A 576,716-nucleotide genomic window follows, 5' to 3' on the forward strand; every position below is an offset into this window, starting at 1 on the left:
CGCCTCTTATCTTCTTTCCATGACGTCCTCTTATGATCTTCAGCCACGGCTCCGGCGCAGGCGTACTTTGCTCTGCCCTGTTGAGGGCAGACAAAGTACTGCAGTGCGCAGGCGCCGGGCCTCTGACCTTTCCGGCGCCTGCGCACTGCAGTACTATCCTCTGCCCTCAAGAGGGCAGAGCAAAGTACGCCTGCGCCGGAGCCGTGGCTGAAGATCAGAAGAGGACGTCATGGAAAGAAGATAGGAGGCGCCGGAGCGGACCTGAGACACCCATCCGACCTGACCAGCAGCGGGACCGCCCCTGGGTGAGTATAATATAACGTCTTTTTCTCCTTTTTCAGGTAACATCGTGGGCTTATCTACAGCATTACAGAATGCTGTAGATAAGCCCCTGATGCCGGTGGGCTTACCTCACCCGCGATTTTCGGGGTGACAGGTTCCCTTTAATATCCATCTTACCTACAGGATATCATTAGGATGAGGGGTTTGTGCAGGTTGGGAATAGATGGTGATGGGGCTGGAATATGAGAAGTGAAATGTGTCTTTTTTGTATTCTCTGCAGACGAGTCCTGGCTAGAAGAAGTTGTCATGTTGGTTTGGGCCAGATGGAAAAGACTGGAAAAATGAACGATCCCATCAGAGAACATCAGCGGTAAGTCATTATCTGATTTCAACTCAAAAATATTTCACAAATCCGTTCATTCCTCAACCATGAATCTGCAAAAACCCTAGTCCATGCCCTCATCATCTCTCGCCTTGACTACTGCAACCTCCTGCTCTGTGGCCTCCCCTCTAACACTCTCGCACCCCTCCAATCTATTCTAAACTCTGCTGCCCCACTAATCCACCTGTCCCCCCGCTATTCCCCGGCCTCTCCCCTCTGTCAATCCCTGCACTGGCTCCCCATTACCCAGAGACTCCAGTACAAAACCCTAACCATGACATACAAAGCCATCCACAACCTGTCTCCTCCATACATCTGTGACCTCGTCTCCTGGTACTTACCTACACGCAACCTCCGATCCTCACAAGATCTCCTTCTCTACTCCCCTCTTATCTCCTCTTCCCACAATCGTATACAAGATTTCTCTCGCGTATCACCCCTACTCTGGAACCCTCTACCACAACAAATCAGACTCTCGCCTACCATCGAAACCTTCAAAAAGAACCTGAAGTCCCACCTCTTCCGACAAGCCTACAACCTGCAGTAACCACCGATCGACCAAACCGCTGCATGACCATCTCTATCCTCACCCACTGTATTCTCACCCATCCCTTGTAGATTGTGAGCCCTCGCGGGCAGGGTCCTCTCTCCTCCTGTACCAGTTATGACTTGTATTGTTCAAGATTATTGTACTTGTTTTTATTATGTATACCCCTCCTTACATGTAAAGTGCCATGGAATAAATGGCGCTATAACAATAAATAATAATATTATCTGTAACTGTGCTGTGATCTCTTAAATGTTCTGCAGGGCTGGTATTTACCACTGACCATATGGCGGTAATACCCATGTTGGTCGTTATATAGAGATTATCTTCAGTAACAGCACGGTCATCGGCTGAGGTTCTCCTCCACTATTAGGGCACGTCACTGAATTGTAATGAAGGTTACCTGGTTAGGGGCCCACTCAGGAGCTTACACTTTATGCAGTATTAGCCCTCTGTGTCTGTACTGCTACATACTTAGGCAGTTAACTGGTTCATGCAGCTTTACATGAACACCCGAGCCTTAAACTATGGCTGGTCGGAATAACTAAAGCAATTGTTACCATCCACCTCTCGTGTCTCCCCTTTTCCTCATAGTTTGTAAGCTTGCAAGCAGGGCCCTCATTCCTCCTGGTATCTGTTTTGAACTGTGATTTCTGTTAGGCTACGTTCACATTGGCGTTTCGCCAATGTGCGTCGCTGTTGCGCCGGCGACGCAGCGGCGACGCGCCCCTATGTTTAACATAGGGGACGCGTGCGTCGTTTTGGTGGCGTTTTTCGCCACGTGCGTCGTTTCCGACGCTAGCGTCGGACGCAAGAAAACGCTACATGTAGCATTTTCTGTGCGTCCGATTTTCGTTGGAAAACGACGCACGCGTCGCAAAACGCGCGCGTTTTTGCGCGCGTTTGCGCGCGTTTTAGCGTGCGTCGTGCGTTGCGTCGCCGACGCACGGCGGCGCAACGCTAATGTGAACGTAGCCTTATGCTGTAATGTCTATTGTCTGTACAAGTCCCCTCTATAATTTGTAAAGCGCTGCGGAATATGTTGGCGCTATATAAATAAAATTATTATTATTATTATTATTATTCACCACCCTGAACCAAGACCCTAGCTACGCCTCTTGTAGAATTAGAACTGCCAAAATCAGCGCCCCCTTGCACCACAGGTTGAGTCTGGCATTGCAGCTCGGTAGAAGTGAATGGGGATATACCACACACCCAGAGGAGCAGTTTCTGGAGGAGAGCAGCCATACTCCTGGCCTGCAGTCAGCACAGAGCAGCTGATGTTCTGCAGAACAGTGTGTGCAGTGTCTGCAGCGAGGATCAATACCCCACGCAATAATCCCCGGACACTCCGCACCCACCTGCTCTGCAGAATAAAGAATGAGCAGCACTGATGACAGAAGGGGCGTGGTTAACACAGCGAGTAGGCGTGGCCAGTCACAATGAGCCCATTGATTACAAGAACCGCGCACGCGTGGTAGGATGTGGCCGCCGTACCAGACGGCTGTGCAGTAAACATTGCCAAGTCAGTGCCAGTTTATCACTAGACGCGATCGGTGCCGGCGCCTGTACCGCGTATTTTATAAGCGCGCAAGCATCGAGCAGAAAACAACTCAAATCTCGCGATAGCTACGCACGGAGGAGACCAATCAGGGCGCAGCGCTGTGCCTGGCGCTTGTCATTGCTGTCTGGAGCGCCTGTGTCTGTGTTATCTTCCCGCCCCCCGCCGCTCTCCACCCCCCTGTCTGCTGCACTCTGTCTCCCTCCCGCCCCGGGGCGCTCGTCACGTCCGGTAGCCGGAGGTTGTGGAGGAGGCCGCTGCCAAGATCAGTGCACCGGGGAGCCGAGAGACACAAAGAAGCCGCTGTGTGACCGAGGCCTCGGGCCTGAGACACAGGTGAGACGTGACTAAGGTGACAGCTCGTATTGGTCCGCAGCCCTGCCCCTCCTCCTGCTGTGTGTTTACATCTGGGAGCGTGTGTGTGCAATGTGTGTGTATAATGTGTGTGTATAATGTGTGTGTGTGTGCTGTGTATAATGTGTGTGTGCTGTGTATAATGTGTGTGTGCTGTGTATAATGTGTGTGTGCTGTGTATAATGTGTGTGTGTGTGCTGTGTATAATGTGTGTGTATAATGTGTGTGTGTGTGCTGTGTATAATGTGTGTGTGCTGTGTATAATGTGTGTGTGCTGTGTATAATGTGTGTGTGCTGTGTATAATGTGTGTGTGTGTGCTGTGTATAATGTGTGTGTATAATGTGTGTGTGTGTGCTGTGTATAATGTGTGTGTGCTGTGTATAATGTGTGTGTATAATGTGTGTGTGCTGTGTATAATGTGTGTGTGCTGTGTATAATGTGTGTGTGCTGTGTATAATGTGTGTGTGCTGTGTATAATGTGTGTGTGCTGTGTATAATGTGTGTGTATAATGTGTGTGTGCTGTGTATAATGTGTGTGTGTGTGCTGTGTATAATGTGTGTGTGCTGTGTATAATGTGTGTGTATAATGTGTGTGTGCTGTGTATAATGTGTGTGTGCTGTGTATAATGTGTGTGTGCTGTGTATAATGTGTGTGTGCTGTGTATAATGTGTGTGTGCTGTGTATAATGTGTGTGTATAATGTGTGTGTGCTGTGTATAATGTGTGTGTGTGTGCTGTGTATAATGTGTGTGCTGTGTATAATGTGTGTGCTGTGTATAATGTGTGTGCTGTGTATAATGTGTGTGCTGTGTATAATGTGTGTGCTGTGTATAATGTGTGTGCTGTGTATAATGTGTATAATGTGTGTGTGCTGTGTATAATGTGTGTGTGCTGTGTATAATGTGTGTGTGCTGTGTATAATGTGTGTGTGCTGTGTATAATGTGTGTGTGTGTGTATAATGTGTGTGTGTGTGTATAATGTGTGTGTGCTGTGTATAATGTGTGTGTGCTGTGTATAATGTGTGTGTGCTGTGTATAATGTGTGTGTGCTGTGTATAATGTGTGTGTGCTGTGTATAATGTGTGTGTGTGTGTATAATGTGTGTGTGTGTGTATAATGTGTGTGTGCTGTGTATAATGTGTGTGTGCTGTGTATAATGTGTGTGTGTATAATGTGTGTGTGCTGTGTATAATGTGTGTGTGCTGTGTATAATGTGTGTGTGCTGTGTATAATGTGTGTGTGCTGTGTATAATGTGTGTGTATAATGTGTGCTGTGTTGTGTATAATGTGTGCTGTGTATAATGTGTGTGTGTGCTGTGTATAATGTGTGTGCTGTGTATAATGTGTGTGCTGTGTATAATGTGTGTGCTGTGTATAATGTGTGTGCTGTGTATAATGTGTGTGCTGTGTATAATGTGTGTGTGTGTGCTGTGTATAATGTGTGTGTGTGTGTGTGTGCTGTGTATAATGTGTATAATGTGTGTGTGTGCTGTGTATAATGTGTGTGTGCTGTGTATAATGTGTGTGTGCTGTGTATAATGTGTATAATGTGTGTGTGTGCTGTGTATAATGTGTGTGTGCTGTGTATAATGTGTGTGTGCTGTGTATAATGTGTGTGTGCTGTGTATAATGTGTGTGTGCTGTGTATAATGTGTGTGTGCTGTGTATAATGTGTGTGTGCTGTGTATAATGTGTGTGTGCTGTGTATAATGTGTGTGTGCTGTGTATAATGTGTGTGTGCTGTGTATAATGTGTGTGTGCTGTGTATAATGTGTGTGTGTATAATGTGTGTGTGCTGTGTATAATGTGTGTGTGTGCTGTGTATAATGTGTGTGTGCTGTGTATAATGTGTGTGTGCTGTGTATAATGTGTGTGTGCTGTGTATAATGTGTGTGTGCTGTGTATAATGTGTGTGTGTATAATGTGTGTGTATAATGTGTGTGTGCTGTGTATAATGTGTGTGTGCTGTGTATAATGTGTGTGTGCTGTGTATGTGTGTGTGCTGTGTATGTGTGTGTGCTGTGTATAATGTGTGTGTGCTGTGTATAATGTGTGTGTGCTGTGTATAATGTGTGTGTGCTGTGTATAATGTGTGTGTGCTGTGTATAATGTGTGTGTGCTGTGTATAATGTGTGTGTGCTGTGTATAATGTGTGTGTGCTGTGTATAATGTGTGTGTGCTGTGTATAATGTGTGTGTGTGTGTATAATGTGTGTGTGTGTGTATGTGTGTGTGCTGTGTATAATGTGTGTGTGTGTGTATAATGTGTGTGTGTGTGTGTGTATGTGTGTGTGCTGTGTATGTGTGTGTGCTGTGTATGTGTGTGTGCTGTGTATGTGTGTGTGCTGTGTATGTGTGTGTGCTGTGTATGTGTGTGTGCTGTGTATAGTGTGTGTGCTGTGTATAGTGTGTGTGCTGTGTATAGTGTGTGTGCTGTGTATAGTGTGTGTGCTGTGTATGTGTGTGTGTGCTGTGTATGTGTGTGTGTGCTGTGTATGTGTGTGTGTTGTGTATAATGTGTGTGTGTGCTGTGTATAATGTGTGTGTGTGTGCTGTGTATAATGTGTGTGTGTGTGTGTGCTGTGTATAATGTGTGTGTGTGTGCTGTGTATAATGTGTGTGTGTGTGCTGTGTATAATGTGTGTGTGTGTGTGTGTGCTGTGTATAATGTGTGTGTGTGTGCTGTGTATAATGTGTGTGTGTATAGTGTGTGTGCTGTGTATGTGTGTGCTGTGTATAATGTGTGTGTGTATAGTGTGTGTGCTGTGTATAATGTGTGTGCTGTGTATAATGTGTGTGCTGTGTATAATGTGTGTGCTGTGTATAATGTGTGTGCTGTGTATAATGTGTGTGTGTGTGCTGTGTATAATGTGTGTGTGTGTGCTGTGTATAATGTGTGTGTGTGCTGTGTATAATGTGTGTGTGTGCTGTGTATAATGTGTGTGCTGTGTATAATGTGTGTGCTGTGTATAATGTGTGTGCTGTGTATAATGTGTGTGTGTGTGTGCTGTGTATAATGTGTGTGTGTGTGTGTGCTGTGTATAATGTGTATAATGTGTGTGTGTGCTGTGTATAATGTGTGTGTGCTGTGTATAATGTGTATAATGTGTGTGTGTGCTGTGTATAATGTGTGTGTGCTGTGTATAATGTGTGTGTGCTGTGTATAATGTGTGCTGTGCTGTGTATAATGTGTGCTGTGCTGTGTATAATGTGTGCTGTGCTGTGTATAATGTGTGCTGTGTTGTGTATAATGTGTGCTGTGTATAATGTGTGTGTGTGCTGTGTATAATGTGTGTGTGTGCTGTGTATAATGTGTGTGTGTGCTGTGTATAATGTGTGTGTGTGCTGTGTATAATGTGTGTGTGTGTGCTGTGTATAATGTGTGTGTGTGTGCTGTGTATAATGTGTGTGTGCTGTGTATAATGTGTATAATGTGTGTGTGTGCTGTGTATAATGTGTGTGTGCTGTGTATAATGTGTGTGTGCTGTGTATAATGTGTATAATGTGTGTGTGTGCTGTGTATAATGTGTGTGTGCTGTGTATAATGTGTGTGTGCTGTGTATAATGTGTGTGTGTGCTGTGTATAATGTGTGTGTGTGCTGTGTATAATGTGTGTGTGTGTGCTGTGTATAATGTGTGTGTGTGTGTGCTGTGTATAATGTGTGTGTGTGCTGTGTATAATGTGTGTGTGTGTGTGCTGTGTATAATGTGTGCTGTGCTGTGTATAATGTGTGCTGTGCTGTGTATAATGTGTGCTGTGCTGTGTATAATGTGTGCTGTGCTGTGTATAATGTGTGCTGTGTTGTGTATAATGTGTGCTGTGTTGTGTATAATGTGTGCTGTGTATAATGTGTGTGTGTGCTGTGTATAATGTGTGTGCTGTGTATAATGTGTGTGTGTGTGCTGTGTATAATGTGTGTGTGCTGTGTATAATGTGTATAATGTGTGTGTGTGCTGTGTATAATGTGTGTGTGCTGTGTATAATGTGTGTGTGCTGTGTATAATGTGTATAATGTGTGTGTGTGCTGTGTATAATGTGTGTGTGCTGTGTATAATGTGTGTGTGCTGTGTATAATGTGTGTGTGCTGTGTATAATGTGTGTGTGCTGTGTATAATGTGTATAATGTGTGTGTGTGCTGTGTATAATGTGTGTGCTGTGTATAATGTGTGTGCTGTGTATAATGTGTGTGCTGTGTATAATGTGTGTGCTGTGTATAATGTGTGTGCTGTGTATAATGTGTGTGCTGTGTATAATGTGTGTGCTGTGTATAATGTGTGTGCTGTGTATAATGTGTGTGCTGTGTATAATGTGTGTGTGTGCTGTGTATAATGTGTGTGTGTGCTGTGTATAATGTGTGTGTGTGCTGTGTATAATGTGTGTGTGTGCTGTGTATAATGTGTGTGCTGTGTATAATGTGTGTGTGTGCTGTGTATAATGTGTATAATGTGTGTGCTGTGTATAATGTGTGTGTGCTGTGTATAATGTGTGTGTGTGTGCTGTGTATAATGTGTATAATGTGTGTGTGTGTGTGTGTGCTGTGTATAATGTGTGTGTGTGTGTGCTGTGTATAATGTGTGTGCTGTGTATAATGTGTGTGCTGTGTATAATGTGTGTGTGTGCTGTGTATAATGTGTGTGTGTGTGCTGTGTATAATGTGTATAATGTGTGTGCTGTGTATAATGTGTGTGCTGTGTATAATGTGTGTGTGTGCTGTGTATAATGTGTGTGTGTGTGCTGTGTATAATGTGTATAATGTGTGTGCTGTGTATAATGTGTGTGCTGTGTATAATGTGTGTGTGTGCTGTGTATAATGTGTGTGTGTGCTGTGTATAATGTGTATAATGTGTGTGCTGTGTATAATGTGTATAATGTGTGTGTGCTGTGTATAATGTGTGTGTGCTGTGTATAATGTGTGTGTGCTGTGTATAATGTGTGTGTGCTGTGTATAATGTGTGTGTGTGCTGTGTATAATGTGTGCGTGCGTGCTGTGTATAATGTGTGCGTGCGTGCTGTGTATAATGTGTGTGTGTGTGCTGTGTATAATGTGTGTGTGTGTGTGTGTGCTGTGTATAATGTGTGTGTGCTGTGTGTAGTGTGTGTTGTGTATAGTGTGTGTGTGGTGTATAGTGTGTGGTGCTGACATTGGGTGTACTGTGTGTAATGTGTGTATGGTGCTGAGATCGGGTGTGCTGTGCGTGTGTGGTGCTGAGATCGGGAGTGCTGTGTGTAGTGTGTGTGTGTGTGTGTGTGGTGCTGAGATCGGGTGTAGTGTGTGTGTGGTGCAGAGATTGTGTGTGTGTGTGGTTCTGAGTGATGCACTAAGCTGCTGTTATCTTTACTTTAGCTGCAAGAATTATACCATAAATAATGACCAAACCCCACTAATATCAGTAAATTATTTCTTATGATGGCCACGTCCTCATGGAATACGGAAGCTATGATGCTAGCCTTCATCACCATTTATAGTTCTGTCTTCCTGTTCCAACAGGAGCAGAAAACCTAAAATTGTGGAGAGCTCCATCAGTCACATGAGTGTCATCCAGTGGACTCCTAGCATGGTCTGATGTCACAGGGGAAATAAGCATGCTGCATTTCCACTCTTATGATGGGATCTGCGAATGTGGATCCAATCTAGATGTGAATCTTTCCTAAGTGGTGCCAAGTTAGGGAAGCTAGTAGCCGGCTCCACACATCAGGTTTTCTTTTTCTCATAGGTGAAGAATGCCCTGTTTTTTGTTGTTTTGCACATCGGTGTGCTGGTCTGATTCTTGCTTCGTGTCAGTTTTTACTGTCCTTGTCGAGTCGAATCTCCCCATGTGAAAACAATTCTTGGCTTCTTATTAAATAGTAAAGTGCGGATAATATCCGTGCACTATCTCCCCCCCCCCCCCCCCCCCACTGAGCCATTAACACCGCAATATGGACTGAAGTAAGACATGTCAGTCCAGAAAGCGAAGTGTGTATGAGCTGAGATTGGGTGTTTGTAACCGGCCGTCGCAACCTTGTACTCGCATATGCTTTGATCACATCTTAGGATGGTTCCCTCTTCATTTTCCATACTACTCTTTGCTCCTCACAAGAACACACAAGTGATTATTTTTGTAATAGGTTTAATTTAAAATGTTACCGTATATACTCGAGTATAAGCCAACCCCCCCCCCCCCCCCTAATTTTGGCACAAAAAACTGGGAAAACTTAATGACTCAAGTCTAAGCCTAGGGTGGGAAATGCAGCATCTACCGGTAAATGTCAAAAGTAAAAATAGATACCAATAAAAGTAAAATTAATTGAGGCATCAGTAGGATAAGTGTTTTTGAATATCCATATTGAATCAGGAGCCCCATATAATGCTCCATACAGTTTATGATGGCCCCATAAAATGCTCCATATTTAAATATGCCCCATATAATCCTTCATAAAGGTTAATAATGGCCCCATAAGATGCTCCATAGACACATTTGCCCAATATACGGTAATGCTGCACAAATGCTGATTGTGGCCCCATAAGATTCTCCATGAAGATATTTGCCCCATATAATGCTGCACAAATGCTGATTATGGCCCCATAAGATGCTCCATAAAGATATTTGTCCCATATAGTGCTGCGCAAACGTTATGGCCCCATAGATGCTCCATACAGACACTTTACCAATATAGTACTGCACAAACGTTGATTATAGCCCCATAAGATGCTCCAACAGACACTTGCCCCATTTGCTGTTGCTGCGATAAAAAAAAATCACATACTCACCTCTCCGTCGCTCAGGCCCCCGACACTTTCAATAATCACCTGCTCCTCGTTCCGGCACCGCTCCATCTTCAGCATCTCCCGCACTGACGTTCAGGCAGAGGGTGCGCACTAACCACGTCACTGCGCCCTCTGACCTGAGCGTCACTGCAGAAGACGCTGAAGATGGAGCGGTGCCGGAACGAGGAGCAGGTGAATAATGCGCAGCGCTCCCCTCCCCGTTATACTCACCTGCTCCTGGTGCTGTCCACTCCCTGCTTCCCTGACGCCGCAGCTTCATTCTGTACTGAGCGGTCACCGTTACTGCTCATTACAGTAATGAATATGCGGCTCCACCCCTATGGGAGGTGGAGCAGCATATTCATTACTGTAACGAGTGGTACCATGTGACCGCTTAGTACAGTTAGAAGCATCAGCAGCGCCGGGGAACCAGGGACCTGCAGGGACTGTGCCAAGAGCAGGTGAGTATAATTAGACAACCCCCGCTCCCCCTCCCCTGCCAACCCCTGGGTATGACTCGAGTATAAGCCGAGAAAGGGACTTTCAGCCCCCAAAAATGGGCTGAAAATCTCCGCTTATACTCGAGTATATACGGTAATTGGTTTGTTTTATACATCCTGTGTGAATCATATTACATACAACAATTATGGAATCACAGGCCTTGGGGGATGTTTATTCAGTTGTTTAATTTTGTAGAAAAAAATCAGATCACAGACATGGCACAAAACTAAACTAATTTCCAATGGCAACTTCTGGCTTTAAGAAACACTAAAAGAAATCAAGAACAAAACATGTGGTAGTCGGCAATGGTTACTTTTTTTAACCAAGCATAGGGGAACATTTTGGGGTCACTCAATTATGAGGCGAAAAAATTGTGGAATCATGAAAAACACTCCAACACATCACTAGTATTTTGTTGCACCACCTCTGGCTTTTATAACAGCTTGCAGTCTCTGAGGCATGGACTTAATGAGTGTCACACAGGACTCTTCATCAACCTGGCTCCAACTTTCTCTGATTGCTGTTGCCAGATCAGCTTTGCAGGTTGGAGCCTTGTCATGGACCATTTTCTTCACCTTCCACCAAAGATTTTCTTTTGGATTGAGATCCAGACTATTTGCAGGCCATGACATTGACCTTGTGTCTTTTTTCAAGGAATGTTTTTACAGTTTTTGCTCTATGGCAGGATGCATTATCATCTTGAAAATGATTTCATCATCCCCAAACATCCTTTCAATTGATGGGATAAGAAAAGTGTCCAAAATATCAACATAAACTTGTGCATTTATTGAAGATATAATGACAGCCATCTCCCCAGTGCCTTTACCTGACATGCAGCCCAATATCATCAATGACTGTGGAAATTTGCATGTTCTCTTCAGGCAGTCATCTTTATAAATCTCATTGGAATGGCACGAAACAAAAGTTCCAGCATCATAACCTGCCCAATGCAGATTCGTGATTCATCACTGAATATGACTTTCATTCAGTCATTCACAGTCCACGATTGCTTTTCCTTAGCCCATTGTAACCTTGTTTTTTTCTGTTTAGGTGTTAATGATGGCTTTCATTTAGCTTTTCTGTATGTAAATCCCATTTCCTTTAGGCGGTTTCTTACAGTTCGGTCACAGACGTTGACTCCAGTTTCCTCCCATTCGATCCTCATTTGTTTTATTGTGCATTTCCTGTTTTGGAGACATACTGCTTTAAGTTTCCGCTCTTGACGCTTTGATGTCTTCCTTGGTCTACCAGTATGTTTGCCTTTAACAAGCTTCCCATGTTGATTGTATTTGGTCCAGATTTTAGACACAGCTGAGTGTGAACAACCAACATCTTTTGCAACATTGCGTGATGATTTACCCTCTCTTAAGAGTTTGATAATCCTCTGACATCTCTCGCTTTGGAGCCATGATTCATGTCAGACCACTTGGTGCAGCAGCTCCCCAAGGTGTGATCACTCCTTTTTAGATGCAGACTAACGAGCAGATCTAATTTGATACAGGTGTTATTTTTGTGAATGAAAATTTACAGGGTGATTCCATATATTTTTCCCTCAGAATTGAGTGACTCCATAATTTTTACCCTATGTTTGGTTAAAAAAAAATTAACCATTACGGACTACCACATATTTTTTGTTCTTGATTTCTTTTAGTGTTTCTTAAAGGCAGAAAGTTGCCATTTGAAATGACTTTAGTTTTGTGCCATGTCTGTGATCTGCTTTTTTTCTACAAAATAAAACTACTGAATGAACATCCTCCAAGGCCGCTGATTACATAACCTTTGTCAGGGGTTGTAGCTGTACTGAACCATCTTTTTGGATGATTTAGGACCAAATCAAAATTGAATTGTGATTTGGTTATAAATCAGCATAAGAGTTCAGAAGAAAAAATATAAGATTATGTTCCCACTTAGCAGAAAAGGCAAGCAGATAGGACATAGCACATGATTTTTGGAAATCTCATGCACACGATGCAAAAAATGTTCACAGCCTAAATTGACAAGCTGCAGCTTTGAGATCCATGGCCCGCAAGTTTATTCTGTGGATGCCAGTGTGAATTTCACCCTTTGCATCACAGAGGATGGCGACTTGTGTTTCTCCAGCTCTTTTGCAATGATATCTGCAGTGGTAAATCCTGTTGTGCATATCACTGTTCCATCTCCTCTGATGGAGGTTCACAGTAGAGATGCTACATGAGAACATAGCGTTAGATTTCCAGACGTTTCTGTCAGGCAAGCTCACTGACTGATTCGCAGATGACTCAGTTGACTATGTACTGTGATATACAGAGGCTGAAGAATCTGGTTATACATTTCTAACCTAAAAAAACCCAGTTCCAATGCTTTTTTCCTTTTATAGGTTAGTGATATAAAGTGTGTCCCTTTCATGCAGTCCAGGCGTCTGCCATTGCAGCAGATACAATCCTGCCCATGGAAGTTACTGATGGCAGTCACATGTTATAAATTCTGTCAACCAGAAGAGGTGTCCTCAGCACGTGACCGGAAGAATAACCTTTTATCGAGCTAGTATAGCAAAGCTATGTAACACACTGTCACCAGAAAATGTCCTAGAAGTCTGGTTTTCATGTTAAACCTAATTTAAGAATTTTTGGTGATATTTTATTTTTCCTAATTGGTATAGCTAGATCTAAATAAAAAAACGAATCCAGAAATCTAGTAATTTTCATTCATGTCTTTATAGTCCACTGACCCTTCCTATTCTGTAGAAATCACTTTTCAGTTGCCATCTCCTTATGCTAGCTGGCAGGATTGCGGTGAATAATATCCTCTATATATAGATCAGACAGGATCTCACTGTTCACAATGGGTGATGTCACAGCTCACATCCTTCCCCTGCACAATGACCTCTGCACAGGTCATAGAGCATGCCTAAAAACTCTCCTCTAGAAGTCAGACTATTGCTGCTTGTGGTGCGTATCACTGCTGTAACGCAGATCTCTAAATGCTGATAACTAGCTTCGTCAAGCTAACGCACTAATAGTGAATACAAAATGGGGTACAAGCATCATAATTCTTACAGTATAGCTGATGGGTTCCTGTTACGTGAATCTTTGTTATTGTGTGCATTTGTCAAATACATGATGAACATTTAATTTCTTAGATAATGACAGTTGTCAATTCTTCCCTTTTGTCATTGTGGTGCCTGGAATTTTCCGAAATGCATAATTCTTTAGCTTTATCATTTCTATGGGTTTGAACAAATGTTCCCTTTTCTGAATGGTTATTTCCCAGTGTTTGAGCTGTATAAACTAATCAATAGGACTGTGCTCTTCAATCCTTTACTTGTGAGTCTATTAGATGGAAATGAGACAGTAGACAACCTGAAGCAATCAATAAAAAATGCATTTTGCATAATTTGTGCAGAGCTATTGTTTGTTTTTTTTTTTAATGAGGATCTTTCACTAGTTTTAGCATGTTAAACTGGCCACATCTTGGACAAGTGCTGCAGAGCTGAGTAAAAAAAAAAAATAGGGGTTTTATTTTCTCAGCTATTAGCTAGTAAAGTTTAGGTCATCATTTATGATTAGTCAAGTGGGCTGTACCAGAGATTTGATAAACTTCTTCCTCTGCATGATTTTGACCAATCGTAAGCTGGCAGCAAAATACATGGGGAATAAAGAGAAACAATCTTATTTTCCAGTGGTGTGTATTGTTAGCCCCTTAACCCCTTCACCCCAAAGCCTGTTTTCACCTAAGTGACAGGGCCAATTTTTACAATTCTGACCACTGTCACTTTATGAGGTCATAACTCTGAAACGCTTCAACGGATCCTGGTGATTCTGACACTGTTTTCTCGTGACATATTGTACTTCATGATGGTGGTAAAACTTCTTCGATATGACTTGCATTTATTTGTGAAAAAAACAAAAATTTGTCGGAAATTATGAAAATTTAGCAATTTTCAAACTCTTAGTTTTTATGCCCTTAAATTAGAGAGTTATATCACATAATAAAGTTAATAAATAACATTTCCCACATGTCTGCTTTACATCAGCACAATTTTGGAAACATAATTTTTTTTTGTTAGGACGTTATAAGGGTTAAAAGTTGACCAGCAATTTCTCATTTTTGCAACAAAATTTGCAAAACCATTTTTTTACGGACCACCTCACACTTGAAGTGACTTTGAGGGATCTATATGACAGAAAATGCCCAAAAGTGACACCATTCTAAAAACTGCACCCCTCAAGGTACTCGAAACCACATTCAAAAAGTTTATTAACCCTTCAGGTGCTTCACAGGAATTTTTTGAATGTTTAAAAAAAATTGGTAGGAATTGGTTGGCTGTGTAAATTTAGAAACTAATCCGCAGCATTGCACGCTTGGCGATTCCAAGCGCTGTGGATTAGACAGGGGTGGAAAGAGATGATTTGCATAGCTCCGCCTACTGCAAAGGATTCTGGGTAAACCTGCTATTCTTTGTATTATGCTGCTTGCAAGTACTTTCCGTTTCAGGAAAGCATCCACTATGTATTTCCTTTAAGTAGAGGGCTTTTCGGTCTCTTTCGTCCCGCTACATTTAGCCCAACTTGGGTCTCTCCCTAAGGTGGCTAGCATGTATGTATCGCTTGCTCACCGAGCCCCACTCCATACAGCCAACCAATTCCAGCCCTGTGCTGATGAGGGCCTAAAGCCCGAAACACGTGTCCACAGGTAGGAATTGGTTGGCTGTGTAAATTTAGAAACTAATCCGCAGCATTGCACGCTTGGCGATTCCAAGCGCTGTGGATTAGACAGGGGTGGAAAGAGATGATTTGCATAGCTCCGCCTACTGCAAAGGATTCTGGGTAAACCTGCTATTCTTTGTATTATGCTGCTTGCAAGTACTTTCCGTTTCAGGAAAGCATCCACTATGTATTTCCTTTAAGTAGAGGGCTTTTCGGTCTCTTTCGTCCCGCTACATTTAGCCCAACTTGGGTCTCTGTTGTGAATTCTGTGGTCACAAGTGGTATTGCAGTCTCTGGGCGTCCTCCCTCAGGTGTTTTGGTGAGCTCGTTGGCTGCCTTGCTATTTAGCTCCACCTGAGTCTGTCTTCCTTGCTCCTTGTCAATGTTCCAGTGTTGGATCTGAGCTACTGCATCTTTCCTTGGGCCTGCTGCTCTGCTAGATAAGTGCTTCTAGTTTGTTTTCTGTTTTTTCTGTCCAGCTTGTTATTATCTTTTGCTGGAAGCTCTGAGAAGCAAAGGGGTGCACCGCCGTGCTGTTAGTTCGGCACGGTGGGTCTTTTTTGCCCCTTTGCGTGGTTTTCGTTTTAGGGTTTTTTGTAGACTGCATAGTTCTCTTTGCTATCCTCGCTCTGTCTAGAATATCGGGCCTCACTTTGCTGAATCTATTTCATTCCTACGTTTGTCTTTTCATCTTGCTAACAGTCATTATATGTGGGGGGCTGCCTATTCCTTTGGGGTATTTCTCTGAGGTAAGTCAGGCTTGTATTTCTATCTTCAGGCTAGTCAGCTCCTCAGGCAGTGCCGAGTTGCATAGGTAGTGATAGGCGCAATCCACTGCTGCTTCCAGTTGTGTGAGGACAGTTCAGGTACTGCAGTCTACAGAGATTCCACGTCTCAGAGCTCGTCCTATTGTTTTGGGTTTTTGCCAGATCTCTGTATGTGCGCTGATTACTGCACGCTGTGTTGCCTGATTGCCAGCCATAACAGTACAAGGAGCCAATTCAATGATTTCCAATAGAGGGAAAAAAGAAATCCTGACATCATTTTTTTTTCTTAGCTCTGTCTTCAGTCTTTTTTTTCCCCTAGACATTAGAGTGCTTCAGGACACAGCTGTGGACATGGATATTCAGGCTCTGTGCTCCTCAATGGATAATCTCGTTGTAAATGTACAAAAGATTCAAGATACTATTGATCAGAAATCGATGCTAGAACCAAGAATTCCGATTCCTGATTTGTTTTTTGGTGACAGAACTAAGTTCCTGAGCTTCAGAAATAATTGTAAGCTATTTTTGGCCTTGAAACCTCATTCTTCTGGTAATCCTATTCAACAGGTTTTGATTATTATTTCTTTTTTGCGCGGCGACCCACAGGACTGGGCGTTTTCTCTTGCACCAGGAGATTCTGCATTGAGTAATATTGATGCATTTTTCCAGGCGCTGGGATTGCTTTACGATGAGCCTAATTCAGTGGATCAAGCTGAGAAAAATCTGCTGGCTTTATGCCAGGGTCAGGATGATGTAGAACTATATTGTCAGAAATTTAGAAAATGGTCAGTACTCACTCTGTGGAATGAATCTGCACTAGCGGCTTTGTTCAGAAAGGGTCTCTCTGAAGCTCTTAAGGATGTAATGGTGGGATTTCCTATGCCTGCTGGTTTGAATGAGTCTATGTCCTTGGCCATTCAGATCGGTCGTCGCTTGCGCGAGCGTAAATCTGTGCACCATCTGGCGGTATTGTCTGAGAGTAAGCCTGAGCCTATGCAGTGCAACAGGACTATGACTAAAGTAGAACGGCACGAACACAGACGTCTGAACAGACTGTGTTTCTATTGTGGTGATTCTACTCATGCTATTTCTAATTGTCCTAAACGCACTAGGCGGTTCGATAGCTCTGCCGTTATTGGTACTGTACAGTCCAAATTCCTTTTGTCCATTACCTTAATGTGCTCTTTGTCATCATATTCTGTCATGGCGTTTGTGGATTCAGGCGCTGCCCTGAATCTGATGGATTTGGATTATGCTAAACGTTGTGGATTTTTCTTGGAGCCTTTGCGGTGTCCTATTCCGTTGAGAGGAATTGATGCTACACCTCTGGCCAAGAATAAGCCTCAGTACTGGGCCCAGCTGACCATGTGCATGGCTCCTGCACATCAGGAAGTTATTCGCTTTTTGGTACTGCATAATTTGCATGATGTGGTCGTGTTGGGGTTGCCATGGCTACAAACCCATAATCCAGTATTGGATTGGAACTCTATGTCGGTAACCAGCTGGGGTTGTCAGGGAGTACATGGTGATGTTCCATTTTTGTCTATTTCGTCATCCATTCCTTCTGACATCCCAGAGTTCTTGTCGGACTTTCAGGATGTATTTGAAGAGTCCAAGTCTGATGCCCTTCCTCCGCATAGGAATTGTGATTGTGCTATCGATTTGATTCCTGGTAGTAAATTCCCTAAGGGTCGTTTATTTAATTTGTCCGTACCTGAACACACCGCTATGCGCAGTTATGTGAAGGAGTCCCTGGAGAAGGGACATATTCGCCCATCGTCGTCACCATTGGGAGCAGGGTTCTTTTTTGTAGCCAAGAAGGATGGTTCGCTAAGACCGTGTATTGATTACCGCCTTCTTAATAAGATCACTGTTAAGTTTCAGTATCCCTTGCCATTGATTTCTGACTTGTTTGCTCGGATTAAGGGGGCTAGTTGGTTTACTAAGATTGATCTTCGTGGTGCGTATAATCTGGTGAGAATCAGGCAGGGAGATGAATGGAAAACGGCATTTAATACGCCCGAGGGTCATTTTGAGTATCTGGTGATGCCGTTCGGACTTGCCAATGCTCCATCTGTTTTTCAGTCTTTTATGCATGACATTTTTCGTGAGTATCTGGATAAATTCTTGATTGTTTACTTGGATGACATTTTGATCTTCTCAGATGATTGGGAGTCTCATGTAAAGCAAGTCAGAATGGTTTTCCAGGTACTGCGTGCTAATTCCTTGTTTGTGAAGGGATCAAAGTGTCTCTTCGGTGTGCAGAAAGTTTCATTTTTGGGGTTCATCTTTTCCCCTTCTACTATCGAGATGGATCCGGTTAAGGTTCAGGCCATCCAGGATTGGACTCAGCCGACATCTCTAAAAAGTTTGCAGAAATTCCTGGGCTTTGCTAATTTTTATCGTCGCTTCATCTGTAATTTTTCTAGCATTGCCAGACCATTGACCGATTTGACCAAGAAGGGTGCTGATTTGGTTAATTGGTCTTCTGCTGCCGTGGAAGCTTTTCAGGAGTTGAAGCGTCGTTTTTGCTGTGCCCCTGTGTTGTGTCAACCTGATGTTTCTCTTCCGTTCCAGGTCGAGGTTGATGCTTCTGAGATTGGTGCAGGGGCGGTTTTGTCACAGAGAGGTTCTGGTTGCTCAGTGTTCAAACCATGTGCTTTCTTTTCCAGGAAATTTTCTGCTGCTGAGCGTAATTATGATGTGGGCAACCGAGAGTTGCTGGCCATGAAGTGGGCATTCGAGGAGTGGCGTCATTGGCTTGAGGGTGCTAAGCATCGCGTGGTGGTTTTGACTGATCATAAGAACCTTACTTATCTTGAGTCTGCCAAGCGCTTGAATCCTAGACAGGCCCGTTGGTCGTTATTTTTTGCTCGTTTTGATTTTGTGATTTCATACCTTCCGGGCTCTAAAAATGTGAAGGCGGATGCTCTGTCTAGGAGTTTTGTGCCCGACTCTCCGGGGTTATCTGAGCCGGCGAGTATCCTCAAGGAAGGAGTCATTGTGTCTGCCATCTCCCCTGATTTGCGGAGAGTGTTGCAGAAATTTCAGGCTAATAAACCTGATCGTTGTCCGGCCGAGAAACTGTTCGTCCCTGATAGGTGGACTAGTAAAGTTATCTCTGAACTTCATTGTTCGGTGCTGGCCGGTCATCCAGGAATCTTTGGTACCAGGGAGTTGGTTGCTAGATCCTTTTGGTGGCCGTCTCTGTCGCGGGATGTGCGTGCTTTTGTGCAGTCCTGTGGAATTTGTGCTAGGGCTAAGCCCTGCTGTTCACGTGCCAGTGGGTTGCTTTTGCCCTTGCCGGTCCCGAAGAGGCCTTGGACACATATTTCGATGGATTTCATTTCTGACCTTCCCGTTTCTCAAAAGATGTCTGTCATTTGGGTGGTCTGTGATCGCTTTTCTAAAATGGTCCATCTGGTGCCCTTGGTTAAATTGCCTTCCTCCTCTGATTTGGTGCCTTTGTTCTTCCAGCATGTGGTTCGTTTGCATGGCATTCCTGAGAATATTGTTTCTGACAGAGGTTCCCAGTTTGTCTCAAGGTTCTGGCGAGCCTTTTGTGGTAGGATGGGCATTGACCTATCTTTTTCCTCGGCCTTCCATCCTCAGACTAATGGCCAGACCGAACGAACCAATCAGACCTTGGAAACATATCTGAGATGTTTTGTTTCCGCTGACCAGGATGATTGGGTGTCATTTTTGCCGTTGGCTGAGTTCGCCCTTAATAATCGGGCCAGCTCGGCTACCTTGGTCTCTCCATTTTTCTGCAATTCTGGGTTCCATCCTCGTTTCTCTTCAGGACAGGTTGAGTCTTCGGACTGTCCTGGTGTGGATTATGTGGTGGACAGGTTGCAGCAGATCTGGACTCAGGTAGTGGACAATTTGACCTTGTCCCAGGAGAAGGCTCAGCTTTTCGCTAATCGCAGACGCCGTGTGGGACCCCGACTTCGTGTTGGGGATCTGGTTTGGTTATCTTCTCGTCATATACCTATGAAGGTTTCCTCTCCTAAATTTAAACCTCGTTTTATTGGTCCGTATAGGATTTCTGAGATTCTCAATCCGGTGTCTTTTCGTCTGACCCTCCCAGACTCCTTTTCCATACATAATGTATTCCATAGGTCGTTGTTGAGGAGATACGTGGCACCTATGGTTCCATCTGTGGAGCCTCCTGCCCCTGTTTTGGTGGAGGGGGAATTGGAGTATATTGTGGAGAAGATTTTGGATTCTCGTGTCTCTAGACGGAAACTCCAGTATCTGGTCAAATGGAAGGGTTATGCTCAGGAAGATAATTCCTGGGTTTTTGCCTCTGATGTCCATGCCCCAGATCTTGTTCGTGCCTTTCATGTGGCTCATCCTGGTTGGCCTGGGGGTTCTGGTGAGGGTTCGGTGACCCCTCCTCAAGGGGGGGGTACTGTTGTGAATTCTGTGGTCACAAGTGGTATTGCAGTCTCTGGGCGTCCTCCCTCAGGTGTTTTGGTGAGCTCGTTGGCTGCCTTGCTATTTAGCTCCACCTGAGTCTGTCTTCCTTGCTCCTTGTCAATGTTCCAGTGTTGGATCTGAGCTACTGCATCTTTCCTTGGGCCTGCTGCTCTGCTAGATAAGTGCTTCTAGTTTGTTTTCTGTTTTTTCTGTCCAGCTTGTTATTATCTTTTGCTGGAAGCTCTGAGAAGCAAAGGGGTGCACCGCCGTGCTGTTAGTTCGGCACGGTGGGTCTTTTTTGCCCCTTTGCGTGGTTTTCGTTTTAGGGTTTTTTGTAGACTGCATAGTTCTCTTTGCTATCCTCGCTCTGTCTAGAATATCGGGCCTCACTTTGCTGAATCTATTTCATTCCTACGTTTGTCTTTTCATCTTGCTAACAGTCATTATATGTGGGGGGCTGCCTATTCCTTTGGGGTATTTCTCTGAGGTAAGTCAGGCTTGTATTTCTATCTTCAGGCTAGTCAGCTCCTCAGGCAGTGCCGAGTTGCATAGGTAGTGATAGGCGCAATCCACTGCTGCTTCCAGTTGTGTGAGGACAGTTCAGGTACTGCAGTCTACAGAGATTCCACGTCTCAGAGCTCGTCCTATTGTTTTGGGTTTTTGCCAGATCTCTGTATGTGCGCTGATTACTGCACGCTGTGTTGCCTGATTGCCAGCCATAACAGGTCTCTCCCTAAGGTGGCTAGCATGTATGTATCGCTTGCTCACCGAGCCCCACTCCATACAGCCAACCAATTCCAGCCCTGTGCTGATGAGGGCCTAAAGCCCGAAACACGTGTCCACAGGTAGGAATTGGTTGGCTGTGTAAATTTAGAAACTAATCCGCAGCATTGCACGCTTGGCGATTCCAAGCGCTGTGGATTAGACAGGGGTGGAAAGAGATGATTTGCATAGCTCCGCCTACTGCAAAGGATTCTGGGTAAACCTGCTATTCTTTGTATTATGCTGCTTGCAAGTACTTTCCGTTTCAGGAAAGCATCCACTATGTATTTCCTTTAAGTAGAGGGCTTTTCGGTCTCTTTCGTCCCGCTACATTTAGCCCAACTTGGGTCTCTCCCTAAGGTGGCTAGCATGTATGTAAAAAAAATTGAACATTTAACTTTTTTTTTCACAAAATTTTTACTTCAGGTCCAATTTGTTTCATTTTACCAAGGGTAACAGGAGAAATTGGACCACAAAAGTCGTTGTACAATTTGTCCTGAGTACGCCGATACCCCATATGTGGGGGTAAACCACTGTTTGGGCACATGGCAGAGCTTGGAAGGGAAGGAGCGCCATTTGACTTTTCAATGCAAGATTTGCTGGAATTGAGATCGGAGCCCATGTCACGATTGGAGAGCCCCTGATGTGCCTAAACAGTGGAAACCCCCACAAGTGACACCATTTTGGAAAGTAGACCCCCTAAGGAACTAATCTAGATGTGTGGTGAGCACTTTGAACCTCCAAGTGCTTCACAGAAGTTTATAATGTAGAGCCGTAAAAAAAATGTTATATTAATTTTCACAAAAAATGATCTTTTTGCCCCAAATTTTTTATTTTCCCAAGGGTAACAGGATAAATTGGACCCCAAAAGTTGTTGTGCAATTTGTCCTGAGTACGTCGATACTTCATATATGGGGATAAACCACTGTTTGAGCGCATGGCAGAGCTCGGAAGGGAAGGAGTGCCATTTGACTTTTCAATGCAAAATTGGCTGGAATTGAGATCGGACGCCATGTCGCATTTGGAGAGCCCCTGACGTGCCTTAACAGTGGAAACCCCCCACAAGTGACCCCATTTTGGAAAGAAGACCCCCTAAGGAACTTATCTAGATGTGTGGTGAGCACTTTTAACCCCCAATTGTTTCACTAAAGTTTAGAATGTAGCATTGTGAAAATTAAAAAATCATTTTTTCTTTCCACAAAATGATGTTTTAGCCCGCAATTTTTTTTTTCCCAAGGGTAACAGGAGAAATTGGACCACAAATGTTATTGTCCAATTTGTCCTGAGTACGCTGATACCCCACATGTGGGGGGGAACCACCGTTTGAGTGCATGGCAGAGCTCGGAAGGGAAGGAGCACCGTTTGAAATGCAGACTTAGATGGAATGGACTGCAGGTGTCATGTTGCATTTGCAGAGCCCCTGATGTACCTAAACAGTAGAAACCCACCACAAGTGACCCCATATTGGAAACTAGACCCCCCAAGGAACTTATCTAGATGTGTTGTGAGAGCTTTGAACCAACAAGTGTTTCACTACAGTTTATAACGCAGAGCCGTGAAAATAAAAAATATTTTTTTTTCCACGAAAATGATATTTTATCCCCTATGTTTTTATTTTCCCAAGGGTAACAGGACAAATTGGACCCCAAAAGTTGTTGTCCAACTTGTCCTGAGAACGCTGATACCCCATATGTTGGGGGGAACCACTGTTTGGGCACACAGGAGAACTCGGAAGGGAAGGAGCACTGTTTTACTTTTTCAAAGCAGAATTGGCTGGAATTGAGATCGGACGCCATGTCGCTTTTGGAGAGCCCCTGATGTGCCTAAACAGTGGAAACCCCCAATTATAACTGAAACCCTAACCCCAACCCTAACCCTAGCCCTAACCCTAATCCCAACCCTAGCCCTAACCCTAGCCCTAATGGGAAAATGGAAATAAATACGTTTTTTTTACATTTTATTATTTTTCCCTAACTAAGGGGGTGATGAAGGGGGGTTTGATTTACTTTTATAGCGTTTTTTTGGCGGATTTTTATGATTGGCAGCCGTCACACACTAAAAGACGCTTTTTATTGCAAAAAATAGTTTTTGCATCACCACATTTTGAGAGCTATAATTTATCCATATTTTGGCCCACAGAGTCATGTGAGGTCTTGTTTTTTGCGGGACGAGTTGACGTTTTTATTGGTAACATTTTCGGGCAGATGACATTTTTTGATCACTTTTTATTCCGATTTTTGGGAGGCGGAATGAACAAAAACCAGCTATTCATGAATTTCTTTTAGGGGGGGGCGTTTATACCGTTCCACGTGTGGTAAAATGGATAAAGCAGTTTTATTCTTCAGGTCAGTACGATTACAGCGATACCTCATTTATGTAATTTTTTTTATGTTTTGGCGCTTTTACACAATAAAAACTATTTTATATAAAAAAATAATTGTTTTTGCATCGCATTATTCTGAGAGCTATAACTTTTTTATTTTTCTGCTGATGATGCTGTATGGCGGCTTTTTTTTTGCGGGACAAGATGAAGTTTTCAGCGGTACCATGGTTATTTATATCCGTCGTTTTGATCGCGTGTTATTCCACTTTTTGTTCGCCTGTATGATAATAAAGCAATGTTTTTTGCCTTGTTTTTTTTTTTTTTTTTTTGCGGTGTTCACTGAAGGGGTTAACTAGTGGGATAGTTTTACAGAGCGGGTCGTTACGGACGCGGCGATACCAAATATGTGTACAATTATTGTTTTGTTTTGTTTTTTACATAAATAAATGGATTTATTGGGAAATGTTTTTTTTTTTTATTATTTGGGGATTTTTTTTTTTTTTTTTTTTACACATTCTATTTTTTTTTTTTTTTTTTTTTGAACTTTCTACCATTGTCCCAGGGTGGGACATCACTCTATTAGATCAGATCGTTGATCTGACAGTGTGCATAGCACAGTGTCAGATCAACGATCTGACATGCAGTTTAGCTGGCTTTCCAGCGCCTGATCTCAGCAGGCGCCGGCTAGCCAGGTCACTTCATGACCCGGAAGGAGTCCGGCGGCCATCTTGGATCCGGGGACTCCTTCCGGGTCACCGGAGCAACGCGATCTCATTGTGTTGCTCCGGTGGGAGAGCGCAGGGAGCCCCCGTCCCTGCGCGATCCCCCTCTATGCCGCTGTCACTACTGACAGCGGCATCAGAGGGGTTAAATGCCCGCGATCGGCGATAGCGCCGATCGTGGGCATTGCTGCGGGGTGTCAGCTGTCATATACAGCTGACACCCGCACCCGATCACCGCGGCGCTCAGCGCGAGACCGCGGTGATCGGTGCGCCGTACTAGTACTGCTGCTGGCACAAATGCAGTGCCGGCAGCGCAGTACTAGTACGGCGCATGGCGCGAAGGGGTTAATGATAGACAGCCCTAATCTTTGTAGAGGACCGCAAAGGCTAATGTGATTACAAACAGTGTGAGTACAACATTTCCTCCTTTCATTTCCCGTCACACACACTGACTGCTATGGGATGAAAGCTAAAAGTATTTGTAATTATAATCAGCTCTGATGTATTCCTCCCCCCATTCCGACTGCTGAGAGATGGAAAAGGGAAATAATTCGGCTCTGCAGCCACTGTTCCATTGTGGTCTTCTTTAACATGCTCATACTCGTGAACTTGAACGAATGGTGCTTCTTTTCTAATTTCCTTTGTCATTTTTCCTTAGCGACCCCCCTTTTTTATTTAATCCTAGGCAACCCTTTTAACTAGGTTCCTTTTGTATTTCTATATTTATTAGAAAGACTAAAGGCTCCCATACACATTAGATGAAAGTGGGTTGAACCTGCCAGTTTACCCTTTCCCTCCACGTTGAAAACTCGTGAACGATTGAACAAGCCAAGTACTTGTGTATGGGGGAGTCGGAGAGGAAGCTGTCTGCCACATCCATCTCGTGTGTGGTCAGCTGGGTTATGCTGTAGTTGTCTAATGGCTGACCTTGGATGGAAGGATGACCCGAGTTTTTACCACTCTATATGTGGTGCAGCCCAATTGTCCACTGAGCTAAATGATCCAGTTTTATTTTTGTTTGCTCGCTTTGGCTGTGATACAATACTGAGAGGCAAGGTGATTTCCCCCCCCCCCTCTCTCCATATATCTGCGGAATTATTATTTGAGCTGATAGACTTACGGTGCTAAGTCACAAGTCTACAAGCCAATCTAGTATAATCAATATATTGCCTTGTTCCCAGGCTTGGTAAGGCATAGTAGCATCATTTTCTGATGGTGGAAAACTTATCACATAAGTCAGAAGGCCTTAAAAAGAGACAGCGCTTTGGTTGGGACTATACATTTGAGAACGCATTAATACATTTTTCTTCCTCTTTATGTGTACTGGGGCCATTATTTGGCTTGTGCATTGTGCAAGGAGTTTGTTCTACACAACAGGAAGCAAGAAAGCGCCTTCTACTTCCCAGGAAGTGGTGACCAACACAACTACTGCTCTAAATTTTAAAGGCTTTGCAGCGCTATGATAGGTCCTCAATGTTAGATTGATGGTGGTCCGGCAGTCCCTCAACTGGCTGCTTCCCGATCCAGCTGTGCGGATCTAAAGAGTGTATGTAGTGGAACACCTCCACACTGTTCAGTGTCCACTGCCGGATTGGAGGATCCTCTCTTTTAGAACAGGAGGGGATCTGCAGTACCTGATGCTGGAGCTGGTTCGCACATGGTTTACATCTGGGTGAGTGCTAGACCCCCACTGATCAATATCATAGTACTGGGAAAACAAATCCGTATTGATTGGGACTCCGTTGAGTGATTACAATGTCTGTACTCCGCTATAGAATGTTGTCACTATGTAATCATTAGGAAATGAAACACGCTGAACAGCCATTAGCTTATGAACAAACAATAAGTTATGATCTCCTAACTGGAGCGCTAATAAGAATAGTGGTGGTCATTGTAATTGTGTCTTGTATGGTCTCTCTGGATGAATGCTTACATGTTGCATGCACACGGAATACAGTCATGTACTGACATTGTATTTCTTTCTTTCTAGCGCCATGGATTTTCCTGGACATTTTGAACAGACGTTTCAGCAGCTCAATTTCCAGCGTCTCCAGGGCCAGCTCTGTGATTGTGTGATTGTAGTGGGCACTAGACATTTTAAAGCTCATCGCTCGGTGCTGGCTGCCTGCAGTACTCATTTCCGCGCTCTGTTCACTGTGGCAGAGGGTGACCAGAGTATGAACATGATCCAGCTGGACAGCGAGGTGGTGACATCTGAAGCCTTCGCTGCACTGCTTGATATGATGTATACATCCACTCTTATGCTTGGAGAGAGTAACGTGATGGATGTTCTTCTGGCAGCATCTCACCTCCACCTGAATTCCGTAGTGAAAGCATGTAAGCACTATCTGACTACAAGGACACTGCCCATGTCTTCTCCCAATGACAGATCGCAGGAGCAGAGTGCAAGGATGCAGAGGTCTTTCATGCTTCAGCAACTGGGCTTGAGCATTGTTAGCTCTGCCTTAAATTCCAGTCAGGGTAATGAAGATCAGTCACAGCAGCAACAGAGTTCGATGAGTTCCTCAGGGCGGAACAATATGGTGGAGCAGAGGGCCACCTTTCCAATCAGAAGGCTTCATAAAAGAAAGCAGACCTCTGAAGAGAGGGCTCGACAGCGCATGAGGACCTCCATTGAAGAGTGCCTCATAACAGATGTTACCAATGAAGGCGTACAGTCGATGGTTAATTCTCGTGAAGAATACTTTTCTCCTGATTCTATGAAAATGACAGACCACATGAAATCTGATTCCGCCGCTGACAACCAGGATGATGGCGCTATCATATTTGATCAGTCATACAGTAACCAAGAAGACACACAAGTGCCTAGTCAGTCTGACAATGGTGGGGAAAATATTATTTCAATGGCATCCCAGTCAACGTCTCTAGAAACCGGCTATGGTCAGGAGTCGTCTTGTGAAAAAACTATATATACTTCTGAAACTCATGACATCACAATAGATGAAAAAGACCACATGAGAGTTATTGTCAAATCTGAGCCTTTGAGCTCCCCAGAGCCTCAAGATGAGGTCAGTGATGTCACATCCCAAGCAGAGGGAAGCGAACCTGTTGAAGTGGAGGGTGTTGCAGGTGGTGAAAAGATTGAACTGAGTCCAGAAAGCAGTGATCGTAGTTTCTCTGACCCTCAGTCTAGTACCGATAGGGTGGGAGATATCCATATTTTAGATGTCACTGCCACCTTAGAGCACAAATCCTCTTTTAGTATTTCAAATTTTCTGAATAAGAACAGAAATGGAAACCTCAGCTTAAGTCAGAACAGCGATGATAACATTCCCAATACAACCAGTGATTGTCGAATGGATGGAGAGGTGTCCTATCTTGTCAGCCCCGAGTCCGGACCCAGTGGGCATTCTTCTAATGTTATGTCTCACATGGATAATCCTTTTGGTGATGGCCCTGATTCTCATTTTGCTCGCCCTATGCAGGATGTCATGACTATGCCGTGTGTTCAGTCCTCTAACTACCGTGGAAATGATCCATTTGGAATGGAATTCCCAAGGTCTGGATTAGGACTTCACTCTATGTCAAGGTCTATAATGGGAAGTGTTAGGGGCCGCGCTTTTAACTTTCCAAATTATCGTCGAATTGCCCCCAAAATGCCTATTGTTACATCAGTTCGGAGCACTCAACTACAGGATAATCCTTCCAATTCGCAACTTATGATGAATGGGTCAAATTCATCTTATGAAAATGGGAACACTTCTCAACAGGGTCCACCACAGTTGACAAGGGCTTCTGCGGATGTTCTCTCCAAGTGCAAGAAAGCGCTCTCCGAGCATAATGTGCTGGTGGTAGAGGGTGCTCGCAAATATGCGTGTAAAATATGTTGTAAAACTTTCCTGACTTTAACAGACTGTAAAAAGCACATCCGTGTACATACTGGCGAGAAACCGTATGCCTGCCTGAAATGTGGAAAACGCTTTAGTCAATCCAGCCATTTATATAAGCATTCCAAAACTACTTGCCTAAGGTGGCAAAACAGTAACCTTCCGACGACGTTGCTTTAACTTTAGCACTACTTCTCCAAAAACTCTCCAAGACCAATCAATATCATGTTGTAATGTAGCAGCATTTCCTTGTACTTAAGTAGAGAGACTCAGCGTGTGTTGTGAATGAAGAAGCTAATGACTTTTGGATGAAGTATATGGTCTTGGAAGGGGGAAATGCTTTCAGATAGATATTTAACCTCAATGTTCTGAGGTGCAAGTATTTCATTTGGTTATGTATGTTTTATGTCCAATGATAACTGAATACTAACTTTCTGTTTTACTAGGCATTTCTGTACAACTGTGTAAACACAATGCAGTATCTTGCATTTTTATTCCTATTTGGTAAGTATTGTTTCCTACCTTCAAGTAAATTATTGAAAACATAAGTTTTTCAATGGAAAACAATATTTAAATCTTGCCAATAAAGGATCTCCATCGCCAGTTCTTGTATCCTGTTGTGCCTATGTGGCTTCTGGGTATTCTTCTGCACTTTTTTTTCCTACTGACTTGATACCAATTCTTTTTTAGAATAAATGAGTGACAACGGGGACTAGAAATCAACTTTATCTTCTCCTGATGAAAGTCTGCAGACTGTGACTCTAAATCCTTACACCGTGCACACCGCATGCTGTCAGGATTCTCCAGTGATGTCGGTGAGAGCAGGTGGTCACGTGACCACGAATGTGATTTACATTGTACTGCAAATATTCCAAGTAGACCTGCCTGGCTTCACTCTGTTCACATGAATTGAGCAAGACTGAGCTCCTCCTATCAACACTTGATTGTATACTTGTGGTCACGTGATAACCTGCTCTCACCAGCAACGCCAGAGAATCATGACAATGTGCGGCGGTGAGCACACTGTTAGGGTATGTGCACACGTTGCGAATTTTGCTGCGAAGCGCAGCGGATCTGCAGCTGCGGGTCCGCAGCAGTTTTCCATAAGTTTACAGTATCATGTAAACCTATGGAAAACGGAAACCGATGCAGAAAAGAAACGCGCGGAAACCATTCCGCAGCATGTCAATTCTTTGTGCGGATTCTGCAGCGGTTTACAACTGCTCCATAATAGGAATCCGCACTAAATTCGCATAAAATCCGCGGTAATTCCGCAGTAAATCCGCAGGTAAAACGCAGTGCCTTTTACCTGCGGATTTATCAAATCCGCTGCGGAAAAATCCGCAGACCTCTAGAATACGTGTGCACATAGCCTAAGGTTTCAGAAATCTGCAGTCTCTGTGACTACGTACCTTCATCAGAAGTCTGTACAACCCCGTTAAAGAGGTTTTCTTCTGCTTTAGACAGTCTCTGCTTGTTACAAGAGTCCTTTTGATAGAAATTATATCACAAGTGTCTCTCCCTTGGAGGAACACTAGTAAACTTCAAATCTGCTGAAATCCTTTGCACTAATGATCTGTTTGCACAGACCAACTGGCGATAAACATTAAAACCGGAAGACTGGGGTAAACGGTGCACAGTGAACCATCAGTAATAATTCTTTTATTGCACATTGTGCTGTAGTTCTCTGCAGTGTGAGGTTTTTTTCTTACCTTGGACCATGCTCTGTCGAGATCGGTGATCTTTTGTGCTGCACAAAAAAATCATTTCATCCAATGAAGGCAGTCTGTTGCTCGTTCATCGGGTGCCTGTTTACACCGCAAGATAATTGTTAAACGATCTTTAACCCCTTAGTGACAGAGCCAATTTGGTACTTAATGACCGAGCCAATTTTTGCAATTCTGACCACTGTCACTTTATGAGGTTATAACTCTGGAACGCTTCAACGGATCCCGCTGATTCTGAGATTGTTTTTTCGTGACATATTGTACTTCATGTTAGTGGTAACATTTCTTCGATATTACTTGCGATTATTTATGAAAAAAACGGAAATATGGCGAAAATTTTTAAAATTTTGCAATTTTCAACTTTGTATTTTTATGCCCTTAAATCAGAGAGATATGTCACGAAAAATAGTTAAATAACATTTCCCACATGTCTACTTTACATCAGCACAATTTTGGAAACAAAATTTTTTTTTTGTTAGGGAGTTATAAGGGTTAAAAGTTGACCAGCAATTTCTCATTTTTACAACACCATTTTTTTTTAGGGACCACATCACATTTGAAGTCATTTTGAGGGGTCTATGATAGAAAATACCCAAGTGTGACACCATTCTAAAAACTACACCCCTCAAGGTTCTCAAAACCACATTCAAGAAGTTTGTTAACCCTTTACGTGCTTCACAGGAACTGAAACAATGTGGAAGGAAAAAATGAACATTTAACTTTTTTTTGCAAACATCTTAATTCAGAACCATTTTTTTTATTTTCACAAGTGTAAAAACAGAAATGTAACCATAAATTTTGTTATGCAATTTCTCCTGAATACGACAATACCCCATATGTGGGGGTAAACCACTTTTTGGGCGCACCGCAGAACTTAGAAGTGAAGGAGCGCCGTTTGACTTTTTCAATGCAGAATTGGCTGGAATTGAGATCGGACGCCATGACACGTTTAGAGAGCCCCTGATGTGCCTAAACAGTGGAAACCCCCCACAAGTGACACCATTTTGGAAACTAGATCCCTTAAGGAACTTATCTAGATGTGTGGTGAGCACTTTGAACCCCCAAGTGCTTCACAGAAGTTTATAACGTAGAGCCGTGAAAATAAAAAATCGCTTTTGTTTATACAAAAATGATCTTTTCGCCCACAAATTCTTATTTTCACAAGGGTAACAGGAGAAATTAGACCACAAAAGTTGTTGTGCGATTTCTCCTGAATACGTCGATACCCCATATGTGAGGGTAAACCACTGTTTGGGCGCACCGCAGAGCTTGGAAGTGAAGGAGCGCCGTTTTACTTTTTCAATGTAGAATTGGCTGGAATTGAGATTGGACGCCATGTCGTGTTTGGAGAGCTTCTGATGTGCCTAAACAGTGGAAACCCCCCACAAGTGACCCCATTTTGGAAACTAGACCCCTTAAGGAACATATCTAGATGTGTGGTGAGCACTTTGAACCCCCATGTGCTTCACAGAAGTTTATAATGTAGAGCCGTGAAAAAAAAAATCGCATTTTTTCTACAAAAATGATCTTTTTGCCCACAAATTTTTATTTTCACAAGGGTAACAGGAGAAATTAGACCACTAAAGTTGTTGGGCAATTTCTCCTGAGTACGTCGATACCCAATATGTGGGGGTAAACCACTGTTTGGGCGCACCGCAGAGCTTGGAAGAGAAAGAGTGCCGTTTTACTTTTTCAATGTAGAATTGGCTGGAATTGAGATCGGACGCCATGTCGCGTTTGGAGAGCCCCTGATGTGCCTAAACAGTAGAAATCCCCCAATTCTAGCTCCAACCCTAAACCCAACACACCCCTAACCCTTAAGGTACCGTCACACTAGACGATATCGCTAGCGATCCGTGACGTTGCAGCGTCCTCACTAGCGATATCGTCCAGTGTGACAGGCAGCAGCGATCAGGCCCCTGCTGTGCTGTCGCTGGTCGGGGAAGAAAGTCCAGAACTTTATTTGGTCGCTGGACTCCCCGCAGACATCGGTGAATCGGCGTGTGTGACACCGATTCAGCGATGTCTTCACTGGTAACCAGGGTAAACATCGGGTAACTAAGCGCAGGGCCGCGTTTAGTAACCCGATGTTTACCCTGGTTACCATCCTAAAAGTAAAAAAAACAAACGCTACATACTTACCTACCGCTGTCTGTCCCCGGCGCTGTGCTCTGCACTCCTCCTGTACTGGCTGTGAGCGTCGGTCAGCCGGAAAGCAGAGCGGTGACGTCACCGCTCTGCTTTCCGGCCGCTGTGCTCACACAGACAGTACAGGAGGAGTGCAGAGCACAGCGCTGGAGGACAGACGGCTGTAGGTAAGTATGTAGCGTTTGTTTTTTTTACTTTTAGGATGGTAACCAGGGTAAACATCGGGTTACTAAGCGCGGCCCTGCGCTTAGTTACCCGATGTTTACCCTGGTTACCGGCATCGTTGGTAGCGACCGAACAGCGACGCTGCAGCGATCCGGATCGTTGTCGGTATCGCTGCAGCGTCGCTAAGTGTGACGGTACCTTAATCCCAACCTGATCCATAATCCTAATCACTAACCCTAACCATAATCACAACCCTTACCCCAAAACAACCCTAATGTCAACCCTAACCATAACCCTAATCAAAACCCTAAATCCAACACACCCCTAATCCTAATCTCAACCCTAACCTCAAACCTAACCCTAATCCCAATACACCCCTAATCACAACCTTAACCCTAATCCCAAACCTAACCCTAATCCCAAGCGTAACCCTAATGCCAACCCTAACCCTAATACCAACCCTAATCCAAACCCTAACCCTAATCCCAGCTCTAACCCTAACTTTAGCCCCAACCCTAGCCCTAACTTTAGCCCCAACCCTAACCCTAGACCTAAGGCTACTTTAACACTTGCGTCGTTTGGCATTCCGTCGCAATCCGTCGTTTTGGACAAGAAACGGATCCTGCAAATGTGCCCGCAGGATGCGTTTTTTGCCCATAGACTTGTATTGCCGACGGATTGTGACGGATGGCCACACGTCGCGTCCGTCGTGCACTGGATCAGTTGTGTTTTGGCGGACCATCGGCACAAAAAAAGTTCAATGAAACGTTTTTTTGTACGTCGCATCCGCCATTTCTGACCGCACATGCGTGGCCGTAACTCCGCCCCCTCCTCCCCAGGACATAGATTGGGCAGCGGATGCGTTGAAAAACTACAGCTGCTGCCCACGTTGTGCACAATTTTCACAACGTGCGTCGGTATGTCGGGCCGACGCATTGCGACGGCCCCGTACCGACGTAAGTGTGAAAGAAGCCTAACCCTAAATTTAGCCCCAACCCTAACCCTAAATTTAGCCCCAACCCTAGCCCTAACCCTACCCCTAACCCTAATTTTAGCCCCAACTGCTGTTCTCCTGCCGGCCGGCAGATGGAGACAGATGGCGGGCGCACTGGGCATGCGTCCGCCATGTTCTTCTGCCGGCGGCCAGGAGGAGCAGCAAGAGGATCCAGGGACACAGGTGAGTTTTGTAGGGTCCCCGAATCCCCCTATTTCTCTGTCCTCTGATGTGCGATCACATCAGAGGACAGAGAATTACACTTTAATTTTTTTTTTTTTTTTTTTTGCGGTCGCCGGTAAACAGTTAATTACCGGTGATCGCAAAACAGGGGTCGCTAAAACCGACTCCCGATCATGCTCTTTGGGGTCTCGGCTACCCCCGGCAGCCGAGACCCCAAAGATTCTCCCGGTGCCGGCCGGCGGGTGCACTGCGCATGCGCCCGCCATTTTGAAGATGGCGGCGCCCACCGGGAGACACGAGGAGCATCGGGGGAGCTAGGTGAGTATTGGGGGGGCCACCTGGGACCCCTTTTCTCTGTCCTCCGATGTGCGATCACATCGGAGGACAGAGAAATTAAAGAGATCGCGTTTTTTTTTTTTTGCGATCGCCGGTAAACGGTTAATTACCGGCGATTGCAAATGCGGGGTGGGTTAAAAACCCCCCGAATCATGTTCTCTGGGGTCTCTGCTACCCCCGGCAGCCGAGACCCCGGAGAAAATCGGCCTCTGGGGGGCGCTATTGACTTTTTCCACAGCGCCGTTAATTAACGGCGCTGTGGTTTAAGTACCCTTAGCGGCCGCCGTTAAAAGGCGTATCGGCGGTCGCTAAGGGGTTAACACCCATTAACAATAAACTTTGCACAACTCTTTAAAGCTACATTTACACAATTTAAAATGAGAAGTCTGCAGTCTACTGTACACTATGAGGATTCTGCAGTGTCGGCGCTGGGAACGGAGGTCACAGAACCACAAGTATGCAATATGCAAACTCCCGGCCAGAATCTGACTAGACTGTTTTCGGCCTCACACAGTACACTTGCATTGAGCTCGCTGGAAACAGTCTAGCCTGATTTTGGCTGGGAGTATGCATATTGCATACTTGCAGTCACGTCACGCTTTTCCCGGTGCCGACACATGGGGAATCCTCACAGTGCGAGCACTGTAAGGATTCACAAGTCTGCAGTCACAAAGAGTAATTGCAGACTTGTCGTCTTAGACCAGACAACCCTTTCAGCCCCCAAGGCTGTTTTCACCTTCATGACCAGGCCAAATTTTATAATTCTGACCGCTGTCACTTTGAGGAACGTTTGCACGGATCCCACTGATTGAGATTTTTTTTTGTGACACATTGTTCTTCTTGATAGTGGTAAAATTTCTTCGATATGACTTGTTTATTTGTGAAACAAATGGAAATTTGGCAAAAATATAGCAATTTTAAAACTTTTAATTTTTATGCCCTGAAATCAGAGTTATGTCACACAATATGATTCATATATAATATTTCCCACATGTCTACTTTACATCAGCACAATTTTTGAAACACTTTTTTTTTTGTTAGCAAGTTATAAAGGTTAAAATTTGACCAGCCCTTTCTCATTTTTTTTCAATAAAATTAACAAAACCATTTTTTTAGGCCCCACAGTACATTTGAAGTGACTTTGAGGGGTCTATCTGACAAATAATACCCATAAGTGACATCATTCTAAAAACAGCACCACTCAAGGTACTGAAAATCACATTCAGGAAGTTTATTAAACCTTCATGTGCTTCACATGAATTTTTGTAATGTGGAAAGAAAATATAAACATTTTAGCTTTTTTTTTTTTTTTTTTTCTTCACAAAAATGTTCCTGCAGACCCCAATTTTTTATTTTTCACAAGGGTTATAGGAAAAAAGGGCTCAAAAATTTGAATTTGTTGTGCAATGTCTCCTGAGTATGCAGATACCCCATATGTGGGGGAAAACTACTATTTGGGTGCATGGCAAGGCTTGAAAGGGAAGGAGCACCATTTAACTTCAATGCAAAATTTGCTGGAATAATTAGCTGAGGCCATGTCACGTTTGGAACGCCCCTGATGTGGAAATCTCCCACATGTGACACCATTTTGGAAACTAGACCCCTCAGGGAACTTGGCTAGATATGTGGTAAGCACCTTTAACCTTCAAGTGCTTCACAGAAGTTTATAACGTTGAGCCATGAAAATAAAAAAAATAAAAATTCCCACACACATTTTTTTTTAGACCCAAATGTTTTATTTTCGCAATGTAAAAGGAGAAAATTGACTCCAAAATGTCTTGTGTAATTTCTCCTGATTATGCAGATACTCCACATGTGGTGAAAAACTGTTTGGGCACACAGCAGGGCTCATAAAGGAGTGACTTTTGTAGTGCTACCTTTGAATGGTCTGCCGGTGTCATGTAATGTTCGGAGATTGCCGAGTGAAAATTGCAAACTGCCGTTGTAGTGACCAGTACATTATGCCCAGCTCGTGCTTCTGGAGGTATGCACCTGAAATTACCGTATATACTCGAGTATAAGCCGACCCCCCCTAATTTTACAACAAAAAACTGGGAAAACTAATTGACTCGAGTATAAGCCTAGGGTGAATGTAGCTGCTACGGGTAAATGTTAAAAATAAAAATAGATACCAATAAAAGTAAAATTAATTGAGGCATCAGTAGGTTTAAGTGTTTTTGAATATCCATATTGAATCAAGAGCCCCATAAAATGCTCCATACAGTTCATTATGGCCCCATAAGATGCTCCATACAAAATACGCCCCATATAATGCACCATGCAGTTCTTTATGGCCCCATAGATGCCCCATATAATGCTCCATGCATTTATGGCCCCATAGATGCCCCATATAATGCTCCATGCAGTTATGGCCCCATAGATGCCCCATATACTGCTCCATGCAGTTATGGCCCCATATAATGCTCCGTGCAGTTATGGCCCCATAGATGCCCCATATAATGCTCCATGCAGTTCTTTATGGCCCCATATAATGCTCCATGCAGTTACGGCCCCATAGATGCCCCATATAATGCTCCATGCAGTTATGGCCCCATATAATGCTCCATGCAGTTATGGCCCCATAGATGCCCCATATAATGCTCCATGCAGTTATGGTCCCATATAATGCTCCATGCATTTATGGCCCCATATAATGCTCCATGCATTTATGGCCCCATATAATGCTCCATGCATTTATGGCCCCATATAATGCTCCATGCAGTCATGGCCCCATAGATGCCCCATAGACGCTCCATGCAGTTCTTGCCATGCATTGTGCCACATGTAATGCTGCTGCACTAAAAAAAAACAAAAAAAAATGACATACTCTCCTCTCATCGCTGCTCCTCAGCGTCCCGTCTCTCCACACTGACTGTTCAGGCAGAGGGCGGCACGCACACTACGTCATCGCGCCCTCTGACCTGAACAGTCACAGCAAGAGGACGGGAAGACGAGGCGGCGGTGGAACGCGGAAAGGTGAATATGACATGCTTGCCTGCTCCTGACGCGGTCCCTGCATGTCCCACGGTCTTTGGGAGCAGCAGCTTCTTCCTGTAGTGAGTGGCCACATGGTACCGCTCATTACAGTAATGAATATGCGGCTCCACCCCTATGGGAGTGGAGTCCATATTCATTACTTTAATGAGCGGTACCAGTGACCGCTGAACAGGGGAAGAAGCTGCAGGCGCCCGAAGACCGTGGGACATGCAGGGACCGCGTCAGGAGCACTTGGAGCAGGTGAGTATTTGACAGGTGTCACTCTCCCTCACCAGATGACCCCCCCCCCCCCTCCGCCTTCCATGACTCGAGTATAAGCCGAGAGGGGCACTTTCAGCCCATTTTTTGGGGGGCTGAAAATCTCAGCTTATACTCGAGTATATACGGTAAGTGGGCTTTCATTGCTACAGAAATACCAAGCATGTGGATGCTAAATTTGGTTTAGGAACACTGATGGGGCTCAGAAGGGAGGAGGCAATTGGATTTGGGAGCACATAATTCTCTTGATTTCTTTTGTAAGGAGCTGTTTTGCTTTTTCAGAGCCTTTGTACTACCAGTACCAGTCCCCTATATTTCCATTGACGTACATAAGTGGGGACTTGCTTTTTTTTGTGGATTGATTTGAAGCTTTTGTTGGGAACATTTTACATAATATTTGGCATCACATTTATCCTGCGCTCTATGTGAAGCACTTATATCGGGATTTCCATCTAAATCTCCGAGTGACGTGATTCAGATGAAACCCCTGAAGGAGCCATTCACTATAATGAGGCAGCAGATTTACTCTGGACTCCGTCTGGCATATGTTTAGCGTTGTCCTTTTCAGAAGTGCACAAATGTGACTAACGGCACTTTTATGCACTCCTAAAAAGACGGACACCACCAGATCACAGGCCAGACTGCATCCCCAGTGCCTTAATCTGCCTCATTATAGGGAATCTTCTGGCGAGGGTTCCGTCTGAATCGCGTATTTCAGAGATTTACACAGAAACCCGGTGTAAATGCTCAGCGCAGAGCGCAGGATAAATGTGAGCCGAGCCTTACTGTGATCTTTGGGAGGCAGAATGAACAAATCAGCAGTAGGTGAAGAATTGGTTTTATTTTTTACGCTGCTCCTCATGCGGTATAAGTGATTAAACGACTTTATTCTTCAAGTCGGTGTGATTGCAGTGATACTAGATTTATATTGGGTTTTTAGGTTTGACTGCTTTTACACACTTAAGGCACTTTTTATTGCAAAAATAGTTTTTGCATCACCACATTTTGAGAGCTATAATTTTTCCATATTTTGACCCATAGTCATGTGAGGGCTTGTTTTTTTTGCGGGACGAGTTGATGTTTTTATTGGTATCATTTTAGGGCACATGACAATTTTTGACCGCTTTTGATTTCAATTTCCGTGTGTGGTAAAATTGATAAGGCACCTTAATTGTTTTGGCCAGTACGATTAAAGCGATACCACATTAATACTGTTATTTATGTTTTGGCACTTTTACACAATGAAAACTTTTATAGAAAAAATAATATATATATATATATATATATATATATATATATATATATATATATATTATATATATATATATATATATATATATATAATTTATTTTGTCTAAGGGGTACTTTCGTCTGTCTTTCTGTCTGCAACTTCCATAACGGAAATCCCACATCGCTGATTGGTCTCGCCAGCTGCCTGTCATGGCTGCCGCGACGAATCAGTGATGGGCACAGTCCAATTAGTCCCTCCCTACTCCCCTGCAGTCAGTGCCCGGCGCCCGCATACTCCCCTCCGCTTACCGCTCACACAGGGTTAATGCCAGCGTTAACGGGCCGCGGGTACCAATCTCCGTAACCACTGCTATTAACCCTGTGTGACCAAGTTTTTACTATTGATGCTGCCTATGCAGCATCAATAGTAAAAAGATCTAATGTTAAAAATAATTTTAAAAAAACAAAAAACCTGCTATGCTCACCTTCCGTACTCCGACAATGCGCTCGCGGCTGCCGCCAGCTTTTGTTCCCAGAGATGCTTTGCAAAATTACCCAGAAGACTTAGCGGAGCCGCAGCGTGAAGACCAGAAGAGGACGTCATCCTATGAAGATGGGAGGCCCTGGACCGCGACACCCACCGGATCGGACCACCCAACGAGGTGAGTATATCATCACCTCTTTTTCTCATCTTTTATGATACATTGGGGGCTTATCTACAGCATTAGAGAATGCTGTAGATAAGCCCCTGATGCCGGTGGGCTTAGCTCACCCTCGATTTTGGGGGTGACAGGTTCCCTTTAATAAGTGGGATTTCTTGCCTTATAAATGGGGTTGGGACCATCAGTTGTGTTGTGCAGAAGTCTGTTGGATACACAGCTGATAGTCCTACAGAACAGACTGTTGGCTTTTTTCTTGCCATAATACAACAAATTCTAAGTAAAGAAAATGGAGTGGCCATCATTACTTTAAGCAATGAAGAAATTTAAGAAACTGGCTCACATGAGGACCGCCCCAGGAAAGGAAGACCAAGAGTCACCTCTGCTTCTAAGGATAAGTTTATCCGAATCACCAGCCTCAGAAATCGCAGGTTAACAGCATCTCAGATTAGAGACCAGGTCAATGCCACACAGAGTTTTAGCAGCAGACACATCTCTACAACAACTGTTAAGAGGAGACTTTGTGCAGCAGGCCTTCATGGTAACATAGCTGCTAGGAAACCACTGCTAAGGACAGGCAACAAGCAGAAGAGACTTGTTTGGGCTAAAGAACACAAGGAATGGACATTAGACCAGTGGAAATCTGTGCTTTGGTCTAATGAGTCCAAATTTGACATCTTTGGTTCCAAAAACCGTGTATTTGTGCGACGCAGAAAAGGTGAACAGGTGGACTCTACATGCCTGGTTCCCACCGTGAAGCATGGAGGAGGAGGTGTGATGGTGCTTCACTGGTGACACTGGGATTTATTCAAAATTGAAGGCTACCACAGCATCTTGCAGCGGCATGCTATTCCATCCGGTTTGTGTTTAGTTGGACCATCATTTATTTTTCAACAGGACAATGACCCCAAATACACCTCTAGGCTGTGTAAGGGCAATTTGACCATGGAGGAGAGTGATGGGGTGCTACACCAGATGACCTGGCCTCCAGTCACCAGACCTGAACCCAATCGAGATGGTTTGGGGTGAGCTGGACCGCAGAGTGAAGGCAAAAGGGCTAAGCATCTCTGGGAACTCATTCAAGATTGTTGGAAGGCCATTCCCGGTGACTACTTCTTGAAGCTCATCAAGAGAATGCCAAGAGAGTGCAAAGCAATCATCAAAGCAAAAGGTGGCTACTTTGAAGAACCTAGAATATAAGCAAGACATAATTTCTGTTTCAAACTTTTTTGTTAAGTATATAATTCCACATGTGTTAATTCATAGTTTTGATGCCTTCAGTGTGAATGTACAATACAGAAAAATCTTTAAATGAGGTGTCCATCTGTACTGTATATAGGTATGTATGTGTATATATAAATATAATGTATATATTCGTCTAATTCTGTCTGTAATGGAATCCCGGCTGGTGCTACCATTCAGCGACAGGCGCAGTCCGGCTGTGAGTTGGCGCGGGATTTGAACTACTCTTCGCTGATTGGTCGCAGCCGGCCAGGCGCGACCAATCAGCGATATTGGTGCAGGATTTAAACACCGCTTCTAGAATACCCGATGGGTTAGAATCGGGCCACCATCTATTTTTTTTTTTTTTTTTACTTAAGGTACCTTCACACTAAGCGACGCTGCAGCGATCCAGACAACGATCCGGATCGCTGCAGCGTCGCTGTTTGGTCGCTGGAGAGCTGTCACACAGACAGCTCTCCAGCGACCAACGATGCCGGTAACCAGGGTAAACATCGGGTTACTAAGCGCAGGGCCGCACTTAGTAACCCGATGTTTACCCTGGATACCATCCTAAAAGTAAAAAAAACAAACGCTACATACTTACCTACCGCTGTCTGTCCCCGGCGCTCAGCTTCTCTGCTCTGGCTGTGAGCACAGCGGCCGGAAAGCAGAGCGGTGACGGTGAGTTTTTTTTTACTTTTAGGATGGTATCCAGGGTAAACATCGGGTTACTAAGCGCGGCCCTGCGCTTAGTAACCCGATGTTTACCCTGGTTACCAGCGAAGACATCGCTGAATCGGTGTCACACACGCCGATTCAGCGATGTCAGCGGGAGAGCCAGCGACCAAAGAAAGTGCTGGACCTCTTGCCCCGACCAACGATATCACAGCAGGATTCTGATCGCTGCTGGGTGTCAAACTGAACGATATCGCTAGCGAGGACGCTGCAACGTCACGGATCGCTAGCGATATCGTTTAGTGTGAAGGTACCTTTAGTCCCACTATGGGACTTTCTGTAGTCTGCTGTTATGCATCATTGCTATACCTTATAGCCTGTCAGTCCTGCAGACAGAAGTTAGTTAGATCCTGCCGTGCATGTAATCTAACGATCTTGCTAGTGCCTGGTGACCCAGATGTTGTCATGACTACATCGGTCACTATGGCAACGATTGGTGGTCAGCGCTCATAACGAGTAATTCTGCTACATACAGGCGATCAGATCGTCTCCTGTATGTAGCAGAGGCGATCGGGTTATGGCAGCTTCTAGTCTCCTATGGAGACTATTGAAGCATGCAAAAAGTAAAAAAAAAAAAAAAAAAAAAAAAAATTTTTTAATATTAACCCCTTTATCCCCAAGGGTGGTTGGCACGTCAATGACCAGGCCAAATTTTTACAATTGTGACCACTGTCCCTTTATGAGGTTATAACTCCGAAACGCTTCAACGGATCCTGGTGATTCTGACATTGTTTTCTCGTGACATATTGTACTTCATGATAGTGGTAAAATTTCTTTGATAGTACCTGCGTTTATTTGTGAAAAAAACAGAAATTTGGCGAAAATTTTGAAAATTTCGCAATTTTCAAACTTTGAATTTTTATGCAATTAAATCACAGAGATATGTCACACAAAATACTTAATAAGTAACATTTCCCACATGTCTCCTTTACATCAGCATAATTTTGGAACCAATTTTTTTTTTTTTTAGGGAGTTATAAGGGTTAAAAGTTGACCAGCAATTTCTCATTTTTACAACACCATTTTTTTTTAGGGACCACGTCTCATTTGAAGTCATTTTGAGGGGTCTATATGACAGAAAATGCCCAAGTGTGACACCATTCTAAAAACTGCACCCCTCAAGGTGCTCAAAACCACATTCAAGAAGTTTATTAACCCTTCAGGTGTTTAATAGGAATTTTTGGAATGTTTAAATAAAAATGAACATTTAACTTTTTTACACAAAAAATTTACTTCAGCTCCAATTTGTTTTATTTTACCAAGGGTAACAGGAGAAAATGGACCCCAAAAGTTGTTGTCCAATTTGTCCTGAGTACGCTGATACCCCATATGTGGCAGTAAACCACTGTTTGGGCGCATTGGAGAGCTCGGAAGGGAAGGAGCGCCGTTTGACTTTTCAATGCAAAATTGACAGGAATTGAGATGGGACGCCATGTTGCGTTTGGAGAGCCACTGATGTGCCTAAACATTGAAACCCCCCACAAGTGACACCATTTTGGAAAGTAGACCCCCTAAGGAACTTATCTGGATGTGTGGTGAGCACTTTGACCCACCAAGTGCTTCACAGAAGTTTATAATGCAGAACCGTAAAAATAAAAAATCATATTTTTTCACAAAAATTATATTTTTGCCCCCAATTTTTTATTTTTCCAAGGGTAAGAGAAGAAATTGGAAAGTTGTTGTCCAATTTGTCCTGAGTACGCTGATACCCCATATGTGAGGGTAAACCCCTGTTTGGGCACACAGGAGAGCTCGGAAGGGAAGGAGCACTGTTTTACTTTTTCAACGCAGAATTGGCTGGAATTGAGATCGGACGCCATGTCGTGTTTGGAGAGCCCCTGATGTGCCTAAACAGTGGAAACCCCTCAATTATAACTGAAACCCTAATCTAAACACACCCCTAACCCTAATTCCAACGGTAACCCTAACCACACCTCTAACCCTGACACACCCCTAACCCTAATCCCAACCCTATTCCCAACTGTAAATGTAATCTAAACCCTAACTTTAGCCCCAACCCTAACTGTAGCCCCAACCCTAACCCTAGCCCTAACCCTAACCCTAGCCCTAACCCTAGCCCTAATGGGAAAATGGAAATAAATCCATTTTTTTTTTATTTTTCCCTAACTAAGGGGGTGATGAAGGGGGGTTTGATTTACTTTTATAGCGAGTTTTTTAGCGGATTTTTATGATTGGCAGCCGTCACACACTGAAAGACCCTTTTTATTGCAAAAAATATTTTTTGCAATACCACATTTTGAGAGCTATAACTTTTCCATATTTTGGTCCACAGAGTCATGTGAGGTCTTGTTTTTTGCGGGACGAGTTGACGTTTTTATTGAAACCATTTTCGGGCACGTGACATTTTTTGATCGCTTTTTATTCCGATTTTTGTGAGGAAGAATGACCAAAAACCAGCTATTCATGAATTTCTATTGGGGGAGGCGTTTATACCGTTCCGCGTTTGGTAAAATTGATAATTCAGTTTTATTCTTCGGGTCAGTACGATTACAGCGATACCTCATTTATATCATTTTTTTATGGTTTGGCGCTTTTATACGATAAAAACTATTTTACAGAAAAAATAATTATTTTTGCATCGCTTTATTCTCAGGACTATAACTTTTTTATTTTTTTGCTGATGATGCTGTATGGCGGCTCGTTTTTTGCGGGACAAGATGACGTTTTGAGCGGTACCATGGTTATTTATATCTGTCCTTTTGATCGCGTGTTATTCCACTTTTTGTTCGGCGGTATGATAATAAAGCGTTGTTTTTTGCCTCGTTTTTTTTTTTTTTTTTTCTTACGGTGTTTACTGAAGGGGTTAACTAGTGGGACAGTTTTATAGGTCGGGTCGTTACGGACGCGGCGATACTAAATATGTGTACTTTTATTGGGTTTTTTTTTTATTTAGATGAAGAAATGTATTTATGGGAATAATATTTTTTTTTTTTCATTATTTTGGAATATTTTTTTTAATTTTTTTTACACATTTGGAAAATTTTTTTTTTTACTTTTTTACTTTGTCCCAGGGGGGGACATCACAGATTAGTGATCTGACAGTTTGCACAGCACTCTGTCAGATCACCGATCTGAGAGCAGTGCAGGCTGCTTCACAGTGCCTGCTCTGAGCAGGCTCTGTGAAGCCACCTCCCTCCCTGCAGGACCCGGATCCGCGGCTATCTTGGATCCGGGGCTGGAGGGAGCAGGGAGGGAGGTGAGACCCTCGCAGCAACGCGATCACATCGCGTTGCTCCGGGGGTCTCAGGGAAGCCCGCAGGGAGCCCCCTCCCTGCGCGGTGCTTCCCTGCACCGCCGGCACATCGCGATCATCTTTGATCGCGGTGTGCCAGGGGTTAATGTGCCGGGGGCGGTCCGTGACCGCTCCTGGCACATAGTGCCGGATGTCAGCTGCGATAAGCAGCTGACACCCGGCCGCGATCGGCCGCGCTCCCCCCGTGAGCGCGGCCGATCGGCTATGACGTACTATCCCGTCCAGGGTCAGATAAGCCCAGGGCACCTCGACGGGATAGTACGTCTAAGGTCACAGAGGGGTTAAAATAAAAAATATAAAAGTTCACATCACCCCCCCTTCGCCCCATTCAAAATAATGCAAAACAAAAATCAATCATACACATATTTGGTATTGCCACGTTCAGAATCGCCTAATCAATAAAAAAAAAATATTTATGTATATCCCCCTTTCCAGTTCCGCTTCTGGAACTTTCAGCTCTCCGGCGCTCCCCTCAGGTCAGTCAGGGAACCACACCTAGGATAATTAGTCGCCGGACGGGCCGCTTCACTGGACTGGCTAGCAGGCACGCTGCAGTGAGGGAATTATGAATGCTCAGGCCGCAGCCAGATCATAGCTTATAAAACCCCGTTCCTTTGCTGCCAGCGGTCCCCACCTAGCCCAGAACACACTTCGCTGCCACCAGCTCAGATTTCTCAGAGGGGTTTGAGCCAACCCAAATTAGTAGCGTAATTAAATTCAGAGGACTTAGGGTTTTAGAGAAAGGAAAATGAACTAGAAAATTTTTATATTTTACTCCGAAAAGTTAGGCAGTGTTTACAAAAGGTATATAAAGATTTTACAATACAAGACAAAGTATGTGCAAGCAATTACATAAAAAAAAGGGATTAAAGAAATTAACATTCACATGCTGCTTAGATCATTTCAGGCCAACCATGCTGGTGGGAGGAGCCATATATCCCAATGCATCAGGGGGGTCTTGGTGCAGTGAGGTCCAAGGCAAGAATAAAGGCTGGGTTGAGTGGCAGTAACTTATACTTGTAGGCTGTGACATCACTAAAGGGGCTGGTTTACCTTCACCCTCCCCTAGCTGCCAGGGTGCACATTTTGGTAAGAAACTTCTAACACTCCTAAATGGGCTCGAGAACCTAGCAGAGTCACCACACACATAATTCATATTATATTAAAATTAGCTTTCTAATGAGTCTAAACTCGGTCTCGCTATTCCGCTCTGTTTAGGAGAAATCCATTTCTCTGGTTCTCTTGGTGCTAAAGTTTAGCGACTGGTGCCGTAGTGAAGCACGTTCCGAATATGTGTCTGGCATATTCCTGTCATACACTGGCGGCACATTATGGCTTATTTAATAACTCCCACATGTACAAATGGAAAAGCACATGTTTCTTAGATAAAGTCAGGAGCCAGGGACTGATATCCCCTAGTGCAGATGCTGCAAGGGTGGCACCACATGCAGCGTGTGCGATAACAAGGGAAAATCATACGCCATATTGTACATTAACGTGACATTAACAAAGTTTGGATTTTTTTCTACCACTTAGATAAAAATGAACCTGGACATGTTTTGTGTCTATGAACTTGTAATGACCTGGATAATCATAAAGGCAGGTCCGTTTCAGCATTTAGTGAACATGGTAAAAAAGAAAAGCAATTGTGTACTTTTATTTTTTTGCAATTTCACCACACTTGGAATTTTTTTCCCGTTTTCTAGTACATGACATGGCAAAACCAATGGTCTCATTCAAAAGTGCCACTTGTCCCTCAAAAAACAAGCCCTCACATGGCCCTTTTGACCAAGAAGTAAAAAAAAAGTTATGGCTCTGGGAAGAAGGGGGGCAAAAAATGAAAATGCAAAACCAAAAAATACCTCTGCTCGTTAAGGGTTAAAATTAACTTTGTTCATGGGAAAACCCCTTTAAGTGTTTCATTTCTCTGTAGTGCTGCCACAGGGAAAAGTAAGCAATTCACTGCCAATTCAGATTAGTGTGTGGTCTGGTCTGTATTCTCTACAGGACTTGTCCTCCAGTGTGAGAGACACTGTGGAAACCTTCTCAAAGAGATGTTGTACTGGGACCTCATCTGGTCTACAAATGGCAAAGAAATGGATGGATTTTGTTGGTTTTGCAAACGCATTTTTAGAAACAAATTAGATATTGAACTAGTGCAAATTAGTCTAAATGTTGCCATCTTTAGGATTCCTCAATCTAACAAGGGCAATGGTACCTTTATATGAATGTCCGCAGCTACTGAAGTGGCACATGCTAAGTAATGAGGGTGCGCTTTCCACTCGCTCACTATGGTATCTGCTATAATACACTGCTCCAAAAAAATAAAGGGAACACTTAAAACAGAAAATAACTCCAAGTAAATCAAACTTCTGTGAAGTCAAACTGTCCACTTAGGAAGCAACACTGACAATTTCACATGCTGTTGTGCAAATGGAATAGACAACAGATGGAAATTATTGGCAATTACCAATACACACTCTATAATGGAATGGTTCTGCAGGTGGGGACCACATCTCAGTACCAATGCTTTCTGGCTGACGTTTTGGTCACTTTTGAATGTTGGTTGTGCTTTCACACTCGTGGTAGCATGAGATGGATTCTACAACCCACACAAGTGGCTCAGGTAGTGCAGCTCATCCAGGATAACACATCAATGCAAGCTGTGCCAAGAAGGTTTGCTGTCAGCGTAGTGTCCAGCGGCTGGAGCCGCTACCAGGAGACGTGGAGGGGCCGTAGGAGGGCAACAGCCCAGCAGCAGGACCACCTACCTCAGCATTTGTGCAAGGAGGAGCACTGCCAAACCACTGCAAAAAGAACCCTCAACCTACTGTCTCCTTCCCCATAATCCTGTAGCATGTAAGCCCACAAGGGCAGGGTCCTCACCCCTCTGTATCAGTCCGTCATTGTTAGTTTGTTTACTGTATGTGATACCTGTAACTTGTATGTAACCCCTTCTCATGTACAGCACCATGGAATCAATGGTGCTATATAAATAATAATAACTCCAGCAGGCCACAAATGTGCATGTGTCTGCCGAAACTGTTAGAAACCGATTCCATGAGGATAGTCTGAGTGCCCGACGTCCACCGATGGGGGTTGTACTCACAGCCCAACACCGTGCAGGACGTTTGGCATTTGCCACAGAACACCAGGATTGGCAAATTCTCCACTGGCGCCCTGTGCTCTTGACAGATGAACGCAGGTTCACACTGAGCACATGTGACAGACGTGACAGAGTCTGGAGAAGCCGTGGAGAGCGATCTGCCTGCAACATCCTTCAGCATGACAGGATTGGCAGTGGGTCAGTAATGGTGTGGGGTGGCATTTCTTTGGAGGGCCGCACAGCCCTCCATGTGCTTGACAGAGGTAGCCTTACTGCCATTAGGTACCGAGATGAGATCCTCAGACCCCTTGTGAGACCATATGCTGGTGCTGTTGGCCCTGGGTTCCTCCTAACGCAGGACAATGCCAGACCTCATGTGGCTGGAGTGTGTCAGCAATTCCTGCAAAATGAAGGCATTGAAGCTATGGACTGGCCCGCCCGTTCCCCAGACCTGAATACGATTGAATACATCTAGGACATCATGTCTCGCACCATCCACCAACGTCACGTTGCACCACAAACTGTCCAGGAGTTGGAGGATGCTTTAGGGCAGTGTTCCCCAACTTCGGTCCTCAAGAGCCACCAACAGGTCATGTTTTCAGGATTTCCTTAGTATTGCACAGGTGATTGAATGCTTGCCTGTCCAGGTGATGCAATTATCACCTGTGCAATACTAAGGAAATCCTGAAAACATGACCTGTTGGTGGCTCTTGAGGACCGGAGTTGGGGAACACTGCTTTAGGGTATGTGCACACGTTGCGGAATTGGCTGCGGATCCGCAGCAGATTTGACACTGCGGATTCGCAGCAGTTTTCCATGCGTTGTACAGTACCATGTAAACCTATAGAAAACCAAATCCGCAGTGCACATGCTGCGGAAAATTCCAGTTTATTTTCTGCAGCATGTCAATTCTTTGTGCGGATTCTGCAGTGTTTTACACCTGTTCCATAATTGGAATCCGCAGATGTAAAAACGCATGAGAAATACGCACAAAAACTGCACTAAATCCGCAGGTAAAACGTAGGGCGTTTTACCTGTGGATTTTTCAGAATCTGCACGGAAAAATCCGCAATGGAATCCGCAACGTGTGCAGATACCCTTAGTCGAGGTCTTGGTGGAGATCCTTCAGGAGACCATCCGCTGCCTCATCAGGAGCATGCCCAGTTGTAGGGAGGTCATACAGGCACGTGAAAGCCACACAAACTACAGAGCATCATTTCCTTGTCTTCAGGCATTTCCACTGAAGTTGGATATGCCATTTAATGTGACTAATTGTATAAAAAAAATTATTGTTCCATACTGGACCTTTTTTAATAGTACTGTCATAGTGACATCATTTTTAGCATATGGAAGTCAAAATACCAAAAAAGCAAACTCTGCTGGTTAATCAGGTTGTCTAGTCTAAGAAGCAAAGTCTGAAGTCTCTCTTTGTGACTGCCGAGTCGTGATGGTGGGCATGGAACTGCGAATTACATACTGATGTAACCTTTGTTAAGCCATTTAAAAAAAGATAAGGCCTGGTTACTCCCCAAACTAGTACCACTACAAACATGACCAGAACAAGTTTATCTACACCCATAGATACTGCAAGATTATGGGTATCTGGACCCCATAAAGAATCTTTTGACAATGAAAGCTGACACCGTTTCATTTGTTCATTATGGAGCCCTCCATGCCGTACACCAGTGTTCCAACCAACTCCGGTCCTCAAGAGCCTCCAACAGGTCATGTTTTCAGGATTTCCTTAGTATTGCACAGGTGATGGAATTATTGCCTGTGCAGGTGATGCAATTTTCACCTGTGCAATACTAAGGAAATACTGAAAATATAACCTGTTAGTGGCTATTGAGGACCGGACTTGGGGAACACTGCCGTACACAATCCCATCAATGCTTATATTTACATAGAACTTAGCAACTGAGATGATAATGTTGGAAGGTGTGATGGCGGGGGTTGTTTTATTGCACACTTGTATTGGCGAGTTGTTGGTTGTTTAATACACTTTGTTCTTGTCATGTTTGTTGTACTAGTTTGGGGCGTGACCAGGCTTTACCTTTTTAAAATGACAAGGTTATGTTTTATTCCTACTCTCTGTTGCTTATGTATTCTGAGAATAGAAGGTGAGTGACAGTTGCTTTTGCCCTCACCAAACTTACGAACGACTTACAGCCAAAGCTAACAGACAATTCTCTATACTCCTTCTAGACCGATCCTCTGCCTTTGACACAGTTGACCACTGCCTCCTACTACAGATTCTCTCTTCATTTGGTGTCAAAGACCTCGCCCTATCCTGGATCTCTTCATACCTCACATTTAGCGTTTCCTACTCCCATTCCGTACTATTCTTCATCTCACCCCCTCTCTGTTGGTGTCCCTCAAGGCTCTGTCCTAGGACTTCTTCTCAATCTATACCCATGGCCTGGGACAACTCACAAAAGTCCTATGGCTTCCGTACCATCTATACTCTGATGACACTCAGATCTACCTCTCTGGCCCAGATGTCACCTCTCTGCTCTCCAGAATCCCAAAGTGTCTTATCAGCCATATCTTCCTCTCGCTTCCTGAAACTCAATGTGGACAAAACCGAACTAATTATCTTTCCTCCTCCTCGCACACCTTCCCTTCCTGATCTATCGATCACAATAAATTAATTCACACTTTCTTCTGTCCCGGTAATCAGCTGCCTTGGAGTAACCCTTTTCTCTGCCCTGTCCTTTTAAACCGCACATCCAAGCTCTCGCCACCTCCTGTCGCCTCCAGCTCAAAAATATTTCCAGAATCCGTCCTTTCCTCAACCCTCACTCTACCAAAATGCTTGTGCATGCCCTAATCATCTCCCGCCTCAATTACTGCAACATCCTCCTCTGTGGCCTACCCTCTAACGCTCTCACACCCCTCCAGTCTGTCCTTAACTCTGCTGCTCAACTAATGTCTCTCCTCACTACACTCTTGCTTCCCCTCTTTGCAAATCCCTTCACTGGCTCCCAATTTCCCAGCGTATCCAGTTTAAACTACTAACACTGACCTACAAAGCCATCCATGACCTTTCTCCTCAGTATATTTCCGAACTAATCTCTCAATATCTACCCTCACGTAATCTCCGGTCCTCCCTAGACCTCCTTCTCTCCTCCACGCTTATTCGCTCCTCACCCAATCGCCTTGAAGACTTCTCCCGAATATCCTCCATCCTCTGGAATTCTGTGCCCCAACTCGACCGGTTATCCACCACATTTGGATCCTTCAAACAGAACCTGAAAACCCATCTCTTCAAAGAAGCTTACAACCTGTAATGACCACACGACCACCTCAACACCATTGGGGCTACCGCAACCCCAGACCTACGGTCTCCTTCCCCCACAATTCTGTAGAATGTAAGCCCGCAAGGGCAGGGTCATCTCCCCTCTGTATCAGTCTGTCATTGTTAGTTTTGTTTACAGTAAGTGATATTTATATTTTGATGTAACCCAGTCTCATGTACAGCACCATGGAATTAATGGTGCTATATAAATATTTAATGTTAGAATTACATACTTACAGTAGAAGTCTAGTCGGTGTGTGACCGTAGGTATGAAAATCATATACTTGCAGTCACATGACCACCAACTCGCCTGGGTGATACAAGGGAATCTTGACAGTGTGCATTGCACATGGCCACCATTCCTCAGACTTCAGCCACACAGAGTGACTGCAGACTTTGCTCCTAAGGCCGGGATCACACATGCGAGAAACACGTCCGTGTCTCGCATGTGAAATCCAAGCTCTGGCGCCGGCACTTGGGAGCGGAGCGTGCGGCTCCATGTGTTCCTATGCGGCCGCACGCTCCACTCTGGAGTGCTGGCGCCAGAGCTTGGATTTCACATGCGAGACACGGACGTGTTTCTCACATGTGTGATCCCGGCCTTAGACTGGACAGACCCTCTAATCAATTACGATTGACAGCATCATCTTAATTGGTTTAAGACTAAGGAGCAAGTCTGGAGTCGCTCTGTGAGGCTGAAGTCTAACGAATTGGCTCCATCGATGGGTCATCATCACTGAAAATACCCAATTTTTTTTTCTACAAAATTCAGATTTTTTTTTAAACCACTTAAAATACATTGTTGGTGTCACTATAATTGTATTAAGTGCTCGCTCCCATTCGCAATTAAATCGGACAATGCAGTCCACTTAAAAATTAGATTGCATTGGTACCAATTGAATCCCATGATTGTGTTCTCATTGTAATTTTCTTTATTTCCTGTGCCGATCGGACAGGAAAATAATCGCATCATGCTGTGAATGTATGCCAAATTCAGGTCGCATGCACCCATATAAGTCTATGTTTACATGTGAAACATCACACTGCACTCTGATATCACCTGAGTACAGTGCCATTCCTGCCGGCAATGGAGGAGATAGAGAAATTAATTTCTGTCTCCTCTGCACCTGTGCTCTGATTCTCGCATGCGAGAGGATCGGAGCACTGACACTCGGCTCACGCTCACAGCAGAGCTGGAGCCAATAGCATATCTCATCCGATGCTTTCTCATCTTGATTTCAGGAAAGTGGAATTGTTTTTTTCCACCATCTTTGACTTTTTACTTGGTCTTTAGTACATGACATGGTTAAGTGAATAGTGTCTTTGAAAATTGCAACTTGACCCCCTAAAAAAGGTATTACATGGTCATGTGGATACCATCCAAACATGATGGCTCTTAGCAGGTGAGGTAGTGAAGGGGTTTAAAAGACAAACTTAATAGGTAGTACTAGAAGTGATGACATTTTAAGGGCACTAAAGCCAACAATTGGCCTCAGCTGTGCACAGCATGCGACCGCTTGAGGTCAGTGATTGGTTCAAGTAGTCAGGTGACTGATTAGGCTGTGTGCACAGATTGCAGATTTGGTGCGTTTTTGTCTCGTTTATTTCTGCGCAGATTTGTGACAACCTGATGACAGCAAAATGAATAAGAAACCTGACATGTCATGTGCATGTTGAGTATTTTGATTTTGCAGAAAATAATCTGCAGCATATCAATTCTCTGTGCGTTTTTGCCAGTGTGTTTCACCCATTGAATGCACTGAAAAAATGCATCAAAAACACCAACAATGCAACGTTTTTGAGGCTGCGTTTTCCTGCCAAGAGATGCAAAAGTGGCGCAGAAATTTCTGCAATCAAATACTCAACATGTGCACTTAACCTTAGTGCTGCCTGTATAAATACAGAAAGTCTGATCTTTCTTTAAGTGTCTCAAAAAGATGTTCGTTAAAGCTTCACCTTCACAAGGAACAACTTTTTTAGGCTGGAATTCCATAAATCAGATGTGTTTTATGCCTGATGCAAAGATGTACACTGGTCAGTTGTTCATAACTAAATCTAGAGTCAAGGGGTAACACTAATGCTTGTGAAGAGTGACATGCCAGCGTAAGGAGACTTGTAGGCTGTGCAATGCTCCTCCTTGCATGGCCTATAAGTGTCCTTACCCTGGCATGTCGGGAATATCACTTCACATGGTGAAAAGTTAACCCTTAAGCCCCAGTCAGAGACCTTTCATAAAGCCAAACCAGATCTCATGCTTTGCACTTATGAGGGGCAATACCCTGAAACACGTCATTGAGATTCTGGTTTGACTTTTGAGTTGTGGCAAGGCTTGTTAAAGGGTCAATATTGACTTTTAGGATCGCCTTAATCTCTGAAGAGGCAATTTGCATAGCTGAATCTAAAAACAATGAATGCAATATATGTTTACTCATACTCTGGGACCAGACTCTGGTTGATGAACCTCAACAGTCCTCTAGAAATCTATGGAATCACTTGTGGCACTTAGTTGTCCTCTGATGTTAATCTACCATGCTGGACAGGAAAAAATACTACATGAATGAAATCTGGCAGTGAGCTGGAAATTACTGTTTGGATTAGTATCAGATCTATCCCAATGGTGCAGCTCTGCTTTCATCATGAGAAACTTAGATTGTGATAATCAACTGAAATACGAGAGACCATTTTGACACATGGGGCTGGTTACACAGGCTTTTGGTGGAACTGTAATAATATATGGAACATGTTAAATTAACAACATGGAAGGTACTAACACACTTTCTTTGGGTGGTTTGTAATTTAGATTTATAGTCAGGAAGTCACAAATGTCTTATTTATGCAACTGATTTGTATGTTATAAGTATAATATAGATGTATACCAGCCTTGCATTTAATAAAAGAATGGATTGTGTTGGCAATTACAACTTATCTTTATTTATCTAAGGATTAGTAGAAGTTGTAATTCACAAGATAAATCAGATGGATGGAGATCACTTTCCTGTGTGTCCATGTTGGTTATAGGATCTTGACTTCAAACATTCTTCCTTAGAAACACAAGGCTAGAAACAGTTTACGTATTTAATATGTTTAATAAAAGGACACATGATGCCTAATAGCCATTCTACAAACACGGAGTATCCAGTTGGTCACTGTCTCTTTGCAAGGTACTTCATGTAGGTCCGATCTTAAGTTCACTTGGCATGTCCTCCTCAGCCAGGCCTTTCAGTAGATTATTTACGGCAAGGATAGCCATGGTGTTACGCGTACTGTAGGTGGCACTTCCAATGTGGGGTAGAATAACTGTAGGTGTAAAAAGAAAAAGTAACTTATTTATCTTCAAGGATTTTAGTATTTCAAATGGAAGCAGTCCACGGACAGCATGAATCAGAGCCCAGGTATGTTTTCTCTGAAGCGCTATAGCATTTCCTTGAAAGCATAGCATGAAGAGTTGGCTAGGTACTATAGCCAGAGATGAAACTATACAGCCTACCACATCAGCTGTGATCATGGCCGTTTAACCCCCTAGATGCTAAATGCTCCAGGCCTCAAGACCCACCAACAGGTCATGTTTTCAGGATTTCCTTAGTACAGCATATGGTGATGGAATTCATGCTTGGGCAGGTGATGAAATTATCACCTGGGCAATACTAAGGATATCCTGAAAATATGACCTGTTGGTGGCTCTTGAGGACTGGAGTTGGGGAACACTGATCTAGATGGTTAAAAGACAGAGTGGGCTCCCTCTTTAAGCCATTCAGCACTCCACAATCATGTGGTCCGATGGTTGCATGCCAACCCTGGGCCAAGCAGTGCCTCGGGGTTTGCCAGCTAGGATGGTTTGTGGTTAACCACATTTTAGTGAAAAGATAAAAATGTCATTTTTCCATTTTGCGTTATTTCCGGTGACGCACCGAAAGGGTTGATACATTTGTTCACAACCGTTCTGAGTAATTTTAAGAGGTGCAGTTTTTAGAATGGTGTCACTTTGAAGGTTTTCCAATATTATTGCTTCTCAAGTCACTTAAACTGAGTATGTCCAGAAAAAAAAATATGTTTTTGAAAATTTTCTTTGAAAAATTGCTGCGAAATTTTTAACCCTTCTAACATTTTAACAAACTAAAAGGATATTTGAAAAATGATGTTGATGTAAAGTACATGTATGGGAAATGTTGTATATTACCGTAACTTTGTGTGGTTCGATTATTTGATTTAAGGGTATATACAATGTTTGAAAATCACAAATTTTTCAAAATTTTCGTTATTTTGATAAACGCAGAACATATCAACCTAAATTTACTACTAACAAAGTGCAATGTGCTACAAAATAACTCCGAATCAGAAATATGTAGCGTTATTACCATGTAAACTCGCACACTGATTTGAAAAATTGGCCTTCGTCACTAATAATAATAATTAAACTAATATTTAATAAAAATCTAAAATAAAATTATTTATTGCAACATATTTGCAATAAATAATATATATATACATATATATATATACACACACACACATTACCACAGTTCTTGAGGCTAAGAAGCGGGTGGTTTGTTGGCAGTGGTTCGGGAGTCGTTACATCTAAACCAGCAGCTGCAATCTGCCCAGTGACCAGAGCTTGGTACAAGTCTTCTTGGTTTACAGCAGAGCCTCTGTAAAGGGTTATTCACACCTGTTAGTATGTTATTAATGTTGTAGGACCACAATGATAAAAGGCATGTACAGTAACATTTCCAGAATTATGCAAACTTAAGACTCCATTGCAATTGTTAAATCTCTAACTGACGGCATGTGGATGTCATAGCGTTGTCAACCATGGTGCACAGATGATTAAGACGGGCTCATGTGCAAGTCTACATCTCCCACTGCAGGAGAAATGTGTAATTGCTTAAGGTTCAACAGGTAAACCTACTATATCTTTGACAAGAGTTTTCACTTTAGAAAAAAAACATTGTTCAGTTGGAAAAACTCTTTTAATGGAATCTTTAAAGGGAACCTGTCACCCCCAAAATCGATGATGAGCTAAGCCCACCGGCATCAGGGGCTTATCTGCAGCATTCTGTTATGCTGTAGATAAGCCCCCGATGTATCCTGAAAGAGGAGAAAAAGAGGTTAGATTATACTCACCCAAGGGCGGTGCCGCTGCGGTCTGGTTCGATGGGTGTCTTAGGTCCGCTCCTGTGCCTCCTATCTTCATTCCATGACGCCCTTTTCTGGTCTTCACGCCGCGGCTCCGGCGCAGGCGTTCTTTGTCTGCCCTGTTGAGGGCAGAGCAAAGTACTGTAGTGCGCAGGCGACAGGCCTCTCTGACCTTTCCGATGCCTGTGCACTGCAGTACTTTGCTCTGCCCTCAACAGGGAAGACAAAGTACGCCTGCGCCAGAGCCGTGACAAGAAGACAAGAAGAGGACGTCATGGAATGAAGATGGGAGGCGCCGGAGCGAACCTGAGACGCCCATCGGAGCGGGACTGCCCCTGGGTGAGTATAATCTAACCTCTTTTTCTCCTCTTTCAGGTAACATCGGCGGCTTATCTACAGCATTCCAAAATGCTGTAGAAAAGCCCCTGATGACTGTGAGCTTACCTCACCATCGATTTTGGGGGTGACAGGTTCCCTTTAAAGTGTTGGGCCCAAAATACTAATTTATTCCTTATCCATATCGGTCCAAGTAACCAGACCCACAGATATCTTGAGAATAGGGTTTACCAATAATCCCATAGACAATGAATGGAGCATTGTATGAATGCCTGTTGTCCATTCAAGACTGGGCTCATGTTTCGAATTGCTGGTGGTCCCAGAAATCGGAACCCCCAACTATCATTGCGTTATCCTCCATTCTATTGGTAAGGAATAAATTGCTGTTTTGGGAATTTGTTTTATTTTGAATGGGGAGAAAGGGGAGTGATTTGAACTTATATTTTTTTAATATTTAAAAAAAAAAAAATTTTTTCTTGCTTCAATAGTCTCCATGGGAGACTAGAAGCTGCACTTACCCGAATGCCTCTGCTACATACAGCAGGGCTGGATCCCTGCTCTATGTAGCAGATATGCTCAGTTGCTATGAGTGCTGACCACCAGGCGGCACTCATAGCGATCCATCAATGACAACCACAGAGATCTCCTGCTGACCCAGGTTGTCATGCCAACCCATGGTCATGTGACACGGCGCCTATGGGAGGAGGTAATGACGCGCTTCCTGCGCATGCATGTTAAATGCTGCCGTCAACGTTTGACAGCAGCATTTAACATGTTAACAGATGCGGGCGATTCCACTCCCATGGCTGTTACGTTCACGTCAGCTGATCAGATCAGCTGTCATGTGCCAGAAAAGGTGGAGGCGTCCAATGATGGACTATGTCCGTCATTGGACGTTAAGGGGTTAAATAAAGCCTGGTGAGCAAAAGTTTGGCTATATGTCATATGGTACAGCTAGAGCTTCTTATTTCTCATGTTTTATTATAATCTAAATAGTTTACCTGTACTAACTTACCGACTTATGTTAATGAAAACTGAAGTTTTCTTCATTCGGCTAAAGAAATCCTTGTTGCACAATCCTTCGGTCTCGGGAGTTAAAGAGCAAGATACAACGACAAAATCTGAATCCTCGGTCAGCTTCTCACAAGACACTAATGATATATGTTACAGCATGGATGTAATTATGCTTGAAAAATAGAAAGAGGAGAAAGATGTCTGTCCATAAAATTACCATATTCAGCATTAACCCCTGCAGCACGTTCAGGTCGAGGCTGGCGCCCTGTGTACAAGAACGTCTTCACTCCAAAAGGCTTAAGGCGTTGGGCAATAGCCATTCCTAACGGAGGGAAGGTGGAAAACTAAATAAATTCACAGAGTCCCATCTGCATCTGCTTTTGATATGTTTCTGGACGAGTAAAGGAGATATTGGCTCTAAATTTCTTCTAAACATCATTATTGCAAATCTGGTAACCTGTGCTTAAACTAGCAAATACCGTACATACATTCAAATTATATTTAACAACCGTATTAAAAGGATTCCTACTTTAAGGATTTTTTTTAACCATGATAAAAAAAAACCATTCAGTTTAAAACAAGAGAGGCAGTAATCAGGCCTGTGTGTGGCTACGGAATTTGAACTAAGCTTCTCAAAGATGTGATAAACCAGTTAATTTATGTTTTAAGGGTGGGGGAAATCACTTGAAAATGATGAAAATAATTGAGATGGGAAAATGTACGTTTTTCATATAGTTGCATAATAGGCACACTAATAGCTGCCAAGAAATTATGAACACGTAGATATTCTCCTAAGATGGACAAAAACTCACTTTTACTTTCTTAAATATTCAGGTTTCAGCTTTAACGTCTTGGATTGTCCAACAGCATTAAAATTACTCACCAAAAATACCAATTGCCTAATACCTATGCACAAAGTGTATATGAGAGACAGACAGCTGTAGTGATCAGGGGGTTTGCACATGTTGTCATGCTTGCCAATATGAAGTTTTTATGAAGATGTGAATAAAGTTACATTTTTTTTATGTTTTGGATCAAGCTATATACGTAAACCTGCAACAGATATATTGTTAAGAGTTAAATTAAATTTGAATAGTTTAATTGTTTTTCCAAAATCTTTTAAACAGAATGGATTTATTATCATGGTAAAACTCCTTTAACATGCAATTTAATAGAGTTACCTATTCGGCCTAAACCAATGATTCCCACTGTGCTGTTAGATAGTCCATAGCCACACATCCACACTGGTGCCCACGATTTCCATCCTCCACTTTAAAGAAAAGATGAAACCTTAATTAAAGATTATAATTCGAGCAAAGAAACAGTACATTCATTGAATATTTATTGAAAAATGAAAAGTTGCAATTTTTGACTATGCTTTCTGTATTAGATCCTTTGGTTTTCATGATATGATGCCAGAGGTTCATTACCACCCCAAGGGGAACCAAGGACACATTTGGCGTATACGCTGAATGATGCCGACACGCACACACACATAATGCAGTTTGCATGTAGTCCAATGGTATAGACTGGTAAAGCACCCTAACTAGCCATCTTGTCACAATGTCACATAGCCAGGTTGCACAAGTTGGATACGGATATAAACTTCTTACTTCTTAACTTCTTGTATAGCTTCTGGCAGACGACGGCATGTGGCCAGCAATAACGCTACACTCAGTTCTGCTGTGGCCTCCGTAAGAACATCTGGAGTATAACCCACTCTGATTCCTCTGTAATAGACACAATTCCCAGTTATCTTAATGTTTCCATAAGCCAGAAATATGTAACAGTCCATCGACAAGAGATAGTAACAAATTATCTGTATGCTAAGGAACATACCGCTTTTTAATTTCATCCAATGCTAGGTGGTCAAATCCAACAGATAATGTACTGATAACCTTAAGGCTTGGACCTTCAAATGAAAAGAAAAACATTTTTTTATAGATTGGAAATAGTCCAGATTTGTGAAATAATGAATAAACAGTGAACACACAGTACAGACCAAAAGTTTGGACACAACTTCTCATTTAAAGATTTTTCTGTATTTTCATGACTATGAAAATTGTACATTCACAAGGCATCACAACTATGAATTAACACATGTGGAATTATATACTTAACAAAAAAGTGTGAAACAACTGAAATTATGTCTTATATTCTAGGTTCTTCAAAGTAGCCACCTTTTGCTTTGATGACTCCTTTGCACACTCCTGGCATTCTCTTGATGAGCTTCAAGAGGTAGTCTCCAGGAATGGTCTTCCAACAATCTTGAAGGAGTTCCCAGAGATGCTTAGCACTTGTTGGCCCCTTTGCCTTCACTCTGCGGTCCAGCTCACTCCAAACCATCTGGATTGGGTTCAGGTCTGGTGACTGTGGAGGCCAGGTCATCTGGCGTAGCACCCCATCACTCTCCTTCTTGGTCAAATAGCCGTTACACAGCCTGCAGGTGTGTTTGGGGTCATTGCCCTGTTGAAAAATAAATGATGGTCCAACTAAACGCAAACCAGATGGAATAGCATGCCGCTGCAAGATGCTGTGGTAGCTATGCTGGTTCAGTATGCCTTCAATTTTGAATAAATCCCCAACAGTGTCACCAGCAAAGCACCCCCACACCATTACACCACCTCCTCCATGCTTCACGGTGGGTACCAGGCATGTAGAGTCCATCTGTTCACCTTTTCTACGTCGCACAAAGACACGGTGGTTGGAACCAAAGATGTCAAATTTGGACTCATCAGACCAAAGCACAGATTTCCACTGGTCTAATGTCCATTCTTTGTGTTCTTTAGCCCAAACAAGTCTCTTCTGCTTGTTGCCTGTCCTTAGCAGTGGTTTTCTAGCAGCTATTTTACCATGAAGGCCTGCTGCATAAAGTCTCCTCTTAACAGTTGTTGTAGAGATGTGTCTGCTGCTAGAACTCTGTGTGCCATTGACCTGGTCTCTAATCTGAGCTGCTATTAACCTGCGATTTCTGAGGCTGGTGACTCGCATAAACTTATCCTCAGAAGCAGAGGTGACTCTTGGTCTTCGTTTCCTGGGGCGGTCCTCATGTGAGCCAGTTTCTTTGTAGCGCTTGATGGTTTTTGCAACTGCACTTGGGGACACTTTCAAAGTTTTCCCAATTTTTCGGACTGTCTGACCTTCATTTCTTAAAGTAATGATGGCCACTCCTTTTTTTTACTTAGAATTTGTATTATGGCAAGAAAAAAGCAGCTAACAGTCTATTCAGTAGGACTATAAGCTGTGTATCCACCAGACTTCTGCACAACACAACTGATGGTCCCAACCCCATTTATAAGGCAAGAAAGCCCACTTATTAAACCTGACAGGTCACACCTGTGAAGTGAAAACCTTTCTCGGTGACTACCTCTTGAAGCTCATCAAGAGAATGCCAAGAGTGTGCAAAGCAGTCATCAAAGCAAAAGGTGGCTACTTTGAAGAACCTAGAATATAAGACATAATTTCAGTTGTTTCACACTTTTTTGTTAAGTATATAATTCCACATGTGTTAATTAATAGTTTTGATGCCTTCAGTGTGAATGTACAATTTTCATAGTCATGAAAATACAGAAAAATCTTTAAATGAGAAGGTGTGTCCAAACTTTTGGTCTGTACAGTATATACCCAGCCAATGTGTGACACTCCATTGCCACCTAACTATCCTAGTTTCAGTAAATTTCACAAATGCCTGAAAGGCATTTTGCTCTGAAGAAATAATACGTTTCACAGAACAACCACGTGTATCAAGCTACACCAATCAGCCACAGAATTATAACCACTGACAGATGAAATGCCCAAACTGAATATCTCATGCAGTGGCATCAGTCAAGTGGTGGAATGTATTTGGTAGCAAGTGGTGAGTTCTTGAGATTAGTGTGTTGGACGCAGGAACACTATCTCCAGATCATATAGAGTGTTTATGTATTAAAAGGATAGTACCTATAAAAACGGTCGAAGGAAGGCCAAGAGGTGGTTCACAACATTGCAATGGAAATATTGATGAACATGGTGAGTAAAATCAAGTCCATATTGCCTAATGGTCTGATCCCACTACTGTAGCACAAATTGCTCAGAAAGTTCATACTGGCTATGAAAGGAAGATCGCAGGAGCTGATTCAGCAAAGAACACTTTTGTAAAACGCTTTGAAAAGTCTAAATTTTCTAAACAACACTGCATTTTTTGCGCCAGTGGCTATGTTAAAATGGGCAGAGCTTGAGAGGGGCGAGATGAGGCATTGCCATGTCCGCCTGTCAAATAAATTGAAAGAGTCTCTTACTCCAAGAATGCTAATCCAGTCCCTGTGTGCAACTCTTAATGAATTCAGCACATCGTACTCAAGTGAACTCATCAATAAGAGTGATGTGTGCAACGCTAATATCAATGAGTCTGCCCCATAGCTGGTCACAGTCACTGTGTTGACCCTTGTCCACTGCCAAAAGCACCTACAATGGACACATGAGCAACACAGCTGGACATGATGATAAAAGGTGGACTGTTGAGGCTTGTTCTGTTTGGGAGACTATTTTGACACGTACCACCTACCTACATATGATTGTAAACCAAGAAAACCCCTTTGTGGCAATGTTTTTCTAATGCTAAGCGGCTTATTTCACTAAAGTAAACCATCTTGCAAAGATTGTTCATGAAATAGCTTGAGGAACATTAAAAATAGTTCAAAGTGTTTACTTGGCCTCCAAATTCTCCATATCTCAGTCTAATTGAGCATCTGTGACATGTGCTGGAAAAACATGCCCAAGCCACCTGGTAACAAACAGGATCTAAGGATCTGATGCTAAGAACATAGGGACCGATTCTATGTTTGTTGTTTTTTTTAGTCACTTATCTTTTTTTTGTTTTGGGTCATTCATTGATGGTTTTTGGCCAGATTCTTGCATATATGGTTCATAGTTCCTAAGGAGTCTATGTCTCAATGGGTCAGAGCTGTTTTGTTGGCATGAAGTAAGCCTATATACTAGACAGGTGGTTTTAGTGGTATGGCTGGTTGAGCACATGTGAAGTTCTTCAAAAGGACTGCATTGTGTAGAGTGCCAACATGAACCGCTGCCATATTGTAGGCCAGAGAGGGCACTGACGACACTGCACATCACATTTGGCTGAGCCCATGAACCATGCTTTCATTTTCAGCATTTGAACCAGAAAAAAAAACATATTACATATATACAATAAACATAAAACTTACCAGCAGCGTCTAAGACCTCCTTATCAATCTTCTCTGATAAGAGACACAGCAAGCCATGTGCCCCAGAAACTCCTTTCAACAGTTCTGCCCTTGGTACAGGATCATCTGAATCCCACTGCTGGATGGTACAGCTAGAAGATAAATACGTTTCAAGCCTTAGTCTGGGTACATATAATGTGCACGCAGTGCAATTTTTGGCCGCTGTGTTCCCTAAACAGGGTAGTTTTACTACAATATAAAACATTGTAAGAAAAAAAAAATAAAGTTAAAATGCGTAAACATCTACATAGGCTTCTGATCAGTCATCTAGTCACTTGCGCTGGTGAAAATCGCTGTCACATAGTATCCAATGTGTTTCCTGAAATCTACTGTTTCCACTACAGATAAGTGGCCTTATGTACAGCAGATAACAGAGACTTATCTTCTTTCCAGTCTATTGAAATCATTGACAAATCCCTATTATTAAGACAAGGGTCAATAACTGAACAAGGATGCTTTGATTTATACATTATTAAGATATTTAGGTGATACGGCTATAGATTTCAGCTATTGCTTGTTATATAATAGCCTTTTCTCTACTGATCACACATGCAAATATCTAACCAGTGAGTTTTGGAGATATTATTACTGTCTGTATATATATATATATATATATATATATATATATATATATATATACACGGTATTTTTCATGGTGATTGACAACGTTGTTCTAGTTATATGTTCTTTAAAGAGGCAGGGTATTCTAGCTCTATTGTGGGCTACTGGACTCAGAAAGAGGGTAGGAAAGGTCCAATGACTGGAAGTTCTACAAGGACAGGAAAATCCAAGAAGGATGGGAGATTTTGCTAAATGAAATTGCCACTGCACAATCGGTAACAATCCCGAAAAGAAAGAAGAATTGGAAGAATTAAAGAGACCAGGATGGATGAACACAGAACTTAATCACCTGTTAAAAAGGAAAAAAGAACTGTATATTACATGGAAAGAGGGAGACATATATATTGAGTGATCGCACTCAAAGAGTGGTGATAAACACATCCAATTGGAAGAGTGTTTCAAGTGGAGTATCACAAGGCTCTGTCCTGGCCCCAGTGTTGTTCAACATTTTTATGAATGATCCTTACTAGAAATATAGTAAACTGCACCAGAGGGGTATTTTTCCCACTCGTTTGTTAGAGAAAGATACTTGACTGAATTACAACAGCATATCGAACCATTCTTCGGAGCTCAGCAATGGAAAGACAATTCCAAAATTAACGAAGAAGAAAAGAAGAGAAAGAATTGCAGCACTCACCATGCTGGAATAATTCATGCTGGTACGAGGGTCGGACTGGGGTGTCTGGGGCCCACCAGGGGAATGGACTGTAGGGGTCCACCCTACAGCTATATGCAAATATCTGTCAGTAGTTATCATGATTATATTATGGTGCGCCCCCATAACTGGGGATGTACAAATATGCAACCACCTACGTCCATATCATATAGCTGGCACTTCCTAATACATAATCACTAACTTCGGTCTAACCTTAAAGACAGCCGAAATGAAGAGATCCAGAATAAAATTAAAATAAAGCTTTATTACGGAACAAAATTCTACCCAGTGCAATAATGCACAAGCACCTTAACAAAAGATGGGAGGCCAAATAGCATGCATTACTAAAAGCATATGCTGCATGGTAATAAGTGCAGGATCATATATTAATCTGGTACCATATTGGCTGTCTAAGCATACATATAGTATAAACAATACAGACATGTAATTGACCAGAAACTGTTATTGTAACAGTTTCTATTGGGGATAAAAGTTCAACATTCTGCCGACTGGGTCCGAGCAGTCAGATCCCCCCCCACCACCAAGCAATACATTATCACTTATCCTGTGGACAGGTGATTATTCACAGGAGAACCTCTGTAGATGCATCTCTGACGCTGTGATCCAAGTATCTAATCTCTAATGGAAATAAAGAATCTTCTCCTAATTAATTTCAGAGAGAACAGATGACTGCCATACACAACACAATCCACTATACCAAGACCAATAATATCCCCATACAGGGAAGAAATACCACCACACTATTAACAGATCACAGCGACTGAATAATACTACATATTACCAGCATATAGGCACCAAATAATACCACATACAAGGAGAAATACCGCCACACCATAACTAGACTACATATTCCACACATAGTGACCGAATAATACCACATATAGGGGATAAATACCACCACACTGTGACCAGACCACATATTACCATCACATAGTGCCTGAATACTAAAATACTGACCATGAATACAAACCACACTACTAACAACACTGTTATTACCACCAGTGACATTATACACAAGAGTTCTGTATATACTTGCCAGTGTACAGGTAATACAGTGGTCACTGGTGACATTACACACAGGAGCTCTGTATATAGTGTCAGTGTACAGGTAATACAGATATCACCAGTGACAACATACACAGTAGCTCTATATATACAGTCATGGCCAAAAGTATTGACACCCCTGCAATTCTGTCAAATAATACTCATTTTCTTCCTGAAAATGATTGCAAACACAAATTATTTGGTATTATCTTCATTGAACTTGTCTTAAATGAAAAAACACAAAAAAGAATTGTCCTAAAGCCAAATTGGATATAATTCCACACCAAACATAAAAAAGGGGGTGGACAAAAGTAGTGGCACTGTATTGGCAAGTGTTGGCAATAACTAAATCACACTTGCAGCCAGTTGACATGGATTAAAGTTGACTCAACCGCTGTCCTGTGTCCTTGTGTGTACCACATTGAGCATGGAGGAAAGAAAGAAGACCAAAGAACTGTCTGAGGACTTGAGAAACCAAATTGTGAGGAAGCATGAGCAATCTCAAGGCTACAAGTCCATCTCCAAAGACCTGAATGTTCCTGTGTCTACCGTGCGCAGTGTCATCAAGAAGTTTAAAGCCCATGGCACTGTGACTAACCTCCCTAGATGTCGACGGAAAAGAAAAATTGACAAGAGATTTCAATGCAAGATTGTGTGAATGTTGGATAAAGAACCACGACTAACATCCAAACAAGTTCAAGCTGCCCTGCAGTCCGAGGGTACAACAGTGTCAACCCGTACTATCCGTCGGCGTCTGAATGAAAAGGGACTGTATGGTAGGAGACCCAGGAAGACCCCACTTCTTACCCCGAGACATAAAAAAGCCAGGCTGGAGTTTGCCCAAAACTTACCTGAAAAAGCCTAAAACGTTTTGGAAGAATGGTCTCTGGTCAGATGAGACAAAAGTAGAGCTTTTTGGGCAAAGGCATCAACACAAAGTTTACAGGAGAAAAAAAAGAGGCATTCAAAGAAAAGAACACGGTCCCTACAGTCAAACATTGCGGAGGTTCCCTGATGTTTTGGGGTTGCTTTGCTGCCTCTGGCACTGGACTGCTTGACCGTTTGATTTGGTTTATGAAGTCTGAAGACTACCAACAAATTTTGCAGCATAATGTAGGGCCCAGTGTGAGAAAGCTGGGTCTCCCTCAGAGGTCATGGGTCTTCCAGCAGGACAATTTTCCAAAACACACTTCAAAAAGCACTAGAAAATGGTTTGAGAGAAAGCACTGGAGACTTCTAAGGTGGCCAGCAATGAGTCCAGACCTGAATCCCATAGAACACCTGTGGAGAGATCTAAAAATGGCAGTTTGGAGAAGGCACCCTTCAAATATCATGGACCTGGAGCAGTTTGCCAAAGAAGAATGGTCTAAAATTCCAGCAGAGCATTGTAAGAAACTCATTGATGGTTACCGGAAGCGGTTGGTCGCAGTTATTTTGGCTAAAGGTTGTGCAACCAAGTATTAGGCTGAGGGTGCCAATACTTTTGTCTGAACCATTTTTGGATTTTTGTGTGAAATGATCAATGTTTTGCTTTTTGCTTCATTCTCTTTTGTGTTTTTTCATTTAAGACAAATTAAATGAAGATAATACCAAATAATTTGTGTTTGCAATCATTTTCAGGAAGAAACTGAGTATTATCTGACAGAATTGCAGGGGTGTCAATACTTTTGGCCATGACTGTAGTGTCAGTGTAAAGGTGATCACCAGTGACATTATACACAGGAACTCTGTACACAGTATATAGTGTGCGTGTACATATTACACTACGTTATAAAAGAGAAAGAACCGGGCGCACTACCATAACATAAATTATATGAATACAGGTAATACAGTGATCACCAGTGACCTTATGCACAGTAGCTCTGTATATAGTGTGCAGTGTACAGGTAATACAGTAATCACGTGACATTATACACAGGAGCCCTGTATATAATGTCAGTGTACAGGTAATACAGTGATCACCAGTGACCTTATACACAGCAGCTCTGTATACAGTCATGGCCAAAAGTATTGACACCCCTGCAATTCTGTCAGATAATACTCAGTTTCTTCCTGAAAATGATTGCAAACACAAATTCTTTGGTATTATCTTCATTTATTTTGTCTTAAATGAAAAAACACAAAAGAGAATGAAGCAAAAAGCAAAACTTTGATCATTTCACACCAAACTCCAAAAATGGGCCGGACAAAAGTATTGGCACCCTCAGCCTAATACTTGGTTGCACAACCTTTAGCCAAAATAACTGTGACCAATGGCTTCCGGTAACCATCAATGAGTTTCTTACAATGCTCTGCTGGAATTTTAGACAATTCTTCTTTGGCAAACTGCTCCAGGTCCCTGATATTTGAAGGGTGCCTTCTCCAAACTGCCATTTTTAGATCTCGGCACAGGTGTTCTATGGGATTCAGGTCTGGACTCATTGCTGGCCACCTTAGAAGTCTCCAGTGCTTTCTCTCAAACCATTTTCTAGTGCTTTTTGAAGTGTCTTTTGGGTCATTCTCCTGCTTTAAGGCCCATGACCTCTGAGGGAGACCCAGCTTTCTCACACTGGGCCCTACATTATGCTGCAAAATTTGTTGGTAGTCTTCAGACTTCATAATGCCATGCACACGGTCAAACAGACCAGTGCCAGAAGCAGCAAAGCAACCCCAAAATATCAGGGAACCTCCGCCATGTTTGACTGTAGGGACCGTGTTCTTTTGCCTCTTTTTTTCTCCTGTAAACTCTATGTTGATGCCTTTGCCCAAAAATCTCTTGTCAATTTTTCTTTTCCGTCCACATCTAGGGAGGTTAGTCACAGTGTCATGGGCTTTAAACTTCTTGATGACACTGCGCACGGTAGACACAGGTGCATTCAGGTCTTTGGAGATGGACTTGTAGCCTTGAGATTGCTCATGCTTCCTCACAATTTGGTTTCTCAAGTCCTCAGACAGTTCTTTGGTCTTCTTTCTTTTCTCCATGCTCAATGTGGTACCCACAAGGACACAGGACAGAGGTTGAGTCAACTTTAATCCATGTCAACTGGCTGCAAGTGTGATTTAGTTATTGCCAACACCTGTTAGGTGCCACAGGTAAGTTACAGGTGCTGTTAACCCCTTCCCGACCTTTGACGCCACGTAGGCGTCATGAAAGTCGGTGCCAATCCGACCCATGACGCCTATGTGGCGTCATGGAAAGATCGCGTCCCTGCAGGCCGGGTGAAAGGGTTAACTCCCATTTCACCCGATCTGCAGGGACAGGGGGAGTGGTAGTTTAGCCCAGGGGGGGTGGCTTCACCCCCTCGTGGCTACGATCGCTCTGATTGGCTGTTGAAAGTGAAACTGCCAATCAGAGCGATTTGTAATATTTCACCTATTATAACGGGTGAAATATTACAATCCAGCCATGGCCGATGCTGCAATATCATCGGCCATGGCTGGAAACATTAATGTGCCCCCACCCCACCGATCGCCCCCCCAGCCCCCCGATCTGTCCGGTACACTGCTCCGGCTCCCCTCTGTCCTGTGCTCCGCTCCCCCCGTGCTCTTGTCCGCTCCCCCCGTGCTTCAATCACCCCCCTGTGCTCCGATCACCCCCCCTGCACTCCGATCCACCCCCCTCCGTGCTCCGTTCCACCCCCCGTGCTCCGTTCCACCCTCCCCGTGCTCCGTTCTACCCCCCCGTGCTCCGTTCCACCCCTCCCGCGCTCCGATTCACCCCCCCATGCTCCGATCCCCCCCCCGTGCTCCCACCACCCTATCATACTTACCGATCCTGCCGGGGTCCGTCCGTCTTCTCCCCGGGCGCCGCCATCTTCCAAAATGGCGGGCGCATGCGCAGTGCGCCCGCCGAATCTGCCGGCCGGCAGATTCGTTCCAAAGTGCATTTTGATCACTGAGATATAATCTATCTCAGTGATCAAAATAAAAAAAATAATAAATGACCCCCCCTTTGTCACCCCCATAGGTAGGGACAATAAAAAAATAAAGAATTTTTTTTTTCCACTAATGTTAGAATAGGGTTAGGGGTAGGGTTAGGGCTAGGGTTAGGGCTAGGGTTAGGGCTAGGGTTAGGGCTAGGGGTAGGGTTAGGGGTAGGGTTAGGGGTAGGGTTAGGGGTAGGGTTAGGGTTTCGGTATGTGCACACGTATTCTGGTCCTCTGCGGATTTTTCCGCTGCGGATTTGATAAATCCGCAGTGCTAAACCGCTGCGGATTTATGGCGGATTTACCGCGTTTTTTCTGCGCATTTCACTGCGGTTTTACAACTGCGATTTTCTATTTGAGCAGTTGTAAAACCGCTGCGGAATCCGCACAAAGAAGTGACATGCTGCGGAATGTAAACCGCTGCGTTTCCGTGCAGTTTTTCCGCAGCGTGTGTACAGCGATTTTTGTTTCCCATAGGTTTACATTGAACTGTAAACTCATGGGAAACTGCTGTGGATCCGCGCCGTTTTCCGCAGCGTGTGCACATACCTTTAGAATTAGGCCATGTGCACACGGTGCGGATTTGGCTGCGGATCCGCAGCGGATTGGCCGCTGCGGATTCGCAGCAGTGTTCCATCAGGTTTACAGTACCATGTAAACATATGGAAACCAAATCCGCTGTGCCCATGGTGCGGAAAATACCGCGCGGGAACGCTGCGTTGTATTTTCCGCAGCATGTCAATTCTATGTGCGGATTCCGCAGCGTTTTACACCTGTTCCTCAATAGGAATCCGCAGGTGAAATCCGCACAAAAAACAATGGAAATCCGCGGAAAATCCGCAGGTAAAACGCAGTGCCTTTTACACACGGATTTTTCAAAAATGCTGAAAAATCTCACACGAATCCGCAACGTGGGCACATAGCCTTAGGGTTAGGGTTGGAATTAGGGTTGTGGTTAGGGGTGTGTTGTGGTTAGGGTTGTGGTTAGGGTTATGGCTACAGTTGGTATTAGGGTTAGGGGTGTGTTGGGGTTAGGGCTGTGATTAGGGTTATGGCTACAGTTGGGATTAGGGTTAGGGATGTGTTGGGGTTAGGGTTAGGGCTGTGATTAGGGTTATGGCTACAGTTGGAATTAGGGTTGTGGTTAGGGTTAGGGGTGTGTTGGGGTTAGGGTTGTGGTTAGGGGTGTGTTGGGGTTAGGGTTGTGATTAGGGTTATGGCTACAGTTGGGATTAGGGTTAGGGGTGTGTTGGGGTTAGTGTTGGAGGTAGAATTGAGGGGTTACCACTGTTTAGGCACATCAGGGGTCTCCAAACGCAACATGGCGCCACCATTGATTCCAGCCAATCTCGTATTCAAAAAGTCAAATGGTGCTCCCTCAATTCCGAGCCCTGACGTGTGCCCAAACAGTGGTTTACCCCTACATATGGGGTACCAGCATACTCAGGATAAACTGCGCAACAATTACTGGGGTCCAATTTCTCCTGTTACCCTTGTGAAAATAAAAAAATGCTTGCTAAAACATCATTTTTGAGGAAAGAAAAATGATTTATTATTTTCACGGCTCTACGTTGTAAACGTCTGTGAAGCACTTGGGGGTTCAAAGTGCTCACCACATATCTAGATAAGTTCCTTGGGGGGTCTAGTTTCTAAAATGGGGTCACTTGTGGGGGGTTTCTACTGTTTAGGCACACCAGGGGCTCTGCAAACGCAACGTGACGCCCGCAGACCATTCCATCAAAGTCTGCATTTCAAAAGTCACTACTTCCCTTCTGAGCCCCGACGTGTGCCCAAACAGTGGTTTACCTCCACACATGGGGTATCAGCGTACTCAGGAGAAACTGAACAACAAGTTTTGGGGTCCAATTTCTCCTGTAACCCTTGGGAAAATAAAAAATTCTGGGCTAAATAATTATTTTTGAGGACAGAAAACGTATTTATTATTTTCACGGCTCTGCATTATATACTTCTATGAAGCACTTGGGGGTTCAAAGTGCTCACCACACATCTAGATAAGTTCCTTTCGGGGTCTAGTTTCCAAAATGGGGTCACTTGTGGGGGGTTTCTACTGTTTAGCCACATCAGGGGCTCTGCAAACGCAACGTGACGCCCGCAGAGCATTCCATCAAAGTCTGCATTTCAAAACGTCACTACTTCAAATCCGAGCCCCGGCATGTGCCCAAACAGTAGTTTACCCCCACATATGGGGTATCACCGTACTCAGGAGAAACTGGACAACAAATATTGGGGTAAAATTTCTCCTGTTACCCTTGGGAAAATTAAAAAATTCTGGGCTAAATAATTATTTTTGAGGAAAGAAAATGTATTTATTTTTTTCACGGCTCTGCATTATAAACTTCTGTGAAGTACTTGGGGGTTCAAAGTGCTCACCACACATCTAGATAAGTTCCTTTCGGGGTCTAGTTTCCAAAATGGGGTCACTTGTGGGGGGTTTCTACTGTTAAGCCACATCAGGGGCTCTGCAAACGCAACGTGACGCCCACAGAGCATTCCATCAAAGTCTGCATTTCAAAACGTCACTACTTCACTTCCGAGCCTCGGCATGTGCCCAAACAGTGGTTTACCCCCACATATGGGGCATCAGCGTACTCAGGAGAAACTGGACAACAACTTTTGGGGTCAAATTTCTCCTGATACCCTTGGGAAAATAAAAAATTGCAGGCTAAAAGATCATTTTTGAGAAAATAATTTTTTTTTTTTTTATTTTCATGGCTCTGCGTTATAAACTTCTGTGAAGCACTTGGGGGTTCAAAGTCCTCACCACACATCTAGATTAGTTCCTTTGGTGGACTAGTTTCCAAAATGGGGTCATTTCTGGGGGATCTCCAATGTTTAGGCACACAGGGGCTCTCCAAACGTGACATGGTGTCCGCTAATGATTGGAGCTACCGTATATACTCGAGTATAAGCCGACCCGAGTATAAGCCGACCCCCCTAATTTTGCCACAAAAAACTGGGAAAACTTATTGACTCGAGTATAAGCCTAGGGTAGAAAATGCAGCATTTACCGGTGAATTTCAAAAATAAAAATAGATGCTCCATACCGTTCATTATTGCCCCATAGATGCTCCATATACAACTGTGCTATATAGAATGCTCTGCACCGTTGATTATGGCCCCATAGATGCTCCTTATAATGCTGTGCCATATATGCTCTGCACCTTTGATTATGGCCCCATAGATGCTCCTTATAATGCTGTGCCATATATGCTCTGCACCTTTGATTATGGCCCCATAAATGCTCCTTATGTTGTGCCATATATGCTCTGCACCTTTGATTATGGCCCCATAAATGCTCCTTATAATGCTGTGCCCCATATATGCTCTGCACCTTTATGGCCCCATAGGTGCTCCTTAGAATGCTGTGCCCCATATATGCTCTGCACCTTTATGGCCCCATAGGTGCTCCTTATAATGCTGTGCCCCATATATGCTCTGCACCTTTATGGCCCCATAGGTGCTCCTTATAATGCTGTGCCCCTTATATGCTCTGCACCTTTATGGCCCCATAGGTGCTCCTTATAATGCTGTGCCCCATATATGCTCTGCACCTTTATGGCCCCATAGGTGCTCCTTATAATGCTGTGCCCCTTATATGCTCTGCACCTTTATGGCCCCATAGGTGCTCCTTATAATGCTGTGCCCCATATATGCTCTGCACCTTTATGGCCCCATAGGTGCTCCTTAGAATGCTGCTGGTGCTGCCATAAAAAAAAAAAATCACATACTCACCTCTCTTCTCAGGACGCCGGCGCTTTCAATAATTACCTGCTCCTCGTGCGGCTCCGTCTCCAGCACTGACGCTCAGCAGAGGGCGCGCACTGACTACGTCACAGCGCCCTCTAACCTGAGCGTCATTGCTAGAGGACGCTGCAGACGGAGCCGGAGCGAGGAGCAGGTAATTATAGCGCTGCGCTCCCCTTACCTGCTGCGGCGCGGTCCCTGCAGTCCCTGGCTTCTCCGGCGCTGCAGCCTCTTCCTGTAATTGAGCGGTCACATGGCACCGATCATTTACAGCAATGAATATGCGGCTCCTCCCCTATGGGGGTGGAGCTGCCTATTCATTTCTGTAATGAGCGGTGCCATGTGACCGCTCAGTACAGGAAGAAGCTGCAGCGCCGGAGAAGCCAGGGACTGCAGGGACCGCGCTGGGAGCAGGTAAGTATGATTACACAGCCCCCGCTCCCCCTCCCCTGCTGACACCCGGGTATATGACTCGAGTATAAGCCGAGAGGGGGACTTTCAGCCCAAAAAAAATGGGCTGAAAATCTCGGCTTATACTCGAGTATATACGGTAATTTTCCATTTAAAAAGCCAAATGGCGTGCCTTCCCTTCCGAGCCCTGCCGTGCGCCCAAACAGTGGTTTACCCCCACATATGGGGTATCAGCGTACTCAGGGCAAACTGGACAACAACATTTGGGGTCCAATTTCTCCTATTACCCTTGGCAAAATAGGAAATTCCAGGCTAAAAAATCATTTTTGAGGATAGAAAAATTATTTTTTATTTTCATGGCTCTGCGTTATAAACTTCTGTGAAGCACCTGGGGGTTTAAAGTGCTCAATATGCATCTAGATAAGTTCCTTGGGGGGTCTAGTTTCCAAAATGGGGTCACTTGTGGGGGAGCTCCAATGTTTAGGCACACAGGGGCTCTCCAAACGCGACATGGTGTCCGCTAACAATTGGAGCTAATTTTCCATTCAAAAAGTCAAATGGCGCGCCTTCCCTTCCGAGCCCTGCCGAGTGCCCAAACAGTGGTTTACCCCCACATATGAGGTATCAGTGTACTCAGGAGAAATTGCCCAAAATTTTAGGATCCATTTTATCCTGTTGCCCATGTGAAAATGAAAAAATTGAGGCTAAAAGAATTTTTTTTGTGAAAAAAAAATAATTTTTCATTTTTACGGATCAATTTGTGAAGCACCTGGGGGTTCAAAGTGCTCACTATGCATCTAGATAAGTTCACTGGGGCGTCTAGTTTCCAAAATGGGGTCACTTGTGGGGGAGCTCCAATTTTTAGGCACTCGGGGGCTCTCCAAACGTGACATGGTGTCCGCTAAAGAGTGGAGCCAATTTTTGATTCAAAAAGTCAAATGGCGCTCCTTCCCTTCCAAGCCCTGCCGTGCGCCAAAACAGTGGTTTACCCCCACATATGAGGTATCAGCGTACTCAGGACAAATTGCACAACAACTTTCGTGGTTCAGTTTCTCCTTTTACCATTGGGAAAATAAAAAAATTGTTGCTAAATGATAATTTTTGTGACTAAAAAGTTAAATGTTCATTTTTTCCTTCCATGTTGCTTCTGCTGCTGTGAAGCACCTGATGGGTTAATAAACTTCTGGAATGTGGTTTTGAGTACCTTGAGGGGTGCAGTTTTTAGAATGGTGTCACTTTTGGGTATTTTCAGCCATATAGACCCCTCAAACTGACTTCAAATGTGAGGTGGTCCCTAAAAAAATGGTTTTGTAAATTTTGTTGTAAAAATGAGAAATCGCTGGTCAAATTTTAACCCTTATAACTTCCTAGCAAAAAAAAATTGTTTCCAAAATTGTGCTGATGTAAAGTAAACATGTGGGAAATGTTATTTATTAACTATTTTGTGTCACATAACTCTCTGGTTTAACAGAATAAAAATTCAAAATGTGAAAATTGTGAAATTTTCAAAATTTTCGCCAAATTTCCGTTTTTATCACAAATAAACGCATAATTTAATGACCTAAATTTACCACTAACATGAAGCCCAATATGTCACGAAAAAACAATCTCAGAACCGCTAGGATCCGTTGAAGCGTTCCTGAGTTATTACCTCATAAAGGGACACTGGTCAGAATTGCAAAAAACGGCAAGGTCTTTAAGGTCAAAATAGGCTGGGTCATGAAGGGGTTAATTACACAAATTAGAGATGCATCACATGATTTTTCGAACAGTGCCAATACTTTTGTCCACCCCCTTTTTTATGTTTGGTGTGGAATTATATCCAATTTGGCTGCAGGACAATTCTTTTTGTGTTTTTTTCTTTTAAGACAAATTAAATGAAGATAATAATACCCAATAATTTGTGTTTGCAATCATTTTCAGGAAGAAAATGAGTATTATCTGACAGAATTGCAGGGGTGTCAATACTTTTGGCCATGACTGGATATTGTCAGTGTACAAATAATACAGTGACATTATACACAGGAGCTCAGTATGTAGTGTACAGGTAATACAGTGATCACCAGTGAATTTATACACATGAGCTCTGTATATTGTGTCAGTGTACAGGTAATACAGTGATCACCAGTGACATTATACATAGGAGCTTTGTATATAGTGTATAGTGTACAGGTAATACAGTGATGACCAGTGACATTATATATAGGAGCTCTGTATATAGTGTCAGTGTACAGGTAATACAGTGATCACCAGTGACATTATACATAGGAGCTTTGTATATAGTGTATAGTGTGCAGGCAATACAGTGATGACCAGTGACATTATATACAGGAACTCTGTACACAGTATAAAGTGTGCGTGTACATATTACACTACGTTATAAAAGAGAAAGCACCGGGCGAACTACCATAACATAAATTATATGAAGCTCGAGGTGCAAGAAAGTGGTAAACATGGATAGCAAAAACAGAGGAAAGCCAATCAATGAAGAGAAAAAAGTATTGCTGCACAGAATGAATGTAACGTACTGGTAAGAACACAGTCACTTGTGGGTGTAGGGCTTCAGTAACTGGAGGTGCTCGCATACGAAAAAACAAACAATCCAGTATAAATATGAAAAAAGAAGAACTGCGGCAGCACTCACCAGATAGCGTAGATCAAACATTTATTGAAGGTAAAAAATCCATCATGACGTGTTCACGGCTCGGGGGAGTGCGGACATAGTGGAAGTGAGCAGGGGAAGACTTCCCCTGCTCACTTCCACTATGTCCGCACTCCCCCGAGCCGTGAACACGTCATGATGGATTTTTTACCTTCAATAAAGGTTTGAGCTACGCTATCTGGTGAGTGCTGCCGCAGTTCTTCTTTTTTCATATAAAAACAGAGGAAAGCACCACTACAATTATGCACACCACGCAGAAATATAAATATTCCAGAAGACAATATATAGAAAGCAGAGGTTTTTATTGAAACACCACACAATATAAAACATACTTAAAACCAAAGAACCAACATAGAAACCTTGTCCATATAGAATAATAACACATTATCAACTTAGTGTATAGTATAATGCCTGAACACTAGCACATATATCTATTGGCTCATGAGGCTCATGATGATGGACATGATTACCAACCAACATATGAATCCCCCAAAGAAAACACAAGGGAAGTCCAAAGCAAATACATGAACATTCTTATAAGCCATCACAGACAACTAGCCATCTATCTTGGGTGTATGGGGACATTGTTCCCCTGCCAATGCTGAACATGGGTAATCTAATCTGTTGGGATCTTTGTACTCTATGGGCTACTTTACCTTATCATATGGCTAGTTGTCTGTGATGGCTTATAAGCCTTTTCATGTATTTGCTTTAGACTTCCCTTGTGTTTTCTTTGGGGGATTCATATGTTGGTTGGTAATCATGTCCATCATCATGAGCCAATAGATATATGTGCTAGTGTTCAGGCATTATACTATACACTTGAGACCTCTATGGTTACTGATTGCCCGTCGCTGTGAGCGCCACCCTGTGGTCGGCGCTCACAGCACACGTGCAATTCTGCTACATAGCAGCGATCAGCAAATCGCTGCTATGTAGCAGAGCCGATCGGGTTGTGCCTGCTTCTAGCCTCCCATGGAGGCTATTGAAGCATGGCAAAAGTTAAAAAAAAAAAAGTTTAAAAAAATGTGAAAAAAATAAAAAAAACATAAAAGTTTAAATCACCCCCCTTTCGCCCCAATCAAAATAAATCAATAAAAAAAATATCAAATCTAAGCATATTTGGTATCGCCGCGCTCAGAATCGCCCGATCTATCAAATAAAAAAAAGTATTAACCTGATCGCTAAACAGCGTAGCGGGAAAAAAACTCGAAACGCCAGAATTACGTTCTTTTGGTCACCGCGACATTGCATTAAAATGCAATAACGGGCGATCAAAAGAACGTATCTGCACCGAAATGCTATCATTAAAAACGTCATCTCGGCACGCAAAAAATAAGCCCTCAACCGACCCCAGATGATGAAAAATGGAGACGCTACGAGTATCGGAAAATGGCGCAATTTTTTTTTTTTTTTTAGCAAAGTTTGGAATTTTTTTTCACCACTTAGATAAAAAATAACCTAGTCATGTTTGGTGTCTATGAACTCGTAATGACCTGGAAAATCATAATGGCAGGTCATTTTTAGCATTTAGTGAACCTAGCAAAAAAGCCAAACAAAAAACCAATGTGGGATTGCACTTTTTTTGCAATTTCACCGCACTTGGAATTTTTTTCCCGTTTTCTAGTACACGACATGCTAAAACCAATGATGTCGTTCAAAAGTACAACTCGTCCCGCAAAAAATAAGCCCTCACATGGCCAAATTGACGGAAAAATAAAAAAGTTATGGCTCTGGGAAGGAGGGGAGCGAAAAACGAACACGGAAAAACGAAAAATCCCCCGGTCATGAAGGGGTTAAAAGTCGTATCCGCAGTCGTTAAGGGGTTAATATTGTGTTTTTAAAAAAAACTTTAGTTTCAACCAAATGGCGCCGGTTGTGTTCCATGTACCAGTGCGGAGGCGTTGCTATGTTCAACAGCGACAATTTTTTTTTCTTGAAATTACAGAAAAACGACTGGCACATCCAAACTAGTGTGAATAGGTGCATACCAGGAGCAGCTACCTCCATATACAACATACTTAATAATTTCTTTTTCTTGAGCATGTTCCCACACTGGTCCTCGGAACACAGTGGGCCGCACATGTGCAGACTGAGAGCATTGCTTGCCGATAGATGCTATTGCGCGTGCGCCAGCACCGTTTTGCTGAAGCAAAATTTTTCTTTTTTGAAGACCACAATATTAAAGGCGCAGTATTTAAAATAGGAAGCACGTCACTGAAGGTTCAGTGACCTGTCATTTAAGCCCAGAATGATCCCTATGAGGCCAGAACACCAATAAAGATCCGCATAACGGCATGCCCCGCAGCAACAGCATCGGACAAAAATCTGTTCATCTTTGCACCGGAAAGGCTCTTGAATTAGTTGAAAATAAAATACTCTCAAAACTTGGGTAATCATTTAGTTAATTTGTGTTGCAAATCTGTAGTGTTGAATATATGATGTGAAATGTTTTTATGTGCAATATAATCACTTTAATTTCTTATAACTAACCACAGTTATTCACTATGCCCGGGCAACGCCGGGCTCTTCAGTGTGTGTGTATACTGTATATATATATTGTAGCGTGGCTAAAGGTTGTGTAGTCGACGGGAGGTATGTGTCACATAGGTGGCTTGTCGCTGTGATGTAACCCGGAGTGTTTTATTTGCTGCACATAACCATGCCTATCTATATGTGTTTCAGGACCTGTGGTGATGTCATAACCACATGTCTAATCATGTGATGGGTTCCTGGGTGTGGTTAGATCCATATAAGACAGGCTAATGCTTAACCCAGGATGTGTGTGTGTGGAGGTGAAACCCTCCAGAGTGTGTTAAGGCTCCAGGACTGAGCCTGAAGGACTGGACACTTGTTTTTCTTTTCCTGAGCTAAAGGCTATTTGCTTTCTGTTATTTACGGAGCAATAAACCCTGTGAACTTTTAATGGAACGGGCCTCCTGAGTGTCACCCGTCGCACCTGAGCGAGTACAACCCCTACAATATATATAACAGACCAAAAGTTTGGACACACCTTCTCATTTAAAGATTTTTCTGTATTTTTATGACTATGAAAATTATACATTTACACTGAAGGCATCAAAACTACGAATTAACACGTGGAATTATATACTTAACAAAAAAGAGTGAAACAATTGAAAATATGTCTTATTTTCTAGGTTCTTCAAAATAGCCACCTTTTGCTTTTATAACTGCTTTGCACACTCTTGGCATTCTCTTGATGAGCTTCAAGAGGTAGTCTCCGGGAATGGTCTTCCAACAATCTTGAAGGAGTTCCCAGAGATGCTTAGCACTTGTTGGCCCTTTTGCCTTCACTCTGCGATCCAGATCACCCCAAACCATCTCGATTGGGTTCAGGTCTGGTGACTGTGGAGGCCAGGTCATCTGGCATAGCACCCCATCACTCTCCTACTTGGTCAAATAGCCCTTACGCAGCCTGGAGGTGAGTTTGGGGTCATTGTCCTGCTGAAAAATAAATGATAATCCAACTAACGCAAACCGGATGGAATAGCATGCCGCTGCAAGATGCTGTGGTAGCCATGCTGGTTCAGTATGCCTTCAATTTTGAATAAATCCCCAACAGTGTCACCAGCAAAGCACCCCCACACCATCACACCTCCTCAATGCTTCAAGGTGGGAACCAGGCATGTAGAGTCAATCCGTTTACGTTTTCTGCGTCGCACAAAGACACGGTGGTTGGAACCAAAGATCTCAAATTTGGACTCATCAGACCAAAGCACAGATTTCCACTGGTCTAATGTCCATTCCTTGTGTTCTTTAGCCCAAACAAGTCTCTTCTGCTTGTTGCCTGTCCTTAGCAGTGGTTTCCTAACAGCTATTTTACCATGAAGGCTAGCTGCACAAAGTCTCCTCTTAAGGGCTCCTTTCCACTTGCGAGATAAACGTCCGTGTATCGCATGTGAAAACCAAGCTCTGGCGCCAGCACTCCAGAGTGGAGAGTGCGGCTGCACAGCAATACATGGAGCCGCACGCTCCGCTCCCAAGTGCCGGCGCCAGAGCTTGGTTTTCACATGCGAGACACGGACGTTTATCTCGCAAGTGGAAAGGAGCCATAACAGTTGTTGTAGAGATGTGTCTGCTGCTAGAACTCTGTGTGCCATTGACCTGGTCTCTAATCTGAGCTGCCGTTAACCTGCGATTTCTGAGGCTGGTGACTCAGATAAACTTATTCTCAGAAGCAGAGGTGACTCTTGGTCTTCCTTTCCTGGGGCGATCCTCATGTGAACCAGTTTCTTTGTAGCGCTTGATGGTTTTTGCAACTGCACTTGGGGACACTTTCAAAGTTTTCCCAATTTTTCGGACTGACTGACTTCATTTCTTAAAGTAATGATGGACACTAATTTTTTCTTTACTTAGCTGCTTTTTTCTTGCTAGAATACAAATTCTAACAGTCTATTCAGTAGGACTATCAGCTGTGTATCCACCAGACTTCTGCTCAACACAACTGACGGTCCCAACCCCATTTATAAAGCAAGAAATCCCAGTTATTAAACCTGACCGGGCACACCTGTGAAGTGAAAACCATTCCCGGTGACTACCTCTTGAAGCTCATCAAGAGAATGCCAAGAGTGTGCAAAGCAGTCATCAAAGCAAAAGGTGACTACTTTGAAGAACCTAGAATATAAGACATAATTTCAGTTGTTTCACACTTTTTTGTTAAGTACATAATTCCACATGTGTTAATTCATACTTTTGATGCCTTCAGTGTGAATGTACAATTTTCATAGTCATGAAAATACAGAAAAATCTTTAAATGAAGTGTGTCCAAACTTTTGGTCTGTACTGTGTATATATATATATATATATATATACATATATATATATATATATATATACATACATACATACACACACACATACAGTGGGGCAAAAAAGTATTTAGTCAGTCAGCAATAGTGCAAGTTCCACCACTTAAAAAGATGAGAGGCGTCTGTAATTTACATCATAGGTAGACCTCAACTATGGGAGACAAACTGAGAAAAAAAAATCCAGAAAATCACATTGTCTGTTTTTTTTAACATTTTATTTGCATATTATGGTGGAAAATAAGTATTTGGTCAGAAACAAACAATCAAGATTTCAGGCTCTCACAGACCTGTAACTTCTTCTTTAAGAGTATCCTCTTTCCTCCACTCATTACCTGTAGTAATGGCACCTGTTTAAACTTGTTATCAGTATAAAAAGACACCTGTGCACACCCTCAAATAGTCTGACTCCAAACTCCACTATGATGAAGACCAAAGAGCTGTCAAAGGACACCAGAAACAAAATTGTAGCCCTGCACCAGGCTGGGAAGACTGAATCTGCAATAGCCAACCAGCTTGGAGTGAAAAAATCAACAATGGGAGCAATAATTAGAAAATGGAAGACATACAAGACCACTGATAATCTCCCTCGATCTGGGGCTCCACGCAAAATCCCACCCCGTGGGGTCAGAATGATCACAAGAACGGTGAGCAAAAATCCCAGAACCACGCGGGGGGACCTAGTGAATGAACTGCAGAGAGCTGGGACCAATGTAACAAGGCCTACCATAAGTAACACACTACGCCACCATGGACTCAGATCCTGCAGTGCCAGACGTGTCCCACTGCTTAAGCCAGTACATGTCCGGGCCCGTCTGAAGTTTGCTAGAGAGCATTTGGATGATCCAGAGGAGTTTTGGGAGAATGTCCTGTGGTCTGATGAAACCAAACTGGAACTGTTTGGTAGAAACACAACTTGTCGTGTTTAGAGGAAAAAGAATACTGAGTTGCATCCATCAAACACCATACCTACTGTAAAGCATGGTGGTGGAAACATCATGCTTTGGGGCTGTTTCTCTGCAAAGGGGCCAGGACGACTGATCCGGGTACATGAAAGAATGAATGGTGCCATGTATCGTGAGATTTTGAGTGCAAACCTCCTTCCATCAGCAAGGGCATTGAAGATGAAACGTGGCTGGGTCTTTCAACATGACAATGATCCAAAGCACACCGCCAGGGCAACGAAGGAGTGGCTTTGTAAGAAGCATTTCAAGGTCCTGGAGTGGCCTAGCCAGTCTCCAGATCTCAACCCTATAGAAAACCTTTGGAGGGAGTTGAAAGTCCGTGTTGCCAAGCAAAAAGCCAAAAACATCACTGCTCTAGAGGAGATCTGCATGGAGGAATGGGCCAACATACCAACAACAGTGTGTGGCAACCTTGTGAAGACTTACAGAAAACGTTTGACCTCTGTCATTGCCAACAAAGGATATATTACAAAGTATTGAGATGAAATTTTGTTTCTGACCAAATACTTATTTTCCACCATAATATGCAAATAAAATGTTAAAAAAACAGACAATGTGATTTTCTGGATTTTTTTTTCTCAGTTTGTCTCCCATAGTTGAGGTCTACTTATGATGTAAATTACAGACACCTCTCATCTTTTTAAGTGGTGGAACTTGCACTATTGCTGACTGACTAAATACTTTTTTGCCCCACTGTATATATATATATATATACACACGTACGTACGTACACGTGCGCGTGCACACACGCACACGATCTAAATGGAAACCATACTTGGTGCTCCTGTGTACATAATTGTCTAAAATATTAAAATATATAATATTGATTTCATATAGTGAATGATAAATGAAAAGGCAAATTGAGATGTCAGGATTGCTGTCTTTTTTGGCCACTTTGCCTACCCCCTTCCCCCTCCCCCCCCAAAAAAAAAGACCAAATGTCAATCAGACCCCAAAATTGTACCAATAAAACCTACAGCTCTGTTGTCTGATAAAAGACAAAAAAAGTTATAGCTCTGAAAATAGTGGCACAAACCAATTTTTTTTTTTTCATTAAAAAAATACTATATAACAGTCTACGGGTGAATCAAAATAAATCCCCACATCTGTTCGGATCTGTAGCACAATATTAACATCGTAAGAAGCCAAACAAATTTAAAAAAAAAAAAGCAACATTGATTCTGTTCATTTCAATCACACTGTCCCATTTTTAGTACATTATATGGAAAAATGATATCATTCAAAACTACAACTTGTCCTATGGAAATATAAGGTTGTGGCTTTTGGAAGGGGAGGTTAATGTGGCTACTGCTCTAAACAGTCAAAATGATGGCTAAAGTCATGTAAACAGTCACAAAACTCAGCATTGTGTGACCAGCTGTACTGTCCAGGCTTCTGCAGTCTCATAGTGCCCAGCAATCAAGCTATTTGCCACGTAAGCATGCAATGTAATAACCTAGAACCAGCATATGCTCAGATGTGAGGCTGGCACTGTCCCTGTGCCCAACCTATGCCACCACTGCAAACAACACATGTATACAGACATGTACATAATACTGCAACTGATGGGGAGGAGGCTAGCACCTACATTACTGATGGCACTTACTTTCCTGCTTGGGCTAGGAGTTTCTGCCCTTCTTGGGGCAGCCTTCTACTTACAAACACCTTCATTAGCTGCTGAGCTGCTTTCATTGCCAGCAGTGACACAAGGAAGAGGTGGCCCAGAAGGAGGAGCCCTCCTCACAGGAAACAGGGAGACTTGTAGGTCAAAGAGAGGCAACAGCGCCACCTGGTGTATCGTGGCAGTGACAGCACCAAGCGGTCTGGAGAGAGGAGCCACACAGAAGTGTGTATAGATATACAGTATGTGTATAATACATGCTATAGATATGTGTGTGTATATGTATATATATATATATATATATATATATATATATATATATATATATATATATATATATACTATATGTATGTACTTTTATATTGATATATATATATATAGTGTACAATAATAAAACGTGTATTCTCAATAGTATATGGTATTCCTTACTAATACAGTACACCAACAACACACGATGGAAAAGTGTCCTCTTCATTGTTTTCACAACTTGCCATTTTTCTTCCATTTTCTTTTCTCATCAGGATATGTTGTCTCTATAAAAATAACAGCTAATATTTATAACAAAATGTCTTACATTAGAGTATAAACAAAATCCAATAAAACAAATATTTTCATCTCCAGTATTTTTATTGTACAAACAATACTCAAAGCAAAGGCAAAAACTAGAGATTATTAATCCGAGGGCAGAATTCTTGTTTTATCTTCTTTTCTGCGCTGTAAGGCTTCGGTCTATGTTCTAATTCACACCATTGATTTGTACAATTGGATGATCCTGCATTGGCTTCACTTTTTTCTTCCTAAGGTGGGTTCATTTGTATTTTTTTTAATGATTTTTTTTGTTTTACAGAAAATGTCCTCTTCTCTACAGTCCCAACTTAAAACAGAATTTGTTAAATTGATCAAAAACGGATGCTTTTTTAGTCATTTATTTAATTATTGTCTTTGTTTTTTTTCTCCCTTGACATCTATTAGCAATTTTCATCACTAAGTTGAAATTTGCATTAGTAAGTGTTGGACTGAGGGGCTAAGGGTTTGCCTGGGAAATTCTCTGAGGGTCCATTCCATAACCAAATGGAAATATTACCTTAGCATCATTTACAAATTCCCAGCCAAAACATTCTCCATGCAAACTTGGCCGAGTTTGTGTGCAGCCATATCTCGGTGAAGTATATGGAAAATGTGGCAGGGGGGATTCATGGACCCCCATTAAGATCCAAGAGGTGGCATCTATCTAGTGAAGGGAATGTTCAGAAGTAGCCAAAAGCTTTATCAGCGTGCAGTTTTACCATAAAATGTAGGTTTTTTCAGGCTGTGAGTTTACTCTGATTAACTGAAAAATATCATCTTAGTGCAGAATTAGTATATATAGCTTTATTATAGTCATTGTATAGTCATACAATGTTTACTGCAAGTATAGCCACATGCATAGATATTCTCTCGGAGCCCAGTACTCTTCATTAAGTCAGTGGTACTTCTTTGGGCATGGATCCACCTTTCAGTCCCGCTAACAAGTTATTTGCCGCCAGAGCTGCCATGGCATTCCGTGTTTCCACAGTGGCACTGGCAATGTGTGGGAGAACGACTGGAAAAAAGAGAGACAGAGTCAGATGTCTATTAGTCACAGTGTGATCTAGTCTACATTTATAGGACTGCATTCTGCTATGACATTTACTGTACTTTGGCCATGCTTGTCCAGAGTGGAGAAAATCAGTCATTAACTAGTTAAAGGGAACCTGTCACCTGAATTTGGCGGGACCAGTTTTGGGTCATTCGGTCGGAGTTATCAGGTGTTTGATTCACCCTTTCCTTACCCGCTGGCTGCATGCTGGCTGCAATACTGGATTGAAGTTCCAATCAATCAATCTTGCCTTGCGCAGGCATGTACTACGGAGGACAGAGAATGAACTTCAATCTAATATTGCGGCCAGCATGCAGCCAGCGGGTAAGGAAAGGGTGAATCAAACACCTGAAAACCCCGCCCATATGACCCAAAACCAGTCCCGCCAAATTCAGGTGACAGGTTCCCTTTAAAGGCGTTATCCAGGACTAGAGTATTCCTTTACTATAGGCCTAAGAAATAACAGACAGGTGGTTGGTTGCTATATACAGTGGGGTAAAAAAGTATTTAGTCAGTCAGCAATAGTGCAAGTTCCACCACTTAAAAAGATGAGAGGCGTCTGTAATTTACATCATAGGTAGACCTCAACTATGGGAGACAAACTGAGAAAAAAAAATCCAGAAAATCACATTGTCTGTTTTTTTAACAATTTATTTGCATATTATGGTGGAAAATAAGTATTTGGTCAGAAACAAACTATCAAGATTTCTGGCTCTCACAGACCTGTAACTTCTTCTTTAAGAGTCTACTCTTTCCTCCACTCATTACCTGTAGTAATGGCACCTGTTTAAACTTGTTATCAGTATAAAAAGACACCTGTGCACACCCTCAAACAGTCTGACTCCAAACTCCACTATGGTGAAGACCAAAGAGCTGTCAAAGGACACCAGAAACAAAATTGTAGCCCTGCACCAGGCTGGGAAGACTAAATCTGCAATAGCCAACCAGCTTGGAGTGAAGAAATCAATAGTGGGAGCAATAATTAGAAAATGGAAGACATACAAGACCACTGATAATCTCCCTCGATCTGGGGCTGCACGCAAAATCCCACCCCGTGGGGTCAGAATGATCACAAGAACGGTGAGCAAAAATCCCAGAACCACGCGGGGGGACCTAGTGAATGAACTGCAGAGAGCTGGGACCAATGTAACAAGGCCTACCATAAGTAACACACTACGCCACCATGGACTCAGATCCTGCAGTGCCAGACGTGTCCCACTGCTTAAGCCAGTACATGTCTGGGCCTGTCTGAAGTTTGCTAGAGAGCATTTGGATGATCCAGAGGAGTTTTGGGAGAATGTCCTATGGTCTGATGAAACCAAACTGGAACTGTTTGGTAGAAACACAACTTGTCGTGTTTGGAGGAAAAAGAATACTGAGTTGCATCCATCAAACACCATACCTACTGTAAAGCATGGTGGTGGAAACATCATGCTTTGGGGCTGTTTCTCTGCAAAGGGGCCAGGACGACTGATCCGGGTACATGAAAGAATGAATGGGGCCATGTATCGTGAGATTTTGAGTGCAAACCTCCTTCCATCAGCAAGGGCATTGAAGATGAAACGTGGCTGGGTCTTTCAACATGACAATGATCCAAAGCACACCGCCAGGGCAACGAAGGAGTGGCTTTGTAAGAAGCATTTCAAGGTCCTGGAGTGGCCTAGCCAGTCTCCAGATCTCAACCCTATAGAAAACCTTTGGAGGGAGTTGAAAGTCCGTGTTGCCAAGCGAAAAGCCAAAAACATCACTGCTCTAGAGGAGATCTGCATGGAGGAATGGGCCAACATACCAACAACAGTGTGTGGCAACCTTGTGAAGACTTACAGAAAACGTTTGACCTCTGTCATTGCCAACAAAGGATATATTACAAAGTATTGAGATGAAATTTTGTTTCTGACCAAATACTTATTTTCCACCATAATATGCAAATAAATTGTTAAAAAAACAGACAATGTGATTTTCTGGATTTTTTTTTCTCAGCTTGTCTCCCATAGTTGAGGTCTACCTATGATGCAAATTACAGACGCCTCTCATCTTTTTAAGTGGTGGAACTTGCACTATTGCTGACTGACTAAATACTTTTTTGCCCCACTGTACCTGCCTGTTCCACCTTGATGTGCCAGCAGGACCAGTCTGTTACCTCTCTGAGGCGGCAGACACCGGCAGCGGGCAGAACAGGCAGGTAGTCAGTATCTACCTGCCTGTTAGTGCTTAAGTCTGTAGTACAAATTTAGTCCTGGATAGCCAATTTAAAAGTAAATACATACTATGGGGTTAAGTTCTTTCCCTCCATTAACATTGTTTGCGTATTCATCAGAATCATTCATTCAGTCATATTCATTCTAGGCATCAGCAGGAATCCTATGGTCAGGCATTACATTGCCGTCATCAACCATGGGAAAACTTCTTGAGGATGTGTGCAGGGCCAGCTCCAAGTTTTTGTGGGCCTCAGGCAAAAGAGTCTCCAGTGGGCCCCTTTAACACATACCACAATTCATGATGCTCCGATAAGAAATATAGGTATAGTACAATGCCGCAGATTTCACTTCTTACATTACATGAGTGATATCTACTGTAAATTCCACAATAGCTCAGAAACCAGACAGTATTGTCCTCTATACAGAATTATTGGCACCACATATTGCTCCACACAGAATAATGAGCCCCATATATTGCTGCATACAGTATTATGGGCACAACATTTTGCTCCATACGGTATAATGAGCCATGAAACGCCTGCTTGTTCGGTGATCACGCTTCAAAAGTTTGGCAATTTCAAGACTGCTGCATCCCTCTGCAAGACATCTCACAATTTTGGATTTTTCAGAGCCCGTCAAATCTCTCTTCTGACCCATTTTGCCAAAGGAAATGAAGTTGCCTAATAATTAAGGACACCTTATATAGGGTGTTGATGTCATTAGACAACACCCCTCCTCATTACAGAGATGCACATCACCTAATTTACTTAACTGGCAGTTTGCTCTCAAGCCTGAACAGCTTGGAGTAGGACAACATGTATAAAAAGTATCATGTGATCAAAATACAACTTGACTAATAATTACGCACGCAGTGTATTGCTCCATACAGAATAATATGCCCCATATATTGCTCCATACAGTACTATGGGCACCACATAGTGTTCCATACAGAATAATGAGCCCCATGTATTGCTCCATATGAAATTATGGGCACCACATAGTGCGACATACAGAATAATGAGCAACATGTATTGCTCTCTACAGTATTATGGGCACCAGATAGTGCTCCATACAGATTAATGAGCCTCATATATTGCTCCATACAGAATAATACGCCCCATATATTGCTCCATACAGAATAATGGACTCCATATGTTGCTCCATACAGAATAATACGCCCCATGTATTGCTCCATACAGTATTATGGGCACCACATAGTGCTCCATACAGAATAATGAGCCCCATATATTGCTCCATACATTATTATGGGCACCACATAGTGCTCCAAACAGAATAATGAACCCCATATATTGCTCCATACAGAATAATACGCCCCATATATTGCTCCATACAGTATTATAGACACGACATAGTGCCCCATACAGAATAATGAGCCCCATGTATTGCTTCATACAGTATTATGACCACCACATACTGCACCATCTATATATATAATTGTGTAAGAGTTTTTCCGTCTGTCTGTCTGTCTGTCTGTCTGTCTTGGAAATCCCACATCCCTGATTGGTCGATGCCGCCAGGCATCGACCAATCAGAGACGGGCACAGTATCGACGTAGAAATCCCGCGCCTCTGATTGGTCGAGGCCGCCAGGCCTCGACCAATCAGCGACGGGCACAGCGACGATGATGTCATAATGGTTGCCATGGCAACAATGATGTCATAAAGGTTGCCTCGACCAATCAGCGATGGGCACAGCGACGATGATGTCATAATGGTTGCCATGGCGACGATGATGTCATAAAGGTTGCCTCGACCAATCAGCAACGGGCACAGTGACGATGATGTCATAATGGTTGCCATGGTGATGATGATGTCATAAAGGTTGCCTCGACCAATCAGCGACGGGCACAGTCTGCCGCAAATTCTGGAATCATCATTGTCCATATACTACGGGGACATGCATATTCTAGAATACGTTAGAATCGGGCCACAATCTAGTACATAATAATGAGCTCCATATATTAACATAGTAACATAGTAACATAGTTAGTAAGGCCGAAAAAAGACATTTGTCCATCCAGTTCAGCCTATATTCCATCATAATAAATCCCCAGATCTACGTCATTCTACAGAACCTAATTGTATGATACAATATTGTTCTGCTCCAGGAAGACATCCAGGCCTCTCTTGAACCCCTCGACTGAGTTCTCCATCACCACCTCCTCAGGCAAGCAATTCCAGATTCTCACTGCCCTAACAGTAAAGAATCCTCTTCTATGTTGGTGGAAAAACCTTCTCTCCTCCAGACGCAAAGAATGCCCCCTTGTGCCCGTCACCTTCCTTGGTATAAACAGATCCTCAGCGAGATATTTGTATTGTCCCCTTATATACTTATACATGGTTATTAGATCGCCCCTCAGTCGTCTTTTTTCTAGACTAAATAATCCTAATTTCGCTAATCTATCTGGGTATTGTAGTTCTCCCATCCCCTTTATTAATTTTGTTGCCCTCCTTTGTACTCTCTCTAGTTCCATTATATCCTTCCTGAGCACCGGTGCCCAAAACTGGACACAGTACTCCATGTGCGGTCTAACTAGGGATTTGTACAGAGGCAGTATAATGCTCTCATCATGTGTATCCAGACCTCTTTTAATGCACCCCATGATCCTGTTTGCCTTGGCAGCTGCTGCCTGGCACTGGCTGCTCCAGGTAAGTTTATCATTAACTAGGATCCCCAAGTCCTTCTCCCTGTCAGATTTACCGAGTGGTTTCCCATTCAGTGTGTAATGGTGACATTGATTCCTTCTTCCCATGTGTATAACCTTACATTTATCATTGTTAAACCTCATCTGCCACCTTTCAGCCCAAGTTTCCAACTTATCCAGATCCATCTGTAGCAGAATACTATCTTCTCTTGTATTAACTGCTTTACATAGTTTTGTATCATCTGCAAATATCGATATTTTACTGTGTAAACCTTCTACCAGATCATTAATGAATATGTTGAAGAGAACAGGTCCCAATACTGACCCCTGCGGTACCCCACTGGTCACAGCGACCCAGTTAGAGACTATACCATTTATAACCATTGCTGCATACAGTATTATGAGCACCACATTTTGCTGCATACAGTATAATGAGCCCCATATATTGCTCCATACAGTATTATGGGCACCACATAGTGCTCCATCTATCTATATATATAATTGTCTAAGGGTTTTTCCGTCTGTCTGTCTGTCTGTCCTGGAAATCCCACATCCCTGATTGGTCGATGCCGCCAGGCCTCGACCAATCAGAGACGGGCACAGTATCGATGTAGAAATCCCGCGCCTCTGATTGGTCGAGGCCGCAAGGCCTCGACCAATCAGCGACGGGCACAGCGACGATGATGTCATAATGGTTGCCATGGCGACAATGATGTCATAAAGGTTGCCTCGACCAATCAGCGACGGGCACAGCGACGATGTCATAAAGGTTGCCTCGACCAATCAGCAACGGGCACAGAGACGATGATGTCATAATGGTTGCCATGGCGACAATGATGTCATAAAGGTTGCCTCGACCAATCAGCGACGGGCACAGCGACGATGATGTCATAAAGGTTGCCTCGACCAATCAGCAACGGGCACAGAGACGATGATGTCATAATGGTTGCCATGTGACGATGATGTCATAAAGGTTGCCTCGACCAATCAGCGACGGGCACAGTCTGCCGCAAATTCTGGAATCATCATTGTCCATATACTACGGGGACATGCATATTCTAGAATACCCGATGCGTTAGAATTGGGCCACAATCTAGTACCAAATAATGAGCCCCATGTATTGATCCATACAGTATTAAGGGCACCACATAGTGCTCCATACAAATAATGAACCCCATATAATTCTGCATACAGTATTATGGGCACCACATTTTGCTCCATACATTATAATGAGGCCAATAGATTGCTCCATACAGTATTATGGGCACCACATAGTGCTCCATACAAATAATGATCCCCATGTATTGCTCCGTACAGTATTATGGGCACCACATAGTGCTTCATACAGAATAATGAGCCCCATACATTGCTCCATACAGAATAATGGCCCCCTTATATTGGTCCATACAGAATAATACGCCCCATATATTGCCCCATACAGTATTCTGGACACCACATAGTGCACCATACTAAATAATGAGCCCCATATATTGCTCCATACAGCATTATGGGCACCAGATAGTGCTCCATACAGATTAATGATCCTCATATATTGCTCCATACAGAATAATGATCCCCATATATTGCTCCATACAGAATAATGGACTCCATATAATGCTCCATACAGAATAATACGCCCCATATATTGCTCCATACAGAATAATGATCCCCATATATTGCTCCATACAGAATAATGGACTCCATATAATGCTCCATACAGAATAATACACCCCAAATATTGCTCCATACAGTATTATGGGCACCACATAGTGCTCCACACAGAATAATGAGCCCCATGTATTGCTCTGTACAGCATTATGGGCACCACATAGTGCTCCATAAAGAACAATGATCCCCATATATTGCTCCATTCAGTATTATGGGCACCACATAGTGCTCCATGCAGAATAATGAGCCCCATGCATTATAATAATAATAATTTTATTTATATAGCGCCAACATATTCCACAGCGCTTTTCAAATTTATAGAGGGGACTTGTACAGACAATAGACATTACAGCATAACAGAAATCACAGTTCAAAACAGATACCAAGAGGAATGAGGGCCCTGCTCGCAAGCTTACAATCTATGAGGAAAAGGGGAGACACGAGAGGTGGATGTTAACAATTGCTTTAGTTATTCCGACCAGCCATAGCGTAAGGCTCAGGTGTTCATGTAAAGCTGCATGAACCAGTTAACTGCCTAAGTATGTAGCAGTACAGACACAGAGGGCTATTAACTGCATAAAGTGAATGAGAACATGATGCGAGGAACCTGATTGTTTTTTTTTTTTTTTAATGGGCCACACAGGGATAGTTAGGTTAATGCATTGAGGTGGTAGGCCAATCTGAACAAATGAGTTTTTAGGGCACACTTAAAACTGTGGGGATTGGGGATTAATTGTATTAACCTAGGTAGTGCATTCCAAAGAATCGGCGCAGCATGTGTAAAGTCTTGGAGATGGGAGTGGGAGGTTCTGATTATTGAGGATGCTAACCTGAGATCATTAGCGGAGCGGAGGGCACGGGTAGGGTGGTAGACTGAGACCAGGGAGGAGATGTAGGGTGGTGCTGAGCCATGGAGTGCTTTGTGGATGAGGGTAGTAGTTTTGTACTGGATTCTTGAGTGGATGGGTAACCAGTGTAATGACTGGCACAAGGTAGAGGCATCGGTGTAACGGTTGGTGAGGAATATGATCCTGGCTGCAGCATTCAGGAAAGATTGGAGCGGGGAGAGTTTGGTAAGAGGAAGGCCGGTTAGTAGAGAGTTACATGCATTGCTCCATACAGAATAATGAACCCCATATATTGCTCCATACAGAATAATACGCCCCATATATTGTTCCATACAGTATTATGGACACGACATAGTGCTCCATACAAAATAATGAGCCCCATGTATTGCTTCATACAGTATTATGACCACCACATAGTGCATCATACATAATAATAAGTCCCATGTATTGCTCCACACAGTATTATGGGCACCACATAGTGCTCCATACAGAATAATTAGCCCCATGTATTGCTCCATACAATATTATGGGCACCACATAGTGTTCCATTCAAAATAATGAGCCCCATATATTGCTGCATACAGTATTATGGGCACCACATTTTGCTCCATACAGTTTAATGAACCCCATATATTGCTCCATACAGTATTATGGGCACCACATAGTGATCCATACAAAATAATGAGCCGTATATGTTGCTCCATACAGAATAATGGGCCCCATATATTGCTCCATCTATATATATAATTGTCTAAGGGTTTTTCCGTCTGTCTGTCTGTCCTGGAAATCCCACGAATCTGATTGGTCGAGGCCACCAGGCCTCGACCAATCAGCGACGGGCACAGCGACGATGATGTCATAAAGGACGTAGACATCCCGCGTCTCTGATTGGTCAAGGCCACCAGGCCTCGACCAATCAGCGACAGGCACAGTATCGATGTAGAAATCCCGCGTCTCTGATTGGTCGAGGCCGCCAGGCCTCGACCAATCAGCGACGGGCACAGTGACGATGATGTCATAAAGGACGTAGACATCCCGCGTCTCTGATTCAGCGACGGGCACAATATCGACGTAGATGTCATAATGGTTGCCATGGCGATGATGATGTCATAAAGGTTGCCTCGACCAATCAGCGACGGGCACAATCTGCCACGAATTCTGGAATCATCATTGTCCATATACTACGGGGACATGCATATTCTAGGATACCCGATGCATTAGAATCGGGCCACAATCTAGTCTACAGGTCCTTCTCAAAAAATTAGCATATAGTGTTAAATTTCATTATTTACCATAATGTAATGATTACAATTAAACTTTCATATATTATAGATTCATTATCCACCAACTGAAATTTGTCAGGTCTTTTATTGTTTTAATACTGATGATTTTGGCATACAACTCCTGATAACCCAAAAAACCTGTCTCAATAAATTAGCATATTTCACCCATCCAATCACATAAAAGTGTTTTTTAATAACAAACAAAAAAACCAACAAATAATAATGTTCAGTTATGCACTCAATACTTGGTCGGGAATCCTTTGGCAGAAATGACTGCTTCAATGCGGCGTGGCATGGAGGCAATCAGCCTGTGACACTGCTGAGATGTTATGGAGGCCCAGGATGCTTCAATAGCGGCCTTAAGCTCATCCAGAGTGTTGGGTGTTGCGTCTCTCAACTTTCTCTTCACAATATCCCACAGATTCTCTATGGGGTTCAGGTCAGGAGAGTTGGCAGGCCAATTGAGCACAGTAATACCATGGTCAGTAAACCATTTACCAGTGGTTTTGGCACTGTGAGCAGGTGCCAGGTCGTGCTGAAAAATGAAATCTTCATCTCCATAAAGCATTTCAGCCGATGGAAGCATGAAGTGCTCCAAAATCTCCTGATAGCTAGCTGCATTGACCCTGCCCTTGATGAAACACAGTGGACCAACACCAGCAGCTGACATGGCACCCCACACCATCACTGACTGTGGGTACTTGACACTGGACTTCAGGCATTTTGGCATTTCCTTCTCCCCAGTCTTCCTCCAGACTCTGGCACCTTGATTTCCGAATGACATGCAAAATTTGCTTTCATCAGAAAAAAGTACTTGGGACCACTTAGCAACAGTCCAGTGCTGCTTCTCTGTAGCCCAGGTCAGGCGCCTCTGCCGCTGTTTATGGTTCAAAAGTGGCTTTACCTGGGGAATGCGGAACCTGTAGCCCATTTCCTGCACACGCCTGTGCACGGTGGCTCTGGATGTTTCCACACCAGACTCAGTCCACTGCTTCCTCAGGTTCCCCAAGGTCTGGAATCGGTCCTTCTCCACAATCTTCCTCAGGGTCCGGTCTCCTCTTCTCGTTGTACAGCGTTTTCTGCCACATTGTTTCCTTCCAACAGACTTACCATTGAGGTGCCTTGATACAGCACTCTGGGAACAGCCTATTTGTTGAGAAATTTCTTTCTGGGTCTTACCCTCTTGCTTGAGGGTGTCAATGATGGCCTTCTTGACATCTGTCAGGTCGCTAGTCTTACCCATGATGGGGGTTTTGAGTAATGAACCAGGCAGGGAGTTTATAAAAGCCTCAGGTATCTTTTGCATGTGTTTAGAGTTAATTAGTTGATTCAGAAGATTAGGGTAATAGGTCGTTTAGAGAACCTTTTCTTGATATGCTAATTTATTGAGACAGGTTTTTTGGGTTATCAGGAGTTGTATGCCAAAATCATCAGTATTAAAACAATAAAAGACCTGACAAATTTCAGTTGGTGGATAATGAATCTATAATATATGAAAGTTTAATTGTAATCATTACATTATGGTAAATAATGAAATTTAACACTATATGCTAATTTTTTGAGAAGGACCTGTATATATATAATTGTCTAAGGGTTTTTCCGTCTGTCTGTCTGTCTGTCTGTCCTGGAAATCCCACATCCCTGATTGGTCGATGCCGCCAGGCCTCGACCAATCAGCGACGGGCACAGCGACGATGATGTCATAATGGTTGCCATGGCGACAATGATGTCATAAAGGTTGCCTCGACCAATCAGCGACGGGCACAGCGACGATGATGTCATAATGGTTGCCATGGTGACGATGATGTCATAAAGGTTGCCTCGACCAATCAGTGACGGGCACAGTCTGCCGCAAATTCTGGAATCATCATTGTCCATATACTACGGGGACATGCATATTCTAGAATACCCGATGCGTTAGAATCGGGCCACAATCTAGTATAGAATAATGAGCCCCATATATTGCTCCATACAGTATTATGAGCACCACATAGTCCTCCATGCAGACAAATGAGTCCCATGTATTGCTCCTTACAGTATTATGGGCACCACATAGTGCTCCATACAGAATAATGAGCCCCATATATTGCTGCATACAGTATTATGGGCCCCACATAGTGCTCCATACAAAATAATGAGCTCCATATATTGCTGCATACAGTATTATGGGCACCACATTTTGCTCCGTACAGTATAATGAGCCCCATATATTGCTCCATACAGTATTATGGGCACCACATAGTGCTCCATACAGAATAATGAGCTCCATGTATTGCTCCGTACGGTATTATGGACACCACATAGTGCGATATACAAAATAATGAGCCCCATGTATGGCTCTATACAGTATTATGAGAACCAGATAGTGCTCCAAACAGATTAATGAGCCTCATATATTGCTCCATACTACAGTATTATGGGAACCACATAGTGCTCCACACATAATAATGAGCCTCATGTATTGCTCCGTACATTATTATGGGCACCACAGTGCTCCAAAAAGAACAATGATCCCCATATATTGCTCCATACAGTATTATGGGCACCACATAGTGCTCCATAAAGAATAATGAGCCCCATGCACTGCTCCATACAGAAGAATGGCCCCCTTATATTGCTTTATACAGAATAATACGCCCCATATATTGCTCCATGCAGTATTTTGGACACCACATAGTGCTCCATAAAGAATAATGAGCCCCATGTATTCCTCCATACAGTATTATGGGCAGCACATTTTGCTCCATACATTATAATAAGCCCCATATATTGCTCCATACATCATTATGGGCACCACATAGTGCTCCATACAGAATAATGATCCCCATATATTGCTCCATACAGAATAATACGCCCCATATATTGCTCCATACAGTATTATGGACACCACATAGTGCTCCATACAAAATAATGAACCCCATGTATTGCTTCATACAGTATTATGACCACCACCACATAGTGCACCATACATAATAATAAGTCCCATGTATTGCTCCACACAGTATTATGGGCACCACATAGTGATCCATACAGAATAATTAGCCCCATGTATTGCTCCATACAATATTATGGGCACCACATAGTGCTCCATACAAAATAATGAGCCCCATATATTGCTGCATACAGTATTATGGGCACCACATAGTGCTCCATTCCAAATAATGAGTAAACCTATACAAAGAGCAAACAACGTATATGCTCCGCCATATTAAATATAATGATACCCAAAAAGATAATGGACACCTGAGCTATAAAAGTAACAATTATATTGAGAGACAAGTTTCTAAAATATTATACAAAAATGTTAAAAAACACAAGTACAAAAAATGATGCAATGGGAAAGAGAAGGGTAAACCTAGTACCACGCACGGGTACAGTTAATAGTAATGGAGCAAATCGAAAATGCTGAGTAAGCAAACCGTACATACACATAAGTAAATCAACTCCCAGGCATGATAACTCTAGCTAAGGGTACCAAACACCAGATAGTTACTCAAAAAAATATATATATAGTGTAAATAAAAAAATAGGTAGCTATGCCGGGGGGAAGAAAAAAGACTCCAAGCTAAGTAATATAGCAGACAGCAAGGTGGTACAAAGATACACTGAGGAATTAATCCAAATGGATCCCCTATGAGAAAGAAGCAAATAGAAGCAGTGCCACAACCTATGCCTGCCAAGTGGCTGGAGGGGATATAGGTAACATAAGTAACCGGTATACTAAAAGACCATATACCAACCTGCTGCCGCTATTGCCGTGCGTGGACAAGAGGCCCCGACGCGCGTTTCGCAATGTGGCTTCTTCGGGGGGCGCGCTCTTTCCCATTGCATCATTTTTTGTACTTGTGTTTTTTAACATTTTTGTATAATATTTTAGAAACTTGTCTCTCAATAAAATTGTTACTTTTATAGCTCTGGTGTCCATTATCTTTTTGGGTATCATTCCAAATAATGAGCCCCATGTATTGCTCCATACAGTATTATGGGCACCACATAGTGCTCCATACAAAATAATGAGCTGTATATGTTGCTCCATACAGAATAATGGGCCCCATATATTGCTCCATATAGAATAATGAGCCCCATATATTGCTTCATACAGTATTATGAGCACCACAGAGTGCTCAATACAGACTAATGAGTCCCATGTATTGCTCCATACAATATTATGTGCACCACATAGTGCTCCATACAGAATAATGAACCCCATATATTGCTCCATACAGAATAATACGCCCCATATATTGCTCCATACAGTATTATGGACACCACATAGTGCTCCATACAAAATAATGAACCCCATGTATTGCTTCATACAGTATTATGACCACCACCACATAGTGCACCATACATAATAATAAGTCCCATGTATTGCTCCACACAGTATTATGGGCACCACATAGTGATCCATACAGAATAATTAGCCCCATGTATTGCTCCATACAATATTATGGGCACCACATAGTGCTCCATACAAAATAATGAGCCCCATATATTGCTGCATACAGTATTATGGGCACCACATAGTGCTCCATTCCAAATAATGAGTAAACCTATACAAAGAGCAAACAACGTATATGCTCCGCCATATTAAATATAATGATACCCAAAAAGATAATGGACACCTGAGCTATAAAAGTAACAATTATATTGAGAGACAAGTTTCTAAATTATTATACAAAAATGTTAAAAAACACAAGTACAAAAAATGATGCAATGGGAAAGAGAAGGGTAAACCTAGTACCACGCACGGGTACAGTTAATAGTAATGGAGCAAATCGAAAATGCTGAGTAAGCAAACCGTACATACACATAAGTAAATCAACTCCCAGGCATGATAACTCTAGCTAAGGGTACCAAACACCAGATAGTTACTCAAAAAAAAATATATATAGTGTAAATAAAAAAATAGGTAGCTATGCCGGGGGGGAAGAAAAAAGACTCCAAGCTAAGTAATATAGCAGACAGCAAGGTGGTACAAAGATACACTGAGGAATTAATCCAAATGGATCCCCTATGAGAAAGAAGCAAATAGAAGCAGTGCCACAACCTATGCCTGCCAAGTGGCTGGAGGGGATATAGGTAACATAAGTAACCGGTATACTAAAAGACCATATACCAACCTGCTGCCGCTATTGCCGTGCGTGGACAAGAGGCCCCGACGCGCGTTTCGCAATGTGGCTTCTTCGGGGGGCGCGCTCTTTCCCATTGCATCATTTTTTGTACTTGTGTTTTTTAACATTTTTGTATAATATTTTAGAAACTTGTCTCTCAATAAAATTGTTACTTTTATAGCTCTGGTGTCCATTATCTTTTTGGGTATCATTCCAAATAATGAGCCCCATGTATTGCTCCATACAGTATTATGGGCACCACATAGTGCTCCATACAAAATAATGAGCTGTATATGTTGCTCCATACAGAATAATGGGCCCCATATATTGCTCCATATAGAATAATGAGCCCCATATATTGCTTCATACAGTATTATGAGCACCACAGAGTGCTCAATACAGACTAATGAGTCCCATGTATTGCTCCATACAATATTATGTGCACCACATAGTGCTCCATACAAAATAATGAGCCCCATATATTGCTGCATACAGTATTATGGGTACCACATTTTGCTCCATACAGTATAATGAGCCCCATATATTGCTCCACACAGAATGAGCTCCATGTATTGCTCCATACAGTATAATGAGCCCCATATATTGCTCCATACAGAATGAGCTCCATGTATTGCTCCATACGGTATTGCACCACATAGTGCTCCATACAGAATAATGCGCCCCATATATTGCTTCATACAGTATTATGGGCACCACATAGTGTTCCATACAGAATAATGAGCCCCATATATTTCTGCATACAGAATTATGGGCACCACATTTTGCTCCATACATTATAATGATCCCCATATATTGCTCCATACAGAATAATGGACTCCATATATTGTTCCATACAGTATTATGGGCACCACATAGTGCTCCACACAGAATAATGAGCCCAATGTATTGTTCCGTACATTATTATGGGCACCACAGTGCTCCAAAAAGAACAATGATCCCCATATATTGCTCCATACAGTATTATGGGCACCACATAGTGCTCCATACAGAATAATGAGCCCCATGCATTGCTCCATACAGAATAATGGCCCCCTTATATTGCTTTATACAGAATAATATGCCCCTATATATTGCTCCATACAGTATTTTGGACACCACGTAGTGCTCCATACATTAAAATGAGCCCCATATATTGCTCCATACAGCATTATGGGCACCAGATAGTGCTCCATACAGAATAATGATCCTCATATATTGTTCCATACAGAATAATGATCCCCATATATTGCTCCATACAGAATAATGGACTCCATATATTGCTCCATACAGAGTAATACACCCCATATATTGCTCCATACAGTATTATGGGCACCACATAGTGCTCCATACAGAATAAAGAGCCCCATGTATTGCTCTGTTCAGTATTATGGGCACCACATAGTGCTCCATAAAGAACAATGATCCCCATATATTGCTCCATACAGAATAATGAGCCCCATGCATTGCTCCATACAGAATAATGAACCCCATATATTGCTCCATACAGAATAATACTCCCCATATATTACTCCATACAGTATTATGGACACAACATAATGCTCCATGCAGAATAATGAGCCCCATGTATTGCTTCATACAGTATTATGACTACCACATAGTGCACCATACATAATAATGAGCCCCATGTATTGCTCCATACAGTGTTATGAGAACCAGATAGTGCTCCATACAGATTAATGAGCCCCATATATTGCTCCATACAAAATAATGAGTCCCATATATTGCTGCATACAGCATTATGGGCACCACATAGTACTACATACAGAATAATGAGCCCATGTATTGCGCTATACAGTATTATGGGCATCACATAGTGCTCCATACAGAATAATGGACCCCATATTATGCTCCATACTGTATAATGGGTCCCATATATTGCTTCATTCAGACTAATGAGCCACATATATTGCTCCATACAGTATATAATAGACCCCATATCTTGCTCCATAAAGCATAATGAGCCCCATATATTGCTCCATACATTTTGTTCAAGTGTATGATGGGCTCATATAATGCTCGAAATATAATGGGCTCCATATATGATACCCCAGTGTATGATGGGTTCATGTAATGCTCGATATAAAATGGGCCCCATATATGATGGGCCCATAAATATGATGCTCCAGTGTATAATGGGCCCCATATATGATGCTCCAGTGTATAATGGGCCCCATATATAATGCTCCATATAGGATGGCCCCATATATATTGCTCCAAACAGAAAAAAAAAAGAAATACCCATATCTCGTCACTGCCGGCTGCTCTTCTTCGGACGTCAGGAGATGCGGAAGATGCCGTAGCGGTGGAACAGGGAGAGGTAAGTATCGCAAGTGCTGGTGCCCTGAGCAAGCACTCTGCCTGCTGCACTCTGATACATACTCTCCCTGCTGCACCATCCAGTCTGTCCTTCTGGGTCCAGATGATGAGCGTCCGTTGGTCTGTCCTGGAGTGTAACCTGGCATTCATCTGGAGCCAAGTCTAACCTCACCATCAGAGGCTGAAGAGTCCGGTGCTCACTTAGGCTTTTTTCACATTTGTGGATGAGGTTTTTGCGGAGGACTGCGTAGTTCCTCCGTTAAGCCCTGCCCACTGCCGCTCCTCTTCCTTCTGCTCCACCTACGTCGGCATGCGTCCTGCTTACCCTATCTTTAACATTGGGTACGCAGGCCATGCGGATGCCTACGCATGTGTCGTTTTCACGCTGCGCCGACCGCAACAAAATGCAACATGTTGCGTTCTATGCAGGTCAGCGCAGCGTGAAAACCACGCATGCGGAGGCACTGTGGTACCAGAAACCACGTCTGTGACACCGACTAATTCATTTCTCTCATCGCTACTCCTCCGCTTCTCCCCTCTGCAAATCTCTTCACTGGCTCCCATTCCCTCATCGTATCCAGTTCAAATTACTAATACTGACCTACAAAGCCATCCATAACCTGTCTCCTCCATATATCTCTGAACTAATCTCCCGATATCTTCCCTCACATAATCTCCGATCCTCCCAAGACCTCCCTCTCTACTCTACACTTATTCGCTCCTCATCCAACCTCCTCCAAGACTTTTCCAGAGTATCCCCCATCCTCTGGAATTCTGGGCCCCAACACGTCCAACGATCAACCACATTCGGATCCTTCAGACAGAACCTGAAAACCCACCTCTTCAAGAAAGCTTACAGCCTGCACGGACCCCGCTGCCTCCTCACCACTACCGGAGCTACCGCCTCACCAACAGCGGAGCTGCTGCAACCACCTAACCTACTGTCTCCTTCCCCACCATCTTGTAGAATGTAAACCCGCAAGGGCAGGGTCCTCTCCCCTCTGTATCAGTCTGTCATTGTTGGTTTGCTTACTGTAAGTGATATCTGTAATTTATATCTAACCCTTTCTCATGTACAGCACCATGGATTTAATGATGCTATATAAATAAATAAATAAATAAATAATAATAATATTAATACAGGTAAATGCATGGAGGCTCTGTAAGAAATAAAATATCTGGATGATAAGGTTGCTGTGATGGGCTGGGAAGTGGAAACTCTGTGTCGTGGACCAAGGAGAGTCAAGAGGGACGTAACTAGGTACTTCACCAAATCTGATTTTGGATACACGGCGGCTGACGATAAGGCTGTGCAAGCAGAGACCCCGACGCATGTTTTGCAAACGTGTGTCGGGGTCCCTGCCTGCACAGCTGTAGTGTGGATGTCTCTGCCCCTCTCCTCCAGCAGATACAATGGCAAACTCACCACAGTGTACCTCATCCTGCTCTCTCCTTCTTCTGAGCTTGCAGCTGCCCGCGGTGTGCGCATCACGCGCAGGTCCCAGGGCACTGTGCTTAGGATGCGTGCGCACTTCCCCTCTTTTAAAGTGTGCGTCCTTCTGAAAGCCTAACCAATTGCTGGAGGACACTTACTATTTAAGGCACCTCTTCCACCATGGAGGTGCCTGTGCAACATGTTAAGTTTGTTCCTAAAACCCTCTTGTTAGTTCAGGTCATAGTGCTCGTATTCCAGCCATGCCCACCTGCCTTGATGACCAGCCGTGTCTGCCAGCCATTCCCGCCTGCCTGTCTACCAATCGTGTCCGCCTGTCTGCCATTCAGCCATGCCTGCCTGGCAATCAGCCTTGACAGTTCAACTGTATGTCAGCAGTTCCAGTCTGTATCTGTGGTTCCTGTGTTCCTACAGTGCCTGCCTACATCTACCGTTCCTTCCTTGGGGCCGTCCTGACTACCCAACTCCAGGGGGTCAGGTGCCATATTCCTGAGGTCAGCCTTGGAGTAGCACCTGGTTCCACCTCCTGAGTCTCTCCTTTGATCTCGGTGTCATCAGCCGCCGTGTATCTGAGGTCAGATTTGGTGAGGCACCTTGTTACACCAGTCCGGGCTCTCCTTGGTCCATGGCACAGTGGTTCCACCTCCCAGCCCATTACAGTGTGCACAGGCCATGGAATCCGCTGGCTTCCAGGTCTCCCTTTTCTCAGACTGTACGTGGAGGCCTCTCACCAGATGGAGCAGCAGAATTAAATGCTCTCCTACATATGGACTGTACCAACCATCTGAATGCATTGCTAACTTCGGTGGCACCTGCTCCTACTCAAGCTGAGAGCCAACAGCCTGCCAGCCATGAGCATGGTTCTGGATCCCATCTTTCTGCGCCTCGATGCTATGGGGTAGACCCTGCCTTATGTTGAGGGTTTAATAATCAGTGCATGCTGCACTTCAAACTCCTGGTTCATCAATTCATCTCCAACCAGGCCAAAGTGGCTTTTATCATGTACCATCTCTCTGGTGAGGCTTTGGCTTTTCTCAATCCCCTATAGGAGAGAGGGGGTCCCCTTTTATCAAATCTCCAGTCCTTCCTAGAGGCCTTCAGGAAGGTTTTCGATGAACCTGGATGTGAGTCCTCAGCTTTCTCCTCTCTTCTCTGTCTACATCAGGGAAACCTCACAGTAGGTCAGTACGCTGTGCGTTTTCGCACACTCTCTTCTCAACTCACCTGGAACAATGAAGCTTTGGTGGCCACCTTTTGGGAGGGCTTTTCTGTGCGAATCAAAGACGAGTTGGTCAGTCGCAACATACACTCTGGATGACCTGGTCTCTGGCTACACGGATTTACATCAGGTTCCAGGAGTGCTCCAGGGAGGTGACCCCTGAGAGAAAACTCTCGGCTTCCTCCCCAGAGTCTATACAAGTGGACCAGGTGACAATGGCCAAGCATCACCAAGAGGTCGGCCATACCGAGGGTAGATGCTTCTATTGTGGCAGTTCCGAGCATGTCATCCGCTCAAGTCCTTAGAGACTGAGTCCAGAGCCTAGGGTCTGTTGGAGAAGCCATTCTGGGCAAGAATTACCCCTCTCCATCATTGTCTATGACAGCAGCTGTTTACTTTGCCGACATCCGTTTTGTTGAATCAGGCTACCTGGACATCCAACAGGCCCTCTTGGAGAGATATAAGATCCCGGTCCAACATCTGCAGGATCCGTTGGTGGTTTCATCGGTGGATGGAAGACCTGAGGCCATCCTTTCCATGACCGAACCAGTGGAACTTTGGATGGGAATGCTGCATTCAGAAAAGATCTCTGTTTATGTGCTGTCTGGTCTGTCTCACCATCTGCTTCTAGGTCTGTAATTGCTGCAGAGACACAAGCCTGTCTTGGACTGGAGGTCCAGAGAAGTACTCTGCTGGGGTCAAGTCTGTCAGGAGAGTTGCCTTGCTCCCATTTATCCTGCCCGACCTCCGACTTCTCCCACTAATTTGCCTGGTTTGCCTGCGGCATATTGGACGTATATGGATGTCTTTGACAAAAAGGAAGGGGAGACTTGTTCTACCTCATAGGCCATATGACTGTCTGATTGACCTTCTGCCTGGCACATCTCCTCAACGAGGACGAATCTATCCTCTGTCACAGGCTGAGATTCGTGCCATGTCTGAGTAAACAGAAGAGAACCTCACCATGGGATTTTTCTGGAAATCTTCCTCCCTGGCCGGAGCAGGATTCTTCTTTATGCAGAAGGATTGTTCTCTGCAACCCTGTATCAACTATAGGGGTCTCAACCAAATCACGATTAAGAATAAGTATCTTCTACCTCTCATCTTTGAGCTGTTTGATCACCTTAAAGGTTCCAGAGTTTTCATGAAACTCAACCTACGAGGGACGTATAAACTGATACGAATTCACCAGGGATAGGAATGGAAAATGGTCTATAACACTGGGGACGGTCATTACGAGTATCGCGTTATGCAGTTTGTTCTCTGTAATACCCCAGTATCTTCCAAGAACTGGTTAATAACATCTCCCGGGACCTACTCTACACATGTGTGATAGTGTACCTAGATGACATCGACATCTTGGTGCTCTCTCCCGATTGGCCTACACACAGGAGGGACGTTTGTCAGGTTCTGTTAAGATTAAGAACAAACCGTCTGTATGCCAAATATGAAAAACGCATCTTCGTGCAGATCTCCCTCCCGTTTGTTGGATACACTGTTTCTGAGACTGGCCTGAAGATGGATCCCGACAAGGTATCCGCTGTCCTGAAGTGGCCCCATCCAGACGGACATAAGGCTATCCAGCGGTTTCTTGGGTTTGCTAATTACTATCACCTATTCATTCCACATTTCTCCTCTCAGACTGCTCCTATTTCTGCCTTGACCTGAAATGGGGCCAATTCTAAGGAGTGGACTCCAGAAGCAGAAAATGCCTTTGTATCACTCAAGCAGGCCTTCTCCTCAGCTTCTGTGCTGCATCACCACGACCATAACAAGCAAATCTTTCTGTAGGTGGTGTAAAGGCCCCGTCACACATAGCGACGCTGCAGCGATACCGACAACGATCCGGGTCGCTGCAGCGTCGCTGTTTGGTCGCTGGAGAGCTGTCACACAGACCGCTCTCCAGCGACTAACGATGCCGGTAACCAGGGTAAACATCGGGTAACTAAGCGCAGGGCCGCGCTTAGTAACCCGATGTTTACCCTGGTTACCATCCTAAAAGTAAAAAAAACAAACAGTACATACTTACCTACCGCTGTCTGTCCCCGGCGCTCTGCTCTGCACTCCTCCTGTACTGTCTGTGTGAGCACAGCAGCCGGAAAGCAGAGCGGTGACGTCACCGCTCTGCTTTCCGTCTGACCGACGCTCACAGCCAGTACAGGAGGAGAGCAGAGCACAGCGCCGGGGACAGACAGCGGTAGGTAAGTATGTACTGTTTGTTTTTTTACTTTTAGGATGGTAACCAGGGTAAACATCGGGTTACTAAGCGCGGCCCTGCGCTTAGTAACCCGATGTTTACCCTGGTTACCAGTGAAGACATCGCTGAATCGGCGTCACACACGCCGATTCAGCGATGTCAGCGGGACCTCAACGATCAAAAAATGGCCCAGGCCATTCCGACACGACCAGCGATCTCACAGCAGGGGCCTGATCGCTGGTACGTGTCACACATAGCGAGATCGCTACTGAGATCGCTGTTGCGTCACAAAACTTGTGACTCAGCAGCGATCTCGCTAGCGATCTCGCTATGTGTGACGGGGCCTTAAGATAGAGCTACCTGAGTGTGTTGGGGGCACTCACTTAGCAACGGGATTAAAGCACTCAAGCACGTTTTTTCACAAAAACAGTCTATCCAGTTTATTATAGAAAAATTAGCCGCACTCTTATGGTATATCTTTGCAAAAATGTGATGTATTTATTCACATGTGTTGAGACAAAATTTTCATATATACACACACAGCAGGGAGTATAAACGAAGTAGTAACGTTTCGACCCTGCCTCGGGTCTTTCTCAAACTGCGTTTTCTAGATAGTGTGAAAAACAAGAAGTGTGGTCCCTTTAAGGGCTCCTATTGTTGTGGTGTCAGGTCGTCCTGCTTCTGTGGGCGTTTATCCAGTTTATTAAACATCATAAACCGCACCACGAACAGTTCATTATTTACATCAACGGAACATCATAGCACTGACAGTCTGTTCCAATGGCAGATACTTCTCTGCCCGTAACCCTCTTTATCTGGAGTTACCTGACAGGAGCTCCTGCTCCACACACTGACTCTTGTCAGTCCTTGTTCCAAGGGAAGCTGCCGAACTGGGATCACCGTCCTTGCGACCAGGGCACTTCAGATAACCCAGACCCGCAGACAGAACTGTAGCTTCCCCAACACAGTAGTCATCACAGGCTCTGCAGATACGACCTCTCCGTGCGCTATTCAGGAAGTCCAGTCCCAGGCACTTCCAACACACAGGCCCTCAGTCCATGGCCTCACCATGTGCTTCCAGGAATCCAGTCCACTCCAGGACATTCCAAACACAGACCATCCAGCCATCCAGGACTTTACACACTGATCATTCCAGTCCATACACTCTGAACATGTGACCCAAACCCTGGTCACATTATGTACCTGTAACCACCCCCATAGGTGGAAGGTGTGGGTGGTCCCGCCCAGCTCTCCGACTAACCCTGCAAGCCTCCCTTTTGACGACTGTATACAAATACTTGTGGGACTACATGTCCCAGACAACAATACTACAGGATTACAGCGCAGACTCCCTCTGCGACACATAGCGGCCAGGCATTTACAATCATGCTGGACACTGTCTCATTATCACCATTACAGATACGCCTCCATGTGTATCCTGAGGAGCACATACAGCACCCCCTGGCAGTAACATGGGTCACTGCATCACAGTGGATACTTCTTCCTCAGGGGTTGATGCTGTTCTTGCCTAGAAGCCTTCATCTGGTCGCATGATGACCTGAGGCTACTTTTCTAAAATCTTCTCTGCATCAAGCTGGCTCCGGAAGAGTGACGATACTTTCTTGAAGGAGCAATACACCCTGTGGTTATATACACTGATCACAAGAACCTCACCTATCTGCAATCTGCACAGCGACTTAACCCTTGACAAGCCAGGTGGTCTTTGTTCTTCGCTCCCTTCATTTTCAATCTCCATTTTTGTCCAGTTGATAAAAACAGCAAGGTGCTCTCTCCAGGTCCTTCCAGGCCTCCGACCAGGAGGAGGAGCTTTAACATATCATCAAGTCCTCCAAAATAATTACAGTCACTCTGTTGGACTCGTCTCGTCTTCCCTCCATTAAAAATTATGTAGTGGAACCTGATAGGAAGCAGGTTCTTCTCTGTGGTCACTCATGCCAGACAGAAAAAAAACGGTTTCCCTAATTTCCCAACACTATTGGTGGCTGACCCTGCGCTAAGACATTTTGGATTTCGTGTCTGCCTGTCCTTCGTGTGCCCAAAACAAGACTCCCATGTAGCTTCCAACCAGTCGGTTGCTTCCCTTGCCTTTGCCATCTGCTCCCTGGCAGCATATTGCTATGGATTTCATCACTGATCTGCCAGTATCAGCCAGGAGTACAGTCATCTGGGTGGTTGTGGATCACTTTTCCAAGATGGCCCACTTCACTCTGCTACCCGGTCTTCCATCTGTGCCAGTGCTGGCAAAAGAATTTATTTTACATATTTTTCTCCTTCATGGTCTCCCGTTCTGCATTGTCTCTGATAGAGGCACCCAGTTTACCTCTCATTTCTGGAGGGCTACCTGTAAGCTACTGAATGTTACCTTGGATTTCTCATCGTCCTACTATCCTCAGTCCAGTGGCCAGGTGGAGCAGGTCAGATCCTGACTAATTTCTTCTGGCACTTTGTTACTGCTCACCACAGTAACTGGGCCGAATTCCTGCCTTTGACCGAATTCTCATACAGTAACCATGTGAGTGCACCTAGTTATGCACCTCTTGGCTCTCCTTGGTCTCCGGCACAGAGGTTCCACCTCCCAGCCCTTTACAGTAGCTTTATCATCCTGGTATTTTATTTCTTACAAAGCCTCCATGCATTTACCTATATGTATACTACCTGTCACTTGAGTACATCCTATTTTTCCCTACATCTCCTTTCTTCTGCATCTGCACTTTATTGAGTTTTCTCAGCGTTAGTATTATATTAAGACGCCTTTATGCTGAATTACAATTTGTTGTGCACTTGCTGATCATTGTATCTTATGAGCTGTTATTTATCCCCCCACATCCGATCACTGGCTCGCTCTTCTTACCTGCATCTCAAAAACATATCTAGAATTCGCCCTTTTCTTACCTTCGACTCTGCAAAAACTCTTACTGTTTCACTTATTCATTCTCGTCTGGACTATTGTAACTCTCTACTAATCGGCCTCCCTCTTACCAAACTTTCCTGAATGCTGTCCTGAATGCTGCTGCCAGGATCATATTCCTCACCAACCGTTACACCGATGCCTCTACCCTGTGCCAGTCATTACACTGGTTACCCATCCACTCCAGAATCCAGTACAAAACTACTACCCTCATCCACAAAGCACTCCATGGCTCGGCACCACCCTACATCTCCTCTCTGGTCTCAGTCTACCACCCTACCCGTGCCCTCCGCTCCGCTAATGACCTCAGGTTAGCATCCTCAATAATCAGAACCTCCCACTCCCGTCTCCAAGACTTTACACATGCTGCGCCGATTCTTTGGAATGCACGACCTAGGTTAATACAATTAATCCCCAATCCCCACAGTTTTAAGCGTACCCTAAAAACTCATTTGTTCAGACTGGCCTACCGCCTCAATGTACAGGGTGGAGCGCGGTAATTTGCTTTTTTGCACTGCATGCTGTGGCGGCACTGTCGGTCGAAGAGAGGAGAGAGTGGGTGTGGCTTACAGTGGCTGATGGGAGATTTGTATTCCTCTGCCTTTCAGTTGCCATCATGCAGTGGACACGTGAGGAGAGGTCATTTTGTGTTGAAGAGTATTTTTCAAATGCCCACTCGATCATTACAGTGCAGCGTGCTTTTCGTTTACAATTCGCTGTTCCTCCACGCGGACGTGTTCCTGGACGGCAATCAATTGTAAATTGGGTGAATGCATTCAGAACAGCAGGGAATGTGTCATGTGTACGAAGGGGACCTGAGAGAAGGATTACAACACCACAAAACATCGAGAGAGTTAGAGCAGCAGTACTGCAATCTCCGAAACGCTCTGCTCGGAAACAATCATTTGCTCTTGGCATTTCAAGACGTTCTCTCCACCGGATTCTTCATGATGAACTGAATTTTCACCCGTATAAAATGTGCGTGGTCCAACATTTGTCAGCATGGGACTATTTGACACGGCGGACCTCTTGTGAAGACATGTTAGCAATGATACCCCGTGAGGCAATTGTGTTTTTTTCTGATGAGGCACATTTTCACCTCAGTGGGTGTGTAAACAAACAAAATATGCGTTACTGGAGTGAAACAAACCCCTGAGAAGTTCACGAGAGACCTCTGCATTCGGACCGCGTCACTGTGTGGTGCGCCATATCACGAGTAGGCATCATTGGTCCTTACTTTTTTCAGGATAATGGTCGTGCCATAACTGTGAACTCCGAACGGTACTTGTCTATGATACAGGATTATTTTCAGCCGGCTCTTGAGACAATGGAGCTAGAGGATACATGGTTCCAACAGGATGGTGCCACTGCACACACAGCGAGGGTTACCATGAATTGTTTGAGGCAAATGTTTCCTGGACGGCTTATCTCTTTGAGGGGAGATGTGAACTGGCCAGCACGCTCACCAGATTTTGCCCCATGCGATTTTTTTCCTTTAGGGTTACCTGACGTCTAAGGTGTATATCAACCGTCCCAACACCTTGGAAGACCTAAGGAACAATATTGAAGCTGAAATTGGCAGAATACCAGTGGACATGCTTGTTAGAGTTCATGAAAACTTCAGAAAACGTATGCAGCAGTGTGTGGATAGCGAAGGTCGACATTTGCCAGATACACTATTTAAAACTATGTAATTTAAAAATTCCATTACTGTTCAGTATAATTAAAATATAAAATAAATTTTGCTAATGATCATAATTTTTTTATTTCATTCCCAAATCAGCAAATTACCGCGCTCCACCCTGTATTAACCTAACGATCCCTGTGTGGCCTATTTAAAAAAATAAATAAAAAAAAAACTATTGTTTTTATTTATTTATTTTTTTTAAATAGGCAATCGGGTTCCTCGCATTATGTTCTCATTCACTTTATGCAGTATTAGCCCTCTGTGTCTGTACTGCTACATACTTAGGCAGTTAACTGGTTCATGCAGCTTTACATGAACACCCGAGCCTTACACTATGGCCGGTCCGAATAACTAAAGCAATTGTTACCATCCACCTCTCGTGTCTCCCCTTTTCCTCATAGTTTGTAAGCTTGCGAGCAGGGCCCTCATTCCTCTTGGTATCTGTTTTGAACTGTATTTCTGTTATGCTGTAATGTCTATTGTCTGTACAAGTCCCCTCTATAATTTGTAAAGCGCTGCGGAATATGTTGGCGCTATATAAATAAAAATTATTATTATATTATTATTATTATCCATAAGATCACTTTCTACTTGGGCACTTGGTACATGCACATAGCATATGACCTACTGACTTCCATGGTAACCCCTTTGATCATCTATGTACTTTTTTATGCACATTCATGTAAGAACATATTATACTAGTTTTCTATTTTGTACTCTGCCTTGCTGCTCTTTGTTTTCTTTTATCTCCATACACCAGCACTTTTTCATCTAGATGGTGCTTCAGATCACTATCTTGAAACATTTAGAGATTTGCCCACTAGATGGCTCTTTTTATATTGATGTCTATGTATCTCGGTGTTTCAGTCTGCACGTCTTGATGTCTCTGTATTTGTGCACCGTCTACGGTGTGGCATCCTCTTTGATGCCAGTGTATGGGTAAGAACCCGGATTGGGAATGATTGTTTCTCCTTAGATTTTTGGAGCCTCTGCATAGGGCCAAGTGACTTCTTCATACGGATTAAATATACCTCCGTGTTTCTGCCTGCCCATATTTGCACTATGCACTTTATTGTTATTTGTTTACGGCATCGGGTGTGACCCACACTGTATTTTGGTCTGTGCTACCCGGTCTTTCCCTGACTGAATTAGTTGGTATTTTTTGTATTTATATGAACTAATCTGTATATATTTATGTTTTGTGAATTGTGACATAATAAACTTGTAACTTGTTTAAATATGGACATATACTCCAGTGTTTTTTCTATGTACTATATAGGAGCTTCATTATACTATATGAGGCTACATTATACTATATGGGGACTGCATTATACTCTATGGGGGCTGCATTATACTCTATGGGGGCTGCATTATGCTCTATGGGGGACTGCATTATACGTTATGGTGCAGCTGCATTATACTCTATTGAGGACTATGGGATTCATTTACATTATATGTACTATACAGGAGCTGCATTATACTATATCGGGCTACATTATACTATATGGGGGCTGCTTTATACTCTATCAAGGACAATGGGAAGTGCATTATACTATATGTACTATATGGGCCCTGCATTATACTGTATCATGGACTATGGGGAATGCATTATACTATATGAAGGACTTTGGGGTGCATTATACTATGAGGAGTGCATTGTACTATATGGAGGACTATGGGGGTGCATTATACAATATGGAGGACTATGGGATGCATTATACTATATTGAGGACTATGGGGAGTGCATTATACTACAGAGAGGATATGGGGAATGTATTATACTATATGGAGACTACGAGGAGTGTATTGGACTATGGGGAGTGTATTATACTATATGAAGGACTATGGGAAGTGTATTATGGAGGGATATGGGGCACATTATACTATATGGAGTACTATGGCGTACATTATACTATATGGAGGACTATAGGGTGTGCATTATACAATATGGAGGACTAGGGTGTATTATACTAAACAAGCAAAATGCTGCCTAGTGATTGGATTGTTTATTCCGTAACAAAAATCATTGTTCTCAGCAGCACTTCGCCCTGTGCTGCTGATAACATTATACTGTATGTGAACAGATTGATCTACTAGTGATTGTTCTGTGCCCGTCATTCTTCCTGGTGTAAGGAGGCCGGGCAACAAGTGTTGAACGACTTCAATATTGTCGATCACTCTCTTTTAATGGCCTGAACTAAACGCATGTAAATACAGCCAAAATGTTTCTATGTGATGGTGCAATATGTTAGCATTTGGGACCCCATTTTAAACTTTTGCCCCATCCCACTTTGTCTGAAACCAGCCCTGCATGGAGCATAAGGGCATAATTGATAATCTTACTTAAACAAATTAGTGAAAAATCTGTATCATATAAAGATACACAAATTACTGGAAATGAAGAATAATGCTAAAGATCTGACAATACACAGCAAATATAAATCTTCATGAAGTGCGTATAATACTGTTGTTCACAAATGGGTTATCTCATATTGTGGCTAAAAAGAGTAATTCATTCTTAAAGGGAACCTGTCACCGCCCCCCCTCCCCCCTCTAGGCGTTTGAAACTAAAAGAGCCACCTTGTGCAGCAGTAATGCTGCATTCTGACAAGGTGGCTCTTTTAGTTATTGGTGCTGTAAATGCGGAAATAATCCGCTTTTTAATTTGCCCGAAATACCTGTCTTCAGTCCTGGAGGCAGGTCTTTCCCCCCCTGCTGCAGACGCCTCACAGCCATCACTCAAGTTTTCTTGGCACCGGGCACCGCCTCCTCAGCGCTGTTTGTTTTGAAATCTGCCGCTGGGGCAGGCGCAGTGAGCGCTGGGTGAGTGGCTTATACACGCAGTGCGCATGCCCAGGAATCCCAGCCCCGCAGTGTGAATAAATCATAAGACACTGAGGAGCTGGGATTCACAAGCAGCGCAGCCGCACAGGCGCAGTCAGCGAGACTGCATATGAGGACAGACGGGCAGTTTCAAACGCCTGGGAAGGGGGTGACAGGTCCCCTTTAAAGGGAATCTGCCAAGTCCAATAACCCCATTAACCTGCAGATATATGGTTAATGTTGATGCACCAATAGTGTGGCACCCAAGAGAAAATTAACTTTATTCCTCTCAAGACACAAAAAACATATGTGCTTCTGCCCTTAGACTTGAAATATAATCAGAGGAAAGATACCGCAGTTTTTCAGTTTGAAGAGAGGATGATCTGTAGGAAGCGGCTCAGGCACTGTTACATCAAGTCCAGCGGCTGCAATCTCTTTAGACACCAATGCCTGGTAAAGGTCCTCCTGGTTCACCACTGCTCCCCTGTGTGGTGAAGACATTTTACATACAAAAATTGATAAGCAATGAGATTTGGGTTAATAAAAATAAAGCGTTTGATGAATAAATAAAGGATTGCGACTCTCTTGATTTGTAAGCTACTAAATGCATCTCTGGGGGCGGTGATTACACAGTCATTTTTGGAGTGAGCAGTAAAATGTCTAGGTATAGATTATAAAGCCCCTGTTCAATTGCGCTAAATGTCAGCTGAACCTGTTGCACGATTGGCTGACCATGTAATGTGTATTGGGGCCTCCTGACTGTCACAGACAGATTCTTGTGGGACACAAGAATTGGGCACTTTGAATTTCAGACCATAAATCTTTTGTTCGGCAGGAGATGATTCTGACAGAGGCTCTTCCATCAGGAGCACTTAGCGGAGCCGAGCACTCCTGTGTACGAGGGAATCAGGAGGTATAGCTGTCAGCGAAATGAAAGTTTGTCCTACAGATATCTAAGGCCTCTTTCACACTAGCGTCGGAATCTCCCCGTCGCAATGCGTCGGGGAGAGATTCCGACGCTAGCGTTTGCTGCATTGCACAATGGGTGCAGCGGATGCATTTTTCCGGCGCATCTGTTGCCCCATTGTAAGGTGCGGAGAGGTGGGGGCGGAGTTCCGGCCAAGCATGCGCGGTCGGAAAAAGCGGTCCGTCAGGATAAAAAAACGTTACATGTAGCGTTTTTTTCTCCCGACGGTCCGCCAAAGCACGACGCATCTGTCGCAAGATGGATGCAAAGTGTGGCAATCCGTTGCAAATGCGTCGTCAATAGAAGTCTATGGGGAAAAAACGCATCCTGCAAGCACTTTTGCAGGATACGTTTTTTCTGCAAAACGACGCATTGTGACGGATTTAAAAAAACGCTAGTGTGAAAGTACCCTAATGTCTATGGCCAGCTCTAGTCATTTGGTGAGTGTGGGAAATCAGGATCAATTTTGTCATCTCAGTTCAAATTTTATGCTCTGAATATGTCACGTAGCACTTTTACACGGAAACTTTCCCCTACTCATTCCAAGTGCCTGAGAAAACTGGATTGGACCAAACACGTGGACACAGTCTCATAGTTATTAAGGTTGAAGGAAGACTTTAAGTCCATCTAGCTCAACCCATAGCCTAACCTAATATGCCCTAACATGTTGATCCAGAGGAAGGCAAAAAAAACCCATGTGGCAAATAGTAAGCTCCACTTTGGGGAAAAACATTCCTTCCCGACTCCACATACGGCAATCAGACTAGTTCCCTGGATCAACACCCTATCAAGGAATCTAGTATATATAACCTTCTTAAATTTAATTAACGAATCACTCATTACAACATCATACGGCAGAGAGTTCCATAGTGTCACTGCTCTTACAGTAAAGAATCTGCGTCTGTTATTATGCTTAAACCTTCTTTCCTCCAGACGAAGAGGCTACCCCCTTGTCCCTGTCTCAGGTCTATGATTAAAAAGATCATCAGAAAGGTCTTTGTACTGTCCCCTCATATATTTATACATTAAAATAAGATCACCCCTTAGCCTTCGTTTTTCCAAACTAAATAGCCCCAAGTGTAATAACCTATCTTGGTATTGCAGACCCCCCAGTCCTCTAATAACCTTGGTCGCTCTTCTCTGCACCTGCTCCAGTTCAGCTATGTCTTTCTTATACACCGGAGACCAGAACTGTGCACAGTATTCTAAGTGTGGTCGAACTAGTGACTTGTATAGAGGTAAAAATTATGTTCTCCTCATGAGCATCTATGCCTCTTTTAATGCATCCCATTATTTTATTTGCCTTTGTAGCAGCTGACTGACACTGGCCACTAAATGTGAGTTTGTCATCCACCCAAACTCCCAGGTCTTTTTCATTGACTGTTTTGCCCCGAGTTTTAGAATTAAGCACATAGTTATACATCTTATTATTTCTACCCAAGTGCATGACCTTACATTTATCCCCATTAAAGCTCATTTGCCATTTATCAGCCCAAGCTTCTAGTTTACATAAATCATCCTGTAATATAAAATTGTCCTCCTCTGTATTGATTACCCTGCAGAGTTTAGTGTCATCTGCAAATATTGAAATTCTACTCTATATGCCCCCTACAGGGTCATTAATAAATATGTTAAAAAGAAGAGGGCCCAATACTGACCCCTGTGGTACCCCACTGCTAACCGAGACCCAGTCTGAGTGTGCTCCATTAATAACCACCCTTTGTTTCCTATCCCTGAGCCAGCTCTTAACCCACATACACATATTTTCCCCTATCCCCATTATTCTAATTTTATGTATCAACCTTTTGTGTGTGACGACCCCGACAGCACCATATCAAAAGCTTTTGAAAAGTCCATATACACTACGTCCAATGGGTTCCCTTGGTCCAGTCCGGAACTTACCTGTTCAAAGAAATTGATGAGATTAGTCTGACCGGAACGGTCCCTAGTAAACCCATGCTGATATTGGGTCATGAGGTTATTCCTCTTCAGATAATGCAGCATAGCATCTCTTAGAATGCCCTCCAGAATTTTACCCGCAGTAGAGGTTAAGCTTACTGGCCTATAATTTCCGAGTTCAGTTTTTGTCCCCTTTTTGAATATTGGCACCACATTTGCTATACGCCAGTCCTGTGGTACAGACCCTGTTATTATGGAGTCTTTAAAGATTAAAAATAACGGTCTATCAATGACTGTACTTAATTCCTGCAGTACTCGGGGGTGTATCCCATCCGGGCCCAGAGATTTGTCAATTTTAGTGATTTTTAGATGCCACCGTACATCGTAATTTTTGTTATCACTGATCATATTGTCTGCCATGGGATTTTCTTGAGTAAATACTGATGAAAAAAAGTCATTTAGCATATTGGCTTTTTCCTCATCCTCATCCACCATTTCACCCAGACTATTTTTAAGGGGGCCAAAACTATCATTTTTTAGTTTCTTACTATTTACGTAGTTAAAGAATATTTTGGGATTATTTTTACTCTCTCTGACAATGAGTCTCTCTGTCTCAAGCTTTGCTGCCTTGATTTGCTTTTTACATAATTTATTTAATTTTCTGTATTTATTTAATGCCTCATTACTACCTACTTCCTTTAATTCTCTAAATTCTTTCATTTTGTCACTTATTGCGCCCCTTACAGCTCTATTTAGCCATATTGGTTTCCGCCTATTCCTAGTTTGTTTATTCCCATACGGAATATACTGTGCACAGGTCCTATCCAGGATGCTAATAAACGTCTCCCATTTTCTTTGTGTATTTTTATGTCTCAGGATATCGTCCCAGTTAATTGCACCAAGATCCTCTCTTATCCGTTGGAAATTTGCCCTCCTGAAGTTTAGTGTCCTTGTAACCCCTCTACTACACATCTTATTAAAGGATACATGAAAACTTCTTATTTTGTGATCACTATTCCCCAAGTGACCCCCATATCTTATATTTGATATGCGGTCTGGCCTGTTGGTTAATATTAGGTCTAGCAGTGCCCCCCTTCTTGTTGGGTCCTGAACCAGTTGTGAAAGGTAATTGTCTCTCATAGTTGTCAAAAACCGATTACCTTTGCTGGAACGGCAGGTTTCTGTTCCCCAATCTATTTCAGGGTAGTTGAAGTCCCCCATAATAATGACTTCTCCTTGAGTCGCAGCTTCATCTATTTGCTTTACGAGGCTATTCTCCATTGCTTCCATTATTTTTGGAGATTTATAACAAACCCCTATCAGTAATTTATTATTTTTCCCCCTCCCCTTATCTCCACCCACAGGGACTCTACATTTTCATTAAGTTCACCTATATTATCACGCAGGATGGGTTTTAAGGATGATTTTACATATAGACACACCCCTCCCCCTCGCTTATTCGTTCGGCCATTTCTGAACAGACTATAACCCTGTAAGTTAACATCTATCTCTAAATCCCACCAAACAGTTGCGTGCTTCTTGGCATAAAGCCCTTTCTGCCAGGGGTGTATATAAACCTCACCCGCATTTCATTAAAGTGGAATCTTTTGCTAAACACTACGTGTGTGCGTGTGCTGTAATGATTCTCCGAGCTCGTTCATCACAACACCTCTAATTTGGACTTGCACATCAGTTCTGGTGGGCCCATCGTGGTATTGTATGCCATGTCTCCTGCACGTGACCGAGGACCACTATATGCTCTTATCATTAGTGTCACCTGCTGGTGTTTATAAAGATTGCACTGCTTTTCATGTTGGCGAAGAGCTGTTTATTGCAGATCCCTTGTGTTTCAGGTGTTAACGCACAGCAAACAAGAAGGAAATCGGACCGCTTGGCCAGTTCAACCAAGGAAACTGTAATAAAAAAAAAATCAGAGTAGACTGTTACTAATGTGCTGCAAAGGGTATAGTCTCCTTTATTTTTCCCCTATTATTTAATGGTTGAAAATTAAAGGGAACCCATCACATTGTACAGTACATGCGGATATAATGACAACCTGGTATAGAGGAGAAGATCAGTTTTTAATTAATTGAAATCCTTAGTGTTTGTATACATGTGAGTCAAGTGGGCGGTCCTACTAGTGATTGACAGCTATCTCTTTATGCCCAGTCATGCAAGGAAGACTGTCAATGACTGCATAGAACCGCCCATTGGACTCACATGCATCAAGCAGTTCATGACACTTTACTGCTGTCAAACTGCTAAATGAAGCAACACTTTTGCAAAACTTGTAGTTGCATGAACAATTTGCTACTTTTCTTATTTTTTACACCAGTCCCAAACAGGTCCACCAAATTTATTTTATTTTTTTTTAAAGTGGAGGAAGCAAAAACCAAACTAAAAAATACATACTAATTAATGGCACAATAATGGCATAAAATGCTACAGAAAGGTGCTCCAATCACGGACTGCGATACACGGTCTGTGGTGGTGCCCAGTACCTAAAGGATACGCCAAATTCATTCAAGAGGAACATGCCTTCTAAAGAATTTGATCATGCCAAAATTGCACAGTGGTGTCGAGTAGGGATTAAGTAATATTTTAAATCCAATAGACAAAGGACAAAAAATATCATTTTAACCAATTTAAAATAAAACATACTTTAAATTTTAACTGTTCTTTATTGGTCCTACTCCTATCTATGTCTAAATGTATTCAAGCAGTCAGATTGATGTAATGCCATTCAATTGTAATATACTGTACATATGGATGAATCTACCTATTTGTAGTTACATGGGTGTACTGCTCCAGTAGCCTCACATTGATAACTAGTATAGAGCAAACGGACTGCGGCCCATTATGCAACCATCCGGGACTGTATCCTATTTTGTAATGTTTAATGTCAGAGGAACAAGGGGCTATTAAAATAAAAAAAGAGAAACATATGATTTGCTCCAGTTACTCATATTTTTAATTTAACAATTAAAAGTTTTTTGCTTTTTTGGATTGGTTATAATGGGATTTTTTTAGCCTTTGGCTACTGGATTTAAAAAATTCTAATTAATTCATCACAACTTACTCTAGCAGACCATTCATCATACCTGGCATGCAAAACTTCAGTATTGATGAATCGGTGCCTAAATGCTTTTTGATTTTTAAACCAATGTCTGGCAACCTGTCCACACTGCCAAAAGTACCAATACCTGGTTTAAAAACAACAGTATCACTGTGCTTGATTGGCCAGCAAACTCGCCTGACCTTGACTAACCCCATAGAGAATCTATGGGGTATTGTCAAGAGGAAGATGAGAGACACCAGACTCAACAATGCAGACCAGCTGAAGGCTGCTATCAAAGCAACCTGGGCTTCCATAACACCTCAGCAGTGCCACAGGCTAGTCGCCTCCATGTCGCGCCGCATTGATACAGTTATTGATGCAAAAGGAGCCCTGACCAAGTATTGAGTGCATTTACTGAACATACATTTCAGTAGGCCAACATTTTGGATTTTAAAATAATTTTTCAAGCTGGTGGTATAAACAATTCTAATTTACTGAGAAAATGACATTTGGGTTTTAATTGGCTGTAAGCCATAATCATCAACATTAACAGAAATAAACACTTGAAATACATCACTCTAGTTGTAATGACTCTATATAATATATGAGTCTCAGTTTTTATATTGAAGAACTGAAATAAATTAACTTTTTGATGATATTCTAATTTAGTGAGTAGCACTTATATGTGTGATCAGTACAGAGGACTGGCACATGACTTATTCCTTCCAAAGACCGTAATAAGGACCAGGGGGCACTCACTACGGGTGGAAGAAAGGCGATTCCGGCAGCTAAATAGAAAAAATTTCTTTACAGTTAGAGCAGTCAGACTGTGGAATTACCTATCACAAGAGGTAGTAATGGTAAACACTATAACAGCTTTTAAAATAGGGCTGAATGATTTCCTCAATACACATAATAATGTGGATTAATGGTCATTTAGTGACAAAATGAACAATTGGTGGAGAAAGGTCGAACTTGATGGACCTAGGTCTTTTTTCAACCTATGTAACTATGAAAAAATATAAAGCTTGAAATCACCTCCTTTTGGCCACATTGATATTAAAACCAAAAAATTACAAATATTTTGTATCGGTGCGTTCATAAACGATACAAAAGATATATAAAAAGAACGAATCCATTCGGTCAACTTGGTAACGAGAAAAAAATCAAAACTCCAGAATTACGTTTTTTGGTCGCTGCAATATTGCAATAAAAATGCAACAACAGGCGATCAAAACATCATATCTACCCCAAAATGGTATCAATAACATCAACTAGGCACCCAAAAAAATAAGCTTTCTCCCATCCCCAGATCCCGAAAAATGGAGATGCTACAGGTCTTAGAAAATAGCGTTTTTTTTTTACAAAGTTTGGATATTATCCACCACTTACCGTATATACTCGAGTATAAGCCGAGATTTTCAGCCCATTTTTTTGGGCTGAAAGTCCCCCTCTCGGCTTATACTCGAGTCATACCCAGTGGTCTGCAGGGGAGGGGGAGCGGGGGGCTGTCTAATTATACTCACCTACTCCTGGCGCGGTCCCTGCAGGTCCCTGGTTCCCGGCGCTGCAGCTTCTTCCTGTACTGAGCGGTCACATGGTACCGCTCATTACAGTAATGAATATGCGGCTCCACCTCCCATAGGGGTGAGCCGCATATTCATTACTGTAATGAGCGGTAACGGTGACCGCTCAATACAGGAAGAAGCTGCCGGCACCGGGAAGCAGGGACCATGCCAGGATCAGGTGAGTATAACGGGGAGGGGAGCGCTGCGCAATATTCACCTGCTCCTCGTTCCGGCGCCGCTCCGTCTTTAGCATCTTCTGCAGTGACGCTCAGATCAGAGGGCGCGATGACATGGTTAGTGTGCCCCCTCTGCCTGAACGTCAGTGCTGAAGATGGAGCGGCGCCGGAACGAGGAGCAGGTGAATATTGAAAGTGCTGGGGGCCTGAGCGACAGAGAGGTGTGGATCGCCCCCACGTAAGGGCAACGGGGTATTCGGTACCGGGTCCTTCAGTTCCCTCAGCGAGGATGTCACGGTGGCCCGACCCGGACTGTGGCCCTATGAGGGGCGCCCAATAAAAGGCAGAGTTCGTAGATAACGGTAGTGTTCATGACGCCACCTGTGGTATTCGGTCAGGGTGACCGACGCTGCTTAGGGGTCCGCTGGGGTGATGGAATGGCAGCTAAATTGTATACCTTCCCACAGGTGAAGTATATCCCCAGGGCTTCCCAGAAGTGTAGATGATGATGGTGGATGGTGCAAGGCGCGGTAAATAACGAGGACACAAAGGGTGCAGTCTCTTTATCTTTACTGAAGGCTTCAGCATCCACAGTCCAGAGTGCCGGATGACAGGGTAGGCAGGGTCCGGCTGGTCTGATGGCAATTCCAGAGTCCCCTTATCCAGGTGGAAATCAGTAGCCTTCCCCTTGCGCACAGTAACGTAGTAGGTCCCTACTTGCATTAGCTACCATAAGGCCCTCACTGTTGTTACTTCTCTGTCTCTGTCCCCCAGATGGATAGGACAAACCCGTATGACGGTGGTGGCCTGAGGCTATTTTATAGCGACCCTAGAGATGCCCCTCCTCCGCGTTGCCACCTTGTCTGCTTAGGTGTTTAGGTTGGACAGCCAACTTGGAATCAACTGCCCTGCCGGTCTCTGAAGTAAAGTGTAGAGTCTATTATTCCCTCGGTGTTCCGGCCACCGGATCTGCACTCAGATGGAGGCAGCCTGCTTCTAGCTGGTCTCCCACTGTTGTTTCACTCCTGTTGCTATGACTTCTGTGCTCACTCACTATGGCACACTTCCTTTCTTATCCTTTTTTAGGAGGCTGCCGCATGGGTTGCAGGCGCAGCTCCGTGTCCTTCTTTCCCACTGAGCCGCTGATGTTCTTCCTTGTTCCTCTGTCTGCCTGACAGGAATTCCCTGGGCCGAGCCCAGGCTGCTTCTCTCCCTCTCCTTCTCCTGGCTCTAACTGACTGACTTCCTAACCAACCCACCAGTTTTACCCTTTCTGAGGAGTGGCCTAGTACATAGAACCCTTAGCTCCCCCTGGTGGACCGGCGTGTGAAGTGTGTGTGTGGCTGTGATACCTGGCAGGGTGAACTCCTTTGGTGCCATCAGACGTAACATCACTCCCCCTGGTGGAAGAACGACATTACTGCAACGACCTGGACTCTGGGGCGCTGCAGGTGAGTATGTGATTTTTTTTATCGCAACAACAGCATATGGGCAAGTGTCTGTATGTAGCATCTTATGGGGCCACAACGTTTGTGCAGCACTATATGGGGCAAGTGTCTGTATGGAGCATCTTATAGGGCCATAACGTTTGTGCAGCACTATATGGGGCAAATGTCTGTATGAGGCCATAATCAGCATTTGTGCAGCATTATATGGGGCAAGTGTCTGTATGGAGCATCTTATGGGGCCATAACGTTTGTGCAGCACTATATGGGGCAAGTGTCTGTATGAGGCCATAATTAGCATTTGTGCAGCATTATATGGGGCAAGTGTCTGTATGGAGCATCTTATGGGGCCATAATCAACGTTTGTGCAGCACTACATGGGGCAAATATCTTTATGGAGCATCTTATGGGGCCATTATTAACCTTTATGCAGGATTATATGGGGCATATTTTAATATGGAGCATCTTATGGGGCCATCATAAACTTTATGGAGCATTATATGGGGCTCCTGATTCAATATGGATATTCAAAAACACTTAACCTACTGATGTCTCATTTAATTTTACTTTTATTGGTATCTATTTTTACTTATACTCGAGTCATTAAGTTTTCCCAGTTTTTTGTGGCAAAATTAGGGGGGTCGGCTTATACTCGGGTCGGCTTATACTCGAGTATATATGGTAAATAAAAAAGAACCTAGACATGTTTTGTATTTACAAACTCATAATGACCTGGAAAACCATCATCGCTGGTCAGTTTTATCATTTAGTGGACATAAAAAAAAAAACGATTGTGGAATTGCACAATTTTTTTGCAATTTCACCACACTTGGAATTTTTTTCCTGCTTTCCAGTACACTATATGGTAAAATCAATGGTATTGTTCAGAAGTTCAACTCGTCCTGCAAAAAAACGAGCCCTCATGTGGCCATATTGACAGAAAAATAAAAAAAGTTATGGCTCTGGAAAGAAGAAAACGCAAAAATAGAAAATCCCAAGGTCGTGAAGGGGATAATGACACCATTTATTTTATCATACAGTGTACTGGAATACAGGAGCAAAAATTCCAAGTGCAGTAAAATCATAGGAAAAAAAATGCAATTTCCCCATTGTTTTTTGTGTTTTGTTTTTTTATGGCATCTGCTATGAGGTAATATACTGGTCAACATTATTCTCCAGAACAGCATAGCTGAGGCAACACCAAAACTATGGGTTTTATTTTATCTTGGTGGTGGAAATTAAAAAAAAAAATAGTAATATATTTTTTGAGACCTGTCACAGAAAATATTAAAATCTCTGAAGTCCTTAGTGAGGGTGCATTCACCCTTTCCCTCCTCCTCTCACAACAAATTTTAGCAGCAAAAATAGCTGCCAGTCTGAGTCTCCTAGAATTAGACTGGTACAATGGGCATAAAGAAGCAGGAAATTAGGTATAACTGGATAGTGACAATCTTAGGCCTCTTTCACATGTCCAGATAATTCCGGTACCGGAGAAATCGGTACCGGAGTTATCCGTGTCCGTGTGTCCCTGTGCTCACGTGGCACATCAGTGTGGCACATCAGTGTGGCACACGTGCGGCAGCTGTGTGCCGCCTGTGTGCCGCCTGAGGACCACACGGACCATGCAGGAGACAGCGCTACAGTTAAACGCTGTCCCCTGCTTTTGGTGCTGAAGCCGGCATTCATTCCTTTTCCCCAGCAGTGCTTGTTGGAGAGAAGGAATGAAAAATCAAGGTTTTTTATTTTTTTAGTTAAAAATAAAGTTTGTGGGTCACCTCCCGCTTCCCATCCCCTGTGCACCCAGCTCCAGCGATGTCTCCTCTCAGCGGCCGCTGGCAGCTTGTCCGTGTGTAAGCGGTTACGTGGTACCGCTCATTACAGTGATGAATATGCCCAGAGCCTGCGCACTGCAGTACTTTGCTCTGCCCTCAACAGGGCAATGCCAGGGAGCCTGTGAAGCAAGCAGGAGGGGGCATCACAAGAAGATGGGAGGTCTGGGCCGCCCTGCAGGTGAGTATAATACTGCGATGACACCCTCCTGCTTCTTCATCCCTCCCCGTACACCTGCGCAGGAGCGTGGTGCCGGGGAGCCATGACACAAGCAGGAGGGCGGCGATCATAAGAAGATGGGAGGCGCTGGACCCGTACCGCCCTTCAGGTGAGTATAGTAAAAGTTATTTTTCTTCTCTTGTAGGTTGGATTGGGGGCTTATCTACAGCATTATAGAATGCCTTAGATAAGCCCAGAAAGGCGGTTGCCGTATCTTATATCGGCCAAACCTGGTGACAGGTTCCCTTTAATGGTAGATTAATTTTAACATTGTGAGATAGAATATCAAAAATAAAATCCAGAAAACCACATTGTATAAATTATATAAATGTATTTGCATTTTGCAGTGAGAAATAAGTATTTGATTTCTCTGGCAAACAAGAATCAACTACTGCAACTTCCTATTCTGTGGCCTTCCTTCTAAGGCTGGAGTCACATACAATGTATAAAAAAATCTATCCGATTTTGTCTGCCGAAAATTGCACAAATGTTCTCCGTATGGTGATCCGTATGTCATCCGTGTGCAATGCCAGTATGCGTTTTTTTCTCAAAAAAGTATCCGTGTGTTATCCGTATGTCATTTGTATGGTGAGATTTTCTCACACACTTGCAAAATGGCTGAGCCAATTTCCTGTCACCTGCCCAATGCCTGAGAATTTCTCTCGCAAGTCACACGCATGGTCCGTGTGCTGTGCGATTTTTTTTTTTCTTGCACCCATAGACTTGCGTTGGCGCTTCTCAGCTGAGATACGCGGACAATCGCAACATGCTGCGATTTCACTCGCAAGTATAATACGGACGAGAAAAAAACGGATGATGGGAGCTGCCCCATAGATTAACATTGGTCCGAGGGGTATGCGATTTTTTTATCGCTTAGCACTCGTCCGTATTACGCTGTAGTGTGACCCCGGCCTAACACTATCACACCCATCCAATCTATCCTAAATTCTGCTGCCTGACTAATTCACTTGTCACCCAGCTATTCCTCGACTTCTCCCAGCGTCGGACTGGAGTAGTTTGGGCCCACCAGAGAAAATCATTCTAAGGGCCCACCATGCTTAAGGGGTACTAGCTGCAGAGTCATCCCTTTTTCACTGGATCCTGCATCAAAAAAACGGTCCGTCGGGCAGAGAAAACGTTCAGAGGAACGTTTTTTCTGAACGTCGGAAAATTGGTCAGCGACGCATCCTGCGCTGCCCGTCACAGGCTACAATGGAAGCCTATGGGCTCAGGATGCGTCGATGCCTGTGAAAAGCAGGAATCCAGCGACAGGTCCCATCTTTTCAAAGGGAGCATGCGTGGAAGAATTTCCTGTCAGGGAAATTCTTTCTTGCTCGCTCTATCTCTTTTTACTATTGATGCTGCCTATGCAGCATCAATAGTAACAAGATATAATGTTAAAAATAATTTAAAAAATAAAAAATCGCAGTATTCTTACCTACCGGTGTTCCCGCGCAGCGTCACCAATGCTCCCGGCAGCAAGCGTTCCTAGTAACACATTGCGACTTCTCGCGAGATTTCGCAGTGTATTACTAGGAATGCTAGCTACCAAGAGCATCGCTGCGTGGGAATGCCGGTGAGAACACTGCGATTTTTTTATTTTTTTTTTACCTGGTTTGTGTTGTGTATGCGTTTTCGCAGCGGAAAACCACTGCGAAGACGCATACACAACAGGTGCACATAGCCTCGACGGGTCCGTCAGAAAGACGGGCCCAGTGCACACGTTTTCCACAATCTGCACAGGATCCGTCATTTCAACATCTTGATGGATCCAGTGCAGATTTTGAAGATGGAAGTGTGAAAGTAGCCTTAGGCCATGTTCACACAGTGCGTTTTTTACTGCGGAACCGCAGCGGTTTTGCCGCTGCGGTTCCGCAGCTGTTTTCCATGCAGGGTACATAACAATGTAACCCTATGGAAAACAGTCACTGCTGTGCACATGATCCGTAATTTCGTTTAAAAAGCCGCGCAGAATAGCTGCGGCAAAAAAGAAGGAGCATGTCACTTCTTTTTCCTGAACCGCAGCGGTTCTGCACCCATAGACCTCCATTGTGAGGTCAAAATCGCAGTAAAACCCGCAGATCAAAAATATATCTGCGGGTTTTACTGCGATTTGATGTGCAGAACCGCTGCAGCAGGAAGTGCGGGGGAGCGGGCGGAAGTGCGTGGGCGGAGTGTGGCTGCCCCCCCGTGCTCCGATCCCGCCCCCCCATGCTCCGATGCCCCCCCCCCGTGCTCCGATGCCCCCCCCCAGTGCTCCGATGCCCCCCCCGTGCCCTAATCTCCCCCCCTTATACTTACCCGGCGTCCCGGTGTCCGTCCGGCCGTCTTCTCCCTGGGCGCCGCCATCTTGCAAAATGGCGGGCGCATGCGCAGTGCGCCCGCCGAATCTGCCGGCCGGCAGATTCGCTCCAAAGTGCATTTTGATCACTGAGATATAACCTATCTCAGTGATCAAAATAAAAAAATAGTAAATGACACCCCCCCCACTTTGTCACCCCCATTGGTAGGGACAATAAAAAAATTAAGAATTTTTTTTTTTTTTTTCACTAAGGTTAGAATAGGGGTAGGGGTAGGGTTAGGGGTAGGGTTAGGGGTAGGGTTAGGGGTAGGGTTAGGGTTAGGGGTAGGGTTAGGGGTAGGGTTAGGGTTAGGGGTAGGGTTAGGGGTAGGGTTAGGGGTAGGGTTAGGGTATTTTCAGCCATTTTAGCCCTAAAAAGCTTCCTAGGAAACACAGTCTCTGCATAGAAAACTGCATAAAAAAAGGATAAAAAAACGCATCAAAAAACGCATCAAAAAAGGACAAAAAAAGGACCAAAAAAAGGACCTGCGTTTTCTGCCAAGAGCTGCAGTTTTTAAAAAAAACTGTCCTGAAAAAAAAAGGATGGAAATCCTGAACGTGTGAACATACCCTTAGTTTCCATCTAGTTAAGCACCCTTACCGGCAGCAGATAATTTTATGTAAAACCTAGAACAATGATGTTCTATAAGCACAGAAAGATTTTATTATTTAGACATGTGCCACATACACACAATAGACATGACACATACACACCAGTCACACGCTAGACACAGGATACATACATGTGACACACACACCAGTCACACGCTAGCCACATGACACACGCACCATATATAACCAGTCACACACTAGACACAGGATTAGAGATGAGCAGACCCCTAGATGTTCGGGTCCGGCCGAACAGTTAAAAATGAGTCCAGGTTCGGGTACCAGAACAGTACCTGGACCCTATTCATTTGAATGGGGGGCCAATACATCCAGTGTTTACCACTCTGTCAGATGCAAGACAGAGCGGCAAACACTGCTTCTGATCGGCGGTAAAATCATTACCGCCAGTCAGACAGCTGATGTTCACAAACTGTCAAATGATGTGAGCCCACAGCTGTGATCGGAGGTATAAAGTTTACCTCCGGTCACTGGCGTCGGCTAACCTCATCGAGGTTATGGCAAGTCACTGAGGCTATGTTCTCAGCCAGGCCCCTGAACTGCGGTGACCTTGGTGAGATCCCCACTAGTGCAGTGAGAAAGTCCCGCAGTGTAGAGGCGGTGAACTCACCAATGGGCTTTTTCTCACTCCCCCCTCTTCTCCACACAGCCCCGGATCACCTCTTTTTCCACAAAGCTCATCATCCCCCCTTTTCCACACAGCCCCCTCATCACCCTCCCCCCCTTTTCCACAAAGCTCATCATCCCTCCTTTTCCACACAGCCCCTTATCATCCCTCCTTCTCCACACAGCCCCCTCATCATCCCTCCTTCTCCACACAGCCCCCTCATCATCCCTCCTTCTCCACACAGCCCCCTCATCATCCTTCCTTCTCCACACAGCCCCCTCATCATCCCTCCTTCTCCACACAGCCCCCTCATCATCCCTCCTCCACACAGCGCCCTCATCATCCCTCCTTCTCCACACAGCCCCCTCATCATCCCTCCTTCTCCACACAGCCCCCTCATCATCCCTCCTTCTCCACACAGCCCCCTCATTATCCCTCCTTCTCCACACAGCCCCCTCATCATCCCTCCTTCTCCACACAGCCCCCTCATCATCCTTCCTTCTCCACACAGCCCCCTCATCATCCCTCCTTCTCCACACAGCCCCCTCATCATCCCTCCTCCACACAGCCCCCTCATCATCCCTCCTTCTCCACACAGCCCCCTCATCATCCCTCCTTCTCCACACAGCCCCCTCATCATCCCTCCTTCTCCACACAGCCCCCTCATTATCCCTCCTTCTCCACACAGCCCCCTCATCATCCCTCCTCCACACAGCCCCCTCATCATCCCTCCTTCTCCACACAGCCCCCTCATCATCCCTCCTTCTCCACACAGCCCCCTCATCATCCCTCCTTCTCCACACAGCCCCCTCATCATCCCTCCTTCTCCACACAGCCCCCTCATCATCCCTCCTTCTCCACACAGCCCCCTCATCATCCCTCCTCCACACAGCCCCCTCATCATCCCTCCTTCTCCACACAGCCCCCTCATCATCCCTCCTTCTCCACACAGCCCCCTCATCATCCCTCCTTCTCCACAGCCCCCTCATTATCCCTCCTCCACACAGCCTCCTCATCTCTCCTTCTCCACACAGCCCCCTCATCATACCTCTTTCTCCACACAGCCTCCTCATCTCTCCTTCTCCACACAGCCTCCTCATCTCTCCTTCTCCACACAGCCTCCTCATCATACCTCTTTCTCCACACAGCCTCCTCATCTCTCCTTCTCCACACAGCCTCCTCATCTCTCCTTCTCCACACAGCCTCCTCATCATACCTCTTTCTCCACACAGCCTCCTCATCATCCCTCCTTCACACAGCCCCCTCATCATCCCTCCTCCACACAGCCCCCTCATCATCTCTCCTTCTCCACACAGTCCCTTTCAAGTTACATCAAATAAATTCATCCTCTGACCACTCACACTGAATCCTGGGTCTTCATTCCTATCTGTGCAAGGGTCCATTGTACAGACCCTCATTCTTCTCCTCACACAGTTCCATAGTGCAGCCCCCTCGGTCCTCTCTACTCACAGGGCTCCAGCAGCCTCAGTCAGCACAGCGCTGCTTCCTGTTATCAGGTCACTGGTCTGATGGAGGCCCCGCCCCTCCCAGTGACATCATGCCCTCAGAAAATCAACTCCGTTCTAGACGCTGTGTGCTCTGTGCTGTGCGTGGTGCTGTGCGGGTTATTCTATACCCGGTACTTGCACTGCTCAGTAACAGGTGATGTGAGGTGAGAGCTTTCTATCACCTGCGGCTGTCGCTTCTATTGATCTCATGAGCACTGCGCAGCTGAGAGAGCGGCACCAAGACATCAGTAGCAGCCGCAGCAGGTGATGAGAAAGCTCTCACCTCACATCACATGTTACTGAGCAGTGCAAGTACCGGGTATAGAATAACACTCACTGCTGGGTGCCTGCAATCATAATGCGCTAAAATACAGGACAGAGCAGGAGTCTGGTGAGGGGGAGGACCCTCTGGGGGGTGGGCCCACCGGAGGATTCTCCGATCTCCAGGTGGGCCAGTCCGACACTGACTTCTCCCCTCTGTTAATACCAGCCCTGGCTCTTCATTGCCCCGAGACTCCCGTTCAAAGCCCTAAGTTTGGCCTACAAAGTGATCCAAATCCTGTCTCCTCCATACATCTGAGACCTAGTCTCCTGGTACTTACCTACACACAACCTCCGATCATCACAAGATTTCCTTCTTTACTCCCCTTTTATCTCCTCTTCCCACAATCGCATACTAGATTTCTCTCGTAGATCTCCTCTACTCTGGAACATATCATACTCTCGTCTACCATGGAAACCTTCAAAAGGAACCTGAAAAAATACCTCTTTCGACAAGCCTACAACCTACACTAACCATCGCTCCACCATACCGCTGCACAAGCAATTCTAAGCTCACCTATTGAATCGTCACCCATTCTTTGTAGACTGTGATCCCTCACGGGCAGGGTTCTCTCTCCTCCTGTTGGGGTTGGCGGAACGCACCGAATATATTTATTAGGTGAGATAGGTGCGTTCGCAACCCGGGATCCACCGTGCAGGAAAGAACCTGCTGCTATGCAAGGCGGCAAAGCAAATTAATACAAATGAACTCTGTTACTTCACAGAGCCCGTAGTAAAGAGAACGCTGTGCCCTGTTTAGCTAACAGGGGACACAGCTACTGTGTAGAGCCGACAGTGGTCATGCAGTCCAACCAACACGCAGCTCCTCTCCGGTGGAGCCGGAATTCTAATGGCTATTAGGCAGCCCTGAATTCACACATAAACTCCTCACCGGAGGTGCCAGCATTCTAGAGCTTATTTCAGCCAGGTCCCAGACCACACACACGACCACACTGGCGCTGAGCTCGTACATATTTGATACTAGCGCATGGCCGTGCGGTCATGAGAACCTTTTATAGCTGTAGCAACTTCAGGACCTTCCAGAAGGACCAATGGAAGGCTGCCACAGAACTTGATCAGATACAGGGCCTTCCTGGAGGACCAATGAAAGTTGCTGCAGTACCTGAGCATGTGACCCTTGATCTCCACTGAGAGATCTTACCCTGGGCATGCTCAGTGTGTGCAAGGCAGGACTTAGTCCCAGAAAAGCCTGCTCGCCGCAGACCAGTGCAGGGTACAATAGCAGAGCCTGGAGAGGCAGCAGTAACCCTTTGCACAGTATCAGATTCAGTGAGACGCTGGGACCGACGTCTCTGCTGAGCAGGCTCCACTGCGGCCGATGCAGAATTGGAGACTGCAGCAGACATGGTTCAAGATTCCCCCTGTGCAGTGGCGGGAACGCGACTCCTAACACCTCCTGTACCAGTCGGTGACATGTATTGTTTAAGATTATTGTACTTGTTTTTATGATGTATACCCCTTTTTCACATAAATGGCACCATAAAAATAAATAATAATATTGATATCGCTGTGTGGCTGCCAAAGCAAGGGAGTCGAGTAGACCGTACAGTAACTGAAGTTTAAAAAAAAACAAAACTGTGCTATTACAATATTTCTACTCTGGGAAATTGATGACACTTTAGTCCCTCCCATTCTGAGCTATTTCCAAATATTAACTCTCACAGTCCCTACTGTCAAACTACACACATTAACGCACTGCACAATTCACATTACACAATATACTTGTTCTTCAAGTGGAAAAGTGGGCAATATGTCCATCTCCTTACACCAGTACCTGACACCCATACCAATCTCTGCTCTGGCAGCGGCTGTATGTAAGCAATGTACAAAGTGAAACACTGCAGCTCCATTCATTGTTTAGTGACCACTGCCATGTACTGAGGTTTAACTCCCATCTACTCGACATCCACCAATCTCATATTGATGACCTATCCTATGGATAAGGGCTCATGCAAACATCCATTAAACTTGATCCAAGCACGGACCACAATGCACGGACTGCACGCGTCTCTCCCAAACTGAACTCAGCGGCCTCATGAATGCCTCCGTGCATTGGGGTCCATGGAGTTTCGCAGAAGTCTCCCCGACCACTCCTTTAGAACTAGATTTTTTTTACTATTATTTGTTATTTGTTTCCCTCGTTTTTTTTTAGTAATATATCGTTGTATATCCACTCTAAAAAAAAGACACTCATGTTTGTAATGAAAAATATATTAATAATATTATTTTTTTAATGTTAGTCTCTATATCTGTAGCATCTAATGTTCTTCATAAAATTTTATTTTTGTATTTGTAAGCATACTGAATAAAGATCTTATTTTTTAAAAGACCTAACTTTTTAATAAAAGAAGATATGGAGGATATATAAATATTAAGTAGTTTTGCTGAGCTGCAAGGGCAAGTATATGTTTAATCAGAAGACCCCATGACAACCATCCAAAGCGACCTGCCAGTAAGATTATTCCTACATTTTATTAACACAGAATATACATGTAGTTAACTTAGAATAGGATATCGGGCATTAAGCGATATGAACAAAAGCAATGCAGTAATACTCGAAAAACACTGTTCTCAGAAATACTTCAGAAACTGGAGGTCCAAGTATTAGCACTCTAGAAGCCATTCTCACCATATTCAGCTGAGATCTTTTGTGCCAATTCATGTCTGGGTGCGATATCATAGTATAGGAATTTACTGACCCCAAAAGGCTTCAAACGGTGCACAATGGCTTCCCCTGCAAGGAATACAAAATAAAGAAAAACAATGTTACTGGTTAATTGAGTTGCTCATTACTTTTGAATGTCCCCAGTATGCTAAATAGACCCCCCAAAAAATGATACTTACCCCTGGGACTGGTGCCGCTTTTCTGCTCTGAACACTATTTCCCCATGTGATCTCATGACATTGTATTTATGTTATTTGAGCGCTGCAGCCCATCAGCGGCCCCTAATTGGCCGAATCCTTCATACCAGGGGTGTCAAACTGCATTCCTCGAGGGCTGCAAACAGGTCATGTTTTCAGGATTTCCTTGTACTGCACAGGTGATAATTTAGTCACCAACTCATTATTTGTGTAGGTGATTAAATTATCACCTGTGCAGTACAAGGAAATCCTGAAAACATGACCTGTTTGCAGCCCTCGAGGAATGCAGTTTGACACCCCTGCTTCATACTTTACATGATTGACATCTGCTCTATGAGAACTGTGAAGGCTGCAGCCAATCAAGGGATGGTGATGGGCTACAGCGCTCATGTGAAAACAAACCAAGACATCACCAGGGAATACAGAGCAGAGAAGCAGTGCCGGACCAGGAGGTTAGTATGCTTTTTCATTTTATTTAGCACACTGAGGGCATTCAAAAGGGGTTGTCCAAAAATGGGTGATGAGTGGGTGTGCTGGAGTCAGACGCTCCTGATTCATGAAAAGGTGCACACCATTCATGAATCTGGAGCGTCTAACAAGTGTTGTGCACTTCCATGCGCCACACCAGGAATCTTATTCCAGTCAGGCACTGGTGTGAGATTTGTGGTGTAGGGAATGTCTCAGCTCATTATGAATTAGACGAGCTGTTTCGCCACACCCTTGTCCCACCCCGACTCCTCCCACTTTTCCAAAGCTTGGCGAAAATGAGGTGAGAACGCCAAAATTTGCATAATTATTCAACTTTTCAAATATTTTTATGCCAGAATTCTGGCGTAAAAGCTTTGATGAATCGGGCCCATTGAATTATCTCTTAGGCTACTTTCACATCAGCGTCGGATTCGGCCCATCGCATTGCGTCGGGCCGAGATTCCGACGCTAGCGTTTGATGCGCCGCACAACGGGTGCAGCGGATGCATTTTTCCAGCGCATCCGCTGCCCCATTGTGAGGTGCGGGGAGGTGGGGGCGGAGTTCCAGCCGCGCATGCGCGGTCGGAAAAAGCGGTCCGTCGGCAGCAAAAAACATTTAACGTTTTTTGCTCCCGGCGGTCCACCACAACATGGCGCAACCGTCGCACGACGGTTGCGACGTGTGTCAATACGTCGCAATGCGTCGGTAATGTTACTCTATGGGGCAAAAACGCATCCTGCAAACAAGTTTGCAGGATGCGTTTATTCCCCTAAACGACGCATTGCGACATATTAAAAAAAACGCCAGTGTGAAAGTAGCCTTACTTGTGGGAATGTGTGTAGTGTTTTCTCAGAAATGGAAACAATTTCACAGGGTTTTATCAAAGTAAGGTCAGGTTACCATGTAATGAAAATGCTGCATTTTTTTTTTTGCTGCGTTTTTTTGTGCAGAAAATCTGCTGCATTTAATGGGCTAAGCAATGCGTATGCGATTTCAGGAAAATTCATGCACACTGTCAAACTATCAGGTTTTGTTGCATTTTTTCTCTTTTGGTTTCTATGGGGAGTCTGAAAAAATAACGCACTTGCATTTTTAAATGCAGAATCAAAGATTTTCTCTACTACTAAAAACACATTATAATGTTGCCTGAAATCTGCACCAACAACGCAGCAAATAAAGAGGAAACCCATTAAAATAAACATAGGAAACTCAATAATCAGAGAAGATTATTATGGCGCATTATGGTACGGACACCTGCAGAATATGCAAAAAGAAAAAAAATGCAGCATTTACAGTACATGTGAATTTGGCTTAATAATGTTATAAATTACTGCTTTAATAAGTCAAATTTGTTCAGAGAAAAATGAAATATTTGTATTAGTCCATCATGCTCAATTTTAATCCCCAGCACTGAACTTTCAACATATCAGATGCAGAATTATCAATAATAAGCATCTTTCTCCAGAAATGTGGACTAGTCAAAAACCACATACTGTAAGTCTTTACTATAATAATACAGTTTGTTACCATGTTAATACACAATTTTTTTTCTATTACCATATTACTTACCAATTCGTCCCAAGCCTAGGATTCCAACAGTTCTATCGGAGAGTCCACTCCCACACATCCATAGGGGTTTCCACGTACCCCATCCCCCACTATGTAAAATATTAAAAAGGAGTTAGTGACCTATGGGACCATGTGAAGTTAGGAAATTAATTTCAGTGTAGGTGTTATCTGACTCAGGGGCAAGTTTTTTTTAACTTAAAACTATGAATTTGGGGCTAAAAATCATATGGATTGCAATTTGATTCCATAGCATATTTTGCACTGTTTGGCCTTTACAGGTTCTTTGATTCCTGCTCATTCAACTTTGATGTGGTTCTGTGGTTAGGTGGGCTCTCATTGCTTCAGAAATGCCTGACATGAAGACGCTATATGTAGTTTAGGTACACTGTGGGGCATTTCGATTTGGAAGTGCAGAATTTGCTGAATTTCTTTTGAGGGACGAAGGGCCATTTTGCTTTTCCAGAGCCTTTGTGCTACCAGTAACATGGAAGCGCCCTATATTTCTGTTAACAGATGATGGTCCTGAGTGGGGACTTGCTTTTTTTGTGGATTGACTTTAAGCTTTTGTTAGGAACTTTTTACATAAGGCTAGGTTCACATTGCGTTAGGGCAGTCCGTTTAGCGCATAGCGCTACGGACTGCGCTAACGCAATGTCCCAAAAGGGATCGCGTTTGCTGATCCCGCTAGCGCAGATGCCCGATCTGCGCTAGTGAGGAACAGACCGCGAACGCTGCAAGCAGCGTTCGTGGTCCATCACTCAAATGACGGCACATCGCTAGCGCACGCCCAGTGTGGGCATGCGCTAGCGATGCGTTCGCCATTACAAGCAATGGCGGCGTTAACGGACTACGTTACACCGCGTTATGTCCGTTTAACGGGTTCACACAACGCAGTGTGAACCTAGCCTAACATTTGGGATTACATTTATCCGGCGATCTACGCTGAGTACTTACTTTGGAGTTTCCATCTAAATCTCTGAGTGATGCGACTCAGATGAAATCCCCGAAGGATCCATTGACTATGATGAGGCAGCAGAGTTACTCTGGACTCCGTTCAGGGGTGTAATTTTTTTCAGAAGAGCACAAAACTGTAGCCGACGCCACTTTTATGAAATCCTAAAAAGACGGACACCCCCCCGAATCACAGTTCCTCCATCTGCCTCATTATATGAAATCTTCCGCTGGGGGCTCTGTCTGAATTACGTATTTCAGAGATTTACATGGAAACCCTGATGTAAGCGCTCAGTGTAGAGCGCAATATAAATTTGTGTCTTACTGTGATCTTTGGGAAGCAGAATGAATAAATCAACAGCAGGTGAAGAATTGATTTTTTTTTTACGCCATTCCTCATGTGGTATAAGTCATATGGCGACTTTATTTTTTTGGTCGGCGTGATTACAGTGATACCAGATTTATATGGTTTTTTTTAGGTTTGACAGCTGTCACACACTAAACATTTTTTTATTGCAAAAACTAATAATTTTTCCATATTTTGGCCCAAGAGTCATGTGAGCGCTTGTTTTTTGACAGACAAGTTGATGTTATTATCGGTACCATTTTCAGGCACATAACTTTTTTTTCTGTCTTTCTATTCTGAATTTTGGGAGGCAGAATGAACAAAAACCAGCAATTCAGGAATTACTTAGATTTTTTTTTCTTTCGTTCTGCGGGTGCTAAAATTGATAAGGCAGTTTTATTTTTGAGGTTAGTATAATTACAGTGATACCCCATTTATATATTTTTTTTGCCGCTTTTACACAGTAAAAACTATTTTATAGAAAAAATGATGATGGAGCTATATGATGGCTTGTTTTTTGCCGGACAGGATAACATTTTCAAGGGTACCATGTTTATATATATATTTGTCTTTTTTATTCCACTTTTTGTTCAGCAGTATTATGATAAAGCACTTTTTTTACCAGTTTTTTTTTATAATTTTCACTAAAGGGGTTAACTAGTGGGGCAGTTTTATAGGTAGGATCGTTCCGGATTCGGCAATACCAAGCATGTGTACTTTTAATGTATGACCTGGATGGTGACCTGGATGTTGTGATGATGACTTCAGATCACCATGGCAACGATCGGGACCCCACAATGATGCTGCGGGGTCTCCGATCCGAGGGCAGAGGGGCTGTCTTTTCTGTGCCTGCTCTCGAAATGTGATCGAGATTGATTGCAGCATTTAGGGGGTTAAAATGATGGGTGCAGTACGGGACCACTTCTGGCACTGAGTGCTGAGTGTCAGCTGTCAGAATCAACTGGCATCCTACAGCGATCGCACGCACAGCCTCTGTAAGTGCAAAATCAGTTGGACGTATCCATAAGTTCCAGGTTAATAAGCACCAAATCATAAGGACGTATGGATATGTCTCGGGTGGTAAAGGGTTTTATTGTTGTGCTCTTAAACCAGAGAGTTATGTCACACAAAATAGTTGATAAACAACATTTCCCACATATCTACTTTACATCAGCACAATTTTTGAAACATAATTCTTTTGTTAGGAAGTTAGAAGGGTTAAAAGTTGACCAGAGATTTCTCATTTCTTCAATAAAATTTACAAAACCTTTTTTTGGGACCACATGACATTTGAAGTGACTTTGAGGGGTCTATATAATAGAAAATACCCAAAAGTGACTCTAAAAACTGCACCTCTAAATATGCTCAAAACCACATTCAACACATGTATTAACCCTACAAATGCTTCACAGGAAATTTTAGACTGCACAAGGAAAAAATGAACATTTGACTTTTTTCACAAAAATTTTACTTGAGACCCCAATTTTTAATTTTCACAAGAGTAACAGGAAAAGATGGAGCCCAAAATTTGTTGTGCAATTCCTTCTGAGCATGCTGATACCTCATACGTTGGGCAAAACCACTGCTTGGGTGAATGGCAGGGCTTGGCAGGGAAAGAGTGCCATTTGACTTTTTGAATGCAAAAATTGCTGGAATATATAGAGGATGTCCCTAATGTGTCTAACAGTGCCAATCTCCCACAATTGACCCCATTCTGGAGACTAGACCCCTCATCGAATGTATCTAGATGTGTGGTGCGCACTTTGAAACTCCAGGTGCTTCACAGAAGTTAATAACATTGAGCTGTAAAAATAAAAAAATTGAATTTTTCATACAAAAATGTTACTTAGCCCCAAATTTAGCTTTTTCACAAGGGTAACAGGAGATATTTCACCATACAATTTGTTGGGAAATTTATCTTGAGTACGCCCATACCCCATTTGTGGGAGGGGAAAACTACTGTTTGGGCACACAGCAGGGCTTAGAGGGGAAGGAGCGCCATTTGACTTTTTGAATGAAAATTTGCTGCAATAATTAGCAGATTCCATGACGCCATTTGGAGTGTCCCTGATGTTACTAAACAGTGGAAACACCTCACAAGTGACACCATTTTGGAAACTAGACCTTTCAGGGAACTTATCTAGAAGTGTGTTGAGCATCTTGAAGCCCCCAGGTGCTTCACAGAAGTTTATAACGTTGAGCCATGAAAAAAAGCACATCATTCCTACAATAATTTTCTTTTAGCTCCAAATTTTTTTATTTTCACAAGGGTAACAGGAGAAAATTTTAATCAAGATTTGTTCTTCAACTTCTTCTGAGTATGCCAATACCCTAAGTGTGGTTGAAAACTACTTTTTAGACACAGTACAAACCTCATAAGGAAAGAAGCGCCATATTGGAGTTCAGATTTTGCTGGACTGGTTTGAGGGTGCCATGTCACATTGGCAGAGCCCCTGAGGTGCCAGAACAGCAGAACCCCCCATAAGAGACACCACCATTTTACAAACTATACCTCATTTATTCATCTAGTGGTGCAGTGATCATATTGACACCACAGGAGTTATAGAGAATTCTATACCATTGGCAGTAAAGAAAAAAAATTGCATTTTTACGATTAAAAAGTTGCTTTAGCCTTAGATTTTACATTTTCACACTGGGAAATGGTTAAAAATGGCATCAAAATTTGTCCCACAATTTCTGCTGAATGTAGGAATATATGGCTGTACGTTGTTTACATCCTTGAGTGCGGATTTTCCTACAATAGTTTGCGGACTCCATTTACAGAGCCCCTTATTGCATGACCAGTACGTTGTGACTAGCTCATGCTTCTGGAGACACAAACCCATAAATTAGGTGGGCTCTCTGTTATTATGCGGTGGTCTAGGAGCAACATGGAATGAGCTCAGAAGGAAGTGGTAACTGTACTGACCGCAGTCCCTAAGCTCAACACAACACTAGAAGTAGCCGTGGAATGCTCCTAACTCTCCCTAGGCATCTCGTCACAGCGTAAGAGCTAACTACCCCTAAAGACAGAAGCAGGAAAACTATCTTGCCTCAGAGAAAATCCCCAAAGAATAGATTAGCCCCCCACAAATAATGACTGTGAGTGGAGAGGAAAAAGACATACACAGAATGAAACCAGGATGAGCACAGGAGGCCAGTCTAGCTTGATAGATAGGACAGGATGGAATACTGTGTGGTCAGTATAAAACACTACAAAAATCCACGCAGAGTTTACAAAAAAATCTCCACACCTGACTAAAGGTGTGGAGGGTAAATCTGCTTCCCAGAGCTTCCAGCAAGACAGAATTAATTCATACTGATAACTGTTGTGAGTTCTGTGGTCAAGCTCCCTCCTGTGGTCATGAGTGGTACTTCGGCTGGTTCTGTCCATGAGCTTCATCTGGTGGATGTGTGTGGGGCTGCGGCTTCTGAGTTTCCTTCCTCAGGTGACGAGGTTAGGTCGTTAGGTGCTGCTCTATTTAACTCCACCTAGTTCTTTGTTCCTTGCCTCCAGTCAATATTCCAGTATTGGTCTTGCTCTCTCCTGGATCGTCTTGTGGCCTGTCTGCCCTGCATAAGCTAAGTTCTGCTTGTGTTACTTTTGTTTGCTATTTTTTCTGTCCAGCTTGCTATATTGGTTTTTCTTGCTTGCTGGAAGCTCTGGGACGCAGAGGAAGCACCTCCGTGCCGTTAGTCGGTACGGAGGGTCTTTTTGCGCCCTCTGCGTGGTTGTTTGTAGGTTTTTGTGCTGACCGCAAAGCTATCTTTACTATCCTCGGTCTATTCAGTAAGTCGGGCCTCACTTTGCTAATACCTATTTCATCTCTGTGTTTGTATTTTCATCTTTACTCACAGTCATTATATGTGGGGGGCTGCCTTTTCCTTTGGGGAATTTCTCTGAGGCAAGGTAGGCTTATTTTTCTATCTTCAGGGCTAGCTAGTTTCTGAGGCTGTGCCTGAGGCGCCTAGGTCTGGTCAGGAGCGCTCCACGGCTACCTCTAGTGTGGTGTGATAGGATTAGGGATTGCGGTCAGCAGAGTTCCCACGTCTCAGAGCTCGTCCTATGTTATTAGTAACTATCAGGTCACTTTGTGTGCTCTAAACCACCAGGTCCATTGTGTTTCTGAATCACCAGTTCAGAACAGATAACGCTGGACAAACATAAAAAGCACTGAACGGATAAGTCCACAATCTGTGAACAGAAAAGCGCAAGCAGAAACTTAGCTTAGCTGAACTGGTCAGGATTACAGGGAAATCCAAAGAGATGTGAATCCAACCAGGAACCATTTACAAGTGGCACTGGCTGAAGGAACAGCCAGGCCTAAATAGCCGAGCAGAAGAGACAATAAGTGGAGGCAGCTGATGACAGCTAACTCCAAGGAGCAGCCATACCACTTGAAACCACAAGAGGGAGCCCAAGAGCAGAACTCACAAAAGTGCCACTTACAACCACCGGAGGGAGCCCAAGAGCGGAATTCACAACAGTACCCCCCCCTTGAGGAGGGGTCACCAAACCCTCACCAGAGCCCCCAGGCCGATAAGGACGAGCCAAATGAAAAGGACGAACCAAATCGGTGGCATGGACATCGGAGGCAACAACCCAAGAATTATCCTCCTGGCCATAACCCTTCCACTTGACAAGATACTGAAGCCTCCGCCTCGAAAAACGAGAATCCAAAATCTTCTCAACCTCATATTCCAACTCTCCCTCAACCAACACCGGGGCAGGAGGGTCAACCGAGGGAACAACGGGCACCACATATCTCCGCAACAAAGATCTATAAATAAGATTATGAATGGCAAAAGAGGCTGGAAGAACCAAACGAAAAGACACCGGATTAATAATTTCAGAAATTTTATAAGGACCAATAAACCGAGGCTTAAACTTAGGGGAAGAAACCTTCATAGGAACATGACGAGAAGACAACCAAACCAAATCCCCCACACGAAGCCGGGAACCAACACACCGACGGTGGTTAGCAAAACGTTGAGCCCTTTCCTGAGACCACGTCAAATTGTCCACCACATGAGTCCAAATCTGCTGCAGCCTGTCCACCACAGAATCAACACCAGGACAATCAGAAGGCTCAACCTGCCCAGAAGAAAAACGAGGATGAAAACCAAAATTACAAAAGAAAGGCGAAACAAAAGTAGCCGAACTAGCCCGATTATTAAGGGCAAACTCGGCCAACGGCAAGAAAGACACCCAATCATCCTGATCAGCAGACACAAAGCATCTCAAATAGGTCTCCAAGGTCTGATTAGTTCGCTCAGTTTGGCCATTAGTCTGAGGATGAAACGCCGAAGAAAAAGACAAATCAATGCCCATCCTAGCACAAAAGGCCCGCCAAAATCTAGAGACAAACTGAGAACCTCTGTCAGAGACAATATTCTCCGGAATGCCATGCAAACGAACCATATGCTGAAAAAATAATGGAACCAGATCTGAGGAGGAAGGCAACTTAGGCAAAGGTACCAGATGGACCATTTTAGAGAACTGGTCACAAACAACCCAGATAACAGACATCTTCTGGGAAACAGGAAGATCCGAAATAAAATCCATGGAAATATGCGTCCAGGGCCTCTCAGGGACCGGCAAAGGCAAAAGCAACCCACTAGCGTGGGAACAGCAAGGCTTGGCCCGGGCGAAAGTCCCACAGGACTGCACAAAAGCACGCACATCGCGCGACAAGGAAGGCCACCAAAAGGACCTAGCAACCAAATCTCTGGTACCAAAAATCCCAGGATGACCAGCCAACACTGAACAATGAACCTCAGAAATAACCTTACTTGTCCATCTATCAGGAACAAACAGCTTCCCCACTGGACAGTGGTCAGGCCTATCAGCCTGAAATTCCTGAAGCACCCGCCGCAAATCAGGGGAGATAGCAGAAAGAATCACCCCCTCCTAAAAGAATGCCAACCGGCTCAAGGACTCCAGGAGAATCAGGCGAAAAACTCCTAGAGAGGGCATCAGCCTTAACATTCTTAGATCCCGGAAGATACGAGACCACAAAATCAAAACGGGAGAAAAACAGGGACCATCGAGCCTGTCTAGGATTCAGCCGCTTGGCCGACTCGAGGTAAATCAGATTCTTATGATCGGTCAGGACCACAACGCGGTGTTTAGCTCCCTCAAGCCAATGTCGCCACTCCTCAAACGCCCACTTCATAGCCAACAACTCCCGATTGCCGACATCATAATTGCGTTCCGCAGGCGAAAACTTTCTGGAAAAAAAAGCACACGGTTTCATCAAAGAACCATCAGACTCCCTCTGAGACAAAACAGCCCCTGCCCCAATCTCAGAAGCGTCGACCTCAACCTGAAAAGGAAAAGAAACATCCGGCTGACGCAACACAGGGGCAGAAGTAAATCGGCGTTTAAGCTCCTGAAAGGCCTCAACAGCCTCAGAGGACCAATTCGTCACATCAGCGCCTTTCTTCGTCAAATCAGTAAGGGGCTTAACCACACTGGAAAAGTTGGCAATGAAACGGCGATAGAAATTAGCAAAGCCCAAAATTTTTTGAAGGCCCTTCACAGATGTGGGTTGGATCCAGTCATGAATAGCTTGGACCTTAACAGGATCCATTTCTATAGACGAGGGAGAAAAAATAAAACCCAAAAAAGAGACCTTCTGAACTCCGAATAGGCACTTAGACCGCTTCACAAACAAAGCATTATCACGAAGGATCTGGAACACCATCCTGACCTGCTTCACATGAGACTCCCAATCATCGGAAAAAATCAAAATATCATCCAAATATATGACCATGAATTTATCAAAATAATTGCGGAAAATATCATGCATGAAAGACTGGAACACAGATGGAGCATTAGAGAGCCCAAATGGCATCACAAGATATTCAAAATGGCCTTCGGGCGTATTAAATGCAGTTTTCCATTCGTCACCCTGTTTAATACGAACAAGATTATATGCCCCTCGGAGGTCAATCTTAGTAAACCAACTAGCCCCCTTAATCTGAGCAAACAAATCAGTAAGCAAAGGCAAGGGGTATTGGAATTTGACCGTGATCTTATTAAGAAGACGATAATCAATACAGGGTCTCAAGAAGCCATCCTTCTTAGCAACAAAAAAGAAACCCGCTCCCAATGGTGACGAAGAGGGCCGAATATGCCCCTTTTCCAAAGACTCCTTAACATAACTCCGCATGGCGGCATGCTCTGGCACAGACAGATTGAAAAGTCGGCCCTTAGGGAACTTGCAACCATGAATCAAGTTAATAGCACAATCACAGTCCCTGTGTGGAGGAAGGGAACTGGACTTGGGCTCATCAAATACATCCTGGAAATCCGACAAAAACTCAGGGACCTCAGAAGAGGGGGAAGAGGAAATTGACATCAAAGGAACGTCACTATGTACCACTTGACAACCCCAACTAGTCACCGTCATAGTTTTCCAATCCAGCACCGGGTTATGTTCCTGTAACCATGGAAAACCCAGTACAACAACATCATGCAGGTTATGCAACACCAGAAAACGGCAATCTTCCTGATGTGCTGGAGCCATGTACATAGTCATCTGTGTCCAGTACTGAGGTTTATCCTTGGCCAGGGGTATAGCATCAATACCCCTCAAAGGAATAGGGCTCTGCAAAGGCTGCAAGGAAAAACCACAGCGCCTGGCGAATTCTAAGTCCATTAAGTTCAGGGCAGCGCCTGAATCCACAAATGCCATGACAGAAAAGGACGACAATGAGCAAATCAGGGTCACAGATAAGAGAAATTTAGGCTGTATAGTACTAATGGTAACAGACCTAGCGACTCTCTTAGTACGCTTAGGAGATAACATGAGCAGAATCACCACAGTAAAAACACAGCCTATTCTGACGTCTGAATTCCTGCCGTTCTGTTCTAGTCAAAATCCTATCACATTGCATAGGTTCTGGACTCTGCTCAGAGGATACTGCCATATGGTGCACAGCTTTGCGCTCGCGCAGACGCCGATCGATCTGAATGGCTAGAGACATAGATTCGCTCAAACCGGCAGGCATAGGAAAGCCCACCATAACATCTTTAAGGGCTTCAGAAAGACCTTTTCTGAAAATAGCAGCCAGAGCCTCTTCATTCCATTTAGTGAGCACAGACCATTTTCTAAATTTCTGGCAGTATAACTCTGCCGCTTCCTGACCTTGACACAAGGCCAACAGGGTTTTTTCTGCATGATCCACAGAATTAGGTTCGTCATACAATAATCTGAGCGCTTGAAAAAATGCATCAACATTCAATAATGCCGGATCCCCTGTTTCAAGAGAAAAAGCCAAGTCTTGAGGGTCACCACGCAGCAAAGATATGATGATTTTTACTTGCTGAATGGGATCACCAGAAGAACGGGGATTCAAAGCAAAAAACAATCTGCAGTTATTTTTAAAGTTCAAAAACTTGGATCTGTCCCCAAAAAACAAATCAGGAATAGGAATTCTAGGCTCTAAAGCCGGAGTCTGGACAACATAGTCCTGGATACTCTGTACTCTTGCAGCAAGTTGATCCACACGAGAAAACAAACCCTGAACATCCATTGCCAAAGCATATATCCTGAACCACCCAGATATCAAGAGGAAAAACAAACAAACCAGAGCACAGAAAAAAAAATGGTTCAGAACTTTCTTTTCCTTCTTTTGAGATGCATTTAATTCATTTTTGGCCACTTGTACTGTTATGATGCGGTGGTCTAGGAGCAACATGGAACGAGCTCAGAAGGAAGTGGTAACTGTACTGACCGCAGTCCCTAAGCTCAACACAACACTAGAAGTAGCCGTGGAATGCTCCTAACTCTCCCTAGGCATCTCTGTTGTGAATTCTGTGGTCAAGCTCCCTCCTGTGGTCATGAGTGGTACTTCGGCTGGTTCTGTCCATGGGCTTCCTCTGGTGGATGTGAGTGGGGCTGCGGCTTCTGAGTTTCCTTCCTCAGGTGACGAGGTTAAGTTGTTAGGTGCTGCTCTATTTAACTCCACCTAGTTCTTTGTTCCTTGCCTCCAGTCAATGTTCCAGTATTGGTCTTGCTCTCTCCTGGATCGTGCTTGTGACCTGTATTCCCTGCATAAGCTAAGTTCTGCTTGTGTTTCTTTTGGTTTGCTATTTTTTCTGTCCAGCTTGCTATTTTGGTTTGTCTTGCTTGCTGGAAGCTCTGGGACGCAGAGGGAGCACCTCCGTACCGTTAGTCGGTGCGGAGGGTCTTTTTGCGCCCTCTGCGTGGTTGTTTGTAGGTTTTTGTTCTGACCGCAAAGCTATCTTTCCTATCCTCGGTCTATTCAGTAAGTTGGGCCTCACTTTGCTAAAATCTATTTAATCTCTGTGTTTGTATTTTCATCTTTACTCACAGTCATTATATGTGGGGGGCTGCCTTTTCCTTTGGGGAATTTCTCTGAGGCAAGGTAGGCTTATTTTTCTATCTTCAGGGCTAGCTAGTTTCTTAGGCTGTGCCGAGGCGCCTAGGTCTGGTCAGGAGCGCTCCACGGCTACTTCTAGTGTGGTATGATAGGATTAGGGATTGCGGTCAGCAGAGTTCCCACGTCTCAGAGCTCGTCCTATGTTATTAGTAACTATCAGGTCATTTTGTGTGCTCTTAACCACCAGGTCCATTGTGGTTCTAAACCACCAGTTCATAACACATCTCGTCACAGCCTAAGAGCTAACTACCCCTAAAGACAGAAGCAGGAAAACTATCTTGCCTCAGAGAAAATCCCCAAAGGATAGATTAGCCCCCCACAAATAATGACTGTGAGTGGAGAGGAAAAAGACATACACAGAATGAAACCAGGATGAGCACAGGAGGCCAGTCTAGCTTGATAGATAGGACAGGATGGAATACTGTGCGGTCAGTATAAAACACTACAAAAATCCACGCAGAGTTTACAAAAAAATCTCCACACCTGACTAAAGGTGTGGAGGGTAAATCTGCTTCCCAGAGCTTCCAGCAAGACAAAATTAATTCATACTGATAACGCTGGACAAACATAGAAAGCACTGAACGGATAAGTCCACAATCTGTGAACAGAAAAGCGCAAGCAGAAACTTAGCTTAGCTGAACTGGTCAGGATTACAGGGAAATCCAAAGAGATGTGAATCCAAACAGGAACCATTTACAAGTGGCACTGGCTGAAGGAACAGCCAGGCCTAAATAGCCGAGCAGAAGAGACGATAAGTGGAGGCAGCTGATGACAGCTAACTCCAAGGAGCAGCCATACCACTTGAAACCACAAGAGGGAGCCCAAGAGCAGAACTCACAAAAGTGCCACTTACAACCACCGGAGGGAGCCCAAGAGCGGAATTCACAACAGCTCTCATCGTTACAGAAATGGCAAACATGTGGACGCTAAATGTGGTTTAGGCACACAATGTGACTCAGAAGGGAGGGGGGCATTTGGATTTGGGAGTGCAGAATTTGCTGAATTTCTTTTGAGGGGGTGAGGAGCCTAGTCACTTTTCCAGAGCCTTTGTACTACCAATAATGTGAATGCCCTCAATATTTCCATTGACAGATGACAAACCTGCCCCGCCCACGTGCTGGAACTCTAAATATGTACTTGGCAAGGCATTGTGAGCAGCAGTGGGCAGTAGTTGAATACCAGCTCCAGCAAGCAGCAACCACATCCACTACCTTGCTCCAGAGTAGCATTCAGTAGTTCCTACCACAGGCCTTGGAACGCAAGTGGAAACACGCAGCCACCCACCCACAGGCTCAAACACTAAACAGCCACATTTCCAGACAGCTTGTCCTACTCTAGGCCTATGCACAGAAAATACCAACTGTAACGGGGTCTACCAATCTGGGGTACCTCTTTCAGTACCACCCCATGTTTCCGGAGGTCCACTCTGCTTTGGCTGGAGTCTGAACGAAGGACGCTGGCTGGAATTCCTTGGTTACATGGGAGCATATAAAAGATCACTGCTTCTCCACGAATTTCCAGTCTGACCACACTTTACTCACAGGACACAGAATAAATAACACAGATACAGAGGGCAGGCCAATAGAAAAGCGGCAGGCCAGACATACATTACAATAGCCGTTGGTGGCCGGAGCCTGCCGATATTTACTGTGGGAATTACAAAGGTGGGGGGAGGGGGGCGGACAAAAGGGGAATATCGTGTCCGCTCTGCCCAGGGGCGCAGCCTGTGGGCTGATGCATTAGGGACATGCATTTCACATGGAACCTATTATACATACATATAACTGCACAACATATTCTGGGTGCTGAGTAGTTCCGTAACACATAACATGGCTCCCCTTTTCAGCAATGCGATCGGCATACACAGTCTGATCCTTAACGGATCGGGTTGGGGATGACCGAAGTTCCGTTTGTCGACTTAGTCCATCGGCATTACCGTTTTGTTTGCCGGGTCTCTAGTGGATGGTGAAGTCCAGAGTTTGTAGGGCTAAACTCCACCGCAGCAATCTAGCGTTGTCTCCGAAGACCCAATTAAGCCAGACTAGGGGATTATGGTCCGTTAGGAGGGAAAACTGTCATCCATACAAATGTGGTTGCACTTGCAACTTTTTGAGTGCCCATACTACTGCCAGGCACTCCTTCTCGATGGCTGCATAGCTTACTTCACGGGGCAGTAGTTTCCGACTCAGGTAAGTTACCGGGTGTTCTTGGCCGTCCGGCCTGACTTGGCTCAGTACTGCCCCCAATCCAATTATAGAAGCGTCTGTGTGAACAAGGAAACGTTTAGTTGGATCGGGTACGGCCAATACAGGGGTATTGGTGAGGGTGTCCTTTAGTTGGCGGAAGGCTTCCTCACACTCTGGGGTCCAGGTTACCTGGCGGGGTTGGTTCTTACGGGTCAGATCAGTGAGGGGCTTGGCTACGCTGCTGTAATTGGGAATGAATGTCCTGTAATACCCCGCTGTCCCTAGAAACGCCATGACCTGGGTTTTAGTGCGTGGGGTGGGCCATTTGGCTATGGCCTCAATCTTGGCTGGTTCTGGTTGCTGTTTCCCACTTCCCACCCAATGCCCTAAATACTGAACCTCTGCTTTGCCCACGTGACATTTGTTTGAGTTCAGGGTGATTCCGGCCTTGTGGATCCTGTCCAATATTGTCTCTAGGTGATTTAGATGCTCTTCCCATGTCGCACTGTAGATGGCTATGTTGTCCAGGTAGGCACAAGCATAGTCCTGGAGACCATCCAGAAGCCGGTCAGCCAGCTTCTGGAAGGTCGCCGGGGCATTCTTCATCCCGAATGGCATAACTCGAAACTGAAATAAGCTCAACGGGGTGATAAATGCCGACTTGGGAATAGCATCAGGATTAAGGGGAATCTGCCAGTAGCCTTTGCATATATCGATGGTGGTCAAATACTTTGCCCCCGCCAGCCGGTCTAACAACTCATCCACACGCGGCATGAGATATGCATCCGTCACTGTTTTCTCATTGAGCTTACGATAGTCTATACAAAACCGTGTAGTCCCATCCTTCTTGGGCACTAACACTACGGGGGATGCCCAGGGACTATCTGACTCTTCAATGACCCCTAAACGCAACATCTCTTGTATCTCTTGTCACATCCCCTCTCGTACAGACTCAGGGACGCAGAATGGGTTTTGTCGCAGGGGGGTCTGATCCTGGGTCTCAACCTTGTGTTGTGCCAGGCGAGTGTACCCGGGTTTCCCAGAAAACATCCTCTGTCGCTGCCTCAACAACTCCTCCGCCTGCTGTTTCTCCCGGGGACCTAAGTCTTCACCCCAGTGTACCTGGTCCCATGTTTTAGACTGAGTCCTCTCCCCTAAGACATCCGGCAAGGGAAGTCCGGCTAAATCCTCTGCTTCAGGTGCACAGATGGCCACTACCTCTTCAGGGCGCTCCCGGTAGGGCTTCAGCATATTCACGTGGAACATGCGGATAACCCTGGGGTCGTCACAATCGGTGACATTATAGGTTGTGTCAGCTATTTTCCCCACTACCTGGTAGGGCCCCTGCCATGCAGCTTGGAACTTGTTCTGCTTAGTGGGCTCTAACACCAGGACCTTCTGTCCTATTTCCAAGGTGCGCTCTCTGGCCCTCCGATCGTACCATACGCGCTGGCGCCGCTGGGTCGCCTGCATATTCTCACGTACAGCCTGGGTCAGCTCCTGTAGGCGGTCCCGGAATTCAAGCACATAGGGTACAATAGGTACCCCTTCTATGAGGCCCTCCCCTTCCCAGTGTTCTAGCACTAAGTCTAGGGGTCCCCTTACCCGTCTCCCATATACCAGCTCGAACGGGAAGAACCCCGTGGATTCTTGGGGCACCTCCCGATAGGCAAAGAGGAGGTGTGGCAATAATTTCTCCCAGTCCCTGTAGGTCCTGGTAAAAGTCCCAATGAGCTGTTTTAATGTCCCGTTAAAGCGTTCACACAACCCATTGGTTTGCGGGTGGTACGGGGCGCTTCTAATGGACTTTACGCCGCACGGCTTCCACAGTTGGTTGGTCACCTTTGGTGTAAACTGGGTACCCTGGTCCGAGATAATTTCCCGGGGAAATCCAACACGTGAGAAAACCTGGAGCAGGGCGGCCGCCACCTTCTCTGCCAGTATGTTAGGTAACGCAACCGCCTCTGGATACCGTGTGGCATAATCTACCACTGTCAATATATACCTTTTCCCTGATGGACTGGGTTTGGCTAACGGCCCTATCAGATCGACCGCTACTCAGCTAAATGGTTCCTCCACAATTGGGAGGGGGCATAATTTGGCCTTGCATTGATCCCCCCTCTTGCCTATGCGCTGGCAACTGTCACAGGTCTGGCAGTACTGACAAACATCATAGGTTACCCCCGGCCAAAAGAAGTTTTGTGTCAGACGATGCCTGGTGTGACTGACGTCGAAGTGCCCGGCCAAGGGTATGCGATGAGAGACTTGCAGTAACTCCTGCCTATACTTCTTGGGAACTACCAAACCAGGGATTCAAGCTTCAGGAGGCTAATTTGCATATTCCAGGTGCCTTCTGGGAGAAGCGAAGTCTCCCTAAGCTAGAAGATCGTTGGGTACAGCCGGGACCAGCTGCTTCGAAAGCATCACCAAACCAGGGATTCAAGCTTCAGGAGGCTAATTTGCATATTCCAGGTGCCTTCTGGGAGAAGCGAAGTCTCCCTAAGCTAGAAGATCGTTGGGTACAGCCGGGACCAGCTGCTTCGAAAGCATCACCAAACCAGGGATTCAAGCTTCAGGAGGCTAATTTGCATATTCCAGGTGCCTTCTGGGAGAAGCGAAGTCTCCCTAAGCTAGAAGATCGTTGGGTACCGCCGGGACCAGCTGCTTCGAAAGCATCACCAAACCAGGGATTCAAGCTTCAGGAGGCTAATTTGCATATTCCAGGTGCCTTCTGGGAGAAGCGAAGTCTCCCTAAGCTAGAAGATCGTTGGGTACAGCCGGGACCAGCTGCTTCGAAAGCATCACCAAACCAGGGATTCAAGCTTCAGGAGGCTAATTTGCATATTCCAGGTGCCTTCTGGGAGAAGCGAAGTCTCCCTAAGCTAGAAGATCGTTGGGTACAGCCGGGACCAGCTGCTTCGAAAGCATCACCAAACCAGGGATTCAAGCTTCAGGAGGCTAATTTGCATATTCCAGGTGCCTTCTGGGAGAAGCGAAGTCTCCCTAAGCTAGAAGATCGTTGGGTACAGCCGGGACCAGCTGCTTCGAAAGCATCACCAAACCAGGGATTCAAGCTTCAGGAGGCTAATTTGCATATTCCAGGTGCCTTCTGGGAGAAGCGAAGTCTCCCTAAGCTAGAAGATCGTTGGGTACAGCCGGGACCAGCTGCTTCGAAAGCATCACCAAAGAATTTTTGCCTGTAGGACATTATTGCAAGAGAGCTTGGCTGAGTAGATTACACAAGAAGGAAAACACACAGCAAGTCAGCAGGATCTAAGAGCAACATGGCAGATGTGACAACCTACATGGTGAGCTGCAGCATGTGCTACATGTTCACAGATCGACCAGAAGAAGAATCCAATTTCACCTGTCAGAAGTGTAGACTAGTGGCCCTTTTAGAAGAAAAGGTGCGGGGTCTGGAAGAAAGAATAGCAACTTTGAAACTCATCAAAGAGAATGAAGACTTTCTAGACAGAACAGAAGCATCTCTACTGGTCACAGAAGGTGCAAAAAGTGTCAGAGAACCTCCAAAAGCAGATGAGTGGAAGCATGTGACCAAAAGAAGCAAGAAGACCATGGAGAAATCACCAACCACACAACTGAAGAACCGATATCAAATCTTTGTACAGGATGAAGATGGCACACCTAAGAATGAAGCAATACCAGCAAGCAAAAAAGAAAAGGGCACACAGCAACAGGTGACAGCAAAAAGTACAGCCAAGAAGCAACGAAGAGTGGTGGTGGTGGGAGACTCACTACTGAGAGGCACCGAAGCAGCCATCTGCAGACCGGACATAACTGCAAGAGAAGTATGCTGCCTTCCAGGTGCGATGATCAAGGATGTGACCGATAGGATACCAAAGCTCTTCAGCTCCAAGGACGTCCACCCATTTCTTCTGATACATGTTGGCACCAATGACACGGCAAGGAAGGACCTACCGACAATCTGCAAGGACTTTGAAGAGTTGGGGAAGAAAGTAAAGGAACTGGATGCACAGGTAGTTTTTTCTTCTATCCTTCCAGTAGACGGGCATGGCACCAGGAGATGGAACAGGATCCTTGATGCAAACAACTGGCTAAGACGATGGTGCAGACAACAAGGATTTGGATTCCTGGACCACAGTGTGAATTACTGGTATGATGGACTCCTCGCCAGAGACGGACTACACCTCAACAAACCTGGGAAACACACATTCGCCAGAAGACTCGCTACACTCATCAGGAGGGCGTTAAACTAGAAGAAGAGGGGACGGGAAGAAAAACATTAGACTCGAACAAAGACGACCCAGGAAAACATACTCAGAAGGGAGGTAAGAACATTTCTAAAACAATCCACAGTGAGGAGATTGGAACAAAACAAAATCCTCTAAACTGCATGCTCGCAAACGCCAGAAGCCTGACAAACAAGATGGAAGAACTAGAAGCAGAAATATCTACAGGTAACTTTGACATAGTGGGAATAACCGAGACATGGTTAGATGAAAGCTATGACTGGGCAGTTAACTTACAGGGTTACAGTCTGTTTAGAAAGGATCGTAAAAATCGGAGAGGAGGAGGGGTTTGTCTCTATGTAAAGTCTTGTCTAAAGTCCACTTTAAGGGAGGATATTAGCGAAGGGAATGAGGATGTCGAGTCCATATGGGTTGAAATTCATGGAGGGAAAAATGGTAACAAAATTCTCATTGGGGTCTGTTACAAACCCCCAAATATAACAGAAAGCATGGAAAGTCTACTTCTAAAGCAGATAGATGAAGCTGCAACCCATAATGAGGTCCTGGTTATGGGGGACTTTAACTACCCGGATATTAACTGGGAAACAGAAACCTGTGAAACCCATAAAGGCAACAGGTTTCTGCTAATAACCAAGAAAAATTATCTTTCACAATTGGTGCAGAATCCAACCAGAGGAGCAGCACTTTTAGACCTAATACTATCTAATAGACCTGACAGAATAACAAATCTGCAGGTGGTTGGGCATTTAGGAAATAGCGACCACAATATTGTGCAGTTTCACCTGTCTTTCACTAGGGGGACTTGTCAGGGAGTCACAAAAACATTGAACTTTAGGAAGGCAAAGTTTGAACAGCTTAGAGATGCCCTTAATCTGGTAGACTGGGACAATATCCTCAGAAATGAGAATACAGATAATAAATGGGAAATGTTTAAGAACATCCTAAATAGGCAGTGTAAGCGGTTTATACCTTGTGGGAATAAAAGGACTAGAAATAGGAAAAACCCAATGTGGCTAAACAAAGAAGTAAGACAGGCAATTAACAGTAAAAAGAAAGCATTTGCACTACTAAAGCAGGATGGCACCATTGAAGCTCTAAAAAACTATAGGGAGAAAAATACTTTATCTAAAAAACTAATTAAAGCTGCCAAAAAGGAAACAGAGAAGCACATTGCTAAGGAGAGTAAAACTAATCCCAAACTGTTCTTCAACTATATCAATAGTAAAAGAATAAAAACTGAAAATGTAGGCCCCTTAAAAAATAGTGAGGAAAGAATGGTTGTAGATGACGAGGAAAAAGCTAACATATTAAACACCTTCTTCTCCACGGTATTCACGGTGGAAAATGAAATGCTAGGTGAAATCCCAAGAAACAATGAAAACCCTATATTAAGGGTCACCAATCTAACCCAAGAAGAGGTGCGAAACCGGCTAAATAAGATTAAAATAGATAAATCTCCGGGTCCGGATGGCATACACCCACGAGTACTAAGAGAACTAAGTAATGTAATAGATAAACCATTATTTCTTATTTTTAGGGACTCTATAGCGACAGGGTCTGTTCCGCAGGACTGGCGCATAGCAAATGTGGTGCCAATATTCAAAAAGGGCTCTAAAAGTGAACCTGGAAATTATAGGCCAGTAAGTCTAACCTCTATTGTTGGTAAAATATTTGAAGGGTTTCTGAGGGATGTTATTCTGGATTATCTCAATGAGAATAACTGTTTAACTCCATATCAGCATGGGTTTATGAGAAATCGCTCCTGTCAAACCAATCTAATCAGTTTTTATGAAGAGGTAAGCTATAGGCTAGACCACGGTGAGTCATTGGACGTGGTATATCTCGATTTTTCCAAAGCGTTTGATACCGTGCCGCACAAGAGGTTGGTACACAAAATGAGAATGCTTAGTCTGGGGGAAAATGTGTGTAAATGGGTTAGTAACTGGCTTAGTGATAGAAAGCAGAGGGTGGTTATAAATGGTATAGTCTCTAACTGGGTCGCTGTGACCAGTGGGGTACCGCAGGGGTCAGTATTGGGACCTGTTCTCTTCAACATATTCATTAATGATCTGGTAGAAGTTTACACAGTAAAATATCGATATTTGCAGATGATATAAAACTATGTAAAGCAGTTAATACAAGAGAAGATAGTATTCTGCTACAGATGGATCTGGATAAGTTGGAAACTTGGGCTGAAAGGTGGCAGATGAGGTTTAACAATGATAAATGTAAGGTTATACACATGGGAAGAGGGAATCAATATCACCATTACACACTGAACGGGAAACCACTGGGTAAATCTGACAGGGAGAAGGACTTGGGGATCCTAGTTAATGATAAACTTACCTGGAGCAGCCAGTGCCAGGCAGCAGCTGCCAAGGCAAACAGGATCATGGGGTGCATTAAAAGAGGTCTGGATACACATGATGAGAGCATTATACTGCCTCTGTACAAATCCCTAGTTAGACCGCACATGGAGTACTGTGTCCAGTTTTGGGCACCGGTGCTCAGGAAGGATATAATGGAACTAGAGAGAGTACAAAGGAGGGCAACAAAATTAATAAAGGGGATGGGAGAACTACAATACCCAGATAGATTAGCGAAATTAGGATTATTTAGTCTAGAAAAAAGACGACTGAGGGGCGATCTAATAACCATGTATAAGTATATAAGGGGACAATACAAATATCTCGCTGAGGATCTGTTTATACCAAGGAAGGTGACGGGCACAAGGGGGCATTCTTTGCGTCTGGAGGAGAGAAGGTTTTTCCACCAACATAGAAGAGGATTCTTTACTGTTAGGGCAGTGAGAATCTGGAATTGCTTGCCTGAGGAGGTGGTGATGGCGAACTCAGTCGAGGGGTTCAAGAGAGGCCTGGATGTCTTCCTGGAGCAGAACAATATTGTATCATACAATTATTAGGTTCTGTAGAAGGACGTAGATCTGGGTATTTATTATGATGGAATATAGGCTGAACTGGATGGACAAATGTCTTTTTTCGGCCTTACTAACTATGTTACTATGTTACTATGTTACCAGCTGTTGCTTCATAGTGGGGCTCGTCCCTGTGTGGTGCTGCTCTGTGATCCGGTAGAGGAGTCCCTGCTTCCATATAAACTGTTCCCCTTCCAGTACCCCTCTCCCCACCTGTGCCTTCCCACGATATCCCTCCAATGAAGGATCCTCAAGTAACTCCCTCTTAAATTCATCTGGGGTGGCCCAAGAAATGTGTCTGGCTATGGGAATACGTGTAGGGCTGGGATGTCTTACCTGGGCCTCCTTTGAGTGTGATTCCGCCTCCGCAGCTCGAGCTTGTCTACGGGTGGTCACAGGATATGTCTCAGCCAGAGGGGCAACTGAGAATGCAGACAACATGGGCCCCAAGTCATTTCCCAGCAAGACGTCTGCAGGCAAATCCTCCATCAAGCCGACCTCAACAAGGCCATCCTCGACTCCCCAGTTCAGGTGAATCCTGGCAGTGGGCAGTCGATGTATAGCTCCCCCTGCTACACGGACTGCCACTGTCCAGTCCGTCTTCTCTTGGTCCCGGACGAGATGAGGCTTCACAAGGGTCAAAGTTGCCCCGGAATCTCTTAGTCCCTCCATACGTTTCCCATTAACCCACACGACCTGTCGATGCTGTTGTCGATTATCTGCCCGGGTTGCCTGCACGGGGTCTACTTCATGCAGCACTTCCTCCATCTCTTCCACCCACTGGTTAGTCGTAGCCCCCAATGCTGGGTCACCTTCGCCTTGGTAGCAGAGTACAGCAGCCCGGCTGAAGGTAGCTGTTCCCGCCTTTGGCCACTGGGTATGCTGAGTCCGGTTGGGACATTGTCTTTGCAGGTGGCCCAGCTGACGGCAGGTGTGGCATCATCCCCAAGGGGGACTGTGGTAGGCCAGGTTTCTAGCTGGTCCCCCTACAATCTTCGGTGGTTTGGGGCCCTCCAGGTCCATGGGCGGGCCCCTAGTGACCATCTTTGATCTGAACAACTGCGGCCTCCTGGCATCCTGATGTTCATCGGCCAGTCGAGCGGCTTCCTCAAGAGTCGTTGGCCGCCTGTCCCAAAGCCATTCCTGTGTCTCGGGGGTTAGTCCATTAAAGAATCGTTCTAACAAGAAGAGCTGGAGGACGTACTCCTTAGTGGTTGCTTGGCTCCCTTGAACCCACTGTAGCAGTGACCGCCGTAATTTACAGGCCTATTCAGCGTGGGTATTGGTTACGCGTTTTATAAGTCCGCTGAACTTTTGGCGGTATGCCTCTGGTGTCAGCACATACCGGGCCAAGATCACTTCTTTGATCCGCTCATAGTCCATACAGTCCTCATCAGGTACCGTGCAATAGGCGTCCGCTGCTCGGCCTGTCAGCTTGCTGGCCAGAATCTGAACCCGTTCCTCCGGCTTCACTTGATGAAGGGCACACTGCCGCTCAAAGTCCTGCAGAAAGCCATCAATGTCTTCCTCTACCTCCCCCAACAGTCGGAAGGCATTATACTGGATCTTTTTGTGGCTTACTGTTGAAGGTACCTGGTCGAAGGCCAGAGCTCCCCCTGCTCGCTGAATCTCCTATCTCCGCTCTGCCATCTCCATCTTGGCCAGCTCCAATTTGGTCCGCTCTGCCATCTCCATCTTGGCTAGCTCTATCCTGGTCCGCTCGGCCATCTTTTCCTTCAGATCAGTACGCACATCAGCCATCACCTCTTGTATGATCTCTACTGCAGGGTTTGGGCCATAGAACGCCAGTCTGTTCTTTACCTCCCTCTGGAATTCAGTCTCCTCCACGTTCACATTGGGGGGCGCTGCACTGTCGTGTTCCATGATGGCTGCTATCAAATCCACTTTTGTTTTGTTGCAAAGGTGGGGGGAGGGGGGCGGACAAAAGGGGAATATCGTGTCCCCTCTGCCCAGGGGCGCAGCCTGTGGGCTGATGCATTAGGGACATGCATCTCTCATGGAACCTATTATACATACATATAACTGCACAACATATTCTGGGTGCTGAGTAGTTCCGTAACACGTTACACCAACCAGCCACAAACCCAAACACAAAATGGGCATATTTACAGACTGCTTGCCATTGAAATCTTGTCGTTTAAGCTTGTGGACACTTTGGGTTTCCTCATGGCGGCGTCCATCTCTTGGTACTCTGTTTTCATGCAACAGAATTTTTTGTGGTTTTCTGTCCAGCACGTGTCTTATAATAAGGCGTCACCAGGCCCGTGGGGTACCCGGTACCGGGTCCGATATTCACAGGGGGATGTCACAGTGGCGATCCGGTCCATGGCCCTGGGCGCCCATGTAAAAGGGGAAATTGAATAAAGTTTATGTTCGTGATGCCACCTGTGGTATTCGGTCAGTGGGGACCGACGCTGCTTTAAGGGTTCCTCTGGTGTGATGTTATGGCAGCTGGATGGTATAACTTCCCGCAGGTGAAGTATATTCCCAGGGCTCCCGAAGTGTAGATGGAAGATGGTGAATATGGCAGTAAAGAACGAGGACACAGGTTTGCAGTCTCTTTACCTGGTTTACTGAAGACTTCAGGCAGCCACAGTCCAGGGTACCAGATCACAGGGCAGGCAGGGTCCGGCCAGCTTGGAAGCGAATCCAGAGTCCCCTTTACCAGGTGGAGTTAAAAGCCTTCCTCTAGTGCGGTGGTGTTGTAGTCCCTTACTGCCTATGGCTTCATATAAGGTCCTCACAGTTTTTCTCTCTGTCCCCCATATAGGACAGGACAATACCTGTATGACAGGTAACTCGAGCCTTTTTACAGGGACTCTATCTTGCCCCAGGCTCTATGTGTTACTGTGTCTTCAGGTCTGCGTGGCGCGCAGGTAACTTGCAATTTAGCTATCCTGCCAGTTTCTGATGTAAGTCCTAGAGTCCCTTATAACCTCGGTGTACTGGCTACAGGTTATTTGCAATTGCCAGGGAGACAGTCTGCTCGCTGCTGTCCTCCCCCTGGTGCCCTCGCCTGTGCCTCGCTCTCCTGCACGCTCCCTAAACGATGTCCTTTCCTTCTGTATGTCTCTTTCTCCAGGGGCTGTAGTACTTCAGACAACACGGCCCCTTCAGACCTTCTGACACTTTATGTCGATCTGCTCCCTACTGTCTCTCTGACAATCTGACCTCCCTTTCCCTCCAACCCACAATATATATAGGGGAGTCACCTAGGAATAGGATCAAAAGCTCCCCCTTGTGGCCTGGAGTTTGAACATGTTGTGTGCATTGTGATTACCTGATGAGAGTTATCCTTCATCGCTTCCAAACGTAACATCACTCTCCCCATGAGGAAAGCAATGCTACTGTGATGACCAGGACCCTGGGGAGCCACAATAACACACGTGTCCTGACCAACGCAGTTACTGTGAATGACCACCTAAAGACAGACATGTGGACAAGTGTTTGAGGACAGGTAGGCTACATTTCTTTTATAACTGCATCCTTATTCACACAAGGATGGATAAAACAGGGGAGATATATCCAAAGGACTCTAAACAGGCTAGAGGTAGCCTAAACCTGACCCTGATTTGTCCCTACCTGAGCACAGAGGTTGGAACCGTTAAATTACGCAATGGCGCCCACACTGAACATCGGCTGGCCCATAAATTTGGGAGGGCAACCAGGCAGCTCTCTACCATTCATTTGGGAGAGCCCTTATGCTGTCCTCTACCATTAATTTGGGAGGGAATTTTTGGAATTTTGGGAATCATTTCCTGGCAAATCAGCGGTTCCCAGTGTTGCAATTATTATTTCTTATCTGCTTCACAGGCTTTTTGAAAAATGTTTAAAACTGTTGTGCCAGCAACAACACTGAAATATTTGGAGGAGAGGCAGGGGGAGATGGAGAGTTTTCTTCATTGTGGGGACAGGAAAGCCTTGACTGTTGGGACACTGGCAGACATGGTTAACTTTACGTACCGCTGTGTTTCCCATGACCCTTGCGTTATATGCAGCTTGTACAACACTGATTCCTGGTTGTTCATCCTTCTTGACCCATGCTCCAAGGAGAACTCATAAATACACTCATATAATTTGGAGGGCCAGTAGCCAGCGCTCTTGCTGTGGTTCTATAGCATTTTTGCACTTTGTCATTGCTTTAAATGGTGAAAAACCCATTTTCTGGTAAATGTAATTTTAACATTGTACTACCTAATCTGGTCATGTGGTGTGTGTGACAAAGTGAGACACATCCTGTTTAATTTATGATGGAGGGACTGAGATGTGCCACCAAACCCATGCAGACAATGCAAGAACTTGCAAAAATTAGAAGGAGGCGGAACTATGATACATCCTGTATTAGACATAGAAGAGGACCCCATACATATTCTGTTAAAATTGTTAGGTCCTGTGACTTCTATACTCATAAAGTCAATGCACTGTGCAAGGGCTAACAAAACTTACAAACAGCCTCTCCCATACACCCTTCAAGAGATGCAGGTGAGGGTCTCAGACCCATAGACTCGTAGAGGATGGATTCAATTCTGGTACAATTTTGACTCCAAAATTGGCAAAGGCTATCCAGTCACAGCCAACAAGACATGTAGAGGGTGGACTCTGAATACATTTTTTGACAATTTTAAAAAGATTATCAATTGGATTGGATGAAGAATACATTTTTGTCAATTTTAAAAAGATTCAATGTAGAAATGTACCTGCAGCACTTATAAAGGACATCCAGAAAACCAGGTCATCATACCCACAAACAAATGCACTATCTGAAACTCCAAGGAGCTCACTTGGATAAAATAGCCATAAATACAATAAAAGGACAGTATTTAAACTTGGGTGAAGTAAACAAATCTTTTTTTATTCTGCCAAATACAATGTACAGTTGTGTGAAAAATAGTTTGCACCCTTCCTGACTTCCTATTCTTTTCCATGTTTGTCACACTTAAATGTTTCAGATCACCAGATGTGGCAGTAGTAAGGCCTGTATGTGGCTAGGGAACTTGAATTCAGCTTCCCAAGGATGTGATAAACCAGTCAATTTATGCTTCAAGGGGGGAGGGGGGCAATCACTTTTTCGCACAGAAGCCTGTAGGTTTGGATTTCTTTTTCCCTTAATAATAAAGACCTACATTTAAAAACTGCATTTTATGTTTACTTGTGTTATCTTTGTCTAGTATTTAAATTTGTTTGGTGATCTGAATTATTTAAGTGTGGCAAGCATGCAAAAGAACAGGAAATCAGGAAGGGGAAAACACTTTTTCACACAACTGTTGTCACGCTCACGCCCTGACTCATGGGCGTGAGCTTGGGGGGGTTTGTGTCCCCACTGTGCCACAAACCAGACTACCCTGGAAGGGGCGTGACTGTGACAGCTGCCTCGGTCTTAACTGGAACCTCTGATGGTGAGGTCAGGCTTGTGCGGCAGGCAGCTGCCAGGTGCTACTCCAGGGTGGAGTCTGGCTGAGGCTGCTGATCCCACTTGGGAAACAGGAACACCAGGATTGATGTGGGCATCAGGCAGGACTAGCAGATGAGCATGGATGAAACTCAGATGAGTAGGCTGACACGGCTGAGACACAGCTTGCAGAGACACAGGACTAGCAGGAACGGCAGAGACACAGGGCTGGCAGGCACAGCAGAGACACAGGGCTGGCAGGCACGGCAGAGACACAGGGCTGGCAGGCACGGCAGAGACACAGGGCTGGCAGGCACGGCAGAGACACAGAGCTGGCAGGTACGGCAGAGACACAGGGCTGGCAGGTACGGCAGAGACACAGGGCAGGTTGGTGTGGTGTATGAAGGAACAGGTAGGGACCTGTTCACACAGGAGGTGCAGGTACGGATATGATGTATGAAGGAACAGGTTGGGACCTGTTCACACAGGAGGTGAAGGTAAGGAAACAAGCAGGAAGGAATGAAGTATGAAGGAACAGGTTGGGACCTGTTCACACAGGAGATGCAGGTACGGAAACAAGCCAGAAGGAAAAGAGTATGAAGGAACAGGTTGGGACCTGTTCACACAGGAAGAGAACCACAAGGCTGCAGATAGGAGCTGTGGAGCAGCAAGAGATAGCGCAGCAACAGAAGCTAAGCAGAGCGGAACCGCAAGGAATGCGGAGGGGAGCTGCAGCAAGAGATTACTGCAGTAACAGGAGCAGAGCAGAGTAGAATGGAGCAGAACTGCAGGAGTGCGGAGCAGAGGTAAAGCTGCAAGAGAGACAAGGGTAGAATCACAAAGTGCAGAGCCAAGAGCAGAGTGAAGGCACAGAGTGCAGAGCCAAGAGCAGAGTGAACGCACAGAGGGGAGAGCCAAGAGACAAGTGCAAAGCAAAGGCACAGTGCAGAGACAAGAGCAAAGCAAGGTCACAGAGTGCAGAGCCGAGAGCAAAGCATAAAGGCACTGCAGGGAAAAAACCACAGACAAGGACACAGAGATAGGACAAAGAAACAGGGACCAGGAAATTCAGCCTCCTGGAGGGCAGACAAACAAGATACAAGGCAAAGCAAGGAGTAGAACCTCCAGAGAAGGAGGAACACAGAGCAAGGCTTGGCAGCTCAGAAGCAAACCACTAACTGAGTTAACACATTGCACAGGCCCAGTCCACTGGGTGGAGCTGCACTAAATACTGGCGGCCTCTTGGTAATTGGTCAAGAACAGATTAGAAAGGTGCACCTGATTCCTATAAGAACCAGAGAGTTCAGGCGGAGCCCCCCTGTGCACACAGCCAGGAAGCATACAGAGAGCAGAGGCACAGAATATGGAGCTGTCAAGAAACAGAAACCACAACATGACCTGGAGCAGTGGGTAAGATAGTGAAAGATAGTGTGAGAGATGAGAGGCCATGCCGTGATGTCAGCAGAGTTGTTACAACTGTATTTGTCAGAATAAATGAAGATTTATTTACTTCACGCAAGTTTGGATGCTGTCTTTCAATTTTAAAAAGATTGTCAATTAGACTGGATGAAGAATACATTTTTGCGGGGGGGCGTGGCCTAACTGCCGATGGAGTAGGTCGCACAGAGCGGGAGCTCCGCAGCCAGGAACCTTAAAGCGGCCCATATCTGCCTCCTCAGCGTCCTCATTCACCTTCGCGATATCGGTACCGGCTCCCGATGCGGCGGTGAGTGTATGGGGAAATCTAAAGCGGGCACCAGTGATCCCTCCAGGAGAATTCCTGATTTCTTTGCGGCCTCCCCGCAGCCACCGCCGAAATCCAAGATGGCGCCGACCTCCCCCAGGCCTTCCCGCTCTTCGCAACGCAATGCTCAAGCGTCGCAATCAAGTGGTGCTGCGTTGCATTCAGGCGGAGCAGCGTTGCATTCAGGCGTAGCAGCGTCCAATCCAGGCGCTGCGGCGTCGGATTCAGCTGACGGTCCGGTAACCGCTGCTCTCCTCAAGGGCTTACTTGGAGACCTCAGAACCTCCATACAAGAGGATATGCGCTCTATGCTGGCTGAACTGAGGGGGGAGGTTGTGGAGCTGGGTAACCGCACGGACCGCCTGGAACGCAAGATGGCGGAGCTGGTCTCTTCCCATAACAAACTCTGGGACGCTCATGAGACCCTGCAAGCCCTGGCCACTAAAACCCACTCTAAAGCCCTGGACCTGGAAGATAGGTCCAGGAGAAACAACGTTAAACTCAGGGGTATTGAGGAATCTGTCCTTTCAGGAGATCTGAAACTATTCTTGCAAGATTTCATAGCTGCAGCTCTCCCTCGGTTTGCCCCAAAGGACATCATAATTGACCGGGTACACAGGATCCCTAAACCGTCTGGCCTGGGTCCCTCCGTCCCAAGAGACGTGCTGGCACGCATACACTTCTGTGAAATGAAGGAAGATTTTCTCCAGGCTCTAAGGAAGAATCCAACTCTCCCGGAAAGATTTGCACACATCTCTGTTTTCCCAGATCTCTCTCCGGGTACTCTGGCCCTGCGGAGGGCCTTTGCCCCCTATACTACTATCCTCAGAGAGAAAGGCATCCAGTATCGTTGGGGGTTCCCTACCAAGCTTCTCATCCGCAAAGATGGATCGATCACCACCTGCCTGATGCCGTCTCACGCAGCTTCCGCGCTCTCCAAGTGGGGACTTTCATCTCCTGAATCTCCGTGTTCTGTGAACCTGTCTGGGCCTGGAGGTGGCGGAGGCTCCAGGGCCCGCATTATACCGGATTGGGAGGTGGCCTGAGCCCACTGCATCGATGGTTCCTGGCTACTTTCCCGCACGGATTTATTTTGTTTCCTTTTTTCTCGTTTTTATGCTGCGCGGGTCCCTCTTTTGAGTGTATCCGCAGCATTTGTTTGCCCCATAGGTGAACTGTTTTTTGATTCTCACCTTTTGGACTCAGGGTCTCCCTGAATGGACCTCGGTCCTCTGGTTTACTTGTTATTCGTTGTAGGTCTTGTATGTGTCCCTCCTCCTTTCTCCTCCCTCCCTCCAGTTCTACCACATGTATGCTCTAGATTATTGGCCAAGCGTCTTTTGCTCTCTTGTACAGGTTATCGGTGTCCAGATGACTGCAAAACTGTTTATATGACATCATCATGAGTATCTCATTGTATTCAATTAATGTTAATGGTCTCAACTCTCCGGGCAAGAGGTCTGTTGTGTGGCGTCAGTTGAGCAAACCCCGTCATGATATTTTGTGTCTTCAGGAAACACACTTGCTGGAATGTGATAACCCCAGAATGCATTCAGGTTTATATCCGCATCAATTTTTTGCTAATGGTCCGTCAAAAAAGGCGGGAGTAGCCATTTTTTTTAGCAGGGCCAACTCCTTCCAGCTGGTTCGCACTATTGCGGATCCACTGGGTAGGTTTATTGTGGTTCTCTGCCTTATCAACAACGCACCCTACACCATTGCCTCGATATATGCCCCTAATGTAGGGCAGCTCAAGTTTCTGGAGGGGGTTTTCAAAATTTTACACGATATCCAACATGGGCATAAGCTCATTGCTGGGGATTTCAATGCTCCAATGTTTAGGGATATGGACTGCTCTGCCTCTTCCCTGTCAAGATGCGAAGCAGGTCCTCTGGCTAACTCTTTCAACCTACATGATATCTGGAGATATTTGCATTGCGGTGAGAGAGACTACACGTTCTTGTCTCCTAGGCACGGCTCCTACAGCAGGATTGATTTTGTGCTGGTGAACGACGTGGCTCTTCCTCATTGCATCTCAGCAGATATAGGCAGTATCACATGGTCGGATCATGCCCCGGTGTCCCTTACTCTAAAAGACCCCTTGGCCATCAGGCCTCATGCACACTGGCGTCTCAACGCACATCTCCTTGCTGACCAATCTAACTCCCAGGGTATTGAGGTGGCTTTGCGGGAATTTTTCGCTTCCAATGATACCCCTGACATTCGTGACGACACTCTTTGGTTTGCCCACAAGGCGGTAATCAGAGGTTGCCTCATCAAGATGGCGGCAACGGCCAAAAGAAAGTATAACGCAGCTCTCCAATCTGCCCTAGATGACTTAGCCCGCCTCGAGACAGCTCACAAAATATCCCCTACTCCAGCCCTTTCCGCTGATCTCTCTACAGCCCGCATGCATGTCCGCAACCTGCTCCTCCATAAAGCTGAGAAGTCTCTGAGGAAAACTAGAGCTAAATTTTATGCAATGGGGGACCGAGCGGGCGCTGTTCTGGCTAGACGTGTTAGGAAGAGGGAGGCTCAATCCAAGATCCCATTCTTGCTCAGGACTGATGGCTCCCGGGTGTGCAACCCTATTCATATTGCTGAGGAATTTGCATCTTATTATTCCTCTCTCTGTGACCTTGGGGCGGACCCAGGGATTCCCCAGCCTTCGCGGGAGTCAATTTTGGCATTTTTGGAGAAGGCTAATCTCCCCTCGGTCACTTCAGAACAGCTCTCCTTCCTAAACTCCCCTATTGTCGAGTCTGAGCTCGCGCAGATTGTCAGAGAGGCCAATAAAGGTTCCTCCCCTGGGCCAGATGGCTTTTCTTTTCTTTACTATGCCCAGTTCTTCTCTGTCCTCTCCCCTTATCTTTTGCGCCTCTTTAATAATTGGTTGTCGACAGGCAGTATTAGGGCTGAGGGGTTGGAGGCCTCCATAGCGACCCTCCCCAAACAAGGGAAGCCCCCAACATCCCCGGGGAACTTCCGCCCGATAGCACTCTTAAATTGCGACGTGAAGATTTATGCAAAAATCTGGGCCAACAGATTATTCTCGGTCCTCCCTGGCCTCATTCACCCGGACCAGGTTGGGTTTGTTCCCGGAAGACAGACCAGGGATGGCACCAGGCGCCTGATAGATCTTTTGGATGTGGTGGAGAGGGGAAGTCTCCCCAGCGTATTTCTGTCGCTAGATGCCGAAAAAGCGTTCGACAGGGTGCACTGGGGATATATTGAGCTCGTGATGGAGAGGTTTCGGCTTATTGGGCAAATTGGTAGAGCAGTTATGGCATTGTATTCCAACCCCTGTGCGTCGGTTCGATCAGCGGGCTTTGGGTCTCGAACATTTCCCATTCGGAATGGTACGCGTCAGGGCTGCCCCCCCTCCCCTATCATCTTTGCTCTGATCATGGAGCCCTTGGCTGCAATGGTCAGGCAAAGTGCGGACATAAAGGGAATTGTGGTGGGGGGAACTGAACATAAAATTGGTCTCTATGCCGATGATGTAGTTTTAACCTGCACCTCACCTTTAACTTCGTTGAGCGCAATTACTTCTATTTTAACGGAATTCTCGGCGGTCTCATACTATAAACTTAATTTGACCAAATCCACAATCTTTCCCCTTTTCCTCCCGGTTCCCCTCCAGATCCAAATTCAATCACAATACGCGTTTATTTGGGCTCCCCTGGGCTTCACGTACCTAGGTATTAAGATAACGAGATTAGACAATATAGTTCGCTCTAATTGTGAGGAAACCCTTGCGGAGGTCAGGAAGGGCATAGATCATTTATCCAACGCGTCGCTCTCATGGATGGCTCATATACAATCTGCTAAAATGCTACTCCTACCTAAGATTATGTATCTCTTTCGTTGCCTCCCCCTTTCTATCCCCGCGAAGTTTATTTCAGCTTTTCAGGTGCTTCTAGATCGGTTTATTTGGAACAAGAAGCCACACAGGATCAGGCGTCGGATTATGTCCCTACAGTACTCTATGGGTGGGCTGGGCGCTCCTGCGGTACAGTCTTACTATAGAGCGGCGATCCTCGAGCCCCTTAAAATATGGTGGGAAGGGAACTCATGCTTACCCTGGTTCATTATCGAGTCCCACTTTGCCCCCCAGAACTCGCTTAAACTACTCCTAGAACTTCAGCTGCTTCGGGTCCCTCTTGTGGGCCCGTGTCTCCGCTCTATCAAGAGTGCTGCTAAACTTTGGGCCCTGCTTAGCTCCTCACATTTGGGGTTCATGTTTGATTATATCTCTTTGCGGGCTTTGGAGTATGCTATCGGGCATATCTCTCTTTCCTCCTGGGGGAGCCGTGGGGACGGTGGGGTGCTCCGGGCGGCGGACTTATTTGGCTCAGGCGGTCTTCTGTCGTTTGAGGACCTCTCGGGAAGATTCTCCCTGGGCATCACTGATTTTTTCCAATATCTTCAGCTCCGTAGCTTTCTCAGATCACGTCGGTCATTCGGGGCGCCCCCGCCTTTAACAGAGGACCCGGTCCATAGGTTCTTCAGGCCAGCCACTATATTGCCCCATGGCATATCCATTATCTACAAAGCCCTCATATCCTATGGCTACAATGACAAATTTCAATTTATGACTTCCTGGGAGTCCTCGCTGGGTTTTGAGGCCTCCCTGGAAGATTGGCAGTTCGCAATGACACATCCTTCTAAATTCTCCTCATGTATTGGACACTTGGAGCAGGTGAAAAAGATACAACTACACTGGTACATTACCCCCGTCCGTTTGGCGAGGTTTTCCCCGTCCTCCTCCCCTCTCTGCTGGAAGGGGTGTGGCGCCTTGGGGTCCTCGTCCCATGTCTGGTGGTCATGTCCGCGGATTCAGGTTTTCTGGAACGAGGTGGAAACACTGATTGCCGACCTGACTCGTCTCCCCCTGGTGCTGAGTGGTCAACTTGCTGTCCTGGGCATCTCCCTCACCGATCTTCCCTCCCCTCTCCGGCCCATTGTCTCTAATGTCCTGGTTGCTGCTAGACAATGTATTGCGAAACATTGGAAGTCCTCGGATCTCCCCTCTAGAGCCGAGCTGATCGCCAAAATCGACTTACACTTTTGCTATGAGGTTATTATGACTCAGGGTTTGTCAAGGAGAACTAGGGTCCTCTCATGGTGGGACCCCTGGGTGTCCTCCGTACACATCTCCCAGTCTGCTCTTGCCCTCATTTAAATTTAAATTATATTTAAATTGTATATTTAAATTGTATATCTCATCAATCTCCTTATCCTTCTTTCTTTGGCTGTACTTGACACTGTATCTGTATATTCTGTACTGACTATGTTTTGGTCCTCATGCCTTTGTACTGGATTTGTCCCCCCTCCCCCTTCCCTCTCTGATTGCCCTCCCTCCCCCTCCTCTTCCTGAAGTTCACTGTTGTATGGTTAATATGCAATTTCTCAATAAAAACTTATTGGTTAAAAAAAAAGAATACATTTTTGCGATGATTTGAAAAAGATTGTGAATTGGATTGCATTCTTTAGGGAATTTCTGTCTAGTGTCTACACACTATAGACAGAATCAGCCAATGAATGTGCAGCACCCCAGAGATCTGGTCGTTGCAGTATGACACTCTGCCGCTAAGGGGAGTGATGGTACGTCTGATGGCACTAAAGGAGTTCTGACCAGGTATCACAAACACACATGACACTTCACACTCCGGCCACCAGGGGGAGTGGTTCTATCTAGTAGACCACTCTTCACACTCTGGTAAAACTGGGGGTTGGACAGGAAGTTAGGCAGAAAGTGCCCGGGAGAGCTAGAGAGAGGACCTGTCAGGGATGGGATCCTGACAGCGGGCTAGAAAGGAGAACAGAACGTTACGGAGCCGCGCCTGCACTACCTTGCGGCGGTATTCTAGAAAGGATATGAAGCGAAGTTGATTGTGGAGAAGTGAGAAGCGGAATCACAGTGTAAAGGAGTTAGAGCCAGTAGGAGTCGTGCCATGAGACCGAGGCAACATCCTTCTGAGGCGCATAGCGGTGGCCGGAGCACCGAGAAAGTAAGAGACTTTACGCAGAGACTTGAAGCACCTGGCCGAGGTGTTTGAAGCTCTGTCCAATTTCGGCTTAAAGGTGAAACAGTCCAAATGCCATCTGCTAAAACCCAAAGTGCAGTACCTGGGCCATGTGGTGAGTGCCGAAGGAGTGGCCCCAGATCCCGACAAAGTCACGGTGATCAAGGACTGGCCGCAGCCCGGTAACCTCCATGAAGTCCGGCAATTCCTCGGGTTGGTGGGTTACTACCGGAGGTTTATCAAGGACTTCACCAAGAAGGCCGTGCCATTACAAGACCTGTTGGTGGGCCAGTCCAAGAAACCCAAGGGCAAAATTGCCCCATTCGACTGGAACGACGAACTGGAAGGATCGTTCACCTGCTTAAAGTCGGCGCTGACGGGAGAAGAGGTGCTGGCTTACCCTGAGTACGACCAACCATTTGTATTGTATACTGATGCCAGCAATGTGGGACTGGGAGCCGTGCTATCCCAAGTCCAGAAGGGTAAGGAGAGAGTAATCGCTTATGCCAGCAGGAAACTTCGCCCCACTGAAAGGAACCCTGACAACTACAGTTCCTTTAAGCTGGAGTTCATCGCCGTCGTTTGGGCCGTAACAGAGAGGTTCAAGCACTACCTGGCCTCCGCGAAATTCACTGTCTTCACGGATAATAACCCATTAACGCACTTGGACACAGCAAAACTCGGGGCCCTGGAGCAGCGGTGGATGGCCCGGTTGTCCAACTACGACTTCACCATCAAATACCAGGCAGGGCACAAGAATGTGAATGCCGATGCCTTGTCACGCATGCCTCACTTGCCCGAAACGGGCAAGCATTTGAAGAGGTGGAACTGCCCGCTTTTCATCGCCCCAAGTCGACTCAGAAGCATTTGAAGAGGTGGAACTGCCCGCTTTCCATTGCCCCAAGTCGACTCAGTGTTCTCATCAGGTGAAGAATAGGCACAAGAGTAAACAGGGTGCCCCGTTGAACCCCCATCCCCATCATGGGTGGGCAGAGAACCAGGATGGTGACCCTGCGGTCCGTCGGGTGAAAGAGCTCCTGACGCAGGCAGGATTGCATCCCGGCCCGGATGATTCACCGGAGACATTACAGCTGTGGAAAGAGAGGAGCAAGCTGTTTATTCACGATGGAAAGCTGTGCCGGAGGAACATCGACCCACGCACTCATGAATTGGTGTGGCAGATCGTGGTCCCAAGACAAGATGTGCTTATGGTCCTGGGGGCATACCATGATGGGATGGGACGGGACACTTCGGATGGAAGAAGCTGGAGAGGCTACTCCGTGGGAGGTTTTACTGGATTGGCATGAAGAAAGCCATTGAGAAGTGGTGTCGAGAGTGTGGCCCCTGTAGCCTATGCAGGAAGGATCGCAACAGCCAACGGGCGCCGCTGCAACCCATCGTCACCAAACGACCGCTCGAATTGGTTGCGTTGGACCACGTGAAGTTAACGCCCAGCCGGTCAGGCTATACCTACGCTCTCACCATCGTGGACCACTACTCCAGATTCCTGGTAGTCGTGCCGGGCAAGGATCTAACGGCTAGGACAGCTGCCAAAACCTTCCAGCAGTACTTCTGTAGACCCCATGGGTACCCGGAGAAGGTACTAACCGATCAGGGGCCAGCATTTGAGGCGGAGGTGTTCCAGGAGTTCTGTGATCTGTACGGGTGTAAGAAGATCAGAACCACACCGTACCATCCACAAACCAACGGGATGTGTGAGAAGATGAACCAGGTAGTGATCGACTTGCTGAAGACCTTACCTGTGGAGGAACGGAACTTGTGGCCCACAAAGTTGCCAGACCTGGTGGATATGTACAACCACATCCCAGTGAATTCCACCAATTGCACCCCAGCATACCTGATGCGAGGGAGGTCTAGTAAGTTACCTGTGGACCTGGACATGAGGGTCCTGACCCCCGAAGATATCTCGCCCGATGTGGATTGGGATACAGAGAAGCAGCAAAAGTACCGCAAGGTACATGAATGTGTAGAAAGAAGCCTTGCCCAAGCCAGACAGAAACAAGAAAGGGACTACAACCAGCATGCCCCTGTGGCTCCCTTGTCCCCTGGAGAGCAAGTACTCAAACGGAAAAGGAGGCTACACAAGCTGGATGACCAATGGGAGGCGGAACCATATACTATTCTGCCATCTGATTTCGACAATACAAAGGTCTGTCTCATCAGCAAAGATGGAGGGGAAACCTCAACGGCAATATCCAGGGACCAACTTAAGATATGCCCTGATAAACTGAGAGATGAGGAAGCCGACCCTGGGACGACTCCGGCCGCGGAGGGAGAAAAGATGATACACACTATTCTTGGTGACTTTCCCCAGTCTTGGATGCAAATAAATCAGGCCATCGTGGTACCTGTCCTGACGTTTCGCCAACTGACCCCACCAGAACTAGATGTGGAGCCAGGTCATCCAGATCCGCCATCACAACAGACCTCACCAGAAGATGCCATGCCAACTGCTGAACCGGCAAGTCTTCCCTCCACTACTGGTGAACCTGCCATGCCCATCGGTAGTAGTGGCGGTTTTGAGAACTCCAACGTGCCAGTACTGCCCAGACTCACTAGAAGTGTAGCTAGAAGACAGTGCACTACACCAGAGATAGCAAACTTAGTGGGCCCTGTTAGGCCCATAACAGCCCCTGCACTGCGGAGGTCCACACGTACCACCCAGAATCAGACTCCCCTTCGCTACAAAGCTTGGAGATACTAATGATAAGTGCTATTGTTTGTGTAAATATCTTTGTTACAAGTTTAAAAATGGACAACGGAGTAATGGACAGTGAATTGCTCCAAAAACTTCACAGGGGCCCCTTTGTTTACCCGGGGTCCCTACTGCTTTAAAGTGGCACCCAACTGAACTGAGAGTCATGAACTGTGTGTGACCAAACTTTTGCAACGTTCAAGCATCTTCACCTCCCATAAAGGGAAGTACTGTTATGTTTATTTATTCATAATGTTTCACAAATTTCATATGTTTTATGGTAACATGTATTGTTGTTCTTCTTCTTCCCAGTTCAGGAGTACTGGATTTAACCGGGGCGGGGGAGTGCAGCGCCCCAGAGATCTGGTCGTTGCAGTATGACACTCTGCCGCTAAGGGGAGTGATGGTACGTCTGATGGCACTAAAGGAGTTCTGACCAGGTATCACAAACACACATGACACTTCACACTCCGGACACCAGGGGGAGTGGTTCTATCTAGTAGACCACTCTTCACACTCTGGTAAAACTGGGGGTTGGACAGGAAGTTAGGCAGAAAGAGCCCGGGAGAGCTAGAGAGAGGACCTGTCAGGGATGGGATCCTGACAGCAGGCTAGAAAGGAGAACAGAACGTTACGGAGCCGCGCCTGCACTACCTTGCGGCGGTATTCTAGAAAGGATATGAAGCAAAGTTGATTGTGGAGAAGTGAGAAGCGGAATCACAGTGTAAAGGAGTTAGAGCCAGTAGGAGTCGTGCCGTGAGACTGAGGCAACATCCTTCTGAGGCGCATAGCGGTGGCCGGAGCACCGAGAAAGTAAGAGACTTTACGCATTACTTCAACATGGCAGGGCAGCTAATTATAGGTTGGCTGTCTCACCTAAATCACCTAAGCAGACAAAGGAGGCAACTGTGGGAGAGGGGCGTCTCTAGGGTCCCAGAATAACTCCAGGCCTACCCGTCATACGGGTGCATCCTAACCATATCACCTGGGGGACGAAGAGAGAGAGAAAGTACAATGAACACAGACACAACAGTTGTGAGGACTATCCCGTGGTGCTCAGCAGGGAAGGACTACAACACACAGGCGCTAGTGGGTAGGCACAGATTTCCACCTGCAAAGGAAACTCTGGATGTGCCATCGGACCGGCCGGTCTCAGCCAGCCCTGTTAGCAGTGTTCTGGATTGCGGATCCTAAAGCCTTCAGTAAAGAGGTAAAGAGACTGCAACCCTGTGTCCTTGCTATTCATCGCGCCTCGCACCACGCATCACACCATCACCTTTCATTGGGTGCCCCTTAGTAGGGTTACGGACCGGGTCTAGCCACCATGATGACCCTAATTCAGAGACTGAAGGGCCCGGTATCGAAAGCTCGTGGCCCTGTGTCTGGGGGCGCTCTAAATGCACAGAAAGAAGACCTCAATAAAACAAACAAAAGTCCAAAACAAAGAAGATGGTAGGACTTTCTTGTAAAATAATATTTTCTCAAGTCAGGAAACTGACCTCATTCCTCACTAGATCCACACGTAAATGTTCAAATAAAAAGTCATATACAGTTAATTACAACAACTAACTGAACGGAAAAAAAAGCAAAGAATTTGTATCTGTTACAACAAGTAAAGGTGCTGCTAACACTTTGGGATTTACGATGACCAAAATGATCAAACATTTTGCAAAAAACCTATGAAACGGATTCCTTAAAATCCTTGCAAAACTGTAACTAATGTGCCAGAGAATGATTCCTGCTTTCATTACAGCTTTTGAATGAAGCAACACTGCATTTAAAAATTTCACCCTCACAGCCTGGTGCACAGTGCCACACAGAGGCTGCTTTACAATGACATCCACAGAGCCTGACATTGCCCCTCACTCAAGCCCCGTCCTGTCACTTCACTAGTCGGAGCAGAATGGTGGCGATTAGAGTTGAGCGACTTTTAGTTTTTTAGGGTCGAGTCGGGTTTCGCGAAACCCGACTATCTCAACAGTCGAGTCGAGTGGAATCGGCCGATTATCGTGAAAAGTCGGGGATCTACCGAAACACGAAACCCAATGCAAGTCAATGGGGGAGCATAGTTGGCAGTGAGTGGAGGCCAGGAAAACATGTATAGTGCCCATTTTAATGGCAAAAACATCCATTCTTGTTACTGAAGCTTGTCAATCTTAATTTACCTTATAATAATAGTAAGGCATTGGAAATTGGGGGTCATTTGGCTAAAGTTGTGGGGGGTAAGGCTGGTTCAAGTATTTAGTGGGCCCAGGAAATCTGGACCACGTCACGGCAGTGGAGCAGGGAGAGGTAAGTATTTCAACTTTGCAAGTGCTGTGATCCTGAGCAAGCAGGGGGGGCCCACTCGTTGGCATTGGCACTGGCACAGGGCCCCTCAAAGTACGGCGGTGTGTTTGCACAGCGGGGGCGCCTCCCACCGGCAGCGACACTTTTGCGTACTATGAGGGGCCCTGTGCCAGTGACGTCGCCAACGAGTATTCCTCCCCCCACCTGATGAAGGAACCTGCACTTTCATCTGCACCTTCCTCTTTGTCCTCGTGTAAGGTGGTATGGTATGCGGGAAGAGGAACCTGACTTTCAGCAGGGTCACAATCTTGCTGTGTAGCGTGCACGGGGAATGTTGCGTTATGGGTCAATGTACCAGCAGACTCATCTATCACTGGCTGGGCAATGGGCAGGATGAGGAGGAAACACAGATATAGGCCCAAAGAATAAAGTGGGCTAAATGCAGTTCAAAATTGGTAACAGGACTAACCAGGGGGCATTGCAGTGGAGGACAACTGTAATGAGAGGCTGACACAGAGAGTAGGCCCAAATCAGTAAGTAGTCTAAATGCAGTTCAAAATTGGCAACAGTAGTAAACAGGCAGCACAGCTTTGTTCAGTGGAGGAGAACAGCAAGGAGCGGCAGACCCCGATAGTAGGCCCCAACCCAACTAGTAGGCCAAATGCAGTCTAACATTAACAACTACTTAACGAGAGCCTGAAAATGGAATTTCAGGACAGGAAACCAGGAGAACAGCAAGGAGCGGCAGACACTGTTAGTAGGCCCCAACCCAACTAGTAGGCCAAATGCAGTTGTTCCATTTAACAACTATTTAACAAGAACCTGAAGATAGAAGCTCAGGAAAGGCAACCTGGAGAACACCTTGGAGCGGAAGACACCGTCTCTACAACCCAGACCCAACTTGTAGGCCTAATGCAGTGTTGTTTCAACAACTACTGAACGAGAGCTAGAAGATCGAAGCTATGGAGAGGCAACCTGGAGAACACCTTGGAGCGGCAGACACCGTCTCTACAACCCAGACCCAACTTGTAGGCCTAATGCAGTGTTGTTTCAACAACAACTGAATGAGAGCTAGAAGATCGAAGCTATGGAGAGGCAACCTGGAAAACACCTTGGAGCGGAAGACACCGTCTCTACAACCCAGACCCAACTTGTAGGCCTAATGCAGTGTTGTTTCAACAACTACTGAACGAGAGCTAGAAGATCGAAGCTATGGAGAGGCAACCTGGATAACACCTTGGAGCGGAAGACACCGTCTCTACAACCCAGACCCAACTTGTAGGCCTAATGAAGTTTGTTTCAACAACTACTTAACGAGAGCTAGAAGATCGAAGCTATGGAGAGGCAACCTGGAGAACACCTTGGAGCGGAAGACACAGTCTCTACAACCCAGACCCAACTTCTAGGCCTAATGCAGTGTTGTTTCAACAACAACTGAACGAGAGCTAGAAGATCGAAGCTATGGAGAGGCAACCTGGAGAACACCTTGGAGCGGAAGGCACCGTCTCTACAACCCAGACCCAACTTGTAGGCCTAATGCAGTGTTGTTTCAACAACTACTGAACGAGAGCTAGAAGATCGAAGCTATGCAGAGGCAACCTGGAGAACACCTTGGAGCGGCAGACACCGTTAGTAGGCCCTACCAGAGTAGTAGCCCCAATGCAGTTGTCAAATTCCTATAGGCTGAAAACCAGACTATTGACGCTCAGCTTTTTTCAGAGGAGGACAGCTGTATTGAGTGGCGCAGACAGACACAGGTAGTAGGCCTTAAACAAAATATTTGGCTCAATGCAGTTTAAAAAAGGTTACAGGGGTACACAGGCAGCATTGCTCTGGTCAGTGGAGGACAATTTCAATTATGGACTGCAGACAGACTTAGTACGCCTACAATTAAAAAAAGGAAGCTCTATGCAATTTAAAATAGGTTTCAGGGGTACACGGACAGCATTGGTCTGGTCAGTGGAGGACTATTGGAAGGAGGGACCGCAGACAGGCTTAGTAGGCCTAACATAACAAAAGTTGGCTGTAGGCACTTTAAAAAAGCTTCCAGGGGTACACGGGCAGCAGTGGTGTGGTCAGTGGAGGAGTATTGGAAGGAGGGACCACAGACAGGCTTAGTAGGCCTAACATAACAAAAGTTGGCTGTAGGCACTTTAAAATAGCTTCCAGGGGTACACGGGCAGCAGTGGTGTGGTCAGTGGAGGACTATTGGAAGGAGGGACCGCAGACAGGCTTAGTAGGCCTAACATAACAAAAGTAGGCTGCAGGCACTTTAAAATAGGTTCCAGGGGTACACGGGCAGCATTGGTCTGGTCAGTGGAGGACTATTGGTAGGAGGGACCGCAGACAGGCTTAGTAGGCCTAACATAACAAAAGCAGGCTGTAGGCACTTTAAAATAGCTTCCAGGGGTACATGGGCAGCAGTGGTGTGGTCAGTGGTGGACTATTGGAAGGAGGGACCGCAGACAGGCTTAGTTGCCTAACATAACAAAAGTAGGCTGTAGTCATTTTAAAATAGGTTCCAGGGGTACACGGGCAGCATTGGTCTGGTCAGTGGAGGACTACTGGAAGGAGGGACCGCAGACAGGCTTAGTAGGCCTAACATAACAAAAGTAGGCTGTAGGCACTTTAAAATAGCTTCCAGGGGTACACGGGCAGCAGTGGTGTGGTCAGTGGAGGACTATTGGAAGGAGGGACCGCAGACAGGCTTAGTAGGCCTAACATAACAAAAGTAGGCTGCAGGCATTTAAAATAGGTTCCAGGGGTACACGGGCAGCATTGGTCTGGTCAGTGGAGGACTATTGGAAGGAGGGACCGCAGACAGGCTTAGTAGGCCTAACATAACAAAAGTAGGCTGTAGGCACTTTAAAATAGCTTCCAGGGGTACATGGGCAGCAGTGGTGTGGTCAGTGGTGGACTATTGGAAGGAGGGACCGCAGACAGGCTTAGTTGCCTAACATAACAAAAGTAGGCTGTAGTCACTTTAAAATAGGTTCCAGGGGTACACGGGCAGCATTGGTCTGGTCAGTGGAGGACTACTGGAAGGAGGGACCGCAGACAGGCTTAGTAGGCCTAACATAACAAAAGTAGGCTGTAGGCACTTTAAAATAGCTTCCAGGGGTACACGGGCAGCAGTGGTGTGGTCAGTGGAGGACTATTGGAAGGATGGACCGCAGACAGGCTTATTAGGCCTAACATAACAAAAGTTGGCTGTAGGCACTTTAAAAAAGCTTCCAGGGGCACATGGGCAGCAATGGTGTGTGTTATGAAAGGTAATTCAGTACCACAATGGACATAGAGGTCAGCGCACATACAGTGACCTGGCAATAACCCAAAAAACAAGAACGAGCTCTGAGACGTGGGAACTCTGTTGACCGCAATCCCTAATCCTCTCCAACCACACTAAAGGCAGCCGTGGATTGCGCCTAACGCTCCCTATGAAACTCGGCACGGCCTGAGAAACTAGCTAGCCTGAAGATAGAAAATAAGCCTACCTTGCCTCAGAGAAATACCCCAAAGGAAAAGGCAGCCCCCACATATAATGACTGTGAGTTAAGATGAAAAGACAAACGTAGAGATGAAATAGATTTAGCAAAGTGAGGCCCAACTTTCTGAACAGAGCGAGGATAGGAAAGGTAACTTTGCGGTCAACACAAAACCCTACAAAAACCACGCAAAGGGGCAAAAAGACCCTCCGTACCGAACTAACGGCACGGAGGTACACCCTCTGCATCCCAGAGCTTCCAGCAAGCAGTAAAATACAAATTGACAAGCTGGACAGAAAAAAACAGCAAACAAATAGCAAAGAGGAACTTAGCTATGCAGAGCAGCAGGCCACAGGAACGATCCAGGAGGAAACAGGTCCAATACTAGAACATTGACTGGAGGCCAGGATCAAAGCACTAGGTGGAGTTAAATAGAGCAGCACCTAACGACTTCACCACATCACCTGAGGAAGGAAACTCAGAAGCCGCAGTACCACTTTCCTCCACCAACGGAAGCTCACAGAGAGAACCAGCCAAAGTACCACTTGTGACCACAGGAGGGAGCTCTGCCACAGAATTCACAACAGTACCCCCCCCTTGAGGAGGGGTCACTGAACCCTCACCAGAGCTCCCAGGACGACCAGGATGAGCCATATGAAAGGCACGAACAAGATCGGGAGCATGGACATCAGAGGCAAAGACCCAGGAATTATCTTCCTGAGCATAACCCTTCCACTTAACCAGATACTGGAGTTTCCGCCTTGAAACACGAGAATCCAAAATCTTCTCCACAATATACTCCAACTCCCCCTCCACCAAAACCGGGGCAGGAGGATCAACAGATGGAACCATAGGTGCCACGTATCTCCGCAACAATGACCTATGGAATACGTTATGTATGGAAAAAGAATCTGGAAGGGTCAGACGAAAAGACACAGGATTAAGAACCTCAGAAATCCTATACGGACCAATAAAACGAGGTTTAAACTTATGAGAGGAAACCTTCATAGGAATATGACAAGAAGATAACCAAACCAAGTCCCCAACCCGAAGTCGGGGACCCACACAGCGTCTGCAATTAGCGAAACGTTGAGCCTTCTCCTGGGACAAAGTCAAATTGTCCACTACATGAGTCCAAATCTGCTGCAACCTGTCCACCACAGTATCCACACCAGGACAGTCCGAAGACTCAACCTGCCCTGAAGAGAAACGAGGATGGAACCCAGAGTTGCAGAAAAACGGTGAAACCAAGGTAGCCGAGCTGGCCCGATTATTAAGGGCGAACTCAGCCAAAGGCAAAAAGGACACCCAGTCATCCTGATCAGCAGAAACAAAGCATCTCAGATATGTTTCCAAGGTCTGATTGGTTCGTTCGGTCTGGCCATTAGTCTGAGGATGGAAAGCCGAGGAAAAAGACAAGTCAATGCCCATCCTACCACAAAAGGCTCGCCAAAACCTCGAAACAAACTGGGAACCTCTGTCAGAAACGATATTCTCTGGAATGCCATGTAAACGAACCACATGCTGGAAAAAACAATGGCACCAAATCAGAGGAGGAAGGCAATTTAGACAAGGGTACCAAATGGACCATCTTAGAGAAGCGATCACAGACCACCCAAATGACTGACATCTTTTGAGAGACGGGAAGATCTGAAATAAAATCCATAGAGATATGTGTCCAAGGCCTCTTCGGGACCGGCAAGGGCAAAAGCAACCCACTGGCACGAGAACAGCAGGGCTTAGCCCGAGCACAAATCCCACAGGACTGCACAAAAGTACGCACATCCCGCGACAGAGATGGCCACCAAAAGGATCTAGCCACTAACTCTCTGGTACCAAAAATTCCAGGATGACCAGCCAACACCGAACAATGAACCTCAGAGATAACTTTATTCGTCCACCTATCAGGGACAAACAGTTTCTCCGCTGGGCAACGATCAGGTTTATTAGCCTGAAATTTTTGCAGCACCCGCCGCAAATCAGGGGAGATGGCAGACACAATTACTCCCTCTTTGAGGATACCCGCCGGCTCAGATACACCCGGAGAGTCGGGCACAAAACTCCTAGACAGGGCATCCGCCTTCACATTTTTAGAGCCCGGAAGGTATGAAATCACAAAGTCAAAACGGGCAAAAAAACAACGACCAACGAGGTTGTCTAGGATTCAACCGCTTGGCGGACTCGAGATAAGTCAAGTTCTTATGATCAGTCAAGACCACCACGCGATGCTTAGCTCCTTCAAGCCAATGACGCCACTCCTCGAATGCCCACTTCATGGCCAGCAACTCTCGATTGCCCACATCATAATTTCGCTCAGCAGGCGAAAACTTCCTGGAAAAGAAGGCGCATGGTTTCATCACCGAGCAATCAGAACTTCTCTGCGACAAAACAGCCCCTGCTCCAATCTCAGAAGCATCAACCTCGACCTGGAACGGAAGCAAAACATCTGGTTGACACAACACAGGGGCAGAAGAAAAACGACGCTTCAACTCTTGAAAAGCTTCCACTGCAGCAGAAGACCAATTGACCAAATCAGCACCTTTCTTGGTCAAATCGGTCAATGGTTTAGCAATACTAGAAAAATTGCAGATGAAGTGACGATAAAAATTAGCAAAGCCCAGGAACTTTTGCAGACTTTTCAGAGATGTCGGCTGAGTCCAATTATGGATGGCTTGGACCTTAACAGGGTCCATCTCGATAGTAGAAGGGGAAAAGATGAACCCCAAAAATGAAACCTTCTGAACACCAAAGAGACACTTTGATCCCTTCACAAACAAAGAATTAGCACGCAGGACCTGAAACACCGTTCTGACCTGCTTCACATGAGACTCCCAATCATCCGAGAAGATCAAAATGTCATCTAAGTACACAATCAGGAATTTATCCAGGTACTCTCAGAAGATGTCATGCATAAAGGACTGAAACACTGATGGAGCATTGGCAAGTCCGAATGGCATTACTAGATACTCAAAATGGCCCTCGGGCGTATTAAATGCAGTTTTCCACTCATCGCCTCGCTTAATACGCACAAGATTATACGCACCACGAAGATCTATCTTGGTGAACCAACTAGCCCCCTTAATCCGAGCAAACAAATCAGATAACAATGGCAAGGGGTACTGAAATTTAACCGTGATCTTATTTAGAAGGCGGTAATCTATACAAGGTCTCAGTGAACCATCCTTCTTGGCTACAAAAAAGAACCCTGCTCCTAATGGCGACGATGACGGGCGAATATGCCCCTTCTCCAGGGATTCTTTCACATAACTGCGCATAGCGGTGTGCTCAGGCACGGATAAATTAAACAGTCGACCTCTTGGGAATTTACTACCAGGAATCAAATCGATAGCACAATCACAATCCCTATGCGGAGGTAAGGTATCGGACTTGGGCTCATCAAATAAATCCCGGTAATCAGACAAGAACTCAGGAACCTCAGAAGGGGTGGATGACGAAATAGTCAGAAATGGGACATCACCATGTACCCCCTGACAACCCCAGCTGGACACAGACATGGATTTCCAATCTAATACTGGATTATGGACTTGTAGCCATGGCAACCCCAACACGACCACATCATGCAGATTATGCAACACCAGAAAGCGAATAACCTCCTGATGTGCAGGAGCCATGTACATGGTCAGCTGGGTCCAGTACTGAGGCTTATTCTTGGCCAAAGGCGTAGCATCAATTCCTCTCAATGGAATAGCACACTGCAAGGGCTCCAAGAAAAACCCACAACGCCTAGCATACTCCAAGTCCATCAAATTCAGAGCAGCGCCTGAGTCCACAAATGCCATGACAGAATACGATGACAAAGAGCAGATCAAGGTAACAGACAGAAGAAACCTTGACTGTACCGTACCAATGGTGGCAGACCTAGCGAACCGCTTAGTGCGCTTAGGACAATCAGAGATAGCATGAGTGGAATCACCACAGTAGAAACACAGCCCATTCAGACGTCTGTGTTCTTGCCGTTCAACTCTGGTCAAAGTCCTATCGCACTGCATAGGCTCAGGTTTAAGCTCAGTTAATACCGCCAAATGGTGGACAGATTTACGCTCGCGCAAGCGTCGACCGATCTGAATGGCCAAAGACATAGACTCATTCAGACCAGCAGGCATAGGAAATCCCACCATGACATCCTTAAGGGCTTCAGAGAGACCTTTTCTGAAAATAGCTGCGAGCGCACCTTCATTCCACTGAGTGAGTACGGACCACTTTCTAAATTTCTGACAATATACCTCTATTTCATCCTGACCCTGACACAGAGCCAGCAAATTCTTCTCTGCCTGATCCACAGAATTAGGCTCATCGTACAGCAATCCGAGCGCCAGGAAAAATGCATCGATATTACTTAATGCAGGATCTCCTGACGCAAAAGAAAATGCCCAGTCCTGAGGGTCGCCACGCAAAAAAGAAATAACGATCCTAACTTGTTGAACTGGGTCACCAGAGGAGCGAGGTTTCAAAGCCAGAAATAGTTTACAATTATTTTTGAAACTCAGAAATTTAGTTCTATCTCCAAAAAACAAATCAGGAATAGGAATTCTCGGTTCTAACATAGAATTCTGAACCACAAAGTCTTGAATACTTTGTACTCTTGCCGTGAGCTGATCCACACATGATGACAGACCTTTAATGTCCATTGCTACATCTGTGTCCTGAACCACCCAAATGTCTAGGGGAAAAAAAAGGCAAAACACAGTGCAAAGAAAAAAAAAATGGTCTCAGAACTTCTTTTTTCCCTCTATTGGGAATCATTAGTACTTTGGGCCTCCAGTACTGTTATGAAAGGTAATTCAGTACCACAATGGACATAGAGGTCAGCGCACATACAGTGACCTGGCAATAACCCAAAAAACAAGAACGAGCTCTGAGACGTGGGAACTCTGTTGACCGCAATCCCTAATCCTCTCCAACCACACTAAAGGCAGCTGTGGATTGCGCCTAACGCTCCCTATGAAACTCGGCACGGCCTGAGAAACTAGCTAGCCTGAAGATAGAAAATAAGCCTACCTTGCCTCAGAGAAATACCCCAAAGGAAAAGGCAGCCCCCACATATAATGACTGTGAGTTAAGATGAAAAGACAAACGTAGAGATGAAATAGATTTAGCAAAGTGAGGCCCAACTTTCTGAACAGAGCGAGGATAGGAAAGGTAACTTTGCGGTCAACACAAAACCCTACAAAAACCACGCAAAGGGGCAAAAAGACCCTCCGTACCGAACTAACGGCAAGGAGGTACACCCTCTGCATCCCAGAGCTTCCAGCAAGCAGTAAAAAACAAATTGACAAGCTGGACAGAAAAAAACAGCAAACAAATAGCAAAGAGGAACTTAGCTATGCAGAGCAGCAGGCCACAGGAACGATCCAGGAGGAAACAGGTCCAATACTAGAACATTGACTGGAGGCCAGGATCAAAGCACTAGGTGGAGTTAAATAGAGCAGCACCTAACGACTTCACCACATCACCTGAGGAAGGAAACTCAGAAGCCGCAGTACCACTTTCCTCCACCAACGGAAGCTCACAGAGAGAACCAGCCAAAGTACCACTTGTGACCACAGGAGGGAGCTCTGCCACAGAATTCACAACAGGTGTGGTCAGTGGAGGACTATTGGAAGAAGGGACCGCAGACAGGCTTAGTAGGCCTAACATAACAAAAGTAGGCTGTAGGCACTTTAAAATAGGTTCCGGGGTACACGGACAACATTGATCTGGTCAGTGGAGGACTATTGGAAGGAGGGACCGCAGACAGGCTTAGTAGGCCTAACATAACAAAAGTAGGCTGTAGGCACTTTAAAATAGCTTCCAGGGGTACACGGGCAGCAGTGGTGTGGTCAGTGGAGGACTATTGGAAGGATGGACCGCAGACAGGCTTAGTAGGCCTAACATAACAAAAGTAGGCTGTAGGCACTTTAAAATAGCTTCCAGGGGTACACGGGCAGCAGTGGTGTGGTCAGTGGAGGACTATTGGAAGGAGGGACCGCAGACAGGCTTAGTAGGCCTAACATAACAAAAGTAGGCTCTATGCACTTGGAATTATCTTGCAGGGGTACACAGGCAGCATTGGTGTTGTCAGCGGAGGCCGATTGTAATGAGTGTCTGACAGTTAGTACTGCCAAAAAATAAATAGATGTTAATGTCTCGCAATACAACAAAACCAAAAAACAAAAGGGTGGCATACTTAGGTACAGGGGTGGGCTCCTCTGCTGTGTTTCTGACCTAGGAATTTGGCGCAAAGTATTTACTGGTGTGAATATAGGACACTGCCCCAGACTATTTTAAGTAGCATCATACATGTCAACACATTGGTATTGTCAGTGCCAGGCATTAAAGGATGTCAGCGCATAGACTAAATATTGGTGGAGCTGTGAGAGATAATTTTGCAAATCGTAGAGCACTGTTTGAGCTGGGGGGGGGGAAACTGTCTTGTGGCCGGCGGTACAGGTCCAGGGCCCCTCATGTTACAACGGTGTGTCTGACGTTGGTTGTGCGCCACCACCGCCAGAGACACTTTATTGTACTATGCGGGACCAAGTGGCAGTGCCGTCGACCAAAAGCGTGCACACCCACCTCTTCAGACAAACGGCACTCTCACGGGTGCTTGCGCCAAGTGGTGAGACCACGGCCCCGTGGGGTGAGTTTGGCCATTTAGGGAGGTGTAAACATGTCATATGCTGGACAAACAGCTGCTGCAAATTACGAGATTGGAAAACTCAGTCAGAGCAGTCCACAAGCATGACCTTTTCATTGGAAAGCTAGGTGTCAGCCGGGAAAGGTGGGGCAAAATAATTCGAAATCCAGTAGTGGTTCATTTTAATGAAGGTTAGATCATCAACATTTTGGGTAGCCAGACGAGTCCTTTTTTCGATTAATATTGAACCAGCAGCACTGAATACTCTTTCTGATAGCAAACTAGCTGCTGGGCAAGCAAGCTCCTGCAATGCATATTCTGCCAATTCTGGCCAGGTGTCTAATTTGCATGCCCAGTAATCAAATGGGAATGACGGTTGAGGGAGAACATCGATAAGGGATGAAAAATAGTTAGTAACCATACTGGACAAATGTTGTCTTCTGTCACTTTGAATTGATGCTGCAGTACCTGTCCTGTCTGCGGTCATAGCAAAATCACTCCACAACCTGGTCAGAAAACCCCTCTGTCCAACGCCACTTCTGATTTGTGCACCTCTAACACCTCTGGTCTGCTGCCCCCTGCAGCTCGTGTGAGAACGATCACCGGCGCTGTGTGCTGGGAATGCCTGAATCAAACGGTCAACAAGAGTTGATTGTTTGGTTGCTAATATTTGTTCCAAGTTCTCATGTGGCATAATATTTTGCAATTTGCCTTTATAGCGAGGATCAAGGAGGCAGGCTAACCAGTAATCGTCATCGGTCATCATTTTAGTAATGCGTGTGTCCCTTTTGAGGATACGTAAGGCATAATCCGCCATGTGGGCCAAAGTTCCAGTTGTCAAATCTGCGGTTGTGCTGGGTTGAGGGGCAGTTTCAGGCAAATCTACGTCACTTGTGTCCCTCAAAAAAACAGTAAAGTATAACGTGGCACAGCTGTGTCGGTGCTCAAGAGAGGTTTCCCACACCAGTATATAGTAAGTAAATAACTTGGCACTCAACTTGGTGGATAGTGATAATAAAGAAAACAATTTTATTACTTGAGTAGCAGCCCAGCAAAAATAAACGTTTCGGTCAAATAATCAGACCTTCTTCAGTAGAACCGACTGCTGGTGTGTAGATGTATATAAGGCACTAGTATATGTGGAGAGGCTCCTATGACAGAATTTTATTTCTATGACCTCTTAAAGTGCGGTGGTCTAAACCACAAAGAACAGGAGCAGCGATGATTTAATGCACGGAGGTACATGGAGCAGTTGCCATATAGAGTTGTCAGCACACCTGCGCTGACAACTCTATATGGCAACTGCTCCATGTACCTCCGTGCATTAAATCATCGCTGCTCCTGTTCTTTGTGGTTTAGACCACCGCACTTTAAGAGGTCATAGAAATAAAATTCTGTCATAGGAGCCTCTCCACATATACTAGTGCCTTATATACATCTACACACCAGCAGTCGGTTCTACTGAAGAAGGTCTGATTATTTGACCGAAACGTTTATTTTTGCTGGGCTGCTACTCAAGTAATAAAATTGTTTTCTTTATTATCACTATCCTCAAAAAAACAGAACCCGGCTTTGCCACGCCACCAATTTCCAGTGGCCCCGGAGAAGCTTCCTCATTAAAAAAATACTCATCCCCATCATCCTCCTCGTCCTCCTCCTCCTGTTCGCCCGCTATCTCGTCCTGTACACTGCCCTGACCAGACAATGGCTGACTGTCATCAAGGCTTTCCTCTTCCTCTGCTGCAGACGCCTGCTCCTTTATGTGCGTCAAACTTTGCATCAGCAGACGCATTAGGGGGATGCTCATGCTTATTATGGCGTTGTCTGCACTTACTAGCCGTGTGCATTCCTCAAAACACTGAAGGACTTGACACATGTCTTGTACCTTCGACCACTGCACACCTGACAACTCCATGTCTGCCATCCTACTGCCTGCCCGTGTATGTGTATCTTCCCACAAATACATAACAGCCCGCCTCTGTTCGCACAGTCTCTGAAGCATGTGCAGTGTTGAGTTCCACCTTGTTGCAACGTCGATGATTAGGCGATGCTGGGGAAGGTTCAAAGACCGCTGATAGGTCTGCATACGGCTGGAGTGTACGGGCGAACGGCGGATATGTGAGCAAAGTCCGCGCACTTTGAGGAGCAGGTCAGATAACCCCGGATAACTTTTCAGGAAGCACTGCACCACCAGGTTTAAGGTGTGAGCCAGGCAAGGAATGAGTTTCAGTTGGGAAAGGGCGATGGCAGCCATGAAATTCCTTCCGTTATCACTCACTACCTTGCCTGCCTCAAGATCTACAGTGCCCAGCCACGACTGCGTTTCTTTCTGCAAGAACTCGGACAGAACTTCCGCGGTGTGTCTGTTGTCGCCCAAACACTTCATAGCCAATACAGCCTGCTGACGCTTGCCAGTAGCTGCCCCATAATGGGACACCTGGTGTGCAACAGTGGCAGCTGCGGATGGAGTGGTTGTGCCACTGCGGTCTGTGGACGAGCTCTCGCTTCTGCAGGAGGAGGAGGAGGAGGGGGGGGCGAACGGCTACAGCCAACTGTTTCCTAGACCGTGGGCTAGGCAGAACTGTCCCAATATTGCTGCCCCCTGTGGACCCTGCATCCACCACATTCACCCAGTGTGCCGTGATGGACACGTAACGTCCCTGGCCATGCCTACTGGTCCATGCATCTGTTGTCAGGTGCACCTTTGTACTCACAGATTGCCTGAGTGCATGGACGATGCGCTCTTTAACATGCTGGTGGAGGGCTGGGATGGCTTTTCTCGAAGAAGTGTCGACTGGGTAGCTAGTAGCGTGGTTCAGCGTAGTCCATCAGGGCTTTGAAAGCGTCGCTTTCAACTAACCGGTAGGGCATCATCTCTAACGAGATTAGTCTAGCTATGTGGGCGTTAAAACTCTGTGTACGCGGATGAGAGGATGAGTACTTCCTTTTTCTAACGAGAGTCTCATGTAGGGTGAGCTGGACTGGAGAGCTGGAGATCGTGGAACTAGCGGGGGTGCCGGTGGACATGGCAGACTGAGAGACGGTTGGAGACGGTATTCTTGCCGGTGCCCTAGATGCAGTGTTTCCTACTACGAAACTGGTGTTCCCTGACCCTGACTGCTTTGGCCTGGCAACAAAACCTGCACAGATACTGCAGGTGGTGCGGAAAATGGTGGCCTTACAGTGACGGAAGGGATGTAGCGTTGCTGACTAGCTTCATTGGCCAAGGGTGCTACAACCTTAAGGGACGTTTGGTAGTTAGTCCAGGCTTGCAAATGCATGGTGGTTAAATGTCTATGCATGCAACTTGTATTTAGACTTTTCAGATTCTGACCTCTGCTTAAGGTAGTTGAACATTTTTGACAGATGACTTTGCGCTGATCAATTGGATGTTGTTTAAAAAAATGCCAGACTGCACTCTTTCTAGCATCAGATACCTTTTTAGGCATTGCAGACTGAGCTTCTTTAACCGGATGGCCACGCTGTCCTCCAACTGGTTTTGGCTTTGCCACGCGTTTTGGGCCAGATACGGGCCCGGCAGATGGAACCTGTTGCGATGTTGATGCCTGCTGCGGCCCCTCCTCCTCCGCTTCAGAACTACTGCCGCCTGCACCCTGTTTCCCCAATGGCTGCCAATCGGGGTCAACAACTGGGTCATCTATGACCTCCTCTTCTATCTCAAGTGCAACTTCGTCTGTGTTACCGTGTAAGCCGGTGGTATAGCGTTTGTGACGGGGCACCATAGTCTCATCAGGGTCTGATTCTGGATCAGTACACTGCGAGGGCAATGTGGTGGTCTGAGTCAAAAGAACAACATAGTAATCTGGCTGTGGCTGTGCATCTGTGCACTCCATGTCCGATTCAACTTGTAATGGGCATGGCCTGTTAAATGTTTCACTTTCTAACCCAGGAACGGTATGTGTAAAGAGCTCCATGGAGTAACCCGTTGTGTCGCCTGACGCATCCTTCTCTGTTGTTGTTTTTGCTGAACAGGACAATGGAGCGACTTGTCCCTGAGCGTGAACATCCACTAACGACGCGCTGCTTTTACATTTACCAGTTTCAGAAGAGGAGGCAAAAGAGTTAGAGGCTGAGTCAGCAAGGAAAGCCAAAACTTGCTCTTGCTGCTCCAGCTTTAAAAGCGATTTTCCTACTCCCAGAAAAGGGAGCGTTCGAGGCCTTGTGTAGCCAGACGACGAACCTGGCTCCACAGCTCGAGACTTAGGTGCTATATTGTTTTTCCCACGACCACCTGATGCTCCACCACCACTACCATCATTACCAGCTGGCAATGAACGCCCACGGCCACGACCTCTTCCACCAGACTTCTTCATTGTTTTAAAAATGTAACCAAAGTAACGGTATTTGTTACTGTAAAACAACTTACAAGGTGAACTCAAACTTCTGTAGGATTTAGATATCCCTTTATAGGTGGGTGAGACTGCAAGGAAAATCAGGCACAATGTTACACACTCGGTTTTCTGTGGCACAAAATGAGACAGATGCCACACACGCAGGACTGGCACTGAAGCACAAATGCCAATATTAATCTCCCACTATTTATTTTTTTTCAGGGAGAATTTAAACCCCCCCCCAAAAAAAACCAGACACTAGGCTTTCTGTGGCCCACAATTTGAGAGAGATGGCACACACGACTTGCACTGAAGCACAAATGCCAATATTAATCTCCCACTATTTATTTTTTTCAGGGAGAATTTAAAAACCAAAATAAAAAAACAGACACTAGGCTTTCTGTGGCCAACAATTTGAGAGAGATGGCACACACGACTGGCACTGAAGCACAAATGCCAATATTAATCTCCCACTATTTTTTTTTTTCAGGGAGAATTTAAAAACCAAAATAAAAAAACACAGACACTAGGCTTTCTGTGGCCCACAATTTGAGAGAGATGGCACACATGACTGGCACTCAAGCACAAATGCCAATATTAATCTCCCATTTTTTTTTAAGGGAGAATTAAAAAAAAAAAAAAAACAGTATTGCAGACACTAGGCTTTCTGTGGCCCACAATTTGAGAGAGATGCCACACACGCAGGACTGTCACTCAAGCACAAATGCCAATCTTAATCTCCCACTTTTTTTTGTTTCTGGGAGAATTGTCAAGAAATCAGGGCCAGTATTACACACTAGGCTTTCTGTGCCCCAAAATTGGAGAGAGATGGCACACACAGGACTGGCACTCTAGCAGAAATGCCAATCTTAATCTCCCACTACTTTTTTTGTTAGGGAGAATTGCCAAGAAATCAGGGCCAGTATTACACACTAGGCTTTCTGTGCCCCAAAATTGGAGAGAGATGGCACACACAGGACTGGCACTCTAGCAGAAATGCCAATCTTAATCTCCCACTACTTTTTTTGTTAGGGAGAATTGCCAAGAAATCAGGGCCAGTATTACACACTAGGCTTTCTGTGCCCCAAAATTGGAGAGAGATGGCACACACAGGACTGGCACTCTAGCAGAAATGCCAATCTTAATCTCCCACTACTTTTTTTTGTTAGGGAGAATTGCCAAGAAATCAGGGCCAGTATTACACACTAGGCTTTCTGTGCCCCAAAATTGGAGAGAGATGGCACACACTGGACTGGCACTCTAGCAGAAATGCCAATCTTAATCTCCCACTATTTATTTTTTTTCAGGGAGAATTAAAAAAAAAAAAAGGATTATAGACACTAGGCTTTCTGTGCCCCACAATTGGAGAGAGATGGCACACACGACTGGCACTCAAGCACAAATGCCAAGATTAATCTCCCACTATTTTTTTTTTTTCAGGGAGAATTTAAAAAAAAAAAAAAAAGAACAGGGACTGTCCTACAATTACTATCTCCCTGCAGTAATCTCAGCAAGGTATGGCAGGCAGCAATAACAAGGAGTGGACTGCTGCACAAATTAAATCAAAAGTGTGGACAAACAAACAAGATAGCTGTGCAGAAAGGAAGGAACAACAGGATTTGTGCTTTGAAAAAAGCAGTTGGTTTGCACAGCGGCGTACACACAGCAATGCAGCTATCAGGGAGCCTTCTAGGGCAGCCCAATGAGCTACAGCGCTGAGGAAAAAAAATGTAGCTTCCACTGTCCCTGCAAACAAAAGGTGGTGTTGGACAGTGGAAATCGCTACAGCACAAGCGGTTTGGGGGTTAATGGACCCTGCCTAACGCTATCCCTGCTTCTGACGAAGCGGCAGCAACCTCTCCCTATGCTCAGATCAGCAGCAGTAACATGGCGGTCGGCGGGAACGCCCCTTTATAGCCCCTGTGACGCCGCAGACAGCAAGCCAATCACTGCAATGCCCTTCTGTAAGATGGTGGGGACCAGGACCTATGTCATCACGCTGCCCACACTCTGCATCCACCTTCATTGGCTGAGAAATGGTGCTTTTCACGTCATTGAAATGCGACTTTGGCGCGAAAGTCGTGTACCGCATGGCCGACCCCACACAGGGATCGGTTCGGGTTTCACGAAACCCTACTGTGCCAAAAGTCGGCGACTTTTGAAAATGAACGATCCGTTTCGCTCAACCCTAGTGGCGATAAGTGTGATCCGTCGGTGCAGCTTGACCTCCCAAAATTAGGAGTGAGAATATTAAAAACAGTGGGACTCCTAGAGCAGTGAAGACGATGCAGTATGTGCAAGACCTGACAAAAATTAGAAGGAGGCACTGCGATACATCCTGGAAGAGAGGTAGAGGAGTGCCTCTGAAAAATTATTTTTACCATTTGTAAAGCGTGGGACACCAACACTGATAAATTCAATGCACTATGTGTAAGGGCTGACAAATGAAAAACATTTACCCCATTGGGGTATGCATATGTATGTAAGAGGATTTTACAGGTATGCTGTGAGGATAATGTATAATATAAGTTTTAGTCTCTCATTGCCAGCACCTATAGGGTGGGCGTTGACCCCCCTTTACTTCAGGGTTTAGCTTTTCTTTTCAATGTGTGTAGAAGAGATTTTATTGCTTCTTGCTGCAAATTCCTGACTTTGAGCAACTTACTCCTCATGCCCCTCCCTAAAGAATTTTTACGATCGCTTGTGTCGGCTCAAACCTTCCTCCAGCATAAACTGGTCTGATCTCCTTCTTTAAAGGCAAGAAGTCCTTTGTTCCATTATAGTGAGATATTGGGCCAATGGTTTAGGCTAGGAAAATAATAAGTCCAGTTTGTCAATCTCCATTGACGGATCTATCAGCCACGGTAAGCGCGGGCTTCTAGTTCCAACCGGGACAGAGTATGGATTTCTCTGGAACTATGTATCCCATCAAGTCCAAATTTGGTCTCATTAGAGCGCCAATGTTAATACAAGATGAATGCTGGGTGTGTTATGATTCTGACATGTTCTGTAGCGGAGATACAGGCATTAGACAAACTTGTGTGAAATTTAGTAAGACTGAAGAGATAGGAGGGTCTGAGGAAACCAGCCCTGTTAGTGATGTCATGAGGCTGTGGTTATTTAAGTGACTCCACTTTACCCAGCCTTGAGAGAGTCTTAGTCTGAGTCTTACCAGAGGAGCCCTCACTGCCAGTCCTGATGCATTGGGACATTTGGGAGCTCCGCCCACTAGCCTGGTTCTGCCTGAAATGACCTGAACACATGTAAGTGTTAATTTCTCATTTAACCCCTGTTATTTTTATAATTACTTTGTACATATTTTCAATTGTCTCATATTGTAACATCTTTATATGCCTTTTTATAAACACTGCCTTCTTTCGGAGTAAAATATATAAATTACTAGTTTTCGTTCTTCCTGCTCTAAAACGTAAACTAAGTCTTCTGAAGGGAATTACACTACTGTTTTGGGTTAGCTTTGGACCCGTTTAATTGAAGCTGGTGGCAGCCTACCGTGTGCGGGGCCTTTGGGTGTCGTTGTAGCGACTGCGGCGTTGATAATTATTGTTCCTGCCTGAGCGGGAGTAGTTATATCGCCTTGCTGCAGCGTGCCAAATAGCCAGTACATAGCAGGCAGCCTTTCTGGCGACTAATTACCCTAGGTGCAGTACCTAGTCTGACCTGAGGGTGAGGGGGCGCCAGAGAGCTGCAAGTTTTCAAGCGGAACTGTAAAGCAGGATATACATAAATCCCTGCAGTTCGTGGTATATTGAAGAGCAGCGGGATACCTAAAATAAGCCCCTGCTGTAAACTAAGAGGTCAATAGCCTTGTGTGTTTTTTCATCACCTTGTATCACTGGAGGGATAACTAAGATAAGCCCCCCTGCACATGTCATAGCTATGTGTTGTCCTAAAGTCACCCCGATCCGTGACGTAGGGGTGACAGTCACGGTGTGAATCGTGACATATGCATTTAAAAAGTATGTATTAGGGCATTAGACACACCCTTGAAAAATTAGGAGCAAGAATCAGATCATGACCCTGCAGATATGGTAAAGGAGGAGGAGGGAGACATTAAATATTACCAAACCAGAAATGTATATCCTTGTTTGGGTGGGAAGGGGTGCCTGGGAATACACCCTTAAAAAAGGAACATATTATTTGACTTTATGTTCCGTTGCTCTCATCCGGTGGTATTGCAAAGTCTTGTCCAATCCAAGCCTTGTTCATTTTCATGAGAGTCAGCCTATCAGCATTCTCATTTGACAGGTGGATGCGCCTATCAGTTATTATGGACCTGGCAGCACTAAAAACCCACTCTGACAAAATGCTAGCAGCAGGGCAGGCCAGCACCTCCAAGGCATATAGGTACACTTTCCATGCTTGTCAAAGTACCCCAAAAATCATGGCCTGGGTGCTGGGAGCATCTAATGAAACTCTTGCAGACCTTTGATAGTTCTCCACAGCCTATATTGGACCTGTTGTGTGTCTCGCTCTTCTCTATTCCTTGGCTGTCCAAAGAATTTTGACCTCTGCCGCCAGCGTTGTCAGATAAGAATTTTTTGTCCAATTCTTGTAATACAGCCTTCTGGTATTGCACCATTTTATTAGTCCTATCCTTTTCCGGAATGAGAGATGGAAAGTTTCCCTTATAGCGGGGATTCAGAAGGGTAAGCAGTCAGTAATTGGTGGTGCCCAAAATGAGTATAAAGCGAGGGTCACGTGAAAGATAATGAGACATAAAGGCTGCCATGTGTGCCACACTTCTAACAGTCAAGAGTTCACTGTCCCCACTAGGAGGATGACTCTCTATCTACTCCTCCTCCCTCTCCTCTTCTTCTGGCCATCCATGCTGAACAGTTGAGAAGCTGGTATGGGTAGTATCCTCTGTAGCGCAGGTAACTATCTCCTATTCCTCCTCCTCTTTATCACCAAATCTGTGCTGAGAAGATGAGATGAGGCAGGGCTCATTAGTAATTATCACCTTGTCTGCTTTCTTAATCCATCTTCACCTGGTCTGCAAGCAAAGCTTTATCTTTCATTGTGAGTGGTGAGTGTTTGAGTAGACCCAAAAGTGTGATGGTCACGCTAATTATGTTGTCATCACTGCTCACATTCTTGATTGATACCTTTAAGTTTTGGAGTAGCACACAGATGTCAGACATCCATGGTCACTTGTCTGTTGTTATGTGCGGAGGCTGAGCAGAATACCGATGGGCATGTTGGAGCTAGTAATCAACTACTGCCCTCTGCTGCTCACAAAGCCTTGCCAACATATGGAATGTTGAGTTCCAGTGCGTTGTCAGGTCGTGAACCAGTCGGTGAGGTGGCACTGGCAAGACCTACTGCAGCGCTGCCAGACCGGTGGCAGCTGTAGCTGACTTACGGAAATTGGCACATGTGCAGTGTACCTTGACAGGTAGCTCAGGCAAATAAGGGAAAGTTTTTAGAAAGTACTGAACCAAAAAGTTGAGCACATTGTAAAACAGTGACAATAGGGGGAAAATTGAACGAGCGCAGAGTGAAGCCTGGGCAGAAACAATAATCATAAATACATGATGTAGAGCACAGGTAAGTATAAATGCTCAAATACAAAGACATGAAGCCGTGCAGACTGAAGCATCAAGATACATATACAAGTGCTTCTCAGTAAATTAGAATATCATCAAAAAATGTATTTCAGTTCTTCAATACAAAAAGTGAAACGCATATATTATATAGAGTCATTACAAACAGAGTGATGTATTTCAAGTGTTTATTTCTGTTTATGTTTATGATTATGGCTTACAGCCAATGAAAACCCAAAAGTCATTATCTCAGTAAATTAGAATAATTAATAAAAACACTTGTAAAGTCTTCCAAAGTGTTTAAAAAGGTCCCTTAGTCTGTTTCAGCAGGCTCAGCAATCATGGGGAAGACTGCTAACTTGACAGATGTCCAAAAAGCTGTCATTGACACACAGAGGGTAAGCCGCAAAAGGTCATTGCTAAAGCAGCTGGCTGTTCACAGAATGCCGTATCCAGGCATATTAATGAAAAGTTGAGTGGAAGGAAAAGGTGTGATAGAAAAAGGTGCACAAGCAACTGGGATAACCACAGCCTTGAAAGAATTGTTAAAGGGCATTCAAAAATTTGGGGGAGATTCACAAGTAGTGGACTGCTGCTGGAGTCATTGCTTCAAGAGCTGTATCCAGGACATGGGCTACAAGTGTCGCATTCCTTGTGTCAAGCCACTCATGACCAATAGACAATGCCATAAGAGTCTTACCTGGGCCAAGGAGAAAAAGAACTGGACCTTTGCTCTGTGGTCCAAGGTATTCTCTTTATTTTTCTTTATATTTTTATATAGTGCTAACATATTCCGCAGCGCTTTACAGTTTGCACACATTATCATCGCTGTCCCCGATGGGGCTCACAATCTAAATTCCCTATCAGTATGTCTTTGGAATGTGGGAGGAAACCAGAGAACTTAGACAGAAAATTTTTGGATTGAACACTCAAGGCTCAAAATCAAGAAAACCAAACCAGAAAACCTTGTACTTAAACGATACTAGATAAAACTACATTTTTATTTCTTCACTTAAAATACTGAACACACTCACCATACAGACAACCGTGCTTAGCTAAAACATAACCCTCACACTGTAAATGTTCTAAATTTCCCTGCCTATGCAGCGGAGGTTGGCACCCTAGGATTATTCGAGATTGGCGCCCCCGCTCAATGGTGGCTGTCCCTCTTACTCCTGTCCAGCCCCTAATAATAATGTGATACAGTTGAACTCCAATCTGACATGACATGAAAAGTTGAGAAAGGGACAGTAATTGCCTTTAAACATTGGTCATCTATGGCTATCATATAGACAGTGTGAGGTAGAGTGAATGACAAACTTAATTAAAGTCAGGCATGAGGAACTCATCCTCAGAATATCACAAAACGATGAGTACCCTATTTGGTTTAACTGGCATCTTTTTTTATGATATAACATGAGTGCACAGTGTTCATCCAGACTGTGCTCTTGTCTGTTGGTGTGGATGAAATCTATCTTGTGTCCACAACTGTGGTTGGAAATTGGTTATATGCCCACTACATTACATACAGTTTATCTATAAGGCCACTGGCAGGGTGAGCCGTCGAGGAGTGGGGGCTGTACAGTAGGGTGCCAACCTCCACAGTTAGGTAGGCTGCCAGAGCAGGGAACAGTTATAGAGAGGTACTCTATGTATGTTATGCACTTGTTTTGCACTTTAATTAAGTTTTTTTAACAAGCTTTATGGACATGGACATTTCATACTCAAGCAGGACTTGGCACCTGTCCACACTGCCAAAAGTGTCAATACATGGTTTAAAAACAACAGTATCACTGTACATGATTGGCCAACAAACTCGCCTGATCTTAACACTATAGAGAATCTATGGGATATTGTCAAGAGTAAGATGAGAGACACCAGACACAACAATGTAGATGAGCTGAAGGCTGCTATCAAAGCATCCTGGGCTTCCATAACATCTCAGCAGTGCCACAGACTGATCGTTTCCATGCTACACTGCATTGATGCATAAGGAGCCCCGACCAAGTATAGAGTGCACTTACTGAATATACACTTCAGTAGACCAACATTTCAGATTTTAAAATAATTTTTCAAGCTGGTGTTATAGAGCATTCTAATTTACTGAGATACTGACTTTTTGGTTTTTATTGGTTGTAAGCCATAATCATCAATATTGACAGAAATAAACACTTGAAATAAACCACTCTGTTTGTAATGACTTTATATAATATATGAGTTTCACTTTTTGTATTGAAGAACTGAAATAAATTAACTATTTTATGATATTCTAATTTAGTCAGAAGCAGTTGTATGTGTGCAAGGTTGCCAAGCTTCAGAGCCATCACTAGGTGTGACGCTGCAGGAAGGCGACAGCTAAGAGTGGACCCTCTGGTCCGTGGAATAGATCTACCCCTGGGCGAGCTGACCTAGTGGAGACCAACCCCTATACAGGGATCGCCAGGAGCAGGCCCAGAGGTCACTAGAACCACGGTAACTGATACCAAGAGGGATAGGCAGTGAACAGGAACCGGGGCAGAATGTAGATGCAGGAGAAAAAGGAACCAGAGGAATGGGAGACGGGGAACATGGATACTGGGACACAGATGGAAGTGGATGTAAGTACGGGAACACAGGATGGCAGAAGCAGAGACGAATGTAGAGGGAAAGGAAAAACACGGGAAGAGGATACTACTAGGACTGAGTACTGGGGTACCGGAGTATGGTGGACAGGAGAGGACACTAGAGACACGAGCGTGTGGTAGCGGACCGGGTAAAGCAACAGTAAATGTATATGAGAAAGAGCGTGAGCGAAGACAGCAGGCGCAGGCCAGGGTTTCAGAGTGGGTAGCTAGTGAATAACGAGGCACATCCCCTTTGCAGGAGGTGTCCTGAAATTCCCAAGGATTCACCCGGATTGACTGCCGGGAATTACTTGGCAGAAACAAGCAAAAGTATAAATGTATAGAGAAAATGCAAAGGTGCCCTTTAAGGAACCCGGCGCATGCGCATACGCCGGGAAGAGTGCACAAGCGTAAGCCGGGGCGAAACGCGGCAGGACCGAAGAAGGGGCACGTGCCGGGACCCAGGAGAGAAGCCAGAGGAACCAGAACCTGCAGTGGACGGGCGGACCGCGGCGGACCAGGTGAGTGACCAATGGGCGGGCCAGCGGGGAGACACAGCGGTGATGGCAGGCACAGCGATGGTGATACTAGGTTATGGTCATTATCATATACGACTATGGTTGGTTGTAGGTTCAGCAGCGAGAGCCACAGATCTGTCTGGTCTATTAGACCTTTGAACAACCTTGCTGTGGTTTGCTGTTTGTCACCTAAACATATAAGTTTTAGCATAGCCTGTTACCGCCTCGCCGAGGCAGTGCTGCAGTGCTTCCAATTTGTGACTAATATATATGATAATTCTGAGATGGAGGATGAGGAGGGGGTGCATGAACTTGCGTAGGAAAAATAGGGAAACCCTGATGGAACTTGGGCCCACAATTCTAGGCGTCAGTAGCACATGTGTGATCCCAGGTCTGACTCGGTTCCGGCCTCCAGCAGGTTCACCCAGTCAATGGCCACAAACTCTTCCACGTGTTGGTTGTTAAGTGGACTTTCTCACTAACTGCATTTCTCAGGGCACGGGTTACGTTATGGGACACGTGCTGGTATATGGTGTGGACAGCTTTCTGGGAGAAATAGTGTCAGCTGGGGAGCAAGTACCGAGGGACGGATGCTGCCATGAGGTTGTGGAAAGCCTGAATGTGCACAAGCCTAAACAGCAACATTTGCAGAGCAAACAGTCTGGAAATGTGGCTATTTAGTGTTTGAGCATCTGGGTAGATGGCTGCGTATTTTACACTTGCATTCCAAGGCCTGTGGTAGGGACTGCTGAACGCTGCTCTGGAACACGGATTTGGACTTAGTTGCTGATGGTTCTTGCATCCGTGCAGGGCAGGTGGCATCCACGCCTGCATCCTGGACAATGGATTGGGAAGCACGTAGCACAGGGAAAGAGGCAGTGGAGTCTCCTGCAGACACTGATTGGGAACCCAGGCCTTCAGCCCACCTAGCTGGGTGCTTGGATTACATGTGCCTAAGCATGCTGGTGATGGTCAGGCCCCTGCTTATCTTTGGAACGGCACAGGTTGCACATGACCGATGTATTATCTTCCGTACGTTCTGTAAAAAGTGCCAGGCTGGGGCAGCACGGTGGCGCAGTGGATAGCACAGCAGCCTTGTAGCGCTGGAATCCTGGGTTCAAACCCCACTAAGTACAACATCTGCAAAGAGTTTGTATGTTCTCTCCGTGTTTGCGTGGGTTTCCTCCGGGTGCTCCGGTTTCCTCCAACACTCCAAAGACATACTGATAGGGATTTTAGATTGTGAGCCCCAACAGGGACAGCAACGATAATGTGTGCAACCTGTAAAGCGCTGCAGAATATGTTAGCGCTATATGAAAATAAAGATTATTATATTATTACTGGGGAACACCTAACCCTTGGCCTAGGATCACACGTGGGGGTGGTCTAGGGAACAGTTGAATGCCTTTCCTCACCGTAAGCCCCACTGCATATTTGTGCTTGTTGCTGCACTAAGGATCCCTCCCCCTCTGCACCTTGCTAGGTTGGGTCAGTGACTTCATTATCAACCACCTTGTTTTCCACTTCCCCACTCTGGCCCTCCTCCTGACTTCTTCTCTTAACATGACTTGTTGGCAACTGCGTCTCATCATCATCCACCTCTTGAGACTGTAATAGCCGTTCATCACAGTCGGTGTCTTCTGATTGTGGCTGCTCAAATATTTAGGCCTCAGCACACACAATCTTCTCATATCCCTCTTGAAACTTGTACGGTGACAGATGGAAGAAGCCATACATGGAAAGGTAAAGGGTTCTTTGAACTGTCCAAGTATGAGGTTACTTGTATTCTGGGACACTTCATGGTGGCAAGAAGGAAGATCAGGGTGAGGTTTATGTGGTCCAGACTCTTGGTTACCAAGACTGGACCGTGTGGAAGACAGGGTGGTGCTGGGAAACAGACTGGAAGCATTATCTGCCATCCAACCCACAACCTGCTCTCACTGTTTTGACTTTAACACCTTCATGACCGGAGCTTTTTTCGGTTTTGCGTTTTCGCTTTTCACTCCCCTTTTTTCCAGAGCCATACCTTTTTTATTTTTCCATCAATATGGCCATGTGAGAGCTTATTTTCTGTGGGATGGGTTGTACTTTTGAACTATACCATTGGTTTTACCATGTCATGTAACAGAAAACGGGAAAAAAATTCCAAGTGCGGTGAAATTGCAAACAAAGTGCAATCCCACACTTGCTTTTTGTTTGGCTTTTTGCTAGGTTCACTAAATGCTAAAACTGACCAAAAAAAACGTAATTCTGGCATTTTGATTTTTTTTATCACTACGCCGTTTAGCGATCAGGTTAATCCTTTTTTTATTGATAGATTCAATTCTGAACGCGGCGATACCAAATATGTCTATGTCTGATTTTATTTTTATTGTTTTATTTTGAATAGGTCGAAAGGGGGGTGATTTGAACTTTTATTTATTTTTATTTTTTTTTAAACATTTTTTTTTTAACTTTTGGCATGCTTCAATGGGAGGCTAGAATGGGAGCCTCCATGGGAGGTTAGAAGCTGCAACAACTTGATTGGCTCTGCTACATAGAGGCGATGCTCAGATCGCCTCTATGAAGTAGAATTACAGCATTGCTATGAGCACCAACCAGACCACAGGGTGGCGCTCACCGCAATCCGGCATCAACGACCATAGAGGTCTTAAGGAAACCTCTGGTTTTCATGCCGACGCACTGATGAGCTCCTGTAGCTCGTACTACAGCAGCTAATTCTCCCTAAAATGCAGCTAACCAGCTAACTTCAGTATTATAGAATAGAATCTATTTGCATTAGCCCAGAAATGGCTACGGCATTACTGTGATTGGCAGGCACTCTGCGCATGTTTAGTTACTGAAAATCAGGCACTAAACATGCGGGGCGGGGAATCGAGCATGGTGAGTACCAGTATGTGATCAAGCTTCAAGCAGCGCCGAGCACACTCACCCATCATTAGTAATAACATTTGTTTTTGAATTACGATGCTGTTTCTGACGCTACATGAACATGGCAACCAATTGATGGCCACATTAACAACAATAACATTTGGTCTGTCCTGAACACAAATTTAGCAGAAAATGACAAAGATGCAGAGCTTTTTTTTGCTGTCACATGCAAAATGTCCTGCTGCCATTGTTTTCAATAATCTAAATAACTAATAAGATCCCCATATACAGTACAGACCAAAAGTTTGGACACACCTTCTCATTTAAAGATTTTTCTGTATTTTCATGACTATGAAATTTGTAAATTCACACTGAAGGCATCAAAACTATGAATTAACACATGTGCAATTATATACTTAACAAAAAAAGTGTGAAACAACTGAAAATATGTCTTATATGTCTTATATTCTAGGCTAATCAAATTAGCCACCTTTTGCTTTGATGACTGCTTTGCCCACTCTTGGCATTCTCTTGATTAGCTTCGAGGTAGTCACCGGAAATGGTTTTCACTTCACAGGTGTGCCCTGTCAGGTTTCATAAGTGGGTTTTCTTGCCTTATAAATGGGGTTGGGACCATCAGTTGTGTTGAGCAGAAGTCTGGTGGATACACAGCTGATAGTCCTACTGAATAGACTGTTAGAATTTGTATTATGGCAAGAAAAAAGCAGCTAAGTAAAGAAAAATGAGTGGCCATCATTACTTTCAGAAATGAAGGTCAGTCAGTCTGAAAAATTGGGAAAACTTTGAAAGTGTCCCCAAGTGCAGTTGCAAAAACCATCAAAAGCTACAAAGAAACTGGCTCACATGAGGACCACCCCAGGAAAGGAAGACCAAGAGTCATCTCTGCTTCTGAGGATAAGTTTATCCGAGTCGCCTGCCTCAGAAATCGCAGGTTAACAGCAGCTCAGATTAGAGACCAGGTCAATGCCACACAGAGTTCTAGCAGCAGACACATCTCTACAACAACTGTTAAGAGGAGACTTTGTGCAGCAGGCCTTCATGGTAAAATAGCTACTGGGAAACCACTGCTAAGGACAGGCAACAAGCAGAAGAGACCTGTTTGGGCTAAAGAACACAAAGAATGGACATTAGACCAGTGGAAATCTGTGCTTTGGTCTGATGAGTCCAAATTTGAGATCTTTGGTTCCAACCACCGTGTCTTTGTGCGATGCAGAAAAGGTGAACGGATGGACTCTACATGCCTGGTTCCCACCGTGAAGCATAGAGGAGGTGTAATGGTGTAGGGGTGCTTTGCTGGTGATACTGTTGGGGATTTATTCAAAATTGAAGGGTATACTGAACCAGAATGGCTACCACAGCATCTTGCAGCGGCATGCTATTCCATCCGGTTTGTGTTTAGTTGGACCATCATTTATTTTTCAACAGGACAATGACCCCAAACACACCTGCAGGCTGTCTAAGGGCTATTTGACCAAGAAGGAGAGTGATGGGGTGCTACACCAGAAGACCTGGCCTCTACAGTCACCAGACCTGAACCCAAGCGAGATGGTTTGGGGTGAGCTGGACCGCAGAGTGAAGGTAAAAGGGCCAACAAGTGCTAAGCATCTCTGGGAACTCCTTCAAGATTGTTGGAAGACCATTTCCAGTGACTACCTCTTGAAGCTCATCATGAGAATGCCAAGAGTGTGCAAAGCAGTCATAAAAGCAAAAGGTGGCTACTTTGAAGAACCTAGAATATAAGACATAATTTCAGTTGTTTCACACTTTTTTGTTAAGTATATAATTCCACACGTGTTAATTAATAGTTTTGATGCCTTCAGTGTGAATGTACAATTTTCATAGTCATGAAAATACAGAAAAATCTTTAAATGAGAAGGTGTGTCCAAACTTTTGGCTGTACTGTATGTATTTAGATACAATTGCTATATAAAGGTGTCACAATTGAGGCGCATGCGCGGACCTTGATGCCGACGGTCATGTCGTGCTGAGCTCCGCTCCCAAACTGATCCCACGCAGCCCTAATTAGCCGTCAGAGCACATCTAACTCACCGGAGCCGAGGCACCTACACCCCCGGGATCGGCACCACCGGTAATGCCGAAGAAGGGGAGCGTGGCACAACCCGCAGGCCGCCTCATTACGGACCTTCTCCTGAGCGGCAACACATCCAAGATGGCCGCCGCAGCAGCTCCGTCCCCGGCCACAGCACCGCAGGTAGAGGAGAACACAGACCAGGGGGGAACTGCCCCAGGCATGGAGACTATAATCTCCACAGCAGCGCTCACAAAATCGCTGCAGGAGACTTTTAGAGCAGAACTCTCTGCAGCCATGCAGGGCATTGCGTCTCAATTACAGGACATTATGCAACGTACAAATAACTTAGAGGAAAAAATGGAGTCTATGATAGATGCCCTGGAGGAGGATCATGAGACATCCAAAAATCACACAGACCGCATTAATGAGCTGGAACTTCGCTGCGAGGATTATGAAAACAGGTCCCGCAGGAGTAATTTGAGAATAAGAGGCCTCCCGGAACATATTACTGCCCTTAAAGAAACAATGACCACACTTTTTGCTGTGCTCCTGCCTGATATAGACCCATCCCTCCTACATATTACCAGGATCCACAGGGCACTGGGCAAGCCTCGTTCGCCTGACATGCCTAGAGACGTTATTCTGAAATTGCACTACGAAGAAACAAGAGATATGATCCTAATAGCAACCAGAGACCGCTCTTCCTTGCCTAATTTACCAAATACTGTGCATATATATGCGGATATAGCCACGGCTACATTGGCCAGGAGAAGATCCCTCAAACCCATTACGGCCTCCCTTCAGAAGGCCCAAATTAAATACCGCTGGGGATTCCCCTTCACCCTGAACTTCACAGCCAACTCCCAATCATTTATCTGCAAATCTCTGGAGGAAGGAAAACAAGCCTTGGTTAAAGCAGGAATACCGATCAGCATAGACGCACCCTCGCTTCCTCAGCAAAACTCCAGACCAGCAAGAGAGTGGAAAGACTCCCCCAGAACGAGGAGTCAAAACTCACGGATCTCCTGATGTGGACTTGCAGTCACGTGAAAGAAAGAGAACTGAATCTTCTAAAGGCCACCTCTACTGAGAATGGGAACCTCCATCTTGGTTGAACTCTCCTCCATATGAAAAATACCCCGAACTCGGATGAGTAATTAGCCATGTTGTGCCTGACCTACCTCTATCAGGTTTACTAAACCCATCTGACCCCCACCTATCCCTTCCCACCCTCCCCCATCTTACTCATTCTTTTACCTCTCACCTCCCTTTTCCTATATTTCATCCAACCCCCCTCTCTCCCCCCCCTTTTTTTTTTTTTTTTTTATTATTATTTTTCCTAATACATTAAGGGTTGGACCTACTGGGATTATGGCATGCTGCCCAAAACTGGCGACCCCTGGTTTACTAACTAATATGGGAACCCAGATCGCCATACTTGTTGGACTTATAGTCCTTTTGAAATTGTTATTGGATTTGTTTGTCGTTGTCTTCCCCATGTTTGACCCTCACCCACTGTCTCCACACAGCAACAGATACTATGTCCTCAAGTTAACCAAATGCAAAGATAGAGTGAACTTAGTATTGACCACAACACTTAGCCTCACAAATATAAGCAATAATATCATGCATAACTATGTGTAAAGTTCTGTCTCACAATGTCCGGGGATTCAATTCACCATCAAAGCGCAGAAAGGCCTTCCTTGACTACCAAAAACATAAGCCTGACATAATCTGTCTACAGGAGACCCACTTTACCACCTCTTCATATCCTAAATATTTTAACTCTCACTACTCACAACACTTCCTTTCATCTTGGGACCGTAAGAGAAGAGGAGTAGCCATCTTTATTAAAAATAATTTCCCATTCCACCACTCCAGCACATATCTGGACCCCGAGGGTAGATTCATCATACTACTTGGTTCTTTGCAGGGCTTAGACATCTGCATCGTCAATAGTTATTCCCCCGCAACTGCCCAGACCCGCACCTTCCAACTAATCCTAACTAAGTTGATTCCACTTAAATACCACCACCTTGTGTGGTGTGGAGACTTTAACTTCACTATGAATCCATCAATTGATAGTAGCTCACTGAAAAGGACAGACATAACAAAAACTGACAGGAAGAAAATACTCCAGCTGATGAAAGAGAGTCACATTGCGGACGTGTGGAGAGAGATGAACGGAGGCATTAGAGGGTACACATATTACTCCCCAGCACAAAAATCCTACTCGAGAATAGACCTTCACTTAACCTCTGCCTCAACACTCCCATCAGTCCTCTATTCCCGACATATCCCATCTCCATGGTCAGACCATGATGTAGTCTTATCACTATTCAAATTTAATACTGTCTCTTCTAGATTATTCAAATGGAGAATAAACGAATCCTTACTCACTGACCCCTCCACCCTAATCGATGTTAAAAAAGATCTAAACGTATACTTCGAAGCTAACTCGACAGGTGATATATCACCTGGGTCAGTATGGATGGCACATAAAAAATTCATAACTGGAACACTGATTAAAATAGCCTCCACCAAAAAGAGGCAAAGATCGGAGCAGCAGTTGCAACTAGAAAGCAAACTGCTTAGGTTAGAGCAGGCAAATCAATCAACTACATCTCTCTATTTAACCAAACAGATCCATGATACTAAACTAAAATTAGATGCACTCCTCACAAACAAAGCCGAAAAAGCACTAACATGGACCAAATCATCCTTCTACAAACACGCCAACAAACCTAGTTCTATGCTAGCCCGTAAACTTAGACATAAAGAGCTATTAAACAATGTCTCATCCATTAGAGACCCAACAGGTCAAACTACAGCTAACCCGGAGGCTATCTATAGCACATTCCACAAATATTACCAATCACTCTACGCCACCCCCCAGCCTCCCCCCCCGCAGCGCCTTCAGACCTTTTTGGAAAGACTGAATCTCCCTAGGATGTCTGCCTCTGCAATCGATCACCTCCAAACGCCCATTACTACCGAAGAGATAATGTCAACAATTAAGAATCTTAAAAAAAGCAAAGCCCCTGGTCCTGATGGCCTCACGGCACTTTACTATAAAAAATTTGGAGACATACTTACTCCCTACATCCAACAATTTTGCAATTCTCTCCTCAACGGACACCAAATGCCACCCGAATTTTACACTGCACGTGACAATAATCCCTAAACCTAAAAAAGACCATCTCTACCCTAAAAATTATAGGCCCATTTCCTTATTGAATGTAGACCTTAAAATATACACATCTATTTTGACGGCCAGACTCAATACAGTCCTACCCCTATTGGTCCATCGAGATCAAGTGGGGTTCATACCTAAGAGACAGGGTCCTGATAATATTAGAAAGAACCTGAATCTCATACACTCAGCAAATCACTTTAAACGGCCATTGTTGATGCTGGCTCTTGACATAGAAAAAGCCTTCGATTCGGTATCATGGACCTATTTATTTGAAACCCTAGCAAAATTTGGAGTCCCGGCAGGAATTATAACTAGCCTCAAACTATTATATGATAGCCCCACAGCCTACTTAAAGCTACCCACTAATCAACCTGCCCCCATCAAAATTCAAAGAGGCACAAGACAAGGCTGCCCATTGTCACCAGCTTTGTTCGCCCTGGCTATGGAGCCTCTGGCAGAGGCCATTCGAACCAACCCTAACATCCATGGACCCCAGGACCTAGGAGGCCAATATAAGACAAGTCTCTTTGCAGACGATCTACTTCTAGCCATTACCAATCCAGTCACCTCACTCCCGAATCTATTCACCGTTCTACACGAATTCGAACTCATATCAGGCCTTAAAATCAATGTCGACAAGTCCGAGGCACTATTCATCAGTACTCCAAAAGAGGCCCAAACCAACCTAGTTTCTCAATTTAAATTTTCTAAAAAAGATCATTATCTGACCTATCTGGGAGTTAACGTGACCTCTCATAGGTCAACACTGTTTAAATGGAATTACCTACCACTGATAAAGAACCTGCAATCGGACCTCACTAGATGGTCCTCTATGCAATTGTCCTGGCTTGGTAGATTGCACGCTATTAAGATGATTACCCTCCCAAAATTTCTCTACCTCTTTCGATCTCTGCCTATCCCACTGCCATCCAGAACACTGCATGAAATCAATACCACGATCTCGAGGTTCCTGTGGCAGGGCAAAAGGCCTCGAATACGGCTTAGAACCCTATTCATACACAGAAGAATGGGAGGTTTGTCTTTTCCCAATTTTATTTTATACTATAAGTCTGCCCAACTAGCCCAATTAATTAGCATTTGTACTAGCAGGGACAATCGGCCCAGATGGATTGATCTAGAGTCATCCTTCATGGCCCCCTACTCTCTACCAGGCCTATTATGGTCTATGCAGAAGCTCCCAAAGGGAATCCATATAACAGCCCCATTCTCTTTTCACTCCCTCATCATGTGGCGGAAGGAGAGATTTAAATATGATCTACAACCTAAATCATCTCTTCTAACCAACTTCTTTCATAACCCTGATTTTATTCCAGGATTAGATCCCCGTCCCTTCTCCTGGTGGATCCTTAATGGCATAACTACCCTGAGACATCTTTGCACACCCTTCCTTACACTGCTCTCCCAACAGGACTTCATCCAAAAACTTAAACCACCAGCAGAGGAAACGTTGCGCATCTGCCAGGTTTTCCACTTTGCCAAACAGATCCTACAACACAAAACACCCCCACGTCCTACAAGCTACGAACAGAGAGGCCTGAATGACCCCTTGAGTGGAGGAACTATTTCCCTCATCTACGCAACCCTAAATAGCACCCAGGGTGACGAAAAACTTAAATTTATGAAACAGTGGGAGGCGGACCTAAATATATCATTGTCCCTGGAGGACTGGAGGAGGAACTGTACTACACTTTCTAAGGGTAGCTACCAGTCCTCGATGGTTGAGACGTCCATTAAACTCTTGCATAGGACATACCAGGTCCCGAGTAAATTACACACCATCTATCCAAATGTATCAGACCGCTGTTTCAGAGGATGTGGACTTCAGGGCAATCTAAAACATATTTGGTGGGAGTGCCCGATGGTATCTGCACTTTGGCGGAGGGTACAATCCATAATGGTAAAAATGTGTGGTAGGACAGTCCCTTTGGACCCGGCTGTGTTTCTTCTGGGTGCTAGGTTACCCGGCTTACCTAAAAAACTCCACAACCTAGTCAGCCAACTTTGTATGGCGACAAAGTTACACATTGCAACGAAGTGGAGAACTACTTCTTTATCACTGCCACTTGTGATGGACAAGATGAACACTATTTTGTTATACGAAAGAATCCAAGCTACAAGGAATGACTCATGGGACACTTTCTATCAGACTTGGCGACCCTGGATGGAACTAGACAATAATGTAAACCTGGGTCAGACCCTAATATTGTCCTTGTGATTGCTGGGTAAATTGAATGCGACCACTCTTATATCTTGTTTGAGATACTCTGTTGTCCCCCTCCCCTATGTACTTCCCCCCCCTGTCTACGTATTGTAGTTCATGAAAGTTTAATTTTATCGGTGATTGAGTTTTGTTTCTTTCCCACGATCTAAACACTATACCACCTTCTTGTACGGGAAATCTGTTGTTAATGTATTATTTTACTGTTTGCTCGGAAAATAAAACTTATTGAAACTAAAGGTGTCACAATTGAGTATTTCCTGATGAAGGAGTTCTTTGAAACTCTGAAACGCGTTGAATAAATACCACTTTTAATAGTACCTTTGGACTACATGATTCAGCAGCGTAGAATTTGACTACGTTCTCCTATATTGTATTCACAATTGAGAAAATGTAATGAAATATATTTTATGAAGATGTTAAGCACTAGAAATGGCAAGTTTTATTGTATGTTGCTTTTATAGCAATGCCTTGAAATTCTCCAATACTCTGGTTTTGATGTAATGGACATTACATATTTCATGTTTAACAGACATCATGTACAGTATGTGCTTTGGATTTTGAAGAGGTTGTATTATAGCTATGTAATATTGATAAGTTTTAATAAGCTTCATATTTTTACAACTTTGTGCAGATTTGTAGTGCACTTAAAACAACATAGATGGCACAAATAGATTTCATACTAAGTATAAAATAAAGTGGGTTGGGTTAAAAACAGGGATAAATGTACAGTCTACGAAACCTAGGGAATCATGGTGGCATGAACTGACATTGCAAAATAATAATTTATTGCTATCCTCTATATAAGCTTTTTTATACTACCTCCTTGCTTCATCCACAGCCTCAATTAGCCTTCGAGACGTTGCAAGCAATAGCGCCACTGTAAGCTCAGCCACAGCTTCTGTTAAAACATCAGGGGTAAATCCAACTCGGATGCCTCTGAGAAGTAAGACATTAAATATTAAAAAAGACAGAAAAGACACAGACATCTATCTTGTAACTAGATGGTAGCCCGATTCTAACGCATCGGGTATTCTAGAATATGTATGTAGTTTATTTATGAAGATTTTAGAATAATACATTGACTACACAGGATTCGGCCAACCGCGACCAATTAGCGAAGCATGGTTCAAATCCCGTGCCAATTCGTGACCGGACTGCACCTGTCGCTGATTGTTCGCGGCCGGCCACGTAGTATATAGCACAGTTGCGTAGTATATAACAGCCCACGTAGTACATAGCACAGCCACGTAGTACATAGCACAGCCACGTAGTATATTGCACAGCCACATAGTATATAGCACAGCCACGTAGTATATAGCACAGCTCATGGAGTATATAGCACAGCCCACAAAGTACATAGCACAGCCATGTAGTATATAACACAGCCCATGGAGTATATAGTACAGCTCATGGAGTGTATAACAGCCCACATAGCATATAACACAGCTACGTAGTTTATAACAGCGCACGTAGCATATAAAACAGCTCACATAGTATATAACAGCCCATGCACGCAGTATATAACACAGCCCACGTAGTGTATAACACAGCCCACGTAGTATATAGCACAGCCCACATAGTATATAGCACAGCCCACGTAGTATTTAACGGCCCATGTAGTGTATAACACAGCCATGTAGTATATAGCACAGCCCACGTAGTATATAGCACAGCCACATAGTATATTGCACAGCCACATAGTATATAGCACAGCAACGTAGTATATAGCACAGCCACGTAGTACATAACACAGCCTATGTATATAGCACAGCCACGTAGTATATAGCACAGCCACGTAGTATATTGCACAGCCCACGTAGTATATTGTACAGCCCACATAGTATATAGCAATGTGGGCATCATATCCCTGTTAAAAAAAAGAATTAAAATAAAAAATACATAGTAACATAGTTAGTAAGGCCGAAAAAAGACATTTGTCCATCCAGTTCAGCCTATATTCCATCATAATAAATCCCCAGATCTACGTCCTTCTACAGAACCTAATAATTGTATGATACAATATTGTTCTGCTCCAGGAAGACATCCAGGCCTCTCTTGAACCCCTCGACTGAGTTCGCCATCGCCATCACCATCTCCTCAGGCAAGCAATTCCAGATTCTCACTGCCCTAACAGTAAAGAATCCTCTTCTATGTTGGTGGAAAAACCTTCTCTCCTCCAGACGCAAAGAATGCCCCCTTGTGCCCGTCACCTTCCTTGGTATAAACAGATCCTCAGCGAGATATTTGCATTGTCCCCTTATATACTTATACATGGTTATTAGATCGCCCCTCAGTCATCTTTTTTCTAGACTAAATAATCCTAATTTCGCTAATCTATCTGGGTATTGTAGTTCTCCCATCCCCTTTATTAATTTTGTTGCCCTCCTTTGTACTCTCTCTAGTTCCATTATATCCTTCCTGAGCACCGGTGCCCAAAACTGGACACAGTACTCTATGTGCGGTCTAACTAGGGATTTGTACAGAGGCAGTATAATGCTCTCATCATGTGTATCCAGACCTCTTTTAATGCACCCCATGATCCTGTTTGCCTTGGCAGCTGCTGCCTGGCACTGGCTGCTCCAGGTAAGTTTATCATTAACTAGGATCCCCAAGTCCTTCTCCCTGTCAGATTTACCCAGTGGTTTCCCATTCAGTGTGTAATGGTGATATTGATTCCTTCTTCCCATGTGTATAACCTTACATTTATCATTGTTAAACCTCATCTGCCACCTTTCAGCCCAAGTTTCCAACTTATCCAGATCCATCTGTAGCAGAATACTATCTTCTCTTGTATTAACTGATTTACATAGTTTTGTATCATCTGCAAATATCGATATTTTACTGTGTAAACCTTCTACCAGATCATTAATGAATATGTTGAAGAGAACAGGTCCCAATACTGACCCCTGCGGTACCCCACTGGTCACAGCGACCCAGTTAGAGACTATACCATTTATAACCACCCTCTGCTTTCTATCACTAAGCCAGTTACTAACCCATTTACACACATTTTCCCCCAGACCAAGCATTCTCATTTTGTGTACCAACCTCTTGTGCGGCACGGTATCAAACGCTTTGGAAAAATCGAGATATACCACGTCCAATGACTCACCGTGGTCCAGCCTATAGCTTACCTCTTCATAAAAACTGATTAGATTGGTTTGACAGGAGTGATTTCTCATAAACCCATGCTGATATGGAGTTAAACAGTTATTCTCATTGAGATAATCCAGAATAACATCCCTCAGAAACCCTTCAAATATTTTACCAACAATAGAGGTTAGACTTACTGGCCTATAATTTCCAGGTTCACTTTTAGAGCCCTTTTTGAATATTGGCACCACATTTGCTATGCGCCAGTCCTGCAGAACAGACCCTGTCGCTATAGAGTCCCTAAAAATAAGAAATAATGGTTTATCTATTACATTACTTAGTTCTCTTAGTACTCGTGGGTGTATGCCATCCGGACCCGGAGATTTATCTATTTTAATCTTATTTAGCCGGTTTCGCATCTCTTCTTGAGGCCCCCGGATCCAGGCGAAGTGTTTACCGATGCTCCTTGCACGCTCCGGTCCCAAGAGTGCATTGTGGTCTCGCGAGATGATGACGTAGCGGTCTCGCGAGACCGCTACATCATCATCTCGCGAGATTGCAATGCATGGAGCGGTCACCGAAGCGTCGCAAGGAGCGGGAAAGGCCTGTTCTGGCTCCCAGGGGCCGACAGACGGTGAGTATATAACTATTTTTTATTTTTAACATTATATCTTTTTACTATTGATGCTGCATAGGCAGCATCAATAGTAAAAAGTTGGTCACACAGGGTTAATAGCAGCGTTAACGGAGTGCATTACACCGCGGCATAACGCGTTCCGTTAACGCTGCCATTAACCCTGTGTGAGCGCTGACTGGAGGGGAGTATGGAGCAGGCACTGACTGCGGGAAGTAAGGAGCGGTCATTTTGCCGCCGGACTGTGCCCGTCGCTGATTGGTCGTGGCTGTTTTGCCGCGACCAATCAGCGACTTGGGATTTCCGTGACAGACAGACAGACGGAAGTGACCCTTAGACAATTATATAGTAGATAATTTCTAACAAGTGGTTAAAAATAGAGATGAGCAAATCTATTTGATACAAATCGAATTTGTGTAGAATTCCACTAAATTTGCAGATCCCAGTGAATTAGAACAATTTGCACTAATCAGCAAAAGAAGTCCTCTTCCATTTCACACATTGCAGAAGTTGCATCGTTCAAAGAAGGCTGACATGACCGCAGGCATGACCACTTAGTCTTCCACATAATGCCTTGCATCTATCACATTAAATCGTATAGCTCTGCCAATTAGAAGGGAAAATTATAATCTGTATAAAAGACAAGGTAAGAGATGCACCATTTTAGGGTGATTTTGGATATTTAGGGTGTTTCAGCAATAGGGATTGGAAGAAGGAGCCCTAAAACATTGGACACATATGCCAGAAAGTAATGTATGATTGCAGCACTGAAGAAGAGAGTAGTAGTCTGGGAATACAGTTATTCAATTGATTGGCTGAAAAAGAGGTAGGATAGGTGTAGCTGGCATCGGTACTACTGCATTACAATTACAATTTGTTTTACACATTTGTGTTTCTTCATTCTTAATGCACTAGAAGGCAGTAGCAAGACAGCACAATATTAGAAACCAAAAAAATTGAAATCAGTGTCAAAGACTATATGCTTGCTTGTCACAAGTGACTGTAATGAATTTTTGAATTTCTTCTGCAATCCTTTTTCTGAACAAGGGAATAATTGTTGGTTTATTTTTTTAATATAAAAGAAAATTATCCAAACTCTAAACATTAACTGCAGCTGTATAGCTCACAAAGTGTGCATGTGTAAACAATTATTTTTTAACATAATTTATTAGTCAAATTTTACAACCAATTTTTCAACTATGTATGGTTAAAGTAAAATTGGCAATGGCAATGGACCGGATAGATAAAAAAATAAAAAAATAAAAACCAACAACATGGCTAAGAATGTGGGAGGCACTAGCAGCAGCAGGGACATGACCACCACCACTGATACCAGCCATCTGGGCAAAGTAATACTACTATCACGATTCCACACCCAGCATGACTTGGATGCCGTTACTGACGGCTCAGCTATCCAATCTGGTACAGGGGCCTGATGAAGCTGTCAGTATTTGCCAGCTCAGTAGCCAGACTGGTGCAAGGGAGTGCTGAGCTGTTTTTACTGACAGCTCAGCCATCCAATGTGAGACTGGAGGGTGCTGGTTGTCTCCAGCTGTTCATTGTCCCAGGTGATTGCCCTGCTACTTAACTGGCCTGTTAGTTCCAGACATCTGCCAGATGTACATTCAGCTTTTGTGTGGTTTGTCTGTCTATGCATTATGCTCTTTTTGCTGATCTTTCGTTTCCTGACCTTGCACCTCGTTCTGACATCCATCTGTTTAACCCATTTGTTCTGATCTACTATTTTCTGGGTATTTTGACTTTGGGCCATTACCTATCTACGTCTTTGTCTCTTCCTTCTGTTTATGATGTACCCACCTGGCTTTTGAGCTCAGACTCCTTGACTATCCCAACTCATATCCTATCTGTGAGAAGTGTCACAACTACCAAAATCAGGTCATAACTGTCCCGCCTTAAATTGAAAATGTGTTAATGGGGAGTAAGCAGAAAGTATAATATATGGCACATCACTCGTCTCAGTCAAGCAGCATGATATTACCTCTAACACTAACACTATCAGTTTAAATCAGTGTTCAGCACAAAATGGTCTGCCTGAGTACAAATGACTAAAAGGGAAAATTATTGGCTGTTTTTTTAATAAAATAAAACAAAACATGACAGTGCACTGTATTATTAAATTGGCTCAATCTGATTGAGAATCTGTGGTCAATCCTCCAAAAGAGAGTGTCACTGGGTTACCACAACAGAGAGAAGCCAGAAGATAGCAGCCTCTGATTGCTCCTAACAGAGAGAAGCCAGAAGACAGCAGCATCTGATTGCTCCTACTCCTGAGCTGAAAAGAACTTTACCTTCTTTTTAAATGGTGTTAATTTTTCTTGGCAGAACAGGAGTTAATCGGCCATGTTAGGAGCTCTGGGAGACTGATCTGTCAGCTGTACTCGGATAGACACTCCTATCCACTATATTTTCTGAGTCCTGATTGAAATCCATGTCAGAGCTAGGTTTTGCTGCATGGCTTGGAGGAGAGGTGTTTATATGAGAAGGAGTTTGAAGGAGTTATCTGTGACTGTTGAGTGGTTTGTAAGTGTGGTAATTGCCTTCCCTCGTCTTACTTTGGTTTTGCCCCCGTTGCATCCCTCTGTTATATGTGAGTGTATATTTGTATGCCTGTTATTTTTAGTTACCCCTTGTTTGTGTAGCCTTGTTTGTCGGATTGGTGTGCTGCACTGCATGACAGTGCCCCTCTTCTCTAGGTGGGGGAAGAGAACAGATGAAGGGCTGATTCTGGAGATAAGGTAAGGGTGGCGGCTCCGGCATATTCACCTTCAGAAGTATCCTGGGGAATAGGGCGAGCTAGGGCGCCCCATAGTGTTAGGGACAGGGAAGGAGCCCCTGGTCCCATGTCACCCAACAACTGAGTTGTGCCAGTGAGTGGACAAACAAAAACACAGAGGTTGTGATAAACTCCAAGCACTGATTAGACATCAGTCAGTATTTGGCCCAGAAGCTGATATTCAACATGCCAAGGCCAATTTCAATTGTAGAAGTCTTGAAAAGTAAGAGTCCACACTGTAGATTTTGAGCCTTTGCATAAATTTGATGCATTTACCAATACAAGTATAAAAATGTACGGAATTCTTATAATTGAACTTCACTAAGCATATGAACACCTTACTAAAAGATAGAAAAACAAAATTTGTGTAAGCCGCAAAAGGATTGGCCACAACGGTGATGTTATGACTGCAATGCAAATTGCTGCTGCAGCCAATCACTGAGATCAGTGGCTTATGCTGTCTACATTTAGTGATTGGCTGTAGACAATACGTAAAACCCAGAGCAGTGGCAGAGAGCTGGCACTGGTCCCGCGGAGGGAGAGGACCATTTTATTTTACTATTTTAATTCAATGCTGGGTATTAAAGGCCTATATATCCTAAAAGTGGAAAATCCTTTGAAAGCTATATTCATACTGCTGTATTAGGTTTAATACCATTACACTTTACTCTGATCTTGCTGTCAAAATTACCACAATGGAAGCTATGGGATTCTCATACAACAAATCTGACAAAGCATTGAAACTTCAGACTGTGTAACTTAAAAATAAAGACTGGACTGCTATTCTGCATGAATATGAAATATGCTGTATTAGATGGTGTTATCTTCAAAGAGACTTCTATAATGCTGTGTTATACAGGTGTCAAAAATGATCCTCAAAGCGTTATTCCAAAATCATAATGATATTTGATATTCATTTTCATGTAATTTTATTCTGGCTTACGGTACCAAAATAAATATTTTTTTATATTTGACCAGATTTGGACATATTACCCGCACCTCCCTCAATGTTGCCCTTCTGTTTATCTTCCTTTGCCAATGAACTGTCCTCCAGTAGTTCCCATGGCAATGGTGGAGCATGCACAGATGCCGTCCTGTGCCTGACTGCATACTTGCTTTCTCAGTCATATTTATATATTTATCTTGTATTACTTTTCTGCTGATGAAATCATTGTATTTATCATTAAATATTTTAGGTTTTTACTGCTTTATTCATTATTTTTGGAGATCTTTACTCCTATGATGCTCCTGTTGTTAGAGTATTGCAGATATAGTTGAGAGGTAAGGTCAGTTACATGTGCACAGGAGAGCAGAGGGTGGGGGCTGCAGCAGTGAGGAAAAGCAGGGTGCCAATGGGAAATGTAGTTTTAGCAAATAACAAGACAGCAGCCCATTGAGCTCTGTGATGATGAATGCACAGAGGGGCAGAAGGAGGAGAAAAATGAAACAGGAACAAGTAGTCATGCTGATAGTGTACTTTGTAAAAAAAAAAATTGTGCGATTTTGGGAATAACATTTTACGGACAAAGATACCAATTTTTTCAATTGAGGCAGATGCTTCCTTATTAGTGATGAGCGAATATACTCGTTGTTCGGGTTTTCTCGAACATGCTCGGGTGGTCTCCGAGTATTTGTGACTGCTCGAAGATTTAGTTTTCCTTGCCACAGCTGCATGATTTGCGGCTATTAGACAGCTTGATTACATGTGGGAATTGCCTCGCAACCAGGCAACCCCCACATGTACTCAGGCTCATGCAGCTGTGTCAACAAAAAGTACATCTCCGAGCAGTCACAAACACTCGGAGACCACCCGAGGGTGCTTGGGAAAACCCAAGCAACGAGTATAAAAGCTCAACACTATTCCTTATCCATTCTATGATATAGTTTCCATAGTTCTGAACATGTTGGACTTAATGCTTCAAATCCATCTCTGAAAACAGTGTCCACTCCTTCTACTAGTAAACGATGACCACTGTGCTAAGATATAATTAGTTTAAATACTTTTAGGTATTAAAATCTTACCGCTTTTTAATTTCCTCTAATGACAAATGGTCATACCCCACAGACATGGTGCTGACAACTTTCAAGCTTGGACCTGTGGAAGTAAATAGTAGATGTCTTGAAAAAATGTCAGATTTATTTTTTAATAAGAAAGATAGCCATAACGTAATTGACTGTTGCCAATCTTTAATGGAAAGGTTTCTATAGCCCTTGATAAGCATCCAAAAATGATCATAAATTATCCATATAGTCTAAAATGATGATGATGACATCGGAGCCACCATATGTGTACTGATTTTGGGTCACTTGTGAAAACAACAATAGTACAGCAGGGCACATTTACTAATACTTTGTTCCTCAGAGCAATATGCCAACACAGAATATATGCCATACAAATTTCCTATAATTAAGTGGTTGAAAACACAGAGGTCTATAAAATTCAACCATGGAAAAGAAAAGGATGTGAATTAAATGAAAGCAGAGGTGCAAATTTTAGAATTTAGTTTGAAAGTAGGGAAAAACCTGCACTGGCACTGTATGGGCACCAGTGGGCTCCTTCAGTATCGGTGTACAGCAGATTTAGTTCAGGCAGTGCTTGCTGTAGGAAAGCGAGAAGTGCCAATCAGGATCAAGGACAGTGCTCAGAATGCACGCAATGATTCTCTCTTCCGAGCTTAATGTCATGTTAGTGTGATCCGATTCTTTTGCATGAGAGAATCGCAGCACAAGTGCCGAGAAGATGGAGAAATGGATTTCTCCATCTTCTCCATTGTCTCTGTGCGCGTACATCGGATGGCACTCTAATTACGCACCCATAGACTTGTGGGAAAAAAATCGCACATCTGCACTGCCCCATAGCATAACATTAGTCCAAGTGCTATCAGATGACACATCAGATTGCATTCCTCCGAGTTATATGCTTGTGTGAAAGAACCCTAAAATGTATACTGCAGGTATGATTTTCATAGGGGCTAAGTCTAATATATTAGTAGTGTAATATGTATTTTGAGAGTGACAGGCTCACTTTACCCCACCACTACCGAATTTTACTCCCTACAATTTCATCTTGTCCTTCTTTACCTATGTAGACCTTTACTTCTTGCTAAAATATTGAGAATGTTTAAAGGTCTCCTTCACTGTCAAAAAATATGGCTCCAAATGCTTGTACATATAAAATGACAAACTAAGCAGGTACTCGACCTTCACCAAGTTTAGCGCCAACTCTCTCGCATTACTACAGTGCGTATCACCACTGCTGTCAATTATAGAGTTTAGAGGCTTGTGCCATCTACATCAGCAGAGATGATGAGCTCAGTGATTGGTTGTAGGGGTGATGTATGCTGTAGTTGTGAAATCACCAGTGACGGAGAGCTGGTGTTGGATCCGGGGAATGTGAGTAACTACTGTGTTTGTTATTTTACATGTATAAAAGCGTTTGGGGCCAAGTGTTTTGAAAGTGGAAAACTGATGACAAAAAATGGTGATAGACTCCAACTCCTCTCTGCGTCCCGAAGAAAAATGCTTACATTGGAAATCGTACCTGCAGCATCTAGCAACTCCTTGTCAATCTTTTCGGTCAAAAGACAGTACAATCCCTGAATTCCGACAACTTTCTTGAGAAGTTCAGAACGAGGGACAGGATCATCAGAGTCCCACTGCTCAATATCACAGCTGCCAAAATTAAAGATACAGTAATACATTAATAAAAATCAATTCTTCATAATAAACCTAGCTCTCCTTAGAACCCAATAGTGATTTAACTTAGGTTCAGAACAACCATGGAGTTTTAGGAATTATGTAGGCTAAAATGGAACCTGTAACAAAGACATTTTTCACTATGCAGACTAAGTAAAAATTTTAACGATATCAAAATTTCCGTTTTAATTTATACTATTACATGGGAGACTATTGTGAGAACTAATTAAAAAAATGACAACATTTGCATTAGAAATCTCAATTTAATCACGTGCTTTATTATGGCATCTTATATTTAATTCCAATTATGTTAAAGGTTTGTGAAAAACTTTCCTGATCTCACAGAATAGAATCTTATCCCATCATTTGCCCCAAGGGTCTGATTCATTATGGTATTTGCTCCTATGTTTTGCCTATTTTTTCTGTTTCAAGCCTTTTTTCGCTTTTTGCTAAATTCTTCTTTGAAGATGTTCATATTTGGAAGTCTGTTTTCTACTTGTTTATCTTTTTTGTTCTCTGATTGCCATTGAGCACTTGATTTTTGTAATCCTGATTTTTTTTTTTTTGGGAACCAATTCATTATTTGTGTCTTTTTAAAAATGTTAAAAATTATTGCACAAATTAACTCCAGTTGCCCATGGCTGGATTGATTTTTTCTCTAAGCCAGAAATTTTTGTACAAATATTTGAGTTGCATGTGACACCTTTTTGGTTTATCTGACTTTGTGCTAAAAAAAAAAGCTCAAAAAAAGTAAAAGACAAAAATAAAGAAAATTTTTTATTTTTACGCAAAAAAATCTTAAACCTGTGCGCCATTCTGAGAAATTTGGCTCTAACAGCAGCAACTAATATCAAAAGACTAAAAAAAATTGACTTAAAAAAAATTGCAAATGATGTATTGGGCCCTAAATGTACAGATTATGAACATACCATTCCCCGAGTACAGTCTAGGTAAGTCAGACAGATAGTAAACTCAGAATCAATAATTAACTGTGTTTTCACTTTAATACAGTCCTGAAGATAAGCCTGTTTCCTCATGTAGCAACACATTAACAAAATATGCCTAACATTGGACTTTATACATGGCTGCTACCCATCTCAAAGTGCAGAAGAACAAATTATTGTCTGCACACTTATTAGGCAATTTGTAATTTTGATGATTAATTTTATTATTGAACAACTACATTGCTGTTGGTCAATCCACAAGGTTAATACACCTGAAACCTGAATATTTAAGAAGGTGAAAATCAGGTTTTGTTTATTTGAGGAGAATATCCATGTGTGCATCATTTTTGGGCAACTATTAGTGTGCAGAATTATTATGCAACTAAATGAAAAATGAAAATTTTCCCATTTCAGTTGTTTATTTTCATCTGTTAAAGCGAGAATAATAACCAAACAAATTTCAAAAAACCTTTATTACAGGGGTCCATACAACATTTTGGTGGGGGTCCAGGTCTAAATTTTGCATCAAGACCCATAGGAATCTAGTTAAACCAGTGCTAATTATGTTCTTAATAGATTTGGAGTAGTACATTTGCCAGAGTGTGTATAGCGCTTCCTGTTAAGAAAAACAGAGGTGGGTGCTATCGAAATAAAGAATAGTCACAATTTTTTAAAACAAGTATAGCTTGTGCAAAAATGTATGCCTTTCTAAAGCCAGAAAACTGGGACTGTCACAAGTATTACTTAACTCTCGCTGATCCTAAATTACATCTTGTATAATAATGCATAGCTCTAATCATAGTTCAGCAAGCTTCAGAGCATTATAGGAGCTCAGCCCACAACTTCCAGAATTATGAATGCAGCTCTGAGTTAGTACAAGATAATTACCGCATTTTCTGGCATATGAGTTTGTGATATACTCGCCGTATAAGACTACCCCTCTTCCAGTGTTTGCTGTGCTATAATGTGCATGACAGCGTGGCAAACACCGCTTCTGATCGGCGGGAACATCATCTCAGCCGGTCAGAGAGCTGTGGTTCCCATGCTGTCAAAAGACAGTGTGAGCCCACAGCTGTGATCGGAGGTGTAAACTTTACCTCTGGTCACTGGTGTCAGCTGATGGGACAACCGCTCCCATCATCCGACACCTACAGCCGCTAATTAGAGTGAGAGCAGGAGCAGGGGATGGGAGTATTCATCTGCCGCTCCTGCGATGTAAATGCGATAGTTAAAAAAAACCCGGCGTGGGTTCCCCCCTATTTTGATAACCAGCTAGACAAACCTCACAGGTGGGGGCTGCAACCTTCAGCTGTCAGCTTCAGCAATGCTAGTTATCAAGAATAGAGGGGTCCCCATGCTGTTTTTTAAATTTTTTAACTAATTTTAAAAAAAAGCAGGATTGGGATCCCCCCATTTTTGACAACCAGCCTTGCTAAAGCTGACAGCTGGGGGCTGGTATTGTCAGGCTGGTAAGGGGCTACAAATATTGACACCCCTAGCCTAAAAATAGCAGCCCGCAGCTACCCAGAAAAGGCACATTTATTAGATGCACCAATTCTGGTGCTTTGCCCAGCTCTTCCCACTTGCCCTGTAGCGGTGGCAAGTGGGGTTCATATTTGTGGGGTTGATGTCACCTTTGCATTGTCAGGTAACATCAAGGCCATGGCTTAGTAATGGAGAATCATCTATAAAACACCTATCCATTACTAATCCTATAGTTGTATGGTAAATAAAGACACAGCCAGAAAAAAGTATTTTATTAGAAATAAAACAAAGCACAGTTTTCCATTTTTGTTTAACGGGAATCTGTCACCTACTTTTGGCCCTACAAGCTTCGGCCACCGCCATCAGGAGCTTATCTACAGCATTCTGTAATGCTGTAGATAGTCCCCCAATGTAACCTGAAAAATAACAATACAAGTTAGATTATACTCACCTGGGGGCGGTGTGGCAGGTCCGGGTCCGGCGCCTCCCATATTCATACAATGTCGTCATCCTCCTTGCTTCTGTTGTGGCTCCTGCGCAGACGTACCGATTTGCCCTGTTGAGAGCAACGTAAAGTACTGCAGTGCACAGGCACCGGACCTTTCCCGGCGCCTGCGCACTGCAGTACTTTGCTCTGCCCTCAACAGGGCAGAGAATTACGCCTGCGCAGGAGCCAACACAGCAGCAAGGAAAGGACAACATTGTATGAAGATGGGAGGCGCCGGACCTGGACCTGCGACGCCCATCGGACCGGACCGCACCGGACCGCCCCCCCAGGTGAGTATAATCTAACTTGTTTATCTTATCTTTCAGGTTACATTGGTGGCTTATCTACAGCATTGCAGAATGCTGTAAATAAGCCCCTAATGGGGGTGAACGAAGCTTATAGGGCCAAAATTAGGTGACAGATTCCCTTTAAACACCTAATTCCAGCAAAGCCCTCATTCTCCTGTAATAAAAGTAAAATAAAAAAACAACAATAAACCATACCTGTCTGTCGTTTTGTCCCACGCCATAATCCATGTCTGGGGGATAAACAGTTTTGAACCTGGACGGTGCCAAGATGCGACCGTCCACGGTGAAAACTACTGGTGAATTCTGCTGCTGCGAGCACAGGTTCAGAGAATGGTGGTGATGTCATTGAGGTTACCTCTGATCAGTGAGGCTCCGTTCCCAGCCGGGCTGAACTGCCATGACCTCGGTGAGATCCCCGCTAGCACCATGAGAGTTTTTCTCACAGTGCTAGTGGGGATTTCACCGAGGTCACCGCAGTTCAGCCCTGCTGGGAACGCAGCCTCAGTGACGTCACTGCTAGTCACTGATCGCTAGTCTTTTGACAGGGTGGGAACCACGGCTCTGACCGATGAAGATGATTTCCCCGCCGATCAGAAGTGGCATTTGCTGCACTGTCATGCACACGACAGCGCAACAAACACCCGGAGTTCGGGCAGCCAAACCTAGACTGTACGGAACTTTACTGACTGTTCGGGTTCACCCATCTCTACTCCTGAGGACTGCAGTGAAGAGGCACAGGCTGCTCTCTCTCTTTTTTCCATACCCCGGGTGTCCCGGACACCTGCAGCTTGCTTCATTAAAGACGACACCTTGCGTATAATACGACGCCCGACTTTTGAGAAGATTTTCGGGGATTAAAAAGTCATCTTATACGTTGGAAAATACGGTAGTAGAATACTATTATTAAGGTACACAGATTTTTTACTTGAATTACATATTTATACTTATAAAATTGTGTTTGAAGGACGATTTATGCTTTTTATGCCTGCAAGCACATTTTTCAATCATGGTTTGCCTTGTCTTTCTGTATAAAAGCTATAGATAGCAGATATAACTTGGGAGACGGTTGTTATTATTGGGATTAGAAGATTGGCCAGAAAATGATACATGAACTATCTATATTTTTCCAGTGCATCTTCATAAATAACCTATTAACACAAGAAGAAGGTGTTGCGAGTGAGTCTGCTCATAGGATTGATATGAAACTCAGGATCACCAACTTATATTTGGCACAATTCCTATTTCAAACTAAGCCTGTGTAATGGAACACAAATAAATATGTTTTCAGCACTGTCATGAATATGTTTATATTATTGCTCACCATCCTGATTGCCGTAGAATCTTTATACCATCTGGTGGAATCCTTCTGGTTACATAAACCTTTGGTAAGGGTCTTCCTGATGCCTTCATTGCTTGTGACCTGCAGCAGGTGTGGAGAACTGCAGCTGTTGTCCTGAGCAGAACTTTCAAATGACTAGAAATCCACATAACAAGTTGGATGATATTAACACAATTTCTGGAGGACTTTGGATCTCACTTGTGCCAGATGACCAGGTTTGGGGACTTGAGTAAACAGTGAGGGTGGGCGGAAAGCAAATTTAGTAGCCAATGAGTATTTTACATGTGTAATTTACACTCCTGACCTTTTTCTGTACTGGTAGATGATTAATCAGTTATTCTACACAAGCCTGTTACAGTCTTATTTTTTTCCATTTAGCTTAAAATGTGTAGTTTGACATATGGCATGGGCAAAGCAGCTGTATGCATTACACAGGTAAGCATTTCAAATGCAATATTTCCCACAATGTGTGACAACAGTGGGTCTTTCCGGGCTTACCCTGGAGGTGCATAACAAAGTAGCTACCTGGTGTTTACTAGAGTCTCTGATGGTGAGGTTAGGCTAGGCCGATAGGATAGCCACCAGGTGCCATTCCAGGGTAGTGCTCAGGCCTGCAGCAGCTGACCAACGGGTCAAGGCAGGAATATGAGACACCGAGGGCATAGACAGAGATGAGCTCAGGAAGTTCAAGGTCAGGAAAGGCAGCCAAAGTTCAGAAGGCGTAGCCGGAGTCTGGAGTGAAGAGATTATACAAAATGAAAGAACAAGCCGGATCGGTAACAGGAAAGTCCGAACAATACAACACCTTGACAGAGCGCTAGAGCAAACTGCAACTAGGTGCTTAGCTCAGGCAAGGTGTGGAGGGAGATGCTACCTAATATATCCACTGCAGGCAGGGGATAGGCCAAGAAAGCAGAACTCTGCAGGACACAGCGATTAAAAATTCCTGCAGATTCTGGCCGCTGCTCCCTATAGGTGAGTGAAGACTCTCAGTAACAGGAGGGAATAGTAGTAGTGCTCTGTCTGTAAGAGGCAGCCCAGCGTGATGGTTAGACACTAGGAGGAACAGAGCGGTGCACGTGGTGAGTAGGGCAGCGCTTATAAACTGTTCGATCCACCGGCATGGCACAATGTTAAAAAATTACAACATCTATTCTGTATTAATAGTCCTATATATGTTAGGGTTACTTGCATCATTAGATGCTCAACCTGGAAGTAAATCAAGCCATGTGAAAATGTATTATAAACAGTATTGTCTCACATCTCACATCCTGAAATCACCACATATTCAACACTTCTCACATGATTTGGGATATCATGCATTAAGTAACCCTCAAAATCTATCTGTAAAGAGGTTGCCCAATTAGAATATGCTATCACCTATCCACATTAATTAATCCATTGATCACTGCAAGTCTGACCGCTGGGATTTGCACTGATCAGCAGAATGAGACCCTTTATTCCTTGTAGATTGGAGCAGCAGTGCACGTGCTCAGTGACTTCTCCATTCACTCCCTGCACTCAGCTTTCTTTGGCAGGCAGCACCATAAAGAATGAATGTAGTGGTAGTCAGGCAATACCTTTCTCAAGGGAAAAAAATACCTTGTCAGAGATAAAAAATGTGCTGATCGGTCCGTGTTTCAGCTATCAGACCCCACCAATCAATAAGATAAAACCTGTCTTGTGAATACAGTGGGGAAATAAGTATTTGATCCCTTGCTGATTTTTTTTTTGAAGTTTGCCCACTGACAAAGACATGAACAGTCTATAATTTTAAGGGTAGTTTAATTTTAACATTGAGAGATAGAATATCAAAAATAAAATCCAGAAAATCATATTGTATAAATTATATAAATTTATTTGCATTTTGCAGTGAGAAATGTATTTGATCCCCTACCAATCATTAAGAGTTTTGGCTCCTACAGATCAGTTAGGCCTCTTTCACACTTCAGTTATTTGGCGTCAGTCTAAAACCGCCATTTTCCTCAAATAACGGATCCGTCATTTTTTTTGACGGATCCGTTATTTTCCCATAGACTTGCATTAGTGACGGATTGTGACGGATGGTCGTCCGTTCCATCCGCCATGCGACGGATCCGTCGACATTTGGCGGACGTTTTCTGAAAATAGACGGACATTGGAACGTTTTTTGTCAACGCCGAAATGGTGGATCGCGACGGATCCGTCACGTCCGCCATTCCATAGAATGGGCGCCTATGGGCGACGGATCCGCCGCAACCGTTTTTTCGGCGGATCCGTCGCCCCAATCCGTTTTTTCAATTGCGCATGCTCCAAAAAGTAGATACTTCTCCCAGACAACCCCCAAGTAACGGATCCGTCAAAAAAACGGATCCGTTAGAACCGTTTTCGCAACAATTGTGACGGATCCGTCAATCCGTCACTATGTCGGTAGTGACTGACGCCAAAAGACTGAAGTGTGAAAGAGGCCTTAGATGCTCCTAATCAACTACCTGCATTAAAGACAGCTGTCGTATATAGTCACCTTTATAAAAGACTCCTGTGCACAGACTCAATTAATCAGTCAGACTCTAACCTCTACAACTTGGGCAAGACCAAAAAGCTTTATAAGGATGTCCGGGACAAAATCTTAGGCCTGCACAAAGCTGGAATGGGCTACAAAACCATAAGTAAGACGCTGGGTGAGAAGGAGACAACTGTTGGTGCAATAGTGAGAAAATGGAATAAATACAAAATGACTGTCAATCGACATCGATCTGGGTCACCATGCAAAATCTCACCTCGTGGGGTATCCTTAACCCCTTTACCCCCAAGGGTGGTTTGCACGTCAATGACCAGGCCAATTTTTACAATTCTGACCACTGTCCCTTTATGAGGTTATAACTCTGGAACGCTTCAACGGATCCTAGTGATTCTGACATTGTTTTCTCGTGACATATTGTACTTCATGATAGTGGTAAAATTTATTTAATATTACCTGCGTTTATTTGTGAAAAAAACGGAAATTTGGCGAAAATTAAATTAAATTAAATCACAGAGATATGTCACAAAAAATAGTTAATAAGTAACATATCCCACATGTCTACTTTACATCAGCACAATTTTTGAACCCAAATTTTTTTTTTGTTAGGGAGTTATAAGGGTTAAAAGTTGACCAGCGATTTCTCATTTTTATAACACCATTTTTTTTAGGGACCACATCTCATTTGAAGTCATTTTGAGGGGTCTATATGATAGAAAATACCCAAGTGTGACACCATTCTAAAAACTGCACCCCTCAAGGTGCTCAAAACCACATTCAAGAAGTTTATTAACCCTTTAGGTGTTTCACAGTAATTTTTGGAATGTTTAAATAAAAATGAACATTTAACTTTTTTTCACAAAAAATTTACTTCAGCTCCAATTTGTTTTATTTTACCAAGGGTAACAGGAGAAAATGGACCCCAAAAGTTGTTGTACAATTTGTCCTGAGTTTGCTGATACCCCATATGTGGGAGTAAACCACTGTTTGGGCGCATGACAGAGCTCGGAAGCGAAGGAGGGCAATTTGACCTTTCAATGCAAAATTGACAGGAATTGAGATGGGACGCCATGTTGCGTTTGAAGAGCCCCTGATTGTAATGACCTGGTGGTCAGGACAATAATGGACCAGGTGGTTAAGAGCACACGGAATGACCTGATAGTTACTGATAATAAAGGACGAGCTCTGGGACGTGGGAACTCTGCTGACCGCAATCCCTAATCCTATCACACACACTAGAAATAGCCGTGGATTGCTCCTAACGCTCCCTATGCAACTCGGCACAGCCTAAGGAACTAGCTAGCCCTGAAGATAGAAAAATAAAGCCTACCTTGCCTCAGAGAAATTCCCCAAAGGAAAAGGCAGCCCCCCACATATATTGACTGTGAGTAAAGATGAAAATACAAACACAGAGATGAAATAGATTTAGCAAAGTGAGGCCCGACTTACTGAACAGACTGAGGATAGGAAAGGTTGCTTTGCGGTCAGCACAAAAACCTACAAAAAGACCACACAGAGGGTGCAAAAAGACCCTCCGCACCGATTCACGGTGCGGAGGCGCTCCCTCTGCGTCCCAGAGCTTCCAGCAAGCAAGACAACAATAAAAATAGCAAGCTGGACAGAAAAATAGCAAACCAAAGAAAATACAAGCAGGAACTTAGCTTCTGCTGGGAAGACAGGTCACAAGAACGATCCAGGAGTGAACTAGACCAATACTGGAACATTGACAGGTGGCATGGAGCAAAGATCTAAGTGGAGTTAAATAGAGCAGCCAGCTAACGAATTAACCTCGTCACCTGTGGAAGGAAACTCAGAAACACCCACCAGAGGAAGTCCATGGACAGAACCAGCCGAAGTACCATTCATGACCACAGGAGGGAGCCCGACAACAGAATTCACAACACCTGATGTGCCTAAACAGTGGAAACCCCCACAAGTGACACCATTTTGGAAAGTAGACCCCCTAAGGAACTTATCTAGAGGTGTGGTGAGCACTTTGACCCACCAAGTGCTTCACAGAAGTTCATAATGCAGAACTGTAAAAATAAAAAATCATATTTTTTCACAAAAATTATATTTTTGCCCCCAATTTTTTATTTTCCCAAAGGTAAGAGAAGAAATTGGACCCCAAAAGTTGTTGTACAATTTGTCCTGAGCACGCTGATACCCCATATGTGGGGGTAAACCACTGTTTGGGCACATGGTAGAGCTCGGAAGGAAAGGAGCGCCGTTTGACTTTTCAATGCAAAATTGACAGGAATTAAGATGGGACGCCATGTTGCATTTGGAGAGCCACTGATGTGCCTAAACATTGAAACCCCCACAAGTGACACCATTTTGGAAAGTAGACCCCCTAAGGAACTTATCTGGATGTGTGGTGAGCACTTTGACCCACCAAGGGCTTCACAGAAGTTTATAATGCAGAGCCATAAAAATAAAACAAAATATTTTTCCCACAAATTATTTTTTAGCCCCCAGTTTTGTATTTTCCCTAGGGTAACAGGAGAAATTGGACCCCAAAAGTTGTTGTCCAATTTGTCCTGAGTATGCTGATACCCCATATGTGGGGTGGAACCACCATTTGGGCGCATGGGAGAACTCGGAAGGGAAGGAGCGCCATTTGGAATGCAGACTTAGATGGAATGGTCTGCAGGCGTCACATTGCGTTTGCAGAGCCCCTAATGTACCTAAACAGTAGAAACCCCCCACAAGTGACACCATTTTGGAAAGTAGACCCCCTAAGGAACTCATCTAGATGTGTTGTGAGAGCTTTGAACCACCAAGTATTTCACTACAGTTTATAACGCAGAGCCGTGCAAATAAAAAATATCTTTTTTCCACAAAAATTATATTTTAGCCCCCAGTTTTGTATTTTTCTAAGGGTAACAGGAGAAATTGGACCCTAAATGTTGTTGTCCAATTTGTCCTGAGTACGCTGATACCCGATATGTGGGGGGGAACCACCGTTTGGGTGCATGGGAGGGCTCGGAAGGGAAGGAGCATCATTTGGAATGCAGACTTAGATGGATTGGTCTGCAGGCGTCACATTGCGTTTGCAGAGCCCCTAATGTACCTAAACAGTAGAAACCCCCCACAAGTGACCCCATATTGGAAACTAGACCCCTCAAGGAACTTATCTAGATGTGTTGTGAGAACTTTGAACCCCCAAGTGTTTCACTACAGTTTATAACGCAGAGCCGTGAAAATAAAAAATCCTTTTTTTTCCCACAAAAATTATTTTTTAGCCCCCAGTTTTGTATTTTCCCAAGGGTAACAGGAGAAATTGGACCAAAAAAATTTGATGTCCAATTTGTCCTGAGTACGCTGATACCCGATATGTTGGGGTAAACCCCTGTTTGGGCACACGGGAGAGCTCGGAAGGGAAGGAGCACTGTTTTACTTTTTCAACGCAGAATTGGCTGGAATTGAGATCGGACGCCATGTCGCGTTTGGAGAGCCCCTGATATGCCTAAACAGTGGAAACCCCCAATTATAACTGAAACCCTAATCCAAACACACCCCTAACCCTAATCCCAACAGTAACCCTAACCACACCCCTAACCCTGACACACCCCTAACCCTAATCCCAACCCTATTCCCAACCGTAAATGTAATCCAAACCCTAACTTTAGCCCCAACCCTAACCCTAACTTTATCCCCAACCCTAATTGTAGCCTTAACCCTAACCCTAGCCCTAACCCTAGCCCTAACCCTAACCCTAGCCCTAGCCTTAACCCTAGCCCTAACCCTAGCCCTAACCCTAGCCCTAACCCTAACCCTAACCCTAGCCCTAACCCTAGCCCTAATGGGAAAATGGAAATAAATACATTTTTTTATTTTTCCCTAACTAAGGGGGTGATGAAGGTGGGTTTGATTTACTTTTATAGCAGGTTTTTTAGCGGATTTTTATGATTAGCAGCCGTCACACACTGAAAGACGCTTTTTATTGCAAAAAATATTTTTTGTGTTACCACATTTTGAGAGCTATAATTTTTCCATGTTTGAGTCCACAGAGTCATGTGAGGTCTTGTTTTTTACGGGACGCATTGACGTTTTTATTGGTAACATTTTCGGGCACGTGACATTTTTGATCGCTTTTTATTCCGATTTTTATGAGGCAGAATGACCAAAAACCAGCTATTTATGAATTTCTTTTGGGGGAGGCGTTTATACCGTTCCGCGTTTGGTAAAATAGATAAAGCAGTTTTATTCTTCGGCTCAGTACGATTACAGCGATACCTCATTTATATTATTTTTTTATGTTTTGGCGCTTTTATACGATAAAAACTATTTTATAGAAAAAATAATTATTTTGGCATCGCTTTATTCTGAGGACTATAACTTTTTAATTTTTTGGTGATCATGCTGTATGGCGGCTCGTTATTTGCGGGACAAGATGACGTTTTCAGCGGTACCATGGTTATTTATATCTGTCTTTTTTATTGCGTGTTATTCCACTTTTTGTTCGGCGGTATGATAATAAAGCGTTGTTTTTTGCCTCGTTTTTTTTTTTTCTTACGGTATTTACTGAAGGGGTTAACTAGTGGGCCAGTTTTTTAGGTTGGGTCGTTACGGACGTGACGATACTAAATATGTGTACTTTTATTGTTTTTTTTTATTATTTAGATAAAGAAATGTATTTATGGGAATAATATTTTTTTTTTTTCCATTATTTATGAATTTTTATTTTTTTTTACACATTTGGAAATTTTTTTTTTTACTTTTTTACTTTGTCTCAGGGGGGACATCACAGATCGGTGATCTGACAGTTTGCACAGCACTTTGTCAGATCACCAATCTGACTTAGAGCACTGCAGGCTTCACAGAGCCTGCTCTGAGCAGGCTCTGTGAAGCCACCTCCCTCCCTGCAGGACCCGGATGCCGTGGCCATCTTGGATCCGGGGCCTGCAGCGAGGAAGGAGGTAGGAGACCCTCGCAGCAACGCGATCACATCGCGTTGCTGCGGGGGTCTCAGGGAAGCCCGCAGGGAGCCCCCTCCCTGCGTGACGCTTCCCTGCACCGCCGGCACATCGCGATCATGTTTGATCGCGGTGTGCCGGGGGATAATGTGCCGGGGGCGGTCCGTGACCGCTCCTGGCACATTGTGCCGGATGTCAGCTGCGATAGGCAGCTGACACCCGGCCGCTATCACGGGGGGAGCGCGGCCGATCGCTATGACGTACTAACCCGTCGAGGGTCAGATAGGCCCAGGCCACCTCGACGGGATAGTACATCTAAGGTCAGAGAGGGGTTAATCATGAGGAAGGTGAGAGATCAGCCTAAAGTTACACGGGGGGAACTTGTTAATGATCTCAAGGCAGCTGGGACCACAGTCACCAAACAACCATTGGTAACACATTACGCCGTAAAGGTTTAAAATCTTGCAATGCCCGCAAGGTCCCCCTGCTCAAGAAGGCACATGTGCAGGCCCATCTGAAGTTTACAAATGAACACCTGGATGATTCTGTGAGTGATTCGGAGAAGGTGCTGTGGTCAGATGAGACAAAAATTGAGGTCTTTGGCATTAACTCAACTCGCTGTGTTTGGAGGAAGAGAAATGCTGCCTATAAACCAAAAGAGCACCGTCCCCACTGTCAAGCATGGAGGTGGAAACATTATGTTTTGAAGGTGTTTCTCTGCTAAGGGCACAGGACACTTCACTGCATCAATGGGAGAATGGATGTACCGTAAAATCCTGAGTGACAACCTCATTTAACTCTGCAAAGACATTAAAAATGGGTCATGGCTGGGTCTGCAGCCAAGGCAACAAAGGAGTTGCTCAAAAAGAAGCACATTAAGGTCATGGAGTGGCCTAGCCAGTCTCCAGACCTTAATGCCATAGAAAATGTATGGGGGAGTTGAAGATCCGAGTTGCCAAGCGACAGCCTCAAAATCTTAATGATTTAGAGATGATCTGCAAAGAGGAGTGGACCAAAATTCCTGTGTGCAAACCTCATCATCAACTACAAAAATGTCTGACTCTGTGCTTGCCAACAAGGGTTTTGCCACCAAGTATTAAGTCTTGTTTGCTAGAGGGATCAAATACTTATGTCTCACTGCAAAATGCAAATAAATTTATATAATTTATACAATGTAATTTTCTGGATTTTATTTTTGATATTCTATCTCTCAATGTTAAAATTAACCTACCCTTACAATTATAGACTGTTCATGTCTTTGTCATGGGCACCTCCATAGCATGTACTTTTGCCAACCTTTTTCTAGCTGTTTTTGAAGAAAAATACATATATGCCTTGGATAACCCTTTTCTGAAACACATCAGACTTTACATTAGGTATGTGGATGACATCTTAATGGTGTGGGATTGATGTCAGACTCAGAACGTGTTCCAGGAGTTTGTGATGCACCTGAATCAGTCAAACATCATGAACATGAAGTTCACTTCCAAGTTTGGTGGTTCATGTCTGGATGTCAATCTGTTGGTTGAAGAAGGTGTTTTAAGGCATGCGCCAATAATTGGCTGACGCTGCTGATGAATGGATCCCTCCTATTGGTCAGTCATTTGTACATATACGGATATGAGCACAACGTTAGGCCACGTCTCCTGAAGAACGGAAGGCCGGGGTCCAGGTTTCCATCTTCAATTTAAGTTGTAGCCCGACACATGTTACATATGCACACTCTCTTTGCTTAATATTGCACATGTGATAGAAATATTTATATCATGTAGATCTCACTTGCATGTATATTCCTTTAAATCACATATACTTACACAAAGCAAATATATATATCTATCTACTCAGCTACTTTATAATCAATTGCTTAAAATGGCTGACATAAACTAATATAAGCCAGACAGACTGTTCGGTGTTTTCCACCCAAAAAGCAGAAGAACTCCAGATGTATTAAGTGCTGATGAGTTGTTTTAACTGAGTCCTGGTCAGATGCCTCAACTTTGCCCTACATACTGAGAGCTACATTTTAGTTGCATAATCAGCAGTCATATGCGCATTAATCACAATATTCCATATATATCCGATAACCAATAACTGAATTGTATGTTAATTAACTAACCGCCCCAACCACACCTTTCTATATGCTATTATAAATACTATGTATCAGGAAATAAATGTCCAGTCTTTGATTGAATGTCAAGCTGTCATCACGTGTCAGACTCATTCATTCTTGAGGACTCAAAAATAATAATTGGGAGCGGCCGCAGCACACACGGGTAGATTTATCCAACCCAAATTTCCATATCACACATGGCACAGATTGCACCTTATAGTAAGGTTATATACTTCTGCACTTGCAGACTACACCTTGTTTACTCTAATTAGAGTTCAGGTAAATTGCCCTTGTTTCTGAATACAATACATGTGTCCTTTTCCTACATAGTTTTCTCGTGATGATTAGCTGGACAAAATTGGTTTATTATATACAGCACTATTGCACGTTATATTTATACAATTCTATTTAATCATTTGTGGCTTTTCATCTATATGCAATAACAGTCTATAAAATATTTTTTACAACATTAATAATATTTAATTATGTAGACTGTTATCTATTTATTATACTTGTTTTTTTTATTCCCCTTCAGTCCTGCTTGGTTTGTGGTACTCCATAATTTTGTATATGATTTCTTCTGGCATATATAATAAAATATTGGATTTTGTTTAACCCCTTCACCCCAAAGCCCGTTTTCACCTAAGTGACAGGGCCAATTTTTACAATTCTGACCACTGTCACTTTATGAGGTCATAACTCTGAAACGCTTCAACAGATCCTGGTGATTCTGACACTGTTTTCTCGTGACATATTGTACTTCATGATAGTGGTAAAACTTCTTCGATATGACTTGCATTTATTTGTGAAAAAAACAAAAATTTGTTGGAAATTATGAAAATTTAGCAATTTTCAAACTCTTAGTTTTTATGCCCTTAAATTAGAGAGTTATATCACATAATATAGTTAATAAACAACATTTCCCACATGTCTGCTTTACATCAGCACAATTTTGGAAACATAATTTTTTTTTGTTAGGACGTTATAAGGGTTAAAAGTTGACCAGCGATTTCTCATTTTTGCAACAAAATTTGCAAAACCATTTTTTTACGGACCACCTCACACTTGAAGTGACTTTGAGGGGTCTATATGACAGAAAATGCCCAAAAGTGACACCATTCTAAAAACTGCACCCCTCAAGGTACTCAAAACCACATTGAAAAAGTTTATTAACCCTTCAGGTGCTTCACAGGAATTTTTTGAATGTTTAAAAAAATTGAACATTTAACTTTTTTTTCACAAAATTTTTACTTCAGGTCTAATTTGTTTCATTTTATCAAGGGTTACAGGAGAAATTGGACCACAAAAGTCGTTGTACAATTTGTCCTGAGTACGCCGATACCCCATATGTGGGGGTAAACCACTGTTTGGGCACATGGCAGAGCTCGGAAGGGAAGGAGCGCCATTTGACTTTTCAATGCAAGATTTGCTGGAATTGAGATCGGAGCCCATGTCACGATTGGAGAGCCCCTGATGTGCCTAAACAGTGGAAACCCCCACAAGTGACACCATTTTGGAAAGTAGACCCCCTAAGGAACTAATCTAGATGTGTGGTGAGCACTTTGAACCTCCAAGTGCTTCATAGAAGTTTATAATGTAGAGCCGTAAAACAATTTTTTTTATTAATTTTCACAAAAAATGATCTTTTTGCCCCAAATTTTTTATTTTCCCAAGGGTAAAAGGATAAATTGGACCCCAAAAGTTGTTGTGCAATTTGTCCTGAGTACGTCGATACTTCATATATGGGGATAAACCACTGTTTGAGCGCATGGCAGAGCTTGGAAGGGAAGGAGTGCCATTTGACTTTTCAATGAAATGATATTTTATCCCCTATGTTTTTATTTTCCCAAGGGTAACAGGACAAATTGGACCCCAAAAGTTGTTGTCCAACTTGTCCTGAGAACGCTGATACCCCATATGTTGGGGGGATCCACTGTTTGGGTGCACGGCAGAGCTCGGAAGGGAAGGAGCGCCATTTGAAATGCAGACTTAGATGGATTGGTCTGCAGGCATCATGTTGCATTTGCAGAGCCCCTGATGTACCTAAACAGTAGAAACCCCCCACAAGTGACCCCATATTGGAAACTAGACCCCCAAAGGAACTTATCTAGATGTGTTGTGAGAGCTTTGAACCAACAAGTGTTTCACTACAGTTTATAACGCAGAGCCGTGAAAATAAAAAATATTTTTTTTTCCACGAAAATGATATTTTATCCCCTATGTTTTTATTTTCCCAAGGGTAACAGGACAAATTGGACCCCAAAAGTTGTTGTCCAACTTGTCCTGAGAACGCTGATACCCCATATGTTGGGGGGAACCACTGTTTGGGCACACAGGAGAACTCGGAAGGGAAGGAGCACTGTTTTACTTCTTCAAAGCAGAATTGGCTGGAATTGAGATCGGACGCCCCCTGATGTGCCTAAACAGTGGAAACCCCCAATTATAACTGAAACCCTAACCCCAACCCTAACCCTAGCCCTAACCCTAACCCTAGCCCTATCCCTAACCCTAGCCCTAGCCCTAACCCTAGCCCTAACCCTAGCCCTAGCCCTAACCCTAGCCCTAACCCTAGCCCTAACCCTAGCACTAATGGGAAAATGGAAATAAATACATTTTTTTACATTTTATTATTTTTCCCTAACTAAGGGGGTGATGAAGGGGGTTTGATTTACTTTTATAGCGTTTTTTTGGCGGATTTTTATGATTGGCAGCTGTCACACACTAAAAGACGCTTTTTATTGCAAAAAATTAGTTTTTGCATCACCACATTTTGAGAGCTATAATTTATCCATATTTTGGCCCACAGAGTCATGTGAGGTCTTGTTTTTTGCGGGACGAGTTGACGTTTTTATTGGTAACATTTTCGGGCAGATGACATTTTTTGATCGCTTTTTATTCCGATTTTTGGGAGGCGGAATGAACAAAAACCAGCTATTCATGAATTTCTTTTAGGGGGGGCGTTTATACCGTTCCACGTGTGGTAAAATGGATAAAGCAGTTTTATTCTTCGGGTCAGTACGATTACAGCGATACCTCATTTATGTAATTTTTTTTATGTTTTGGCGCTTTTACACAATAAAAACTATTTTATATAAAAAAATAATTGTTTTTGCATCGCATTATTCTGAGAGCTATAACTTTTTTATTTTTCTGCTGATGATGCTGTTTGGCGGCTTTTTTTTTGCGGGACAAGATGACGTTTTCAGCGGTACCATGGTTATTTATATCCGTCGTTTTGATCGCGTGTTATTCCACTTTTTGTTCGCCTGTATGATAATAAAGCGTTGTTTTTTTTTTGTTTTTTTTGCGGTGTTCACTGAAGGGGTTAACTAGTGGGATAGTTTTATAGAGCGGGTCGTTACGGACGCGGCGATACCAAATATGTGTACATTTATTGTTTTGTTTTTTTTTTACATAAATAAATGGATTTATTGGGAAATGTTTGTTTTTTTTTATTTGGGGATTTTTTTTTATTTTTTTTTACACATTCTATTTTTTTTTTTTTACTTTCTAACATTGTCCCAGGGTGGGACATCTCTGTATTAGATCAGATCGTTGATCTGACACTGTGCACAGCACACTGTCAGATCAACGATCTGACAGGCAGCTTAGCTGGCTCTCCAGCGCCTGCTCTCAGCAGGCGCCGGCTAGCCAGGTCACTTCATGACCCGGAAGGAGTCCGGCGGCCATCTTGGATCTGGGGACTCCTTCCGGGTCACCGGAGCAACGCGATCTCATTGCGTTGCTCCGGTGGGAGAGCGCAGGGAGCCCCCGTCCCTGCGCGATCCCCCTCTATGCCGCTGTCACTACTGACAGCGGCATCAGAGGGGTTAAATGCCCGCGATCGGCGATAGCGCCGATCGTGGGCATTGCTGCGGGGTGCCAGCTGTCGTATACAGCTGACACCCGCACCCGATCACCGCGGCGCTCAGCGCGAGACCGCGGTGATCGGTGCGCCGTACTAGTACTGCTGCTGGCACTAATGCAGTGACGGCAGCGCAGTACTAGTACGGCGCATGTCGCGAAGGGGTTAAAGAACTCCTTACCTCATTTTGTTTTTTACGCAATAGGGGTATTGGTGTGATACTATTTTGCCCTTGTAAGTTTTTTATATTGGTAAAACTATTCAACCTCTTTTTGTTTGGTTTCGGGAGCGCTTTAACTCAATACAATCTGGAAAAGGTGCCCAGAGGTTAATAAACCACATGAGGGAATGTCATGGGGGTAACCCTGAAGCTTATGTTTTGCAGGATTGGAAAAAATTTAAATTACAGGTACCTGCCCAGGGAGGGGATCTCCATAGGTTATTGCTCAGAAGAGAAGTGAGGTAGATCCTGCGTACACGAGCGCAGGGTGCGATAGACTAGGTTTCAATGATAAAATTGACATGTCTGTATATTTGAAAGTAATAAGCTAAGTCACATTTTATTTTTTTTTCGTTAAGATTTTTGTAACTGGGGGGGCGTGGCCTGCATCTGGGACATGTAGGACACATGTTCTGAGAGCTCCTGAGGATAATCCTCTAAATCAACCAAAATCTTATCCATCTCAAGCCATCTGCACTAAATTTCTCTTATATCCTATCAGGCCACCACTGGGCACCTTTAGGGCCTTATATTTTTATTTTTCAACCATTTTTGGACCCCTTTTATCACAAAGGAGATTCAGGTCCCTTCGGGGCCTTTTGTGGGGCCTACGCAGGACACCTCAGGCCTCAGGCCTCAGGCAATCGGGCCTTACTTGGACGCACTTTCCAGCTTCTTCCAGCGTTTGGGCATAGAATCTGTGACTGGGATTCTTATTAAAAAGACTCTAGCCCTGATAAGCCTTGCACAGCCCGCATTTAACCTGGAAACCCTGTGGATCACCGGGCCCACCGGAGGAAAGCACCGAGCCTGAACCCGTGGATCACTGCGCATAGGAAGTACTTTCGCTGGCGCCGCTGCACCTAAGACTGTGATCCTGCCCCACGTCGCTCCCAAAGGAGGGAAAAGAAGCCCACACCAGCAGGAACCCGGCGGAAGCCTGCACCCACCCCAGAAAACCTGCGGATCACAGGGCCCACTGGAGGAAAACACCGAGCCTGTGGATCACTGCGCACAGGTACTATTTCGTCTGGCACCTGAGACTCTGGTCCCGCTCCCCACCGCTCCCCACCGCTCTCAAAGGAGCGATAAGAAGCCCACTCCAGCGCAAACCCGGTGAAGCCCCTGTCTGGGAACACCGTCGGACAGAGGGCCCACTGGAAAGCTGAAGCGGCCGTGAGTAGAAGCCGCGCGGCTAATATAGATCAAGGCGTGCCGGAACTCCTTTGCGCGTCGCTGCAGCCCCGCTCTCTTTAGGAAGCGCGCGAGGAAGCTTCAGCAGCAAGGGAACATCGTGCCCTGTAGGTACGTGCACCGGAGACCCTACAGACATTCGGGCCACACCGGAATACCCCCCTCCCCCATTAAAGTTGGCCCCTGCACATCAGTTCGATTGACAGTGCTGCTCCACAAACAGCGTCACCCCTATACCCCACTCTGCAACCTGCAAGCGGAAGATACAAGCAGCCCTGAATCTCTGTGGGGATTTCGGGGGTTAAAGGCCCCTTCACATTAAGCGACGCTGCAGCGATACCGACAACGATCCGGATCGCTGCAGCGTCGCTGTTTGGTCGCTGGAGAGCTGTCACTCAGACCGCTCTCCAGCGACCAACGATGCCGGTAACCAGGATAAACATCGGGTAACTAAGCGCAGGGCCGCGCTTAGTAACCCGATGTTTACCCTGGTTACCTTCCTAAAAGTAAAAAAAACAAACAGTACATACTTACCTACCGCTGTCTGTCCTCCAGCGCTGTGCTCTGCACTCCTCCTGTACTGTCTGTGTGAGCACAGCGGCCTGAAAGCAGAGCGGTGACGTCACCGCTCTGCTTTCCGGCTGACCGACGCTCAAAGCCAGTGCAGGAGGAGTGCAGAGCACAGCGCCGGGGACAGACAGCGGTAGGTAAGTATGTACTGTTTGTTTTTTTTACTTTTAGGATGGTAACCAGGGTAAACATCGGGTTACTAAGCGCGGCCCTGCCCTTAGTTACCCGATGTTTACCCTGGTTACCAGTGAAGACATCGCTGGATCGGTGTCACACACGCCGATCCAGCGATGTCCACGGGAGATCCAGCGACGAAATAAAGTTCTGGACTTTGTTCAGCGACCAACGATCTCCCAGCAGGGGCCTGATCGTTGGTCGCTGTCACACAGGACGATTTTATTAACGATATCGTTGCTACGTCACAAAAATCAACGATATCGTTAACAATATCGTTATGTGTGAAGGTACCTTAAAAGAAGATTCCTTTGTTGTGAGAGGGCATCTGTCTCTATTAATGCCCCTCTAAGGGTACCGTCACACTATACGATTTACCTACGATCACGACCAGCGATATGACCTGGCCGTGATCGTAGGTAAATCGTAGTGTGGTCGCTGGGGAGCTGTCACACAGACAGCTCTCCAGCGACCAACGATGCCGAGGTCCCTGGGTAACCAGGGTAAACATCGGGTAACTAAGCGCAGGGCCGATGTTTACCCTGGTTACAAGCGTAAAACTAAAAAAAACAAACAGCACATACTTACATTCTGGTGTCCGTCAGGTCCCTTGCCGTCTGCTTCCCGCACTCACTGACTGCCGGCTGTAAAGTGAAAGTGAAAGCACAGCCGCTGTGCTCTGCTTTCACTTTACGGCCGGCAGTCACAGTGCGGGAAGCAGACGGCAAGGGACCTGACGGACACCAGAATGTAAGAATGTGCTGTTTGTTTTTTTTTAGTTTTACGCTTGTAACCAGGGTAAACATCGGGTTACTAAGCGCGGCCCTGCGCTTAGTAACCCGATGTTTACCCTGGTTACAAGCGAATGCATCGCTGGATCGCATCGCTAGATCGGTGTCACACACACCGATCTAGCGATGACAGCTGGAGATCCAGCGATGAAAGAAAGTTCTAAACGATCTGCTACGACGTACGATTCTCAGCAGGATCCCTGATCGCTGCTGCGTGTCAGACACAGCGATATCGTAACGATATCGCTGGAACGTCACGAATCGTACCGTCGTAGCGATCGAAATGGTATAGTGTGACGGTACCCTAAGTTCTGCACACTTTATAAATCACAAAATACTTAAGTTTGCTAAGTGCGGTTTCCCCTATATGCCTGGGACCGGGATATATAGTTAACTAGCTGAAGAGCCCGGCGTTGCCTGGGCATAGTAAATATCTGTGATTAGTTATAGCACGTCACTTCTCTCATTTTCCCAATCACATCTTTAATTTTCCCCCTCACATCTCTCATTTTCTCCCTCACACCTCTCATTTTCTCCCTCACTCCTCTCATTCCCGCCTAACACTTGTCATTTCGACCTCACATCTGTCATTTTCCGATCACTACACTATTTTCCCTCACTCCTCTCATTTTGCACTCACACCTCTCATTTTCACCTCAGTATATACATGTTTGTCATCTCCCTTATATATAGTATACACCTGTATGTCATCTCCTGTATATAGTATATACCTGTATGTCATCTCCCCTGTATATAGTATATACCTGCTGTGTGTCATCTCCCCTGTATATAGTATATACCTGTATGTCATCTCCTATATATAGTATATACCTGTATGTCATCTCCTCCTATATATAGTATATACCTGTATGTCATCTCCTCCTATATATAGTATATACCTGTATGTCATCTCCTTCTATATATAGTATATACCTGTATGTCATCTCCTCCTGTATATAGTATATACCTGTGTGTCATCTCCCCTGTATATAGTATATATCTGTGTGTCATCTCCTTCTGTATATAGTATATACCTGTATGTCATCTTCTATATATAGCATATACCTGTATGTCATCTCCTCCTGTATATAGTATATACCTGTAGGTAATCTGCTCCTGTATATAATATATACCTGTGTGTCATCTCCTCCTGTATATAGTATATACCTGTATGTCATCTCCTGTATTAGTATGTACCTGTATGTCATCTCCTCCTTTATATAGTATATACCTGTGTGTCATCTCCCCTGTATATAGTATATACCTGTGTGATCTCCTGTATTAGACCTCGTTAACACGTTATTTGCTCAGTATTTTTACCTCAGTATTTGTAAGATAAATTGGCAGCCTGATAAATCCCCAGCCAACAGGAAGCCCTCCCCCTGGCAGTATATATTAGCTCACACATACACATAATAGACAGGTTATGTGACTGACAGCTGCCGTATTTCCTATATGGTACATTTGTTGCTCTTGTAGTTTGTCTGCTTATTAATCAGAATTTTATTTTTGAAGGCTAATACCAGACTTGTGTGTGTTTTAGGGCGAGTTTCGTTTGTCAAGTTGTGTGTGTTGAGTTGTGTGTGGAGACATGCATGTAGCGACTTTTGTGAGATGAGTTTTGTGTGGCAACATGCGTGTAGCAACTTTTTGTGTGTCGAGTTGCATGTGACAGGTTAGTGTAGCAAGTTGTGTGCAGCAAGTTTTGCGCATGGCGAGTTTTGCACGTGGTGAGTTTTATGTCTGGTGCCTTTTGAGTATGTGCAAGTTTTGTGTGAGGCAACTTTTGCATGTGTTGCAAATTTTGTGCATGTGGCAATTTTTCCGCATGTGCAAGTTTTGCGTGTGGCGAGTTTTCCATGAGGTGAGTTTTGCACTTGTGGCGAGTTTTGCGTGAGCCTATTTTTTGCATGTGGCGAGTTTTGCGCGTGGTGAGTTTTGAGCGGCGACTTTTGTGTTTCGACTTTTATGTGGCAAGGTTGGTGTATGTGTGGTGAAATGTGTGCTGAGGGTGGTATATGTGTTCAAGCTCGTGGTAGTGTGTGGCGCATTTTGTGTGTGTGTTCATATCCCCGTGTGTGGTGAGTATCCCATGTCGGGGTCCCACCTTAGCAACTGTACGGTATATAATCTTTGGCGCCATCGCTCTCATTCTTTAAGTCCCCCTTGTTCACATCTGGCAGCTGTCAATTTGCCTCCAACACTTTTCCTTTCACTTTTCCCCATTATGTAGATAGGGGCAAAATTGTTTGGTGAATTGGAACGCGCAGGGTTAAAATTTCGCCTCACAACGTAGCCTATGACGCTCTCAGGGTCCAGACGTGTGACTGTGCAAAATTTTGTTGCTGTAGCTGCGACGCTTCCAACACTTTTCCTTTCACTTTTTTCCCCATTATGTAGATAGGGGCAAAATTGTTTGGTGAATTGGAATGCGCGGGGTTAAAATTTCACCTCACAATATAGCCTATGACGCTCTCGGGGTCCAGACGTGTGACTGTGCAAAATTTTGTTGCTGTAGCTGCGACGGTGCAGATGCCAATCCCGGACATACACACATACGTACAAACACACACACATTCAGCTTTATATAGTAGATAAGTGGGATTTCTGACATTGTATGTTTTTGTTTTTGCTTTTCCTTTAGCTCAAAAGGAAACTGAATAGGAAAGAGATCTAGAGTGGCTGATAACAGCAGTTATCCAGGGTGATAGTTCAAAATATAAATTCGCTTCAGCCTGAACAAATTTCTTTTGGATATTCCACTGGGGATGATATTCTGGTTCATATTATAAATTGAATTGCACTAGAAAACTAATTTCATCTCTTAAAGGGATATTACACGCAGTACTTTTTGCTATCTGATTGTTAGGACTACAGAGATGGGTACGAGAGTGGACCCTCTGGACCGTAGAAGTCCCCCTCGTGGGCGAGCAGACCCGGTGTTAACCAACTCCTATACAGGGGCTGTTTAGGAGCAGGCCCAGAGGTTACCTTACCACGGTAGCGGATACCAAAAGGGACGGCTCAAGTAAAGGGAAGGCTGAAGAGTAGACAAAACTGAGGACCGGAATCAGCAGCGGAAAATCCAGAGGCAGAAGACACGGGAACGGAAGGCAGGAATCGGCAGAGGAGAACCAGGGACGGAGAGGAAACTGAAACAAAGTAACGGAAAACAAACACAGTAAATAGTAGCGCCGAAGCGCAGAGCAAGTACAGAGACACAGCGAATGGCCAGAGACTAAGCAAACACTAAAGATACTCAGGCACCTCCTAGCAGAGGAGGTGGCCTGAAATACCGTGCTCTCCATGGTGATTGGCTGCAGATGCACCACACCCGGTGCTAGGTGATCCGGAGCTGTGAGGCTGTATCTAATGCTGAAGCCTGTGCGCCTGCGCAGGAGCGCCGGAAGTAGGGGCACAGGAACGAGCGATGGCGGAAGATGGCGCCGCCCGAGAGGAGGAGAGGACAACACGCCGAGCGCTGAAAGAAGAGCGCGCGAGGGGGCGGCACGCTGAGGACCAGGAACAGAGCGGTGAGCAGCCGCTGTAACAGTACCCCCCTCTTTAAAATCTCCCTTCCTAAAACTAGAGAGGAATTTGTTAAGTAGACGAGGTGCATCGATATTCTCTCGAGGTTCCCAGGATCTTTCCTCAGGCCCAAACCCCTTCCAATCCACTAGGAAAAACTCTCTCCCGCGAATACTCTTCTTGGCTAGAATATCCCTCACCTCAAAGATGTTATCAGCATGGACAGGCTGAGGAGAGGTACAGGAAGAAGGATGGAAGCGATTAAGAACAACAGGCTTGAGCAGAGACACATGAAAAGTATTGGGAATCCGGAGCGAAGCGGGCAACTTCAGCTTGTAGGCAACTTCGTTGACTCGACTCAGAATCTCGAAGGGACCGATGAAACGAGGACCAAGTTTATAGGATGGTATCTTGAGCCTAATGTAACGAGAGGCGAGCCAAACTTTATCGCCTGGTAAAAATGAGAAAGAATCTAAGCGCTTCTTGTCGGCATGTCTCTTCATTTTAACAGAAGTCTTTTTGAGAGCCTCTTTAACCTCACCCCAAATTGCAGAAAAATTTAAAGTCAAAGAGTCTGCTGCCGGAACTCCAGTAGTGGAAGAAATTGGAAGAGGCATATTCGGATGTTGTCCGAATACGACAAAAAAAGGAGACTTGGCTGAGGATTCACTAGAATGATTGTTATAGGCGAATTCGGCCCAAGGCAGAAGGTTTACCCAATCATCTTGGTGGGAGTTGATGAAATGACGAAGATAGGCAGTCACAATCTGATTTGTTCGTTCAGCTTGACCATTAGTCTGAGGTTGATAGGCTGATGAAAAATCTAGTGATACCTTCAAAAGCTTGCATAACGCTCTCCAGAATCGTGATGTAAACTGGACTCCTCGGTCAGACACGATGTTTAAAGGGAACCCATGGAGTTTGAAGATATTAGAAATAAAGATCCTCGCCAATTCTGGAGCTGAGGGAAGTCCAGACAAGGGAACGAAATGGGCCATCTTAGAGAACCGATCTACCACCGTAAGGATGGCTGTACAACCAGAGGATCTCGGTAAATCGGTAATGAAGTCCATGGCGATGTGTTGCCAAGGACTCGAAGGCACAGGAAGAGGAAGTAACCCTCCACGAGGTAATTGTCTAGGCACCTTGCACTTGGCACAGGAAGGGCAGGAGACGAAAAACTCCTCGACATCATGATGTAACGAGGGCCACCAATAGTAGCGAGAGATGAGAAAAGAGGTTTTTCTAATCCCAGCGTGGCCTGCCAATTTGGAGGAATGTCCCCATCGCAGCAGCAGCACTGTCTCTCTGTCCTTCTCAGTGACAAACGTCTTACCCGGGGGTGGACAGCTTATACTTAAAGGGGCCACAGTAACGATTTTACCGGGATCCACAATATGCGCTGGTTCCTCGTCGATGTCCTCAAGCTGCGAAAGTCTGGACAGGGCATCTGCTTTGACGTTCTTGTCGCCAAGACGAAAACGAAGCTCAAAGTCGAAGCGGGCAAAAAACAGGGACCATCGAGCTTGCCGTGGATTAAGTCTGTGTGCGGTCTGAAGATAGGCCAAATTCTTGTGGTCAGAAAAAATCACAAACGGATGAACGGCTCCCTCCAGAAGATGCCTCCACTCCCCAAGAGCCAGCTTTATGGCCAAGAGTTCTCGGTCCCCAATGGTATAATTTCGTTCCGATGCTGAGAATGTCTTGGAAAAGAAGCCACAGGGAACCAGGCGACCAGTAGAAGATCTTTGAGAGAGCACTGCCCCGGCACCGGTAGAAGAGGCATCCACCTCGAGAATGAATGGTCTATTGATCTCTGGATGGTGTAAAACGGGAGCGGAGGAAAAGGATTGCTTCAGAAGCTCAAAAGCTTTTTCGGCCTCTGGAGTCCAAGTCTTCGGATTGGCACCTTTACGAGTGAGAGCAGCAAGAGGCCGAACTACCGAGGAGAAATGTGAAATGAACTGCCTGTAGTAGTTGGCGAACCCTAGAAAGCGCTGGATGGCTTTTGTTCCATAGGGACGTGGCCAACTGGGAATGGTTCTCAGCTTCTCAGGGTCCATCTTGAGACCAGAATCCGAAATGACGTATCCGAGAAAAGGCAGTGAAGTCTGTTCGAAGAGACACTTCTCAAACTTAGCATAAAGACGATTCTCTCTAAGGCGTTGCAAAACCAAACGGACGCTTCTTCTGTGAGATGATAGGTCAGCCGAAAAAATTAGGATGTCGTCTAGATATACTACCACACAGGAGTAAAGAAGGTCTCGGAAAATGTCATTGACGAATTCTTGGAAGACTGCGGGAGCATTGCAGAGACCGAATGGCATGACTAGGTATTCATAATGCCCGTCCCGAGTGTTAAAGGCAGTCTTCCACTCGTCGCCGGCCCGGATTCGAACAAGATTATAAGCACCTCGAAGATCCAGCTTCGTAAAGATTCGTGCTCCTCTTAATCGGTCGAAGAGTTCAGGAATAAGGGGCAGAGGGTACTTGTTCTTGATAGTAATGTTGTTCAAACCTCTGTAATCAATGCAGGGTCGAAGAGATCCGTCTTTTTTCTTGACGAAGAAGAACCCCGCACCGGCAGGGGAAGAAGACTTTCGGATGAATCCCCTAGATAGATTCTCTTGGACGTACTCAGACATAGCTTTAGTCTCAGCAGGAGACAGAGGGTAAATCCTCCCTCTAGGTGGAGTGGAACCGGGAAGAAGTTCGATCGGGCAATCGTAGAGTCGATGCGGAGGAAGACTCTCTGCTTCTTTCTTGTCAAAAACATCGATGTAGGACAGATATGGAGTAGGTAGTCCGGGAAGAACGGAATCAGTTGGAAGCGAAAATACAGGGCGAACAGGCAGAAGGCATTGTGTTTGACACGTAGATCCCCAACGGAGTACATCACCTGAACGCCAGTCCAGGGTGGGTTCGTGCAAACGGAGCCAAGGTAAACCTAGAAGCAGAGTATGGGTTAGATTAGGCAAAACATAGAAAGTTATCTTCTCACGATGAAGAGCCCCGATACATAGGTCTATCTCTTCCGTAATCAAAGTGACGGCGTCTTGCAAGGGTCTCCCATCCACGGAAGCAATCTGACGAGGAGAATCCAACGAGAGAACTGGAACGCGAAGCCTCCGAACCGCCTCAAGACTGATAAAGTTGCCCGCCGTGCCCGAATCCACATACGCGGCCTCAGAAAAACGCTTTTGATTTAGCACTAACAAAACGGACAGAAACAAGGGTTGAGAGGAATCAGAAACACCTAGGGAGGCCTCCCTTACCTGTCCTAGGCGGAGGAGTTTTCCGGCCTCTCAGGACATGTTCGTAGTAAATGTGAGGCGCTACCGCAGTAAAAGCAGAGTCCTTGGGATCGTCTCTTCCGACAGCGTTGCTCTGCTAGCTTGACCCGATCTATTTGCATGGGTTCTGGCAAGGAAGTTGTGGTAGATGACAAGGGACGCGGACTTCCTGACCTGCGGATGGGAGGTAGAGAACGAACAGACCTCTTTTCTCTAGTAGTCTCACGCGTTCGCTCCTGAAAGCGTAGGTCTATGCGCGTGGACAGGGAAATGAGGTCATCTAAAGATGTTGGGGTATCCCGTCCAGCCAGCTCATCCTTTATTCGACTGGACAGGCCTCGCCAAAAGGCTCCTACCAGGGCCTCGTTGTTCCACCCTAATTCAGAGGCTAAAGTACGAAAACGTATGGCGTATTGGCCAACAGATAGAGAACCTTGCTGGAGGTTGAAAAGCGACTCAGTTGTGGAAGCTAAGCGCCCGGGCTCATCAAAAACCCTGTGAGTCTCTAAGAAAGAAGCTAGTTGGGTAACTACAGGATCATCCCGTTCCCACAGAGGATTGATCCAGGCCAAAGCCTCCCCCTCTAAATGAGATACTATAAAAGCCACTTTGGCCCGGTCGGAGGGATACTGTTGGGGAAGGAGCTCAAAGTGGAGGCGACACTGGTTCAGGAACCCCCTACAGAGCTTGGGATCCCCGCTAAACCTGGGAGGTTTGCCGAGGCGAGGAAGCGGATGGGGCGAGGGAGTCGAATCTTGCGAAGCCTGGGCGGAAGCCGTAGAGAGAGACTGCAAATTAAATAAACGGTCGTCTATGGAAGCCAAATAGGATAGCATACGCGCCTGCGTATCGCGTTGTTGGGAGAGTTCCTGCTGCATGGCTGCAATTTGATTAGTATTAGCAGGGTCGGCGGTTTGCAAAGAGGTTAGGCGAGACTCCAAATTTTTTAAGAAGGACATGATGCGCTGCTGATTGTCGCGTATGTGCGCCAATTCCTTCTGAGCAGAAAACGCGGCACCCGCAGGGTCCATGGCCTGAGTATACTGTTAGGACTACAGAGATGGGTACGAGAGTGGACCCTCTGGACCGTAGAAGTCCCCCTCGTGGGCGAGCAGACCCGGTGTTAACCAACCCCTATACAGGGGCTGTTTAGGAGCAGGCCCAGAGGTTACCTTACCACGGTAGCGGATACCAGAAGGGACGGCTCAAGTAAAGGGAAGGCTGAAGAGTAGACAAAACTGAGGACCGGAATCAGCAGCGGAAAATCCAGAGGCAGAAGACACGGGAACGGAAGGCAGGAATCGGCAGAGGAGAACCAGGGACGGAGAGGGAACTGAAACAAAGTAACGGAAAACAAACACAGTAAATAGTAGCGCCGGAGCGCAGAGCAAGTACAGAGACACAGCGAACGGCCAGAGACTAAGCAAACACTAAAGATACTCAGGCACCTCCTAGCAGAGGAGGTGGCCTGAAATACCATGTTCTCCATGGTGATTGGCTGCAGATGCACCACACCCGGTGCTAGGTGATCCGGAGCTTTGAGGCTGTATCTAATGCTGAAGCCTGTGCGCCTGCGCAGGAGCGCCGGAAGTACGGGTACAGGAACGAGCGATGCCGGAAGAAGATGGCGCCGCCCGAGAGGAGGAGAGGACAACGCGCCGATTGCTGAAAGAAGAGCGCGCGAGGGGGGCGGAGGCGGCACGCTGAGGACCAGGAACAGAGCGGTGAGCAGCCGCTGTAACACTGATATCTGTATTTCTAGAACTGTTAAATCTCAAAGCCAATCTTCGGCTGAAGATTTGGAACCAAATTCTTTATTTGGGTGATTCTCATTTTCTGGTGTATAACCTGTTTCTATAATCCGGTTCACTATTCTGGGTTCTGGGGCCACTTAGGTGGAGAATTCTTATACTACTCATAGACTTTTACGTCTAGAGGTATTTTTCGATCTGTTTCCATAAATACTCGATTATTCTCGATTCTCTCCAAAATGAGTAGTCAAAGGAAAAAAAAAAAACTCTACCATCATTACCACAAAGATCTAATAAAAATAATCTTACTAACTACAATCCAGACAGAGACGAGGTCAATAAATTAAGCCCAATGGGATTTAGATCCCCCCGGGAAAGGGAGGGAAAAGAAAACCCCTCCAAATGTCTCTGTAACGGGGTCTACCAAGCTGGGGTACCTCTTTCAGTACCACCCCGTGTTTCAGGAGGTCCAATCTGCTTTTGCTGGATTCTGAATTAAGGACGCTGGCTGGACTTCCTTGATTACGTGAGAGCAAATAAAAGCTGACTGCTACCCCACGTATTTCCAGTCTAAGAACACCCTTTATTTACAGCACACAGAATATATAACACAGATACACAGGGCAGGCCAATAGGAAAACAGCTGGCCAGACATACATTACAATAGCCGCAGGGGGCCGGAGCCTGCCAATATTTAGGCTATGTTCACACTTTGCGGATTTTGCTGCGGATCCGCAGCGGATTTGACCGCTGCGGATCTGCAGCAGTTTCCCATGAGTTTACAGTACAATGTAAACCTATGGGAAACAAAAAACGCTGTGCACATGCTGCGGAAAAAACCACGCGGATACGCAGTGGATTACATTCCGCAGCATGTCACTTCTTTTCTGCGGATTTTCACCTGCTTCAATAGGAAACTGCAGATGAAAATCCGCAGAAGAAACCGCAGTAAAAACCGCGATAAATCCGCAGTAAAAACCGCAACGGGTTTTCACTGTGGATTTTGGAATTCTGCTGCAGAAAAATCCGCAGTGGAATCCGCAAAGTGTGAACATAGCCTTACTGTGGGAATTACAAAGGTGGGGGGAGGTCAGAAGGAGAATATCTTGTCCTGGGGCACAGCCTGTGGACTGATGCAATACATAATATATACTGCATAACATATTCTTGGTGCTGGGGGTTCTGTAACATGGCTCCCCTTTTCAGCGACGCGATTGGCATACACAGTCTGATCCTTAACGGATCGGTTTGGGGATGACCGAAGTTTATGGGGTTGGTACGAGTTCCGTTTGTCGACTTAGTCCATCGGCATTATTGTTTTGTTTGCCGGGTCTGTAGTGGATGGTGAAGTCCAGAGGTTGTAGGGCTAAACTCCACCGCAGTAATCTGGCGTTGTCTCTGGAGACCCGATTAAGCCAGACTAGGGGATTATGGTCCGTTAGGAGGGAAAACTGTCGTCCATACAAATATGGTTGTAACTTTTTGAGTGCCCATACTATTGCCAGGCACTCCTTCTCGATGGCCACATAGCTCACTGGGAGGGGAGGGCATCATAGAAGGGGTTCCTATTGTACCCTATGTGCTGGAATTCCGGGACCGCCTACAGGAGCTGACCCAGGCTGTACGTGGGAACATGCAGGTGGCCCAGCAGCGCCAGCGCGTATGGTACGATCGGAGGGCCAGAGAGCGCACCTTGGAAATAGGGCAGAAGGTCCTGGTGTTAGAGCCCATCAGGCAGAACAAGTTGCAAGCTGCTTGGCAGGGGCCCTACGAGGTAGTGGGGAAAATAGCCGACACCACCTATAATGTCGCCGATTGTGACGACCCCAGGGTTATCCGCATGTTCCACGTGAATATGCTGAAGCCCTATCGGGAGCGCCCTGAAGAGGTAGTGGCCATCTGTGCACCTGAAGCAGAGGATTTAGCCGGACTTCCCTTGCCTGATGTCTTAGGGGAGAGGACTCAGTCTAAAACATGGAACCAGGTACACTGGGGTGAAGACTTAGGTCCCCGGGAGAGACAGCAGTCGGAGGAGTTGTTGAGGCAGCGACAGAGGATGTTTTCGGGGAAACCTGGGTATACTCACCTGGCACAACACAAGGTTGAGACCCAGGATCAGACCCCCCTGCGACAACCCCCGTTCCGCGTCCCTGAGTCTGTACGAGAAGGGATGCGACAAGAGATGTTGCGTTTAGGGGTCATTGAAGAGTCAGATAGTCCCTGGGCATCTCCCGTAGTGTTAGTGCCCAAGAAGGATGGGACTACACGGTTTTGTGTAGACTATCGTAAGCTCAATGAGAAAACAGTGACGGATGCGTATCCCATGCCGCGTGTGGATGACTTGTTAGACCGGCTGGCAGGGGCAAAATATTTGACCACCATCGATCTATGCAAAGGCTGCTGGCAGATTCCCCTTAGTCCTGATGCTATTCCCAAGTCGGCATTTGTCACCCCATTTGGCTTATTCCAGTTTCGAGTTATGCCATTCGGGATGAAGACTGCCCCGGCGACCTTCCAGAGGCTGGCTGACCGGCTTCTGGATGGTCTCCAGGACTATGCGTGTGCCTACCTGGATGACATCGCCATCTACAGCGCGACATGGGAAGAGCATCTAAGTCACCTAGAGACAGTATTAGACAGGATCCACAAGGCCGGCATCACCCTGAACCCAAACAAGTGTCACGTGGGCAAAGCAGAGGTTGAGTATTTAGGGCATTGGGTGGGAAGTGGGAAACAGAGACCAGAACCAGCCAAGATTGAGGCCATAGCCAAATGGCCCACCCCACGCACTAAAACCCAGGTCATGGCGTTTCTGGGGACAGCGGGGTATTACAAGAAATTTGTTCCCAATTACAGCAGCGTAGCCAAGCCCCTCACTGATCTGACCCGTAAGAACCAACCCCGCCAGGTAACCTGGACCCCAGAGTGTGAGGAAGCCTTCCGCCAGCTAAAGGACACCCTCACCAATACCCCTGTATTGGCCGCACCCGATCCAACTAAACGTTTCCTTGTCCACACAGACGCTTCTATGTTTGGATTGGGGGCAGTACTAAGCCAAGTTGGGCCGGACGGCCAAGAACACCCGGTAGCTTACCTGAGTCGGAAACTACTGCCCCGTGAAGTGAGCTATGTGGCCATTGAGAAGGAGTGCCTGGCAATAGTATGGGCACTCAAAAAGTTACAACCATATTTGTATGGATGACAGTTTTCCCTCCTAACGGACCATAATCCCCTAGTCTGGCTTAATCGGGTCTCCAAAGACAACGCCAGATTACTGCGGTGGAGTTTAGCCCTACAACCTCTGGACTTCACCATCCAGTACAGACCCGGCAAACAAAACCGTAATGCCGATGGACTAAGTCGACAAACAGAATTCGTACCAACCCCATAAACTTTGGTCATCCCCAAACCGATCCGTTAAGGATCAGACTGTGTATGCCGATCGCGTCGCTGAAAAGGGGAGCCGTGTTACAGAACCCCCCAGCACCAAGAATATTATGCAGTATATATATATATGTATAATAGTTTCCATGTGAAATGCATCAGTCCACAGGCTGCGCCCCTGGACAAGATATTCTCTTTCTGACCTCCCCTCACCTTTGTAATTCCCACAGTAAATATCAGCAGGCTCCGGCCCCCTGCGGCTATTGTAATGTATGTCTGGCCTGCTGTTTTACTATTGGCCTGCCCTGTGTATCTGTGTTATATATTCTGTGTGCAGTAAATAAAAGGTGTTCTTAGACTGGAAATACGTGGAGAAGCAGTCAGCTTTTATATGCTCTCATGTAATCAAGAAATTCCTGCCAGGGTCCTTCGTTCAGAATCTAGGAAAAGCAGAGTGGACCTCCTGAAACACAGGGGGTGCTGAAAGAGGTACTCCAGCACAGTAGACCCCGTTACAGGTACTATATAAATAAATAATAATAATAATAATTGTTGGGTCCATAGGTTTAATTGCAGGAGGCATCATAAACATTCCCGATATTAGTATTCCAATGACAGCCTCCTCAATGATTAGAGGCCGGCCATATGCTTCCAAAGATTACATTCTGTACAATGTTTTGTGATGAAAACCATGGCAAGCATCCATGTAGCAGCAACATAATCACAATGGATGTGAAAGCTGCAGTTGGCTTTTCTTACTTACCAAAACAAGAACAATTACAATTTTACACTTGTAAGACATAAATCTACTGCATGTTCCCTTGCAATTTGCGCAGAACTATGGAGTAACTCATTGTTAGTCACAATTTTCCACTTTTCATGATACAATAAATAACATTGAAGTAATTTATTCATCTTCTCCACTGGGTCCCGTAATAATAACAAATCATTGTCTTATACATTTCAGTTATTTGACACAAATAAAGTGTTTTTAAATGAAAGTTTCCTTCCAGATATGTCTGTAACTAATAATGGGCATCATTGATTTCCTGCTTTATAATAGCACTTGGCATAAAATATTTAATGGAATTTCCAATTAAAAAATCCCCAAAGCAGTAGGTGTAATTCTCACCTTGTACCAAAAGGGACAAAGGCAGAGAGAAATTTACCAAGACTAGTGTTTCATACACAAGTCTGACGCTCAGTTCTGCTGGGGTAGGATGTGTGTTTTTTTAATTCAAATGTGCACCCCTTCTAATAAATTTGGCACATATTCGTGTGTCTGTGCACTATAGTTTATGCCAATAATAAAGTCAAGTATACATTGCTCTTTGAAAAGAGCCTGGATAGGGTACCAATCAATGAACCAATATATAGTCATGGCCTAAAGTGTTGGCACCCAGAAAATTAAAGGGGTTGTCTGGGCTTTTTGTATAATTTGTGTGTTGTGAGGGGTTGACACACTTAGATGCTTCTTCAGGTAGACACTGGAACACTTTGATAGTGAAACACCTGCTGGTTTATTAAAGTCAGCATAGACCAAGGCAGGTGTCAGGAAAACAAAAGCAGAGCCTTCCTGGCTTAATGGAAACAAAACAAACAAAGTTCATCAGAGTCCTTTTCTCTGCAGGTTCCACCTACAGGTGCCTGGCAATTTCCTCTGGGCCTCCTGGAGCCAAGTGGGAGTGTTCTCTCTCCTAACACAACCACACAGACTGTCTCTCATGTCCAAGTATTTAACCAGGACCATGAGATAATCACATGATAGTGACATCACCGCAGGTCCTGCTAGTGCACACGCCGGTGTCGGCTCTGCAATACAGGATACTGTGAGCACCCTCCCTCCTACTCTAGGGATGCTCACATAAAACACACTCCAACTAGAGTTCTCCTGTCTGGCGAAGACTAGTTGGTGATGTCACATAAGACACCGCCCCCAGGCTCTACCAGACCTTCCCCCTACTGCTCCAGCCTATCAGTGCAGCACACTATGCCAGGCAGCATGGGAATGACGAACCAGTCCAATCAGCTGTTACCAGAAACAGACTGTCCAGATTTAATAGTGGAGAAAGAAAAACGCTGAAGCTTTCTCCTCTGTTCAATCTCAAGAAAGTCTGAAGTTACTGCCAGAACCTTTGTGTCATATGACAGCCTCATGTCACTAGAGTCCGAACACCCAGTGCTCTCCTGAGACCCCAGGAAGCAAAAGGCTTCTTTGTAGGTGAGTACAATACGCAGTGTGTGTCTGCCTATCTATCCCATATCTATTTATCTATCTATCTATCTAGAAAAAAGAAAGAAAACTAAAAGCAGCACAAGCAGATAGTGTTCCTGGGTGCCGTGCCTCCAAGGCAACGATCAAACTTGCATATACAGACAAAAAATCGAAGGCAGCACACCAGTTCAGGGTGAAAAAATGCAGCTATTTAATTGCCCAAAATAGCAATGTTTCGGCTCAGGAATGTGAGCCTTTCTCAAGAGAAATGCTCACAATCCTGTGCCAATACACTCCCATTTTGGGCAATTAAATAGCCGCATTTTTTTCACCCTGAACTGGTGTGCTGCCTTCGATTTTTTATCTATCTATCTATTTATCTATCTATCTATTTATCTATCTATCTATCTATCTATCTATCTATCTATCTATCTATCTATCTATCTATCTATCTATCTATCTACTGGCTTGAGAAAGGTCTGCATCCAGGACCGAATCGTCACCAAATGGGCCAATAAAGAGCACCTTACAATTGCTATATGGAGTGCTGTTTCAACTTTTTTTGACTCTACACCTTTTCTACCTACCTATCTATCTATTATTATTATTATTATTATACATTTTTATAGCGCCATTTATTCCATGGCGCTTTACATGTGAATACGGGGCAAATATAGACAATTACATTAAACATGAGCAGATAACAAGGCACACGAGTACATAAGGAGGGAGGACCCTGCCCGCGAGGGCTCACAGTCTGCAGGGGGTGGGTGAGGATACACTAGGAGAGGGAAGAGCTGGCTGTGCGGCTGTTCAGTAGGTTGAGGATCACTGCAGGCTGTAGGCTTGTCGGAAGAGATGAGTCTTCAGGTTCTTTTTGAAGGTTTCTATGGTAGGCGCAAGTCTGATGTGTTGGGGTAGAGAGTTCCAGAGTATGGGGGAAGCACGGGAGAAGTCTTGGATGCGGTTATGGGAAGAAGAGATGAGAGGGGAGTAGAGAAGGAGGTCTTGGGAGGATCGGAGGTCGCGTGTAGGTAGGTACCGGGAGACCATGTCACAGATGTATGGAGGAGACAGGTTGTGGATGGCTTTGTATGTCAGTGTGAGGGTTTTGAACTGGAGTCTCTGGGCGATAGGAAGCCAGTGAAGGGCTTGACACAGGGGAGAGGCTGGGGAATAGCGGGGGGACAGGTGGATTAGTCGGGCAGCAGAGTGTAGGATGGATTGGAGTGGTGCCAGAGTGCTAGAGGGGAGTCCAGAGAGTAGGAGGTTGCAGTAGTCGAGGCGGGAGATGATAAGGGCATGCACTAGCGTTTTTGCAGTGTTGCGGTCAAGGAAAGCACGGATCCGGGAAATATTTTTGAGTTTGAGACGACAGGAGGAGGCAAGGGCTTGGATATGTGGCCTGAAAGAGAGGGCAGAGTCGAGGATCACCCCGAGGCACCGGGCGTGTGGGACTGGGGATAGTGAGCAGCCATTGACATTGATGGATAGATGTGGTGGAGGGGTAGAGTGAGATGGGGGAAAGATGATGAATTCTGTTTTGTCCATGTTCAGTTGTAGAAAGCGAGCAGAAAAGAAGGCTGAAATGGCAGACAGACAGTGCGGGATTTTGGTAAGCAAGGAGGAGAGGTCAGGTCCGGAGAGGTAGATCTGCGTGTCGTCGGCGTAGAGATGGTACTGCATACCGTGGGATTCTATGAGCTGTCCCAGGCCGAAAGTGTAGATGGAGAAGAGTAGGGGTCCTAGAACAGAGCCTTGAGGAACATCGACTGACAAGGGGCGAAGTGAGGAGGTGGTGTGGGGGAGGGAGACACTGAATGTTCGGTCTGTCAGATATGACGAGATCCAGGAAAGGGCCAAGTCTGTGATGCCAAGGGATGAGAGGATTTGTAGCAAAAGGGAGTGGTCAACAGTGTCAAAGGCAGAAGACAAGTCCAGGAGAAGGAGGACAGAGTAGTGTCGCTTGCTCCTGGCAGTTAGTAGGTCATTGGTGACTTTAGTTAGGGCAGTTTCAGTTGAGTGATGGGAACGGAAGCCTGATTGTAACCGATCAAAGAGGGAGCAGGAGGAGAAGTGAGAGGACAGTTCAAGATGGACGTGTTGCTCCAGCAATTTGGAGGCATAAGGGAGAAGAGATATTGGGCGATAGCTAGACACAGAGGATGGGTCGAGGGAGGGCTTTTTGAGGATGGGTGTGATCTTGGCATGCTTGAAGGATGAGGGAAAGACACCTGTTGTGAGTGAGAGGTTGAAGAGGTGCGTTAGGGTTGGGATGAAGACCGTGGAAAGGTTAGGGATGAGGTGGGATGGGAGCGGGTCAAGCGTGCAGGTGGTGAGGTGTGATCTTGACAGGAGGGTGGAGAGCTGATCTTCTGTCATGGTGGAGAAGCTGGTTTTGGAGGAGCAGGGTTGAGCAGCTAAGAGGGGCAGTGGGCGCTGTGGGCCAAAGCTTTCTCTGATCGTATTGATCTTCTGTTTAAAGAAAGAGGCGAAGTCATCAGCAGAAATGAGGGGGGAGGGAGGAGGTGCGGGGGGACGGAGTAGAGAATTGAAAGTGTTGAAAAGCTGTTTAGGGTTGTGAGACAGGGAGGATATGAGGGATGAGAAGTAAGTTTGTTTTGTGGCAGTGAGCGCAGACTTGAAGCTGGCGAGGGACTGCTTGTATGCAGTGAAGTGGTCGGCAGAGTGGGATCGCTTCCATCTCCGCTCAGCAATCCTGGAAGCCCGTCTCAATTCTTTGGTCAGGCTGGTCAGCCTGTTAATTGTACGAGTTTTACTATGCATGAGTGGGGCGGCCGAATCGAGTGTTGTTGTTATTGTGGTGTTATAAAAAGTGGCAGCAGCATCTGTGTCATGAAGGGAAGCTATGTCTGTGAGAGGGAGAAGGGACTCAGAGAGTGATTGTAAGTTGAGATGTTTGAGATTTCTGCGAGGGTGAGTGAGTTTGTGGAGTGGGGGTTGCACACTAGGAGAGGAGAGGGACGAGAATGTCAGTAGGTTGTGGTCAGACAGGGGGAGGGGTGTGTTAGTGAGATTATCCATCCATCCATCCATCCATTATCTATAAGTGATGAGCGAATATACTCGTTACTCGAGATTTCCCAAGCACGCTCGGGTGTCCTCCGAGTATTTTTTAGTGCTCGGAGATTTAGTTTTCATTGCCTCAGCTGAATGATTTACATCTGTTAGCCAGCATAAGTACATGTGGGGGTTGCCTGATTGCTAGGGAATCCCCACATGTACGAGTTTATGCTGGCTCACAGATGTAAATCATGCAGCTGAGGAAAACTAAATCTCCAAGCACTAACAAATACACGGAGGACACCCAAGCATGCTCGGGAAATCTCGAGTAATGAGTATATTCGCTCATCACTGTCATGATCCCAATGGCAGGGGATCACAAAAGGACAAGCACAAAAACAAAACAAGCTCTAGGGTGATGGAACCTGAGCTGACCGCGATCCTGAACCTAAACACACAACTAGCAGTAGCCGGGGAACGTGCCTACGATGATTCCTAGACGTCTCGCGCCAGCCGAAGGATTAACTTCCCCTATAAGAAGAAACACAGACCTCACTTGCCTCCAGAGAAACACCCCACAGAAATAGCAGCCCCCCACATGTAATAACGGTGAAATGAGAGGAAAGCACATACGTAGTTATGAAAATAGAATCAGCAAAAATGAGGCCCGCTAAAGCTAGATAGCAGAGGATACAAAAGTGAACTGCGCGGTCAGCGAAAAACCCTTCAAAAAACCATCCTGAAATTACTTGAACTCATGTGCCAACTCATGGAACATGAGGAGTAATTTCAGCCCACTAGAGCAACCAGCAGCAAGGAATCACATCTCTGCAAGCTGGACTAAGACAAAAATTAAGCAAAACGTGAAACAGGAAAATCAACTTAGCTTGTCCTGAAGATAACAGACGCAGGGAGCAGAGGTAAAAAGACACGCTGATTACATTGATAGCCGGCGAGGAAATGACAAAAAAGCCAGGCTAAATAGGAAACTCCCATAACCTGATGGAACAGGTGGACACCAGAGACCGCAGAGAACACAAGTCACCCAGTACCATCAGTAACCACCAGAGGGAGCCCAAAAACAGAACTCACAACAGTACCCCCCCCTTGAGGAGGGGTCACCGAACCCTCACGAGAACCACCAGGGCGACCAGGATGAGCCCTATGAAAAGCACGGACCAAATCGGCAGCATGAACATCAGAGGCAATCACCCAAGAATTATCCTCCTGACCATAACCCTTCCACTTGACCAAATACTGGAGTTTCCGTCTGGAAACACGAGAATCCAAGATCTTCTCCACAACATACTCCAATTCACCCTCCACCAGCACCAGAGCAGGAGGCTCAAGCGAAGGAACGACAGGTAACTCATACTTCCGCAACAACGACCGATGGAACACATTATGAATAGCAAACGATGCCGGGAGATCCAAACGAAACGACACAGGGTTAAGAATTTCCAAGATCCTATAGGGACCGATGAACCGAGGCTTGAACTTAGGAGAAGAGACCTTCATAGGAACAAAACGAGAAGACAACCACACCAAGTCCCCAACAAGAAGTCGAGGACCCACGCGGCGACGGCGATTAGCAAACTGCTGAGCCCTCTCCTGGGACAACTTCAAATTGTCCACCACATGACTCCAAATCTGATGCAACCTATCCACCACCATGTCCACTCCAGGACAATCAGAAGGCTCCACCTGACCAGAGGAAAAACGAGGATGAAACCCCGAATTACAAAAGAAAGGAGACACCAAGGTAGCAGAACTAGCCCGATTATTAAGGGCAAACTCGGCAAGCGGCAAAAAGGAAACCCAGTCATCTTGATCAGCAGAAACAAAACACCTTAAATAAGGTTCCAAAGTCTGATTAGTTTGTTCCGTCTGGCCATTCGTCTGAGGATGGAATGCAGACGAAAAGGACAAATCAATGCCCATCTTAGCACAGAACGTCCGCCAAAATCTAGACACAAACTGGGATCCCCTGTCAGAAACGATGTTCTCTGGAATGCCATGCAGACGGACCACGTTTTGAAAAAACAGAGGGACCAACTCATAGGAGGAAGGTAACTTAGGCAAGGGTACCAGATGAACCATCTTAGAAAAGCGGTCACACACAACCCATATGACGGACATTTTTTGAGAGACAGGGAGATCCGAAATAAAGTCCATGGAAATGTGCGTCCAAGGCCTCTTCGGGATAGGCAAAGGTAACAACAATCCACTGGCCCGAGAACAGCAAGGCTTAGCCCGAGCGCAAACTCCACAAGACTGCACGAAAGAACGCACATCCCTCGACAAGGAAGGCCACCAAAAAGACCTGGCCACCAAGTCTCTAGTACCAAATATTCCAGGATGACCTGCCAACACAGAAGAATGGACCTTGGAGATGACTCTACTGGTCCAATTATCCGGAACAAACAGTCTTTCCGGCGGACAACGATCAGGTTTATCCGCCTGAAACTCCTGCAAAGCACGTCGCAAGTCTGGGGAGACAGCCGACAAAATCACCCCATCCCTAAGGATACCAGTGGGCTCAGAATTTCCAGGGGAGTCAGGCACAAAACTCTTAGAAAGAGCATCCGCCTTCACATTCTTTGAACCTGGCAGGTATGAAACCACAAAATTGAAACGGGAGAAAAACAGTGACCAACGAGCCTGTCTAGGATTCAGACGCTTGGCAGACTCAAGGTACATCAGATTTTTGTGATCAGTCAAGACCACCACACGATGTCTAGCACCCTCAAGCCAATGACGCCACTCCTCAAATGCCCACTTCATGGCCAAAAGCTCCCGATTACCAACATCATAATTCCGTTCAGTGGGCGAAAATTTTCTAGAAAAGAACGCACATGGCTTCATCACTGAGCCATCGGAGCTTCTCTGTGACAAAACCGCCCCCGCTCCGATCTCGGAAGCATCGACCTCAACCTGAAAAGGAAGCGACGTATCTGGCTGACGCAACACAGGAGCAGAAGAAAACCGGCGCTTAAGTTCCTGAAAGGCCTCCACAGCCGCAGGAGACCAATCAGTAACATCAGCACCCTTTTTAGTCAAATCAGTCAAAGGCTTAACAACACTAGAAAAATTAGTTATGAAGCGACGATAAAAATTAGCAAAGCCCAAGAACTTCTGCAGACTCTTAAGAGATGTAGGCTGCGTCCAGTCACAAATAGCCTGAACCTTGACGGGATCCATCTAAATAGTAGAAGGGGAAAAAATATACCCCAAAAAAGAAATCTTCTGGACTCCAAAGAGACATTTAGAACCCTTTACAAACAAAGAATTGGCCCGCAGGACCTGAAACACCTTCCTGACCTGCTGAACATGAGACTCCCATTCATCAGAAAAAACCAAAACATCATCCAAATACACGATAATAAATTTATCCAGATATTCACGGAAAATATCGTGCATAAAAGACTGGAAGACAGAAGGAGCATTAGAAAGTCCAAAAGGCATCACCAAATACTCGAAATGGCCCTCAGGCGTATTAAATGCGGTTTTCCACTCATCACCCTGCCTTATCCGCACAAGATTATACGCACCCCGAAGATCAATCTTAGTGAACCATTTAGCCCCCTTAATGCGAGCGAACAAATCAGTCAACAATGGCAAAGGATACTGATATTTGACTGTAATCTTATTCAAAAGACGATAATCTATGCAAGGCCTCAAGGAACCATCTTTTTTGGCCACAAAAAAAAAACCTGCTCCCAAAGGGGACGAAGATGGACGGATATGTCCCTTTTCCAAGGACTCCTTAACATAATTCCGCATAGCAGTATGCTCTGGCACTGACAGATTGAACAAACGACCTTTAGGGAATTTACTGCCGGGAATCAAATCTATAGCACAATCGCAATCCCTGTGAGGAGGAAGCGAACTGAGCTTAGGCTCCTCAAAAACCTCCCGATAATCAGACAAAAATACCGGAACCTCAGAAGGAGTAGATGAAGCGATAGAAATCGGAGATGCATCATCATGAACCCCCTGACATCCCCAGCTTAACACAGACATTGTTTTCCAGTCCAGGACTGGGTTATGAGTTTGTAACCATGGCAGACCTAGCACTAAGACATCATGTAAATTATACAGTACCAGGAAGCGAATCACCTCCTGATGAACGGGAGTCATACGCATGGTCACTTGTGTCCAGTACTGAGGTTTATTCATAGCCAAAGGTGTAGAGTCAATTCCTTTCAAAGGAATAGGAACTTCCAGAGGCTCCAGACTAAACCCACAGCGATTGGCAAATGACCAATCCATAAGACTCAGGGCAGCGCCTGAATCCACAAAGGCATCGACGGAAATGGATGATAATGAACAAATCAGCGTCACAGACAGAATGAACTTAGACTGTAAAGTACCAATGGCAACAGACTTATCAACCTTTTTTGTGCGTTTAGAGCATGCTGATATAACATGAGCTGAATCACCACAATAAAAACACAATCCATTTTTCCGCCTATAATTTTGCCGTTCACTTCTGGACTGAATTCTATCACATTGCATTATCTCAGGTGCCTGTTCAGAAGACACCGCCAAATGGTGCACAGGTTTGCGCTCCCGTAAACGCCGATCAATCTGAATAGCCATAGTCATGGACTCATTCAGACCTGTAGGCGCCGGGAACCCCACCATAACATCTTTAATGGCCTCAGAAAGGCCATCTCTGAATTTTGCAGCCAGAGCGCACTCATTCCACTGAGTAAGCACCGACCACTTCCGAAATTTCTGACAATATATTTCTGCTTCATCTTGCCCCTGAGAGAGAGCCAATAAAGCTTTTTCAGCCTGAATCTCTAGGTTAGGTTCCTCATAGAGCAAACCCAATGCCAGAAAAAACGCATCCACATTGAGCAACGCAGGATCCCCTGGTGCCAATGCAAATGCCCAATTCTGAGGGTCACCCCGCAGGAAAGATATAACAATCTTGACCTGCTGAGCAGGGTCTCCAGAGGAACGAGATTTCAAGGAAAGAAACAACTTGCAATTGTTCCTAAAATTCAGAAAACTAGATCTATCTCCAGAAAAAAACTCTGGGACAGGAATTCTAGGTTCAGACATAGGCGTATGTACAACAAAATCTTGTATATTTTGAACCTTAGCAGCAAGATTATTCAGGCTGGAAGCCAAACTCTGGACGTCCATGATAAACAGCTGAGGTCAGAGCCATTCAAGGATTAAGAGGAGGAAAGAAGCAGTCAAGCTGCAATTAAGGCTAGGCAGCAAACACTGAGGAGGAGAAAAAAAAAAAAAAAAAAAAAACTTCCTCAGACTACTTTTCCTCCTACTTCAGCCAAAAAGATGACCAATTTTTTCTTGGCCGGCTATACTGTCATGATCCCAATGGCAGGGGATCACAAAAGGACAAGCACAAAAACAAAACAAACTCTAGGGTGATGGAACCTGAGCTGACCGCGATCCTGAACCTAAACACACAACTAGCAGTAGCCGGGGAACGTGCCTACGATGATTCCTAGACGTCTCGCGCCAGCCGAAGGATTAACTTCCCCTATAAGAAGAAACACAGACCTCACTTGCCTCCAGGGAAACACCCCACAGAAATAGCAGCCCCCCACATGTAATAACGGTGAAATGAGAGGAAAGCACATACGTAGTTATGAAAATAGAATCAGCAAAAATGAGGCCCGCTAAAGCTAGATAGCAGAGGATACAAAAGTGAACTGCGCGGTCAGCGAAAAACCCTTCAAAAAACCATCCTGAAATTACTTGAACTCATGTGCCAACTCATGGAACATGAGGAGTAATTTCAGCCCACTAGAGCAACCAGCAGCAAGGAATCACATCTCTGCAAGCTGGACTAAGACAAAAATTAAGCAAAACGTGAAACAGGAAAATCAAAACTTAGCTTGTCCTGAAGATAACAGACGCAGGGAGCAGAGGTAAAAAGACACGCTGATTACATTGATAGCCGGCGAGGAAATGACAAAAAAGCCAGGCTAAATAGGAAACTCCCATAACCTGATGGAACAGGTGGACACCAGAGACCGCAGAGAACACAAGTCACCCAGTACCATCAGTAACCACCAGAGGGAGCCCAAAAACAGAACTCACAACACATCACTATCTTTAATCTATTTATCCATCTATCTATCTGGTCTAGAGTTGCCTAGTTACACACAGCATGACCCTAAAGTGGCTGCTGGCAAAGTCTATGAAGAGTCAGATTGAGGCTTCATAGAGTTTTTGTCGGGTTTACTGTGCTACGTCAGATTAGGTGGACTACGTCTAACCTGCGTGAGATTTTTTCTTTTTTCAAATAAATTGGTGAATGAAGAAAAGTGTGGGGGAGTGTTTATTTCAATAAAGTATTTTAGTGTTTTCCCTTTTTATTAATGGGCTAGTAATAGGGGTGTCTGATAGACGCCTCTCCATTACTAACACCAGGGCTTTATGCTAGCGGACATTACACAGCTGACATCAACCCCACAAATATTACCCTGATTACCAAAGCACCAGCGCAATCGAGAAGAGCTGGGTAAAGTGACAGAACCGGCGCATCTCATGAGATATGCCAATTCTGGAGTGGCAATGGGCTGTGAAGGGCTCAATAACCATGGTCCTTCCCAACCTGATAATATCAGCTCACAGCTTCATGCTTTACCTTGGCTGGTTATCAAAAAATAGTGGGGGGGCCCCTGGTCAGTTTTTCTATGTATTTATTTTGTTAATGCAAAACTGGACAATAAGCTCCACATGCCAGGCACTGAAGGGGGCAATGTTATAATGTCTTGTGTGGTTGTGAAATTATATATCTGCCAGATATCTATTATCTATCCATGTATAATTATTTTTGCACACCTTTAAAGGGAACCTATCGCCAGAAAAAAATGCTATTAAACTGCAGAAATAGGGTTAATCTGGAGTTTAATAGTGTTATTATGGTGGCCGGAGCCTGCACACAGCCGAACGCTGTGGAGAGAAAATGATCTTTATTCCCCTGTCAGCATTCCTGTTTCAGTCACGGGGGCGGCAAGGGTTCAGTCACTGCTCTGAGAATACAGAACGGTGGCTGTAACTGTGCCCCCAGCCATGACTGACAACCAACACCAATGCAGAGGGAGTGTCAGCCAGGGCGAGGAGCATGGTTACAGCAGCTGTTCTGTATACCCCGAGCGGTGACAACCGCCCGTGTGCCTGAAACTGAAACACTGTGGGGGGGATAAAGTTCATTTTTTCCACTCAGCGTTTGACTACGTGCAGGCACCGGGCAGCTTAATAACACTTTTAACCTGCAGATTAACTCAATGTCTGCAGGTTAATAGCATGATCTCTGGAGACAGGCTCCCTTTAACACATAAACATAACATAACATCTACAATTTTTTTTAATGCATTTCATTCCGGTATATGTCACATGGATGGCGCACATGTACATACAGTGGTGAAAACGAACCAGGCCACACTTTCATGTGTACATGTGAAGGAGGCCTAAGGCCTTTATTGTGAGGTTCTGCAGCAGCTGAGGTGTGTATTATGAGATTCGGTGCAGCTGAGGTGTAAATATGTATATAATATGAATATATATGTATATATGTAATTATACACACATACACCATGTTCCAAATTATTATGCAAATTGGATTTAAGTGTCATAAAGATTTAATTGTTCTGTTTTTCAATTAAACCCGTGGATGGTATTCTGTCTCAGGGCTCAATGGATCACTGAAATCAATCTTAAACACATGTGATAATTAGTTTTCCAGGTAATTCTAATTAAAGGAAAACTGCTTAAAAATGATGTTCCACATTATTAAGCAGGCCGCAGCTTTCAAGCAATATGGGAAATAAAAAGGATCTCTCTGCTGCTGAAAAGCGTTAAATAGTGCACTGCCTTGGAAAAGGTATGAAAACATTAGATATTGCACAAAAACTTAAGAGTGATCATCATACTGTGAAGAGATTTGTGACTGAAACAGAGCACAGACAGAGTTCATGCAGATAAAGGCATAATGAGGAAGGTTTCTGCCAGACAAATTCATTGGATTAAGCTGCCAAAATACCATTACAAAGAGGCAAACAGCTATTTGAAGCTGCTGGTGCCTCTGAAGTCCATCGAACCTCAAGGTGTAGGATCCTTCAAAGGCTTGCTGTGGTGCATAAACCTACTATTCGGCCACCCCTAAACAGTGTTCACAAGCAGAAATGGTTGCAGTGGGCACAGACATACATGAAGACTAATTTTCAAACAGTCTTGTTTACTGATGAGTGTCGAGCAACCCTGGATGGTCCAGATGGATGGAGTAGTAGATGGTTGGTGAATGGCCACCATGTATCAACAAGGCTGCGACGTCAGCAAGGAGGCGGAGCGGTCATGTTTTGGGCCGGAATCATGGGGAAACAGCAGGTAGGGCCCTTTAAGGTTCCTGAAGGTGTGAAAATGACCTCTGCAAAGTATATAGAGTTTCTGACTGACAACTTTCTTCCATGGTATAGAAAGCAGAAACGTGCCTTCAGGAGCAAAATCATCTTCATGCATGACAATGCACCATCTCATTCTGCAAAGAATACCTCTGAGTCATTGGCTGCATGGGCATAAAAGGAGATAAACTCATGGTATGACCACCATCTTCACCTGACCTCAACCCTATAGAGAACCTTTGGAGTATCATCAAGCAAAAGATCTATGAGGGTGGGAGGCAGTTCACATCAAAACAGCAGCTCCGGGAGGCTATTCTGACTTCATGCAAAGAAATATACATAGTTACATAGTTACATAGTTATTAAGGTTGAAGGAAGACTATAAGTCCATCTAGTTCAACCCATAGCCTAACCTCACATGCCCTAACATGTTGATCCAGAGGAAGGCAAAAAAAAACCCATGTGGCAAAGAGTAAGCTCCACATTGGGGAAAAAAATTCCTTCCTGACTCCACATACGGCAATCAGACTAGTTCCCTGGATCAATGCCCTATCAAGGAATCTAGTGTATATATCCTGTAACATTATACTTTTCCAGAAAGGTATCCAGTCCCATCTTAAATTTAAGTAATGAATCACTCATTACAACATCATACGGCAGAGAGTTCCATAGTCTCACTGCTCTTACAGTAAAGAATCCGCGTCTGTTATTATGCTTAAACCTTTTTTCCTCCAAACATAGAGGATGCCCCCTTGTCCCTGTCTCAGGTCTATGATTAAAAAGATCATCAGAAAGGTCTTTGTACTGTCCCCTCATATATTTATACATTAAAATAAACTCTCCAAAAACTCACAAGTTCAATGGATGCAAGAAATGTGAAGGTGATATCAAAGAAGGGTTCCTATGTTAACATGCAACTTGGCCTGTTAGGATGTTTTGGAGTTAAATAGCTTTTTTGTTCAGTGAATGTGACCCCCTAATGCTGCAAATTCCACAAATGAGCATTTTCAGTTCTTTAAAACATGTCAAATGTTTAGACATTCTACTGTGCCTGATAATTTGGAACAGTGCATTTTGAGTTTTTATTCATTTTGGAGATTATACTGTTATCATTGAGAGGTTTCTTCAATAAAATTTGATGTATACTCTAACGGGTGATGACTTTTATTAGACTGACTGTCATTTGCACCGACCATTTAGGAAAATCCGAGAAAAATATCATTCGCATAATTTGGAACATGGTGTACATACTTACTCTTGCTAACACACATCACTATAGACTTTTCATATGTCACAGGGGTGATGTGGGGACATGTGACTATCACCACTGAGGATGTGATGTGGGGACGTGTGACTCTCTATCACCACTGAGGACGTGATGTGGGGAAGTGTGACGATCTATCACCACTGTGGATGTGATGTGGGGATGTGTGACGATCTATCACCACTGTGGATGTAGGGCCGCCATCAGGGCATTACAGCCGTGACTGGCGTATGGGGCCCGGTGAGCAGAGGGGGCCCGCAGGCTGAACCGGGCCCTTAGCGGAGGCCGGTGCTGCAGCTGTTTAACGCTATTGACGTGCGGGCCCGCGCCCGCACGTCAATAGTTAACAGCCGCCAGCCGCAGCGTGCAGGTCGCCGGCGTCTGACGTCATTGTCAGTCGCCGGCGAGTGCACGCTGCAGCTGCGTGGAGAGAGCAGGAGCGCGGCAGGTAAGCAGAACTTGTTTTTTTTTTTTTTTTAATTGAGAGCGGCGATCCAGGGGGGGTCGGGGGGGGGGGGCACGGGGCAGTAAAGCTGGACACAAAGGGGGGGGGGGCAGACAGCTGGACACAGGGGGGGGCAGAAAGCTGGACACAGGGGGGGGGCAGAAAGCTGGGCACGGGGGGCAGAAAGCTGGGCACAGGGGGCAGAAAGCTGGGCACAGGGGGGCAGAAAGCTGGACACAGGGGCAGAAAGCTGGACACAGGGGCAGAAAGCTGCACACAGGGGCAGAAAGCTGGACACGGGTGGAAAGCTGCACACAGGGGCAGAACGCTGGACACGGGCAGAACACTGCACACAGGGGCAGAAAGCTGGACACGGGCAGAAAGCTGGACACGGGCAGAAAGCTGGACACAGGGGCAGATTGCTGGACTGTTGTGAATTCTGTGATTGAACTCCCTCCTGTGGTCATGAATGGTACTTCGGCGAGTTCTGTCCATGGACTCCCTCTGGTGGCTGTGAGTGGAGCTGCTGCTTCTGAGGTTCCTTCCACAGGTGACGTAGTTTATTCTTTGGCTGGCTGCTCTATTTAACTCCACTCAGATCGTTACTCCATGCCAGCTGTCAATGTTCTTGTACTGGTTCAGTTGCTCTTGGATCTTTCTGGTGACCTGTCTACTCCAGCAGAAGCTAAGTCCCTGCTAGTTAATTATTTGTTCATTGTTTCCTTGTCCAGCTTGCTATCATGATTTGCCTTGCTAGCTGGAAGCTCTGGGATGCAGAGTGGCACCTCCGCACCGTGAGTCGGTGCGGAGGTCTTTTCGCACACTCTGCGTGGTCTTTTTGTAGTTTTTTGTGCTGACCGCAAAGTTACCTTTCCTAGCCTCGGTCTGTTGAGTAAGTCTGGCCTCCCTTTGCTGAAACCTGTTTCATTTCTGTGTTTATGACTTTCATCTTAACTCAGAGTCAATATATGTGGGGGGCTGCCTTTTCCTTTAGGGAATTTCTCTGAGGCAAGGTAGGCTTTATTTTCTATCTTTAGGGCTAGTTAGCTCTTAGGCTGTGAAGAGGCGTCTAGGCAGTGTTAGGTACGCTCCACGGCTAGTTCTAGTTGTGTGATAGGATTAGGGGTTGCGGTCAGCAGAGCTCCCACTTCCCAGAGCTTGTCCTGTGTGAGTTTAACCATCAGGTCATTCCGGGTGCTCCTAACCACCAGGTCCATAACACTGGACACAGGGGCAGATTGCTGGACACAGGGGCAAATTGCTGGACACAGGGGCAGAATGGAGAAACGGGGCGTGATTGGAGACACAGGGGGCAGGATGACAGACATGGCGGCATGACTGGAAACACTGGGGCATGACTGGAGACAGATGGGGCATAATTGAGACACAGGGGGCATGATTGGAGACGGGGCAGAATGGTGATACGGGCATGATTGGAGACACTGGAGGCAGGATTGGAGACAGATGGGGCAGGATCATGGGGCAGGATGGATACGATGGAGACAGATGGGGCAGGATGGGGAGATCATATGGGGCAGGATGGATACTCATTAGGGCAGGATGGGAGAACATATGGCTGACACCAGGAATGAGACACACGGGGGCTAGAATGGCGAATATTATTATCATAGGGGCTAATTAAGGGATATTATTACTGCAGTGATGTATTTATTTTATTTTTTGAGTATACTGTTCTAAATGGGGGGCGGTCCTATTACTGTGTAGAGTGGTACTATGTCGCCTTCTTCATGTGGTGTAATGTAGAAGTGTGTGAGTTTAACCAACAGGTCGTTCCGGGTGCTCCTAACCACCAGGTCCATAACAGTACAGCTGGCCCAAAGTATTAATGCATCTCAATAGAGGGATAAGAGAAGTTCTGAGACCTTTTTTTTTTTCTCTGCAGTGTGTTTTGTCTTTCTTTTCCCCTTAACCTCTGGGTGGTTCAGGACACAGGTGTAGATATGGACATCCAAGGTCTGTCCTCGTGTATGGATCATCTCACTGCAAGGGTACAAAACATTCAAGATTTTGTGGTTCAGAATCCGATGTTAGAGCCTAGAATTCCAATTCCTGATTTGTTTTCTGGGGATAGATATAAGTTCCTGAATTTCAAAAATAATTGTAAACTGTTTCTAGCTTTGAAACCCCGCTCCTCTGTTGACCCCATTCAACAAGTAAAAATCATTATTTCTTTGTTGCGTGGTGACCCTCAGGACTGGGCATTTTCCCTTGCGCCAGGAGATCCTGCATTGCGTGATGTAGATGCGTTTTTTCTGGCGCTTGGATTGCTTTATGATGAACCAAATTCAGTGGATCAGGCAGAGAAAATCTTGCTGGCTTTGTGTCAGGGTCAGGATGAAGCGGAGGTGTATTGTCAGAAGTTTAGAAAGTGGTCTGTGCTTACTCAGTGGAATGAGTGTGCCCTGGCGGCAATTTTCAGAAAGGGTCTTTCTGAAGCCCTTAAGGATGTCATGGTGGGATTTCCCACGCCTGCTGGTCTGAATGAGTCTATGTCCTTGGCCATTCAGATCGATCGGCGCATGCGTGAGCGCAAAGCTGTGCACCATTTGGCGGTATTCTCTGAGCATAGGCCTGAGCCTATGTAATGTGATAGGACTTTGACCAGAGCTGAATGGCAAGAACACAGACGTCGGAATGGGCTGTGTTTTTACTGTGGTGATTCCACTCATGCTATCTCCGATTGTCCTAAGCGCACTAAGCGGTTCGCTAGATCTGCCACCATAGGTACGGTACAGTCTAAATTTCTTTTGTCCGTTACTCTGATTTGCTCTTTGTCGTCCTATTCTGTTATGGCATTTGTGGATTCAGGCGCTGCCCTGAATTTGATGGACTTGGTGTTTGCCAGGCGCTGTGGTTTTTTCTTGGAGCCCTTGCAGTATCCTATTCCATTGAGAGGAATTGATGCTACGCCTTTGGCCAAGAATAAGCCTCAGTACTGGACTCAATTTACTATATGCATGGCTCCTGCACATCAGGAGGATATTCGCTTTTTGGTGTTGCATAATCTGCATGATGTGGTCGTTTTGGGGTTGTCATGGCTACAGGTCCATAATCCAGTATTGGATTGGAAATCTATGTCTGTGTCCGGCTGGGGTTGTCAGGGGGTACATGGTGATGTTCCATTGCTGTCAATTTCGCCTTCCACTCTTTCTAAAGTCCCTGAGTTTTTGTCAGATTACCGGAATGTATTTGATGAGCCCAAATCCAGTGCCCTACCTCCTCATAGGGATTGCGATTGTGCTATTAATTTGATTCCTGGTAGTAAGTTTCCTAAGGGCCGACTGTTTAATTTATCTGTGCCAGAGCACGCCGCTATGCGGAGTTATATAAAGGAATCCTTGGAGAAAGGTCATATTCGCCCGTCGTCATCACCGTTGGGAGCAGGGTTCTTTTTTGTGGCCAAGAAGGATGGTTCTTTGAGACCTTGTATTGATTACCGCCTTCTTAATAAGATCACAATCAAATTTCAGTACCCTTTGCCGCTGCTGTCTGATTTGTTTGCTCGGATTAAGGGGGCTAGTTGGTTCACCAAGATAGATCTTCGAGGGGCGCATAATCTTGTGCGAATTAAACAGGGCGATGAATGGAAAACAGCATTTAATACGCCCGAGGGCCATTTTGAGTACCTGGTTATGCCATTCGGGCTTTCTAATGCTCCATCTGTGTTTCAGTCCTTTATGCATGACATCTTCCGAGAGTACCTGGATAGATTCATGATTGTATATTTGGATGATATTTCGGTCTTTTCGGATGATTGGGAGTCTCATGTGAAGCAGGTCAGAATGGTGTTCCAGGTCCTTCGTGCGAATTCCTTGTTTGTAAAGGGGTCAAAATGTCTCTTTGGAGTTCAGAAGGTTTCATTTTTGGGTTTCATTTTTTCCCCTTCTAAAGGCTGATATAGACCGGCAGTTGCTGGATGGACATTGTTCCCCACTGCGATAGAGGATATAGCGCTTCTCTGAATACAGTCAGATAAGTTACATTCTTTAGTTTGGATATGGGTATGTCTCCTGATGAACCTACATAGGGGAAACGCGTCGAGCAAAGCATACTCCATGCTATAGGAAAAGCTTATATGAGCAAAGCAGATTTAATGCTATGAGATAGTACATCTGGTCATTGGGGCTAAGTTAATATTTTTTGCACTTTCTTTGCACTATTATTGCACTTTTTCTGTGCCTTGTTGGTTCACCTGCCTTAGAGAAAAATAGTTTTCTTGGACTAATTTTTTGGTCTGCTCTATTTTAGGGTTTAATAGGGAGAGTCGACGGGAGCGGGGGCGCCATATGTGCAGGTTATTAGGGTGCCAACCCCCGCAGGCAGGTAGGGCGTTGTTTATAGGTACAGCTTAGTTTTTCCTGGGTAAGGCGTTATATGTGTTACATAAATAACGAGTGTTCCATTATACACTGGTTACACAGCCTTTTTATTGCACAATAAATGTATCTTATATATATGTGCAATATTATCTTCTCTTAGTCCTAGTGTTTTTTGTTTGTCTTGTCTGTCTGTATGGTCTGCTGAGTGGAACCCTATTTTTCACACGATAGGGCTTATTAGGGTCAGATTGGGCTAGTCTGCGTTGAGCGGGGGCGCCATTGCGCAGGTTTTATAGGGTGTCAACCTCCGCTGCAAGGTAGGGCACAGACAGTTGGCCCTATAGGGATTTTGTGCACTCTGTATCTTTATTAGCAGCTATACGTTTTTTTTAGGTCGTGTATGGTGTATTGTTTTAATATTTGTATTAGTAAATGTTAAGTTTTATTGGTGTCATTTACTGTACCTTTATGGTGTCATATGTCGGTGAATTGTTTAAAATAGGGGACACTTTATTTGATTCTCTGTGAGATATTTCATTTTTTCCCCTTCTACTATCGAGATGGACCCTGTTAAAGTTCAGGTCATTTATGATTGGACTCAGCCGACATCTGTGAAGAGCCTGCAGAAGTTCCTGGGCTTTGCTAATTTTTACCGTCGCTTCATCGCTAATTTTTCTAGTGTTGCTAAACCGTTGACTGATTTGACCAAGAAAGGTGCTGATGTGGTCAATTGGTCCTCTGCGGCTGTAGAGGCTTTTCAAGAGTTGAAGCATCATTTTTCTTCTGCCCCTGTGTTGTGCCAGCCAGATGTTTCGCTCCCGTTTCAGGTCGAGGTTGATGCTTCTGAGATTGGAGCAGGGGCTGTTTTGTCGCAAAGAAGTTCTGATGGCTTGGTGATGAAACCATGTGCCTTCTTTTCTAGAAAATTCTCGCCTTCTGAGCGCAATTATGATGTTGGCAATCGAGAGTTGTTGGCCATGAAGTGGGCATTCGAGGAGTGGCGACATTGGCTTGAAGGAGCCAAGCATCGCGTGGTGGTCTTGACGGATCACAAGAATTTGACTTATCTCGAGTCTGCCAAACGGTTGAATCCTAGACAGGCTCGATGGTCGCTGTTTTTCTCCCGTTTTGATTTTGTGGTTTCGTACCTTCCGGGCTCTAAGAATGTGAAGGCTGATGCCCTGTCAAGGAGTTTTGTGCCTGACTCTCCGGGTGTTCCTGAGCCGGCGGGTATTCTCAAAGAGGGGGTAATTTTGTCTGCCATCTCCCCTGATTTGCGGCGGGTGCTGCAGAAGTTTCAGGCTGATAGACCTGACCGTTGTCCAGCGGAGAAACTGTTTGTCCCTGATAGATGGACTAGTAGAGTTATCTCTGAGGTTCATTGTTCGGTGTTGGCTGGTCATCCTGGAATCTTTGGTACCAGAGATTTGGTGGCTAGATCCTTTTGGTGGCCTTCTTTGTCACGGGATGTGCGTTCTTTTGTGCAGTTCTGTGGGACTTGTGCTCGGGCTAAGCCCTGCTGTTCTCGTGCCAGTGGGTTGCTTTTGCCCTTGCCGGTCCCGAAGAGACCCTGGACGCATATTTCCATGGATTTTATTTCAGATCTCCCTGTCTCTCAAAGGATGTCGGTCATTTGGGTGGTTTGTGATCGCTTCTCTAAGATGGTCCATTTGGTACCCTTGTCTAAATTGCCTTCCTCCTCTGATTTGGTGCCATTGTTTTTCCAGCATGTGGTTCGTTTGCATGGCATTCCGGAGAACATCGTCTCGGACAGAGGTTCCCAGTTTGTTTCGAGGTTTTGGCGGTCCTTTTGTGCTAAGATGGGCATTGATTTGTCTTTTTCTTCGGCTTTCCATCCTCAGACTAATGGCCAAACCGAACGAACTAATCAGACTTTGGAAACATATCTGAGATGCTTTGTTTCTGCTGATCAGGATGATTGGGTGTCCTTCTTGCCTTTGGCTGAGTTCGCCCTTAATAATCGGGCCAGCTCGGCTACTTTGGTTTCGCCTTTTTTCTGTAATTCTGGTTTCCATCCTCGTCTCTCTTCAGGGCAGGTTGAGCCTTCGGACTGTCCTGGTGTGGATACTGTGGTGGACAGGTTGCAGCAGATTTAGACTCATGTGGTGGACAATTTGACATTGTCCCAGGAGAAGGCTCAACGTTTCGCTAACCGCCGGCGCTGTGTTGGTCCCCGACTTCGTGTTGGGGATTTGGTTTGGTTGTCGTCTCGTTATGTTCCTATGAAGGTTTCCTCTCCTAAGTTTAAGCCTCGTTTCATTGGTCCGTATAAGATTTCTGAAGTTCTCAATCCTGTGTCATTTCGTTTGGCCCTTCTAGCTTCTTTTGCCATCCATAATGTGTTCCATAGGTCGTTATTGCGAAGATACGTGGCGCCTATGGTTCCCTCCGTTGATCCTCCTGCCCCGGAGTTGGTTGAGGGGGAGTTGGAGTATGTGGTGGAGAAGATTTTGGATTCTCGTATTTCGAGACGGAAACTCCAGTACCTGGTCAAGTGGAAGGGTTATGGTCAGGAGGATAATTCCTGGGTTTTTGCCTCTGATGTTCATGCTGCCGATCTAGTTCGTGCCTTTCATTTGGCTCGTCCTGATCGGCCTGGGGGCTCTGGTGAGGGTTCGGTGACCCCTCCTCAAGGGGGGGGTACTGTTGTGAATTCTGTGATCGAACTCCCTCCTGTGGTCATGAATGGTACTTCGGCGAGTTCTGTTCATGGACTCCCTCTGGTGGCTGTGAGTGGAGCTGCTGCTTCTGAGGTTCCTTCCACAGGTGACGTAGTTTATTCTTTGGCTGGCTGCTCTATTTAACTCCACTCAGATCGTTACTCCATGCCAGCTGTCAATGTTCTTGTACTGGTTCAGTTGCTCTTGGATCTTTCTGGTGACCTGTCTACTCCAGCAGAAGCTAAGTCCCTGCTAGTTAATTATTTGTTCATTGTTTCCTTGTCCAGCTTGCTATCATGATTTTGCCTTGCTAGCTGGAAGCTCTGGGATGCAGAGTGGCACCTCCGCACCGTGAGTCGGTGCGGAGGTCTTTTCGCACACTCTGCGTGGTCTTTTTGTAGTTTTTTGTGCTGACCGCAAAGTTACCTTTCCTATCCTCAGTCTGTTAAGTAAGTCTGGCCTCCCTTTGCTGAAACCTGTTTCATTTCTGTGTTTGTGACTTTCATCTTAACTCACAGTCAATATATGTGGGGGGCTGCCTTTTCCTTTGGGGAATTTCTCTGAGGCAAGGTAGGCTTTATTTTCTATCTTTAGGGCTAGTTAGCTCTTAGGCTGTGAAGAGGCGTCTAGGCAGTGTTAGGTACGCTCCACGGCTAGTGCTAGTTGTGTGATAGGATTAGGGGTTGCGGTCAGCAGAGCTCCCACTTCCCAGAGCTTGTCCTGTGTGAGTTTAACCATCAGGTCGTTCCGGGTGCTCCTAACCACCAGGTCCATAACACTGGACACAGGGGCAGATTGCTGGACACAGGGGGAAAAATTGCTGGACACAGGGGCAGAATGGAGAAACGGGGCGTGATTGGAGACACAGGGGGCAGGATGACAGACATGGCGGCATGACTGGAAACACTGTGGCATGACTGGAGACAGATGGGGCATAATTGAGACACAGGCGGCATGATTGGAGACGGGGCAGAATGGTGATACGGGCATGATTGGAGACACTGGAGGCAGGATTGGAGACAGATGGGGCAGGATCATGGGGCAGGATGGATACGATGGAGACAGATGGGGCAGGATGGGGAGATCATATGGGGCAGGATGGATACTCATTAGGGCAGGATGGGAGAACATATGGCTGACGCCAGGAATGAGACACACCGGGGCTAGAATGGCGAATATTATTACCATAGGGGCTAATTAAGGGATATTATTACTGCAGTGATGTATTTATTTTATTTTATGAGTATACTGTTCTAAATGGGGGGGCGGTCCTATTACTGTGTAGAGTGATACTATGTCGCCTTCTTCATGTGGTGTAATGTAGAAGTTGGGAAAATTAAGTAATGTGTTCTGCAAGTGGAACTCGAGATAACGGTGTTATTTCCTGCAGAGACGAGTCCTGGCTGGGTGAATTGATGGCGGTCTGTGCTGGATGAAAGATGAAGGACTTCACCTAGAGACGTCACTGGTGAGTCTGACACTGACACTGACACTATACACCGTATACTATATACAGAGCTCCTGTGTATAATGTCACTGGTGATCACTATATTACCTGTACACAGACACTGCATACTAAGTACAGATCTCCTGTGTATAATGGCACTGATGGTGATAGTATTGTGTTTTTTTTTATTATTGATCTATTGATCAGTATTGTAGTATTCAGTCACTATGTGGTGGTGGTAATATGTGGTCTTGTCATGATGTTGTGGTATTTGTTCCTTGTATTTGATATTATTCGATCACTGTGGTGGTAATATGTCATCTGGTCATGGTGGTATTTGTGCCTTGTAGATAGTATTATAGGTCACTGTGGTGATATGGTGTCTGGTCATGGTGCTGTGGTATTTGTTTCTTGTATGTGGTATTATAGGTCATTTTAAAAATTGAAAAACAAATAAAAATATACCTAAATTGTATTGCATATTTTAACAAATATTTAATAGGTTACAGTAGAGTAGGGCCCGGCCAAAAGTGTCTACCTTGTCATTTTGGTGGCTTAAAAAATCTTTTGGCCAAAACAAAAGCTGCCGGCTATATGTGTGATCTGGTGATGGGAACTGTTAATGTGATAGGTGAGAAGTGGAGTTTTTCCAAGAAAGAGTGGTGGGACTGTGGACAGTTTGAGGGGTGGTGTGATGATCTGGTGGTTTGGGAGCAACATGGAACGAGCTCTGAAGGAAGTGGTATCTGTACTGACCGCAGTCCCTAAGCTCAACACAACACTAGAAGTAGCCGTGGGATGCTCTTAACACTCCCTAGGCACCTCGTCACAGCCTGAGAACTAACTACCCCTAAAGATAGAAACAGGAAAACTATCTTGCCTCAGAGAAAATCCCCAAAGGATAGATAGCCCCCCACAAGTAATGACTGTGAGTGGAGAGGGAAAAGACATACACAGAATGAAACCAGGATGAGCAAAGGAGGCCAGTCTAGCTAGATAGATAGGACAGGATGGAATACTGTGCGGTCAGTATAAAACACTACAAAAAATCCACACAGAGTTTACAAAAATCTCCACACCTGACTAAAGGTGTGGAGGGTAAATCTGCTTCTCAGAGCTTCCAGCATCACAGAATTAATTCATACTGACAAGCTGTACAAACATAGAAAGCACAGAACGGATAAGTCCACAACCTGTGGACACAAAAGAGCAAACAAGGACTTAGCTTAGCTGAACTGGTCAAGATAACAGGGAAATCCAAAGAGATGTGAATCCAACCAGGAACCATTGACAAGTGGAACAAGCTGAAGGAAAGAGCCAGGCTAAATAGCCGAGCAGAAAAGACAATCAGTGGAAGCAGCTGCTGACAGCTAAATCCAAGGAGCAGCCACTCCACTTAAAACCACCGGAGGGAGCCCAAGAGCGGAATTCACAACAGTACCCCCCCTGTTATGACCTGGTGGTTAGGAGCACCCGACCTGATAGTTAAACTCATACAGGACGAGCTCTGGGATGTGGGAGCTCTGCTGACCGCAAGCCCTAATCCTATCACACACACTAAAAATAGCCGTGGAGCGCTCCTGACGCTCCCTAGGCGCCTCGTCACAGCCTCAGAACTAGCTAGTCCTAGAGATAGAAAATAAAGCCTACCTTGCCTCAGAGAAATTCCCCAAAGGAATAGGCAGCCCCCCACATATAATGACTGTGAGAAAAGATGAAAGTCACAAACGCAGAAATGAAATAGGTTTCAGCAAAGAGAGGCCAGACTTACTGAATAGACAGAGGACAGGAAAGGAATCTTTGCGGTCAGCACAAAAACCTACAAAAGACCACGCAGAGTGTGCAAAAAAGACCTCCGCACCGACTCTCGGTGTGGGAGGGGCCACTCTGCATCCCAGAGCTTCCAGCTAGCAAGACAAAATCAGAATAACCAGCTGGACAAAGAAACAATGAGCAAAAATAACAATAAGGAACTTAGCTTCTGCAGGAGAAGACAGGTCACCAGACAGATCCAGGAGCGAACTGAACCAATGCTAAAACATTGACAGCTGGCATGGAGTAACGATCTGAGTGGAGTTAAATAGAGAAGCCAACCAAAGGATAAACCACATCACCTGTGTAAGGAACCTCAGAAGCAGCAGCTTCACTCATAGCCACCAGAGGGAGCCCATAGACAGAACTCGCCAAAGTACCATTCACGACCACAGGAGGGAGTTCGACAACAGAATTCACAACAGTACCCCCCCCTTGAGGAGGGGTCACCGAACCCTCACCAGAGCCCCCAGGCCGATCAGGATGAGCCAAGTGAAAAGCACAAACAAGATCGGCAGCATGAACATCAGAGGCAAAAACCCAGGAATTATCTTCTTGACCATAACCCTTCCACTTGACCAGGTACTGGAGTTTCCGTCTCGAAACACGAGAATCCAAAATCTTCTCCACCACATACTCCAACTCCCCCTCGACCAACACCGGGGCAGGAGGATCAACGGAGGGAACCATAGGCGCCACGTATCTCCGCAACAACGACCTATGGAACACATTATGGATGGCAAAAGAAGCCGGAAGGTCCAAACGAAATGACACAGGATTAAGAACCTCAGAAATCTTATATGGTCCAATGAAACGAGGCTTAAACTTAGGAGAGGAAACCTTCAGAGGAACGTGACGAGATGACAACAAAACCAAATCCCCAACACGAAGTCGGGGACCAACACAACGCCGGCGGTTAGCGAAACATTGAGCCTTCTCCTGGGACAATGTCAAATTGTCCACCACGAGTCCAAATCTGCTGCAACCTGTCCACCACCGCATCCACACCAGGACAGTCCGAAGGCTCAACCTGCCCTGAAGAGAAACGAGGATGGAAACCAGAATTGCAGAAAAAAAGAGAAACTAAAGTAGCCGAGCTGGACAGATTATTAAGGGCGAACTCAGCCAAAGGCAAGAAGGACACCCAATCATCCTGATCAGCAGAAACAAAGCATCTCAGATATATCTCCAAAGTCTGATTAGTTCGTTCGGTTTGGCCATTAGTCTGAGGATGGAAAGCCGAAGAAAAAGACAAATCAATGCACATCTTAGCGCAAAAGGACCGCCAAAACCTCGAAACAAACTGGGAACCTCTGTCCGAGACGATGTTCTCCGGAATGCCATGCAAACGAACCACATGCTGGAAAAACAATGGCACCAAATCAGAGGAGGAAGGCAGTTTAGATAAGGGTACCAAATGGACCATCTTAGAGAAGCGATCACAAACCACCCAAATGACCGACATCTTTTGAGAAACAGGGAGATCAGAAATAAAATCCATGGAAATATGCGTCCAGGGCCTCTTCGGAATCGGTAAGGGCAAAAGCAACCCACTGGCATGAGAACATCAGCGCTTAGCCCGAGCACAAATCCCACAGGACTGCACAAAAGAACGCACATCCCGTGACAAAGAAGGCCACCAAAAAGATCTAGCCACCAAATCTCTGGTACCAAAGATTCCAGGATGACCAGCCAATACTGAACAATGAATCTCCGAGATAACTCTACCAGTCCATCTATCAGGGACAAACAGTTTCTCCGTAGGACAACGGTCAGGTCTATCAGCCTGAAACTTTTGCAGCACACGCCGCAAATCAGGGGAAATGGCAGACAAAATTACCCCTTCTTTACGAAAACCCGCCGGCTCCAAAACACCCGGAGAGTCAGGCACAAAACTCCTTGACAGGGCATCAGCCTTCACATTCTTAGATCCCGGAAGGTATGAAACCACAAAATCAAAACGGGAGAAAAAGAGCGACCATCGAGCCTGTCTAGGATTCAACCGTTTGGCAGACTCGAGATAAGTCAAATTCTTGTGATCCGTCAAGACCACCACGCGATATTTAGCTCCTTCAAGCCAATGTCGCCACTCCTCGAATGCCCACTTCATGGCCAACAACTCCCGATTGCCCACATGATAATTGCGCTCAGCAGGCGAGAATTTTCTAGAAAAGAAGGCACAGGGTTTCATCACCGAGCCATCAGAACTTCTTTGCGACAAAACAGCCCCTGCTCCAATTTCAAAAGCATCAACCTCCACCTGAGAAGGGAGCGAAACATCTGGCTGGCACAACACAGGGGCAGAAGCAAAACGACGCTTCAACTCCTGAAAAGCCGCTACAGCCGCAGAGGACCAATTGACCACATCAGCACCTTTCTTGGTCAAATCAGTCAACGGTTTAGCAATACTGGAAAAGTTAGCGATGAAGCGACGATAAAAATTAGCAAAGCCCAGGAACTTCTGCAAGCTCTTCACAGATGTCGGCTGAGTCCAATTGTAAATGGCCTGAACTTTAACAGGGTCCATCTCGATAGTAGAAGGGGAAAAAATGAAACCTTCTGAACTCCAAAGAGACACTTTGACCCCTTCACAAACAAGGAATTCGCACGAAGGACCTGGAACACCATTCTGACCTGCTTCACATGAGACTCCCAATCATCCGAAAAGACCAAAATGTCATCCAAATATACAATCATAAATCTATCCAGGTACTCTCGGAAGATGTCATGCATAAAGGACTGAAACACAGATGGAGCATTAGAAAGCCCGAATGGCATAACCAGGTACTCAAAATGGCCCTCAGGCGTATTAAATGCTGTTTTCCATTTATCACCCTGTTTAATTCGCACAAGATTATACGCCCCTCGAAGATCTATCTTGGTGAACCAACTAGCCCCCTTAGTCCGAGCAAATAAATCAGACAGCAGCGGCAAAGGATACTGAAATTTGACTGTGATCTTATTAAGAAGGCGGTAATCAATACAAGGTCTCAAAGAACCATCCTTCTTGGCCACAAAAAAGAACCCTGCTCCCAATGGTGATGACGACGGACGAATATGACCCTTCTCCAAGGATTCCTTTATATAACTCCGCATAGCGGCGTGCTCTGGCACAGATAAATTAAACAGAGGGCCCTTAGGAAACTTACTACCAGGAATCAAATTAATAGCACAGTCGCAATCCCTATGAGGAGGTAGGGCACCAGATTTGGGCTCTTCAAATACATCCCGGTAATCCGACAAAAACTCAGGGACTTCAGAAGGAGTGGAAGGCGAAATTGACAGCAATGGAACATCACCGTGTACCCCCTGACAACCCCAGCTGGACACAGACATAGATTTCCAATCCAATACTGGATTATGGACCTGTAGCCATGGCAACCCCAAAACGACCACATCATGCAGATTATGCAACACCAAAAAGCGAATATCCTCCTGATGTGCAGGAGCCATGCACATGATCAATTGAGTCCAGTACTGAGGCTTATTCTTGGCCAAAGGCGTAGCATCAATTCCTCTCAATGGAATAGGATACTGCAAGGGCTCCAAGAAAAAACCACAGCGCCTGGCAAACTCCAAGTCCATCAAATTCAGGGCAGCGCCTGAATCAACAAATGCCATTACAGAATAGGACGACAGAGAGCAAATCAGAGTAACGGACAAAAGAAATTTAGACTGTACCGTACCAATGGTGGCAGACCTAGCGAACCGCTTAGTGCGCTTAGGACAATCGGAGATAGCATGAGTGGATTCACCACAGTAAAAAAACAGCCCATTCCGACGTCTGTGTTCTTGCCGTTCAGCTCTAGTCAAAGTCCTATCACATTGCATAGGCCCAGGCCTATGCTCAGAGAATACCGCCAGATGGTGCACAGCTTTGCGCTCACGCATGCGCCGATCGATCTGAATGGCCAAGGACATAGACTCATTCAGACCAGCAGGCGTGGGAAATCCCACCATGACATCCTTAAGGGCTTCAGAAAGACCCTTTCTGAAAATTGCCGCCAGGGCACATTCATTCCACTAAGTAAGCACAGACCACTTTCTAAACTTCTGACAATACACCTCCGCTTCATCTTGACCCTGACACAAAGCCAGCAAGATTTTCTCTGCCTGATCCACTGAATTTGGTTCATCATAAAGCAATCCAAGCGCCAGAAAAAACGCATCTACATCTCGCAATGCAGGATCTCCTGGCGCAAGGGAAAATGCCCAGTCTTGAGGGTCACCACGCAACAAAGAAATTATGATTTTTACTTGTTGAACGGGGTCACCAGAGGAGCGGGGTTTCAAAGCTAGAAACAGTTTACAATTATTTTTGAAATTCAAGAATCTAGATCTATCCCCAGAAAATAAATCAGGAATAGGAATTCTAGGCTCTAACATAGGATTCTGAACCACAAAATCTGCACGGTGGCGCAGTGGTTAGCACTGCAGCCTTGCAGCGCTGGAGTCCTGGGTTCGAACCCCACCAAGGACAACATCTGCAAAGAGTTTGTATGTTCTCTCCGTGTTTGCGTGGGTTTCCTCCGGGCACTCCGGTTTCCTCCCACATTCCAAAGACATACTGATAGGGAATTTAGATTGTGAGCCCCATCGGGGACAGTGATGATAATGTGTGCAAAAAATGTAAAGCGCTGCGGAATATGTTAGCGCTATATAAAAATAAAGATTATTATTATTATTATTATTACCCTTGCAGTGAGATGATCCACACAAGAGGATAGACCCTGAATGTCCATCTTTACACCTGTGTCCTGAACCACCCAAAGGTCTAGGGGAAAAGAAAGACAAAACACAGTGCAAAGAAAAAAAATGGTCTCAGAAGTCCTCTTATCCCTCTATTGAGATGCATTAATACTTTGGGCCAGCTGTACTGTTATGACCTGGTGGTTAGGAGCACCCGACCTGATAGTTAAACTCATACAGGACGAGCTCTGGGATGTGGGAGCTCTGCTGACTGCAAGCCCTAATCCTATCACACACACTAAAAATAGCCGTGGAGCGCTCCTGACGCTCCCTAGGCGCCTCGTCACAGCCTCAGAACTAGCTAGCCCTAGAGATAGAAAATAAAGCCTACCTTGCCTCAGAGAAATTCCCCAAAGGAATAGGCAGCCCCCCACATATAATGACTGTGAGAAAAGATGAAAGTCACAAACGCAGAAATGAAATAGGTTTCAGCAAAGAGAGGCCAGACTTACTGAATAGACAGAGGACAGGAAAGGAATCTTTGCGGTCAGCACAAAAACCTATAAAAGACCACGCAGAGTGTGCAAAAAAGACCTCCGCACCGACTCACGGTGCGGGAGGGGCCACTCTGCATCCCAGAGCTTCCAGCTAGCAAGACAAAATCAGAATAACCAGCTGGACAAAGAAACAATGAGCAAAAATAACAATAAGGAACTTAGCTTCTGCAGGAGAAGACAGGTCACCAGGCAGATCCAGGGGCGAACTGAACCAATGCTAAAATATTGACAGCTAGCATGGAGTAACGATCTGAGTGGATTTAAATAGAGAAGCCAACCAAAGGATAAACCACGTCACCTGTGTAAGGAACCTCAGAAGCAGCAGCTTCACTCATAGCCACCAGAGGGAGCCCATAGACAGAACTCGCCGAAGTACCATTCACGACCACAGGAGGGAGTTCGACAACAGAATTCACAACACCCCCCTTTGAGGAGGGGTCACCGAACCCCCACCAGAGCCCCCAGGCCGATCAGGACGAGCCAAGTGAAAAGCACGAACCAAATCGGCGGCATGGACATCGGAGGCAACAACCCAAGAATTATCCTCCTGGCAATAACCCTTCCACTTGACAAGATACTGAAGCCTCCGCCTCGAAAAACGAGAATCCAAATTTTTCTCAACCTCATATTCCAACTCTCCCTCAACCAACACCGGGGCAGGAGGATCAACTGAAGGAACAACGGGCACCACATACCTCCGCAACAAAGATCTATGGAAAACATTATGAATGGCAAAAGAGGCTGGAAGAGCCAAACGAAAAGACACCGGATTAATAATTTCAGAAATTTTATAAGGACCAATAAACCGAGGCTTAAACTTAGGGGAAGAAACCTTCATAGGAACATGACGAGAAGACAACCAAACCAAATCCCCCACACGAAGCCAGGGACCAACACACCGATAGCGGTTAGCAAAACGTTGAGCCCTTTCCTGAGACAACGTCAAATTGTCCACCACATGAGTCCAAATCTGCTGCAGCCTGTCCACCACAGAATCCACACTAGGACAATCAGAAGGCTCAACCTGCCCAGAAGAAAAACGAGGATGAAAACCAAAATTACAAAAGAAAGGTGAAACCAAAGTAGCCGAACTGGCCCGATTATTAAGGGCAAACTCGGCCAACGGCAAGAAAGCCACCCAATCATCCTGATCAGCAGACACAAAGCATCTCAAATAGGTCTCCAAGGTCTGATTAGTTCGCTCAGTTTGGCCATTAGTCTGAGGATGAAACGCCGAATAAAAAGACAAATCAATGCCCATCCTAGCACAAAAGGCCCGCCAAAACCTAGAGACAAACTGAGAACCTCTGTCAGACACAATATTCTCCGGAATGCCATGCAAACGAACCACATGCTGAAAAAACAATGGAACCAAATCTGAGGAGGAAGGCAACTTAGGCAAAGGTACCAGATGAACCATTTTAGAGAACCGGTCACAAACAACCCAGATAATAGACATCTTCTGGGAAACAGGAAGATCCGAAATAAAATCCATGGAAATATGCGTCCAGGGCCTCTCAGGGACCGGCAAAGCAAAAACAACCCACTAGCGTGGGAACAGCAAGGCTAGGCTCGGGCGCAAGTCCCACAGGACTGCACAAAAGCACGCACATCGCGCGACAAGGAAGGCCACCAAAAGGACCTAGCAACCAAATCTCTGGTACCAAAAATCCCAGGATGACCAGCCAACACTGAACAATGAACCTCAGAAATCACCTTACTTGTCCATCCATCAGGAACAAACAGCTTCCCCACTGGACAGCGGTCAGGCCTATCAGCCTGAAATTCCCGAAGCACCCGCCGCAAATCAGGGGAGATGGCAGAAAGAATCACCCCTTCCTTAAGAATGCCAACCAGCTCAAGGACTCCAGGAGAATCAGGCAAAAAACTCCTAGAGAGAGCATCAGCCTTAACATTCTTAGATCCCGGAAGATACGAGACCACAAAATCAAAACGGGAGAAAAACAGGGACCATCAAGCCTGTCTAGGATTCAGACACTTGGCCGACTCGAGGTAAATCAGATTCTTATGATCAGTTAAGACCACAACGCGGTGCTTAGCTCCCTCAAGCCAATGTCGCCACTCCTCAAACGCCCACTTCATAGCCAACAACTCCCGATTGCCGACATCATAATTGCGTTCCGCAGGTGAAAACTTTCTGGAAAAAAAATCACACGGTTTCATCAAAGAACCATCAGAATCCCTCTGAGACAAAACGGCCCCTGCCCCAATCTCAGAAGCGTCAACCTCAACCTGAAAAGGAAGAGAAACATCCGGCTGTCGCAACACAGGGGCAGAGGTAAATCGGTGTTTAAGCTCCCGAAAGGCCTCAACAGCCGCAGAGGACCAATTCGTCACATCAGCGCCTTTCTTCGTCAAATCAGTAAGGGGCTTAACCACACTGGAAAAGTTGGCAATGAAACGGCGATAGAAATTAGCAAAGCCCAAAAATTTTTGAAGGCTCTTCACAGATGTGGGTTGAATCCAGTCATGAATAGCTTGGACCTTAACAGGATCCATTTCCATAGACGAGGGAGAAAAAATAAAACCCAAAAAAGAGACCTTCTGAACTCCGAATAGGCACTTAGACCCCTTCACAAATAAAGCATTATCACGAAGGATCTGGAACACCATCCTGACCTGCTTCACATGAGACTCCCAATCATCGGAAAAAAATCAAAATATCATCCAAATATACGACCATGAATTTATCAAGATAATTGCGGAAAATATCATGCATGAAGGATTGGAACACAGATGGAGCATTAGGGAGCCCGAATGGCATCACAAGGTATTCAAAATGGCCTTCGGGCGTATTAAATGCAGTTTTCCATTTGTCACCCTGTTTAATGCGAACAAGATTATATGCCCCTCGGAGGTCAATCTTAGTAAACCAACTAGCCCCCTTAATCTGAGCAAACAAATCAGAAAGCAAAGGCAAGGGGTATTGGAATTTGACTGTGATCTTATTAAGAAGACGATAATCTATACAGGGTCTCAAGGAGCCATCCTTCTTAGCAACAAAAAAGAAACCCGCTCCCAATGGTGACGAAGACGGCCGAATATGCCCTTTCTCCAAAGATTCCTTAACATAGCTCCGCATGGCGGCATGCTCTGGCACAGACAGATTGAAAAGTCGGCCCTTAGGGAACTTACAACCAGGAATCAAGTTAATAGCACAATCACAGTCCCTATGTGGAGGAAGGGAACTGGACTTGGGCTCATCAAATACATCCTGGAAATCCGACAAAAACTCAGGGACCTCAGAAGAGGGGGAAGAGGAATTTGACATCAAAGGAACGTCACTATGTACCCCTTGACAACCCCAACTAGTCACAGACATAGTTTTCCAATCCAGCAGCGGATTATGTTCCTGTAACCATGGAAAACCCAGTACAACAACATCATGCAGGTTATGCAACACCAGAAAACGGCAATTTTCTTGATGTGCAGGAGCCATGTACATGGTCATCTGCGTCCAGTACTGAGGTTTATCCTTGGCCAATGGAGTAGCATCAATGCCCCTCAAAGGAATAGGGCTCTGCAAAGGCTGCAAGGAAAAACCACAGCGCCTGGCGAATTCTAAGTCCATTAAGTTCAGGGCAGCGCCTGAATCCACAAATGCCATGACAGAAAAGGACGACAATGAGCAAATCAGGGTCACAGATAAAAGAAATTTAGGCTGTACAGTACTAATGGTAACAGACCTAGCGACCCTCCTAGTACGTTTAGGGCAATCAGAAATAACATGAGCAGAATCACCACAGTAAAAACACAGCCTATTCTGACGTCTGAATTCCTGCCGTTCTGTTCTAGTCAAAATCCTATCACATTGCATAGGTTCAGGACTCTGCTCAGAGGACACTGCCATATGGTGCATAGCTTTGCGCTCGCGCAAACGCCGATCAATCTGAATGGCTAGAGACATAGATTCGCTCAAACCAGTAGGCGTAGGGAAGCCCACCATAACATCTTTAAGGGCTTCAGAAAGACCTTTTCTGAAAATAGCAGCCAGAGCATCCTCATTCCATTTAGTGAGCACAGACCATTTCCTAAATTTCTGGCAGTATAATTCTGCCGCTTCCTGACCTTGACACAAGGCCAACAGGGTTTTTTCTGCATGATCCACAGAATTAGGTTCGTCATACAATAATCCGAGCGCTTGAAAAAATGCGTCTACATTCAGCAATGCCGGATCCCCTGATTCAAGGGAGAATGCCCAGTCCTGAGGGTCACCACGCAGCAAGGATATGATGATTTTAACTTGCTGAATGGAATCACCAGAAGAACGGGGTTTCAAAGCAAAAAACAATTTGCAGTTATTTTTAAAGTTCAAAAACTTGGATCTGTCTCCAAAAAACAAATCAGGAGTAGGAATTCTAGGCTCCAAAGCCGGAGTCTGGACAACATAATCTTGGATACTCTGTACTCTTGCAGCAAGTTGATCCACATGAGAAAACAAACCCTGAACATCCATGCCAGAGCATAAATCCTGAACCACCCAGAGATCAAGAGGAAAAAAAAGACAAAAGAGAGCACAGAAAAAAAAAAGGCTCAGAATTTTTTCCTTCTTTTGAGATGCATTTAATTCATTTTTGGCCACTTGTACTGTTATGATCTGGTGGTTGAGGAGCAACATGGGACGAGCTCTGAAGGAAGTGGTATCTGTACTGTCCGCAGTCCCTAAGCTCAACACAACACTAGAAGTAGCCGTGGGATGCTCCTAACACTCCCTAGGCACCTCGTCACAGCCTGAGAACTAACTACCCCTAAAGATAGAAACAGGAAAACTATCTTGCCTCAGAGAAAATCCCCAAAGGATAGATAGCCCCCCACAAGTAATGACTGTGAGTGGAGAGGGAAAAGACATACACAGAATGAAACCAGGATGAGCACAGGAGGCCAGTCTAGCTAGATAGATAGGACAGGATGGAATACTGTGCGGTCAGTATAAAACACTACAAAAAATCCACACAGAGTTTACAAAAATCTCCACACTTGACTAAAGGTGTGGAGGGTAAATCTGCTTCCCAGAGCTTCCAGCATCACAGAATTAATTCATACTGACAAGCTGTACAAACATAGAAAGCACAGAACGGATAAGTCCACAACCTGTGGACAGAAAAGAGCAAGCAAGGACTTAGATTAGCTGAACTGGTCAGGATAACAGGGAAATCCAAAGAGATGTGAATCCAAAAAGGAACCATTGACAAGTGGCACAAGCTGAAGGAAAGAGCCAGGCTAAATAGCCGAGCAGAAAAGACAATCAGTGGAAGCAGCTGCTGACAGCTAAATCCAAGGAGCAGCCACTCCACTTAAAACCACCGGAGGGAGCCCAAGAGCAGAACTCACAAAAGTGCCACTTACAACCACCGGAGGGAGCCCAAGAGCGGAATTCACAACAGGGTGTAGCGTGGAGGCGGGGCTGGGGTGGAGCCTGGGCGGAGTCTCAAGGGGGCCCCGGAAATTTTGCCAGTATGGGGCCCTGAAATTTCTAGTGGCAGCCCTGTGTGGATGTGATGTGGGGATGTGTGACACTATCACCACTTCTGATGTGATGTGGGGACGTGTGACACTATCACCACTTCGGATGTGATGTGGGGACATGTGATGTTCTTTCACCACTGTGGATGTGATGTGGGGACGTGTGACTCTCTATCACCACTGTGGATGTGATGTGGGGACGTGTGACGCTCTATCACCACTGTGGATGTGATGTGGGGACGTGTGACGCTCTATCACCACTGTGGATGTGATGTGGGGACGTGTGACACTATCACCACTTCGGATGTGATGTGGGGACATGTGATGTTCTATCACCACTGTGGATGTGATGTGGGGACAAGTGACACTCTATCACCACTGTGGATGTGATGTGGCGACGTGTGACGCTCTATCACCACTGTGGATGTGATGTGGGGATGTGTTATGGACCTGGTGGTTAGGAGCACCCGGAACGACCTGATGGTTAAACTCACACAGGACAAGCTCTGGGAAGTGGGAGCTCTGCTGACCGCAACCCCTAATCCTATCACACAACTAGAAATAGCCGTGGAGCGTACCTAACTCTGCCTAGACGCCTCTTCACAGCCTAAGAGCTAACTAGCCCTAGAGATAGAAAATAAAGCCTTCCTTGCCTCAGAGAAATTCCCCAAAGAAAAAGGCAGCCCCCACATATATTGACTGTGAGTTAAGATGAAAGTCACAAACACAGAAATGAAACAGGTTTCAGCAAAGGGAGGTCAGACTTACTAAACAGACAGGAGGTCAGACTTACTAAATCCCTAGTTAGACCGCACATGGAGTACTGTGTCCAGTTTTGGGCACCGGTGCTCAGGAATGGAATGGAACTAGAGAGAGTACAAAGGAGGGCAACAAAATTAATAAAGGGGATGGGAGAACTACAATACCCAGATAGATTAGCGAAATTAGGATTATTTAGTCTAGAAAAAAGACGACTGAGGGGCGATCTAATAACCATGTATAAGTATATAAGGGGACAATACAAATATCTCGCTGAGGATCTGTTTATACCAAGGAAGGTGACGGGCACAAGGGGGCATTCTTTGCGTCTGGAGGAGAGAAGGTTTTTCCACCAACATAGAAGAGGATTCTTTACTGTTAGGGCAGTGAAATTGCTTGCCTGAGGAGGTGGTGATGGCGAACTCAGTCGAGGGGTTCAAGAGAGACCTGGATGTCTTCCTGGAGCAGAACAATATTGTATCATACAATTATTAGGTTCTGTAGAAGGACGTAGATCTGGGGATTTATTATGATGGAATATAGGCTGAACTGGATGGACAAATGTCTTTTTTCGGCCTTACTAACTATGTTACTATGTTACTATGTTACTATGACAGAGGACAGGAAAGGTATCTGTGCGGTCAGCACAAAAAACTACAAAAAGACCACGCAGAATGTGCAAAAAGACCTCCGCACCGACTCACGGTGCGGAGGTGCCACTCTGCATCCCAGAACTTCCAGCTAGCAAAGCAAAATCATGATAGCAAGCTGGACAAGGAAACATTGAACAAATAATTAACTAGCAGGGACTTAGCTTCTGCTGGAGTAGACAGGTCACCAGAAAGATCCAAGAGCGAACTGAACCAGTAAAAGAACATTGACAGCTGGCATGGAGTAACGATCTGAGTGGAGTTAAATAGAGCAGCCAGCCAAAGAATAAACTACGTCACCTGTGGAAGGAACCTCAGAAGCAGCAGCTTCACTCATAGCCACCAGAGGGAGCCCATAGACAGAACTCGCCGAAGTACCATTCATGACCACAGGAGGGAGTTCGATAACAGAATTCACAACAGGGATGTGTGACGCTCTATCACCACTGTGGATGTGATGTGGGGATGTGTGACGCTCTATCACCACTGTGGATGTGATGTGGGGACATGTGACGCTCTATCACCACTTCTGATGTGATGTGGGGACGTGTGACACTATCACCACTTCGGATGTGATGTGGGAACATGTGATGTTCTATCACCACTGTGGATGTGATGTGGGGATGTGTGACGCTCTATCACCAGTGTGGATGTGATGTGGGGACAAGTGACACTATCACCACTTCTGATGTGATGTGGGGACGTGTGACGCTCTATCACCACTGTGGATGTGATTTGGGGACATGTGACTCTCTATCACCTCTGTGGATGTAATGTAGGGATGTGTGACGCTGTATCACCACTGTGGGTGTGATGTGGGGACAAGTGACACTCTATCACCACTTCTGATGTGATGTGGGGACTTGTGATGTTCTATCACCACTGTGGATGTGATGTGGGGATGTGTGACGCTCTATCACCACTGTGGATGTGATGTGGAGACGTGTGACGCTCTATCACCACTTCTGATGTGATGTGGGGACGTGTGACTCTCTATCACCACTATGGATGTGATGTGGAGACGTGTGACGCTCTATCACCACTTCTGATGTGATGTGGGGACGTGTGACACTCTATCACCACTGTGGATGTGATGTGGGGACGTGTGACGCTCTATCACCACTATGGATGTGATGTGGGGACATGTGAGGCTCTATCACCACTATGAATGTGATGTGGGGACGTGTGACGCTCTATCACCACTGTTGATGTAATGTGGGGACGTGTGACGCTCTATCACCACTTCTGATGTGATGTGGGGACGTGTGACTCTCTATCACCACTGTGGATGTGATTTGGGGACATGTGACTCTCTATCACCACTGTGGATGTAATGTAGGGACGTGTGACCCTCTATCACCACTGTGGATGTAATGTAGGGACGTGTGACGCTCTATAAACATTTCTGATGTGATGTGGGGACGTGTGACTCTCTATCACCACTGTGGATGTGGGGACATATGACATTCTATCACCACTGTGGATGTACTGTGGGGACGTGTGACGCTCTATCACCACTGTGGAAGTGATGTGGGGACGTGTGACGATCTATCACCACTGTGGATGTGATGTGGGGACGTGTGACGCTCTATCACAACTGTGGATGTGATGTGGGGACGTGTGACACTATCACCACTTCGGATGTGATGTGGTGACATGTGATTTTCTATCACCACTGTGGATGTGATGTGGGGACAAGTGACACTCTATCACCACTTCTGATGTGATGTGGGGACATGTGATGTTCTATCACCACTGTGGATGTAATGTAGGGACGTGTGACCCTCTATCACCACTGTGGATGTGGGGACATATGACGTTCTATCACCACTGTGGATGTAATGTGGGGATGTGTGACGCTCTATCACCACTGTGGATGTGATGTGGGGACGTGTGACGCTCTATCACCACTTCTGATGTAATGTGGGGACGTGTGACGCTCTATCACCACTTCTGATGTAATGTGGGGACAAGTGACACTCTATCACCACTTCTGATGTGATGTGGGGACATGTGATGTTCTATCACCACTGTGGATGTGATGTGGGGACGTGTGACTCCCTATCACCACTGTGGATGTGATGTGGGGACGTGTGACTCTCTAACACCACTGTGGATGTGATGTGGGGACGTGTGACTCTCTATCACCACTGTGGATGTGATGTGGGGATGTGTGACGCTCTATCACACTGTGGATGTGATGTGGGGACGTGTGACGCTCTATCACCACTTCTGATGTAATGTGGGGACGTGTGACTCTGTATCACCACTGTGGATGTGATGTGGAGACGTGTGACGCTCTATCACCACTGTGGTTGTGATTTGGGGACGTGTGACTCTCTATCACCACTGTGGATGTAATGTGGGGACGTGTGACTCTCTATCTCCACTGTGGATGTACTGTAGGGACGTGTGACCCTCTATCACCACTGTGGATGTGGGGACATATGACGTTCTATCACCACTGTGGATGTAATGTGGGGATATGTGACGCTCTATCACCACTGTGGTTGTGATTTGGGGACGTGTGACTCTCTATCACCACTGTGGATGTAATGTGGGGACGTGTGACTCTCTATCACCACTGTGGATGTAATGTAGGGACGTGTGACCCTCTATCACCACTGTGGATGTGGGGACATATGACGTTCTATCACCACTGTGGATGTAATGTGGGGATGTGTGACGCTCTATCACCACTGTGGATGTGATGTGGGGACGTGTGACGCTCTATCACCACTGTGGATGTGATGTGGGGACGTGTGACTCTCTATCACCACTATGGATGTGATGTGGGGATGTGTGACGCTCTATCACCACTGTGGATGTAATGTGGGGACGTGTGACGCTCTATCACCACTTCTGATGTGATGTGGGGACGTGTGACTCTCTATCACCACTGTGGATGTGATTTGGGGACATGTGACTCTCTATCACCACTGTGGATGTAATGTAGGAACGTGTGACCCTCTATCACCACTGTGGATGTGGGGACATATGACGTTCTATCACCACTGTCGATGTAATGTGGGGACATGTGACACTCTATCACCACTGTGGATGTGATGTGGGGACGTGTGACGCTCTATCACCACTGTGGATGTGATGTGGGGACGTGTGACTCTCTATCACCACTATGGATGTGATGTGGGGATGTGTGATGCTCTATCACCACTGTGGATGTAATGTGGGGACGTGTGACGCTCTATCACCACTTCTGATGTGATGCGGGGACGTGTGACTCTCTATCACCACTGTGGATGTGATTTGGGGACATGTGACTCTCTATCACCACTGTGGATGTAATGTAGGGACGTGTGACCCTCTATCACCATTGTGGATGTGGGGACATATGAAGTTCTATCACCACTGTGGATGTAATGGGGGACGTGTGACTCTCTATCGCCACTGTGGATGTAATGGGGGACGTGTGACTCTCTATCACCACTGTGGATGTAATGTGGGGACGTGTGACTCTCTATCACCACTGTGGATGTAATGGGGGACGTGTGACTCTCTATCGCCACTGTGGATGTAATGTGGGGACGTGTGACTCTCTATCACCACTGTGGATGTGGGGACATATGACGTTCTATCACCACTGTGGATGTAATGGGGGACATGTGACTCTCTATCGCCACTGTGGATGTAATGTGGGGACGTGTGACTCTCTATCACCACTGTGGATGTAATGTGGGGACGTGTGACTCTCTATCACCACTGTGGATGTAATGGGGGATGTGTGACTCTCTATCGCCACTGTGGATGTAATGTGGGGATGTGTGACTCTCTATCACCACTGTGGATGTAATGTGGGGACGTGTGACTCTCTATCACCACTGTGAATGTAATGTGGGGACGTGTGACTCTCTATCACCACTGTGGATGTGGGGACGTGTGACTCTCTATCACCACTGTGGATGTAATGGGGGACGTGTGACTCTCTATCGCCACTGTGGATGTAATGTGGGGACGTGTGACTCTCTATCGCCACTGTGGATGTGATGTGGGGACATATGACTCTCTATCACCACTGTGGATGTGATATGGAGACGTGTGACTCTCTATCACCACTGTGGATGTAATGTGGGGACGTGTGACTCTCTATCGCCACTGTGGATGTAATGTGGGGACGTGTGACTCTCTATCGCCACTGTGGATGTGATGTGGGGACATGTGACTCTCTATCGCCACTGTGGATGTGATGTGGGGACATGTGACACTCTATCGCCACTGTGGATGTGATGTGGGGACGTGTGACTCTCTATCGCCACTGTGGATGTAATGTGGGGACGTGTGACTCTCTATCACCACTGTGGATGTGGGGACATATGACGTTCTATCACCACTGTGGATGTAATGGGGGACGTGTGACTCTCTATCGCCACTGTGGATGTAATGTGGGGACGTGTGACTCTCTATCACCACTGTGGATGTGGGGACATATGACGTTCTATCACCACTGTGGATGTAATGGGGGACGTGTGACTCTCTATCGCCACTGTGGATGTAATGTGGGGACGTGTGACTCTCTATCACCACTGTGGATGTAATGTGGGGACGTGTGACTCTCTATCACCACTGTGGATGTAATGGGGATGTGTGACTATCGCCACTGTGGATGTAATGTGGGGACGTGTGACTCTCTATCACCACTGTGGATGTAATGTGGGGACATGTGACTCTCTATCACCACTGTGAATGTAATGTGGGGACGTGTGACTCTCTATCACCACTGTGGATGTGGGGACGTGTGACGCTCTATCACCACTGTGGATTTAATGGGGGACGTGTGACTCTCTATCGCCACTGTGGATGTAATGTGGGGACGCGTGACTCTCTATCGCCACTGTGGATGTGATGTGGGGACATATGACTCTCTATCACCACTGTGGATGTTATGTGGGGACGTGTGACTCTCTATCACCACTGTGGATGTGGGGACGTGTGACGCTCTATCACCACTGTGGATGTAATGGGGGACGTGTGACTCTCTATCGCCACTGTGGATGTAATGTGGGGACGTATGACTCTCTATCACCACTGTGGATGTTATGTGGGGACGTGTGACTCTCTATCACCACTGTGGATGTGGGGACGTGTGACGCTCTATCACCACTGTGGATGTAATGGGGGACGTGTGACTCTCTATCACCACTTCTGATGTAATGTGGGGACGTGTGACTCTCTATCGCCACTGTGGATGTGATGTGGGGACATATGACTCTCCATCACCACTGTGGATGTTATGTGGGGACGTGTGACTCTCTATCACCACTGTGGATGTGGGGACGTGTGACTCTCTATCACCACTGTGGATGTAATGTGGGGACGTGTGACTCTCTATCGCCACTGTGGATGTAATGTGGGGACGTGTGACTCTCTATCGCCACTGTGGATGTGATGTGGGGACATGTGACTCTCTATCGCCACTGTGGATGTGATATGGGGACGTGTGACTCTCTATCACCACTGTGGATGTAATGTGGTGACGTGTGACTCTCTATCGCCACTGTGGATGTAATGTGGGGACGTGTGACTCTCTATCGCCACTGTGGATGTGATGTGGGGACATGTGACTCTCTATCGCCACTGTGGATGTGATGTGGGGACATGTGACTCTCTATCGCCACTGTGGAGATCAGACTGAACTAAAGGAATCCATCTTATCTTCTTCCTGAGAAATCTCGCTTACAACAAGATACATTTCTGCTGACTTGACATTTCCTTTTATGGAAGTAATCATGTGTGCATTCCTTCTTTCAATAGCAGCCTTTCATTCACCTTCCAGATGATGTAACTTTCTACTGATAAAGACTGGTATAGATTGTTTATGTAAGAGATAGTGAAATATGAGCGCTTGTGCGCATGTCTGTAAAAGAATAATTCTTTTCTATATAAAGGGAGGGCAAAGCCCAGAGAGAGAGATGTGCTCCTGGGCTTCCCCTGTATATGATCACACAATACCTTGTTTGCGTGTCATTTACTTAGGATCCCTACCTCTAGTAAGCCAGGGACTGAGAAGGACTTAACATTTCTTTGGCGCACCGAACAGGGACCCGAGATGAGAGTATTTGCTCGAGATTCACCTGCAGATACGGACAATGGAGATCTGGGATAATGGACGGCAAATGAACTGAAAAACCTGGCCAGGTAAGAGACATTATTAGTTCTCTTTTATCTGCCTTGTATTATCCGAAAGATCTCTATGAGCCGTGTCACGCTGGGTTAGTCTAGTAGTGAGTAGATACCTATAAAACTCGGGTTACTATATTGTATAGATTTATGAGTCCTGTCCCTGGCAGTGTGTGAACAGTGTGAAGGTTGTGGTATGTTGTGAAAGAAGAGCAAAAGTGCGTAGAAAAATAAGCCGAAATAGTTGGGGTATAAGCCTTATACACGGAAGTCAGCCTAACTGGGTCATGTGGTTGCGTCCTTTCGGGGAGACCTCCGCCCATGCTTGACTCTCATTTAAGTGCTTAACCTCCTTCATTTCTGGATAAGGTTTGATAGAATGAGCCCAGGACGCGGGTCCATGAGCCTGGGACAAGTATGCTAACTGACACAGAAAGTTTTGTGATCTGTATGGTGTTGCTGGGTCTGTTTGCGTGCATAATAGCACTTAAGTACATTCTGCACATTAGAAAGAATGGAGCAGATCAGCCCTTCAATATTTTAGCTCCCTAGGAGAGAAGGCAACGAGACATCACCTAGGATAAGTGATTGTCCAAACGTCACCTGGGGTAGAAATAGCTAATATTGAAAGAAAGAAAAAAAAAAGAAAAATGGGAAATAAACAGACAAAAACCGTCTTAGGACAAGTGGAAGCAGCAGATATCATACAGGAAAGATGTGGGAAGACAGTCAGAAGTCAGATTAGAAGGGTAAGAGAAAAATTGGGAATTTCAGAAGCACTTATGTTCAGTACAGAATGGGAAAAACTGAGTAAAGAACGAGGTGGAATTATCAAAGACAATGGGTGGGAAGAAATCATACACTGTATGATAGAGGTCTCAAAAACAGCTAAAGAGGAGAATTGGAAGTATGATCCAGACACTTCCAAATGGATTATGGGGAAGGGAAAAAGTTGTGATATAATCCCACCACCTTACCTAGATCCAAAAGCCCAATCATTTGTACCATCTGGAGGAGCAGAAGGAGGAAAACAATTTCCAGCCTTGTATCCCAATCTTGGTGGGGTAGGAGGATGGGTATGTTCACACTGTGGACAACAAAATCCAGATTGGAGAAATGATTGCCTAGTCTGTGGTACACCTAGACATGGCGCTGTACTTGCCCCTGTTAGGGTAGTACCAAGACCCTTTAGGGAACCTGGTGCTGACGGGGTAATGGGAACTAGATATCACCAGACCCGACAGTATTTTCCTTGGTCCCCTGCTGAAGGTATGTCCCTCCTGCATAATGCGCCTGATCCCACTCAATATCCCATCCGATTTGCACAATACATACAACAAATCATGCAGACTCATGCTGGGGTCTGGGCGGACGGGGAAGAATTATGTAGAATGAAAATGTCCCCCGGACTTTTTCAGGAATTATTGACACACCTACAGCCCAATAGACCAGTGGCAGAAGGGGGTGCCTTACAGACAGAAGCATCAGGTACCCAGTTCACAGAGGCATTAATAATTTTCATGAGAGAAAAACAGAGGGAAAGGGGATCTACGGGTGTGATTATGCAGAAATTTGGGCAAAGTATTGAAGAATATAGTCAAGAATTAGAAAATAGCTTTAGGGATGAAGGATTGGATTTGACTGATGCTTCAGTAAGGAGACTTTTTACAAAACAATTAATAGAGGGGCTAGATCCGAAAATCAGAGAAAAATTTAAATCCTCTACTCCAGATTGGAGAACAATTGAACAACCAAATATTGTGAAACAACGATGTTTAGGAATAGTCATGGATATGAGAGAGAATCGTAAGCCTGTTAGAATAGCACAAGCTAATACAGGAGGAAGAGTGAGACACAACTTTCCTTGCCACTACTGTAAAAAGCCAGGTCATTTCCAAAGAGAGTGCAGGAAGAAGTTGGCAGATATAAAGTCAGGCAAATTTGTTCCCAGAAATAACCCTCCCCAAACGGACAACCAGCAGAAATCTACCATCATAGATGGTCCCATACCAGATTCAGATTGACTCGATGTGTTACAAACTTCCCTACCAGCTAGAAGACCTATGATACAGGTGAATGTGGGGGGGAGAGAGATTCCATTTTTGATAGATATAGGTGCAACTTCCTCAATTTTGAATCAAGATTTTCTTCCGAATCCGGAAGATATTTCAGAACAACTTTTGCTGAGGGTTATGATGGGGTAATTCGAACACTGCCATATACTGTGCCCCTAGAGGTCTCATTAGGACCTAAATGTTTTGCATCCAGATTTTTGTATGCCAGAGGTGCCCCAACATGTTTGTTAGGAACTGATGTCCTAAAGAAATTAGAAGCTAACATCAATTTTAGGGAAGATGGCACAGTTATACTGACTATCCCTGATGATGCAAAAACATTAGAACAATATGTTAGAATTCAGGCTTTTGAGGATTATGCTGAAGAAAAAGAGTACACCACAGATCTAGACCTCTCAACAGTCCCAGAAACACTGTGGGCACAGGGTGACACTGATGTGGGATTATTGCATATCTCTCCTGTAAAACTATCTGTGCAACCAGGAACTGTTCTCCCACAGCTCAGACAATACCCTGTGAGTGCCCAGCAGGAACTAGCGATTACAAAACAGATAGAGGGATATAAAGAGAAAGGAGTTTTGGTAGAGATACAATCACCTGCTAACACTCCTCTGTATCCAGTCAAAAAGAGAACTCTTGATAAGAGTTCTATGCCCAAATATCGTATGGTACATGATTTAAGAGAAATAAACAAAGTTCTAGATCCAATCACCCCAGTTGTACCCAATCCTCATACGTTACTATCACAGATACCAGCCAGTTCTCAAGTATTTACTGTAATAGATCTTTCAAATGCATTTTTCTCGGTTCCTTTACACCAAGATAGTTGGCATTTGTTTGCATTTACATTTAAGGGCAAACAGTTGGCGTGGACACGCCTTCCACAGGGAATGATACACTCCCCTACTCTTTATTCAAATGCCCTACAAACAGTCCTTCAGAGGTTTGAACCCGAACCACAGGTAGTAATTTTGCAGTATGTGGATGACCTACTACTTTGCTGCCCAGATCTAGAAACTGCAGAAAGGTCCACTGTGAGTTTACTATGTTTTTTAGAAAAAGAAGGGTGTAAAGTGAATAGACAAAAGCTACAAGTTTGTCAGACCAAAGTGGTCTTTCTAGGTCATTGCATTTCTCAAGGTAAAAAGCATCTTACACCACAAAGAACTGAAGCAATAAGACAGATGAATGAGCCTAGAAATCATAAACAGCTACGAGCATTTTTAGGAATAGTGTCTCATTGTAGACAATGGATTATACATGCCAGTCAACTAATGCAACCACTGTATGACTGTGTAAAAAGTGAACCTTATTTGTTGACAAAAGAAGGTCAGATTTCGTTCCAACAATTAAAAGATGCCCTTGTTTCAGCTCCAGCGTTAGGGCTACCAGACTACACCAAACCGTTTCAGCTTATGGCTGCAGAAGTTGATTCCCATGCTACAGGAGTTCTTACCCAGAAGCATGCAGGGAAACAAAGACCAATTGCATATCTTTCAGCAAAGTTAGATCCCGTAGCTAGAGCAGCGCCAACCTGTGTACGTGTAGTTGTTGCTGTCTCACTATTGTTGGACAAAGCATCAGAAATTGTCCTAGAGCATCCACTCACAGTTCAAACTACACATGATGTTTATGGGATATTAAACCAGGTCCAACCAAAACACATTTCCATGGCCAGACATTTGCGGCTACAGTGTTCTTTGTTGCTCCCCTCTACTATCACATTTGCTAGGCTTCAGACTCTCAATATAGCTACACTGCTACCTCTCGAGTCTGAAGGGGGGAATAAGGACACTGATCCACACGCAAATTTTTTCCCTACAGACACACATGATTGTACAGAGCTCATTTTACAAGAAACGGTAGGCTTACCCAATGTATCCGAAACACCACTTCAAAATCCAGATTTAGAGCTGTTTATAGATGGTAGTAGGTTTGCAGATGACACAGGTAACTTCCATACAGGGTATGCAGTTGTGTCAGAATCTGAAACTCTCAAAGCAGAACCACTTCCACCGAAACAGTCTGCACAAGAAGCAGAACTAACAGCATTGATTGAAGCTCTTAAAATAGCTGAGAACCAGACAGCTAATATATACACTGATTCTAGGTATGCACATGGTATTGTGTTTGATTTTGGAGTAATCTGGAGAGCTAGAGGTTACATGACAGCGTCAGGACAACCTGTAAAACATGCTTCTCTGATCAAACAGATCTTAGAGGCTGCACAAGAAACAAAAGAAGTAGCAGTAATCAAGGTAGCTGCACATGTGAGACTCGACACTAGGGAATCTAGGGGAAATGATAGGGCTGATAAAGCAGCCAAAGCAGCAGCTGTCAAACCCTTACAACAGGTTCATACTGTAAACCCCACAGAAAATACTGAAGATAGACTGAGACAAGCACAGGAAGATGCAGGAGAAGAGGAGAGGGACAGGTGGAAAAAGGAAGGGGCAGAAGAACAAGCGGGAATTTGGAAGAAAGATGGACTAATATGTCTACCTAGAGCCTGGTATCCGATTGTAGTTGGTGGACTGCACCAACCTACTCATGTGTCTGCAAATGCAATGACACTACTGGCAAAGCAAGTCTGGTTGGCTCCAGGTTTTGGCAACTATGCAAGAGACTATTGTGCTGCATGCGCTATATGCCTGACACATAATCCCGGACAGACAGCAAAGACCCCTATGAAGCACCACGTCCGACCTCTCTACCCGTTTCAGCGATTACAAATAGACTTTATCCAGCTGCCAAAAAGTAATGGGTATGAGTATGTGTTGGTATGTGTGGACATGTTCTCGGGGTGGCCAGAGGCCTATCCAGTTCGGAAGGCTTCAGCTAAAAACACTGCTGTAAAGCTAGTTGCCGAACTGATACCCCGTTACGGTCTCCCTGAAGTGATCGAGTCAGATAGGGGTACTCATTTCACTGGAGAAATATTTCAAAATGTACTGAAAATGTTGGGTGTTGAAAGTCAGTTACACACTCCGTACCATCCTCAAAGTTCTGGTAAGGTAGAACGTATGAATGGAACTTTAAAATTAAAAATACAGAAAGCCATGGCTGAAACAGGAAAGCCTTGGACAGAATGCCTTCCACTGGCCCTTTACTCAATACGCAATACCCCAAGGGGTAAGACTAAATTGTCTCCATATGAAATTTTGTTTGGCAGGACTGCCAATTTAGGATGTTATTTTCCACAGCAACTTGTGTTAAATATTGAGTCATTGACTTCTTATGTGCAAAATCTTCAGAAACAATTAACTAAGGTGCATGCACAAGTTTTTGCTTCCCTTCCAGATCCTGACAACACAGAAGGAAGTCACAAGTTGGAACCAGGTGATCAAGTCTATGTAAAAAGACACACCAGAAAGGCTCTAGAACCAAGGTTTGACGGACCCTTCCAAGTCCTGTTGACAACACCTACATCAGTCAAGCTTGAAGGAAAGGCATCATGGATACATGCAAGCCATTGCAAGAAAAGCAGTATAAACTCATGATATTGATGTTAATAATGATAACCTCAACGGAGGCGTGGGATAGACTGAATTCTCTAGCCCCTTTGAACAATAGATTCGTACAACATCATAGAAAATTAGTGCATGACTTGTTAAACAATACACAAACCCTGACAGATTGTTGGATCTGTACCCATTCGCCGGTATCAGCCACAAGTATACCTTTTCTAGCAGTTCCCGTATTAGCAGAAGAAATATTCGCTTGGCCTAATTGTTCAGACAACCTGGCCAACAACCAAATTGGTAATGCTAGGCTGTGGAATACTACAATCGCCATACCAATTGTGGGATGGGTAGAATTTCCTTGGTGGCAGGGTAATCTCTCAGGGAGTAACACACATCTACAATATTTAGCATTTAGGGGAGGAAAATGGGTACCTAGAAATAAGACTGGATTAACTAATTTAGGACAGGTCCCCACAGAAAATCTACAGCTTAGTTTCAGTACAACCGTCCCCCCCTCTGATGCTTTCAAACCTGTAGTATTGGAAAGATACATACATAATAGAAAATGGAAACATTCTAAATTGTTCCCCCAAGGTGATGCAAACAGTTGTACAAGTAAGCTGGGGAACCTGGTTTGTAATAAATCCGATGAGTATATCAAAGGAATGCCTGTATGTGGGAATCCCGCAGCCGGGTACTGTAGCCCCTTGGGACAAAAACCCTCTTGGTGTATGCTTCAGAATGTATCTAGATTTGTGGACTTGGCTCACAGATTGGTATTGCAGCACTCAGCTCTATGGGATCTGCCTGAAGGTACATTTTGGATATGCGGAGAAGGAGCATATAAATGGCTTCCCGTAGGTATAAAGGGTACTTGTACATTAGGACGCCTAACCCCGGCTACATTCATAATTTCAAATAAACAAGTGAATATGCAAGCCGTGCCCAAGCACACACTGTATAAAAGAGCTGCAGATAACTCACCACGTCCCTCGGGGAGGCCACATATAGTACAAATGGGAATTCCTAACAAAATTGCTAGTACCATTTTTATTTATCCTATGTTAACACAGATGTGGGATAAATTAGTTAGAGCCACGGATTATCTAGATGATCAGATCTGGGATATATTGGATATACTAAACACTAGTATAGCTGTACAGAATCAGCTTATAATAGTCACTAACCAACATACCCTGGTATTGGATTACCTAACTGCCTCACAAGGGGGTATGTGTCAAATCATCGGACCCACCTGCTGTCATTATATAGACCCGAATAGTACTATGAGTATGACATTTAAATTAAAGGACGTACAACGACTCAGAGATCAGTATGACAAAGACAATGACCAGAATAAGGATAGCTGGTGGTCAGATACCTTTTCTTTTCTTAACCCAGCCAACTGGTTCAGAGGAATCGGTGGGTGGGTTGCTGGGATTATGCAGAGCATAATACATATAGTTATGATTATTGTAGTCATATACGTACTATTCCAGATTGTGCTCAAGAGTATCTCAGTATGCACAGATAAACTTTGTGTAATAGATGCAAGAGTATAAAGTTTTTTTTTTCCTTCTTCTCTTATGTTATCCTTTGCTAATACTGATTATTGCGCTTATTTTGCTATCCCTTTGTAATATCTGTACTTATTGCAAAACAAAGAAAAGGTTGCGAGAGTTAAACGGAAGAATTAATACTAGATTTGATTCTCTTATTGAATACAAGCATGTACATGTGTAATACCAAATAAAGGCTTTGTCTTTGGCCCTGTGGTAATAAAATAAATAAAAGAAAATGTCAAAGGGGGGAATTGTGGAGATCAGACTGAACTAAAGGAATCCATCTTATCTTCTTCCTGAGAAATCTCGCTTACAACAAGATACATTTCTGCTGACTTGACATTTCCTTTTATGGAAGTAATCATGTGTGCATTCCTTCTTTCAATAGCAGCCTTTCATTCACCTTCCAGATGATGTAACTTTCTACTGATAAAGACTGGTATAGATTGTTTATGTAAGAGATAGTGAAATATGAGCGCTTGTGCGCATGTCTGTAAAAGAATAATTCTTTTCTATATAAAGGGAGGGCAAAGCCCAGAGAGAGAGATGTGCTCCTGGGCTTCCCCTGTATATGATCACACAATACCTTGTTTGCGTGTCATTTACTTAGGATCCCTACCTCTAGTAAGCCAGGGACTGAGAAGGACTTAACACCACTGTGGATGTAATGTGGGGACGTGTGACTCTCTATCACCACTGTGGATGTGGGGACATATGACGTTCTATCACCATTGTGGATGTAATGGGGGACGTGTGACTCTCTATCGCCACTGTGGATGTAATGTGGGGACGTGTGACTCTCTATCACCACTGTGGATGTGGGGACATATGACGTTCTATCACCACTGTGGATGTAATGGGGGACGTGTGACTCTCTATCGCCACTGTGAATGTAATGTGGGGACGTGTGACTCTCTATCACCACTGTGGATGTGGAGACGTGTGACGCTCTATCACCACTGTGGATGTAATGGGGGACGTGTGACTCTCTATCACCACTTCTGATGTAATGTGGGGACGTGTGACTCTCTATCGCCACTGTGGATGTGATGTGGGGACATATGACTCTCTATCACCACTGTGGATGTTATGTGGGGACGTGTGACTCTCTATCACCACTGTGGATGTGGGGACGTGTGACTCTCTATCACCACTGTGGATGTAATGTGGGGACGTGTGACTCTCTATCACCACTGTGGATGTAATGTGGTGACGTGTGACTCTCTATCGCCACTGTGGATGTAATGTGGGGACGTGTGACTCTCTATCGCCACTGTGGATGTGATGTGGGGACATGTGACTCTCTATCGCCACTGTGGATGTGATGTGGGGACATGTGACTCTCTATCGCCACTGTGGATGTGATGTGGGGACATGTGACTCTCTATCGCCACTGTGGATGTAATGTGGGGACGTGTGACTCTCTATCACCACTGTGGATGTGGGGACATATGACGTTCTATCACCACTGTGGATGTAATGGGGGACGTGTGACTCTCTATCGCCACTGTGGATGTAATGTGGGGACGTGTGACTCTCTATCACCACTGTGGATGTGGGGACGTGTGACTCTCTATCACCACTGTGGATGTGGGGACATATGACGTTCTATCACCACTGTGGATGTAATGGGGGACGTGTGACTCTCTATCGCCACTGTGAATGTAATGTGGGGACGTGTGACTCTCTATCACCACTGTGGATGTGGGGACGTGTGACGCTCTATCACCACTGTGGATGTAATGGGGGACGTGTGACTCTCTATCGCCACTGTGGATGTAATGTGGGAACGTGTGACTCTCTATCGCCACTGTGGATGTGATGTGGGGACATATGACTCTCTATCACCACTGTGGATGTTATGTGGGGACGTGTGACTCTCTATCACCACTGTGGATGTGGGGACGTGTGACGCTCTATCACCACTGTGGATGTAATGGGGGACGTGTGACTCTCTATCGCCACTGTGGATGTAATGTGGGGACGTATGACTCTCTATCACCACTGTGGATGTTATGTGGGGACGTGTGACTCTCTATCACCACTGTGGATGTGGGGACGTGTGACGCTCTATCACCACTGTGGATGTAATGGGGGACATGTGACTCTCTATCACCACTTCTGATGTAATGTGGGGACGTGTGACTCTCTATCGCCACTGTGGATGTGATGTGGGGACATATGACTCTCTATCACCACTGTGGATGTTATGTGGGGACGTGTGACTCTCTATCACCTCTGTGGATGTAATGTTGGGACGTGTGACTCTCTATCGCCACTGTGGATGTAATGTGGGGACGTGTGACTCTCTATCGCCACTGTGGATGTGATGTGGGGAAATGTGACTCTCTATCGCCAATGTGGATGTGATATGGGGACATGTGACTCTCTATCACCACTCTGGATGTAATGTGGGGACGTGTGACTCTCTATCACCACTGTGGATGTAATGTTGGGACGTGTGACTCTCTATCACCACTGTGGATGTAATGGGGGATGTGTGACTATCGCCACTGTGGATGTAATGTGGGGACGTGTGACTCTCTATCACCACTGTGGATGTAATGTGGGGACATGTGACTCTCTATCACCACTGTGAATGTAATGTGGGGACGTGTGACTCTCTATCACCACTGTGGATGTAATGTTGGGACGTGTGACGCTCTATCACCACTGTGGATGTAATGGGGGACGTGTGACTCTCTATCGCCACTGTGAATGTAATGTGGGGACGTGTGACTCTCTATCACCACTGTGGATGTGGGGACGTGTGACGCTCTATCACCACTGTGGATGTAATGGGGGACGTGTGACTCTCTATCGCCACTGTGGATGTAATGTGGGGACGTGTGACTCTCTATCGCCACTGTGGATGTGATGTGGGGACATATGACTCTCTATCACCACTGTGGATGTTATGTGGGGACGTGTGACTCTCTATCACCACTGTGGATGTGGGGACGTGTGACGCTCTATCACCACTATGGATGTAATGGGGGACGTGTGACTCTCTATCGCCACTGTGGATGTAATGTGGGGACGTATGACTCTCTATCACCACTGTGGATGTTATGTGGGGACGTGTGACTCTCTATCACCACTGTGGATGTGGGGACGTGTGACGCTCTATCACCACTGTGGATGTAATGGGGGACATGTGACTCTCTATCACCACTTCTGATGTAATGTGGGGACGTGTGACTCTCTATCGCCACTGTGGATGTGATGTGGGGACATATGACTCTCTATCACCACTGTGGATGTTATGTGGGGACGTGTGACTCTCTATCACCTCTGTGGATGTAATGTGGGGACGTGTGACTCTCTATCGCCACTGTGGATGTAATGTGGGGACGTGTGACTCTCTATCGCCACTGTGGATGTGATGTGGGGACATGTGACTCTCTATCGCCACTGTGGATGTGATATGGGGACATGTGACTCTCTATCACCACTGTGGATGTAATGTGGGGACGTGTGACTCTCTATCACCACTGTGGATGTAATGTGGGGACGTGTGACTCTCTATCACCACTGTGGATGTAATGGGGGATGTGTGACTATCGCCACTGTGGATGTAATGTGGGGACGTGTGACTCTCTATCACCACTGTGGATGTAATGTGGGGACATGTGACTCTCTATCACCACTGTGAATGTAATGTGGGGACGTGTGACTCTCTATCACCACTGTGGATGTGGGGACGTGTGACGCTCTATCACCACTGTGGATGTAATGGGGGACGTGTGACTCTCTATCGCCACTGTGGATGTAATGTGGGGACGTGTGACTCTCTATCGCCACTGTGGATGTGATGTGGGGACATATGACTTTCTATCACCACTGTGGATGTTATGTGGGGACGTGTGACTCTCTATCACCACTGTGGATGTGGGGACGTGTGACGCTCTATCACCACTGTGGATGTAATGGGGGACGTGTGACTCTCTATCGCCACTGTGGATGTAATGTGGGGACGTGTGACTCTCTATCACCACTGTGGATGTTATGTGGGGACGTGTGACTCTCTATCACCACTGTGGATGTGGGGACGTGTGACTCTCTATCACCACTGTGGATGTGGGGACGTGTGACGCTCTATCACCACTGTGGATGTAATGGGGGACGTGTGACTATCACCACTTCTGATGTAATGTGGGGACGTGTGACTCTCTATCGCCACTGTGGATGTGATGTGGGGACATATGACTCTCTATCACCACTGTGGATGTTATGTGGGGACGTGTGACTCTCTATCACCACTGTGGATGTAATGTGGGGACGTGTGACTCTCTATCGCCACTGTGGATGTAATGTGGGGACGTGTGACTCTCTATCGCCACTGTGGATGTGATGTGGGGACATGTGACTCTCTATCGCCACTGTGGATGTGATATGGGGACATGTGACTCTCTATCACCACTGTGGATGTGGGGACATATGACGTTCTATCACCACTGTGGATGTAATGGGGGACGTGTGACTCTCTATCGCCACTGTGGATGTAATGTGGGGACGTGTGACTCTCTATCACCACTGTGGATGTGGGGACATATGACGTTCTATCACCACTGTGGATGTAATGGGGGACGTGTGACTCTCTATCGCCACTGTGAATGTAATGTGGGGACGTGTGACTCTCTATCACCACTGTGGATGTGGGGACGTGTGACGCTCTATCACCACTGTGGATGTAATGGGGGACGTGTGACTCTCTATCGCCACTGTGGATGTAATGTGGGGACGTGTGACTCTCTATCGCCACTGTGGATGTAATGTGGGGACGTATGACTCTCTATCACCACTGTGGATGTTATGTGGGGACGTGTGACTCTCTATCACCACTGTGGATGTGGGGACGTGTGACGCTCTATCACCACTGTGGATGTAATGGGGGACATGTGACTCTCTATCACCACTTCTGATGTAATGTGGGGACGTGTGACTCTCTATCGCCACTGTGGATGTGATGTGGGGACATATGACTCTCTATCACCACTGTGGATGTTATGTGGGGACGTGTGACTCTCTATCACCTCTGTGGATGTAATGTGGGGACGTGTGACTCTCTATCGCCACTGTGGATGTAATGTGGGGACGTGTGACTCTCTATCGCCACTGTGGATGTGATGTGGGGAAATGTGACTCTCTATCGCCACTGTGGATGTGATATGGGGACATGTGACTCTCTATCACCACTGTGGATGTAATGTGGGGACGTGTGACTCTCTATCACCACTGTGGATGTAATGTTGGGACGTGTGACTCTCTATCACCACTGTGGATGTAATGGGGGATGTGTGACTATCGCCACTGTGGATGTAATGTGGGGACGTGTGACTCTCTATCACCACTGTGGATGTAATGTGGGGACATGTGACTCTCTATCACCACTGTGAATGTAATGTGGGGACGTGTGACTCTCTATCACCACTGTGGATGTGGGGACGTGTGACGCTCTATCACCACTGTGGATGTAATGGGGGACGTGTGACTCTCTATCGCCACTGTGAATGTAATGTGGGGACGTGTGACTCTCTATCACCACTGTGGATGTGGGGACGTGTGACGCTCTATCACCACTGTGGATGTAATGGGGGACGTGTGACTCTCTATCGCCACTGTGGATGTAATGTGGGGACGTGTGACTCTCTATCGCCACTGTGGATGTGATGTGGGGACATATGACTCTCTATCACCACTGTGGATGTTATGTGGGGACGTGTGACTCTCTATCACCACTGTGGATGTGGGGACGTGTGACACTCTATCACCACTGTGGATGTAATGGGGGACGTGTGACTCTCTATCGCCACTGTGGATGTAATGTGGGGACGTATGACTCTCTATCACCACTGTGGATGTTATGTGGGGACGTGTGACTCTCTATCACCACTGTGGATGTGGGGACGTGTGACGCTCTATCACCACTGTGGATGTAATGGGGGACATGTGACTCTATATCACCACTTCTGATGTAATGTGGGGACGTGTGACTCTCTATCGCCACTGTGGATGTGATGTGGGGACATATGACTCTCTATCACCACTGTGGATGTTATGTGGGGACGTGTGACTCTCTATCACCTCTGTGGATGTAATGTGGGGACGTGTGACTCTCTATCGCCACTGTGGATGTAATGTGGGGACGTGTGACTCTATCGCCACTGTGGATGTGATGTGGGGACATGTGACTCTCTATCGCCACTCTGGATGTGATATGGGGACATGTGACTCTCTATCACCACTGTGGATGTAATGTGGGGACGTGTGACTCTCTATCACCACTGTGGATGTAATGTGGGGACGTGTGACTCTCTATCACCACTGTGGATGTAATGGGGGATGTGTGACTATCGCCACTGTGGATGTAATGTGGGGACGTGTGACTCTCTATCACCACTGTGGATGTAATGTGGGGACATGTGACTCTCTATCACCACTGTGAATGTAATGTGGGGACGTGTGACTCTCTATCACCACTGTGGATGTGGGGACGTGTGACTCTCTATCACCACTGTGGATGTGGGGACGTGTGACGCTCTATCACCACTGTGGATGTAATGGGGGACGTGTGACTATCACCACTTCTGATGTAATGTGGGGACGTGTGACTCTCTATCGCCACTGTGGATGTGATGTGGGGACATATGACTCTCTATCACCACTGTGGATGTTATGTGGGGACGTGTGACTCTCTATCACCACTGTGGATGTAATGTGGGGACGTGTGACTCTCTATCGCCACTGTGGATGTAATGTGGGGACGTGTGACTCTCTATCGCCACTGTGGATGTGATGTGGGGACATGTGACTCTCTATCGCCACTGTGGATGTGATATGGGGACATGTGACTCTCTATCGCCACTGTGAATGTGATGTGGAGTGCAGGGTTTGTGCTGCTTTCCACAGACACAGGACACTGCTCTGTTATTTCCAATTCTGGAGCCATGACAAAGGTCAGTGCAGGGGCAGATACTGACAGCCAATGAATGAGCAGAGGGCGGGGCCACCTCTGGCTGTGAGGTTAGATAATACAACACAGGGAGCGGTCAAGTTTGGTAGAGCCGCAGGTAAACAAAGTGGGTGCAGGGAATTAAGTGAATTTCAGGAGGAACGAAAGCTAGAAACAAAAACAATTTATAGGGGTTTTGTATATTATGATATAGATTTTAGCATAGATCAGCTAAAAAAATTGAATTTTTTAGTTGGACAACTTCTTTAAGTATTTCTCCCAGAAAATAATTGCAATTATACATGTTTTGGTGTGTAAATGTTTATTTCCTTTGTATGTAATGGAACAACACAAAAAAAAAAAAAACAGAGGAAAAAAGGTACATTGGACTTAATTTCACACATAATCCCAAAAATGGACCCCGGACAAAATTGTTGGCACCCTTAGCTTAATATTTGGTTGCTCATCCTTTGGAATAAAGAACTGCAATCAATCGCTTCTTATAACCATCAAGAAGCTTCTTACACTTCTCAACTGGAATTTTGGAGCACTCTTCTTTTGCAAACTGCTCGAGGTCTTTCATATTTGAAGGTGCCTTCTCCCAATAGTATTGTTAAGATTTCTCCACAGAAGTTCAATGGGATTTATATCTGGAATCATTTCTGGCCACTTCAGAACTCTCCAGTGCTTTGTTTCCATTCATTTCTGGGTACTTCTGGAAGTATGTTTGTGGTTATTGTAATGATGGAAGACCCATAACTTAGGATTAGGACGCAAACCCAACTCTCTGACACTACATTGAGACCCAAAATCCTCTGGCAGTTTTCAGATTTCATGATGCCTTGCACAGTGAAGGACCCCAGTGCCAGAGGCAGCAAAACAACTCCAAAACATCTTTGAAACTCCACCATATTTTACTGTAGGTACTTTTTTCTTTTCTTTGTAGGCCTAATTCTATTTTCGGTAAAAAGTAGAATGATGTGCTTAACCAAAAAGCTCTATCTTGGTCTCAACTATCCACAAAATGCTTTCTCAGAAGGATTGAGGCTTACTCACGTACATTTTGGCAATCTGCAGTCTAGCTTTTCATATCTCTGTGTCAGCAGTGGGGTCCTCCTGTGTCTACTGCCATAGAGTTTCATTTCATTCAAATGTTGATGGAGATTTTGCGCTGACACGGATACACAACTGAAAAACCTGGACTAAAAAATCCTTTATTATGCTTCCATCTCCATTGCCTACCAGAAGCATGCATAAATCATATTTGGCTCCCCCCCCCCCTTCCCTTCTTTCCTGGTTTGAAGGCCCATGGATCTGCAGCAGCTGTTTTCATGCATATTCATGGTTGTGAATCACACAACCTTATCAGGCTAGCATAATTTTATTTGACATAATTGCTATCTTCAGATAAAAGACCCTATTTAAGCTTTTTTTTCTCCTAACTTCTACTGATACACCCCGAGCAAGCAGGACAACTTGAATTTCTTTGGAACTTCCTCAGGCCAAAAGCACAAGCCCCTATCACAGATATTTGTGCTGGTGACCTGGCCTCCCACTTTATAGAGAAAATAGACAATATCCGTCAGGAAATCCGCTCCCAACAACTAAGTTCAGTGACTCCCATCCCTCCCCTCATTGCCCCTGGCTCACTCTCCACATTCGATCCCATCACAGAAGAAGAAGTCTCCAAGCTCCTCTCCTCTTCTCGTCCGACTACATGCACTACCGACCCCATTCCCTCACATCTCCTCCAGTCTCTCTCTCTCCAGTTGTCACAAGTCACCTAACTACAATCTTTAATCTCTCCCTCTCCTTCTGGCATTTTCCCCTCCTCCTTCAAACACTCTATCATTACTCCGTTATTAAAGAAACCCACCCTTGACCCATCCTGCACAAACAACTACAGACCGGTCTCCAATCTCCCCTTCATCTCTAAACTCTTGGAGCGCCTGATATACTCCCGTCTTACCCGTTACCTCTCCACTCACTCCCTCCTAGACCCTTCACAGTCCGGTTTCCGCCCCCTACATTCGACAGAAACTGCACTCATCAAAGTGACCAATGACCTTCTGACAGCAAAACGTAATGGTGACCACTCTCTGCTCATTCTTCTCGACCTTTCTGCAGCTTTTGACACTGTTGACCACCCTCTCCTTCTCTCTAGGCTCCAGTCACTAGGCATTAAGGACACTGCTCTCTCCTGGTTCTCCTCCTACCTTTCTGACCGCTCCTTCAGTGTTCTGTTCTCTGGCTCCACTTCATCTCCTCTTCCTCTCACTGTTGGGGTACCTCAGGGCTCAGTCCTTGGCCCCCTTCTGTTCTCTCTCTACATGGCCCCAATTGGACAGACCATCAGATTTGGCTTTCAGTACCATCTTTATGCCGACGACACACAACTATATATGTCATCCCCTGACCTTACCCCCGCTGTACTACAGAACGCCACTGACTGTCTGTCCGCAGTCTCCAACATCATGTCCGCTCACTATCTGAAACTCAACCTCTCCAAAACTGAACTTCTTCTGCTCCCACCATCTACTAACCTCCCTAAATCTGACATTTCCCTCTCCGTGGGTGGCACCATAATAACACCCCGGCAGCAGGCGCGCTGTCTGGGTGTTATGTTTGACTCCGATCTCTCCTTCACCTCCCATATACAATCTCTTGCCCGCTCGTGCCGCTTACACCTAAAGAACATCTCTAGAATCCGCCCTTTTCTCACCATGGAGACAGCTAAAACCCTCACTGTCGCCCTTATCCACTCCCACCTGGACTACTGTAATGCTCTATTAATAGGCCTCCCCCTCACTCGACTTTCCCCTCTCCAGTCCATCCTTAATGCAGCAGCCAGGGTCGTCCATCTGGCTAATCGTTACTCGGACGCATCCGCTCTTCACCAGTCGTTACACTGGCTACCCATTCATTACAGGATACAATTCAAAGTACTTGTTCTCACCCACAAAGCTCTCCACAGTGCGGCACCCCTTACATCTCCTCCCTCATTTCTGTCTATCAGCCTAACAGACCACTGCGCTCTGCAAATGACTTTCGATTAACCTCTGCACTAATCCGTACCTCCCACTCCCGACTCCAAGACTTCTCCCGTGCTGCGCCAATCCTCTGGAATGCTCTACCCCAAGATATTAGGACCATCCATAATTTGCATAGTTTTAGGCGCTCGCTCAAAACACATTTGTTCAGAGCGGCCTATCATGTTCACTAATCAAAGTTACGTTATGTTTGTGTGTGTGTAGCCCATTCACTATCCCCATCTATTCCCCAACCCCTGAAGATGGCTGGACCATGATTGTAAATACATCATTGTAAATACACACCTGTACTTTGCATCTCCCGCTCCTCATTGTAGATTGTAAGCTCTCACGAGCAGGGTCGTCTTATTTTGCTTTAATTATTGTATTGTTAACGTTGTTACTTATGACTTTTGTGTTTTAAACTGTTAAACTGTAAAGCGCTGCGGAATATGTTGGCGCTATATAAATAAAGATTATTATTATTATTATTGTGGCTGCTTATCTACCATCCGAGTGAGCCTGCTTTGCAACCTTTCATCAAATTTTCTCTGCTGTCCAGGGAGATTAGCTTCAGTACCATGGGTTGTAAACCTTTTGATTATATTGAGCACCGTTGACAAAGAAACATCAAGATCTCTGGAGATGGACTTGTAACCTTGAGATTGTTGATATTGTTCAACAATTTTGGTTCTCGAGTACTTAGTTAAGGTACCTTCACACTGACCAACTTCACAACGATATCGCTAGCGATCCGTGACGTTGCAGCGTCCTGGATAGCGATATCGTTGTGTTTGACATGCAGCAGCGATCTGGATTCTGCTTTGACATCGTTGGTCGGAGCAGAAAGAACTTTTTCGTCGCTGGATCTCCCGCAGACACGCTGAATCGGCGTGTGTGACGCCGATTCAGCGATGTCTTCACTGGTAACCAGGGTAAACATCGGGTTACTAAGCGCAGAGCCGCGCTTAGTAACCCGATGTTTACCCTGGTTACCAGTGTAAATGTAAAAAAAAAAACAAACAGTACATACTTACATTCTGGTGTCTGTCGCGTCCTTCGGCGTTCTGCTGCCCTGCACTGTCAGCGCCGGCCAGCCGTAAAGCAGATTACAGCGGTGACGTCACCGCTGTGTTTTACGGCCAGCTGGCGCTCAGTCAGTGCAGGAAAGCACAGCGCCGGGGGACAGACACCGGAATGTAAGTATGTAGTGTTTGGTTTTTTTACCATGTTTTTTTTTACCATCGTTAGCAGGGGACTTCGCATAGTTGGTCGCAGGAGAGCTGTCTGTGTAACAGCTCTCCAGCGACGCTGCAGCGATCGGCATCGTTGTCTATATCGCTGCAGCGTCGCTAAATGTGACGGTACCTTTAGACAGTTCTCTATTAATTACAATTTGCCAATGAAGGCAACTGATCCCTAACTAAAGACGGTTAAAAATTTACTGAACTATTTAAAGAAAAAATTAAAAGATACCGTATATACTCGAGTATAAGCCGAGATTTTCAGCCCAAATTTTTGGGCTGAAAGTGCCCCCCTCGGCTTATACTCGAGTCACGGTAGCGGTGGGGTCGGCGGGTGAGGGGGTGAGGGCGCTGAGGCATACTTACCTAGTCCCAGCGATCCTCGCGCTGTCCCTGCCGTCCCACGGTCTTCGGCGCTGCAGTTTCTTCCTCTCTTCAGCGGTCACGTGGGACCGCTCATTACAGAAATGAATAAGCGGCTCCACCTCCCATAGGGGCGGAGCCGCTTATTCATTTCTCTAATCAGCGGTGCCGGTGACCGCTGATAGAGAAAGAAGCTGCGGCACCGAAGACCGTGGGACGGCAGGGACAGCGCGAGGATCGCCAGGACTAGGTGAGTATGTTATATTCACCTGTCCTCGTTCCAGCCGCCGGGCGCCGATCCATCTTCCCGGCCGGCGCCTCCATCTTCCCGGCGTCTCTGCTCTCTGACTGTTCAGGCAGAGGGCGCGATGACGCATACAGTGTGCGCGGCGCCCTCTGCCTGATCAGTCAGAGCAGAGACGCCGGGAAGATGGAGGCGCCGGAACGAGACGCCGGGAGCTGCAATCAAGGGAGGTGAGTATGTGTTTTTTCTTTATTGCGGCAGCGGCGGCACAAATTTATGTGGAACATCTATGGGGCACAGTGAACGGTGCAGAGCACCGTATATGGCACAGCACAGCTATGGGGCACAGTGAACGGTGCAGAGCACCGTATATGGCACAGCACAGCTATGGGGCACAGTGAACGGTGCAGAGCACCGTATATGGCACAGCACAGCTATGGGGCACAGTGAACGGTGCAGAGCACCGTATATGGCACAGCACAGCTATGGGGCACAGTGAACGGTGCAGAGCACCGTATATGGCACAGCACAGCTATGGGGCACAGTGAACGGTGCAGAGCACCGTATATGGCACAGCACAGCTATGGGGCACAGTGAACGGTGCAGAGCACCGTATATGGCACAGCACAGCTATGGGGCACAGTGAACGGTGCAGAGCACCGTATATGGCACAGCACAGCTATGTATGGGGCACAGTGAACGGTGCAGAGCACCGTATATGGCACAGCACAGCTATGGGGCACAGTGAACGGTGCAGAGCACCGTATATGGCACAGCACAGCTATGGGGCACAGTGAACGGTGCAGAGCACCGTATATGGCACAGCTATGGGGCACAGTGAACGGTGCAGAGCACCGTATATGGCACATCTATGGGGCACAATGAACGGTGCAGAGCACCGTATATGGCACAGCTAGGGGGCACAATGAACGGTGCAGAGCACTATATGGTTCACACCTATGGGGAAATATGAACGGTGCAGAGCACTATATGGCACAGCTATGGGGAAATAATGATCTATTTTTATTTTTGAAATTCACCGGTAAATGCTGCATTTCCACCCTAGGCTTATACTCGAGTCAATAAGTTTTCCCAGTTTTTTGTGGCAAAATTAGGGGGGTCGGCTTATACTCGGGTCGGCTTATACTCGAGTATATACGGTACTTATTAAGCCTCTGCCCCTTGATGACGCCAGGTTCCTGGTGAAACAAGTTGGGGAGGCTTAAGGTTTTACTAGCTTCAGTCAGTCTGTGTTATTGGCAACAATATTAGAGAGCAGTTGGTAGCAGCCGCATCAAGCTAATTCTTATCAATACTCACTAGTGTGGGATATAGGGAGTTACTATATTGTAAGCATAGCGAAAAAAAATGGGTTATACCCCGATGTCCCCCTTATACACACTGACTGTTGTATCTTTTAATCTTTTTCTTTAAATAGTTCATGAAAAGTTAATTTGTAACCGTCTTTATTTAGGGATCAGTTGATTTCTTTGGCAAATCGTAATGTTAATGTCCTACGCTGACTGGATGGACAGCAATTTTGTCTGTTTGCACTCAGACAGTTCTCTTCTCCTCTTTGTTCTCCATGCTTAGTGTGACACACAAAGACACCCAATGCAAAGATACAGTCAACGTCTCCCCTTTTTATCTGGTTTCAGATGTGATATTCATATTGCCCACACCTGTTACTAGCCACAGGTGAGTTTGAACAAGCATCACACTCTTGAGACAAAGTTGTTTACCCACAATTTTGGACAGATGCCAACAATTTTGTCTGGCCCATTTATGGGGTTGCGTGTGACATTATTTTCAAATTTTGCTATTTTTTCCTCTTTTTTTTTGTGTTGTTCCAATACACACAAAGGAAATAAACATGTGTATTAACAAAATGAGTAACTGCAATCATTTTTTTGGGAGAAATACTTTATTTTTTCGAACAATTTGAAGGGTGCCAACACTTTTGGCCATGACTGTATAACGGAATCCAGCACTCCTTGAGGCAGAGAAGATAACATTTTATTGAATTTGCAATAAAAAAAAAATTACGCTTCGCTGAAACAACTAGAAATTATTCAGACAGATTACATGGAAGACACGTGGGCAAATTACCAGAAAGGTGCTGTACAGAGAATGGGTTTCCATATAAGAAACTCACTGATGAAATACCGATGAGTAAAAACTGAAACCGATAAAATATTGATGAAAATGTGGAAAAAACCCCGTAAAAACTAGTTGCCTCCAAAGATATTCACATCTCTAATAGTTGAGTCAATGAGCTGGCTCTGCTATGTTAAAACCATTTTTAAAAAGGGTCCTTTGCACTATAGAGTGCTGTGTTTCTTTTTCTCTTCTACAGAATTTGTTCAGCTTGATACTTACAAGTGCTTCTCACAAAATTAGAATATAAGCAAAAAGTTTATTTAAATTCTTCAATATAAAGTGAATCTCATTAGAGTCATTACAGACAGAGTGATTTATTTCAAGTGTTTATTTCTGTTAATGTTGATGATTATGGCTTACAGCCAATGAAAACCCAAAAGTCATTATCCCAGTAAATTACAATACTTTATAACACCAGCTTGAAAATGATTTTAAAATCTGAAATGTTGGCCTACTGAAATGTATATTCAGTAAATGCACTCAATACTTGGTCAGGGCTCATTTTGCATCAATAGCTGCATCAATGCGGCGTGGCATGCAGGCGATCAGCCTGTGGCACTGCTGAGGTGTTATGGAGGCCCAGGTTGCTTTGATAGCAGCCTTCAGCTGGTCTGCATTGTTTGGTCTGGTGTCTGATCTTCCTCTTGACAATACCCGATAGATTCTCTATGGGGTTAAGGTCAGATGAGTTTCCTGGCCAATCAAGCACATTGAAACTGTTGTATTTAAAATCAGGTATTGGTACTTTTGGCAATGTGGACAGGTGCAAAGTCCTGCTGGAGAATTAAATTTTCATCTCCAAAAAGCTTGTCAGCAGAGGGAAGCATGAAGTGCTCTAAAATTTCCTGGTAGACGACTGCGCTGACTTTGGTCTTGATAAAACACATTGCAACTATAGTAGCAGATGACATTGCTCCCCAAACCATCACTGATTGTGGTAACTTCACACTAGTCCTCAAGCAGCTTGGATTGTGGCCTCTCCACTCTTCCTCCAGACTCTGGGACCTTGATTTCCAAATGAAATGCAACATTTACTTTCATCTGAAAACACCTTGGACCTCTGAGCAACAGTCCAGTTCTTTTTCTTCTTGGCCGAGGTAAGACGCTTCTGGCGTGGTCTATTCGTCATGAGTGGCTTGACACAAGGAATGCGATACTTGTAGCCCATGTCCTGGATACATATGTGTGTGTTGGATCTTGAAGCAATGACTCCAGCAGCAGTCCACTCCTTGTGAGTCTCCCTCAAATTTTTGAATGGCCTTTTCTTAATCTTTTCAAGGCTGCAGTTATCCCTGTTGCTTGTGTTCCTTTTTCTACCACACGTTTTCCTTCCACTCAACTTTCCTTTAATATGCTTGGATACTGTACTCTTAACAGCCAGCTTATTTAGCAATGATCTTTTGTGGCTTACCCTCTTTGTGGAGTGTGTCAATGACTGCCTTCTGGACATCTGTCAAGTCAGCAGTCACCCCCATGATTGTGGAACCTACTGACAGACTAAGGGACCTTTTTAAACACTTAGAAAGCCTTGGCAAGTGTTTTTTGTTAATTATTCTAATTTACTGAGATAATTACTTTTGGGTTTTCATTGGCTGTAAGCCATAATCATCAACATTAACAGAAATAAACACGTGAAATAGATCACTCTGTTTGTAATGTCTATATAGTAGGAGATTCACTTTTTGTATGGAAGAACTGAAATTAACTTTTTGATGATATTCTAATTTTGTGAGAAGCACTTGTACAATCTGTTAGCAGAGATTTAGTAGTAGCTATATCTGCCCAGATGGTTTCCCCGCATCTGTGCGAGTTTCCTCCAGGTTCTCCCCATCATTCAAAATACATCCTGATAGGGAATATAGATTGTGAGCCCCAATGGGGACAGTGATGTTAATGTCTGTAAAGTGCTGCAGAATATGATGGTGCAATATAAATAAGCCAAATAAATGTGATGCTTTACTGATATATGTAATTGATAGTAGAACATAAGGGGACAGAAAGCAGAGCAAGATTTGAAAAAGAAAAAAAAATGTCATCCTATGTAACATGAGTTACTTTCTGCTCTCATGAGTGCTCGTAAAGCTGTCATCTATTTTGATTTATTTTATCTGGTTATTTAGAACGCCAATCTAAGCTGACATTTCGATAGAAGGAAGGGTTGCAGATGGAGATTTTGCCTGATAGAGTTTACAATGAACAGGAGTAAGCAGTCCCAGAGAAGCTAAAAACATATACTATATGTCTATTGAGTACACATGTATTAACATCAGAAAACAGGACACCAAGTATCATATTTTGGAGACCAAGCATCATATTTTGTATTTTTAATAAAATGTACTATGAGCATACAACCACTTAAATCAAAAATGACATTAGGGATATCATAAAAATATATACTTTTTCTAAGCAAATACTGGTTTTCAATATTTGACATTTTAAAGGGAATCTGTTGCCAGGTTTTTGCCACCTAATCTGACACCAGCATAATGTAAAGACAGAGACCCCCGAGTCCAAGGGTGTGTCACTTACTGGGCTGCTTGTTGTAATTTTGATAATCTCCTGCTGATAAAATGACTGTTTAGCACTACTGGAATAGTAAATCTACTGCCATGTTGTCCTCCATATTTATGAGCTCTGTATAACCCCACTGATTGAAAGTTTTGTGTATACACTGTGCATAGGCAGAAAGCTGCCAATCAATGGCGTGAAAGAGTTAGGGTAAGTCCACACATTCAGTATTAGGCAGCGCTTTAGACGCAGCACATGTCCGCTCCGTTCAAATCACTGCCGACTATTGAACGCAGGTGATTCCACATGTGTTCATTGAACCGTGCGGAATCACCTTGCCCCAGTACATTGTACGGGTGATATTTATCTTGTGGAGATTCATGTCTCCGCAAGATAAATAGACATGCTGCAGTCTGGAAAGATGCGCCACATGTGCGTCTCTGCGGGTGATCCGTGGGTGCCGGTGCATGCATAGTGGAGATGGATTTTCTTGAAATCCCATCCACTGTGCTATAATATCTGGCCGCTGCGGATGTACGTAGCGTCCAATCCCCAGCGTTTACTGACCGTGGGAGCACACCTTGTTCATTGCTCAGCATTCAAGGAACATGTAGATCTGCATCAGAACATAACTGATTTTTATCACAATCTGTAGTAAGCAGCTCAGTACAGGAAGTCATATTGCTGGAAACAGGGTCTCTGCTCCTATATTATGCTACCCTCAGTTGGAGTTGCTGACCCATTACCGTTAAGCATTTAAAAGTTATAATCCGTTACATATATTGCTTCCATTTTTATGCCACTGCTGTTTTTTTTATTAGCCTACTGACTATCTAAAAATTAAGCTCATATAATTAATTTTAATAAGAGGCTAAAATGTATATTTTGCCTTTACTTTCCATAAATAAATATAATTATGTGCTAAGCAATATCTACATGATCGGTAAAAATAAAAATTATATTATATACACACACACACACTTACTGGGGATCTGATCACTGGGAGCCTTAGTCTACCTGTGAAGAGCTTTCCCAAAGTCCTCGATGTGAATGGAGTGGCGGTGCACATGTTGACCACCACTGTATTCGAGCGGTTAGGTCATACATGCGAAACTCTGGCCGTGGGCCAAATCTGGCGCTCAGGGTGATTATATTTAGCCAGTGATGCCATATGGAGGACTATGTGGGTCCAGTATTCTGTATGGAGGACTATGTGGGGCCCATTATACTGTGTAAAGGGCTGCATGGGATCACAGTTAGGGCATCATACTCTGTATGGGTTACCATCATTTCCCAGGGGATATGAGGGTGTGGATTACAGTAGGGTCATTATATAATACGTGTGGAGGAATTCACTGTGGGGTATCATACGGTGTTTGGGGGCACTTTTGTTGGCATGATACCTTATGGGTGCAATGAAAGGGCAATCTACTGGCTTCAATAGAAGGAAAATTACTGTGTAAAGTTTTGGGATATGCTCTTCTGTGACCCCACCGAATAGGAAGATTTTTTTTTTAAATAAATATCAAAGTTGGCCTGAGACTTTGTCCATGTTTTTAATTTTGGCTCTCTGTGCATTGGAGTTTGACATTCCTGGGATAGCTGATAAATGTTGTTCATGGACCAACCCTTTTAAATAGTAGACTTGTTGTTGCACTTGAAAAACTGTAGTGATAATCCCCGTCCATAGAAGATCTAATAGGCATTTGTAGTGGTTTTTAAGGAGAATGAGAGAAACTAAATAATGGATAAAGAGATTTTTTTTTTTTCGTTAAAAAACACCACAATTCACTGACCTGCATTTATTGGTAAACGGTTTGACATTTTACTAAAAGAGAGATTTAAATCCATAGAAGACAAAGATGGGAATAGTAATGTCTTATATATACACATTTATAGTACAAAGTGTACGGTACTGCAGTTCACTCCAATACAAGTGAACAGGGCTGAGAAGCAGTGCCTAACTCAAATCTACAGACAAATGTGTGAAGATGGTGAGCGGAGGGGGTCTTCTTGTATTTCCCCAATCTCATAAAACAGTGTTAACCTCTGGTATTGTGCAGTATATTATCATTGTGCCCTAAACTAAATCATATGGTTTAGCTAAAAAAATGACAAAAAGCCCCCAATAGGGCATGATCCCAATAGGGCATGACCCGGGCAATAAACGTAGGCAGTATGGTATGGCTCACCTGGCACCACTCCTATGCAGATATATTATGCATTATGACTGTAGATTTATTTAAAACACTGGCGGTACGCACATATAGATGTTATAAAAACACCGCAAACTATTCATACGCGTATGTAGCTTTTTTTTTTCTTTAAAGACAAGTCCAGCAATAATTTTACGTGGCCAATGAGCTCCTCTGTCACAGTGAAATAAGGGATTGAATTGATATCCAAATGAGGCTGAAGAGCTATTATAGATCTGAAGCCTGTGTCACTCCAGCTCTATTCCTACCCCAGCATTGCCTCCTCCTGTTTGACTGATGGCTCCTTTGCCTGAAGTCACATAGAATACAGGCCATCAGTCAAGCAGAAGGAGGTGGCCGGGACTGGTGGGGAATAGAGCTGGAGTGACAGAGGCTTTAGATCTGCAGCCTTTATTTGCAGATCAGTTCAAATGCTGAATTCGCAGTAATGGAGGAACGGACTGGTCATGTAAAAGATATTGCTGGATTTGCGTTTGAAAGAGTTAAAACGTGCACATAAATGGTTGGAAGGGTGATTCCATTTAAAGGAGAACAAAAGATTAAAGCTGGTTTGCTATTAGTAATTTAAAGTCGATGTCCACCTTTGCAGTCAACCATTCTGTGAATTGCTCCACTGCATGTAATATTACATTGTCACTACTGAAGCAGCAGGGAAGACAAACAATTAAAACATAGCTATAAAATATATACAGTCCAGGAGGGTATCTTTTATAACTTAGCCTATGTACACCAACACAACAGATGTGACTGAAATATACACTTTCTGCTTTAATTCAAGGGGTATTACAAAAATATTGCATTAACCGTTCAGGAATTACATTTTTTACATAATCCTTCTATAGTATCAGGCTGAAAAGTAATTGGACAATTGACTGACGAGACGTTTTATGGTGTGATGTGGCATGTTATCTATTATTAAGGCGATAAAGAGTCTGGAGTTGGCTCCAAGTGATGAAATGGCATTGTAGCTTGTGGGAACTCTCAATATGCTATACAAAGAGGTTGTCAATGCAAACAATTCCTAAAAACAAGGAATACACTGGCAAAAAAAACATGGAAGAATATTCAACTGAACTACAGGGAATGAGGCCCTTGGCTCGGAAAAATAACATCTAGTCAAGAACTCTAAAATGGGGTAATAACCTTGCCCAGATCTAGAGACACCTTAACTAATGTACAGGTTTTCTCTCAAGATGTAAACCATGACTTTCAAGAACAAAAAAGTAAGATTAGACTTTGCTTGATGGCATATAAAAAAAAAGCCACCGGGTTCTGGAAAAAGGCTCCAAGGACAGATGAAACCAGGCTGACAACAGTTTTAAAAAAGCAAAGGAAGAGCTCCTTATCGAAACCATACCACAATTTGTCAAATGTGGTGGATGCAGTCTTAAGACACAGGCAAAGTAAGTAGAAATGTTACCCAAAAGGTTGGGTAAAAAGCCTTTCTTTGGAGATACATTTCGTCCAGTACTAACTGATGATGTGACAGCTTTCTTTATACAAAGATGCACATTGTGGTTGACATTTCCAACCTAACGGCAACATCCTTAAGTAGGGGTCACGACGCTAAAATTTATATACCATTCTTCCCGATTTTCCAACAACTTTTCACAAACTGATTCTTAACACAAATTAAATGAATAAAAAGTATAAAACTCTGTATATACATAGCCTTACTGAGGAGCTCTTCAACAGGTGCATATAGATACAGTTGAAGCAGCGTATCGAAGCACTTGTACACTTTGGAAGGACACAGATAAGGGGATCAATTGTCTTTACACAGAATCTTCAGTTAAGTTAAGTGACTGAACCTTAAATTTTAGCCTCCTGAATTTCTGCTGGGTGATCTTCAGCCTCCTTTTCACATTGTGGAGGCTGCTTAAAGCTTCATCGAGCCGCTTTTTTAGAGCCTTTGGACTGTCTGTAATGCAATAGTCATGTTCCACTATAACACGTTTGTCCGCTGACTCTGGAGTCGGGGCCTTCTCTGGTAGTGAAGCAGGTGGAATGGAAAACTTTTCCTCAACTTCTTCAAACACTGGATAAGAAATTTGTGATTTTCGATCCTGTAAAAGGCAGTAAACCAAAAAATCATTATTGGAGTACTGAAATTACAAAGTTGCAGGTATGTAAGACAATAACTAGGCAGAATATGGGCATTTACAGCATTATTAGTATATTACTTTTTAAGGGTAGATGCACATGTCTTTAAGGCACTGGCAGAACCGCCATATTTTCCAAAGTGAAAACGCTCCAGGAAAATGCCGGCGGTCCTTTTCTGCAAGGTTCCCAAATAGAAGCTTATATATACACACAGTGCCATACATACAGTTTGACACACTCCGTGCAGGAATGAATGTGTCGCATGGATTTATGTCTTTTTACAAATTAAGGAATTTGCTCCTCAGACCTTGTGAGGGCATCACATCACAGAACCAGACTCCAATCAGAGGACAATAAAACTTTCACACTCCAATATTTATGGCCCTCTCCCATACTGATCGGTTATGCTTCTTGTCTTATCTATGCATTATCTCTCTGCTGTGTTGTGTATAAATATGGGATTCTTCAGAATTTGTTTTAGTCTTTGCCTGATGAAGAGACCTGTGTAGTCTGGAAAGCTTGCAATTTGTTACCATCTTTTCAGTTAACCATTAAAAGGTATCAACCACTGAGGACTCTCAATTCTAAATATTTTTCTATCTACTGGCTAACACGGTACCAAGATATCTATCTTTTCTGACATACAAGAACCTCAAAATTAACCCCTTCACTACGCGGACAATTTTCGTTTTAAATTTTTTTTCCTCACCTTCTTCCCAGAGCCATAACTCATTTTCCTGTCTATATGGGCAAATGAGGGCTTGTTTTTTTTGTATGACGACTTGAACTTTGAATGACATCATTCATTCTACCGCACAGTGTACTGGAAAATGGGGATAAAAATCCAAGTGGAGAAAAATTGTGAAAAAAAAAATATCAGCAATTCTGATATTGTTTTTCAGGGATTGTTTTCACGGTGTACATTTTATGGAAAAAAAAAAATGTGACTTAACAATATAATTCACCTCATCAGTAAAATTACCGCAATGCCAAACATGTCCAGTTTTTGTTTGTGGTGAAAAAAAAAAGTCAGAAGTTTGAAAATAAAAAATATTGGGTTGCGTTGCCATTTTCTGAGACCCTTAACGTTTTCATTTGTTGGTCTATGGAGCTGTAAGACAGCTTATTTTTGGCAGTGGGAGACGTTTTTATTGATACCATTTTGGGATAGACATTTTGATGAAAAACAAAACACAATTTTGGCGTTCTTGAATTTTTTTTATGTATGATGTTTATCAATCGGGTTAATTTTTATATTTTGATAGATCTGACTTTCCATGTGGTATCGCCACTTTCAGTAATTTGTTTTATCATCGACTTTATTTTTAATGGAGGTGGTTTGAATTTTTTAAGTTTTCTTTTTACATTTATCACTGACCTTCTTAGTTCCCATAGGGAGGGGCTTGAAGCTACAATTGTCTGAGTGCTTGTGTGATACACAGTGATCCAACAGCATTGCTGCATTCAGCAAAAAAAAAAAAAATCACATTTCCTTCGAAGCCCAGCCTCAGGCAGGTTTTCAAGGGAGCCCCATAAGAACAGAGGAATTTTTAACAGACCCCCTGCTGTCATAGTAACCCATCGGCGACCTACGATCAAGTCATGGGCATGCCGATGGGTATATGGAATGACGTGCCCCATACCGGCATGTGTTAATTGCCGCTGTCAAGAGTTTGACAGGTTAACAATCACAGGTGACCATAACAGCCATAACCTGACGAGTATGGGGCGAGCTCACCCCTTGATCTCGCTCCTAACCTGTGCCGTAGTGAAGGAGTTAAAGGTGAAGCGATCTCTAAAAATATAAAAATATATACACATTTACATACTTTTCTTGTTTTCCAAGGGAACGCAAACACCGTTGGCACAGCATCAACCCTCAGCCGAATGGTCTGACCAGTCCGGTCAAAGCAAAATTCCTCAAAATGGTCAGAGCACAGCACTGCTTTACAAGATGGCTTAAAGGTGTCCCGTCGCATGTTTGTTACCCACATTTTCAGAATTTCAGGTCGCCCATGTGGAAACCTAAAAACAAAAAAAAAAAGTTTTATTATGGTTGTACTACACAGAAATTCTGCAGATTTAAGTGAAACAGGAACAGGATTAAAGTGATGAATGATTTGAAATAAAACATTATTAGACGCATTCTACTGGGTCAGAAAAAATTGGTTTCTTTTTAATCCCGAAAACAGTGCCACACCTGTGCGTGGGTTTTGTCTGTTATTGCAGCTCAGCTGAATCACTGGGGCTGAGCTACAATACCACATACAAAACGTGGACAAGTGTGACACTGTTATTCAGAGGAAAAGTGGCTATGTTTTCTTAATCCGATACTACTCCTTTAAAGGGACTGTGCCCTTTCAGTTACCGTTAGTCCCCAAGTGTGGTCAATGCCAGACACCGGTAGCAGCGGCAGTAGCTCGCCAGGGGAATGCGAGTACATGAAAATAATCCCTGGGTCACCTTATTGAGTGACCAAGACACTAGGAATGAACTGACAGGATGCTGACATTTTACTCCAATCATTCCACCTTCTACAAAAAGGAGAAAAGCCAGCTGAAGGCCAACAAACACATCAGATAAAAGTGAGCTAACCATGCAATGGGCATAGCTGCGAACATGAAGCTCTTTAATGTCTTGGAAGAGTCTAAAAGGGTATTCCCATGTCCAAGATCATAGCCCAATGTGTTGTAGTTGCAACCATGGATGCCTAAGGTCCTGCAATACCTGCACATGAGGACAGAGAAATTGTGAATCAGAAGAACTATACTACATTTCTAATTGAAGGCATTTGCTAATAATATTATTACACCTACTAAATATTGGGATACGACCTTGGAGATGGGAATACCCCGTTAGGGCAGAATGACCTATGATAAAAGATCTGGGAGAGAACTGTGGGAGTCCGTTTTACGCAGTGTGAAGGCCACATTTTCAATAAAATCTAACAGCTAAATGTCTTTTTATCTTAGCCATGCAGAAATCTCCAGAACTAAAATGATGGACAAAGAAATGCAAACTGGGGACAGCCTTAAAACAAAAATGTACTGTCTGAGTTGAAGATAATGTTTCATTGCATATATTAAAATTCTACTATTGGATGAAGCCATGAAATTGCCGTAGGATAATTTTTAGGTAGAGGCAAATAAAAGCTCTGGGGGATCTCAGAGAAGGCTAGAAATCATTCCAGATGTGCTTTATTTTGATTCCATCAGGCTAAAATCTGAATCCCAGAAAGATTCAGCTAAAGGGAATCGTCACCAGGATTTTATTACATCATTGGAGAGCAGCATGATAAGGGTAGAGACCTTGATGCCGGCGATGTGTCACTTACTGAGCCGCTTGCTGCAGTTTTGATAAAATCCGTATTTTATCTGCTGCAGCTCTACCACTTCCCTGAATGTTGAGCTCTGTATACCCCTGCCCTCATCAATAAGGGACAGCTTTTTATGCTCACGGTGCATTGGCCGATTTCAGTCTATCAGTGCTTGGGGTGGGGTTACTCATGAATATGGAGGACTACCTGGCAGCAGGTTTACTAGTCCTCCAATGACAATCCCATTACTAAAACAGTAATTTTATCAAAATGACAGCAATCAGGCCAGTAAATGACATCACTGGAATAAGGGTCTCTGCCCCTATGCTATGCTTCTTTCAGATCAGGAGGCAAAAACCTAGCGACAGATTCCCTTTAAAGTGATATATGCTGCAACAGATAGGAATTTAAAGGGAACCTGTCACCCCCTCAGGCATTTGTAACTAAAAGAGCCACATTGTGCAGCAGTAATGCTACATTCTGACAGGGTTCTTGTTCCTGGCACTGCTTCGATAATCGCTTTTGAAATTTGTCCCTCATACCTCGTCCCCGGCGCCTGCGCTGTTATTTTTTTTCTTTTTCGGGCATGTGCAGGTGCGCTGCCCTTTGAACTTTCAGCGCAGGCGCTGGGGACGCTAATGAAGGAAGAGGAGGCGGCGCCAGGCGCGCAGAGGTCATGAGTGATAGCTGCGGTGCGTCTGGATTAGATGGGAAAGACCTGCCCCTGTGGCGATTTCGAGGTATGAGGGACATATTTCAAAAACGATTATTGCAGCAGTGCCAGGAACAAGAACTAAAAGAGCCACCTTGTGCCGCACTAATGCTGCATTCTGACAAGGTGGCTCTTTTAGTTCTTGTTCCTGGCACTGCTGCAATAATCGCTTTTGAAATTTGTCCCTCATACCTGTGAAATCGTCCCGGGGGGCAGGTCTTTACCACCTAATACAGATGCACCACAGCCGTCACTCAGGGCCTCTGTGCGCCGCCTCCTCTTCCTTCATTAGTGTCCCCGGCGCCGTTTTTTTTTTTTTTTTTGGGCATGCGCTACCCTTTGAACTTACAGCGCAGGCGCCGGGGACGCTAGGGAAGGAAGAGGAGGCGGCCCCCGGCGCGCAGAGGCCACGAGTGACGGCTGTGCTGCGTCTGGATTAGGGGGGAAAGACCTGCCCCCGGGACGATTTCGAGATATGAGGGACAAATTTCAAAAAGGATTAATTCAGTAGTGCCAGGTACCCGAACTAAAAGAGCCACCCTGTCAGAATGCAGCATTAGTGCAGCACAAGGTGGCTCTTTTAGTTACAAATGTCTGAGGAGGGGGTGTCACGGGTGCCCTTTAATACGAAATGGTTATACTCTTAAATTGTCTAAGGGTCACTTCCGTCTGTCTGTCCTTCTGTCTGTCACGGTTATTCATTCGCTGATTGGTCTCACCAGCTGCCTGTCATGGCTGCCGCGACCAATCAGCGATGGGCACAGTCCGGTAGAAAATGGCCGCTCCTTACTCCCCGCAGTCAGTGCCTGTCGCCGCATACTCCCCTCTGGTCACCGCTAACACAGGGTTAATGCCGGCGGTAACGGACCGCGTTATGCCGCGGGTAACGCACTCAGTTACCGCCGCTATTAACCCCGTGTGTCCCCAACTTTTTACTATTGACGCTGCCTATGCGGCATAAATAGTAAAAAATGTAATGTTAAAAATAATAATAAAAAAAACCTGCTATACTCACCCTCCATAGTCGCTCGTGCCGGCCACCATCTTCCGTTGCAGGTTCCGGTGGCAAAGATGGTATGGGAGAAGGACCTGCCATGACGTCACGGTCATGTGACCGCTTAATTACAAAACCCAGCACTCAACTTGTTGTGAGAAGAAAATTGGGTACTTTATTTTATCCCAACGCACAATTCAAACGTTTCGGTCACACATGTGACCTTCGTCAGTGACAAAGGTTGGGATAGTAGATATATACTGATGGCTAAATACGTTGCCAAAGAATGGAATGGTACATAAATGCCGATGGCTATAGGCGCTGCCAGTGTTATCCAGAGTACAGCGTCTATCTTAAATGAGAGTCTCTTAATGCAGCCTTCAGGAGAGCTGATTCCGCGGTGTCCACGCCTGCGCTAAAGACCTGCCATGACGTCACGGTCATGTGACCGCGACGCCATCACAGCGCCTGCGCTAGAAAGACCTGCCATGACGTCACGGTCATGTGACCGCGACGTCATCACAGGTCCTGCGCTCATACCAACCCTGGGACCGGAAGCTGCCGAGGACTACAAGGGGTCCTCGGAAAGGTGAGTATATGTTTATTTTTTAACCTGTGACAAACCTGGCTGGGCAATATACTACGTGACTGGCCAATATACTACGTGGCTCTGTGCTGTATACTACGTCACTGGGCAATATACTACGTGGCTCTGTGCTGTATACTACGTGGCTGGGCAATATACTACGTGGCTGGGCAATATACTACGTGGCTGGGCAATATACTACGTGGCTGGGCAATATACTACGTGGCTGGGCAATATACTACGTGGCTGGGCAATATACTACGTGGCTGGGCAATATACTACGTGGCTGGGCAATATACTACGTGGCTGGGCAATATACTACGTGGCTGGGCAATATACTACGTGGCTGGGCAATATACTACGTGGCTGGGCAATATACTACGTGGCTGGGCAATATACTACGTGGCTGGGCAATATACTACGTGGCTGGGCAATATACTACGTGGCTGGGCAATATACTACGTGGCTGGGCAATATACTACGTGGCTGGGCAATATACTACGTGGCTGGGCAATATACTACGTGGCTGGGCAATATACTACGTGGCTGGGCAATATACTACGTGGCTGGGCAATATACTACGTGGCTGGGCAATATACTACGTGGCTGGGCAATATACTACGTGGCTGGGCAATATACTACGTGGCTGGGCAATATACTACGTGGCTGGGCAATATACTACGTGGCTGGGCAATATACTACGTGGCTGGGCAATATACTACGTGGCTGGGCAATATACTACGTGGCTGGGCAATATACTACGTGGCTGGGCAATATACTACGTGGCTGGGCAATATACTACGTGGCTGGGCAATATACTACGTGGCTGGGCAATATACTACGTGGCTGGGCAATATACTACGTGGCTGGGCAATATACTACGTGGCTGGGCAATATACTACGTGGCTGGGCAATATACTACGTGGCTGGGCAATATACTACGTGGCTGCGCAATATACTACGTGGCTGGGCAATATACTACGTGGCTGCGCAATATACTACGTGGACATGCATATTCCAGAATACCCGATGCATTAGAATCAGGCCACCATCTAGTACTCTTATATTTAACGTTGCACATACCGGTGAAATGACTTTCCACATCCACGAGTCTGTCGGCTTGTGCAATTGATGGCAGCACATGCGGGCATTGTTAGATGCCATATAAAGCGACCTGTAGTGCAAATGGAAAATGCAGTGAATATTTTGTTTCTTACCATAACTGTAAAAGTTTATATGAAACATTTTGTATTAAAAAAAAAATCAATCAGTAGATGCACTTTGCAACAGCAAAGAAAAAAAATCATGAAGTCTGAGATCTTAAAGGAGTTTTCCAGCCTTTGACAATTGACGCCTTATCCCATTGTGCTTGCTCATTGCGTTTCTCTGACCGCTCGTTCTGCAATTATTCACTTACCTGTATAGTCTCAGCTAGTGTGGGCTCACCTAACTACATGACCCAGACCGCCACTGTCAGCAGCTGTCTGTGGGCCGGCATACACATTAGATGGTCAGCTGATCCCACCAAAATGGGAAGACGGACAATTTGCAATTGCACATACTTCTGTTACTGAAAACGCTTTCCACAAATATGATTTTACAGCACGTGTATTGGTTCTTAGAAACCCCATTCATATATATGAAAGTGTCACAGAAACGTTTCCATATCCGCCATGTATGAAGATATGTATGACAGTCTGTGTGAATGAAAGCGACTGGCCTTTCCCTTTTTTTCACATTCCAAGCAGAAGTACAGATTTGCTCTTTGTCAGTTACAGCCCTAAAGCTGATAACTCACAGGGGCGCTATGATCAGCCAATGATCCAGAGGCTCATTTCTTGGTTCTCAGTCTCTCCTGTGGGACAGTAAATAGTCACAATGGCAGCACGGATGGAGTTGGGTTCCTTCTGCAGGACTCCAAGTGGCACTCTATGCTCTGCCATTATCAACTAATAATAACGGGAGATTAGGCTTTCACAACACTATCCGGCTCCCCAGAGTGCAGAATACTAGGGGGAACGTGACAGCTAATTATTGTTGCTGAAACAACAGGCAGCACGAATCACACACCAGCTCCATTACAGAGGCCAGGTATGCTCCACTCCGAATTGCAGAGGGGGTTCAATAAAAATATACTTTTATTGTGTAAAATGCAGATCTTGCTGTAATGGCGCTGTAACACTAATTACATGGATACATTTGGTGGTGAAATCAGCTTTGTGGTTCTTCTGTAATCACCACTTGAAGTTTTCTGCTAATTAGATTTCGGTGCACAGGGGCCGGACTGTACACGGGGTCTTCTCCTCCTGTCTGTGATTCCCCGGACCCTCTGCTGCCTATTCTGACATCTCAGCGGAGATCAATCACTCATAGACCAGAGGCAGGAGGAGGGATCGGACTGTACACGGGGTCTTCTCCTCCTGTCTGTGATTCCCCGGACCCTCTGCTGCCTATTCTGACATCTCAGCGGAGATCAATCACTTATAGACCAGAGGCAGGAGGAGGGATCGGACTGTACACGGGGTCTTCTTCTCCTGTCTGTGATTCCCCGGACCCTCTGCTGCCTCCAATCTATGAGTGATTGATCTCTGCTGAGATGTCAGAGGAAGCAGCAGAGGGTCCAGGGAATCACAGACAGGAGGAGAAGACCCCGTGTACAGTCCGGCCCCTCCACCTGCCTCTGGTCTATGAGTGATTGATCTCTGCTGAAATGTCAGAGGAGGCAGCAGAGGGTCTGGGGAATCACAGTCAGGAGGAGAAGACCCCGTGTACAGTCCGGCCCCTCCGCCTGCCTCTGGTCTATGAGTGATTGATCTCGGCTGAGATGTCAGAGGAGGCAACAGAGGGTCCGGGAATCACAGACAGGAGGAGAAGACCCCGTGTACAGTCCGGCCCCTCCACCTGCCTCTGGTCTATGAGTGATTGATCTCTGCTGATATGTCAGAGTAGGCAACAGAGGGTCCAAGGAATCACAGACAGGAGGAGAAGACTCAGTGTACAGTCCCACCCCTCCGCCTGCCTCTGGTCTATGAGTGATTGATCTCGGCTGAGATGTCAGAGGAGGCAGCAGAGGGTCTGGGGAATCACAGTCAGGAGGAGAAGACCCCATGTACAGTCCAGCCCCTCCGCCTGCCTCTGGTCTATGAGTGATTGATCTCAGCTGAGATGTCAGAGGAGGCAACAGAGGGTCCGGGAATCACAGACAGGGAGAAGACCCCGTATACAGTCCCACCCCGTGCACTGAAATCTAATTAGTAGAAAACGTAAAGTGGTGATTACACAAGAACCACAAAGCTGATTTCACCACCAAAGGTATCCATGTAATCAGTGTTATAGCCATGACTTTACTTTATACTACAAACTCACGCTGGCAGATTTCCTTTAATTTGCTTCCCAGGGATCATGTGTATAAGAGGACTAATCCAAGAGGGTGGTTTCTGGGGCCTTTTCCCTGCATCGTTCCCCTTGACTGACAGGTTTCTAAAAGACATATTAGTCTAGGGCAGTGGTCCCCAACCTTTCTTACCTTGTGAACCACAATCAGTTCTCAGAGATGTTGTAAGCCACACCTGGTCATCTGCCTCCCCCCCACACACTGCAGTGACACCCACTACCTGTATAAAGACAACCAAAGCTTCCCCACAGAAAGCACGGCGGCTTGGCGGTTAGCACTGTAGCCTTGCAGCGCTAGGGAAGCTACACTGTGAGCCCCAATGGGGACAGCGATGCCAAGGAATTAACGGCGCTATAGAAGGACAATAATAAATAGGGAATGCTGGATGAAAATCCCACATTGGGATCAGAGGTCACCTGCAGCCCCCGCACTCCGGCTGGCAGTACCCCTGTAACGATGATGACCCCTGGCCTGCACTGGGGGCACAGTCACTTAATATGACATGATGACACATTACTAGAACTACAGGGGCTGGATCTGCGGGGGCAGACACCCTGATGGAAGCACCGCTCACTCTCCCCTGCAGTCCCCCGCACTCCGGCTGGCAGTACCCCTGTAATGATGACGACCCCTGGCCTGCACTGGGGGCACAGTCACTTAATGTGACAATGATGACACATTACTAGAACTACAGGGGCTGGATCTGCGGGGGCAGACACCCTGATGGATGCATCGCTCACTCTCCCCTGCAGCCCCCCGCACTCCGGCTGGCAGTACCCCTGTAATGATGACGACCCCTGGCCTGCACTGGGGGCACAGTCACTTAATATGACAATGATGACACATTACTAGAACTACAGGGGCTGGATCTGCGGGGGCAGACACCCTGATGGAAGCACCGCTCACTCTCCCCTGCAGCCCCCCGCACACACGGCCGCTCCATGAGCTGCGAACATGCCCATGTATCCTGGCACACACCAGTGCTGTGGCGTCCGCACCCGGGCCACCTCACCTGCTCCACAGTGGCCTCTCGCACCCTGATTTTCGCACTCGCTTTCCTCCTGGAGTATCACAAGGGGTTACATTTTGGGGAGCCTCGGAGCAGGGTCAGGGTGTACCAAAATGGCGCCCGAGATCAACTAAAAAAAAAGATCCAAACGAGTCGTCACTGGCGTTACCACGTCACCTGCGCAGGACAGCCAATCAGCTTTGGGCAAGCGACGTGTGACGTCACTGAGCAAAACACTTTTTTTTTTCCTCCCTCAACAAACTTTATTAACAAACACGTACTGAAGAAACTCCCACCTGGTTGCGTCAGTACGCCTGGGGTTGGAGCGAGGCTGCAATGGGCAGAGAAGAGAGGTGAGTGAGCAACATGTCATATGTGTGCTGCTCGTGGGTTCTGTGGGCACGGGCACACATTGTACACCTGAATAAATGGCTGCATGTCACTGTGCACACGGTCTGAATCTACACATGCTTTATTATGCTGCATAGTCCCTAGCCATTGCAACCAATCAGGTTACAGCTTTCATGTTTGCAGGCAGGTTTGAAAGTGATAGCATCAACCTGATTGGTTGTCCAAGGTATCTCCTCTCCTGTGCTGTCATTTTTTTTTCCAGTAGTTTTATAAAAATGCCAACTATTTCACCTTTTTATTTATGGTATTGACCCTTACAAATGGTGTACCAAAGCATGCCACGTCCATAATGCTAAAGGGGTTTTCCCACTAAGTGCATTATCATTATTGATGAGCGAACTTGCGGGGATAAGGTGTTATCTGGGCATGCTCGTGTGCTAACCGAGTGTCTTCGGTGTGCTTGAATTATATGTTCGAGTCCCCGCAGCTGCATGTCTCTGGGCTGTTCGAGAGCGCAACATATGTATGAATTTCCTATTAGTTTGGCAATCTCTGTATGTGTTGTGTCTAACAGCCCTGAGACATGCAGCCTCGGGGACTCGAATATACACTGCTCAAAAAAATAAAAGGAACACTAAAATCCCACATCCTAGATATCACTGAATGAAATATTCCAGTTATAAATCTTTATCTATTACATAGTGGAATGTGTTGAGAACAATAAAACCTAAAAATGATCAACGTAAATCACAACTAATATCCCACGGAGGTCTGGAGTTGGAATGATGCTCAAAATCAAAGTTGAAAATGAAGTTATTATTATTATTATTATTTATTTCTATAGCACCATTGATTCCATGGTGCTGTACGTGAGAAGGGGTTAAGGCCCCTTCACATTAAGCGACGCTGCAGCGATACCGACAACGATCCGGATCGCTGCAGCGTCGCTGTTTGGTCGCTGGAGAGCTGTCACACAGACCGCTCTCCAGCGACCAACGATGCCGGTAACCAGGGTAAACATCGGGTAACTAAGCGCAGTGCCGCGCTTAGTAACCCGATGTTTACCCTGGTTACCATCCTAAAAGTAAAAAAAACAAACAGTACATACTTACCTAACGCTGTCTGTCCTCGGCGCTGTGCTCTGCACTCCTCCTGTACTGGCTGTGAGCACAGCGGCCGGAAAGCAGAGCGGTGACGTCACCGCTCTGCTTTCCGGCTGACCGACGCTCACAGCCAGTACAGGAGGAGTGCAGAGCACAGCGCCGAGGACAGACAGCGTTAGGTAAGTATGTACTGTTTGTTTTTTTTACTTTTAGGATGGTAACCAGGGTAAACATCGGGTTACTAAGCGCGGCCCTGCGCTTAGTTACCCGATGTTTACCCTGGTTACCAGTGAAGACATCGCTGGATCGGTGTCACACACACCGATCCAGCGATGTCCACGGGAGATCCAGCGACGAAATAAAGTTCTGGACTTTCTTCAGCGACCAACGATCTCCCAGCAGGGGCCTGATCATTGGTCGCTGTCACACATAACGATTTTATTAACGATATCGTTGCTACGTCACAAAAAGCAACGATATCGTTAACAATATCGTTATGTGTGAAGGTACCTTTACATACAAGTTACAGATATCACTTCCAGTAAACAAACTAACAATGACAGACTGATACAGAGGGGCGAGGACCCTGCCCTTGCGGGCTTACATTCTACAGGATGGTGGGGAAGGAGACCGTAGGATGGGGCGTTGCAGCAGCTCCAGTGTTGGTGAGGCGGTAGCTGCTCCAGTAGTGGTGAGGAGGCAGCGGGGTCAGTGCAGGCTGTAGGCTTTCCTGAAGAGGTGGGTTTTCAGGTTCCGTCTGAAGGATCCGAATGTGGTTGATAGTCGGATGTGTTGGGACAAAGAATTCCAGAGGATGGGGGATATTCGGGAGAAGTCTTGGAGGCAGTTGGATGAGGAGCGCATAAGTGTGGAGGAGAGAAGGAGGTCTTGGGAGGACCGGAGATCACGTGAGGGAAGATGTCGGGAGATTAGTTCAGAGATATATGGAGGAGACAGGTTGTGGATGGCTTTGTAGGTCAGTATTAGTAATTTTAACTGGATACGCTGAGGGAATGGGAGCCAGTGAAGAGATTTGCAGAGGGGGGAAGCAGAGGAGTAGCGAGGAGAGAGATAAATTAGTCGGGCAGCAGAGTTAAGAATGGACTGGAGAGGTGCAAGGGTGTTAGCAGAGAGGCCGCAGAAAAGGATGTTGCAATAGTCAAGGCGGGAGATGATGAGGGTATGCACAAGCATTTTAGTAGATACAGGCTGATCCAACAACAGTGGAAATGCCTCAAGACAAGGAAATGATGCTCAGTAGAGTGTGTGGCCTTCACGTGCCTGTGACCTCCCTACAATGCCTGGGCATGCTCCTGATGAGGCGGCAGATGGTCTCCTGAGGGATCTCCTCCTAGACCTGGACTAAAGCATCCGCCAACTCATGGACAGTCTGTGGTGCAACATGACGTTGGTGGATGGAGCGAGACATGATGTCCCAGATGTGTTCAATCAGATTCAGATCTGGGGAACGGGCGGGCCAGTCCATAGCTTCAATGCCTTCATCTTGCAGGAACTGCTGACACACTCCAGCCACATGAGGTCTGGCATTGTCCTGCATTAGGAGGAACCCAGGACCAACCGCACCAGCATATGGTCTCACAAAGGGTCTGAGGATCTCATCTTGGTACCTAATGGCAGTCAGGCTACCTCAGGTGAGCACATGGAGGGCTGTGCGGCCCTCTAAAGAAATGCCACCCCACACCATTACTGACCCACTGCCAATCCGGTCATGCTGAAGGATGTTGCAGGCAGCAAATCGCTCTCCACGGCGTCTCCAGCTTCTGTCACGTCTGTCACATGTGCTCAGTGTGAACCTGCTTTCATCTGTGAAGAGCACAGGGTGCCAGTGGCAAATTTTCCTATCCTCATGTTCTGTGGCAAATGCCAAGCGTCCTGCACAGTGTTGGGCTGTGAGCACAACCCCAATCTGTGGACGTTGGGCCCTCAGACCATCCTCATGGAGTCGGTTTCTAACCATTTGTGCACACACATGCACATTTGTGGCCTGCTGGAGGTAATTTTGCAGGGCTCTGGCAGTGCTCCTCCTGTTCTTCCTTGCACAAAGGCTGAGGTAGCTGTCCTGCTGCTGGGTTGTTGCCCTCCTAAGGCCCCCTCCATGTCTCCTAGTGTACTGGCCTGTCTCCTGGTAGCGCCTCCAGCCTCTGGACACTACGCTGACAGCCACAGCAAACCTTTTTGCCACAGCTAACATTGATGTGCCATCCTGGATGAGCTGCACTACCTGAGCCGCTTGTGTTGGGCTGTAGAGTCCGTCTCGTGCTACCACGAGTGTGAAAGCACAACCAACGGGCAGCACGGTGGCGCAGTGGTTAGCACAGCAGCCTTGCAGCGCTGGGGTCCTGGGTTCTAATCCCACCCAGGACAACATCTGCAAAGAGTTTGTATGTTCTCTCTGTGTTTGCGTGGGTTTCCTCCGGGCACTCCGGTTTCCTCCCACATTCCAAAGACATACTGATAGGGATTCTAGATTGTGAGCCCCATCGGGGACAGCGATGATAATGTGTTCAAAACTGTAAAGCGCTGCGGAATATGTTAGCGCTATATAAAAATAAAGATTATTATTATTAACCAACATTCAAAAGCATTGGTACTGAGATGTGGTCTGTGGTCCCCACCTGCAGAACCACTCCTTTAATGAGTGTCTTTATAATTGCCAATTTCCATCTGTTGTCTATTCTATTTGCACAAAAGCATGTGAAACTGATTGTCAAACAGTGTTGCTTCCTAAGTGGACAGTTTGACTTCACATAAGATTGATTTACTTGGAGTAATATTCTGTTGGTTAAGAGTTCCCTTTAGTTTTTTTTTTTGAGCAGGGTAGTATTCGAGCACACCGAAGTCACAAGGTTAGCACCCGAGCATTCCCAGAAAGCACCATATCCAGGCATGCACTCTCATCACTGTCACCTATCCATGCCAAGGGTCCAACCACTGAGACACCCCCCCCAAAGGTCATGGAAAAGAGTCCCAAAGCTGTGTGTGTGACTGGAGTAGTAGTGTACATGCTCGACCTCTGCTATATTGACTCCTGATGCAATGGTTACCTCTTTGAGCGTAATTGTGGGAAAGCGACTGGTTACTATGGCACCTGGGGGCTGCTGAAGGCCCCATAACTACCCTGTTAGTCCTCCACAGTGGTATTGCAGTCTATAGTATGAGCAATTGGAAGATCATAGGTGCAAGACCAATAAAGGGACCCCAAAATATAAATTAACCTCTTATCTCCTCTTGAAAACTGCTAAAAAATAAACATATTTAGTATTGTTGTGTCCAAAAAAAAGTCTGATCTATGACAATGTTAAATTATTTAAACCGTAAGTTTAAACCCCAAAAAGAAAATGATCGGAACACCAGAATTGCTTCTTTTCATTGGAAACCCAACCGTCCCCTTTCTCTCGTCCTGCCCTCTTCCCTCAAAAATACAATAAAAAGCGATTAAAATGTACTTGAAAATAATATAAATGAAACCTTTGGCTCAGGATGGAAAAAAACAACATTCACAGAGAATCAAGGGCAGAAAAATAAAAAAGTTATTGATCTCAGAAAACTAAAGCCAAAACTATATTTCTTTGTCTTAACAAAACTCAAAATTTTAAACAACTAAAACAATAATAAAAAAAAATCTGTTCAGTTTATTTTCTGTCGCTTTAACAACAATCACATCTCTAAATGTCTCTCTTACTGTAGAGTGAACGGCGTAAAAACAATGTCGGACTAGTGTTATTTGCAGTGTTGCTACACTTGTAATGCTTTTTCCGTTTTCCAGTACGTTATACTGTAAAATAAGTAGTGTCATAAAAAACAAACCCTTAAATGGCTATGTTGACAGAAACATTAAAAAATGCCAGGTTCATAAGGGCTTAAAGTGTTTTATTTTCTTTTAACACATTTCAACAGGATACCTTTAAAGATTAGCATAGTTGTGAACATTTCAAGGGATGTTGGGATGTCCCCCAACTACATCTTTCCCCACTCCCATAAGTGCCACTGCCCCTGGGAAATCTGGTATAGTTGCATGGCCTAGTGAAATGCGTTGCAAAAGGGCGTAGCAGAAATCCTAGGACTGTAGGGTGTCCACCTGAGTCCCCCAATTTGAGCGTGTTCCTGGTATTAATGAACTGTTACATGACAAGGAGACTACTACACCTGACAATTTTAGAATTATATTTTCCATATTGATATTTCTTTTTGTATGAGGCCACTAGAGGGCAGAATAACTGTGTCCATTTGTGGAGTCGGCACCCTTCCTCTGTTATTTCTTAGACCAGTGGTCTGAAAAGCAAATTTCCCTCAGCAACTGTGTACATGACCATTATTCTGGGGGGCCACATGGAAAGCTGTGCACAAAACAAAGCCTAACACACACACACATACAAGTTCAACTGCTCGCCATTCTGGTAAATTACATCATTGCTGTACTTTGTTACAGAGAACCTGTCAGCAGGATTGTGCATAGTAACTGTGAGGCAGTGACCGGTCTTACAGGAAGGGATCGCTGTTTGTTCTCCCCAGGATGCGCACGGAGGCGTAGTGAAGCCATGAGGGAGCATTGCAGTCGCAGGTGTAGCAGTGATTGCAGTGGTGAAGCAGTGACCATCATCACAGGTAGGGGTCAATGTGTTCTCCACAGGTTGTGCGCGGACCCATATGAAGGCCGTAGGAGTGTATGGAAGTCACGGGCGTAGCGGTGGCTGCAATGCAGACTAGAAATAATAAAAGTAAGTGATAGTCTTGGAGATGCTAGTGTCCAAGGCAGATGTAGGGGAAACCTGCTCTGGGATGTTGTATTGTGAAACAGACTGCAGGATGGTAGTCGGGCAGTCCATTTCATTCCAGGCCCGGGTTTTCCATGTGGCTGAAGGCCACAGGTTTCTTTGTTAAAAGCCCTGCAGTAGAGTGTTTGAGTGTGTCGGGGCCAATTTCAGTTTTGGTGTAGGTGAGAGTGCAGAGCAGAGGCTCTGCAGAGCTTTTTCTGTGTGAAGAGACACTGGAAAGAGCAGAGCCAATAGGCCTGGCACCTACAGCGTACACCGTAATGGTAACTGGTCTCGGAGGTGGACTGTCTTGTGCCCAGAGGTGAACCAGAGGTAGACTGGTGTGTGTAATGACTGCAAACAGGAGGATATCAAGGACTGTGTACAGCTGTGAGTAAAAGACATTGACACGGCGGTGCAGTCGCCCACGTTTACTAGTCAAAGGGAAGGCCAATGTGTTTAGTGACTGTAAACGGAAAGATGCCGTGTAGTATGTAGTGCGGTGAAATGGACACTAATACTATGCACTGAGATTAGACGCACTTGTATGAATTGGGACATTTATTGCTTTGAAGAGACACATTAAAGGAGTTTTGTGTGTGAACTTTGTGGGTCACTGACTCCTCACTGCATAAGTGTGCTACCACTGCACTACATAACCTACAGACAGTGTCAGGTTGGTGCTGTTATACTGATTAAAATTATGCCATGGCTGATGAAATCCGTCTTGTGGTTGTTGTTTAGTCATTATTTTCAGTTTTGAGTTAATGATATGCCCTTGCATTTTTTTTTTTTTTTGGTCACTTTACACCATGTTTGACAAATCTCCCCCTTCATAACCCTATTACACATACTGTCCACCTACTTTTGGACCACTGTGTGTATGTATGTATATAGCAGCCACGCAGTATATAACACAGGCGACGTAGTATATAACACTGGCCACGTAATATATAGCACAGCCCACGCAGTATATAGCAGCCACGTAGTATATAACACCGCCCACGCAGTATATAGCAGCCACGTAGTATATAACACTGCCCACGCAGTATATAACAGTGGCAACGTAATATATAGCACAGCCCACGCAGTACATAACACAGCCCACGCAGTATATAACACTGCCCACGTAGTATACAGTAGTGTGGGCACCATATCCCTGTTAAAAAAAATAATAATTAAAATAAAAAATAGTTATATACTCACCCCCTGGGATCCACCGAAACTCCGGCGATACGTGCGCGGCTGCCGCCATCTTCCGTTCCCAGGATGCATTGTGAAATTACTCAGATGACTTAGCGGTCTCTTCTGGGTAATTTTGCAATGCATTGCCGGGAACGGAAGATGGCGGCAGGCGCGAGCAGATCGTCGGACAACGGAGGGTGAGTATAGCAGGTTTTTTGTTTTTTTTATTATTTTTAACATTAGATCTTTTTACTATTGATGCCGCATAGGCAGCATCAATAGTAAAAACTTGGTCACACAGAGTTAATAGCAGCGGTTACGGAGTGCATTACCCGCGGCATAACGCAGTACGTTACCGCCGGCATTAACCCTGTGAGAGCGGTGACTGGAGGGGAGTATGCGGGCATCGGGCACTGACTGCGGGGAGTACGGAGCGGCCATTTTCTTCCGGACTGTGCCTGTCGCTGATTGGTCGAGGCTCCTGCCTCTCTAGAATTGTCTAAAGGGTACTTCTGTCTGTCTGTCTGTAATGGAAATCCTGCGTCGCTGATTGGTCGCGGCTGGCAGGAAGACAATCCGCGATGGCCACAGTGAATTCCGCTAAAGGTACCTTCACACTCAGTGACGCTGCAGCGATACCGACAACGATGTCGATCGCTGCAGCGTCGTTGTTTGGTCGCTGGAGAGCTGTCACACAGACAGTTCTCCAGCGACCAACGATGCCGGTAACCAGGGTAAACATCGGGTTACTAAGCGCAGGGCCGATGTTTACCCTGGTTACCATCGTAAAAGTAAAAAAAACAAACACTACATACTTACCTACCGCTGTCTGTCCCCGGCGCTCTGCTTTCCTGCACTGACTGTGAGCACAGCGGCCGGAAAGCAGAGCGGTGACGTCACCGCTGTGCTTTCCGGCTGGCCGGCGCTCACAGCCAGTTCAATAATATAGTGGGAAATCCGCAAAATTAATGAACATGCTGCGTTTTTTACCGCGATTAGTTTTTTTTTTTTTTACGGAAAAAAACTGCAACATATGAACAAAAATTGCTTAATGCATTATAAATGATGGAATACTTTTTTAAGCGTTTTTATCTCGTTTTATAGTGAAAAAACGCGAAAAATCCTGAACGTGTGTACACAGCCTTAGGCCTCTTTTCCACTTGCGAGATAAACGTCCGTGTCTCGCATGTGAAAACCAAGCTCTGGCACCAGCACTCCAGAGCGGAGCGTGCGGCCGCATGGCAACACATGGAGCCGCACACTCCGCTCCCAAGTGCCGGCGCCAGAGTTTGGTTTTCACATGCGAGACACGGACGTTTATCTCGCAAGTGGAAAAAAGGCCTTAGAGTAATGAAAAATTTCTGCTTTACTTTTAAATATTTCTAACATGCTAACAAAAAAATCTTTTGATTCTGCTGTAAACTAAACATATGGTTAATGTTACTTAGCAATTTTGTCCTAAAAACTCTGTGACAGACTAACATCCAGCAAAAATGTGATCATGTGTACGTAATTAACCCTCATGAAAGGGGTCACAGGAGGATGTCAACAATCGCTCTGACGCAGGTGGTGCACTGTCAAACAAATTGGTGCTGAGTACAGCACTGGTGCTCCAACTAACAATTCAATGTTCCTTACCACAGATGAGCTATAGTAGCAGAGCTGGTCAAGGGAGACAGGAAGGATAGAGTCCAGTGGGCAAAAGGAAACCACATTTAGATTGATGAGCAGTGGCAAAATATTGCTTGGTGAAATGAATCCAGATTACTGATTAAACCATGCTGATGGAAGGCAGTGGAGTTCTGCCAATGGCAGCAGTCCACGTGACCTCTGTGGATGCCCGGTGCTGAACACCACCAGACTGGTGTAAGTTGGAACACCACCAGACCGTCATGTAAGTTGGAAGGATCTATATGAAGTGGGCTCACATGCTGAACCTGCTCTATAGCTGGTGAGTACCGTGTATTTTACACCTCAGACACCTGTGGTCAACAATGACCATGGCATTTAAGTGATTAACAGGGTGAGAACCCTCTGTTAGGCCGGCGTCACACACAGCGTATGAAAATACGGTCCGTATATAACGGCCGTAATACGCTGAAAAGTCCCGAAAATAGTGGTCCGTAGCTCCCCCATAGGCATGGTGTGTCACCGTTTTTTGCGCATGGCATCCTCCATATGTAATCCGTATGGCAGCCGTAATGCGTGTTTTTATCGCAGGCTTCCAGAACCAACATACCGCTATACAAGGGATCCATGTGTAAAAAAAAAAAAAATATATATATATATATATATATATATATATATATATAATATGTATGTCAGGGAGACACATATATGTATATATATTATTACTTCATACAGCGCGAGATAGCAGAAAGCCGGTAATTGAATTACCGGCTTTTGCTTTCTCCTTCCTAAACCCGACATGATATGAGACCTGGTTTACATACAGTAAACCATCTCATATCCCCATTTTTTTTTGCATATTCCACACTACTAATGTTAGTAGTGTGTATGTGCAAAATTTGGCCGTTGTAGCTAGTAAAATAAGGGGTTAAATGGTGGAAAAAATTGGCGTGGGCTCCCGCACAATTTTCTCCGCCAGAGTAGTAAAGCCAGTGACTGAGGGCAGATATTAATAGCCTGGAGAGGGTCCATGGTTATTGGCCCCCCCTGGCTAAAAACATCTGCCCCCAGCCACCCCAGAAAAGGCACATCTGGAAGATGCGCCTATTCTGGCACTTGGCCATTCTCTTCCCATTCCCGTGTAGCGGTGGGATATGGGGTAATGAAGGGTTAATACCACCTTGCTATTGTAAGGTGACATTAAGCCAGATTAATAATGGAGAGGCGTCAATTATGACACCTATCAATCCAATACTAGTAAAGGGTTAAAAAAAAAACACACACACATTATTAAAAATTAATTTATTGAAAAAAATCACAAAGGCTGTTGTATTAATTTATTCTACTCTCAATCCACTCACTGAAGACCCTCGATCTGTAAATTAAAAAAAAATAATAAACCAACAATATACATACCTTGCGAGGATCTGGCACGTCCAACGATGTAGATCCATCTGAAGGGGTTATAATATTTTGCAGACACGAGCTCCGCTAATGCAGGATGCTCATTTCTGCAAAACCCCGGCGAATGAAGCTAAATATAGGTCAATGACCTATATTTAGCTTCTTTTGCGGTGAGGTGCCCTCTGCTGGCTGTTCCTAGATCGTGGGAACTTTCCTAGAAAGCTCCCAGGCTCGAGATCATAAGAGGACGCCCTCTGCTGGTTGTCCTCATATGAACTCGAGCAAGGGAGCTTTCTAGGAAAGTTCCCACGATCTAGGAACAGCCAGCAGAGGGCGCCTCACCGCAAATGAAGCTAAATATAGGTCATTGACCTATATTTAGCTTCATTCGCCGGGGTTTTGCAGAAATGAGCATCCTGCATTAGCGGAGCTCGTGTCTGCAAAATATTTTAACCCCTTCAGATGGATCTACATCGTTGGACATGCCAGATCCTCGGAAGGTATGTATATTGTTGGTTTATTATTTTTTTTTTTTAATTTACAGATCGAGGGTCTTCAGTGAGTGGATTGAGAGTAGAATAAATTAATACAACAGCCTTTGTGATTTTTTCAATAAATTAATTTTTAATAATGTGTGTTTTTTTTTTTTTAACCCTTTACTAGTATTGGATTAATAATGGATAGGTGTCATAATTGACGCCTCTCCATTATTAATTTGGCTTAATGTCACCTTACAATAGCAAGGTGGCATTAACCCTTCATTACCCCATATCCCACCGCTACACGGGAATGGGAAGAGAGTGGCCAAGTGCCAGAATAGGCGCATCTTCCAGATGTGCCTTTTCTGGGGTGGCTGGGGGCAGGTGTTTTTAGCCAGGGGGGGCCAATAACCATGGACCCTCTCCAGGTTATTAATATCTGCCCTCAGTCACTGGCTTTACTACTCTGGCGGAGAAAATTGTGCGGGAACCCACGCCAATTTTTTCCGCTATTTAACCCCTTATTTTACTAGCTAGAGCGGCCAAATTTTGCATATACACACTACTAACATTAGTAGTGTGGAATATGCAAAAAAAATAGTGATATGAGATGGTTTATTGTATATAAACCAGGTCTCATATCATGTCGGGTTTAGGAAGGAGAAAGCAAAAGCCGGTAATTGAATTACCGACTTTTCTCTCTAACAGCGCTGCGTATTCCTCGCAAGTCACACTGCTGGTCCGTGTGTAATCCGTATTTTTGGGGCTTCCATAGACTTTCATTGACGTTTTATTTGCGCAATACGGTGACAAACGCAGCATGCTGCGATTTTCTACGGCCGTAGAAAGCCGTATAATACGGATCAGTTTAATACGGCAGATAGGAGCAGGGGCATAGAGAATAATTGTGCCGTATTTTTTGCGAGTTTTACGGACGTAGTTTCTGCGCTCTTACGTCCGTAAAACTCGCAAGTGTGACGCCGGCCTTACCCTCCTTGGACCAAGCTAAAGTGAGAACCCAGTGGCAACTGGGAGTGCGTCCAATTCAGATTTCTATGTATGTCTGTGATGGCAGTGTCAGCAATTTGTACATGCTACATGAATGTATAAAACCCTCCTATTGGGTGTTTGTTCAGACTGTGTAGATAGAGTAATGGCATGTACAATATTTTCTTGGTATAAAATTGTGGTCTGTTTCCAATGTCATGACTGAGTTTTTCCCCTATGGTGGCTTTCACAGTCTCCAGATCTTAATCCTTTAAATCATCTCTGGAATGCGGTAGAATAGGTTAACATTCCTACTAAATGACTTCAACACCTAGCAAAATCTCATGTAATGACATTGTTGCAGAAGGCCAAAGAAGGTGCAACGTGTTAGGCTAGGTTCCCATTGCGTTAATGGGACCGCGCTAACGGACAGCGTTGCACGGCGATATTAACGCCGTGCAACGCGTCCGTTAGTGCGCCCATTAACAACAATGGGGACGCGCATGACTAAGGCGTGCCATTTTCGGCACGCGCTAGCGATGTGCCGGTGTTTTGTGGCGCGCCGCGGACGCTGCTTGCAGCGTCCAAGGCGCGCCCGCGGTCCGTTCCCCACTCTCGCAGATTGGAGATCTGCGAGAGCGGGGATGTTTAACGCGACCCCTTTACAACACATTGCGTTAGCGCAATCCGCTAGCACTAGGCGCTAAACGGATTGCACTGGATTGCACTAACGCAATCTGAACCTAGCCTTAGGCTGGGGTCACGAGTTCAATGCGGGAAACTCGCTTATCAAGTCCCGGCACTGCCACCATTTGGGACCAGAGTGTGTGACTGCATGTATTTCTATGCAGCTGAACGCTCCGGTCCCGAGTGCCAGCATGAGTTTCTTGCATTGAACTCACAAGTGTGACCCCGGCTTTACTCTGTGTCTGTCACGATTCAGCTGTCAGGTAATCCGGGACCAGGGGCTCCTTCCCTGTCCCTAACACTAGGGGGCGCCCAAGCTCGCCCTTTTCCCCAGGATACTTTTGAAGGTGAAGATGTCAGGGCCTCCACTCTTGCCTTATCTACTGAATCAGCCCTCCGTCTGTACTCTTCCCCACCCAACCCAACTAACATGGCAACACGAACAAGGGTAATTGAAAATACTAGGCATACAAATATACACTCACATATAACAGCGGAATGCATCGGAGAGTGGAGGATGGGGAAAAACTAAAGTAAGAGGAGGGAAGGGAATTATCACACTTACAAACCACGCAACAGTCACAGATAACTCCTCCAAACTCCTCATATAACCACTAAAACACCTCTCCTCCAAGTCATGCAGTATAAGCTATCTCTGACAATGTGTTTCAATCAGGACCCAGATTATAAAGGGGATAGGTGTGGCTAATCGAGCTCGGACTCCCAGAGTTTCCAACATGGCTGATTAACCCCTGTTCTGCCAAAAGAAATAAACACTATTTAAAAAGGTGAAGTGCTTTTCAATGCAGGAGTAGGAGCAATCAGACCCTGCAGTCTTCTGGTTCCTCTGTGTTGCAGTAACACTGTGACAGGTTCTCTAACAAAGTGACTATTCAGTGTATGTCTTGATCTGTTTGTTCATGGACAATGTATTACACGTGTCCTTTTATAATATTTCTTCCTGTAAGTAACTAAATTGCACCCTGCACTATTCCAGGCATAACCTTGGCAAATGTTCAGCAAAAAATGTATTTCTGTAGAAACCTATGATGGCAAAGAAATGTGTGGAAAAATAAACATGTAAAATATCTTGATGTTTGTGTAAGAAAAATGTCTAAAAATCTGATTTTTTTTTTTCTTTAGTTCCTCAATTGTTAATGGATTGAAGGTACTTTAACTTGTCCTCTTGAAATTGCACAAACAGCATGGATCCTATGTCTCCAGAAGCACATGGGTGGTCTATTCTCCAGAAATTGAATGAACAAAAATCTATGGGCCTTTTTTGTGACGTTTCCTTGATGGTTGAGGGTAAAATCTTTCTTGCCCATAAGAATGTTCTTTCAGCGTGTAGTGAGTATTTCTATGCAGCACTAAGCAGAAATGAGCAGCAGCAGTTTTTGGTTCTGGACAATGTGAGCTTGGAGGGTTTTAGTCATCTTCTAGATTTTATATACACATACAAAATCCCGACTTGTCATGTACAAGACTTTATGCAGGCTGCCCAGCTGTTGCAAGTTAGTCTCCCGCTCACAGTTCAAGTGGTCAATGTATCCAGCAGTCCACATAACAGTAGTCCAAAGGAAGAAATCTGCATCCCGGATGATGATGATTATGATGGGCCAAATCAGGATTTGGCGCTGAGAGAAATTGAGAGCCAACCAAGACAAGAGAGAATCCGACAGGATAACCTTCAGATTAACAACAGTCTTTATAAGGGGGAAAGAAGACTAATCGAAACAATGACGCCAATAAAAGACAAAACAAAGATACAAAAAAGGCCAACATTTTATAAAGAAACGTATGTTGTTCGAAAGCCTGGATACTATATGCGGACACAACTTTCAAAGCCTGGACGGTTGAGGAGAGAAAGTCCTGTGGATGACAGTCCAGAAAACTCCTATATTAACCCTGGCTATACGAGACAGGTGCCTATTACAATTCACAATGATGGTTCTTCAGAAGAAGCCGATGATGAAGCCGCAGATATTTGCATTAATTTATGTGATGATGCTGATACTCCTGATCGTTCAGAACCTTTGAATGACTTGAGGTTACAAGAAGAACCACTCAAGCCTATTATCTATTCTACCATAGTTGGACTGGAGAATGCTAATGCAATGGAAAGAGTAGATGGGAGCGAAAACCTTGCAGGAATAGTACACAGATGTGACCGATGTGAACTACTATTGACATACTCCGAGTTTCTAAATCACCAGGATGATCCAGGAGTGAATCTTCTCCAGTGCAGCTTCTGTGATAAACAGTTCAATTACAGGTGAGAGCCGTCTGTCATTGATTATTATGTTGTCCTGTTATGGACATGTAGGTTGTGCTTTTGGTTTCTTATGCTGCTTATGTGGTTAATATTAACCAGTATTATCCATCCCCTGCATCTTTACATATCTGCACTAAAAAAAGTGGGGCGGCAAACTTGTTGAGCATTTAAGAGAACTGTCATGCAATGGAGAATTTTTCATAGCAATATTTTGTATTTGTATGAACGTACAAGGATTATAGCTAAAGTCATAGAAGGCTTACATTCCCATATAAACGTTTTTATGTAGGTACTATCTAAAGTTACCATCCTTTTCCATTTTCTTTAGGAGGAGATAAGTTATATGCCCCTCTTAGTTGTGGCATCATAGTCTATAGGGGTGGTGGTGGGGAAATAGAGTATGACAAGAAAATGAGGGCATAAAGACCACAGCAATTTTGCAGATGCACCCTAAGGAGGACCTGGATCATTTAGTGATATTAGCTAATTTGGAAGAAATTTCCACCATGTCCTGAGAATCATCATTGAGTTATCAAGTTTATTCCAAAATCGTGGACGGTAGCTGTATACTATTTGACAGATCTTTCCAAAAAACGTTCTGACTGCCGTTTCTGTCTCAAGGCGCTATGTTGTGAATTCGAGGTCTGATTTTTAGTAGGGGAGATAGCGACTTTTGGATTAGCTAGTCCTCTCAGGTGAGACCCCTTCATTGTGTGGAGCAGTGGAAGATTGGAGAGATGGTAAGTAGTGATGAGTGACCGTGCTATGATAAGGTGTTATTGTACGTGTGACCCTGAGTGCTACATAAAGCTACATACACCACTTTTGCAGGACAATGCAATTGTATTGGTTATGGAACTCTTCCTGGAAAATGACTGAGCTTTCTGGCCTTCACAATCCCATTATCTTAATTGGATAGATGGATGAGGTTGAAGGAGCTACTCAGAGCATCTTGGTACCTCCATTTAATTTCTGGCAACTGTGAGAAGCTCTCCTGTCTACATGGGCCACAACAATTCCTGAGGCTCTGATGGCCAAAGAATCCATAAACTGTACTAGATGAGTGTTTCTAGTATTGTGGCCTTTCTTTCCATGACCCACGTTAAATATGGACACCTCATTTTACATGTCCTTTTCATATCTATTTATTCTGTTTTTTTGTTTTTTTTTATAACTAATTTTCATTAACTTTTATAAAATTTTACAATCAGTAATGAGACAAAAACAATCACAATTTGGCTTACAAATTAGAGGGCCATGAAAGATTGGAGTACAATTAGGCCGGGGTCACACTAGAGAGGAATACGGATGTATGAGAGGCTCAAAAACAACGCATTGCACACGGACCAATGTTTTTCTATGGGGCAGCTCCCATCAGCCGTATATTTCTCGGCCGTATTTTACGGACTTAAAAAATCGCAGCATGCTGCTTTTGTTAGCGTATTGCGGACAGAGTGACGCTCCTAGAGTTATATTATAGATACACACTATCTATATCAGTGAGCCACACATATACATATATATTTATATTTCATACAAGGCTAGATAGCAGAAAAGCCGGTAATTCAATTGCCGGCTTTTGCCATCTCCTTATCAAACCCGACAGGATATGAGACATGGATTACATACTGTAACGGGGTCTACCAAGCTGGGGTACCTCTTTCAGTACCACCCCGTGTTTCAGGAGGTCCACTCTGCTTTTGCTGGATTCTGAATGAAGGACGCTGGCTGGAATTCCTTGATTACGTGAGAGCATATAAAAGCTGACTGCTACTCCACGTATTTCCAGTCTAAAAGAACACACTTTATTCACAGCACACAGAATATATAACACAGGTACACAGGGTAGGCCAATAGAAAAAGCAGGCCAGACATACATTACAATAGCCGCAGGGGGCCGGAGCCTGCTGATATTTACTGTGGGAATTACAAAGGTGGGGGAGGACAAAAGGGGAATTTATTCAGTCGCCATGACAGCACAACGAGAGGGGATCCGCCCTTCAGGGACAGGAAACCTCAGACATAAAAGGGCGGCACCTCACTCACCCGCCAGTTGGTTTCCTGTCCCTGACAGTGGAACCTCTTCAGACAGGCCCCGAGAAGAGGGTCGAAGAAAGAATTTATCCCACGCCTGACAGACCGATGCAGGTAGCGGGGTCCCCCTACCTCGGCCTGGTCAGGTAGATGGAAGCACCACACGGCAGGGGTACTGTTGGTGTAGGTGTCGGCAGGAGGAAGCGGCCCGAGGCATTAAGGGCCTTGCTTCTACGACAGCTGCTTTTTACCTGGGGGTCTCCAGGGTGCCGCTTCTGCTGGGGCCTCCGGGGTCGGTCCGCCGCTTGCGCCAGGGTCTGCGGTGGCTAGGGAGAGCTGCCGTCCTTGTCCGGCGCGTCCGCTCTCAGCGCCGCAGCGGCGTCCGGAAGAGGCGTGTCCGGATGACGTCGCGAGCGGCGCGGGGCGATGACGCGGCCGCGCATGCGCGGTAGCGACTTCTTCTGGCTAATGGCGGCGCCCGGCGTCTGGGGAGGGATTTTCTGGCCACGAGGGGTCCAGCGCTTTAAGCGGACGCCTAGCGGTCACGACCCTACCAGCGCAGTACCGGTCGTCGGCAAGTGATTTCCCTGCTGGCCCCCATCCGGGGGTGGTACCCAGGGGGAGGAATTTAAACGGCGTACTGAAGCCACAGCTTGTTCCTGTCCACCATTTCCAATATGGAGTCTCTGGAAGGAACACCGCAGCTGGGCGGTGAGCAGCAGCAGCAACCTGAACAGCCTTTGAGCAGCTCCCAGTGGCGTTCTAGTGGCAGTAGTCGCGCTGGTAGAGCTAAAGAGGCTCAGAAACCAACTAAGTCCTCAGGCCGTAAGAGATCTCCGGCTAAGAAGGACCCCCCGATCACGGTACCTTTCGCTGCAGGGATGGGTAAGTGAGCTTCGTGAAAGTACGTTTCTGATAGCTGTCCCTCCTTGTATTCCCTCTCTCCTTATTAGGGGAGGAAATCTGTGTCCAAATCCAAACATAGGGAGTGTGCCATCTGTACGGAGCCACTTCCAGATGGACATGAAAAGAAATTGTGTAGCATCTGCATTCAACGGTTAATTGAGGACGAGGCCCCTGACCTTACGTCTACTCTTAGGGATCTGGTTAGACAGGAGGTCAGAGATTCCATGAGGTCTCAGAAGTCCGTTTCAAAAAAGAGGAAGGAGATATTATCCCCAGCCTCAGATGTGGATTCAGACACGGGTGGTGTAAGCTCGGATTCTCATCCGTCATCATCATCAGAGGACATGGAATCTAGTCGAGCCTGTCTATCACTTGATAGGATTAACCGCTTAGTCAAAGCTGTCAACAACACCATGGGCATTGAGGAGACCCAGGCGGAATGTTCCATTCAGGACATAATGTTTAAAGGCATAGATCGCAAATCCAAAAGAGTATTTCCGGTAGTTGATAAAGTTAAATCACTGATTACGAGAGAATGGAAGAAACCCGAAAGGAAGGGGTCACTCCCACCAGCATTCAAAAGAAGATATCCCTTTGAGGAAGAGGCTTCTTCCTCCTGGGACAAGGTCCCGAAGCTGGATGCGGCGGTGGCCAAAGCTTGTAAAAAAACGTCTCTCCCATTTGAGGATCTGGGAAACCTAAAGGACCCGCTTGATAGGAAAGCTGAGGTATTCCTTAAAGGAGCTTGGGAAACATCAGCAGGTTCCCTGAGACCGGCGATTGCGGCCACCTGCACTGCCCGGTCGTTGATGGTATGGTTGGGTAATCTAGAAGACCAGCTCAAGGATAAGGTTCCTAGGTGCGAGATCCTATCATCTATGTCTATGATTCAGGATGCAGCAGCCTTCCTTTCGGATGCGTCAGCCGATTCCGTTAGGCTAGCTGCAAGGTCATCAGCACTGTCTAATGCGGCCCGTAGAGCTCTTTGGATAAAATGCTGGCCAGGAGACTTACAGGCCAGATCGAAACTATGTGGCATCCCCTGTGAGGGGGTTCATTTGTTTGGCCCAGTCCTGGATGAACTTCTAGAAAAAGCAGGTGACAATAAAAAGCGATTCCCTCTTCTAACAAGACCCTTCTATAGACGAGACTACAACAGAGGAGGGCTGTATCGCCGAAGATCGGACAGAGATTCAAATAGAGATTCGACCAGATATAACTCTTATAGAAGAAGAGGTAGAGGTTATATGTTTAACTCCTCTAGAGACTCTAAAAAGCCTCAATGACTGGCGGACCAGGTGGGCGGTAGGCTGTTGGCCTTCTACCCAGCCTGGTTGAAAATCACCAATAGTCCATGGATACTCAGTATCATTAAAGAGGGGTTAAAGTTCCAATTCCACCATACCCCCCAGGACAAATTTAAATTAACCCCTATCCGTTCTTCTCCCGCAGAACAATTGGCGTTGGAGTCAGAAGTTCGAGATCTCCAAAAAAAGGGGGTTCTCGTTAAAGTACCTACGAAGGAACAAGGTACGGGGTTTTACTCCCCTTTATTCCTGATAAAGAAGCCAGATGGATCATATCGTACCATCATCAATCTAAAGGGCCTGAATGTATTCCTGCGGGTCCCATCCTTTAAAATGGAATCTGTGAAGTCGGCAATAAAGCTTCTTTTTCACAATTGCTTCATGGTTGTCTTAGATCTGAAAGACGCCTATTACCATGTCCCGATACATGCAACTCATCAGCGCTTTCTCAGGGTGGCGGTTTCTCTTGCCGGCACAGTAGAGCACTTTCAATATCAGGCACTCCCCTTTGGTGTTGCAGTCGCACCTCGGGTTTTCACTAAGATTATGGTAGAGGTTATGGCACACCTTCATGAGCAAAACATACTAATAATTCCCTACCTGGATGATTTATTGATTGTTGGGCGTTCAGAGTCACACTGTAAAGAGCAGTTGGAGAAAGTGATAGCAGCATTACACAACTTAGGATGGATTATCAATCTCAAAAAGTCGCGTCTTCAGCCCTCAACGTCACAGCAGTTTTTGGGTCGTACGGTGGATTCGGGTCAGCAGGAATGTCGCCTGCCAGACTCAAAAGTCGATTCTATTCGTCGGCAGGCCTCCAGAGCAATTAATAATCCCGTAGTCTCCTTAAGAAATGCTATGTCACTCTTAGGTTCACTTACTTCTTGTTTTCCGGCGGTGATGTGGGCACAGTTTCACTCCAGGTCTCTGCAATGGGATGTTCTGCATAATTTTCGGCGGCTGGGCGCTAACCTTGATAAAAAATTTTCCCTATCTGTAGACGCCACGGGTTCCCTAAGTTGGTGGACGCACATCCCTAATCTTCGTAGAGGTGTACCTTGGACAAATCAGATAACACGGGTGATAACAACTGATGCTAGCCCCACGGGTTGGGGGGCACACTGGGAAGACAATTACATTCAGGGTCTGTGGTCCCAATCGGAGCGAGACACGTCCTCCAATTTGAAGGAATTGATGGCGGTGGAACGCGCCTTAGATAGGTTCCTTATACCTCTGCAGGGTAGACATGTTAGACTACTCTCTGACAACCAGGTGACCGTTGCTTATGTGAACCACCAAGGAGGTACACGGTCTAGGTCATTAATGAACGTTACAAATCATATTTTTCAGATGGCCGAAAATCACCTGCTCTCCCTTACGGCCCTTCATATAAAGGGAAATCTAAATACCATGGCCGATTACTTAAGCCGCAACGAGCTCAAACAAGGGGACTGGTCTCTAAAACCGGCTGTCTTCAATCAGATCGTACGGTTGTGGGGATGTCCAGAGATAGATCTGTTTGCCAGTCGAGGAAACAAGAAACTCCATCAATTCTGTTCCCTAGACCCAAGGGACAACCCGTACGCAGTCGACGCTCTTCTGATCCCCTGGAATTTCAGTCTCGCCTACGCTTTCCCTCCTCTGAATCTCATTCCTATAGTTCTGAGGAAAATTCGGGAAGACGGAGCCCGAGTGATTTTAATAGCCCCGTTCTGGCCCAGAAGGTCATGGTTCCCATGGTTGAGAAGCATGTCCATTTCCCAGCCATGGATCCTCCCAGAAATACCGGACCTCCTTTCCCAGGGTCCAGTCTTGCATCCACGAGTAACCAACTTGCACCTGACAGCGTGGAACTTGAGAGGTCACTTCTGAAAGGAAAGGGATTCTCCCAAAATCTTGTAAATACTCTACTTAAAAGTAGGAAAGCCTCCACGACTAGCATTTATGTTAGGGTATGGAGGAAGTTCCTATCAAGTTCAGGAGCACAAATCAATCAAAAACCTGATATTGCTCAAATCCTAGAATTTTTACAGAAGGGCCTAGAGTTAGGCTTAGCCACCAGCACCCTTAGAGTTCAGGTTTCAGCTCTAGGGGCACTATATAATTCCAACATAGCCAGTAATCACTGGATAACAAGGTTTTTCAAAGCGGTCACCAGATCCAGGCCGGTTGTTAAACAAAAGATAGTGCCATGGGATCTAAATCTTGTGCTCTCGGCTCTAACACAAGCTCCGTTCGAGCCTATTGACTCTGTTCCAATCAAGATCCTGTCGGTCAAAACAGCCCTCTTAGTTGCCCTTACATCGGCAAGAAGGGTTAGTGATCTTCAGGCATTATCCAGGCAACGTCCATATATGCAATTTTTGGAAGATAGAGTGGTGATGAGGCCTGACCCTCTTTATCTTCCAAAGGTTGCCTCAAAATTTCATAGATCCCAGGAGGTGATCCTACCTTCATTTTGTCCTAATCCCTCTAACAATAAGGAGCAGAGATTTCATTGTTTGGACGTACGTAGGTGCCTTCTCAAATACATTTCGGTAACAGACACCTGGAAAAAAGACCACGCTTTATTTTTATCCTACCAGGGGGTTAGGAAGGGACTTAGAGTATCAAAAAATACCCTAGCCAGATGGATTAGGGAGGCGATATCTCTTGCTTATACCGCAGGTGGCGTGGAAATTCCAGAAGGTATAAAGGCACACTCCACTCGTGCGGTAGCCACATCCTGGGCTGAGAGAGCAGAAGTATCGATTGAGGACATCTGTAAGGCGGCCACATGGTCTTCTCCATCCACCTTTCTTAGACACTATAGATTAGATCTAGGTGGCTCCTCCGACCTCACGTTTGGGAGAAGGGTGCTGGAAGCTATTATCCCTCCCTAGTCACTTTTTCACTTCTCTGAAAGTCTCTCGTTGTGCTGTCATGGTGACTGAATAAATACGTACGCTACTCACCTGGTAGCAGTGTTTTTTCAGGAGCCATGACAGCACCCTTATATTCCCTACCCTCTTTGTTTATGGGTTCAACACTTCCTTTAGAAAAATTCCTAAGTTTATTCACTGGGTGAATTGTACCATATATTAATATTGTTTATGTGCTACTAACCTAGAAGGTCCTTTCATACTCTGTAAACCAACTGGCGGGTGAGTGAGGTGCCGCCCTTTTATGTCTGAGGTTTCCTGTCCCTGAAGGGCGGATCCCCTCTCGTTGTGCTGTCATGGCTCCTGAAAAAACACTGCTACCAGGTGAGTAGCGTACGTATATCGTGTCCCCTCTGCCCAGGGGCGCAGCCTGTGGACTGATGCATTTCACATGGAACCTATTCTACATAATATATACTGCATAACATATTCTTGGTGCTGGGGGTTCTGTAACACGGCTCCCCTTTTCAGCGACGCGATCAGCATACACAGTCTGATCCTTAACGGATCGGTTTGGGGATGACCGAAGTTTATGGGGTTGGTACAAGTTCCGTTTGTCGACTTAGTCCATCAGCATTACCGTTTTGTTTGCCAGGTCTGTAGTGGATGGTGAAGTCCAGAGGTTGTAGGGCTAAACTCCACCGCAGTAATCTGGCGTTGTCTCCGGAGACCCGATTAAGCCAGACTAGGGGATTATGGTCCGTTAGGAGGGAAAACTGTCGTCCATACAAATATGGTTGTAACTTTTTGAGTGCCCATACTATTGCCAGACACTCCATATCGATGGCCGCATAGCTCACTTCACGGGGCAGTAGTTTCCGACTCAGGTAAGCTACTGGGTGTTCTTGGCCATCCGGCCCGACTTGGCTCAGTACTGCCCCCAATCCAAACATAGAAGCGTCTGTGTGGACCAGGAAACGTTTAGTTGGATCGGGTGTGGCCAATACAGGGGTATTGGTGAGGGCGTCCTTTAGCTGGCGGAAGGCTTCCTCACACTCTGGGGTCCAGGTTACCTGGCGGGGTTGGTTCTTACGGGTCAGATCAGTGAGGGGCTTGGCCACGCTGCTGTAATTAGGAACGAATTTCCTATAATCCCACCGCTGCCACCAGTGTAACGGGGTCTACCAAGCTGGGGTACCTCTTTCATTACCACCCCGTGTTTCAGGAGGTCCACTCTGCTTTTGCTGGATTCTGAATGAAGGACGCTGGCTGGAATTCCTTGATTACGTTAGAGCATATAAAAGCTGACTGCTACTCCACGTATTTCCAGTCTAAAAGAACACACTTTATTCACAGCACACAGAATATATATCACAAGTACACAGGGCAGGCCAATATAAAAAGCAGGCCAGACATACATTACAATAGCCGCAGGGGGCCGGACCCTGCTGATATTTACTGTGGGAATTAAAAAGGTGGGGGAGGACAAAAGGGGAATATCATGTCCCCTCTGCCCAGGGGCGCAGCCTGTGGACTGATGCATTTCACATGGAACCTATTATACATAATATATACTGCATAACATATTTTTGGTGCTGGGGGTTCTGTAACACATACAGTAAACCATTTCATATCCCTTATTTTTTTACATATTCCTCACTACTAATGTTGGTAGTGTCTGTGCAAAATTTGGGAGCTCTAGGTGTTAAAATAAAGGGTTAAATCACAGAAAAAAACTGGCGTGGGCTCCCGCACAATTTTCTCCGCCAGAGTGGAAAGTCAGTGACTGAGGGCAGATATTAATAGCCTAGAAAGGGACCATGGTTATTGCCCCCCCCCACCCCCCCCTGGCTAAAAACATCTGCCCCCAGCCACCCCAGAAAAGGCATATCTGTAAGATGCGCCTATTATGGCACTTAGCCACTCTCTTCCCACTCCCCTGTAGCGGTGGGATATGGGGGAATAATAAGGGGTTAATGTCACCTTGCTAATGTAAGGTGACATTAAGCCTGGTTAATAATGGAGAGACATCAATAAGACACCTATCCATTATTAATCCAATATTCACAAAGAGTTAAAAAAAACACACACATTAGGACAAAAATATTTTAATGAAATAAATACACATGGGGTTGTAATAGCTTTATTATACGCTCAATCCAAATGATGACCCTTGTCTTCTGAAAAACAGTAAAAAACAAACAAACAAAAAAAACAACAATATCCCATACCTGTCCGCCGTACAGTCATGTCCCACGATGTAAATCCATCTGAAGGGGTTAAAGAATTTTACAACCAGGAGCCTGCTAATGCAGCCACCCCTGGCTGTAAAAACTGGAGAATTAATGGAATGCCAGGGGAACGTAGGTACATGCCCCCCTGCTGGCAGAACCTCATATGAACTATGTGGGAATGTTTCTGGTCGGTGCTGTTATACTGATTAATGATACCTGGGGGGATGAAATCCGTCTTGTTTAATCTTTATTTTCAGTTTTATGTTAATGATATGCTCATTTTTCGGGGCGGCGTGTGAGAGTCTACATGTGGTGCTCTGCTTAGGTATTCATAATAAAAATAGCTCAACAGAAATGGCGGTACCATTATCAATTATTAACTATATTTAAATGTCATTATTCATTATGATACCTATATATAGGACTGTAAATTGGACAGATCGTCAGATTAAATATATACCAAGAGTGAAAAAACGATCGAACAGTCCAAATGGTGAAAAAAATATAAACACTTTATTGTCATTTTATAGTAAGAACAGACTTGATGGAGGAGAAAGGGAAAGGTGCATATGTGCAGTATAAAGTGCAGGATGCACGATGCAAGCTAAAGGTCAACCAATCATATTGTTATATTTGGTAACCAGCCATCACGTTATAATACAATATACTATAGACCAAATGCCCAGAGTAAATACCAAAGTGGTATAGTGTTCCTGCCTAGGTAGGTATATAGGTAATGTACTTGGATATTAGGAATATATAGTGGCTAATAGAGCATACACATTTGGGATATTCAATGCATACCTGGTAGAAACACCTTATAATGGAGGGCACAAAAGCACGTGCTGCACATGGGGCGGACAAACTATTTGCAATACGATTTTAACATGAACTATTTCATAGAGCAATTTTGTACGTAATTTACAGTTTTCCAAATAAATATTCTTCAATATTGTGTTTGTATATGTACAGGTCCTTCTCAAAAAATTAGCATATAGTGTTAAATTTCATTATTTACCATAATGTAATGATTACAATTAAACTTTCATATATTATAGATTCATTATCCACCAACTGAAATTTGTCAGGTCTTTTATTGTTTTAATACTGATGATTTTGGCATACAACTCCTGATAACCCAAAAAACCTGTCTCAATAAATTAGCATATTTCACCCATCCAATCAAATAAAAGTGTTTTTTAATAACAAACAAAAAAACCAACAAATAATAATGTTCAGTTATGCACTCAATACTTGGTCGGGAATCCTTTGGCAGAAATGACTGCTTCAATGCGGCGTGGCATGGAGGCAATCAGCCTGTGACACTGCTGAGATGTTATGGAGGCCCAGGATGCTTCAATAGCGGCCTTAAAGGGAACCTGTCACCTGAATTTGGCGGGACTGGTTTTGGGTCATATGGGCGGAGTTTTCGGGTGTTTGATTCACCCTTTCCTTACCCGCTGGCTGCATGCTGGCTGCAATATTGGATTGAAGTTCATTCTCTGTCCTCCATAGTACATGGCTGCACAAGGCAAGATTGCTTTGCGCAGGCGTGTACTATGGAGGACAGAGAATGAACTTCAATCCAATATTGCAGCCAGCATGCAGCCAGCGGGTAAGGAAAGGGTGAATCAAACACCCGAAAACTCCGCCCATATGACCCAAAACCAGTCCCGCCAAATTCAGGTGACAGAGTCCCTTTAAGCTCATCCAGAGTGTTGGGTCTTGCGTCTCTCAACTTTCTCTTCACAATATCCCACAGATTCTCTATGGGGTTCAGGTCAGGAGAGTTGGCAGGCCAATTGAGCACAGTAATACCATGGTCAGTAAACCATTTACCAGTGGTTTTGGCACTGTGAGCAGGTGCCAGGTCGTGCTGAAAAATGAAATCTTCATCTCCATAAAGCATTTCAGCCGATGGAAGCATGAAGTGCTCCAAAATCTCCTGATAGCTAGCTGCATTGACCCTGCCCTTGATGAAACACAGTGGACCAACACCAGCAGCTGACATGGCACCCCACACCATCACTGACTGTGGGTACTTGACACTGGACTTCAGGCATTTTGGCATTTCCTTCTCCCCAGTCTTCCTCCAGACTCTGGCACCTTGATTTCCGAATGACATGCAAAATTTGCTTTCATCAGAAAAAAGTACTTGGGACCACTTAGCAACAGTCCAGTGCTGCTTCTCTGTAGCCCAGGTCAGGCGCCTCTGCCGCTGTTTATGGTTCAAAAGTGGCTTTACCTGGGGAATGCGGCACCTGTAGCCCATTTCCTGCACACGCCTGTGCACGGTGGCTCTGGATGTTTCCACACCAGACTCAGTCCACTGCTTCCTCAGGTTCCCCAAGGTCTGGAATCGGTCCTTCTCCACAATCTTCCTCAGGGTCCGGTCTCCTCTTCTCGTTGTACAGCGTTTTCTGCCACATTGTTTCCTTCCAACAGACTTACCATTGAGGTGCCTTGATACAGCACTCTGGGAACAGCCTATTTGTTGAGAAATTTCTTTCTGGGTCTTACCCTCTTGCTTGAGGGTGTCAATGATGGCCTTCTTGACATCTGTCAGGTCGCTAGTCTTACCCATGATGGGGGTTTTGAGTAATGAACCAGGCAGGGAGTTTATAAAAGCCTCAGGTATCTTTTGCATGTGTTTAGAGTTAATTAGTTGATTCAGAAGATTAGGGTAATAGGTTGTTTAGAGCAGGGGTCCCCAACTCCAGTCCTCAAGGCCCACCAACAGGTCATGTTTTCAGGATTTCCTTTGCATTGCACAGGTGATGCAATTATTACCTGGGCAAGACTAAGGAAATCTTGAAAACATGACATGTTGGTGGGCCTTGAGGACTGGAGTTGGGGACCCCTGGTTTAGAGAACCTTTTCTTGATATGCTAATTTATTGAGACAGGTTTTTTGGGTTATCAGGAGTTGTATGCCAAATTCATCAGTATTAAAACAATAAAGACCTGACAAATTTCAGTTGGTGGATAATGAATCTATAATATATGAAAGTTTAATTGTAATCATTACATTATGGTAAATAATGAAATTTAACACTATATGCTAATTTTTTGAGAAGGACCTGTATATCTCTATCTCATATACAGCCAGATACAGGGGATTCTCAATAAATTATAATATTATCAAAAAGTTCAGTTCTTTAATACAAAAAGTTAAACTCCTATCTACTATATAATTGTCTATGGGTCACTTCCGTCTGTCTGTCTGTCTGTCTGTCACGGATATTCATTGGTCGCGGGCTCTGTCTGTCATGGATATTCAAGTCGCTGATTGGTCGTTGCTGTTTTGCCACGACCAATCAGCGACCGGCACAGTCCGGGAAAAATGGCCGCTCCTTCCTCCCCGCAGTCAGTGCCCGCTCCATACTCCCCTCCAGTCAGCCCTCACACAGGGGTAATGCCAACGTTAATGGACCGCGGTGTAACGCACTCCGTTGACGCAGCTATTAACCCTGTGTGACCAACTTTTTACTATTGATGATGTATATGCAGCATCAATAGTGAAAAGATCTAATGTTACAAATAATAATAATAAAAAAAGGTTATTCTCACCCTCCGCCGTCGCGTCCTCTCCTCGGCAATGCAAGCGGCAGGTTCCGGGGCCAAGGAAGGTATGCGAGAAGGACCTTCCATGACGTCACGGTCATGTGACCGCGACGTCATCACAGGTCCTGCGCTCATACCAACCCTGGGACCGGAAGCTGCCGCCTGCACCGCAAACAAGCGCCAGGACTACAAGGGGCCTCGGATCGGATGGTGAGTATGTTTATTTTTAGGTTTAACTCTTTTTTTTTTTTTTTTTTTAACCTGTTACATACGTGTCTGGGCAATGTACTACGTGGCTGGGCAATATACTACATGACTGGCCAGTATACTACGTGGCTGGGCAGTATACTACGTGGCTCTGTGCTGTATACTACGTGACTGGGCAATATACTACGTGACTGGGCAATATACTACGTGACTGGGCAATATACTACGTGACTGGGCAATATACTACGTGACTGGGCAATATACTACGTGACTGGGCAATATACTACGTGACTGGGCAATATACTACGTAGCTGGGCAATATACTACGTGTCTGTGCTGTATACTACGTCGCTGTGCAATATACTACGTGGCTGGGCAATATACTATATTTTGGGGGTTAATCCCACAGTTATGCGCACTGATATGACAATTTTTGCCTTACACGTCGGCTGTGTGCTCCGGTGACGTGTATCTTGCTGACGCGCTGATGGGTGGATACCGGCTGTATGTTCTTTATCATGTGACTAGGGGTGGCTACCTTTCCTCCCCGATGGTCTGAGATGCATTTGCGCTGTGGCTCTGGGCGCATTAATATGAGAACTATCCTATGCACGCCGGTTAGAACTAGGCACAGTTTAGTGACGTATACTCGGCGCGCTGGTGTGCTGTGACTATCCTACGTGTCAATATACCCGGATGGGAGGAGGGTATATATTATGTACGGGTGAGTGGCTCTCTTACCTTCTCATTGTTTGGATGGTCTATATCCCCTGATGAACCCCCGCCAATCCCACGGGGGGGAAACGCGTCGGGTATAGCTAGGGATGATGCCCCTATTGGAGATCTTCTAGGTGACCTGATGGATGCCCTCAGCGCTTAGAATGGAGTATTGAAAATCAGATGAGTAGAAGCGTTTTATCTTTCCGCATACATTGAGCTATGAAAATAGGGTATTATCATCTAGATATGTGTTTGTGAAACTTGCTTAAAAGATCTCTGGGGTATGCTATTTTTTAGGCTACCGCTCCTTTTATTTATATCTGGATAAAAAAGATTATTTGACTGTATTGTTGCTCCGATATATATCCATAGGGGTAACTGGGATATCGTTGGAACCCCCCTCACTCTTTTTGGAGCAGTTTCCTTATTTAAAAATTTTCTTGGATAGATGAGACATTAAAGGGACTCTGTCACCTGAATTTGGAGGGAACAATCTTCAGCCATGGTGGCGGGGTTTTGGGGTTTTTGATTCACCCTTTCCTTACCCACTGGCTGCAATATTGGATTGAAGTTCATTCTCTGTCCTCCATAGTACATGCCTGCGCGAGATAAGATTGCCTTGTGCAGGCATGTACTACGGAGGACATAGAATGAACTTCAATCCAATATTGCAGCCAGCGGGTAAGGAAAGGGTGAATCAAAAACCCCAAAACCCCGCCTCCATGGCTGAAGATTGTTCCCTCCAAATTCAGGTGACAGTGTCCCTTTAACATTTTTTACCCTTTATTCTATGCGTATATGTACATTAATAGCCCTATGAAGGGTTTAAGTGTGAAAAAACAATTTTTGTTTTTTTGCTGAGTTGTGTTTTTTTTTTTTTTTTTCTATTTTCCTATTTTTTTGGGGGGGCTATTAGGGTGAGCCGTCGTGGAGCGGGGCGCCTACCGCTGAAACAAGGTGCCAACCTCCGCTGTCAGGTAGGGACCAGCATCAGGGCTCCTGACAGGGTGAGATGGCTTACATTCTCTTTTTCTCTTTCCTTACTCCCTATATTGATTGTCAGAATGTTTTCTAAATTTGGAATAAATTGGGGGCGTGGCCTGAATGTCCATGTGAGCGGACGCGCGGCAGAGCGCTCCCGCTACTAACACTGTAATTATCCTCATAAGCCGCAGCTGAGCGGCGATTCACGGCGCTTACTGGCTGCAGGAGAGTCCCGGGAGTGCGGCGGTGAACAGCGGCGGCCCCGAGGTCAGCAAATATGACCAGGAGCCGGCGAGGCTGGGACCGGCCAAGATGGCGCCGACGCCAGGGAGAAGGCGGAGAAGGACAACGCAGCATGCCAGAAGAGAATGGCGGCGGCAAAGCTCCAGCAGTTTGCTAGAGTGGAGGCCGCAGGGAGCGCAGGAAAAGCAGAGGAGGACGCCGGAGCAGACACAGAAGGAGAGGAGGAAAGCCCAGCAGAGGAGCAGGAGGTACAACAGGGGAGCAGGGATGGTGACATGGCGGTGGTAGTAGGGGGATCTGAAGATAAGGAGCCAGGAGCAGAGCCCACCCTTAGAGACGTTTTTGCACTGGTGTCATCATGCAAACAATCCCTGACCCAGCAGCTACAGGAGGTCAAGGGGGATACAGCCCAGATAAATGCAGCCCTGCAAAAGATTGACAAACGTGTAGGGGCTGTGGAGGAAAGGGTGAGCACGGCAGAAGATCATATAGTGCAGCTGCAGAAAGCGGAGAGGAAGTTTACTCAAGCAATATCGGAGCTAGCTGCAAAAAATGAGGATCTGGAAAATAGGTCCAGAAGAAATAACATTCGTATAGTGGGTGTCCCTGAAAAAACTGAGGGGAGGAATCCCACGGAGTATATTGAAAGCTGGCTCCTTGAGACTTTTGGTGATGCAGCACTGACAAAAGTATTTGCGGTAGAAAGAGCCCACAGGGTCCCACCGAAACCACCTGTCCCTGGAGCAAGTCCCCGTACCATGCTTGCCAAAATCCTAAACTACAGAGACAGAGACATTATCCTGAGGAAGGCTAGAGACATGACGGATCTGACAATTGGAGGTCAAAGAATCGCTATCTACCCTGACTATTCCGCCCTGGTACAGAAACAACGGATGATGTTCACGGGTATCAAGAGACGACTGAGGGAATTGGGAGTGCAATACTCCATGATGTTTCCGGCACGACTGAGAGTGGTGGCGTTGGATAAGATTCATTTTTTCCAGACGCCGGAGGACGCTACCCAGTGGATAGATTTTAACGCTAAGAGGCTTAAAGGGAAAGGAGATTGAAAATGCGGGGTGGGTTGGTCGGGAGGTATTTTACTTTCTTTAAAAAGGGGAAAAAGAGATTGACTGACAGTACATTGATAATTGAGATGTGAAGGTTTGAGGGTGGAGCTGGGCATTACTCAGGGAACGCACTGGGAGTGCTGATGCGGCGGAGAAGTACGAGGGAGGAAGGGTGTGCAGCGTACTAAAAGTTTATTTAGTTTCTTGCAGTTGTAAGTTAATACATGTTGAAATATTTTCTTCTTCTAAGAACTGCGCCGAATTCTATTATAAACGGTAGCGGGAGGCGGAAGGAGAAGGTTACGTTAACAAGAGTGTTCGCAATGGGTGGTGGTGCCCCACTCTTGATAAGAGGCAGAATGTATAGTATTGGGGGGGGGGGGGGGGTAAGGGATGGGAGGGAAGTTAGACAGCTCAGAACTGGGAGTAATGACATAACTGAAGATGATGAGTCACATAATAGGGGACCGCTTTAAGATATTGAGTTGGAATGTGAGAGGTCTGGCGGATAAGTCTAGGCGAGCTGCGAGCTTGCAGTATGCGAAGGATCAACGGGCCTCTATGATTTGTTTGCTAGAGACGCACTTGATACAGGAGAAAGTGGACGTACTGAATAGACGTTGGATTCAGAAAGGGTATCATTCTACCTTTTCGACGTACTCAAGGGGTGTGTCAGTGTTGGTGCCGGTGGGAGTGCAGTATGAAGAGGTGAAGGTATGCGTGGATGCTGAGGGTCAGTATGTGGTGATACAATGTATATTGTATGGAGTGAGAGTGTGTGTTGCGGCAATGTATATTCCACCTCCATATTCAAGTAAGAAGATCAGGGAGGTGTTGGAGAAGGTGGAACAATGGGGACCGCTACCACTTTTAATTATTGGGGATTTGAACAATATTTGTGACGACTTTTGGGATAAAAATAAGAACACCCAGAACAGGTCGGAGGGGCACACTACAACATTTGGTACCTATGTGCGTGAAATAGGCATGATTGATCTATGGAGAGTTAGACATGTTGGGGAGAGAGGGTACTCGTGCTACTCGCCGGCTCATGCTACGCTATCCAGAATTGATATGGCGATGGGTAACCGCCTGTTAGACACAATGGTGGGGGAGGTGCGTTATCTGCCGAGGGCCCTTTCGGATCACAGTCCAATTGAGGTGGAGGTCAGGTTGTTGGGGACACGGACCGCAAGCGGGAGAGAATGGAAGATCCAACCTAACTGGCTACAGAGTATTGACTTGGAGGGTATGGGGAAGGAGGTGACGGAATTCTTTGCTTTAAATGATGGGAGTACAGATGATCTAACTGTTTGGGATGCAATGAAAGCGTACCTGAGAGGGCTGCTATTTAGAGACATTAGTAGGTGTAAGCGGAAGACAAGGGAGGCAGAGAGAGTGGCGGTGGAGGAGCTGAAGGCGGCAGAGGACGAGATGGTAGTGTTGGGGACCTCCGAGGCAGAGAAAAGGTTGAGAACAACGCAAACTCATATGGAAAAGATTCTGCTGGGAAAAGCTGAAAGGAAGCGGGAGTTTCAAAGGGTGACTTATTTTCAGGAGGGAGAAACAGTGGGACACATGCTATCGGTGGTAGCTTCTGCTCAGCGTAGTACCTCGTATGTACATTGGTTGGTTTCAGATGGGGGGAGCAGGATATCTGAAACACCTGAAATTATAAAGGTCTTTGCGGACTTTTACGCGGACTTATATTCCTCCAGGGTCAATGAGTCAGTCGGAGATACGGAGACTTTCCTGGAGAGTCTGGGTCTCCCAAAATTGAGTGAGGAGGATAGGGTGAGCCTCGATGCCCCTATCACCGAGGAGGAACTGAGTCGGGCGCTGAAGTCTATGGCCAATGGGAAGGCACCTGGAGTTGATGGGTTGCCAGCCGAAATCTATAAAAGCTTGGGGGAAGTGTTGATTCCCAGATTAAAGTTAGTACTGGAGGAGGCTGGATGCCAAGGGTATCTCCCAGCATCTATGAGGGAGGCTATTATAGTGGTTATTCCGAAGGAAGACAAGGATCTGGGGAAACCTGAGTCATATCGCCCAATCTCTCTGTTAACCATCGATGTCAAGCTCTTGGCCAGGGTGTTGGCTTCCCGTCTGTCCAGTGTCATTACTAACCTTGTACATCCGGATCAGTCCGGCTTTATGCCTGACAGGTCTACAGCGGTTAATCTGCGGAGGCTGTATATGAATCTGCAGCCGAAGTCTGACAACTGTGGCCGAAGGGTCATTGCATCCTTGGATGCCCATAAGGCGTTTGACAGTGTGGAGTGGGGATATCTCTGGCGGGTGTTGAAGTGTATGGGTATTGGACCGCAATTTGTGTCGTGGATTCAACTGCTATATTCATTACCAACAGCTAGAATCAGAGTGAATGGGGAACTTTCTCAGCCTATAAAGTTGGCCAGAGGTACAAGGCAGGGTTGCCCACTGTCGCCCCTTCTGTTTGCCCTAGCTGTGGAGCCACTGGCCGCCAAGATCCGACAGTCGGATGAGGTCCCTGGGTTCAGATATGGGAGTGTTGAGGAGAAGATTGCGTTATATGCAGACGACATCTTACTGTTCCTGGCGGACCCGGATGACGCCTTGAAAGGGGCCATCGAGATCATTGAAAAATTTGGAGCCTTGTCGGGACTGAGGCTAAATTGGGATAAATCGGTCCTCTTTGAGGTGGATGGGGTGGAGGAGAGTGGAAGTGAGCCATTGGGAGAGGGGCGGCTTAAGGTAGCATCCCTTTTTAAATACCTGGGAATATGGATCTCGATGCCAGTTACAGAGTTTTTGTATAGGAATTTGACTCCTCTCATGGGCATCCTTAAGGCAAAAGTAGATGTGTGGAATAAATTACACCTATCGGTGGTGGGTAGGGTTAATCTTATTAAAATGGTTCTGATGCCCAAAATACTCTACGTCCTACATAACGCGCCAGTTTGGATTCCACGTGGGAAGTTCTGGCAGATTAATGCTCTTTTTAGAAGCCTGATATGGGGGAGGCAGTACCCACGTATTGGCCTGGAGACGCTTCAGCGACCCAAGGAAGATGGAGGGTTGGCTTTGCCCAACCCTGAGTTATATTTTCTTGCAGCCCAGAGTCAGCATTTGAAGGGCTGGGCGCGGGAGGCGTCTTCCAGTGCGGTACAACACTTGATGGAGGGGTTGACAAACCGACGACCGGTGGCGCAGTGTCTGGAGGATGGCTCCTTGGGCGTATTGGGGAAATTGTATCCAACTATGTTTTTGATACATAAATTATGGACCAGACTGCGACAGATTCGGGGGGTTACGGGACTGACTAAATTTACACCGATATGGCTTAATAATAATTTGGTTGAGTTTGCGGCTCTTGGAGTGCTGACAGAGTGGCAGGCCAAAGGAATCCATTTGGTTGCTCAGATAATTCAACAACGGGTGTTAAAGTCCTTTTCGCAGCTGCAGGGGGAGTTTGGATTGAGACCGACTGGGGAGTATCAATACGCCCAGATGAAGCACGCTTTTAAAGCTCAAAACAAGGGCGATGGTATTGAGATCCAAGAGGACATAGTCCTGGAATACGTGTGTGGGGAAGGGTCCACAAGGGGAGTCATTTCCACCCTTTATAAGGACCTACTGCATGCATATTTGCTGGATTTCCCTCTAAAAGCGAGAGCTAAATGGGAAAGAGATTTAGGCCCAATGGAGAATTAAACCTGGGAGTCGGTGTTGGAGTGGGTTCCACGAGTGTCACTGAGTGAGCCGTATAGACTATCGCAGCTGTACATCTTGCACAGAGTCTATAAATCACCGGAAGTGTTGCACAGAGCGGGGTTACGTGCTGACTCTGAATGCCCGAGATGTAGGACTGAGAATGCAGGAATATACCACATGATGTGGACATGTCCAAGACTGGTTGCTTTTTGGCTGGTGGTACTGAGCCGTGTGGAAGGGGCGTATAAATGCAGAGTGCCGAGAGATCCGATGGTGTTCCTACTGGGATATGTGGAGGAAATTAGAGTGGATAACACCTGGAAGATAGCAATAGCTAGGCTATTATATATGGCTAGGAAGGTGATGGCAAGGAACTGGATCAAGGAGGAGCCGCCTACAAGGGGTGAATTCCTGAAATATGTTAAACATGGTCTCAATCTGGAAAAGGGGGTCTACAAAAGATGTGGGAAAACAGAAATATTTGACAAAATGTGGTCTCCGTGGCTCGAGCTGGGATGAGTGGGAATGGGAAATGGGCGAATGAAGACCTGTGAAGGGGGGAGATTGCTAGAGGAATAAGCGGTCATAAGTGAGTCAAGCGGCTCAAAGAGCCATCAATACTGGCAACAAAAGTATAATTGGGAAGAAGCTGTCATGGGAGGGGGAGGTTTGGGGTTTGTTGGGATTGTTGGGGGTTTGGAAAATGAAGAAACTTTGTAATATATTGGAAAATGCATAAAATGTAATGTTCATGTTTATTTTCAATAAAAACCTATTTAAATCAAAAAAATTTGGAATAAATTGTTTTTAACTTTATCAATTAAAAGTTATATTTTAGGGATCCTTGAGTTTTTAGTTTTTTTGCAAGGTCTAGGATTCCGTCTGCAACTGTTTTGGTGGTTTCTAGTCTGGAGTTTAATTCCTCCCTGCCAGACTTTATTGCATTATCTGACTTTTTACAATTATACTGTATTATAGTACAATTAGTTATACAATGTAATGTCTACTAAAAGAAATGCTGTATTGGAGATTACAGTAGCTGTTTTCTTCAAAACACGAGTGAATAAAATGGGCCTTGGGTTGCTGAATGGCATTTGGATGGTAACAGTAGTATATACAGTGGGGCAAAAAAGTATTTAGTCAGTCAGCAATAGTGCAAGTTCCACCACTTAAAAAGATGAGAGGCGTCTGTAATTTACACCATGGGTAGACCTCAACTATGGGAGACAAACTGAGAAAAAAAAATCCAGAAAATCACATTGTCTGTTTTTTTAACGTTTTATTTGCATATTATGGTGGAAAATAAGTATTTGGTCAGAAACAAAATTTCATCTCAATACTTTGTAATATATCCTTTGTTGGCAATGACAGAGGTCAAACGTTTTCTGTAAGTCTTCACAAGGTTGCCACACACTGTTGTTGGTATGTTGGCCCATTCCTCCATGCAGATCTCCTCTAGAGCAGTGATGTTTTTGGCTTTTCGCTTGGCAACACGGACTTTCAACTCCCTCCAAAGGTTTTCTATAGGGTTGAGATCTGGAGACTGGCTAGGCCACTCCAGGACCTTGAAATGCTTCTTACGAAGCCACTCCTTCGTTGCCCTGGCGGTGTGCTTTGGATCATTGTCATGTTGAAAGACCCAGCCACGTTTCATCTTCAATGCCCTTGCTGATGGAAGGAGGTTTGCATTCAAAATCTCACGATACATGGCCCCATTCATTCTTTCATGTACCCGGATCAGTCGTCCTGGCCCCTTTGCAGAGAAACAGCCCCAAAGCATGATGTTTCCACCACCATGCTTTACAGTAGGTATGGTGTTTGATGGATGCAACTCAGTATTCTTTTTCCTCCAAACACGACAAGTTGTGTTTCTACCAAACAGTTCCAGTTTGGTTTCATCAGACCATAGGACATTCTCCCAAAACTCCTCTAGATCATCCAAATGCTCTCTAGCAAACTTCAGACGGGCCCGGACATGTACTGGCTTAAGCAGTGGGACACGTCTGGCACTGCAGGATCTGAGTCCATGGTGGCGTAGTGTGTTACTTATGGTAGGCCTTGTTACATTGGTCCCAGCTCTCTGCAGTTCATTCACTAGGTCCCCCCGCGTGGTTCTGGGATTTTTGCTCACCGTTCTTGTGATCATTCTGACCCCACGGGGTGGGATTTTGCATGGAGCCCCAGATCGAGGGAGATTATCAGTGGTCTTGTATGTCTTCCATTTTCTAATTATTGCTCCCACTGTTGATTTCTTCACTCCAAGCTGGTTGGCTATTGCAGATTTAGTCTTCCCAGCCTGGTGCAGGGCTACAATTTTGTTTCTGGTGTCCTTTGACAGCTCTTTGGTCTTCACCATAGTGGAGTTTGGAGTCAGACTGTTTGAGGGTGTGCACAGGTGTCTTTTTATACTGATAACAAGTTTAAACAGGTGCCATTACTACAGGCAATGAGTGGAGGAAAGAGGAGACTCTTAAAGAAGAAGTTACAGGTCTGTGAGAGCCAGAAATCTTGATTGTTTGTTTCTGACCAAATACTTATTTTCCACCATAATATGCAAATAAAATGTTAAAAAAACAGACAATGTGATTTTCTGGATTTTTTTTTCTCAGTTTGCCTCCCATAGTTGAGGTCTACCTATGATGTAAATTACAGACGCCTCTCATCTTTTTAAGTGGTGGAACTTGCACTATTGCTGACTGACTAAATACTTTTTTGCCCCACTGTAATAATGATACTGCAATTAGTATAGCAACATTTCTGTCATTATGAAATTTTGTAAAGTGTTTCTTTTCTTGCTCACTTTTAAGTTGTCAGCTGTCTTTGCACCAGTCAAGCCACCATGACAAGAAGTTTTACCAATGTGACCAATGTGGGAAGGAACTGACTACTCTTAAGAAGTTACATGACCACAGTGCCTACCACTCTGATGACAGACCTCACAAATGCCATCTCTGTGACAAGGCATATAAAGTAAAAAGTATGTATAAGAGCCATATTTACTTCTAGTCCCTTTTGGTTTGATATTTTCTGTTGGAAAAATGTACATGGTGTATTACAGTATGGTTTGAGGTAGATCTGTGAAGTCATTCTATTTGACTTCAGATAGGCATAGTCTTGACTGCATGTGTTAGGCCTCTTTCACACTTCCGTCGTGGGGTCTCCGTTTCAATCCGTCGTTTTGGGCAAAAAACGGAACCTGCAAATGTGCTCGCAGGAAGCGTTTTTTGCCCATAGACTTGAATTGGCGACGGATCACGACGGATAGCCACACGTCATGTCCATTGTGTTTTGGCGGACCGTCGTCACAAAAAAAGTTCAATGTAACTTTTTTGTGCGTCGCGTCCGCCATTTTCGACCGCACATGCATGGCCGAAACTCCACCCCCTCCTCCCCGGACTGCAGAATGGGCAGCGGATGCATCGAAAAACTGCATCCGCTGCCCATGTCGTGCAGTAAATTCACAACGTCCGTCGGTATGTCGGCCCGACGCATTGCTACGGGCCCGTACCGACGGAAATGTGAAAGAGGCCTTACACACACTTGCAGGATTCCCTCAGACTTCCATATTGAGCAGGGGGATCACTATTTGCATAGCGGTGGTCACGTCGTGCCGACTAGAATCTAATCTACTTGTCTCAGTAGAACATTGAGTGAAGCAGATGAGTAATATGATTACCCTCTCAATCTGGCATTTGAGCGGAATTCTGACAGTGGTTGTAATGCACACTGTAGGGGTTCGTTAATCTGCCGTCCACATAGAGTATTCTATGGGCTCAGCTGGTGAGGTGGGTTCTTTAAGCTGTAGGTCAGGGTGTACAACATGGAGAGAAGTCTATGGTATAAGTAGGATGACACGTGGATCAGGACTGCTGATGACATTCAGACGAGCATAGAAGGAATCCCCAATACAGATAGGGCCAGGAGTGTGGATTTACACAGTAACTGTGTATGTATAATCAGTCCAGGACTTGCATTAAACATATGGTTAGTGGTAGTGTTTTGTGCCGTCAGCAGATGACAAATGGTTAACCTCTGGCAGAAGTTCTGAACAAGAAAACTGGATACTTTCTAGGAGAAAGGACACACAACACTGCTCCAACAGAGTGGGCACCTGTATAACAGAGGATGGTTTGTAATGCTTACAGCTGTAAAGTGGTTAACTGCATGTCTGAGCCAGGAAGTAAAAGCAGATGGTTGGTAAACAGGCTGGAATTTGCTGAAGAGATGGTTAGCCAGCTGAGAGTAATGGAGGGTGAGACAAACGCCAGAAGGACAAATGCAACTGAATTCACAGCCTATTTAATAATGAGACAGAACATGGCTGTCTGAGACAGCCATAAGGGGAATCTGTTGTCAGATTTTTGCTACCCCATATGAGAGCAGCATGATGTAGGGGCTGAGACACTGATTGCAGCAATGTATCACGTACTGGGATACATGCTGTCATTTTGATAAAATAACTGTTTAATCTGCTGCAGATATAGCAGTTCACTGATCCTTGAGCTCTATGTAACCCCTCCCCCACCACTCATGTTCAGTGTACATAGAAAGCTGCCAATCGGGGCGGGGTAATACAGTGCTCCCTAATATGCTTAACTACCTGGCAGCAGGTTTACTAGTCCCCTAGTTATAATCTCCTGCTGATCAGTGATTTTATCAAAATTGCAGCAAGCAGCACAATAAGTGACACATCACTGGAATCGGGGTCTCTGTCTCTACATCTCAGTGGTCTGCTCTCTGATTAGATGGCAAGAACCTGGTGACCAATTCCATTTAGTTCCTTTATGAAAGGGCCAGTTTCCGTTTTGTTTTTTTGTTTTTTTCCATTTTTGTTTTTTCCTCCCCTGTTTTCCAAGAGTCATAACTTTTTTTTTTTTATCCACATAACCGTGTTGTGTTTTTTTTTTTTTTGTGGGACAAATTGTACATTTGAATGATAACATTCATTTTCTCATGTGATGCTCTGAAAAGCCTGAAAAAAAATTCCACATATGTTGAAATTGCAAAAAAATAGGGCAATTCAATAATTTGTTTTGGGTTTTTTTATTTACCATGTTCACTAAATGGCAAAACTGACCTGGCAATATGATTCTCCAGGTCTGTATGATTACACCTTTATCAAACATTCAGTTTTGTTTTTTTTTTAGCCATTTTTCAAGACCTGAAATACTTTCAATTGCCATTGATGTGGGGCTGTGTGAGAGCTTATTTTTTGCTGACACCATATTGGAGAGATGTGGTGATCTAACAAAAAAAAGTAATTCTATCATATCATATATCATAATATGTCATATCAATTTTTTTTTCTCGTTACCTTGTTTACCAATCGGATTAAATGATTTTATATTTTGATAGATCAGACTTTTTACAAATGCGGTGATAAGTACGGTATGTGTATTTTTTATTTTTTTTTAAATAGGTTAGAAATGGGGTGATTGGACCTTTTGTGGTGGTGATGTTTCACATTTTAAATTTTTGTTTTACTGTATTTGAAGGGGATTTAAAGCTGCGATCGTTTGATCTCTTGTGATATACACTGCTCAAAAAATAAAGGAAACACTAAAATCCCACATCCTAGATATCACTGAATGAAATATTCCAGTTGCAAATCTTTATTCTTTACATAGTGGAATGTGTTGAGAACAATAAAACCTAAAAATTATCAATGTAAATCACAACTAATATACCATGGAGGTCTGGAGTTGGAATGATGCTCAAAATCAAAGTGGAAAATGAAGTTACAGGCTGATCCTACTTCAGTGGAAATGACAAGGAAATTATGCTCAGTAGTGTGTGTGGCCTCCACGTGCCTGTATGACCTCCCTACAATGCCTGGGCATGCTCCTGTTGAGGCGGCGGATTGTCTCCTAAGGGATCTCCTTCCAGACCTGGAATAAAGCATCCGCCAACTCCTGGAAAGTCTATGCTGCAACGTGAGGTTGATGGATGGGGTGAGACATGATGTCCCAGATGTGTTCAATCAGATTCAGGTCTGCGGAACGGGCGGCCAAGTACATAGCTTCAATGCCTTCATCTTGCAGGAACTGCTGACACACTCCAGCCACATGAGGTCTGGCGTTGTCCTGCATTAGGAGGAACCCAGATCCAGCCGCACCAGCATATGGTCTCATAAGGGGTCTGAATATCTCATCTCGGTACTTAATGGCAGTCAGGCTACCTCTGGCAAGCACATGGAGGGCTGTGCGGCCCTCCAGTGAAATGCCACCCCACACCATTACTGACCATGCCAAACCGGTCATGCTGAAGGATGTTGTAGACAGCAGATCGCTCTCCACGGCGTCACCAGACTCTGTCACATGTGCTCAGTGTGAACCTGATTTCATCTGTGAAGAGCACAGGGCGCCAGTGGTGAATTTGCCAATCCTGGTGTTCTGTGGCAAATGCCAAGCGTCCTGAACGGTGTTGGGCTGTGAGCACAACCCCCAAAATTTTGCAGAGCTCTGTCAGTGCTCCTCCTGTTCCTTACACAAAGGCTGAGGTAGCTGTCCTGCTGCTGGGTTGTTTCCCTCCTACGGCCCCCTCCACTTCTCCTGGTGTACTGGCCTGTCTCCCGGTAGCACCTCCAGCCTCTGGACACTACGCTGACAGACAAGCAAACCACCTTGCCACAGCTCGCATTGATGTGCCATCCTGAATGAGCTGCACTACCTGAGCCACTTGTGTGGGTTGTAGAGTCCATCTCATGCTACCACAAGTGTGAAAGAACAACCAACATTCAAAAGTGACCAAAACATCAGCCAGAAAGCATTGGTACTGAGATGTGGTCTGTGGTCCCCACCCACTCCTTTGAGTGTGTCTTGATAATTGCCAATAATTTCCATTTGTTGTCTATTCCATTTGCACAACAGCATGTGAAATTGATAGTCAAACAGTGTTGCTTCCCAAGTGGACAGTTTGATTTCACAGAAGTTTGATTTACTTGGAGTTATATTCTGTTGTTTAAGGGTTCCCTTAATTTTTTTTGAGCAGTGTAAATAGCAGTGCGTCAGCATGGCTATGTATAATGAAAATTATGATTGCCTATGAACCCCAACTGCAGGATGTCTTCACTGGAGAATTGTCATGACAGGCATGCGGGTATTCAGCATGTCATGGCAACCCATCTGTACCCTGCGATCACATCACAGGCACATGAAATGACGCGCCCCCTGCTGGCACATGTTAAATGCCGCTCTACCCGCAGCTGTCAAAGGCACATGATAGCTGACTAGCATGATAGCTGTCACCTGGTTTTGCCGATACGAGTTACGGCCACCCACTTTCAGAGCTTATATACAGCATTCTATAATGCTGTGTATAAGCCCCAACCCGACCTGCAAGAGAAGAAAATAACTTTTACTATAACCTCAACCTGTAAGAGAAGAAATAGACCTTTTTATTATACTCACCTGCAGAGCGCTCAGGTCAGAGGCGTGTCGCTTTTCTTGGTCCGGCGCCTCCTGTCTTCTTACGATCACAGTCCTCCTTTTTGGTTCGTGTGGTTGATGTGTCCCTGTATCATCCACAGTGTCTCCTCGCACTCCGATGCAGGTCTCCCTTCAAATCAAGGTACTGCAGTGTGCATTGCAGGATTTTGCTCTGCCCTCAACAGGGCAGATAAGTATGCCTGCGCAGGAGCGTGGTTTCGGGGAGCCTGTGTGGATGATGCAAGGATTCGTCATCCACACGAAGCAAGCAGGAGGACGGCGGCATCTTAGTAAGATGGGAGACGCCTGTCCAAGAAGAGCGACACCCCTTGGACTGGACCACTTCTCAAGTGAGTATAATAAAAGGTCTTTTTCTTCTCTTACAGGTTGAGGCAGGTATACATCATTATAGAATGCTGTTATAGCAGCCCTGAATGGTGATGGCCAAACCTGGTGACAGGTTCCCTTTAAATCAAATATAGGAGAAGAGAGCAGGGCCCAGTTTTGGTGCTGGGACAGGTGAGTAACAGTGGCTGCACAAATTTACTGTAAGCCCAGAAAACTCATTTTAAGGATGCTTTATTTCAAGAGTATATTACTATACTTCAATGTTTGCTGCAGTATTGTTCTATTAGATGCATTTCAGAGGTTTGGATAATTTCATGAGCTTTATCGACAGTACATCACTTTCGGCTGATGATTAGATTTTCTCCCATCGCCTCATGGACTGATTTTACTTTTGATTAAAATTGTCCTAGTTTGTGTGGTTAGAAAATAAAAAATTAGCTTTTTAGCTAAACATTTATTTAAATTCTCCTAACTTTCTAAAACAAATTTATTCCACAGGCTGAAATGTGTTAAACCTTCCATATGTGCCCAGTCCAGTTGGGCCACTTATGAGGGAATTTCTTGGTAAATCAGCTGTTATTGGTCCCTTCCTTCTTCTCAGTAATTTTAGAAAAGGTACAAATCCTAGATTAAAAGTCCTCTTACCCATTGTCAGGAGCACATCATCTATTTACAGAGGTGTCTGTACTGCCAACCAACTGATCTTGAGGTCCGCAAAAACAATGCGATCAGCAATAATGGAGTGACTCGTCGCTTACCCTTCAGTTGCTTAACATTTTTACACTAAGGCAATGACCTGAAACAATCGTTTATATGGTCGTTCAGGCGACAAGCCTTGTGCCTTTGAGCATACGCTTAACCATTACACAGCCAAATCATATCAGTTTCTCAGTTTGCAGATGTACTATGATTGGTTGGCAATAGAGACCATTTTTCTTTTAGAAATCTTGGTTCAATACAATTTTGAGGGTGAGGTCATTTTCTGAACAAGTCTGCCATATCCATGCTGGTAGGGAATAGATGAGGGGCAGTACCCCCAAAACACACTGTCTACAAATTGAGATTCTAGTTTTGGCTTTTATCCAAAGTCACGTGACAAGGCTTGTTAAAGGGTCGACATTGACTTTCAGGTTTGCTACTTCCAATAGGTGGCACTAGAGTTCTAGTCCTTTTTCTCTCTGAAGTGACATTTTGGTAAGGAATAGTGAAATTCAAGCATGATCCAAAACTCAATACCCTCATAAAAACTTTTTTCTAAATACATTTTAAAAAAGTGGTTAACTCCTTAGCGACCGCCGATACGCCTTTTAACGGCGGCCGCTAAGGGTACTTAAACCACAGCGCCGTTAATTAACGGCGCTGTGGAAAAAGTGAATAGCGCCCCCCAGAGTCGGATTTTCTCCGGGGTCTCGGCTGCCGCGGGTAGCCGAGACCCCAGAGAACATGATTCGGGGGGATTTTTACCCACCCCGCATTTGCGATCGCCGGTAATTAACCGTTTACCGGCGATCGCAAAAAAAACCCAAAAAACGCGATCTCTTTTTAATTTCTCTGTCCTCCAATGTGATCGCACATCGGAGGACAGAGAAAAGGGGTCCCAGGTGGCCCCCCAATACTCACCTATCTCCCCCGGTGCTCCTCGTGGCTCCCGGTGGGCGCCGCCATCTTAAAAATGGCGGGCGCATGCGCAGTGCACCCGCCGGCCGGCCCCGCGAGAATCTTTGGGCTCTCGGCTGCCGGGGGTAGCCGAGACCCCAAAGAGCATGATCGGGGTCGGTTTTACCGACCCCTGTTTTGCGATCGCCGGTAATTAACTGTTTACCGGCGACCGCAAAAAAAAAAAAAAAAAAGTAAAGTGTAATTCTCTGTCCTCTGATGTGATCGCACATCAGAGGACAGAGAAATAGGGGGATTCGGGGACCCTGTCATACTCACCTGTGTCCCTGGATCCTCCTGCTGCTCCTCCTGGCCTCCGGCAAAAGAAATTGGCGGGCGCATGCGCAGTGCGCCCGCCATCTGTCTCCATCTGCTGGCCGGCAGGAGAACAGCAGTTGGGGCTAAAATTAGGGCTAGGGCTAGGGTTAGGGTTGGGGCTAAATTTAGGGTTAGGGTTGGGGCTAAATTTAGGGTTATGCTTCTTTCACACTTACGTCGGTACGGGACCGTCGCAATGCGTCGGCCCGACATACCGACGCACGTTGTGAAAATTGTGCACAACGTGGGCAGCGGCTGTAGTTTTTCAATGCATCCGCTGCCCAATCTATGTCATGGGGAAGAGGGGGCGGAGTTACGGCCACGCATGCGCGGTCAGAAATGGCGGATGCGACGTACAAAAAAAGTTTCATTGAACGTTTTTTTGTGCCGACGGTCCGCCAAAACACAACTGATCCAGTGCACGACGGACGCGACGTGTGGCCATCCGTCACGATCCATCGGCAATACAAGTCTATGGGCAAAAAACGCAACCTGCGGGCACATTTGCAGGATCCGTTTCTTGTCCAAAACGACGGATGCCAAACGATGCAAGTGTGAAAGTAGCCTTAGGGCTAGGGTTAGGGTTGGGGCTAAAGTTAGGGTTAGAGTTGGGATTAGGGTTAGGGTTTGGATTAGGGTTGGTATTAGGGTTGGAATTAGGGTTACGCTTGGGATTAGGGTTAGGTTTAGGATTAGGGTTAAGGTTAGGGTTGTGATTAGGGGTGTATTGGGATTAGGGTTAGGTTTGAGGTTAGGGTTGAGATTAGGATTAGGGGAGTGTTGGATTTAGGGTTTTGATTAGGGTTATGGTTAGGGTTGACATTAGGGTTGTTTTGGAGTAAGGGTTGTGATTATGGTTAGGGTTAGTGATTAGGATTATGGATCAGGTTGAGATTAGGGTTAGGGGTGTGTTGGGGTTGGGGTTGGAGCTAGAATTGGGGGGTTTCCACTGTTTAGGTACATCAGGGGGTCTCCAAACGACAGCCAATTTTGCGCTCATAAAGTCAAATGGTGCTCCCTCCCTTCTGAGCTCTGCCGTGCGCCCAAACAGTGGTTTACCCCCACATATGGGGCATCAGCATACTCAGGATAAATTGGACAACAACTTTAGTGGTCCAATTTCTCCTGTTACCCTTGTGAAAATAAAAACTTGGGGGCTACAATATCTTTTTTTGTGAAAAAAAAAATATTTTTTATTTTCACGACTCTGCATTCTAAACTTCTGTGAAGCACTTGGGCATTCAAAGTTCTCACCACACATCTAGATAAGTTCCTTGGGGGGTCTAGTTTCCAAAATGGGGTCACTTGTGGGGGGTTACTACAGTTTAGGTACATCAGGGGCTTTGCAGTCGCAACATAATGCCCACAGACCATTCTATCAAAGTCTGCATTCCAAAAAGGCGCTCCTTCCCTTCCGAGCTCTGCCGTGCACCCAAACAGTGGTTTACCCCCACATATGGCGCATCAGCGTACTCGGGATAAATTGGACAACAACTATTGCAGTCCAATTTCTCCTGTTACCCTTGTGAAAAAAAAAAACTTGGGGGCTACAATATCTTTTTTGTGGAAAAAAAAATATTTTTTATTTTCACGACTCTGCATTATAAACTTCTGTGAAGCACTTGGGCATTCAAACTTCTCACCACACATCTAGATAAGTTCCTTAAGGGGTCTAGTTTCCAAAATGGTGTCACTTGTGGGGGGTTTCCACTGTTTAGGCACATCAGGGGCTCTCCAAACGCGACATTGCGTCCAATCTCAATTCCAGCCAATTCTACATTGAAAAAGTAAAACGGCACTCCTTCACTTCTAAGTTCTGCGGTGCGCCCAAAAAGTGGTTTACCCCCACATATGGGGTATTGGCGTATTCAGGAGAAATTGCATAACAAAATTTATGGTTACATTTCTGTTTTTACACTTGTGAAAATAAAAAAAATGGTTCTGAATTAAAATGTTTGCAAAAAAAAGTTAAATGTTCATTTTTTCCTTCCACATTGTTTCAGTTCCTGTGAAGCACGTAAAGGGTTAATAAACTTTTTGAATGTGGTTTTGAGAACCTTGAGGGGTGGTTTTTAGAATGGTGTCACACTTCATTATTTTCTATCATATAGACCCCTCAAACAGACTTCAAATGTGATGTGGTCCCTAAAAAAAATGGTGTTGTAAAAATGAGAAATTGCTGGTCAACTTTTAACCCTTAAAACTCCCTAAAAAAAAAAAAAAAAAATTCGGTTTCCAAAATTGTGCTGATGTAAAGTAGACATGTGGGAAATGTTATTTATTAACTATTTTTCGTGACATATCTCTCTGATTTAAGGGCATAAAAATACAAAGTTTGAAAATTGCAAAATTGCAAAATTTTTCGCCATATTTCCGTTTTTTTCATAAATAATCGCAAGTAATATCGAAGAAATGTTACCACTAATATGAAGTACAATATGTCACGAAAAAACAATCTCCGAATCAGCGGGATCCGTTGAAGCGTTCCAGAGTCATAACCTCATAAAGTGACAGTGGTCAGAATTGCAAAAATTGGCTCGGTCATTAAGTACCAAATTGGCTCTGTCACTAAGGGGTTAAAGTAGGAGAACAACTTTTACTTATTGCATAATCCCAACATGCAAAACGTCAATTAAGAGTCTGTATACCTATGTCAGTCAGTATAGTAATAAAGTAATGTTTAAGCAAAATTCTGGAGGACAGAAAAGATGTTATTACTCATATGTATAGTATCAATTCTCTTTTAATGGTATTGTACCGTAAGTTAGAAATACCCATAAAAGTCAATGGGCCCAATTAATCAAAGTTCTTATACTCCAGAATTCTGTCGCAAAAGCTTTTAAGTCACACAAGTTAGTAGCAACTTGGCGTTATGCCAGAGGTTTGTGACTTTTGGTGGCTTCACAACCAATTCTCCAAGATTCATCAAAATGGGTGGAATGGGGATGCTGCAAGGGTGTTACGCCACAACTTGTTTATTTCATGACGAGCTGTGGCGTTCCCTACTCCCAGAAATCTGTAGCGCACAGAGGTTCACGCCGTTTGTCAGATGCTTCAGATTCATGAAGAGGCATGCAACTTTTCATGAATCATGAGCATCTGACTCCAGCACACCCCCTCATCAAGGCCAGCATGAACAACGTTGGACTTGATGAATCTGGCCCCAAAAATTTTGAATAAAATAAAAACATTGTTTAGGTGCCTAAGAGTACAATGTGAGCATGTGGTTAATAAAAATAACTATAGTCGTATTTAAAATTCAGATCTCATGGATATTTTGTCTCAAATGATAGAATCCAACATACCTCACGTCTGAGAAAAAAATTGGCATGGTCGCCAAAACTGGCTGTAACGCCAAGGAGTTAAAATACAGGAGGTGGTAATACAGGTGCTTCTCAATAAGTTAGAATATCATCAAAAAGTTCATTTATTTCAGTTCTTCAATACAAAAAGTGAAACTCAGATATTGTATAGAGTCATTACAGAATGATCTATTTCAAGTGTTTATTTCTGTTGATGTTGATGATTATGGCTTACAGCCAATGAAAACCAAAAAGTCATTACCTCAGTAAGGCTAGGTTCATATTGCGTTAGGTGCCATCTGTTTAACGGAACCGTTGCTAAGCAGCACTAACACAATGTAACGGATCCGTTAACACACCTATTGCCATCCATTATCGTAACACATCCTAACACATGTCAAAATCGGCATGCGTTAGCAATGATGCATTACTTTGTGACGCACCCTCGAACGTGCTCTACCTCGTTTTCGGGTACGTTAGGTCTAATGCACTGACGCGTTTGCTGTGTATAGACCTCTATTACTAACGTATGCCAACGCAATGCTACCATACGTTAGCGCAATCGTAGAAAAAAAGTGGATTTGGGCATCGGCGTTAGTGCATCCATTTAACAGATATGTTAAATAAGGTGTTCCCCCAACTCCGGTCCTCAAGAGCCACCAACAGGTCATGTTTTCAGGATTTCCTTAGTATTGCACAGGTGATGGAATTATTGTCTGTGCAGGTGATGCAATTATCACCTGTGCAATACTATGGAAATACTGAAAACATTACCTGTTTGTGGCTTTTGAGGACTGGACTTGGGGAACACTGTGTTAAACGGATGGCACAAATGTGATGTGAACCTAGCTTACATTAGAATACTTTAACATCAGCTTGAAAAATGATTTTAAAATCAAAAATGTTGGCCTACTGAAATGTATGTTCAGTAAATGCACTCAATACTTGGTCGGGGCTCCTTTTGCATCAATTACTGCATCAATGTGGCGTGGCACGAAGGCGATCAGCCTGTGACACTGCTAAGGTGTTATGGAAGCCCAGGTTGCTTTGATAGCAGCCTTCAGCTCATCTGCATTGTTGGATCTGATGTCTCATCTTCCTCTTGGCAATACCACATAGATTCTCTATAGGGTTAAGCTTCAGGTGAGTTTGCTGGTCAATCAAGCACAGTGATACGGTTGTTTTTAAACCAGGCATTGGTACTTGCTGGAGACTGAAATGTCCATCTCCAAAAAGCTTGTCAGTAGAGGGAAGCATGAAGTGCTCTAAAATTTCCTGGTAGATGGCTGTGCTGACTTTTGGTCTTGATAAAACACAGTGGACCTACACCAGCAGATGACATGGCTCCCCAAACCATCACTGATTGTGGAAACTTCACACTAGACCTCAAACAGCTTGGATTGTGTGCCTCTCCACTCTTCCTCCAGACTCTGGGTCCTTGATTACCAAATGAAATGCAAAATTTACTTTCCCTGTGGAGTCTGTCAATGACTGCCTTCTGGACATCTGTCAAGTCAGCAATCTTCCCCATGATTGTGGAGCATACTGAAACAGACCAAGGTACCTTTTTTAAACGCTTAGGAAGCCTTTGCAGGTGTTTTTTCTTAATTATTCTAATTCACTGAAATAATGACTTGGATTTTCATTTGCTGTAAGCCATAATCATCAACATTAACAGAAATAAACACCTTGAAATAGATCACTTTGTTTGTAATGACTCTATATAATAGGAGTTTCACTTTTTGTATTGAAGAACTGAAATAAATGTAACTTTTTGATGATATTCTAATATTGTGAAAAACACCTGTATATCTTGTGGATATGTTACTGGTAGTTTGTCTTCAGGACAGGTGTGCACAACTTGCAGTGTAGAACCATGTGTCCCATAATGACCTTCTGTGTGGCCTCCAGTCGTATACAGTGGCATATGAAAGTATTCAACACCTTGTCTTTTTGCCTTTTTTGTTACATTACGTGTTTAAATATTTTTGTAAGCCGATTTGTATGTGATGCATCAGCACTAATGGTCTAAGTTGGTGAAATGAGAAAAATATAGGCATAAATTAAATTTATGGGGTAAAGTAAATAAAAAATTGTCATGTGCATATGTATTCACCCCTTTTACGATGAAGCCGCTAAAAGTTTCTAGTGCAAGCAGTTATCTTCATAAGTCATATGCTTAGTGAAAAGAAGTCCACCTGTGTGCAATCTAAGTATCACATTTGTCAGTATATACAATCCACAGAGGCTGGAACACCATTATTCAAGAGGCACCACTAACCAAACTACACCATGAAAACCAAAGAGATCTCCAAACAAGTTGGGTACAAAGATATCCCAACCTCTGATCTCCCAGAGCACCTTCAAATCCATTGTCATCAAATGGAAAGAACATGGTACCACAACAAACCTGCCAAGAGTGGGCCGCCCACCAAAACTCCTCAGCCTGGGCAAGAAGGGCATTGGTCAAAGAGGCAGTACAGTGGCCAAAGGTAACCCTGAACGAGTTGCAGAGTGCTCAAACAGAGACTTGGGTATCTGTCCATACGACCACAATAAGCTGTACACTCCATAGTGGTGATCTTTATGGAAGAGTGGGCAAAAAAAAAACCTTACTTACACACAAAAATTGTAAAGCTCATTTTCAGTTTGCCAAAAGACGTGGGAGACTCCCAAAAATGTATGGAAGGTGCTGTGGTCAGATGAGACCAAAATTGAACTTTTGGGCCACCAAGGTAAACGCTATGTCTGGCACCAAACCAACACAGCTCATCACCCCAAGGACACCATCCCCACAGTAAAATGTGGTGGCAGCATCATGCTGTGGGGATGTTTTTAAGCAGCAGGGATAGGGAAAATGGTCTGGGTCAAGGGGGAAGGTGTATAGTGCGAAATACAGGGATATTCTGTAGCAAAACCTGTTTGACAGTGATTTGAGACTGAGACTGGAGGGAGGGTCACCTTCCAACAAGACAATGACTCAAAACATACTGCTAAAGCAACACTCAAGTTGTCTAAGGAGAAATGTGTAAATATTTTGGAATGGCCTAGTCAAAGCCCAGACCTTAATCCAATTGAGAATCTGTGGTCAGACTTGAAGACTACTGTTCACCAGAGGAAACCATCTAACATGAAGAAGCTGGAGCAGTTGTGACTTGAGGAAGGACAAAAGATGTGAAAAGATGGCAAGATGAGAAAAGCTGACTTAACGAAACCGATTTGCAGCTGTAATTTTTTGCAAAAGGAGGCTCTACAAAGTACTGACTACACGGGAGTGAATAGTTATGCACACTGAGTTTTCAGTTCTGTCCTATTTGTTTGCTTCACAATAAAAAGAAAATCAAATGTTGGCAAACCCTCAAAAAAAAAACTGAAATTCCAGGTTATGAGGTAGCAAAACACGCAAAATGCAAAGGGAGTGAATACTTTTGTGAAGCCACTGTACATGCCCATTAAAAGAAGAATGCGGTCATTTGGGTTGCAATATTCCATGATTTACCCAGCAGTGTGATTGGGTTCCAGTATGTGCTCATATGTAGTTTCCCTGGTAGACACAGAAATGCTTTTCTAAGAGGGAAACTACATATGAGCATATACTGAGAAGAGCAGTGACACCCAGGATCAGGCACAAGCAACTTCTAAGGCTGCCATCACACTAGGGGTATTTGGTCAGTATTTTACATCAGTATTTGTAAGCCAAAACCAGGAGTGGGTGATAATACAGAAGTGGTGACGTGTTTCTATTATACTTTTCCTCTATTTGTTCCACTCCTGGTTTTGGCTTACAAATACTGATGTAAAATACTGACCAAATACTGCTAGTGTGAAAGTAGCCTAACTGTGTATTCTGTAGACATCTCTGAATGCCTCACATATCAGGAGATATGAGGACAATTGACCTGTTTAGTAATCCAGAAAGGAGTTTATAAATTGTCCTACATTCATACATGTCTATTTTCATATACAACTAGCCATCTGTATTGCCTCTTTCTCATTCATTTTTCTCTTATCTGGTTTTAGAAACTGAAGGAGATAGTGTATGTACTTTTTTTTTTTTATCCATTGACTCTTAATAATGGATGAGTGATAACATTATGGCCTGATACATCAAAGCTTTTAAGCCAGAAATTCTGCTGTGAAAAGGTTTGAAAAATCACCAAATCTTCGCTAAAAAAATGTTGCGATTTTTGCTGTTTTCACCCCCAATTTCACCCTTCTCCTCCATAGTGGGCTGAACTTGTTTTGAGGAGCATGAATTAGATGACTGTTTCCTTTGATATTTAAAGAAAAAAAAAATTGTAGCTGTTTTTTTATGGTCTCCTTTTGGGACTTGAAGATCCAATTAATGTTGCAGTATATAAGAAAAAAATTAGTCTTCTATGAAGTTCAGTCTTTGCTGCCCCCCCCTGTCATGATACCCATCAGCACTCTGTGATCACATCATTGGAGGGGGGTTGCCAGCTGCAATGGGCACATTGCCTCCGCTAGACCATGTGCCTTGAATGATGCGGTCTGACAGTGACAGCAGCAATTGAAGCTCAGAGCGCATCCGTTATAGTCAGATGCTGGCTGTATTACACAACCGGCATCTGCTAAGTATTGAACGGTTTAAGCTCCTGAACCCGCTTCATAGTTCCGAACCTGACATATATTTCTAAATCCTCTTCAAAAAACCTGGGAATAATAGTACTGGTTAGGGAATACGCCTAAGGGGTCCAATTATGGCCTATGTTAATATGTACGGTACTGTATATTAAAACCACAAAATATCAGTAGAGAATGGACCATGTTTTCTTTCAGTACACTTACGTCCACCAAATTGTGACAACTAGGTTTCTTCATTGGTAACTAGATATGGTGCCTTTCCTCTGCTTATAGTAATTTTAAAGAAAAATTCTCTAATTCTATGAATAGGAGTTCATAACTTTATAGAGATAAATAAGGAATAATGGATTTAATTTTCAGTGAATTTAAAGAAACATGCTAAATGTATTTCATTGCATCCAAAATCTGCTAGGTCCTCCTGGAGCATGAAGCTGGCATTCTTGGCTGAAAGACTGCAAATCTTGGGAGATATCTTGAGTTTTTAGGATTAGTTAAAATGATTTTATAATTACATTGCCATTCTCTAATGACTGCAGTTTAATTTAGTTCCGCTGCATCCCAATAGAACATCTGTGCAACCTTATGAGTATCTCTTCGGCAGTCAGTGCAGGTCTTCCATTAAAAAGGAATATATAAAAGATTTGCAAAATACTGACAAATACTTTGAATAGAAAAACGAGCCTACTTCCAGACAGAAACCTTCCATTAAACTGTCTGTTATTGCACTTTGCTTTGTTACTTTAAATGGCATCTGTACTTTACTGCAACAAACTCTGCTTAAATCAATAGTACAAGTGAGTACAAGTAACTATGCAATATCTTATTTCATAAAATTAGAAATTTACTTAATTCTCCACTAATGAGACACTTCTTCCCCTCCACCTTGCCTCCTGAACTCACTGTCCACTTTGAAAAACAACTCCTCTTCATGTTGCCCAAGACAAGGACTGCCAGTACAGTGAGGTGTCAGGTTCCACCTCTTAGGCTAGGGTCACATTACTTTAGGGCAGTCCGTTTAGCGCATAGCGCTACGGACTGCGCTAACGCAATGTCCCAAAAGGATCGCGTTAGCCGATCCCGCTAGCGCAGATCCCCGGTCTGCGCTAGCGAGGAACGGACCGCGAACGCTGCTTGCTCAAATGACGGCACATCGCTAGTGCACGCCCAATGTGGGCGTGCGCTAGTGATGCGTTCGCCATTACTAGCAATGGCGGCGTTAACGGACTACGTTACACCGCGTTATGCCGTGGTGTAACGTAGTCCGTTAAACGGGGTCACATAACGCAATGTGACCCCAGCCTTATTGAGTTCTATAGGGAGGGAAGGTGATAGAGCGAGTAAGAAAATGGACAGAGGGAGACAGAGAGATCATTGTGAGCTATAGAGCTCTAATTTGGTTTCATCTGTTCATAAATATTTCTCTATCCCCATGATGGCACCACGGAGAGAGGGGTCCGCCCCCAGGGACAGGAAACCTACAGGTGAAAAAGGGCGTACCTCTCTCCCACATCAGTTGGTTTCCTGTCCCTGACGGGTAACCTACAGCACATACCTGAGAATTCGTCGTGGGATTCCAGGGAGCTGGTCCGGTCGGTTCCTGACAGGGGGCGCCCTGTCACGGCTGGATCCAGCAGGTTTTTCTCCCCCCTTTTTCTCCGGCCCTGAAGCACCACCGCTGGGGTCGGCGGGCCCTATGGGTGAGTGTGGTAGGGGGGAGGCAGTGAAGGGGATCGAGCCTGCCTTCCCCGAGAAGAAAAAAAAAAAAAGGGGGAGGAAGGAGGCAGGTGACGGCGGTCACCGATACAGCCTCCATACCGCTAATCGGTACATGGAGGTAGCGGCGGCTACGCTACCATGAGGGGACGCAGGAGCGCACTAAAGCGCACATGGCACCGCTAGACGCCGGCCGCCTAAACCGGAAGTACGGGGCGGCAGGACAGGGGCGGAACGCTAGAGCGCGCGCGCGTCCCCGATTATATCTTCCCTATGGGGTGCCGTGCTCTGGACCGAAAGTAGCGCGCGCGCATGCGCAGGTCACCGCTTCCGACGGCGGCAAATTTAAAAAGGAGCATTTCCAAGGGGGATATGTGGATTAAGCCTCCTCTTTGCTAAAACGCAGCGTGGAGGCCACTATGAGTGTCAAAGAGCTCAAGATGCACAGGAGTGTGTACAATTGTCTCCTGAGCAAGTGCAGGTACAGCGGCACCAGCGCTCACAGCATCAGCGCAAGGGAAACGCTTCCTCTCAGCAGCGCAGCAGCAGTGGACGCTCAGGGTCACAACGCAGCCGGGTCTCTGAAAAAACTATGCGACCGGTGACGAATCCAGTGGATATAGTCCCGAGGCCAGAGACGGTATCTCTTATTCACAAGGGGTGAGTGATCTACGTGAAAGTACTAATGTAATACGTGGTTACTCTTTCTCCTAGGGAAGAAAATGTGCAGGCAAATCAAAGCACAAAGTGTGTGCGATATGTCTAGAAGAGCTACCTTCCTCCTGGGAGAAAAAGCTATGTGGGTCTTGCATAGAGAAAACCATTCAGGAGGAATCTCCGACGTTCGCCTCAGACCTAAAATCATTAATTAAGTCAGGTGGAAAGTGCCCTCAAAAGCATTAAAACTTCGAAGAAAAAACGAAGATCAAGCCACAAGTCTCCCGAATCTAGTATAGATGAGTCAGAGAGTGAAACGTCTGATTCTAGTGACTCTCCAGCATCCGACACCTCTTCACTATCCTCAGAGGGGGGACGCAGTTGTTTCCCTATCGAAGAGACAGACGCATTGATAAAGGCTATCAGAACAACCATGGGCCTGGTAGATGAACGTCCTAAAAGAACGGCACAGGATATAATGTTCAGTGGATTGGAACAAAAGAAAAGAAGAGTATTCCCGATAAATGAACAAATTCACTCTTTGATCAAAAAAGAATCGAAAAAACCGGACAAAAAAGTTCTCTTGACTCCTAAGAGAAAATACCCGTTTGATGACCCAGCTTGCTCATCCTGGAGCAAGGCACCAAAATTGGATGTGGCCATAGCAAAGGCCTCTAAAAAATTTGCCCTGCCCTTCGAGGACATGGGTACCCTAAAGGACCCGATGGACAAAAAAGCTGACACTTTCTTAAACTCCTGGGAATCAGCAGGAGGTGGTCTAAAACCAGCCATCGCAGCCACTTGTACGGCCCGCGCCTTAATAGTATGGCTCGAGCACCTGGATTCCCAATTAAAGGAAAAAGTCTCAAGAGAGACAATCCAAAAATCAGTGTCCATGATGAAAGGGGCGGCAGCCTTCTTGGCAGACGCATCGGTGGATTCGGCGAGATTAGCAGCCAGGTTGGCTTCCTTCTCAAACGCTGCAAGACGTGCCCTGTGGCTAAAGTGCTGGCTGGGGGACTTGCAAACGAAGACCAAATTATGCTCAATACCTTGCGAAGGTGAATTTCTGTTTGGGTCAACATTGGACGACATCCTTGACAAAGCGGGGGATAAGAAGAAATCTTTCCCCGGGTTTCCCAACCAGTCTTATAGGTGTTCCTTTCGGAACAGAAAATTCATGCAGAGAAGACCCCCAAAAGGGAATAAAGATGGATGGGAAGACAGAAGGAACAAAAACAGAGGCTTCTTGTTCAACAAACCCCCCCCCCCCCCCCTCCGGATAATAAAAAATCACAATGAAGGTACTCCCCGGGTCGGAGGGAGACTAGCCGAGTTTCTTCCAGCCTGGGAAAAAATTTCAAACAGTCCTTGGATTTTAGGTATAATACGAGAAGGTCTCAGACTCAAATTTCGTATCCCTCCCGGCACCTTCTTCATGATAACGCCTCAGAAACAGTCACACGAACAGTCAGCTCTCCAGGAGGAAATTCTGAACTTAATCCAGAAAGGGGTATTACAAGAAGTCCCATAACGGGAAAGAGGCACGGGCTTCTATTCTCCCCTCTTCCTCCGCAGGAAACCCTACGGATCGTACAGAGCGATCATAAATCTCAAAAGATTAAACCGTTTCCTAGAGATTCAACACTTCAAAATGGATACAATAAAATCTTGCGTGAAAATACTCTTTCCGTTGTGTTTCATGACTGTTCTAGACTTACGAGACGCATATTACCATGTGCCAATCCACAGAGATTATCAAAAATATCTCAGACTGGCAGTGAATATCCAGGGGGAAGTAAAACACTACCAATTCCGAGCTCTCCCCTTCGGGATAGCCGTTGCTCCTCGGGTATTCACAAAAATAATGTCAGAAGTGATGGCCCACATATGAGAACAGAATGTTCTAATAGTTCCCTATCTGGACGACCTCCTCATGGTAGAGACCTCATTCCAACATTGCAAACATCAGTTGGATCTGGTCATGGCTTCACTGTCGAGTCTAGGGTGGCTGCAAAACATACCCAAATCCAAAATAGTGCCATCCCAGGTACAGGAGTACTTAGGGATAGTCCTAGACTCGATCACGCAGAAGTGTTACCTTCCTCAGGGGAAGATTCAAAAAATGACACAGGCAGTGTTACAGTTGACGATATCCCCAGTCACTACGCTGAGGAAAGCAATGTGCCTGCTGGGCTCTATGACTGCCTGTATTCCGGCCGTGCAGTGGGCACAATGTCATTCCCGGGACCTACAATGGGAGACTTTAGATTCAAGCATATCTCTGCACGGAAATTTAGACTGGCAATTAAGTATCTCATCAAACACGATACACTCCCTAGTATGGTGGGCAGACCCAGGGAATTTAACCAAGGGGGTCCCTTGGGCACTACCGGCGGAGAAAATCCTAACGACGGATGCAAGCCCCTGGGGGTGGGGAGCACATATAGATGATCAAGTGGCACAGGGGAATTGGAGCAAAAGTCAAGAGCTAGCCTCTTCAAACATGAAAGAACTATTAGCGGTAAAACTGGCCCTAATGCACTTTCTATATCTCCTTCACTCCCATCACGTAAAAATCTTTTCGGACAACCAAGTAGTGGTTGCATATCTAAACCACCAAGGGGGCACCAGGTGTCGAGCATTGATGGAGGTAACCCAATCCATCTTCCACATAGCGGAACACAGTCTAAAATCCTTGACAGCTCTCCACTTAAAGGGCTCAGAAAACCAAACTGCAGACTTCCTGAGCAGAACATGCTTAAAGCAGGGGGAGTGGGAACTAAACCAGTCGGTCTTCAACCAAATCGTGAATCTCTGGGGTCTGCCAGAAATAGACCTATTCGCGAACAGTCAAAACCGGAAAGTAAAAACATTCTGCTCAATCGATCCCTGGGGGAGCCCAGTAGCTCTAGATGCCCTAACAATTCCTTGGAACTATCACCTCGCCTACGCGTTCCCTCCGATATCACTCATCCCCTTAGTGTTGAGGAAAATTCGGGAGGAGGAAGCAACAGTGATAGTAATAGCGCCATTCTGGCCCCGCAGAATATGGTTTTCTTGGCTAAGAAAAATGTCCATATCAAGTCCATGGGTTCTACCAGACACTCCGAAACTTCTATCCCAGGGCCCGGTATTTCACCCCAATGTAAAGAATCTACACATGACAGCCTGGCTTTTGAAAGGAGGCTTCTAAGGGATAAAGGGTTCTCTCCCAATCTAGTGTCCACTTTATTACAGAGTAGAAAACTCGTAACCACTAAAATATATGGGAAAGTGTGGAAAAAATTCATGTCTGTGTCGGGCGCAGACCCGTCCGGGGAGATCCCAATAGAGAAAATCCTTGAGTTCCTACAGAAAGGTTTGGAAAGAGGTTTGGCTACAAGCACTCTAAAGGTTCAGGTAGCAGCCATGGGAGCACTGTATAATTATGATTTGGCCAGAAATCGGTGGGTCATGCGATTTATTAAAGCCTCAAGTAGGTCCAGGCCTATTCCCCTCCACAATTCTCCTCCGTGGGATCTAAACCTTGTATTAAATGCTCTAACCAAACCTCCCTTTGAGCCCCTGGCAGAAGTTCCCTTAAAGATCTTGTCTCTAAAAACCACACTCCTAGTGGCCCTAACCTCGGCTCGTCGTGTCAGCGATATACAAGCGTTATCTGCATACCCACCCATTACTCAGATACTCGAGGACAGAGTCATTCTTAAAACTGACCCGGCTTACCTACCTAAAATAGCGTCACAATTTCACAGAACGCAAGAGATTTCTTTGCCCTCCTTTTGTCCCAACCCTAAAAATGAAGGGGAAAAAACACTGCATACCCTAGACGTAAAAAGATGTCTGGTCCAATATCTATCAGCCACTAGGGAGTGCAGGAAGGATAGGGCTCTGTTTGTCTGCTTCCAGGGTCCGCGGAAGGGACAAAAAGCATCGAAAGCCACGTTAGCGAGATGGATAAGAGACGCCATCGCCCTATCCTACTCATCCTGCGGGACAGCCATCCCGGAGAATAGAAAGGCTCATTCGACCAGAGCAGTGGCATCATCCTGGGTGGAGAGAGCTGGCGCTTCAATACAACAGATATGTAGAGCGGCCACTTGGTCTTCCCAGTCTTTCAAACATTACCGTTTAGACTTGACCTCCTCTGATCCTACCTTTGGGCGAAGGGTTCTAGAGGCAGTGGTCCCTCCCTAAGAGTTCTATCTATGCAAATCTCTCGGTGGTGCCATCATGGGGATAGAGAAAACGGTAGTTACTTACCGATAACGGTATTTCTCTGATCCCATGATGGCACCCGTATATTCCCTCCTTTTTCACACACAGGTGTGCCCTTTGTAATGTACTAGTAATTAATTTTAGTCACGGTGCCTCTGTTAAGTTAAATAGGTTAAGTTTAATTTGTGCAAATATTGAGTTGCAGCTGAAGTTCTGTATAAGGCTCTGTAATCCAACTGATGTGGGAGAGAGGTACGCCCTTTTTCACCTGTAGGTTTCCTGTCCCTGGGGGCGGACCCCTCTCTTTGTGGTGCCATCATGGGATCAGAGAAATACCGTTATCGGTAAGTAACTACCGTTTTTTTATGGAAGGCTTGTGACAAGATTCTGTCTCTTTTTTTTTTTTTTTTTTTACTTTCTTTAACAAATGGGGTTGTCTTTAGTTCTTCCCCGAAGATCTCTATTTTGGTCAGTATGTCGAATTTGGTATCAAATTAAAACCATAACCCCAGATATCGCAAGAAGTTCTTTCAATGTTTTATGTACTTTTATTTCTAGCATACTTTAGTAGGGTTCTCACACTTTTAAAGGGAACCTGTCACCCCAAAAATCGCGGGTGAGGTAAGCCCACCGGCATCAGGGGCTTATCTACAGCATTCTGTAATGCTGTAGATAAGCCCCCGATGTTACCTGAAAGAGGAGAAAAAGACATTCGATTATACTCACCCAAGGGCGATCCCGCTGCTGGTCCGGTCGGATGGGTGTCTCTGGTCCGCTGCGGTGCCTCCCATCTTCATTATCTCATTATTAAAACACCAAAATACATGGAAATTATATGAAAATAATCAAACGGCTTTTTAGTCACAGACCTGTGTAATCCTTCTGAAACATGGGCAGAAGAACTGTAATGATTTTTAGCCAATAATTGAGAATATTACAAAAAAAAAAAACGTCAAGATGCTGGGGGATAGGTTGTGGTCAACATTATTGGCATCCCATGTAAAACTTCTGCTGAAATAAAAAAGGTTTCATAAATCTGTTTTGATATATATGAACTGTCCCCTTTGTTAACATTGAAGCAAAAAAAAATCGCAGGCGCTGGAAAGGTCAGAGAGGCCCGGCGCCTGCGCACTGCAGTACTTTGCTCTGCCCTCAACAGGGCAGACAAAGTACGCCTGCGCCGGAGCCGTGGCTGAAGATCAGAAGAGGACGTCTTGGAATGAAGATGGGAGGCGCCGCAGCGGACCAGAGACATCCATCTGACCTGACCAGCAGCGGGACCGCTCCTGGGTGAGTATAATCTAACGTGTTTTTCTCCTCTTTCAGGTAACATCGGGGGCTTATCTACAGCATTACAGAATGCTGTAGATAAGCCCCTGATGCCGGTGGGCTTACCTCACCCGCGATTTTCGGGGTGACCGGTTCCCTTTAATTTTCTTTCCACCTGGAAGGTCTTGACTGATCCATGAGTTTTAAACTTCTCATTAACATTTTGTTTTGTTGAAGCCATGATGAAAATGTCTTTTGTGATAGTGTTGCACCTTTTTAAATTGCTTGTGCTTGGTCATAAAAATATTTGTGGTGTGCTAAGACAACGCTCTTGTCTTTGCCATTGTGGGCAAGAAACAGGAATAAAACTGGCCTCTTAAGCATCAAGGCGTTTGTGGGTTCTTTAAAGTGAAGCGAGCTCTGATAAAGTGGGCATAGGCGAGTCTAATTTGTCACAGCTTAGTCCGATTTTTTTTTTTTTTTTTTTTGCTTCAATGTTATCAAAGGGGACAATTCATATATATCAAAACAGATTTATGAAACCTTTTTTATTTCAGCAGAAGTTTTACATGGGATGCCAATAATGTTGACCACAACCTATCCCCCAGCATCTTGACGTTTTTTTTGTAATATTCTCAATTATTGGCTAAAAATCATTACAGTTCTTCTGCCCATGTTTCAGAAGGATTACACAGGTCTGTGACTAAAAAGCTGTTTGATTACTTTCATATAATTTCCATGTATTTTGGTGTTTTAATAATGAGAAAATATTTTTAAAAATCCTGAACGTCAGGACTTGCCACAAACCTATAGGTTCTTTTCTAAACTCTGGTGTGAATCATCGGCAGGCAACTTTTTTCTTTCCCCATTAACATCAATAGGAACTGCGTGATTGGCTGTTGGCAGTGAGGTAGTTAGTGACCTAATAAAAGCTCCTTATGCTTTCAAGAAACTTGCATTGGAATTTCATTCCTTATCCATGTTTCCCCAAATTAGCGTTGTGGCTTTGCGGAAGTGTATTAATTCGTCTGACTGTTTCTGTTTCATTTGTGTTGAAAATACTGTGTTGAAAAAGCTAAATATTACAGTCTTCGTGGGAGAAAACAAAAAAGTATACTTCGCATACTTCAAAGATCAAGATAAAGTTTGGGCGCCTCATAAAGTGTGCAAACCGTGTGTTGAGGACCTTCGAAATTGGTTCAAGGGTAAGAAAAAAAGCTTTCCGTTATAAGATTCCTATGGTATGGCGAGAGCAAAAGAACCATAGTGACCACTGTTACTTTTGTTCATGCAATGTGGAAGGGTATAATTCCATATGGAAGCATTACATTTCATACCTCAATCTTCACTCAGCAATTCGTCCCATTCCCCCCATGACACAGATATACCAGTACCCAAGGCCCCTGCTACCTTTGAAGAGATACCTAGCTCTGATAAAGGTGGAATCGTACCTGAACCAGATGATGAATCAAGTTCTGACTTTGAAGATGATACTACAAGACCAACTTTTTTTCCCAGAAGGTGATGAAGGATATAATAAGAGACTCGAATCCTCCCAAAGATGCTGAGTTACTTGGATCAAGGCTCAAAAGCAGGAATTTAATGTTACCAGGAGTGTCTTTTTCATGGTTCAGACATCAAGAAAAGGAGTTTGTTCCTTACTTTGCCTGGGAAGACACGTTGGTTTATTACATTGATGTCAAAGGTTTGATGGTCAATTCAAAATCCAATATGATTCAACGCAATTGCATCTTTTTATAGATTTTTCAAAACAGCATTTCTTACACTTCCATCACTGTAGGTCATTCCGTACACTTGAAGGAAACCTACGAGAACGTGGGATTGGTTCTTCGTAAACTTAAATATGAAGACCACGGTTAGCAAGTGTGTGAGGGTTTGAAGGTCTTGTAAATGCTGCTCGGGCAACAAGCTGGGTATACCAAATACCCTCGTTTTCCATATCTGTGGGACAGTCGAGACCGCCAAAATCACTGGACCAAGAAGAGTTGGCAGCCGAGGGTGCTCAGTTGGTGAAAAAAATGTCCTCCGAGAAACTTTGGTATCTCACTAGAAGGTTTTTCTACCACCTCTCTGCATAAAATTGGGCTTGATGAAGCAATTTGTAAAAACACTTCCAAGAAATGCAATACAATACACTTTATTGATCCCGAGGGAAATGATCGGGAATGGTTCAAAATTGAAAGAAGGTGTCTTCGTCGGACCAGACATTAGAAAGCTTATAGCTGATAATGAGTTTGTCAATACCGTGACAGATCCTCAAAAAGAAGGGTGGATTGCATTTAAAGAGGTGGTAGAGAAATTTTTAGGCAGTAAAATAGATTCTGACTTTAAAGAAAATCTTTGGACGAATGCTGAAAACTTTTCACGCTTTATTTTGTCTGAGTTTGAAAGTGCATTTCCTCCATTACCACCTTGACTACTTTCCTAAAAATTTGGGAGCTGAGAGTGAAGAGCAAGGTGAACGATTCCATCAGGACATTAAAGAGATACGAAGAATATACCAGGCAAAATGGAGCATTACGATGATGGCAGTCTACTTTTGGATGCTTTTTCCAGATGCTGCTCACAAGCGTAAATGTGAGTTCATTTCAGTTCAAAAATGATTTTCATGAAAAACTTGTAATAAAACGTGATTTATAAGTTTATTTTCATTTATTTGGCGGTATTTCCTTATTTAACATGGCTACCTAAATTGTCAGGAAACGTAATGTCCTATGACAAAAGGAGGTAATTTTCGGTTTCAGAGCACCAAAAAACATAAAGATTACGTGGAATAACCAAAATGTAAGTGTAGTTTGTGAGAGGCCTAGAGATAGAATAGTTAGGAGAGGCAGCGGTCTTCCCTGTCTGAGTGCGAAATAATTCTCTATAATGTGGTCGTCTGGAACAGTTGCACATTTCTCATGATGAGCAAGGCAAGGTGAGAAATACTTCTGAAGATTTTTTTTTTTTCTTTTTTTTTTTTTTTATATCCTGTTACATTTTAGGCTTTGCAGGCTTCAGTGTAAACCTTTAAAAGGAAACATCCATATATTTTTTTTCTCTCTAACAACCAGTGTGCTGCCTATTTTGGTAGAATGGATGGGTAGATTGTTCAGAGCGTCAGGAACCAGGGGGTCTACATTTGTACTGATTTTATTTATTTTTATTTTTTTTTCTGGATTGGCGCTGCTTCTAATTTTTATCTATCTCATTGTCTCTCTGTCTACCCCAGATAGATAGATGTCAACTAAGCTTTTGAGTTCCCTTTTCCTTATGTATGACTTGACAGAAAATGAATAAACATTTGTGGTAATGTGTTAGGACTTCCTCTAAACACACAGTGGTTTTGATTTAATGTCTCCGTACTTCTTCTCCGTTCAAGGATTCCCAGGATGCAGAATTGTAATAGATTCACACAAAAAAAAACTCTTTTACGTTGCTTTGGAAAAGCGGTGCAGCTTTACATGGCAAAGGGCAATTAGACACAGTCAAATATTGTCCAGGTTAAAGACTATTTATTTTCCCACATCTGTCACAGTGTAATCTATTTTTTCCTTGCCTATTTAAACAATAATTCATTGTTATACTTCGACTGCTTTTTGATATTTAAGAATTAAATTTGCTTTGGTAATGAACTGAGAAGTTAATAATCATTTTGCATTGCAAAAAAAGGCAATTACAGGCTGTCAAGATGTTTAGTGTCGGAGTTCATCTGAGTACTGCAGATGTCTTAGAAGAACATTTGGTAGGTGAAAGGGTGAATTCTAATTAGAAATAAAAAAAAGGGGTCTTGCAACAGTCATTATAGAGTCATGAAGACAAAGAAGGCACCCACCCCTCCCCTGTCCATTTGTCAGTTGCATGGTGTATTCACTTGTCATGAATGCAGCTTCTTTAAACCTGCAGTTTTGGCACAGGAAAGAACCTGCTTCCTCTGTGACCGTTATGTGTAAAAGGGGAAAAAATTCACATAAATTCTCCTCTCTGGTTTCTCACATGGGATTCTCTTTGGACACAGCATCACATTCTTGAACATACAATATCCAAACTTACAACCAAATGAAATGGAGAGTGTTGTTTTTTTTTTCTTAACTAGCTCTCCAACTCTGGAAGGGTGCCAGGTGACCCATTAACATCGGGCAGCTGCCATCGAGATCCAAGTCCTTTACGAATTGAACTTTGACTGCCAATGTTGTAGGGTAGGTGCACACAATCCGTAAACGCTTATGTAGCGTCCAGATGTTACAGCATAGTAGATGGGATTTTCAGAAATCCCATGCCCACTGTGTCCAGAGACGCCCGCGGATCACCCACAGAGACACATGCGGCGCGTCTTTCCAGGCTGCAGCATGTCTATCTTGCGGAGACGCGAGCCTCCACAAGAGACATTTCACCCCAGAATGTATTGGGTGCAGTGAATCTACACAGTTGAGTGATCACCGAGGATTCACCTGCGTTAAATAGACGACGGCACTTTTTATGCAGCGAACATGCACGGCGGCCAAGGCGCTGCCACTTCCGGATCGTCTGCACATACTCTTGAGGAGATTGTTTTAATAGATAATGATAAACGGAGGACTGTGTGTCTCAAAATGTCAGCTTCTGTGTGCTGATCTTATATGGTGGGAATGGAAAGCATTGTATACGTAGCTTTTGCGTATATGGATACAATAAATACAGAGGTAGCTAAACTGTCACCCAACACATACCATCCCAAATTCCGATCTGTGTTTGGATGCCCAGCTTTATATCACTCATGAAATATATTCAGACTTTTGTTTTACTGCTTAGTAGACCTTACAAAAATACTTTCTAAATATACTGCAGTAGGGATTTTTGCCCCACAGCTTTCATATGGAGGGCACTCTGGTTTAGATCAGTCATATTTAAAAGGTACACGTTATCACCTAAGCACAGGATGGATAACTATTAGTATATTTGGGGTCTGACTGCCGAGACTCTCACTGATGGGGACTCCTGGCAACTGTCTGAATGGAGAAGCGGTCGCACAAGTGTTTTGGTTCTCCGTTCTATATCTATTGGACTGCGGGAGATAGTACATGACCACTGTTCCATTCCAAGAAGGCACACACCACTATTAGTCTGGCAATCCAATCTGATATTCATCTATTCTGTGTAATACTGGAATACCCTTTTCAGTACGGTAATTAGGACTAATCTGCCATCTCAGACACATTCCCATTTACACGAGGGGTGTTGTTGACCTCTTTTCTGTTCCTAAAATACCCCTTTAAATATAACCATTCCATCTACCACTACAAGGGAGTGTTCCCTACATAAACTATTGTTTTTGGCTTCATTTCTGATAGTAATCCAGATATGACTGTATGCAGACCATTCCCTTCAGCACCAGGTACAAAGTGACATGTAAGCCTGTAGGGAATGGAGTCAGTTCATTTCTTCACATGTGCTTCAGATTTGGTTTTGCTTTGTCTTTTTGGCTATGATGGTTTATCGGAATGAAGAATAAATACCCACATAGCATAGTTACTAAATGCATAATTCCTCCCCCCAACATTTTCTCAGTATAATTTCAAATTACAGCTATGGTATTTACAAGAAATGGAAGTTGGAAGTACATTTATTCATCTTTTGACATGTCATATAGCCATAGAAGAGGACCCTTTGATTTGCCATATGAATGGGGTACAACACTCTTTATACTTATTAAACCCCTTTACTCATGCTTTGTGGTTTCCTCCAGTGGATCTCTTAATTATATATTTGGAAAAAGAACTGAGCATAGCCATTTTTTTCGAGAACACTGGCCATACATTTGTGTCTACTAGATTATTTGTATTTTGAAGAAGTGGTTCGGTTGTGCTTTTAGTGGTGGGGTGGGTAGCAGATTTAATACCTTGGCTAATTTGTATATATGTTTAAAATGAATCTGTCAGCAGGCTTTTAATACCTTCTCTGAAAGCAGTATGAAGTAAGGGGCAGAGACCCTGATTCCAGCTATGTATCCTTTACTGTGTTGCTTGCTGCAGTTTTGATAAAATCACTGCTGCAAATCTACAAGAACTTTGAATTCTGATCTCTTTAGAACCCCGCCCATACCAACTTTGTGTACACTGTGCATAGGCAGAAAGCTGCCAGTCAGTGGTGGACGCAGAGTTATGCAGAGTTCATGAGTATAGAGGACTACATGGCAGCAGGATTACTAGTTCTTTAGTGATAATCTCCTGCTCATAAAACAGTATTTTAGCAAAACTACAGCAAGTAGCCTATATTATGCTGCTTACTCATTAGTTCATAAATACTTTGAGAAATACTCCCTAAAAAGATCACAAAGGGATGCCCTTGCAGGTTATTCCAGGTGCCAGTAAGGTGGCACACTGTGCAATAGGCCATGGGGTGAAACCCAATTTTGTGACGGAGTGACACACGTCACAGCATTTTTGTTGCATTCGCTTTATCGCATTTCCATGTCTAACGTTCCAAAGTGAAACTTCTTTTTGTACGAAAGCTGCAATTGCTATAAATCCTCTTTCTTTTTTTCCCTCCAGATGACCTAACTCAACATGTTCGGATAAAGCACGTAGAAGCTTCAACAGGAAAAACGCCACTGCTCCAACTTTGTGAATTTTGTGGCCAAGCTGTGAAGCATTACAAAAGCCACAAAATCTTTTGCAGGTACTGATTAGTAAGTGGAACATATGTAGAATTATATTCTGAGTTCTGAAGGTGCAGAACAGTGCTTTTTCATTAGTAATAAAGGGTGTCTTTCAATAGTCCGTGTCCAGCTCTTTATAATCCTGGTAACAGAAAAGGGAGAAGAAGTCAATAATGTATTTCCCATTCTATTAATCTCCAGACATGCCATTTTTGGTCCCCTGACCCTCTTCTGTACACCAGTCATTGTTAAATTCTGGCTTAAGAGTTATCTGTATTTTTGTTTTTTTCAAATGGATGCCTTTTTCTTCTAAGCAGCCATGGCGGTATGACTTTTGGCACACCATCAAACAGTTATTGAAGGGGCTACAGTTCTCCAACAAGCGCCGCACACGCCGTACTTTTAGTAGCACTTGTGCTTAGTTTTGCAGCTTTTTCCTATTTTACAGAAATAAATGTAAATGCATTGTGCCCAAGTTTATATTCTAATACTTCATAGCTGAATTGTAATCGGCTTCTTCCTTTGTTAATCTGCTTTGCAGTGGAGTGAAGAAATTTAAGTGTGACTTTTGTGTGCAGTCATTCCATCGGATATCCGAGCTAAAGCGGCACACTTGGACACATACCGGAGAACTTCCGTATCGCTGTAAAGTAAGTTGCCTAAGGTGCACATACACCTTAAATAACTACCGTGTATACTCGATTATAAGCCGGCCCCCTAATTTTGCCACAAAAAACTGGGAAAACCTAATGACTCGAGTATAAGCCTAGGGTGGGAAATGCAGCAGCCGGTAAAAAGTAAAAATAGATACCAATAAAAGTAAAATTGAGACATCAGTAGGTTAAGTGTTTTTGAATATTCATATTGCGTCATGAGCCCCATATAATGCTCCATAAAGTTTATGATGGCCCCATAAGATGCTCCATATTAAATTATGCCCCATATAATCCTGCATAAAGGTTAATAATGACCCCATAAGATGCTCCATAGACACATTTGCCCAATATAATGCTGCACAAATGTTGATTATGGCCCATAAGATGCTCCATAAAGATATTTGCCCCATATAGTGCTGCACAAACCTTGATTATGGCCCCATAAGATGCTCCATACAGACACTTGCCCCATATAATGCTCCACAAACGTTAATTATGGCCCCATAAGATGCTCCATAAATATATTTGCCCCATATAGTGCTGCACAAACGTTATGGCCCCATAAGATGCTCCATATTAAATTATGCCCCATATAATCCTGCATAAAGGTTAATAATGGCCCCATAAGATGCTCCATAAACACATTTGCCCAATATAATGCTGTACAAATGTTGATTATGGCCCCATAAGATGCTCTATACAGACACTTGCCCCATTTTAGTGCTGCGCAAACGTTATGGCCCCATACAGACCCTTGCCCCATATAGTGCTGCACAAATGTTATGGCCCCATAAGATGCTCCATACAGACACTTGCCCCATATAGTGCTGCGCAAACGTTATGGCCCCATACAGACACTTGCCCCATATAGTGCTGCACAAACGTTATGGCCCCATAAGATGCTCCATACAGACACTTGCCCCATATAGTGCTGCATAAACGTTATGGCCCCATACAGACACTTGCCCCATATAGTGCTGCGCAAACGTTATGGCCCCATACAGATACTTGCCCCATATAGTGCTGCACAAACGTTATGGCCCCATAAGATGCTCCATACAGACACTTGCCCCACTTGTTGTTGCTGCATTAAAAAAAAAAATCACATACTCGCCTCTCCGTCGCTCAGGCCCCCGGCACTTTCAATATTCACCTGACCTCGTTCCGGGCGCCGCTGCGTCTTCTGCACTGACGTTCAGGCAGAGGGCGCGCACTAACCACGTCACCGCGCCCTCTGACCTGAGCATCACTGCAGAAGACGCAGCGGCGCCCGGAACGAGGAGCAGGTGAATATCACGCAGCGCTCCCCTCCCCGTTATACTCACCTGCTCCTGGCGCTGTCCCTGCACGTCCCTGGCTTCCCGGCGCTGCACTTCTTCCTGTACTGAGCTGTCACCACGCCAGGAGCAGGTGAGTATAATTAGACAGCCCCCGCTCCCCCTCCCCTGCCGACCCCTGGGTATGACTCGAGTATAAGCCGAGAGGGGGACTTTCAGCCCCCAAAAAATGGGCTGAAAATCTCGGCTTATACTCGAGTATATACGGTATGTAGCCATCTCTATCAACTCCCCCATGTTCTACACTCGCTTGTTAATGACATGACAACCCCTTAGCACTGCGCGATTGTGTGACGGTGCGCCAATGGGCAGGAAGTATGATGCACTTCCGTACGACACGTGTAAATCCCGCTGTCAGTGATTGATACCAGTATGTAACGGTTTGGCAGACGCTGTTAAATTCCACTGACAGTGTATGTGTGTGTGTGTGTGTATATATCACAATATTCTATATTAGATTTGGGATGATCCAGTCCAGTGGCCATGTCGATAATCCATTGTTATTCTACTGGGCCAGGAAATCAGGAGAGGCTACTGGGTTGTTGGCTTTTAGAAGTAAGTTTGGAGGGCTCTGGACTACCAACCTTTTGATCATCACTACTGTACAATGGCTGCTGATCAGAGGACTGCGGGTTTACTCCTGCCTGCTGGCATCCCTGACTGTTCTAATTTGTAGACCCGGTGTGACGTCAATGGTGGTTATTAAAATTTGGTCACTAATCTATTTGTTATTGCAGATCTGCGGGAAGGGATGTAGACATCCAAGTAACATGAAGAAGCACATTCGTACTGTGCACAAAGCAGATATGCGGGTGCAAATCAACAGAGAACATGCCTCTCCACGATTCTTCAAAAATAGGAGGCCAGCAGCTTTATTTTCACCACACGCTCCACCTCAGGGCCTGCCTTCCAGTGACTCCTTACCAGTTCCAGCATCGGCTGGGGATCACAGCATCCAGACAGACTCCTCGATATCTCCTGTCTCTCTTTCTTATATTTCCATCTTTACAGGTGAAGGGACTGCAGCCAATGATTTTACTCCGCGTGAACCACAGAACTCCCAGACAGCAGGTTGTCCGTAACTGCAGCCTTAGCACTGTATTTGTCTTAGTGCTACAAAATAATTTTGTTAAATTGAATAATTACAGGGCATTATACTATAATTTGTGTTTTTTTTCTATGGTAAAAGTGCGAGAATATTTGCATAGGATATTTTAAGATCTGCTGCTGGCAGCTCCCTCTGCAATTTGCCGACCAATGATACCTGAGATGTGCTGGATATGAGACAAATCTAGAGATGCTGCAGGCCATGGTTGTAAGTTTAGGCTACACAGGCTTTTCACAGTAGCATGAGCAACATGCGACCTTGTGTTTTGTTGTAAAACTGCTCCTTAAAAGAAATTTTATTTTATTTCCATTTTTTCATCATTAACGTCTATAGATCCGCCGATTTCCATAATTCTACAACCTTTCCTTCTTGTAATTTCAATGTTGAGTGCACTTTTCCAACATAACAATGATCCAAAACACATTTCTTGCATTTCTGAAGAACAGGTTATTATTATTATTATTAAGGTTGAAAGTGATTCAGCTTCCAAGTGTCTCCTGACCTTAACCCAATCAAACACCTATGGAGAATTCCGAAAAGACAAGTTGACCATCACTCTCCATCCAGCATCCAAGTTCTAAAAGAGGTCATTCTTGAAGAATGGAAAAAAATAGATGTTGCTGTATGTCGCCAACTTGTTCATTCCATGCTTAGAAGACTTGGAGATCATACAAGATACTATATGTAGTTTTTGATAAAACCAGAAACACATGGGCTACTTGCACAATGAACAAGTCTGTAGGAACCTTTTCACACACCACCAAGAAACTTTTAGACACAAAAGAGCACAGTGAGGTCAAAAATACTGTTGTAAAAAAAAAAAAAATCACAGTAATAAGCAAGTGCTAGTCAGAAGATGGAAAAAACAGGGTATTTAGTTGATACGTTTTTTTTTACAAAAAATGTATACTAAGCTGCTCCACCAATCATCAAGGTATACCCATATAGAGCAGTCCTACCTAATGTATATAATCCCTATCTGATGTATTTAAAAACCTGATCATCTGTATAGTACCTCTATAAGCAGGGTTCAAAGAGGGAATTTTCATGTGGACATGCTGGATGTTTCTACAAGACTAGGGAGTCCACCACTCCTTATGGGTCATTTGCATCAAAGCTGTTCCGTCCAGCATGTCCACATGAAAATTCCCTCTCTGAACCCTGCTTATACAGGTACTGTACAGATGATCAGGTTTTTAAATACATCAGATAGGGATTATATACATTAGGTAGGACTGCTCTATATGGGTATACCTTGACAATTGGTGGAGCAGCTTTGTATACTTTTTTTGCAAAAAAAAAAAAGTATCAACTAAATACCCTGTTTTTTCCATCTTTTGACTAGCAATTGCTTATTACTGTGATTTTTTTTTTTTTTTTTTTACAGTATTTTTGACCTCACTGTGCTCTTTTGTGTCTCTATGTAGTTTTTGATGTAGTGTATTCAGTTTTACTAAAATGAGTTGATGCAAAATGTAACACTTTGTAACGAAAATTATATTATTAGCTTTACGTTCATGGTATAGGTTACCAAAATGTTCTATGAAGCTCAAACTGGTTAAAATTTGTGAAATGTTTCTTATATTCGGTGAGATATCGATTAAAATCTTACTTTTTGAAAGCAGTGTATTTATTTATGCTGACCATTGTAAGCTCTTACAAAGTAAGTCTCCTGAGCAAACTCTGTACAGAAATGCAATAATCAGAGGCTGTATGCTCCAAACACAGAATTGTAAAAATGTGATGGCTGAACTTTGGCTGTTCCAGGACTTCAGTAGTATTTAATTAAGCATTTTGCATAGTATTTGGGTTTGTTGGCTGTTTTTAACAAGAGACTCTAGCTTCACTGTTTAAGTTAAGCGGGGGCCCCAAACATTTAGGTCACACTTAAATGAGCTGGTTTCAGGCCTTTAAACAAGCACGATTAACAATATTCAAGTCGTTTGGCGCTTTACTGTCCTCTTTACAATGACTTATGAAGAATGATGGGCACAGAGTGATAGATCAATCTTTCCACATAAAGTATGTTATCACTTAGCAAGCAGAACATCTCCAGTTCACAGTGGGCAATGTCCTGCGGAGAACAATGATTTTATTTGGCATAAACGATCTAATCACTTGAGTGAGCATCATTTATTCGGACTCCCATGACAGCACTACGAGAGAGAGGGGATCCGCCCTTAAGGAACAGGAAACCTACAGATACAAAAGGGCGGCACCTCTCCCATGCATCAGTTGGTTTCCTGTTCCTGAAGGGACTGGATCCTACGGAAGATACTAGAATTCCAGGCCGGCCGGGCCGAATTAGGTAGCGAGAGGGTCTCCTACCTCGGCCGGTGCGGGGTACCTGAAGGAGACACTGTGGCTCTGGGGGGCTGCACGGCAGTGTCTCATCAGCGTGGAGCGGTCGCCAGGGGGTGTCCGATCTCCGAAGCCGGCGCTTGGTGAGTGTACTGTTTCCCTCCCTTGAGCGGCTTAGGGGAGGCTCTGAGGGGTCGGCGACATTGAGGGGGCGCCACCCGGAGTCTCGTGGCAAGTCTCGGCGTCCCACGTTGTTCACAGCGCTAACAGGAAGCGCTGTGGGCCGGGGGTGACGTCGGAAGGCGGAGCCAGCTGTGACTTCCGGGTCACGGAGCTTCTGCGCATGCGCAGGAGCTCCAAGATGGCGGCGCCCACCGGAAAATGTGCGCTCATCACCCTCAGGTGTCGGCTGATCCCCTGCAGCTGCATGGGGGGAAGGGGAGCAACTGGAAGCGCGGTGCAATTACGCTGGCCGAAGGAGGGGCTATATATCGGCTCCAGGTGCGCGTTCCTTGCTTCTGGTCTCCAAACTGCTTCAGATGGAGTCTGATCAGGATCAGCAGCCTCTGCTGCTGGATGAAGAACCCCAGAAGCTTATGGAGAAGGAACGTGAGAAAAGGAGCGATGGATCTGGCCGCAGAAGCTCCTCCAGACAGGGGTCTGGAGCATCAGCCAAAAAAGATCCCCCTCGTGCTTCGGTATCTCTATGGGTGTGGGCAGCCTCTGGTAAGTGATCTTCGAGAAAGTTCACTTAGTGACTAGTTTCCCCTCATATGTTTTATGCAGGGAAAGAAAAGCGTCAGTAAGGCGAAGCATAGGGAGTGTGCCATCTGCGGGGTCCCCTTGCCTGACTCACACCCTAAAAAACTATGTGACCCCTGTATCCAGCAGACGGTGAGGTCCTGGAAAGTAGGGAGGGGATATAGCATGTAGATCTTACACTCTAGTCTACCTTACTTATCCCTGTAGGTGGCAGAAGAATCCTCTTCTATGGTGGCCAGTCTGAAGGAAATGGTTAGAAGGGAGGTCAAGCAATCCATTAAGGATCTTTCACAGTCAGGCTCTAAGCAGAGAACTAAGTGGGCATCTGATTCATCTGTGGATAAAGACAAGAGTGAAGAATCGGATGATTCAGCAGCATCATCTTCCTCGTCGGGGGAAGACGCTGCCCGGTTTTGTTTACCCATAGAGAGGATAGACAAATTAATAAAAGCGGTCAGAGGCACAATGGGTATAACAGAACCCAAGCCTCAGCTATCTAAGGAACAAATGATGTTCAGCGGCCTAGAACAGAGGAAGCGCAGAGTCTTTCCCCTGAATGAAAAGATACAGGAACTTATCAACAGGGAGTGGAGAAAACCGGAGAGGAAAGGCTCCTTACCACCTGCGCAGAAGCGTCGGTATCCCTTTGATGACCCAGCAGTGGGTAATTGGGAAAAGGCCCCAAAGCTGGACGCGGCAATTGCCAAGGTGGCAAAGCGATCCTCTCTCCCGTTTGAGGATATGGGTACGCTTAAAGACCCCCTGGATAGGAAAGTGGATACCTTCCTAAAAGGAACCTGGGAGATGGCAGCTGGCTCCTTAAAACCTGCGGTGGCGTCAACCTGCACGGCAAGGTCGATAATGGTCTGGCTGGACCAGTTAGAAACCCAATTAAAACGGGGCCTCTAGAGATTCCATACTTGCAGCGTTACCAGTAATCCAGGAGGGGGCAGCTTTTTTATCGGATGCCTCAATTGACTCTGTTAAATTGGCGGCTAGGGCAGCAGGTCTTTCTAATGCTGCGAGAAGAGCCCTATGGTTGAAATGCTGGCCGGGGGATATGCAGGCAAAAACAAAACTGCGCTATCCCTTGTAAGGGCGAGTATCTATTCGGACCTACCCTGGACGAACTCCTGGAGAAGGCAGGAGATGATAAGAAAAAATTTCCTAACCTTTTCAATCCATATCGTCGTCCCTTCAACAAAAGAAGGTTCAATCGGGGAGGAAGGCGGACCTTCTCACCGGGTAGGGATCGTTCCAGATGGGATGATAAGCGAAAAAGAGGCACAGGTCTCATGTTTCGCCGTAACCCGACGGAAAACAAAAAACAAGACCAATGACTGGCAATCCCGTTGGGAGGGAGACTGTCGCATTTCTCGGCAGAGTGGTCAAAAATCACAAACAGTGTTTGGATAAAAGACACTGTTTCCCATGGTCTCAGACTTGAGTTTGTCCATACCCCACGGGACAAATTCCAGTTAACACCCTGGCGCTCATCTCCCACTGAACAATTTGCCTTAGAAGAGGAAGTGAGGACTCTTTGCTCCAAAAATGTTTTGATTGAAGTGCCGTATTCTCAGGCAGGGGAAGGGTTCTACTCTCCCCTTTTCCTAATTCAAAAGCCGGATATGTTTTATAGGACCATTATAAACCTTAAGGGTCTCAATAAGTTTTTGGTGAAACATACCTTCAAAATGGAGTCCATTAATTCAACAATAAAAATGCTTTTCAACAATTGTTTTATGGTAGTAGTGGATTTGAAAGATGCCTACTATAATGTACCCATTCACGCTGATTTCCAACGATACCTAAGGGTAGCAGTACTAATGGGGGGTAGGATTCAACATTTTCAGTTCAGGGCACTCCCCTTCGGGATAACTTCTGCTCCTAGAGTGTTCACTAAAATAATCGCTGAAGTCATGGCACACTTAAGAGAATCAAACGTCCTTATAATTCCTTACTTGGATGATTTCCTCATTGTAGGGAACTCGATAGATCACTGTCTGTCACAATGGGAGGTTACTAAAGCCAAGCTAGAACACCTGGGTTGGATCATAAACTTCGAAAAATCTAAGTTACAGCCCCTAAATATTCAATAGTTCCTGGGTCTAATGTTGGATTCAGTGACACAACAGTGTCTCCTCCCCATAGAAAAAATAGATCTAATTCAAATTTATGTGTTAAATGCAATTAATACACCTTCCATGACACTTAGGCAAGCAATGTCCCTACTTGGGTCACTCACATCTTGCATTCCAGCAGTTAAGTGGGCTCAGTTCCACACCAGATCCCTACAAAGAGAAGTCTTGTTCCATGACAGAGCCTTGGGAGGCGCGTTAAATGGGAAAATAACGTTAGAGCCAACCACGCTAGATTCCCTTAGGTGGTGGTCAGATAAAAAGAATTTATCAGCAGGGGTCCCCTGGATAGTAAATGTGTCCCGGGTGATAACCACGGATGCCAGCTCTTCAGGGTGGGGAGCCTACATGGGGGACATGGTGGTCCAGGGACAATGGGAACCCTTCACAACATTCTCATCCAACCAGAGGGAGTTGTTGGCGGTTGAATTGGCTGTTAAAAAATTCCTCATATATCTGCAGGGCCAGCACGTCAGAATTCTGTCGGACAACAGAGTTGCAGTCGCTTACATAAACCGGCAAGGGGGAACTCGTTCCGAGACATTGATGCAAATCACGGATCGATTGTTCCAGATGGCAGAGCTCAATTTTCTATCTTTGACGGCTCTCCACATCAAAGGAAAGGAAAATGTGGCAGCAGATTTCCTCAGCCGAAACATGTTAAGGCAAGGAGAGTGGTCTCTCAACGAAGACATTTTCAATCTGATCGTCTGCAGATGGGGTCAACCAGTGGTAGACCTGTTCGTCACCAGAAACAACAGAAAAGTAAAACTTTTTTGCTCGCTAAATCCCAGGGAAAATCCCTTGGCGGTGGACGCGTTTCTGATAAAATGGGATTTTCCACTGGCCTATGCTTTCCCACCACTGAACCTGATACCTCTAGTGGTGAGGAAAATCAGGGAGGATCGAGCGAAAGTCATCCTTATCGCCCCCTTTTGGCCCAGAAGAACCTGGTTTGCCTGGCTCAAGACAATGTCTGTATCGGTTCCCTGGGTACTACCAGAGATCCCGAACCTGCTTTCTCAGGGACCGATCTCCCATCCACAAGTGGCAGCACTCCATTTAACGGCGTGGAGTTTGAACGGTCACTATTAGTGGGGAAAGGCTTCTCTCCAAATTTAGTCGAGACACTCCTAAAGAGTAGAAAGCAAGTAACTACAAAAATCTACTCTAGAACTTGGAGGAAGTTCTTGTCTTGTTCAAGATTTGACATCCAAGACGGGATACCAATACAACAAATCTTAGAGTTCCTACAGAGGGGTTTCAAGTTAAAACTCTCTACTAGTACCCTTAGAGTACAGGTCTCAGCTCTGGGTGCCCTGTTTTCATGCAATATAGCAAACAATTATTGGATAGCGAGGTTTATGAAGGCCGTTAGTAGATCTAGACCGGTATATAAGGATAGGACAGTTCCATGGGATTTAAATTTCGTTCTGTCCTCTCTAACAAAACCCCCCTTTGAACCTCTGCAAGAGGCCTCAATCAAAATGTTAACACTTAAGACCGCCTTCCTGATTGCCATAACCTCAGCTCGCAGGATAGGGGATATCCAGGCGCTTTCCAGAGCTCCTCCATACACAGAAATCTTATCAGACAGAGTAGTCCTTAGACCAGACCCGGCATATCTGCCGAAGGTAGCGTCACGTTTCCATAGATCACAGGAGATAGTTTTGCCATCCTTTATTCCTAATCCCTCTAATCCTAAAGAGCAGGAGCTTCATACGTTAGACGTTAGGAGATCTCTCCTTCAGTATATCTCAGCTACTGATAATTGGAAGAAAGATGGAGCACTGTTTCTTTCATTCCAAGGTCCAAGGAAAGGATTTAGAGTGTCAAAATATTCACTAGCCAAATGGATTAGGGAAACTATATCTCTAGCTTACACAGCAGGTGGGGGGCCAGCTCCGCAGAATCTAAAGGCACATTCCACCCGGGCCATGGCGTCATCCTGGGCAGAGAGATCTGGAGTGTCAGTGGAGCAAATATGTAAGGCGGCCACTTGGTCATCTCCTTCCACTTTCTTCAAACACTATCGGTTGGATTTGGGGTCCTCCTCTGATCTCTCCTTTGGGTTAAGGGTGCTACAGACTATAGTCCCTCCCTAAGGTAGCTTACATCTCTGTAAATCTCTCGTAGTGCTGTCATGGGAGTCCGAATAAAGCATTAAGCTACTTACTGGTAGCGGCATTTTTCGGAGGCCCATGACAGGACCCTTAGTTCCCTCCCTATTCACGTGGGGGTAGCACTTCCTGATATGTAAATAGTGTAGTATGTAAATCTCACATATGGTGTCTGGTTACAATATAGTAGATTATTTTTTGTTTCCAAATGTATATAATGTATATAATGTATGTTTGTGTACCACTAACCGCGGTAGTCCTCTCAGGCTCTGAAATACAACTGATGCATGGGGAGAGGTGCCGCCCTTTTGTATCTGTAGGTTTCCTGTTCCTTAAGGGCGGATCCCCTCTCTCTCGTAGTGCTGTCATGGGCCTCCGAAAAATGCCGCTACCAGTAAGTAGCTTAATGCTTTTTCTTGTTGAATAATTGCCAACATATTTACTCCAATGAAATCTGTGCTGCTGATATTTAGAAATCTGGATGCTACACACACAACCTAACGCAAACACTGTATGTTAAACACGTGTATATATACACACAGTGAACGTACACATGTACACACAGAGCACACACACATGTATACACATAGCACATACCGTTGTTTGAATGAAAGCGGTTGCCCTTTTCCTGATTTTCCTATTCTTTAGCATGTGTTTGTCACACTTAAATGTTTCAGATCACCAAATTTAAATATTAGACAAAGTAAACTGTAAAAATTAAAGTTTAACTGTAAAACGAAGTTTTTAAATGAAGGTCTTTATTAATAGAAAAAGAAATCCAAATCTACAGGGCCATGTGTGAAAAAGTGATGGCCATCCCCCCTCAATTTATGTTTTAACTGTGGTTTATCACATCTTTGGGAAGCTGAGTTCAAATTCTCTAGCCACACCCAGGATTGATTACTGCCACACTTGTTCTCAATCAAGAAATCACTTAAATAGGATCTGCCTGACAAAGTTAAGTAGACCAAAAAAACCTCAAAAGCTAGACATCATAAAGCGATGCAAAGACATTTTGGAACAAATCAGAAACAAAGTAATTGAGATATATCAGTCTGAAAAAGGCTATAAAGCTATTTCTAAAGCTTTGGGACTCTAGTGAACCATAGTGAGAGCCATGATCCACAAATGGCGAAAACATGGAACAGTGGTGAACCTTCCTAGGAGTGGCTGGCCGACCAAAATTACCCCATGAGCGCAGCGACAACTCATCCAAGAGGTCACAAAAGACCCCACAACAGCATCCAAAGAACTGCAGGCCTCCGTTAAGGTCAATGTTCATGACTCCACCATAAGAAAGAGAATGGTCAAAAATGGTCTGCGTGGCAGAGTTCCAAAATGAAAACCACTGCTGAGCAATTTGAACATAAAGGTTCGTCTCAGTTTTGCCAGAAAACATCTTGATGATCCCCCAAGACTTTTGGGAGAATACTCTGGACTGACAAGACAAAAGTTGAACTTTTTGGAAGGTTTATGTTTCATTACATCTGGCATAGAAATAACAAACCAAAACAGAAAAGTAACATCACACCAACAGTATAATGTGGTGGTAGTGTGATGGTCTGGGGCTGTTTTTCTGCTTTTAGAACCTGGAAGACTTGCTGTGGTAAATGGAACCACACATTCTGTTGTCGACCAAAAAATCCTGAAGGAGAATGTCCGGCCATTTGTTCGTGACCTCAAGCGGAAGTGCAAAAGACTCGTTGCCAGTTACCGCAAATGCTTGATTGCAGTTGTTGCTGCTGAGAGTGGCCCAACCAGTTACTAGGTTTAAAAGGCAATCACTTTTTCACACAGGACCCTGTCGGTTTGGATTTTGTTCCTTTTCATAATAAAGACCTATATTTCAAAACTTATTTTGTGTTTACTTATGCTACCTTTGTCTAATATTTAAATTTGTTTGGTGATCTGAAACATTTAAGCATAATAAACATGAAAAAGAATAGGAGATCAGGAAGGGGGCAAACACTTTTTCACACAACTATTTGTATGCACCAAAAACCAAAAGTGTGTATATATACAGTATATATCTGCTCAAAAAAATAAAGGGAACACTTAAGCAACAGAATATCACTCCAAGTAAATCAAACTTCTGTGAAATCAAACTGTCCACTTAGGAAGCAACACTGTTTGACAATCAATTTCACATGCTGTTATGCAAATGGAATAGACAACAAATGGAAATTATTGGCATTTATCAAGACACTCAATAAAGGAGTGGTTCTGCAGGTGGAGACCACAGACCACATCTCAGTACCAATGCTTTCTGGCTGATGTTTTGGTCACTTTTGAATGTTGGTTGTGCTTTCACACTTGTAGCACGGACGGACTCTACAACCCACACAAGTGGCTCAGGTAGTGCAGCTCAACCAGGATGGCACATCAATGCAAGCTGTGGCAAGGTGGTTTGCTGTCTGTCAGCGTAGTGTCCAGAGGCTGGAGGTGCTACCAGGAGACAGGCCAGTACACCTGGAGACATGGAGGGGGCTGTAGGAGGGTAACAGCCCAGCAGCAGTACCACTACCTCAGCATTTGTTTAACCCTGCTGTTTTGTTCGCATTTACTATACACTTGTAGTGTTCCGGGTCACTGTGACCCAGCTTATTAAACCTTGATTTTAGACACACTAACTCCATTTTTTTTTATATATACTTTTTGCTTACTAGACTGTTTGTGAACATGTTTGGTAGTAAAAAAAAAAAAGAAAAATGAACTAGAAATCTTTTTTTTTTTTTTATTCTGAAAAAGATCAATGAGCAAAAGGAAAATAGCTTCAAAAACAATAAGAGCTTCTATACTACATCAAAGCATACCAGTGCTCAATATCTAGCAATCTATCATGCTAAGTGTAGAGCAGTGTATCACACAGTAATAACACTAATTACATGTAATAAAATAAAAGTATTCTTTTACAATATACAATCTATCAATAGAATTGATTAGTAAAAGCATAACAAGCAACATACCTGTAGAAAACAAAGATACTGCCTGGAACAGAGATATCCTGGAACAAAGGTACACAGCTGCTCTCCAAAGAAACTGAAAGGTAACATGTCTGGGCTAGCATATGTGTACTGATGAGAGCAGAGAAGATAAGGACACTTCTGAAAACAAGCAGATAAGCCAGGAAGACAGACTTACTTAGCCAAAAAAAATTATTTGCAAGACTTTACAGCTCAGCTTTACAAAAAAAAAACGTCTTAGCGCGTTCTGAGCAGTCCGTTCTGCGCATAATATACACGTGTAGTGCACACCTAGTGATCTCTCCAGATGCACTCTACATTTTAGAATAGAATGCGCACCAAAAATAATCAATATAAAGCCATTTTTATGGTGCGCATACCCCCGGTAGAGCTCGTGTACGACCCCATTGAAATAATTTAGGAAATAAATCAATTGATATACAATAGTAGATGCAATAAATAGACCCAACTGAGGTTATAACTCCTTTATTTCACTGAAAGTATGGCCTCATAGCTGTAAAAACGATGTCGGGTCACTATGACCCGAACACAACAAGTGTAACTTTTTGCGTGTAGCAAAAAGTAAACGAAAAAAAAAAAAATACTCATAGGTAGGTCCCCCCAAATGAGGAAAAGTCAAGGAGTCTCAAGTTGTATAGACTTACAGAAAAAATCTACAGGGCCGCAAAAAGTCTGTTCGGGTCACTATGACCCGAACAGAACAGCAGGGTTAAGGAGGAACAGGAGGAGCACTGCCAGAGCCCTGCAAAATGACCTCCAGCAGGCCACAAATGTGAATGTGTCTGCCCAAATGGTTAGAAACCGACTCCATGTGGATAGTCTGAGTGCCTGATGTCCACAGATGGGGTTGTGCTCACAGCCCAACACCATTCAGGACGCTTGGCATTTGTCACAGAACATCAGGATTGGCAAATTTGCCACTGGCGCCCTGTGTTCTTCACAGATGAAAACAGGTTCACACTGATCACATGTGACAGAGTCTTGAGAGCAATCTGCTGCCTGCAACATCCTTTATCATGACCAGTTTGGCAGTGGGTCAGTAATGGTGTGGGGTGGCATTTCTTTGGAGGGACGCACAGCCCTCCATGTGCTCGTCAGAGGTAGCCTGACTGCCATTAGGTACCGAGATGAGATCCTCAGACCCCTTGTGAGACCATATGCTGGTGCGATTGGTCCTGGATTCTTCCTAATTCAGGACAATGCCAGACCTCATGTGGCTGGAGAGAGTTAGCAGTTCCTGCAGTATGAAGGCATTGAAGCCATGGACTGGACCCGCCTGTTCCTCAGACCTGAATCCGATTGAACACATCTGGTACTTCATGTCCTCGCACCATCCAACAACGTCACGTTGCACCACAGACTGTCCAGGAGTTGGCGGATGCTTTAGTCCAGGTATGGGAGGAGATCCCTCAGGAGACCATCCGCCGCCTCATCAGGAGCATGCCCAGGCGTTGTAGGGAGGTCATACAGGAACATGGAGGCCACACACACTCCTGAGTATCATTTCCTTGTCTTGAGGCATTCCACTGAAGTTGGATCAGCTTGTAACTTCACTTTTCACTTTGATTTTTAGCATCATTCCAACTCCAGACCTCCGTGGGATATTAGTTGTGATTTACGTTTATAATTTTTAGTTTTTATTGTTCTCAACACATTCCACTATGTAATGAATAAAGATTTACAACTGGAATATTTCATTGAGTGATATCTAGGATGTGTGATTTTAGTGTTCCCTTCATTTTTTTGAGCAGTGTATATATAATGTGCTTCTCACTAAATTAGAATTTCATCAAAAAGTTAATTTATTTCAGTTCTTCAATACAAAAATTGAATCTCTTATATTGACAAGACAGAATTTATTCAAGTGTTTATTTCTCTTAATGTTGATTATTATGGCTTACAGCCAATGAAAACCCAAATGTCATCTCAGTAAATTAGAATACCATATTTTTCGATTTATAAGATGCACTTTTAGGCTGTGTGCACACGTTCAGGATTTTTTGTGTTTTTTTTGTGTTTTTTCGCTATAAAACAGCAACAAAACTGTGAAAAAACCGCCTACATTAAGCATCCCATTATTAGAATGCAATCCGCAATTTGTGTGCACATGTTGCGTTTTTTTTTCCGCGGCGGAATCGCATTCCGGAAAAAAACAGCATGTTCATTCTTTGTGTGGAATCGCGGGGATTCCGCACACATAGGAATACATTGATCCGCTTACTTTCCGCATGGGGCTATGCCCACCATACGGGAAGTAAGCGGATCATGTGCGGTTGGTACCCAGTTTTGAGGAGAGGAGACTCCTGCCCCTGGGAACCATATACCTGTAAAAAAAAGAATTAAAATAAAAAATCATGATATTCTCACCTTCCAGCAGCCCCGGCAGCCTTCCTGCTCCTCGCAATGCTCGCGTTCCCAGGGATGCTGTGCGGCAATGACCTGTGATGTCGTAGCGGTCTCACGTGATACTATGTCATCTGGGGTCATTGCCGCAAGGCATTACTGGGAACGGGAGCATCACGATTTTTAATTATTTTTAACATTAGATCATTTTACTATTGATGCTGCATAAGCAGGTTTGGTGATGCTTTCCAAGCAGCTGGTCCCGGCTGTACCCAACGATCTTCTAGCTTAGGAAGACTTCGCTTTTCCCAGAAGGCACCTGGAATATGCAAATTAGCCTCCTCAAGCTTGAATCCCTGGTTTGGTGATGCTTTCCAAGCAGCTGGTCCCGACTGTACCCAACGATCTTCTAGCTTAGGGAGACTTCGCTTTTCCCAGAAGGCACCTGGAATATGCAAATTAGCCTCCTCAAGCTTGAATCCCTGGTTTGGTGATGCTTTCCAAGCAGCTGGTCCCGGCTGTACCCAACGATCTTCTAGCTTAGGGAGACTTCGCTTTTCCCAGAAGGCACCTGGAATATGCAAATTAGCCTCCTCAAGCTTGAATGCCAATTCCGCATGCGTTTTACCAGCGGCACAGTTGCGGAATTGCGGAAATTTCCGCGGCAATTCCAGACGTGCACATAGCCTTATGATCCCCAAAATTAGGGGGGGAAATGGGGGTTGGTCTTATAATACTGTTCTTACTGAGGGGTCAATGCTGCGAGCCCACAGCTGGGGGTGTTGTGGTGGTGGTGCGGAGGTCCTGCGGTGTGCCATGGTGGTCCTGCGGTGGTGGTATGGCGGAAACAGACTCTAAAGAGTCTCCATCTGCCTCATGGTGGGTGGTTCCGTCAGAGGTTTCCTCTGAGTCGCATTTTTGTGGGATTTAGATGGAGACCCCAAGGTAAGTGCTCAGCGTAAAGCACAAGAATGTAATCCAGCCTTATACTGAAAGTGATCAAAAAAATATTATATACCCAAAAAACTACCAATAAAAACCCTCAACTTATCTCACACCAAACCAGCCTCAACTCAGGTCCATCATCTCTCACTGAACGTATAGGGGTTCTCATGTTACTGGTGTAATAAAGACTCTGGAAAAACAACACTTCAACAACCCATCAAATATAATTCAATAAAATCTTCGCTCCCAAATCCAAAATACCCCCTCATTCTGAGCCCCAGTATGCCTAAACTGCACTAAGTGACCTCATGTTTGGCATTAATGTAGTGGGGAGAGCCCAATTATCAATTTGCAGGGTGCTTACCACTACAAGCACAAGCTTGGCACAGAGGGTGCTACAATACATTGGGACTCTACACTGTATGGACGCACAATGTATGGTCATTAAACTGGTGAATGTGCAATTCTACAAAAATAAGCAAAGCATGGATGTTACAAAATACCGTAGATGACTTTACTGAGAGATAGAATTTTTACAATGAGGTAATTTTGGGGTGTTTTCTTCTGTTCTGGAACCTCATGGGCTCAGCAGACATCATCCACAGACTATTCTAGGGTTCCAAAACCGAAATAGCACTCCTTCATTCTCAGTCCTGAAAGGTGGCCAAACAGTAATTTCGGACATCGGGAAAAATTGCACAATAAATTGTGAAGTCCAGTTTCATCTATTAACCCTTGTGTAACTGACAAATTTTGCACAAATACAAAAAATTAAATTTTAATCTCTAAAATGTTATATTTCCACTTCTCAATATTTTACAATTCTGAGGGGCACCTCAAAATACTCACTACACTACTAGATGAATTTCTTAAGCAGTAAAGTTTGCAATATGGGGTCATTTGTGAAGGTTTCTGCTGTTCTGGCACCTGAGGGGCTCAGCTAATGGCACCCACAATCTATTCCATCAGAATCAGCATTCTGAAAGCCAAGTAGCAGCTGTGTGCAACCACATGAGGTAGTGTTCAAAATAATAGCAGTCCAATACGACTAACCAGATTAATCACTGTTTTTGCTATAAATTATATTACCACATGTCAAACAATTTACCAGTTGGTGCAGTAGATTCAAAGAAAACCAACAAACTCCGCATTCATAATCTGCATGTTTTTGAGTCTGTGTATTAGAATGATTAATTGAAAGGGGCAGTGTTCAAAATAATAGCAGTGTGGAGTTCAATTAGTGAGGTCAATCATTCTGTGAAGAAGAAGGTGTGAATCAGGTGGCCCTTATTTGATGGTGAAGCCAGGACATGTTGTTCATGCATTTCTCCTTGAAAGCCGGAGCTGTTCAGCTAAAATCATCTCCAATGCTTTAAAATGGAAAGCCAAACCAGAGAGACGGGAAGAAAGCAGAAGACTATTCAAATGCATGGAAGAATAGTCAGAATGGCAAAGGCTCAGCCAATGATCAGCTCCAGGATGACCAAAGACAGTCTCAAGTTTCATGTGAGTACTGTGACAGGGCTTCGCATGGATTACCAGAAACAAAAAAATGGTCAGTGTTTATTTCATTAAAATACTTTTTTTCTGCATGTGTGTGTGTGTTTATTTGACCCTTTACAAACTATAGGATTAGTAATGGATAGGTTTCTTATTGACACCTCTCCATTACTAAGCCGGCTTAATGTCACTTTACAATACAAAGGTGACATTAACCCCTTATTACCCCATATGCCACCACTACAGGGCATTGGGAAGAGAGAGGCTAAGTGCTGTAAATGGCCCATCTTACAGATGCGCCTTTTCTGGGGTGGCTGGGGGCAGATTTTTTTTTAGCCGGGGGGGTACAATAACCATGGTCCCTCTCTAGGCTATTAATATCTGCCCTCAGTCACTAGCTTTCCCTCTATGGCGCAGAAAATTGTGTGGGAGCCCACTCCAGTTTTTTCTCTGAAAAAATTATTTTATTAAATACATACAGGTCCCAGATTTTACACACACATACTACTAACAGTATTAGTCACTGACATGTATAAATCTAACTGCTCTGCAATGGTTTAATGTGTGTAAACCATGTCTCCTACCTTGTCAGCTTCTGCAATGATTTTGCAGAAGCCGACAAATGAATTATCGGCTATTTTACTATCTATCTCTCTATGAAATATAAAGATATATATGTGTGTCACTGACATATATATATATACACCTATACTATGTGCATATATCTATTCTATCTATTCTATTGCAACCTATTCTATACTGTATGCGGCATCTGCCGACTTTATTTTATATATATATATGTATGTTTTGAAGGTTCTTTGGTTTTAAAACTGTGTACAGTTGTATTTTACAATGCGATTTTAACATGAGTTTTTACATACAGAGAACTGATGTATGTAAAACCTCATGTTAAAATCGCATTGCATACGCATGTGTAACACCCCAGGTAACCGGTTGTTACAGTGGTATTGCCTTCCTCACGGGGAGAGTGATGCCATGCTTGGAAGCAAGTAAGGATCTTAAAAGTGATAGCATTTGATATTGCTAAAGAAGTTTACCCATAAGGGAATTGAATCTTATTTTATAGTTAATATATGGTATATTTTTGGTAAAGCTAATGTTTTCCACTCTATATATAGCTATGTAACGTTTAAAGCAAAATAGCCTCCCATAAAGGGAAGCAAAAGATTTATAATAACCTGTTACTTGTTTTTCAAAATGTTTTGCAAAATCTAACCTGTTATTGTTGTTTTTGTTTTCCCAGTCTGGGAGTACTGGATTTAATGGGGGGATAGTGTAACACCCCAGGTATCAGGTTGTTACAGTGGTATTGCCTTCCTCAGGGAGAGGGTGATGCCATGCTTGGAAGCGAAGAAGGATCCCTTTAACAAGTAACCAGTACATGCAACATTGTTCTGCCTGCAGGCCAGAAGGGAGAGCTCGAGACCTGGATTCAGGGGAACTTCCCTATATATTCTGGTTGGAGGAGGAGTTAGTTCAGTCTGTGAGAGGTCAGTCTGTCAGAGGGACAGAAGACAGAGGAAGCAGACAGAATATGAGAGACAAAAGCAGGGGTCGTGCAGACAAGTGGATCTGCAGCTTCAGGAAGGAAAGAGAAACAGAGCAGTCTGTAAGAGACTGAAAGGGAAAAAGAGACACAGGAGAAGTAAAGAGCTGGAGGGAAGCTGTGACTGAGCTTCCTCCACGCTGAAGCACAGAATACCTGTAGCCGGAAGACCGAGGTTGTGGGGGTAACTCTATGCCCCACAGCAGAAACCGGCGGACAGAAGATTGCAGGTCGCCTGCCCACCTTTAACACTTGAAGGCACAGCAGCACATAGTCATCCTGAGAGACCCCTGTAAAAAGGCTCACGCTGCCTGCCATGCAGGTAGTTACTACCTCAAGGGACAGAGAGAAAGTGAGGATCTTGTGTGAGGCCTAAGGCAGCAAGGGACTACAACACAGTGCAGAGAGGAAGGCTTCCAACACTGTTATGATCAGGTGACCTTGGAGCAGCATGAAAACTCACTGGAGTAGGTGGTAACTATAATGACCGCAAACCCTGATCTTAACACCGCAACTAGAAGTAGCCGTGGGGTGTGCCTAACAAAACCTAGACACCTCGACACAGCCGGAGGACTAAATACCTCTATAGATGGAAATAGGAATTTCTACCTTGCCTCAGAGCAGAACCCCAAAGGATAGGCAGCCCCCCACAAATATTGACTGTGAGTAGTAGAGGAAAAGACACACGCAGGCAGGAAACAGGATTTAGCAAATGAGGCGCACACTAGCTAAATAGGAATGGATAGGACAGGATACTAAGCGGTCAGTATTAAAAATCCTTCCAAAAATATCCACAGCAGAAAGTACAAAAACTCCACCATCTAACTAAAGATGTGGAGCGTATATCTGCAACTCCAGAGAATCCAACAAGACTGAGAAAACACTGACACAGTCTAAGCTGGACAAGAGAAAAACAAATGAATAGCACAGAATATAAGCACATTTCATGTGTGCCACAGAAAAAGAAACAGACACTTATCTTTGCTGAATTGGCAGCTAAGCAGGAGAAGCCAGAAAGTGATCCAACACTTCACAAGAAACATTGACAACTGGCAAGGACTAATGAATCCTGCACACCTAAATATCCCAGTCAGAACTGCAATCAGCAGATACACCTGGCCAGGACTGCGACTCAGAGACAACTGCATTCCCACCTACCACCACTGGAGGGAACCCAAGAGCAGAATTCACAACACAACCCCACCTGGTTAGGGGGATTCCTGAGTCGCTTCCAAGCCGGCCGGTCCACACCAGTACTTGTTATCCATACCCTGGGCTGTGGCTGCCTTACACCAGTAAAAATGTAAAGAGACTGCAACCTTGTGTCCTCTTGTTCTTTCTGGCACTACACCATCTTTATCTACTACACCAGGAGCCCTGGGGACCCAACTTCACCTGTGGAAAGCCATCCCTGCTGCAATTACATCACTGCAGAGGACCCCTTTAAGCAGCGTCGGTCATCCATGGCCAAATACCACAGGTGGCATCACGAACAAACTTTATAAACTTTATTTCCCATTTACTTCAACCCCTTTTATTGGACGACCAGGGCCACGGACCGGATAACTGCCACCCTGACCACCCCTTTAACAACTGGCCCGATTCTGAGAACCCCAAGGTCCTAGCAGGCACTCCAAACTTGGCATCACGAACAGGATGGACCGACACATTAAAATAGGTCTTGTGCACCTAAGAGACTGTGTTCATTGAACTGTTAATGGCCACCTAAACCACCGCCATTATAGCACCATGTGGCATTCAGGAGGAGAAGGGCGTGTTGTCGTGGGCAGAGCTTGGAAAAACGGTGCGAAAGTTATGGCCGCCCCTCACCGATACTATTATGTCTGAGAGATCTGTCCGTCAACAAGAGAAGTCCGCCCACTAGTTTGGAATGGCAGGAAGCAAGGAAGAAGGAACCGCCCACAGAAGAGAACACGGGAAGAGCAGCAGGAAGGTGCGGCCCGGAACCCAGCCGGCAAGATGGCGAGCGGAGGTCACCCGAAGGATGGGTATTTTTCAAGCATGCCGGACACACTTGGTTAGTGTAACACCCCAGGTAACCGGTTGTTACAGTGATGTTGCCTTCCTTTCTGGGAGGATGATATCATGCTTGGAGTCAAGGAGGATCCTCTTTACCAGGTAACGCACCCACACTCAACACATTCCAAATCCAGGCCAGAAGGGGGAGCTCTGAACCCAGATTCAGGGGAGCTACCCTCAGATAGTGATGTCCTGGTCTGGAGGAGGAGTCAGGCAGTTGGTCCAGGGAGACCAAAGAGAGCAGCCGTTTGGGGGAGAGGAGACAGAAGGAAGTCTGGAACTGAGAGCAGACAGCGGAGCTGTGCAGCCAGGACTGTGCTGCAGCTCCAGGGAAATAAGTGAACCCGAGGGGTTGAAAGTGGTGGAGCTACTGAGGAAAGGAGCACAGTGGAGAAGGAAAGGGGCTCAGAGGGGAACTGTGATCGGGCACCCTCAGAGCTGAAGTGCAGGAACCGGGCACCGGGAGCCCGAGGCTGTGTTGTACCCTAGGACACATAGCAGAACCGGAGGGCATAGGACTGTATGTTATTTGCCCACACCACGCCTGGAGGCGAAGCAGCACCTAAAGAGCCCAGGTCGTGATAGAGACCCTATAAAGTGGCTCAAGCTGCCCACCATACAGGTACCTATCTCAGGGCAGAGGACTTTGCTACAGGCAGCAGGGACCTCGCACTCTAGCGTGAGTAGGAAGGCTTACTGACCTCACCTGGGAGAGGGAATCACTATTGCCTCCAGTATGGCCGGACCATACCATTGCCTGTTCCTGATACCCTGGACTGTGGACTGCTACTGCCAGTAAACCAGGTAAAGACTTTACAACTTTGTGTCTTGCACTTATTTGCCGGCAATGCATACACCATCCTTGCCATATACCTTGGGAGCTTTGGGGACCCCACTTCACCTTTGAGAAGCGTCACCATCTTGCTGCAACAACATCACCCCAGAGGACCCCTTTAAGCAGCGACAGTCCCCTTTGACCAAAAACCACAGGTGGCATCACGAATAGACTTTATTCCCAAATACCCTTTAAAGACCTTTTCCCTTTGAAAGTGAGCAACCAGGGCCACGGACCGGGTCGCAGCCACCGTGACATCCCCTTTAAGTGCGACCGGACCCGGTACCGAGTATCCCACTGCCCAAGCGGGCAACTCATTAGCCCCTGAGCACACCTTATCAGAGCATGTTCGCTCATCACTGTTGCAAAACCATCATTATCTCCTGCTACACAGTATAAAAGTGCATGCTCCGTGTGTTCACTAACCCATTGTATTTTTATCAACTTAAAAAAATGCCAGATTCCACACCAGGGCCTGCTGAAAATGCCATCGTGGTCTGGCTGGTATCCAGAAGGTTTGGAGAGCTGTGAAGAAGGCTAGAGAAAAAGGATGTAAGAGAATGGTCAGTCATAATATACTGAACAGCCATGTTGGCTCTAGCAGCCATCTTGTGCAAAGTTAGAAACCAACTAATTCTAAGATGTACTTCTGAAAGTCATAGACAGATTGGAGACACAAGATGATATCATCATAGCCTTTAGCAGGTATAGTGGACATACACACAGGTTAATTGGATCAGCTGCAGGGCAATGAGAATATAAAAAGGGTAAACATACGGTAATAAATAAGTGTATTAATAATAATAATCTTTATTTATATAGCGCCAACATATTCCACAGTGAATATCCAAAGATAGAGACAAAACGGAAGCTTTGTGCCAATAAAAAAACATTAATTTTTATTAATAAACTTTAAAAATATCAATAAAGTCCAGTAACAATCAGTGGAGATACAAAGACAGAATATACTGTCTGCTAAGGAAAATATATATACAAAACCTAACAAAAATTCTAGTAATCCCAAAAATTATTGAATAAGGCTCAGTAAATTACAGAGGCATGAATAATAGTCCGTAATAATTACATAGGAACCATGAATATATCATAATAAAACGAATGCCTAAGGTATATGAGCTAAATAGATATGCCTAAAGTGTAGCCACATGCCTAATGCCACATAGACAAAGGATGTACAGGGTTAAATAGGTAATAAAATGTATGCTGGCGAAACCTAACACATATAGAAAAAAGAACCCAAAAAATCCTACAAATAGTGTTGCTCTATGTATTCATACGGTGGTCACTATATGCATATAGTGCTAAAGTGCAAGGCATAGGGAGAGGTAGAGATATATTTACCTGAAATAGCAGAGCAGTAAATGGACCCCGACGCGCGTTTCGCGGTTAAGCTTCGTCCAGGGGGATAGTCTCAAACAACAGTGGCCATATGGGGGTTTATATAGCGATAAATAACAATGGGGGCAGCGGTCTGTAATGGCGCTCACATCCACCACGCCGGCTCAGACGTCACTGCCGCTAAGCGTCACAAGGAGCTCGTCCACTCCCCTACCCGACGCGTCAGAGCAGGGGGGCGGAGAGAGCCACAGGAGAGACGCGTCGCTACAGCAACCCGATACCAGGAGTCTCAGTGAGCGCACACCGCCGGAGATGGTGAAGAGGATCAGCTGGGATCAAGGGAACAGACGTCCGCCTGTGTGTGCGATAGTGAAAAGGCGAATGTGAACAGCACATCAGACACCAGGCTGTATGTGCTCTATGTGTGCTATACCCACAATGCTCAACTAGGAGTTTTAGGGAAATATGCATTAATAAAAGTGTACTAAATACTTAGATAAGTGGGACAATAATAAATGTGAATATGTTATAAGTGTGTGGTAGTGCCACTGGATGGTACTGGCAAAAGGGGCCAGATAAAAAGAACTAACTAGTGTCATTAAAATGCAAAAAGCACTTAAATATAATAGAAAATGCGTGACAACAATTCACAGAGTACATACACAAAAAATTACCACACATATATATATATATATATATATACACATATATATAGGCATACATACATATATACATAGTGCACATATAAGGAGTGCAATAATTTCATCATATATCATAGCACAACAGGCTATAGTGTATATACAGTGGGGCAAAAAAGTATTTAGTCAGTCAGCAATAGTGCAAGTTCCACCACTTAAAAAGATGAGAGGCGTCTGTAATTTACATCATAGGTAGACCTCAACTATGGGAGACAAACTGAGAAAAAAAAATCCAGAAAATCACATTGTCTGTTTTTTTAACATTTTATTTGCATATCATGGTGGAAAATAAGTATTTGGTCAGAAACAAAATTTCATCTCAATAGTTTGTAATATATCCTTTGTTGGCAATGACAGAGGTCAAACGTTTTCTGTAAGTCTTCACAAGGTTGCCACACACTGTTGTTGGTATGTTGGCCCATTCCTCCATGCAGATCTCCTCTAGAGCAGTGATGTTTTTGGCTTTTCGCTTGGCAACACGGACTTTCAACTCCCTCCAAAGGTTTTCTATAGGGTTGAGATCTGGAGACTGGCTAGGCCACTCCAGGACCTTGAAATGCTTCTTACGAAGCCACTCCTTCGTTGCCCTGGCGGTGTGCTTTGGATCATTGTCATGTTGAAAGATCCAGCCACGTTTCATCTTCAATGCCCTTGCTGATGGAAGGAGGTTTGCACTCAAAATCTCACGATACATGCCCCATTCATTCTTTCATGTACCCGTATCAGTCGTCCTGGCCCCTTTGCAGAGAAACAGCCCCAAAGCATGATGTTTCCACCACCATGCTTTACAGTAGGTATGGTGTTTGATGGATGCAACTCAGTATTCTTTTTCCTCCAAACACGACAAGTTGTGTTTCTACCAAACAGTTCCAGTTTGGTTTCATCAGACCATAGGACATTCTCCCAAAACTCCTCTGGATCATCCAAATGCTCTCTAGCAAACTTCAGACGGGCCCGGACATGTACTGGCTTAAGCAGTGGGACACGTCTGGCACTGCAGGATCTGAGTACATGGTGGCGTAGTGTGTTACTTATGGTAGGCCTTGTTACATTGGTCCCAGCTCTCTGCAGTTCATTCACTAGGTCCCCCCGCGTGGTTCTGGGATTTTTGCTCACCGTTCTTGTGATCATTCTGACCCCACGGGGTGGGATTTTGCGTGGAGCCCCAGATCGAGGGAGATTATCAGTGGTCTTGTATGTCTTCCATTTTCTAATTATTGCTCCCACTGTTGATTTCTTCACTCCAAGCTGGTTGGCTATTGCAGATTCAGTCTTCCCAGCCTGGTGCAGGGCTACAATTTTGTTTCTGGTGTCCTTTGACAGCTCTTTGGTCTTCACCATAGTGGAGTTTGGAGTCAGACTGTTTGAGGGTGTGCACAGGTGTCTTTTTATACTGATAACAAGTTTAAACAGGTGCCATTACTACAGGTAATGAGTGGAGGAAAGAGGAGACTCTTAAAGAAGAAGTTACAGGTCTGTGAGAGCCAGAAATCTTGATTGTTTTTTTCTGACCAAATACTTATTTTCCACCATAATATGCAAATAAAATGTTAAAAAAACAAACAATGTGATTTTCTGGATTTTTTTCCCTCAGTTTGTCTCCCATAGTTGAGGTCTACGTATGATGTAAATTACAGACGCCTCTCATCTTTTTAAGTGGTGGAACTTGCACTATTGCTGACTGACTAAATACTTTTTTGCCCCACTGTATATATATATAAAGTGATTCTTATATTGATTGAAGTGTCATCCCAGCTTCAAATAGTTGGAGGACTAAAGGGAATAGGCCATGCATAGCAGATCATCACATCAGATGTCAAGGACTAATCAGGAGCTAAAAACTAAAAGAAGAATAATTAAAATCAAAATACAAGTACATTAAAAAACCGCTACATAAACTTGAACATTAAAGAAAGGGGGCATAACTAAGCACCTCATTTAGACCCAGCGGCTGCACTGAGTTCACTCTAGAGATCCAGCGAGCTTCCAATTGTGCAAGGTTCTTCCTCCAGTTACCTCCTCTTTGATCCACAAATACTTTGTCTATTCCTATCACTTTTAGGAGTTTCGCATTACAGTTGTGATGAGATTTAAAATGTCTCGCCAATGGTTTAAGCATGGTTGTTTCATCGGCTTCCTCTGCATTATTGATGTCCCTGTAATGTTCTCTTACTCTTATTTTTAATGCTCTAGATGTCAATCCCACATACACCTTGGGGCAAGGGCATTGTGCATAGTATACCACTCCCGTTGTATTACAGGTGATGTGCTGGGTTATGGTAAAGATTTTTGGCCATCACTGGAGCTAAAGTTAGAGGCTGGAACAATGTTCGGGCATGCTATGCAATTCTTGCAGGGGAAGCAACCCCATTTCTGTCCTTTAGACCCAAATGCCTTCTCTATCTTGGGGCCAGCGTAATAGCTGTGCACCAACTGATCTTTTAAATTGCTTGATCTCCGATAAGTGATGGAGGGGTGTTTTGACAGACACTTCATCAGATCTTTATCAGTTTGTAGAAGTGGCCAGAATTTTTCCAATACATCTCTCATCTGGCTCCATTGTTTGGTGTAGGTGGATATAAATCTCACCTTTTGCTCCACCACTGGTTTAATCTTCGTTTTCATTAAGGTGGAACGCGTCATTCTGGCTGCTTTATGTAGTCCTCTCTTGATGCTACGCTTCGAGTAGCCTCTATCCTCAAATCTTGATGTAAGACTCTCCTCCTGTTCAGAGAAGAATTCGTCATTAGAACAGATCCTTTTAATTCTAATAAATTGCCCAGTAGGTATACCCTTGATCAAGGCTTTAGGATGGGATGAAGAGGCGTGTAACAGAGAGTTTACCGCCATTTCCTTCCTAAACACATTTGTCTCCAGAAAGCCAGTGGTTCCCTTTATGATCTGAATATCTAAGAAATCCAATGAGACTTGACTATATTTGCATGTCAGTTTGATATTGACCTTGTTGTCATTGAGGATGTCCCGAAAGGCCAGAAGATCCTGTTCTGAGCCCTGCCAAATCATAAGAATGTCATCAATAAAGCGAACCCAGAACAGGACCTTCTCGATGTATGTGTAACGCCCAAGAGACCGGGGTACCCAGCACCGGACCAATGGGGTCTGTCTGTTGAGGGGGGTGTCACGGGTGGCCTCAGGCAATGCACAGTGTAAAGGGTATCGTGAGGGAACAGGCACTTACTTGATCAGCAGCAGGTTCTCCCAGCGGTGATGATCCCAATCCTGGATAGATGGCTATTGTCCAAATGAAAGACTGAGGCACTGAAACGTTTAACCAGTTTACTTTAACAAAAAAGGATTTACAACCAGTCCTGTCACCGGAGTCTGTATGGGAACTCTGAGTTACTTTGACCCTGCCGGGGTCTTCGCCTCTTATTGTACGCAATATCTGTGTGGCCCTGCTGCTGTATGTGAACTGGCTGCCGGCCCAATCTGTCCCCTCCGGGTCCTGGTTCGACGGGCAACCCGAGTCCTTCTATCGGCTTACCTCCTCCAGGAGTACCGCTGAACTCTGTGTCTGTTGCTGCGTCCGACCCTAGTGAAGCTGATATCACCTCACGTTTTTCCGGTTGCTGTATTATATGTAATGAATACAGCCACGGATCCGGTATCCGTCTTTGCGCCTGTTCTGGGTAGTGATTAATGCTACCCGGTTCTCACAATGTCCTTTTTCTCTATCCCTCTTCTCCTCAGGCCGGTGATTTAGGCCTGGTAACAGTCACAGGGCTGTTAGAGATTCAACTGTATGACCTCTCACTTTCAGCTCCTTAGCCCAACTGCCAGTTCTTCTCTCAGACCAGAATGGATCAAGGGGAGTCTCTGGAGCTCCCCCTTCTGGCCGGAGGTGGTAGTGCAGTCTTGCTGTTTTAGTATTTGCATTTACTGTCAGTAACTATTTTTGTGGCAAATACCCCTAGGGGTGCCACATTCCCCCTTAGTTAAGAACAGTACTCCGGGACTGTGGGACAATAACATTTTGAAATAACAATTAATATGTACAGAGTCTTAAAAATGAAAAGTTACAAAAACCACTCAAGGAAACAAAAATATAGTTCTGTAAAAAGTCACTTCAAATAGCGTCCATTAATACAGTTCTATCCTTGAAGGTATTAGGAAAGGCACTGTACTTAGTGTCCAGGAATTTAGTTCCATTTTTCCAACGGAGTTATCAATATAAAGTCTAAAGAAAGTTCAAAAAGAGCAAAAAGCAAAGTTCAAAAAGCAGTCTTTCCGGAGCTTTGATTTAGTGCCTCCGGGCTGATAAAAAGTTCAAGAATATGCAAGAAGTTCATACAGACAAGTCTCTGTAGGCACTGGGCTTAAACGTTGCAGACTGATAACAATGACTATACTACATTTTCTGTTTAACTATATACGGCATAACATATATACAATTCACATTATGAGCTTTATAGTTGGTAATCTGCATACCTGGCCGGTAATTGACCCTGGGTACTACGCTGTGATCTACGTAATAGCGGTGTCTCTTCATGTGGTGTACTACTGTCTACTGCGGATGTAGTATCTGCCCGCTCTGCTAAAGATAATTCCACGACTATGGAGTTGGCAAGTCCACCGTGAATGGGATTACTCTGACCAGGAATCTGTTCTTCCTGGCCTGGAACCTCCTGTAGTACGGGGTCAGCCTCTTCCTGTCTTGGGACTTCTGGTATTGGGTTTGGTGTTGGGTAAAAGGCCACCATGGGAACCACTACTGCACCATGGTATGTTAGTAGGGTTTTGGGAAAGTCTCCTATACAGGTGTGATACACTTCCTCTTCTTTTTCCTTTACTGGTTGAACCTGTATGGGTTGAATAACTTCTGGTTCTGGCTGGACAACGTCTGGCTCTTTCAATGCTTCCGGACATAATTTAAGATTGTCTCTTGACACTAGTACAGATGTTAAGCCTCCGTTTTTGCTAATGAGACACATTTTAGGATTATCCACTCTTGTTGGTAAAACTGTGTAGGGTACGGCTTCCCACTGATTGTCCAGTTTATTGGTTCGACGATTTCTCTTGAGCACTTGGTCACCTGGTCTTAATGGGGTCGCTAGAGCATTCTGGTTGAAAGTTCGCTCTTGTCTTTCTCTAGTTTGCTGAAGGCTTCTTTCCACACTCTCTTGCACTTGGCGATACTGCTTTTGCCGTATGATATCCCAATTGGAGTCTTGGACTTCTGCGTCTGGTTTCAGAATTCCCATTTCTAGATCGATTGGTAATTGGCCGGGTCTTGCACGCATAAGGTAAGCTGGGGTGCAATTGGTGGAACTCACCGGGACATGATTATACAGATCCACCAAGTCAGGCAATTTCTCTGGCCATTGATTCCTTTCTGCCTCAGGTAAAGTCTTTAGTAGTTCTATTACAATATGGTTCATCTTCTCGCATAAGCCGTTTGTTTGTGGATGATAGGCCGTCGTCCGGATCTTTTTGCAACCATACATATTACAGAATTCTCTGAAGATCTCTGATTCAAAGGCTGTACCTTGGTCGGTGAGAACCTGTTCCGGATATCCATGGGGTCTACAAAAGTACGTTTGGAACGCTTTGGCTGCTGTTTTTGCTGTCAGATCTTTTACGGGTACTACTACCAAGAAGCGTGAATAATGGTCCACGATGGTCAAGGCATAGACATAGCCAGACCGGCTTGGTGTCAACTTCACGTGGTCCATGGCTACAAGTTCAAGTGGTTGTTTGGTGATTATGGGCTGCAGTGGTGCTCTTTGGTTCTTTTGATCGTTTCTTCTGAGGTTGCACGGGCCACAATTTCTGCACCACTGTTCGATTGATTTTCTCATCCCGACCCAATAAAATCTTTCTCTTAGAAGTACTTCTAACTTTTTCCAACCGAAGTGACCAGCACCATTATGGTAAGCTTCGAGGACCATCTTGACATCTTGTTTAGGCACGATAATCTGCCAAACCAATTCATGTGTTTTCGGATTGGTGTACCTTCTACAGAGCTTCCCTTGATACAGGAACATTTTGCCTCTCTCTTTCCAGAGTTGATGCGTCTCTTCTGGGGCATCCTCATCGGGATATGCACTTTGCTCAGTTAACAGTTCCTTCACCAACTTCACAGCCGGATTGCTGTCTTGGGTGTCAGCCCATCTATGGTGTGCTAACGGATTTAAATTCACCTCTTGTTGTTTCTGATAGGTACTTGACTGATGATGTTTTGCCTTGGGATGATGGAAGGCTGGTAGTTCAATTTCTTCAAGCTCCCCCATTTCTTCTTCTACATCTCTCAAGTGTGGCATCCGGGATAGGGCATCGGCATTTCCATTCTTGCGACCTGCTCGATACTTGATCTTGAAGTTGTAATTAGATAACCGGGCTATCCATCGCTGTTCTAACGCACCTAATTTGGCTGTGTCCAGGTGGGTCAACGGATTGTTGTCAGTATAGACAATAAATTCTGCAGCGGCCAGATAGTGTTTGAAACGTTCAGTCACAGCCCAAACTACTGCCAGTAGTTCCAATTTGAAGGAGCTGTAATTTTCTGAATTTCTTTCAGTAGGCCGGAGCTTTCTACTTGCAAAGGCGATGACTTTCTCCCGACCTTCTTGCTTTTGTGACAGCACCGCTCCTAGTCCCACATTACTGGCATCGGTGTAGAGGATGAAAGGTTGATGGTAATCTGGGTATGCCAGAACCTCTTCTCCGGTTAGTGCCTTCTTTAGTTGTTCAAAGGAGTCTTCCCTTTCGTCGTTCCACTGAAAAGGAGGGTTTCGGTTTGAAGGTTTCTTCGTCTGCCCTACCAAGGTGTCTTGCAAGGGTGCTGCCAACTTGGTAAATCCTTTTATAAATCTGCGATAGTAACCCACCAATCCCAGGAATTGTCTCACTTCTTTTGCGCTGGTAGGTCTTGGCCAATCCCTTATGGCGCTTATTTTCTCGGGATCTGGTGCTACTCCCTCCGAACTCACGATGTGTCCCAGGTACTGTACCTTTGGCTTGAGAAGGTGACATTTGGATGGCTTGACTTTCATGCCATACCTGGATAAGGCTTCGAACACTTCTGCCAGGTCTATTAAGTGTTGTTCGTAAGTCTTTGAGTAGACGATCACATCATCTAGGTACAGGAGGACGGTCTCGAAGTTCTTGTGTCCGAGGCAGCATTCCATCAGCCGCTGGAAGGTACCGGATGCGTTGCAGAGTCCGAACGGCATGCGATTAAATTCACATAGGCCCATTGGTGTGGTGAATGCCGTCTTTTCCTTATCTCGCTCAGCCACAGGGACTTGCCAATACCCGCTTGTTAAGTCTAAGGTGGAAAAATAATTAGCAGATTTCAAAGCAGTTAAGGACTCTTCTATCCTAGGCAAGGGGTAGGCGTCTTTATGGGTGATGTTATTAATCTTCCGGTAGTCTACGCACATTCTCATGGTTCCGTCCTTTTTTTTGACAATCACTAGAGGGGCCGCCCAGGGGCTACAGCTGTCTCTTATTACCCCGGCCTGTTTAATCTCCCTCAGCATATCTTTTGCACATTGATAGTGAGCGGGCGGTATGGGTCTATATCTTTCTTTTATTGGGGGATGGTCACTGGTGGGGATTGTGTGTTCTACCCCTTCTATCCGTCCGAAGTCCAATGGGTGTTTACTGAAGACTTGTTCATATTCCGTCACTAGCCTATACACCCCTTGTTTTTGATGGGTAGGTGTTGAATTTATGCCCACGTGTAGCTGTTGGCACCAATCCTCCATTTCTCCATCTGAGCCATTGCCTTCCACCTGACAGGTTGGTTCTAAGGGCTCAATGGTTGTGATGGCATTGTTGTCAACAGTATATAGCTTTGCCATTGTAGCATACCTTGGCAAAGTGACCTCTTCCTCTCCACAGTTCAAAAGTCGTACCGGCACTCGTCCCCGGTGTACCTCGACTATCCCTCGTGCTGTGAGTATAGTGGGCCTGCTGTCGGTGTACACTGGTTCTATTAAGGCTTGATAATCTCGTCCCTTAGTACCAATGGCTGCTCTACACCATACCAGCATTTCTGTTTTTGGTGGGATTACAATAGATGTTGGATCACTTACCCTCACACTGCCGATTTCTCCACCTGCAACTTCTACCTGTTGCCTTAACATCAATACTTTTATTTCCCTCCGGAGAACTCTCTGCTGGCAGGATTGGGCAGTTTCAGCAATTTGCTGTAAGACAGAAATGACTTCGGAAAAGCAGTTCTCTAACACATTCATTCCTATCAATACAGTTGGTTCACAGTTCCGCCGGTCAACATCAACAACAATTATACCCTGTTTCTTCAATTCTACTTTACCAATCTTTATGGTCATCTCCCTGAATCCTAGTTTCGGTACCAACTTACCATTACTGGCCCATATATCTAGTTCAACATCAGAGGGCCCTTTATCAATATCTGCATCAGCCCAGTACCTCTTATAAAGGATATACGGTATAGATGAAATCTGGGAACCTGTGTCCAGCAAAGCGTTGAGGGGCATTCCGTCCAGCACGATAGGGATAATGGGTCGTCCTCCGATGTACCTGTCGCGCCAGGGTGTTGGGCCTTGAAAGTTCATTCCTGCGAAGCGGCCCGCATTCCCAGGGGATTCCCGTTTAAATCACAATCTCGTTCAAAGTGGCCTGGCTGCTGGCAACGGCGGCAAATGGGCTGTCCATCCGGTTGGTAGCGGTCGCGGGGTCGTCCTCTCCATGTCGGGTATCTCCGGGGTCTCATCCATGGAACACCTTCTCTACGGTTTGACAACTCCATCTTGGGTCCTCTCATCTCCTGCATGGTTTTAGCCATTGAAGCAACAACATCAGTTAAAGAGTCAAGCTTTTGTTGAAGAGCCTCATTAGTACTGGGCCCCAGGGGCTTAGCAATGGCCCCGGACATAGCTGATGTCACTGGTACTCCATGTTGTTGAGGAGCCTCTGCCATGAGTTGCGCAGGATCCTGATCCCGAGGTGCCTCTGCCAGCTGGAGACGTATAACGCTCTCCTTTAATTGGGCAAATGTCAATTCAGGGTTCTTAAAAACAAGCATGCTCACATGCCCCCGGTGAGAAGGGGTGTAGAGTCCCTCAATAAATTGATCTCTTAGCAGTTTATCCGCTCCGGTGTTAAAAATGGGTTCAGCCAGTGTAAGTGATTTAAGGGCTTCCTGCAGGTTTAAGGCAAAGTCTCTCACGCCCTCATTAACTTTTTGTTTGCAATTAAAGAATCGTACTTTAGCTTTGCTGCTGGCAGTGGTTTCAAATGTAGCTTTTAATCCAGCAAATATGCGTTCAACAGTGCCTTTTAGATCAGCTGCCCATGCTGTGACTTCTCGCTTAGCATGGCCACTTAACTGCATCATCAGGAGACTAACACGCTGAACTTCACCCACAGGGAACATGTCAAAATGGGCCAGCATCTTTTCTCTGAAATCGTCAAGGGTATTAGGCTCACCTTCATACATTGGAAGCCATGGGCCACCCGGGGTATATGGCATCAGCACCGGCATGATGGGCGCCACTCCTTGCACCGCTGCGCTACCGGACTCTCTATCGACACTCTGTCTTTCAGCTGCATTAGCGTCGCCGGGTGCTGCGGCGTCTCCGTGCTGCGACATACTGTGCCCCCTTAGTTAATCCGGACCCTTCCGGTCCTCCGCTTCCGTCGGGATAGTGTAGATTCGTTCCGCTGTGCAGCAGGATCGATTTTCCCCTTGCTCTGATGTCAGAGCGCTCAGCTTGGTGCCGCCCACAATGACACGCCCCCTGCTGCTCCCACCCACCGCGCTCTGTAATGGCGGATTCTGACGTTTTTCAGTTAGACTGGGGCTCAGGTGATGGCGTAGCTCAATTAACAGTCTCGTGCCTAACGGTTATGAAGTGATTACCTCAGGGGATGGCGGCCATCTTTACTCCATTATAACCAATGGGGAAAAGTCACTTTCAATAGTTTTCAATGGAGAATGGATTTTTCTTTAATAAAGTCAATTTTCAAGATTTTTCATCCAAGTTTTCACAGTTTTGAGCTCCAATCACGGCACACAATACCCGGTATACGGGCTGGCTAGATCCTGTTCGTGACGCCAATTGTAACGCCCAAGAGACCGGGGTACCCAGCACCGGACCAATGGGGTCTGTCTGTTGAGGGGGGTGTCACGGGTGGCTTGACCCGGTGCTGTGGCCTCAGGCAATGCACAGTGTAAAGGGTATCGTGAGGGAACAGGCACTTACTTGATCAGCAGCAGGTTCTCCCAGCGGTGATGATCCCAATCCTGGATAGATGGCTATTGTCCAAATGAAAGACTGAGGCACTGAAACGTTTAACCAGTTTACTTTAACAAAAAAGGATTTACAACCAGTCCTGTCACCGGAGTCTGTATGGGAACTCTGAGTTACTTTGACCCTGCCGGGGTCTTCGCCTCTTATTGTACGCAATATCTGTGTGGCCCTGCTGCTGTATGTGAACTGGCTGCCGGCCCAATCTGTCCCCTCCGGGTCCTGGTTCGACGGGCAACCCGAGTCCTTTTATCGGCTTACCTCCTCCAGGAGTACCGCTGAACTCTGTGTCTGTTGCTGCGTCCGACCCTAGTGAAGCTGATATCACCTCACGTTTTTCCGGTTGCTGTATTATATGTAATGAATACAGCCACGGATCCGGTATCCGTCTTTGCGCCTGTTCTGGGTAGTGATTAATGCTACCCGGTTCTCACAATGTCCTTTTTCTCTATCCCTCTTCTCCTCAGGCCGGTGATTTAGGCCTGGTAACAGTCACAGGGCTGTTAGAGATTCAACTGTATGACCTCTCACTTTCAGCTCCTTAGCCCAACTGCCAGTTCTTCTCTCAGACCAGAATGGATCAAGGGGAGTCTCTGGAGCTCCCCCTTCTGGCCGGAGGTGGTAGTGCAGTCTTGCTGTTTTAGTATTTGCATTTACTGTCAGTAACTATTTTTGTGGCAAATACCCCTAGGGGTGCCACATATGCAATGGGATTAACAAAGAAAATCTGCCTCTCCCAGTTGCCCATGAATAAATTCGCATATGAGGGGGCAAAAGCCGCCCCCATAGCAGTCCCTCTTTGCTGTACATATATTGTTTCCTTGAACATAAAGTAATTGTGTTCCAACACATATTTTAACAGTTCAAGAAGTAAGTCTATCAGTCTCTTATCAACATCTGAAGCGAGCAGAAAGGATTCAACAGCCGTAATGCCATGTTGGTGTTCTATTGCAGTATATAGAGACTCAACGTCAAATGATACCAGCCACATATCATCCTCCATAGGTATCCCCTCAATTTTGCTAAGGACATCTCCCGTGTCTCTAATGTATGAAGGTAGATTACATACAAGTGGTTTTAAGTAAAAGTCCAAGTATTTCCCAATTACCTCACATAGGCTTCCATTTCCCGATACGATCGGGACCGCTGGGTCTAAATGAGTTTTTAGCTCCTGATTAGTCCTTGACATCTGATGTGATGATCTGCTATGCATGGCCTATTCCCTTTAGTCCTCCAACTATTTGAAGCTGGGATGACACTTCAATCAATATAAGAATCACTTTATATATATATATATATATATATATATATATATATATATATATATATATATACACTATAGCCTGTTGTGCTATGATACAGTGGGGCAAACAAGTATTTAGTCAGTCAGCAATAGTGCAAGTTCCACCACTTAAAAAGATGAGAGGCGTCTGTAATTTACATCATAGGTAGACCTCAACTATGGGAGACAAACTGAGAAAAAAAAATCTAGAAAATCACATTGTCTGTTTTTTTAACATTTTATTTGCATATTATGGTGGAAAATAAGTATTTGGTCAGAAACAAAATTTCATCTCAATACTTTGTAATATATCCTTTGTTGGCAATGACAGAGGTCAAACGTTTTCTGTAAGTCTTCACAAGGTTGCCACACACTGTTGTTGGTATGTTGGCCCATTCCTCCATGCAGATCTCCTCTAGAGCAGTGATGTTTTTGGCTTTTCGCTTGGCAACACGGACTTTCAACTCCCTCCAAAGGTTTTCTATAGGGTTGAGATCTGGAGACTGGCTAGGCCACTCCAGGACCTTGAAATGCTTCTTACGAAGCCACTCCTTCGTTGCCCTGGCGGTGTGCTTTGGATCATTGTCATGTTGAAAGACCCAGCCACGTTTCATCTTCAATGCCTTTGCTGATGGAAGGAGGTTTGCACTCAAAATCTCACGATACATGGCCCCATTCATTCTTTCATGTACCCGGATCAGTCGTCCTGGCCCCTTTGCAGAGAAACAGCCCCAAAGCATGATGTTTCCACCACCATGCTTTACAGTAGCAACTCAGTATTCTTTTTCCTCCAAACACGACAAGTTGTGTTTCTACCAAACAGTTCCAGTTTGGTTTCATCAGACCATAGGACATTCTCCCAAAACTCCTCTGGATCATCCAAATGCTCTCTAGCAAACTTCAGACGGGCCCGGACATGTACTGGCTTAAGCAGTGGGACACGTCTGGCACTGCAGGATCTGAGTCCATGGTGGCGTAGTGTGTTACTTATGGTAGGCCTTGTTACATTGGTCCCAGCTCTCTGCAGTTCATTCACTAGGTCCCCCCGCATGGTTCTGGGATTTTTGCTCACCGTTCTTGTGATCATTCTGACCCCACGGGGTGGGATTTTGCGTGGAGCCCCAGATCGAGGGAGATTATCAGTGGTCTTGTATGTCTTCCATTTTCTAATTATTGCTCCCACTGTTGATTTCTTCACTCCAAGCTGGTTGGCTATTGCAGATTCAGTCTTCCCAGCCTGGTGCAGGGCTACAATTTTGTTTCTGGTGTCCTTTGACCGCTCTTTGGTCTTCACCATAGTGAAGTTTGGAGTCAGACTGTTTGAGGGTGTGCACAGGTCTCTTTTTATACTGATAACAAGTTTAAACAGGTGCCATTACTACAGGTAATGAGTGGAGGAAAGAGGAGACTCTTAAAGAAGAAGTTACAGGTCTGTGAGAGCCAGAAATCTTGATTGTTTGTTTCTGACCAAATACTTATTTTCCACCATAATATGCAAATAAAATGTTAAAAAAACAGACAATGTGATTTTCTGGATTTTTTTTTCTCAGTTTGCCTCCCATAGTTGAGGTCTACCTATGATGTAAATTACAGACGCCTCTCATCTTTTCAAGTGGTGGAACTTGCACTATTGCTGACTGACTAAATACTTTTTTGCCCCACTGTATATGATGAAATTATTGCACTCCTTATATGTGCACTATGTATATATGTATGTATGCCTATATATATATGTATATATATATATATATATATATATATATATATGTGGTAATTTTTTATGTATGTACTCTGTGAATTGTTGTCACGCATTTTCTATTATATTTAAGTGCTTTTTGCATTTTAATGACATTAGTTAGTTCTTTTTATCTGGCCCCTTTTGCCAGTACCATCCAGTGGCACTACCACACACTTATAACATATTCACATTTATTATTGTCCCACTTATCTAAGTATTTAGTACACTTTTATTAATGCATATTTCCCTAAAACTCCTAGTTGAGCATTGTGGGTATAGCACACATAGAGCACATACAGCCTGGTGTCTGATGTGCTGTTCACATTCGCCTTTTCACTATCGCACACACAGGCGGACGTCTGTTCCCTTGATCCCAGCTGATCCTCTTCACCATCTCCGGCGGTGTGCGCTCACTGAGACTCCTGGTATCGGGTTGCTGTAGCGACGCGTCTCTCCTGTGGCTCTCTCCACCCCCCTGCTCTGACGCGTCGGGTAGGGGAGTGGACGAGCTCCTTGTGACGCTTAGCGGCAGTGACGTCTGAGCCGGCGTGGTGGATGTGAGCGCCATTACAGACCGCTGCCCCCATTGTTATTTATCGCTATATAAACCCCCATATGGCCACTGTTGTTTGAGACTATCCCCCTGGACGAAGCTTAACCGCGAAACGCGCGTCGGGGTCCATTTACTGCTCTGCTATTTCAGGTAAATATATCTCTACCTCTCCCTATGCCTTGCACTTTAGCACTATATGCATATAGTGACCACCGTATGAATACATAGAGCAACACTATTTGTAGGATTTTTTGGGTTCTTTTTTCTATATGTGTTAGGTTTCGCCAGCATACATTTTATTACCTATTTAACCCTGTACATCCTTTGTCTATGTGGCATTAGGCATGTGGCTACACTTTAGGCATATCTATTTAGCTCATATACCTTAGGCATTCGTTTTATTATGATATATTCATGGTTCCTATGTAATTATTACGGACTATTATTCATGCCTCTTTGTAATTTACTGAGCCTTATTAAATAATTTTTGGGATTACTAGAATTTTTGTTAGGTTTTGTATATATATTTTCCTTAGCAGACAGTATATTCTGTCTTTGTATCTCCACTGATTCTTACTGGACTTTGATATTTTTAAAGTTTAGTAATAAAAATTAATGTTTTTTATTGGCACAAAGCTTCCGTTTTGTCTCTATCTTTGGATATTTGCTTCAATGTTGGAAGTGCCTACTATATAGGCTATTATTTTGGATATATATTCCACAGTGCTTTACAGTTTCAAACACAACAGTCATAGGTAACAACGTTTACAATACAATAAAGCAAAATAAGACGACCCTGCTCATGAGAGCTTACAATCTACAATGAGGTGGAGGAGATACAAAGCACAGGTGTGTATTTACAATGATGTATTTACAATGATGGTCCAGCCATCTTCAGGGGTTGGGGGATAGATGGAGATAGTGAATGGGCTACACACACAAACATGAAATGACTTTGATTAGTTAACATGGTAGGCCGCTCTGAACAAATGTGTTTTGAGCGAGCGCCTAAAACTATGCAAGTTGTGGATGGTCATAATATCTTGGAGTAGAGTATTCCAGAGGATTGGCGCAGCGCGGGAGAAGTCTTGGAGTCGGGAGTGGGAGGTACGGATTAGTGCAGAGGTTAGTCGAAAGTCATTTGCAGAGCGCAGCGGTCGGCTAGGCCGATAGACCGAAATGAGGGAGGAGATGTATGGGGGTGCCGCACTGTGGAGAGCTTTGTGGGTGAGAACAAGTACTTTGAATTGTATCCTGTAATGAATGGGCAGCCAGTGTAATGACTGGCGAAGAGCGGGTGCCTCTGAGTAACGATTAGCCAGATGGACAACCCTGGCTGCCGCATTAAGGATGGACTGGAGAGGGGAAAGTCGAGTGAGGGGGAGGCCAATTAATAGAGCGTTGCAGTAGTCCAGCCGGGAGTGGATTAGGGCAACAGTGAGGGTTTTTGTTGTCTTCATGGTGAGAAAAGGGCGGATTCTAGAGATGTTCTTTAGGTGTGAGCGGCACGAGTGGGCAAGAGATTGCATGTGGGAGGTGAAGGAGAGATCGGAGTCAAACATAACACCCAGACATCGTGCCTGCTGCCAGGGTGTTATTATGGTGCCACCCACGGAGAGGGAAATGTCAGATTTAGGGAGGTTAGTAGAAGGCGGGAGCAGAAGAAGTTCAGTTTTGGAGAGGTTGAGTTTCAGATAGAGAGCGGACATGATGTTGGAGACTGCAGACAGACAGTCAGTGGCGTTCTGTAGTATAGCGGGGGTAAGGTCAGGGGATGACATGTATAGTTGTGTGTCATCAGCATAAAGATGGTAGTGAAAGCCAAATCTGCTGATGGTGTTAAGTGCATTAAGTGAACAATGAAAGTTACTGAGAGGAACAAGGAGATTTATGAGTTCTAATGGAGTTTGGCATAAAGAGCTTCAAAGTCATTACATTTAACCATTGTTTTGTCTGTGAATGTGATTGTTTTTCTATGCAGTATGATGTTATCATGTATACGCCCTTTTTGCCTCAATGAGCTTTCATTGTCTGTATCATGTATAAAAAGCCCGTTTGTGTAGTTCGGGGCCATTACATCGCCAACCTGCTGCCGTGCCACAACATGGCCATTACATCGCCAACCTGCTCCCGTGCCACAACATGGCCATTCCATCGCCATTCGGCCGCCATGCCACACCATAGCCAGGCTAGGGCCAGGCCACTGCCAGATGTCCCAGCATTACTTTGTCTATCTGGACTTCTGTCCCTGCTCACTTGCTTTATTTCTCTGATTATCCATGTGTTGTTCTGCTGCAAAACTCCGAATAAACTTCAGTCTCGGCTTGATAAAAGGAGTTGTCTACATATTTTTCCCGGCTCTTACAGCTCTCAGTAAGGACTTTCTTACAAGGATAGTTGAAGATTTTGGGTTAATAGTATTATGTCCCAAAGGTCCTGCAATGACCATTTCCATTTCTTTTAGAGACCTTAGGCAGTATGTTGAGAAGTTTGTCAAACCTGTTACCATTGGTAAACTCTTTCAAGAGAAGTGGCCTGGTCCTGGACACATGTATGAGACGTTGCATTTCAGCAGAGAAACATCTTATCACCCAAAGGTACATTAATTTTTTATATTGTAAATTCAATATGCATTTTTATGTTAAAATTAATTCCTATATTATGTGAGTATCTTATTTAGTGAGGCAAGAAAATGCAATTTTTTTCTGAGTTTTGTAACTGGACTTTGTCACCTGGGGGAGGTTCAATGTACTGGTGTCACCCTTGGTGTAATTCCCTTGGCCCAGGTGTGAGGGAGGGGCAGGGCCTTAGTCTTGGTTGAGAATATCTGTTTCCCTGCACCCTGGCCTCCCGCCACATGAAAACAGCGTCCCCTTTTCAGCGTACCTTCAGCAACATCATCGCTACCGTCAGGGTCCCATGCTGCTGGTGTTCTTGCACAAATAGAAACAGAGTCCACGTTAAACTTAAAACAGATAACTTTACTGGTTCTTTTCTCAGCACATCCATGTCTTTTGCAGCATCAACATAGGGATCCACACAGTTTACATCCTTTGCTTTCCCTGTGCTCTCCCTCATGTCCTTCAGCACGTTCCCGGATCGGACCATTGTATCTGGTGTTGCAGCATCCTCCCTGTCCAGTTTCACTACCCTTAGGAGTTACCCTGTCCAATTCACGCCAGATAAAAGGACATCTGCCCACGTAGTAAGCTTCCACATGATAGAGCCACCTGCGATCCTGATCTTGGATGTCTGGGCTTCTGGCTTCTAATGTTACGGGGCCTACTGTGCTGGCCCCGGGTTCTAGGGCCCTCCGGGACTGCCTGGGCTCTTAGGCCCTCATGAGCTGTCTGAGATCCCTGGCTGAGGCTCCACTGACTAAAAGCAGGAAGCTCTCTATCTTATCCCACAGTTGTCCCCTCCTATGATAACTATGTACACCAATGTACCCCATCTAGTGTCCTAATTGGAGTACTGCACTTTCCCTATAACACATAATAGAACAATATATATATATATATATATATATATATATATATATATACATTTAGCAGCATAAGGCACTAAAACATATAAAGTAAAATATTAAACGGGTAGTGTAAAGGGCATTAAACCGTTTTCTGCAACCCCCTTACACAGGCTAGGCTCTTTCTTTGCACCCCACCTCCCGAATCACAGCCAGCCGCCTAGACAAAGGCACTGGTTTCCCCTCTTCCTTCTCTGCTACAACTCTCTACATAAAAACTATATAGTATAAAAGTAGTTGACTTATCTAACATTGACAATATCTGTGTGTTCCATAAGGAAATGCTAGGGGTAATATTTTTATTTATTGTGCTAAAAAAATTATCATCTTTGCAGACATATTGGCACTGAAATGACCTTTTTGGTGCTGCATTTTCGTTAAGAAAGCACATGAATTTAACAATTGTGCATTTCATATGTGATCTCATCTGTGACTAACTGGAGCAGGCAGTAATGCTGGAGCCTTCGCAATGCGAAAAGCTGGAGATTTACAGGGCTATTTCCACGGCTTCTATGTGAACACCCAATTTTCCAACTCCATTTGTGTAATTGAGAAATTGGGCAGTAGCCTTGGTGGACAGCCGCTACTTGGATATTAACCCCTTAGTGACATCAGACGGGATAGTACGTCCTATGTCAGAATCCCCCCGCTTTGATGTGGGCACCGGCGGTGAGCCTGCATCAAAGCCGGGACATGTCAGCTGTTTTGAACAGCTGTTTTGACATATGCCTGCAATAGGAGTGGGTGCAATCGTGATCCACCTGAGCCTATTAACTAGTTAAATTCCTCTGTCAAACTCTGACAATGGCATTTAATGTGCGCTTCCAGCCATCGTCCCTGAAATACGCGCACCGCTGACCCCGTCACGTGATCGGGGGTCATTGGTTCGTCGGCATAACAAACAGAGGTCTCCTTGAGACCTCTACGGTTGTTGATGCCAGATTGCTATGAGCACCACCCTGTGGTCGACACTCATAGCAATGCAGTAATTCTGCTACATAGATAGCTTCGCCTCTATGTAGCAGAGCCGATCATGGGAGGCTATTGAAGCATGCCAAAAGTTAAAGAAAAATGTTTTTAAAAATGTAAAAAAAATAAAAAAAACATAAAAGTTCAAATCACCCCCCTTTCGTTCCCTTCAAAATTAAAAACAATAAAAATAAATCAAACATACACATATTTGGTATCGCTGCATTCAGAATGACACGATCTATCAATAAAATAAAGGATTAACCTGATCGCTAAATGGCATAGCGAGGAAAAAAATCAAAACACCAGAATTTTTGGTTGCCACGACATTGCATTAAAATGCAATAATGGGAGATCAAAAGAACGTTTCTGCACAAAAGTCGTACTATTAAAAATGTCAGCTCAGTGCGCAAAAAACAAAATAATTTTGTTTTAGCAAGCTTTGGTATTTTTTTTCACCACTTTGATAAAAAAGAACCTAGACATCTTTGGTGTCTATGAACTTGTAATGACCTGGAGAATCATAATGGCAGGTCAGTTTTAGCATTTAGGGAACCTAGTAAAAAAATACAAACTAAAAACAAGTGTGGGATTGCCCTTTTTTGCAATTTTACTGCCCTTGGGTTTCTTTTTTCCCCATTTTCTGTTACATGACATGGTAAAACCAATGGTATTGTTCAAAAGTACAACTCGTCCCGCAAAAAATAAGCTCTCACATGGCCATATTGACAGAAAAATAAAAAAGTTATGGCTTTGTAAAAAAGGGGAGTGAAAAACGAAACCGAAAAAAGCTCCGGTCAAGAAGGAGTTAATTTAGATACTGGGGCCAATGGAAGCTCTGCTGATTCAATAATGTTCAAGGCTTTCAGAATTGATCATTGGCTCTTTGACAACCAAGTGGCCAGCTCAGAACCATGGATACTGCCTGGATTACACTGACCACCTGCTCGATTTGTCATTGTTGAACATAAGGCCATTGACTTGTCTGCAAATGTTCTTATAGGCCTTTTCCATAGAGTGTTTTGGAGTGTGATATCCAATTTTAACACATACAAAACATGTCCGTATAATACACTCATCTGAACAAGCCCTAAGTCACGCTAATTTTCAACATTTTTGCACAGGGAAAACCTTTACAATAAAAAAAAAATTAAACTTGGAAACCCCCTTACATATATTGTACTTCATGCATACAATGTGGAGTAACTACGTCTTGAGTTATTATTGCAGTTATTGTAACACCCCAGGGTCCTGGTTGTTACAGTGGCATTGCTTTCCTCATGGGGAGAATGATGTCACGCTTGGAAGCAAGGGAAGATCTCTTCTATCAGGTAAACACATACATGCAACATGTTCGCACTCCAAGCCAGAAGGGGGACCTCTGAACCCAGCTTTCCGGGGAGCTGCTCTTGATATATATTCTGGCTGGAGGGGAAGTCAGAGGGCAGTCTGTCAAGAGGACAGGAAGAGAGTAGTCAGACAGTGAGGGTATGTGCACACGTTCAGGATTTTTTGCGTTTTTTTCATGATAAAAATGCAATAAAAACACATAAAAACCGCATACATATGAATCCTATCATTTAAAATTCATTCTGCAATTTTTGTGCACATTATGCATTTTTTTCCGCGAAAAAAACGCATCGTGGTAAAAAAAAATTAATTTTGCGGATTTTCACGTTTTTTCCGCTATTTAATGCATTGGGAACCTCAGGAAAAAATGCAAAAAAAACGCATAAAAAACACATAAAAAAAACGTAAAAAAAATGCATGCGGATTTCTGGAAGAAATGTCCGCTTTTTGTCAGGAAATTTCTACAAGAAATCCTGAACGTGTCCACATACCCTCAGTGTCAGAAGGACTGAAGGAGGCCGTGCAGCTGTAGTAGCTGCAGCTCCTGGGGAAAGAGATACCGAAATAAGGACAGTTGTAGAGAGCGTGCAGGAGAGTAAAGCACAGGAGAGAGACATTTGGGAAGGGTAGCTGTGACTGGGCTACCTCCCTGGCTGAGCGCAGACACCAGTAGCCGGAAGACCGAGGCTGTGTTGGGCTCCGAGAGGCACAGCAGAAACCGGCAGGACAGCTGGACTTTAAGTTACCTGAACGCCTTTATACCCAGGAGGCACAGTGACTCATAGGGCCCGGGTCGTCATAGAGACCCTATAAAAAGGCTCGAGCCACCTGTCATACGGGTTTGTGTCTCACCTTTATGGAGGACAGAGAGGAACTGTGAGGACCTTGCTAGAAGCCATAGGCAGTAAGGGACTACAATACCACTGCGCATGAGGAAGGCTTTCATCTCCACCAGGTATAGGGGACTCTGAACTTACTTGCAAGCTGGCCGGACCCTGCCTGCCCTGTGATCTGGTGCCCTGAACTGCGGTTGCCTGAAGCTACAGTAAACCAGGTAAAGAGACTGCAAACCTGTGTCCTCCATTCTTTACTGCACCACGCACCATCCTCAGCTATACACCGGGAGCCCTAGGGACCTACTTCACCTGTGGAAAGTTATTCCATCTAGCTGCCATAACATCTCCCCAGAGGACCCCTTTAAGCAGCGTCGGTCCCCACTGACCGAATACCACAGGTGGCGTCACGAACACAAACTTTATTCACCAATCCCCTTAACTCCTTTCTGACCTTGGACGGGATAGTACGTCCGAGGTCAGATCCCCTGCTTTGATGCAGGGCTCCGCGGTGAGCCCGCACCAAAGCCGGGACATGTCAGCTGTTTTGAACAGCTGACATGTGCCCGTAATAGGCGCGGGCAGAATCGCGATCTGCCCGCACCTATTAACTAGTTAAATGCCGCTGTCAAACGCAGACAGCGGCATTTAACTACCGCTTCCGGCCGGGTGGCCGGAAATTACGTCATCGCCGACCCCCGCCACATGATCGGGGGTCGGCGATGCGTCTCCATTGTAACCATAGAGGTCCTAGAGACCTCTATGGTTACTGATCGCCGGTGGCTGTGAGCGCCACCCTGTGGTCGGCGCTCACAGCACACCTCCATTTCTGCTACACAGCAGCGATCAGCAGATCACTGCTATGTAGCAGAGGCGATCGAGTTGTGCCTGCTTCTAGCCTCCCATGGAGGCTATTGAAGCATGGAAAAATTTAAAAAAAAGGTTGAAAAAAATGTTAAAAAAATAAAAAAAAATATAAAAGTTTAAATCACCCCCCTTTAGCCCCAATCAAAATAAATCAATAAAAAAATATCAAATCTACACATATTTGGTATCGCCGCGCTCAGAATCGCCCGATCTATCAATTAAAAAAAAGCATTAACCTGGTCGCTAAACAGCGTAGCGGGAAAAAAATTCGAAACACCAGAATTACGTTTTTTTGGTTGCCGCGACATTGCATTAAAATGCAATAACGGGCGATCAAAAGAACGTATCTGCACTGAAAAGCTATCATTAAAAATATCATCTCAGCATGCAAAAAATAAGCCCTCAACCGACCCCAGATCACGAAAAATGGAGACGCTACGAGTATCGGAAAATGGCGCAATTTTTTTTTTTTTTTTAGCAAAGTTTGGAATTTTTTTTCACTACTTAGATAAAAAATAACCTAGTCATGTTAGGTGTCTACGAACTCGTACTGACCTGGAGAATCATAATGTCAAGTCAGTTTTAGCATTTAGTGAACCTAGCAAAAAAGCCAAACAAAAAACAAGTGTGGGACTGCACTTTTTTTGCAATTTCACCGCACTTGGAATTTTTTTCCCGTTTTCTAGTACACGACATGCTAAAACCAATGATGTCGTTCAAAAGTACAACTCGTCCCGCAAAAAATAAGCCCTCACATGGCCAAATTGACGGAAAAATAAAAAAGTTATGGCTCTGGGAAGGAGGGGAGTGAAAAACGAACACGGATAAATGAAAAATCCCACGGTCATGAAGGGGTTAAAGACCTTTACCTTTATTTGGGCACCCAAGGCCACCGACCGGGTCGCAGCCACCGTGTCATCCCCTTTAGTAGCGACCGGACCCAGTACCGAGTACCCCACGTCCCAGGCGGGCGACTCATTATTTCTTACCAACACCAGAATTGTACAGTAAAAGGATTTCCTGGGATGGACTGAACATTTTACCATTAAGGTAGTGATGAAGCACCCATAGACTAAAGGAAAAAATAGAGGAATACAAGTGATCATAGTTGGACAAATCCATTGTATTGATCACAATTAATGTATGATAGTCATAGTGGTTAGTAAGGTTATTAAAACTTTCTCTGTCTCTATTTCATCTCTACTTACTTGTACTCTGGCAACCAGTTTTGTTTCTGGTTCCAAATACCAGATAATGACACCAGCGGACTTACTATGAATAAGGGACCCTGTGACTATGAAAAGTTTAAGTAGAATTTTACATTATGTCTGATTTGCAATTTAATTTTACACTATTGTATGAAACAAATTACTTACCATAACTAGAAAGGCAATTGCATATACAGTATTTTCTCAATTTGCCCATTATCAACTTCCTTAAAGAAGTTTTAACAAGATAGAAATTTACTCCTGATGGGTGGGAGATAATATATTGACTGCTGGAATCCCCAATAATCCCAAGAATACAACTCTGCAGAGCATCCCCTGAATGGAGCGAAGTTCAAGTATATACAGTATGTTAGGAGATGGACCTATTGCCCTGTTCACCCTTGCAGACACCAATGTTAAGGTGATATACTAATATGTCATGTGCAATGTGATGTGCTAATTATGAGTTGTTGGTGATGAGGCTGTATTATGTCTAGCAACAGATAGGTAACAGGGACAGTTAGGCTGCCGTCACACTAGCAGTATTTGGTCAGTATTTTACATCAGTATTTGTAAGCCAAAACCTGGAGTGGGTGATAATACAGAAGTGGTGCATATGTTTCTATTATACTTTTCCTCTAATTGTTCCACTCCTGGTTTTGGCTTACAAATACTGATGTAAAATACTGACCAAATACTGATAGTGTGACGGAAGCCTTAAACCGGCGTCACACTGGCGGTTTAAATTGCATAAAAAATCGCATTGCACTCGGACCAATTTTAAGCTATGGGGCAGCTCCCATCAGCCAACTTTTTGTAGGCCGTTTTTCTCAGTCCGAGACAATCGCAGCATGCTGCGATTGTCTCGGACCAAGGAAAACTCTCGGCTCACTCGCACAGCGCACACCACTCGGATATCATCATTGCATCGGATGCAATACGCCAGTGTGACGCCAGCCTTAGAGTTAAGTCTGGGACTAGCCCAGAGTGAAAGGAGCCAAGATGAAGAGGCTAGAGAGAATTTCCTGGTAGCTAGTCAGAAACAGCAGTGTGCAGTGAAAAGACCTCAGGTCTATGTGAGCAGTGCTGCATGCAGTGGGTGACCCTGTGGCAAGAGAGTAACTACTAGAGCAGATAGTAAAAGCCCTTAGGGCAGTCTCACACGTCCAGATAATTCCGGTACCGGAAAAATCGGTACCGGAATTATCCGTATCCGTGTGCCGGTGCGTTTCTGTGGCACATCAGTGCGGCACACGTGTGCCGCCCGTGTGCCCACTGGGTACCACACGCACCGTGCTGGAAAAAGCGCTAAAGTTTAGCGCTGTCCCCTGCATCTGGTGCTGAAGCCACGATTCATATCTTCCCTGCAGCAGCGTTTGCTGTAGAGAAGATATGAATAATCATGTTTAAAGTAAAGCTCCATGTGCCCACCCCCTGTGCGCCCCCTCTCCCGCTGTTATTAAAATACTCACCCGGCTCCCTCGCTGGCTGGCGCTGCTTCCTGTCCTGGCCGCACCTTCTAGTATATGAGCGGTCATGTGGGCCGCTCATTTACAGTAATGAATATGCAACTCCACCCCTATGGGAGGTGGAGCCGCATATTCATGATTGTAATGGGAGGCCCCACGTGACAGCTCATACAGTAGAAGGTCGGAGGGGGGTTTGAGGGGGGTGGGCACATGGAGCTTTATTTTAAACACGATTATTCATATCTTCTCTACAGCAAACTCTGCTGCAGGGAAGATATGAATCGCGGCTTCAGCACCTGTGGGGGGGGGACAGCGCTTAATGTAGCGCTGTCTCCTGCACAGCACACGGACAACGTCCGTGTGCGGTACGTGTTTTACACGGACCCATTGACTTTAATGGGTCCGTGTAATCCGTGCGCTCCCACGAACACTGACATATCTCCGTGTTTGGCACACGGAGACACGGTCCGCAAAAAATCAATGACATCTGCACAGATGCATTGATTTAACTGTGTCTACGTGTGTCAGTGGCTCCGGTATGTGAGGAAACTGTCACCTCATGTACCGGAGCCACTGACGTGTGAAACCGGCCTTAGGCTGGTTTCACCTTTGCGGTTGTGTCCGCAGCGCTTTCTGACGCATACATCTGCATGAGTCTTGATTTCCTATTTTTCACATTGTAGACGCAGGTGCATGCGTTTGCATGCATTAGCCCACGTTTGCTTACGCATGCGTATTGTCACGGCGTGCGGCTGGGTGCGGCTGACGCACCATATTAGAATTTTTTTGTGTCAAATTTCCGCCGCCATACGCATGCGGGCGCTTGCAGAAGGAGTGCATCAAAACAACGCATTACATGCGAACGCATAGGAATGCTGCACAAGGGTGTATATACAGAAATCCCATGAGCCACGCCCATTGGGCGTGGGTTGTGTCAATAAAATCCTCCTTGAAAATTTTTTTCATAACAAACGCGTGCGCGTAAAAAACGCAAACACATGGAAAACCGCATGCAAACGTTGCGGTTTTTTATCCGTCATGCGTAAGTTGATGCGGATAAAAAACGCAGAGCTATCATGCGTTTGCATGCATTTTGCCATGCGTTTGCGGTTGTGTTCAAAACGCTGTGGACTCAATCGCAAATGAGAACCTAGCCTAAGAGAAGAGAAGGGAGTAGCATTCCGTAATCAGAAGAGAGATACAGAGAGTGAAAGAAACAATACTGGGGCCAGGAAGCATAGCAGGACAGTGCAAAGTTTTTGAACAGAGAGGTAACGGAATGCAAAAATGCTCAGCTACCAAACATCTATACTAAAGATAGTCAAGTAGTTGCTGTATTAGGAGACATCCTCTCCAAGAAATCACAGGATGCATTGCTACAGGATGCATTCTATGACTCTTCTGGACTCAAAACTGAGTAGCTGTGAAGGGCTGTAGCATTACACCTCGACTCGCGCAATCCCCAGAGAGGAAAACAGAAGCTCCCAAGATAGTGTGATGGGCTGTGCAAAGAGCAGAGTAAGTAAGCAAAGAAAACAGAGTGCTCCTAGGGAACAAGAAGATGTGTGTGTTGATATTGCTTGTTGTTAAAGAACCATTCTTGAAGATAAATGCCTAGCATCTGCTGCATACAGTTCATATCAAGTTACTCTTCAGTAAAAAGGAGTTTATTTTTAAATGGTGGTCCCCTTCCTGGTTAACATTTGACCCTAGCAAAGCGCAACATCGGTTCCATGTGGCCTGCACACACGTAGCGTCCTCAAGTCCACACACCCAGCCAGGACCCCCACTTTCATGTAACGTGCTGGGGCATAAGAGATGAGTACCTCACCCACGACTAACGTCATGTTACATACACTGACGAGCAAAAGGGTAACAATTATTTGAACTTTTGACTTTCAGGCTCCATTTCTCACCATCCATTATAGCTTTGAATGTGAGACTAGCATCATTTTATTCACAATCATCTTGGCTATCTAATACATAAATTTGAATTGCAACTATTTAGCATATGATTAATTATGCAGATTTTTGTCATGTCACTGTGAGTCACCTGCCAGGGCCTGGGGTACACGGTACCGGGTCCGGTTGCACATAAAGGGGATGTCACGGTGGCTGCGACCCAGTCCGTGGCTCTGAGCATTCAATTAAAGGGGAAACGTCTTTAAGGGGTATATACCACATGGCTTGCGGGTTTCCATTTTCCCAGCATGGGAACCCTCTGCCCCGTTTCGGCAGACATGGGAGCAGAGCCTAACACGTTACTCCCATATACTTATTAATTTACTTTTGGAGCACAATAAAAATCTCTTCTCTACCACTAAGGCACATATCAAGAATTTGGAATCCAAATTGGGTCAGTTTGAGGAACCACAGGTCACTAGTTTTACAGCTAGGCTCAAGGAGATTTTGGACAAATATGAAGCTGAGGTGAGTCTCAGAAAGCAAAAGAAGTTTCAGAGGGACAGATCTGACTTTGAACAGCGGACGGTTTTCAGATGGAAACATAAGGGGACCTCTCGGCATAATAGATCTAATAAAACAAATCCTTCCTCTGATACAGTCCAGCCACCACTAAAAGAAGCAAGTTCGAGTGATTTTTTGTCATCAACCGGAAGCGAGTTAGACCCCGGACCAGAAGGGGTAGAGGGCATAAGAACCATGGTAAAAAAAACGGGCCCCACGCTACAGGGGCCGGGGATCTCCCTTTCAGCGCAGCTATCCAGTCAGACGCAAGTGAATGACACAAATGACTCGAATCAGGAAAATTCGGAGGTAACACGGAATGCCCTGCAGATAATTAATCTCTCAGACTATGTTTTATCCTTGTCTGAGATTTCTGTTTTACCGAAGGGTCTCACCTTTGTGCCTACTCACAAAATTGACAAGTTTAATTTAATAAAAGACCTTTATTTGTTTTGAAGAAATCTCACTTTTCAGGTCATTTACAAAAAAACACATTATTCACAGTCTCCCTTCGGATGAACGCCAGGTGTTCCAGGATTTGTTGGAGGTTCTGGAAGAGAACCAATCTACATCGGTCTGGAAGGCATTTCCACTCAGGAATAAATCCACAAGGACGCCCTCATTTTCCCTGGTACCGGCGATCAAGATCTTTTTCGAACTGGTAAAGCGGGACATTATGTCCATGTCACCTCAGGTAGGCACTGCACCCAATCTTTGTATGTCAGAACAACAAGCTCTCTCGACTCTTAAAAACAACAGCGCCTTTATCATTAAAGAGGCTGACAAAGGGGGCAATGTGGTCTTATGGCCGACCCAGATGTACCTAGAGGAAGCATATAGGCAGCTTAATGACACTCAGTTTTATCAAAGGCTGCTGTCGGATCCAACACCCATTTTTGTATCTAAATTTCATGCATCACTCAATAGGGCCAGTCAATATGGTATCATCACCACCAATGAACGAAAATATATGTGGGTGGAACATCCGATTATTTCTACATTCCACATGCTTCCAAAGGTTCACAAGGACACTGGTAGACCTCCAGGCCGACCAATTGTTTCCATCATCAGCAGCCTCTGTGAAAAGGCTTGTGAGTATTTGAATTTCTTCCTACAGCTTTTGGTTTCTTCATTACCATCTTTCATCAGGGATTCTTCTCACTTCATTGAGATCTGTCGAAACATCACTGTACCATCTGGATGCTTTATTGTGACGTGTGATATGGAATCTCTTTATTCTAACATCAGTCACAGGGTTGGAGTCGATGCTGTAGCATCTTTTCTGGATAAATCTGATCATGTTGATCGTTTGCATGACTCCTTGATCTTTTAAAGTTTATTCTGCATCACAATTATTTTCTTTTTGAGCCTTTTTTTACAGATCTCTGGAGTGGCGATGGGCGCTCATTGTGCACCTGCTTATGCAAATACCTTCTTAGGATGGTGGGAAGAAAATGTGTATCCATCAGGGGCTTTCAAAAACCAGGAATGTCACTGGTATCGTTATATAGACGACATATTTTTTCTGTGGACGGGCACAGATATGGAATGTGCGCAATTTCTGGATCGTCTTAACGATAACCCCTACAACATTTTTCTTACCCACTCTATCTCTGCTAGTTCCGCCACCTTTTTGGATTTGAGGGTTTTCATACAAGACTCACGTTTGGCCACTAACTTGTTGCGGAAAGCAACAGCTACAAATTCATTACTGGAATATAGCAGTTTCCATCCAGCTCATACTAAGGTGGGCGTACCAACTGGTCCATTCCTTCGGGTCAGACGTAATTGTACACATGACCTAGATTTTCTCTCTCAGGCTCGTGATCTGACTGACCGCTTTAAACAACGTGGATACCCTAGGAGGACAATTTCGGCTGCATTCCAACGTGCACGTTCACATTATCAAGCATCATTACTATTGCCTCGGAGACATGAGAGAGACACACAGCCCAGGTTCATCACAGAGTACAATAACAGCTGTCAACAGGTGAGAAATATCCTGAACAGACATTAGTCTATTTTGAGGATGGATACCCAAACAGCTGCAGTGACTAGTACCTTACCTCTCCTTACAGCCAGGAGAGCCCCCAATCTCCGGGATATCTTAACCAGGAGCCATTTCAGTAGGCCTACTGTTCGCCTCAATAGGGGTATTGCATTGAGGGGGTCTTTTCCATGCGGGGACTGTAACATCTGTCCCTTCATGGTCCCAACCAGGGATGCTTTTTTGAATCCCCTGAACCATCAAAGCCATCCTTTGAGGGCTTATATCAATTACAAAATGGGAGATGTTATATATGCATTAATTTGTCCGTGCAACAAAGTTTACGTGGGACAAACGTCCCAAGAGTTGAGAAAAAGGGCTCAAAAGCATGTCTCCACTATCCACTTAGCAGCTGCTGATCAAAAAAATGGTAAAGTCCTTACTCCAGTAGCTACCCACTTTTTGACCACACATGGCAAATCATCATCTAGAATTAGATTTCTGGGTTTGCAAAAAATAACATACAGTGGCAGAGGAGGCAGCAGTCACAAGCGCCTCTTAAGGCCCCGTCACACATAGCGAGATCGCTAGCGAGATCGCTGCTGAGTCACAAGTTTTGTGACGCAACAGCGATCTCAGTAGCGATCTCGCTATGTGTGACACGTACCAGCGATCAGGCCCCTGCTGTGAGATCGCTGGTCGTGTCGGAATGGCCTGGGCCATTTTTTGATCATTGAGGTCCCGCTGACATCGCTGAATCGGCGTGTGTGACGCCGATTCAGCGATGTCTTCGCTGGTAACCAGGGTAAACATCGGGTTACTAAGCGCAGGGCCGTGCTTAGTAACCCGATGTTTACCCTGGTTACCATCGTTAAAGTAAAAAAACAAACGCTATATACTTACCTACCGCTGTCTGTCCCCGGCGCTGGGCTTCTCTGTACTGGCTGTGAGCACAGCGGCCGGAAAGCAGAGCGGTGACGTCACCGCTCTGCTTTCCGGCTGCCCGCCGCTCACAGCCAGAGCAGAGAAGCCCAGCGCCGGGGACAGACAGCGGTAGGTAAGTATGTAGCGTTTGTTTTTTTTACTTTAACGATGGTAACCAGGGTAAACATCGGGTTACTAAGCGCGGCCCTGCGCTTAGTTACCCGATGTTTACCCTGGTTACCGGGGACCTCGGGATCGTTGGTCGCTGGAGAGCTGTCTGTGTGACAGCTCTCCAGCGACCAAACAGCGACGCTGCAGCGATCCGGATCGTTGTCGGTATCACTGCAGCGTCGCTAAAGTGTGACGGTACCTTTACAGTTGGAATCAAGATGGATTTTTGAACTCCAATCCATGACACCCATGGGGCTCAATGAGGAGCTCCTGTTCACTGGGTTTTTGGGTTGATTCACATTAACATTACTTTTTTCTCTCCAGATCATCCGAAAAGATACAGGATACAGTAGATTGGCTCCACCATTTGGTACCTCCCCCATGGACCTCAATCAACATTCTATCCTGGCGTATCATCCATGGGTTTTTTATTTCTTTATTATTTCCTGTGTCTTGATGGATTTTGCTGATTATTTAATCCGGCCGCTTTGGATGAAGGATCATTTGCATCGTGTGAGTTTGGAACCCTCCCTTATCACTATGGATATTTGGATTGGAAGGATCTATAAAGATTTATGGCTGCTTGATTTGAGATATGATTCTCTGGACTATTGGACTATTTATGGACCATTGGTTCTAGCATCTTGGATATGATTCTGCATGCTATGTATTGTCAATATATTCCTATACCAGATTACAGACAATATGTATATGTATGTGTGTGTATGTACATGTATATATATATGTGTATTTATATATATGTATATATATATATATATATATATATATATATATATATATATACATATATATATATTTCACCGTTGTTGTCAACTAATCTGTATAAAGGGGTTCCACACTTCTTTGTATACTTGCTTTGTGCATTTACACACGCAAGTTTACAAATAAATGTATGTTTGTCCGCTCTGGTTCAATTTCTAGGTATTTCATGGCTATCTGCCAACAAGGGCTTACTGTCTGTGTCTACTACAAAGTTCCTTTGCTACTCCATTTGAAATAGGGCTCTTTGTATTACTTGATTACCCATGGGCCTCTGGTTATTTGTATGCTATATTATAGGCATTACTCTATTACTATGGTCATTCTTTTTGGAGTGTGGGATTTCATACTCTTTGTTTTATACATGCTCGGTGTATTTACACATGCATGTAGGGCGCCCCCGTTAGGGCAGTGGGGTACTCGGAGCCGGGCCCTTCGGTTCTCAAGGGGGATGTCACGGTGGCTGACCCGGTCCGTGGCCCTAGGGGCGTCCGTTGATAAAAGGGGGAAAGGTCTTTAATGGGATATGTTCGTGACACCACCTGTGGTATTCGGTCAGGGTGACCGACGCTGCTTAGGGGTCCGCTGGGGTGATGTGATGGCAGCTAGATGGTATACCTTCCCACAGGTGAAGTATGTCCCTGTTAAATCCAGTACTCCGGGACTGGGAAAAGAAAACAACAATACATTAGCAAAAAGACATGCACATTTTTTGAAATGCTATAAAACAAATTAATTTAACTGAGCTTCCCTTTATGGGAGGTGAGAATGCTTGAACGTTGCAAACAATAAAATATTTATACAAAGGTACATCTGCTACTGTCTTTAGTCAGATGAAGCGAATAAAGGCTCCTCCCATGTTGGCAAAGTGGGCAGAAACAGGGTGCACCTTGGAGGTGCCAAACTATTTACAAAGAAAGTTTTTGGTAAGCATTGTCCATTACCGCAATGTTCATTTTTAAACCTGTAACAAAACTAAGCAAACAACTCAAACATATAACAGCAGTTATTAACATTTTTAATCCTTGTAACAAGTTGGGATTTAACTCCTGGTGCTACGTGTAGACCTACGAAGACAGGGATTACTAGTGACCTGACAGGATTCACTGTTCTCGCTACCACTGGTGTAGTGCACTGTCTTATGGCTACACTTCTGGTGAGCCTACGTAGCACTGGTATACTGGACCTTCTGGGACTACTTCTACTTAGTGTAGGCATGGCAGATTCACCAATAGCAGAGGGTGGATTTTCTGGTTCCACTGCTGGGGTGATACCGGCTGTTTGAACCTGTTGGTGTGGAGTCTCTTCTGGTTCAGGATGGTTCTGAGTCGCATTTTGTTCTGGTGTTCCCAGCTGGGGAAAAGTCAAGACAGGTATCACAATGGCCTGATTTATTTGAGTCCAAGACTGGGGAAAATCTCCAAGAACAGTGTGTATCATCTTCTCTTCCATAGGTGATGTTCCTGGGTCTGTTTTTCTGTTCTTCAATTTGTCAGGGCATTTCTTGAGATGGTTTCTGGATACTGCCGTCGAAATTTCTCCTCCATCTTTACTAGACACACTTTAGTATTATTAAAGTTGGATGGCAAGATGGTATATGCTTCTGCTTCCCACTGATCATCAAGTTTGTTCATTCTTCTTTTATGGTTTAACACTTGCTCACCTGGTGACAGGGGAACTGCAGGAGCACGTTGGTTGTAGTCTCTCTCTTGTTTTTGTCTGGCTTGAGATAGACTTCTTTCAACACACTCTTGTACTTGGCGGTACTTTTTCCGTCTTTCTGTATCCCAGTCTGCATCAGATGATGGATTTTCTGGGGTTAGGACTCCCATGTCTAGGTCAACAGGTAGTTAGCTGGATCTCCCTCTCATCAGGTATGCTGGAGTACAGTTGGTGGAATTCACTGGAATGTGGTTGTACAAATCTACCAAGTCTGGCAACTTTTCTGGCCATAAGTTCCTTTCCTGTATACTGTAGGTATGGTTTTCAGTAGGTCAATCACTACTTGGTTCATCTTCTCACACAGTCCATTGGTTTGTGGGTGATACAGAGTCGTTCTGATCTTTTTGCATCCATACAGGTTGCAGAACTCCTGAAACACTTCCACTTCAAAGGCTGGACCTTGATCAGTAAGGACCTTCTCTGGGTGTCCGTGTGGTCTGCAAAAGTACCGTTGAAAGGCCTTGGCTGCTGTTCTTGCCATCAAATTCTTGACAGGTACAACTACCAGGAATCTGGAGTAGTGGTCTACAATGGTCAGGGCATAAACATAGCCGGATCGGCTTGGTGTTAGCTTCACATGATCTAGCGCAACCAATTCAAGTGGTTGTTTGGTAACTATGGGCTGGAGGGGAGCCCTCTGATTGTCACGGTCCACACAGCTACACAGGCCACACTCTCGGCACCACTTTTCGATGTTTTTTTCATACCACTCAAGTAGAACCTTCCACGAAGTAGACTCTCCAACTTCCTCCATCCGAAGTGTCCTGCTCCATCGTGGTACGCTTCCAGAACCATTGCCACATCTTGCCTTGGGACCACTATCTGCCAAACCAACTCATGAGTGCGTGGGTCGATGTTTCTCCGGCACAGTTTACCATCACAGATAAATAGTTTGCCCTTCTCCTTCCACAGTTGTTGCGTCTGTTGTGGATCATCCAGACCAGGGCATGTACCTGCCTGCGTCAGGAGTTTTTTCACCAGACGGACCGCGGGGTCACTGTCTTGGGTCTCTGTCCATCCATGGTGGGGCAGGGGATTCAGCGTGGCATCCTGCTTGTTCTTACGCCTGTTTTTGTCACACGATGGGAATACTGAGTGGCATTGGGGCGATGGAAAGCTGGCAACTCTATATCTTGCAGGGTCTCCGAGTCTTCTCCCATTTCTGGCAAGTTGGGCATTCTGGACAATGCATCGGCATTCGCATTCTTGTGCCCTGCGCGGTACTTGATGGTGAAATCATAATTGGACAACCGGGCCATCCACCGTTGCTCCATGGCACCCAGTTTTGCTGTGTCCAGGTGTGTCAGTGGATTGTTATCCGTGAAGACGGTGAATTTTGCCGAGGCTAGGTAGTGTTTGAATCTCTCCATCACCGCCCAGACAATGGCAAGGAACTTCAGCTTAAAAAACTGTAGTTGTCAGGGTTCCTTTCAGTGGGACGAAGTTTCCTGCTGGCGTAGGCAAAAGCCTATCTTTGCCTTTCTGGACCTGGGACAGCACAGCTCCTAGTCCCATGTTGCTGGCGTCCGTGTACAGCACAAATGGTTGGTCATATTCAGGGTAAACCAGTACCTCGTCTCCGTGCAGAGCCATCTTCAAATGAGTGAAGGATCTCTCCAGTCCGTCGTCCCAGTCAAATGGGGTATTCTTACCCTTGGTTTTCTTGGATTGGCCCACTAACAGGTCCTGTAGTGGTGCGGCTTTCTTGGTGAAGTCTTTAATAAATCTCCTGTAGTAGCCTACCAACCTGAGGAACTGCCGGACTTCATGGAGATTGCTGGGCTTCGGCCAGTCTCTGATCAAAGTGACCTTGTCAGGGTCTGGGGCCACTCCTTCGGCACTCACCACATGGCCCAGGTACTGCACTTTGAGCTTTAATAGATGGCATTTGGATGGTTTTACCTTTAGGCCAAAGTTGGACAGGGCCTCGAACACCTCGGCCAGGTGCTCCAGATGATCCTCATAAGTTTTGGAGAAGACAATGACATCGTCCAGATACAGCAAGACAGTTTCAAAGTTCTTGTGTCCAAGACAGCACTCCATCATCCTCTGGAACATTCCTGGAGCATTGCACAGTCCGAATGGCATGTAGTTGAACTCACAGAGACCCATCGGTGTGGTGAAGGCCATCTTTTCCTTGTCCGCCTCTGCTACGAGAACCTGCCAGTACCCACTGGTGAGATCCAAGGTAGAGAAGTAGTTAGCAGATTTTAAAGCAGCTAATGATTCTTCTATTCTAGGAAAAGGTTATGCATCTTTATGTGTAATGTGGTTTATCTGCCTATAATTAACACACATCCTCACTGTGCCATCCTTCTTCCTGACGAGGACTAATGGAGCTGCCCAGGGGCTACAACTGTCTCTAACTACCCCAGCCTCCTTCATCTCTCGCAACATGTCTTTGGCACACTGATAATGAGCTGGAGGTACAGGACAGAATCTCTCTTTAATGGGCAGATAATCCCCCATGGGGATATGATGTTGAATCCCTTTTACAAGCCCAAAATCTAGTGGGTGTTTGCTGAATACCCGCTCATACTCATGGACCACCCTGTAATCCCCTTGTTTTTGGTGTGATGGTGTAGAGTCAGTGCCCACATGTAATTTCTGACACTAATCTTCCATTTGTCCTGCAGAGCCATTGTCCTCCGCCTGGTTGGACGCGACCAAGGATTCTGTTGCCTGTATCACATTGTTATCAACAGTAAACAGTTTAGCAAGTGTGGCATATTTGGTTAGGTGGACCTCTTTCTCTTCACAGTTAAGGACATGTATGGGCACCCTCCCCTTGCGGACTTCAACCACCCCTCGGGCTGTCAGGATTGTAGGCCTACTATCTGAGTACACAGGTTCTACCAAGGCCTGGTAGTCTTTACCTCTGAGGCCTATTGCTGCCCGACACCATATTAACATTTTATTCCTGGGGGGTATTGCAATGGGGATTGAATCATTCACGGTGGCACGGCCAATTTCTCCACCAGATAGTTCTACCTGCTGTCTCGGTACCAGAGCCCTGATTTCTTTCTGCAGGACACATTGCTAGCTGGAACCAGTTGTTTCTGCCACCTGCTGTAACAAGACAATAACCTCTGCAAGACAATTTTCTATGACATTAGTACCAATTGTCATCATAGGGTTACATTCACAGCGATCAATATCAACAATCACGATCCCTTGGGATTTTAACTCTACCCGCCCCACTTTAATGGTGACCTCTTTGTATCCCACTTGTGGTAAGGGCTGACCGTTACTGGCTACTATGGTGAAATCATCATCAGGGCCACGAGTAATGTCGGTGTCTTCCCAATAACGTTTATGAAGGACGTAAGGCATAGTTGTCACCTGAGAACCGGTGTCCAACAGAGCGTTCATGGGGATACCGTCGATCACAATGGGGAGAACAGGTCGTCCTCCAACGTACTTGGCTTGAAAGTTGTTTGGGCCTGGTCGTCCTACTCCTGGGGGTTGGCCCTTTGTCCCAGGGGTTGCTCTTTTAAATGACAGCACCTTGCAATGTGGCCTGCCTGATTGCAGTGGTGGCAGAGGGGTCGTCCGTCCTGATGATAGCGATCATCGTCTCTGCCTCTGGTCGGCGGGGTCCTCTTCTGTCATCGCCAGGGAACATCCTCCGGTCTGGAAGCCTGCTTGATCTTCTCCTTGGGGGCCTCCTGTAGGGACTGCACGGTCCGGGCTAATGCAGCAACATTCTTGGTCAGCTCCTGCAGCTGGAGGCATAAGGTACCGTTACACTAAACGACTTACCAACGATCACGACCAGCGATACGACCTGGCCGTGATCGTTGGTAAGTCGTTGTGTGGTCGCTGGGGAGCTGTCACACAGACAGCTCTCTCCAGTGACCAACGATCAGGGGAAAGACTTCGGCATCGTTGAAACTGTCTTCAACGATGCCGAAGTCCCCCTGCAGCACCCGGGTAACAAAGGGTAAACATCAGGTTACTAAGTGCAGGGCCGCGCTTAGTAACCCGATATTTATCCTGGTTACCATTGTAAAAGTAAAAAAAACAAAAACACTACATACTCACATTCTGATGTCACGTCTGTGACGGGGTGTACGGCAGAGCAAGAAGGGACAACAGGCCGAGGGATGATTCAACAGATTTATTATCAAGAACACTGGAACAACACATGCAGGTAGATCTACAGAGTCCACAATTAGTCCAATGGAACAGGTTCAGGGGCACCTCCCAATAATCCTTTTGCCAGGTAACAAAGCAATAGTCCACAATTAGTCCAAGGGATCCCAAAACAATCTCACGAACGACGAGATATGTCCTCAGCTCACGTCTCGCCCCGTTCGCTTCCACAGTCCTAGATGGGCGTGGGGTCTTGCCTCAGCTAAGAATCCCCACTCCTTCTCCTTCAAGGATCAACTCACATCTGATCTCAAAATAAGAATGGATTGTCTGAGCTACTGGGATCCGCCCATGAAGGGGTAGGGGTCACACCTTCTATTCAATGGTTGAGTCCACCAGAAGATTCTAGACTGGTCGGCTCCGCTTAGTCTATCTAGTATGTACATATGACTAGCCACCTGCTGTGAGGAAGAATGGCTATTCCTCCACTAGTGATGTTGACAAAGCTTAATTACATTAGAGCTTAGGGCTGCAAGTATTGGGGGAAGGAGACATTGTTACAGGTGAACTCCCAGCCAAGAAAATACATAAATTACAGCTAATAGAAACCAGAGAACAGTTACATACATCAAATGGCGTATTATTCAAATACAGGACAGGGCAAAAGTACATATCATGACAATCCCTTCCCCTCCCAATTTGTGTATGTACCAGGGACCTCTACAGGTCGCTGGTTAAGTACACACAGGCAGAGCGTAACTTACATGTGGCTTCATGCAGCCACGAATTGGCATCGTAGCTCTCCCACATCATTGCCCAGGAGAACATCTGCAGGCAGGCCACCCATCACCCCAACCACACATCGCCTGACCCCAAAACCAAAGTTCAGATCCACAGTGGCTGTGGGAATAGTCCTCCATTGTCCACCAGCCAGTTCAATGATAATCCCAGGTCCTCGATGGATTGCCTCAGGCCGAACCACTCGGGGATCAGCCAGTGTGAGGAAAGCCCCTGAGTCACAAAATCCAATAAGTCTCTGCCCATCCAGCACGACCTCCTGCAAGTGCTTACCTCGATGAGCAGAAGTCGTCATAGCTGCGGGTCGCACACCATAAACTCCTAGTGGTGCAACATGGGTGGGTGAGGCACTAGGCCAGTCCTCACGTAGTGGTGACACATCGTCCTCCATGGCACTTGGGTGTACATAATTAATAATACGACTGGGTACAGGATTAATCTTCATTTGAACAGCTGGGCAGGAGGCTTGCAGATGCCCCGGCTGTCCACATCGATAGCATCTCTGCTGGGTCTCACTCCATCCAAGGCGTCCTCTTGGGCGAGGGGTAAGGGAACCTGGAGGCCGGCTCCCACCTGAAGGTGCTGTAGGGGTTTGAGGACGACTTCTCCATGAGATGGCTGGGCATGAGGCCTGCAGATGCCCCAGATGCCCACAACCATAACACGTGCGCTCTGCTACTTCCTCTCCTCGTCGTATTCCAGAAAACGCAGTAGAAGCAACTGGAGGCACATTTACATGGGTATCAGCATGAGGTGGTGGCTTAGAGGAACGGGGAACAATGGGGACAGAAGAACAGGGGGCCACCGGTGTTGTGGAGCTGGTAGGCCTCTCTCCATCCTCCAACAGAACCCTCCACTGAGGCTTGATGGTGAGAGCCTCATCAGCTAGAGCTGCAGCTTCCTCCACAGTGGCTGGTCTCCTCTCACGCACCCATTCCCGGATCTCAGCAGGGCACTTGAAGTAAAACTGCTCTTTTAGGATAACCTGGAGGAAGGTCTCCCAGGTTAAGGCCTCCTCTGCCTCCAGCCAGCGATTACATATTTGCTTCAGTCTGTGGGCATACATCTTGAAAGACACTTCCTCATCACAGGCTAAAGTACGGAACTGAGTCCTGTAAGTGTCTGGGGTAACAGCATAATGTTCTAGAATAGTCCGTTTAATCTCCGCATACTCACAGTTCCCCTGAGGGTCCATAGCTCTATAGGCTGCGGCAGCTCCACCCTCTAAGACAGGGGTCCCCAACTCCAGTCCTCAAGGCCCACCAACAGGTCATGTTTTCAGGATTTCCTTTGCATTGCACAGGTGATGCAATTATTACCTGGGCAAGACTAAGGAAATCCTGAAAACATGACATGTTGGTGGGCCTTGAGGACTGGAGTTGGGGACCCCTGCTCTAAGAGCCCCACCAGATGTCAGACTCGGTCCCTTTCCGGGACTTCCATTAATCGACACTGATGCTCAAAGTCCTGGAAGAAGCCCTCAATGTCGCCTGCAGCCTCATTAAAGGGCTTGAAGTCTTTGCAGGACACTCTGGGGAGTTCCCTCATGGTGGGTGCTGGGGTTACAGTCTGTCTGGAGCTTCTAGCTGCTTCCAAAGCGATCTGCCTCTCCAGCAATGCCATCTCCTGAGCTCTGTCCTCGGCTCTGTGAATGGCCTCCCTCTCCTCGGCTCTGTGAATGGCCTCCCTCTCCTCGGCTCTGTGAATGGCCTCCCTCTCCCTCTCTTGAGCTCGGTGAATGGCCTCTTTCTTATAGTCTGTGGTGGCCTCTTCTCCCAGCAATGCCAACTCCTCCTCGTACCACACAACCCACTGACTTTTTTGGGTATTTACCTCCGGATGCAGTCTTTCCTCCATTTGCTGTGAGGGTCCTTCCTCAGCGTCATCTTGCAGGCGAACTCCTTCCAAAGCCTCAATAAGCTGCTCCTTGGAGAGTCCCTTAAAACGGACTCCTACTTCACGGGCCTTTGATTGTAGGCTCCCCAAAGTCCAGTTCTTGTACTCTGCGGTGTTGGTTCCCGATGTTGGGCCATTGTCCTCCATTCCTTCTGCTCTGATCCCACTGCTTGCCACCAGTTTGTGACGGGGTGTACGGCAGAGCAAGAAGGGACAACAGGCCGAGGGATGATTCAACAGATTTATTATCAAGAACGCTGGAACAACACATGCAGGTAGATCTACAGAGTCCACAATTAGTCCAATGGAACAGGTTCGGGGGCACCTCCCGATAATCCTTGTGCCAGGTAACAAAGCAATAGTCCACAATTAGTCCAAGGGATCCCAAAACAATCTCACGAACGACGAGATATGTCCTCAGCTCAAGTCTCGCCCCGTTCGCTTCCACAGTCCTAGATGGGCGTGGGGTCTTGCCTCAGCTAAGAATCCCCACTCCTTCTCCTTCAAGGATCAACTCACATCTGATCTCAAAATAAGAATGGATTGTCTGAGCTCCTGGGATCCGCCCATGAAGGGGTAGGGGTCACACCTTCTATTCAATGGTTGAGTCCACCAGAAGATTCTAGACTGGTCGGCTCCGCTTAGTCTATCTAGTATGTACATATGACTAGCCACCTGCTGTGAGGAAGAATGGCTATTCCTCCACTAGTAATGTTGACAAAGCTTAATTACATTAGAGCTTAGGGCTGCAAGTATTGGGGGAAGGAGATATTGTTACAGGTGAACTCCCAGCCAAGAAAATACATAAATTACAGCTAATAGAAACCAGAGAACAGTTACATACATCAAATGGCGTATTATTCAAATACAGGACAGGGCAAAAGTACATATCATGACAACGTCCCCCGCCGTCAGCTTCCCACACTGACTGTGTCAGCGCTGGCCGTAAAGCAGAGCACAGCGGCGATGTCACCGCTGTGCTCTGCTTTACGGCCAGCGCTGACAGTCAGTGCAGGAAAGCTGACGGCGGGGGACGTGACAGACATCGGAATGTGAGTATGTACTGTTTTTTTTTTTTTTACTTTTACAATGGTAACCAGGGTAAATATCGTGGTACTAAGCGCAGCCCTGCGCTTAGTAAGCCTATATTTACCCTGGTTACAAGTGAACACATCGCTGGATCGGCGTCACACACGCCGATCCAGCGATGACAGCGGGTGATCAGCGACCAAAAAAGGTCCTGATCATTCCCCAACGACCAACGATCTCCCAGCAGGAGCCTGATCATTGGTCGCTGTCACACATAACGAGATCGTTAGCAGGATCGTTGCTACGTCACAAAAAGCGTGATGTTGCAACGATATCATTAACGAAATCGTTATGTGTGAAGGTACCTATAGTCCGGCGGGAGAATCATCTTCAAGGATCTGGGCATCGGCCTCAGCAGAGACTTGAGGGTAGGGTGCCACCTCCTGGTGGTACGTGAGGGCTGGGCACCTAGGGGGAACTGCATGGTTGAACTGCTGTTCCTCTAGCACCTGGATGGCCTTGTCTTTGAACTGCACAAAGGCTAGTGCAGTTGGGCCCTTTGGTTATTGCACAGGAGTCCCTCAATGAACCGCTCCTTCAAGAGTTTGTCTTCATCTGGCACACTGTTATGGTCAACCTGCCTGATTGCCCGCAGTGCTTCCTGGAGATTAAGGGCATAGTCCCGTAGGCTATCCTGTGGCCTCTGCTTGCACCCATAAAACGTCAATTTAATTTCTGTAGCGGTGCGGGTGTCAAAGGTGGTCTTAAGCTTGGCAAAGACCCACTGCACAATCTCTTTATCCGCAGCTGGCCAGGATTTCACCTCCCTCTGGGCTGCTCCAAGCAGTTGGCCCGTTACAATGTGAACTCTTTCTGATGCTCTGTCAGGGGGTAAACTTCAAGCAGGCTGCAAAGTCTCTCTTTAAAGTCAGCTAACATATGCGATTCCCCGGAATATTATGGGAGCCAGGCTGCTCCAGGTATGTATGGCATGGAGAAGGGCATGATGGTCGCTGTAGCTGAGGCGGCGCCCAGCTGCGCCTACCGCGGGGCCTGTGGGCATGTCCACTGCAAGACCTGGGGGTGCTATTAGGTCTGTGGCTGTGACCGCCGCCAACTTCCCTCCCGGATGAGACATGGCAATTTCCCCTTGCTAACCTGATAGAAGCCTGCGTCTCCTTTGCGGCTCCGCTGTCTGACGTCTTCACTTCCGGCGTTCCAGGCAGCAGCGTGGCACCCGTCCTTCCTGCTTCGTGCTCTTTTCGGCTGGCTCCACCCACGAAGGTACATCTCCTCCTCCTCGCGTTCCACGCTGCGCGGCAATGCAGGGTTTTGGCTGGAAATGGCAATACACAGTCTTTCAGCACAAATCACAGGCACAGTTCTTTAGGCACACATGACCTGATTTTCAGGCTTAAGTAGATCCTGTTCGTGATGCCAAGTTGGAGCGCCCCCATTAGGGTAGTGGGGTACTCGGAGCCGGGCCCTTCAGTTCTCAAGGGGGATGTCATGGTGGCTGACCCGGTCCGTGGCCCTAGGGGCATCCGTTGATAATAGGGGGGAAACGGTCTTTAATGGGATATGTTCGTGACACCACCTGTGGTATTCGGTCCGGGTGACCGATGCTGCTTAGGGGTCCGCTGGGGTGATGTGATGGCAGCTTGATGGTATACCTTCCCACAGGTGAAGTATGTCCCCAGGGCTTCCCAGAGTGTAGATGGTGGATGGTGTGAGGCGCAGTGAAGAACAAGGACACAAGGTTGCAGTCTCTTTACCGTTTTACTGAAGGCTTCAGCATCTACAGTCCAGAGCACCAGATCACAGGGTAGGCAGAGTCCGGCCGGTCTGAAGGAAAATCCAGAGTCCCCTTATCCAGGTGGAAATCAGTAGCCTTCTTCTAGCACATGGATGTTGTAGTACCTTACTGCTGTGTTTCTCATAAGGTCCTCACAACTGTTGGTGGTGTTCTAGATATTATGTCTTTTTCTCTGTCCCCAGATGGATAGGAACAACCCGTATGACTGATGACCTGAGGCTTTTTACAGGAGCTCTTAGATACCCCGGCCCCACAGTTGCCACCGTGCCCCCTGGGTAAAGGTCGGGCAACTAATTTGGAATTAGCTGTCCTGCCGGTCTCTGAAGTAAAGCGTAGAGATCCTTACTTCCTCGGTATTCTGGCTACCGGATTCTGCGCCTCAGAAGGAAGCAGCCTGCTCCTGACTGGTCTCCCTCTGATATTCCTCTCCTGTGCTCTGCTTTCCTGCACATTTTCTGCATTATGTTCTGCTTTCTATGTCTCTTCCCAGGAGCTGTAGCACTTCATGCCACAGAGCTCCTCTTCCTCATTCTTCCTGACAGGAACTGAACTCTGAACTCCCTTTCCCTCCAGATCAGGATGTTTTATAGGGGAGTTCACCTAAAGCAGGCTTAGAGCTCCCCCTTCTGGTCTGGAGTGTGAACATGTTGCATGCATTGTGTTTACTTGGCAAAGAGATCTCCTTTATTGCCTTCAGACGTAACATCAATCCCCCTGGTGGAAGAATTACATTACTGCAATGACCAGGACCCTGGGGCGCTGCTCATGCTTATGAGCAAATGTATATATTCCAACTTCGATGATTTGCTCATAATTTGCGGTACCGATGAATCTGCCATACCAGAATTTATGAATTATCTTAATTCTTATCAGTATAATATCCGTTTCACACACAGACAGGATTCGGGTCACATTCATTTTTTTGGATTTGAATTTATGTGGTACAGTAGATCGATTAATTTCAACCAGCACGCATCACAACTCATTGAGTAGAAACACCATTTTACATGCCAGCAGTGGCCATCCCAAACATACTATCCGGTCAGTTCCTGTGGGTGAATTTGTTAGAGTAAAACGCAACTGTAGTAATGATCTTGATCTGGACATAGAAATTGATTTGATATCCGGTAAATTAAAGCGCCGTAAGTATCCAGATTGGACTCTGAAAAGAGCGAAAAAAAATTTAAGTCATAAAAATCATGAGGATCTTATTGCACGTAAAACAAAAACGGTGTCTTCCAATTCTGAAAATAATATTGGCAATAAACCTTATTTATGCTTTCAATTTAGTCCCTAGTTTCATCAAATTAAGGGAATTATCAACAAATTTCTTCCGGTCTTATATGAAGATCAGAATCTGGCCAAGATTCTAAAGGCTGGTATTAATATAGTAGCCAGGAAAGCTCCATCTATAGGCAATAGAATATCGCCCAGTATGTATTGTGCAGACAGAAAGCAAAATAAGACATGGTTGGACTGCAGCTGTTTTTTCAAATGCGGTTCGAAAAACTGTAAAACTTGCACACATGCATTTATTACGAAAGTATTTCATAACCATAATAACTCAAAAAGCTTTAATATTAAAGAATATATTAATTGTAATACGAACTTTGTTGTCTACAAAATTAATTGCACTGCATGCCATCTATCTTATGTTGGGTGCACATCGCGCAAATTAAAGGTTCGTATTAGCGAATATTTATATGACATAGGTTATACTGGGGACTCAACTCGCACTGTTTCTGCAGCCTCTAGACATTTCATTATTGAACATGCTCGCAGCACAAGGTTTTTTCAAGTACACGGTATAGAACATGTGAACAGACCTTTACGTGATGGAGATGGCAGACGGTTTCTTCTCACATGTGAAGCCTTTTGGATCTATTACCTTAACCCCTTCCCGACCTTTGACGCCACGTAGGCATCATGAAAGTCGGTGCCAATCCGACCCATGACGCCTATGTGGCGTCATGGAAAGATCGCGTCCCTGCAGATCGGGTGAAAGGGTTAACTCCCATTTCACCCGATCTGCAGGGACAGGGGGAGTGTTAGTTTAGCCCAGGGGGGGTGGCTTCACCCCCCCCCCCCGTGGCTACGATCGCTCTGATTGGCTGTTGAAAGTGAAACTGCCAATCAGAGCGATTTGTAATATTTCACCTATTAAAACTGGTAAAATATTACAATCCAGCCATGGCCGATGCTGCAATATCATCGGCCATGGCTGGAAACACTGATGTGCCCCCACCCCACCCCACCGATCGCCCCCCCAGCCCTCCGATCTGTCCGGTACACTGCTCCGGCTCCCCTCCGTCCTGTGTTCCGCTCCCCCCGTGCTCTTGTCCGCTCCCCCCGTGCTTCAATCACCCCCCCCCGTGCTCCAATCACCCCCCCTGCACTCCGATCCACCCCCCCGTGCTCCGTTCCACCCCCCGTGCTCCGTTCAACCCCCCCGTGCTCCGTTCCACCCCCCCATGCTCCGTTCCACCCCCCCGCGCTCCTTTCCACCCCCCATGCTCCGATCCCCCCCGTGCTTTCCCCCCCACCCCATCATACTTACCGATCCTGCCGGGGTCCGTCCGTCTTCTCCCTGGGCGCCGCCATCTTCCAAAATGGCGGGCGCATGTGCAGTGCGCCCGCCGAATCTGCCGGCCGGCAGATTCGTTCCAAAGTGCATTTTGATCACTGAGATATAATCTATCTCAGTGATCAAAATAAAAAAAATAATAAATGACCCCCCCCCCTTTGTCACCCCCATAGGTAGGGACAATAAAAAAAATAAAGAATTTTTTTTTCCCACTAATGTTAGAATAGGGTTAGGGTTAGGGGTAGGGATAGGGTTAGGGATAGGGTTAGGGCTAGGGTTAGGGCTAGGGCTAGGGTTAGGGCTAGGGCTAGGGTTAGGGTTAGGGCTAGGGTTAGGGCTAGGGCTAGGGTTAGGGTTAGGGCTAGGGTTAGGGCTAGGGTTAGGGTTAGGGTTTCGGTATGTGCACACGTATTCTGGTCCTCTGCGGATTTTTCCGCTGCGGATTTGATAAATCCGCAGTGCTAAACCGCTGCGGATTTATGGCGGATTTACCACGTTTTTTCTGCGCATTTCACTGCGGTTTTACAACTGCGATTTTCTATTGGAGCAGTTGTAAAACCGCTGCGGAATCCGCAGAAAGAAGTGACATGCTGCGGAATGTAATCCGCTGCGTTTCCGTGCAGTTTTTCTGCAGCATGTGTACAGCGATTTTTGTTTCCCATAGGTTTACATTGAACTGTAAACTCATGGGAAACTGCTGCGGATCCGCAACGTTTTCCGCAGTGTGTGCACATACCTTTAGAATTAGGCTATGTGCACACGGTGCGGATTTGGCTGCGGATCCGCAGCGGATTGGCCGCTGCGGATCCGCAGCAGTGTTCTATCAGGTTTACAGTTCCATGTAAACCTATGGAAAACCAAATCCGCTGTGCCCATGGTGCGGAAAATACAGCGCGGAAACGCTGCGTTGTATTTTCCGCAGCATGTCAATTCTTTGTGCGGATTCCGCAGCGTTTTACACCTGTTCCTCAATAGGAATCCGCAGGTGAAATCCGCACAAAAAACACTGGAAATCCGCGGTAAATCCACAGGTAAAACGCAGTGCCTTTTACCCGCGGATTTTTCAAAAATGATGCTGAAAAATCTCACACGAATCCGCAACGTGGGCACATAGCCTTAGGGTTAGGGTTGGAATTAGGGTTGTGGTTAGGGTTGTGATTAGGGTTATGGCTACAGTTGGGATTAGGGTTAGGGGTGTGGGGGGGTTAGTGTGTGAGGTAGAATTGAGGGGTTACCACTGTATAGGCACATCAGGGGTCTCCAAATGCCACCATTGATTCCAGCCAATCTTGTATTCAAAAAGTCAAATGGTGCTCCCTCAATTCCGAGCCCCGATGTGTGCCCAAACAGTGGTTTACCCCCACATATGGGGTACCAGCGTACTCAGGATAAACTGGGCAACAATTACTGGGGTCCAAATTCTCATGTTACCCTTGTGAAAATAAAAAAATGCTTGCTAAAACATAATTTTTGAGGAAAGAAAAATGATTTTTTATTTTCACAGCTCTGCGTTGTAAACGTCTGTGAAGCACTTGGGGGTTCAAAGTGCTCACCACATATGTAGATAAGTTCCTTGGGGGGTCTAGTTTCTAAAATGGGGTCACTTGTGGGGGGTTTCTACTGTTTAGACACACCAGGGGCTCTGCAAACACAACGTGACGCCGCAGACCATTCCATCAAAGTCTGCATTTCAAAAGTCACTACTTCCCTTCTGAGCCCTGACGTGTGCCCAAACAGTGGTTTACCCCCACACATGGGGTATCAGCGTACTCAGGAGAAACTGGACAACAACTTATGGGGTCCAATTTCTCCTGTAACCCTTGGGAAAATAAAAAATTCTGGGCTAAATAATTATTTTTGAGGAAAGAAAACGTATTTATTATTTTCACGGCTCTGCATTATAAACTTCTATGAAGCACTTGGGGGTTCAAAGTGCTCACCACACATCTAGATAAGTTCCTTTCGGGGTCTAGTTTCCAAAATGTGGTCACTTGTGGGGGGTTTCTACTGTTAAGCCACATCAGGGGCTCTGCAAACACAACGTGACGCCCACAGAGCATTCCATCAAAGTCTGCATTTCAAAACGTCACTACTTCACTTCCGAGCCCCGGCATGTGCCCAAACAGTGATTTACCCCCACATATGGGGTATCAGCGTACTCAGGAGAAACTGGACAACAACTTTTGGGGTCAAATTTCTCCTGTTACCCTTGGGAAAATAAAAAATTGCAGGCTAAAATATCATTTTTGAGAGAATAATTTTTTTTTTTATTTTCATGGCTCTGCGTTATAAACTTCTGTGAAGCACTTGGGGGTTCAAAGTCCTCACCACACATCTAGATTAGTTCCTTTGGGGGTCTAGTTTCCAAAAATGGTCATTTGTGGGCGATCTCCAATGTTTAGGCACACAGGGGCTCTCCAAACGCGACTTGGTGTCCGCTAACAATTGGAGCAAATTTTCCATTCAAAAAGTCAAATGGCGTGCCTTCCCTTCCGAGCCCTGCCGTGCGCCCAAACAGTGGTTTACCCCCACATATGGGGTATCAGCGTACTCAGGACAAACTGGACAACAACATTTGGGGTCCAATTTCTCCTATTACCCTTGGCAAAATAGGAAATTCCAGGCTAAAAAATCATTTTTGAGGAAAGAAAAATTATTTTTTATTTTCATGGCTCTGCGTTATAAACTTATGTGAAGCACCTGGGGGTTTAAAGTGCTCAATATGCATCTAGATAAGTTCCTTGGGGGTCTAGTTTCCAAAATGGGGTCACTTGTGGGGGAGCTCCAATGTTTAGGCACACAGGGGCTCTCCAAACGCGACATGGTGTCCGCTAACAATTGAAGCTAATTTTCCATTCAAAAAGTCAAATGGGGCGCCTTCCCTTCCGAGCCCTGCCGTGTGCCCAAACAGTGGTTTACCCCCACATATGAGGTATCGGCATACTCGGGAGAAATTGCCCAACAAATTTTATGATCCATTTTATCCTATTGCCCATGTAAAAATGAAAAAATTGAGGCGAAAAGAATTTTTTTGTGAAAAAAGCATTAAGCTACTTACTGGTAGCGGCATTTCTCGGAGGCCCATGACAGCACGATGAGAGAGGGGATCCACCCATTAGGAACAGGAAACCTACAGATACAAAAAGGGCGGCACCTCTCCCTTGCCTCAGTTGTATTTCAGAGTCTTGAGAGGACTACCGCGGTTAGTGGCACAAAAAATATACACTATATACAGATTATATACAAAATTTCAGCCATATATTTGGAACTGGGTATCATATGTGAGATATATACATCTATAGGAAGTGCAACCCCCAGTGAATAGGGAGGGAACTAAGGGTGCTGTCATGGGCCTCCGAGAAATGCCGCTACCAGTAAGTAGCTTAATGCTTTACTCGGACTCCCATGACAGCACGACGAGAGAATTACAGAGATGTAAGGTACCTTAGGGAGGGACTATGGCTTGTAGCACCCTTAACCCGAATGTGAGATCAGAGGAAGCCCCCAAATCCAACCTATAGTGTTTAAAGAAGGTGGACGGGGATGACCATGTGGCCGCCTTACATATCTGGTCGATTGATACTCCAGATTTTTCCGCCCAGGATGTAGCCATGGCCCTGGTGGAATGCGCCCTCAGATTCTGTGGAGCCGGACCCCCACCTGCAGTATAAGCCAAAGAGATAGCCTCCCTAATCCACTTTGCTAGCGTGTACTTTGATACCCTAAATCCCTTTCTAGGATTTTGGAAAGATAAAAATATCGCATCATCTTTCTTCCATGTGTCAGTAACGGAGATGTATTCTAGCAGGCACCTCCTAACGTCTAATGTATGAAGTAGTTCTTCCTTAGGGTTAGCAGGATTAGGGAGGAAGGATGGTAAAATTATCTCTTGTGACCTATGAAACCATGATGATACTTTTGGTAAATAGGCCGGGTCCGGTCTGAGGATTACTCTGTCTGGTAGAAACTCTGTATAAGGGGAAACCCTGGAGAGAGCTTGTATGTCTCCTACTCTACGGGCAGAAGTAATTGCTACCAGAAATGCTGTCTTAAGGGATAAGGCCTTAATTGAAGCTGATTGTAAAGGTTCAAACGGCTCTTTAGTCAATGCTGATAGGACTAGGTTGAGATCCCAAGGCATAGATCTATCTTTATGTATGGGTCTAGACCTACTAGATGCTTTAATGAACCTTGAGATCCAGTAATTATTGGCGATGTTACAGGAAAATAGAGCTCCTAGGGCCGAGACCTGTACCTTTAGAGTACTAGTGGATAGACCTAACTCTAAGCCTTTTTGCAGGAATTCTAAGATTTGATTTATAGGTATTCCTTCTTCTAAATTGAAATCAGAAGAGGCCAGAAACTTTCGCCAGGTCCTAGCGTAGATTGTTGTGGTTATTTGCTTCCTACTTTTCATAAGGGTTTCAATTAAACTCGGGGAGAACTCTTTGTTTTCTAGTAACGCCCTATCAAAATCCATGCCGTTAAATGAAGGTTCTTTACTTACGGATGACTGATCGGACCCTGGTAGAGCAAATTTGGAATCTCCGGGAGTACCCAGGGATCCTCCACTGACATGATCCTGAGCCAAGTGAACCAGGCCCTTCTGGGCCAGAATGGGGCAATCAATATAACTCTGGCTCGATCTTCTCTTATCTTCCTGACTACTAGGGGTATCAGGCCTAGTGGAGGAAATGCATAAGCCAGCTGAAAATCCCAATTGATCAGAAAGGCGTCTACCGCCAGAGGATTCTCCCTGGGATTTAGGGAACAGAATTTTATTGTCTTCCGGTTGTCCCTGGTAGCAAATAAATCTAATTCTGGATGTCCCCATTTGTGGACAATCTGATCGAACACGCAATTGTTTAGGGACCACTCCCCTTGTCTCAAGGTGTTGCGGCTTAGAAAGTCCGCTTTGACATTTTCTTTTCCTCTTATGTGTAGAGCGGTTAGGGATAAGAAGTGATTTTCCGCTGTCTGGAACAGACGATCCGCCACTCTCATCAGTGACTCGGAATGAGTTCCACCCTGGTGATTTATGTATGCGACCACCACCTGGTTGTCCGATAGGATCTTGACATGATGATCCTGCAGATATATGAGGAATTTTTTCACTGAAAGCTCTACTGCCATTAACTCTTTCTGGTTGGAGGAGGCTGATGTTAGGGGAGGGGGCCATAGACCCTGAACCATCATGTCATCCATGTGTGCTCCCCAACCCGAAGGGCTAGCATCTGTTGTTACAACACGTGTTACCTGTGACACCCAGGGAACTCCCGCCGATAAGTTTTCACTGTCTAGCCACCACCTAAGAGATGTGAGTGCTTTTGGACCTAAGGTAATCTGACTCTGCAGGGACCCCTGTAAGATTCTATCATTAACCAACACCTTGGATTGTAACGGTCTGGTGTGGAATTGGGCCCAACGGACAGCGGGAATGCAAGAGGTTAAGGAACCCAATAGCGACATAGCCTGTCTAAGGGTCATGGATGGTTTATCGATTGCCTTAGACACCTGTTGATGGATATATAATAATTTGTCGGGTGGAAGACAACACTGTTGGGATTCTGAGTTTAATAACAGTCCTAAGAACCTTTGTATCTTTTGAGGCTGTAAACGAGATTTCTCATAATTTATGATCCACCCCAGACGCTCAAGTTTGGATGTGGCTGTTTCTAGCTGGGACAGGCAATGGTCTGCTGAGCTCCCTACTATAAGGAAGTCATCCAAGTAGGGAATGATCAGGATGTCGGACTCTCGTAAGTGCGCCATGACCTCGGCCACTAGTTTTGTAAACACCCTCGGAGCCGCTGATAAGCCAAAGGGGAGAGCTCAGAACTGGAAATGGCGAATGCGACCCCCCACTGACACAGCTACTCTCAGGAACCTCTGGAAATCTTCATGTATCGGAACATGATAGTATGCGTCTTTAAGATCTACAACTACCATGAAACAGTGATTAAACAACATTTTTATTGCTGAATTAATTGTCTCCATTTTGAAGGATTCATTAACCAGGAACTCATTAAGACATTTTAGATTTATGATCGTTCTAAAAGATCTATCTGGCTTTTTAATCAGAAAAAGAGGAGAATAAAATCCCCTTCCTCTTTCTGATTCTGGAATTTCCATCAATACATTTTTTGAGCATAAGTTCATGACCTCTGCTTCTAGAGCTGCTTGCTCAAGGGGGGAGGAACGTAAAGGGGTTAATTTAAATTTTTCTCGAGGCCAGTGATTGAAGTCCTGCCTTAGACCTTTGGTAATAATGCCTCTGACCCATTTACTGTTCGTAATGTCCAGCCACGCTGAGGAGAATGCTGACAGTCTACCCCCCACAGGGATCGCTAGTCATTGGTCCGGTTTTTTCTGATCCTTTGAGGAACGGCGAAACATGTAGCCCGTACCTCTACCGCGTCTGTCTTCCCATCTGAAACTTTCTCTAGTGGGAGAGGACCCGCGTTTCTTCCCGCGACCAAACCTTCTTCGATTAAAGGGTCGGCGATAGGATGCCGAGTACAGACTGGGAAACTTCTTTTTGTCATCGCGTGCCTTTTCCAGCAATTCATCCAGCGTTGGACCAAAGAGATATTGTCTCTCGCACGGAATGGCGCAGAGTTTAGTTCTGGACTGAATGTCACCTGACCAGCACTTTAACCATAAGGCTCTGCGAGCCGCGTTAGATAGTCCTGCCGCTCTAGCCGCCATTCTGACAGAGTCCACAGATGCGTCCGATAGGAACGCCGCAGCATTCTGAATTGTCGGTAGCGCTTTCAGAATAGAATCTCTGGATGCACCGTCCTTAAGCTGAGACTCTAATTGATCTAGCCAGACCATTAAAGACCTGGCTGTGTATGTTGCGGCCATGGCTGGTCTGAGGGATCCTGCCGCCATCTCCCAGGTACCTTTAAGGAAGATATCCGCCTTCCTGTCTAGAGGATCTTTGAGGGACCCCATATCCTCAAAGGGTAATGAGGCTTTCTTTGACGCTTTTGCCACTGCCGCGTCCAACTTAGGGGCTTTATCCCACGTATCCACAACCGGATCATCAAAGGGATACCTGCGTTTTAAAGCTGGCGGTAAGGCCCCCTTTTTTTCCGTTTTTTTCCATTCTCTGAGGATCAATTCTTGGATCTTCTCGTTTACCGGAAAAGATCTATGTTTTTTACGATCTAATCCACTAAACATTAACTCCTGTTTTGAGGGCTGTGATTTGGGTTCCTCTATACCCATCGTGCCTCTAACTGATTTGACCACCCTGTCGATCTTATCCAAGGGTAGACAAAATCGTCCAGACTCCTCATCTGATGAAGAGAAAGGACTAGAGAGATAGGTACTTTCTTCTCTTTCCTCTTCTGAAGAATTAGAGTCCAGAGGGGTCCTATGTTTCGAGCCTTCCGCTTGGGATAGGGATCGTAATGACTCCCTTACTTCTAGCCGGATCATTTCCTTTAGGTTTGCCGTACTCACGGACTCTTCTGCTACCTAGGGGAGGACAATATAGGTGATAACCACTATCTGACCTAAAGTCACTTCCACCCAACCACTCCTGTAGACCTCACCATCTGTTGTATACAGGGGGCACATAACTTTTTAGTACAAGAGTCAGGTAAGGGGACTCCACAGAGGGCACACTCCTTATGTTTTGACTTGTCCGTACTCTTCTTCCCCTGGAAAGATAAAGTATAAGGGGCCCGCGTCACGGAGTGAACTTTCACGTAGATCACTTACCCGTGCGCCAAAGTCAAGTACCGGAATCCGAGGGGGTTCTTTCCTAGTCGAAGCTCTGGATCCATGCTCGGATGAGCTTTTACGACTGGGCTGGTCGCCTCTATCTTTCTTGGGCTTCTGACGCACCTCGTCTGACGGCTGCTGCTGCTGCTGCTGCTCACCACCACTCTCCATGACGAATTGCGACCAAAAGCAGGGTTCTGACATTGTAACCCGCTTAAATCCCCCTTGGATCTGGTCAGCAGATGGGCCAGCGCTATCCCTATTGGTTCCGGACACAGCAGGGAGGGCAGGAGGGCTGGCGGACGAACCGGCGTCCAGATGCGATGGGCGCCGCCATCTTGGACCGACCGCGCATGCGCAGACGTCCGGCGACCCGGAAGTGGCTACCAAACTCCGCCCCCCCACGTCACTGCACTCGGAAACGCTCCGGCGCACGCTGTGAGCGGTGCAGGACACCGGGGATGGACCGGCAGCGCTCCGGAGCTCACCCACACATCTGAGCCCGGCACCCGCAGCCACGCCGCACCGCTGCGCCACCAATGGGAAATACTTACCTGCGCCGACGCTGATGGATGCAGGAAATCCTCCGGACTCCACTCCCTGCTGCGAACGCCACCGACGTGCAATCCAGCAAGGACCACCGTGGCGTCTCCAGGGATCTCCGCACCGGCCGAGGTAGGAGACCCCCCCGCTACCGTAATCGGCCGGCCGGCCTGGGCTCCTTCTGTAGGCACCCTTCCCTTCAGGAACAGGAAACCAACTGAGGCAAGGGAGAGGTGCCGCCCTTTTTGTATCTGTAGGTTTCCTGTTCCTAATGGGCGGATCCCCTCTCTCGTCGTGCTGTCATGGGAGTCCGAGTAAAAAGTACTTTTTCATTTTTACAGATCAATTTGTGAAGCTCACTAGGCATCTAGATAAGTTCCTTGGGGGGTCTAGTTTCCAAAATGGGGTCACTTGTGGGGGAGCGCCAAAGTTTAGGCACACAGGGGCTCTCCAAACCCGACATGGTGTCCGCTAACGATGGAGATTATTTTTCATTCAAAAAGTCAAATGGCGCTCCTTCCCTTCCAAGCCTTACCATGTGCCCAAACAGTGGTTTACCCCCACATGTGAGGTATTGGTGTACTCAGGAGAAATTGCCCAACAAATTTTAGGATCCATTTTATCCTGTTGCCCATGTGAAAATGAAAAAATTGAGGCTAAAATAATTTTTTTGTGAAAAAAAAGTACTTTTTCATTTTTACGGATCAATTTGTGAAGCACCTGGGGGTTGAAAGTGCTCACTATGCATCTAGATAAGTTCCTTGGGGCGTCTAGTCTCCAAAATGGGGTCACTTGTGGGGGAGCTCCAATTTTTAGGCACGCGGGGGTTCTCCAAACGTGACATGGTGTCCGCTAAAGAGTGGAGCCAATTTTTCATTCAAAAAGTCAAATGGCGCTCCTTCCCTTCCAAGCCCTGCCATGCGCCCAAACAGTGGTTTACCCCCACATAAGAGGTATCAGCGTACTCAGGACAAATTGGACAACAACTTTCGTGGTTCAGTTTCTCCTTTTACCATTGGGAAAATAAAAAAATTGTTGCTAAAAGATAATTTTTGTGACTAAAAAGTTAAATGTTCATTTTTTCCTTCCATGTTGCTTCTGCTGCTGTGATGTACCTGAAGGGTTAATAAACTTCTTGAATGTGGTTTTGAGTGCCTTGAGGGGTGCATTTTTTAGAATGGTGTCACTTTTGGGTATTTTCAGCCATATAGACCCCTCAAACTGACTTCAAATGTGAGGTGCTCCCTAAAAAAAGTGGTTTTGTAAATTTCGTTGTAAAAATGAGAAATTGCTGGTCAAATTTTAACCCTTATAACTTCCTAGCAAAAAAAAATGTTGTTTCCAAAATTGTGCTGATGTAAAGTATACATGTGGGAAATGTTATTTATTAACTATTTTGTGTCACATAACTCTCTGGTTTAACAGAATAAAAATTCAAAATGTGAAAATTGCGAAATTTTCAAAATTTTCGCCAAATTTCCGTTTTTATCACAAATAAACGCAGAATTTATTGACCTAAATTTACCACTAACATGAAGCCCAATATGTCACGAAAAAACAATCTCAGAACCGCTAGGATCCATTGAAGCGTTCCTGAGTTATTACCTCATAAAGGGACACTGGTCAGAATTGCAAAAAACGGCAAGGTCTTTAAGGTCAAAATAGGCTGGGTCATGAAGGGGTTAATACTCGATTTCCAACAGGTCTCAACAAACGTAATGAATTGATGTATCACTATTGATATCATTTGCATTTTTGTAGTGTGTTTTTAAATTTATTATTTTTTGTTGTTTTTCATAGTTTTTTCCTGTTTCTTATGTGGAGGATTTGATGTTTTGTACATTTGTAAATAATTGTCTTTTCTTGCTATTATGCCATTTATTATGATTCTTTCCACCTGAAGGAGCTTTGGTTAATCATGTGACCATTTATTTGGTTTTCATTGGTCTGTGGGATCTATATATTGTGCATTGAACTATTTGTATATAGCTTTGATAAAGATCTTTAGTGATCGAAATGCGTCGCTTTTGTCCCGTTGTGCTTCTGGAGAGCACATTTCCACTGCTTTTAAATTGGCAAAATAAAGTTTCAAGCCTGAATTTTATACATATGGAGCTGGAACAAGTTCTTTTTTTTTATTCCAACTTTTGTGCCTATTATGATTTCTTACTAATGATGATGCATCCTTTATGTCCACTATGGTAGCCCGATAAGTTTATTGTTTTTAAGATTGGTCACTCTAAATTAGCGCAGGCGCATGACATATCTCGCCCCCCCCCTATTTTTTTTTGCTGGTACCAGCGCATGCGCTTTCCGTCCTCGCAATACTGGGAGATGGCATACTTTCTTCACTTGGCGCAGGCACGGTCTGTATCTTGTCTGACATACTTGCCTGGCGTCTGGGCGTGCTTCAATCTGACTCCATGGAGCGGGCTGTGCTCGTCAGCCAAACCTTCCTTGCACTCGCTGGACTGGAACTCCACAGCGGTAAATAATTTTTGTCTGATTATTTGCTATATAAGTCTCTATTTGAGCACCATATCACCACACTTCCCCTGACGAAGCTGCAGTAAGCAGCGATACGCATGTGGTTTGTCCTCGCACCCCTGTTCCCTTGAGACCACACGGTCATACCAGCGTTTTTGTGAGCTCCTTACCACGGGATCAGTTGATTCAGATTACAGCCATTTGAACCCCATAGTTTCCTTCATTGTAAGGTACATTTGATGCTATAATGCGTTTTCTCTGCTGCTCAAAGACAGGTAGTATACTTACCTCTGCTACATTGGAACCCGACGCATGTTTATAATTATTCAGTTGCATATATTTATATGCTTCTATAGTATTTGAACTATGTTTTGGGTCCTTTTCTATGCTTACATAGGCTGCTTGATCTAACTAATATACCTGTCTAACATTGAATAAATGTCAATATATTTGGTATATGTATATGTGGACCGTGGTTAATTGATATATGTTATATAATAATATAATTATAAGGTATTATTTCTTATATGGGTCATGCCTAGGGGGTGTCTTACCACTGTTATGTATTTGTACTCTTGGTTTTAAATGGTTATAACTTGTGTAGTGTGTTTTTTTTGTGTTCAAATAAACTTTTTTCTTATGATTGATATTTGTTGGGTGTGCACACCATTATTTGTTTGGTCTTTTCTCTTCCTTACATTGTATTTTGGAATAAAGTCTATTCGTGACGCCGCCTGTGGTTCTCGGTCAGAGGGGACCGACGCTGCTTAAACGGTTCCTCTGGGGTGATGTTGCTGCAGCAAGATGGTGGTGCTTCCCACAGGTGAAGCGGGGTCCCCAGGGCTCCCAAGGTGTATTGCAAGGATGGTGGGTTGCCGGAAAATAACGGAGGACACAGGGTTGCAGTCTTTACCTGGCTTACTGAAGTAGTAGTCAGCCTCAGTCCAGGGTACCGGCAACAGGTGCAGAAGGAGTCCAGGCAGCCTGAAAACAAGTAGAATTCCCAGGTAGGTCAGGTTGGGAACCTTCCTCAATGCCCTGGTTTTCTGGTCCCTTCCTACCTGTGGCTTGCTGGCAAGGTACCCCTTTCTCTCTCTTTTCCTGGGACAGTACCTGCATGGTAGGCAACTTGAGCTGTTCTCTTGGGGTCTCTGATACGGTGACTGCAAGCTCTAACTGCTGTTGTACCTTAGATTTAATATGGGCAATTTTCGTATAGTCCTATGCCCTCCGGTTCTTCTGTGGACCTTGCAGTTATCCACAATCTCGGGCTCCCAGTGATGGGTTTCTACGCTCTGGCTCACAGGAGGCCCAATCGCCACCTCCTTGAGCTCCTAATCACTCCTCTGAGCTCCTTTCCTGTCTCTTGCCTCACACAGACTGAACTGACTCCTCCTCCAGATCAGGATCTTTATTGAGGGAAGTTCCCCTAAAACAGGGTTTTGAGCTCCCCCTTCTGGCCTGGAGTTAGAATGTGTTGTATGTACAGCTTACCTGCCAAAGGGATCCCACTTGTCTCCAGGCATGGCACTATCCTCCCCGAGAGGAAGGCACCACTACTGTGGTACCCGAAAATCCTGGGGTGCCACAACTGCATTGTTACCGTTTTGCTCCTGGTGGTAAAACAATATTTTTCTTCCTTTTTACTACAAAATACAACTTGTTCTTACATTCCCTAATAGCTCAGTGTATTATTAGGTTGATTCCCAAGCGAAAGGTCATTGTTTGAATCGAGGAGCAGCCATGAAGAAGATTTCCCAAGAAAGGAGAAACAACATCATCCAGCTCATCAATAGTGGTTGGTCAGCCAAGAAAATTGCCAAACTGCATCATGTAAGTGCCATGAGAGTTGGAAGAATATGAGTCAACAAGTTAGCTCATCACAATGTCTATCAGTTCTGGCGCGCAAACACAACAGTGGAGGTGGCTAGTATGCTTCGTACTAGTGAGATCACAGACGTCCATGCAAGCACCGCGCGATGCACATTACACAAGTCTGGAATGGTGGCCATAAAAAAGGTGATGAAGCCCTGACTAAAATATTGTCATAATAAGCGTTGGCTCCAGTTTGCAAAAAAGCACGAAAAGTGGACAGTAGAAGATTGGAAACAGGTGATTTGGAGCGATGAGATGAAAAACAATGGACTAGAGGCTGATGGATGCAAATAGGTCTGGAAGAAAGGAGTGAAAAAGGAGCTAACAGATTGAGAAATTGAAGGAACTGTCAAGTTCGGTAGAGAAAGCCTGATAATATGGGGTTGTTTCATAGCCAAAGCCGTTGGATACTTGACCAGGATCGATTGTGGTCTCTATGTGAGTATCCTACAAGTTGAGCTACTTTATAGACACGAGACCTGTGGGTATGAAAAGGATGACATAGTGTTCCAACAGGACAAGGACCCAAAGCATATGTCAAGATTAGGAAGAAATGGTTCAATGACAATGAAGTAAAGCTGCTGGATTGGCCCACACAGTCCTCAAAACTTAACACAGTCGAACACTTGTGGGTAGAGCTGAAGAAAAAGCTGTACACATACCAACGTGAGTCGACTAGTATGCACCAACTTTGGGAATGCGTATAAGAGATCTGGGACCAGATTTTGGTTGAGACATGTTTGAATCTGATCAAGAGCATGCACAGAAGGATTCAGGCAGTGTTGAAAGTCAAAGGTGGATTTACAAAATGCTAAAAAATTTAATTTTGTTTTCTTAGGAGCAAAACAGTAGCAATGCAGTGACACGACAATAATCTACATAACTAATCATATGCTAAATAGTTGCAAGTCAAGTTTATGTATGAGATATCCAAGATTATTGTCTATAAAATAATGGTAGTCTCACGTTTGAAGCAATAGTGGATAATGAGATATGGAGTATTAAAGTCAAAAGTTCAAAACATTGTTAACTTTTGGTTTGTCAGTGTATGCACCTTCACCGTTTTTACTATGTCTGGAATGTGAAGCATTGTATTTTGTGATTCCTGGCAGTTCCCTAAAGAATTAATAGAGCAGAGGTGGACATGCATTACCTTTGTTCCATTCATAGGATTATTTGTTGGGATCACTCTGGGATCCAAGCATTTACACTAGAGGTATTTAACAGATTGAAAACTGTGGCAGAGTTCCATTGCACTCACGGCTATGAGAGGCAGATGATTGCTGAATAACACAGCCATCATCTGCTGGCAAAGATGCATCAAAGACACATAGCTGACATATGATGTACCATTACATCACATGTTTCTAAGGAGTTAAACTAAGGAGCAATTTTAGTAAGGGATCATGAAGACCAAGCTTACTGTGCCTTGAGAAAGTATTAATACCTTGTGAACTTTCCCATGTTTTTTCACTTTATACTCACAAACTTACTTGTATTTTATTGGGATGTTAGGTGATATACCAGCATAAAACTGCAAGTATTTGTGAAATGTACAGGCAATGATATATGGTTTTCAAAATGTTTTAAAATTATAAATCTGAAAATTGTGATGTACATTTATATTTAGACTCCCTTGAGTCAATACTTTGTAGGACAATCTCTATGTCTCTTACTGTTCTCCTTGGAATGTCAGTTTAGGTGGTTGTTCATATCTTGGTAGGTTTGCAGTTGGGGCATACTCCTTCCATCCTTTCATCTCCATAAAATGTTCATAACTTGGGCTTTTTTTATAACCTAACTCTGTGTTAAGGATTGACCTGAGTTGGAGTAGTGATATTGTAGCTACTAGGGGCAGCACCAGCAAGTAGCGTTGTCAGGATATAGCCAGAGGTCGGTAGATGGTGCAGAAGAGTAGTTGGAAGGATAAGCAGTTGAAGTAGTCAGGATATAGCCAGAGGTCAGTACACGGAGCAGCAGTATAGTTGGAAGGATAAGCATGAGTTATAGTCAGGATATAGCCACAGGTCGGTACACAGAGCAACAGTATAGTTGGAAGGATAAGCATGAGTCGTAGTCAAGATATAGCCAGAGGTCGGTACATGGAGCAGCAATATAGTTGGGAGGATAAGCAGGTAACATAACCGTTGTAGATGTAGATGAGCGCCGGCCGTAAAGTACAGCGGTGACGTCACGTCTGTGCTGTGCTTTACGGCTGGCCGGCGCTTACCAGTCAGTGCGGGAAGCTGACGGCGAGGGACCTGACCAGACACCGGAATATAAGTATGTAGTGTTTGTTTTTTTACATTTACAACGGTAACCAGGGTAAACATCGGGTTACTAAGCGCGACCCTGCGCTTAGTAACCCGATATTTACCCTGGTTACCAGTGAAGACATCGCTGAATCGGCGTCACACACGCCAATTCAGCGATGTCAGCGGGAGATCCAGCGACAAAATAAAGTGCTGGACTTTCCACAGCGACCAACGATCTCCCTGCAGGGGCCTGATCGTTGGTCGCTGTCACACATAACGATTTCGTTAACGATATCGTTGCTACGTCACAAAAAGCAACGATATCGTTAACGATAAAGTTATGTGTGACGGTACCTTAACACTTCATAGGGTCCCTGTCACTTGGCAAGGAACTTTGTCTCCACTGTGGGCAATTGCACAAGTTATATCTTCTAAGGAAAGTTATCTCAAAAGAAAAAATGGACAAACTCTCAAGCAATACACTTCGAAGAGGAGTTTATCAAAGTAAACCGGGTATCAAGTAGCATAATCTACTACCACCAATATGTACTCATGTCCTCTGGTGAACTTTACCAGGGTCCCACCAGATCCATGGCTATTCGTTTGAATGTTACCTCAATAATTGCCAACAGAATTAATGGACTACTAAAGTGTGCCACAGCAGTGGTCAGCTGGCATAAGGGACAGGAACGACAATAACTCAGAACTTCCCTAATAATCTGGGCCAGTAAAACCTCTAGAGGATCCACTTCTGGCTATTGTCTACTCCCACATGACCACCTACCACATGGGAATGAGTTATATCTAACACCATGCGTCTGTTGGACCCAGGCATCAATAGTTACTCTATTACCTCACCCCTTACTTTGGTCACTTTATGCAATCAATCACCATTCATGGTAAATTACAGGAGCCGATTATCAGCCCCGGATCCTGGGGAACACCATTCAACACTGTTACATTTTCCAGGACATCTTTTAGTGCTAAGTCCCTAAGTTGGGCAGTCCTAGAGTTTTCCCTGGACACCTCAAGGCCAGGGATATTGGCTTCAGGGCATGTTTCCTCGTCCTCATTGCCAGTCTGTACAATAAACGCAAAATCAATGGTTGCATCACGTGACATTTTCTTAGCTGAAACTTTGTTGCCACCTCAGGTACATCTTTCCCCCACAATTCCCAGAACAATGGAAAGTCTCGTCTGACAATGACAGCATCCAATAAGTCTTTGACAGCTCCCACTTGAAGAGACAGGAAACAACAGTCTGTGCATATATCGACCCAGGCCATGGGATAGTTCTTGGTGTCCCCATGTATTCACCTCACCCCCTCCCTCTTCCTAGGGACTAGCACATGTGTTAGTGTGGCCATTATCAAGGTAACCAAACTCCCTGAGCTTAAGGGTACCGTCACACAGTGGCATTTTGATCGCTACGACGGCACGATTCGTGACGTTCCAGCGATATAGTTACGATCTCGCAGTGTCTGACACGCTCCTGTGATCAGGGACCCCGCTGAGAATCGTACGTCGTAGCAGATCGTTTGAAACTTTCTTTCGTCGTCTAGTGTCCCGCTGTGGCGGCATGATCACATGGTGTAACAAAGGTGTGCACGATATTGTATACAATGTGCGCATAGTAACCAACGGCTTCTACATCGCACATACGTCATGAAATTATCGCTCCAGCGTCGTACATTGCAAAGTGTTACAGCAGTCTATGACGCTGGAGCGATATTGTTACGATGCTGGAGCGTCACGGATCGTGCCGTCGTAGCGATCAAAATGCCACTGTGTGACGGTACCCTAAGAGTCCAATCACTGTCATGCCACTTACAGATATCTGGAACAGCTGAAGTCCCTCCCCAGGGTGTGTAGGCATTGCGCGCGGGATCTACAAATAGTGACCAGTGCCAGCCTACGTGCAGCTAAATTTGCACTGAATGTGTATAATATGGGCTGCTATATGTCCCAGGGTATGACATCTCCAACAGACAATGGCACAAGACTGAATTCTCAGAAGAATCTCTGAAGATTTTAGGGACTTTGAGTGCCCCACAAGAGAGGATTTAGGCTCCTTCTTTTGGGTATTCCCCTTTTTGTACTCCTTTGAGTTGACCTTAAACTCCCTTGACTGCTTAGGTAGTTATTCAAAGCCAGTTATTTCTCCATAAGGATATCTACTGTACATTCTGGAGATCTCCCTGGGCAACCCAGATTTGTACAGACCTAGGAGGAGTGTTTAAACCGGTCCATCACCACACTTTCCACCATCAATGCAGGGGAACAGGTCTCATGCTGTAGCCATTTTTGCACTAAATTTAGCAGTTCAAACATCTTGGACCTGGGAGGACATGTGGTAGCCCCAGAGTTGCACAGATTGTGCCATGACTGTGCCAGTGTTATGTCCAGATAAACCATAATCTTTGCCTTGAGCTTGCTGTACTCTTTGGTATTCTCTAGAGCAAGGTCATAGTATGCCTCATGCCTTTCCCCAGTCAGGTACGGAGCCAGTGTGGCACCCCAGAGTCTGATTGCCACGGTGACATTGCCTCCCTCTCTAGGGTGATGTCATGCCTGGAAGCAGGAAGAGGTCCCCATACCAGGTAATACACAGCATGCATCACAATTCCTGCTCCAGGCCAGAAGGGGGACCTCTAGAGCCGACTTCAGGGGAGCTGTTCTCTCTGGTCGGGAGGAGGAGTCAGAGTAATCTGTTAGGAGTGAGTCTGAGGAGAGGGAAGAGAGAGCAGTGGAGACAAGGGCTGTGTGGAATTTCAGCTGAATCAGAGCTGACCCTAGAGCGGAGCACTGACAAGAAGGACGCCAGAGACCTTGGCTGTGCGGGTGCTGTACGCCCGACAGTCGAATCTGGACGGCAGGAGATTGCAAGCTCCCTGGCCACACCGAACACCCGAAGGCACCGCAGCAGGCAAAGAGCCCGGGGCTGCCAGTAAACAGGCAGTGCCCGTGATAGGCTTATGCTGTCTGACATACAGGTTGAAGCCAACACAAAGGAGAGGGCCACAGCTTATCTACAGGCAGCAGGGACCCAAAAATAGAGTGCAGCGGGAAGGCCTCCAACCCCACCTGGCAAGGTGGACTCCCTGAATGCTTCCAGGCTAGCTGGACTCCTTTTGTCATCTGTAACTGGTACTCCAGTTTGCATGTTCAACTACCAAGAAGTAAAGTTAAAGAAAACTGCACTTTTCTGCGGCCCTTGCTTATTCTCTGTACCCCAATGTTCAGCACTACCTGAACCGACTGTTATATCTACCCTGGGGCCTCACTCTACCTGTGGGGAGCTGTACCAACTTTTATGGTTCACAATCGGCACCAGTGGCCATGGATTCGGGTCACGGCCCCGTGACTTCCCCAAAAGAACTGTCCGACCCAGGTCCAAGTACCCCACGGCCCTGGTGGGCATCACAACTTGGCGTCATGAACAGGATTTCATAGACCAGTACCACCTGGCCCTGTGTGCCATAAACTTTATTAACTGTTTGGTAACCACCATTATCCCCCTACGTGGCGTGCGAGAACCAGAAGGGGTGTGTTGTCGTGGATGGAGCCCAAGAAAGGGCGCAAAGAGAAACCCTGCCCCGTGCTCCGAGATCAGCAGGAGGGAAGCAGGAGGCCCCGACCCAAAACCCCTGTGCGCTCGATTCATCCCGCCTACGGAGCAGCAGACTGGTAAGTCAGCCAAAACTCAGAACTTGGATAAGGTTCACTTGGGGGGAGGAAAATGTCCAACCTGTGTGGAGATCCAGCGGCGGCTGCAGCCGCCATAATGCCACTGTCAATGCCGTACATACCAGGAGCAGTCTGGTTACCGCAATACCCAGGTGAGTCGCACATCCTGAGCGATTTCAAGGAGAGACTATGTAGTTTGTTTGAAGTGTACCCCCTGTCTGAGAGTCAAAAAGTCAGCATCCTCACTGTCCAGTTAACTGGTGCGGCCCAGAGGGAGGTAAAGTTCTGGCTGGACACTGATAAAAGAGCTGTCAAGCAAATCTTTGCCAGGCTGTAAGACACCTTTGACACCCGCACTGCAGCAGAGATAAAAATGAGATTCCTTGGGTGCAAAACAAAGGGCGCAGTACAGTATACGGGACTATGCCCTTAATCTTCAGGAGGCGCTGCGGGCCATTAAGCAGGTTGACCCCCGACAGCATGCAAAATGAGAATAGATTGCTAACTGAGCAGTTTATTGAGGGGCTCCTGTTCAACACCCAAAGGACACAGCTGCGCATCATGGCCCTACAAATCCCTGTCCTGGACTTTGCGCACTTTAAAGATAGAGCTATCCGGGTGCTGCGTGAACCAAATCCCAGTAGCACAGCGCCCCCTAGGCACCCAACATTTACATACCACCAGGAAGCGGCATCCTTTCCCCAGGCCCCCTGTTGAGGCCGATGCATAGACCCTAAATAATGACCCTTCTTCAGAACTACGTCTCCAGGTCCAGGAGTTAACCAAAAGTGTGACTACGCTGACCCAAACCGTGCAGTCCATGCAAGTATCGTCCCCAAAGGAAAAGATTCAGCTAGCCTCCAGTCAAGATGATGTCTCGTGGCGACGGCCGAGGATAATTCCACTGATCAGAGGGAGAGACAACGATCGCTACGACCAGGATGGACGACCCATCTGTCACCGTTGCAACAAAGTGGGGCATAAGAACGCTAATGCTGATGCACTGTCCAGGATGACCAATTTACCAGACAGGGGAGAAGACCCGGATGAGCTAGAAGAAATTGAGTTACCAGCCTTCCACTGCCACCAGGTGGCCCAGTGCTCCCATTGCGAGAGGCAAAAGGAATTTATGACACAAGCTGATTCGCACCCTGGTCCACATGCTCAGGTAGAAGAACTTAGAAGTGCTGCTACGTGAGCAATTCTACTGTGTTAGCATGAGGAAAACAAATGAGAAATGGTGTCGAGAAAATGGTCCATGCGACATGAGATGGAAAGACCAAAACAGCCAGTGAGCCCCATTACAGCCGACCATCACGAGGCAACCGCTTGAACTGGTAGATTTGGATCATGTGATCCCCGAGTAGGAATGGTTACACATATGCTCTGACCATCGCTGACAATTACTCAAGGTTCCTGGTAGTCGTGCCTGTCAAAGACCAAGCCACGAAGACAGCTGCCAAAGCATTTCAAGAACACTTTTGTCAACCGCACGGTTACCCTGAAAAAGTGCTCACCGATCAAGGCCCAGCCTTTGAGGCAGAAGTGTTCCAGGAGTTCTGTAACCTGTACGGCTGCAAGAAAATCAGGACAACGCCATACCATCCGCAGACAAATGGCATGTGCGAGAATATGAACCAGGTGATAACTGACCTTTTGAAGACCTTGCCCCTGGAAGAGCGAAGCCTGTGGCCAGAGAAGTTGCTGGATCTGGTAGATCTATGCAACCATATCCCGTAAACTTCAGCAACTGCACCCCAGTCTACCTGATGAGGGCAACACCTGGCAAGTTACCCATTGACTTGGACATGGGAGTCGTAACACCTGAGATGACACCACTTGATGCCGACTGGGATACAGAGCAGCAGCAATACTGCAAAGTGCGTGGAATGAAGTTTGTCCCAGGCCAGATAGAAACCGGAAAAGAGCTACAACCAACAAGCTCCGGCTACTCCTTTAGTACAGGGAGAAAAGGTCCTCAAAAGAAAGAGGAGGATGCACAAACTAGGGTTGAGCGAAACGGGTCGGTCATTTTCATAAGTCGCCGACTTTTGGCAAAGTCGGGTTTCATGAAACTCGACCCGATCCCTGTGTGGGGTTGGCCATGCGGTACGCAACTTTCGCGCCAAAGTCGTGTTTCAATGACGCGAAAAGTGCCATTTCTCAGCCAATGAAGGTGGACGCAGAGTGTGGGCAGCGTTATGACATAGGTCTCAGTCCCCACCATCTTAGAGAAGGGCATTGCAGTGATTGGCTTGCTTTCTGCGGCGTCACAGGGGCTATAAAGGGGCGTTCCCGCCGACCGCCATCTTACTGCTGCTGATCTGAGCATAGGGAGAGGTTGCTGCCGCTTCGTCAGAAGCAGGGATAGCATTAGGCAGGGTACATTAACCCCCAAACCGCTTGTGCTGTAGCGATTTCCACTGTCCAACACCACCTTTTGTTTGCAGGGACAGTGGAGGCTACATTTTTTTTCCTCAGCGCTGTAGCTCATTGGGCTGCCCTTGAAGGCTCCCTGATAGCTGCATTGCTGTTTGTACACCGCTGTGCAAACCAACTGCTTTTTTCAAAGCACAAATCCTGTTGCTCCTTCCTTTCTGCACAGCTTTCTTGTTTGTTTGTCCACACTTTTGACTTTTTTGTGCAGCAGTCCACTCCTTGTTATTGCTGCCTGCCATACTTTGCTGAGATTACTGCAGGAAGATAGTAATTGTAGGACAGTCCCTTTTTTTTTGCTTCGTTATATCTCTTCAAGCCACTTTCTGCCACAGAAAATATACTCTAATACAGTGGCCCAGATTTATTCACTAGTCTCCCTGAAGAAAAAAAAAAAAAGGTACAGATTAAAATTGGCAAATCTGTATCAGTGGCAGTCCTGTGTGTGGCATCTGTGTCTCATTTTCTGGCACAGAAAACATACAGTCTAACAGTGGGCCTGATTTCTTGCCAATTCTCCCATAAATAAAAAAAAATAGTGGGAGATTAAGATTGGCAATTTTGCCTCAGTGCCAGTGCTGTGTGTGGCATCTGTCTCTAATTTTGTGCCACATTAAACCTAGTGTGTAATACTGGGCCAGATTTCTTTTAAATTCTCCCTGAAAAAAAAAAAAAGTTGGAGATTAAGATTGGCATTTCTGCTTCAGTGCCAGTCCTGTGTGTGCCACCTGCCTCAAATTTTGTGCCACATTAAACCTAGTGTGTAATACTGGGCCAGATTTCTTTTAAATTCTCCCTGAAAAAAAAATAGTGGGAGATTAAGATTGGTATTTCTGCTTCAGTGCCACTCCTGTGTGTGCCACCTGTCTCAAATTTTGTGCCACATTAAACCTAGTGTGTAATACTGGGCCAGATTTCTTTTAAATTCTCCCTGAAAAAAAAAATAGTGGGAGATTAAGATTGGCATTTCTGCTTCAGTGCCACTCCTGTGTGTGCCACCTGTCTCAAATTTTGTGCCACATTAAACCTAGTGTGTAATACTGGGCCAGATTTCTATTAAATTCTCCCTGAAAAAATAAAAATAGTGGGAGATTAAGATTGGCAATTCTGCCTCATTGCCAGTGCTGTGTGTGCCACCTGTCTCAAATTTTGTGCCACATTAAACCTAGTGTGTAATACTGGGCCAGATTTCTTTTAAATTTCCCTGAAAAAAAAAATTGTGGGAGATTAAGATTGGCAATTCTGCCTCATTGCCAGTGCTGTGTGTGCCACCTGTCTCAAATTTTGTGCCACATTAAACCTAGTGTGTAATACTGGGCCAGATTTCTTTTAAATTCTCCCTGAAAAAAAAAATAGTGGGAGATTAAGATTGGCAATTCTGCCTCATTGCCAGTGCTGTGTGTGCCACCTGTCTCAAATTTTGTGCCACATTAAACCTAATGTGTAATACTGGGCCAGATTTCTTTTAAATTCTCCCTGAAAAAAAAAATAGTGGGAGATTAAGATTGGCATTTCTGCTTCAGTGCCAGTCCTGTGTGTGCCACCTGTCTCAAATTTTGTGCCACATTAAACCTAGTGTGTAATACTGGGCCAGATTTCTTTTAAATTCTCCATGAAAAAATAAAAATAGTGGGAGATTAAGATTGGCAATTCTGCCTCATTGCCAGTGCTGTGTGTGCCACCTGTCTCAAATTTTGTGCCACATTAAACCTAGTGTGTAATACTGGGCCAGATTTCTTTTAAATTCTCCCTGAAAAAAAAAATGTGGGAGATTAAGATTTGCATTTCTGCTTCAGTGCCAGTCCTGTGTGTGCCACCTGTCTCAAATTTTGTGCCACATTAAACCTAGTGTGTAATACTGGGCCAGATTTCTTTTAAATTCTCCCTGAAAAAAAAAATGTGGGAGATTAAGATTTGCATTTCTGCTTCAGTGCCAGTCCTGTGTGTGCCACCTGTCTCAAATTTTGTGCCACATTAAACCTAGTGTGTAATAATGGGCCAGATTTCTTTTAAATTCTCCATGAAAAAAAAATTGTGGGACATTAAGATTGGCATTTCTGCTTTAATGCCACTCCTGTGTGTGCCACCTGTCTCAAATTTTGTGCCACATTAAACCTAGTGTGTAATACTGGGCCAGATTTCTTTTAAATTCTCCCTGAAAAAAAAATTTGTGGGAGATTAAGATTGGCATTTCTGCTTCAGTGCCAGTCCTGTGTGTGCCACCTGTCTCAAATTTTGTGCCACATTGAACCTAGTGTGTAATACTGGGCCAGATTTCTTTTCAATTCTCCCTTAAAAAAATAGTGGGAGATTAAGATTGGCATTTCTGCTTCAGTGCCAGTCCTGTGTGTGCCACCTGTCTCAAATTTTGTGCCACATTAAACCTAGTGTGTAATACTGGGCCAGATTTCTTTTCAATTCTCCCTGAAAAAAATAAAAGTAGTGGGAGATTAAGATTGGCAATTCTGACTCATTTCCAGTGCTGTGTGCCACCTGTCTCAAATTTTGTGCCACATTAAACCTAGTGTGTAACACTGGGCCTGATTTCTTGACAATTCTCCCTGAAAAAAAAAATTGTGGGAGATTAAGATTGGCAATTCTGCCTCATTGCCAGTGCTGTGTGTGGCATCTGTCTCTAATTTTGTGCCACAGAACATATACTGTATAAGAGTGGGCCACATTTCTTCAATATTCTCCCAGAAAAAATATAAAGGGGGAGATTTTTATTGGTAGTGTCTGCATCAGCGTCAGTCCTGTTAGTGGCATATCTGTCTGCCACTGAGGCTGTGTACTGTTATACATTGGGCCTGATTTTCCCTGCAGTCTCACCCACCTATAAAGGGATATATAAATCCAACAGAAGTTTGAGTTCACCTTGTAACTGGATTTACAGTAACAAATACCGTTAGTTTGGTTACGTTTTTCAAACAATGAGGAAGTCTGGTGGAAGAGGTCGTGGCCGTGGGCAGTCATTGCCAGCTGGTAATGATGGTAGTGGTGGTGGCACTGGTGGAGCATCAGGTGGTCGTGGGAAAAGCAATATAGCACCTAAGTCTCGAGTTGTTGAGCCTGGTTCGTCGTCTGGCTACACAAGGCCTCGAACGCTCCCTTTTCTGGGAGTAGGAAAACCACTTTTAAAGCCGGAGCAGCAAGAACAAGTTTTTGCTTTCATTGCTGACTCGGCCTCTAGCTCTTTCGCCTCCTCTTCTGAAACTGCTAAATGTAAAAGCAGCGCATCGTTAGTGGATGTTCACGGTCAGGGACAAGTCGCTTCCTTGTCTTCTTCACCAAGAACAACAGAGAAGGATGCGTCAGGCGACACAACGGGTTACTCCATGGAGCTCTTTACACATACCGTTCTTGGGTTAGAAAGTGAAACAGTTAACAGGCCATGCCCATTACAAGTTGAATCGGACATGGAGTGCACAAATGCACAGCCACAGCCAGATTACTATGCTGTTCCTTTGACTCAGACCAGAACATTGCCCTCGCAGTGTACTGATCCAGAATCAGACCCTGATGAGACTATGGTGCCCCGTCACGAACGCTATACCACCGGCTTACACGGTGACAAAGACGAAGTTGCACACGAGATAGAAGAGGAGGTCATAGATGACCCAGTTGTTGACCCCGATTGGCAGCCATTGGGGGAACAGGGTGCAGGCGGCAGTAGCTCTGAAGCGGAGAAGGAGGAGCCGCAGCAGGCATCAACATCGCAACAGGTTCCATCTGCCAGGCCCGTATCTGGCCAAAACCGCGTGGCAAAACCAAAACCAGTTGTAGGACAGCGTGGCCATCCGGTTAAAGAAGCTCAGTCTGCAATGCCTGAAAAGGTATCTGATAGTAGAAAGAGTGCAGTCTGGCATTTTTTTTAAACAACATCCAAATGATCAGCGCAAAGTCATCTGTCAAAAATGTTCAACTACCTTAAGCAGAGGTCAGAATCTTAAAAGTCTAAATACAAGTTGCATGCATAGACATTTAACCACCATGCATTTGCAAGCCTGGACTAACTACCAAACGTCCCTTAAGGTTGTAGCACCCTCGGCCAATGAAGCTAGTCAGCAACGCTACATCCCTTCCCTCACTGTAAGCCCACCATTTCCCGCACCACCTGCAGTAAATGTGCAGGTTTCGTCGCCAGGCCAAAGCAGTCAGGGAATCACCAGTTTCGTAGTAGGAAACACTGCATGTAGGGCACCAGCAAGAATACCATCTCCAACCCTCTCTCAGTCTGCCATGTCCACCGGCACCCCCGCTAGTTCCACGATCTGCAGCTCTCCAGTCCAGCTCACCCTACATGAGACTCTCATTAGATAAAGGAAGTACTCACCCTCGCATCCGCGTACACAGGGTTTGAACACCCACATTGCTAGACTAATCTCATTAGAGATGATGCCCTACCGGTTAGTTGAAAGCGAAGCTTTCAAAGCCCTGATGGACTACGCTGTACCACGCTACGAGCTACCCAGTCGACACTTCTTTTCGAGAAAAGCCATCCCAGCCCTCCACCAGCATGTAAAAGACCGCATCGTCCATGCACTCAGGCAATCTGTGAGTACAAAGGTGCACCTGACAACAGATGCATGGACCAGTAGGCATGGCCAGGGACGTTACGTGTCCATCACGGCACACTGGGTTAATGTGGTGGATGCAGGGTCCACAGGAGACAGCAATATTGGGACAGTTCTGCCTAGCCCATGGTCTAGGAAACAGTTGGCTGTAGGCTTTTGCCGCCCCCCCTCCTCCTCCTCGTCCTCCTGCAGAAGCGAGAGCTCGTCCACAGACCGCTGTCGCACGAGCACTCCATCCGCAGCTGCCACTGTTGCACACGAGGTGTCCCATTATGGGACAGCTAGTGGCAAGTGTCAGTAGGCTGTATTGGCAATGAAATGTTTGGGCGACAACAGACACACCGCGGAAGTTCTGTCCGAGTTCTTGCAGAAAGAAACTCATTCATGGCTGGGCACTGTGCATCTTGAGGCAGGCAAGGTAGTGAGTGATAACGGAAGGAATTTTATGGCTGCCATAGCCCTTTCCCAACTGAAACACATTCCTTGACTGGCTCACACCTTAAACCTGGTGGTGCAGTGCTTCCTGAAAAGTTATCCAGGGTTACCCGACCTGCTCCTCAAAGTGTGCAGACTTTGCACGCATATCCGCCGTTCGCCCGTACACTCCAGCCATATGCAGAACCATCAGCGGTCTTTGAACCTTCCCCAGCATCGCCTAATCATCGACGTTGCAACAAGGTGGAACTCCACACTGCACATGCTTCAGAGACTGTGCGAACAGAGGCGTGCTGTTATGTATTTGTGGGAGGATACACATACAAGGGCAGGCAGTTGGATGGCAGACATGGAGTTGTCAGGTGTGCAGTGGTCGAAGGTACAAGACCTGTGTCAAGTCCTTCAGTGTTTTGAGGAATGCACACGGCTGGTTAGTGCAGACAACGCCATAATAAGCATGAGCATCCCCCTAATGCATCTGTTGTTGCAAAGTTTGATGCACATAAAGGAGCAGGCGTTTGCAGCAGAGGAAGAGGATAGCCTTGATGACAGTCAGCCATTGTCTGGTCAGGGCAATCTACAGGACGAGGTAGCGGGCGAAGAGGAGGAGGACGAGGAGGATGATGGGGATGAGTATTTTTTGAATGAGGAAGCTTCTCCGGGGCCAATAGAAACTGGTGGCGTTGCAAGGCCGGGTTCAGGTTTTTTGAGGGAGACAAGTGACGTAGATTTGCCTGAAACTGCCCCTCAACCCAGCACAACCGCAGATTTGACAACTGGAACTTTGGCCCACATGGCGGATTATGCCTTACGTATCCTCAAAAGGGACCCACGCATTATTAAAATGATGACCGATGATGATTACTGGTTGGCCTGCCTCCTTGATCCTCGCTATAAAGGCAAATTGCAAAATATCATGCCACATGAGAACCTCGAACAAATATTAGCAACCAAACAAGCAACTCTGGTAGACCGTTTGATTCAGGCATTCCCAGCACACAGCGCCGGTGATGGTTCTCACACGAGCTGCAGGGGGCAACAGGGCAGAGGTGTTAGAGGTGCACAAATCAGAAGTGGCATTGGACAGAGGTTGTGGAGTGATGTCGCAATGACAGCAGACAGGACAGGTACTGCAGCATCAATTCAAAGTGACAGGAGACAACATTTGTCCAGTATGGTTACTAACTATTTTTCATCCCTTATCGATGTTCTCCCTCAACCGTCATTCCCATTTGATTACTGGGCATCCAAAATAGACACCTGGCCTGAATTGGCAGAATATGCATTGCAGGAGCTTGCTTGCCCAGCAGCTAGTGTGCTATCAGAAAGAGTATTCAGTGCTGCTGGTTCAATATTGACCGAAAAAAGGACTCGTCTGGCTACCCAAAATGTTGATGATCTAACCTTCATTAAAATGAACCACTCATGGATTTCGAATTATTTTGCCCCACCTTTCCCGGCTGACACCTAGCTTTCCTATAAAAAGGTCTCGCTTGTGGACTGGTCTTACTGACTGTTTCAATCTCTTAATTTGCAGCAGCTGTTTGTCCAACATACGACATGTTTACACCTCCCTAAATGGGCTAACTCCCCCCACAGGGCCGTGGTCTCGCCACTTGGCGCAAGCACCCATGAGAGTGCCGTTTGTCTGAAGAGGTGGGTGTGCCCGTTTTTATTCGACGGCACTGCCACTGGGTCCCTCATAGTACAATAAAGTGTACTAAATGCTGCCTGTGTACCCCTGCAAGATAATTCAAACTGCTTTGAGCCTATTTTTTAAAATTTTAGGCCTACTAAGTCTGTCTGCGGTCCCTCCTTCCATTTGTCCTCCGCTGAGCACACCAATGTCGACCATGTACCCATGTAACTTTTTTTCATTCTGCAGTGAGCCTACTTTGTGGTGTAAGGCCTACTAGCAGTGTCTGTCTGCGCCACTTAATACAGCTGTCCTCCTCCTTTAAAAAAAAAATAAAAAAAAAAAAGCTGATTTTCAGCTTGTCAGAATTATAACACTGCATTGGGGCCACAAGTTTCGTTGTGGTCTACAAACTGAGTCTTCCGCTCCAAGGTGTTCTCTCTGTTGCCTCTCCTTCGCTTCTATCTTGAAGCTCTTGTTAAGTAGTTGTTGAAACAACACTGCATTAGGCCTACAAGTTGAGTCTGGGTTGTAGAGACGGTGTCTGCCGCTCCAAGGTGTTCTCCTGGTTGCCTTTCCTGAGCTTCAATCTTCAGGCTCTTGTTAAATAGTTTTTTAATCGAACAACTGCAGTCAGGCTACTAGTTTGGTTGGGGCCTACTAACAGTGTCTGCCGCTCCAAGGTGTTCTCCTGGTTGCCTTTCCTGAGCTTCAATCTTCAGGCTCTTGTTAAATAGTTTTTAATCAAACAACTGCAGTGGGGCTACTAGTTTGTTTGGGGCCTCCTAACAGTGTCTGCCGCTCCAAGGTGTTCTCCTGGTTGCCTTTCCTGAGCTTCAATCTTCAGGCTCTTGCTAAATAGTTTTTTAATCGAACAACTGCAGTCGGGCTACTAGTTTGGTTGGGGCCTACTAACAGTGTCTGCCGCTCCAAGGTGTTCTCCTGGTTGCCTTTCCTGAGCTTCAATCTTCAGGCTCTTGTTAAATAGTTTTTTAATCGAACAACTGCAGTGGGGCTACTAGTTTGGTTGGGGCCTATTAACGGTGTATGCCGCTCCGTGATGTTCTCCAGGTTTCCTGTCCTGAAATTCCATTTTCAGGCTCTCGTTAAGTAGTTGTTTAAACAACACTGCATTAGGCCTACAAGTTGGGTCTGGGTTGTAGAGACGGTGTCTGCCCTCCAAGGTGTTTTCCTGGTTGCCTTTCCTGAGCTTCAATCTTCAGGCTCTTGTTAAATAGTTTTTTAATCGAACAACTGCAGTCGGGCTACTAGTTTGGTTGGGGCCTACTAACAGTGTCTGCCGCTCCAAGGTGTTCTCCTGGTTGCCTTTCCTGAGCTTCAATCTTCAGGCTCTTGTTAAATAGTTCTTTAATCGAACAACTGCAGTGGGGCTACTAGTTTGGTTGGGGCCTACTAACGGTGTATGCCGCTCCGTGCTGTTCTCCAGGTTTCCTGTCCCAAAATTCCATTTTCAGGCTCTCGTTAATGAGTTGTTGAAACAACACTGCATTAGGCCTACAAGTTGGGTCTGGGTTGTAGAGACGGTGTCTGCCGCTCCAAGGTGTTCTCCAGGTTGCCTCTCCCTAGCTTCTATCTTGAAGCTCTCGTTAAGTAATTGTTGAAACAACACTGCATTAGGCCTACAAGTTGGGTCTGGGTTCTAGAGACGGTGTCTGCTGCTCCAAGGTGTTCTCCAGGGTGCCTCTCCCTAGCTTCTATCTTCAAGCTCTTGTTAAGTAGTTGTTGAAACAACACTGCATTTGGCCTACAAGTTGGGTCTGGGTTCTACAAACGGTGTCTTACGCTCCAAGGTGTTCTCCAGGTTGCCTTTCCCTATCTTCTATCTTCAGGCTCTCGTTAAATTGTTTTTAATATAACACTGCATTTGGCCTACTTGTTTTGTTGGCCCTACTAACGGTGTCTGCCGCTCCTTGATGTTCTCCAACACTGAACAAACCAGTGCCACCTGTTTACTTCTGTTACCAATTTTGAACTGCATTTAGCCTACTTACTGATTTGGCCAACTCACTGTGTCAGCCTCTCATTACAGTTGTACTCCACTGAACAAAGCAATGCCCCCTGGTTAGTCCTGTTACCAATTTTGAACTGCATTTAGCCCACTTTATTATTTGGGCCTATATCTGTGTTCCTCCTCATCTTGCCCATTGCCCAGCCAGTGATAGATGAGTCTGCTGGTACATTGACCCAGAACGCTACATTTCCCGTGCACGCTACACAGCCAGAATGTGACCCTGCTGAAAGTCAGGTTCCCCTTCCCGCATACCATACCACCTTACACGGGGACAAAGAGGAAGGTGCAGATGAAAGTGCAGGTTCCTTCATCAGGTGGGGGGGGAATACTTGTTGGCGACCTCACTGGCACAGGGCCCTTCATAGTACGCAAAAGTGTCGCTGCCGGTGGGAGGCGCCCCCGCCGTGCAAACACACCGCCATACTTTGAGGGGCCCTGTGCCAGTGCCAATGCCAATGAGTGGCCCCCCCCCGCTTGCTCAGGATCACAGCACTTGCAAAGTTGAAATACTTACCTCTCCCTGCTCCACTGCCGTGACATGGTCCAGATTTCCTGGGCCCACTAAATACTTGAACCAGCCCTACCCCCCACAACTTTAGCCAAATGACCCCCAATTTCCAATGCCTTACTATTATTATAAGGTAAATTAAGATTGACAAGCTTCAGTAACAAGAATGGATGTTTTTGCCATTAAAATGGGCACTGTAGGTGTTTTCCTGGCCTCCACTCACTGCCGACTATGCTCCCCCATTGACTTGCATTGGGTTTCGTGTTTCGGTCGATCCCCGACTTTTCGCGATAATCGGCCGATTCCACTCGACTCGACCCTAAAAAACTGAAAGTCGCTCAACCCTAGCACAAACTAGACGATCAGTGGGAGGCTGACCCATACACCGTCATGCCTTCAATCTTTGATAATTACAAGGTATGCCTCATCAGTAAGGATGGGAGCGAAACCTCAGCAGCAGTATCGAGGGATCATCTAAAAGTATGCCCTGACCAATTGAGAAACAAAGAGGAAGACCAAGATGCGCCTCAACCCATAGAACAAGTGGAAGAGAAGATCCATACCATTCTTGGAGACTTTCCCTAGTCTTGGACACAGGTGAATCAAGTCATCATAGTACCTGTCCTGAACTTTCCCCAGCCTACTGCACCTGAAGCAGCAGAGACTCTTGACCCGTTGGCTCCAGTAACAGATGCCACATCTGCAGTGGAACGCGATAATCTACCCCCTGCTAGGGGTGAATCTGTCAGACCCATGGTGAGTCTAAGAAGTCGCAGACGGCTGACCAGTTTACCAGTAAAAAGCAGGCCTACCAGTAGCACAGACACTAGTGGGTCCACAACATCAGCAGCAAATACACCAGACCAAGCTAGGTCATTAGAGATACCAGTACTGTGTAGATCCACCTGTAGTACGAGAGGTCAGGTCCCAGCCCGGTATAGGGACTAAAATGTAAGTAAGTTAATAATGTGTATAATTTCAATCATTAAGCATGATAGCCTACAGAGACTTACTGTATGAACTTTTAAATATTCATAATAACCTGTTGAAGGATAATTGGGCCACAGGACTATGTGTGGCCAGGACCTTACTTGTAAATAGTTACCCCGACTTGGCCTTGAAAATAAGCCGCTGGCGTGCCGAAAACCAGGCCCACCTACAGAGTGCCCTGTAGCCACGCCCAAGGTCAACACACAAAGTGGGCTAAGGTGGTTCCCACCAACCAAACTCCAGCTACGTGGACAAACACAATTCCTGGATGGCAGTGTAAGGACTAGGTGCTGCAGTAACTGTGTTATCATTTTCCTTTTTGGGGTTTTGTAATTTTTACATTTTTAAGATTTTAAAGCATACTGAAACCACAGTTAAATAGACTGTGCTCAAAGAAGTGTCTCAAAAAATCTTTTTTTGTTAAAACTAAGTTATATATGTACAGTATATTCTTACATCTAATAGGAAGTTTTGATTCGTCCATGGTATAGGTTCTTGGTTTAGGTCCTACCACAGTATTCAGAAGATTGCAGCAAATTGTATGCGCTTTCTTTAACCCCTGATAGCAAATATAGAGGACTGCAGCAATATATATATGTGTATTCTTACATCCTCATGCATGTTCCCTTCAATTCCTGTCTTTGAAAATAACATGTCTGGCTCTAGCTGACCGCATCCAATTTTGTTGGTTTGTTTTGAGGTACCTTATTGACGGTTCTTGTTTGTGCATATGTTTTTAAACAGTTGTAATAAAGAAACTTATTTTTAACAAAAAAAGATTTTTTGAGACACTTCTTTGAACACAGTCTATTTAACTGTGGTTTCAGTATGCTTTAGTGTTATGTGAAGTGTTGCCCACTCCTTAGGGGAATATGGGCTTGGGTGTTGTGCTTACATTTTTAAGACTTTGTAGATTTTCATTTATTGTTATTAACTGTTCTTGTTATTTTTTCTCAGTCCGGGACGTTCTGAAGTTAACAAAGAGGGAATGTGGTACCCCACAGTCCGGTTGCCATGGTGACATTGCCTCCCTCTGTAGGGTGATGTCATGCCTGGAAGCAGGAAGAGGACCCCATGCCAGATAATACACAGCATGCATCACAATTCCTGCTCCAGACCAGAAGAGGGACCTCTAGACCCGACTTCAGGGGAGCTGTTCTATCTGGTCGGGAGGAGCAGTCAGAGTAGTATGTTACGAGTGAGTCTGAGGAGAGGGGAGAGGGAGGAGCAGACGCAAGGGCTCTTGGGAATTGCAGCTGCATCAGAGCTGACCCTGGAGTGGAGTGCTGACAAGAAGGATACCAGAGTATTTGGCTGTGCAGGTGCTGTACGCCCCGACAGCCAAATATGGAGGGCAGGGGATTGCAAGCTCCCTGGCCACACAGAACACCCGGAGGCACGACAGCAGGCCAAGAGCCCGGGGCTGCCAGTGAACAGGCAGTGCCCATGATAGGCTTGCGCTGTCTGCCATACAGGTCGAAGCCAACACCCAGGAGAAGACCACAGCTTAGCTACAGACAGCACGGACCCGAAAATAGAGCGCAGCAGGAAGGCACCTCCAAGCCCCTGAATGCGTCCAGGCTAGCCAGATTCCTTCTGTCATCTGTAACTGGTACCTCGGATTGCATGTTCATCTACCAAGAAGTAAAGGTAAAGAAAACTGCACTTTTCTGCGTCCCTTGCTTATTCTCTGCACCCCAACGTTCATCAACACATGAACTGACTGTTATATCTGCCCTGTGGCCCTGCTCTACATGTGGGGAGCTGTACCATCTTAGCTGTGTCCCCATTGGCCTCAGTGAACCTGAACCACAGCATCGGCAATCCCTTGCTGAACACCACGGGTGGCATTATGAATCAGTCCCAGATATCTTTCCCCCTTGCATTTTATGGGCCACGGAGTCGATTCACGGCCCCATGACTTCCCCAAAGAACTGTTCAACCCGGTTCCGAGTACCCCACGGCCCTGGTCGGCGTTGCACCAGGACCTCTGTCCATTGCTCTGGGGGAAGTTTTTCCCTGCCATCCTCTCAACATTAGTCAGGAAAACCTCAATGTCATCCTGTAGAGTCATCTTCTGCAAGGCCTACCATACTTTTTTCCTCATATGATTATCATCACATTGGCTGGCAGAAGATGCCCTTCCCTGACCCAGGCAGTTTCTGCCAAGAGAGCAATCTGTTGCGGATGCTGCTGCTGTAGAAACTGTTGCTGCTGTTGTTGCAACTGTTGGATTTGGAGTTTATTAGTTTCTTGTTGGGCCTACTGCTGCTTCCACTGCATACCATTCGCTTAACAAGCTCCTCAATGCTTTCAAACCACGTTTGAACTGCTGTAGCTGCCTTTACCCAAGACATTCAGTCTTTAAATTGCAATCACTTGTGCTATTTGAGACTTCACATCTGCATTCTAATACCTATTGTAGGGATTCAGGCTGTCTAGCAGAGGTTATGAAATACACAGACACTTGAGTCAAACAGTGTAAGATTTATTATATTTCATACAGTTCCACAGGGCTCAAATGAAAAGAAACAACAGCATTTTTCCAGCACAAATGAATAACACAACAGTCCTTTCACTGGGTAGGCAAAATATTTCAAAACGGCCTCAACTATTCAACTAGTTTTTAATCCACCTCTCAAACTCTGGCAGGGTCTGTCCACCATTAAAGGTCTTTTCCCGCTACAAACACCACAGAAACTGCTGAGCTAGCCCAGCTGCCTGTTATTAGAAGAGAAAACTTCTGGCTGCAGTGTATGGGAGTGACCTTTTCAACCCTGGCTCTTTTGATCGTTTCTAAATACTGGATCCAATATCCGGTCCACTAAAAAATCCTCTCAGTGACCTTTTGCAAATGGTGTACTTTCTTCCAAGGCGTACGTCACTGAGGCCAGCTACCTAGGTGACCACGGTCAGATTGGCCTGGTGGGCTACCGGTGAAATGCCCGGGGGCCTGAGAGAGGGAAGAAGGAAAAAAAAAGTATTTAGAGGCACAGGCCCTTTAAAAGTGCAGGATGCAAGGTCACGCTCACGTAGACCTGACCCGATGCAACGACCATAGCCAGCTTCACTACCCGGTGTACCAGGGTAAGTGCCAGGGCCATGGACGAATGGGGGGGCCCACTCGCCATCGGGTACTAGGCATGCTACGGCGCCCATGGGTCAGGGGAGCCCAGTGACAGCGCTCAAATACTCTTCTCGTCCCGAGCAGCTCCAGTGTCTTTAGCACCTGTGACGTCTCAGGGCAGAGGACACGCTGACGTCATTACAGCGCACCCTCTGTCCTGAGCAGTGTAAAGAGTCAGAAGTCAGACCTGCGGAGAAGGGGAGAGGTATTTGATATTTTTTATGCATGGAGCATTATATGGGGCCAATTATACAGTATTGAGCGTTAGCACAATATGAGGACATGATATACTGTGTGGAGCAATATATTGGGCCATTATACTGTATGGAGAAATATATAGGGTCATTATATACTGTATGGAACACTCTGATGTGCCCATAATACTATATGGAGCATTCTATAGCTCTGACAAAAATTAAGAGACCACTGCACAGTTTTATAAAAATCAGCTTCTCTACATGTCTGATAGCCATTCCATTCCAGTGTCAATTAAATTCCAACCAGAGTACACCTCATTCTATTTAATGTGCTTCTGATTAGGTGATCACCCGAACCAAATCTTATTTAACAAAGGAAAGTATAAAATACACTGCTGTGGTGTTCACAATCCTCTTGCAATAGAACTAGCTGGATGGCAAAACAAGTGCTAGTAATATCCCAAAAGAAATAGGAATGAAAAAATAACTTTTAACCATGCCAAAGGAGTTGAAAAAAAAAGTCTTGAGTGAGGAAAAGAAGGGCTCAATTCTGGCTTTACTAGCAGAGGGACACAGTGAGCGTCATGTTGCCTCCATCTTTACAATTTCTAAAACAGCAGTCCATTACAACAAAGTCAACCAGCAGACATTGGGGACAACAAAGCTACAGACTGACAGAGAGCGAAAACTACTCTCCACTGACTGGGATGACCATCATCTTATTCGAATGTCACTCAGCAACCACAGGATGACATCAAGTGACCTACAAAAGGAATGGCAAATGGCAGCTGGGGTGAAGTGCACAGCAAGAACAGTTCATAACAGGCTCCTAGAGGCAGGACTCAAGTCATGTAAAGCTAGAAAAAGCATTTAATCAATGAGAAGCAAAGGAGAGCCAGGCTGAAGTTTGCCTAAGACCATAAGGATTGGACCATAGAGGACTGGGGTAAGGTAATCTTCTCTGATGAGTCTAATTTTCAGCTTTGCCCAACACTTGGTAGTCTAATGGTTAGACGGAGACCTGGAGAGGCGTACAAGCCACGGTGTCTTGCACCCACTGTAAAATTTGGTGGAGGATCGGTGATGATCTGGGGATGCTTCAGCAAGGCTGGAATTGGGAAGGTTAATCTTTGCAAAGGACATATGAATCAAGCCGCATACAAGGTTATCCTGGAAAAACAGTTGATTCCTTCTGCTCAGGCAGTGTTCCCCAACTCTGATGGACTGTTTTCTTCCAGGAGGACAATGCGCCATGCCACACAGCTAGGTCATCAAAGTGTGGATGAAGGGTAACCACATCAAATCCCTGTCATGGCCAGCCAATCTCCAGACCTGAACCCCATTGAAAACCTCTGGAATATAATCAAGAGGAAGATGGCTAGTCTCAAGCCATCAAACAAAGAACTGCTTATTTTTGTACCAGGAGTGGCATAAGGTCACCCAAAAGCAAGCATGCTAAGATGCATGAAAGCTGTGATTAAAAATCATGGTTATTCCACAAAATATTGAATTCGGAAATTTTCCTGAGTTAAAACATTAGTATTGTTGTTTCTAAATGATTATGAAATTATTTTTTTTTAATTATTTGAGGTCTGCAAGCAATGCATTTTTTTGTTATTTTAACCATTTCTCATTTATAGAAAACTAGATGGCAGCCCGATTCTAAAGAATCGGGAGTCTAGAATCCATATATACTTTATTTATTCAAATGTAAGAATAATACAATTAATAAATAATAGTAAGAAAGAACAAAAAATGGCTGCACTCACCAGCTCTTGACAAAAGTTCAAAATTGGTGTGAAAATGTCACTGAACCACTTCACAACTAAATATATATAGTTTTGGTAAATGGTATTATCATTTTTTTGACGAAATTCGGCAGGAGCTTGAAGAGCAACGTCACTGGGCCCGCCTCCACGCAGTAGAAACTTGCTGTGAGTTAAAAATTCAAAAATCACACCAAAATGGCGGGCGGAGTGTGTCACAGTACGGCACGTTTCTGATTGGTCGCTCGCAGCAGGCGGCAACCAATCAAACACTGGACACTGTTGACGTCACTTATCTCCGGACATTAGCTTCGGACATTAGCTCCGGACATTATCTCCGCACATTAGCTCCGGACATTAGCTCCGGACATTAGCTCCGGACAAAGCCACGGAAGTTGGCACAAATTGCAGGAAGTAGTATTCTAGGCAATTAATCTCCGGACATTAGCTCCGGACATTAGCTCCGGACATTAGCTCCGGACAAAGCCACGGAAGTTGGCACAAATTGCAGGAAGTAGTATTCTAGGCAATTATATATTAGATAAATACAAAATATATTGCTTGGAACATGGGAGACATGTCAGTAGTTTATAGAATAAAAGAATAATTTATATTTTACTCAAAAATATATCTATAAAGAGAAAAATCAGACAAACTGAAAATTTTGCAGTGGTCTCTTAATTTTTGCCAGAGCTGTATGCGGCCCATTATACTGTATGGAGTATTAGATGGGTACCATTATACTGCATGGGGCATTATATAGGGCCCATTATACTGTATGGAGCATTGTATGGGGCCCCTTATACTGTATGGAGCATTATATGGGTCCATTATACTGTATGGAGCTTTATATTGAGGCCATTATATACTGTATGGAGCACTATGTGGGGCCCATTATACTGTATTGAGCATTATATGGGTCCATTATACTGTACAGAACATTACATGGATGCCATTATATACTGTATAGAGCATTATGTGGTGCTCATTCTACTGAATGGAGCATTCTATGAGCCTATGATACTGTATGGAGCAATATATGGAGGCCATTATATACTGTATGGAGCTCTATGCGTGGCCCATTATACTGTATGGAGCATTGTATGGACCCATTATACTGTATGCAGCATTATATGGGGTCCATTATACTGTATGGAACATTATATGGGGCCCATTAAACTGTAAGGAACAATATACAGTGGGGCAAAAAAGTATTTAGTCAGTCAGCAATAGTGCAAGTTCCACCACTTAAAAAGATGAGAGGTGTCTGTAATTTACATCATAGGTAGACCTCAACTATGGGAGACAAACTGAGAAAAAAAAATCCAGAAAATCACATTGTCTGTTTTTTTTAACATTTTATTTGCATATTATGGTGGAAAATAAGTATTTGGTCAGAAACAAACAATCCAGATTTCTGGCTCTCACAGACCTGTAGCTTCTTCTTGAAGAGTCTCCTCTTTCCTCCACTCATTACCTGTAGTAATGGCACCTGTTTAAACTTGTTATCAGTATAAAAAGACACCTGTGCACACCCTCAAACAGTCTGACTCCAAACTTCACTATGGTGAAGACCAAAGAGCTGTCAAAGGACACCAGAAACAAAATTGTAGCCCTGCACCAGGCTGGGAAGACTGAATCTGCAATAGCCAACCAGCTTGGAGTGAAGAAATCAACAGTGGGAGCAATAATTAGAAAATGGAAGACATACAAGACCACTGATAATCTCCCTCGATCTGGGGCTCCACGCAAAATCCCACCCCGTGGGGTCAGAATGATCACAAGAACGGTGAGCAAAAATCCCAGAACCATGCGGGGGGACCTAGTGAATGAACTGCAGAGAGCTGGGACCAATTTAACAAGGCCTACCATAAGTAACACACTACGCCACCATGGACTCAGATCCTGCAGTGCCAGACGTGTCCCACTGCTTAAGCCAGTACATGTCTGGGCCCGTCTGTAGTTTGCTAGAGAGCATTTGGATGATCCAGAGGAGTTTTGGGAGAATGTCCTATGGTCTGATGAAACCAAACTGGAACTGTTTGGTAGAAACACAACTTGTCGTGTTTGGAGGAAAAAGAATATGAGTTGCATCCATCAAACACCATACCTACTGTAAAGCATGGTGGTGGAAACATCATGCTTTGGGGCTGTTTCTCTGCAAAGGGGCCAGGACGACTGATCCGGGTACATGAAAGAATGAATGGGGCCATGTATCGTGAGATTTTGAGTGCAAACCTCCTTCCATCAGCAAGGGCATTGAAGATGAAACGTGGCTGGGTCTTTCAACATGACAATGATCCAAAGCACACCGCCAGGGCAACGAAGGAGTGGCTTCGTGAGAAGCATTTCAAGGTCCTGGAGTGGCCTAGCCAGTCTCCAGATCTCAACCCTATAGAAAACCTTTGGAGGGAGTTGAAAGTCCGTGTTGCCAAGCGAAAAGCCAAAAACAACACTGCTCTAGAGGAGATCTGCATGGCGGAATGGGCCAACATACCAACAACAGTGTGTGGCAACCTTGTGAAGACTTACAGAAAACGTTTGACCTCTGTCATTGCCAACAAAGGATATATTACAAAGTATTGAGATGAAATTTTGTTTCTGACCAAATACTTATTTTCCACCATAATATGCAAATAAAATGTTAAAAAAACAGACAATGTGATTTTCTGGATTTTTTTTCTCAGTTTGTCTCCCATAGTTGAGGTCTACCTATGATGTAAATTACAGACGCCTCTCATCTTTTTAAGTGGTGGAACTTGCACTATTGCTGACTGACTAAATACTTTTTTGCCCCACTGTATGTAGCCCATTATACTGTATGAAGCAATATATGGGGCCCATTATACTGTGTGAAGCAATATGTGGTGCCCATAATACTGTTTGGAGGACTATGTGGTGCCCATTAATACTGTATGGAGGACTATACTGTCTGGTCTAAAATGAGTCACTTTGCAGTCACTTTGTGTCCTGTACGCTGTGAGGATTCACCTGTTTCTGAGCTATTGTAGAATTTACAATAGATATATCACTCAAGTAACGTACGAAGTAAGTGAAATCTGCGGCATTGTACTATACCTATATTTCTTATGTGTGCATCTGGAATCGTGGTGTGTGTTAAAGGGGCCTACTGAGACTCTCTCGCCTGGGGCCCACGAAAACCTGGAGCTGCCCTGGCATTGATACACAGACAAAGCAGACCGCCCTGTCACAGCTGCAATGGGCATTCATTTTGATGGCAATGATGCATATCAAGATGAACGCTAGGGCAGTAGGACCCACTAGGAGGTTTGCCGTGACGTGGCAGTGGGCTTCATACAGTCTGATCAGAATGTTAAACTGAAAACCTCATGTTCAATTATATAAATTTTTGCCTAGCGGCTTTAGGTCAACTTATGATTTTTGAAGGTGCGGTTCATGCTCTCTTTTTTTTCTTTTGTGCAAAGAATGTTCTAGTCTCTTTCTTGGACCAGCACTCCTCCCATTTGGCACAGGTGATTTTAATTAGCAGGAGACTGCAAAGTAAGGGGTCTACCCATTTTGGCTCTCACTGAAGAGCTGGAGGAAGGTGAGTTTGTGATCCTTTCATTTTGGTGCTGGTGCTGTGTGGAGGCCACTATTGCCGTGGCTTTGTGCTGGTGGGGCAGCGCGGTCTGGATTCATGGGGGCTCAGTCTTGCAGCATGGGTGCTGTGGGGCACTAGGCCGTCTGCCCTGCTCTTGCATTGCTGCTGTGGCGGTGGTCGTCGCACGGCTCCGCTCCGTTAGGGCAGTAGGACCCACTGCGAGGTTTGCCGTGACGTGGCAGTGGGCTTCATACAGTCTGATCAGAATGTTAAACTGAAAACCTCATGTTCAGTTATATACATTTTTGACTAGGGGCTTTAGATCAAAATATGACTTTTGGAAGTGCAGTTCATGCTCTCTTTTTTTTCTTTTGTGCAAAGCATGTTCTAGTCTCTTTCTGTGACCAGCACTCCTCCCATTTGGCACAGGTTATTTTAATTAGCAGGAGACTAAGTAAATGTTGTAATGCTGTAGATAAGCCCCTGATCCAACCTGAAAGATAAGAAAAATAAGTTATATTATACTCACCTGCAGGGCGGTCCGGTCTGATGGATGTTGCAGGTCAGGGTCCGGCGCCTCGCATCGTCTTATGATTGCCGCCCTCCTGCTTGCGTCATGGCTCCCCGGCACTGCGCTCCTGCGTAGGCATATTTATCTGCCCTACTGAGGGCAGAGCAAAGTACTGCAGTGAGCAGGCTCCAGGAAAGGTCAGAGAGGACCCGGCGCCTGCGCATTGCAGTACTTTGCTCTGTCCTCAACAGAGCAGATAAGTACGCCTGCCAGGAGCGCCGATGCCGGGGAGCCATGATGCAAGTAGGAGGATGGCATTGCAAGAAGATGGGAGGCACCTGACCCAGACCCGAGTCACCTATTGGACCGGCCTGCCCTCATCCCCCCCCCCCCCAGGTAAGTATAATAAAAATTATTTTTCTTCTATTTCAAGTTACATTGGGGGCTTATCTACAGCATTATAGAATGCTGTAGATGAGCCCTGAAAGGGGGAGGCTGTATCTTATATCGACCAGACCTGGTGACAGGTTCACTTTAAAGCACTTAGAATGTTCACAATGTCTGTAGACCACACAACTTACAGTTGTGGCCAAAAGTATTGACACCCATGCAATTCTGTCAGATAATACTCAGTTTCTTCCTGAAAATGATTGCAAACACAAATCCTTTGGTATTATTATCTTCATTTAATTTGTCTTAAATGAAAAAACACAAAAAGAATTGTCCTAAAGCCAAATTGGATATAATTCCACACCAAACATAAAAAAGGGGGTGGACAAAAGTATTGGCACTGTTCGAAAAATCATGTGATGGTTCTCTAATTTGTGTAATTAACAGCACCTGTAACTTACCTGTGGCACCTAACAGGTGTTGGCAATAACTAATTCACACTTGCCGCCAGTTGACAGGGATTAAAGTTGACTCAACCTCTGTCCTGTGTCCTTGTGTGTGCCACATTGAGCATGGAGAAAAGAAAGAAGACCAAAGAACTGTCTGAGGACTTGAGAAACCAAATTGTGAGGAAGCATGAGCAATCTCAAGGCTACAAATCCATCTCCAAAGACCTGAATGTTCCTGTGTCTACCGTGTGCAGTGTCATCAAGAAGTTTAAAGCCCATGGCACTGTGGCTAACCTCCCTGGATGTGGACGGAAAAGAAAAATTAACAAGAGATTTCAACGCAAGATTGTGCGGATGTTGGATAAAGAACCTCGACTAACATACAAACAAGTTCAAGCTTCCCTGCAGTCCAAGGGTACAACAGTGTCAACCCGTACTATCCGTCGGCGTCTGAATGGAAAGGGACTGTATGGTAGGAGACCCAGGAAGACCCCACTTCTTACCCCGAGACATAAAAAAGCCAGGCTGGAGTTTGCCAAAACTTACCTGAAAAAGCCTAAAACGTTTTGGAAGAATGTTCTCTGGTCAGATGAGACAAAAGTAGAGCTTTTTGGGCAAAGGCATCAACATAGAGTTTACAGGAGAAAAAAAGAGGCATTCAAAGAAAAGAACACGGTCCCTACAGTCAAACATGGCGGAGGTTCCCTGATGTTTTGGGGTTGCTTTGCTGCCTCTGGCCCTGGACTGCTTGACTGTGTGTATGGCATTATGATGTCTGAAGACTACCAACAAATTTTGCAGCATAATGTAGGGCCCAGTATGAGAAAGCTGGGTCTCCCTCAGAGGTCATGGGTCTTCCAGCAGGACAATGGTTTGAGAGAAAGCACTGGAGACTTCTAAGGTGGCCAGCAATGAGTCCAGACCTGAATCCCATAGAAAACCTGTGGAGAAAGCTAAAAATGGCAGTTTGGAGAAGGCACCCTTCAAATATCAGGGACCTGGAGCAGGTTGCCAAAGAAGAATGGTCTAAAATTCCAGCAGAGCATTGTAAGAAACTCATTGATGGTTACCCGAGGCGGTTGGTCGCAGTTATTTTGGCTAAAGGTTGTGCAACCTAGTATTAGGCTGAGGGTGCCAATACTTTTGTCTGGCCCATTTTTGGAGTTTTGTGTGAAATGATCAATGTTTTGCTTTTTGCTTAATTCTCTTGTGTTTTTTCATTTAAGACAAATTAAATGAAGATAATAATACCAAAGAATTTGTGTTTGCAATCATTTTCAGGAAGAAACTGAGTATTCTCTGACAGAATTGCAGGATGTCAATACCTTTGGCCACAACTGTATTTATTTATTTATTGCACGGCAAATAAGCCTCCTTACCTTGACAAACCAGCCGGTATGTCACTCTCCATAAGGAGAAACTTTAGCCCTTAGACCCCAGTCCAGAGCCTCTCACCTAGCCAAATCAGTTCTCATGCTTCGCACTGACGAGGCCCAACAGCCCGAAACACCGTGTCTGCGAATTGAGATACTGATTTGGCTTTTATCCTAAGTCATATTGCACGACTCGTTAAAGGGTTGATTGTGACTTGCAGGATCGCTACTTCCAACAGGTGGCGCTATAGAGTTTAAATCCTCTTTTTCTCAGAAGAGGCAATTTGCTTATTTATTTAACTCATTTATATAGCGCCATTAATTCCACAGCACTTTATAGACATTATTTGCACTGTCCCCATTGGGGCTCACAATCTAAATTCCCTATCAGTATGTCTTTGGAATGTGGGAGGAAACCGGAGTACCCAGAGGAAACCCATGCAAACACGGGGAGAACATACAACACTCCTTGGAGATGTTGTCCTTGATGGAAATTGAGCTCAGGACCCCAGTGCTGCAAGGCTGCAGTGCTAACCACTGAGCCTCCGCGCAACTTAACCCGCATTCAATAAATTTGTTCTACCTGATGAGGTAAACCAGGTTAATAAAAAATAAATAAAAATCATATTTTTCTACTTATGAAAGGTAAGGTAGGAGACATCTTTATTGCTTTGGACAAATAAGTTCGAATATAATCAATGTTTGAACTTGATCCTTTAGGTAACATAGAACTGAACTAGATTTTTTCCAATCATGCTTTACTAAGGATACACTTTGTGGAGATCAGTGGCATACAGCCAAAGTGTGCTAAATCGCTTGTCTTGTTTCATGGACAGCCATGAAAAGGTTTTGACAGGACAACCCACTAATGAGCTGTTTGTATCGCTTTACTTGTACATGGTCACTTGGATTTGATGGGTTATTTAACTGTGTCCACATTAACGGCAGTGCAGTAATTGACTTGAAGCGTAATGAGGTGTATGTATGAAATACCTTGTACTGAACATAGCCAGGCGTTTCGTTGCCCTCTGTTAAAAACCAAGCTTTAATTGTTTACAGAGATAATAACAGCTAGTGTGAATACATGATTTTATGTTTGACTTCTTATGAAATTCTGTACAAAAGTCTTTGAAACAATTTAAATCAGGACCATTAATTATGAAAGAGCTTCTAATCAAGACTGAACACGCTCTCGTCCTGTCAGATCCGTACATCTGGACTGCATGTTGCTGCCACTGGGGATAAATTAGGTTCAAAAGAACTCATCCATATAGTTACTAGTTTCTTTGCATGGGTCTTGATAGTTTTCCTGACTAAAATTCAGGTGCATATTGAGAATCATTGCCTGGGATAACTCTTCGTGACAGCTGTCATAAAAGGAAGGGTGTGTGTGGTGGTATGGGAAGCTTACTGTATATAAATAACTGGTGCACCAATTTAATAAGAATCTGTCAGTAAGTTTATGCTGTACTATCTTAAAGGCAATAGTAGTCTAGTCTGATTATTGCATTTTTGTTGCTTTTTTATGTGTTTTCCTCTTTTTCATGTGTTTTTGGGCTGATTTAAAGCTGAGTTTTTTTAATGTGTTTTTTATCCAGAGATGCTGGAATTCTGCATTTAGAAAAGAGAGAAGGAGAGCACTTCGATTGGAGACGTTCAGTGAACGGGATTCTCTCTATAGGAACCCATATCATAATTTGCCTTTTATCAGCACATAAGTTACACCCACACAACGCCTTGATGACCTCATGTGGGCCGGGTTCTGGGATGTCCTCAGCTCGTCAGAATTTTATGAAATTCCAAATATTAACAATATCTTCCCTCCTGACAATTGCAGAAATTTGAGATCGCCGCCATATTTTTTATTGGGATTTTACCTTTCCATAGATAGTAAACACAATATGGCTGGTGTCAGTTATCTGGCCACTATTGGTAGGGGGCTTATAGGCAGGTGTTATGAGAAAACATGCATATTCTTCACCGATTAGCCCTGAAGTAAAAAATGTATGTTCCATCACTATCAGATCTATACGAACCCCAATATTCATAATGTTCTGGGGGAGCAATAGCTATCTCTAAAGGGGTGGATACAGTATTTGCTTCCCTTCTTTTCAAAACTTAAAAAGCCTATCCTGACTTAATTACCTGTTCAATCTATAACCCTTTGGCACCGCATGGGTCCTTTGGTTCAAAAACAGCTGAAGCATGTTAATTAGGTTTGTCACTTCACAGCTAGACATAATTTCCTACTTCCTTATGTCCATTGTATTAGGGTATGTGCACACGTAGGAAAAGTGGTGCAGAATTTTCAGCACAAAATTCGCATCTCCTGGCAGAATCCGCAGCTGCGGATTTGCCACGGTTTTCATGCGGAATTGATGCGTATTTTGTGCAGATTTTCTGCAGTTTTTCCCACTGCGGATTTCTATCATGGAGGGGTGCAGAAACGCTGCAGATCCGCACAAAAGAAGTGACATGCACTTCTTTGAAATTCGCAGCAATTCTGCAATGATTTTTCTGCATCATCTGCACATCTTTTTTTTATCCCATTGATTTACATTGTACTGTAAATCACAGTGTGGATCTGCAGCGTTTCTGCGTGGAAAAATCCGCTGCGAATCCACAGCAAATCCGCATCATGTGCACATAGCCTAAGTCTATTTCTCAGAATGTCATCTTTTGTTTTTACTGGAAATGAGATAGGAGGGGTAAATGCCCCATTTGTAGTGTGGCTTTATAGATTTTAATATTTTCTGTAACATACATTAATTTTTTTGCCTCCCCTTAGAGCCTCTAGTGAAAAAAATCCATCAAAACTGCACAGTTCAACAGCATCTTTAAACACACAGTGGGCAGGAGTTTCCATGAAATCACAGCCAGTTTATATTTATTTATAGCAGAGTTTTTGCACATAGAGACAGCAGAAACAAATGTGTTTATGCTACTTGGGAACAGGGCTTTCCAGTAAAGAATTCCCATCTATGATAATGGCAAAACCATTTTTCAAGACCTAGAGGAGGTCTAAGTATAAACTGACCACCTGAAAAATCTCTGTACATGTCCAGTCTAATCATATTATTTCCATGTGATTGCCTCTTGTTTTCAATTTCAATATCCTCAAGTTTGATTAGACTTTCCGCTTAGTTCTTCTATGTCCTTGCTTATGAAAGCAGGTTTGGAGATGCAGTAACGCAATGATTGCAGAACAATGCTGTATAACAATATTATTTAATTTTAACAAAAGGATGAAAATGATCTCCTCGCAGGGAGTTGATAAACAATAACCAGGTATCAAGGGAAGTAAATAGTTAACGCAACAGTCTAATAGTTAAACGTCACTTATCGTAGCCTTCTCTGATCCTCATCCGCATACAGTCTGATGGGAGCTGGGATACTGGAAATGGCCGGCGTGGTGTCCTCAGGTGGATCCCAACAAATCACGTTCCAGCCTCTGGCGGCAATGGGCGGTCACCGGTTTTGCCTGTTGAGCCCCTGGCCCGTAAATTTGTGCAGCAGAAGTGGAGAGTGCTGCAGAAGCCTCCGTTCACAGCATGCTCCGCTGCACGCTTGTCAAAGATGGGGAACGCACCTCAGAACCCAGCACCTGGCACTCGCTCCTCAGCGCAAGCACTGCACACTGACTGTGCGCCCTAAGCTCTGTGCACTCACGGGCTCACAGAAGTTCTGCTGGAGCACAGCTCTGCACTGCCTCTCTCGCTGCGGAGCACGGCACATGCCTCCTTAGGCTACTTTCACACTAGCGTTGTTTTCAATACGTTGCAATGCGTCGTTTAGGGGAAAAAACGCATCATGCAAAGTTGTTTGCAGGATGCGTTTTTGCCCCATAGAGTAACATTACTGACGCATTGCGACATATTGACACACCTCGCAAAACGTCGTGCGACGGTTGTGCCGTGTTTTGGCGGACCGCCGGGAGCAAAAAACGTTACATGTAAAGTTTTTTGCTGCCAACGGACCGCTTTTTCCGACCGCGCATGTGCGGCCGGAACTCCGCCCCCACCTCCCCGCACCTCACAATGGGGCAGCGGATGCGCCGGAGAAATGCATCCGCTGCCTCCGTTGTGCAGCGCATCAAACGCTAGCATCGGAATCTCGGCCCGACGCATTGCGACAGGCCGAATCCGACGCTAGTGTGAAAGTAGCCTTACTCTCTCGCTGCCGGCAACAAACTGAGAGCTCTTTTTTCACACTTCTTGCTCACTGCCCGGCTTAGCCACGCTCCCTCTCCCCGGGTCATGGGACCTGTCTGGTTCCCCATTCTTTCTCCCCGGCAACACTGGACGAAGCCTCGACAGTTCCGGATCTAGCACAACGCAGGTACCCATAGCCCGGTCTTCCTTCTTACACTTATACACTGGTGGCCAAAATTGTACACAGTATTTTAAGTGTGTACTAGTGATTTGTATACAGGCAAAAGTATTTTCTTTACATGAGCATCAATGGATCTTTTGATGCAACAATTCATTTTATTTTCCTTTGGCATCTGCTGCTTTGTCCTGGTGAATAAAGTTGAGGTTACTGTCCACTAATACCTCCAAGAAGTTTTTTTTTACTGGTGGCTTTACTCAGTGCTTGAACAGGGAAAATAAACTTTGAATCTTTATGTAAGTGAGGATGAAAGTGCACAGAGGCGAGGTCAGTTCCTGAATAGTGCATTGATTTATTACATTACTTGATTGATTTTTCTTTAGTACTGCTTTATCAATTAGCAGAGTTGAACAAACAGCAATCAAGCCGATCAGGCTGGCGCTGACAGGGAATCTAGAAGTAAGATGCACTAACTCCAAACTGTCTCGCCCCACAGTGCGTTTTTAGCCTTACAAACATTCAGATTACATTTATTCACTGATGAAATACTTATTTGCAGCCAAGATAAGTTAGAACTTGCCTTTTACAACCTTATCCATCCCAGTAATTAGTTTGGTTCTCCTAAAGCACATGCCAGTATCCCTTTATGATAGTAACTTTTATATGCTATGAAAATGGCTTTACAGTACCTTGTAATACAACAACAATAGTATCTTAGTATCTATTCTAATATTTCTTATATTGTCATGTTATTGTTATTAAGGTAATCATCATTCTTACAGGAATCTGAAAGCAAGGGCCAACACTCTGGTGAATCGGATGCCATGTAGGTCTGTACAGGGTACATTATCTTCTGTACAATAAAAAAGTCCTTTTCTTACTTATATAACCAAGCACCCCTGGGAGCTACTATTATCAGGCATGACCATGACCCCAGGACTGAATTTTATTCATACTATGTATGCATCCTACGATTCCTCCAACGGCGCACATCAACTGTGACCCTGAGACATTGCTCCTCTCTGGAGACCAGAGTGCTTCTCAGTCTCAGGCATCTCTGGAGTGAAGACTGACAGGTCTTTAAAGATGAAAAAAAATATATATACAAAACACGGTGGAATAATATTTCTTGAATTTTTTAATAAGGTTAGATTGAGGCTGTCACATTTCATGTTTGATTTCAGATTGAAAGGTAAAAAAAAAAACAATTTCCTTCTAGTGTTTGCATTCAGAAATAGTGAGAATTTTGAATTTTAGACTCCTGCAACAAAAGGCTTTATTATACAACTAAAAGAAATTAAGAGAACATTTAAGCATCCCAGTGTAACCCAAAGTAAATTATACATCCGGGAAATCAATCTATGCAGTTCGGAAGCATTAACAATTCTGAATCAGTGCCACCTGCATTGGTGGTAATTGTGACAACAGTTGCACTGGAGAGGCAACAGCAATGCCATACCTCCCAACTTTTGAAGAAGGGAAAGAGGGACAAAGTTTGCATCGTGCGCAGCGTGGCACAGCAAATTTTAGGCTATGCCTCTGACCACACCTATTCATAACTAGTCACACCCATATCCACACCACAACCACACCCATTTAGCACTGCTGATCACACTGCTTCATAAACAATAATTAGAAACAAAAAATATATGGCCACATAGTGCTCCATACTGTATAATGGCCACACATGATGCTCCAAAATGTATAATGGCTACACAGTGCTCCATACTGTATAATGGCCACCCAGTGCTCCATACTGTATAATGGCCACACATGATGCTCCATACTGTATAATGGCCACACAGTGCTCCATACTGTATAATGGCCACACATGATGCTCCATACTGTATAATGGCCACACATAGTGCTCCATACTGTATAATGGCCACACATGATGCTTAATACTGTATAATGGCCACACAGTGCTCCATACTGTATAATGGCCACAGAGGCGTAGCTAGAGCTTTTGCTGCCCGAGCCTGCTCCCGAGTTCGGCGCCCCCCTCCCCCCCCCCCCGCTCAATACACACAAAGTTTACCAAAAATAGTTTTCCTGTTTTGTAGAACTTAAACTGGGCCTAATGGTGTCACCCCCACATGCCAAACCTGTGACTTTTAATTAATTAATATCAGAGAGAACAAATGACCGCCATACACAACAGAATCCACTATACCAAGACCAATAATATCACATACAGGAAGAAACACCACCACACCATGACCAGACCACATAGTGACCGAATAATACTATATACAAGGGACAAATACCACCTCACCATGACCAGATCACATATTACCACCACTTGGTGACCAAATAGCACATACAAGGGACAAATACCACAACACCATTTCCAGACCACATATTACCACCACATAGTGACTGAATACTACAATACTGATCAATAATAAAAAAACACCATACTATCACCATAAGTGCCATTATTCACAGGAGATCTGTACTTAGTATGCAGTGTCTGTGTAGAGGTAATACAAAGATCACTGGTGGTATTATACACAGGAGCTCTGTATATAATGTATAGGTAATACAGTGATCACTGGTGACATTGTACACAGGACCGCTGTATATAGTATATAGTGTATAGTGTCAGTGTATAGGTAACACTGACTCACCAGTGACGTCTCTAGATGAAGTCCTTCATCTTTCATCCAGCACAGACCGCCATCATTTCTCCCAGCCAGCACTCGTTTCTGCAGGAAATAACACAGTTATCTCGAGCTCCGCTTGCAGAACACATTACTTAATTTTTAACAACTTCTACATTACACCACATGAAGAAAAAAAGGTGATATAGTGTCACTCTGCACAGTAACAGGACTGCCCCCCCATTTAAAACAGTATACTCAAAAAATAAATTAAATACATCACTGCAGTAATAACATCCCTTAATTAGCCCCTATGGTAATACTATTCCCCACCCTGGCCCCGTTTATCTCATTCCTGGCTCCAGCCATATGTTCTCCCATCCTGCCCTCATGAGTATCCATTCTACACCATATGATCTCCCCATCCTGCCCCATCTGTCTCCATCGTATCCATCCTGCCCCATGATCCAATCCTGCCCCATGTCTTTCATTCTGCCCCGTGTCTCCAATCATGCCCCGTATCTACATTCTGCCCATGCCTCAAGTCCTGCCCCCAGTGTGTCCAGCAATCTGCCCCAGTGTGTCCAGCATATTACCCCCAGTGTGTCCAGCATATTACCCCCAGGTTGTCCAGCAATCTGCCCCAGTGTGTCCAGCATATTACCCCCAGTGTGTCCAGCATATTACCCCCAGGTTGTCCAGCAATCTGCCCCAGTGTGTCCAGCATATTACCCCCAGTGTGTCCAGCAATCTGCCCCAGTATGTCCAGCAATCTGCCCCAGTGTGTCCAGCATTGCCCCAGTGTGTCCTGCATTGCCCCCAGTGTGTCCAGAAATCTGCCCCAGGGTCTCCAGCATTGCCCCAGTGTGTCCAGCATATTGCCCCCAGTGTGTCCAGCAATCTGCCCCAGTGTGTCCAGCATATTACCCCCAGTGTGTCCAGCAATCTGCCCCAGTGTGTCCAGCATATTACCCCCAGTGTGTCCAGCAATCTGCCCCAGTATGTCCAGCAATCTGCCCCAGTGTGTCCTGCATTGTCCCCAGTGTGTCCAGAAATCTGCCCCAGGGTCTCCAGCATTGCCCCAGTGCGTCCAGCATTGCCCCCAGTGTGTCCAGCGATCTGCCCCAGTGTCCAGCATTGCCCCAGTCTGTCCAGAAATCTACCCCAGTCTGTCCAGAAATCTGCCCCAGTCTGTCCAGAAATCTGCCCCAGTCTGTCCAGAAATCTGCCCCAGTCTGTCCAGAAATCTGCCCCAGTCTGTCCAGAAATCTGCCCCAGGGTCTCCAGCATTGCCCCCAGACAGACAGAGTCAGACAAAGAAAAAAAAAAAGTAAAATCCTCACCTCTCCCGTTCCCAGCGCAGGTCCGGTGCACTCAACGTCTCTCCGGCTCTGCAACGCTCAGGACAGAGAGGCTGAGCGCGCAGTGATGACGTCATCGCGCCCTCTGCCCTGAGACGTCGCAGAGTCAGAGAGCGCTGAAGACGCTGCAGCTACCGCGCAGCCGCAGGAACCAGGAGAGGTGAGTAGGGTTGAGCGAAACGGGTCGTTCATTTTCAAAAGTCGCCGACTTTTGGCAAAGTCGGGTTTCATGAAACCCGATCCGACCCCTGTGCGGGGTCGGCCATGCGGTACGCGACTTTCGCGCCAAAGTCGCGTTTCAATGACGCGAAAAGCGCCATTTCTCAGCCAATGAAGGTAAACGCAGAGTGTGGGCAGCGTGATGACATAGGTCCTGGTCCCCACCATCTTAGAGAAGGGCATTGCAGTGATTGGCTTGCTGTCTGCGGCGTCACAGGGGCTATAAAGGGGAGTTCCCGCCGACCGCCATGTTACTGCTGCTGATCTGAGCTTAGGGAGAGGTTGCTGCCGCTTCGTCAGAAGCAGGGATAGCGTTAGGCAGGGTCCATTAACCACCAAACCGCTTGTGCTGTAGCGATTTCCACTGCCCAACACCACCTTCGGTGTGCAGGGACAGTGGAAGCTACATTTTTTTTTTTTTCCCCCTCAGCGCTGTAGCTCATTGGGCTGCCCTAGAAGGCTCCCTGATAGCTGCATTGCTGTGTGTACGCCGCTGTGCAAACCAACTGCTTTTTTCAAAGCACAAATCCTCTTGTTCCTTCCTTTCTGCACAGCTATCTTTTTGGTTTGTACACACTTTTTATTTAATTTGTGCATCAGTCCACTCCTTATTGCTGCCTGCCATACCTGGCTGAGATTACTGCAGGGAGATAGTAATTGAAGGACACTCCCTGGTTTTTTTTTTTTTTTTTGTGGGAGATTAAGATTGACATTTCTGCTAGAGTGCCATCCCTGTCTGTGTCATCTCTCACTCAGTGGGCCATAGAAAGCCTATTTATTTTTTTGCTTGATTTGGGTTATAAAATCTACCTGAAAAAATCACTACATCAATCAGTGGGAGAAAAATATTGGCCTCAGGGCTTGTGTGCCACTCTTGACTCCTGTGTGCATCATCACTCACTCAGTGGGCCATAGAAAGCCTATTTATTTTTTTTGCTTGATTTTGGTTCTAAAATCTACCTGAAAAAATCACTACATCAATCAGTGGGAGAAAAATATTGGCCTCAGGGCTTGTGTGCCACTCCTGACTCCTGTGTGCATCATCACTCACTCAGTGGGCCATAGAAAGCCCATTTTTTTTTTTTTTTGCTTTATTTGGGTTCTAAATTCTACCTGAAAAAATCAATAAATCAATCAGTGGGAGATTAATATTGGCCTTTGGGCTTGTGTGCCAGTCCTAAGCGTGCCATCTCTCTCTCTCAGATAGTGGGCCATAGAAAGCCTATTTATTTTTTATTTTTTTATTGGGTTTATAAATTTTCCCTGGAAAAAAAAAAAAAAGTGGGAGATTAATATTGGCCTCTGGGCTTGTGTGCCAGTCCTGAGCGTGCCATCTCTCTCACAAATAGTGGGCCATAGAAAGCCTATTTATTTTTTATTTTTTTATTGGGTTTATAAATTTTCCCTGGAAAAAAAAAAAAAAGTGGGAGATTAATATTGGCCTTTGGGCTTGTGTGCCAGTCCTAAGCGTGCCATCTCTCTCTGTCTCTCAGATAGTGGGCCATAGAAAGCCTATTTATTATTTTTTTTATTGGGTTTATAAATTTTCCCTGGAACAAAAAAAAAAAAGTGGGAGATAAATATTGGCCTCTGGGCTTGTGTGCCACTCCTGACTCCTGTGTGCGTCATCTCTCACTCAGTGGGCCATAGAAAGCCTTTTTTTGTTTTATTTGTTTTCTAAATTCTCCCTGAAAAAATCATTTTATTTTCTTTGGTTTCTAAATTCTTCCTGAAAAAATCATTTTATTCTATTTTTTTTTTTTCCTAAAGTCTCCCTGAAAAAAAAAAAAAAAAAAAAAAATCAGTGGGAGATTAATATTGCCCTTTCTGCTTGTGTGCCAGTCTTGACTCCTGGGTGTGCCATCTCTCTCTCTCTCTCCAATTGTGGGCCATAGAAAGCCTATTATTTTTTTAGCTTGATTTGGGTTCCAAAATCTACCTGAAAAAATCACTACATCAATCAGTGGGAGATAAATATTGGCCTCTGGGCTTGTGTGCCACTCCTGACTCCTGTGTGCGTCATCTCTCACTCAGTGGGCCATAGAAAGCCTTTTTTTGTTTTATTTGTTTTCTAAATTCTCCCTGAAAAAATCATTTTATTTTATTTGGTTTCTAAATTCTTCCTGAAAAAATCATTTTATTCTATTTTTTTTTTCCTAAAGTCTCCCTGAAAAAAAAAAAAACAAAAACAAATCAGTGGGAGATTAATATTGCCCTTTCTGCTTGTGTGCCAGTCTTGACTCCTGGGTGTGCCATCTCTCTCTCTCTCTCCAATTGTGGGCCATAGAAAGCCTATTATTTTTTTTAGCTTGATTTGGGTTCCAAAATCTACCTGAAAAAATCACTACATCAATCAGTGGGAGATAAATATTGGCCTCTGGGCTTGTGTGCCACTCCTGACTCCTGTGTGCGTCATCTCTCACTCAGTGGGCCATAGAAAGCCTTTTTTTGTTTAATTTGTTTTCTAAATTCTCCCTGAAAAAATCATTTTATTTTCTTTGGTTTCTAAATTCTTCCTGAAAAAATCATTTTATTCTATTATTTTTTTTTCCTAAAGTCTCCCTTAAAAAAAAAAAAAAATCAAATCAGTGGGAGATTAATATTTACATTTGTGCTTCAGTGACAGTCCTGCGTGTGTGGCATTCTCTCTCATTTGTTGCCACCAACAACAGAGTGTGTAACATTGTGCCTGATTTTCGTTGTGGTCTCACTCACCTGTAAAGGGGTAGCTAAATCATACTGAAGTTATAGCTCACCGTGTAATTTGTGTGACAGCAACAAATACCGTTAGTTTGTTTACGTTTTTAAAACAATGAGGAAGTATGGTGGAAGAGGTTGTGGCCGGGGGCGTTCATTGTCAGCTGGTAATGAAGGTAGTGGTAGTGGTGGAGCATCAGCTGGTCGTGGGAAAAAAAATATTGCACCTAAGTCTGGAGCTGTGGAGCCAGGTTCGTCGTCTGGCTACACAAGGCCTCGAACGCTCCCTTTTCTGGGAGTAGGAAAACCGCTTTTAAAGCCGGAGCAGCAAGAGCAAGTTTTGGCTTATCTTGCTGACTCAGCCTCTAGCTCTTTTGCCTCCTCTCGTGAAACTGGTAAATGTCAAAGCAGCGCGTCGTTAGTGGATGTTCACGGTCAGGGACAAGTCGCTTCCTTGTCCTCTTCAGCAAAAACAACAACAGAGAAGAATGCAGCAGGCGACACAACGGGTTACTCCATGGAGCTCTTTACACATACCGTCCCTGGCTTAGAAAGTGAAGCAGTTAACAGTCCATGCCCATTACAAGTTGAATCTGACATGGAGTGCACTGATGCACAGCCACAGCCAGACTACTATGCTGGTCCTTTGACTCAGACCACAACATTGCCCTCGCAGGGTGCTGATCAAGAATCAGACCCTGATGAGACTATGTTGCCCCATCACGAACGCTATACCACCGACCGACACGGTGACACAGACGAAGTTGCACACGAGCTACAAGAAGAGGTAATAGATGACCTAGTTCTTGACCCCGATTGGCAGCCATTGGGGGAACAGGGTGCAGGCGGCAGCAGTTCTGAAGCGGAGGAGGAGGGGCCGCAGCAGGCATCAACATCGCAACAGGTTCCATCTGCCGGGCCCGTATATTGCCCAAAACGCGTGGCAAAGCCAAAACCTGTTGGAGGACAGCGTGGCCATCCGGTTAAAGCTCAGTCTGCAATGCCTGAAAAGGTATCCGATGCTAGAAAGAGTGCAGTCTGGCATTTTTTTAAACAACATCCAATTGATCAGCGCAAAGTCATCTGTCAAAAATGTTCAACTACCTTAAGCAGAGGACAGAATCTGAAAAGTCTCAATACAAGTTGCATGCATAGACATTTAACCACCATGCATTTGCAAGCCTGGACTAACTACCAAACGTCCCTTAAGGTTGTAGCACCCTCGGCCAATGAAGCTAGTCAGCAACGCAACATCCCTTCCGGCAGTGTAGGGCCACCATTTTCCGCACCACCTGCAGTATCTGTGCAGGTTTCTTTGCCAGGCCAAAGCAGTCAGGGTCAGGGAATCACCAGTTTCGTAGTAGGAAACACTGCATCTAGGGCACCGGTGGCAACAATACCATCTCCCACCGTCTCTCAGTCTGCCATGTCCACCGGCACCCCCGCTAGTTCCACGATCTCCAGCTCTCCAGTCCAGCTCACCCTACATGAGACTATGGTTAGAAAAAGGAAGTACTTAGCCTCGCATCCGCGTACACAGGGTTTGAACGCACACATAGCTAGACTAATCTCGTTAGAGATGATGCCCTACCGGTTAGTTGAAAGCGAAGCTTTCAAAGCCCTGATGGACTACGCTGTACCACGCTACGAGCTACCCAGTCGACACTTTTTTTTCCAGAAAAGCCATCCCAGCCCTCCACCAGCATGTTAAAGAGCGCATCGTCCATGCACTCAGGCAATCTGTGAGCACAAAGGTGCACCTGACAACAGATGCATGGACCAGTAGGCATGGCCAGGGACGTTACGTGTCCATCACGGCACACTGGGTAAATGTGGTGGATGCAGGGTCCACAGGGGACAGCAAGTTTGGGACAGTTCTGCCTAGCCCACGGTCTAGGAAACAATTGGCTGTAGCCGTTCGCACCCCCTCCTCCTCCTCTTCGTCCTCCTGCAGAAGCGAGAGCTCGTCCACAGACCGCAGTCGCACAACCACTCCATCCGCAGCTGCCACTGTTGCAAACCAGGTCTCCCATTATGGGGCAGCTACTGGCAAACGACAGCAGGCTGTATTGGCTATGAAGTGTTTGGGCGACAACAGACACACCGCGGAAGTTCTGTCCGAGTTCTTGCAGAAAGAAACGCAGTCGTGGCTGGGCACTGTAGATCTTGAGGCAGGCAAGGTAGTGAGTGATAACGGAAGGAATTTCATGGCTGCCATCTCCCTTTCCCAACTGAAACACATTCCTTGCCTGGCTCACACCTTAAACCTGGTGGTGCAGTGCTTCCTGAAAAGTTATCCGGGGTTATCCGACCTGCTCCTCAAAGTGCGTGGACTTTGCTCACATATCCGCCGTTCGCCCGTACACTCCAGCCGTATGCAGACCTATCAGCGTTCTTTGAACCTTCCCCAGCATCGCCTAATCATAGACGTTGCAACAAGGTGGGACTCAACACTGCACATGCTTCAGAGACTGTGTGAACAGAGGCGGGCTGTTATGTTTTTGTGGGAGGATACACATACACGGGCAGGCAGTAGGATGGCAGACATGGAGTTGTCAGGTGTGCAGTGGTCACAGATTCAAGACATGTGTCAAGTCCTTCAGTGTTTTGAGGAATGCACACGGCTGGTTAGTGCAGACAACGCCATAATAAGCATGAGCATCCCCCTAATGCGTCTGCTGATGCAAAGTTTGACGCACATAAAGGATCAGGCGTCTGCAGCTGAGGAAGAGGAAAGCCTTGATGACAGTCAGCCATTGTCTGGCCAGGGCAGGACGAGGTAGCGGGCGAAGAGGAGGAGGAGGACGAGGATGATGATGGGGATGGTTATATTTTTAATGAGGAAGCTTTTCCGGGGCCACTGGAAATTGGTGGCGCGGCAAGGCCGGGTTCTGGTTTTTTGAGGGACACAAGTGACGTGGATTTGCCTGAAACTGCCCCTCAACCAAGCACAACCGCAGATTTGAGAACTGGAACTTTGGCCCACATGGCGGATTATGCCTTACGTATCCTCAAAAGGGACACACGCATAACTAAAATGATGAATGATGACGATTACTGGTTGGCCTGCCTCCTTGATCCTCGCTATAAAGGCAAATTGCAAAATATAATGCCACATGAGAACTTGGAACTAATATTAGCAACCAAACAATCAACTCTTGTTGACCGTTTGCTTCTGGCATTCCCTGCACACAGCCCCCGTGATCGTTCTCACACGAGCTGCAGGGGCCAGCAGACCAGAGGAGTTAGAGGGGCAGAAATCAGAAGTGGCGTTGGCCAGAGGGGTTTTCTGACCAGAAAGAGTATTCAGTGCTGCAGGTTCAATACTAACAGAAAAAAGGACTCGTCTGGCTACCCAAAATGTAGATGATCTAACCTTCATTAAAATGAACCACAACTGGATTTCGAAATCTTTTGCCCCACCTTGCCCGGCTGACACCTAGATTTCCTATGAAAAGGTCTTGCCTGTGGACTATTCTGAATGCCTTTTCCAATCTCGTAATTTTCTGCACCTGATTGTCCAGCATACGACATGTTTACACCTCACTAAATGGCCAAACTCCCCACACGGGGCCGTGGTATCGACACTTGGCGACAGCACCCGTGAGAGTGCAGTTTGTCTGAAGAGGTGGGTGAGCCCGCTTTTGGTCGACGGCACTGCCACTGGGTCCCTCCTAGTACAATAAAGTGTCTCTGGCGGTGGTGGTGCGCACCCAACGTCAGACACACCGTTGTAATATGAGGGGCCCTGGGCCTGTACCGCCGGCCACAAGACAGTTTCCCTCCACCCCAGCTCAAACAGTGCTCTACCACTTGCAAAATTATCTCACAGCTCCACCAATGTTAAGTCTATGCGCTGACATCCTTCAATGCCTGCCACTGACAATACCATTGTATTGACATTTTTGTTATTTTAGGCCTTCGATGCCTGTCTGTGGTCACTCCTTCCACTAGGCCTCCACTGACCACACCACTGCTGCCCGTGTACCCCTGGAACCAATTTAAAATTGTCTACAGCCATGTGTTATTATTTTAGGCCTTCGATGCCTGTCTGCGGTGACTCCTTCCACTAGGCCTCCACTGACCACACCACTGCTGCCCGTGTACCCCTGGAACCAATTTAAAATTGCCTCCAGCCATGTGTTATTATTTTAGGCCTTCGATGCCTGTCTGCGGTCACTCCTTCCACTAGGCCTCCACTGACCACACCACTGCTGCCCGTGTACCCCTGGAACCAATTTAAAATTGCCTACAGCCATGTGTTATTATTTTAGGCCTTCGATGCCTGTCTGCGGTCACTCCTTCCACTAGGCCTCCACTGACCACACCACTGCTGCCCGTGTACCCCTGGAACCAATTTAAAATTGCCTACAGCCATGTGTTATTATTTTAGGCCTTCGATGCCTGTCTGCGGTCACTCCTTCCACTAGGCCTCCACTGACCACACCACTGCTGCCCGTGTACCCCTGGAACCAATTTAAAATTGCCTACAGCCATGTGTTATTATTTTAGGCCTTCGATGCCTGTCTGCGGTCACTCCTTCCACTAGGCCTCCACTGACCACACCACTGCTGCCCGTGTACCCCTGGAACCAATTTAAAATTGCCTACAGCCATGTGTTATTATTTTAGGCCTTCGATGCCTGTCTGCGGTCACTCCTTCCACTAGGCCTCCACTGACCACACCACTGCTGCCCGTGTACCCCTGGAACCAATTTAAAATTGCCTACAGCCATGTGTTATTATTTTAGGCCTTCGATGCCTGTCTGCGGTCACTCCTTCCACTAGGCCTCCACTGACCACACCACTGCTGCCCGTGTACCCCTGGAACCAATTTAAAATTGCCTACAGCCATGTGTTATTATTTTAGGCCTTCGATGCCTGTCTGCGGTCACTCCTTCCACTAGGCCTCCACTGACCACACCACTGCTGCCCGTGTACCCCTGGAACCAATTTAAAATTGCCTACAGCCATGTGTTATTATTTTAGGCCTTCGATGCCTGTCTGCGGTCACTCCTTCCACTAGGCCTCCACTGACCACACCACTGCTGCCCGTGTACCCCTGGAACCAATTTAAAATTGCCTCCAGCCATGTGTTATTATTTTAGGCCTTCGATGCCTGTCTGCGGTCACTCCTTCCACTAGGCCTCCACTGACCACACCACTGCTGCCCGTGTACCCCTGGAACCAATTTAAAATTGCCTACAGCCATGTGTTATTATTTTAGGCCTTCGATGCCTGTCTGCGGTCACTCCTTCCACTAGGCCTCCACTGACCACACCACTGCTGCCCGTGTACCCCTGGAACCAATTTAAAATTGCCTACAGCCATGTGTTATTATTTTAGGCCTTCGATGCCTGTCTGCGGTCACTCCTTCCACTAGGCCTCCACTGACCACACCACTGCTGCCCGTGTACCCCTGGAACCAATTTAAAATTGCCTACAGCCATGTGTTATTATTTTAGGCCTTCGATGCCTGTCTGCGGTCACTCCTTCCACTAGGCCTCCACTGACCACACCACTGCTGCCCGTGTACCCCTGGAACCAATTTAAAATTGCCTACAGCCATGTGTTATTATTTTAGGCCTTCGATGCCTGTCTGCGGTCACTCCTTCCACTAGGCCTCCACTGACCACACCACTGCTGCCCGTGTACCCCTGGAACCAACATCAGAAAATATAAAAATAAGTATTTTGCTTATAAAAAAGAAAATACTGGAGAGATATCAAATGCAGACATTTTAACATTAAAAACAAACACATACAACAAAAATCTGGTACAGTACTAAAAATGGCCACCAGCTACAATAACTTTCTCCTGCAAGTAGTTAACTGAAAGGTTTTTTCAATTTTAAACACAGATATGGCATCCACCGAGTGTTGTCCTGTCGCGTCTTCTTTATATTATTGCCAAGAAGATGCAAAACAATGAAAATAATAAAATCATTATTTACCAAAAAAATAGAGTAAGTCAAAACCACATTGCAAATAAACATTCATTACAAATAAAGAAGCAGGGCGCGTCCGAGGGTGAGTATATACCTAATAAGAATATAATCACCCTCGGACGCGCCCTGCTTCTTTCCGACAGCCTTCCTTCCTAAGAATCAGCCCTTCCGTGGTGTAGAGAGAGGGTTTGTTACACTCCAAGGTGTTCCCCAGGTTGCCTTTCCTGAGCTTCGATCTTCCGGCTCTCGGTTAGTAGTTGTTGGAAACTACGCTGCATTGGGCCTACAAATTGGGTATGGGGTGTAGAGAGATGGTGTGTTCCACTCCAAGGTGTTCCCCAGGTTGCCTTTCCTGAGCTTCGATCTTCCGGCTCTCGTTTAGTAGTTGTTGGAAACTACGCTGCATTAGGCCTACAAATTGGGTATGGGGTGTAGAGAGATGGTGTGTTACACTCCAAGGTGTTCCCCAGGTTTCCTCTCCATTGCTTCGATCTTCCGGCTCTCGTTTAGTAGTTGTTGGAAACTACGCTGCATTAGGCCTACAAATTGGGTATGGGGTGTAGAGAGATGGTGTGTTCCACTGTAGAGAGATGGTGTGTTCCACTCCAAGGTGTTCCCCAGGTTTCCTCGCCAATGCTTCGATCATCATGCTCTCGTTTAGTAGTTGTTGGAAACTACGCTGCATTAGGCCTACAAATTGGGTATGGGGTGTAGAGAGATGGTGCGTTCCACTCCAAGGTGTTCCCCAGGTTTCCTCTCCATTGCTTCGATCTTCCGGCTCTCGTTTAGTAGTTGTTGGAAACTACGCTGCATTAGGCCTACAAATTGGGTATGGGGTGTAGAGAGATGGTGTGTTACACTCCAAGGTGTTCCCCAGGTTTCCTCGCCAATGCTTCGATCATCATGCTCTCATTTAGTAGTTGTTGGAAACTACGCTGCATTAGGCCTACAAATTGGGTATGGGGTGTAGAGAGATGGTGTGTTCCACTCCAAGGTGTTCCCCAGGTTTCCTCTCCATTGCTTCGATCTTCATGCTCTCGTTTAGTAGTTGTTGGAAACTACGCTGCATTAGGCCTACAAATTGGGTATGGGGTGTAGAGAGATGGTGTGTTACACTCCAAGGTGTTCCCCAGGTTTCCTCTCCATTGCTTCGATCTTCCGGCTCTCGTTTAGTAGTTGTTGGAAACTACGCTGCATTAGGCCTACAAATTGGGTATGGGGTGTAGAGAGATGGTGTGTTACACTCCAAGGTGTTCCCCAGGTTTCCTCTCCATTGCTTCGATCTTCCGGCTCTCGTTTAGTAGTTGTTGGAAACTACGCTGCATTAGGCCTACAAATTGGGTATGGGGTGTAGAGAGATGGTGTGTTCCACTCCAAGGTGTTCCCCAGGTTGCCTTTCCTGAGCTTCGATCTTCCGGCTCTCGTTTAGTAGTTGTTGGAAACTACGCTGCATTAGGCCTACAAATTGGGTATGGGGTGTAGAGAGATGGTGTGTTCCACTGTAGAGAGATGGTGTGTTCCACTCCAAGGTGTTCCCCAGGTTTCCTCGCCAATGCTTCGATCATCATGCTCTCGTTTAGTAGTTGTTGGAAACTACGCTGCATTAGGCCTACAAATTGGGTATGGGGTGTAGAGAGATGGTGTGTTCCACTCCAAGGTGTTCCCCAGGTTTCCTCTCCATTGCTTCGATCTTCATGCTCTCGTTTAGTAGTTGTTGGAAACTACGCTGCATTAGGCCTACAAATTGGGTATGGGGTGTAGAGAGATGGTGTGTTACACTCCAAGGTGTTCCCCAGGTTTCCTCTCCATTGCTTCGATCTTCCGGCTCTCGTTTAGTAGTTGTTGGAAACTACGCTGCATTAGGCCTACAAATTGGGTATAGGGTGTAGAGAGATGGTGTGTTACACTCCAAGGTGTTCCCCAGGTTTCCTCTCCATTGCTTCGATCTTCCGGCTCTCGTTTAGTAGTTGTTGGAAACTACGCTGCATTAGGCCTACAAATTGGGTATGGGGTGTAGAGAGATGGTGTGTTACACTCCAAGGTGTTCCCCAGGTTTCCTCTTCATTGCTTCGATCTTCCGGCTCTCGTTTAGTAGTTGTTGGAAACTACGCTGCATTGGGCCTACAAATTGGGTATGGGGTGTAGAGAGATGGTGTGTTCCACTCCAAGGTGTTCTCCAGGTTGCCTTTCCTGAGCTTCGATCTTCCGGCTCTCGTTTAGTAGTTGTTGGAAACTACGCTGCATTAGGCCTACAAATTGGGTATGGGGTGTAGGGAGATGGTGTGTTCCACTGTAGAGAGATGGTGTGTTCCACTCCAAGGTGTTCCCCAGGTTTCCTCGCCAATGCTTCGATCATCATGCTCTCGTTTAGTAGTTGTTGGAAACTACGCTGCATTAGGCCTACAAATTGGGTATGGGGTGTAGAGAGATGGTGTGTTCCACTCCAAGGTGTTCCCCAGGTTTCCTCGCCAATGCTTCGATCATCATGCTCTCGTTTAGTAGTTGTTGGAAACTACGCTGCATTAGACCTACAAATTGGGTATGGGGTGTAGAGAGATGGTGTGTTCCACTCCAAGGTGTTCTCCAGGTTGCCTTTCCTGAACTTCTATCTTCAGGCTCTCATTAAATTGTGGTTAAACGGAACAACTGCATTTGGCGTACTAGTTGGTTTGGGGCCTACTATCGGTGTCTGCCGCTCCTTGCTGTTCTCCTGGTTTCCTGTCCTGAAATTCCGTTTTCAGGCGCTCGTTAAGTAGTTGTTAATGTTAGACTGCATTTGGCCTACTAGTTGGGTTGGGGCCTACTATCGGTGTCTGCCACTCCTTGCTGTTCTCCTCCACTGAACAAAGCTGTGCCGCCTGTTTACTACTGTTGCCAATTTTGAACTGCATTTCGACTACTTACTGATTTGGGCCTACTCTCTGTGTCAGCCTCTCATTCCAGTTGTCCTCCACTGCAATGCCCCCTGATTAGTCCTGTGTTACCAATTTTGAACTGCATTTAGCCCACTTTATTCTTTGGGCCTATATCTGTGTTTCCTCCTCATCCTGCCCATTGCCCAGCCAGTGATAGATGAGTCTGCTGGTACATTGACCCATAACGCAACATTTCCCGTGCACGCTACACTGCAAGATTGTGACCCTGCTGAAAGTCAGGTCCCCCTTCCCGCATACCATACCACCTTACACGGGGACAAACAGGAAGGTGCAGATGAAAGTGCAGGTTCCTTCATCAGGTGGGGGGAGGAATACTAGTTGGCGACGTCACTGGCACAGGGCCTCTCATGGTACGCAAAAGTGTTGCTGCCGGTGGGAGGCGCCCCCGCCGTGCAAACACACCGCTGTACTTTGAGGGGCCCTGTGCCAGTGCCAATGCCAACGAGTGGGCCCCCCCTGCTTGCTCAGGTTCACAGCACTTGCAAAGTTGAAATACTTACCTCTCCCTGCTCCACTGCCGTGACGTGGTCCAGATTTCCTGGGCCCACTAATTACTTGAACCAGCCCTACCCACCACAACTTTAGCCAAATGACCCCCAATTTCAAATGCCTTCCAATTATTATAAGGTAAATTACGCTTGACAAGCTTCATTAAGAAGAATGGATGGTTTTGACATTAAAATGGGCACTCTAGGTGTTTTCCTGGCCCCCACTCACTGCCGACTATGCTGCCCCATTGACTTGCATTGGGTTTCGTGTTTCGGTCGATCCCGACTTTCCGTCATAATCGGCCGATTTCACTCGACCCGACTTTTGAGATAGTCGGGTTTCGCGAAACCCGGCTGGACTCTAAAAAGGTCAAGGTCGCTCAACTCTAGAGGTGAGTATTAGCGCTGGCACGGGGGGGGGGGGGGGGCGCCCGAAGATTTAAAGGGCACACATCTTTTTTTTTTTTTCCCTCCTCCTGCAGCGCCGGCCGCGGCCCGGTGACCCGCCCCCCGCAGTGTGCCGCCCGGGGGCCCTCCCCCCCGCACTCCCCTTCCTACGCCACTGAATGGCCACCCAGTGCACCATACTGTATAATGGCCACCCAGTGCTCCATACGGTATAATGGCCATACATGATGCTCCATACTGTATAATGGCCACACAGTGCTCCATACGGTATAATGGCCACACATGATGCTCCATACTGTATAATAGCCACACAGTGCTCCATCTACTATATAATTGTCTAAGGGTCACTTCTATCTTTCTGTCTGTCTGTCTTTCTGTCTGTCACGGAAATCTCAAGTCGCTGATTGGTCGCGGCAAAACGGCCATAACCAATCAGCGACGGGCACAGTCCGGCAGTGAAATGGCCTCTCCCTACTCCCCTGCCATCAGTGCCCACTCCATACTGCCCTCCAGTCAGTGCTCACACAGGGTTAATAGCAGTGTTAACAAACCGTGTTATGCCGCGGTGTAACGCACTCCATTAACGCTGCTATTAACCCTGTGTGACCAACTTTTTACTATTGATGCTGCCTATGTAGCATCAATAGTAAAAAGATCTAATGTTAAAAATAATTAAAAAAAAATAAAAAATCATTATATATTCACCCTTCATCAGCCCTCTGGATTCAGCCCAGGCCTTTCCCGCTCCTTGCGACGCTCCGGTGACCAGTCCATGCATTGCGGTCCCGCGAGATGATGACGTAGCGGTCTTGCGAGACCGCTACGTCATCATCTCGCGAGACCGTAATGTACTCTTGGGACCGGAGCGTCGCGAGGAGCATTGGTAAACACCTGGGCTGATTTCTGGGGGCTGACGGAGGGTGAGTATATATGTATTTTTTATTTTAATTTTTTTTTAACAGGGATATGGTGCCCACATGGCTATATACTACGTGGGCTGTGTTAGATACTACATGAGCTGTGTTATATACTACATCTCTGTGCTATATACTATGTGGGCTGTGCTATATACTATGTGGCTGTGGTATATATTACGTGGCTGGGCAATATACTACATCACTGTGCTCTATACTATGTGGCCTGTCTTATATACTGCATGGGCAGTGTTATATACATCTCTGATCTCTGTGCTATATACTATGTGGCTGTGCTATATACTACGTGGCTGTGCAATATACTAAGTGGCTGTGAAATATATTACGTGGCTGTGCAATATACTACGTGGCTGTGCAATATATTACATGGCTGGGCAATATACTCCGTGGCTGGGCAATATACTACGTGGCTGGGCAATATACTACGTGTCTGTGCTATATACTACGTGGCTGTGCTATATACTACGTGGGCTGTGTTATATGCTACTTGGCTGTGCTATATTTCTCTGCTGTATCTGTGCATCATGAATTGTGGTGTGTGTTAAAAAGGGGGGCCCACTTAGACTCTTTCACCTGGGGCCCTCAAAAACCTGGAGCCGGCCCTGGCTTCATTTATTGGTCACGCCCGGCCGCGACGAATCAGCGACACACGCAGTCCGCCCGTGAATTGGGGTGGAATTTGAACCACGCTTCGCTAATTGGTTGCGGCCGGCCGAATCCTGTGTATTCATTGCATTATTCTGAAAACTTCATAAATAAACTACATACATATTCTAGAATACCTGATGCGTTAGAATCAAGCCACCATCTAGTACTGTATAATGGCCACACATAGTGCTCCATACTGTATAATGGCCACACAGTGCTCCTTACTGTATAATGGCCACACAGTGCTCCATACTGTATAATGGCCACACATGAGGCTCCATACTGTATAATGACCACACAGTGCTCCATACTGTATAATGGCCAGACAGTGCTCCATACTGTATAATGACCACACATGATGCTCCATACTGTATACTGGGCACACAGTGTTCCATACTGTATAATGGCCACACATAGTGCTACATACTGTATAATGGCCACACATAGTGTTCCATACTGTATAATGGCCAGACATGATGATCAATACTGTATGATGGCCACACAGTGCTCCATGCTGTATAATAGCCCCACATGATGCTGGGTACAGTATAATGGCCCCACATGATGCTGGGTACAGTATATTGGCCCCACATGAAACTGCGTACATTATAATGGCCAAACAGTTACCCCACCCGCATCATTGCCCTCACACCCCCATCATTGCCTTCCCCATCACTACACACCAACACACACACATCTCACTCCCTCGCAGCAGCCAGCAGCTACCTCTCCCGCGGCGCTGAATGATGTCATCCGCACCACTGACTGCTCACATCACTGCAGCTCTGGTACGCCACAGATAAAGACCTCGCCGTGTCTCCTGTGCCAGTCAGTGTCAGAGCGAGGAGCAATATCTGCTCCGATCCAACACAGCTAGCGATCGCGCTAGCAGTTTAAAGCGGTGGTACATTTGGTCTGAGGCCATGCCGGAAGAGGAGAATCCTGGCCGGGACAGTGGAACAGAGTCTCAAAATTGGGACTGTCCCGCTGGATCCGGGATGGTTGGGAGTTATGCACACGCAACTGCCTCCGTACACACGGCTCCGCTCTGTACACCTCGTAAACACACGTGGCTCCACTCCGTACACACGTGGTTCTGCTCCATACTCCTCATACACACGTGGTTCCGAGGTGTATGGAGCGGAGCCACGTGTGTACGAGGTGTACAGAGCGTACACACCGCGGGTCCTCTCCACACTCCTCATACACACCCGGCTCTGCTCAGCACACCTTGTACACACGCGGCTCTGCTCCGTACATCTCGTACACATGCAGCTCTGCTCAGTACACACCCGGCTCTGCTCCGTACACCTCGTACACACGCTGCTCCGCTCCATACACCTTGTACACATGCCGCTCTGCTCCGCACACATTGTACACACCCAGCTACGCTCCGCACACCTCATACACACGCGGCTCCATTCCGTACACCTCATACATACGTGGCTCTGCTCCATACACTTCGTACACACGTGGCTCTGCTCCGCACAAATTATGCACACGTGGCTCCGCACACCTCGTACACATCCGGCTCTGCTCCGTACACCTTGTACATACGCGGCTCCTCTCTATGCACCTCGTACACACCCGGCTCCGCTCCGCACACATCACACACACGCGGCTCCGCTCTGTACATCTCGTACACACGCGCTCCGCTCCATACATCTTGTACACATCTGGCTCTACTCCGTACACCTCATACACACGCGACTCTGCTCCGTACACCTCGTACACACATGGCTCCGCTCCGTATACCTCCTAACACATGGCTCTGCTTCATACACCTCGTACACCACGAGGTTTACATCCACACTGTAAACCCCTCCTGATCCCACACATAAACTTACCCTCATCCAGCACCATGACAGCATAGCAGAGTCCTGCATACACTGAGGCCTCAATCGTGTGACCCCTGACTCCTCCCCTCCTGTCACCTCATCACAGGTCCTCTGCGCACAGAACAGCCATATATGTGGTGTGCAGCTCTGCGGGTGGAGGGATGAGGCTGAGGCTCATATAGCAGTGTGGGAAAAGTAAGGTCCCAGCCGTGACAGTGGGGCAGACTCTCTAAATTGGGACTGCCCTGCTGGATCCGGGACAGTTGGGAGGTATGAGCAATGCACTCTCCAAAAACAGAATGATTTTCCAGGTGGTGGCAACAATTACTACTCTCAAATGGCACTTCCATAAGTGCCATTGTAAGATTTTCTGTGTCTCCCAGCACAGCTCGAAGAGCATAGAGCAAATACCAGGACACTGTAGAGATTGTGTGAATCAATTTACACATCCAATTCCATTGACTACGACAGTGATCGCTCTAAGGATTTTGGATGGGAGATGAAGTACCGCCTCTTACCTGCCGGTGTCCATGGCTCTTATTTTGATTAATGAGCCTGGGATGATGTCATAAAAAAAGAAAAGCCATGTACACTGGCAGGTAAGAAGCGGTAAGATCACTCTTGTGGCCGATTGAATGAAACATGGGAATAAATTTGCACCAAATCTAGATGCTAACTATTACACAAAGGGTACCTGGAAGGGCTGTACAAGGTCATCAACCAGCAGCAGGACTGGTGTCTGCTCCGTTGTGTAAGGACGATTAGAAGTCCAACAAAATGACTTTGACGGTGCTAGTGGTTTGTATATTTCTGGTCACACCACACAGATTCACACTGAACATGTAACAGAATTGTGCTGAACATTATGTTGCATGCAACATCATCTAATATGTGCGGTCTGGTGATAGATCAAAGATGGTCTGGGGAGGTACAGTAGTGTTCAAAATAATAGTAATGTGTTCAGAATATGAATTAATCACAAAATCTTTATACAAATTTTTATTTCCTGCATTAGGAACATTGCACACTGTTTTCTAATTCAAAAAATGATGAGAAATTTGTATAATTTTTAACTACTTTATAGAAAATAACAAAAAATGAACATTGGGCTGTTTTAAAAATTAGCAGTGTCTGCATTTGTCTTTACAAACTCACAATATGTACTATTTTTTTGTGGATTTAGCATTCAAGTGAATCACTAATCTAATATTTAGTTGTATATCCACAGTTTTTTAGAACTGCTTCACATCTGTGTTACATAAAGTCAACTAACTTTTGGAATCTGTGTAAGATGCTAGCTGGTGCGTAGGATGCAGTGACACACAGGAGACAGAGCAAGGGTTAACAGGGATTTTTATATAACAAAACAATAGATCAAGCAGAGGGGTATTATAATAAATGTAACAACAGTTCAACTTATCAGTCTCTGGACCTTGGTAGGAGGTGGCTGGAAGATCTCTAGGTGGCACCGCAGGCGGAGCGAGAAGTCTCCAATTCGATCCCACAGAAAGGCGATGCACTGTCTTCTTGCGGTGGTGAATCCTCCGAGTCCTTTAGCACGTGGTCTCCTTGTACAGGCATGAGATGTTGTAGAGGTGTAGGCCCGTGGCACAGCGGACTTAGCAAACAGTTCAGCAGACAAGGCCGCAGAGGTAGTATGCAGTCCTGCGGTTACGGCCACAGGAGCAGGCTGGCACTCAGTAGGTACCGCAGAGATAGAACTAAGCGGTGACTCTGTAACCTCAATTTTGTTGGACTGGAACCAAGATTTTGCTTGTTTACTGGTGTGTTTATGTGTCTTTCGAAAAAACACCCATTTGAAGGGCATATCCTCTTCAGCATGAGACAACATGACCTCTTCAAGTATTTTAATAAATGCAAACTGGTCCATGATCCCTGGTATGCGGTAAATAGGCCCCACACCATAGTAAGAGAAACATGCCTATATTGTCATGATTGCACCACCGTGCTTCACTGTCTTCAGAGTGTACTGTGGCTTGAATGCAGAATTTGGGTGTCACGATTCACACCGTGACTGTCACCCCTACGTCACGGATCGGAGTGACTTTAGGCCAACAGACGGCTATCACATGTACAGGAGGGCTTATCTTAGTTATCCCTCCACTGCTACACTGTGATGAAAACACACACAAGGCTATTGACCTTTTAGTTTACCGCAGGGGCTTATTTTAGTTATCCCACTGCTCCTACAACATAACACGAGCTGCAGGGATTTATGTATATCCCGCTTTACAGTTCCGCTTGAAAACTTGCAGCTCTCTGGCGGCCCCTTACCCTCAGGTCAGATTAGGTACTGCACCTAGGGTAATTAGTCGCCAGAAAGGCTGGCTGCTATGTATTGGCTATTGGGCATGCTGCAGCGAGGCGATATAGCTACTCCCACTCAGGCAGGAACAATAATTATCAATGCCGCCGTCGCTACAATGACTCCTAAAGGCACAGAACAAGGTATGCTGCCACCAGCTTCGATTGGTAAAATATTCAGAGTAAAATATTTAAATTACTAGTTTTCGTTCTCCCTGCTCTAAAATGTACCCTAAGTCTTCTGAAGGGAATTACGCTACTGTTTTCAGCTTGTCAATTTTTTGAATACAAAGAATAATATGGGGATGTCTTTCACCTCTGTTTTTGGGGGTGAAAAATTGGAATTTCTGGATGTGGCGATTGATATCCAAGAAGGCAAATTATGTACGTCTAACTTTCGAAAGGCTACTGCCGTCAATTCACTTTTACACTTCGATAGTTTTCACCCCCCCATGTTAAAAGATCGCTCCCTTTATAGCCAACTCCTCAGAACTAGGGTTGAGCGAAACGGGTCGAACATTTTCAAAAGTCGCCGACTTTTGGCTAAGTCGGGGTTTCATGAAACCCGATCCGACCCCTGTGCGGGGTCGGCCATGCGGTACGCGACTTTCGCGCCAAAGTCGCGTTTCAATGACGCGAAAAGCGCCATTTCTCAGCCAATGAAGGTAAACGCAGAGTGTGGGCAGCGTGATGACATAGGTCCTGGTCCCCACCATCTTAGAGAAGGGCATTGCAGTGATTGGCTTGCTGTCTGCGACGTCACAGGGGCTATAAAGAGGCGTTCCCGCCGACCGCCATCTTACTGCTGCTGATCTGAGCTTAGGGAGAGGTTGCTGCCGCTTTGTCAGAAGCAGGGATAGCGTTAGGCAGGGTCCATTAACCACAAAACCGCTTGTGCTGCAGCGATTTGCACTGTCCAACACCACCCTCGGTGTGCAGGGACAGTGGAAGTTTTTTTTTTTTTTTTTCCCCTCAGCGCTGTAGCTCATTGGGCTGCCCTAGAAGGCTCCCTGATAGCTGCATTGCTGTGTGTACGCCGCTGTGCAAACCAACTGCTTTTTTCAAAGCACAAATCCTCTTGTTCCTTCCTTTCTGCACAGCTATCTTTTTTGTTTGTCCACACTTTTTATTTCATTTGTGCATCAGTCCACTCCTTATTGCTGCCTGCCATACCTGGCTGAGATTACTGCAGGCAGGGAGATAGTAGCTGCCTGCCATACCTGGCTGAGATTACTGCAGGCAGGGAGATAGTAATTGTAGGATATTCCCTGTTTTTTTTTTTTTGGTGGGAGATTAAGATTGGCAATTTGGCATTTCTGCTAGAGTGCCATCCCTGTGTGTGCCATCTCTCTCACATAGTGGGCCATAGAAAGCCTTTTCATTTTTCTGTATTTTTTTTTGTGGGGTGTATAAATTCTCCCTGATAAAAATACAGTGGGAGATTAATATTGGCCTTTGGGCTTGTGTGCCAGTCCTGAGTGTGCCATCTCTCTCACAAATAGTGGGCCATAGAAAGCCTATTTTATTTTTTTTTTGGTTTTATAAATTCTCCCTGAAAAAAAGGGAGATTAATATTGGCCTCTGGGCTTGTGTGCCAGTCCTGAGCGTGCCATCTGTGCCAGCCCTGAGCGTGCCATCTCTCTCACAAATAGTGGGCCATAGAAAGCCTATTTAATTTTTTTTTTGGTTTTATAAATTCTCCCTGAAAAAAAGGGAGATTAATATTGGCCTCTGGGCTTGTGTGCCAGTTGTGAGCGTGCCATCTGTGCCAGTCCTGAGCGTGCCATCTCTCTCACAAATAGTGGGCCATAGAAAGCCTATTTAATTTTTTTTTTGGTTTTATAAATTTTCCCTGAAAAAAGGGAGATTAATATTGGCCTCTGGGCTTGTGTGCCAGTTGTGAGCGTGCCATCTGTGCCAGTCCTGAGCGTGCCATCTCTCTCACAAATAGTGGGCCATAGAAAGCCTATTTAATTTTTTTTTTGGTTTTATAAATTTTCCCTGAAAAAAGGGAGATTAATATTGGCCTCTGGGCTTGTGTGCCAGTTGTGAGCGTGCCATCTGTGCCAGTCCTGAGCGTGCCATCTCTCTCACAAATAGTGGGCCATAGAAAGCCTATTTAAATATTTTTTTGGTTTTATAAATTCTCCCAGAAAAAAAGGGAGATTAATATTGGCCTCTGGGCTTCTGTGCCAGTCCTGAGCGTGCCATCTGTGCCAGTCCTGAGCGTCCCATCTCTCTCACAAATAGTGGGCCATAGAAAGCCTATTTTTTTTTTTTTTTGGGTTTTAGAAATTCTCCCTGAAAAAAAAAGGGAGATTAATATTGCCCTTTGGGCTTGTGTGCCAGTACTAAGCGTGCCATCTCTCTCTCTCTCTCAGTCAGTGGGCCATAGAACGCCTATTTTTGGTTTTATTTGTTTTCTAAATTCTCCCTGAAAAAATCATTTTATTTTATTTGGTTTCTAAATTCTTCCTGATAAAATCATATTTTTTTTATTATTTTTTTTTCTAAAGTCTCCCTGAAAAAAAAAAAAAAAAAAACAACCAAAAAAAACAGTGGGAGATTAATATTGGCCTTTCTGCTTGTGTGCCAGTCTTGACTCCTGGGTGTGCCATCTCTCTCTCTCTCTCTCTCTCTCTCTCTCTCCAATTGTGGTCCATAGAAAGCCTATATTTTTTTTCCTTGATTTGGGTTCCAAAATCTACCAGAGAAAATAACTACATCAATCATTGGTAGAAAAATATTGGCCTCTGGGCTTGTGTGCCACTCCTGACTCCTGTGTGCGTCATCTCTCAGTCAGTGGGCCATAGAACGCCTATTTTTGTTTTTATTTGTTTTATAAATTCTCCCTGAAAAAATCATTTTATTTTATTTGGTTTCTAAATTCTTCCTGATAAAATCATATTTTTTTTATTATTTTTTTTTCTAAAGTCTCCCTGAAAAAAAAAAAAAAAAACAAACAAAAAAAACAGTGGGAGATTAATATTGGCCTTTCTGCTTGTGTGCCAGTCTTGACTCCTGGGTGTGCCATCTCTCTCTCTCTCTCTCTCTCTCTCTCCAATTGTGGTCCATAGAAAGCCTATATTTTTTTTCCTTGATTTGGGTTCCAAAATCTACCAGAGAAAATAACTACATCAATCATTGGTAGAAAAATATTGGCCTCTGGGCTTGTGTGCCACTCCTGACTCCTGTGTGCGTCATCTCTCAGTCAGTGGGCCATAGAACGCCTATTTTTGTTTTTATTTGTTTTATAAATTCTCCCTGAAAAAATCATTTTATTTTATTTGGTTTCTAAATTCTTCCTGATAAAATCATATTTTTTTTATTATTTTTTTTTCTAAAGTCTCCCTGAAAAAAAAAAAAAAAAAACAAACCCAAAAAAAAATGGGAGATTAATATTGGCCTTTCTGCTTGTGTGCCAGTCTTGACTCCTGGGTGTGCCATCTCTCTCTCTCTCTCTCTCTCTCTCTCTCTCTCCAATTGTGGTCCATAGAAAGCCTATATTTTTTTTCCTTGATTTGGGTTCCAAAATCTACCAGAGAAAATAACTCCATCAATCATTGGTAGAAAAATATTGGCCTCTGGGCTTGTGTGCCACTCCTGATTCCTGTGTGCGTCATCTCTCACTCAGTGGCCCATAGAAAGCATATAGTTTGTTACATTTGTTTTCTAAATTCTCCCTGCAAAAATCTATTTTTTTTTTTTTTTGGGGTTTCTAAAGTGTTCCTGAAAAAAATAAAAATAAAAAAAAAATAATAGTGTGACATTAATATTAACATTTGTGCTTCAGTGACAGTCCTGCGTGTGGGGCATCTCTCTAATTTGCAGCCACCAAAAACAGAGTGTGTAACATTGGGCCTGATTTTCGCTGTGGTCTCACCAACCTGTAAAGGGGTAGCTAAATCATACTGAAGTTATAGCTCACCGTGTAAGTTGTGTGACTGCAACAAATAACGTTAGTTTGGTTACGTTTTTAAAACAATGAGGAAGTCTAGTGGAAGAGGTCGTGGCCGGGGGCGTTCATTGTCAGCTGGTAATGAGGGTAGTGGTAGTGGTGGAGCATCAGGTGGTCGTGGGGAAAAAAATATTGCACCTAAGTCTGGAGCTGTGGAGCCAGGTTCGTCGTCCGGCTACACAAGGCCTCGAACGCTCCCTTTTCTGGGATTAGGAAAACCGCTTTTAAAGCCGGAGCAGCAAGAGCAAGTTTTGGCTTATCTTGCTGACTCAGCCTCTAGCTCTTTTGCCTCCTCTCGTGAAACTGGTAAAAGTAAAAGCAGCGCGTCGTTAGTGGATGTTCACGGTCAGGGACAAGTCACTTCCTTGTCCTCTTCAGCAAAAACAACAACAGAGAAGAATGCAGCAGGCGACACAACGGGTTACTCCATGGAGCTCTTTACACATACCGTCCCTGGCTTAGAAAGTGAAGCAGTTAACAGTCCATGCCCATTACAAGTTGAATCTGACATGGAGTGCACTGACGCACAGCCACAGCCAGACTACTATGCTGGTCCTTTGACTCAGACCACAACATTGCCCTCGCAGGGTGCTGATCAAGAATCAGACCCTGATGAGACTATGTTGCCCCATCACGAACGCTATACCACCGAACGACACGGTGACACAGACGAAGTTGCGCAGGAGGTACAAGAAGAGTTATTAGATGACCCAGTTCTTGACCCCGATTGGCAGCCATTGGGGGAACAGGGTGCAGGCGGCAGCAGTTCTGAAGCAGAGGAGGAGGAGGGGCCGCAGCAGGCATCAACATCGCCACAGGTTCCATCTGCCGGGCCCGTATCTTGCCCAAAACGCGTGGCAAAGCCAAAACCTGGTGGAGGACAGCGTGGCCATCCGGTTAAAGCTCAGTCTGCAATGCCTGAAAAGGTATCCGATGCTAGAAAGAGTGCAGTCTGGCATTTTTTTAAACAACATCCAATTGATCAGCGCAAAGTCATCTGTCAAAAATGTTCTACTTCCTTAAGCAGAGGTCAGAATCTGAAAAGTCTCAATACTAGTTGCATGCATAGACATTTAACCACCATGTATTTGAAAGCTTGGACTAACTACCAAACGTCCATTAAGGTTGTTGCACCCTCGGCCAATGAAGCTAGTCATCAACGCAACATCCCTTCCGGCAGTGTAGGACCACCATTTAGCGCACCACCTGCTGTATCTGTGCAGGCATCTTTGCCAGGCCAAAGCATTCAGGGTCAGGGAATCACCAGTTTCGTAGTAGGAAACACTGCATCTAGGGCACCGGCGGCAACAATACCATCTCCCACCGTCTCTCAGTCTGCCATGTCCACCGGCACCCCCGCTAGTTCCACGATCTCCAGCTCTCCAGTCCAGCTCACCCTACATGAGACTATGGTTAGAAAAAGGAAATACTTAGCCTCGCATCCGCGTACACAGGGTTTGAACGCTCACATAGCTAGACTAATCTCGTTAGAGATGATGCCCTACCGGTTAGTTGAAAGCGAAGCTTTCAAAGACCTGATGGACTACGCTGTACCACGCTACGAGCTACCCAGTCGACACTTTTTTTCCAGAAAAGCCATCCCAGCCCTCCACCAGCATGTTAAAGAGCGCATCGTCCATGCACTCAGGCAATCTGTGAGCACAAAGGTGCACCTGACAACAGATGCATGGACCAGTAGGCATGGCCAGGGACGTTACGTGTCCATCACGGCACACTGGGTAAATGTGGTGGATTCAGGGTCCACAGGGGACAGCAAGTTTGGGACAGTTCTGCCTAGCCCACGTTCTAGTAAACAGTTGTCTGTAGCCGTTCGCACCCCCTCCTCCTCCTCCTCGTCCTCCTGCAGAAGCAAGAGCTCGTCCACAGACCGCAGTCGCACAAACACTCCATCCGCACCTGCCACTGTTGCACACCAGGTCTCCCATTATGGGGCAGCTACTGGCAAACGTCAGCAGGCTGTATTGGCTATGAAGTGTTTGGGCGACAATAGACACACCGCGGAAGTTCTGTCCGAGTTCTTGCAGCAAGAAACGCAGTCGTGGCTGGGCACTGTAGATCTTGAGGCAGGCAAGGTAGTGAGTGATAACGGAAGGAATTTCATGGCTGCCATCTCCCTTTCCCAACTGAAACACATTCCTTGCCTGGCTCACACCTTAAACCTGGTGGTGCAGTGCTTCCTGAAAAGTTATCCGGGGTTATCCGACCTGCTCCTCAAAGTGCGTGGACTTTGCGCACATATCCGCCGTTCGCCTGTACACTCCAGCCGTATGCAGACCTATCAGCGTTCTTTGAACCTTCCCCAGCATCGCCTAATCATAGACGTTGCAACAAGGTGGAACTCAACACTGCACATGCTTCAGAGACTGTGCGAACAGAGGCGGGCTGTTATGTTTTTGTGGGAGGATACACATACACGGGCAGGCAGTAGGATGGCAGACATGGAGTTGTCAGGTGTGCAGTGGTCGAAGATTCAAGACATGTGTCAAGTCCTTCAGTGTTTTGAGGAATGCACACGGCTGGTTAGTGCAGACAACGCCATAATAAGCATGAGCATCCCCCTAATGCGTCTGCTGATGCAAAGTTTGACGCACATAAAGGATCAGGCGTCTGCACCAGAGGAAGAGGAAAGCCTTGATGACAGTCAGCGATTGTCTGGTCAGGGCAGTGTACATGACGAGGTACCGGGCGAAGAGGAGGTGGAGGATGAGGAGGATGATGGGGATGAGTATATTTTTAATGAGGAAGCTTTCCCGGGGGCACGGGAAATTGGTGGCGTGGCAAGGCCGGGTTCTGGTTTTTTGAGGGACACAAGTGACGTAGATTTGCCTGCAACTGCCCCTCAACCAAGCACAACCGCAGATTTGACAACGGGAACTTTGGCCCACATGGCGGATTATGCCTTGCGTATCCTCAAAAGGGACACACGCATTACAAAAATGATGAACGATGACGATTACTGGTTGGCCTGCCTCCTTGATCCTCGCTATAAAGGCAAATTGCAAAATATTATGCCACATGAGAACTTGGAACTAATATTAGCAACAAAACAATCAACTCTTGTTGACCGTTTGCTTCTGGCATTCCCTGCACACAGCGCCCGTGATCGTTCTCACACGAGCTCCAGGGGCCAGCAGACCAGAGGTGTTAGAGGGGCAGAAATCAGAAGTGGCGTTGGCCAGAGGGGTTTTCTGACCAGGTTGTGGAGTGATTTTTCTATGACCGCAGACAGGACAGGTACTGCAGCATCAATTCAAAGTGACAGGAGACAACATTTGTCCAGTATGGTTACAAACTATTTTTCATCCCTTATCGACGTTCTCCCTCAACCGTCATTCCCATTTGATTACTGGGCATCCAAATTAGACACCTGGCCAGAATTGGCAGAATATGCATTGCAGGAGCTTGCTTGCCCGGCAGCTAGTGTCCTATCAGAAAGAGTATTCAGTGCTGCAGGTTCAATACTAACAGAAAAAAGGACTCGTCTGGCTACCCAAAATGTAGATGATCTAACCTTCATTAAAATGAACCACAACTGGATTTCAAAATCTTTTGCCCCACCCTGCCCGGCTGACACCTAGCTTTCCTATGAAAAGGTCTTGCCTGTGGACTATTCTGAATGACTTTTCCAATCTCGTAATTTTCTTCACCTGATTGTCCAGCATACGACATGTTTCCACCTCACGAAATGGCCAAACTCCCCACACGGGGCCGTGCTATCGCCACTTTGCGCTTGGACCCTTGAGAGTGCTGTTTGTCTGAAGAGGTGGGTGTGGCCGCTTTTGGTCGACGGCACTGCCACTGGGTCCCTCATAGTACAATAAAGTGTCTCTGGCGGTGGTGGTGCGCACCCAACGTCAGACACACCGTTGTAATATGAGGGGCCCTGTGCCTGTACCGCCGGCCACAAGACAGTTCCCCCCCCCCAGCTCAAACAGTGCTCTACCACTAGCAAAATTATCTCTCACAGCTTCACCAATGTGTAGTCTAGGCGCTGACATCCTTCAATGCCTGGCACTGACAATACCATTGTTTTGACATTTTTGTTATGTTAGGCCTTCGAAGCCTGTCTGCGGTCCCTTCTTTCTACAACTACTACACTGACCAGGCCACTGCTGGCCGTGTTACCCTGGAACCAATTTAAAAGTGCCTACAGTCAGCCCAATTTTGTTATGTTAGGCCTTCGAAGACTGTCTGCCGTCACTCCTTCCACTAGACTTCCACTGACCATACACTGCTGCCCATGTACCCCTGGAACCAATTTAAAAGTGCCTACAGCCAGCCCAATTTTGTTATGTTAGGCCTTCGAAGCCTGTCTGCGGTCACTCCTTCCACTAGACTTCCACTGACCAGACCACTGCTGCCCGTGTACCCCTGCAACCAATTTAAAAGTGCCTACAGCCAGCCCAAGTTTGTTATGTTAGGCCTTCGAAGCCTGTCTGCGGTCACTCCTTCCACTAGACTTCCACTGACCAGACCACTGCTGCCCGTGTACCCCTGGAACCAATTTAAAAGTGCCTACAGCCAGCCCAAGTTTATTATGTTAGGCCTTCGAAGCCTGTCTGCGGTCACTCCTTCCACTAGACTTCCACAGACCAGACCACTGCTGCCCGTGTACCCCTGGAACCAATTTAAAAGTGCCTACAGCCAGCCCAAGTTTGTTATGTTAGGCCTTGGAAGCCTGTCTGCGGTCACTCCTTCCACTAGACTTCCACTGACCAGACCACTGCTGCCCGTGTACCCCTGGAACCAATTTAAAAGTGCCTACAGCCAGCCCAAGTTTGTTATGTTAGGCCTTCGAAGCCTGTCTGCGGTCACTCCTTCCACTAGACTTCCACAGACCAGACCACTGCTGCCCGTGTACCCCTGGAACCAATTTAAAAGTGCCTACAGCCAGCCCAAGTTTGTTATGTTAGGCCTTCGAAGCCTGTCTGCGGTCACTCCTTCCACTAGACTTCCACAGACCAGACCACTGCTGCCCGTGTACCCCTGGAACCAATTTAAAAGTGCCTACAGCCAGCCCAAGTTTGTTATGTTAGGCCTTGGAAGCCTGTCTGCGGTCACTCCTTCCACTAGACTTCCACAGACCAGACCACTGCTGCCCGTGTACCCCTGGAACCAATTTAAAAGTGCCTACAGCCAGCCCAAGTTTGTTATGTTAGGCCTTGGAAGCCTGTCTGCGGTCACTCCTTCCACTAGACTTCCACTGACCAGACCACTGCTGCCCGTGTACCCCTGGAACCAATTTAAAAGTGCCTACAGCCAGCCCAAGTTTGTTATGTTAGGCCTTGGAAGCCTGTCTGCGGTCACTCCTTCCACTAGACTTCCACTGACCAGACCACTGCTGCCCGTGTACCCCTGGAACCAATTTAAAAGTGCCTACAGCCAGCCCAAGTTTGTTATGTTAGGCCTTCGAAGCCTGTCTGCGGTCACTCCTTCCACTAGACTTCCACAGACCAGACCACTGCTGCCCGTGTACCCCTGGAACCAATTTAAAAGTGCCTACAGCCAGCCCAAGTTTGTTATGTTAGGCCTTGGAAGCCTGTCTGCGGTCACTCCTTCCACTAGACTTCCACTGACCAGACCACTGCTGCCCGTGTACCCCTGGAACCAATTTAAAAGTGCCTACAGCCAGCCCAAGTTTGTTATGTTAGGCCTTGGAAGCCTGTCTGCGGTCACTCCTTCCACTAGACTTCCACTGACCATACACTGCTGCCCATGTACCCCTGGAACAAATTTAAAAGTGCCTACAGCCAGCCCAAGTTTGTTATGTTAGGCCTTCGAAGCCTGTCTGCGTCCCGTTCTTTCAACTACAACTACACTGACCAGGCCACTGATGGCCGTGTTCCCCTGGAACCAATTTTAACTTGCCTACAGCCAGCCCTATGTTATTATGTTAGGCCTTCGAAGCCTGTCTGCGTCCCGTTCTTTCAACTACAACTACACTGACCAGGCCACTGATGGCCGTGTTCCCCTGGAACCAATTTTAACTTGCCTACAGCCAGCCCAATGTTAGGCCTTTGATGCCTGTCTGCCGTCACTCCTTCCACTAGGCCTCCACTGACCTGTCTATTGCTGCCCGTGTACCCCTTGAACCAACATCATTAAATATAAAAAAAATTAATTTGATTATAAAAAATAAGATCGTGTTGAGATCTCAAATGCAGACATTTTAACAATCAAAACAAACACACAACAAATATCTGGAACTGTACTACAAAGGTCCAACAGCTACAATTTCTTTCTCCTGCAAGAAGTTAACTGAAAGTTTTTTGGAGTTGTTAACACAGATATGGCATCCACCGAGTGTTGTCCTGTCGCGTCTCCTTTAAATTATTTCCAATAAGATGTTAAACTATTAATTTAATAAAATCAATAATTAAAAAAATAATTGAGTAAGTCAAAAGCACATTGCAAATAAACATTAATTACAAATCAAGAAGCATGGCGCGTCCGAGGGTGAGTAGATACCGAATAAGAATATAATCACCCTCGGACGCGCAATGCTTATTTAAAACAGCCTTCCTTCCTAAGAATCAGCCCTTCCGTGGTGTAGAGAGAGGTTGTGTTACACTCCAAGGTGTTCCCCAGGTTGCCTTTCCTGAGCTTCGATCTTCCGGCTCTCGTTTAGTAGCTGTTGGAAACTACGCTGCATTAGGCCTACTAATTGTGTATGGGTGAAACAGTGGCGCATCTGCGGTCCCTCCTTCCACTAGGCCTCCACTGACCTGTCTACTGCGGCCCGTGTACCCCTTGAACCAACCTAATAAAATATTTAAAAAATTAATTTGATTATAAAAAATAAGATCGTGTTGAGATCTCAAATGCAGACATTTTAACAATCAAAACAAACACACAACAAATATCTGGAACTGTACTACAAAGGTCCAACAGCTACAATTTCTTTCTCCTGCAAGAAGTTAACTGAAAGTTTTTTGGAGTTGTTAACACAGATATGGCATCCACCGAGTGTTGTCCTGTCGCGTCTCCTTTAAATTATTTCCAATAAGATGTTAAACTATTAATTTAATAAAATCAATAATTAAAAAAATAATTGAGTAAGTCAAAAGCACATTGCAAATAAACATTAATTACAAATCAAGAAGCATGGCGCGTCCGAGGGTGAGTAGATACCGAATAAGAATATAATCACCCTCGGACGCGCAATGCTTATTTACAACAGCCTTCCTTCCTAAGAATCAGCCCTTTCGTGGTGTAGAGAGAGGTTGTGTTACACTCCAAGGTGTTCCCCGGGTTGCCTTTCATGAGCTTCGATCTTCCGGCTCTCGTTTAGTAGTTGGTGGAAACTACGCTGCATTAGGCCTACAAATTTGGTATGGGGTGTAGAGACAGGTTGTGTTACACTCCAAGGTTTTCACCAGGTTGCCTTTCCTGAGCTTCGATCTTCATGCTCTCGTTTAGTAGTTGTAGAAAAGTACGCTGCATTAGGCCTACAAAATGGGTATGGGGTGGAGAGAGATGGTGTGTTACACTCCAAGGTGTTCCCCAGGTTGCCTTTCCTGAGCTTCGATCTTCATGCTCTCGTTTAGTAGGTGTCGGAAAGTAGGCTGCATTAGGCCTAAAAAATGGGGAATGGGGTGGAGAGAGATGGTGTGTTACACTCCAAGGTGTTCCCCAGGTTTCCTTGCCATTGCTTCGGTCTTCCGACTCTCGTTTAGTAGTTGTAGAAAAGTACACTGCATTAGGCCTAAAAAATGGGTATGGGGTGGAGAGAGATGGTGTGTTACACTCCAAGGTGTTCCCCAGGTTGCCTTTCCTGAGCTTCGATCTTCATGCTCTCGTTTAGTAGGTGTCGGAAAGTAGGCTGCATTAGGCCTACAAATTGGGTATGGGGTGGAGAGAGATGGTGTGTTACACTCCAAGGTGTTCCCCAGGTTGCCTTTCCTGAGCTTCGATCTTCATGCTCTCGTTTAGTAGGTGTCGGAAAGTAGGCTGCATTAGGCCTACAAATTGGGTATGGGGTGGAGAGAGATGGTGTGTTACACTCCAAGGTGTTCCCCAGGTTTCCTTGCCATTGCTTCGGTCTTCCGACTCTCGTTTAGTAGTTGTAGAAAAGTACACAGCATTAGGCCTACAAAATGGGTATGGGGTGGAGAGAGATGGTGTGTTACACTCCAAGGTGTTCCCCAGGTTGCCTTTCCTGAGCTTCGATCTTCATGCTCTCGTTTAGTAGGTGTCGGAAAGTAGGCTGCATTAGGCCTAAAAAATGGGGAATGGGGTGGAGAGAGATGGTGTGTTACACTCCAAGGTGTTCCCCAGGTTTCCTTGCCATTGCTTCGGTCTTCCGACTCTCGTTTAGTAGTTGTAGAAAAGTACACTGCATTAGGCCTAAAAAATGGGTATGGGGTGGAGAGAGATGGTGTGTTACACTCCAAGGTGTTCCCCAGGTTGCCTTTCCTGAACTTCGATCTTCATGCTCTCGTTTAGTAGGTGTCGGAAAGTAGGCTGCATTAGGCCTACAAATTGGGTATGGGGTGGAGAGAGATGGTGTGTTACACTCCAAGGTGTTCCCCAGGTTTCCTTGCCATTGCTTCGGTCTTCCGACTCTCGTTTAGTAGTTGTAGAAAAGTACACAGCATTAGGCCTACAAAATGGGTATGGGGTGGAGAGAGATGGTGTGTTACACTCCAAGGTGTTCCCCAGGTTGCCTTTCCTGAGCTTCTATCTTCAGGCTCTCATTAAATTGTGGTTAAATGGAACAACTGCATTTGGCGTACTAGTTGGTTTGGGGCCTACTATCGGTGTCTGCCACTCCTTGCTGTTCTCCTGGTTTCCTGTCCTGAAATTCCATTTTCAGCCTCTCGTTAAGTAGTTGTTAATGTTAGACTGCATTTGGCCTACTAGTTGGGTTGGGGCCTACTATCGGTGTCTGCCACTCCTTGCTGTTCTCCTCCACTGAACAAAGCTGTGCCGCCTGTTTACTACGGTTGCCAATTTTGAACTGCATTTCGACTACTTACTGATTTGGCCCTACTCTCTGTGTCAGCCTCTCATTCCAGTTGTCCTCCACTGCAATGCCCCCTGGTTATTCCTGTGTTACCAATTTTGAACTGCATTTAGCCCACTTTCTTCTTTGGGCCTATATCTGTGTTTCCACTTCATCGTGCCCATTGCCCAGCCAGTGATAGATGAGTCTGCTGGTACATTGACCCATAACGCAACATTCCCCGTGCACGCTACACAACAACATTGTGACCCTGCTGAAAGTCAGGTTGCTCTTCCCGCATACCATACCACCTTACACGGGGACAAAGAGGAAGGTGCAGATGAAAGTGCAGGTTCCTTCATCAGGTGGGGGGAGGAATACTAGTTGGCGACGTCACTGGCACAGGGCCTCTCATAGTACGCAAAAGTGTTGCTGCCGGTGGGAGGCGCCCCCGCCGTGCAAACACACCGCTGTACTTTGAGGGGCCCTGTGCCAGTGCCAATGCCAACGAGTGGGCCCCCCCTGCTTGCTCAGGTTCACAGCACTTGCAAAGTTGAAATACTTACCTCTCCCTGCTCCACTGCCGTGACGTGGTCCAGATTTCCTGGGCCCACTAATTACTTGAACCAGCCCTACCCCCCACAACTTTAGCCAAATGACCCCCAATTTCAAATGCCTTCCAATTATTATAAGGTAAATTACGCTTGACAAGCTTCATTAAGAAGAATGGATGGTTTTGACATTAAAATGGGCACTCTAGGTGTTTTCCTGGCCCCCACTCACTGCCGACTATGCTGCCCCATTGACTTGCATTGGGTTTCGTGTTTCGGTCGATCCCGACTTTACGTCATAATCGGCCGATTTCACTCGACCCGACTTTGGACATAGTCGGGTTTCGCAAAACCCGGCTCGACTCTAAAAAGGTCAAGGTCGCTCAACTCTACTCAGAACCAAAAGAGTAAAATAATACATATAGAGAATTTGAGATCCAATCTAAAGAATTATGCCAACGTTTCCGCGTTAGAGGGTATCCTGATAATGTTTTGTTAAACGCTATGGAACAGGTTAATAGTCAGACTCAGCGTATATGCTCTACAGATACCTCTCCGCAACGGTTTTCGTTTTGCTTTCAATATAGTTCAATGGACAGAGAAATCAGGTCCATAATAAGAAAGCATTGGCATATATTAGAAAGGGATAGAGATTTGGCAGGTAGAGCTGTAGGAGGCCCTTTGATTTCAAACAGGCGAGGGAGAAGAGTGAGAGACGTGGTGGTTCATAATCGTTTGGCGAAGGAAAAAACTACCTGGCTGGAACAGATCAGTCTGAAGGGTAACCACCGTTGTGGGCAATGTCGTTTTTGTCGGTTTCATATCCAGGATCCGGTTTTAAATATTGGCCCCTGATCACATAAGGTCAAACAACTGATTACGTGTAAAACTGAGTACGTAGTCTATGTGATCTTTTGTTCCTGTAAAAGATACTACATCGGGAAAACTATCAGAAAATTATATATACGTTTTAGGGAACACTATAAATCTATCCTCTCTGGTAAGGAGGTTCCCAGACTTATCCAACACATTAGAGAATGTCATGAAAATAATCCCGATGTGCTGTCTTTTGCCGGCATTGAAAGAGTAATGTTGCCTAAACAAGGAGGGGACCTGCAGAAATTATTGTTACAACATGAGGCCAGGTGGATAATGAAGACTCGGGCAACAGGACCAGCAGGTCTCAATGAAAAAATTGATATGTCCATATTTCTGTGACATTTATGTTTGCGGTTCCTATATTTAGTATCATTTGATTGGCTCTCTCTTTTTATAAGTTTTTTTATGTGCTCCCAGTGTTTCTGACTTTTTAAGTGATTGCTGGGGTTTTTTCCACTACCCTTTCCGTATTTTTCAGAAGGGAAGCGGTGATGGAATATTTAGCACATACTAAATGTAAAAAAAGAAATAAATTAAGAGAGTTCCGATATGTCTTTGCGCTATTATAATGTATATTTCTGCCGATAACGATTTTTCATATTCTGTTGTTGCAATCTAGGTGTCGTTCATGCTGTCACCTATGTTTTTAATTGTATTTTAATTTGCACCTATCATTCCTTCATGTTGAATGGGGCTGACGCTCGGGGGAGGTGGTGAATTTTCCCATATCATCCCTGGCGTCACTTCCTCCCAGTGTGGACCCGTAGAAGCGCCGGTCAGGCGTGAAACGGCCGTCGTCCTTTCCCCGCTCACCTCCTTTGCTTCTCCACTCCCCCGTGCCGTGAAGATGTTTTTACGTGCTTTCTAATAAAGACAAGACTTGATCACAGGTCCGGTGAGTGCTGCCGCGTTCTTTCTTCTGTTTTATATGGTATGTTCCTGTTTTTTCTACGCGAGCACCTCCCAAGACTGTCAGTGTTCCATGATTAAGGACTGAGTGTGTACCTAACCTCGCTTGAGGCTGTGCTGCTGTGTTTTTCTTTTCTCTTGTTTGGCAGATACGCAATATTAGATTGTTTTCCCTGGTCACTAAATCTCAAGATACTATATTTTTGTCAGCGCCCTATTTTTCGCATGTGCTATTTGGTGTAACCCTTCCTTTTCCTGTACCTGTGTATTCAATAAAATGATTTTTTGCATATATATAAAACTCTTTCGGAATTTTTGATTGCGAGTTTTCTTTTGGTTTAGCAATGCCGGTGCAGATTGGAATGGCTGAGGAACAGGAAAGAACTGGCAGGTGCGGACTGGATCAGGTGTTAGACAGATGGGCACTGTCAGGTGAGGGCTGGACCTGCTGAGGAATAGGAGCACTGGCAGGTACGGACTGGACTGGGTATTAGCCAGATGGACCTGGCAGATGTGGGACGGACGAGCTGACAGGTGCAGACTGGACCATGTGTTAGACAGATTGGCATGGCAGGTGTAGGCTGGACAGGTTGAAGAACAGGAGAACACTGGCAGGTGCAGACTGGATCAGGTGATAGATGGGCACTGGCAAGTGCAGGCTGGACCAGCTGAGGAACAGGAGAGAACTGGCAGGTGCGGACTGGACTGGCTGAGGAACAGGAGAGAACTGGTAGGTGTGGACTGGACCGGGTGTTTGACAGATAGGCAGAGGCAAGTGCGAGCTAGACTGGCTGAGGAGCAGGAGAGCACTGGTAGGTGTGGACTGGACCAGGTGTTAGACAAATGGAGATTTTCAAGTGTGGGCTGGACCGGCTGAGGAACAGGAGAGCAATGGCACGTGCGGACTGGACTAGGTGTTAGACAGATTGGCACTGGCAGGTGTGGGCAGGATAGACAGGAACAGGAGAACACTGGAAGATGTGGACTGGACTGGGTGTTAGACAGATGGGCACTGGCTGGTGCGGGCTGGACCGCTTGAGGAACCAGAGATCATTGGCAGGTGCAGACTGGCCCGGGTGTTAGACAGATGGGCTCTAACAGGTGCGGGCAGGAGCGGCTGAGGAACCAGAGAGCACTGGCAGGTGCGGACTGAAAGAGGTGTTAGACAGATGGGCACTGGCAGGTGCAGGCTGGACCAGCTGAGGAACAGGAGAGCACTGGCAGCTGCAGACTGGACTGGGTATTAGACAGATGGGCACTGGCAGGTGTGGGCTAGACTGGGTGTTAGACAGATTGGTACTGGCAGATGCAGGCTGGACTGGGTGTTAGACAGAAGAGCATAGACAGGTACGAGCAGATGGGTACAGGGTAGAGATGCAGGAGGGCGGACCAGGAGAATCTGACAACTAGCAAGCATGGAAGGCAAAATAATAACATTGCTCAGGCACGTCCGTATTGGAGAAGGAGCCTCAAATAGAATGTGTTGCCCAGCTATTGGCTGGGGACATCTTGGGGTGATGCGCACAGTCCCTTTAAGAGGGAGGAAGCGCCTGCTCCCTAAGCATAGTGCCTAGGCCTACAATTGAACCTTGAGGAACACCGACACAAAGGGGGCGAGATGAGGAGGTGGTGTGTGAGTGGGAGACACTGAATGTCCTGTCTGTTAGGTATGAGGAGATCCAACAAAGGGCAAAGTCTGTAATGCCAAGAGATCAGAAAGTCTGTAGTAAGGGGGAATGGTCCACCACTGTGTCAAAGGCAGATGCCAGGTCCAGGAGAAGGGGAAAGAGAAAGTGACGCCACTTTGATTTAGAATTTAGTAGGTCGTTGGTGACTTTAGTCAGGTCACTTTCAGTGGAATGGTGAGGTTGGAAGCCAGATTGCAAGCAGTCAAACAGGGAGCAATAGGAGAAGTGGGAGGACAGTTCAAAATGGACATGTTGTTGCAGTAGTTTGGAGGCATAGGGGAGAAGTGAGATTGAGTGATAGCTAGACATAGAGGATGGCCCAAGGGAGGGCTTTTTGTGGATGGGTGTGATCGAGGTATGTTTAACCCCTTCATGACCCAGCCTATTTTGACCTTAAAGACCTTGCCGTTTTTTGCAATTCTGACCAGTGTCCCTTCATGAGGTAATAACTCAGGAACGCTTCAATGGATCCTAGCGGTTCTGAGATTGTTTTTTCGTGACATATTGGGCTTCATGTTAGTGGTAAATTTAGGTCAATAAATTCTGTGTTTATTTGTGATAAAAACGGAAATTTGGCGAAAATTTTGAAAATTTCGCAATTTTCACATTTTGAATTTTTATTCTGTTAAACCAGAGAGTTATGTGACACAAAATAGTTAATAAATAACATTTCCCACACGTCTACTTTACATCAGCACAATTTTGGAAACAAAATTTTTTTTGCTAGGAAGTTATAAGGGTTAAAATTTGACCAGCGATTTCTCATTTTTACAACGAAATTTACAAAACCATTTTTTTTAGGGACCACCTCACATTTGAAGTCAGTTTGAGGGGTCTATATGGCTGAAAATACCCAAAAGGGACACCATTCTAAAAACTGCACCCCTCAAGGTGCACAAAACCACATTCAAGAAGTTTATTAACCCTTCAGGTGCTTCACAGCAGCAGAAGCAACATGGAAGGAAAAAATGAACATTTAACTTTTTAGTCACAAAAATGATTTTTCAGCAACAATTTTTTTATTTTCCCAATGGTAAAAGGAGAAACTGAACCATGTAAGTTGTTGTCCAATTTGTCCTGAGTACGCTGATACCTCATATGTGGGGGTAAACCACTGTTTGGGCGCACGGCAGGGCTTGGAAGGGAAGGAGCGCCATTTGACTTTTTGAATGAAAAATTGGCTGCACTCTTTAGCGGACACCATGTCACATTTGGAGAGCCTCCGTGTGCCTAAAAATTGGAGCTCCCCCACAAGTGACCCCATTTTGGAAACTAGACGCCCCAAGGAACTTATCTAGATGCATAGTGAGCCCTTTAAACCCCCAGGTGCTTCACAAATTGATCCGTAAAAATGAAAAAGTACTTTTTTTTCACAAAAAAATTCTTTTAGCCTCAATTTTTTCATTTTCACATGGACAACAGGATAAAATTGATCCTAAAATTTGTTTGGCAATTTCTCCTGAGTACACCGATACCTCACATGTGGGGGTAAACCACTGTTTGGGCACATGGTAAGGCTCGGAAGGGAAGGAGCGCCATTTGACTTTTTGAATGAAAAATTATCTCCATCGTTAGCGGACACCATGTCGCGTTTGGAGAGACCCTGTGTGCTTAAACATTGGAGCTCCCCCACAAGTGACCCCATTTTGGAAACTGGACCCCCCAAGGAACTTATCTAGATTCCTAGTGAGCACTTTAAACCCTCAGGTGCTTCACAAATTGATCCGTAAAAATGAAAAAGTACTTTTTTTCACAAAAAATTTATTTTCGCCTCAATTTTTTCATTTTTACATGGGCAATAGGATAAAATGGATCCTAAAATTTGTTGAGCAATTTCTCCCGAGTACGCCGATACCTCATATGTGGGGGTAAACCACTGTTTGGGCACACGGCAGGGCTCGGAAGGGAAGGCGCGCCTTTTAACTTTTTGAATGGAAAATTAGCTCCAATTGTTAGCGGACACCATGTTGCATTTGGAGAGCCCCTGTGTGCCTATGCAATGGAGCTCCCCCACAAGTGACCCCATTTTGGAAACTAGACCCCCCCAAGGAACTTATCTAGATGCATACTGAGCACTTTAAACCCCCAGGTGCTTCACAGAAGTTTATAATGCAGAGCCATGAAAATAAAAAAAAATTTTTCTTTTCTCAAAAATGATTTTTTAGCCTGGAATTTCCTATTTTGCCAATGGTAATAGGAGAAATTGGACCACAAATGTTGTTGTCCAGTTTGTCCTGAGTATGCAGATACCCCATATGTGGGGGTAAACCACTGTTTGGGCGCACGGCAGGGCTCAGAAGGGAAGGCACGCCATTTGGCTTTTTAAATGGAAAATTATCTCCAATCATTAGCGGACACCATGTCGCGTTTGGAGAGCCCCTGTGTGCCTAAACATTGGAGATCCCCCACAAATTACCCCATTTTGGAAACTAGACCCCCAAAGGAACTAATCTAGATGTGTAGTGAGCACTTTGAACCCTCAAGTGCTTCACAGAAGTTTATAACGCAGAGCCATGAAAATAAAAAAAAAAAATTATTTTCTCAAAAATGATTTTTTAGCCCGCAATTTTTTATTTTCCCAAGGGTAACAGGAGAAATTTGACCCCAAAAGTTGTTTTCCAGTTTCTCCTGAGTACGCTGATACCCCATATGTGGGGGTAAACCACTGTTTAGGCACATGCTGGGGCTTGGAAGTGAAGTAGTGACGTTTTGAAATGCAGACTTTGATGGAATGCTCTGCGGGCGTCACGTTGCGTTTGCAGAGCCCCTGGTGTGGCTAAACAGTAGAAACCCCCCACATGTGTCCCCATTTTGGAAACTAGACCCCGGAAGGAACTTATCTAGATGTGAGGTGAGCACTTTGAACCCCCAAGTGCTTCACAGAAGTTCATAACACAGAGCAGTGAAAATAATAAATACGTTTTCTTTCCTCAAAAATAATTTTTTAGCCCAGAATTTTTTATTTTCCCAAGGGTTACAGGAGAAATTGGACCACAAAAGTTGTTGTCCAGTTTCTCCTGAGTAAGCTGATACCCCATGTGTGGGGGTAAACCACTGTTTGGGCACACGTGGGGGCTCAGAAGGGAAGTAGTGACTTTTGAAATGCAGACTTTGATGGAATGGTCTGCGGGCGTCACGTTGCGTTTGCAGAGCCCCTGGTGTGCCTAAACAGTAGAAACCCCCCACAAGTGACCCCATTTTGGAAACTAGACCCCCCAAGGAACTTATCTAGATATGTGGTGAGCACTTTGAACCCCCAAGTGCTTCACAGATGTTTACAACGCAGAGCTGTGAAAATAAAAAATCATTTTTCTTTCCTCAAAAATGATGTTTTAGCAAGCAATTTTTTATTTTCTCAAGGGTAACAGGAGAAATTGGACCCTAGTAATTGTTGCGCAGTTTGTCCTGAGTATGCTGGTACCCCATATGTGGGGGTAAACCACTGTTTGGGCACACGTCGGGGTTCGGAAGTGAGGGAGCACCATTTGAATTTTTGAATACAAGATTGGCTGGAATCAATGGTGGCGCCATGTTGCGTTTGGAGACCCCCTGAAGTGCCTAAACAGTGGAAACCCCTCAATTCTACCTCCAACACACCTCCAAACCTTATCCCAACTGTAGCCATAACCCTAATCACAACCCTAACCCCAACACACCCCTAACCACAACCCTAACCCCAACACACCCCTAACCCTAACCACAACCCTAATTCCAACCCAACCCTAACCCTAAGGCTATGTGCCAACGTTGCGGATTCGTATGAGATTTTTCAGCACCATTTTTGAAAAATCCGCGGGTAAAAGGCACTGCGTTTTACCTGTGGATTTACCGTGGATTTCCAGTGTTTTTTGTGCGGATTTCACCTGTGGATTCCTATTGAGGAACAGGTGTAAAACGCTGCGGAATCCGCACAAAGAATTGGCATGCTGCGGAAAATACAACGCAGCGTTCCCGCGCAGTATTTTCCGCACCATGGGCACAGCGGATTTGGTTTTCCATATGTTTACATGGTACTGTAAACCTGATGGAACACTGCTGCGGATCCGCAGCCAAATCCGCACCGTGTGCACATAGCCTAATTCTAAAGGTATGTGCACACGCTGCGGAAAACGCTGCGGATCCGCAGCAGTTTCCCATGAGTTTACAGTTCTATGTGAACCTATGGGAACCAAAAATCGCTGTACACATGCTGTGGAAAAACTGCACGGAAATGCAGCGGTTTACATTCCGCAGCATGTCACTTCTTTCTGCGGATTCCGCAGCGGTTTTACAACTGCTCCAATAGAAAATCGCAGTTGTAAAACCGCAGTGAAATGCGCAGAAAAACCGCGGTAAATCCACGATAAATCGGCAGCGGTTTAGCACTGTGGATTTTTCAAATCCGCTGCGGAAAAATCCGCATAGGACCAGAATATGTGTGCACATTCCTAACCCTAACCCTGCCCCTAACCCTGCCCCTAACCCTACCCCTAACCCTATCCCTACCCCTACCCCTAACCCTAACCCTACCCCTAACCCTAACCCTACCCCTAACCCTACCCCTAACCCTAACCCTAGTTCTTACCCCAACCTTAGTGAAAAAAAAAAAATTCTTTATTTTTTTTATTGTCCCTACCTATGGGGGTGACAAAGGGGGGGGGGGGTCATTTACTATTTTTTTTATTTTGATCACTGAGATAGGTTATATCTCAGTGATCAAAATTCACTCTGGAACGAATCTGCCAGCCGGCAGATTCGGCGGGCGCACTGCATATGCGCCCGCCATTTTGGAAGATGGCGGCGCCCAGGAAAGAAGACGGACGGACCTCGGGCGGCTAGGTAAGTATAAGGGGGGGAGATCAGGGCACGGGGGGGGCGTCGGAGCACGGGGGGTGGATCGGAGCATGGGGGGGTGGATCGGAACACGGGGGGGAGGATTGGAGCACGGGGGAGGATTGGAGCACGGGGTGAGGGATCGCTGTGCGGGGGGGGTGGATCGGAGCACGAGGGGGGATCGCTGTGTGGGGGGGGATCGGAGTGCGGGGGGGTTTGATTGGAGCACGGGGGGTGTGATTGGAGCACGGGGGAGCGGACAGGAGGAGGGGGGAGCGGAGCACAGGACGGAGGGGAGCGGACCACAGATCGGGGGGCTGGGGGGGCGATCGGTGGGGTGGGGTGGGTGCACATAAGTGTTTCCAGCCATGGCCGATGATATTGCAGCATCGGCCATGGCTGGATTGTAATATTTCACCAGTTTTTTAGGTGAAATATTACAAATCGCTCTGATTGGCAGTTTCACTTTCAACAGCCAATCAGAGCGATCGTAGCCACGGAGAGGTGAAGCCACCCCCCCTGGGCTAAACTACCACTCCCCCTGTCCCTGCAGATTGGGTGAAATGGGAGTTAACCCTTTCACCCGATCTGCAGGGACGCGATCTTTCCATGACGCATATGCTGCGTCATGGGTCGGAATGGCACCGACTTTCATGACGCAGCGTATGCGTCAAAGGTCGGGAAGGGGTTAAAACAGGAGGGGAAGATACCAGTTTTTAAAAACAGGCTGAAGAGTTGGGTTAGGCTTGGAATAAAGACTGTGGTAAGGTTTGGAATGAGGTGGGAGGGTATTGGGTCAAGTTCACAGGTGGGGAGACGTGATTTGGAGAGTAAAGAAGAAAGTTGATCTTCCGTGATGGTTAAGTAGGTTTTGGAGGAATTGAGTACTTATGAGGAGGGGCTGTGGGGGATTTAACCCCTTCACCCCGAAGCTTGTTTTCACCTTCCTGACCTGGCCAATTTTTACAATTCTGACCACTGTCACTTTATGAAGTCATATCTCTGGAATGCTTCAACGGATCCCAGTGATTCTTAGACTGTTTTCTCATGACATATTTTATTTATGATAGTGGTAACATTTCTTTGATATGACTTGTGTTTATTTATGAAAAAAAAACCTGAAATTTGGTGAAAATTTAAAATTTTTTGCAATTTTCAAAGGTTAAATTTTTATGCCCTTAAATCAGAGACTCATATTGCACAAAATAGTTAATAAATATAATTTCCCACATGTCTACTTTACATCAGCACAATTTTGGAAACGTAATTTTTTTTTCTTAGGAAGTTATAAGGGTTAAAAGTTGACCAGTGATTTCTCATTTTTACAACAAAATTTGCACAACCATTTGAAGTGACTTTGAGGGGTGTATATGACAGAAAATACCCCAAAATGACACCATTCTGAAAAAAGCACCCTTCAAGATACTCAAAACCACATTCATTAAGTTAATTAACCCTTCAGGTGCTTCACAGGAATTTTTGTAATGTGGAGGAAAAAAATAAACATTTACTTTTCTTTCACAAAAATGTTCCTTTAGACACATGCTTACATTGTTTAAATACAAAGTAAAACTTTTACTTGGTATTTAAACAATGTAAGCACGTTGTATCTGTATGTTGTATGTGGAATTTCCTGAAGAAAAGGTCGAACTGACCTTGAAACGCATTGAATAAACCACCTTTTAAATTTATTATCCTTGGAACTTCATTATTAAGGCAGCGCGGATTTAACCCACACCCCCTGCACAGTTTATATTGTCATACGGCCGTTGATCGGCTTGTGGATCTGCAGCAGCCGAAATCGCTACATGCTTTTCATTCAACAAAATCAGGTGAGGAATTCTAAGAAAGCTCTCTTGGTTATCTAGAGGATAAGACCCTATTTTGCGCTTTGTGTCTCCATTTTTTTTCCTATAGCAGCATTTTGGAAATTATAACTCTTTGGGAATTTATCTTCAGATGTATTGATGATATTGACTCCGTGTGTGTTTTCCAAAAACAGGCCGCAGTGGATGTTGCTGAGTGAAAATTGCAAACTGCTGTAGTGACCAGTACGTTGCAGTCACCAGTACATTATGCCCAGCTCATTCTTCTGGAGACACGCACCTGTAAATTAGGTGGGCTCTCATCACTACAGAAATGCCAAACATGCGGCCGCTAAATGTTGTTTAGGCACACTTGTGCTCAGAAGGGATGGGGTATTTGGATTTGGAAGCAGAAAATTTGCTGAATTTCTTTTGGGGAGTGAGGAAACGTTTAGCTTTTCCAGAGCGTTTGTGTTATCAATAACGTGGAAGCCCTCTATATTTAATTTAACAGATAACGGATCTGAGTGAGGGCTTGCTTTTTTGTGGATTTGAGTTGAAGCTTTTATTGGGAACGTTTTACATAATGTTTGGGATCACATTTATCTGGCGCTCCACGCTGAGCACTTTGAGGATTCCTACTAAATCTACGAGTGACGTGCCAGATGAATCCCCCGAGAGATCCATTCACTATAATGAGGCAGCAGATTTACGCTGGACTCCGTCTGGCCTCTGTTCAGCGATGTCCTTTTCAGAAATGCACAAGACTGTGGCCGAAGGCGCTTTTATGCAATCCTGAAAAGAACAACACTTCCAGATTACAGGTCCTATGGCATCCACAGTGACTCCATCTTCATCCTCATTATAGGGAATTTTCTGCCGGGAGTACTGTCTGAATCACGTATTTCAGAGATTTACACTGAAACCCCAGTGTAAGCACTCCGCACAAAGCGCAGGATAAATGTGCGTCAAGCCTTACTGCGATCTTTGGGAGGCAGAATGAAAAAATCAACAGCATGTGAAGAATTGGTTTTATTTATTCTTTACACAGTTCCTCGTGTGGTATAAGTGATTAGACGACTTTATTCTTTGGGTCGGCGCGATTACAGCGATACTAGATTTCTATCGGGTTTTTATGTTTGGCTGCTGTCACACACTAAAAGATGCTTTTTATTGCAAAAACTAGTTTTTGCATCACCATATTTTGAGAGCTATAATTTTTTCAGATTTCAGCCAACAGATGGTTTGTTTTTTTGTGGGACGAGCTGATGTTTTTATTGGTACCATTTTCGGGCACATGACATTTTTTGATCACTTTCTATTCTGATTTTTAGGAGGCAGAATGAACAAAAACCAGCAATTCAGGAATTGCTTTTGTTTTTTTTATACCGTTCTGCATGTGGTAAAATTGTTAAGACTGCTTTATTCTTTGGGTCAGTATGAGTACAGCAATACCTCATTTTTTTATGCTTTGGTGCTTTTACACTATAAAAACTATTTTATGGAAAAAAATAAATATTTTTGCATCGCAATATTCTGAGAGCTATAACTTTTTTATTTTTCCACTGATGGAGCTGTACGATGGCTTGTTTTTTGAGGGACCAGATGTTGTTTTCAGTGGTATCATTTTTATTTACATCCGTCTTTTTGATTGTGTTTTATTGCACTTTTTGTTCAGCAGTATGATAACAAAGCAGTGTTTTTGCCTCCTTTTTTATTCTCTTTTTTTACTGTGTTCACTGAAGCAGTTAACTAGTGGAAAAGTTTAACAGAGCATGATATGTGTACTTTTATTGCTTTTTCTATTTACATAAATATATGTATTTATTGGAAACATATTTATTTTTTTTTCTTTATTCAGGGATTTTTCAAAAAATATTTTTACACTTTGTAATATTTTTTTTTTTTACTCTTTTACATTGTCCCAGGATGAGACATTACTATATTGAGAGGAGAGGGAGAATAGAAGAGAATTGAGGGACGTAGAGAATTGAAAGTAATGAGTAGCTGTTTAGGGTTGTGAGACAAGTATGATATGAGAGATGAGAAGTAGGTTTGATTTGCTGCAGGAAGCAATTGCGCAGCATTTTTACAACTTCTGTTACTGGACGGGCTACTTGACTCCTTTTCTTTGGCAGCCACACAGCAGTACGCTTTGTAGATGAGGGCCAAAAAGGACATGTGCTCCAGTAGATGGCAAGCACTGTATCAAGTGGCCTCTAACATCATACACAGTACAGTCCTCAGAGATGGCACCCCAATTACCTTTGTTTTTCCCCACATCACAACTCTCCAACCACCCAACTGACTGTAGGGAACCACAGATGGCTGAGTCTTCAGATCTGTTCACACATTCTATGCCATGGGAATCATAAGTGTACTCCAAAGAAGTCCAGAGAAGGAAAACGTCTGCACCGATGTTCAAATTTTTTTGTAGTTTGGTCCAGGGCTAGATGAAGAAGGATCCAAGCAGAATCCAAACTCTTGTCAACAGACATTAACTCTGGATGTGGAGGTGATTCTGATGATACTCAGATTCTTGAGGGGCACGTGGACTGTACTGTGCTGTTAGGGCAGGAGGAGGAGGAGGGTGACTCTCAGGGCAAGGAAGAGAATAACAGAGAGGATGACAATAAGGTAGTATATCCCACTTGGCGTAAACCCAGAGGCATGCAGCTGAGTAAGCTCAGCAGAGGAGGTGGAGTAAGAGACAGAGTTATTGCACAGATTTATGCAACCACGACAAGCACTGCATCCTCAGCCCCAACTCTGTTAGTGGTCAACAATGTTCACGGGTCTGCAGTTGCCTAGCCTGAGTATTTTTTCAAACCACAAAAAATGACACAACTCTCGCTATCTGCCAAGTTTGCTAAAAATGACAAAGTAGAGTTTAAAAAAATGCAATATTTTCACTACTACATGCATGATCCGGCACATAGCAATCAACATGCGTTAATCTGTAAATCTCACTGTGCTAAAATACAGACTAGTGGACCTCACCAATCACCATCCGGCCCATCAACCGCATTTTCTGCTTCTTTCTCCTCCTTCACCCTGGCAAGTGTTGTCACACAGGCTGCAGAACCTGCACTTGTTTACCTGCTACAGTCTGGGTAAGTGAGAGTCTGTCAGCTGTTACAGAAGTGGACATGCCTGCTTTTTTTTTACTGATCTTAGATACCAAGCACACTCCATCTTTCTCAATCCACCTGCACCTCCCTCATAGTCTGTCAGCACAGCAGTCTGCGCTCATTTGTGCAGTTGTGCTCACGTGAAAGATTGTTTCCTCCTACATATTGCAAAGCAAAGAGCTTGAACTTCACCATCTTTAATAGCACAAATATATTCTGCAAAGCTTTACAAGTCAGTAGTTTGTATAAAACAGTCCTAAGTTACAAAGTTAACGATTATCAAACAATTAAAGTAAAAAGAATGACAACTCCGCTCTTCAGAGCTTACAATCTACAATGAGGTGGTGGTGACACAAAGCACAGTTGCTTATTTACAACGATGGTCCAGCTATCTTGAGGAAATACAGGGTAGATAAAGACTGAATGAGGCTTTTGGGTACGGTTGAGTTTGATGGCGAATTATGTTCAGAGAATTAGAGAATAGGTTATGTATATATATATATATATATATATATATATATATATATATATATATATATATATATAAAGGACTTTGAATAGGGAGCTGCCATGATCCAGGACAGGGTTTTATTCCCATTCCATCCTGGGCAGGTTGGGGTTAATTGTTTCTGATGCGGGAGCAGCTATTTAGTGTTGATACGATCTGGGACCGGTGTCGGCGATAGTTCCGGTCCCTCGGCTAGAGCAGCTGACCTAGGTTACTCTGTTGGTAATCATTGTCTCTCTGTGTGCTTGATCTCCATGTGTGTGACCTGGCCCTTTTCCTGACCTGTGTTTCCATCCTCCGTTTTTGTACCGTTCCGTCCTCTCTGGTTTTCCTGACCTCTCGGCTTGTTACTGACTACGCTTCTGATTTTCCATTGGACACTGCGTTCCAGACTGGCTTCTGACCCTCTGGTTCATCCCTGACTACGTTTTTGCCTTACCCTCTGTTACTGCATTCCAACTGGCTCCCTGACTTAGTGCTGATGCTGCTCCTCAGTCTTTTCGTATACCGCGCTTCCAGCAGATTCTTGCCGTCGTGCTCACACATAACTTTTATGATGCCTGTACTGCTTAAAGTAAAAGAATGACAACCCTGCTCTTCAGAGCTTACAATCTACAATGAGGTGGTGGTGACACAAAGCACAGTTTCTTATTTACAATGATGGTCCAGCTATCTTGAGGAAATACAGGGTAGATAAAGACTGCATGAGGCTTTTGGGTACGGTTGAGTTTGATGGCGAATTATGTTCAGAGAATTAGAGAATAGGCTATATATATATATATATATATATATATATATATATATATATATATATATATATATACGAGGGGCGATCCAAAAGTAATGATAATCAATACTAAACACAATGAATATAGTAAATTTTTTTTTTTTACATAGTCTCCTAACAAGTCTATACATTTAGTCCATCTCTTTTCTAAACTTAGAATTCCCTTAGGAAAAATTCTTGATCTTGACCCTCAAAAAAATCCCCAACAGCGGTTATCACGTCGCTATTGTCATCAAATTTCTTGCCCCGGAGGTGTTCCTTGAGCCGAGGAAAGAGAAAGAAGTCACTGGGGGCTAGATCTGGCCAATAGGGGGGGGGGTTCCACCCGTTCAAAGCCCGCTTCTTGAATGGTAGCCATGGCAACTGCAGCTTTGTGAGCCGGCGCGTTATCTTGGTGAAACAGAACTCCAGCCCGCAGTTTGCCGCGCCTTTTCTCCTTGATAGCCTCCCACAATCTTCTTATTTGTTCTGCGTAGTAGGAGCCCGTAATAGTGGCTCCCTTCTCCAAATAGTCCACCATAATAATTCCTTCAGCGTCCCAAAAAACGGACGCCATAACCTTCCCTGCTGAGCTTGACACTTTGAATTTCTTCGGCGTCGGTTCGTCGGCTCGTTTCCACGTCATCGATTGTTGTTTAGTTTCGGGATCAAAGTGGTTGATCCAGGTCTTGTCCATGGTCAAAAAACGTGACAAAAAATTTTCCTTGTCTGCTTGGAACTTTTCGAGATTTGCTATTGAAATGTCAACTCGTTTCTTCTTTTGCTTGTCGGTTAACATTTTTGGCACCCAACGCGCGGAGACCTTTCTCATATGCAATTCTTTTGCAAGGATTCGTTGAATACTGCCATATGAGATCCCTGTGACCTCAGCTACATGCCTGATAGTCACTCTTCGATCTGCCAATACAACTTCTTCAACTTTTTTCACGTTTTCTTCATTGAGGGACGTGGATGGGCGTCCTTCACGATGTTCATCTTCCGTCAATGTTCTTCAGAGCTTAAATTCCTTGGCCCAGCATGCAACTGTGGAATATGGAGGAGAAGAGTCCCCCAATGTTTCCACCAAGTCGCTGTGTATGTCTTTGGTAGTCATTTTTTTCAAGCAGAGGTATTTGATGACAGCTCTGAGCTCGTTTTTTTCCATTTTGATGTTCACTCCTCGGCAGTTCATATTCAAATGAATGTAGCTCCCGGGAATCGTGGTCTATTTAAGTGATTTTTTTTTCCTGGACTAGTGGGTACCTAAGAGAGAAGAAAACATTTTATTTTAATTTCTGTGTGCAATAGAAATAACTGATTATCATTACTTTTGGATCGCCCCTCGTATATATACCGTATATATATATAAAGGACTTTGAATAGGGAGCTGTCATGATCCAGGACAGGGTTTTATTCCCATTCCATTCTGGGCAGGTTGGGGTTAATTGTTTCTGATGCGGGAGCAGCTATTTAGTGTTGATACAATCTGGGACCGTTGTCGGCGATAGTTCCGGTTCCTCGGCTAGAGCAGCTGACCTAGGTTACTCTGTTGGTAATCATTGTCTCTCTGTGTTCTTGATCTCCATGTGTGTGACCCAGCCCTTTTCCTGACCTGTGTTTCCATCCTCCGTTTTTGTACCGTTCCGTCCTCTCTGGTTTTCCTGACCTCTCGGCTTGTTACTGACTACGCTTCTGCTTTTCCCCTGGACACTGCGTTCCCGTCTGGCTTCTGACCCTCTGGTTTGTCCCTGACTACGTTTTTGCCTTACCCTCCGTTACTGCATTCCAACTGGCTCCCTGACTTAGTGCTGATGCTGCTCCACAGTCTTTTCGGACACCGCGCTGCCGGCAGATTCTTGCCGTCATGCTCACACGTAACTTTACGATGCCTGTACTGCTTTCCGGCAGATCTCCACTCTCATGGAGCTGCTGCCTCCAGCACAGCAGTGCTCCTTAGGGAATACCAGGCGCCGTTTTACAGGAACATAATAGGCCACCCTAAACAGATGTGTTTTTAGGGAGTGCCTAAAATGTAAAAGTTAGATGTAAATGTAAGAGGTGAGTTATTCAGGTGGGAGATTGAACTGAGCTGGACCAGACCAGGGGTGTTACCATCTTTGTGCGTCTCAGAAGGTGAATGTTGTGAGAGACCATGAGTGGGTAGAGACAGTAGCTGTGATGCAGTTGGGGAGGTGGAGCTGTTGAAGTCTCCCAGGATAAGAGTTGGCAATTCTGATGGCAAGAAGTGTGGCAGCAAGGAAGTGGGTGGGTGAGCCTGGGTGATGTTATATGACTGCTACTCTGAGGGAGAGGAGATGAAACACCCTGATGGTGTGAACCTCCAAAGAACAATGGGATCCAATGGGCCTGTATGTATTAATTAAAAATGTGTGTGGGGTTATTGTGGAGTTAGAAATAATCGTACAGTGGTATATACTCATATTCCATGTTCTGTAATCCGGAGGTGGATATGCTGTACCCTCACTATTAGTTTTCCGATAACTAATTATTGTGATGAGCATGTGGCCTCCTTGGTTGATCTTCACCCAATCGTGTAATTGTCTGGACGATGAGGGCCAGCTGAGAGCTCTTCACTTCAAAAATCACAGGTGGTAGTTATGAATGACTCACGGCCTGTGATGTCTGTGATAATTGGATGGCCAATCCAATATGTTAGCCACGGAAAGGCAGCCTTTCCGCCTTGTGGATGCAGACAGTTTCCAAAAGCGGATGGATGGCCACCGCAGTCCCACACTACCAGTTGTCCAGTCGCCATTACTTCTCTCAGAAAGATGTGCCTGTTCTACACCAGCATGTGGCAGAAAACATCACCCGTTCCTTGAAAAAATCTGTGTGACACAGTGCATTTCAACACTGACACCTGGTCGAGCAAGCATGGACGTTACATATTACTGACTGGGCACTGGGTGACAGGTAGCCGTGGGGACAGGTGGAGAAGGGGCTGCTCCACAAGTCATGGAATCCACAAGGCTTGCACGACGCTTGTTGATGGAGAACTAAACCACTACACACAATAAGAAGAACTAAACTGCTAGACAACAGAGCTTGTCGAAATAAATGACTAAACACCTAAAGTTGGCTAACTAAACCACTACACAACATAAGATGGAGAACTATACTACGAGACAACGGGAGTTGGAGAACTAAACTACTAAGCAGCTAGGGTTTGAGAACGAAACAAATACACACCAGAACGTAGAGAACTAAACTAATAGACAACAAGGATTGGATAACTAAACTACTAAACAGCTTGAGTTGGAGAACTAAATGACTACACACCAGGGGATGGAGAACTAAAGCACTAGACACCAATGAGTCACTAGACACCAAGTCCTTAAATCTCCAGGGCTTGCGGGACAAACCTCTGTATCTAATAATAATAATAATAATAATCTTTATATATTGTAGCATGGCTAAAGGGTGTGTAGTCGACGGGAGGTATGTGCCACATAAGTGCCTTGTTGCTGTAATGTAGCCCGGAGTATTTCTTTCTTGCACATAACCTTGTATATATATGTGTTTCAGGACCTGTGGTGATGTCAGACCACATGGCTAATCATGTGATGGGTTACTGGGTGTGGTTAGCTCTATATAAGACTGGCTAATGCTTTACACAGCAGATATGTGTGGAGGTGAAACCCTCCTGAGTGTGTTACGGCTTCAGGACTGAGCCAGATGAACTGGACACTTGTTTTTCTTTGCCTGAACCAAAGGCTATTTGCTTTCTGTTGTTTTGCCATATGGTTTATGAAGCAATAAACCCAGTGAACTTTAAAGGAACGTGCCTCCTGAGAGTCAGCCGTCGCAGCTGAGTGAGTGGAACCCCTACAATTGGTGGTAGACGTGCGGGCAGCGTTCCCAGCGGAGGCGTAAGTCTATTTTGAATGTCCTGGGTCAAGTCTGTTGCAGGCCAGCAAGCATTGCCGGAGAAAATGGAGGACCTGCTGAAACACTTGGTCCAGATGCAGTCACAGCAGGAGCAAAGGCAGCAAGAGACCAACAGGCTGTTGATGCAGCAGATACAACAGAGCCAGCAGCAGATACAACAGAGCCAGCAGGAGCAACGGCAGAGCCAGCAGGAGCATCAGCAGCAGATGCAGCTTCTGGCAACCGCCATCCAGGGCAAGGCGAGCGCCCCAACCCCAGGTCTGGCTGATGACACCCAAGTCCGGAAGACGGTAAGACGCACATTGCAGAAAATGACTCCCGGGGATGATGTTGAGGCCTTCCTGACGGTGTTTGAGAGGGTCGCTGAGAGGGAAAAACTTCCGCCAGAGCAGTGGGCAGAGGTACTGGCGCCATACCTGACGGGAGAACCCCAGAAGGCGTACTATGATTTGACCTTGCAGGATGCCAAAGAGTATCACAAGTTGAAAGTTGAGATTCTCGCACGTTTGGGGGTGACACTGACTGTCAGGGCACAGCGAGTTCGCTTCTGGGCCTATCACCGGGACAAACCACCTCGTTCCCAAATGTTTGATCTGTTGCACCTGGTCCAGAAATGGCTGCAGCCAGAGTCATCTACACCTGCACAGATGGTAGAACGGGTGATGATGGATCGGTTTGTCCATTCCCTCCCGAGGCCTATACAGTCTTGGGTTGCCCAGGGTGATCCCCAGAATGCCGACAAGCTGATCGGACTGGTTGAGAGATACCAAGGGTTGGAAGGCTCCTTCGGGAGGCAGCCCATGCCGTACTGGGGGTCCCAGAAGGGAGCTGAGTCCCAAAAAGGGGTGGTGCATCCAAGGTCACAAAGGGTGGGGGAGATGGTGCCCAAGGTCCCTACGGGTGATATTGTTTGTTGGAAGTGCCACGGGCCAGGACATATAGCTGCCCGTTGTTCCCAGACCACTGAACAGATGGACTGCAGCATGGGACGCCGTTATTCATACTATGCGTATCCAGCCTGCAGTGTGAACTCTCCGCCCAACGAGGGACCTCAAGCGTGTCCCGTAAAGGTGAACGGTCGAGCAGTAATGGCACTGTTAGACTCGGGGAGCCTAGTGACCCTGGTGAGGGCCACTTTTCCTCTCCACCTGCTCCCGGGAAAGAAGGTCGGAGTGCGGTGCATACATGGTGATGCAAAGGACTACCCTATGGCCAGGGTGGACATTGAAACGGCATGTGGCACTGAGTCCCACATAGTCGGCGTCGTTCAGGACTTGTTGCACCCTATAATTATTGGCCGGGATTTCTGTTTGTTTTGGGATTTGTGGGGAAAAGGTTCTGAGCTCCTTAGCAGGGAACCAGTGAACCCTGGAAGGGTATCGCCACATCCAGAGGCAGACAGGTTTCCTTTTTGTGTTCTGGTTGGGGATGAGGAGGAAGTATCCCCTACATCTGACATTCTGGAGTTAGAGGTTACCGGTGAAAATTTTGGGACTGCCCAACATAGGGACCCCACTCTGAGGGAAGCCTTTAATAATGTCACAGTTATTGATGGGGTGGTACAGGAGCCGGGGGCAGACACAAGATTTCCCCATTTTCTGATGAGTGGGGAGTTGTTGTACCGGGTCACGAAAATAAGGGAGGAGTTGGTAGAGCAGTTGGTAGTGCCGGGTCCGTATAGACGGAAAGTGTTGGACATGGCCCATTCACACATCTTGGGTGGACACCTAGGGGTGGAAAAAACGCAGGAACGGGTTGTGCAGAGGTTCTATTGGCCTGGGTGTCACCGGGAAATAGTGAACTATTGCAGGTCCTGCCCTACATGTCAGCTAACTGCTCCTACTCCTCATTTCCGGAACCCCCTTGTGCCACTGCCCATTATTGAGGTACCGTTCGAGAGAATTGCCATGGACTTGGTCAGTCCCTTAGTTAAATCAGCGCGGGGCCATCAGTATATATTAGTCATCCTGGACTATGCTACACGCTATCCTGAGGCAATTCCCTTGAGAAATTGTTCCTCGAAGAGTATAGCCCGCGAGTTGGTCCATGTCTTTTCCCGGACAGGTCTGCCGAAGGAGATCCTGACTGACCAGGGGACACCTTTCATGAGCAAGGTGATGAGGGAGTTATGCAAAGCCCTGAAAATCTCCCAGTTGAGGACCTCGGTGTACCATCCCCAGTCAGATGGCCTTGTTGAGAGATTTAACAAGACACTGAAGAGCATGCTGAGAAAAGCTATAGAGAAAGACGGTAGAGACTGGGATTGTCTCTTACCCTATTTGATGTTTTCCATTCGTGAAGTTCCACAGGCCTCCACAGGGTTCTCACCGTTTGAGCTTCTATATGGCCGACATCCACGAGGACTCCTGGATATAGCCAAGGAAACCTGGGAAGCCGAAGTCACGCCCCACAGAAGCGTCATTGAGCATGTGGCCCTGATGCAGCAGAGGATTGCAAAGGTGATGCCTATCGTGAAAGAACACCTTCTCCAAGCACAAGAAGCTCAGGCCAGGGTCTACAACCGGTCTGCAAGAGTGAGGCAGTTCAATCCGGGAAACCGAGTTCTTGTGTTAATTCCAACAGTGGAAAGCAAGTTCTTGGCCAAATGGCAAGGGCCATATGAGGTTGTCGAGAAACTTGGTGAGGTAAATTATAAAATTCACCAACCAGGAAGACGGAAACCATTCCAAGTTTACCATGTCAACCTCATCAAGCCATGGCAAGATAGAGAGCCGACAGTAACTCCGTCATTGTTAAGCAACCCAGAAGGTGAGGTTGGAGCGGTTACTATAGCAGAGACGCTATCGAAGACCCAGAAACAGCAGTGCCGGGAGTTACTCCAGAAAAACAGGGACCTGTTTTCAGAATTGCCAGGATACACGAAGGTCATAGAGCACGAGGTCCTAACAGAGCCACATGTGCGAGTGAATGTGAAACTTTATCGTATTCCTGAGGCTCGTCGAGAAGTTATCTCCAAGGAAGTGGAGCGTATGTTGAGGCTTGGAGTCATTGAGGAATCCAAGAGCGGTTGGTCGAGCCCAATTGTCCTGGTCCCAAAACCTGATGGAGAGTGGAGGTTTTGCAACGACTATCGGAAGTTGAATGAGGTCTCCAAGTTTGACGCCTATCCCATGCCCCGCGTTGATGAGCTCATCGAAAGGCTTGGGCACGCCAGATATATATCCACCTTGGATTCGACAAAGGGGTATTGGCAGATCCCCATGGCACAGGAAGCCAAGGAGAAGACGGCCTTTTCGACACCTGATGGATGCTTCCAGTATGTCCGGATGCCGTTTGCAGCGACCTTCCAGAGGGCTATGGATAGAGTCCTTGCACCCCATAAGGCCTACGCTGCTGCGTACCTAGATGATATCGTCATCTTTAGCCCGGACTGGGAGAGTCATCTGGAGAAAGTCCAAGCGGTGTTTGATGCTATAAGAGAGGCCGGATTTACAATAAACCCAAAGAAGTGTGCCTTGGGTAAAGAAGAAGCTAAGTACCTTGGATACATAGTGGGTCATGGAGAAATAAAACCCCAAATCAGTAAAGTGGAGGCAATTCAAACATGGCCAAAACCAGTTTCCAAGAAGCAAGTTAAAGCCTTCCTGGGAATCGTAGGATATTACAGGAGGTTCATCCCAAACTTCGCCACGATGGCTGCGCCTCTGACTGACCTGCTAAAAGGGACAAAATCCGTAATGGTTAAGTGGTCCGAAGAAGCAGAGTCAGCCTTCAAAGAAATGAAAGAGGCTTTGTGTAAGCAACCCGTTCTGATGGCCCCAAACTTCAAGAAAGAGTTTATTCTTCAGACAGATGCCTCAGATGTTGGGGTGGGAGCAGTCCTTTCCCAAGAACTACATGGGGAGGAGCATCCTGTTCTCTATCTGAGTAGGAAGCTGTCCTCGTCTGAAAAGAACTACTCAGTCGTTGAGAAGGAGTGCTTGGCCATAAAATGGGCAGTGGACACATTACGGTACTATCTGCTGGGACGTAAATTTAGACTGATATCCGACCATGCCCCACTTAGGTGGATGAGGGAAACGAAGGGTAGAAATGCTAGAGTCACCCGTTGGTTCTTAGCCCTGCAGGACTTCAGTTTCCATGTGGAACATAGGGCCGGAAAGCTGCACGGTAATGCGGATGCCCTATCAAGAATCCCTTGTTTAGTGGGAGAAAGTGCCAAGCCCCACGGCTTTAGGCAGAGGGGGGAGGTATGTAGCATGGCTAAAGGGTGTGTAGTCGACGGGAGGTATGTGCCACATAAGTGCCTTGTTGCTGTAATGTAGCCCGGAGTATTTCTTTCTTGCACATAACCTTGTATATATATGTGTTTCAGGACCTGTGGTGATGTCAGACCACATGGCTAATCATGTGATGGGTTACTGGGTGTGGTTAGCTCTATATAAGACTGGCTAATGCTTTACACAGCAGATATGTGTGGAGGTGAAACCCTCCTGAGTGTGTTACGGCTTCAGGACTGAGCCGGATGAACTGGACACTTGTTTTTCTTTGCCTGAACCAAAGGCTATTTGCTTTCTGTTGTTTTGCCATATGGTTTATGAAGCAATAAACCCAGTGAACTTTAAAGGAACGTGCCTCCTGAGAGTCAGCCGTCGCAGCTGAGTGAGTGGAACCCCTACAATATATAGCGCCAACATATTCTGCAGCTCTTTACAATTCAACAGTTCATTTACAACAGTCATAGCAAAGTTAATGATAATACAATAATTAAAGCAAATATAATGACGACCCTACCAGTAAGGCCGGCTTCACACTCAGCGTATGAAAATACGGTCCGTATATTACGGCCGTAATACGCTGAAAAGTCCCGAAAATAGTGGTCCGTAGCTCCTCCATAGGCAGGGTGTTTCAGCGTTTTTTGCGCATGGCATCCTCCGTATGTAATCCGTATGTCATCCATACTGCGTGTTTTTATCGCAGGCTTGCAAAACCAACATACGGCTATACAAGGGATCCATGTGTAAAAAAAAAACAAAAAACATATATACTGTCTATATATATATATATATATATATATATATATATATATATATTAATATTTCATCCAGCGCGATATAGCAGAAAGCCGGTAATTCAATTACCGGCTTTTGCTTTCTCCTTCCTAAACCCGACATGATATGAGACATGGTTTACATACAGTAAACCATCTCATATCACCATTTTTTTTGCATATTCCACACTACTAATGTTAGTAGTGTGTATATGCAAAATTTGGCCGTTCTAGCTAGTAAATTAAGGGGTTAAATGGCGGAAAAAATTGGCGTGGGCTCCCGCACAATTTTCTCCGCCAGAGTAGTAAAGCCAGTGACTGAGGGCAGATAGCCGCGGCCCTTTTTCATTTTTGTGTTTTTGTTTTTCGCTCCCTCCTTCCCAGAGCCATAACTTTTTTATTTTTCCGTCAATACGGCCATGTGCAGGCTTGTTTTTTGCGTGCCGAGCTGACGTTTTTAATGATACCACATTTGTGCAGATATGTTCTTTTGATCGCCCGTTATTGCATTTGAATGCAATGTCGCGGCAACAAAAAAAAACGTAATTCTGGCGTTTCAAATTTTTTTCTTGCTACGCTGTTTAGCGATCAGGTTAATGCTTTTTTTTACTGATAGATCGGGCGATTCTGAACGCGGCAATACCAAATATGTGTAGGTTTGATTTTTTTTTTATTGTTATATTTTGGATGGGGCAAAAGGGCGGTGATTTAAACTTTCATATTTTTTTTATTTTTTTTCATATTTTTAAAAACATTTTTTTTTACTTTTGCCATGCTTCAATAGCCTCCATGGGAGGCTAGAAGCTGGCACCACTGGATCACCTCTGCTACATAGCAGCGAACATCAGATCGCTGCTATGTAGCTGAATTGCAGGTGTGCTATGAGCGCCGACCACAGGGGGGAATGGGCCAACATACCAACAACAGTGTGTGGCAACCTTGTGTCATTGCCAACAAAGGATATATTACAAAGTATTGAGATGAAATTTTGTTTCTGACCAAATACTTATTTTCCACCATAATATGCAAATAAAATGTTAAAAAAACAGACAATGTGATTTTCTGGATTTTTTTTTCTCAGTTTGTCTCCCATAGTTGAGGTCTACCTATGATTTAAATTACAGACACCTCTCATCTTTTTAAGTGGTGGAACTTGCACTATTGCTGACTGACTAAATACTTTTTTGCCCCACTGTATGTGTCTCACTTACATATATATATATATATATATATATATATATGTACCTATTCTATGTGTACACATTTATTCTACCTATTCTACTGGAAGCTGTCAGTGTGATTTTACTGTACACCGCAATGAATTACCGGCTTTTCTCGCTAACACCGCTGCGTATTTCTCGCAAGTCACACTGCTGGTCCGTGTGTGATCCGTATTTTTGGGGCTTCCATAGACTTTCATTGACGTTTTATTTGCGCAATACGGTGACAAACGCAGCATGCTGCGATTTTCTACGGCCGTAGAAAGCCGTATAATACTGATCAGTTTAATACGGCAGATAGGAGCAGGGGCATAGAGAATAATTGTGCCGTTTGTTTTGCGAGTTTTACGGACGTAGTTTCTGCGCTCTTACGTCCGTAAAACTCGCAAGTGTGAAGCCGGCCTAAGAGCTTACAATCTGCAATGAGGTGGGCGTGTCAAAGTACAGATGCTAATTTACAATGATGGTCCAGCCATCTTGAGGAAAAGGGGGTAGTTAAAAGCTGCATGAGCTGGTCACCAGCCAATATTTGTAGTGCTTTTGGGAGCCATGGAGTCATGGAGTTTGATGGAGTGTTATGATCAGAGAAGTAGAGAATGGACTATATATAAAAGGACTTTGATTAGGGAACGTGATAGGCCACCCTAAACAGATTAGATTTTAGGGAGCACCTAAAACTTTGTAAGTTGTAGTTCGTTTTAATTTCTTGAGGTATAGCATTTCATAGGACTTGTGCACCTTGTGAGAAGCTTTGGAAACGGGAGTGGGAGGTACGGATTAGTGTGCATGTTAGTCGAAAGCTGCTTGCTGAGCGTAATGAGTAGGTAGGCTGAGAAACAGAAATGAGGGAGAAGATGTAGGGGGTGCCGCACTGTGGAGAGCTTTGTGGGTGAGAACAAGCATTTTAAATTGGATCCTAAAATGTATAGGCAGCCAGTGTAATGACTGGCACAAAGCAGAGGTGTCTGAGTACCGATTAGCCAGATAAATGACCCTGCCTGCTGCATTAAGGATGGACTGGAGAGGGGAAAGTCAAGGTAGGGGGATATCCACTAACACTTCCTCCAGTGCATCTACCTCCTCCACCTCCTTTTGCACTTCATCCAGTGCTTCTACCTCCCCCATGGCTTCCACCTGGGCCCTCAACCTCTGCTTTAATGAGATACACATTCCAATACTGCAGAGAGAATGTTACCCACCTCTGTACTGCGCAACCAGGACTCACCACAATCAGGCAATGTTTAAATTAATATGCTTTGGAGATCGCAGTCACACAGATCAAGAGTCGTGGACAGTTATTTATGCTGAGTTTGAGCAATGGCTGTCTCCAATTAACCTGGAGCCAGAGAAGGCTGTATGCAATAATGGTGCAAACCTGGTGGCGGCCCTACGCCAGGGCAACCTCACACACGTGCCTTGCATAGCTAGCATCCTCAGCCTGATGATACAGAAATCTCTCCGCCACTATCCCAGCCTGGGTGCGCTGATGCAGAAACCACTGTCACTGTGTGCTCACTTCCACATTCCAATTAAGTTGGTATAGAGATTTTTCAGCTACCGGTTAATCGGTTGACATGCGATGTGATGACACCATGGAATTCAACTCTACACATGTTGGAGCGACTGAGGCAGCAGCGCCGAGACCTGGTGCAGTATGACATTTTTCATAGTCTGGCCCAACGTAGGACATGGTACAATTCACAGTTGGGTAGTGGACACAGATAAAGGACTTCTGCATACCATAATTCTGCATGTTTTCGAAATGGCTACTAAGATGGTTAGCGCTGACGATGCCGTCATCAGCATCACTATTCAGGTCATCTACATGCTAGAGCACACTTTGAATAGTCTGCGGGAGGAGGTGCTGGTGGTCCGGGGGGAAGAGGAGAAAGCAGAGTAAAATGCGGAAAGATTAACAATATCTCTAAGTTCCTGTCTGTCGTCTCACAGGCAGTTGCCATGGAAGGAACAAATGGAGAAGGACGAGGAGGTAGAGGCTATGGACGCGCAGCAGTTAGGAGATGAAGAGGATAATGATTCCCTCTCTGTTGCCAGGAGGGGATGGAGGAAGCAAGCTTGAGTGTTATCCCACAATCACACTATGGACTTGGACCTCATGAAAGTGACCGACACATGAGCGCCTTCCTGCAGTACTATCTACAACATGATTGTTGCCCGTATTGTTAGGATTCAAAATTGTGCTGTCTACCGGGTTGAAAATCTGCTCCATCCATGATACAAAAGTAAATTTTGCCAGATGCTTCCCCCTCCAAAAGGGACATGATTCTCATTTGGTCGGACAATCACTGTGAGCTGTCAGGTCTTATATAGACAGGTGTGTGCCTTTCCAAATCAAGGTCTATCAGTTCAATTAAACACAGCTGGCCTCCAATGAAAGAGTAGAACCATCTCAAGGAGGATCACAAAAAAATGGACCGCATGTGACTTAAATATGAGTGTCTGAGCAAAGGGTCTGAATACTTATGACTGTGATATTTCAGTTTTTCTTTTTAACTAAATTTTCAAAAATGTCTACATTTTTTTCTCAGTCAAGATGGGGTGCAGAGTGTACATTAATGAAAAAAAAAATAAACTTTTTTGAATTTACCAAATGGCTGTAATGAAACAATTAGTTCAAAATTTAAAGGGGTCTGAATACTTTCCTTACCCACTGTACAGTAGGGGACCTGACTTTAAAATAGTTTGTAGCATCTAGTGTGTTATAGAGGCCTGATCCAGAGGCCACAAAAAATTCTTCTGTTCCTAGTGTCATACAGTAG

The 576,716-nt window shown here is 45.1% G+C and overlaps 5 protein-coding genes and 1 long non-coding RNA gene across 7 annotated transcripts; 3 read left to right on the top strand and 3 right to left on the bottom strand.

Moving 5' to 3' along the window:
• The first annotated feature begins 2,724 nt into the window (after positions 1 to 2,724).
• ZBTB5 (zinc finger and BTB domain containing 5) lies at positions 2,725 to 28,505 on the top strand. The gene is made up of 2 exons (XM_069767363.1): positions 2,725 to 3,108; positions 26,045 to 28,505. Exon 2 carries the CDS (start codon positions 26,049 to 26,051, stop codon positions 28,080 to 28,082), a length of 2,034 nt encoding a protein of 677 aa, XP_069623464.1. The 5' UTR covers positions 2,725 to 3,108; positions 26,045 to 26,048; the 3' UTR covers positions 28,083 to 28,505.
• A 24,797-nt stretch (positions 28,506 to 53,302) lies between these two features.
• GRHPR (glyoxylate and hydroxypyruvate reductase) lies at positions 53,303 to 82,570 on the bottom strand. The gene is made up of 9 exons (XM_069767376.1): positions 82,441 to 82,570; positions 61,921 to 62,051; positions 58,559 to 58,631; positions 58,333 to 58,449; positions 57,901 to 57,989; positions 56,937 to 57,041; positions 56,721 to 56,856; positions 54,752 to 54,882; positions 53,303 to 53,533 (listed from the first exon to the last, which is right to left on the bottom strand). Exons 1-9 carry the CDS (start codon positions 82,524 to 82,526, stop codon positions 53,403 to 53,405), a joined length of 999 nt encoding a protein of 332 aa, XP_069623477.1. The 5' UTR covers positions 82,527 to 82,570; the 3' UTR covers positions 53,303 to 53,402.
• Positions 82,571 to 83,063: 493 nt separating this feature from the next.
• LOC138677333 (glyoxylate reductase/hydroxypyruvate reductase-like) lies at positions 83,064 to 220,754 on the bottom strand. Its single transcript, XM_069767386.1, has 9 exons — positions 220,514 to 220,754; positions 215,814 to 215,944; positions 214,295 to 214,367; positions 206,571 to 206,687; positions 133,982 to 134,070; positions 131,711 to 131,815; positions 117,138 to 117,273; positions 112,848 to 112,978; positions 83,064 to 84,037 (listed from the first exon to the last, which is right to left on the bottom strand). Exons 1-9 carry the CDS (start codon positions 220,678 to 220,680, stop codon positions 83,913 to 83,915), a joined length of 1,074 nt encoding a protein of 357 aa, XP_069623487.1. The 5' UTR covers positions 220,681 to 220,754; the 3' UTR covers positions 83,064 to 83,912.
• A 185-nt stretch (positions 220,755 to 220,939) lies between these two features.
• LOC138677342 (uncharacterized) lies at positions 220,940 to 298,150 on the top strand. The gene is made up of 3 exons (XR_011320877.1): positions 220,940 to 220,966; positions 272,580 to 272,657; positions 298,098 to 298,150. It is a non-coding gene; the product is annotated as an uncharacterized lncRNA (long non-coding RNA).
• Positions 298,151 to 313,652: 15,502 nt separating this feature from the next.
• LOC138677347 (THAP domain-containing protein 2-like) lies at positions 313,653 to 330,788 on the bottom strand. Its single transcript, XM_069767406.1, has 4 exons — positions 330,660 to 330,788; positions 327,337 to 327,427; positions 322,475 to 322,670; positions 313,653 to 320,608 (listed from the first exon to the last, which is right to left on the bottom strand). Exons 2-4 carry the CDS (start codon positions 327,402 to 327,404, stop codon positions 320,318 to 320,320), a joined length of 555 nt encoding a protein of 184 aa, XP_069623507.1. The 5' UTR covers positions 327,405 to 327,427; positions 330,660 to 330,788; the 3' UTR covers positions 313,653 to 320,317.
• Positions 330,789 to 330,954: 166 nt separating this feature from the next.
• On the top strand, positions 330,955 to 401,432 carry LOC138677355 (myoneurin-like). Of its 2 annotated transcripts, none has more exons than XM_069767418.1 (6): positions 330,955 to 331,009; positions 344,400 to 345,531; positions 368,164 to 368,333; positions 397,403 to 397,529; positions 398,051 to 398,159; positions 400,240 to 401,432. In XM_069767418.1, exons 2-6 carry the CDS (start codon positions 344,462 to 344,464, stop codon positions 400,582 to 400,584), a joined length of 1,821 nt encoding a protein of 606 aa, XP_069623519.1. In that variant the 5' UTR covers positions 330,955 to 331,009; positions 344,400 to 344,461; the 3' UTR covers positions 400,585 to 401,432. The 2 variants fall into 2 exon arrangements, with proteins under 2 accessions (XP_069623519.1, XP_069623528.1); XM_069767427.1 differs by lacking the exon at positions 330,955 to 331,009 and adding an exon at positions 336,571 to 336,736.
• Positions 401,433 to 576,716: the final 175,284 nt, after the last annotated feature.

This window comes from Ranitomeya imitator, chromosome 1, assembly GCF_032444005.1.
Source record: "Ranitomeya imitator isolate aRanImi1 chromosome 1, aRanImi1.pri, whole genome shotgun sequence".
Taxonomy (NCBI): domain Eukaryota; kingdom Metazoa; phylum Chordata; class Amphibia; order Anura; family Dendrobatidae; genus Ranitomeya; species Ranitomeya imitator.

What these genes read in the sequence shown, in the direction of transcription:
- ZBTB5 (XM_069767363.1), top strand. Translation starts at nt 26,049, where the DNA reads ATGGATTTTCCTGGACATTTTGAACAGACGTTTCAGCAGCTCAATTTC.
- GRHPR (XM_069767376.1), bottom strand. Translation starts at nt 82,526, where the DNA reads ATGAAAGCAGCTCAGCAGCTAATGAAGGTGTTTGTAAGTAGAAGGCTG. An exon ending in GCTATACAAGAAGTTAAGAA is followed by an intron (nt 57,990 to 58,332) that starts GTAAGAAGTTTA and finishes TTTTCTTTAAAG; the next exon opens with TGGAGGATGGAAATCGTGGG. An exon ending in TCTTAGCCTCAAGAACTGTG is followed by an intron (nt 53,534 to 54,751) that starts GTAATGTGTGTG and finishes TTACACCTACAG; the next exon opens with TTATTCTACCCCACATTGGA.
- LOC138677333 (XM_069767386.1), bottom strand. Translation starts at nt 220,680, where the DNA reads ATGTGGATTTCTAGTCATTTGAAAGTTCTGCTCAGGACAACAGCTGCA. An exon ending in ATTCTACGGCAATCAGGATG is followed by an intron (nt 215,945 to 220,513) that starts GTGAGCAATAAT and finishes TAATTTTGGCAG; the next exon opens with CTGTGATATTGAGCAGTGGG. An exon ending in AAAGATCTCAGCTGAATATG is followed by an intron (nt 117,274 to 131,710) that starts GTGAGAATGGCT and finishes TTTTTATTACAG; the next exon opens with TTTCCTTGGTTGAACTGGCC.
- LOC138677347 (XM_069767406.1), bottom strand. Translation starts at nt 327,404, where the DNA reads ATGCCCGCATGTGCTGCCATCAATTGCACAAGCCGACAGACTCGTGGA. An exon ending in TGTGGAAAGTCATTTCACCG is followed by an intron (nt 322,671 to 327,336) that starts GTATGTGCAACG and finishes TTTTGTTTTTAG; the next exon opens with GTTTCCACATGGGCGACCTG. An exon ending in TCCCTTGGAAAACAAGAAAA is followed by an intron (nt 320,609 to 322,474) that starts GTATGTAAATGT and finishes TGCCTTTTACAG; the next exon opens with GATCGAAAATCACAAATTTC.
- LOC138677355 (XM_069767418.1), top strand. Translation starts at nt 344,462, where the DNA reads ATGGATCCTATGTCTCCAGAAGCACATGGGTGGTCTATTCTCCAGAAA. An exon ending in GATAAACAGTTCAATTACAG is followed by an intron (nt 345,532 to 368,163) that starts GTGAGAGCCGTC and finishes CTCACTTTTAAG; the next exon opens with TTGTCAGCTGTCTTTGCACC. An exon ending in CAAGGCATATAAAGTAAAAA is followed by an intron (nt 368,334 to 397,402) that starts GTATGTATAAGA and finishes TTTTCCCTCCAG; the next exon opens with ATGACCTAACTCAACATGTT.